The sequence below is a fragment of the Macaca mulatta genome, chromosome 16, assembly GCF_049350105.2.
Source record: "Macaca mulatta isolate MMU2019108-1 chromosome 16, T2T-MMU8v2.0, whole genome shotgun sequence".
Taxonomy (NCBI): Eukaryota; Metazoa; Chordata; class Mammalia; order Primates; family Cercopithecidae; genus Macaca; species Macaca mulatta.
Window position 1 is genome coordinate 84078563 of NC_133421.1, and position 556972 is coordinate 84635534.

A 556972-nucleotide genomic window follows, 5' to 3' on the forward strand; every position below is an offset into this window, starting at 1 on the left:
CCCCACCGCCTCCCCAGTTCAGGGCTCAGCAAACTTTTTCTATAAAGAGTCAAATAGCAAACATTTTCAACTTCGTTCATGACCACATGGTCTCTATCACTATTCAGCTCTGCCAGTACATCATGAAAGCAGACAGACAACAAGGCAAAGAATGGGGATGGCCGTGTTCCAATAAAACTTTATTTATACAAACAGGTGGCAGGCTGGATTTGGTTTGTGGACTGTAGTTTGCTGACCCAGCTGTAATTCGCCAGGCACCTCCTAGGGCAGGTCTGAGCACTCTTTAGGATCAGCTGTCCTCCCGAGTAGCTGGGACTATAGGTGCCCGCCATCATGCCTGGCTAAGTTTTGTATTTTTGGTAGAGATGGGGCTTCAGCATGTTGGTCAGGCTGGTCTCGAACTCCTGACCTCAAGTGATCTGCCCGCCTCAGCCTCCCAAAGTGCTGGGATTACAGGCGTGAGCCACCGCTCCTGGCTCCGTAGTTTCCTTTTGACTACAGCTAAATCTATGTGCCCTTGGGCAAGTTGTTTCTCTGAGCCTCAGTTTCCTCATCTGTAAAATGGAGATAAAAAGAGCAAACTCAGGCAGGGCCTTATGGGTCACGCCTATAATCCCAGCCCTTTCGGAGGTTGAGACAGGCAGATAGCTTGAGCTCAGGAGTTTTAGATCAGCCTGGGCAACATGGTAAAACCCCATCTCTACAAAAAGTACAAAAATTAGCCAGGTTTGGTGGCACGTGCTTGTGGTCCCACCTACTCGGCAGACTGAGGCAGGAGAATTGCTTGAGCCTGGGAAGTTGAGGCTGCAGTGAGCAGGGATCATGTCACTGCACTGTAGCTGGGTGACAAAGAAAGACCCTGTCTCAAAAAATAAATAAATAAATAGATAAAACTAAAAAAATGAGGCAGGAGAATTGCTTGAATCTGGGAGGCGGAGGTTGCAGTGAGCCGAGATCGCGCCACTGCACTCCAGTTTAGGCCACAGAACAAGACTGTATCTCAAAAACAAACAAACAAACAAAGGAAAATATGAAAGCCAATATACAAGAAGAAAAGGACAGGAGTGGGTGAGGAGCCTTGGGAACCTCCACAGACAAAAGGCAGGTAAGAAGCTTTATTGGGATAACTATGGTTTCATGTTTTGCAGAGGAAGAGGGCAGTGCCTCTGAGCCACCATGGACTCAGCTGGGGGCCTGTCTCTGGTACACCTGCTGGTCTTTCCCGGGAAGCTAATGGCCCTTGGTGGAAAGGCTCCTCGGGGGTTTATGGGATGAGCATCCCAGTGGCTGCACAAGGGGTTGAGTAGCATCCCTCACTATTTAATAGTCTACCTGGAATCTCAGAATGTGACCGATTTGGAAATAGGGTCTTTACAGATAGAATTAAGGTAAGGACCAGGTGCAGTGCCTCACACCTATAATCCTAGCACTTTGGGAGGCCTAGGTGGGCAGATAGCTTGAGCCCAGGAGTTTGAGACCAGCCTGAGCAACATGGCAAAATCTTGTCTCTACAAAAAATACAAAAATAAGGCAAGTGTGGTGGTGCACACCTGTAGTCCCAGCTACTCAGGAGGCTGAGGCAGGAGCATCACTTGACACCAGGAGGTGGAGGCTGCAGTGAGCTGTGACTGTGTCACTGCACTCCAGACTGGGCAACAGAGTGAGACCCTGTCTCAAAAAAAAAAAAAAGGAAGAAGAAGGTAAGGACCTAGATAAGATCATACAAGACTAGGATGGGCCCAAAATTCAATGAAAATGTCCCTATAGGAACCAAGAAAGGACATACTGAGACTTACAGGAGAAGGCCCCGTGACAATGGGGCAGAGATTGGAACACTGAGGACTGCTGGGAGTCCCCAAAGCTAGAGGAATGGAACTGGTTCTTCCCCAGAACCTCCAGAAGGAACCCGCCCTACCCACACCTTGATCTTGGACATCTGGCCTGAGAACTGTGAGAGGATAAATATCTCTGAAGTCACCCAGTTTATAGGAATTTCTTTCATCAGTGACAGGAAATGAATACTTTATGTGTGAACTTGGTTTTGTTTAGTTTTGTTTTTCTTTTTGAGACAGGGTCTCGCTCTGTCACCCAGGCTGGAGTGCAGCCTCCTGAGTAGCTGGGATTACAGGTGTGGGCCACCACATCCAGCTAAGTTTTGTACTTTTAGTGAAGACAGTGTTTCGCCATGTTGGAGGCTGGTCTCAAACTCCTGACCTCAGGTGATCCACCCGCCTCGGCCTCGCAAAGTGCTGGGATTACAGGCATGAGCCACCGCGCCCAGCACTTATGTGTGAACTCTGGAGGGTGGTTCCCAATGTCCCTGGTCCCCAGCCACTCTGAGGTCCCCAATGATGATTGTAGAATGAGAAAGTGGGCAGATAAACAAAGAAAGACAGAAATCAGCTGGTGAGGCAGGGGATGGCTTGGAAAGCCAGGGAGCAATGCCAGTTTAAGGGAAGCCACTGCAGGGGGCCAGGAGGAGGGGTGAGGCCAGAAAACACACAGGAGAGGCAAGGCTGGCTGCGCATGGCACCGGCTCCTCTAGGCCTGAGAAATGCAAACAGGCGGAGCTGTGGCCAGAGATAGCCAGTTCAATGAAAAGTTTGTTTGGTTGGCTTTGGCGCCTGTGCCTACACAGCTGCCCACTGGACAATCAGAAGCCACCCCCCATGTAGCCACGCAACTGCCTGGTCAGAGCTGTGGTCAGGATGTGGGAGGGAGGCCAGGCTGGATGGTGGCCAGGGACAGGCCTCTGTATCTTGGCCCTGACCTTGGTGGCCCAGGGCTCTAATTCCCATTGCACCGGGCAACCCAGCAGCACCTGGACAGCTGGGGAGGGGCTAAGGTTGCTCAGCGGCTTTTCTTTTCAGGGGTCTCTGCTGCTCCTCACACTCTCCAGCCAAAGCCAGGACCCCTACATTGTCACAGTGACAAAACTTCTAACCTGGGCAGCTGAGGAGGCTTAGAATTGGGACTGGCCCTCATTCCGGGTGATAGTGGGCATCACTTCCTTTCCTCCCTGTCACTGTCCCATTGATGGGTAGAGTCCCTTTCTCCACCACCCCATTTAATCTGGGGTGTCTTGACCAAAAGAATATGGTGGTATCAGCATGTGACTCTGTGCCAGGTATGCCTGGAGCCCTGGAGAGAACTGGCAATATCTACCTGCTCTTGAAGCCAGGAGCTTACATTTAAGAAGCCTGGGGCTGGGTACAGTGGCTCATACCTGTAATCCTACCATTTTGGGAGGCCAAGGCAGGAGGATCATTTGAGTCCAGGAGTTGGAGACCAGTCTGGGCAACAGTGACGCCTCATCTCTACAAAATATAAAATTAGCTGGCTGGGCGCGGTGGCTCAAGCCTGTAATCCCAGCACTTTGGGAGGCCGAGACGGGTGGATCACGAGGTCAGGAGATCGAGACCATCCTGGCTAACACGGTGAAACCCCGTCTCTACTAAAAATACAAAAAACTAGCTGGGCGAGGTGGCGGGCGCCTGTAGTCCCAGCTACTCGGGAGGCTGAGGCAGGAGAGTGGCGTAAACCCGGGAGGCGGAGCTTGCAGTGAGCCAAGATCCGGCCACTGTACTCCAGCCTGGGTGGCAGAGCGAGACTCCGTCTCAAAAAAAACAAAAAACAAAAAACAAAAAAAACTAGCTGGGCAAGGTGGCGGGCGCCTGTAGTCCCAGCTACTCGGGAGGCTGAGGTAGGAGAATGGCATAAACCCGGGAGGCGGAGCTTGCAGTGAGCTGAGATCCGGCCACTGCACTCCAGCCTGGGCGACAGAGTGAGACTTTGTCTCAAAAAAAAAAAAAAAAAAAAAAAATTAGCTGGGTGTGGTGGTACACACCTGTGTCACAGTTACTCAGGAAGCTCAGATGGGAGGATTGCTTAGGCCTGGGAGGAGGCTGCAGTGAGCTGAAATTATGTTACTGCACTCCAGCCTGGGCAACAAAGCAAGACCCTTCCCCTCCCACAAAAAAAAAAAGGCAGCAGCAGCCAGGCTGTACTGCTGGAGAGGCCACATGGAGAAGCCCTGAGTCACCATCTTGGACATCCAGCCCGGTTGAGCCTTCAGATGACCACAGCCCCCGCGGCTATCTGCTTGCAGCTACACAGAGATCCCTGAGGAAGAATTGGCCAGTTGAGCCCCATCAACCCACACAACCATGAGAGAGAAAAATAAATTGTTGTATTAAGCCACTAAGTTTTGGGGTAGTGTGTTCACACAGCCGTCTCCTTTCCCAACCTCATTCACTGGCTACTTGGGGGCCACAAGGACCCCCAAGCCCCAAAATCCACAGCCCCTCGTGAATGATTTGACCTAGTGGTATCCCTGGTGAGACCAGCCCAGGTGACAGGGTAGAGTTGCTGGGTGGCACCTCTTCTGGGGTTGATAGGAAATCTTTACATTAAAATCTACAAATATTTGTAAAACAGCTGGATGTTTGCAGCACTCTGAGGAGTAAAACAGCACACAATACCTTTTATTTAAAGAGCAGTAACGAGTGTTCCAAGCACTCTAATATAGTTCATCACATTTCACCCATGATAACCATGAAAGGCAGCCGGGCAGGCATCCTCCCTTTTGTGATTGAGCAGGAAACTACATTAAGGCCACACAAGCAGAAATGGCAAAGCCAGGGCTGGAAGCCAGGTTGTCCGGCTACCGGTCCACAGGCCTCCTTTCATTGCATCCCTGTTGTCTTTGAACCATCTGGAGAGCAGTTTTCTTTTTTTTATTTTTCTTTATTATTTATTTATTTTTCTTTCTTTCTTTTTTCTTTTTCTTTTCTTTTTTCTTTTTTTTTTTTTTTTTTGAGATGGAATCTCGCTCTGTCACCCAGGCTGGAGTGCAGTGGCATGATCTCGGCTCACTGCAACCTCTACCTCCAGGGTTCAAGCGATTCTCCTGCTTCAGCCTCCTGAGTAGCTGGGATTACAGGCAGGTGTGCCACCACGCCCGGCTAATTTTTTTTGTAATTTTAGTAGAGACGGGGTTTCACCATGTTGGCCAAGCTGGTCACGAACTCTTGACCTCAGGTAATCCATCTACCTTGGCCTCCCAAAGTGCTGGGATTATAGGCGTGAGCCACCACACCCAGCCTATTTATTTATTTTGAGATAAGGTCTCACTCTGTTGCCCAGGCTGGAGTGCAGTGGCACGATCTCGGCTCACTGCAACCTCTGCCTCCCAGATTCAAGTAATTCTCCTGCCTCAGCCTCCTGAGTAGCTGGGATTACAGGTGTGCACCTCCATGCCCAGCTAATTTTTTGTATTTTTAATAGAGATGAGGTTTCACCGCCAGGCTGGTCTCAAACTTCCTAGCCTCAAGCGATCCGCCCACCTCAGCCTCCCAAAGTTCTGGGTTTACAGGCATGAGCCACCACACCTGACCTTATTTTATATTTTAGAGAACGGGGTCTGGCTATATTGCTCAGCAGGCCTTGAACTCCTGGGCTTAAGCTATCCTCCTGCTTTTGCCTCCCTAACAGCTGGGATCACAAGCGTGAGCTACCACGCCCAGCTGGAGAGCAGTTTTCGACTCGGACAGGCGCCCTTTCCCAGGCTAGAGGAAGGACAGGCAGTACCCATGAGCCCTGGAGTCGGCTTCCTGGATCCAGCTGTGGCTCTGCCCTTAGTTAGGATAACTTGGCAGCTAGTTACTGAAGCTGTAAAGGGAGATGCCATTTCTCCAGCTGTAAACGGAGACTTGCTGTTGGAGAGAGCTCTACTGCTGAGACTTGGTGAAAACCCCGGGGGATGACAGGCTTTGGGGGCTGTCTCAACTGATAGAGCACAGCGGAAGTGACCCTCTGTGACGCTGAAAGCCAGATCAAAGAACGCATGCTGTCTGCCTTGCTCTCCGGGAAGCAGTCGGACTTCCCTAAGGCTGCCCCGCTGAGGAAGCCCTAACTACCCACAGGGAGAGGCCCTGAGGCCACATGAAGGAAGGAGGACACACAGATGCCTGCCAGTCCCCTGTTACCTCAGCCCCATGCTGTCCCAGCAGCGTGCACTGCCTGACTGCACCTGTCTGAAAGACCCAGAGCTAGAACCTGATCTCTACAAAAAACAAACAAAATCAGCTGGGAGTGGTGGTGCACACCTGTAGTCTCAGCTACTCAGGAGGCTGAGACAGGAGGATCATTTAGGCCTGGGAGGAGGCTGCAGGGAGCTACGATCATGCCCAGCCAGGCCCTGCCTGGACTTCTAGCCCAAAGAAAGCATGGGAGGTAATAAGATGGTTGTTGCTGTTTGAAGCCTCTATGTCTGGATGTTATTTGTTCCACAGCAACATCACACAACGGGGACAGGGTGGCTGGGGCAGAGTGGGTTGAAATGTGTCCCACCTGCTCCCCTAAAAGAAAAAAGAGGGAAAGAGAGATGTTCACCTGGAACCTCGGAAAGTGAACTTGGTTGGAATAAGTGTCTTCACAGATGTAATTAAAATGTGGATCTTGAGATCAGATCATTCTAGTTTAGGATAGGGCCTAAATTCAGTGACCAGTGTTCTTATGAGACAGAAAAGGAGAAGACACAGGGAGACATAGAGATGTGGGAGGCACAGAGATGAGTCCTGGGACTACAGGTGCCCACCACCTTGCCCGGCTAATTTTTTGTATTTTTTAGTAGAGACGGGGTTTCATCGTGTCAGCCAGGATGGTCTCGATCTCCTGACCTCGTGATCCGCCCATCTCGGCCTCCCAAAGTGCTGGGATTACAGGTTTGAGCCACCGCGCCCGGCCGAAATTTCTGTTGTTTTAAGCCACTACATTCACAACAATTTGAGTTTTTTGGGGTTTTTTTTTTTGTTTGGTTTTTTTTTTGGACAGGGTCTCGCTCTGTTGCCCAAGCTGGGGTGCAGTGGCATGATCTTGGTTCACTACAATCTCTGCCACCTGGGTTCAAGCAATTCTCCTGCCTCAGCCTCCCAAGTAGCTGGGATTACAAGTGCCCACCACCACACCCGGCTAATTTTTGTATTTCTAGTAGAGACGGGGCTTCATCATGTTGACCAGGCTGGTCTCAAACTCCTGACCTCAGGTGATTCACCTGCCTCAGCCTCCCGAAGTGCTGGGATTACAGGCATGAGCTACCACACCTGGCCAGTTCATGGTAATTTGTTATGGCAACCCAGGGGAGTTAGCACAGGGGGCTAGAGGTTTCCAGGCTGCTGTCATCACAGTGACTGTGTTTTACAACTCCTAAGTCAGATGCAGAACTGCAAAACAGGATGCTCCCCAGAGAAATAAGAGGACAGCAGCTTTGTAATCAGGTCTCCTAGGATAATGGAAGATGCCTACCGGCCACAGCTAGAGTGAGGCCCAGAGGGCCAGAAGGTCCAGGGCAAGAAACACACAGGAGAGGCTCGCCATCAGGATGCAGTGTCTCTCACAGCTCCTTACAGAACAGCTCGAATGAAACAAAAATAAGCAAAAACATGATTGACCCATGGTGGGGCTTCAGTTTCTTCATCCTAGAGTTTAGATCATCTCTCTCCAATACCCACAGTGCATCTTTTGGGCAGAATGTAGGTAGCCAAAAACTCTTCCCCCAAATATCTTGTGTGGATTTGGGATTAAATCCCCACCTGGATGGAGTTGGGTTTTTTGGTTTTGTTTTGTTTTAGAGATGGGGGTTTCCCTTTGCTGACCAGGCTGGAGCACAGTGGCATGATGCTAGCTCACTGAAGCCTTGAATTCCTGAGCTCAAGCTATCCTCCTGCCTAAGCCTTCTGAGTAGCTGGGACTGCAGGTGTGCACCACTGCACCTGGCTAATTCTTAAATTTTTTTGTAGAGATGGGGTCTTGCCATCTTGCCCAGGCCATTCTCAAACTCATGGGCTCAAGTGATCCTCTCACCTGGGCCTCCCAAAGTGTTGGGATTACAGGAGTTAGTGAGCCACCGCACCCGGCACTGTGGAGTTGGTTTAACCAAAATACAATTCGTCACAGAAGTATGGACCTCTGCAGTAGCAACAGGTCTTGGAAAAGGAGCTGCACACTTCAGTGCTGACAGGGGCCGGGCAGGCCGCACACATGAAGGAAGAAGGCTGCATGAGACACACTAGGGAATGATGAGGAGTGTGGCGAACTAGACAGCCCCAGCTGACGGCTGTTATGTAGGAGCATGGCCTTGGAGCTGCCACATGTTCTGGTTTTCCACAGGAAGCTAGAAGTCTAGATTTTTGTGTAAAATCTTATTATTAAATTCTAGCAACCAATTCAAATTTAAAACATTGGGTTGATAAAATCAAATGTATATGTAAGCTGGATTGGGCCCCATGCTGTTGTTTGTGATGTCCACATTTGTGATCATCCAAACCAGCCTGGAGCTTGTAGAGGCCTTGCCTGTCTCTCTTCATAGCCTTTGCAGGGGTTCAGCCTCTAATTCGGGAGGTTCCGAGTCTGCCTTGCAGAGAGGTCTTATATCTGACTTTTCCTCTCCACCCTGAGTGCCACTACAGTCTAGCCTTCCCCTCCACTTTCACCTCGACCACCAACCCCAGATCCTAAGAGGCGTCCGCTTCAAGGGCAAGGTCAAGGCCCCCGTGGCCCCGCCCCACCCTCGTTGCCAGCCTGCGATCTTCCTCTCTCCCTCTTTGGTCCCTTTCTGAAGCCACACTGGGTTCCTCACTGCTTTCTGAACCGAGACCTTGCAGCCTCCATGTCCTTTTCACGCCGTTCCCTCTGCTAAGACTTTCTTTCCCTCCCGCCTAGGAATTCCTACTCAGAGACCAAGCCCAGCTCAAATCTCACTTCTCTGACTCTATTGCCCCATTCCGGGCTCACATGGGTCCCCACCCTCTTGTCTTTGTTTCCATGCACTTTGTGTACAGGAGGTCCCTGACTTAATGATTATTCAACTTAGAATTTTTTTTTTTTTTTTTTTTGAGACAGAGTCTCGCTGGAGTGCAGTGGGGCAACCTCAGCTCACTGCAACCTCTGCCTCCTGGGTTCAAGCGATCCTCCTGCCTCAGCCTCCCCAGTAGCTGGGATTACAGGTGCCCACCACCACACTCGGCTAATTTTTGTATTTTTAGTAGAGATTGAGTTTCACCATGTTGACCACGCTGGTCTCGAACTCCTGAGCTAAAGGGATCTGCCCACCTTGGCTTCCCAAAGTGCTGGGATTACAGGCGTGAGCCACAGCACCCGGCCTCAACTTAGAATTTTTCAGCTTTACAATGACGTGAAAGCAATGTGCATTCAGTAGAAACCGTCCTTTAAGAATCCATACCACAGTTCTGTTTTTCACTCTCAGTACAGTACTCAGTAAATTATGTGAACTATTCGACACTTCATTATAAAATAGGCCTTGTGTTAGATGACTGTGCTCAACTACAGGCTAAAGTTAAGTGTTTGGAGCATGTTTAAGGTACGCTAGGCTAAGCTATGATGATTGCTAGGTTAGGTTTAACAAACGCATTTTTTTAGAGACAGGGTCACCCAGGCTGGAGTGCAGTGGCATAATCATAGCCCACTGTAACCTTGAACTCCTGGGCTCAGGCGATCCCCCGCCTCAGGCTTCAGGGTAGCTGGGACTACAAGTGCACTCCACCACACCCAGCTAATTTATTTTTAAGTCTGTATAGAGATGGAGTGTCTTTTTTTTTTTTTTTTTTTTTTTGAGGCAGAGTGTTGCTCTGTCACCCAGGCTGGAATGCAGTGGCACGATCTGGGCTCACTGCAACCTCTGCCTCCTGGGTTCAAGCAATTCTCCTGCCTCAGCCTCCTGAGTACCTGGGATTACAGGAGCACACCACCACATCTGGCTAATTTTTTCTGTTTTTGATAGAGATGGGATTTCGTCATGTTGACCAGGCTGGTCTCAAACTCCTGACCTCAAGTGATCTATCCACCTCAGCCTCCCAAAGTGCTGGGATTATAGGCATGAGCCATCGCGCCCGGCTAGGTGTCTCTGTCTTGCTCAGGCTGGTCTCAAATTCCTGGCCTCAGGTGATCCTCCTGCCTTGGCCTCCCAAAGTGCTGGGCTATAGGTGTGAGCCACCATAAATACATTTTTGACTTAAAGATATTTTCAACTTACGATGGGTTCATTGGGCTGTAACCTCTTTGTGAGTTGAGGAGCATCTGTTCTTCCCCTGAAACTACAATCCTGTATGTATCTTAATGACTGGTTGACATTTCTGTCTCACTAATTAGATGAGTGTCTAGGGGGCAGAGATGGTGACTCAGTTTCCCTTGTAACTTGTGCCTGGCTTGCTGGGAGTATTCATTTAGTATCTGTAGAAATGGGTCTGACACGTCGGGAAGCTACACTATGAAGGGCCAAAGGGACTTACCTGAGCTTACCTAGCTCACTGGAGGCAGAGCTGGGACTAGCAACCAACCCCCAGTGCAGTCTTTTCCTGGCATGCAAGTGCCTGGTTTGGCGGAGGAGTCAGTGAGCACCAGGAATGAGGGGGCGGGGTGGTGTTCCTTGGAGGGGTGCCAAGACTCTGCCTAGAAACAGAGATTTCAGAGAAATGGTGGCTTCTGAAACATAGAGGAAGGCATGGGGCATAGAGATGTTTGGGATAGTCAGGTGGGAAAGTTCTGGAGCCGAATCGGCCTTAGGAGGATAAAACATCCAAGGAAGAAATCAATGGAGACAAATTCTGTGGGCAGAATCCAGAATCCACTGAAAGCCATGAGGAACCTCCAGCGAGAGGGCATCCGCAGCTTGGAAAAACGGCCTCGGTATGAAGGACTTTCAAAGTGACTTAAGGAGCTGGGTGTGGTGGCTGGTGTGTGCCTGCGGTCCCAGCTACTCAGGAGGCTGAGGCGGGAGGATTACCTGAGCCCAGGAGTTCAAGTCTGCAGTAAGCTATGATCATGCCATTGTACTCCAGCCTGTGTGACAAAGTGACACCCTGTCTCAAAAAAATAAAAATAAAGGCCAGGCGCAGTGGCTCATGCCTGTAAACCCAACACTTTGGGAGGTCGAGGCGGGTGGGTCACTTGAGGGCAGGAGTTTGAGACCAGCCCGGCCAACGTGGTGAAACCGCGTTTCTACTGAAAATACAAAAATTAGCCGGGTGTGCTGGCGGGAGACTGTAATCCCAGCTACTCAGGAGGCTGAGGCATGAGAATCGCTTGAACTCAGCAGGCGGAGGTTGCAGTGAGCCAAGGTCGCACCACTGCACTCCAGCCTTGGTGACAGAGTGAGACGCTATCTCAAAAAAATAAAATAAAATAAAAACAAATAAATAAATACACAAAGTGACTTAAAAGAATTGCCCGCCTATGCTGCTATCTGCTGATTATGTCACTGACAAGGCAGGCCAGTCTAATCATCACTCTTTCCTCAGCTTGCATGATCGTGATTTCTCCCAGCACCGCAGTAATGAAAGTGACACTGACTCATATGTACACAGGGCTTTTCATATCATAAAGCCTGGGTTGTAGGTTAAATTGTGCTCCTCACCGCCAAAGATACCTGAAGTTCTAACCTCCTGAAACTGTGAACGGAGAAGTTCTAACCCCCTGAAACTGTGAATGTTATCCTATTTGGAAATAGGGTCTTTGCAGATAAAATCAAGTGACAATGAGGTCATAGTCGGATTAGGGTGGACCTAATCCAATAGGACTGGTGTTCTTGTAAGAAGGCCAAGTGAGGAGACACAGGGCATAGGGAGGCCGTGTAACAACAGAAGCAAGCAAGCATGGCGGCTCATGCCTGTAATCCCAGGACTTCGGGAGGCTGAGGCAGGAGGATTGCTTTAGCCCAGGAGTTTGAGAGCAGCCTGGGCAACATGGTGAAATCTCATCTCTATGAAAAACATAAAAAGCAGCTGGGTGTGGTGGTGTGTGCCTGTGGTACCAGCCACTCGGAAGGCTAAGGCAGGAGGATCACTTGAGCCAGGAGCCTGAGGCTGCAGTGAGCTGTGATTGTACCACTGCACTCCAGCCTGAGCAACAGGGCAAGACTCTGTTTCAAAAAACAACAGCAAGCTGGGCGCGGTGGCTCACGCCTGTAATCCCAGCACTTTGGGAGGCCAAGGTGGGCGGATCATAAGGTCAGGAGATCGAGACCATCCTGACTAACACAGTGAAACCCCATCTCTACTAAAAATACAAAAAATTAGCCAGGTGTGGTGGCGAGCGCCTGTAGTCCCAGCTACTCGGGAGGCTGAGGCAGGAGAATGGCGTGAACCCAGGAGATGGAGCTGCAGTAAGCCGAGATTGCGCCACTGCACTCCAGCCTGGGCAACACAGTGAGACTCCGTCTCAAAAAAGAAAAACAACAACAACAACAACAACAAAAAGAGACTGGAGTGATGCTACTGCAAGCCAAGAAGTGCCAACCAATTGCCTGCGGCTACCAGAAGCTAGAAGGGACAAGGAAGGATTCTTCCTGAGGGACTTCAGAGGGAACATGACTTTGCTGACACCTTGATTACTGGAGTTAGCCACCATGCCTGGCCAATCGTTGACTTCTGTTTCTCCTTTTCATTTATTTTTTTGAGGCAGAGTCTTGCTCTATCACCCAGGCTGGAGTGCAGTGGTACAAACATGGCTCACTGCAGCCTTGACCTCTTGGGTTCAGGTGACTCTCCCAAATAGCTGGAACCACAGGCACATCATGCCTGGCTAATTTTTGTATTTTTAGCAGAGACGGAGTCTCACCATGTTGCCCAGGCTAGTCTTGAACTCCTGAGCTGCTGACATGCGTTAGCCACTGCACCTGGCCAGTTGACATCTTGACTACAGCTTCATGACACCTTCATCCAGAACCCTCACTTAAGCCACTCCCTCATTCCTGATCCACAGAAACTGCATGTTATCCTACATGTTTATTGCTTCACAGCACTACACTTTGTGGTAGATAGCTAATACATTTGTCCTATCCCATCAGACACAGCATGCATAGTGGTTAAAAGTCAACTACTGGCCGGGCGCAGTGGCTCACGCCTGTAATCCCAGCACTCTGGGAGGCCAAGGTGGGTGGATCACCTGAGGTCAGGAGCTGATCTGAGACCAGCCTGGCTAACCTGGTGAAATCCTGTGTCTACTAAAAATACAAAAAATTAGCCGGGTGTGGTGGCATGCGCCTGTAGTCCCAGCTCCTCGAGAGGTTGAGGCGGGAGAATCACTTGAACCCGGGAGGAGGAGGTTGCAGTGAGCTGAGATCGTGCCATTGCACTACAGCTTCGGCAACAAGAGAGAAACTCCATCTCAAAAAAAACAAATCAACTATTGGCTGGATGCAGTGGCTCATGTCTGTAATCTCAGCACTTTGGGAGGCTGGGAGGCAGGAGGATCGCTGGAGGCCAGGAGTTCAGCCTGGGCAACATGGCAAGACCCTATCTCTATAAAAAAATTAAAAATAAAAAATTTAGCCAGGCATGGCATGCCTGTGGTTCCAGATACCCAGGAGGATCACCTGAGTCCAGGAGGTCGGGACTGTAATGAGCCATGTTTGCGCCACTGAGCTCCAGCCTGGGTGACAGAACAAAACCCTGTCTCAAATATTGGCTGGGCATAGCGGACACCAGTAATCCCAGCACTTCGGGATGCTGAGGCAGGAGGATCACCGGAGGCCAGGAGTTCAAGACCAAGCTGAGCAATACAGTGAAATCTCATTTTTACAAAAGAAAAATCAACTATCACTTACTAGCTATTGACCTTGAGTAAGTTGCTTCAGCCTTCTCTGAGTCTCCTCATGTGAAAGCAGGTAACATAACTGTATCTGCCTTATAAAACTGCTGGAAGGCCAGGTGTGGCAGCTTATGCCTGTAATTCCAGCACTTTGGGAGGCCGAGGTGGGTGGATCACTTGAGGCAAGGAGTTGGAGATCAGCTTGGCCAACATGGCAAAACCCTGTCTCTAATAAAAATACAAAAATTAGCCAGGCCTGGTGGTGCACATCTGTAATCCAGCTACTTGAGAAGCTAAGGCAGGAGAATCGCTTGAACCCAGGAGACGGAGGTTGAGTGAGCCACTGCACTCCAGCCTGGGCAACACAGTGAGACTCTGTCTCAAAACAACAACAACAACAAAAGGACTGCTGGGAGGACCAAAGGAGTTAATATTTAACTTCTGATGGTCCCTGTGGCGTAGTAAATGTTAGTCATTATGATTTGCATGGGTGACTAAGGAGATCAAAAGAGGTGAAAAGACAACTCCAGGGCAACACAGCCCGTGACTCATTGGTCAGGCTGAGTCCTGAACCTGGGTCTCCTGGCTCCCTGTACAGAGCTCATGGTTTAACTGAAACCTGGAAGTAGAATGGCCAGTGAAATCCGATGCTCTGCGCGACTGTAACTTCTGTTATTCCCTCCTGTGTGGCAGGCTGTTTCAGCAGCCGTGCACTGTCTCCCATCTAAGTACTAATCAGGCCCAACTCTGCTTAGCTTCCTAGATGAGATGAGATCAGGCGCGTTCAGGGTAGTATGGCCGTAGACGCAGCCATGCACTGTCAACAGCTGGCTATGCACCTGTGCTGCGGTGGGGAGGGCAGCCAGTTGGGTCAGACTGTGGCTCTGGGCCTGACCCTGGGAAGAAAGAGCCCCTTGGCCCCTGCAGGAGGGGTGTTAGGAAGGTGTGCCAGGGCAGGCAGACAGCAGGCTGCATAGCCTCTGAGAGGGGCTTTTCTGGATCACATTTCATTGTCAGAGCAGGTCCAAGGACAGGGAAGGAGCCAAGCTGCTGCTTGTAGCCCTGGTTAGGAAATGGCCAGGAGAGCAGGACAACTGTTTTGAAAAGCAATACAACATTAGGGCGAAAGGGCTGCTGGGAGTAAATCCCTGTGGCACAGGCTGCTCTAGTTTAAGCCGACCAAAATGACCTAGGACAGGCCGGGCACGGGCGCTCATGCCTGTAATCCCAGCACTTTGGGAGGCCGAGGTGGGCGGATCACCTGAAGTCAGGAGTTCAAGACCAGCCTGGCTAACATGGCAAAACCCTGTCTCTACTAAAAATACAAAACTTAGCTGCCCATGGTGGCGGGCACCTGGAATTTCAGCTACTTGGGAGGCTGAGGCAGGAGAATCACTTGAACCTGGGAGGCAGATGTTGTAGTGAGCTGAGATCCCGCCACTGCACTCCAGCCTGGACAACAGAGTAAGCCTTCATCTCGAAAACAAAAAACAAAAAACCCCAAAATGACTTATGACAAGCGGAGGCCCAGGAGCCACAGTTCCCCTGGAAGTATCTACTCCTTTCTTCTAAGTCTGTGGCACCTGCCCCACATCTGAGAGCAAAAAGCAGTGAATGGCCAGAGTGATGCAAAGAAAAAAGAGCAGAAACAAGAAAAGCTAGTGGCCTGTGCAATTCACCTTTGAACGGGCGATAATCTCTATGAAAATTGGATGCAAAGAACCTCCAGGTGTGCTTGTAGCTTTCTAAAGACTCCTCATGGCTAGGTTTTCCTTAACGCAAAACATCAAGGAAGGTTACTGAGTGTGGTTTTTCTGAAATTGCCATCAGGACCTAAAATGTCCCATACCTAGGAGCTCAGATCATTTAGGCTGATTTACTTTTTCTCCGGAGCCTTACCATTTTCTAGAAAGAGGAAGTTAGGAGTGATGGGGCAAGACCAGACAACAGCAGATGAACATTCCATGATAATTGCCTTTGATGTCCGGGAAGAGACAACGTGCAAAGAGTCAGCTCCCAAAATATCTTGATAAAATCTTGCCTTTGGGGTTGGCTCATTTTCTCTGTGCACGCTGCCCCTCCCTCCCTAGGGCCTTCTCTCTGTGTGCAGCTAACCAAGGCTTCTCACAGCAAGCCTCCCCACTAAGGATTCCATGCTCTCTGACTCTCACTGCTTCTCTCCCCATCAAACCTCCCTTCCCAGGAGTTGGTTTAATAGGATTGCCATCCTACCACACACCATCCAATCACAGCTACAGCTCCTCAGCCCCCAGACTCCACTTTAACCCTCCTGGGAAGCATTTGCTTGTTTTGAAAATTGATTTGGGCCAGGTGCAGTGGCTCACGCCTGTAATCCCAGCACTTTGGGAGACGGAGGCGGGTGGATCACGAGGTCAGGAGATCGAGACCATCCTGGCTAACACGGTGAAACCCCGTTTTTTAGTAGAGCTGGATTTAGCTCTACTAAAAAATACAAAAAACTAGCCAGGCGAGGTGGCGGGCGCCTGTAGTCCCAGCTACTCAGGAGGCTGAGGCAGGAGAATGGCGTGAACCCAGGAGGCAGAGCTTGCAGTGAGCTGAGATCCGGCCACTGCACTCCAGCCTGAGCGACAGAGCGAGACTCCGTCTCAAAAAAAAAAAAAAAAAAAAAAAAAAAATTAGCCGGGCGTGGTGGCGCATGCCTGTAATCCCAGCTACTTGGGAGGCTAAGGCAGGAGAATCACTTGAACCCGGGAGGCAGAGGTTGCAGTGAGCTGAGATCATGCTCTTGCACACCAGCCTGGGCAACAAGAGTGAAACTCCATCTCAAAAAAAAAAGAAAAGAAAATGGATTTGTATTTCATTGGCTCTCAAACTTTATTAGACGTAACAGTCACCCGGAGAACTTGTTAAAATATAAATTATAAATTCTGGCCGGGCGCGGTGGCTCAAGCCTGTAATCCCAGCACTTTGGGAGGCCGAGACGGGCGGATCACAAGGTCAGGAGATTGAGACCATCCTGGCTAACACGGTGAAACCCCGTCTCTACTAAAAATACAAAAAACTAGCCGGGCGAGGTAGCGGGCGCCTGTAGTCCCAGCTACTTGGGAGGCTGAGGCAGGAGGATGGCATAAACCCGGGAGGCAGAGCTTGCAGTGAGCTGAGATCCGGTCACTGCACTCCAACCTGGGTGACAGAGCAAGACTCCATCTCAAAAAAAAAAAAAAAAAATATATATATATATATATATATTCTGATAGACAGGTTTGGGTGAGTGTCAAGAACAGTGCAAGGTTAGAGATAACCAAGTACACACGGGCTTATGTCTTTCCACAATGTCAGGCTTTTACTGATGCCATTTCAATCACAAAAGCCATGGGCTACATGGAGTTCCCAAGGAGGCAATTCTCCTTAGTACTTCCTGTTCAGTTCTCCTTAGTACTTCCTGTTCAGTTCTCCTCAGTACTTCCTGTCCACCTGTACTCAGAGCTGCACATAGGCTCAAGCCACTCCACGGTCTATCAATACTGCAAACCATACGTAATAATATACTTAAGCAATATATACATGTTATACATTAACCATTCCACAACAAACAAAGTAGCACTTAACATCCAGAGAAGAGAGATGGGAGAAAGAGTTAACAAACCAGTCCAGCAGGAGCAAAGAAGACAAAAGCAGTCCTGGTCTGGGCCCTGCTCTTCAGTCTTTCAAGGAAGAGTCTTTGATGTGGTAGAGCCTTTGAAGGCAGAGACTGGGTTCTTACTATGAGGCAGTGCAAGGCTGTGCTAGAACCACTAGAAGGTCTGCTCTTTTTTTTTTTTTTTTTTTTTTGAGATGGAGATTTCGCTCTTGTTGCCCAGGCTGGAGTACAACGGCGCGATCTCGGCTCACTGCAACCTCCACCTCCGGAGTTCAAGCAATTCTCCTGCCTCAGCCTCCCGAGGAGCTGGGATTACAGGCATGCACCACCACACCCAGCTAGTTTTTGTATATTTAGTCAAGACAGGGTTTCTCCATGTTGGTCAGGCTGGTCTTGAACTCCTGACCTCAGGTGATCCACCCACCTCAGCCTCCCAAAGTGCTGGGATTACAGGCGTGAGCCACTGCACCCGGCGGAAGGCCTGCTCTTTTAATGGTTACAGAATCATTTGGTGAGAAGTGATGGTGAGAGTGTGCTTGTTTGTCCGTCCTTATCTGGTTGGATGCAGCCGTTGTTTGTTGATTTATTAAGCAAAACTTTTCTAGGGGTTGGGAGACAGGGTCTCACCCTGTTGCCCAGGCTGGAGAGCAGTGGTGGATCTTGGTTCATTGCAACCTCTGCCTCCTACACTAAAGCAATCCTCCTGCGTCAGCCTGCCGAGTAGCTGGGACTACAGGCACACGCCATCACACCCAGCTAATTTTTATATTTTTGGTAGAGACGGGGTTTCGCCATGTTGCCCAGGCTGGTCTTAAACTCCCAGGCTCAAGCAATCCATTCTCTGAGGCCTCCCAAAGTGCTGGAATTATAGGCATGAGACACGGCACCTGGCCAAGCAAAACATCTTATTCTCGTTGGGAAGGTACTCTATGAAATATAAAATGAAATGTTTGTCTAAGGTGGAGTTACTTATATTAAGGGTGTTTTATACAGTGGGTAATAGGCTTTTTAAAATTCATTCATTTTTTGTTTTTTTGAGACAAGGTCTTGCTCTGTCACCCAGGCTGGAGTGCAGTGGCAGGATCTCGGCTCATTGCAACCTTGACCTCCTGGGCTCAGGCGATCCTCCCCTCTCAGTCTCCCAAGTGACTGGAAACACAGGCATGCACCATTATATCCAGCTTATTTTTGTATTTTTTTTAGAAATGGGGTCTTGCTATGTCACCGAGTCTATTCTCAAACTCCTGAGCTCAAGCAATCCTCCTGCCTTGGCCTCCCAAAGTGCTGGGATTATAGGCATGAGCCACCGCACTGGGCCAGGTTATGGTCTTAATAAAGCTCGCAGGAGATTGTGAAGGAGGGGAACCTGTAACTCCCAGGAACCATGCCCTCACGGGGATGACTTCAGACAGGCATGGGAAGTATTTGGGGAAGGGGGAAAGAGGGCACAAGAAAGGAGGAGATGCCTAATCCTTTAATTACCTTTCAACAGAGGTAGGGCAAAAAACAGGGAAGAATAGAGAAAAAGAAATGTAAGACTCTCGTTTTCTTTTCTTTTCTTTTTTAGATGGAGTCCCACTCACTCACCCAGGCTGGAATGCAGTGGTATGATCTCGGCTCACTGTCACCTCTGCCTCCTGGATTCAAGCGATTCTCCTGCCTCAGCCTCCTGAGTAGCTGGGATTACAGTCACCTGCCACTACGCCCAGCTAATTTTTATATTCTTAGTAGAGACGGGGTTTCACCATGTTGACCAGGCTGGTCTTGAACTCCTGGCCTCAAGCAATCCACCTGCCTTAGCCTCCCAAAGTTCTGGGATTACAAGCGTGAGCCACCACGCCCGGCCAAGGCTCTAATTTTCTTTTCTTTTTTTTTTTTTTTGAGACAGAGTTTCACTCTGTTGCCCAGGCTGCAGTGCAATAGTTCGACCTCAGTGCACTGTGACCTCCACCTCCCAGGTTCAAGCAATTCTCCTGCCTCAGCCTCCTGAGTAGCTGGGAATTACAGGCATGCACCACCATGCCTGGCTAATTTTGTATTTTTAGTAGAGATGGGATTTCTCCATGTTGGTCAGGCTGGTCTCGAACTCCTGACCTCAGGTGATCCGCCCTCCTCGGCCTCCCAAATTGCTAGGATTACAGGCGGGAGCCACCGCACCCGGCCAAGGCTCTAATTTTCTAGGTTTCATTGTGGACCCCTCTGGGCCACCTCACCTTGGCCCTACCCTATGCTGATTCCTCTTTCTCCAAGCAGCAGCTGACCTGAATTATTCTTTATGGGGCATCCACACTGTTTGTAATGTGGCTGTTTCTCCTTTCATTCCTCATAGTTAACATCCACAATTCTTAAACTTGCCTCCCTCATTCCCAAGGCCAGTGTGCATCACCGCATTAGTCTGTTTTCACGCTGCTGATAAAGACATATCCGAGACTGGGCAATTCACAAAAGAAAGAGGTTTAATGGACTTACAGTTCTACATGGCTGGGGAGACCTCACGATCATGGTGGAAGGCAAGGAGAAGCAAGTCACACCTTACATGGATGGCAGCAGGCAAAGAAAGAGAGCTTGTGCAGGGAAACTCTGCCTTATAGAGCCATCAGATCTCATGAGACTTATTCACTATCATGAGAACAGCATGGGAAAAACCTGCCCCTATGATTCAATTACCTCCCTCCAGTTCCCTCCAGCAACACTTGGGAATTCAAGATGAGATTTGGGTGGGGACACGGCCAAACCATATCAATCACTAACCACATTTGGGGGATGGGGATGTGAAACAGGCTTGGAGGCTCGTCAGCTAGATTCAGATTCAATGGTCCAGAAAGGGGCCCAGGAATCTGCTGTCTAAACAAACAGTGTAACTGGTTCTGAAGCTGCGCACTGATGCTGGAGGAAGTCGAGGGGCCAGTTTCATTACCATTTTTGCCAGCTGCTTTCCCCTACCACAGAATTGTAGAGCAGAGGATAATGAGCCCAGAGCTAGCAACACCCAATCACTGAGCTCCGCTACCAGGGGCTCTGGGATCTGTGGTTTCACTTAAGCTCCACAGCAAGTCCCAGAGGCAGGGGTCATTGCCCTGCCTTTTTTTTTTTTTTTTTTTTTTTTTTTTTTTTTTTTAATACGGAGTCTTGCTCTGTCGCCCAGGCTGGAGTGCAATGGCACAATCTTGGCTCACTGCAACCTCCACCTCCCAGGTTCAAGCGATTCTTCTGCCTCAGCCTCCGGAGTAGCTAGGATTACAGGCACCCACCACCACGCCCAGCTAATTTTTTTGTATTTTTAGTAGAGACGGGGTTTCACCATGTTGGTCAGGTTGGTCTTGAACTCCTGACCTCAAGCAATCCACCCACCTCAGCCTCCCAAAGTGCTGGAATTACAGGTGTGAGCCACCGCGCCCAACCCATTGCCCCATTTTATAGATAGGCAAGTTCTGTGCTCTTTGGACTCCTCTGCTGCCCCTCTGGCTCTAAAACTGTGATTCCATGCGGGGAAGTCAAAACCCAGGCTTAAGGCCAGGCACAGTGGCTCACACCTGTAATCCCAGCACTTTGGGAGGCAAAGGTGGTTGGATCACCTGAGGTCAGGAGTTCGAGACCAGCCTGGCCAATATGGTGAAACCCCATCTCTACTAAAAATACAAAAATTAGCTGGGCATGGTGGCAGGCACCTGTAATTCCAGCTACTCGGGAGGCTGAGGCAGGAGAATCGCTTGAGCCTAGGAGGCGGAGGTTGCAGTGAGCTGAAATCACGCCACTGCACTCCAGCCTGGGTGACAGAGCAAAACTCCGTCTCAAAACAAACAAACAAAAACCCAGGCTTAAGCTTTATGTCCATCGCCAGGTGACCTTGGTAGGCTCCTCCCATCCTCCCACCCTGGCCTCCAGCTTCCCCAAGAGGATAACGAAGTCAGTCCCATTGTCTGGATGGGGGCGAGGAGGGCTTCTCAGAGGCCAAGCCTGGGGCACTTTGCTTTGCTGGAAGTTGAGATGGATTACACCTCGAATCATTTGTCCTCCAAACTCAACTTTCTTTTATTGCTTACACTGCAGAATCATCCAGTCACAATTAAAAAAAGAGATCCCACATAGTCTAGTGGTTAAAAAAAAATTTTTTTTTTTTAATAGGAAAAAAGACCCTCAGAGGCAATTGGTCACTGGGTTTAACTGGGAGGGATTGTTTCGTGCCTGTGAATGGGTTAATGTACCAGGGTGGGCATGAGGACAAATTATAAAACTAGAGGAAAATGCCGAAAGGCCATGTGAGTGACAGCAAGAATGAAGCCCTTTGCATCCGAGGGTTGAAGTATAGACCCAGGTCCCACTTTAGCATAACCACAGCTGCTATTAAGACCCTCAAATGCACCATCAGTGGTTCTGAATTTTGCATAATGATTGAACTCTGCCGTATCATCAGAGGGGAGGAGAACAGTGTGGAAACCAAAGGGCTGAAATTTCAGCCTCTGCCAAGCCTTCTGGGGCTCCATCACACTCCCAGAATAGTACGGCTAGGTTCCCGGCAGCCTCGGGCTGAGTCAAGCCCCAAGCACTGCCGGGGACAGCTGGGGCTGGACATCGCCCAGAAGTCAGCTGGCTGGCCCTGCCCTGCCCTGCTGGAAGCGCCATCTCTGGTGAGTGGGAGCATGTCTGGCTCCCCTGCGGCTCTCCCACCATTACCTGGGGCCCCAGCTGAATCCAGTTGAGTCTGGGGTGGCCTCAAATCCCAGGCAAGAGGGTGGCATTAGTGAGTGGGTCTCCTGAAGTCTTTGGTGGCAGTGGCTGGAGAAGGTGTTAAAGGGCTGAATGGTCCTGCAGGCAGGGGAGGCTGCAGTGTGTGCCAGGCAGATGTGACCTTAGGAGGCCAGTGGCCACCAGCAGAACAGGGATGGGAAATGAAGATGGGCGGGCAGGGAGACACAGCCCTGCCTCAGGCCAGGCCATTGCCCCGTGCAGCACGGTCTTGAGGCTGGCTTCTGAAGGTGAAGGGATTGTTGGGAGAAGGGAGGGTGGCCAAGCCCATTTCTGACTTGACAACAGTTATGTGTTTTCCAGTGGCCTCCTCCATTCATTTATTCCCTTGCAAGTATTAACCGAGGCAGGGCCCAAGGGTAACACAAAGATGGGTCAAGCACACATCTTCCCTTCCCAAGAGCTTATACCTTGGTTGGGGACATAAAGCGTGACAGAAATAACCATCAATAAGGTAGAAAATGTCAGGGCTATATAAGAGATAAGAGAAGTGTACTGGGGAGCACACGATAGAGAGGTGCAAGTCCAGTGGGCTAAAGGAAGATAGTTCTAATCCACAGCTAGCCACTGAGCCTCTATGAACCTCAGTCTTTAAATATAGAAGATGGAGACAATAACATCTGCCTTATGGTGGCTTATAAGGTTGTAAGCATCAAATATATATAAAAGGTGCTTGAAATTGTACAGCACTATACAGAGGTAAGCTATTATGGCTATTGTATTATCCAACTAGCCAGCATCTCTCTGAACTTCTCCGCCTGGAATTCTGGGAGCCACAGGAAGCCCAGGATCTGAGTACTGGTTTCTCATCAGCAGCAAAGCAAAGTCTAGACCCTGAGCCCTTCTTTCCCCTTACAGAAGGCTAACAGCCCCTCTCAGCTCTTGGCCAATCAATCCAATCAACCCACAGATATGTGGTGCCATTTTTTGGATGTATAAAGCACTATGCTAGGGATTTCATGGAGAGGCATGAAATCCAGAGTCCATTCCCTACAGACCTATCATGAGCGGTAAGATCTCTGTTTATAAGATACACGGGGCCAGGCGCCGTGGCTCAAGCCTGTAATCCCAGCACTTTGGGAGGCTGAGACGGGCGGATCACGAGGTCAGGAGATCGAGACCATCCTGGCTAACACCGTGAAACCCCGTCTCTACTAAAAAAAATACAAAAAACTAGCCGGGAGAGGTGGCAGGCACCTGTAGTCCCAGCTACTCGGGAGGCTGAGGCAGGAGAATGGCATAAACCTGGGAGGCGGAGCTTGCAGTGAGCTGAGATCCGGCCACTGCACTCCAGCCTGGGCGACAGAGCGAGACTCCGTCCCCCAAAAAAAAAAAAAAAAAAAAAAGATACACGGGGCCGTGCACGGTGGCTCATGCCTGTAATTCCAGCACTTCGGGAGGCCAACGTGGGCAGATCATCAGAGGTGAGGAGTTCGAGACCAGCCTGGCCAACATAATGAAACCCTGTCTCTACTAAAAATACACATAAATAAATAAATAAATAAATAAATAAATATTAGCTGGGTGTGGTGGCGGGCGCCTGTAATCCCAGCAACTCGGGAGGCTGAGGCAGGAGAATCACCTGAACCCAGGAGGCAGAGGTTGCAGTGAGCCAAGATCAAACCACTGTACTCTAGCCTGGGCAACAGAGTAAGACTCCATCTCAAAAAAAAAAAAAAAAAGGCAGAGCCATGTAAGAGTAGCAAATGCACACCAGTGGTGGGATCCCAGGAGAGCAGAGGGAGGAAGAGGACTACAGGGTGGTGGGCACCAGCAAAAGCTTCTGGGAGGAGCCAAGGGTTTTAAAGGGGGATGGAATCAAGGGGCCGAGAGGAGGAGAGAGGCATCCTGGATCGAGAATACAGGACATGTGAGCGAAGTCACAGGAAGGCAAGTGCGGGGGCGAGGCAGACTCACAGCAGGCTTCTCAGGCTGGAGTGACAATTTCCCGTGGGGGAACAGGAAGGAGAGGAGGCTGGAGCCAAGGCTAGGGTACCTACAGGTTGCAGAGGCCTTGAATGCCGGGCAAGGGAGCCTGGACTTTCACATAAAGGCACCAGGAGCCAGTGAAGGTGTTAGGAGTGAAAGGTGTTGGGGTGAAGTCAGTGAAGGTCCTGCCCCGATGGGGGTTTGCAGGTTGACTGGAGGAAGACTGCCACCAGAGGCCGTCAGTCTGGGGGCTGCTGTAGCCACTGCAGCAAGGCAGAAGGAATGCTTCCCCCTGACCTGCTCACGGATTGGGGTGAGATGCTTCCTGAAGGCAGGGGAACAAATTGCAGGGCTGGCTACACGTTTCCATTTTGATTTTGATAGAGGTGGGCAGACTGAGTGGCCTGGATCCCTGGACCCTTGGCCTTGAGGTCTGGCTCTCAGGATTGGCTCAGTCTGAGGGTGGAGGCTGACCAGATCAAAGCAGCTCAGGAACCCCCGTTCTCTCCTTCCACAGGGAGTTGGTTAGTGGCTACTGAGCCCTGGGCAGGGAGGGGGATGAGGGAGGAGCAGATTTTGCAGCCATGGGGGAGGGTTCAGCATCAGGTGACATTCCGGTGGCCTCTGCCCAAGGCCTGCTTCCGGGTACACTTCCAGAGCGATCACCCATGGGCAGCCGGTTGTGGTGAGTGACTGTTTCACTCGCCTGCTCCCTGGCCCTGGTTTTCTGCTTCTTAACGGGCCCCGATGGGACCAAAGTCCTTTCAAAAAACTGGGCAGTTCCCGCTGCTCCACACAGAAAGTCCTATGAGCCTACGAGAAAAAGAGATTTGGCCAGACACGGCAGTCAGGGCAGTAACCAGTTAATATGAGCCTGGGAGCAAGGAGAGGTGAAATGCTAACTGTTTACCAGCAGCCTGCTGTGGGTTGCAGGGCACCCAGCCACCTAGCACAGGATTCCAGGCCCCAACTTGTCAGGAAGCAGGAGCCCCACCCTCAGCCCCGCGAGGGACTATTCCTCCCCCACTGGGGCCTGGCTGTTCGACCTGGGGCCCTCCACTCCCCAGGCAGAGGGAGCAGGCCTTCGACTCTGTGGAGGAGGAAATGGTTCCTGTTGGAGATTCTGCAGGCTGAGACTGCAATCTAGAATTCCTGCTGCCCAGGCAAACTGGGAAGTCCCTCAAAACAACACAACTGACCTTTGGCTCTCTCTGGATAGGCCCCTCCATGCCCCAAGCCGGGGTGCCAGAGCCTCCTACCCTCACCTCTGATGCAGGGCATTGCAGCCCCAGGGGAGGCGACTTCTCCAGTAGGCACTGGGGCTTGCCTGCTTCCCAGAAAGTGGAGTACGGGAGGCAGGGTAGGGGTGGTGCTGTTTGCAAGGCTGCTGGTGTGAGGGGAAGATCAGCCGTGGCCAGCCACAGAATAACGGATATTCTACAAGCATTTACTGAAAACATTTACCCACACCCGTCTGAGTGCCAGATGCCAGGGAAAACAAGATGAGTGAGACGTGTCCCTGGCTCTCTAGAAGGGCACAGTGTAATTGGAGAAAAAACCAATTTAGAAGGCTAATTATGATACACTAGGAGAAATGATAAATAAATGAATGCGTAACAGGCTGTGGGTAAAAAGGGCAACTCACAATGGGTCTTTCGTGGGAAGGTGTGGATTGCTTCGCAAAGGAAGGAACATTGGAGCTAAGCTTTGGGGCAGGGGAGATTTTTAAAAACTTTTTATTCACACAGAAAAAGAAGGGTGAGAGGCATAAAATGTTCGAGGTGGAAGGAACATCACAGGTGAAGCCTCAGAGCATGGCATGGCAAAGCTATTCCAATCACGGTGAAACAGAACAGAAAGAATGCCAGCTTCTGCAAGAGTTGGGGTTAAAAACCATTAGGCCAGGCGCGGTGGCTCATGCCTGTAATCCCAGCACTTTGGGAGGTGAGGGAGGGAGGATTGCTTGAGCCCAGGAGTTCCAGACCAGCCTGGGCAACATAGTGAGACCCCATCTCTACAAAAAATACAAAAATTAGCCATGCGTGACGATGCACTCCTATAGTCCCAGCTACTCGAGAGGCTGAGGCAGGAGGGTTACTTGGGCCTGGGAAGTTGAGGCTGCCCTGAGCCGAGATCGCAATACTGCACTCCAGCCGGGGTGACAGAGTGAGATCCTGTTTCAAAAATAATTAATTAATTAATTAATTAAAATTTAAATTATAAATAAAAACTGGTAGACCTGTCAAGGCTTAGAGGGAATGACAATCACACCAGGAAAGCGGAGGCTGATCGCTGGCTCCCTGTGAGCACCTGGCTTGTGTGAGGAACATTCCAGACACAACTTCATTCTGGGGGTGATATCATCCAGTTTTACAGTTGAGGAAAGCAGGGCTCAGAGAGATAAGACCACTCACCCAAGTCACACAGCCGGCAGGTGGCACAGGTGTTCTCACCCCTGGGCCTTGTCAAGACCTCAGACATCTCTGAAGGAAGCTTTCCAACGAACAAAGGTGGTTTCTCACTCTGCCAGTAGGAACCCAACTCAGGTGGGGGGTGGAGGTAGTTGGGTGGTGGACACAGACATGCTTATCCGCAATCCAGAATCTTTTTCTTCCTTTTTATTTCATATATTAAAAAAAAAAATTAAATAGGCTGAGCACAGTGGCTCATACCTGTAATCCCAGCACTTTGGGAGGCCAAGGCAGAAAGATCGCTTGAGCTCAAGAGTTCGAGACCAGCCTGAGCAACACAGTGAGACCCCATATCATTTTCTTTTTTGTTTGTTTGTTTCAATAGAGATGAAGTCTTTGTTGCCCAGGCTGGTCTCCAACTCCTGGGCTCAAGCGATCCTCCCACCCAGGACTCCCAAAATGCTGGGTTTACAGGCGTGAGTCACTGTGCTGGGCCCCGAGATCTCTTTGAACAGTAGCACTCTTTGAACACTTCTCAGAGTGTAGTTTTTTGGTGAAAACGGAGTTCGCAATGGGTTCTACACCTACGGGGGTATTAAATTAAGGTGAAGGACATTTGGGGGCACAGAGGACCCTGTGGCTGGAGTTTTTCCGAAAGCAAAGCCACCTCCCACGAAACTTTCCTTCTAGCATCACAGGTTCGCTGTGTCCACAGCCCCCACCAGGGTCCGACTCATGGTGGAGGGGTCTCATGTCTTCTCCAACTCTTGCCTCCCCACTCTGAACCAGCACAGGCCCGTGGGATTAGAGCAGAGGCTAACAGGGACCCTGAAGGCTGAAGCCCATGTCATCCGCCCCAAAGGACTTGCTTTGTCCTTTAAAGGCAGATCCTGCCCCAGAAGTGAGATGGATTGAACACAAAAAGAGCAAACAGCTCTCAGGAAACCTCCCTACATTTCCACTGCCATCTACTATGCAGGGCTGGCGGTAGGCGGGCTCCACTTCTGGGGTGCCCAGGCCTCACATGCCCCAGCCTTTTCCCTGCCTGGGTGGGGAGGGAGGGGCCAAGAGTTGCCTTTTTGGAGAATCTAGGTAGGGAAAAGCGAGTCCCCAAGCTTGAAAATAAATTGAAACACACCTGCCAGATGCACAATTCATCTTTGGCTTCTTAAGGTCACAAGCAGTCTCGGAGACTATTTCCTTTCCACCTTCCTCTAGCTCTTATCTGGCTTTTCACATATGCTAATGAGCAGCCCCTCCCAGCACACTGTGTTCAGCACTGGTCGCCTGGTTCATGAGAACTAGTCCCAGCCCAGAGTCATGGATGCCCCTCGCTTAGGTCTGACCCGCCGTTTGCCTTTCTAGCGTGGGCACCCAACTGCTTGGACCCTACAAGCGTTTGCCTCCCTGGCATGGGGGCCTCTGAATCTTAGGGTGGGGGGGTGGAGCTACGGGAGGGAGCCCAAGAGTGAGGAACAAATCAGCAGCAGCACTGCGCCCCTCTTCTTGAAGAGACGTGAAACAATTCAGTCTCCGCCACCGCAGACCAGCCCGTGAAGGCAAGGCCAGGAAGGGATACAGGGTTCTAGAGAACCAGGGCCTCTCCGCCAGCTCCAGCCGCTAAGCAAACATTCCCTCCTGGAGTCAGAGAAGCCGGTGTGCGAGGGGAGGAACCAGCCTGAGGTTTATCGCTCCAGCAACTCCGGGTGATTCATAGAGTTTAGGCTCCCAGTTGTCTTACACCGGGGCAGGCACGCAAACAAGCAGCTCGGGAGATACACACCCTTTTCCCTGCCCCCGCTCCTCCACCTTGCTACCCCCTAGCCCGCGACCAGCTACCTCCCCTCCCCCTCGCGGGCGCTCGGGGTTGAGCAAACACCGGCCGCCCGCCCCGCCTGCCCCGCCACCAGCTGGCTCCGACCGGCGCGCCGCTGGCGATCCCCCAGGCAACTCGGCATCACGAGAACAGGCACCCCGAGACTCGGCGCCCTGCCCTCCCTCCGCGTCCCCAGGGCCCCGGCCAGACCTAACAACCTCTCCCTCCTCCGTGCGCCTCGGCCCCTACGGGCCTCTGGCGCGGGCTAACTAGGCCTCGCGGCCGGTCCCTGGGACGGCGCACCCCACCCGCCGCGAGGCCAGCAGCCCCGGGGGAAGGCGGCCGGAAAATCTCCTCTTGTTTACGGGGCTGGAGAAGTCCCAGCCTGGATTCGCTTCCCAATTTCTGCGGTCCACCTTCAGCAGATTCCTGGGGCCGGAGGGGAAAGGGTGGCAACCCACAGATCCACCCCGGGACAGGGAGTGGGGGTGGGGCTGGTGGGAACCTGACCTCTTGGAAAGGTCCCCCGGCTGCTGGAGGGGACGGACTCGGAGTCAGAGCCGACGTGTCCCGGAGCGCAGAGACCGAGGGGGCCGCGCTAAACACTGTACCTCGGGGAACAAAACCGTGAAGGCTAATTAGGACAAGTCGGAGCAGGGAACCGGGACGCTGGGAGGGGAGCGCGCGCTCCGAATTGGGCAGAACCTGGAACGGTCGCAGGAAATCCGGGCGCGGGATAGTCGGGCCCAGGGCGACCTTTGCCCACGGTGCGGAGTGGCTCTGGACTCGGCCCACGCGTGAGGGGAGCACTTGGTAACGATCCCACGTACGCTTTGTGACCGGTGGGGGGTCCCAGAGAAGGACCGCGCGTGCAAAAGGCGAACCTCGGTGTGTCCACGTGTGCAAGCTGGGGAGGGGAGGGGACGCAGAAGGCGTGACAAAAAGACGGACTCTGTGTCTTGAGTGTGCGCCTCGCTCCGGCCCGCTCCCAGCGAACTGTGCCCTAAGTGTGTCTCACGGGAGGGCCAGGACGAAGGTGACAAAGGCTAGGTGTCCCCCACGGAGACGCGTCAAGGTATCCCCACGCGTGTCCGTACGCGCGCTCTCTGGGAGACGCGGTGGGGGGTGCGCAGGGCTGCACCCCCACACCGCTTGCCCCGGAGAAGGCCGAGCCCAGAAAGTGAGTGCGCGTGAGTGTGCGCGCGCCCGCGTGCGGGGGCGTGGCAGTCAACAGCAACAAACCACACGCCGGCAGGGCCAGAAACTCCCATCTCCCTCCCTAGCCGGAAAGTGCGAGTCGGCCCAGCCTGGAGGTGAGTCGGGGCGGGGAGGCCCGGGCAGGCTTTGTTCCTGTGTAAACGGAGCGCACGTACCTGGAGCGCGACGGGCGCCCGATAAGCGCCCTGAATGGAGGTGATGTAACGGTGATGCAGGCGCCAGCCCACCCTCGCCGACAGCAAGGAGTCCTGCCTGGGGACAGGCCCGCGCGAGAGCGAGCGACCCAGCGCGCCCGGCTCAGCCTCGGTCCCGGGGAGAGGCAGGCCCTGCGTCCCGGCCCGGGTCCCGCCATCCCAGCCAGGACCGGGCCTGGCCCAGCGCTCCGCGCCGAATCCCTCCCACCCCCGCCCGCCGCCCGCCTGGGGCTGGAGTTGGCCCCAAAGGCTGTGCAGGAGCGGGGCCCGCGGCGAGTCCCAGGTAAGGGCTGCTGCCTTCCCGCTCCGCCCTCCCTCTCCGCCGTCCGGAAGAGTCGGGTCGGGCCGGCGGGGAGTGGGCGAGGGCAGAGGCGGGGGCTGGGACATCCTGCGGGCGGGGGACGCCGCACCAACTCCGCTCGGTCGCTGAAAGTTTTCAGACCCGAGCAGGCTGGGGGCTGGGGCTGGGGAATGGGGGATGGGAGAGCCCGGCGCTGCGGCTCAGGCTGGAGGGAGGGGAAAGGACTCCACGATCGGGGTCTCCAATGGGAGCCCCTCCACCGCCTGCCTCTCGGTGGGAGTCCGCGGTCACCCTCTCTTGTGGGTCGGCGTCCTCTCCGCCGCCTGCTACTGTGGATGGGGAGGGCAGGTTTCTGTAGCCCTAAAAATGGGAGAGAGAGACTGGTTCCCTTGCTCCCCATTCCAGCCATCCGGGGAGCGCAGGTGTAGACCCCAGTACCGTCGACCCAAGTAGGGACGAGAGGGCTCAGAATCTCCCTGAGGGAAGTTTGGAAATTCAGACTATCAAAGCGCCTCTCCTTCTGGCAGCCTGGCCCCTAGATCCCGAACCCCCACTCCCGGCTGGCTTTTCTAGCGTCCTTTGCACCTCCATCCTCAGGCCCGCAGTGTTAGACTCAGGAAGACCCAACCACTTACAAACTCCACGACCAAGATCCTAAAGTCCAGGGGAGGAGACTGTGTTGAAGTAGGGTTTTGTGCTCCTGGAGCGCCGGCCCCCCACCCCTGTGCCTTCAACTGTGACTAGGGGAGGGAGTGCCTTGGGGGCCGGGGCGCATTCCAGAGTAACATTCCAGGGCAGACCCTTGACGATTTCCACGTCTCAGAGTGCTCAGGGCATTTTGGCCCAAATGCCTGGTCTTGGTGCGGGGCAGGGATAGGAGGATAGAGGTGGGCTGTCTAGGCTGAGGTTCGAGCAACCCCTACCCTCCCCCCCGCCCACCAACCTACACACTGAGCCCACTCCTTCCAGGCACAGGCTTCTCCTGTGCGCCTTCTTATTGATGGGGTAAACGCCTGAGCGCCCTGGACAGAGGGGTGAGACCTAACCAGGGACTGGGAGAGAGGGATGGGAATGGAGGTAGGAAGGCTGTCAGTGAGGCCATCCTCTTTCCCGATAGGCTGTATAGTGTGTGGGATGGGAGGAAGGTAGGTGCTCTGTGGTATACCTGGGTGAACCTCCCTGGAGAGTGCCCTGGTCACAGCACCCTTGAAGACAGCCATTGGCCATGTGTCAGTGTTGAGCTTGGTTGGCCCTGTGACACGCTGGAGCTCTCTTTGCAGGGTGGTATCCTTTGCCCTGGTGGGTGGAGGGGGTCTCAGGCTTGTGTGTGGATGATGCTGGAGTGAGAAAGAGGGTTTTGCTCTGGAGAAGTGAGAAGGCCTGGCTGTCTCCCCTGTTGCTGGATGAAGCCACTTGTTGCTGGGGGAAACCAGTCAGGGCTGTTGGGCCTCAGCCTCTGAGCCCACCAGGCCTCTGCGCCCCCTGCAGAGAGAAGGCGGGAGGAGGGAGATTCAGCAACTGGACTGGACTGATTCAGAGGAGAGCTGGGGGCCGGGTGGCTGAGCCTGGGGAAAGGCCGATTTCAGAGGCGATTAAAAATATTTGTACAACTGATTCCAGGGAAGTGAAGCAAAAGGCCCTTTTGTCCAGAAAATAATCTGAGGCTGGGGCTGGGCTTCAGCTGTGGGATCGGGGAGACTCAGGGCAGAAGGAGGTTCCCCTCCTACCCCACTCATTGTACCCTCTGAGAATCTTTAAGCAGAAGATGCAACTCCAAAATGGAGGGGGCAGCCCTGGGTACGGATCAATGCACCTGAGACTATCCAGAGGTGACTTCCAAATGCTCAGTGTGTTCAGGCACAGCACCCGCTGTGGCAGTGAATTCTAGAATTCTAGTTCACCAGCTTCAAAGACCTTCCAGCCCTGGAAGGGAGACACGGATATGATTTGAATGTTCAGGGATCAGAAGGCTCAGTCTTAGTGCGGGATCTAGGGACCCACAGGAAGCAGAAGGTTCCTCCAGGGTCCTGAGGAAAAGCCTCTGACCAGAACTGAGTCCATCTTGTCAGTCCCTTAGCCACCATCTTAAAAGTGGCATTGGGCCAGGCACGGTGGCTCACACCTGTAATCCCAGCACTTTGAGAGGCTGAAGTAGGCACATCACCTTAGTTCGGGAGTTCGAGACCAGCCTGGCCAACATAGTGAAACCCTGTCTTTATTAAAAATACAAAAAATTAGCCGGGTGTGGTGGCGGGCGCCTGTAATCCCAGCTACTTGGGAGGCTGAGGACAGGGAATTGCTTGAATTTGGCAGTTGGAGGTTGCAGTGAGCCGAGATCACCGCCATTGCACTCCAGCCTGGGCGACAAGAGTGAAACTTTGTCTTAAAAAAAAAAAAAAAAGGTGGCATTGGCTGAATGTGCACTCCCGGCATCAGAGGGCTGGAGCTGTGCTCTTCTGAGCTTCTCTTAACTCTCTGAGGGTCCTTGTCCTAGGCAGTAGATGAGAGCCACGCCCAGAAGGCCTGGCTTTCTCACCTGAGTCATGCATTTCTGTCTTCCCACCTGCTCTTCCATTTCTGGGGGTACCAGAGAAATAAGGTCTTTCAGGATGGGACCAGGTTGTGTCCTCTGAGGCTATTTAGTTGCTCAGCAACTTCCTAAAAGCAGCAGCCTGGTACCCGGATGCGGTAAGGGGCAGATACAGATTCCTCTCTCATTCCCTGGAAGTTTCTATATTGAGGGGGTTGGCAGGAGAAGCAAGACTTGAAGGGTCAGGTGCAGAAGGAAGTTGCTGGTCACCAACCACAAAGTCGGGGAAATGGGAGGTGGGGGCTTGGGGACAGGGAGCTGTGATGCTTTCCTGACCCTGGCCCAAGTGCCTGTGGGCTTCTGGGAGCTGGCAGGGTACACGCAAGTATTTCTAGGGCAAGATGGATCAAGAAGAATGAGCGATATTGGTCCCTGGCTTGGTTTTCTGTAATGACATGCCTGTTAGATTTGAACTTGTAGTGTGGGCTTTAGCATCCTTTTCCCCCACCTCTGCCCGCCAACAAGTCCTTCGATTGTGTTTTGGAAACGATCTCTCAGAGCTGGCCATTATGGCTTTACCTTTGGCCTTGACCTTTAACTGAGATGAATGTGCGCCCCCCCCCCCACAACAAACCGATTGCCTGTGCATTTTTCCCAGACTCATTTATTAAAAGTACAACCCTGGCTATGCCCCCATCATGTTGAAAACAGCCTTCGGTGGCTGACTGTTACCTTTAGAATAATGCCCCCAGCCCCACCCCTGTAGCATTTCCAATGTGTCAGCCAGCAGCTGCAGCCTCCCTTTGCAAACTCAGCTGATACTTAGCAAACTGAATTCTTTTTTCACTTGCTCTGGACTTGGGCTCAAAAGGGCTTTGATTCACACCGTCTTTTCTGCCTTACACGTCCCTCTCCTTGTTCCCTTCACCTGCTCAGCCGTTCCTCACATTCTTCAGGGCTTAGCTTCTGGGTGTCCCTGTCTCTTGGCGGTGTCTGGGACCTGGTATGTTTTTGATTAGATTCTGAGTAAAACTCTGTGGAACAGTCTTTCTCTGCTCTGCCTGTTTCTCTTCTGTGTTCCTGTAGCCCCTGTCTCTCTCCTACAGGTAAATTCCATTGTGTGGCCCTTAATCATATTCTTCCTTGTGTAATTTTTGTGAGTACCTACCTTATCTCTCCTGATAGATTTTAAATGCCATCAAATCAGGGACTATGTTCATGTTTGTATTTTCCACAGCTCTGGGAACAACAGGGCCTTTCCTTCCCAGGCACACAGTCAATATTTGCTGATTTGGAGTAATTGCCTGCTGTAAACTGGGCCCTGGCCGAGGGAGGTGGGGTGAAAAGCCCTTGTAAGTACAGGTGCCCGGAGGCTAAGTGGCAGTTCTGAGGGTTCTCTTCCCTACGTCCAGCTTCAGGCCCAAGCCCAAGTTCTGGCTGATTGGCTGTGGAGCCCAAGATGAAGTTGAACATTTAGGACCCCACAGAATGTTGTTATCCATAAATTATGTCCCGGGAGTGGCTCCATATTACTCCTTACCTTTTTTTGTTGTTGTTGTCGTTTTGTTTTGTTGAGACAGAGTCTCGCTCTGTTGCCCAGGCTGAGTGCAGTGGTGTAATCTCGGCTCTCTGCAATCTTCTGCCTCCCGGGTTCAAGTGATTCTTCTGCCTCAGCCTCCTAAGTAGCTGGGATTACAGGCACGTGCCACCACGCCCGGATAATTTTTGTATTTTTAGTAGAGACGAGGTTTCAGCATGTTGGTCAGGCTGGTCTGGAACTCCCGACCTCGTGATCTGTCCGCCAAAAGTCCTGGGATTACAGGTGTGAGCCACTGCGCCCGGCCTACTCCTTACCTCTTAGCCCTCTCTTACTCCTCTTTCCAGCACTTGTAAATAAAATGCAGTTGGTGCTTTATTGATTTCCAAAGTCCCCTACAGAAGCTTATTTAAGTCCTGCATTAGAAGTGAAGAGAAACTAGCTGTTACAATGCCAGTTATTTAGGAAAACAACAGTACATTTGCATGAGATGGTTAATTTTAAGAGTTACTCTTAAGCAAGCTTAATTGAAAGATGAGGTAGCTGAGATGGCTAAGACGACCTAAATATTTTCAAGTGGCCTGCAGACTGTTTGAAGGGACTTTGACAATGGATCCTCTTTATTGTGTCCATTTCACTGAATTTTATGAGTTTCATTGCCCCTGATTTAGTAAGTGTTCTTTCACATATCAATTATGGACAGAATTTTTTTTTTTTTTTTTTTGCTTCTGTGCTGAAAAGAGGGACAATTTCTATCAACTGTGGGATTTAGGGCTTTTGTTTGCCTATTAGAAATTGAGTAGCCAGGAATGGTAGAAAACAGTAAGGAGGTAAACCGTGTATAAACAACCTCACAATCCCCCTAAGAAAGGAAGAAGGGTAGCAGCCTTACAGAATACAGTTAGATAATGCCATTCCCCTGCCAGCCACTAGTGGTCACTGTCAGACCAGGAAAGCTTTGTTGCCGTATTCCCAGAGAGTTCCTGATGAAGCGGGGTTACAACTAGTTATTTCAATACGGGGTGACTTAAATGTGGACTACCTGCATTCATAGAATTTTGAAATGTATAACCTGCTTCTTAAAGCATTTAAGATTTCTCTCCTTTTCTTTTTTTTTTTTTTTTAGTTTTCTTTCTTTTTTTGGAAACAGTCTCGCTCTGTTGCCCAGGCTGCAGCACAGTGGTGTAATCACAGCTCACTGCAACCTCCATCCCCTGGGCTCAGATGATCCTCTGACCTCAGCCTCCCAAGTAGCTTGGACTACAGGCGCATGCCACCACACCCTGCTAATTCATATATATATGTTTTGTTTTGTTTTCTTTTGTTTTTATATGGAGTCTCACTCTATTGACCAGGTTGGAGTGCAATGGCACGATCTTGGCTCACTGCAACTTCCACCTCCCAGGCTCAAGTGATTCTCCTGCCTTAGCCTCCTGAATAGCTGGTATTATAGGCGTGCACCTCCACGCCCGGCTAATTTTTGTATTTTTAGTAGAGACAGGGTTTCACCATTTTGGCCATGCTGGTCTCAACCTCCTGACCTCAAATGATCCACCCATCTTGGCCTCCCAAAGTGCTGGGATTACAGGCATGAGCCACTGCGCCCGGCTGCTAATTTTTGTATTTTTTATAGAGATGGGGTTTCACCATGTTGCCCAGACTGGTCTCAAACTCCTGAACTCAAGCAATCTGTTCACTTTGGCCTCCCAAAGTTCTGGGATTATAGGCATGAACCACCGTGCTCAGCAGCATTTAAATTTTCAGTGTTAGGTTCCTGCAAGTACATTTAAAACTTTCGATTGGAAAAAACTCATTGATTTGGTCTTTAATGTCTCCTAACCTGTTAAATCCATTACCTCTACTTCATGTGGGAAAATCCAATCGGTATTGGGAGCAGGGGTTTGGTTTTCTTCTCTGGCACAGATTTGTGGCATTTGGTAGAGCGGCAGTGAATAGATGGAGTGAAAATTACCTTGCTGGTGTTAATAAAAGCTAACTTTCTTGCCTTCTAGCTACGACGTCTTTTTTTTTTTTTTTTTTTTTTTTTTTGAGACAGAGTCTTGCTCTGTCGCCCAGGCTGGAGTGCAGTGGCACAATATCGGCTCACTGCAACCTCCGCCTCCTGGATTCACGCCATTCTCCTGCCTCAGCCTCCGGAGTAGCTGGGACTATAGGCGCTTGCCACTACGCCCAGCTAATTTTTTGTATTCTTTAGTAGAGACGGGATTTCACTGTGTTAGCCAGGATGGTCTCGATCTCCTGATCTTGTAATCCGCACGCCTCGGCCTCCTAAAGTGCTGGGATTACAGGCGTGAGCCACCGCGCCAGGCCACTACGACGTCTTAAAGTCTTCTATTAAAGATTAATTCCTTTGGGTTTTACATTGCCCTTGCCTGGTTCTTGCTTTTAAAATGTTAATGCTCTGAAGGAAAATTTTGGCATTAAGTCATTAACTCCTTAGCTGGGGACTTTGTTTATTTTATCCTCGACTTCCGCTTCTGAGCTAGGCAAAAAATGTAGGATTCTGAAGTGGAGACTTGGCACTAAAAGTGGGAAAATGACTGTCTCTTCATTTTTCCTGGCTGTCGGTTATGCCTGATGCAGGTGCTTGTTAAGTCCTTATTGAATGAATGAATGAATGAATGAATGAATGAGTGAGTGAATGCATGCATAGCTGACTGGCTATGGATTTAGGCCTTACAGGAATGGAGTTTAGGGACATAGCAGCTGACCTCCCGAAGCCTGGAAGTCCCAGGGCAGAGAGGAAGTGCTGGGTGGGTGGTATGCTTAGTCTTGACTTGTTCACAAAGCCCCTTCATCTTCCACCCTAGCCGCCAGAGCTCAGGGAATATCTGAACCCAGGTTATGGTTGGTGGAAGGGAGGGAACTGAAAATTCAATGACAGGTTTTTCCTTTGCCATGGCTAGGAATAGGGCTGACAAATGGGCTTCATCTCATTTGCCTCTCTGGCCAGTTGAAATTCCTCCCAGGAGTTCTGCATTAAGAAGGATTCTGAGGTCCAGAGAGCCTCATGGTCAGCTGGCACTGTCTGCCTGGGTTTGGGGTGGGGAAAGCAGCACCATGTATATTGGAGTCTGACCTTGGAGGACTAATTTTGTCCCTTTTCCTTCTGTCTCTAGGGACCCAACCAGAGCCTGGCCTGGGAGCCAGGATGGCCATCCACAAAGCCTTGGTGATGTGCCTGGGACTGCCTCTCTTCCTGTTCCCAGGGGCCCGGGCCCAGAGCCATGTCCCACCCGGCTGCAGCCAAGGCCTCAACCCCCTCTACTACAATCTGTGTGACCGCTCTGGGGCGTGGGGCATCGTCCTGGAGGCCGTGGCTGGGGCGGGCGTCGTCACCACGTTTGTGCTCACCATCATCCTGGTGGCCAGCCTCCCCTTTGTGCAGGACACCAAGAAACGCAGCCTGCTGGGGACCCAGGTGTTCTTCCTTCTGGGGACCCTGGGCCTCTTCTGCCTCGTGTTTGCCTGCGTGGTAAAGCCCGACTTCTCCACCTGTGCCTCTCGGCGCTTCCTCTTTGGGGTTCTGTTCGCCATCTGCTTCTCCTGTCTGGTGGCTCACGTCTTCGCCCTCAACTTCCTGGCCCGGAAGAACCATGGGCCCCAGGGCTGGGTGATCTTCACTGTGGCTCTGCTGCTGACCCTGGTGGAGGTCATCATCAATACAGAGTGGCTGATAATCACACTGGTTCGGGGCAGTGGCGACGGCGGCCCTCAGGGCAACAGCAGTGCCCACTGGGCCGTGGCCTCCCCCTGCGCCATCGCCAACATGGACTTTGTCATGGCGCTCATCTACGTTATGTTGCTGCTGCTGGGTGCCTTCCTGGGGGCCTGGCCTGCCTTGTGTGGCCACTTCAAGCGCTGGCGTAAGCACGGGGTCTTCGTGCTGCTCACCACGGCCACCTCCATTGCCATATGGGTGGTGTGGATTGTCATGTATACCTACGGCAATGAGCAGCGCAACAGCCCCACCTGGGATGACCCCACGCTGGCCATCGCCCTTGCCGCCAATGCCTGGGCCTTTGTCCTCTTCTACGTCATCCCCGAGGTCTCTCAGGTGACCAAGGCCAGCCCAGAGCAAAGCTACCAGGGGGACATGTACCCCACCCGGGGCGTGGGCTATGAGACCATCCTGAAAGAGCAGAAGGGTCAGAGCATGTTCGTGGAGAACAAGGCCTTTTCCATGGATGAGCCGGCTGCAGGTGGGTCTCTGTGGATGCCCCCAGTGGCCCCTTTCTCCATCCTATGTCTTTTACTGCAGGACAGGGATCCAGTCTCTTGAGCAAAATGGAAATTTTTTGAGGTTTTCTGTAGTTTTCTGCCTAAGTGTCTCTAAATTCCATTTAATTTAAAGATCTTTTTTTTTTCAGCTGGGCATGGCAGATCATGCCTGTAATCCTAGCACTTTGGGAAGCCAAGGCAGGTGGCTCACTTGAGGTCAGGAGTTCGAGACCAGCCTGACCCATATGGTGAAACCCCATCTCTACTAAAAATCCAAAAAAATTAGCTGGGTGTGCTGGTGCATGCCTGTAATCTCAGCTACTCGGGAGGCTGAGGCAGGAGTATCACTTGAACCCAGGAGGTGGAGGTTGCAATGAGCCAAAATCAAGCCACTACACTCCAGCCTGGGTGACAGAGTGAGACTCCATCTCAAAAAAAAAAAAAAAAAGATTTTTTTTCTATATTCATATAATTCATGCATATATTCTCACCTTAAAATTTCAAACATTACAGATAAAATGAAAATTTCCCCAGCTGCCTTCCCAGTCCTACCCATCCCATCCTATTCCATCCCCCGAAGTGAGCGCTATTGACCGATATAATATCTATGTGCCTCCGTTTCTCCATTTGTAAAATGGGGATAATGACAGTGTCTATTTCATAGGGTTCTTGTGAAGATTAAATTCATTAGTGCCGGCTGGGCGCTGTGGCTCATGCCTGTAATCCCAGCACTTTGGGAGGCTGAGGTGAGTGGAGCTTGAGCCCAGGAGTTTGAGACCAGCCTGGACATAGTGAGACCCCGTCTCTACAGATAATTTTAAAAATTAGCCAGGTGTGGTGGTGCACTCCTGTGGTCCCAGCTCCTCAGGAGGCTGAGGCAGGAGGATTGCCTGAGCCCAGGAGGTTGAGGCTTCAGTGAACCGTGATTGCACCACCACATACCAGCCTGGATGATCTTAAAAAAAAAAAAATTACTGAGTGCCTGGCCCATGAAAAGCACTCTTGAAGAATTAGCTATTTGCTGTGTGTGCGTGACTATTATTTTACATATTTTACTAATACCATCTCTCCAGAACTTGTTTTTCTATTATGTATGTATCCATAATCACCTTAGTTTTCTTTAAAAGGAAGTATTTTTCAGATAATTTTTTTTCTCTTTTCATTTTTATTTTTATTTTTTGAGACGGAGTCTTGCTCTGTCACCCAGGCTGGAGTGCGGTGGCGCGATCTTGGCTCACTGCAACCTCCGCCTCCCAGGCTCAAGAGATTCTCCTGCCTTAGCCTCCCAAGCAGCAGGGATTACAGGCGTGTACCACCACACCCGGCTAATTTTTGTAGAGACGGGGTTTCATTATGTTAGCCAGGCTGGTCTCGAACTCCTAACCTCAAGTGATCCATCTGCCTGGGCCTCCCAAAGTGCTGGGATTACAGGTTTGAGCCACTGCACCTGGCTTTTTTCTCTTTTTAATAAAAGTACTTGGGGTGCCGCGCAGTGGTCTCAGCAGCCCACTAGCATTTCCTCAGCACCTTCTCTGTGCCAGCTCCGGTGCTAATCCCCTTACCTATGTGGCCCGTTGTGCGCTTCCCACCTGCTCTTCCTCAATCTGCTGGCTGCAGCCCCTCATCTGAAAATGACCTGGAAATCTGGGGGTACCATCTCAAAGGCGTTACCCTGTCCCCAGACTGTGCTGATCTGGAGGCCTGGGGGCTTCAGACTTTCTTAACTGCCCGGTTAACAAGCACCGGCTCTGGGGTCTCTGCCGGGAGGTCAGAGTCAGGCAGTGGAAGTTCCAGAATTAGAGACATTCCTTTCTCTTCTACAAACTCTGAAATCCTCATAATCCCTGCTTTGGGGAAAGAAATGACCGTTGTCCTGCCGGGCACTTGATCTTTGATCTGCCCACCTGGGCTGAGGTGCTGACCGCAGCCCTAGGTGGTCCCTGTCACACGCACAGTGTGCGTGGGGGCACGGAATCGGCAAAACCCACCGGAGAGGCGGGGCTTATGGACAAGTGCTGGGAGGAGCCTCAGGCCCCGCCCCCACACCGAATGCCTGTCAGGGCCAAATGGTTCTCAACCTTCGGGCTGAGTTTTTATTTCCTATTTTCTTTTTTTTCTAAATGGAAAAATCAATAGAGTGAGCCCAGCCTCAGCACTTAGGAAACCCTATATAGGTTGCGGTCCCTCAGAGCTGCGGGACCGTCAGCCTTGCTGGAGCCAGACATCCGCTGTGCCGTCCTCACAGCAGGGCCTGCTCCGAGGCCCCGGGGTGGGTCAGCAGCCCTCCTCAAACACCCTGGGAGTGCCCAGCAGGGCGGAACACATCGGGAAACCAACACCCCAAAGGCACAGGGAAGTATCCCTGGAGCTAAAAATAGTTCTGGAAATTTGCCAGGGGGCTATAGGATGGGACGTGCGTGAAGGCTCCCTGGCCAGGCTCCGGGTTGGTGTAGTGGGGAAGGGGCACCCAGGTCGGCCTTGGGAGGACATGAAGAGGCTTAGGCCGTGGGGTCTCAGATGTATTTACCCCTACGCCTGGCAGCTGGCCCATGGTGACAGGCAGAGCTGGAGGCTGGCCATCTTGGAAGGTGGCCGAAGGTCCATGTGTCCTCTTGGCCCCTGGCCCTGGAGGGCGGATGGGGATGTGGAGGTTGCTGACAGAGCATTTTCTCAGGTGTTGGGTCAGGGGCTGGGGGGTCTACAGTGCAGGGAAGCCCAGCAGTGTTGCTCACTCCCATGCATCTGTACAAAGGGGTGCTAGGTTTGGGAGGGGGCCCCTGTGTTCACAACCTCATCCCCAACTTGGCCACTCCTGGGTTAGAGACTATGCCAGGGTTGGCCTGCCCCCTGTACCTCTTCCCTGCCCCCAGAGAGCCTTGCTTGGCTTGTGGGAGGTGGGGAAGGGAGCTGAGAGCCCTGGGATCTTCAAACTGTTCCTGCTTTTCCTTGCAGCTAAGAGGCCGGTGTCACCATACAGCGGGTACAACGGGCAGCTGCTGACCAGTGTGTACCAGCCCACCGAGATGGCCCTGATGCACAAAGTCCCAGTAAGTGGGTTCCCCAGGTCCCCATGATGCAGCTGGGCTACAGACACCAGTCTCAGCAGGCCAGCGGGAGAGGGCCATGTGGCCAGAGCTGGGTTGGGTGGAGATGGTAGGGGGAAGGCAAGCTTCTCCATCTGGTGCTTCTACCTGGGGAATCCAGAGCCCCAGTTCTTAACTTCCTTGTCCTGGAGTCAGCGTACCCACCACCTCCAGCTGCACTGCAGTGGGACCCGCCCTGTGTCACTGGGGCATTGCACACAGGCTCTGTCAGGAGCTACAGGGAATGCTGGGTGAGCTCTCCCTGGTGGGAGCTGCCAGCTTTACCCTGGAGAGCTTGTGGAGGGACAAAGGAGGGTCTCAGCCAGGTGTTTGCAAAATGGATCAGGGTCCAAATGTTGCAGGTCTGGATAGGTGTTTACTTCTCAACCACAGCTGTGCCAAGGGGGCCCACGACTCCCCTCCTGCTCCGGCAGGGAGCAAGTCTCGACCTTACACCTCCCCTGGGTTCTGGAAACTAGATGCTTCATTAGCCAGGGGAGGGGATGGGAGCAGGAAGACAGTGGGTTGGATTCTACTCGCTCCTGTATGTGTTCCTCCTCCCGGCTGGCAGAGGCTGTGGGGAGAGGTCAGTGACCCGTCTTGGCAGGACACTGGGAACAGGAAGCAAGGAGGTCAGCCGGGTGGCGTTCTCATCCCCCTCCCCGCCCTCTCTGTGAGAGCCGCAGGGCAGGGGGAGGCGAGTGTGGCTGAAGCCTCCAGTCCCAGTGCCTCCCCTCTCCCTGAGCCTGAACCTGAGCCTGGGCAGAGGAGAGTTTCCGGAGGACCAGGAGTGGAGGCTGCGGGCCGCCAGCTCTGGTGGGGAGTGGGCAGCCACAGGAGCTTTTCCTGAGTAGCTTCCCTCACTGTTGTTGTGCCTCACTCCCCAGCACCTTTGGAGTCCGCTTCCTGGGGGATGATCTGGATGAACAGGGATATTTTATCTGACCGGTTCTCAAAACATGGTACCCGGACCACCAGCATTAGCCTCACCTGGGAGCCTGCTAAAAGTGCAAAGGGGGCCAGGTGCAGTGGTTCACATCTGTAATCCCAGCACTTTGGGAGGCTGAGCAGGTGGATCACCTGAGGTCAGGAGTTTGAGACCAGGCTGGCCAACATGCCGAAACTTCATCTCTACTAAAAACACAAAAATTAGCCACGCATAGTGGCACATGCCTGTGGTCCTAGCTACTGGGGAAGCTGAGGCCAGAGGATCCCTTGAACCCAGGAGGCGGAGGTTGCTGTGAGCCGAGATTATACCACTGCACTTCAGCCTGGACAACACAGTGAGACTCTGTCTCAAAAAATAAATAAATAAGAAATAAAAAAAATAAAAGCGCGGATGGGACGGGGCCAGAGCTGGGATGTTAGCATCCCTTCAGGGCATCGGCACCATGGGGGTACTACTCAGCGCAGATCCGTAAGCCCTGCTTTCAGCACTCCCTCCCCCAGCCCCAGTTGTTGCCAGCTGCGTGGGGCCCGCTGTGTAGGGTCCGGCTATGAGTCGGTGAGGCTTATCAAGCAGTGTAGGTGATTCCAGTGCATACTCATTCGTGGATTGGGGCCACGGATGTAGATGTTCCAGGGGCCACGGGGACAGGGGCCACTGCAGACAGGGCTGAGGACCTCCTGGGCCTGATTGACTTGAAGGCTGGTGTGGGGCCTGGGAGCTACAGAGATTTGATTGGTGGCAGCTCTTTCCCATAGGGCTAAGACAGATGGGGCCGGGAATTCACCTTCCCTCCAGCATGGGAGCCAGAACAGGTACCTCAGGACCCTCTTCACCCCACAGCTGGTGTCTCTCACCCACATGGGAGCAAGACCCAGCGCCAGGCAGAGAATTCAGGTTTCAAGACTCCAAATCAGGGCTGGATGCAGTAGCTCAGGCCTTTAATCCCAGTGCTTTGGGAGAGTGACATGGGAGAACTGCTTGAGGCAAGGGGTTCGAGAGCAGCCCTGGCAACGTAGTGAGACCCCCCTCAATCTCTACAAAAAAAAAAAAAGACTCTAAATCAGACCGGCCAGCCTAGATGCCTAGAGAGATGTGTGGGCACACCCAGAGCCATGTCCTCGGCCAGGGGAGCCGGCAGCTGTGATGCTGGGGGTATGGTAGTGACAGGCGGTAGACTCGGGGTAAGATTCTTGGAGGAAGGGGCCTGGGAGCTGTACCAGACAGGTAATAGCAGCTCTATGTGGCTGACCCTCCACTGGCCCTAGCATTTCCCTAAACAATTAGAAGCGGGAGGGGGCTTGAGAAGAGGACCCCCCTCCGTGAAGCCCCAGCACCATCCAAGGTCACCAGGGGCCTTGTTCCCATGCCCAGAGGCAGGGCAAGATAAGGGGCTCAGGTCTGGCTGTCCCAGGCCGCCCCTGGGGCCCAGCCAGAGGGGGCAGAGGGGCCGAGGGGGGAGTCCGGGGGGATCTGGCAGGCCCAGCCCTGCAGGAAGTGAGTGTTTGTGCATCCGCCCCGGCGGAACCTGGCTCCCGATCCCCGACTGTGAGACCGCCTGTTCTTCCTTCCAGTCCGAAGGAGCTTACGACGTCATCCTCCCACGGGCCACCGCCAACAGCCAGGTGATGGGCAGTGCCAACTCGACCCTGCGGGCTGAAGACATGTACTCGGCCCAGAGCCACCAGGCGGCAACACCGCTGAAAGACGGCAAGAACTCTCAGGTCTTTAGAAACCCCTATGTGTGGGACTGAGTCAGCAGTGGCCAGGAGAGGCGGGCGGATTTGGGGAGGGCCCTGAGGACCTGGCCCCAGGCAAGGGACTCTTCAGGCTCCTCCTCCCACTGGCAGGCTCAGCAACATGTGCCCCAGAGCTAGAAGGGCCTCCCTCTCTGCCAGTGTTCCGGTGGGTGTCCTGGGTGTCCTCGCCCACTCCTCAGTGTTTGTGGAGTCGAGGAGCCAGCCCTGGCCTCCTGCCAGGGTCACCTCCGCGGTCACACTCCAGCCAAATAGTGTTCTCGGGGTGGTGGCCGGGCAGCGCCTATGTTTCTCTGGAGATTCCTGCAACCTCAAGAGACTTCTCAGGCGCTCAGGCCTGGATCTTGCTCCTCTGTGAGGAACAAGGGTGCCTAATAAAAACATTTCTGCTTTATTAACTCTCGCTTTGGGATTGTGGTTTCTGAGCTGGGCTCCTGGTTTCTGAGGAACCTCTCCTCCTCCATGGCCTGTGGGTGACTTCTCTTTCTTCCCTCCAAATCCAGCTCATATTTAAAGCTGCTGCAGATTTTTCCTGTGCAATTAAGTAGCTGATGCCTCTCCCCAGTGAGGGGTTCTTTAGCAGGTCCTCTGTCTGTATTCTGTGCAATCAGAATGAACACCCAGGCTCAGTGTGTGCCTAGGATGCAGTCCTACACCCGGGCTTGTCTGAGGTCAGGCAGCTTTCCTCTGGGAACCCCCCTTCAGTGGCTGCAGGGACAGGACTGGGAAGGTGGGCCTCGAGCAGGTGGCTCTGCGTATAAGGGAAGATGAACTAATTTCAGCTTCTCCTGGGATGAATAACAGTGAAGATCCCATAGCGGACAAAGTGGAGACTCATTCTGCTCCATGCTTTGAGATCACACCGTGTGATACGTGCAAAGGAATGGCCTAGAGAGGGTTAGGAATTGTTTACAAATGGGTTGACAGAAGTGCAAAGGGTTGGGCCAGGTCCCGGTTGGGTTCAATCCTGAGCGGTCATTAAAATGTCCATTTGTGCAGGGCGCGATGGCTCAAGCCTGTAATTCCAGCACTTTGGGAGGCCAAGGTGGGAGGATCGCTTGAGCCCAGGAGTTCCAGACTAGCCTGGGTAACATAGTGAGACCCTGTTTCTACCAAAAAAAAAAAAAAAAGTGTTTTAATTAGCCAGGCATTAGTCCCAGCTACTCACGGGGCTGAGGTGGGAGGATCTCCTAAGCCCAGGAGGTCAAGGTTGTAGTGAGCTGTGATTGCACCATTACACTCCTGTGTGGGCAACAGAGCGAGACTCTGTCTCAAAAAAAGAAAGTCAGTTTGCTCAGTACTTTATACTAAGCAAAAGCCTTTCCTCAGCAGCTCATTTTTTTTTAATTTAATTTAATTTTTTTTTTTTTTTTTTTTTGAGACAGAGTCTTGGTCTGTTGCCCAGGCTGGAGTGCAGTGGCGCAATCTCAGCTCACTGCAACCTCCGCCTCCCAGGTTCAAGTGATTCTCCTGCCTCAGCCTCTTGAGTAGTTGGGATGACAGACATGTGCCACCACTAACTTTTTGTATTTTTAGTAGAGACAGGGTTTCACCATGTTGCCCAGGCTGGTCTTGAATTCCTGGCCTCAAGTGACCTGCCCACCTCAGCCTCCCGAAGTGCTAGGGTTACAGGCACGAGCCACCTCACCCAGCCCATCAGCTCATTTTAATCCCCAAGGCTGCCCTGGAAGGTGGGCAGGACTAGTATGCTCTCCCTTTTCCCGACTCAAAATCGCAGAACTGTACCATTTTGGGGTGAGACAGGGCCTCAGAGTGGTCACACTGCCCCCTTTTACAGGTAAGCGAACTGACCCAGAGAGGTCAGGCCAACCCCAACCAGGTTTTCCTCAGACTCTGACGTCCAGCAGCCTTTCTCCGTGGCCCACCCTGGGTAAGCCAGTCCAGTGGGTGGCACTTCCAGCTGTGAGGATGAGACAGCAGGGTCCGACCTTTGGACGCTGCTCAAGGCCTTGCCGGGGGCTGCCAGGCCTGCCCCGGGGAGCCTGCTCCTCTCAGGCTTGGGAATGTTTCTCCCCAACTAGTCAGAAGCTATTTTCTGATACCGGTTGTAGGGGAAAAACTGTTTTTGTTGAAAGGGAGAGAAAAGTTGCTGGGGGAGGAAAAAAAAAACCAACTTGAAAGGGAGAGAAAGGTTGCTGGAAAAAAAAATAAACTTCTCCCAAACTTCTCCTTCTGTGCTCAGATTGCATCAGCCTCCTGGGGACTGAAACACTATTTTTAGGTAAAAACTAGTGCTTGGGCCCTCCGCGGTAGAGTCCCCTTTGACTCTTGTTCTTTCTGGTCACTTTAGGCTCAGTCCCCGCAAAGTAAAACGAGATGGTAGAAGCCCTCTTCCTTCCCGGGACCGCACGGCATCCTGATCCTCATTCCTCTGTACCCAGGCTGGGCTGGGCCCAGCACCTTTCCTGTCCTTGTCATTGGAGCTGGGAGGGGCCAGAGGCCACCGACCTGAAGCAGTGGACCGAGTGGGCCCTCATGAAGCCCTGAGTGTGTGACTGGAGCGCCTAGGGCCACCTCCCTTTCCTGCCCAGCCCATCTTCCTGGTTCCCAGGTGGCTGCAGCTGCAAGGAGCTGTCCGCAGGCCCCCAGGCTGCCTCCAGCTCCCCTCTTGACACCCCCTGCCCCTCACCAAATCATAGCCCCTGTGTCCCCAGGCTGTGGTTCTTCAGATTGCCATCCTCCCCTCTGTGAACAACGGGCCTCAGTGCGCCGTCTTGACTCTGGACCTTCCTGGCCCTGCCATCTTGGTGTCCGGCACTGGCTTGTCTCGCCCTCTGCCTAGATGGATCTCCTCCATGAGTCTTTGAGGCCAAGCCAGGGCAGCAGTTGGCCCTTGCCCTTCTCACCAGGGCCTCCTGCCACCACCTGGACTGTGGAAGGCCACTGAGATGGGGGCAGAGCTCAGCCCGAGGCTTGGGCACACTGCTTCTCTCCACGGCCTATGGGTCCCGGATCTGAACCCACTTGAGAGCCACTTGAGAGCCCCTGAGCCATCCCCATCTTCCACGAAGCGGGTCCCACCAGCAAGCCAGGGCCAGCCCTGCCTGAGCTCTGCCCCCAGTGCCCCTCACCGTCTGGGACGAGGATGAGCATGCTGGGATGAGGGCTCTTTTTATCCAGCAGTGCCTCATGGACAGCTCACTAAGGAGTTGGGAATGGCCGGCCACCCTGGCATCTGGGGTTCAAGGTGGCTCCTGTGGCAGGAACAGGTGTCCGTGACCCTGATTACCTGGATCTCACAGGTTCTGGGAATGCAGTAGGGGCCTGCTGTGGCTATTCCAACATCTCTGGTCAGGGCCTGGAAGTACCCTTAGGACACGTGGGGTTGGGGTTCAGACTGCATTCTCAGGGACCAGTGGAGAGCCCTGGACCCGATGAACTGGAGTCTAGGCCTCTCTCGTGACTGGGACTTGTGGCACGTGGGAGGCCCGTGAGATCCAGGACTAAAGATGATGCTATTTCCTGATGGGCAGATATGTAAGTGGGTAAGTGGGATCCTCAGGTAAGTGGGATCCAGGACTAACGACTGCTATTTCCTGATGGGCAGATGTGTTGAGTTTCTACCTCATCTTGAGCAGCACCTGGATGTGCTGGCGCCGGTTCATCACTGGAGGAGCCTCTTGTGTTCTGAGCCCTCAGACATGCTCCAGAGGATCCTGACGGTCACCCAGTGAAGAGGGTGCCTTCTCAGGACCTCCATGGTGCTGGCACCGAGGATGGAGATGGGCACAGCTCCAGGCTTGTGGAAATGAGCTCTCTATAGCATTGTCTTCCTGGGGTTTTTCCTGCCCTTATCCAAGGTGGGCCCTAGAGCTCAGTCCCCAGCCCAGCAGCACCTCTGGGTGCCAGGGTGGAGGGTGACGACCAGAGCAGCTCTCTGGGGGGGTGCCCTGTAGTCCGTCCCACAGCCCTCTGGTGCTACTCCCATCCCCAGCAGCCTGTGCCTTTGTCCCTGGCGTACTTTTCCAGAGCTAAATTGGGCGCGCAATCCCTGCAGAGTAGGACTGCAGCCCTGACTGTGGCCCCTGGCCTGTCTTTGTTGCTTGCTGAAGTCCATGAACAGAGTGTTGTTTCCCTCCAGTGGAAGGGAAGCAGGGAGCTCTGTGGACTTCACGCTGCGCTTGGTCTAGCTTAGCAGCCCCAAGATCCTTTAGTGAATCGAGGCACTGTGTTGCTTTCCTATGTGATAATTTCAAAGGAGTCCCTGGCAGTGCCTGTTGCCCAGAGGCTGCAGTTTCCAGCGGACGCGGGTTTGTGTATAGCCTGAGTCCTCTGGGGGCTCAGCGCGTGAGGCTCAGGGTGGGATGGGCTCCTAAAAGATGCAGGCCTGCCTGTATTCAGGAGTACCCACCGGCCCTGCTTACTCCTGCCCAGGCCAAGTGGAGAAGTTGTTAGATGAGTTCTTAAGAGGAGAGAGGTGGCTTCTTTGAGGTGGTCGAGTGGCATCACAAACAAGCATTGAATGGAAGAAAACTAGAAGAGGCAGAGCCTGTCGCAGGTTCACCATCATCCAGCCAACACCGTGGGAAATCTCACATCCACCACTGTCAAACCGAGGACTTTGGACTTCATAACTGCTCGGAATTAAATGACCTTACCCTCCGTGGGTGAGGGCTTACTGCCATTGAATTCCTGTGTGCTCATAAATTCTGGGAGTGACTAGTTTTTTAAAAATTATTATTATTTTATTTTTAGAGATAGGGTCTTGCTACGTTGCCCAGGCTGGTCTCAAATTCCTGACCTCAAATGATTCTCCATTTCAGCCTTCCGTGTAGCCGGGATTCCAGGTGCCTGCTCCCCCACCCCCACCCTGCCTCTGGGATTTTTTTCATGTGTATTTCCCTGCTAGTCCTCTTGCTTTTTATACCAACAAAGGCTGTTTGATTCCAACTGACCTTTTTCTCTATTGGGGAAAACCAGGCCTCCAACAACCACTGAGCTCTCAACCAGTCAAGGCCAGAGAACTCTGACACCTACACAAGATGTGAGTGGGGAGGGGGGCAACCCCAATAGTATCCCTGTTGCTGCCTGGCATGGCTGGAAGAGGCAGCCAGGACACCTATTGGGTGAAATTCTCAGTGCACAGAAAGGCATACCAGAACCAGGGATGGCTGATAAATCCCCTGGGCCATGAAGACCTGCCGAGTGCCATGCCTGACTTTCCAGTTTACTCATGGCCCTGCACTTGTTCGTCAGCCCCTCGCAGCTCATAGAAGAGAGCAAGCAACGGAGGCTAAGTGCCTGTCCCGTGGGGGTGCTGCTCGGAAGGGTCTGTCGGCCCTCCAAGCCATTCTCGCCAAGGCCAGCATTTTCACTAGCCCCAGAGGACGCGCCAAGGTCAGGCACAGGTGCCAGGGACCAGAATGTGTTTCCTGTCTGCTGTCTCCACTCTGGGCCCTCCAGGAAGCTGCAGCCCCTGTTCACAGCAGCTGCATGAATTATTTAGCACCTGCACCAGACCGGGAGTGCTCTGACCTCATCCTCCTTGGGCTCGGGGTGCGGCTCTGACCTCATCCTCCTTGAGAAAAGGTTGCTGATGGGCAGAGGCTGGAGCGGCGCGTCCCTCTGGGGTGCGGGGGATTGAAAGGGAGACATCAGTACCCTCAGAGAAGGAGGTGGGGAGCAGGGACCCATGCCCTTGTAGCAGGAGGCAATTCTGCAGCACGGAGAAAATATGACTTTGGAATCAGAGGCTGTGGGTTCAGATCCTGGCTGTTAGTAGTTCTGTGACCTTCGGCAGCTCCCTTAGTCCTTCCTCAGTCTTCTCATCTGAAAAATGGGGGTACCAGCCTCCTGAGTTTGTGTTTAGCGTTCTGTCCCCTCCAGGTAACCCCCATGAAAGTCACAGCCAAGGCAGAGCATCCAGGCACCATCTGCCCAGTGTTTCCTGCCCAGACAAGCAGGTCTTCCAGCCAGATTTCAGTTTGGCACCTCCTGGTGCCACATCCTCCCTTCCCTCTGCGCTGCCTCATGCCCTGGGTCCCCAGAGTGGGTGGCTTGGCAGGTTGCCGCGATTGGAAGAGGATGCTAAGGAGAGAGACCCTTGGCAGTGCCCGCGCCCTGACTGGCAGGGGAGAAGGGCTAGCAGAGGCGTTAGGAGGGTCACCAGCTGCACAGGAAGTCTAGGAAGCTAGGCTGAAGAGCTGGGACAGAACTGCTTTCTGACAGCAAAGTCCACTGTCTACTGGGTGGACGGGAGGCAGTGGAGATGAGAGGGATCTGGTCCCTGCCCTCCTTTGCCAGGTCAGGCCTTAGGGTTGAAGTGGGAGTGGCCATGTGAGTCCCAGCAAATGCGTTTTGGGATTAAGCAGGCAGGTGCCTTCAGCAAGCTTCCCCGGGCATCCCCTCCTCAAGCGGCACCTTCGTGGCGGGCAGGGCATCTCGGACAGGTCCTGGCTCCAGCTAGCTCTGTGGCCTTGGACAGCTCCCTTGACCCCCACCCCCACCCCCACAAGGGTTTCCTCATCTGTAAAATGCACCCCGATGTCTCCAGCTCTGTCTAAGCCCTGGAGTTCGTGTCCCCAGCAGTGGAGAGGGGACCTAAAGCCACAGATACACCCCTAGAGGTTCGGACTCAAAGTCTGGAGCAGAACCGGGCGGACACAGGGTCACCGCCTGGCTGTGCTTTGGACAGAGAAGCTGGGTCCCGTCGGGGGTGAGTGGGGCCTGTCCCAGCCGGTTGTCCGCCCCATCCCCCCACCTCTCACCCCCGCAGACTCCTCCAAGCCAGGGGCCTGGAAGTGGCTCCTTCTTCTGATTCACCCAAAGGCGACAGTGGCTTGCCTCATCCCCAACTCCACCGACGGCATGAGAGGGCCATGGAGGCCCGGGCCCAGGGAAGGTTTTACGCTCCGTCCTTAACCCAGTGTCATAATCTGACCAGGTTGGGAGAGGGCGCGGGGCCCCGGAACCCCAGCCGCACACAGCCCACTTCTCCGCAAGCACCTGGGTCGGGGGAGGTGGGGGTGGGCCCGAGCAGCAGGCGCGCCCACGTGCCTCTCCCGCGAGGGCCCGGCCACCCCAGCTCGAGCCAACCCAACGCCGCCTCTCGTGCCCCACCTCAAGCCCCGCCCCGGCCCCTGCAACCCGATCTTCGCCGCCGGGCGGCGGCCGGAGCCAGCTGTCCCAGCGCCTGCTGTAGCCTGGGGCCGGGCCGCCGCGCTCCGCCCCTCCCCGCCCTCAGAGCCGGGCCTCGCAGCCGCCGGGGATTGCTGGGGCCGCATTCATCCATGTGTCTCTCAGGCCAGCGCAGAGACGGGGGTGGGGTGGGTTAGGCCAGGGAAGCAGGCCCCTTTTCCCAAGGGAAGAATCCCCTCCCGGAGGCCCGCCGGGTCGTGGAGTTTCCACGGGTGGACGTAGTGGGGCCGAGGGCACGGGGAGCCCTGCCGCTGCCTTATGTCTGGCTCTAGACCGGGGTTCCTCGGCTCCACCAGCGACATTTGGGGCCGGATCGCTGTGTAGTGGAGCTGGCCTGGGCACTGCAGGATATTATCCCTGACACCCTCCACTGGATGCCAGGAGCACAGTCAGCCCCCTAACCGTACAAACACAAACGTCTCTGAACACGGCTAAATGTCCCCTGGGGGCAAACTCTCCGGGTAGAGACCCACTCCCCGAGGGTTTTACGGTGGGCATTTGAGGCAGCCACAGGGCCTGGGGGCCGGGAGCCCGAGGTCCCTGCAGCCAGGACGCTGGTGCTGGCCTCCCCTTCTCCCCGCCGCTGCCAGCTGCTTCAGGCCGGCCTAGGGACTGTGACCCTTGACCTGACAGTATTTCGGCAGCATGTGACCTGCCAGGCTTTCTCACCATAGGGTGCCCCCCACCCTGATGTGGGTGCTGGGACAGGGGATGCTGGGGACAAGCCCGTCACTAGCAGTCAGGCCAGCTGGGGCACCAGAAAGAGATTCAGGCACTGGGTGTCCATGGGCAGCCTGAGTTTCCCCAGGAGAGGCTGGGCTGAGGCTACCATGTGAGCCCAGGGGCTGTCAGGACTGAAGGTCAGAGGGCATCCTGGCCCACAGGGTCCACCCCTTACACACACACACACACACACACACACACACACACACACACACACAGGGTGGGGCGTGGGAAAGACAAAAGGAGTTGGTCCCAGCCGGGGAGGATCCCGCCCTGTCCCTTCACCAGGCCCATTTGGGGGCGGTCATCAGAGCCAGGAGGGCCGTGAGAGGGCTGGGGCAGGGCACTGTTGGCCCCAACCCCCATCTGCATGCCATCCTGCCATGCAAAGCAGAATTTTCAGAAGAATCCAATTCCAGACTTCACAGGGGAGGTTTTAGTAGTCCCCCTCGCCCTGTGTATTCACAATTGGCTGTATTTGCATAGGAAATCTGGAAAGAGACAAAAGGCACCGTAGCAGATGTTAAAGTGGACCATTGGTGGGGTTGGCCAGGGGCGGCGGAGGGGGGAAAGGGGCTGGGTGTGGGGATGGAAATCCACAGCTACCAAGCAGATGAAGGACAAGAAGATTTTTTGTCTTGTTTTGCTTTTTCTGTCTCTCTTTCCTTTCTCTCTTTTCCATGAAAATAAATTACGTAATTAAAAAAAGTTCATCTGAAAGAAAGAAAAAGGGCCAGAGGTAGCAGTGGCCCTCCATCAGCAGCTGCAGTGGCCTGCGACGTCCCTGCCCTAGCCCACACAAAGACCAGAGGGAGCTACTCTCAGCCACACTCCCCTTCCTCATCTCTCCCCCTGAGAAAGATGGGCCAACTTTTACCCTGCCTGGATTTTCAACTCATTCTCTCCTTGGGAGGGTTTTCAAGGAGGCTGGGGTGGGGAGTGTGTGTTCATTGCATGTATGTGGCCTGGAGCGCCCACCCTCCACCCAGCCTTGCTAAATGATTCTTCGAAGGCGGAATTAGATTTACATTCGTGGAGTAGATTGGTGTGCTGTTTCTCCGAGTGTAGCTCATCGTTATAAAACACGCCTTGTCCCATGGGGCAGACAGCAACAGACATGGGAATAGCATTTGGCTTATTAATTCATTCGTTCATCAGGTTTTCATCCATATTTATCAAAGGCTGCTCCGTGCCATCATTCTAATTAACATCGATTCTCACACTGATCTCTCTCCTAGTATCCCAGTCTGTGTGGCACACAATTCTTTCACCTCCTCAAATCTGAGGCTTCTATCTCCCCAGCTCACTGCAGCCGGGTGTGTTGGGTCTCTGAGGGGAACCTCTCACTGTGTGTGACAATTCCTCAGCTACTTGACGGTGTCCATAGATGCTGACCTGCTCTGAGGTCTACAAGGGCAAAGACACCCCCATCCGTGTGTCTGTATTCATGTCCCTGTGTTGGGGATGAGGGTTCACTGATGGGGACTTTGGTCACCTGGGGACAGCTGTGTCCCAGCTCTGAAAGTGAGGCTGGTTGGCCAGGCATGATGGTTCACACCTATAATCCCAACATTTTGGAAGGCCAAGGCAGGGGGATTGTTTGAGGTCGGGAGTTCAAGACCAGCCTGGCCAACATGGTGAAACCCTGTCTCTACTAAAAATACAAAAATAAGCCGGGTGTGGTGGTGCTCACCTGTAATCCCAGCTACTTGGGAGGCTGAGGCAGGAGAATCGCTTGAACCCAGGAGGTGGAGGTTGCAGTGGGCAGAGACTATGTCACTGCATTCCAACCTGGGTGACACATTGAGACTCTGTCTAAAAAAAAAGAAAGAAAAAAGAAAGTAAACCAGGGAGATGGCCTGGGTTGAGGTGGGGGACTCTCTCCTTTGGTCATAGAAAGATTAAGAGGGTGCTCTCCTGGGCACCAGTGAAGTGCCAGGTATTCTCATAACCCCTATGCACTCCAGTTCCTAAACTTGTCTGATTCTAGAAATCATCTGGCAGCGTTTGTTAAATGACAGATTCCCAGTCCCCACTGGAGAGATTCTTGATTCAGCTGGTCCGAGGCAGGCCCCAGAATCTGCATTCTCAGCCAGTACCCCAGGTGTTTGTTACATCAGCCAAACTTGGGCCCCACTACTGTAGGGGAGGCTGAGATGGGTTAATGCTGCCTCCACCACTGCCTGGGGGTGTCGGGAGAAGGAGCTGGGTGATTGAGTGACCGGGAGGCCTTTCAAGCCATCACCTTCTCACTTTTTCAGTGGTGGAGGTGGGACCTTGTGGAGGGACTGTAGTACGGGGTTGGGGTAGGAGAAGGAAGAGTCAAGAGATCTAAGGCTGTGGTTCCCCAGCTTCCCCCACGACTGAGGACCCATTTGAGGACAGGCTGGATGTTTTTCCATATTTTTCAAGGGCTCTGTTCACCCTCCTTCCAGAATTCCTCAAAGGGGAGAGTGAGAAAGTGGGCTGAGAAGGAGGCACGGGGCTGGTGTCCAGGACCCCTGGGCCACTTGTCTCCTGCCATTTCCCTGCGTCTGATAGAAGGGGGCCTTCCTACCTAGGCCCCTGGGATTTCTGCCTCTCACCTTTTAAGGCAATCCTTTGTTTTCCCGTCTTTGTTTACATGTTTTCCACGAAACCATGAGCTCCTGAAAAGGAGATATTGCGGTATTTTTAGCTTCATGTCCCCATCTTTGGACCCAGTGCCTGGCTCAACGGGGACAGCCATTAATGTTTGTTGAACAAATTGACAGTGCCTGGGCACCGAGCGCCACCTGGCGGCATCAGCGGGCATGGTGGTGCTTAGATCTCAGTTGGAGCAGCAGACCTTGGGGGATGCGTCCTGGTCCCCTGGTTTGGGGCGGCCCATCCAAGTGTGACGTCATGTAGGGGTGAGGTAGGGGTCCCTGAACAAGGTCTGGTGGGGAGGTGAGGGGTGGGCCTTTGAAAGATGTGACTCTCTCAGGATAACAAGGGGCAGGTGGGAAAGGGAGCCAGGGACACTCAGGGCACGGAAAAAGAAGAGGGAAAGGAGGCTGTGTGATGGACGGGGTGAGGCCAAGGAGGCTCTTCTGCTCCTTCTGGATAGGGAAGAAGAGGCATAGGCCGCAGCACCATGCATTCCCCGTGAGCATGGAGGGTGGTGGTGATATAATAAAGACTGCAGATAACAATAATCCCGACATTTATGGAGTGTGGACACTGTGGAGTGGTGTGATTTTTTTCCCATTTTGCAGGTGGAGAAGCTGAGGCTCAGAGAGGTTAGTAACTCAGCCAAGGTCACACAGCTTATCAGAGGCAGGGATGGGATTCAAACCAGGCAGTGAAACCCAGAGTTCATGCTCCTCATCACTCTCGGCATCCATCCATCCATCCATCCATCCATCCATCCATCCATCCATTCATGTATTCACTTTCAGAACCAACTTTATGGGCAGGATTCAGCAGGAGGCTGGGACTTGTCATGCTGAGTCCTCCCTGAAGAGACCCCCTCCTTGTCTGTGGAGAGCTTAGGTAGTCCCGGGGTTGGAGAATATCTCCCTGAGGTGGAATGGCCAGCCGACTTCTGCACTTCCTCCACCCCCTCCTATGCACTGTCTGGTGTCTGAAATCTCTTTTCTCCCACTGCAGTGCCCTCCCACCCTCCCTCTTCCTCGGGGTGTGGAATCTCTGCCAGGGCTCCACTCATGGACTCAGGCATGGATGTTTTTCTGATTCTTCTTTAGAGAGAGGGTCTCCATATGTTGCCCGGCCGGTCTAGGACTCCTGGGCTCAAGCCATCATCCTACCTCAGCCTCCTGATTGGCTGGGATTGCAGGTGTGGGCCACCATGCCCTCCCCCGAAGGTCCCCGAAGAATTTTCATGTGCACCTAGGCTTGAGACTTCCGCCAGAATCTGTGTAAGCAAATGTGGTCAGCGGGACCGGGAAGCTGCATTGGAGTTATGTCTCCTTCTGCTTCACCCCACAGAGCTCTCTCCAGGTCGCTGCTATTTTTGCTACACTCTGAGTCCCCACCCCAACACATACACTCTGACCTCCTGTGATGGTTGATACTGAGTGTCAACTTGATTGGATGGAAGGGTGCGAAGTATTGTTCCTGAGTGTGTCTATGAGGGTGTTGCCAAAGGAGATGAACATTTGGGTCAGTGGACTGGGAGAGGCAGACCCACCCTCAATCTGGGTGAGCACCATAAAAGCAGGTATGAAAAGAGCAGACCGGCTGAGTCTTCTAGCCTCCATCTTTCTGCTGTGCTGGATGCTTCCTGCCCTCAAACATTGGACTCCAAGTTCTTCAGCTTTTGGTCTCTTTGACCTACACCAGTGGTTTGCCAGGGGCGTTGGGCCTGTGGCCACAGACTGAAGGCTGCAGCGTCAGCTTCCCTGCTTTTGAGGTTTTGGAACTCGGACTGGCTTCCTGGCTCCTGTGCTTGCAGATGGCCTGTTGTGGGGCCTCACCTTGTGATTGTGTGAGTCCATACTCCTTAATAAACTCCCACTTTATATCTACATCTATGTTAGTCCTGTCCCTCTAGAGAACCCTGACTAATACACCCCCAAAACCGCCCACGATAAAAGTTGACTCTCCTATTCTCTAGAAGCTAGAGATCTCAGCAGTGTTTATTTATTTATTTTTTATTTTTTGAGATGGAGTCTTGCTCCCAGGCTAGAGTGCAGTGGCATGATCTAGGCTCTCTGCAACCTCCGCCTCCTGGTTTCAAGCAATTCTCCTGCCTCAGCCTCCCAAGTACCTGGGATTACAGGCGCTCCCCAACACACCTGGATAATTTTTTTGGAGTTTTTAATAAAGACAGGGTTTCACCATGTTGTCCAGGCTGGTTTCGAACTCCTGACCTCAAGTGATCCACCTGCCTCAGCCTCCAAAGTGCTAGGATTACAGGTGTGAGTCACCACGCCCGGGCCCTCAGCAGTATTTAAAGTCACAACCCTGGGTTCCTGCACCTATGGCCAAAACACATGTTCACAAAGGGGTCATTGCCAGCTGGGAGCCCTGGGGCGGTGTCCCTTGACCCTAGAGCCTTAAGGTAAAGCATGTAACCTTACTCAGGGGAGGGGAGGGAGGCGTGAAACCCAGGTTCCTGCCTTTGCCCTCTCCATCCTAGAGGCAACTCCCCGCCTGCAGCCCAGCCCCTCCCCTCTCCTGGAACAGTCCGTCGGAGGCAGGCAGTGGAGCCACAGTGCTGCAGCCTGCTTATGCTACTGGGGCAGCTGGACAGTCCCAGTTTGGCCTCAGGGCTACAGACCTTCTTGGGCATTGAGAGTCCCCTGGGTCTCCTCGACTGCCAACCAGGAGCCCAAGACACCACAGAGGCCAACCCACGGCACCCGTGGACCCTCCTGGGTAGCCTGGTCTGAAGGCTGGGCACTGTGCCATTTCCTCCTCTGTGACATCTTTTTAAAACATTTTCATTATTTTTTTAGAGACAGGGTTTCTCTCTGTCTCCCAGGCTGGAGCGCAGTGGCACGATCATAGCTGTCTGCAGCTTCCACCTCCTAGGCTTAAGTGATCTCATGCCTCCGTCTCCCAAGGTGTTGGGATTACAGGCTTGAGCCACTGTGCCCAGGCCACCCCTGTGACTTCTGCCTCTCCCTCTCTTTTCATCCACTCCTCCTCTCCCTTGGAGGGCTTCACCCTCTGGAGCCTTCAGATTCTCCTCCAAAGGGGCTGGAGCCTTCCCCTGTTCCTGGTCTACTGGCTGGGGAGTCTGGAAGGATCCGCATACAGACGCCTCTCCACTTCCAGACCTGCAGAGATAAGAACTGATTTGCCTGTCCAAGAAAGCGGGCAGCTCTAGCAGCCACCATCAGACGGCGACAGGGGCTGCTTGTGACTAGCCAGTTCAGACTTCACCAGGGTTCCAAGGAGAGCAGTTTCTTTAGGGGGCTGCAGACTGCACCCCTTCCTGGCTGCTGGGTTCCACTGCCTGATTGGCATCCCCTGGCTCCAGCCACTTTGGGAGTTAGGAGCAGGACTGTGGGACCCGCCTCAAGCACCTCCCCACAACCTGCCTGTTCCAGGGCTAAGTTTCACCATCTGGCCCACCCCAGCTCCACTCTGTCCAGTCTCTGCTCACTCCCCTCCCTGCCACCCTAAGTTTTTAGGGTCACAGTGTGTCCCCTTGGGGCCAACCAGTTATGGGACAGACAACCAGGGATGGTTGGGGGGTGGGGACAGAGCCAAGGTGGAGCCAGTGTTCTTTTTTTTTTTTTTTTTGAGACGGAGTCTCACTCTGTCACCCCAGGCTGGAGTACAGTGGCGCGATCTCGGCTCACTGCAACCTCCGCCTTCCAGGTTCAAGCGATTCTCCTGCCTCAGCCTCCTGAGTAGCCGGGACTACAGGCGTGCTTGGGTTTGGGGCCTGCATGGAGCACTGGCATCGTGGACAGGAAACCTTGTGGGACGCTGAGGCTCCCAGGCCTCTGACTATGATCACCACACATCTGTCTACGGCTTCCTCTTCCTCTTCATCTTGACCACACTACACCCAGGACCAACCAGGAGAGCAGGTTACCAGTCATCGTGACCAGCTGGTGTGGACTATGTATGGCCTGGGGACCGCGGGACGTGCCAGGGCATGAGTTACTGAAGCTGCCTGAGCCTCTGGGGGCTGCAGGAGGGGTGGGGAAGCTTCTCCAGAGATGGGCAGGAGGGCAGGGCGTGGGCTGTCCCCAGGTAGCATCAGGTTCTTGCAGTTGGTCTCACCCAGTCTCCTGGGGAAAGAAAGGAAGCGAGATCTTCCTAGTCCCCAGTCTTTGTCCTTCCCTAATGCCCCTCCCCCTGCAAATCTCATTCAGACCTTGAGTACACAACTCAAAGTACACACAGCAAGAGCACCAAGCGGCAGCAGGTTCCCCCGAGAGGTCAGCCTCCCCCCCTTTCCATCCGGTGCTCAGCAGCTGTCAAGCTGTTCGTCCCAATGGGGGGCCACAGTCACGCCGCCCTGATCCCGCTTCTCAGCTCTGGGTGCCCAGCCTCTGGGCCACCCTTGAGTGGCACCCATGGGGCTGAGGCCCTCCCAGCTTCAAGCTCAGGGGAGGAAGGAACAGAGTGGATGGGGAACAGCCAGGCTGCCCCGGCAGGAGGGTGGCTCTGAGACTGGGCTGCTTTCAAAAGGGAAGTTCTGCTGGGAAGTGCCGTAGCCCATCCACTCCGCAAATCTTTTCTTAGGATCCTGTGGTTCACAAGGCTCAATGCTGCTGCTGCAGGTCTTCCCAGAAAGCTCCCAACCCCACATCGCCACCAGCACCCCTCACTGGCCTCTGGGCATGTGTGTCCACACCAGGAAGAGACTCCAGAGCTTATCAGAAGTTTTGTGGCTGCTGTGGGACCACCCCCCACCCCCACCCCTGGGAAATGGGCCTCAGCCCTGTGGCCTCAGCTCATCCTCCCCCTGAGTCATGTTACCTGACGGCTATCGGGACATAGCCAGAATGTGCAACTTCCTGAATTCTCTCACGTTTTGTGGTTATTTTGCACCATTTTGTTTCTTCCTTTCGGTTTGTGGACAGGGTAGGGTGAGCAGGATGGGCGTGGCACGGTCTAAGGGATCCCCCGATCCCTTTCCTTTGCAGTAAGTCAGGTGTTTCTCTATGTGCCTAAGGAGAATTGCACCTCATCGATTATCTGTGAAGCACACTTCCTGTTGAATCCAATTTTCCTATTACCTTTCACCAAAAGTAGAGATGTATTCCCTCAGAAAAACTGACCTGAGGATGTTAACGAACACCGACATTTCAGTATTTGTATAATCATTATAATATTTATTCCCGGCCGGGCGCGGTGGCTCACGCCTGTAATCCCAGCACTTTGGAAGGCCGAGGCGGGCGGATCACAAGGTCAACAGATCGAGACCATGGTGAAACCCCGTCTCTACTAAAAATAGAAAAAAAAATTAGCCGGGCGCAGTGGCGGGCGCCTGTAGTCCCAGCTACTCGGGAGGCTGAGGCCGGAGAATGGCGTGAACCCGGGAGGCGGAGCTTGCAGTGAGCTGAGATTGCGCCACTGCACTCCAGCCTGGGCGACAGAGCGAGACTCCGTCTCAAAAAAAAAAATAAATAATAATAATAATATTTATTCCCACAGAGAAGCTGTCATTATTGACGTTTTACAGAAGCCACAGGCTTTGCTCAAGGTCATTCAGTGGTAAGTGGACAAGCCACGCCAGAACTTAGCCTTCTGCTTCTCTCTCTGGCCTGGATGTTCAAGACTGCAGCAGCTCCTTTTTGGTCATGGTTAAACCAAAAAATAATTTTTGAGAAACTTTGCAACGATCAGGCCACAAAAACCACCGAATATGACGCATCCCCTGCATTTTTATGTTCAGCTCAACAGTGTCATGATCCAAAGTGTCTTGAATCTTTTTTTTTTTTTTTCGAGATGGAGTCTTGCTCTTGTTACCTAGGCTGGAGGGCAATGGCACGATCTCAGCTCACTGCAACCTTTGCCTGCTGGGTTCAAGCAATTCTTCTGTCTCAGCCTCCCGAGTAGCTGGGATTGCAGGCGCCCACCACATTTTTGTATTTTTAGTAGAGACAGGGTTTCGCCACGTTGGCCAGGCTGGTCTCGAACTCCTGACCTCATGATCCGCCCGCCTCAGCCTCCCAAAGTGCTGGGATTACAGGAGTGAGCCACCGCGGCCGGCCCCAAAGTGTCTTGGATCTTAATGAGCTTTAGTTAATCTATGACTGCATCATCATGGAAATTTCCACAATGTCCCCCAGGCTCTGTCCTTGAATCTTCCAGCAGCAGAGCCCACAGGTCTCCTTGGCTTCCTGACACCTTCCTGGGCAAGGTGCTCCTGGGGCTGGAAGGAAGAGGATAGTGAAAAATTCCAAAAGGAGCAAGAAGGGCATTCTTGGGATCCCATAGCTGGCACAGGGCTCCGTGTGGGTGGACGCTCTGAGCTTAGGGACTGCAAGCTCCCAGGTGATGCATTACACATTAGGAGTGGCATTTCCTGTGCCCACCTGGTCATTCTGTGCAAGCTGGGGCACCTACTCAAGGCACGCGTGTGAGACTGTGTGTGTGAGTTTGCGAGTGTGACTGTGTGTGAATGTGTCAGTGTGTGTGTGAGAGTTTGTGTGTGTGAATGTATATGTGAGTGTATTTCAGTTGTATATGTGTGTAAATGCGTTGTGTGAATGTGAGTGTATGTGTTTCAATGTGTGTGAATGTGCGTTTGTGTGTATCAGTGTGTGTGAATTTGTGTTTGTGTGTGTGAATGTGAGTTTGTGAATGTGTGTGGGTGAGAGGGCCTGTGTGTGTGTGTGTATATATGAGCGTGTGTGTGAGTGTATGTGTGTGTGTGAGTTTGTGAATGTGTTTGTGTGTGTGTGTGAATATGTGTGTGAGTGTGTGTTTATGTATGTGTATGTGAGTTTGTGAATGTGTGTGGGTGTGAGTGTATGTGTGAATGTATGTTTGTGTGAGTGTGTATGTGAGTGTGAGTGTGTGTGTTTAGAGTCTGAACTCCGTGTGGATCAGGAAAGAAAGGGGTCCTTACAGGCTCACTGAGTCCCTGCTCTGTGCCCAGCCCCGAGCTGGCTCCAATGGGGCTATATAGAAAGGAAGGCATGGCTGGAGGACCTCCGTGTCAAGTTGAATACATTTCCAAGACTAGGAACCATTCAGGGACTCTGGGGTCACGATGACAACTCCCCTTCCCTAAGCCTGGAAGCCCAGGCCTGGACCCCCAAGGGACTCAGGGAAGGGACTCAGGAAAGGGGAGTTCCCCCGGGCAGCCTCCTCGTGGGCACCACCGAGGGTGAGAGGAGCCGGCTCAGCGGGCCCCTCCCCCAGGGTTGCCCATCTTGACTACAAGGAAAGGAGGGAGGAGTTATTGGGCCTTCCACTAGAAGGAGACCCGGGGAGGTGAGAGTCGGGGAGCAGTCCTGCGAGCTACGGAGTCACTACAGGGAGAGGTCTCATCACTAGAAATAGCCGAGGAACCTGCAACCTTAACCTGGGTTAAGGAGGACGCGCCGTTCCCAGGGGAGGCTTAGCCGGGGCTCCCCAACTTCCTCCATTTTCTGGCCGGCTCCAGGAATAGAACCAAAAGAAGCTGAACAAGGAAGCAGTGCGGCACCAAGAAAAGCAGAAGTCAGGGCCTTGGAGTCGTGACTGTCCCCTCGGGTCCGGCTGGGACCTGGCGCTGCAAGTGCCGCCTGTGCTGGGGAAGGGACCATGTGGCTGCCTTGGGCTCTGCTGCTTCTCTGGGTCCCAGGTAAGAGGCTCCCTGCCCGGGAAAGTCTGCATCAGGGATGGAGGGTGCGAGGGGCAGGGCCGCAGGGCAGGTGTCACAGGAGACACCCCGAGTCTGGACTCGGTGCAGAACGCAGAACGGGTTGCGCTCTATCCACCATGTAAGATGGACAGATGAAGGGCCACACCCCTGGGAGAGGAAGGAGCCAGAGCCTCTCCCCGCTCTGCACCCAGGTACCTTGGCTGAACCACAGTGGGGTGAGTGATAAGGGGTTGGTGCAGAAAAGGAACCTTTTAGGTTTTCAGTTGAATTCTTACAGGAAGAGGGGCGAGAGGCAGGATGGGTGGAGAGCGGCAGCCACTGACTGCGAGGCGCATGTGGGGAGGATGGGTGAGATGCCCGGCTCACTGGGTGCAGGGTGTGGAGGAGGGGGGTGTGGGGAGGGTAGGGGAGATGCCCAGCTCAACAGGTGCAGGGTGTGGAGGAGGGGGGTGTGGGGAGGGTGGCGGAGATGCCCGGCTCACCAGGTGCAGGGTGTGGAGGAGGGGCGGGGCGGTGGGGGAGGTAGGGTGGGAGTGGGGAGCGGGTCAATAGTCTCTGGAATGTGGAGATTTAACCAGGGCAGTCCAGCGGCTGGAGCCTGAGCAGAGGAAGTCTCGAGGCAGGCCTGGCTACGGTTAGCCCTTGCGTGGGCCTGAGAACCAGGGGTCAGTCCTCTCCAAGAAGGGCATATGGGACAGAGGGGACAGAAAAGGTGGTAGGGAGGGCAAGGAGGGAAAAGGCCGGGCAGAGAAGCGTGGGGTTGAGCCTTCCCTGTCCAAGCGCAGGGCTTCCTCCCGCAGAGTCACCCACTGTGCCTTCAGTCACATCCACTGCTCTTCTCAGACGGGTCCTGTGCAGACTCCTCAGGCCTACTTCTAGGATATTTTACATCTTTTTGGTTGCTTTCCTTACAGATCAGAGGTTTTCTGCAATTATATTTGCTAACTACTTGTCTGTGGGAAGGTTATTACTTTTGGTGTCTTGACTTGGAAACGGGTCATCCTCCCATGACTGGTGCTCCTTCGATTCTCTCGGGTGTTCTTCTGTTTCCATAGGATCGGTGTGCATGGGGAGTTTTCAGTTCCTGTCTGATACCTGTTTCCCTTTCTCCCATTGACTCATTGGCTGGTACAGCCAGAATGAGGCCCAGCGGACGCAGTGGTGGTGGCTGGCCCTGCCCTGTCGCTGACTCGGGGGAAAAGGACCAGAGCTTCTCATTAGTAGGAAGAAGGGATCCACTCACAACTATCCACAAAGCGTTTTCACTTTTATTTATTAAATTTTTTTTCTTTTTTGAGATGGAGTTTTGTTCTTATTGCCCAGGCTGGAGTGCAAGGGCACAATCTCGGCTCACTGCAAACTCCACCTCCCAGGTTCAAGTGATTCTCCTGCCTCAGCCTCCCGAGTAGCTGAGATTACAGGCATGCACCACCATGCCTGGCTAATTTTGTATTTTTAGTAGAGATGGGGTTACTCCATGTTGGTCAGGCTGGTCTCAAACTCCCGACCTCATGTGATCCACCCACCTTGGCCTCCCAAAGTGCTGGGATTGCAGGCATGAGCCACCAAGCCTGGCCAGCATTTTTATGTTTTGAGACAGGGTCTCCCACCATCACCCAAACTGGAGTGCAGTGGTGCAATCACGGTTCACTGTAGCCTCCAACTTCCAGGCTCAAGTGATCCTCCCACCTCAACCTCCCCAGTAGCTGAAACTACAGGTGTGTGCCACCACACCCAGCTGGATTCTTAATTTTTTTTAGGGACAGGGTCTTACCATGTTGCCCAGGCTGGCCTCCACCTCCTGGGATCAAGGGATCCTCCCACCTTGTCCTCCCAAACTGCTGGGATTACAGGCTTGAACAACCACACCTGGCTCCTACAAAACATTTTTTATTTTATTTTTATTTATTTATTTTTTTGGAGACAGAATCTCACTCTATCACCCAGTGCTGGAGTGCAGTGGCTTGATCTCTGCTCACTGCAACCTCCACCTCCCAGGTTCAAACAATTCTCCTGCCTCAGCCTCTTGAGTAGCTGGGATTACAGGCACCTGCCACCACTGCTGGCTAATTTTTTGTGTTTTAGTAGAGACGGGGTTTCACCGTGTTGCCCAAGGTGGTCTGGAACTCCTGAGCTCAGTCAATCTGCCAGCCTTGGCCTCCCAAAGTGGTAGGATTATAGGCGTGAACCACTGCTCCAGGCCCCCACAAAATACCATTTTTATTATCTATAGAAATTATTATTTTTATCCTTTCAGCTATGAAGGAGGTGAATTATATTAGGAGATCTGGTCAGATGTTTGTCTTGATATATTATGCTGACTTCATGAAAAGAATTAGGGAGAGCTCCCTGTTTCTGTGTTCTCTGCAAATGTTTAAATAAAACTGAAAGTATTTGTTCCTTGAAGTTTTGAAAGAACTAACTTGTAAAACTGTCTGAGTTTTGCTTCTTTTCTTTTGATGGAAGGGAAATAATTTCTTAATAACAGTCATAATAACGAGCTGGTCTTAATAACTAGCTGGGTACAGTGGCTCACCCCTGTAATCCCAGAATTTTGGGAGGTTGAGGTGGGAGGATAGCTTGAGCCCAGGAGTCTGAGACTGGCCTGGGCAATATAGCAAGACCCTGTCTCTTAAAAAAAAAAAGTCTATTCTTGGCCTACACTGATAATTTATATTTTCCTAAAATATCATCAGTGTCGTCCAGATTTACAGACTTACTTGTAGAGAATTGCAAATTAAACTGTTATTTTTCTTTTGAATTTTATGTCTGTGTCTTATTTATTTATTTATTTATTGGTCTGGCTACCCACTAGTCCAATTAATTGTTTAAGGCCAGGCACATTGGCTCACGCCTGTTATCCCAACACTTTGGGAGACCAAGGTGGGTGGATCACTTGAGGTCAGGAGTTTGAGACCAGCCTGGCCAACATGGTGAAACCCCGTGTTTACTAAAAACACAAAATTAGCCAGGCATGGTAGCACCCACCCTGTAGTCCCAGCCACTCGGGAGGCTGAGACATGAGAGTCGCTTGAACCCAGGAGGCCAAGGTTGCAGTGAGCCGAGATCATACCACTGCCTCCAGCCTGGGTGACAAGAGTGAAACTCTGTCTCAAAAAAATAAAATAAAATAGTTAATCATTTACCCCTTACAAAAAAATCCATTTATTAATGTATACACTAACTCCACCGTTTTTCTGTTTCTTAATTCACTGATTTCTGTGAATTCACCAATTCGTGAAAGATGACCTGGTTCTTTCTGTGTTGTGTGTGTGTGTGTGTGTATTCCGTGTTGTGTATGTGCGTGTGTGTGTTCCTCTTCTGACCTCTTGAGTTGGACAGTTCAGTCATTTATCTGAGAGTTAATGGGTCAAGACTCTGTGATCTTAAAGGAAAACATTAAGACGACAGAGGAATATCCTGGTAGAGGACCCTGGCCCCAAGGTGGTCCCCAGTCTCCTGTTTATGATTGGAGGGGTTGGGGGTGGTGATTCGGGTTGGAGGAGAGAAAGCACACAAGCACAAGCGTGGGAGCACTGGGGATCCGTGTGGTTGTTCCAGGTAAGTGGGGAAGCAAACGGAGGGTTTTCTGACACTTCGCAATCTCTAAATTATAATGACACCTTCACAGATGGGGCAGAGCTTTGGGGAGATTGAGTGACAGTTTTTTATCCAAGATTTCGGAGGAAAGAAGTTAATCAGGAGAAAGAGAGAGAGAGAGAGCAAGAGAGAGAGAGAAGGGGGGAGAGAGACTAAATCCATAGGGAAGTCAGATACTGGAGGTAGGACGAGAGACAGGACTGGGTGCTGTGGGCAAAGGTGGTGGAGTCACTGAGGTCAGGAGAGAAGCCAAAACGTGGAGAAAGAAAGATGACGATTCGCAGCCCAGGAGAGGCAGGGAATCGGGTCAGGACAGGGAGCAGGAACAGTATCTTGGGTGAAGGTGGGCTGGGAACTGACAGTATTTATTTATTTTTTGAGATAGGGTCTCACTCTGTCGCCCAGGCTGGAGTGCAGTGGTATGATCACAGCTCACTGCAACCGCCACCTCCTGGACTCAAGTGATCCTCCCACCTCAGCCTCCTGAGTAGCTGAGAATACAGGCACATGCCACCATGCCTGGCTAATTTTTTGTATTTTTGGTAGAGATAAGGGTCTCACCACATTGCCCAGGCTGGCCTCAAACGCCTAGGCTCAAGCAATCCTCCCACTTTGGCCTCCCAAAGTGCTAGGATTACAGGCATGAGCCACAGCACCTGGCCTATTTATTTATTGGAGTCAGGGTCTCACTCCGTCACCCAGGCTGACGTGCAGTGATGCGATCATAGCTCACTGCAGCCTCGACCTCCTGGGCTAAAGTGATCCTCCCACCTCAGCCTCCTGACTAGCTGAGACCACACATGTGCACTAGCACACCTGGCTAATTTTTGTATTTTTTTGTAGAGATGGGATCTCACCATGTTGCCCAGGCTCCATTTACTTATTAAGCACTTAATATATGTCAGTTTTAGTATTTGTTTTTCTAGAAAATCACATTCATCTAAGTTTATGAATTTTTTGTAGGGAATTTCTGCAAAATGATACCTTGACTCTTCATTCTTTCTTCATCTATAGTCCTTTTCTCTTGTCATGTCTTATTTAGGCCAGCCCAAAGGTTATCTAGTTTTATTAGCTCAAGTCATGTGAAACCCTGTTGTCTTGGTCAAAAGGTTGAATATCAGCCATTTCATGTGATTCAACCTAATGTTATTTACCAGGCGTTTTACACCTGTGGTCTCATTTAACAACCACAAAGGCCATATGAGTCAGGGACAATTGTCACCACTTTATAGGCGAGGTGTCTGAAGCTCTGAGAGGTTAACTACCTTGCCCCGGAACACACAGCTGATACGTAATAGGGTAGAGATGTAAACGCAGATGGTTCTGAGGTTCTTTCTCTTTGTCCTGGCAATTGCTGCTGAGAGTCTCAGGAAACATCACACTTGTAGCAAGCTTAGAACGGCCTTCCCTGCAGGGGGATCTGTTCATCCAGGCGAGGAGAGCTTTGGATGGGCCTCTGGGAGAGGCACCGAGGAGCTTGTCATCATCCTTGGGCAGCCGTGGGCTGGGTGTGGAGCCAATGGGGTCGAGGAGGAGCTTGCACTGAAGTTTTTAGAGAGGGCCTACCATGTGCGAGGCACCTGTAGACATTGAAGGTATGAGAAGGAGACCCCTACCCACCTGGGGCTTTCATTAGCGTGGTCTCAAAGTCTCATGTGTGTGGAGATTTAAGCATTTGAAACAGTAAGTAAAATTAAAGAGTTTTGGCCAGGCGCAGTAGCTCATGCCTGTAATCCCAGCATTTTGGGAAGCCAAGACGGGCAGATCACCTGAGGTCAGGAGTTCGAGACCAGCCTGGCCAACATGAAGCCCCATCTCTACTAAAAACACAAAAATTATCTGGGTGTGGTGGACGCCTATAATCCTAACTACTCAGCAGGCTGAGGCAGGAGAATCACTTGAACCCAGGAGGCGGAGGTTGCAGTGAGCTGAGATCCCGCCACTTCACTCCAGCCTGGGCAACAGAGCAAAACTCCACCTCAAAAAAAAAGTTCTAACCCGAGGAAAGGAGAGCAAGCCCTCCTCCCGCCATCCCTGGCCAATATGGGGCCACAGAATTACAAGGGCAGTGAGACACTGCACACATAACTGCCCAGCAGGCACATGCCCATCTGCCCTGGGCAGGGGCCATGTGTCCTCTGCTTGGTGGCCGACACTAGCTTCGAGCCATCACCTTACTCTCCCCGCTTTGCATCTGAGAATTATTTGGGAAAATGGTAGACATAATTTTCAAGGAAGCTTATTTATTTCTGAGATTTAAGTCTAGGAGAGCTGGGCAAACTAAGACACAGGATGAACTGAAGTTTTTGTCAGTGAGCCTTCTGCGTTTGTGACTTGAGAGAGGGAGTCTCTGCTCTGTCACTCAGGCTGGAGTGCAGTGGTGCGATCTCAGCTCAACGTAACCTCTGCCTCCGGGATTGAAGAGATTCTCGTGCCTCAGCCTTCCCAGTAGCTGCAATTACAGGTGTGTGCCACCACACCCAGCTAAATTTTGTATTGTTAGTAGAGACGGGTTTCAGCATGTTGGCCAGGCTGGTTTCGAACTCCTGGCCTCAAGTGATCCACCCACCTTTGCCTACCGAAGTGCTGGGATTACAGGCGCGACCCACTGTACCTGGCCAGTATTCTTGTCAAAATGGCTTGACAACCCCATTACTGCCCGGGTTTGCCCCCCTGGTGGGACCAGATCAGTATGAGGGCTGATCTTCCTCTTGCTGGAGCGCCCAGGGCTGGGGTGGCCCTCCCGGGAGGGCAGGTGCTGAGGGGCGAGTTCTCACGGTCCTGGCAGGTTTGGAAGCAGGAGGCCCCCAGTGGGTGAGAGGATTGGGAAGGGTAAGGGAAAGGAGGCAGGGGCTGGAGAAAGAGGCTGCTATGGGCAAAATCTTGGGGGTGGCAGAGCAGAAAAGAGAATGCTCAAGGTATAAATCTGGCTGATGGAGCTGATATGGGTGAAGGAGTCAGGGGCTGAGGGCTGGGGGTGCTGATGTGCAGTCGGGGAATCTTTGGAGGAGGTGACCCCAGGGCGCCCAGCCTGAGCTCTTCCAGTCTCCATGGAAAGCCTCTGCCCCATTTCCACCTGTGCACGGAGGGAGCCTCTCAGTCCCCGCTTCTGGGTGGACAAGGTCTGTCTGCCTGCCACTACCTCCTCCACACCCCCAGGGTCCATGCGGCCCTGACCCCAGGGCACCCTTGACCAGGCTCATCTGAGGAAGAGCCAGGACCCGGGCTTGTGTTTTTCAGGCTGTTTTGCTCTGAGAGGTTTTGCTCTGAGAGGCCCCAGCACCGTGGACGGCCCCGTGGGGGGATCCCTGAGCGTGCAGTGTCGCTATGAGGAGAAACACAAGACTTTCAACAAATACTGGTGCAGACCACCACGGGTTCTCCGATGTGCCAAGATTGTGGAGACTGAAGGGCCAGCAGGAAAAATGAACGGCCGAGTGTCCATCATGGACTGTCCTCAAAACCTCAGCTTCACAGTGACCTTGGAGAACCTCACAGAGGAGGACGCAGGCACATACTGGTGTGGGGTGGATACACCGTGGCACCAAGACCTTTATGATCCCTATGCCCAGGTTGAGGTGTCCGTGTTCCCAGGTGAGCCCCTCCTTCCCTCAGCGCCTGAATAGGCTCAGGTTGGAATTGTTGGGGCAGGAATCAGATCAGAGACGTGAAGCCGACTGTGTGTGTGTGTGTGTGTGTGTGACAGAGAGGTGGAGCCAGGGGAACACAGTCAGGACGTCTCTCCTGGAGCAGCCGACATGTCTGCCCAGGATTGAAGAAGGGGAGGGTCCGGTGACGGGGGGCTGAGAGAGCGTTGCCTGTGAAGGAGCCAGGAGCGCACCTGTGGCTCAGCCCCACGGAAGTGCAGCTGCGTGGGGGAAGGGTGGGGCTGCACAGAGAGGCTGGGGGGCCAGATGGGAAGCTGCTGCCCTCAGGGGGAGCCTTAGCACAAGACAGGTCAGATTTGCAGTGTAGACAGACTCCTCTGCAGCAGGGAGGCCTGCAGGAGACCTGGACCCTCATCAGCAGGATGGAAAATCAGGACCATTGGGAGTGGCACCTGCGTCCTGTTCAGAAATGCCCAGTTGGCCCAGGAGGGTCCTGGAGAGACTGTGGCCCCGGGGTCCTGCATCCTGCCCCCTTCCTGAGTGGATATTTTATGTGAAATCAAACCAAAAAGGCATCCTGAGGGTGGGAGAGCTGGAGGACGGCTCCCTGGGTCTGATAATGTGGTTTTGCCACCAGCATCAACGTCAATGACACCTACAAGCATCACTGCAGCCAAGACTTCAACAATCACAACTGTGTTTCCACCTGTATCATCTACTTCCCTGTTTGCAGTGAGTGCCACCCACAGTACCAGCAACTGGGGGGAAAATGAGGAGGTCGTGAGCTCACAGTAAGCACCCTAGCCCCTGAGACATGGAGGGGGCCCTGTGCGGGGAGGAGCCCAGGGCGGGGACCTCGGCCATGTGGGTCAGCAATAGGTGTGCATCACTCCCTTTGCCCCAGGCCCAGGTTGGAAGCCACAGTCTGTACACCCCAGCTTGGACCTGCCCTTGGCTTTGGACGGGGGCTCAGGTCGGGGAGAAGTCAGGGGGCAGATGGAAGGACACTGATAGTTACTGAGGGCTGGTGACATCCTACGAGGCCCGTGTTAGATGCTTCACATGAGTGCTCTCGTTTGCCCTTCACTGCAGCCCTGTACTGTTGTCATTCCCAATATTAGTCTGTTTTCACACTGTTGATAAAGACATACCTGAGATTGGATAAATTATAAAGAGGAAGAGGTTTAATGGACTCACAGTTCCACATGGCTGAGGAGGCCTCACAATCAAGGCGGAAAGCAAAAGGCATGTCTTACGTGGCAGCAGGCGAGACAGAGAATGAGAACCAAGCAAAAGGGGTCTCCTCTTATAAAACCATCAGATCTCGTGAGACTTATTCACTACCACGAGAAAAGTGTGGGGCAAACCACCCCCATGATTCAATTATCTCCCACTGGGTCCCTCCCACAACACATGGGAATTATATGGGAGCTACAATTCAAGACGAGATTTGGGTGGGGACACAGCCAACCCACATCAATCCCCATTTTACAGATGAGTAAACAGAGACTCAGAGAGGTTAAGCAATTTGTCCAGTCAAGTACCTACAAGAGGCTAAGGCTAAGCTTCCAATTCTGGTTTATGTGACTCCAAAGCCTTGAGTTCTCCTCTCTAAATAGTGGTTCTTAACCTTTTTGGGGGTCACCAACCCCACACAGAATCTGACATCTATGGACACTCTCCTCAGAAAAACATGTGCAGTCACAAACCGTTTCTGGGATTCATGGACTCCCTATTCCAGCACAAAACCCCACAATTCAATCCTGGTGCTAGCCACTCAGAGTTAGTGCAGACCCCACAGGTGAAGAGCTTCCATATCCACAAGACCACCCTGATTTAGATGCCAGTTGAACTTTGGGGATCCCTAGGCCACCACACTTCTGACCAACTGGCTGCAAATTTGGGGGTTCCCAGGACCCCCTCAGGTTCAATAATTTGTTAGACTCAGAACTCTGGAAAGTATTATACTTACAGTTTTATCATAAAGGATAAAGGATAAAGATTAGGACCAGCCAATGTAGAGACACATAAGACAAGGCTTGGGAGGATCCCAAACAGTTTCTGTGCCCTCTCCAGCTAAAATCAGGGAGCATCACCTGCACCCTCCCCCATGCACCTCAATATATTTATCAACCAGGAAGCTCCTCCAAGCTTTGGTGTCCAGAGTTTTTATTGGGGTTTCATTACATAGGTATGATGTGATTGAACTGTCTCCACCTCCAATCCCTCTTTGGGAGGTTGGGCCGGCTCAGGGCTCCAAGTCTCTAATTACGTAGTTGGTCTTTCTGGTGACCAGCCCCATCCTATTGTCTCGTCTCTTCCCAAAGTCCAGGTGTGATTCATGAACAACAAAGACACTCCTAATTCTTGGGAAATTCCAAGGATTTAAAGCCTCCCTCCTAAGAGCTGGGGACGAAGGCCAGCCAGATTCTTTACTAGACCCCTCTACAGACTTCTGCCAACATATAAGACAAGGCAGAGTTCAGGCTTGAACCTGCCTCTTCCAGAAGCTTACCCTTTAGATACACATAGGTGGCAGCGCTGGGTTCTGTGGGGCCTGAAGGTTGTGCAGTTTGCGGGGTGGGTTAGTGGGTGGGAAATCTAAGAAAAATATGACAAAATTATGAATGCAAACGTAGGCATGAAGGAAGGGGCCCAAGCAATGGAGGGGCCTGAAGCTGGGCTGCATCAGCCTCCTGGTCAATCTGCTGCTGCATGGTCAGGTGTGAAAAGGTGGAGCTGCAAGGCAATTTATAAGCAACGTTTACCATTGCAAAGGACTGGGGGAAATGCCCATTCAGAGGGAACGTTTAAATAAATCACAGTCTATACATGTGTTGGAATACCCTGTAGCTATAGGAAAGAGTGAGGGACTTCTTTATACACTGACGTGGAAAGACCTCTAAGATGTGTTGTAAAGTAAAACCAGAATAGTGTTAGAGGAGGCCTCCTTTGTGTGAAAAGAGAAGGGAAATCCCGTACATTCGTATTTGCTTGTATACACATAAAGAAACTCTGGAAGGGTCTTAAGAACAGCATGTGTGTGTATGTGGGGAAATTGGGGAATGTGTAAATGGGGGGTGTGTAGAAAGGAGGCTTTATACTGTCTATCTTTTTTTAATTGACCGTATCTATCTACTTAAAAAGTTAGAGAAGGAGACCAGGTATGTTGGCTCATGCCTGTCATCCCAGCACTTTGGGAAGTTGAGGCAGGAGGGTGGCTTGAGCCCAGGAGTCTGAGACCATACTGGGCAATATAGCAAGACTACGTCTCTACAGAAAATTTAAAAATTAGCCGTGGTGGCCTGTGCCTGTAGACCCAGCTACTCAGGAGGCTGAGGCAGGAGGATCATTTGAGCCCAGGGGTTCAAGGCCACAGTGAGCCATGATCACCACTGCACTCCAGCCTCCTTTGGGTAACAGAACCAGATCCTGTCTCAAAAATAAATAAATAAAAATAAAAAAATAAATTGGAGAAGTCAAGTTCACCCCACCCTCACCACCCTGTGCCTCCTCCAGGCTCCCGCTGCTCCTCTCCCTGTTGGCATTGTTGCTGCTTCTGTTGATGGGGGCCTCCCTGCTAGCCTGGAGGATGTTTTGGAAACGGATCAAAGGTGAGTTGGCTCCCCACACCCCTCTGCCCCACCTGGGGTGGTCAGGCCTTGACCACAGACACTCATTTTCAAAGCTATGTCCTCGTCTCACAGTATTGCTATCAAATGCGACACCCAGACCGCACACCCTGGGTGATCCTACAGGGCAGGTCCCAGAGGAAGCATCCTTGTGCGTGGTGGTTACAGGCTGTGGGAGGTGGCTCCCTAGCAGGAGGCATTCCCATTGCCAGCCCAAGGGTGGTTGGCCCATGAAGCAATGATCCTCTTCTGTTTAAAACCCTGGCATGGTGACCTGGGTGCAGTGATGTGCATCTGTAGTTCCAGCTACTCAGGAGGCTGAAATGGGAGGATTGCTTGAGCCCAGGAATTCAAGACCAGTCTGTGTAACACAACAAGACCCCTGTGTCTATACAATAAAATAAACCCTTGCATGATCTCCCCCACCAAAAAAGTCCAGGTCTCTCCAGGAGTCATGGCCCTCCGCGATCTGGCCCTACCCACCTCCCTCTCCCCATCAGTGCACCCTGGAAACCAACTTCTTGTATCTCCTTTAATAACAGCCTCAACCTCAGCCTCTCCTCTCCTTCTGGGTTTACTCTGGACACGTGGAGGGCCTCCCCTGCCCTCTCTCCCCAGCTCACTCCCAGTGGACTCACAGTGGTCCTCAGACTTTCTTTTCTCTGGGACCTTTTCTTTGACTCCAAAGAGTGACTTGGGACCCCTCCTGGCTATACCTCTGCTGTCACAGCCTTTTGGAAACCAGACTGTCATTGTTGGCGTCCTCTCCTGTCTTCCCACAGGCATGTGCTTCAAGGAGGTACAGAACCCATATTCATCAAATTAATGTGTTACTCAATATCTCCAGCCACAATGGGCACCCCAGGGGGCTCCAGGCAACCTCTAGTCCAGCTGCCCTCCTCTGAGCTCAGATTAAAAGAGAGAACAGAAACTCTTGGCACTCAGTAAGTAGGTGCTCAATAAATACCTGATAGGCGAATTGAATAAGCACAGGAACAGAGGAACAAGTGGAGGCGTGGCCACCAGTCCTCTAGGAGAGCAGATTCCTGGCCGAGGTCAAATGTAAGCCTGAAACTTCCTCCCTGTTTGGAGAGTTCAGGATTCCATGGGCAGAAGATTCTCGGGGGAATCTTTGTCCAAAGCCTTTCAAGGCTACAGTGAGACTGGGGTGGGAAAAGATGGGGTTATCCTGTCCCACTCATAGCTGCAGGATAGGTAGGTGCATACTTGGTGGGGGCACTGCTCACACGCACCCCCAGTGCCTCCCGTGGGACCCAGGCTTTTGGGGGAGAAATCAGCTATAGTAGATCTGTACAGGGTGTATAGGAAGAAAATCACTTCCTCTTTCCCGTCTGCTTCGCTTGTGTCATTTTCTGGCAACCCCAGTCTAAACTTCAGCACTCACGTGGACGCCACTGGGTTGTTTGAGTTCTGAGTCCCTTTCGGTTTCCTTTGTGCCCTTTCACCCAGAAAGGCTCTCACTCCTCCCTTAAGAAGGATATATGTGATTATTGTAGGAAATTTGAAAAATGAGTAAAAGCACAAAGAAGGAAATAAATCCCCCATCATCAATGATAACTAAAAACCCCACCACCTAGAGAAAACCAGGCACTGGCACCTGAGGTATGTCCTTCCAGTCTTTTTTCTATGCCTTTATAAATTCATCTATGATTTCTTGTTTTCTTTTTCTCTTTTTTTTTAATTTTGAGACAGAGTCTCACTCAACAAACTCTTGAGTTCCTACCATGCTTCAGGCCTGAAGGGATAGGTCCCCAGGGCTGAGGTCTCTAGGGAAAGGCCTTTTCCCAGAAGGCTTGTAGGACCTTCCATCCTGGCCCTTGCTCCAGGATTCAACCTCCTTCCTGTCCTCTTATCTCTAGCTGGTGAGCATTCGGAGCTGTCCCAGAACCCCAAGCAGGTAAGGGGGCTTCAGCAGGAGGTGTATCAGGTGTCTGGGTGGAGGGTACAGAGGATGCTGGGGAGTTGGACAGTCCCATCGGCCAATGGAGGATGGATGGTGGATGCATGGACTGGGGAGCTCGCCCAGAGCAGGACGAACGATGCTGGGAGATGTGGTCACTGGGTCTTGTTCTGAGTCCTGGCCAGCCTGTCCCCTCCCAAACGGGGCAAATGGAATGAAGGGAGGCCCTCCCAGCGGAGCTGACCTGGGGAACATTCAACTACTGGATGGAGTGGGGTGGAGGCAGGAAGGGGAAGTGGGGGCTGAGGCACTCAGAGCATAGAGGAGGGGGAGACACGTGCAGAGATGCAGGAACAGAGGCTGCAGAGCTCCGTGGACACCCACCTGGGACCTCCCGCCCACCCAGGCTGCCGAGCAGAGTGAGCTGCACTACGCGAATCTGGAGCTACTGTCGTGGCCTCTGCAGGAAGAGCCAGCACCACCAAGAGAGGTGCAGGTGGAATACAGCACCGTGGTAAGTGCAGGAGCCCGGCTTCTGGGCATGCGGCCCCTGGGCTGTGCCAGGGCACCCCTAGGGGAGTGGGCAGAAGGGGAAGGAAGGGGTGAGCTTGGTGATCTTGTGCCTGTCAGGGATGGGGACACACGGAGATGGAACAAGTGTTGATTTTGCCAGAGTAGAGGTCCTTAGAAGGGCTTGGTGTCATTGCGGCTGGGCAGTTAGGAGGGTGGCCAGCAGCTATGGCTCTGAGAGTCCGTGAAGTCCAGCATGGGTTAAGCACCTGCTGTGTATCATGCACCAAGGTGAGAAACTGAGACTTCTCACTGTTTTGGTCTCATCATCTCTTTGGCATCAACTCTGCTTTCCAGGTTTTTGTCTGTGACCCGCTGTGGGTCAACCCTTGGGCGCAGCCACCTTCAACTGGAATAACAGGATGGGGGCTGCCTCCCTGGGTCATGACTCACCTACTAGTGGGAGAGTTCAAGCAGAAGCTGCGGGTCACTTGGCAGAGAGGATCGGGAGAGATGTAAGCATCAGACAGGGATGCGTAAAGAATCCCCCAGGCCTGGGAGCTGAAGGGGCCCCTCAGACATGCTGTGTGGTGCCATGGAGGGCTGGCACCAGGGTGACAGGGGACACTGTTGCTGGTCTGCCTAGAAAAGTGGCCCAACTCCCTGGGATATCTCCAGCCTGGTACCATTCTCCCCAGGCCGCCGTTTTGCACTGGACAGGGGAAGAGGGGATCCAGTCCTGCAACTTCTGGTTCCTCTGATAGCCACACCCCTCCCCAACCTCCCGCCACCTGTCAGAATGAGGATAAGGATGGTCTGGGGACCCAGGGTCCTGGATGGCTCCTGGCCAACTTTCTTTCTTTCTTTTTTTTTTTTTAAGGCAGAATCTTGCTGTGTCCCCCAGGCTAGAATGCAGTGGCACAGTCTTGGCTCACTGCAGTCTCTGCCTCCCAGGTTCAAGCAATTCTCTTGCCTCAGCCTCAGCCTCCAGAGTAGCTGGGACTACAGGCACATGCCGTTGCACTGGCCGATTTTTGTATTTTTAGTAGAGACAGGGTTTCACCATGTTGGCCAGGCTGGTCGTAGACTCCTGACCTCAAGTGATCCGCCTGCCCTGGGCTGGTCTCAGACTCCTGACCTCAAGTGATCCACCCGCCCTGGCTTCTTAAAGTGCTGGGATTACAGGATTGAGACACCACACTCGGCTAGCTCCTGGCCAAGTTTCTGAGCGCCCCTGCGATGGTCAAGCCTGACTCCTTCCTTGCGTGACATGATCTTGTGTCCACAAAGCTGCATGGCCTGGAACCAGCAACATCTTGTTGTTCTAACTTGTTGTCCCATGATCTAAAGTGGATGGGGCATGGTCTTACTCTTCTCCCAGCCCCCATGGTACAAGTTGGGACTCATGCCCACAGCACAGCAAGTTAATCAGAGCTGCAGGGCCAATGTGGTACCCCTGTACTGGCTTCACCTCTACCTAGAGAACTAGGGGTCCTCTGCAGAAAGGGACCCCAGAAAGGGACCCATGGCTGCTTCATTGTGAGAACTTTTCTGTTCTGTTCTGTTCTTTTCTTTTTTTTTTTTTTTTTTTTTTTGATACAGAGTCTTACTCTGTCACCAGGCTGGAGTGCAGTGGTCCAATCTTGGCTATTGCAACCTCTGCCTCTCCGGTTTAAGTGATTCTCCTGCCTCAGCCTCCCAAGTAGCACGGATTACAGGTGCCCACCACCACGCCCAGCTAATTTTTGTATTTTTAGTAGAGACTGGGTTTCACTATGTTGCCAGGCTGGTCTCAAACTCCTGACTTCAAGTGATCCACCCGCTTGGCCTCCCACAGTGCTGGGATTAGAGGCGTGAGCCACCGCGCCTGGCCGCAAGAATATTTCATTAAGAGAAGCACAGAGGTGTCTCAGGGGAGCCCAGCCAACTCTCAGGGCCTCAGTTTCTTCTCTGTAGAATGGACCAGGCTGGGTCAGCCCCAAGGAGTCCAGGGAGCCTCCTGCCTCTGATGCTGGGGATGTTGTGGTGTGGCTTGCGCAGGTGGGGAGGAGCAGCTGGGTGGACAGGATCATAAAGAGAAAGAGGCCAGGACAGTAGAGCCTCTGCAGTGAGGCCTCCCCAAGGCCCCTCAGGTGTGCTCCCTCCTCTGTCCTATGCTGGGGGTCCTTCCTTCCCCTGCTTCTCCCGAGCCTCCGGTTTCTCGGTTTCTCTCTGCAGGGCGCCCCCAGGGAAGAACTTCACTATGCCTCGGTGGTGTTTGATTCTAACACCAACAGGATAGCTGCTCAGAGGCCCCGGGAGAAGGAACCAGATTCACATTACAGTGTGATAAAGAAGACATAGGCCTTTGTCCTGCCTCACTGTCCGGAGGTCTCATGGGTCCCAGGAAGTCCAGGGATGGCTCCCTTATCCCTGGCCCACGTCCTCCTCAGCCTGCTCTCGACGACAGTGACCAACAGACAGGCAGCTGGGTTTCCCAGGCTGTCCCTCTGTTGCCATCAGCTCGACTGGCTTCCCTGAGGGCCAGCAGGGCTGGGGACTCCGGGGAGCGGCAGGAAGCACTCCCAGTCACCAGCACCTGTCGCCCCTTTCTCCTTTGCCCCTGCTTCATCCCGGCTCTGTGTGTGGAGGACAAAGATGCTTCGCGTGGCTCCAGGAAAAGATGTGGCTCACGTAGGCGGCACCTGCCAATAGCTTTGTCAATCACAGTCCCACAGGAATGTCTGGAATTGCTTGGGAGCTGGGGAGAACTGTCAAGAAGAGCCAAGAGAGTGCCAAAGCGGAGATCTATTCACATGGGGGCCATGGCGGGGGGACCCACTAAAGATCAAGATCAAAGATCCTCCCCACCTCATAGACAAGGAAACTGAGGCCAGAGGGAGGAGAGAATAGCTGATGGCTCCAGGACTGGTGGCAAGTTTCTCTGGACTCCTAGATTTATTTTTAATATGAGATATAAAAACAGTTTCAAATATCTTATTAAGGGAGAAGTAAAAAGTTATTTAAACAATGCCTGCTATGTGTCTGCAATCCTCTGCTAAAGAAAGCTCCCAGTAGGCCGGATGCGGTGGCTCAAGCCTGTAGTCCCAGCACTTTGGGAGGCCAAGACGGGCGGATCACGAGGTCAGGAGATCGAGACCATCCTGGCTAACACGGTGAAACCCCATCTCTACTAAAAAATACAAAAAACTAGCCAGGCGAGGTGGCGAGCGCCTGTAGTCCCAGATACTCGGGAGGCTGAGGCAGGAGAATGGCGTAAACCTGGGAGGCGGAGCTTGCAGTGAGCTGAGATCCGGCCACTGCGCCCCAGCCTGGGTGACAGAGCAAGACTCAGTCTCAAAAAAAAAAAAAAAAAAAGAAAGCTCCCAGCTTTGATACCAGATGAGTGCAGAGAAGCCTTGTGGGTGCAGTGGGTTGGGGACATCCTGAGAGAAGTCCTCACTGAGTGGGAGAAGGTGGGTCACAGCTGCTTCTCACCATGATGTCTGTTTGTTTGCTTGTTTGTTTTTTGAGACGGGGCCTCGCTCTGTCCCCCAGCCTGGAGTGCAGTGGTACGATCACAGCTCACTGCAGCCTGGAACTCTTGGGCTCAAGTGATCCTCCTGTCTCAGCCTCCTGAGTAGCTGGGATTACAAACATGTGCCGCCATGCCTGACTTTTTTATTTTTTGTAAAGATGGGGTCTTGCCATGTTGCCCAGGCTGGTCTTGAACTCTTGGGCTCAAGCGATCCTTTTGCCTTGGCCTCCCTGAGTGCTGGGTTTACAGCATGAGCCACCATGCCGGGCAGTTTCCATGCTGGAAAACACAGCAGTTTTCTTGTTGGGAGATTTGAAATTTGATGCAGAGTTGTCCAGGCTGTCTTGAGTCTGTGGCAGCTGCCAACAGCTTTATGTTTTTATTTTTTCATTTTAATTTTTCTTTTTTAGAGGCAGGGTCTCACTGTGTTGCTCAGCCTTGAACTCCTGGAGTTGTGCAACGTGGACTCCTGGATCTGAAAGGTGAGGCTGCCATGAAGCCTATAATGTGGGTTGAGGCTTAGACATGCACCCGGTACGGAGGGGAACTCAGAAATAGTTGTTGACTTCGCTTGAATTGAGCCCAGTCACCTTCCAGTCCCGACCTGCAGTAACCCTTCTTGGGGTCCTGTTTGCAGAGACAGAGTTCTGCAGGGTGGTTTAAAACACAAAGGCACGGGGCACCAGACTCACTCTAAGACTCAAGGCGTTGTTTGAAGGACCCCTTCTCCTCAGTGGGAGTGAACTTCAATTCTCTGAAATAGTATTTTCTCTTTAATTCTGTCTGAATTTCTATCAATTAGAAGTAAGTCCTCTGTAAAATGCAAATGTCTAGGTTATCAGTTGGTTATCAATGCCAGCTGCTATAACAACCACGACCTCCACAATAAAACTGAGTGGAGTGGCCAGGGGAGGCTGGGACAGGAGGGTATTGCAGCCACAGCCACACATTGGCCCCAGCCCCCTGCCCCGTCAATCTCTAAGGCTTGGTGGAGGAATAAGTTCCCTGGTATAAACCACTTGCCTTTTGGAAGGTGGCAGCCCCTTGGGAGTCCTTCATAGTCCTCCTGCCAGAGAGTCTCAGTTGGTACCACCCCCATTCTCCAAGGAGGCCTCATAGCAGGAGGGAGTGGACTGGCTCGAAGTAGTCTTCCAGAAGTCTTACTGGCCAACTCCCTTCCAGGAAGCTCTGCATACCAAAGGATACTGGGAAGGACCATCTTTGTCAAACCAGAGACAGGGTCTTCCTCTGTTGTCCAGGCTAGAGTGCAATGGCACAATTATGGCTCACTGCAGTTCTCCTGCCTCAGCTTCCTGAGTAGCTGGAACTACAGGCGTGCGCCACCACACCCAGCTAACTTTTTTGTAGAGACGGGATTTCATCATGTGACCCAGGCTGCTCTTGAACTCCTGAGCTCTAGCAGTCCACCTACTTCAGCCTCCCAAAGTGCTGGGATTCTAGGCATGAGCTACCATGCCCTGGCCAAACTCAAAATTTACGGAGAATATACAGTGAAAAGTCAGTCCCTTTATTATTTCTGTCACCAGGAATCCAGAGATAAATAAGGTTAATAGTTTCTTATGTTTCTCCCCTGAGATAGTTAATCATCTTGCACATATATACATGTATATACAGCCTACATGTATATGCTCATCCCCATTCCCATATATGGGGATATCCTCCCCATTCCCACCATTCCTGCACAGTAGTATTTTCATGTCACAACTATCTTGGAGATTATTTTACCTTCTTCTGTAAATGCTGCAGAACATCCCATAACATTCCATTGTTTGTGCTATGACATATGCATGCCATTTTGCACATTTTCATAGAGAGCTGAAGGGTAAAGTTGGAGAAATTCAAAGTCTGTGCACTTGCAATTTTGATAGATATTGCCAAGTGTACGGCATCTTTAAATGGCAATCTTTGGCCGGGCATGGTGGCTCACACCTGTAATCCCAGCACTTTGGGAGGCCGAGGCAGGTGGGTCATTCGAGGTCAAGAGTTCGAGACCAGCCTGGCCAACATGGTGAAACCCCATCTCTACTAAAAACACAAAAATTAGCTGGGTGCAGTGGCATGCACCTGTAATCTCAGGTACTCGGGAGGCTGAAGCAGGAGAATTGCTTGAACCTGTGAGGTGGAGGTAGTGGTGAGCCGAGATCATGCCATTGTACTCCAGCCTGGGCAACAGAGCAAGACTCCGTCTCAAAAAAAAAAAAAAAGAAAAAGAAAAAGAAAAAAAAAGAAAAAAGAAAGAAAAAGAAAAAGAAAAAAAATAGCAATCATTTTATTTATGTATTTATTTTTTGAGACAGATCTTGCTCTGTCACTCAGGCAGAGTACACTGACAGAGTGCAGTGGCTTGGATATGGCTCACTGTAGCCTCCACCTCCTAGACTCAAGCAATTCTCCCACCTCAGCCTCTGGAGCAGCTAGGACTACAGGCTCACGCCACCATGACTGGCTAACTTTGTTTATTTTTTTGTAGAGATGAGGTCTCACTAGGTTGCCTGTTTGGTCTTGAACTCCTGGGCTCAAGTGATCCTCCTGCCTCAGCCTCCCAAAGTGTGGGGATTACAGGTGTGAGCTACCAAGTCCAGCTTGAAATAGCAATCTTTAATTTCCACCTTACCATCCCTCTACACCCAAAACTGACATATTAATTTTTACCAAGTGTATTAGTCTGTTTTCACGCTGCTGATAAAGACATACCCAAGACTGGGCAATTTACAAAAGAAAGATGTTTAATTGGACTCACAGTTCCACATGGCTGGGGAGGCCTCACAATCATGGCAGAAGACAAGAAGGAGCAAGTCACATCTTACATCAATGGTGGCAGGCAAAGAGAGAGCTTCTGCAGAGAAACTTCCATTTTTAAAATCATGAGATCTCATGAGACCCATTCACTATCATAAGAACAGCAAGGGAAAGACCCGCCCCTGTGATTCAATCATCTCCCACCAGGTCCCTCCCACAACACATAGGAATTTTGAGCTATAAGATGAGATATGGGTGGGGACACAGAGCCAAACCATATCATTTCACCCCTGACCTCTCCCAAATCTCATATCTTCACATTTCAAAACCAATCATACCTTCCCAACAGTTGCCCAAAGCCTTAACTCATTTCAGTATTAACTCAAAAGTCCACAGTCCAACATCTCTTCTGAGACTAGGCAAGTCCCTTTCACCTATGAGCCTGTAAAATCAAAAGAAGTTTAGTTACTTCCTAGATACAATGGGGGTATAGGCATTAGGTAAATACAGCCATTCCAAATGGGATAAATTGGCCAAAACAAAGGGGCTACAGGTCCCGTGGAAGTCTAAAATCCAGCAGGGCAGTCAAATCTTAAATTTCCAAAATGATCTCCTTTGACTCCATGTCTCACATCCCGGTCACGTTGATGCAACAGGTGGGTTCCCATGGTCTTGGACGGCTCTGCCCCTGTGGCTTTTCAGGGTACAGCCTCCCTCCCAGCTGCTTTCACGGGCTAGCGTTGAGTGTCTGCAGCTTTTCCAGGTGCACGGTGCAAGCTGTCAGTGGATTTACCATTCTGGGGTCTGGAGGACAGTGGCCCTCTACTCACAGCTCTACTAGGCAGTGCCTCAGTAAGGACTCTGTGTGGGAGCTCTAACCCCATGTTTCCCTTCCACACTGCCCTAGCAGAGGTTCTCCATGAGGGCCCTGCTGCTGCAGCAAGCTTCTGCCTGGACATCCAGGTGTTTCCATACATCCTCTGAAATCTAGGTGGAGGTTCCCAAACCCCAAATCTTGACTTCTGTGTACTTGTACTGTGTACTTTTTTTTTTTTTTTTTTTTTTGAGACAGAGTCTCACTCTGTTGCCCAGGCTGGAGTGCAGTGGCACGATCTTGGCTCACTGCAAGTTCCGCCTCCCAGGTTCACACCATTCTCCTGCCTCAGCCTCACAAGGAAGCTGCCACAAGGAAGCTGCCAAAGTTTGGGGCTGGCACCCTCTGAAGCCATGGCCCGAGCTCTACATTGGCCCCTTTCAGCCATGGCTGGAGTGGCTGGGATGCAGAGCACTAAGTCCCTAGGCTGCACAGAGCAGGGGAACCCTGGGCCTGGCCCACGAAACCACTTTTTCCTCCTGGGTCTCTGAGCCTGTGATGGGAGGGACTGCCGTGAAGACCTCTGACATGCCCTGGAGACATTTTCCCCATTGTCTTGGGGATTAACATTTGGCTCCTTGTTACTTACACAAATATCTGCAGCCAGCTTGAATTTCTCCTCAGAAAATGGGATTTTCTTTTCTATCACATTGTCAGGCTGCAAATTTTCTAAACTTTTATGCTCTGCTTCCCTTATAAAACCAAATGCCTTTAACAGCACCCAAGTCACCTCTTGAATGCTTTGCTGCTTAGAAATTTCTTCCGCCAGATACCCTAAATCATCTCTCTCAAGTTCAAAGCTCCATGAATCTCTAGGGCAGGGACAAAAGGCCGCCAGTCTCTGCTAAAACATAACAACGGTCACCTTTACTACAGTTCCCAACAAGCTCTTCATCTCAGTCTGAGACCACCTCAGCCTGATTTTATTGCCCATATCATTATCAGCATTTTGGTCAAAGCCATTCAACAAGTCTCTAGGAAGTTCCAAACTTACCCACATTTTCCAGTCTCCTTCTGAGCCCTCCAAACTGTTCCAACCCCTGCCTGTGGCCCAATTCCAAAGTCACTTCCACATTTTCGGATATCTACAGCAGCGCCCCACTCTACTGGTACCAATTTACTGTATTGGTTCATTTTCACGATGCTGATAAATACATACCTGAGACCAGGCAATTTACAAAAGAAAGAGTTTTAACAGACTTACAGTTCCACCTGGCTGGGGAGGCCCCACAATCATGGCAGAAGGCAAAGGAGGAGCAAGTCATGTCTTGCGTGGATGGCAGCGGGCAAAGAGAGAGCTTGTGCAGAGAAACTCCCATTTTTAAAACCATCAGATCTCATGAGACCCATTCACCATCGCAGGAACAGCACAGGAAAGACCCACCCCCATGATTCAATCATCTCCCACCAGGTCCCTCCCACAACACGTGGGAATTATGGGAGCTACAAGTTGAGATTTGGGTGGGGACACAGAGCCAAACCATATCACCGAGACTATATGAGACCTTATGGAGAGAACAATAAAATTCCAATAAGGGTTACAGAATATGATCTGAATAAATGGAGAGGTCTTTTAGGCTCTTACTTCAGGTGACTTAATGACACAAAGATGTCGAGTCTTCCCAAATTAATCAGTACATTCAATACACTCCCAATAAAAAGTCCAGCTGAAATTTTTTTGAGGAACATAATAAACTTATTTTAAAATGCATTCAGTGGAATAAAGGTCTACAAATAGTTAATTCAACCTTTCAAAACAGTTAAAAAGAAGGAAATTGTCCTGCTAGATGCTAAGACACACCACAAGGACAAAGACGTAGGAATAAAAACGATGTGGTATCACTGGCACGAGATCAAACAGACAGATCAGTGGCAAACAGAAAGATCAAGGACAGATCATTGCATTCCATTTAGTTCAACCAGTGTATGAGCAAACCATACGGTTCATGCTGTTACAGGTCAGAGAAATATGTTACAGGAAAGGGGTCCCAATCCAGACCCCAAGAGAGGGTTCTTGGATCTTGCACAAGAAAATTCGGGGTGAGTCCACAGTGCAAAGTGAAAGCAAGTTTATTAAGAAAGTAAAGGAATAGGCCGGGCATGGTGGCTCATGCCTGTAATCTCAGCACTTTGGGAGGTCAAGGCGGGTGGATCACGAGGTCAGGAGTTCGAGACCATCCTGGCTAACATGGTGAAACCCCATCTCTAATTAAAAAAAAAAAAAAAAAAGCCGGGTGCGGTGGCAGGCACCTGTAGTCCCAGCTACTTGGGAGGCTGATGCAGGAGAATGGCGTGAATCTGGGAGGCGGAGCTTGCAGTGAGCCGAGATTGTGCCACTGTACTCCAGCCTGGGCGACAGAGGGAGACTCTGTCTCCAAAAAAAAGGAAGTAAAGGAATAAAAGAATGGCTACTCCGGAGACAGAGCAGCCCCGAGGGCTGCTGGTTGCCCATTTTTATGGTTATTTCTTGATGATATGCTAAACAAGGGATGGATTATTCAAGCCTCCCCTGTTTAGACCATATAGGGTAACTGCCTGACATTGCCATGGCATTTGTAAACTGTCATGGCGCTGGTGGGAGTGTAGCAGTGAGGACAACCAGAGGTCACTCTCGTCACCATTTTAGTTTTGGTGGGTCTTGGCCAGCTCCTTTACTACAACATGTTTTATTAGCAAGGTCTTTATGGCCTGTGTTTTGTGCCGACCTCCTATTTCATCCTGTGACTTAGAATGCCTTAACTGTCTGGGAACGCAGCCCAGTAGGTTTTAGCCTCATTTTATCCAGATCCTATTTAAGATGGAGTTGTTCTGGTTCACATGCCACTGATAATACCATATACGAACTGCATTTCATTTAGGTCATATATGGGAACGTAAAGTATAATAATAAAGGTAATCCCACAGGTCATCAGAGAGAGGATAGATTGCTTAGTGGATGAAGCTGGGAAAACCAGCTTCCTCTGTGCAGAAAAACAACCTGAATCTCTACCTAACTGCGTATATAGAGGTAGATTCTAGTGGATTAAAGACTTAGATGTGAAACACAAAATGATCTGTGTCAGCCGGACGTGGTGGCTCACACCTGTAATCCCAGCACTGTGGGAGGCTGAGGTGGGCAGATTTGAGGTCAAGAGTTTGAGACCAGCCTGGCCAACATGGTGAAACCCTATCTCTACTAAAAATACAAAAAAAAAAAAAAAAATTAGCCGGGAGTGGTGATGCGTGCTTGTAATCTGAGCTACTTGGGAGGCTGAGGCAGGAGAATCACTTGAACCCGGGAGGCGGAGGTTGTGGTGAGCCAAGATCATGCCACTGCACTCCAGCCTGGGCAACAGAGCGAGAGTCTGCTTCAGAAAGAAAAAAGAAAAAAAGGAAAAGATCTGTGACTTAGAGGCAGAGGACTAAAAAAAAGACACGTTATGTGCACAATGTCAGTTCACAAAAACGAGCATACGAAATAAATAAGATTTTATGAAGTGGCTCCACTTGGCACGTTGTCATTTTCTAAAAACTTGCTCTGTTTGTGCGTGTGTGTGTGGGGGTGTGTGTACATACATAAAAACACATACACACAAGAAAAAAGACATATGAGAACATGTAAACAGGATTTCATTTTCTTACTTTAAATTCTTAAATGCAGGAAGCCACAGGCCAGGCGCTGTGGGAGGTGGGACTGGGGATTTCAGGACAGTTGGGATCAGTCCCACCTGCACGCAGTTTCTTTGCAATGTGAGCAGAAGCCTTTTCCTTGGTTTCTCGGGAGGCACTTTTGGGATCTCGCTCTGTTGCCCAGGCTGGAGTGCAGTCATGCAATCTCAGCTCATTGCAACCTCTGCCTCCCAGGCTCAGTAGATCCTTCCATCTCAGCCTCCTAAGGAGCTGGGACTATAGATGTGCGCCACCACACCTGGCTAAGTTTTGTATTTTTTGTAGAGACTGGGTTTCACCATGTTGCCCAGGCTGGCTGGTCTCAAAGTCCTGGGCTCAAGCAATCCTCCCGCCTCAGCCTCCCAAAATGTTGGGATTACAGGTGTAAGCCACAACGCCTGACTTTGATTTTCTGCTTTTTATGAATGAAAGGAAACAGAGCTAGTCACAGGTTACCTGACCTTTAGGTTTTTTTTTTTCTTTCTACAAAATGGAAAAATAACTCTCTAATTCTTTCTATGTTTGTGGTGAGGATAAAATCATAGCAAAGTACTACAAGTACATAACACAAGAATGAACATAGTTGTTATAAAATTCAACCCCTGCCCACCGAGAAGGCACAGCCTGTTTCCCTGTTGCCCTTTACTCCTCTGTCCTCCTATCAAAACCGCCATCTCCTGAGCTGGCCTCTGCTCACTGCTCTTACACTAAAGCACTGAAGAGGAAGACGTTGCATAATCTGAGTCCTCACCTGAAGAAAGGAATCAGCCAGCCCCGGATTCTTGCCTACGGGGGGATGTAGGGGTTGGGGGTGTCCTTTCTCCATTAGTGAGCTCCCCAGCACTTCTCTTCCCCACCCCATCACGCACACACACAGCAAAATTTTTTTTAAAACCCTTTACGGTGGGAAAATAGTTTTGAAATGCTAGCTGATGCGTTTCCTTCTTTTTGTTTGTTTGTTTGTTTGTTTGAGACAGAGTCTTGCTCTGTCACCCAGGCTGGAGTACAGTGGTGCAATCTCGGCTTACTGCAGCCTCCACCTCCCAGTTTCAAGCAATTCTTCTGCCTCAGCCTCCTGAGTAGCTGGGACTACAGATGCTCGCTACCATGACCAGCTAATTTGTTGTATGTTTAGTAGAGGCAGGGTTTTGCCATATTGGCCAGGCTGGTCTCAAACTCCTGACCTCAGGTGATCCACCTGCCTTGGCCTCCCAAAGTGCTGGGATTACAAGCATGAGCCACTGCGCCCAGCTTAGCTGATGCATTTCTGTAGTTCCCGTGGTTCCTTCTGATCTACTCCACCCCTCCACTGATTCCAGGAAAGGATGAGACAGCAGAAAGCAGAGGAGACCGGGTAGTTTCAAAACTTTCAAGTCTTTGTTGAAAGAGGTAGGAGTGTGCATAGGCCATAGATTTGAGGAAATGACGAGGAGCCAGAGGAAACTGTCCAGTCTCAGACTAGAAAAGGGATGGGAGTGGCCTGAAGCAGAGATGGGGAGGGGAGAGAGCGCGAGCTGGTGGGACCCAGGGCTGGGCGGACCTAGAGTTGCCAAGAGAACCTGCAGGAGACAGTGCTGCCCAGCACAGCAGCCACAGGCGAGCATGGAGCCCTCGGGACCTGCCGGTCCAAACTGAGATGGGCTTTGAGTCTAAGACTTACTGCAAATGACAGGATGTCAAATATCTCATTGATAACTTAACACAATGAGTACCTGTTGGACTGATGGACCGATGTGTGTGTGTGTGTGTGTGTGTGTGTGTGTGTGTGTGTGTGTGTGTATACATAATGCTTTTTTTTGAGACAGAGTCCCAGGATGGAGTGCAGCAGCATGGTCATGGCTCACTGACCCTTTGAACTCCTAGACTCAAGTGATCCTCCTGCCTCAGCCTCCCGAGTAGCTGGGACCACAGGCATGTGCCACCATGCCTGGCTAATTTTTTTGATTTTTTGTAGCGATGGAATCTCACTTTGTTGCCCACAATGGCCTCAAACTACTGGGCTCAAGCCATCCTCCCCCGTCGGCCTCCCAAAAGGTTAAAGATTACAGGTGTGAGCCACTGCACCCAGCCTGATAATATTTTGGGGGGAAATAAATATTAGAGTAAATTAAAAAAATATTATTTCAAATATCAGTTATCCAAATTGATTATGTGATGTTTAATCAAATTGATTATTGATTATTCAAATATCAGAGGTGACTTTGATCTTGAATTCAGTTAATTGAGCATTAGATTATGGACCCCTGTAAATCCAAGCTCCCTGTTCCCTTCTATTCACTGGCATTCTAGACTCATCCACCACACACATTAACAGACAGATGCCAACATCGTGCTTTACCTATTAAACAGCTATGAGTCTGGTTGGTACAGCCACCACCCTTACAGATGGTTCTAATACGTTATTACTGAACACTTGCTATGGCAACTTGCATAGGCAGCTGAGGTCACTCGGTCACCTTATCATTCTGTAATCAGCCACATGTGCTGTTGGGTTTTACCAGGAAAAGAGTGACTAATTACGCTCCTCTTTTTTAATTTTAATTTTTTTCTTTTTGAGATGGAGTCTCGCTCTGCTGCCCAGGTTGGAGTGCAATGACGCGATCTTGGCTCACTGCAGCTTCTGCCTCCTGGGTTCTAGCGATTCTCCCATCTCAGCCTCCCGAATAGCTGAAATTATAGGCACGTGCCTCCATGCCCAACTAATTTTTGTATTTTTAGTAGAGATGGGGTTTCACCATGTTGGTCTCAAACTCCTGACTCAGGTGATCCACTCGCCTCAGCCTTGCAAAGTGCTGGGATTACAGGCATGAGCCACTGTGCCCAGCCTCCTTGTATAATTTATTTAAAAGGTCACAGTGCTTTATAGAACGGCTTAACAATTACTGAGAAGAGAGAAAGAAAGAAGGAAAGAAAGAAAAACAGAGGAAGAGAGGGAGGTAATTCATATGCAGAGAGAACATTCCACTTGATTCTTTTTGTTTTTTTCAGGGAATGGGTTTGCTGAGGGGTTTATTCACACAACAGAATGCTTTACAGCAGTGACAACAGATTACCTTTTTAATTTAATTTAATTTAATTTAATTTTATTTTATTTTATTCGAGACAGGGTATTGCTCTGTCGCCCAGGCTGGAGTCCAGTGGTATGATCTTGGCTCACTACAACCTTTGCTTCTTGGGTTCAAGTGATTCTTCTGCCTCAGCCTCTCCAGTAACTGGGATTACAGGCACATGCCACCACGCTTGGCTAATTTTTTTGTACTTTTAGTAGAGACAGGGTTTCATCATGTTGGCTAGGCTGGTATCGAACTTCTGGCCTCAAGTGATCCTCTTGCCTCGATCTCCCAAAGTGCTGGGATTACAGGCATGAGTCACCACGTCTGGCCACCTTCTTTATTTTACAGAAGAGCCACGGACCAGAGAGGCTACCCGAAATGGCAAATGCCACTCCATTGGGTAATAAAATCTGAACCTTGAATCCAGGACTTCTGGATCGTAGCATTAAAAACAACAACAACAACAGCAGCAGCAACAAAAACTCTTGTATTTTGAAACAAAATATTTTCAAACTTAAAGAAAAATTGTGGAAAGGTACAAAGAACTCCCATATGTCATTTTCCCAGATTTATCTTTTTTTTTTTTTTAATTTGCCACTTTTTTGTTACTGTGTTTCTATCTAAGCATTTTTCCCCAGAACCATCTGAGAACAGGTTGCTGACACTGTTTCTGTTTGCATGAGCCGGGTACACAAAGGTGCCACTGCAGTGTTTTCTGAAAGTAGCTGGTAAAGCCCTCCCGTAGTTGTGCCTTGTCTTTGTTTTACAGTCCAGGTTTGCCTTCAAAATACAGCACCTTGCTTGGCACAGAATGCCAACATGATAGATATTTGGAGAATTAAATAATGTTAAGTTAATCATCAATATGTGCACATATTGGTCCAAGGAGGTGAAAGACATTTTTTAATTAGCCCAAGCCTTTTAGGGCTGAATTATCCATGGTTTAGAAAATGACCTCACGATTATGTTTCTTTGTTTCTAAAGTTTACTGTTTGGTCAAACATCAGCCCTGGTTTGTTAGACCTGACTCTGCCTGGGAACCAAAACATAGAGATTTGATAGCCACGTAGCTCCACCCTGTGGCCCTGCGGGGAATCACACATCCCTGGATCCCAAGCCTGCTGAATTCGTTGGTGTTTGTCAACGCCAAAGGAATTCTGTACTTTCTGGGTCACAGCAGCTGAGAAGGGGGAGGGCTTGAAACAGGGGAACAGACAGAAAACTCCTTCATGGCTTTTCAGCCTCTCTACATGCCCAGTCCTTGGATGTTTTGTGCTGAAAGAAAACTCAACTCTTTGGCCGGGCACGGTGCCTCACGTCTGTAATTCTAGCACTTTAGGAGGCTGAAGCAGGTGGATCACTTGAGGCCAGGAGTTCAAGAACAGCCTGGCCAACATGGCGAAACCCCATCTCTACTAAAAATAGAAAAATTAGCCGGGTGTGGTGGCAGGCGCCTGTAACCCCAGCTACTTGGGAGGCTGAGGCAGGAGAATCGCTTGAATTTGGGAGGCGGAGGTTGCAGTGAGCAGAGATTGTGCCATTGCACCTCAGCTTGGGCGACAGAGTGAGACTCCATCTCAAAAAAAAAAAAAAAAAAAGAAAGAAAGAAAGAAAAAGAAAAGAAGAAACAAAACAAAAACAAGAAAACTCAACTCCTCTCTAACCTTGAGTTTCTTTATTTCATGTGCAATTGCCCCTTCCCAGTTCCTAGATTTTCCCACCCCAACTGCAGTGTGTCAAAGGCAAGGGCAGCCACCCCACCTGTGGTTGGTGTCTTGGGTTTGGGGTCAGATAGAACAGGCCTTAAATCCCACCTCTGCCCTTGTGACCTACATGGTCTGGGGCTGCCATTCAAGGCCCTCTGGGTCTCAGTTTCCTCATTTGTTCCAGCAATGATCCAGTGCCCCTCCAGTGCGTTCACCCTCACCAGGCTCTGAAGCAAGCTCTCATTTATTTATTTCTGTTTTCAGAGGGAGTCTCACTCTGTCACCCAGGTTGGAGTGCAGTGGTGTAATCTAGGCTCACCACAACCTCCACCTCCTGGGTTCATGTGATTCTCCTGCCTCAGGCTCCCAAGTAGGTGGGATTACAGGCGCCTGCCACCACAACAGGTTAATTTTTGTGTTTTAGTAGAGATAGGGTTTCACCATGTTACCCAGGCTGGTCTCGAACCCCTGACCTCAGGTGATTCGCTCACCTGGGCATCCCAAAGTGCTGGGATTACAGATGTAAGCCACCACGCCTGGCCACTCTTATTTATTTATACAAATGGTGTCTCACTATGTGGTCCCAGTTGGGCTTAACCTCCTGGGCTCAAGAAAGGCTCCTGTCTCAGCCTCCTGACTGGCTGGGACTGCAGTGTGACCCACCATATGCAGCTGAGGCAAGCTTTTAACAAAAGGCCCTGCCACTCTCTCCCTGGGCCCCCTATGCTGTTTCGTCACCTCTGGGACTCTTTCTAAGCACCCCTGACCTGCATCCTCACTGTCCAAAATTTCTTTGCTGTCAATTCTTTCCTTTGCTGCTATTCTCAGGTCCTTTGAATTTGACCTTTGGACTCTTCCCTTTGACCTACATTCTGCAAATCTGGGCCACATGGTGCATTGCAGCCCGTGACCTAATCCTGAAGCCCAGGCTGAGGGCAAGCCCTGGGTTCCCATGTGTCTGGGAAGGAAAGTGGGAAATGGGAACAGCAGGCTCTACCTTCCAGGAGTGTTGAGAGTTACGGGAAAGCACTGAGTAGAGTCCTTGATCCCAAAATGTTCTCTCTGCATATGAATTACCTCCCTCTCTTCCTCCTTTCCTCTTTGTTTCTTGCCTTCTTTCTTTCTCTCTTCTCAGTAATTGTTAAGCCATTCTATAAAGCACAATGACCTTCTTAATAAACTATTAAAGCGTAACTAGCCACTCTTTTCCTAGTAAAACCCAACAGCAGATGTGGCTGATCGCAGATGATGAGTGACCTCAGTTGCCTGTGTGAGCTGTGGGGGCAAATGTTTAGTAGAAACATAATAGAACAATCTGTAAGGGTGGCAGCCGTACCAACCAGACACAGTGGCTCATGCCTGTAATCCCAGCACTTTGGGAGGCCGAGGCGGGTGGGATCACCTGAGGTCATGAGTTCGAGACCAGCCCGGCCAAGATGCGAAACCCTGTCTCTACTGAAGATACAAAAATTAGCTGGGTGTGGTGGTGAGCACTTGTAATCCCAGCTACTTGGGAGGATGAGGCAGGAGAATCGCCTGAACCTGGGAGGTGGGGGTTTTAGTGAGCCGAGATTGCACCACTGAACTCCAGCCTGGGCGACAGAGTGAGACTCTATCTCACCAAAAAAAAAAAAAAAAAAAAAAAAAAAAAGTGAAGCGTGATGCTGGCATCTGTCTGTGAGTTAATGTGTGCAGTGGAAGAATCTGGAATGCCAGGGAACAAAAGGGATGATGAGTTGTGAGGAAGGAGCAGGGAGCTTTGACTGATAGGGGTGGATAATCACCTGACACTCAGTGAACTGAATTCAAGATCAAAGTCACCTGCAGAACATCAATGGGCTAAGCTGCTCTGCCTTCCACAGAAGCAGAACAGAATCGGAAGACTGCCTGTCTGAGCTTTGCATACCTGGGTTAGCAGGAGTGTCACGAATGTCCAAACTTGTTAGATTATCAGTCTCACGGGCCATCAGCTGACACGGGGTCAGGAGAAAGTTCTGCATAAGATTCTCTACAAGTGTCTGACAAAGAGCTCTGGGAAATGGGACTTTTGGGCCATTTTCACTCACCACATGAAGTAGAAGCAGCTTGGTCCCCACTGAGACTGTAGCTGGCCTCTCAGAGCCTCAGGAAAACCTTGCAGTGTGCGGGGAGGAGGGGGAGCTTCACGACGAGAGAGCTGAAACTCCATAATCAACACGGTGACGACTGGAACTTTCTCCTTAGCCTCTGGATTTACCATTTCCCTTAGGAGAACCTAATGTCTGCCTCTTTATTTGGCAGTCTTACATGGAATTTATGTAGAGTGTTGCTTTGAATCTTCTCAACTAATTCCCATTCTGATTTTCTTCAACTTTAAATTTTTTATTTTTTGAGACAGATTTTTACTCTGTTACTCAAGCGTGAGTGCAGTGGTGCAATCATAGCTCCTGCGACCTCAACCTCCCGGGCTCAAGCAATTCTCCCACCTCAGCCTCCCAAGTAGCTGGGACTACAGGCACGTACCACCATGCCCAGCTAATTTTTTTGCTTTTGTTGTGTGTGTGTATGTGGTTTTTGTTTGTTTGTTTGTTTTTTGTACAGACAGGATCTCACTATGTTGCCCAGGCTAGTCTTGATCCCTTGGGTTTAAGCAATCCTCCCACCTCAGCCTCCCAAATTGCTGGGATTACGGGTGTGAGTCACTGCACCTGACCCCATTCTGATTTTTTATTTTATTTTATTTTATTTTATTTTATTTATTTATTTTGAGACGGAGTCTTGCTCTGTCGCCCAGGCTGGAGTGCAGTGGCGTGATCTCGGCTCACTGTACACTCTGCCTCCTGGGTTCACGCCATTCTCCTGCCTCAGCCTCCCGAGTAGCTGGGACTACAGGTGCCCGCCACCACGCCCTGCTAATTTTTTTGTATTTTTAGTAGAGATAGGGTTTCACCGTGTTAGCCAGGATGGTCTCCTCAATCTCCTCACCTCATGATCTGCCCTCTTCGGCCTCCCAAAGTGCTGGGATTACAGGCATGAGCCACTGCACCCGGCCCATTCTGATTTTTTAAAAGCTTATGAGTAAATAACCTATTTAGACATTTTGAACCAGAGTTGGGAGGACCCAACTAATCATGTGGTCACTATCAGGAAGCCAGGACCAGGAATAGTGGTTAGAAGAACTAAGTCATCCATCCATCCATCCATCCATCCAGTAACGAATATGTATGATGTTTTTACTATATGGGGACACAGTCTAGAAGGAGCTCGGATACCAGCTGGGGAGCCTGATAACATTAAGTGTCAAAATGTTACTACAAAATGTCCTGAACTGCAATGATAGAGAAAGTCAAGGAGTGCTGGGAGCAGGCAGGACAGGCACATCCCACTGTGGTGGAGGGCAAGTAGGCACCTGTGTGGCTTCCTGAAAATGGTTCTTGGATGGTGGATGGAGTCTTACAAGATAAGCAAGGCAGGTGCCTCTAAAGGAAAGTGCGTGGCAAGAGGTTTGCATGAGGCAGGGCCTGGGGAGGAAGAGCTGGCCACTCCTTCCTGTTGGAGCAGAAAGGGGAGGCCTGAGTGGTGGGAAATGAGGCGGAGGGAAAGGCCAGCTCACAGAACATCAGCTTCACTGACAGGCTTCAATTTCATTTTGTAAACAATTTAGAAGTCGTTAAAAGTTTTTTTTTTTTAGGCCAGGCGTGGTGGCTCACGCCTATAATCCCAGTACTTTGGGAGGCTGAGGTGGGAGGATCACCTGAGGTCAGGAGTTCAAGGCCAGCCTGGCCAACATGGTGAAACCCCGTCTCTACTAAAAATACAAAAATTAGCCAGGTGTGGTGGTGGGTGACTGTAATCCCAGCTACTTGGGAGGCTGAGGAGCAAGAATCACTTGAACCCGGGAGGTGGAGGTTGCAGTGAGCAGAGATTGTGCCAGTGCACTCCGGCCTGGGTAGCAGAGCAAGACTCTACCTCAAAAAAAAAAAAACAAAAACAAACAAACAAACAAAAAACCACAATTATTTTGAAGCCCAAAAGGACTCAAAAGAGTTGCCCAGGAGAGAAAAGACTAGAAGATGCTCCAGCACCCCTCCTGATTTTATTCTCAGAAGCTCTTGGTCTTTTTCTTGGGATGGCATCTGATGCTTTTGACTGGACCCAACCTGTTCATCTAGCCCTACGTCGCCACCTCCTGCCATCCTGAGAAGTCACCCCTTTCTCGAAGCTCTGTCTTGTCCTTGCGAGGTGTACATACCCCCCTGTCTGGAAAGCCTCTTCCTTCTTCTCCACCAGGGGGTCTCCTGCTTATCCTTCCACGCCCTGGTGACATGTTCTGCCCTCTGAAGTCTCTGTTGGTCACCATGGAATCAGATGGCTGTCACCTCTCGGCAACCACCTCGGGGCATCCTGTGCATTACACGCTTAGGGCACTTGTCCCTTGAAAGAGGATGACTTGTGGTGTGGGCTTTTTGAGTGTGGGAATGATGTTTTGCCCCCAGAGCACAGCTCAGTGTCTAGCACACAGTGGATATCCAGTCTGCCTGTGCTCAGCCATGAGTCGCTGTGTCACTGTCATTTCTTTCCAAATGTTCCCACTTGGGAACAGAACCCACCACCCTTCCACCCTCACCATCCAGTTCCAGGAGGCTGGAAGGGAGTAGGATTGGGGGCAGCCTCGTGAATCTCCCTCCAGCTCCTGCAAAATCCTGATGCCACGTGGTCTATGGCCCAGCATAGTCCAATGGAAATATAATACCAGCCATGTGTGTAATTTTAAATTTTCTAGTAGCCACATGAATTTCCATTGTAGATTTGATTTAACCCAAAGCATTCAAAATAATATCCTTTCAATGATGATGGAGATATTTTAAATTAACTTATTTTTTTGATAATGTCTTCAAAACCTAGTGTGTATTTGACACTTACAGCACATCTTGACACAGGCTAGCCATGTGTTCAGGCACTCAAGAGCCACATGTGGCTTGTGGCCACCACCTCAGTCTGGATGCTTGTGACGAAGCCCTTCTATCTCCAGCCTGGGTCTCCTTTGTTGTTCTCTTTTGTCTACCTTTTCCCCTCACCTCTCCCACTAGGTCTTAATTTCAAGTATTAGGAGAGGTAATGGTGGCAGAAAATGTTTAGAGTCTGGCTGAGTGATGGGGATAGGACTGTGAGCTCTATCTTGATTCCATAATTGGCAGAATACACGTATAAACCACAGAATGTCCCCCTTCTCCCCCTGTATGTCCCACCATTGCTCCCGACTCCGGGCCACAGCTCCCTCCTGCCTCTGGCCAGCTGCCCGTCCTCTCCAAGGCCCTTGTTTTTTCTCTTCATGGTCAGGACAATGCCCTAAAATAAGACTTTCAGGAGAAGCTTATGCATGTCTTTCCTGCTTGGTGAGTAGGGTATGATAAAAGTTGGATTTTTTCCTTCCCATATTCACTCTACAGAATCAATTTAGTGCTCTGCTTATCTTTGGGACATTGACATCATGTGATGGGTGATGTCATGTGATGGGTGATGTCATGTGATGGATGTCATGTGATGGGCAATGTCATGTGATGGATGATGTCATGTGATGGGTGATGTCATGTGATGGACGATGTCATGTGATGGACAATGTCATGTGATGGATGATGTCATGTGATGGGTGATGTCATGTGATGGACGATGTCATGTGATGGGTGATGTCATGTGACAGGTGATGGCATGTGATGGGTGATGTCATGTGATGGGTGATGTCATGTGATGGGTGGTATCATGTGATGGGTGGTCATGTGATGGGTTATGTCATGTGATGAGTGATGTCATATGACAGGTGATCATGTGACAGGTGATGTCATGTGATGGGTGATATCATGTGACAGGTGATCATGTAATGGGTGGTGCCATGTGATGGGTGGTCATGTGATGAGGGATGTCATGTGATGGTGATGTCATGTGTTGGGTGATGTCATGTGATGGGTGATGTCATGTGACAGGTGATCATGTGATAGGTGATGTCATGTGATGGGTGATGTCATGTGATGGGTGATGTCATGTTATGGGTGCTGTCACATGATGGGTGATCATGTGATGGGTGATCAATGTCATGATTCCAGGGGGAACAACTGTTCACCAAATAGGGGAGAAGCTGTCAGTTCTCTGCCATGCTGGTAACACAATCTCTACTGGGGCTTCCTAGTGCTGACTGCTGCAGGTGGCTTATCATAGCACACCAAGGGCCACCACAAGGACACATCACCAAAGGAGACCCCGTAAGACACAAAACATCCCCTTCTTCCTGCATAAACTTGGGAGCCAGATGTTGGGTGACATCGTTCACCATCTCTGGCTGCTCTGACCTTGCTGGAACCCCCTCTTTTCTCTGCCTCCTCTTGCATCATGATAAAAGGCCAATCATTAATGAATGAAAAGCGGTGTCTCTGACACAAAGGCTCAACGAGGCATCTCTGTTAAAGGGTCACACTAGATTCTACACCCACACACTGGGAACCTCCTGACTGAGGACTCTGAGCAGTGCCTTGGAGAATTCTGCAGCTTCCTGCTCTCAGGCTTGTGGCCCCATCTGTCTTTGATTGATGCCCCCGAGGATGTCCTGAGGTTAGAACACTCCCTCCTTGGCTGTGTTCTTGAGGCCACCCAAAGTGTGGAGCTGTGTCTGAGACTCTACTTAGGGCCCGAATACTCAAAGGCACTACCTCCCAGGTAAAATGGTGGACCAGAAACGACCTGCTTCTGAGTAAGTAAGGGAGGAGAGCCAAGGTAAAGTCATTAGCATTTGCGGGCCAGTTGTTCCCTGACAAACATAGATTTAGAACAGAAATTGGCAGCTAAATAAAGTTTAGTACTTGTATTAGTCAGGGTTCTCTAGAGGGACAGAACTAATAGCATATTTTATATATATATATATATATGAAGGGGAGTTTATTAGGAAAATGAACTCACAAAATCACAAGGTAAAGTCCCACAATAGGCCATCTGCAAGCTGAGGAGCCAGGAAGCCAGTCAGAGTACTAAAACCTCAAAAGTAGGGAAGCTGGCAGAGCAACCTTCAGTATGTGGCTGAAGGCCCAAGAACCCCTGGCAAATCACCGATGTAAGTCCATCGATGTAAGAGACCAGAAGCTGAAGAACCTGGAGTCCGATGTTCAAGGGCGGGAAGCATCCAGCACAGGAGAAAGATGGAGGCCAGAAGACTCAGCCAGTCTAGTCTTTCCATGTTCTTCTGCCTGCTTTTGTTCTGGCCCCGCTGGCAGCCGATTGGATGGTGCTCACTCAGATTGAGGGTGGGTCTGCCTTTCCCAGTTCACTGACTAAAACGTTAATCTCCTTTGGCAACACCCTCACAGACACACCCAGTAACAATACTTTACATCCTTCAATCTGATCAAGTTGATACTCAGTATTAACCATCAAAGTTTTTTTTTTTTTTTTGACCAGTGGCACAGTTGCCTAGGTTTGTCCCAAGACAAAAGCATGATGGTGAGGGATGCTGGCTTGCACAGGACTTCAGCTGTGAGGAGCCTGTGCCCTCACAGAGCCTTCTGTTTGCAGAAAGAAAGTTGCCGTGGCCCTGGAGGAGATGGAGCTGAGAAGCTGAGGAGGGGGAGAAAGGGTCAAGTTCCTGATGCTGCACCCCTCAGGGACTCCTCCAACCTGCCTCAGGAGAGGGTGTGAGGGCAGGAGCTTGTCGTGTTCACAAAGACGGAGGCACAGGCGTCCAGAAAGACCCGGAGGGAGGCTCAGAACAGAGCGGGGGTCCAGCAAGACTTCTGCAGCAGGTGTTTTGGTCACCTTCTACCCAACTCCACTGCAGGATGGAGCCATCACCAGGTCTGGCCATCCACCCTTCCACATGTGACCCAGGGGAGGATAGTCCCAGCTGGAAAGTGGTCCCAATCACCTTGTCAGTGATTAAGCTAAGGCTGGTCACCGGAGTCTGAAGCAACCAATGAGACGTCGAGGGGATGTAATGGGGATGGGGGCTCTGGGAAACTTCTGGGAGCAGTGGTCTGGTTTTTGCCTCAGAAGTCCTTGTGTCTGGTGTCAGGGTTGAACTCTCTCTGCTGCCTACTTCTTGAGAGCCAGGAAGATAACCGGCCTTAGAATGAAGACAGCGCTGAGGCCGTGACCAGAGAGCGAGAAGGAACTTGCATCAACCGATCCCAAGGACACCAACAAGGCCAAACAAATAACCAAAAGCCCCAAATGAGTAACTGACAGTGAAACCAGAGAGGAAGCAGTGGCTGCCCTGATCAGTGGCTGACCTTAGAGAGAGGCTAGTATTTAGGGGATGAACTGCAGGGCTTAGGGGAGCAATAGGCTTAGACCACCCAAAATGGGCGCTGTGTCGGAGACTCCACTTAACAATCAGAATACTCAAAGGCACTACCTCCCAGATAAAATCTTGGAATAGAAACTACCTACTTGTGAGTAAGGGAAATGATTTTTTAAAAAATAGTAATAATTGAGAAACTGGAAATTCATATGCAAAAGAATGACGTTGGAACCTTCCCTAATACCACAGACAAAAATTAACTCAAATGGATCAAAGACCTAAATGTAAGACCTAAAACCACAAAACTCTTAGAAGAAAACACAAGGCAAAAGTTTCACAGCACTGGATTTGCCAGTGATTTCATAGACATGATGCTGAGGGCACAGGCAACAACAACAAAACAGACAAATAGAACTTCATGAAAATTTAAATTACGTATTTTTGACTCATATCTCTTTTTTTTTTTTTTTAGAGATGGGGATCTTGCTATGCTGCCCAGGCTGAAATGCAGTGGCTATTTACAGGCATGATCATGGTGCACCGCAGTCTCGAACTCCTGAGTCCAAGTGATCCTCTCACCTCTTCCTCCTGAGTAGCCAGGATTACAGGTGCAAACCACCATGCCTGGCTAAAATTTCAAGATTTGTGCACCAAATGACAATATCAACAGAATAAAAAGGCAACTCACACAATGGGATAAAACATTTGCAAATTACATATCTGATAAATAATTATATCCCAACTATAGAGAGAACTCCTAAAACTCTACAAAAAAAAAAAAAAAAGCCTGAATAAATGGACAAAGGACTTGACATTTCTCCAAAAGAAATCTACAAATGGCCATAAATACATGAAAAGATGCTTAACACCACTCATTATCAGGAAAATGCAAATTAAAGCCACAATGGGATATCACTTCATACTTGTTAGAATAGTCATTGTGTGTGTGTGTACGTGTCTATATATACATATATATGTATAAAAACAACATATATAAAACAACAGAAAACAACAAATGCTAGTGAGAATGTGTATATATATGTGTAAAACAACATGTATAAAACAGAAAACAAAAAATGCTAGGGAGAATGTGTATATATATGTATAAAACAGCATGTATAAAACAACAGAAAACAGCAAATGTTAGTGAGAATGTGTATATATATGTATAAAACAACATGTATAAAACAACATGTATGAAACAACAGAAAACAACAAATGCTGGGGAGAATGTGGAGACACTAGAACCCGTGTACATTATTGATGGGGAGGTAAAATGGTGCAACTGCTGTTATGGAAAATAGTATAGAGGTTACTCAAAAAACTAAAAATAGAACTATCAAATGATTCAGAAGTCCCACTTCTGGGTATTTATCCAGGAGAACTGAAAACAGGATCACAAAGTGATATCTGCATGCCCATGTTCATTGGAAACAGCATTATTCACAATAACCAAGAGATGGAAACAACCTAAATGTCCATCAGTGGATGAATGGATAAAGAAAGTGTGATATGTACATACAATGTAATATGGTTTGGCTCTGTGTCCCCACTCAAATCTCATCTTGTAGCTCCCATAATTCCCACATGTTGTCGGAGGAACCTGGTGGGAGATGATTGAATCATGGGGGCGGGGCTTTTCCATGCTGTTCTGGTGATAGTGAATGGGTCTCACGAGATCTGATGGTTTTATAAACGGGAGTCTCCCTGCAGACGCTCTCTCTTTGCCTGCTGCCATCCATGTAAGATGTGACTTGCTCCTCCTTGCCTTTCACCATGATTGTAAGACCTCTCCAGCCATGTGGAACTGTAAGTGCAATAATCCTCTTTCTTTTGTAAATTGCCATGTCTCAGGTATGTCTTTATCAGCAGCATAAAAACAAGCTAATACACAATGGAATCATATTTTAGCAGGAGATGAGAGAAAAATATTTTATAGTGTGCTTGAAAGTAGGTTGAGAACATGGTTTATTCTTCTATTTCTTTTATTTTTAAAAATTATTACTATTTTTAATTGATACACAATCAGACATATTTATGGGGCACATCGTGATATTTTGATATGTACATATAATGTGTAATGATCAAGTAAGGGTAATTCACATATCACTCACCTCACTTTTCTTTGTGTTGGAAACATTCAAAATCTACTCTTCTAGTTATTTGAAAATATACAATAAATTGTTGACAATTATAGACACCCTCTAGTGCTATCCGCCTATCCAGCTGTACTTTTGTATCTGTTAATAAATCTCTGGTTATCCCCTAACTCCCAACACACTTCCCCACCTTTAATAACCACTGTTCTACTTTCTATGTCTTGTTCTTTTTTTTTTTTTTTTTGAGGCGGAGTCTTCACTCTGTCGCCCAGGCTGGAGTGCAGTGGCACCATCTCGGCTCACTGCAAGCTCCGCCTCCCAGGTTCGCGCCATTCTCCTGCCTCAGCCACCCGAGTAGCTGGGACTACAGGCGCCCGCCACCGCGCCCGGCTAATTTTTTGTATTTTAGTAGAGACGGGGTTTCACCGTGTTAGCCAGGATGGTCTCGATCTCCTGACCTCGTGATCCGCCCGCCTCGGCCTCCCAAAGTGCGGGGATTACAGGCGTGAGCCACCGCGCCCGGCCGTCTTGTTCTACTTTCTATGTCTTGAGATCAACTTGAGAACAGTATTTCTCTTTCGTGCCTGACTTATTTCATTCACATAACGCCGTCCAAGCTCACCCATGTTACCACAAGCTATAGAATTTTTTTTTTGAAACGGAGTCTTGCTCTGTCTCCAGGCTGGAGTGCAGTGGCACAATCTTGGCTCACTGCAACCTCCACCTCCTGGATTCAAGCAATTCTCCTGCCTCAGCCTCCCGAGTAGCTGGGACCACAGGCACACACTACCATGCCCAGCTAATTTTTGTATTTTTAGTAGAGACGGGGTTTCACCATGTTGGCCAGGATAGTCTCGATCTTTTGACCTAGTGATCCGCCTGTCGCGGCCTCCAAAAGTGCTGGGATTACAGGCATGAGCCACCACACCCAGTCAAATTTTGTTCTTTCTTATGTCTAAACAGTATTCCATTATGTATATATGCTACATATTCTTTATCTTACGATGGAATATAATTTTATTCAGCCTTAACAAAGAAGGAAATCCTACCATATTCAACAGCATGGATGGATCTTGAGGACATTATGCTAACTAAAATAAGACAGTCACAGAAGGTTAAAGCCTGCATGGTTCTGCTTACATGAGGTAGCTAAACTAGTCACACTCATAGAAGCAAAAAGTAAAACAGTGGCAGCCAGGGGCTGGTGGAGGAGTGGAGAGGGGAAGTTGCTATTCAATGGGCGTGATACAGTCATGCAAGGTGAAAAAGTTCTAGAACTCTGCTGTAGAGCAATGTGCATATAATTAAGAATAGTGTACTGCACACCTAAGAGTTTGTTAAGAGGGCAGATTTCGTGTTAGGTGTTTTTTGTTTGTTCATTTGTTACCACAATTTTTAAAAAGGGGAAGAAGGAACCCATGCCCCCCGCCCTGGTGAGGGCCCTTCCCACTGCTGTCTCTTTACTGCCCCTGGCCAGCTGCCTTCAGCTCTGAACTTCCTCTGTGGTTGTGCAGTTGTTCAGAAGTAAAAGCCTGTGGGAAGGAGAAGTTGTGCTTTTCTCTTAAAAGAGTAAGAGCCGGCCGGGCGCGGTGGCTCAAGCCTGTAATCCCAGCACTTTGGGAGGCCGAGACGGGCGGATCATGAGGTCAGGAGATCGAGACCATCCTGGCGAACACGGTGAAACCCCGTCTCTACTAAAAAATACAAAAAACTAGCCGGGCGAGGTGGCGGGCGCCTGTAGTCCCAGCTACTTGGGAGGCTGAGGCAGGAGAATGGCGTGTACCCGGGAGGCGGAGCTTGCAGTGAGCTGAGATCCGGCCACTGTACTCCAGCCTGGGCGACAGAGCATGACTCCGTCTCAAAAAAAAAAAAAAAAAGAGTAAGAGCCATACCTGCCCACCTTTTTTTTTTTTTTTTTTTTTTTTTTGACAGAGTTTTGCTGTGTCCTCTGTCGCCCAGACACAAATGGCACAATGGCACAATCTCGGCTCACTGCAACCTCCACTTCCCGGGTTCAAGATATCCTCCTGCCTCAGCCTCCCGAGTAGCTGGGACTACAGGTGTACACCACCACACCCAGCTAATTGTTGTATTTTTAGTAGACACAGCAGTTTCGTCATGTTGGCCAGGCTGGGCTTGAACTCCTGACCTCAGGTGATCCACCTGCCTCAGCCTGCCAAAGGTCTGGCATTACAGGTGGGAGCCACCATGCCCAGCACGTCACTAACTTTTGGTTCCATTAAGGGTGAAAATCAGTTTATGACAAATCCTCATGGTCTGTGGCTATTAAAGGGCATGAGGGCTTTGGCTCCAAGCTCCCAGTTGAAACACATTTGCTGTAAAATGCAATGCCAGCACTACTGGCTCATTTATTGACTTTCCGTCTTTCTCTCTATCCCAGAGAATGGGTGTATTAGGCAGGCTTTGCTTGTCAGCTTGCGTTGGAATCCCAAGGGGTATTTCCTAGAAATGTGTACGTGGGTAGTGGTGTAAGGGCGTGTGTGCTGGGTGGGCAGACAGACAATAGATGCCTACTTTACTCTGGTGGATTCTCCTCGATGGAGCCACAAGAATAACAACCCAGCCACACTAGCTCCAGAGAGATTGAGGGATTCATTGAATATCAACAGGAAGAACCGGTGGGAAAAGAATGACATCACCTTGACAAGCGCCAGTGGCCCCTCGCCCCTTTGAGTCCAGCTGGCGAAGCATCGTGCTTTGGTTTTCCCTCTCGTGGAGCAGTGCGGTCCTCCCTGGGTCTGGCAAGATCTTTGGGAGGCTGGATCCAGGAAAGCATTCCAGGAAGCAGGGCCCTGGGGGTGGTGGACTGTGGGTCTTGGTCCCCCACAGAATGACTCAGGGGGTGTTAGCCCGGCTCGAACTCTCCTTTCTGGCCATTTTGGAATTTTCAGGCCCATCATTGGCCAGAGCCCTAAATTCAGATGAAAGTCAGAGAAAGTTTCTCTTTGGCTGAAGGACAACAAGAGGGGGTTAAAGAGTCACAGTGGGAAGGGGAGGCTCCGGTTGCCATGTTAGGGACCAGAGGGCCCCCTCTCCTTTATCCACTGCTGACAGTCAGAGCTCCCTGTTAGAACCAAGAGCAGGAGGGAGGCGTCCTCATGGGTGCTCAAAGGGCAACATGCTGAACATGTGTGGTGTGTTTGCGTGTGCAGGTTGGGGAGGGAGAGTGTCTCACATGGGGCTGGTTCTCCTCACAAGAAGTGAAGGTCCCTTTGGTGTGAGGTCCCTCACCTATACAGCACAAAGTGACCACATTTAAGGGCCTCATCGCCGTTGGTGAGGCATGTGAGGAGACAGCAGCACTTCCCTAGGACAGTTTTCATGAGTAACATGATTTCAACATTACTGAAAAGGGAGGGTGCCATTTCCTGCGATGGTTTTTGTTATTGCCCTCCCCACCTGGAGGTGGTTCTTGAGGCCCAACAGGCTCTTTTGGGGAGGAGACCTGAGCTGTCACACTGAGGAGGCTCCCAAGCTGCAGCCCCCCAGAGGTGGGGGAGTGGGCAGGGAGCTTGGGGATCGAGGAGGAGGAGGAGGTGGGAGGGGGAGGTTCCTCCTCAACCCTATGGACTCAGAGCCATGTCCTCCCTGGGGAAAGGGTCCATCCAGCCCCTCATGCCCTAGAATCAGGAACTCATCCCAGAATCACTCTCCTTGTGTGTGGGATCAGATAGGTTTCTTATGAACACAAGTTATTAAAACCCAACTTTGCCAGAAAAAAATATTTTTAAAAAATGGATATATCAGGCTCTAAGGCAAAGACAGTGTTGAGTTGGTCTCCGGGATGATAGAAGTCTAGAGCTGGGGGGTCTCCCCCAACTTCTCTCTGTACATTGGTCCCATGCTCTGTGCCAGAGTTATTCCAGCAGTGGGGACACAGTCATCCAGGCTTGAGCTCCATCTCTGCAGCTCCTGACCAAGAGAACAGGTGCTGGCACCCCAGGAGGTGATAGTGGCTTGGGAGAGGCCCCGGCCCTGGTGGGCAGGGAGGTGCCCACCAGCTCCAAGGCCAGGGCAGAGGCCAGGGCCCCTATCTCAGTTGCCGCATCCAGAGGACTCAGAGATGTTCCTTCCACAGCCCAAGTCTCTTCTGAAAACGTGGTCCAAGGCAGGAAGGCTCTGCAGATCCATCTCTCTAAGCGGCCATGTCTTTAGTCAGAAGTTCAGAGAAGTTCATGTAGATAGGCTGGTCCCCTGGCTCCTCGGGGACCCTCTGAAACCCCTTCAACCAGAGGATGGCACCGACCAAGATGAGCAAGATGGGCACCTTCACAAATACCAGGAGCATGTAGTGGTTCCTGGGGAAGGGGACACAGTGCTCAGAGCCCTGGGCACCCCCAGGCCATGTCACTCCCATCCCCTAACCCTGTGAGCCATCAGTCAAAGCCTATGACCCTGGGCTGGGCAACCCCACTCTGAAGATCCCTGTAAACCTCCTCCTTGGTTCAACCTCAAGGGCTCCTCCAACAGTCACCTTAGCTGGTTTTGCACGGGGCCCGTCTTCCTTTCTAACGTTACCTTCTGGGACCCTCTTTGCTCAAAGTACATCTCGGCTCAACAGAAGCACCAGAGGTCACCAAATACAGGTTGTGTTTCCTGCCTCTGTTCCTGCTAATGCCAGCTCCAGGCTGGTAAATCACCCTTCCTGCTCTGTGTTCCTTGATGTCTTGCACCACAGAGGGTGGTATCTTATCTCCCCCTGACACCCATGAGGCCACCAATACAAGGTTGACCGATTGACTGGGCGGATGATGCTCACTGAGAAGAGTTCTGCAGAGTGGTTTTCTGGTGAGAGCTAGAGTGGGGAGATGGTGGATTGCAGTGATGGGGGCAGGAGAGTGATGGAGGGTGGGCTTGGGGCCTCGACTCTGGCTAGAACAGGTGTTGGTGTTTGGTGACAGGCAGGAGTTCTCAGGCTTGGCTTCCCCTTAGGAGGGACCCCAGGTAGGGGCAGGAGAAAGAACCACATGACTCACCTCTTGTGGGTGCTGATGGACACCCTGATATTGCTGTTGACAGATGAGTTTGCTGGTGCGGAAGCTGCTCCCTCTAGACACAGGCAAAGTCAGCCATAGGTTATTAGCACAGGTGGGAGCTCGTGCATGGGTCACAAAGCCACCCAACCCTGCCAGCCCTCACCAGAAGACCCTTTCCCCTGGAGTAGGAGGATTTTTCTCTCCTGCTACAGCCCCTCGTGCTTCTACTGAGTCACCTCAATCTCAACACACAGACATTTTTTCCCATCATTTTCAGGTGTGGCAAGAAAAATTAAAAAATAAATAGGAGTAAGCACTGTAGTCTATTATGGGGGAGAGAGAGGTTTTTTCATACTTTCTTTCCACCTATCTTGTAAGTGGGACTATTGGATGGGGAAATAAATTTCTGGTCTTTTCCTCTGGAGTGATGCCTGAGCAGGGCTTAAGGAGATAAGATGCTGAAAATGGGCTGTCCAGAAATTGGGGTAGTCCAGAAAAAGGGAAAGGGGGCTCCAGAAGGCTCATGAAGAAAAGGGCACACTCCAGTTAAATAGAGAACACTGACTATGAGGAACGGAACATTTTTAGGAGCAACTATACAGGCAATTTGTTGGGGGCAGTCTGGTGGGGGGGCCCCTGAGCCCAGCCCGGCACTGAGTATCCATGACCCAACAGTGATCTTTTATTTCAGTCCTCGGCCCCAGCAAATTCTTCTCAATGGTCCCAGGCTGTCAGGGGCAGTGGTTCACGCCTGTAATCCCAGCACTTTGGAAGACCAAGGGAGGCAGATCGCTTGAGCCCAGGAGTTCGAAAACAGCCTGGGCAACATGGTGAAACCCTGTCTCTACAAAAAAATACAAAATGAACCAGGTGTGGTCATGTGCCCCTATAGTCCCAGCTACTCAGGAAGCTGAAGTGGAAGGATCAATTGAGCCCAAGAGGTCGAGGCTGCAGTGAGTCAAGGTCGCCCCACTGCACTCCAGCCTGGGCTACAGAGAGAAACCCTATCTCAAAAAACAAAACAAAATCAAACAAAAAAGGCCCAGGCTGGGGCCACGCTAGGTAGGCTCCTGTCTAAGCTGCAGGTAACTCTAGTCACAACAGTTCCTATGAAGCCCCTGATCGTCTTACAGGCTGGTACCCCTGTAGGTCCCCCACCCAACACTCCAGAACATCTCTCTCCCTAAAGCGCCACACTGGCCATGGCTTTTTGTCTCTTTGTACCACCTGCATGTCTTGCTCAATCCCCTCTCTGCCCCCATAGATATTCTGGGCTTCCCCTACTTGGCAGCCCTGGGGAAGTCTTGCTTGACCCTTTCTGGACTCCTCTTTACCCAGCTGTAGCCACTGTGTCCATGTGCCTCTTTGGTACCAACCCCAACAGTATACAGGCTTGTTCTAGGGCCGGCATTGTCTATTTCCACATCACCACCAAATGGATCCAAGTGGACACTGAGCTGATGAAGTACTGAGTACGGGTGTGTGGGTGGAAGTGGAGGTTGGGGGCTGCTTCCCAGACTCCAGCAACAGCAGCAGGATGACCCCAGAGTCTGTCAGTGGAGTCCAAGGCATGGAGGAGATGCCAGGGCAACCAGAGAGGTCCCTGACATTGCCCGTGATTGAAGCCATCCTTTCACTTTAAAGCGTCCACTGTCACCCATGCATCTCCCTGGGACTTTCTTACCCTGTGCTCATCTTACACAGCCAGATAAAGTAGCAGAGCAGGTGGCTGGGGACCTAGAAAGGAGGGTACTGTAAGATGCCCAGAGCTACTCTGGGTTGGTGCAGTTACTGGGACTCAACACTAGGACTCCCTGGGCCGCTCTAGGTTCCCTCTCTGCCATGTCATGAGCAGGGCTGGGCCACCAGTCACCAAAACTGAAGTCCCCATTCTCACCCCCATCCCAAGCCCCACCTGGATTCCTTGGAGAGACCTCAGGGACTGAGATGGCAGAGCAATGCTGGCCGCCACTCTCCCTTAGTTTCTCTCACCTCCCTCCCAGTCCGTCTGTCTGTCTGTCTCTCTCTCTCGCTGTCTCTCTTAGGCTCACCGTCATTCCCCTTCAGCCTTGGGGAGGAGCAGGTCAGAGCATTGACTTTCCCAGCCCTGAGCTCCAGGGCCTCGTTGTGTAGATGAGAAAGTTCTTACCTGGGTCAACAGTCAGTTGCACTTGAGTCCCAAGGTCAGGTCCTCGTCTCTGAATCCCACACCAGTAAATGTTTGAGTCATTTTGCCTGAGCCCCTCCATGGTCACAGTGAATGTGCAGTCTGTATGACTGTCCTTGATGGACACAAGGTCCTTCTTCTCTTCTTGCTCCGACCCTCTGGTTTGAATGAGGATCTCGCATGAGACCCAGCGCGCCCCTCGGCACCACCACTTGACGTGGGTCTCCCATCCTCGCTTATAGTGGCACTGCACCTTCACGGACCCCTTCTCTGGACCTCTCACGGACACTGGACCTCGGATGGAGAAACAGCCTGCAAAACAGAATCCCAAGATACAACTCCTGTTGCCTGAGCCAGTTTGGTGTTTAAGAGTCCCGAGTGTGTCTCTAGCACACCCAATTCCTCATCCCCATCTCCCCCTCAGTCCAGCCCCCCACCAGCTTCTACACCTGCTTAGCATGTGACACCATGGTCTCCTACCACCTTCTTTCCTTGTCCTCTCAATGCTGTTCTCATCGGAGCCAAATATTTAACTACCAGCCCTCTGGGAGAAAAAAATCTCTGGTTTAGGAGCTGGGCACGGTGGCTCACACCTGTAATCCCAGCACTTTGGGAAGCCAAGGTGGGCAGATCACCTGAGGTCAGGAGTTCCAGACCAGCATGGCCAACATGGTGAAACCCGGTCTCTACTAAAAATACAAAAATTAGCTGAGCGTGCTGGCAATCACCTATAGTCTCAGCTACGTGGGAGGCTGAAGCACGAGAATCGCTTGAACCCGGGAGGCAGAGGTTGCAGTGAGCTGAGATCATACCACTGCACTCCAGCCTGGACAACAGAGTGAGACTCTTGTCTAGGAAAAAAAGAAAAGAAAAGAAAAAAATCTCTGGTTTTAATATTTGCCAAATTCCGTAGTGTAACTACTCCCACAGTGGCAAATGTCAGGTAATCCATGTGATGTCACTGGACACAGAACTGGGAAAAGGTGTCCCAAGCCAGCTCCTGTGAGCCAGACCCAGCACCCTGTGGGGGTACCCAGGGTTTCCTCTCCAGCCTTCGTCTTGTCTCCCCTGACAAGCCTCCATGGAGGGAGTCTCTCCATTTCCATGGCTTTAATGATTACCTGTTTCCTGATGGTTCTCAAATCCATATTTGCAGCTCAGACTCCCCTTAGTAAGTCCACCATTTACAAACACACGCTGGATGTCTCCACACCAAATTCGTATGTTGCAGAATGGAATGCACTTCCTCTCCCATCCTGAACTACTCTCCTTTGGTATTTTTTTCTAGTGAGGCTTTGGATGTGACAGAGTAACAAAGGCCTGGTGAAAGCTAAGCAGATTAGAGGTGAGCATCATCAAATGGCTGCCTGTGCCTCCACTGATTGACTCCAGTTAGGCTGTGTGCAGATAGGCTCTTTCCTTGGCAATGACACGGGTTTCTTGATCACTCAGAAGTGGATAAAGGGGCAGAGAATCACAAAGGTAGCCTCCCTTGACTGTCTCGTGGCCTCAGAGCTTCAGGCCCAGGCCGGAGGTCTCTGCAGGGTGGAGAGAGCCGGGTCTATTTCCCAGGCAGGTGCCACATCCTCACAGCTTGGGCCTTCTCCCTGAAGCTGTTTTAGTTTTCTTGAACTTTGCATTTGTGGTTGGTAGAATAATGTCCCCCATAGGTGTTGGCATCCTCATACACAGAACCTGTGAATATGTCCCCTGACGTGGCCAGAGGGACTCTGCAGATGTGATGAAGTTAGGGACCTTGAGACAAGAAGAGTATCCTGAATAATCTCCACGGATATTCTAAGTGAAACAGGGTTGAGGGAGAGTCCGATTGGAAGATGCTCTGTTGCTGGCTTTGAAGTGGAGGAAGAGGCCACCGGCAAGAAAAGCAGATGGCTTCTAGAAGCTGGAAAATGCAGGGAAACAGATTCCCCCTAAGAGCCTCTAGAAGAGGGTTCCCAACCCCGGGACCACAGATGGGTAACAGCCCATGGCCTGTTAGGAACTGAGCCTTACAGCAGGAGGTGAGCAGTGGGCAACCAAGTGAAGCTTCATCTGTGTTTACAGCCACTCCCCGTTGTCCAAATTACCACCTGTCCTCCGCCTCCCGTCAGATCAGCGGCGGCATTAGAGTCCTATAGAAGTGCGAACCCTATTGTGAACTGCACATGTGAGGGATCTAGACTGCACACTTTATGAGAATGTAATGCCTGATGATCTGTCACTGCCTCCCATTACTCCCAGATGGGACCGTCTAGTTGCAGGTAAACAAGCTCAGGGCTCCCACAGATGCTACATTATGGTGCAGTGTATAATTATTTCATTATATATTACAATATAATGATAATATAAAGTATACAATAAGTGCAATGTGTTTGAATCATCCCAAACCATCCTCACCCCACTCCTGGTGTGGAAAAATTGTCTTCCATGAAACTAGATCCTGATGCCAAAAAGGTTGGGGACCACTGCTCTAAAGAAACCCAACCCTACCTGCACCTCAATTTTAACCAGTAAGACCATGCCAGGCTCTGGTCTTCAGAAGCATCAATGAGATGATGAAATTGTGCAGTTCTAAGCCATAGAGTTCATGTTAATTTGTTACAGCAGCCACTGGAAATTAACATAGCATTCAATCAGCAGAACCAACTTGATTCTCTTCAAACCAGCAGCTCCACCACCCAGCCTTCCAGAAGAGCTTGGCATCTTCTTTCATGCTGTCCTCTCCTTCAGCCCCAAGAGCTGATTGGTAGCCAGTTTAGTTAGCTCTATCCTAGAGATGCTCCTCAGGTTTTTTTCATCTTTCAGTCTCTGTCATCACAGCCCCCAGGACAGCATGGCAGCAGGGCAACTGTGAGCTTTAAATGCAGAAAGACTTGATGCTGAACTAGTTGGGAAACCCTGGCAGAGTTGCTTAACCTCTGCAAGTCTTGCTTCCTTATTCATAAGACAGTCACGCTACACTCTACTTTGAAGGTGGTAATAGGACTTGGATGTGTGTAGGCTGGGCAAGGTGGCTTACGCCTGTAATTGCAAAGCTGTGGGAGGCTGAGGCAGGAGGATCGCTTGAGCCCAGGAGTTCCAGACTAACCCGGGCAACATGGTGAAACCCTGTGTCTGCAAAAGTAAAAGATTAGCTGGGAGTGATGGTGCATGCCTGTGGTCCCAGCTGCTTGGGGGGCTGAGGTAGGAGAATCGCTTGAGCCTGAGAGTTTAAGGCTGCAGTGAGTTACAATCACCCACCACTGCACTTCAGCTTGGGTGACAGTGAGGCATTGTCTTCAAAAATTATTTACTTTTAAATTTAAAAGAAGACTTGGATATAGTCCAATACCAGACATTTGGGGTTTGCTCCATCAGTGACAGCTCATCAACAGGTCAGGACCTCATCTGTGCCTAGATCATGGCGGTGGCATCTGGAGAGGTCTTCCCAGTCCCAGCAGCATCCTCCCCAACTCTCCCCTCCTGAGGATTATGGCCTTCATACTCTTGTCTTTTGTGTTTCCAATCTCATATCCAAATCGCCACCCCCAAGCTGTCCTGCACACTAACAGCTCCCTCTGCTCTCCTCTCCATACCACTGCCTGAGTTGGGTACTGACACTGTCTCCTCCTCATCGTCAGCTGCACTTGCCCTGAGCATCTAAAAATCTTTTAGAGGCCAGGCACGGTGGCTCATGCCTGTAATCCCAGCACTTTAAGAGGCTAAGGTGGGTGGATCATTTGAGGTCAGGAGTTTGAGACCAACCTGGCCAACATGGCGAAATTCTGTCTCTACTAAAAATACAAAAATTAGCCAGGCATGGTGGCAGGTGCCTTAATCCCAGCTTCTTGGGAGGCTGAGGCAGGAGAATCACTTGAACCCGGAAGGCAGAGGTTGCAGTGAGCCAAGATTGTGCCACTGCACTCCAACCTGGGCAACAGAGTGAAACTCCGTCTCAAAAACAAAAAACAAAAACAATAACAATATACCCAAAAACATAAATTGGATTTGTCAGCAATCACTAACAGCAGAAAAGAGATGCTGCTGCCTTGAACAAAGTGTCATGAATCCTAGCTTCAGTCATTCAAACTGTAAAGGGCTCACAATGTAATTAGGCCCATTTAAAAATATATGTGGGGGTTTCTCTAACCACAGAATACGATGGCTGGAACTATTAATCAGGCTTCTATGTGTTGTCAAGAGTTGGTATGAGGAACGATAGGGATGGAAATGACAGGGCAGCCGTCAGCTTGGAGCAGAGCCCTGTTGAACTGGTCGAAGGGCTGAAGTCCAGCCAGGACTGGAGTTGGGTCTCAGAACTCTCCAGCTGTGCTCTTTCCTGTTGTACCTCTGTGGACTGCTCTATCTGTGCCAGATGGTCAGTCCCGAGGCTCCAGGAGAGAACTGTGTGGCCCACACATACTGTATACCATGTGTAAAATTCTGGATTGTCCCCTAATGCCCTCTAGGTATCCACCAAGGTTTGCCATGGAGAAGATCATCTAGCCCTTCCCACTTTCCACCTGGGTTCTTGAGAAGTTTTTTCTTTGAAAGTCTCAGCTCCTGAGCATGGCGTGGAAGGCCTTCATAATCTTGTCTTTTGTGTTTCCAATCTCATATCCAACTCGCCACCCACAAGATGTCCTGCACACTGATAGCTCCCTCTGCATGTATCCACCATTCTTTCTAAGCCTCCATCTCTCTGCACAGGTCCCCCAACACACACAGCCACATACACACCCAACTCTCTAGAGTGTCTGACCTTCGTTCTACAGGGCACATCAAGTGCACAGCTTCATCTTTCTTTAGTCACCAGAGAGAACTGCTTCATCCTCCGCACACACCTCCAACCAATGCCTTATTGTGTCCTGCAATTGCTCATTGTTTATGTGTATGTCTCACCCACTAAGCCAGCTGGAGTCTTTTTACTTTTCTTTTTTTTTTTTTTTTTTTTTTGAGACAAGGTCTCACTCTGTCACGCAGGCTGGAGTGCAGTGGTGCGATCACAACTCTGCAGAATTGAATACCTGAGCTCAAGGGATCCTCCAGCTTCAGCCTCCCAAGTAGCTGGGACTACAGGCATGTGTCACTACGCTCAGCTAATTTTTGTTCATTTTCTTTAGAGACGAGGTCTCACTATGTTGCCCAAGCTGGTCTTAAATGCCTGGACTCAAGCAATCCTCCCACCTTGGCCTCCCAAAGTGTTAGGATTACAGGTATGAGCCACGGCCTCAAGCTTGGAGTCTTCTTTAATGGCCAGTTCTCCTCCTCTTTTTTCTTGATGTCCTCAGGCCCCGAAGCACACAATGTCAGTCCCCAGTGCACCTTTGTTGAATGACTTCACAAAGCCACCTCTCATTTCCCTGGATGTGGAAGGACAAATGCCCTCTGCCTCCTGCCCTGGCCTTGTCATACCAAGGGCCCAAGGCCCCAGCCCCACTCACCTGAGAGGCTGAGAAGGAGCAGAGCGGGGGACAGCCACATGGCTCTGCCTTCTCGGCTCCTCGTCCACCTGATCTGCAACCAGTGGCAAATGCGGATCCCAGATGCACTCTGGAAGTTCTGCCTGAGCTCAGTCTTGCACCTTCTGTGCATCTAGACCGCCTTTGACTTTCTTAATCATTCACTTCCTTTTATAGAGTGGGTAGTTCCTGCTTTTAATTATTCAATGAAAGAGGCAGGACTGGGCCACAGGGATTGAGCACTGTCACTATGTAAAAAAGAGGAGGGAGAGGACTGTGCAGGGTCAGGAGGGGAGGGGGAAAAGGGGTGGGGTGGGGGGGCATCTGGCCTAGCAGGCCTTGGGTCCAAGGGGTATAACACTCTGGGAGTCAATTTCAGAACTGTTCTACACCACAGTGACGGGTCCCAGCAGCAAGGAACACCCAACTCAGATGTCAGGTGGGCCATGCTGGACACACCTGAAGATTCGTTTGTTCAGGTGTAACAGCCAAGTGCATAAACACGCAGACTGTTGGCTCAGACAGACCTGGCTCTAACCCCACGAGCACCACCTACAAGCTGTGTGACTGTGGATAACGCAATCAACATCTCTGTGCCTCAGTTATTGCATCTATTAATTGAGCTCATAATGTTTGTTGTTGTTATAGGAGTTATTGAGAAATTATTTTAAGTAGATAGAGAGGAAAAGGGGTCCTTGGGAAGATTTTTTTTTTCTTTTAAAGCAGCTCCGTAAATGTTTCTTGTCTAGCAGAAAAGCCCTGGCTCTTACAGCTGGGCAGGCAAGCTTTGATATGCAAATACAGGCCATCAGAAACTGGGTCCACCCAAACAGGGAGACTCCTGCAGTCTTCTTCTTGTCCCCACATGTGCCTGGCAACATGGCCGCCCCTACAAATCCCCATGTGTGTAGAACATCATGGCGCCTGTATTTGCATATTAAAAGGCTACGGTAGCAGGGCTAGTTTTTTCGTGGGCTACTTGAATGACATACCTGGTCAAACCAATCCCCTGGGCCCTATGCAAATCAGGTACCGCCTCCTCCAGCCTCCTCATATAACTGGCTGTTTTGCACCACACTCGAGGTTCCCTGTTTCAGCTTGGAGCCCGCCTCCTTCAGTCTCTGTACAGGGGGAGCCTCTTCCTTCCTTCTTTCTTGTCTATTAAATTCTCCACTCCTTAAAACCACTCCACATGTGTGCATGTTGTTTTATTAAAAACAGCAGGAGACCAAGGAACCTGGTGTTCCTCCAGTCATCAGAGCCATATCATTTTGGTGCATTGGCCGGAAATCCAGCATTCATCGGAGTGGTAAGTATGGGAGTGAGCTTAAAAGCTGTTCTGTCATTCCAAGGCACTCTTAGCCTCTATTTTAAAATAAAATAAAATAAAATAAAATAAGTCAGTGGGCATCCGTCAGCCGGGTACATACACTTAGTGTTGGCTGCCATACTAAAGACTTGAATGTGAGGCTTGCTGGTGAGAACACGGAGAACCCACCAATACCCCTGGGTCATTGGGAATGTTGGCCATGTTTCAAATCAGCTTCTTTTCACAGGAAGACCTCGCCATTGTGCAAGGCTGGGAAAAGTTCTAAGGCAACTAAGAATTTCTGGGCAGAGCACACCCTGGCATGAATCAAACGCCCCTGGACTGGACCCAGCCTCTGGTGGCCCATTCTGGGTGTTGGCAAAGAATCCTCAATCTTGTCACAAAACTCTCCTTCCTTCTCTATCTGCGGTCTCTTTCACTTTCTCTGTGTGAAATGTGTAGCGATTTTTACAGCCTAGGAAAGTAATCCTGTTAGGCAAAAATCAGGAAGATGCGGTTGCAATCTTCTAGGAACAGAGTTCTCCCCTTTCTCCCTACCACGTCTCTGTTGGGCACATAGTATTTCTAAGTCAACAGTGCCACCTGGTAGAAATAGAAATCCTCTACATAAAGCATATTTTTTTTCATGGCAAACCGCAGCTTCTTTTTGCATGATTAGAGATCAGGCTGGGCCGGGCGCAGTGGCTCACGCCTGTAATCCCAGCACTTTGGGAGGCCGAGGCGGGCAGATCATGAGGTCAGGAAATCGAGACCATCCTGGCTAAAACAGTGAAACCCCGTCCGTCTCTACTAAAAATACAAACAATTAGCCGGGCGTGGTGGCGGGGGCCTGTAGTCCCAGCTACTCAGGAGGCTGAGGCAGGAGAATCGCTTGAACCCGGGAGGCGGAGCTTGCAGTGAGCCGAGATCATGCCACTGCACTCCAGCCTGGGCAACAAGAGCGACACTCCGTCACCAAAAAAAAAAAAAAAAAAAAAAAAAAAGAAAGAAAAGAAATCAGGCTCTAGGCCTCTTCTGAAAGTTCTGCCTTTAGCTTTTAGGAGTTAAGATGTCTTCCATAGCCAAATTTTAGTCTCAGAATTGTCCCACTGGCAGAAAAATGGCCATTCGGTTCCTACATTCCTTTAAATCACCTATTCTGTTTCTGATTAAGATGGTACTTAATTAGTAAGGGGGTTTTTAAGTCTAGAAGTTAACCAGAACCATTTTTCTAAGGGTAAATATATTTTTTTTTTTTTTTTGAGACGGAGTCTTGCTGTGTCTCCCAGGCTGGAGTGCAGTGGCGTGATCTCGGCTCACTGCAAGCTCCGCCTCCCGGATTCACGCCATTCTCCCGCCTCAGTCTCCCAAGTAGCTGAGACTACAGGTGCCCACCACCACGCCCGGCTAGTTTTTTTTTTTTTTTTTTTTTTTGTATTTTTAGTAGAGACGGGGTTTCACCATGTTAGCCAGGATAGTCTCGATCTCCTGACCTCGTGATCCACCCGCCTCGGCCTCCCAAAGTGCTGGGATTACAGGCTTGAGCCACCGCGCCCGGCCTCTAAGGGTAAATTCTTTAGCACAGGCCATAATAATAGCAAGATATAAAGTTCAATCGAGCATGCGCCTTCCCTTAAAGAGGCCTTGCCCAATTATGTAGTTTTTCTTTTTTCTTTTTTTTTTTTTTGAGATGGAGTCTTGCTCTTGTCACCCAGGCTGGAGTGCAGTGGTACGATCTCAACTTACTGCAACCTCTACCTCCCGGGTTCAAGTGATTCTCCTGCCTCATCCTCCCAAGTTGCTGGAATTACAGGCGCCCGCTATCATGTGTAGCTAATTTTTGTATTTTTAGTAGAGACAGGGTTTCACCATGTTGGCCAGGCTGGTCTCGAACTCCTGATTTCAGGTGATCCACCCACCTCGGCCTCCCAAAGTGCTAGAATTACAGGTATGAGCCACCTCCTCATACCTGTATGAGTCCTCATAGGACTGCAGCCTAAATTCCAAATACCAAAGACTGAAATTTTCAGCCTTGCTAAGGGAACACCTCAATGTTTGAACCTTTGTTGTGTTTTGTACAGGGCATTCTCTGTACTAGTTTGTTGTGGTTATAAAACAATTAGCAGAATAGCCTACATTTGTAATTATTTTCTATTCCATGCTTCTGCCCATGTTGTTTTCTCTCAAAATCCATTCCTTTAAAAAATCTGTTGCAGATGTGAAAAAAAATAGAATGCTATTAAAAGACATTTTAAAAGCTCATAAATAATTAGAATTACATGCCATGTTCATAGAGAAATTATCATAGAGATAAATTTTATACATTTACATTTAAAGTCTCAACAGAGTTTTTTTTTTTCTTTTTTAGAACATTGGTTAATTCTAAAATTTCTGCAGAAGAGGAAATGACCAATATTTGCAAAGACATTCCTGATATCAAAGAACAATGTATAGTGACATGCCTTACCAGATAACAAGACATTCTATAGTAATTAAAACAATGTTGTCTGGGTTCCAAAATAGGCAGTTAGGCAAATTCAACATAATAGAGTGGTTAGAAAAAGGTCCAAGCATATATAGAAATAAATACATGCCAGGGGTTTCTTTGCAGATTGCTGGGGAAATGTGGATAATGTTTATCCAAATGGAAGACAGAAAAATGGATTATTATCTCAGCCTAGAAACAAAATCATTTAGAAATGGGTCAAGGACTTACCTGTGAAAGGGAATATTTAAAAATTTTTAGAAGAAAATATAGGAGATTTTTTTTTTAATTTGGGAGTATCCATAATTGGTTAAACAAGATGAAAGTATAAACCATTAAGGAAAATGAAGACTTTGTACATTAAATTGAAAATCCTGTTTCTCAAAAGATATCATAAAGCCAATAAACCAGGAAAGGATATGTGGAGCACGGTAACTAACAAAAGACTTGCAAAGAACTTCTACCAATCGGGTTACGAGATCAGGAGATCGAGACCATCCTGGCTAACATGGTGAAACCCCATCTCTACTAAAAATACAAAAAATTAGCCGGGCTGTGGTGGGCGCCTGTAGTCCCAGCTACTTGGGAGGCTGAGGCAGGAGAATGGCATCAACCCAGGAGGCAGAGGTTGCAGTGAGCCAAGATCACGCCACTGCACTCCAGCCTGGGTGACAGAGTGAGACTCTGTCTCAAAAAAAAAAAAAAGAACACAAACAACAGAAAGTAGATGAAGATTAGAAGAGGCTTTTCTCAAAAGACAAAATTAAAATAACCAAAAAACACATGAGAATGAGTTTAATATTAGTAATCAGATAAATTCAAATTAAAACAATGAGATATCATTTCATATCCATTAACTTGAAGAAACTTAGAAAGTCTAAGATTCAAGCAGGAGCACTGCTGATGAGGTGCAAAAGTTGGTGTAGTTACTTTGGAAAATAATTTGCAATTGCCTAGTAGAGCTGATTACACACATGCAGCAAAACCTAGCAATTATTTGCTGAGAACTCTACTCTAGGAGACACTTTTGGACAGATAAAATAGGATATATGTTCACAATAACATTCTAAGTAACGGCAACAAAAAAAGAAGAGAAGGAAGAAAAGGAGGAGGAGGAAGAGAAAAAAGAAGAGGAGGAAGAGCAGGAGGAAGAGGAGGAAGAAAAGGAGGAAAAGAAGAAAAGGAGGAGGAGGAGAAGTAGGCAGGAAGAGGAGGCAGAAAAGAGTAGGAGGAGGAGAAAGAGGAGGGAGAAGAGGAGGAGGAAGAGGAAGGAGAAGAGGACAGAGAAAGGATGGAGAAAGAGAAGGAGGAAAACAAGAAGAGCATAAAAAAGAGAAAGAAAAGAAACAAGCTAAACACTCGTTCAAGCAAGAGGATGTGCGAGTTGTGGTATGTTCGTACAACAGAATGTAGACCAGTACAAAGAAGTGACACATCAATGCATCAACACATCAACATGGATGAATCTCAAAAGTAAAGTGTTGACTGGTCCAGGCACTGTGGCTCACGCCTGTAATCCCAGCACTTTGGGAGGCCGAGGCAGGTGGATCACGAGGTCCAGAGACGGTGAAACCCGTCTCTACTAAAAATACAAAAAATGAGCCAGGTATGGTGGCACACACCTGTAGTCCCAGCTACTCAGGAGGCAGAGGCAGGAGAATCACTTGAACCTGGGAGGCAGAGGTTGCAGTGAGCCGAGATCTAACCACTGCACTCCAACCTGGGTGAAAGAGCGAGACTCTATAAAAAAAAAAAAAAAAAAAAAAAAAAAAAAAAAAAAAAAAGTTGAATGATAAAATCCGATTGCTTAGAAATAAAAATGCCTAATACTATTCACAGAAAGTTCAAAAATAAAGCTAAACAATATACTCTTTGGAAATCCACATGCATATATAAGGCAAATCCCTTAAAACAAGATGATGATGAACATAAAAATCGGAATGTGAGCCGGGTGCTGCGGTGCATGCCTGTAGTCCCAGCTCTCCAGAGGCTGAGACGGGACCATTGCTGGAGCCCAGGAGTTCAAATCCAGCCTGGGTAACATAGTAAGACCCATCTTTATAAAAAATAATAATAAAATAAAATGTAGGATGTGGTTTTCTGAGAGGAGGATAGAAAAGAAATTGCATAAGATCAGAAAGCGGTTTGGGGCTTCATGAGTATGAATGATGTTCTATGACTTAAACTGGATCGGGGGCACACACGGGTTAAAGAGTATTCTTGGTTGAAAGTGCATGTATTCTTTTGTGTGTCTGACACATCACAAGAAAAAAGTTTCCAAATCTTCTGATAGAAACATGGATTTGTTGGTCAGAAGGCCATTCCCATACGTAAGAGGGAGTATGTTGCTTGGCAGGGTATTGATGGGCATCAGAGTTACTGTTTCTCACAATCCAGCTGACTCTGCCTCCCTACCGAGCTCCTCTGAGCCCCGTTCACCCACAGGACAGCCCCCATCATGTTTAGGAGCAGGGGCAGCTCCAGGAGGGTCAGGAGCAGGATGTGGAGGCTGCTGAGCAGGGACTTGTGGGGACACAGTGACAGGCAGTGAGTCACCTCCACAGGGGAGGCCCTGGTGTCCTCCACCTTGCCCCTATCCCCAGTGCCAAAGTACTGTGGCCACAAAAATCAAGAACTAACCTGGACATAGCAGCCAGACACATAAGACCAATGCCCTTTAATTATCACCCTAAGAATTGCCTTGAGACTCAGGGCTGTGGGCTGAGGCAGGGCAGGGCCATGGCAGCAATCTGAGGGGACACTCAGGGACCTGGTAGGACCTGAATCCACAAGAATCTCTACCAAAGCCCTTCGTGTGCAGGAGCACACCCTTCAGAGGTGCAGAAATCAATAACCCGGATATCTGTTGAATGCCTGCTCCTCTCCAGATGGCATTTCCCACAAAGGCAGGAGCCCTGTCTTGTCCTCTTCACAGAGAAACTGGCACCTGCCCTGTGGCTGCAAACATCAGTCTGTAAAATTCGTGGTTGTTGAGCAGTGGCTACTAGTGTCTGTCCTGGGTCCACTGTGATGGTCACGTGCCTCCCCAGGGAGCAGACATGGTGGACAGGCCTTCCCAGGAGGCGGGGACCCAGGTCTGTCCACACTTAGCATGGCTGGTTCTCCTGACATGATGGGCTCAGGGTGTCTTTACCCTGGAAAGGGCAAGGAGGCTAGTCAGGTGCAGGGTTTGCCTCCTGTTTGTCCTGGAGGGCATCACCCCTTCTCCACATTCTTATGCCTTAAGCATATTCCTCGACTCTCCCAACCCTCCTGCAGATTTCTGTTCCTTTCTTCCTATCATGCCCAATAGCACCAGTATGTGCACACAGCCATGAAGCCGAGTGGAGAGTGACAGGGGAATCTGGGTGGAGCTGGCACCATGAAGGGGTGACTGCACCCTTGTCCTGCCCTGTCCTCCCTCCATTTACACTCTCAGGGACACAGCGTGCACTAGGGTCATTGGTGCTGATGCCCCCAGACTCACATCATGGGATTGTCGTCAGCCCAGTGCAATCCCAGGCCCTCCCACCTGCCCAGTGTTCAGGTCTGGCTTTGGCTCAGCTTGGCAGTAGCCAGCCCTGCCATGAGGACCTGACCTGGTCTCCTCTTCTGCTCATTCCATTCTCCCCAGAATCAGCAGCGTGATCCCTGACACACACACGTGGCCCTGGGGAGGCGCTGCTCAACTCCCAATGGCTCCTGCTGTCACAGGATGGCACCCACCTGACCTGGCCTCGGCACACAGGTCCTGGCAGCCCCCAGTGCCCGGCAAGTGGCTCCCACCTCCTGGCTCCAGGTTCACCTCGGTGCTGCCGCCCTCTCCACTCGGGCCTTTGTCCAGACCCTCAACCTCCCACTCTGCCTGGCTCCAGCTGACAGGTTTGCCTGCGTGTTCCTTGACCTTCCTGGGTTATGGTGGCTCCCTTTTTAGGGGTCCTCATGACCCATTTCACACTTCCCTCTTGTGTTCATCACTGCTCTGTTCGTGGGTTTCATCTGGACTGGTAGCTCATGGAGAACCAGGGCAGTATCTTGTCTTGGTCACAGCTGTGACTTGCTATCATCCTAGGGTCTGCCAAAGGCAAGTCAACAAACTGCCTGTTGAATGAATGCATGCATGACTCCTGAGTCTTACTGCCTTCAGAAAACGTAATTGTCTGATGCTGGTGTGCCATATCCGACTCAGGCTGGGGAGGAGACAGAGAATGCTATCTGCAGGCCCTGCAGCCGCTGGATCCAGAGAGGGATCTGCCTCTTGTGTTTTCCAGATCCAGGTCTAAGATGTCCCCTGGCAGGACACGTGCACCTGCTGCTCTCTCTGCCTCAGGGCTCCTCCTCCAGGGATCCTGGCGCTCACCCCCTCCTTTCTCCTGATCCCTGCTTGCTCATCGCCTATTAGAGGGGCTTCATAACGGACCCCTCTGCTCCTGCAAAGCAGTCACCCCACTTCTCTTATTTTACTCCGTGGCTCTTCTCACCTCTGTCTTTTACATTTACCTCTGGAACTTATTCGTGTATTTTTGCGTGTGTTTATCATTTCTATCCCCCACCTGGAATATGGGCTCAATGTAAACGGAGTTCTTTGCCTGGTGTATCATGGTCTGAAACACCAGAAGCTCCCATAAGTACCTGCTGAACGGAAAAAAAGGTAAGAACTCCCGGCGAGGCCCTCCTTGACCAGGAGGACTCATGGGAACCACCTGCCTCACAGGTGTTGGCCAGGTCATCATGGCAACCCTGGAACAGAAATGGTGGGCAAATGATAACATCTTCTTTCATCTGTATAGGCAGACATGGTCTACACTACTGAGCAAAAGACTCAGTTAACTACCACAGCAAGGAGTCGCAGCCCTCAGTCCATTTCCAAATTTGCACCAGTTAAAACCCACAGCCTGGAATGAAGGAGAGGACAGGTCCCCTTGAAGAAGGAGAAAGGGTAGGCCTGGCTATGCTACCAGAGTTCACACGGAGAATCTTCCACCAGCTCTCCCAGAGGGACCTAGAGACACTGGCCAGGATGCATCTACCTGAAGGAGGGAATAGTCAGGCTTTGGGGGAAATCCTGGATCCTTTTCTGCAGGGACTCCCCATTCTGAGAGGCCTAACATGGGGCTTGGTCCACTATTCTCAGCAAAGGCCTGTGGAGATCAGGGAACAATGGATTTCTCACTCAGGTCTGACTTAGTAGGCCTGATACATCCCAAACCTACACATTGTCATTTCTTAAAGTTTGAAGGCATCATGGAATCGACACACTCAGTAAATGGAAGCAGCCACATATTCTGCACTCCTGGACCCAGGGAGTGTGGGCGATTATGGTGGCAAAAGTGCAAGGGAGTCCTGGACCTGCCTCTCCCTGTAAAAACGGTGGAGGAAGCAATGCCAGGCTCCTGGAGAAAAAGGAAGGATGCAGGGAGGGCATACGGGCACTCAAATGTGTTGCTGACAGCTTGAGGCTTAGCTGTCCAGGGCGTGTACGTGAGACGTGGAGTCACAGCTCAGGGTGTCCATGTCCATCAGGTTCAGTGTGACACATGAGGATCGGGCACAGGGAAAAGGCTGAAGGAGGCTCACAGAGGATTCCAGGAGATGTGGGGAGAGCAGCCCGGGAGGGAGCGGTCAGGAGGTCATTCCAGTCCCGCAGCAGGGCTCTGTCGCAGCGCAGGGCCTTGATGGACAGCAGATGCTACTGGTTCTCACCCTCGGGCCAACTCTGCCTGCTTCTAGAGCTTCTCTGAGGTCTGTTCACCCAGAGGATGGCACCCAGCATGCTCAGGAGCAGGGGCAGCTCCAGGAGGACCAGGAGCAGGAAGCGGACGTTGCTGAACAGGGAGCTGTGGGGAGACGGTGATGGGCAGAGTCACCTCCCCAGGGGAGGCCCAGGTGTCCTCCACCATCCCCTGACCCTTGTGTCCCAATCCTGTGACCACAGCCAACCACATAAGCAACCCCACTGGACAGTCCATCCCATCTCAGCATCATGGCCCCTAACGCTCAGCCTCAGATTTGCTCTTGACCTGAGGACTGTGACACAGGAAGGGCAGGACCGTGAGAGGATGTGAGGTCACGCCAGGGATCCAGGGAGGGTCTGCATCCAGGACGCAGCTGTCTACCTCTGTGTTCCTCATGGAGGGTTACCCAGCTGGGGTCCCAGAATTCACAAAGGGTTATTTGTTTGGTGTCAACTCTCCTGTACACAGCGTTTCCAGGAGGGCAGGGACCATTTGTTTCATTCGCAGTGAGTACCTGGTGCCTATCCTGAGTCTCCAATAATCTGCCCTACAACTTCAGTGCTTGCTGAAGGAATGAATGAATGGACAGCTCAGCTCTCAGCTCCTCAGAGGACTGGGCTTATCAAACAGGATGAAACTCTGACCAGGGCTGCAAGGGAGGCAGAGGAGGGGACTGGGACCACCGGACCCCAAAGCATCTGTCCCCTGCCCTAGCCTGGCCAGGTCCCGAGGCTCCTCGCAGGACATTTGCCTCGCTCCTCCCTCTGCCTGGACCCCTCTTCCTCCAGACCCCAGAGTGCCCAGCCCCCAACCCTTCAGGTCTCCATGCTCACGTCCTCAAATCCTCAAACCCTCTTCTGACCATTGTCCGTGAAATAGCAACCCCAACACCTACACACGCTCTCCCCAAACCCAAGAGACAAACATCTCATCCCAGCATTCATCACCCTTTGCTGTATTTGTACATCAGCCTCTGTAGTGACTTGGTCAATGCGTGAATTCACGCAGTAGAACTCAACTTCCACGAGGGCAGGACAGTGGCTGTGTGGTTCCCTGCTGTGACTCAATCCCAAAAGAAGAGCCCGACACTTCAGAGAACCTTCACATTAGGTGTGGGAGGTGTGAACTAAGAAGGGACTGGGCGAAGGGAGACCCAAGTCCCCTAAACATCACACGCAGTGGAGAGGCTGCCCGCGAGGCCCAGTCCTGCGCACAGGCACCTTACCCAGGGTGTGGGCTGGGTTCGGGGCTGTCCTTTCTGGTCACGCTGGGCCAGGTGTGCACTGGTAGCTTCGGGGGAGGACCTGAGGTGCCCATGGAGCTCTGGGAGCTGGAGGCTGTGGGTGAAACACGGGTCAGCCTTGATGACATCACATGGGTCTCCCACTTACTCTCACCTGTTCTCGCTCCGATTTTCACAAACAAGGTCACCAATGATGTGCTGGACAGACGCTCTGCGTCCAACATGCCCCACGGCCACACCCAGGCCTGACCAGGGTCCTGGGCCTCTCGTTGCCCCATCCCTAGGTGCTGCAGAGCCAGGACGCCGTTTCAGATGTGAGAGCTGCCCGGCTCACCAGCGGGAAGGAAGGGTCTGTGGCAAAGGCACGGGGCTCCAGGTTCCTCCCCAGCCAGGAAAGGACAGGGTGACCTGGGGGAATGGGGTGATGTTTATTCTGCGAAGGGTGACCCAGAGTGACTGCGGCGAGGCTGGAAGTGAGGACAGGAAGTCAGCAGGGTCCTCCCTGAACGACGGGACCCAAGTCCACTCAGCCCCAAATGGCAGCCACGCCGCGGCCCCACAAGGCCATTGGACCATCCTCTTAGGGGGAGGGATGCCCAGGAAGAAAGATCTGGAGAGGGGACACCCGGTGGAGCCTGGGCAGTGGCCTGCGGTGAAGACAGCTGGATAAGGGCCTTTTCCTCCCGCCCCCGGTGCCCTCACGTAGCTCTTAGTTCCTCACTCCTAGATGGGAAGGCACAAAGGGTGCAGGAGGGACATGTCCCCCCCAGGAAATGGAGAACAAGAAGATGCTCAGAGGAACCTGGGACATTGTGAGAAGAAAACGATGGAAAAGCAACCACACTGAGGCCACTGGGCTTGTGTCTCGTGAGACAGGAGCGGGGCTTTGAGGGAAGAATGGTCTGCGGCACGGGGAGGGGCCCTCAGGTCCCTGCCAGCCTCAGAGCTCATTTCCATCCGCAGGTCCCTCTGCCTGAGGCGGCAATTTCTGGGGTTTCCCTGGGTTCCCTCCTGTGGTAAAAGGTGTCAGAGAATAAGGGGGACACACAGGTCAGCTGCGGGGCAGGATGCGGTTCCCAGGAGCATGGGAACCCCACCCAGGGCTCTGGGGCCCCTTCCTGTGTCCTCCAGTGGCTGCTGCAGGAGCTCCCAGAACAGGGTTGTGAGGCTGCGGCCTCAGGACCCTCCAGACAGGGCGGCATCCATGCAGTCCCCAGGGCAGGGGCAGCCTTGAGTGAGGGGAGCCAGTGATCAGGGGGTTCCATTCTGCATGGGGAAGAGCAAGTCAGACCCAGGCGGGACAGTGGGCGCCCTTCAGTGTGGACCCGGCCCTTGTCAACACAGGGAGATAGCAAGGACCCCAGAGTCAGGGCTGGCCTCACAGACCTCACCCAGGAAAGTTTCAGGCCTGAGGCTGTGAGGGAGGGCACACAGCGGGGAGGTCTCCAGCCACAGGGCCAGGGGGCTTTTGTGGGTGCCCACCCTCCCAATACACACATGCAAGTGCACACACACACACACACAAACCACACCACACTCCTATGCAGACACCCACACACAAAGACACACTCTCACTCATCCACACACAGCGGCACACAGTGTCCTGAGTCACTGACCCCCAGGCTCACACACTCCTGTTCCACTTCTTTCCTCAGGGACGGAATGACCAGCCCTAGACTCAGGCAGGCCTGGTGCTAAGAAAAGGAGGGGCTCACCTGGGAACACGGACACCTCAACCTGGACTATGACCCTTCTGGGCCAACTGGGCATTTCTGAACAGGACGCAGGTGCCACTCCCAATGGTCCTGATTTTCCATCCTGCTGATGAGGGTCCAGGTCTCCTGCAAGCCTCCCTGCTGCAGAGGAGTCTGTCTACACTGCAAATCTGACTTGTCTTGTGCTAAGGCTCCCCCTGAGGGCAGCAGCTTCCCATCTGGCCCCCCAGCCTCTCTGTGCAGCCCCACCCTTCCCCCACACAGCTGCACTTCCGTGGGGCTGAGCCACAGGTGCGCTCCTGGCTCCTTCACAGGCAACGCTCTCTCAGCCCCCCGTCACCGGACCCTCCCCTTCTTCAAAACTGGGCAGACATGTCAGCTGCTCCAGGAGAGACGCCCTGACTGTGTTCCCCTGGGCCCCACCTCTCTCTCTCTTACACACACACACACATACACACACACACACACACACAGTCGGCTTCACGTCTCTGATCTGATTCCTGCCCCAACAATTCCAACCTGAGCCTGTTTAGACGCTGAGGGAAGGAGGGGCTCACCTGGGAACACGGACACCTCAACCTGGGCATAGGGATCATAAAGGTCTTGGTGCCACGGTGTATCCACCCCACACCAGTATGTGCCTGCGTCCTCCTCTGTGAGGTTCTCCAAGGTCACTGTGAAGCTGAGGTTTTCAGGACTGTCCCTGATGGACACTCGGCCATTCATTTCTCCTGCTGGCCCTTTGGTCTCCACAATCTTGTCACATCGGAGAACCCGTGGTGGTCTGCACCAGTATTTGTTGAGAGTCTTGTGTTCCTCCTCATACCAACACTGCACGCTCAGGGATCCCCCCACGGGGCCGTCCACGGTGCTGGGGCCTCTCAGAGCAAAACCTCTCAGAGCAAAACAGCCTGAAAAACACAAGCCAGAGAGTCCCGTCTCCTTACCAGAGGGGCCTGGTCCGGGGTGCCCAGTGTCAGACCCTCATGGACCCTGGGAGTGTGGAGAAGCCAATGGCAGGCAGGCAGGCTTTGTCCACCCAGGAGCAGGGACTGAGGGTCAGAGGCTCCCTCTGTGCAGAGGTGGGAAGGGCGTAGGAAGTTTCCATGGAGACTGGAAAGGCTAGGCTAGGGAAACACTGGATGTGTGCAGGCCTGTGTGTGCATGTGAGTGTGACTGTGTGTGTGTGGCTGTGTGTGCATGTGAGTGTGACTGTGTGTGTGTGGTTGTGTGTGCATGTGAGTGTGGCTGTGTGTGCATGTGAGTGTGGCTGTGTGAGTGTGACTGCATGTGTGTGTGACTGTGTGTGTGTGTGACTGTATGTGTGAGTGCGACTGCATGTGTGATCGTCCCGGATAAAATTTGTGATTTGATAACTTTGGCAATGACAGTCACAGCGTCACCTCCCACCAGGGCATCCTGTCTCAGGCACAGAGAAACAGGCTTCCCCCGCGCTGTGCCCTGCGGCCTGCTGTCCCCTGGGGAGGCAGCTGCTGACTGCTCTTGGGTGCTCCTCTGCCCTCCTCCCCTCTCCCCGCCCCTGCTCCCCTCTGTGACCGCTACTCCACTGCCTGCACCCCGCCCTGCCCTCTCCCACTCAGGACAGAGCTCCCCGAGTCCAGAGCCGGCCCACTCACCTGGGACAAGCAGGAGGAGCAGAGCTGAAGGCCTCCACGAGGCCCAGGCCCTGGCAGTCATTCCTGTAACACGGATGTCACCTGCCACTGTGCAAGACCCCAGGAGGGGAAAAAATGGAGCCTCCTCCCAGCAGATCTGAGCTTTGCTTCTGCTTTTCTTCTGCTCTCTGCTTCCTTGCCCAGCCCTGTCTCAGGTCTGAGGCTGGAGAGGGTCAGGGTGCAGGAAGCTCAGGGAGAGGGCCGCCTGGGCTGAGGCCGGTGCTGACAGCTCTGGGATGGTGCTGGTGGCTCCTCTCAACCCCGAAGTCTGGCAAAGTTCAGGGTCCCTTGGATGGAAATGCAGCCACTTCCCCACAGCCCACAGCTTCTGGCTTCAGTGTGTTACTCACACAGCAGAAGGCAGAGCCAAGCCGGGCCATTTCCTACCACAGGGGCTGCTCCACCCTCCGTGACATGTCACTTCCTGGTCAGGATGGACAATCTTGTGGTTGGAAGCTAAATCTGCCATCTTCTTTAGTCTTGGAGGTGACCAGAGAGAGGTTGTGTCCCTTAATCTTCAGCTAGGTCCCCGCCGAGAGCTCTGCCCCTAAGACCCCCAGCTCTTCTTCTGGCCTCAGAAGTTAGCACTATGAACCCAGACACCATCTGCATGTCCCTTTTTGGTGCTGAGTCCCCAAGTAGGTTAAAATCCCATAGGCTTGGGGAGTTTTCTTCTTGTGCTCCTGCCCCCAGACCTAGACACAGAGCGGCATCACCCACCCGAGACTCTCCTTTTCCATCTTGTCTTCTTGCCGAAATCCACGCCCCAGTGAGAATCAGGGCAGAGAACTGAGAAGAGAGAGACAGAGAGTTCAGACGCGTGAAGATGCTGAAGTGGGACTTTGTGGTCAATATGAGGCTGCGACTGAGCCAGCACACACCCCAGGGCACACAGAGGGCGGTTTGGTGACTGAGAGGACAGCTTGTCATGAGCAGCGGCTGCTGGTGTCTATCCTGGGTCTACCGTGACGGCCAGGGGCCTCCCCAGGGAGCAGACATGGGGGACAGGCCTTCCCAGGAGGCGGAGACCCAGGTCTGTCCACACTCAGCATGGCTGGTTCTCCTGACATGATGGACTTAGGGTGTCTACCCTGGAAAGGGCAGAAAGGCAGGTCAGGTGCAGAGTTTGCCTCCTGTTTGTCCTGGAGGGCATCACCCCTTCTACACCTTCTCATGCTTTAAGCATATTCCTTGACTCTCCCAACCCTCCTACAGATTTCCGTTCCTTCCTTCCTATCGGAGTCAATAGCACCAGTATGTGCACACAGCCATAAGGCTGAGTGGAGAGTGACAGGGGAGTCTGGGTGTACCTGGCACCATGAAGGGGTCCCTGAACCCTCGACCTGCCCTGTCCTCCCTCCAATTACACTCTCAGGGACACAGTGTGCACTGGGGTCATTGGTGCTGATGCCCCCAGACTCACATCACGGGACTGTCGTCAGCCCAGTGCAATCCCAGGGCTTCCAATTCGCCCAGTGTTCAGATCTGGCCTGGGCCTGGCTTTGAAGTATCCCGGCTCCGCCATGAGCTGACCTGGTCTCCCCTTCTGCTCATGCCCAGCCCTTCCGTTCTCCCCAGAATCAGCAGTGTGATCCCTGACACACACACACACACACACACACACACACACACATGGCCCTGGGGAGGTGCTACTCAATTCCCAATGGCTCCTGCTGTCACAGGATGGCACCCACCTGACCTGACCTCAGCACACAGGTCCTGGCAGCCCCCAGCGCCTGGTAGGTGTCTCCAGCCTCCTGGATCCCGGTTCACCGTGGTGCTGCCGTCCTCCCGACTCGGACCTTTGTCCAGACCCTCAACCTCCCACTCCTCTGCCTGGCTCCAGCTGACAGGTTTGCCTGCGTGTTCCTTGACCTTCCTGGGTTATGGTGGCTCCCCTTTTAGGGGTCCTCATGACCCATTTCACACTTCCCTCTTGTCTTCCTCAGTCTTTCTGTTGGCGGGTCAATGTCTGCTCCCATCTAGACCGGCCACCCCTTGAGAGCAGGGGCAGCCTCTTGTCTCATTCACTGCTGCGCCCGCTATTATTCCAGGGTCTGCCAAATGCAATTTAACAAACTGGCTGTTGAACGGATGAATGGGTGAATGGAGGCATGGTGTCCTGATGTCCCACTGCCTCAGAGGACTTAGTCATCCAAAGTTGGTGCATGATTTCCTGCCTAGGCTGGGGAGGAGACAGGAAATGCTGTCTGGAGGCCCTGGAGCCACCTGACCCAGGGAGGTGTCTGCCCCTGGCAGGACATGTGCACCTGCTCCTCTCTCTGCCTCAGGGAGTCACCCCTAAAAGGGAGTCCTCTTCCAGGGACCCTGGTGCTCACCCCTCCTTTCTCCTGATCCCTGCTTGCTTAGCGCCTATTAGAGGGGCTTCATAACAGACCCCTCAGCTCCTGCAAAGCAGTCACCCCACTTCTCTTATTTTATTCTGTGACTCTTTTCATCTCTGACTCTTATATTTCTTCTGGAACTTATTCATGTATTTGTGCATTTGTTTTTCTTTTCTATCCCCCACCTGGAATATGGGCTCAATGTAAACAGAGCTCCTCGCCTGGTGTTCACAGCTGGACTCCAATGCCAGGTCAGTGTCTGATACACCAGAAGCTCCCATAAGTATCTGCTGAATGGAAAAGTAGGTGAGGACTCCTCGGCGTGGCCCTCCTTGACCAGGAGGACTCATGGGAACCAGCTGCCTCATAGGGGTCTTGGGTGTGGCATCCCTGGAACCTAAACGATGGTCGGCTGATGACGTCTTCCTTTGTCTGTATAAGCAGACATGGTCTACACTAGTGAGCAAAAGATTCAGTTAACTACCACATCAAGGAGTCACGGTCCTCAATCCATTTCCATACTTGAGTCAGTTAAAAGCCACAGCCCTGGAATGAAGGGTAGGTCAGGTCCCCTTGAGGAAGGAGGAAGAAAAGGTCTGGCTACCATGCCACGATTCACCCTGAGAATCTCCTACCAGCCCTCCCAGAGGGACCAGAAGACACTGGCCAGGACGTGTCCACATAAGGAAGGGAATTGTCAGATTTTGGGGGGAATCCTGGATCCTCTTCTGCAGGGACCCCAATCCCGAGAGGCCCAGCATGAGGCTTGGTCCACTATTCTGAGCAAAGGCCTGTGGAGACCAGGGAACAATGGAGTGTTCACCCAGGTCTGACTTAGTGGGCATGATAGGTCCAGAATCCATGTATTGTCATTTCTTAAAGTTCAAAAGCATCATGGAATCGACACACTCAGCAAATGGAAGCTGCCGCATATTCTGCACTCCTGGACCCGGGGAGTGTGGGCCATTATGGTGGCAAAGGTGCAGGGCAGTCCTGGACCTGCCTCTCCCTGCCTCTCCCTGTAAAAACAGTGGCGGAAGCAATGCCAGGCTCCTGGAGAAATGGAAGGGTGCAGGGAGGGCGTCAGGCACTCAGAGTTGTTGCTGACCGCCCGAGGCTTAGCTGTCCAGGGCGTGCACGTGAGACATGGAGCTCAGGGCATCTGTGTCCATCAGGTTCATGTGTGACACATGAGGATCGGGCACAGGGAAAAGGCTGAAGGAGGCTCACAGAGGATTCCGGGAGATGTGGGGAGAGCAGCCCGGGAGGGAGCGGTCAGGAGGTCATTCCAGTCCCGCAGAGGGGCCCTGTTGCAGTGCAGGGCCTTGATGGACAGCAGATGCTATTGGTTCTCACCCTCGGGCCAACTCTGCCTGCTTCTAGAGTTTCTCTGAGGTCTGTTCACCCAGATGATGGCACCCAGCATGCTCAGGAGCAGGGGCAGCTCCAGGAGGACCAGGAGCAGGACATAGGGGCTGCTGAACAGGGAACTGTGGGGACATGGGGAAGGGTAGTGAGTCACCTCTCCGGGGGAGACTCGGGGCCCTCCACCTTCTGCCTGTCTGTGAACCCAGGTCCTGTGGCTGCACAAACTCTTGTAAGGACAAGCTCTATATATGACAACTCCTCTAAAGGAGCCGTTAGTCCCTGACCTTCAGCTGGAGAGTCCCTGGAGTCTCAGGACTGCCTATAAGGAAGCACATGGCTGTGAGAATGGTGCATGGGGACAGGGAGGGATCAGGTGAGAACCACGCCCACAAGATCTCTACATCCTAGGGTTATTCACTGGCGCATGGAATCAGTCATGTAGTTTGATGTCCGTATGGCCATCATTTCCCAGGAAGGTCAGGACTATTCATGTTATTCACAAGTAACTGGCACCTGCCCTCTGGTTGCAAACATCAGCCTGTAAAATTCATGGTTGTTGTCAGCTCAGCTCTCAGCTCCTCAGATAATTGGGCTCATCAAACAGGATGAGACTCTGGCCAGGGCTGCAAGGGAGGCAGAGGAGAGGGCCAGGGTCACCGGACCCCAGAGCTTCTGCCCCCTGCCCTGGCCTGGCCGGATCCCAAGACTCCCTTGCAGGACATTTGCCTCGCTCCTCCCTCCGCCTGGACCCCTCTTCCTCCAGACCCCAGAGTGCCCTGCTCCCAAACCCTGCAGGTCTCCACGCTCATGTCCTCTAATCCACAAACCCTCTTCTGATCATTGTCAATGAAATAGAGACTCCAACACCCACCCACATGCTACCCAAACCCGAGGCACAAATACCTCTTCCCAGCAGTCATCAGACTTTGCTGTATTTGTCTGTCGGCCTCTGTGCTGATCTGTTCACTGTGTGAATCCACCTGGTAGAACCCAACTTTCACCAGAGCAGGACAGTGGCTGGGTGGTTCCCTGCTGTGACCCTATCCCGACAGGAGCGCTGGCACTTAGTAGGACCTTCACATTAGCTGTGGGAGGCGTGAGCAAAGAAGGGACCAGAGGGAGGGAGACACAACTGTTGCATCTCTCCCCAGCCTACAGGAAAGGCTGCCCACGTGGCAGTCCTGGGGGCATGAACCTTACCCAGGACAGCCTGGGATCAGGGCTGTCCTGTCTGGTTGAGCTGGGCCAGGTGCATGCTGGGAGGTAACAGGAGGACCCGAGGAGCCCGTGGAGCTCTGGGACCGGAGGCTTCAGTCAGGGCTGCAAGGACATCACAGGTCAGTCTTGGTGACCTCACTTGAGTCTCCCACTCATCCTCACCTGTTCAGCTCTGATTTCCACAGACACAATCACTCAGGACATGCTGGACAGATGCCCTGAGTCCAACATGTTCCATGGCCACACCCAGGCCAGACCAGGGCCCTGAACCCCTCCTAGCCTTATCCCCACGTACTTCATAGCCAGGTGAGCACTTTCAGGTGCGAGAGTCGACCTGCTCTCTAGGGGAACATGAGAGTCTGTGGAAAGAAGACCTGTCTGCAGACCCCACCCTAGCCAAGGAGGGAGGGGTGACATTTACTCTGTGAAGCATGACCCAGAGTGACTGTGGAGCCCGGGCCCTGGGCATGGCAGTGGCTGGAGTGAGGCTAGGATTAAGGACAGGCAGTCAGTGAGGTCCTCCCTGAATGATGGGACCTGAGTCCACTCAACCCCAAATGTCAGCCAGGCCGATGGACCCCACAAGGCCAGACACTTTCAGGGTGGGGCACACAGAGGAGTCTCGAACAACAGATGCAAATGTGCTTTTGTGCATGTCAGCACACACACACACACGGGTGCACACACACAAACACACCACACATCTGTGCATGCACACGCACACACACCACACCTGTGCATGCACACACACACGCACTGCAAATACACCTCATACCTGTGCACACGCACACACACACCTGTGCATGCACACGCACACACCGTAAACACATACACGCACACACACTATGTCCTAAGTCACTGACCTACAACCTCACACACTTCTTCCCATTTCTCTCTTCAGGGACAGAATAACCAGCCCTAGACTCAGACAGGCCTGGTGCTGAGTGAAGGGGGGCTCACCTGGGAACACCGACACCTCCACCTGGAAGATGAGGTCTTGGAAGACGAGGTCTTGGGAGACGAGATCTTGAAATTCTTAGAGCAACAGTCTATTGACCTGACACCAGTATCCACCGGCATCCTCCTCTGTGAGGCTCTCCAGGGTCACTGTGAAGCTGAGGTTTGCAGGATGGTCCCTGATGGACACTCAGCCATTCCTCACTTCCTCTGACTCTCCGGCCTTTACAGTCTTGTTACATAGTAGAAAAAGTGGTTGTCCACACCAGTGTTTGTTGAAAGTCTTGTATTCCTCCTCATACTGACACTGCACATTCGGGGATCCCCACCTCAGTGTCTGTCATGGTGCTGGGGCCGCCCACAGCAAAACAGCCTGGAAAACACAAGCCCAAGGCCCAGCTTCTCCTCAGATGGGCCTGGGTCAGGGATGCTCTGGGATCAGGGCCTCTCGGACCCTGGGGTTGTAGAGGAGACAGTGGCAGGCAGACAGCCCTTGTCCATCCAGGAATCTGAACTGAGGGGTGAGTAGCTCCCTCCCTGCAGAGGTGGGAATGGGGAGGGGCGTTTCCGTGGAGACAGGAAGGGCATGGACTGGGAAAACACTGTGTGTGTGCATGCATGTGTGTACATGTGCATGCATCTATGATTGTATGTGTGGTGCATCAAGATGGCATTTCGGATTGGATAACTGTGGCAATGACAATCACAGGCATCTCTCACCCAGGGCCTCCTCTGTCGAGGATGCAGCAGGACATGACTCACCTGCGCTGTGCCCTGGAGCCTGGCGCTCAGCTGGCGAGGCAGCCGCTGATAGCTCCTGGGTGCTCTTCGGTCCTCCTGCCCTCTCTCCATGTCCCTACTTCCATGTCCAGAGCGTACCCACCCATCTGAGACATTCAGGAGGAACGGAGCTGCCAGTATCCGAGCAGCCCGATCCCTGGTGGTCATTTCTCAGATGTCACTTGTCGCTGCACCAGGCTCTGGTAGGACAAGGTGGAGTCCCCTCTCCCAGGGCCTGAGCCCCACTTCTGCTTTCTTCCCCTCTCTGCTTCCTCGTCCAGCTCTGTCTCAAGTCTGAGGCTGGAGATGGGAGATTGCAGAAAGCTCAGGAGAGAAGCTCCCTGGGCCGGTGCAGGCACCCCCAGACTCAAAGGGCCGGGGACCAGGGGCCAAGGTGCAACCTGGGTCTGAAGCCCAATGGGCAGTTCCGACCAGAGCAAGGTTCATCCCTAAAGACAAGTGCCCAGGGCAGGGGGTGGAACCAGGCGCGAAAGAGGAGGACACATCTGATTCCGGCCCATGGCTTCCTCTGTACTGAGAAGCAGCGCACACACTGCATGTCGAACTTCTCACTTCTGGGAGAGGAAGAGACACCCAGTGTCCCTACTGAACATGTTCACCTAGGCTGGAACTTGATTTGCTGACAATCTTCAATGCTTCTTATTTGTGAACAGGGGAAGCAGTCTTTGAAGCACTAACTGTAACCAGTGCCAGACCTAAATTAAATTATACAACCTGTAAACCCAAGAGTATCTGAGACAAGTCTCAATTAATTTTGGAAGTTGATTTTGCCAAGGTTAAGGGCACATCCATGACACAGCCTCAGGAGGGCCTCACAACATGTGCCCAAGGTGGTCAGGGCACAGCTTAGCTTTATACATTTTAGGGAGACATAAGACATCAATCAGTATATTAGGTTGGTGCAAAAATAATTGCAGTTTTTTCATTACTTTTAATGCACTCCAGCCTGGGCAACATTACTTTTAATGGCAAAAACCGCAACTACTTTTGCACCAACCTAATATGTAAGATGTACATTGGTTCGGTCTAGAAAGGCAAAACAACTCAAAGTGGGAGGCGGCTTCCAGGTCACAGGTAGATAAGGACAAACAGTTGCATTTTTTTGAGTTTCTGATTAGCCTTTCCAAAGGAAGCAATCAGATATACATTTATCTCAGAGAGTAAAGGGATGACATTGAATTACATCTGTCCTTTGTCCGCAAGGAATTTCCTTGTGAACAAACGGTGAGAGAGGTATTGTCAGGCCTCTGAGCCCAAGCCAAGCCATCGCATCCCCTGTGACTTGCACGTATATGCCCAGATGCCCTGAAGTAACTGAAGAATCACAAAAGAAGTGAAAATGCCCTGCCTGTCTTAACTGATGACATTCCACCACAAAAGGAGTGAAAATGGCCAGTCCTTGCCTTAAGTGATGACATTACCTTGTGAAAGTCCTTTTCCTGGCTCATCCTGGCTCAAAAAGCTCCCCCACTGAGCACCTTGTGACCCCCACTCCTGCCCGCCAGAGAACAACCCCCCTTTGACTGTAATTTTCCTTTACCTACCCAAATCCTATAAAACGGCCCCACCCTTATCTCCCTTCGCTGACTCTCTTTTCAGACTCAGCCCCCCTGCACCCAGGTGATTAAAAAGCTTTATTGCTCACACAAAGCCTGTTTGGTGGTCTCTTCACACGGACACGCATGACAGGTATATAGCTTTTTTTTTTTTTTTTTTTTAATCTTAGTAGCTATCTTTTTAGCAATAGAACGGGAGGCAGGTTTGTTCTAAACAGTTCCCAGCTTGGCTTTTCTCTTTGACTTGGCGGTTTTGGGGTCTGGAGATTTATTTTCCTTTCACAAACTGCAGGGCTGGTTGGCAGAAGTGCTGAACCCACACATTTGTACGTGTCCTTTTTTCCCCCCACTGCAGCAGACAGCGTCTTGCTTTGCTGCCCACGCTGGAGTTCAGTGGCACAGTCATAGCTCCCTGCAACCTCAAACTCCTGGACTCAAGCAATCTTCCCACCTCAGCCTCCCAAACTGTTGAGATTATAGGTATGAGTCACTGCATCCAGCCACAATCTTCTTTTTTATAGCTCAATTAATGATACTTTATTGCTTTTTGTGTACCAAGAAATTGATCTGTGAACTTCCCTCATTGAAAATATACCACAATTTTTGTAACCTTGTTTTTTTCATATCTCTCTCTCTCAAAAATAGAAGTGGCCCAGGCCTCTCTGGACCTTAGGGAGGCCCTGAAAGCCAGAGAGGAATAAAGTAGATGCTTCTGATTCCAGCCCGAGGAAAGACAGTAACTTTGGGCTTTAACTTTTATCTTTGCTTAATTATTTTTTCCTTTGCAAAAAAGAAAGGGACTCAATTTCCTCAGTGGATGGCTCTATGATATTAAATGTGCAGCTTGTTGACTCCTTAGGCGTTGTGCTCTAAGTCTCTCTATGGCAGGCCTTGAAACCCAAACAGTTTATCAACGCCAGGCAATGTCTGCGGGGAAGTCACTCTGCAGGTGAGAGGAGAGCCTCCCTGGCCAGAGTCTTCCTGAGTTTCTGTGTGGATCTTCCTGAATCAGGTCCTCATGTACAGGCTTGAGAGTCAAAGAAAGAAATTCCCACAGGGCACGGTGGCTCACGCCTGTAATCCCAGCATTTTGGGAGGCTGAGGCAGGCAGATCACTTGAGGCCAGAAGTTTGAGACCAGCCTGGCCAACATTGTGAAACTCTATTTCTACTAAAAAAACAAAAACTAGGATTACAAAGTACTGTAAGGCTGAAAAGGGTGGATCACTTGAGGCCAGAAATTCGAGACCAGCCTGGCCAACGCGGCAAAACCCTGTCTCTACCAAAAAATACAAAAATTAGCTGGCATGGTGGCATGGGCCTGTAGTTGAGGCATAAGAATTGCTCGAACCCGGGAGGCAGAGGTTGCAGTGAGCCAAGATCGAGCCACTGCACTCCAGCCTGGGAGACAGAACAAGAGTCTGTCTCAAAAAAAAGAAAGAAAAAAAGAAAAGAATGAAATTCCCACAGGGTCACATACACACATACTCAAACCTAAAGCCAAATGTGCACTCTCAAATCACCATTGCCTTTGCACTGGTTCCCTGATGCAAATTTCAATCTGTCAGTACAGCCAGGGACCAGCACAGGCTGCTTTCAATTGTGAAGTGTTTTCTGAAAAGCAAAAGGCACTGGGGAAGTGAGAGGGGAGGGAGGGAGAGTGAAGGGTGGAAGGACTTCGAAAACAGTGACTCCCTGGAGTTTCTCAGTTTCGGTCACCTTGGCCCCCTCTGCCTAACACACCCTTCTCGTTCTGTTTCCTGGGTCTGAGGATTCTGCTTTTCCCTTTTGCCATCCCTGGGCCACTCTGTCCTCTTCAGTGTCCTGGTCCAGTGAAGAGACTCTAGGGCATCAGTGCCAGAGAAATGCTGACACCATCACTTATACTGTATGCTTTTGGTCAGATTCTTTACTCTCTCAGAGCTGTTGGTGAGGCAGCTGGAAGGAGGAGAGATTAATATATGTAAACTTTTCATTAGGTAGAAAAAATATCAATAAACTATAACCAAAAAAGAAAGTCAAGCAAACTTTCAGAGGTATAATTTCAGGTTTGGGTTTTTAAATTCTCTGATGGAAGTATAACATACAAACAAAATAATGCAAATCATAGATGTACAGTTCAGCAAAATTTGAGGAAATGACTATCCTTGCCTAACAGCCACCCAGATCAGACACCCACGCCCTTGTCGAGTCTCCTTCCGTATGGTATTGGGCGGGCTTCTGTGATCCATAGATATGGGCCATGGGCTATGACTTCTAATGCAGCAGGAGGAGCTGCAGACAAAACCTCTCAGACACCGAGTTGTAGAAGGAAGGGCTTTATTCAGCTGGGAGCATCGGCAAGCTACTGCCTTAAAATCCGGGCTCCCAGAGTGCACAATTTCTGTCCCTTTTAAGGGCTCACAACACTAAAGATTTCACATGAAAGCGTTGTGATTGATTTGAGCAAGCAGTGGGTACATGACAGGGGCTGCATGCACCGGTGGTCAGAGAGAAACAAAACAGGGCTGGGAGTTTCACTACGTTCTTTTATACAATGCCTGGAATCTATGAATAATATCAGTTTCTACGTTATGGGTTGATTTTTAACTACCGGGTTTAGGTCAGACAGGCCAAGGTCTGGTTTTGGGTACCGGGCTGCCTGTCTTGTTTTTTTCTTAAAACAGGTACTGAGTATAAAACAATATAAAGCAATATGAGAGGGTCTTTCTCTCTGTCCTCACTAAGGATAAGCCAAAGGTGCTGTGCCTTGCTCTCTCTTGGATCACTTTCTCTGGGGAAAGCTGGTGGCTGTGTCTAGAAGACACACAAGCAGCTCTTTTGAGCAAGGAGCTGAGGCCTCCCACCACCAGCCACGTGAATGCATGACGTTGGAAGCAGATCCTCCAGCCGCAGTCCAGTCTTCAGATGGCTGCAGCCCCGGCCAACATCTTGACTAGAACTTAATGAAAGACAGATCTTGAGCCAGCACCACCCACCTAAGCAACTCCCAGATTCATGACTCTCAAAACCATGAGATAATGAACATTTGCTGTTTTTGGCCGTGAAGTCATGGGGGAATTTGTTATGCATCAACAGATATCTAATATAGTTGGGCCACATTTGCCCAGGGCCAACCTCTGCAGCCACATCCAATCCTTATTCGTTTACTCACTCAGCAAGTATTTTTTTTTTATGCCAACCATTACGTCACCATACTCTGTAGCTGGACGCTGGGGCATTCATGGTGAACGAAGCTGGCCCAAATGCTGCTGTGATGTAAAGGGAGATGGATAGAAACCACCCAAAGGAAACACATTAACAGCATTTGGCAAACTGTGGAGGAAATAAACAGGGACCCATAATCAAGACAATCGGGGTGATCCCTCGAAGGATGATCACAGAGGCCTTTCAGAGGAGGCAACGTCAGAGGTGAAACCAAAAGGATAAGAAAGAACCAGAGGTAAGAAGATCTGGGGGAAGGGATTCAAGGGGAGGAACAGCAGGTGCTAAGGCTCTGGGGAGGGATGCACACTGTGGCTAGAACATAAAGACCACATGGGGACAGGGCAACAAGATGAAATGGAAGAACCAACCAGTGGCTGGGTCCCCTCAGATCAAGTAGGCCAACCAATGAGAGTGGGTGCTATGATTTGGCTGTGTCCTCCCTCCAATCTCAAATTACAGCTCTCATAGTTCCCACGTGTCGTGGGAGGGACCTGGTGGGAGGTAAATAAGTCATGGGGGCAGGTCTTATGTTGTTCTCATGATAGTGAATAAGTCTCACAAGATCTGATGGTTTTACAAAGGGGAGGTCCCCCGCCCTGCACATGCTCTCTCTTGCTTGCCACCATGTAAGACATGACTTTGCTCCTCCTTTGCTCCTCCTTTGCCTTCCACCATGATTGTGAGGCCTCCCCAGTCACGTAGAACTGTGGTCAATTACACTTCTTTCCTTTATAAATTACGCAGTCTCAGTTATGTCTTTTTTTGGTGGAGTGGGGACGGAGTCTTGCTCTTGTCACCCAGGCTGGTGTGTAGTAGCACGATCTCAGCTCGCTGCAACCCCCAGGTTTAAGTAATTCTCCTGCCTCAGCCTCCTGAGTAGCTGGGATTACAGGCACCTGCCATCACGTCTGGCTGATTTTTGTACTTTTAGTAGAGGCGGTTTCACCACGTTGGCCAGGCTGGTCTCGAACTCCTGATCTCAGGTGATCCGACTGCCTCAGCCTCCCAAAGTACTGGGATTACAGACGTGAGCCACCACGCTCAGCCTCACGTATGTCTTTATTAGCAGCATGAGAACAGACTAATACAGTGGGTTTCATTTGAAGAACATGGAACAAGAGGTGACATGACTATTGCAGAACCGTGTCAAGGTGCTCTCTTGTTGCATTATGTAGAAGAAAGAGAAAAGGTGGCAAGAGGGATTGGGAAGAAAGTGGGAAGTCACCGTAGTATTGAGAGGATAGAGGACTATGGTGGCATCAGGGAAAGCGAGGGAATGGGAATATTGGAGAGATTTATATAAGGATTGACGAGAGATAAAGGAGAGAGCAATAAGAGATTAAAGGACTTGGGTTGCAGCAACTATCATGGAAAGAAAGCGTGGAAAAATAACAGATTTGTGGGACAGAGACAAAGATGTGGGGGAAAGTCAATAGACCAAGTTTGTGCATGGCAAGGTTGGGAAACTGTGGCACATCCAAGAGAGACATGAAGTAGTCCCTGGTCCTACCTTCCTGCCTTTTCCAGGGGAAAGTGATCCTAAGCCCATCATGTTAGGAGATGCTAAGCCAGGGCCAAACGACCCTAGGGAGCTTCCCCACCCTGCACGATAGACCCAGCCACTCCACCCACTTCCTGCCCCTGTACCCCTTTCTCCTTGTTTCTTATCCCCACAGCTGCCTTCCCTCAGACTTTTCCTGGCACTGATTATAGTTAGTGCTTCAAAGACTGCTTCCCTTGTTCACAAATAAGAAGCATTGAAGATTGTCACCAAACCAAGTTCCAGTCTAGGTGAACATGTTCAGTAGGGACACTGGGTGTCTCTTTCTCTCCCAAAACTAAGAAGTTCAACGTGCAGTGTGTGTGCTGCTTCTCAACACAGCAGAAGCCATGGACCAGGATCCAATGTGTCCTCCTTTCTCCTGCCTGGTTCCACCCCCTGACCTGGGCACTTGTCTTTAGGGATGAAACTTGCTCTGCTCAGAACTCCCCACAGGTCTCCACACCCAGGTTGCACCTTGGGCCCTGGTTCCTGGCCCCTTGACTACCGTCCCTGTAGTCAACAACGCTGTATTGTACACTTAAAATTTGTTAAGAGATCACGTCGATCTCATGTTAAGTGTCCTCCCAAAGTGCCGGGATTACAGGTGTAAGCCACCGCACCTGGCCTACATTTTTTTTAACTTTTAAAGAGTATCCAGCGATAGGGTCAGGGTCAGAAGTCCTTTTTGCAGTCAGAAGGGCTGTGTCTCTGGACAGGGTTCCAGTGGGCATGGGGTGTGGCAAGTTCTCCTGTTCATGGACTCTGTCTAAGGAGTCCTCCAAGGCCTGTTCACCCAGAGGATAGCACCGAGTATGCTCAGGAGCAGAGGCACCTTCAGGAGTGGGAGAAGCAGGAAGTAGGCGCAGCTGGGCAGGGACCTGTGAGACGGAGAGAGTGACCAGTAGTAAGCTGCCTCCTCTGGGGAGTCCCAGGCTCTGCCTCACCCCTCCTTCCCTCGACGTCTGGTCCTATGCCCTCAAACCCAATGTCAGCATCAAGCCTGGTGGGTACCAGGGTCAGGCAGCTCCATGCTGAGGGTCACAGGCTCCTGACCTTCATTCAGCTCAGAATTAACCTTGAGTGTTAGGACCCAACAGATGCCGGAAGGTGAGGGATAGAGCAGAAGAGAGATATGGGAACCCAGGCAGGAACTGGCTCCCAGAAACAACTTCCAGAACAGATCCCTCAGCCACTGACGCCTGCAGGATCTCTGCTCTTGCTGGGAACAACCTCAAGGATGAAATATTGCTTTACAACCACCTTCACTCAAATTAAATATGATCACAAGAACAGCTCTTTCGCTTAAACTGCTTAACCATCTCAACCTCAAGGAGTGACCTCTCCGAGCTCAGCCCATGGCCAATCCTCCCATCCCTTGGGTCCCACTACACTGCCCCCATTCCAACTTCTCAAATGCTGCATTTTCTCCCCAAAACGGGCCGTTGTGCCATCTCTCCACCTTCCCAGCCCTCCACCTGTAGGACTTGTCTGACGCCCTCCCTGATCCTCTCTAAGACAAGCCCCTGTAACAAACCCTGTTGGCGCCCTGCCCCATATCCCCTTTGCCCACTTGAGCTCCTGGCAGCTGCAGGCAGTCTTGGCCCCACCAAAGATTTCCCAGTTCAGGCTCCCCTTCTCTGCCTGAGGTTATCTACAGGAGTGCACACATTTTCCTGTGCAGAGCAGGCCAGATGGGCCACAGAATTCATGCCCCCAGGAGTGCCTTCTGCCTGGAATATTCTGTCTCCAGTTCTGAGGAACTTTCTACACAATCTCTCAGAGGGTGCCCAGAGGGACTAAGCTCCAGTGTGTCCAGTTACTACAGTGTTAACCCCTTCATTACAGTGCATTTCATTTCCCTTTCCCTTTCCTGGTCTCATTTTCTGCTCTCTCAATGTACTTCCTGAGATTACCTCTCAATAAACAAATTGCTCCTAAGTCCCTGTCTCAGGACCTGATTTGGAGGAAACCCAAACTAAGACAGTCCCTTTGTTCTTCGTTTCTGTGGAACATCTTGTATTTCCTTGATAGCCCAAATCATGCCCCACCAGCTTCCCACACACCCTGGCACCCTATCTCTTTACATCTGCTTTATTTTCCTCCATAGTTATTATCATTAGTTGACATATTTCCTTGATCTATCATCTATCTATCTGTCTCTATTACATATCTCTCTCTACCAGCGATCATCTCCATCTGTCTATTCAGCCAGCCAGTCAGCCATCTCTATCATCTGTCATATCATATCTCTATCTCTATCATCTGCCTATCTATCTGTCTGCCTGTCTGTCCGTCTGTCTGTCTGTTTATCTATCTGTCCGTCCGTCCGTCTGTCTGTCTGCCTGTCTATCTATCTATCTATTTATCTATCTGGCCACTGTCTGAATCTACCTATTTGCAATTTCCTCAAGAGCACAATCTTGCCCCTTTATTCACTGCTGCATCTCCAGAATCTCCACCAGTTTCTGGCACATAACAAATAAATACCTGTTGAGTGGGTGAATAATCAAGGAAACCTGTGTCTAGGAAGCACCACCCTACGAAAGAAGCTACACACATGGCAAAAGACAATGGGACACGTGCATTTTACCCTTCGCATTGGCTGGGCCTGGTGGGAGATCCAGGTGTCTTCACAGAGTTCTCAGTACTGGAGGCTGAAGATAAAGAACAGAGGCTCAGTGTCCTATGCCTGACTCTTCCCAGCTGAGTACCTGCCGCCTGCATGGTTCTGACTTCATAAAGCATAGGACGCTCAAGGAGGCAGCTGGACAGATGTTCTAGGACCATCATCTCCCCATAGGCAGACCGAAGCCCGGCTAGAGTCACAGAGCATCCCCTCCAACCCCGTCCCAGTGGATGCCTTGCCCCGCTCTGGGGCCAGGTGGGCATTTTATAAACTCAGACCAGAGGATGACCAACTTCTCCCATGTTGGCGTCCCCCATCTCGTTGAAAATCGACGTGCTGAAGGTCAGTTAGGCTTAGGTTCCAAAACCCCCCATCCTTGCCAGTGTATCCACACACCACCACTACCCTCCAGTGCACACTGTCTCTCACACACACATTCTCACACCTGCACACACACTCTCACATGTGCACTCACGCAATGTGCTCTCATTGCATGAGAGCTGCTCTCACACACTCTCACACACTTACTCATACACCTGCTCTCGCACACACTCACACACACCTGCTCTCTCACACACTCACTCACACCTGCTCTCTCACACACTCTCACGCACTCACAAAGATCTGCTCTCACACACATTCACACACACCTGCTGTCACACACACTCTCACTCACACACACACCTGCTCTCACACTCTCACACACACCTGCTCTCACACACTCACACACACCTACTCCTGCACACACTCACACACACTCTCACATACACCTGCTCTCACACACTCTCACACACTCACACACCTGCTCTTGCACACACACACCTGCTCTCACACACACTCACTCACACACACCTGCTCTCGCACACACTCTCGCACACTCACTCACACACCTGCTCTTGCACACACACACCTGGTCTTGCACACACTCTCACACACACACACACCTGTCACACACACACACCTGCTCTCACACACCTGCTCTTGCACACACACACCTGGTCTTGCACACACTCTCACACACACACACACCTGTCACACACACACACCTGCTCTCACACACCTGCTCTTGCACACACACCTGCTCTCACTCACTCACACACACCTGCTCTCACACACTCTCACACACACTCACACACACCTGGTCTTGCACACACGCTCACACACCTGCTCACACACATACCTTCACACCTGCACTCACTCTTACATGTTTGCACACCACTCACATTCACACACTTAAACACACACTCTCTCACTCACTCACACACGTATTTCCCACACACATTCACACAACACACTCTGTCCTGCTCTGATGCACCACACTAGGCCCCCACACGAGGCCCAGTTCTTCTCTCCTGAGCCAAAATTTCCGTGGCTGCTCTGCAGAGATGGCCTCAGACGCCTGAGAAAAGAGGCTCTTACCCGAGGAGACCAGCACTTGAACCTGGAAGAAGGGATCAGGCAGGAAGCCAGACAGGCCATCTTCCTGCAGTATTGTTGCAATCCCACATCGGTATTTTCCTGCATCGTCTGCCGTGAGGTTCTCCAATGTCACGGTGAAGGTGAGGTCCCCAGGATGGTCTGTGATGACCACTCGGTCACTCCTCACCATTCCCTCGGACCCTCTGGTCTCCACCATTTCATGCCAAATTGGCAAGCATGGTTGTCTGCACCAGTATTTGTTAAATGTCTTGTATTTCTCTTCATACTGACACTGAACGCTCAGGGACTCCCCCACGGTGCCCATCACAGTGCTGGGGCCACTCACAGTCAGACAGCCTGGAAAACACAAGTCCGTTTCCCCATCTTCACCTGGAAGAGCCTGGACCAGTGGAACCTTGAGTGTTAGGTCCTTTGCACACCCAGTGTTGCCTGAGGCTGGAGGAGGGAGCAGTCAGGAACCAGGGAGCTATGGGCTATTTGCAGGGGGACACCCAAGGAGATGCCCGGTGTGGGATGCTGAGACTCCAGAGGCCATGCCCAGCCTGGGTGGGCTCAGCCATCTTAGAGAGGGGAGAGGCTTAACCTCGATGGCCTCAGGCAGGTTCTGGGTCCCCCAGAAGTGTCAGTCCTGAGAAGAAACACCTGTCTTCATTGAACACCAAAGATTGAATGAAGCCACTAAGTACACTCCGAATAAATGGATGTTGGAGAGATGGATGGATGGATGGGTGGATGGATGGAGAGATGAATGGATGGATGGATGGACGGATGGACGGACGGATGGATGGATAGATGGATGGATGGATGGATGGATGGATGGATGGATGGATGGATGGACAGACGGATGGATGGATGGATGGATGAAATAGGAAAGGAAATAATATTGAGAACCAGGAAAAACCAGAAGCAGCCCAGTACGGAGGGCAAAGAGGAAACCTGGGGCTTCTGGCTCTGTCTCCTTCCCAAATCATCTGTGGGCCTTATACTTGCAGTCCCTGCCCATATAGATTAGACCTCCTGTTTCCAGGTCTGGATCACAAAGAATATGGGGGCTGCCCGTGGGGATATCAAGGAACCATGTAGAAAGGGGTTGTTCTTGTGATTCAAGGACATTTACGCCTGGATTTTTCCCCCGGGACAGAATCCTGTGGCGACACTAGCCATTGCCTGACATCTGTAGAGCTCAGCTCCACGCTGACACCCGTCAGAGCTTCCTTCCCATCCCCACTTCTCTGCAGCACCCACCCGCCTTGGCATGTCCTGGGCCTCTTCTCCAGATCCTCTGCCCCCTCCAATATTTTGACATTACTCCCCCTCTTCCAGTCCCCTCTTTCATTTGTCCACCCACTCTGCAGGCTCTGGGTCCAAATGATTAGGACCCAGCCCCATAAACTCTCTGCTTCCTGCCTCAGGGGCCTCACCAGTCCTAAACAGCTGCTGTCTCATCTGCTCTTAACAGGGAGGTGGTTAACAAAGGGCAAAACGCTATTGAGAAATGGTTTTGGCAAAATACCAAGCTCCTGAAAAGGAATTGTGGATGTAATCTGTCTGCCTATCATCTATATATCCATCCATCCATCCATCCATCTTTCATCTACCCACCCATCCATCTAGGTAATATATTGCCATCCAGTGATAGCGAGGCTTTGCTATGTTTTATTGTGAATTAAAAGAAAAATCTGGCCGGAGTGGTGACTCACACCTATAATCATAGCACTTTGGGAGGCCGAGGCGGGTGGATCACCTGAGGTCAGGGGTTTGAGACCAGCCTGACCAACACAATGAAACCCTGTCTCTACTGAAAAGACAAACAAATTAGCTGGATGTGGTGGTGGGCGCCTGTAATCCAGCTACTCAGGAGGCTGAGGCAGGAGAATCACTTGAACCCAGGAGGTGGAGGTTGCAGTGAGCCAAGATCGCACCACTGCACTCCAGCCTGGGCGACAGAATGAGATTGTCAAAAAGAAGAAAGAAAGAAGGAAAGAAGGAAAGAAAGAAAGAAGGAAGGAAGGAAGGAAGGAAGGAAGGAAGGAAGGAAGGAAGGAAGGAAGGAAGGAAGGAGGGAGGGAGGGAAGGAAGGAAGGAAAAAAAGCAGAAAAACTGTATCTTTTGCATCTTCATTTTCTTGTCTCACGTTTTCTCACCGTATTTCCCAGAAAGCAGGCTCAGGTGGCCCACTGACCTATTCTGCATTAGAACGCTGTCTGCCTCTCTGAAGCAGTGATTCTCACCTGGGTTGGAGGGCGGCGGGAACATTTGGCAATGACTACAGATATTTTTGGTTGTCCCAACTTAGAGTGGGGAATTGCTGCTGGCATCTGGTGGGTAGAGGCCAGGGATGCTGCTAAACATCCTACAATGCACAGGACAGCCCCCAACACACAGAATAATGCAGCCCCAAATGTCCACAGTGTTGAGGTCCAGGAGCCTTTCCCAGGGAGCTAACTGCCTCCTAGGCACAGGCTTGGGGGCAAGGAAGGGGTGGGCACCCCCTGTCCTCTCCTGCTATTGCTGCTGCTCTCAGCTCAGGCTCTGGGGGCGCTGTTAGCCTGCTCTTTCAGGTCCTTAAATTTCTCTCTTGATGATTTGGGACTGATTCCACAGATCTGGGAGGAAAAACACTGTGGGGCACACACTGAATCCCACCACAGAGTCTCCCTCCCCTTGGATATTCAGTCCAGACCCTGACCCTGAGCCAACATGGGCAGCCCCCTCCACCTCCACCCCGACCCCGCTGCCACCCAGCAAACTCCCCGCCTACCCAGCCCTGCAAAGAAACTCACTTTCTCCCTCCACCATCATTTACGGAAATTCTTGGACCAGGGCTGACCACAAGTTCCCAGCTGTCTCACCCTTCTGGGGGCCCATTATGTAGCAGCCCTGGGGCCAGCCCAGACCTGTGGGGACACCCAGGGTTCCCACACAGGGATGCAGCAGTGCCTCCAGATAAGTAAGTGAAGCTTTACAAGGAGGCGCAGCAGGAACTGACATTGAATTATAGAAGGAACAATGATCTTGGAAATAAAAGTATGTAGGTTTGGACCTTGACTGTGCCTTTTATAAACTGTTTAATCTAAATTATTTGCACCTCTATAAGCGAGCCTCAGTCTCCTGTTTTCATCAGGACTGCAATGAGAATTAAATTAGGTAATGGGAAACAAGACATGTATTACAGTGATTAGACTAGTAAGTACTGGTTTTCTGCCCCCTATTTCCCCTTCTTTTTGATGGATCGTGGAGGCATTCCTGATCTTAATAATGACGGTAATAATGATTAAAGTTGCCAAATCTACTTAGGGCTTACTGTGTGGGAAGCAGTTTACCGTTTAATCCCCACCCTATCCCGATGAGAAGATTTGAGAAGCTTCTATGCACACCCCACTCCCTCTTTCTTGATATCATTTCTTCCTCTTGCCCCTTGCCAGCCTTTTCTCATGCCCGCCTCACCCTGACCCGCCAGAGCAGACCCCCCTGCACCCAGGACCTGCCCTGCTCACCTGGGACACAGAGAAGGAGCAGAGCTGACGGCAGCAGGGCAGCCCCAGCCCTCTGGGTCATCTCACCAGCATGGACGTCCCTCGTGGCAGCAGGGTCTGAGGCTGGAGCCCAGTCGCAGAAGGTCAGCTCGTCTGTCCCCTCGTCTGTCCACTCTTCTGTCCCCTCTTCTGCTGCTCTGGACACTTCTCCTTTCCTTCTCCGGCCTCTTTGTTTCCTTCTCCGGCCTCTTCTGGGTTTGGTTCTCAGAGCTGGTGCCAGGATGGAGGAAGCTGGGGCCACGGGGCGCTATGTGGTTAGGTGAAACAGTTTCGAGAACTTGGACGAAGTTCTTCTTAATACAATATGTTTGCATTTGCTGTTCCCCTTTCTGTTCCCAGTAAAGACAACGCGTCCCTCCCACTACCCACAGCTGACAGGCCTGCCCTTCTCCAAATCACAGCACGGCCCAGGACCAGTGAGACTGGGCCAGCTGCCATCTGGATTTTCTGGGCAGGTCCTCCCCTCTGTGAATGGCCAGTTTTCTGTGGCCAGCATGAGCCGCCCCAGGGTATGGCTCAGCATTCACCGGATGAGACCAGCTATTTGCAGAGCCTAGTGTAAAATGAAACGTAGGGTTCCAAAATTATTAAGAATTTCAAGATGGTGACAACCAAGCATTAAACGTGGGACCCTTCTAAGAGCGGGGCCTGTGAGACTGCACGGGATAGGGGCACACCCACAATGCCCGCTGGTCTATCTCTGATCCTTGGTGGTACAGATAGGCTGGGTGCAACCTCAGAGCCTCTGACCTCTTAACCCCTTGGTCTTGCTCTGACCTCAGCAGACCCCAGAGGTCCTTGTCTTGGTCAAATGCCTGACCGTTTCCACAGACCTGGCACCACGCAGAGCTTGGTGGACCATCTATAAGCCTTGCTTTTGACCTGCGTGGCTCTTTTTGTCGCCCAAGATGACCACATATAACAGTTCCAATATATCAAGAGCTAACTCCGGGAACCTGGCCAGAAGTGTGCCCGATATACACAGAATGGCTGTGGAGGATTTATAAATGCAAGCACAGCCTCAGAATGCCTCATCCGGGGACTTAGATTCCTGGAACTAGGAAACTCTAAAACCCTGGCATTCTGTTATCAAACGTCTCCTCTTACTTTGGTGTTTCAGTAAATGTATTTCCTGCTTGTTCATTTTTTTTCTGCATTCGGAGTCCTCATATTTCTGTGTGTGTGCACGTGTGTGTATATGTGTGTGGTATGTGGGATATGTGTGTAGTGTGTGTGGTGTGTGTAGTGTGTGTAGTATGTGTGCTATGTGTGTATGTAGGTACATGTGATGTATGTGCATGGTGTGTGGGATGGTGTGTGTGTAGTGTGTGTATGTGTGGTGTGTGGTGTGTGTGAGATGTGTATAGTGTGTGTATATGTGTGTGGTGTTTGGGGTCAGGTGTGTAGTGTATGTGTGTGCATGTGTGGGGGGATGGTGTGTGTGTTGTGTGTGGTGTGAGTGGTGTGTGTGTGTGAGTGGTGTGTGTGGTGTGTGTAGTGTGTGTGGTGTGCGTGGTGTGAGTGGTGTGTGTAGTGTGTGTGGTGTGTGTGGTGTGAGTGGTGTGTGTGTGTGAGTGGTGTGTGTGGTGTGTGTAGTGTGTGTGGTGTGCGTGGTGTGAGTGGTGTGTGTAGTGTGTGTGGTGTGTGTGGTGTGTGTGGTGTGAGTAGTGTGTGAGTGGTGTGTGTGGTGTGTGAGGTGTGAGTGGTGTGTGTGAGATGTGTGTAGTGTGTGTATATGTGTGTGGTGTTTGGGGTCGTGTGTGTAGTGTATGGGTGTGCATGTGGGGGGGGTGGTGTGTGTGTAGTGTGTGTGTGATGTGAGTGGTGTGTGTGTGTGTGACTGGTGTGTGTGGGATGTGTGTAGTGTGTATGTGTGTACATGTGGTGTATGTGTGTGATGTGTGGGGTGGGGTGCGTGTAGTGTGTATGTTTGCATGTGTGGTGTGTGTGCACAGGTGGTGTGTGTGTAGTGTGTGTATGTGCATGTGTGTGGTGTGAGATGTGTGTACATGTGGTGCATATGTACGGTATGTGGGGTAGGATGTGTGTAGAGTGCATGGTGTGTGTGAGATGTGTGTAATGTGTATGTGTGTACATGTGGTGTGTATGGTGTGTGGGGTGGTGTGTGTAGTGTATGTATATGTGTGCATGTGTGGGGGTGGGAGTGTGTGTGGTGTGTGTGTGTCCATGAGTGGTGTATGTGTGTGGTGTGTGAGGTGATGTGTGTAGCGTGTGTATATGTGTGCACATGTGGGGGTGTCGTGTCTGTGGTGTGTGTGTGTGTTCATGCATTGTGTGTGTAGTGTGTGTATGTGTGTGCATGTGTGGGTGTGGGGTGTGTGGGGTGTGTGTCCATGCATGGTGTATGTGTGTGGTGTGTGAGGTGGTGTGTGTAGTGTGTGTGTGTGCATGTGTGGGGGTGGGAGTGTGTGTGGTGTGTGTGTGTCCATGAGTGATGTATGTGTGTGGTGTGTGGGGTGGTGTGTGTAGTGTGTGTCTATGTGTGCATGTGTAGGGGTGTGCTGTGTGTGGTGTGGTGTGTGTGTGTCTGTGCATTGTGTATGTATGTGGTGTGTGGGGTGGTGTGTGTAGTTTGTGTATGTGTGTGAATGTGTGGTTGTGGGGGTGTGTGGGGTGTGTGTGTGTACATGTGGTGTGTGTGTGGTGTGTGGGGTGGTGTGTGCATGTGTGGGTGTGTGGGGGTGTGTGGGTGTGTGTGTGTACATGTGGTGTGTGTGTGGTGTGTGGGGTGGTGTGTGCATGTGTGGGTGTGGGGGTGTGTGGGTATGTGTGTGTACATGTGGTGTGTGTGTGTGGTGTGTGGGGTGGTGTGTGCATGTGTGGGTGTGGGGGTGTGTGGGTATGTGTATGTACATGTGGTGTGTGTGTGTGGTGTGTGGGGTGGTGTGTGCATGTGTGGGTGTGAGGGTGTGTGGGGTGTGTGTGTGTACATGTGGTGTGTGTGTGTGGTGTGTGGGGTGGTGTGTGCATGTGCGGGTGTGTGGGGATGTGTGGGTGTGTGTGTGTACATGTGGTGTGTGTGTCGTGTGTGGGGTGGTGTGTGCATGTGTGGGTGTGGGGGTGTGTGGGTATGTGTGTGTACATGTGGTGTGTGTGTGGTGTGTGGGTGTGTGTGTGTACATGTGTGTGTGTGGTGTGTGGGGTGGTGTGTGCATGTGTGGGTGTGGGGGGGTGTGGGTATGTGTGTGTACATGTGGTGTGTGTGTGTGGTGTGTGGGGTGGTGTGTGCATGTGTGGGTGTGAGGGTGTGTGGGGTGTGTGTGTGTACATGTGGTGTGTGTGTGTGGTGTGTGGGGTGGTGTGTGCATGTGTGGGTGTGTGGGTGTGTGTGTGTACATGTATGTGTGTGTGGTGTGTGGGGTGGTGTGTGGGTGTGTGGGTGTGTGGGTGTGTGGGTGTGTGTGTACATGTGGTGTGTGTGTGTGGTGTGTGGGGTGGTGTGTGCATGTGTGGGGGTGTGGGGGTGTGGGTGTGTGTGTACATGTGGGGTGTGTGTGTGGTGTGTGGGGTGGTGTGTGCATGTGTGTGGAGAGGAAGCAGGAGCTGGGAGTGATATAGATGTCTCCTCTTGCAGCAGCCACAGCCGGTGTGTGTTCCATTTTTTTTAGCTAGGACCAGACACTTTGCCAAATGCAAAGGACATGGCAATGCCACAGGGAACCCGCCTTTGAAGCAGCTGTGCTCTGGGCCCTGGAGTCCCCCAGGAGATGACAAATTCCTTGAAGAGATGGCCCACATCTGGGACTCCCAGGCTTTTTCCATGTCAAGGCCAGCATCTGGAGCCACTGTCCCCTCCCTAGGAGGCCCTTGTCCTTCTGTCTCTGAAACCTGTCCTGGAAAATGCTCTCCTCTCCAGGAGGGCAGAGCTAGGGGAGGACTGAGAATAATGAACACTGGCCGTGCGGCACCGAAGGGCGGGGAGCCTGGGGCCCTGCCTGGCACTGCACCACACTGAGACGCCCACCATCGCTGCCCTGGGGGGACAGCTCTTGGGGCTTCCAGAAAATTCAGATCTCATCTGGGAGGGGTGCATTCTTAGGGCAAACTCTGGGCATGTGATGTGTAGGACAGTGTGAGCAGCCCACACACTTATCCCTGTTATCCCTGCCTTTCAAGGCTGTGCTTGTCTTTCTGCTTCCTCGAAGACCGTCATCCTCCCTTCTCATTCTCCCAGGATGAGCTCAGGCCACATCTCTCCTGGAAGGCATCCCTGACTGCTCCAGGCCTTCCAGACCCCTCCCTCTGGGGTCCTTGTTGCCTGCAATGCTTATTTCTGTATTTAATCTCATGTCCCTGTGTTGTCATTGTCCTGTTGCACGGCATCCATTTTCAGGTAAGGCACAAAGGCAGGACCGATCTGGGCACCCAGAGATGCAGATGGAGCTCGGCGCCAGCCTTGTGAGCTGAATTGGAGGGTGAGAGCTCTGATCCTTCCATATTTTCCAGGAAAGGGGATCGGGAATGTATGAAAGCATTGGGCCTCTCTTCTCTCACCTCTATCCATTTGGGGAGTGGTTCTCAGTATCCTGTGCATCATGGTGAGAATGGGCAAATGCCCAAGGGTGGTGGACCCCACTGCCCGCTTTCCTCCCTCCCCACTGGCACTCAAGGAAGACGTCACCAAGAAGGCAGCCTCCCGACCAGCTCTGGGCATGGGATGCCTCTTTGGGATCTTGTTACAAATACAGGGCTCTCTAGGGAGCAGGGTGTGGGGAGGGTCTTCCCAACATGGGGGCTGGGGCACTATAGGGAGCCTGGCTCAGAGAGGGTCTCTACCTGACTCTGATGATGTGGGCCATGTAGCACAGTGAGGAAGGTTCTGGCCATGAGCTGGGAGCCCTGGCTCAGAATTTAGGGTCTGCTATTCACTAGTTATATGACTTCAGGCAAATCAGCAAAAGTCTCTTAGCATCAGTCTCCTCATCTGCGAAACAGGAATAAAAATACTCACCCTGCTGAGTACCAGGAGTTGAGCAGAGGCATTTGAAGGTGGTGGCATCCCTCTGAGAAACCTTCCTCTTTTGATCTTCTACATACCATGCAGTCTGTATATTTAAATCCTGCGCACCCATCCCAACACCCCTGCCAGGTCACTTTTAAATAAGATGCCTGGAGCTGGAAAGACAAACTAAACTGTCGTGATGGGAAGTGGGGAGGTCAGGAGTTGAACCCAGGTCTTCAGTGGGGTCCCACCTCTGACTTTCATGATGCAAGGTAGGGATTGCAACACTCAGGCAGGGGTGAGATGGGTGGAGAGATGGCAAGTGGAAGAGGCCTCCCTCTAAGTCTTATTTCATTCAATATCTATTTGCAGAACAGCAGGAAGTATCTTCAGGGGAAGTTAACAACACAACAAAGGCTGCTTCTGGGTGTCTGCTATGGATTGATGAGCTCCCCCAAAATTCATATGTTGAAGCCCTACCTCATAATGTGGTGATACTTAGGACATGAGCCTATGGAAGGTAATTAGGGTTAGATGAGGTCATGAGGATCAGGCCCTCGTCATGGGATTAGTGCCCTTATCAGAAGAGGAAGAAAGATCTCACTCTCTTTCTTAGTCCATTTAGGCTGTTATTTTAAAATACCACAGACTGGGTGGGTTATGAACAACAGAAATGTATTACTCACAATTCTGGAGGCTGGAAAGTCCAAGATCAAAGTGCTAGCAGATTCAGTGTCTGTTGAGGGCTCACCTTCTGGTTCATAAACAGTATTTTTTTTTGCTGTGTCTTCACACGGTGGAAGGGGCGAGACAGCTCTCTGGGGTCTCTTTTATAAGGGCACTAATCCTAATCATAAGGGCTCCATTCCCACAACTGAATTATCCCCAAGGATCCACCTCCTAATACCATCACACTGGGGATAGGCTTCAACACATGAATCCTGGAGAAATGCAAACACTCAGACCATAGCACTCTCTCTGCCATACGAGGATATAGAAAGATGGCAGCCATCTGCAAGTCCGGAAGAGAGTCCTCACCAGACACCAAATCTACCAACATCTTGATCTTGACTTTTCAACCTCCAGAACTATAATAAATAAAGGTCCCTTGTTTATAAACCACTCGGTTTACGGTATTTTATTACAGCAGCCTGAGCTGACTGAGACAACGTCCTGGTGTCTGTCCCAATGCTTCACTGTTCTGGCTTTTCAGCATGAGTCTCCTGGGCTCCTTCTCCCTGGAGGAGCCCTGTCTGGGGCAAGACCTTTGCAGAAACAGTGAGGCTTCTTGTCACTTTCCTCATTTGGGAATCAGGGATTTGGATGACGATTGGATTCCACCAACTAAGGTGTCTCTGAGGCCATTTGAAAGGCCCAGTTAGACAGAGGTTATCCTCCATGGTTCTTGGCCATTGCTGTTGGCAAACAAGGATTAGAAGAAACAGGAGACTTTCATGAAGCAGAGTTCCAGGGTATGTTTTCTAGCTTCCTGGGTGATAAGAGGCAGTGAGAGCAGTGACAACTTCTTCATCTGACTTCCATTAGGGAGATTCCTTGGATTGCAGCTTCATAAAATTATTCTCTAGTTTCCTGGATGTGGAAGGCAGTTGCTTGGCAGATACCAAGACTTCATGCTCCCTGTGTGACCCTAGGGGCCTCAAAAGTAGGCTGTTCTGGGTGTGAGGGAGGAGGGGGGGACAAGCTTAGGAGCGGCTTCTTCAGCCCTTTCCACAATATTATAAGCACCTAATTCCCTGAGTACCTTCCAGCTCAAAATACCTAGAGTGGGCACTAGACCTGAGTAGATACATACTCTTGGAAAGATCCAATCCCAGCAATAAGGCTGTTATTAACTAAGATAAAGGAAACCCACATTATACAGCTCCTCCTGTCTCTGGGTCAAGGGAGAGCGGGCAGGCAGGAGGGTCATCTTACAACCTCATGCCATGTGTTCTCATTCCATCCAGCAGGTGACTTGTGCCAGACACTGCTATACGAGGAGACACACTAGTGAACAAGACTGACGCCTTGCAGGTTCCTGATGGGTACTAGAAGCTCTGGTTCCAATGTGATCAGGGTGAACACTTCAACACAGTTTTCTTTTTAATAGATGGACCAGGAAATCAAAGGAGCTCTGTGTTACTCCATAAGGGCTGTGATTCTCAATAATAATCAATGGCTGTGGGTCTCAATAATGACCAAAATCCAGCAGCAATGCATTATAGTCAATGGTAGAACACTGCTGCATTTTGGTCATTCCTTGAAACTCATTTGCTTGAAACTCAGTTCTGCTACAAGTGCAGGGATGCATGCAGGAGAAATGTTAACTCAGCAGGCTTAGGTTGTCCAAACTCTGCATCTTCCCAAAAAAGGCTTAGCCCTTGCTTTGCTCCTGGGAGATAAGCTCTAAACCCTTGGAACATCCTGCCTGGTTAGAGTGTCTTTGTTTATCTGGGAGCTTTGACGCCATGCTGGATAGCTCATGTTAACAATGTGATTACGGCAGGGGCTTCTAGCCATGCTAGATGGTTGATGCCGTCAATGTAATTCCTGGGTGGGTGGCGGAACTCTGAGCTATGTAGTTTTCGTTTCATCTCTGGAGACTTAGGCACCGAGGTCAGTTCTACAGTGTTCCATAACTATATGACTGACCCCAATGAACTCTCTGGATACCAAGGCTTGGGTGAGTTAACCCCAGTGAACTCTCTGGATACCAAGGCTTGGGTGAGCATCCCTGGTTGGAGCACTTCGTGTGTGTTGTGACACATTGTTGCTAGGATGCGAGAATTAAACACTGTCTGCAAAATCCCACTGGGAGAGGACAGCTGGCAGCTTGCACCATGCACTTTTTACCTTTGCTGGTTTTAATCCATATCCTTTCAGTGTAATAAACCATAATCATGAGCATAACAGCTTTTCTGAGTTCTGAGTCCTTCTAGTGTAGCCGAGTCCAAAGCTCAGACTGCTTGCCAAGCAACAGCCAGTAAGTCGATAGACAAGCTATTGGAGCAAGGAAGATGGCTTTACAAGCCAGCAAACCAAGGAGATGGTGGACTCATGTCCTAAAGAACAGTCTTAAAAGGCATGAATCTCAAGCTTCTTTTTATATTGGGGAAGGCAGAACAAAGAGGAGGTTGAGCCAGGAAATGACAGGTGACAACAGACATCTGGGCCTCAGCTGAGGAGGTTGCATTACCTTCTTTGTCCTTGGTCAGGTCATGATGCTCCTATAAATCTTTAGCATAACACTGTAACTGCGTGTATGTCTGCCTTATTGCTTCAGGGGTGTTGCAAAGGGACTATTATTATCCTTGTTTTAAAGTTAAACTATAGCGAGGAGCAGTGGCTCATGCCTGTAATCCCAGCACTTTGGGAGGCCAAGGCAGGCAGATCACCTGAGGTCAGGAGTTCAAGACCAGCCTGGCCAACATGGTGAAACCCCGACTCTACTAAAAATACAAAAGTTAGCCAGATGTGGTAGTGGGCACCTGTTTTCCCAGCTAGTCAGGAGACTGAGGCAGGAGAATTGCTTGAACTCAGGAGGCAGAAGTTGCAGTGAGCCGAGATCACGCCACTGCATTCCAGCCTGAGCAACAGAGTAAGACTCTGTCTCAAAAAAAAAAAAAAAAAAAAAAAAGTTAAACTAGACACTAAATTCCTCCCACAGTTAGTTTGGGTTATATGCTAAAAGACATTGCACTTTAGGGGTATGGTCAGGAGCAAAATGGAGTTAGTTATTCTAGACCTCCTTTTCATGGTTATGCTTGTGAATCATTAAACCTGGGAGTGGTCTTGGGTACCCCCAACAAGAGATGGAAAGTTTGACTGAATTTTAGCACAATATGGTAACAGAGGGGAGAGCCAGCTGTTGTGATGATAGGGAAGTAGGATAAGGTACCATCAAGCTAGCTTCCAATGAAAAAGAGTGTTTACCTGGGAGTACTAGGTCCCACAGGTATAGGAAGGAGCATGGCAAATGAGGTGAGAAATTCTACTCAAATAGTGGCCAGGCACAGTGGCTCATGCCTGTAATCATTGCACTTTGGGAAGCCAAGGCGGACCAATCACCTGAGGTCAGGAGTTCGAGACTAGCCTTGCCAACATGATGAAACCCAGTCTCTACTAAAAATACAAAAAATTAGTCAAGCGTGGTGGCGCACATCTGTAATCCCAGCTATTTGGGGGGCTGAGGCAGGAGAATCACTTGAACCCGGGAAGCGGAGGTTGCAATGAGCCGAGATCGCGCCACTACACTCCAGTCTGGGTGACAGTGAGACTCCATCTAAGAAAGAAAGAAAAGAAAAGAAAAGAAAGAAAGAAAGAAAGAAAGAAAGAAAGAAAGAAGGAAGGAAGGAAGGAAGGAAGGAAGGAAGGAAGGAAGGAAGGAAGGAAGGAAGGAAGGAAGGAAAGAAGGAAAGAAAGAAAGAAAGAAAGAAAGAAAGAAAGAAAGAAAGAAAGAAAGAAAGAAAGAAAGAAAGAAAGAAAGAAAGAAAGAAAGAAAGAAAGAAAAGAAAGGAAGGAAGGAAGGATGGAAGGTAGGAAGGAAGGGAAAGAAAGAAAGAAAGAAAGAAAGAAAGAAAGGAGGGAGGGAGGGAGGGAGGGAGGGAGGGAAGGAAGGAAGGAGAGAGAAAGAAAGAAAGAAAGAAAGAAAGAAAGAAAGAAAGAAAGAAAGAAAGAAAGAAAGAAAGAAAGAAAGAAAGAAAGAAAGGAGGGAGGGAGGGAGGGAGGGAAGGAAGGAAGGAGAGAGAAAGAAAGAAAGAAAGAAAGAAAGAAAGAAAGAAAGAAAGAAAGAAAGAAAGAAAGAAAGAAAGAAAGAAAGAAGGAAAGAAAGAAAGAAAGAAAGGAAGGAAGGAAGGAAAAGAAAAGAAAAAAGAAATTCTACTCAAATAGTGATCTTGTTGAGAAGATGACCAAGTTAATTCAGTTATAGAGGTCAACATCATATATCTTTCACTTCATTAGACTTGCCAACATCTTTCCAAGGAAATTGTTTTTGGAATTGTCATGGATATTCGATTTTGCTTTATTTGTTTGCTATCATTTTTGTAATTAGTTTCTGCTACACTAGACCCTTTATCCATCAATACCACAGTGTTTATTCAAATACATTCCCACTACTTGTCTATGAATGTTATTGATTATTGAGTATTGATTAGAGAAAGAAAGAATCTCTTATATGGGTAGCAGGAACAGAAAAGTTAGCTTATAGAAAGAATTAAATCAGTAAATTTAGATACAATTGTGCAAATAAGCTAGTCTTGACAGGAAAGAGAAACCCTGGGAGATTCGACAAAACAAGAAAGGAAAATGGCAGAATGAGAATCGATTTGCATTCTTTCAACCATAAGAATGAGGATGTTGATCTGGTTAACTTCCTCTTGCTAGCAGGTCTTGGGAGAAATTGGAAAGACAAAGATTCAGATCGTGAAGGGCAAGAATAAGACAAGTAAAGCACAGTCACGTTGAGCTGCTGGTTTTGGTGACCTATGGCTCCCCGGCGACTATGATTGGAGTCTGAAGCTGAGAAGTCATGAGGCTAAATGTCCTGATTGTCTTGCGCAGCTGCTTAGGCCTTGCTGCTTGAAAGGAGACACCAGAAACCAGGAACCTGAGACTGGGATAAAGCAGATGCTTTCTCTCCTGGTGCTCTGGGAAGGGAGTTTGAAGTAATCTAGGCGCTTGCTGCTTGTGCCTTCATCCTGGGGGGTAGAATCACCTTGAGTGGAGGGAGAACACGTGTATCTGCCAAACTGTGATTCTCTAAGGGCAAAGATTATGTCTCTGTTTTTGTTTGTTTGTTTTGAGACAGAGTCTCACTCTGTCGCCCAGGCTGGAGGGCAGTGGCGCCATCTCGGCTCACTGCAAGCTCCACCTCCCGGGTTCACGCCATTCTCCTGCCTCAGCCTCCGGAGTAGCTGGGACTACAAGTGCCTGCCACCACCCCTAGCTGATTTTTTTTTTTTTTTTTTTTTTGGTACTTTTAGCAGAGACGGGTTTTCACGTGTTAGCCAGGATGGTCTTGATCTCCTGACCTCGTGATCCGCCCACTTTGGCCTCCCAAAGTGCTGGGATTACAGGTGTGAGCCACTACGCCCGGCCCCCAAAAGGAAACTCTTGATTTGACCTCCTGCAAACTCCCAGCCTGATCCTCTTCTCATCACAGTAAATTACACCCATGGTCCCCTTTTTCTCAGGCCAAACTCCAGTCACCTGGGCAACATCCTTGGCTCATCCTTTTGCTCACGCTCCAGCCATTGTGTTACCCCAAGACCCTCAGATCTGTCCACTTTTCTCCATTGCCCTCCCACCCCCCTCTTTCTCCCTGATTACCACAGGGCCTTCCCTCTTGAACAGGGACAAGAGCTCCCCAGTCTGACTCTTGTCCCTGTTCACTTTGGCTAGACTGCACTTTTAAAAACAGTTACCAGAGGTGGGGCGGGTGGATCACCTGAGGTCAGGAGTTCAAGACTAGCCTGACCAAATATGTTGAAACCCTGTCTCTGCTAAAAATACAAAAATTAACTGGGCATGGTGGCATGTGCCTGTAGTCCCAGCTACTCGGGAAGCTGAAGCAGGAGAATTGCTTGAAGCTGGGATGCGGAGGTTACAGTGAGCCGAGATTGTGCCACTGCACTCCCACCTGGACGACGAAACAAGGCTCCATCTCAAAAACAAACAAACAAAAAAACTCAAATATCAATACAAACACCACCATACCGACAATATTAGTACGGGTAAGTGGATGGTGGGAAAAGAGGAAGATACAGAATTCCTCATATTTTGTGCAGAGAGTCAATAGAAAGATTCAATATGTTGTTGAAAACGAGATGCAAACATGGACGCTCAGAGAGTGTTACGAGTTGGTGGGATGTCCACGCTGCGTGGGGACTGGGGGCAGCGCTGGTCAGAGCCTGGGCAGCAGACAGGACATGGGTCAGCCCAGAGAGGAATGGCAGAGCTCATGAAGGGTGAGGTTGGGGGTGGGGGAGTCTGGAAAATAACCGTGATTTCATCATTTTCTAGCCAAGTGATCCTTTATCTTTGAGCCTGTAGAGCGCCTTCACGGCATTTACCAAGGTCTTTTTCTTTATTTCGGTGATACCCATACTTGAACAGTGCCTAGTACTTAGTGGATGTTCAATACATGTTTTTGTTTATTTTTTATTTTTATTTATACATATTTTTAAGACAGAGTCTCCCTCTGTCACCCAAGCTGGAGTGCAGTGGTGCAATCTCGACTCACTGCAACCTCCACCTCCCAGGCTCAAGAGATTCTCATGTCTCAGCCTCCCAAGTAGCTGGGATTATAGGTGTGCACCACCATACCCAGCTAATTTTTGTACTTTTAGTAGAGATGGGGTTTCACCATGTTGGCCAGGTTGGTCTCGAACTCCTGGCCTCAAGTGATCCACCTACCTCGGCCTCCCAAAGTGCTGGATTACAGGAGTGAGCCACCGCGCCCGGCCTTTTCGAATGAATGACGGTGGGGAGCGAATAAGAGTCTCACTTGGGTACAGAGATTGACCTGACAGAGGGCAGCTGGGTGATCCTGGTTCATGTTCCCAGAAGGGAATTTCTGTTATTTAACCTCTGTCCTAACCACCAGATGGTCCCTCTGGGCAGGGGGCTCAGTAATTAGAGTCCAAGACTGAGCACCACCCCAGGGACCCAGGCAGGCAGTACTGAAGAACCTGCCAACCCCAGCTCACAGTTCTAGCTCTGGCATCTAGTTTGTGGATTATGTCACAGTCCCCAAAATGTATGGGCGATCTCCCCATATACCTCAAATTGAGAGTAGCAGCCAACTGCAATGCTCTTAAAAGAGGTAAGAAAACGTAACAATCGACACAAATAGAAAGTGTTACAGTGACGAAAGGTGGCTGTGATGTCCCAACATCTTCAGTCATGCTCGTCCAGGAAGCTCCCGACTTCCCTTCCCCACAAGTGGCAGGAGAGCAGCGGGCACAGCAGCCTGGAAACCTCTGCTCTCTTCTGTACTCGTCTTTCCTTGAGTTGGCCCATTACCAGAGTTTGGTTCCGTTTTTCTGTTTTCATGGGTTTAGGATTTTGAAACCCATTATTGACTGGAGCCTTGAACCCCACGGAATGCAAAGACAGGTCCGTTAACATTGCAGGTGGCTCACAGACTTGAGATCACGAACATCCACTGTGGCACAGGCGCCTCAGGGGAAAACGCATTCTTCTTGTGTTTTCTTCTGTGTTGGAGGCCTCAGAAGGAAGAAGGGCTCTGTCAGGCCCTAGGGACTGTGCAGAGAAGGGAATAGCCCCAGGTGGCACGGCTGCAGGAGATAAGGGACTAGGGGGCTGTTCCCTGAAGCTGGGGCCAGCACTGCCTCTAGAACCAGTCACTTCTCCAAAGAAATGTTGTTTATCTGCCAGGTGTGGTGGCTCATACCTGTAATCCCAGCACTTTGGGAAGCAGGCAGATCTCTTGAGGTCAGGAGTTCGAGACCAGCCTGGGCAACATGGTGGAAGCCTGTCTCTACAAAAAAAAATTTTTAATTAGCTGGGCGTGGCAGCATGTGCCTGTAACCCCAGCTACTCTGGAGGCTGAGGCAGGAGGATCGCTTGAGCCTGGAGGGGAAAGTTGCAGTAAACAGAGATCACACCATTGCGCTCCAGCCTGGGTGATGGAGCAAGACCCCATCTCTAGAAAGAAAATAAAAAAAGAAATTTTAAAAAAAGAAAGAAAAGAAAAGAAGAGAAGAGAAGAGAGAAAAGAAAAGAAAGGAAAGAAAGGGTTCTTTCTTCTGTGGGAGGGCCCTTCTCCCTGGACAGGATGTCAGTGGGCATCGGGACTCTCATCATCGGGCTGATTCTTCCTCCCTCAAGACCTTCTTTGTGGCCTGTTCACCCAGAGAACGGCTCCCAGCATGCCCAGGAGCAGAGGCAGCTCCAGGAGTAACAGGAACAGGAAGTGGGTGCTGCTGAGTAGGGACCTGTGGGAACATGGTGACAGGAAATGAGCTGCGTCCTGGGTCAGAGGTCTCAGGTCTTCTTAACTCTATGCCCAGATCCTAGCTTCCAATGTCTATGTGAGGGCAAGCCTGGAACCCCAGCCAGGACAGCCCCCTTGGCAGTGTACAGTCATGCTGCTCACCAGCGAGGCCTCCAGTCCTCCCTACACCCCCAGTCAACTCAGCCTGGCATTCAAGGTCCTGTCTGCCAACTCCCATCCAGCCTTTTTGGCTGGTCTCCCATAACTCCTCCTCACCTATCTTAAAGGGGTTTAGCATTCCCTGTCTCTTCTTACCTCGGCTTCTGCTGCATTCTGCACCCAGAGGGCCTCCCCACCCTCATCGCTACCTGTGCAAATGCTACCCACCTTTCAGGTGTCAGATCTGACGTCTTATCCTTGAAGGCCTTGGAGGTTGACCTTGCTCTGACTCTCTGCCTGTGGACCAGCACCTGACCCTGGGGTTCCTTATGTTCCCTGTTACTTTCTATGGGTGTGTAAGGCCCGGAACCTTATTGACCATCAATTCCACCCCCTCACCATCCTCCACCCACTTCCCAGGGTCTTGACCTCCCAACTTGTTTCTTTCACCTCAGCACAACTTGAGGCCACTCTCAGCTCACGGATAAATTTTAAAAATCAGACCAGGAGTGGTGGCTCGCACTTGTAATCCCAGCACTTTGGGAGGCCAAAGCAGGCGGATTGCTTGAACCCAAGAGTTCAGGACCAGCCTGGGCAACCTAGTGAGGCCTCATCTCTGAAAAAAAAAAAAAGAGAAAGAAAAGAAAGAAAGAAGGGAAGGAGGGAAGGAGGGAAGGAGGGAAGGAGGGAAGGAGGGAAGGAAGGAAGGAAGGAAGGAAGGAAGGAAGGAAGGAAGGAAGGAAGGAAGGAAGGAAGGAAGGAAGGAAGGAGAAAGAAGGAAGAAGGAAGAAGAAAGAAGGAAGGAAGGAAAGAAAGGAAGGAAGGAAGGAAGGAAGGAAGGAAGGAAGGAAGGAAGGAAGGAAGGAAGAAAGAAAGAAAGAAAGAAGGAAAGAAAGAGAAAAATCAAAATTATATCCTACCCCAGAATGCTGGATGAGCCCTCAGATGGGACTGAGGGTATTTGGGGGAGATGGAGGAGGGACTACACAGCAGGCCACAGGTCAAAATGCCCCCAAAGGTCCTTCCCAGCTTCTTCAATCTTGGGGCTCTCCCACTACACCTCTGGAGTCCCTTGTCCTCTGTCCCCTGACAGCTAAAATCCCATCAGTTTGCACAAAAGCATGGAGGAGGAAAAAAACAAAAAAGAAACAGTCAAGGAGTCCTAAAGCCAGCTCCGCGGGTGGAGCTCTGCAGACACATTCGCAGAACTCAAGATCGAGTGAACGAAAAAAAAAAAAAAAAACCAGAGTTGAACTGCAGAGGGAACTGGCAGGCCTTGAGTTCCAGGAGGACTGAGCCAGAGACACAGGCCTCTGCGCTGCGCTCTAGCAGGAGCAGGAGGGTCTGTGGTTTGGGCTTCAGCCTTGACCTGGGGGACTTGACCATAGCAGGCCGTGATGGAACCCAATAGCTAGCTCACAGGTGCCAACCTCTGGGGACTCCTCTGGACACCTCCAAGGTTGGTGAGCATCAGACTAATCCTCCAGACCCCTCTTCCAGCTTGGGAGGGCGAGAACACTGAACTTCCAGCTTCCCCCTTTCCCTCTAGCATTTTCCACTCCCCTACTCTGGTGCCTGGGGAGAGGGAGGCTGGAACAATATTTGTTCTTGGGCAGAAACTAGGAGCAGATGACAGAGGTGTCTCTCCTAACCCACTAGAGATCAAACCTCGATATGCCCTCTTGACCCCAGGAGGTGGGTAGGGCATGTTCAGGCCCGTCTCCTGCCACCCTTAGTCGTGTGGTGGCTCATACCTGTGTTGCAGAGTTTGCCTTCATGTTGCCAACACTTACATGGGAAATCTTATTTTCCTCAAAGGTAAACTGTGGTTGGGGCAGCCCACCTGAGGTTTGCAGTGACTTTACTGATACAAAGATGCAACAGTGGGGGCCTATGGGGGTTTCAGCCTGAGTACCCCCAGAAGACAGGGTTATCAGAGTTAACAAATAAAAGCATAGAATGTTTAGTTAAATTTGAAGTTCAGATAAACAACATATGCTTTTTTAGTATAAGTATAGCCCATGAAATAGTTGGGATATACTTATGCTAAAAAATGTTTTGTTGTTTGTCTGAACTTGCAGTTTAACTGGGCCTGCTGTTGTTGTATCTGGCAAACCCTGTTAGAGGAGAGGCCATGGGGCCAGACCTGTGGGAAAGTGGTGGGACCTGGCTCCACCTACCTGGTGAGGGGGCTGCTGGTCTTCTGGGTGGCTGCAGGTGTGAAAGCCAGGCTTGCTGTTGCAGTTGTCCATTCCAGGACTGGAGTTTGTGTGTCTAAACATACAAAGCAGAACACGGTTCACCCCTTCCATGGATGGCCCAGCTCTGGCTGTGGCCCTAAGACTTCTCCACCTAGGAATTAAGGAGCCTCTGCCTTGGGGTCCAAGACTCTCTGGTCAGTATCCAAAATATTACATGAATTATTTTCTAAAGAGAAGTTACTGAAGTATTACCATGTGAGAAATTCTGAGGAGCAGACTAAGGAGGGAATTTGCAATCACCAGTTGCATGGCACAGCTTAGCACACTCGACAGCGCTCTGCTCTCCTAGGGCTAGGCTAGCTCTTTTCTGAGTCTCAGCCACAGCCGAGGTGAACTCCTTACGGCCTGTTCTGTAGTGATTCGGCTGCTGGGCTTGTGGCCCTCTCGCTGAGCCACCTCTGGGGATCCCGGGATTCCTGGCTCTCTGCAGCCAGGCCCAGCGCCCTCCACCTCCGCTCTTCCCTCTCTGGCCCTTTCCTGTCTTGCAGCAGCTTTGAGATCTCACCCTCCCTATCCCCGTTGAAGTCTGGCTATATTAGATGCATCCCAGCCTCCGCTGTGTGCCAGTTCCTGCTGCACCACACCCTACTCACGCTGACAGTGTGTGTAGTGAGTTTTGATATTCAAAGTTTGCTTCTATAGCAGTCTAAAAATAAGAGATCATAGCATCATATTTGTCTTTTTTTAATATCATTTTCCTGTGATTAAATCAAGGTATAACTCACACATAATAAACTGTAAATATTTAAAGAGAACGATATGTTAAACTGATGTATGTGTATACCTGGTAACACCACCACCGTGGTCAGGACTGTGAGCATATTCATAATCCCCAAGACCGCCCTCCTCCTTACTCTGTCCCCAGGTGTTAGGGATTGAACTGTGGTCCCCTAAAAATTATATGTTGATACCCTAGTCTCCAGTACCTCAAAATGTCACTGTATTTGGAGCTAAAACCTTTCAAGAGGCAATTAAAATGAGTCTGTTAGGGTAAGTCCTAATGCCATCTGACTGGTGTCCTTCTCTGAAGAGGAGATGAGAACATGTGGGGAGACACCAGGGCGTGCGAGCACAGAGGGGCAACCTCAGGAAGGGGTAGCAAGAAGGCAGCCACCTGCAAGCCAGGGAGGGAGGCTTCAGGCTCAACTGAACCTGCCAGCATCTTGCTCTTGGACTTCCAGCCTCCAGAACTATGAGAAATACATTTCTGTTGTTTATGCCACCCAGTCTGTGGTATTTTGTTGTGACAGCCTTAGCTAAGGGATGATAGCACTGATCCATTTTCTCTTACTATCAATGAGTTTGCATTTTGCAGAATCTAATATAAATGGAATCCTACAGTGTAAATCAAGTTTTTGAGCTGGTTTCTTTCATTCAGCATAACTATGTTATCTTTGGTATATCAGTAGAATATTCCCTTTTATCGCAAGTTGTATTCTATTGTATGGGTAGTTCACTTTTTTTGTTGTTGTTTGTTTTGTTGTTGTTTTGTTTTGAGACAGAGTCTCTCTCTGTCTCTCAGGCTGCAGTGCAGTGGCATGACCTTGGCTCACTGCAACCTCCACCTCCCAGGTTCAAGCAATTCTCTGCCTCAGCCTCCCAAGTAGCTGGGACTACAGGTGAGTGCCATCACAGCCAGCTAGTTTCATTTTAATTTTTAGTAGAGACAGGGTTTTGTCATGTTGTCCAGGCTGATCTCAAACTCCTGGCCTCAAGCGATCCACCTGCCTCGGCCTCCCAAAGTGCTGGGATTACAGATGTGAGCTGCCATGCCCAGCCCATATGTCACATTTTTAAAAAAAATTCCACTCACTTGAATTGTTTCCAGTTTTTTGCTATTACAAATAAAGCTGCTATGAATGTTCACATACAAGCCTCTGTGTGAACATAAAACTTTATTATCATTTTGACTCAATATGGAAGAACTGAGGGGCTGGATCATCTCTGGCAGGCATACGTTCCATGTCTGAAGAAACTGCAAACTCTTTTCCCAGGTGGTTGTATCATGTGCATTCCCACCTGCAGGGTGTGAGGCTCCAGGTGCTCTAGAGTGTCTCCAACACTTGGTGTCAAGGTCACTAATGTTAACTTTTGTTACAGGCTGAAAGAATAAGTCATGACCAACTCATTATATCACTGGAGGCTATGTGAGCGAACAGAAAACTATTCTTTTGAAAGCAGGATGTTGGAAAACGGCAACTGTGTCTGTTGCCAGACGGGGCGCTGAGGGCAGTCACACCCAAAGTGCAGTGTTCCTTGTGATTATCTATATGAACACCTGAAAACTGTTGTACAAAGAAAGCAATTATGTGAACCTGTGATAAATCAAGCAGCTGACCAACCATTACCTCTCCCTCCCTGCTCTTTCTACCTAATAAATACAAAGGGCTGTAGAAGCTCAGGGCCCTCGTTCACTAGAAGCAAGGAGCTCCCTGACCCCTTCTTCAAAACAGATCTCTTTGTCTTTGTCTTCATTTCTGCATTCATCCCCCTTTGTTCAATCCTGTAGCAACCATCAGCGACAAGTGGTGGCCGGGACAGGAACGTGAGCAAAGAAGTTCTGCTGGAGCAGAGAAAGAGAAACTGACAAGACGAATGAGAAACCCCGGCACAAGTCAGCCAGCAGCCAATATAAGGTCAGTGGCCTAGAGAGGTACTGGGAATGGGAAGTTTTCTGAATCAGGGTAACATGGGGCAGAATTTGTCTATTGAGGTGCAACATTATGTGCATTTGCTTAAAGTTTTACTTAAATAATCTGGTGCTCAGGTTAGTTCTCAAACGTTTACTAAGATGCTGAAGAAGGTCGCTACACATAACCCATGGTTTCCACAGACAGGCAGTCTCAATGTAGAAATCTGGGACAGAGTAGGAGAAGGATTAAAACGGGCTCACCAAAAAGGTCTTAAAGTTGATCTTTCTGTTTTTTCTGCTTGGAGTTTTATCCATACAGTCCTCCTGCCATTATCTCCTTCTTATTCTGCTAGACAGCAGAAGTCATTTTCTGAGTCTAAAAATCTGAAAGAATCTTTTGTCTCACCCACAGTACCAATTAAAAATAATAAACAGCAGGAGGATGAAAATTGGCCTGTGTCGCCCCCTCCAGTAGCAGAAATATCTGTACCACCTCCTTCAGTAGCAGAAATAGAGACCCCAGTACAAAGAATTTTATGCTCTGCTGCTATAGTTGGAGAGCCCTTAGGACCCTGCACTTTTCCTATTTCCATAAGGCCCGATCCAAATAATCCGCAGCAGTTTATTCATGAACACACCCCACTACAGTTTAAGTTGCTGAAGGAATTGAAAGCTAGTGTAGTTAATAATGGAGTACAGCCGGGCGCGGTGGCTCAAGCCTGTAATCCCAGCACTTTGGGAGGCCGAGACGGGCGGATCACGAGGTCAGGAGATCGAGACCATCCTGGCTAACACAGTGAAACCCCGTCTCTACTAAAAATACAAAAAAAAAAAAACTTAGCCGGGCGAGGTGGCAGGCGCCTGTAGTCCCAGCTACTGGGGAGGCTGAGGCAGGAGAATGGCGTGAACCCGGGAGGCGGAGCTTGCAGTGAGCTGAGATCCGGCCACTGCACTCCAGCCTGGGTGACAGAGCGAGACTCCGTCTCAAAATAAATAAATAAATAAATAAATAAATAATGGAGTACAAAGCCCATTTACTTTAGGATTGCTAGAATCTATATTTGACGCTATGCACCTTCCACCCTTTGATGTAAAGCATTTGGCTCGCACTCGTTTGTCTGCTAGTGCATACCTGACATGGAATTTAAATTGGCAAGAACTGTGTGCACACCAGGCTAGACAGAATCGTGCTGATGGACACAGAGACATTACAGAGGATATGCTATTAGATAACGGTCCTTATTAAGATCTGGAACATCAAACGGCACTCCCAGACGCTGCTTACAAGCGGTGTGCCTTGGCTGCTAAACGTGCCTGGGCCACAATTCCTGAGGAAGGGGTCCCACCCAGTACAATCTTTTTTACATATCATGCAAGGGTGGCTTATGCATATTTTCTTGCAAGAGGCAGTGAAGCATCAGATTCCTCATACTGTGGCTGCAGAAATGCTAACCTTAACTCTAGCTTTTGAGAATGCAAATGCAGATTGTAGATGTGCACTGGCACCTGTGAGATGTACAAAAAACTTGGGAAATTTTCTCAAAGCTTGTCGAGATGTGGGAACTGAGCCTTATTGCTCTACAATGTTGGCTCAAGCAACGGCTAATTTAGTAGTGGACAAATCTAAAAAGGGCCAAGGGGCGAATCCTAAAATGGAAAAATGTTATAATTGTGGAAAAATCGGACACTTCAAAAAAGAACACCGTCAGACCTCTGGGCAGAAGGGATCTTTTTTTTTTTTTTTTTTGGAAACGGAGTCTCGCTCTGCCGCCCAGGCTGGAGTGCAGTGGAGTGATCTCGGCTCACCGCAAGCCCCGCCTCCCGGGTTCCCGCCATTCTCCTGCCTCAGCCTCCCGAGCAACTGGGACTACAGGCGCCGCCACCACGCCCGGCTAATTTTTTGTATTTTTAGTAGAGACGGGGCAGAAGGGATCTTATAATACAGTTCCCTGCACCCCCCAACAGAAAAAAACACGAGGATTTTGCTATCACTGCAATAAAGGAAATCATTGGGCTAGTCAATGCCACTCAAAATTTCATCAGAATGGCACCCCTTGTGGGGAAACGAGAAGGAGACCTGGACCCGGGCCCCACAAACAATGGAGGCATTCCCCATCCAGCCCACAGCCCCGTCTCAGGGATGGGATGCCAGAGGCACATTGATTCCCACTCCCCAGGAACACCCTGAAGCGCAGGATTCGATCTCCCAGTCAGAGAACAGGTAACGTTAGTGGGAGGAGACAAACCCACCAACCTTCCCACTGGTATTTGGGGACCTTTGCCAACAGGATATATGGGATTAATTTTGGGTAAAAGCTGTCTTAATTTACAGGGCATTACTATAGTCTCAGGAGTTATGGAGGAGAAATTCAAGTAGCGGTAATGTCACAAGATCTTTGGGGTTTTGAACCTGGAGAATGTATTGCTCAGCTACTGCTTATTTCCTGCAAGTTACACCCTTCTCCATGGAGGTCGGGAGTTCGAGACCAGCCTGTCCAACATGGAGAAACACCATCTCTACTAACAATACAAAATTAGCCAGGCGTGGTAGTGCATGCCTATAATCCCAGGTACTCAGGAGGCTGAGGCAAGAGAATCTCTTGAACCCAGGAGGTGGAAGTTGTGGTGAGCCGAGATCTTGCCATTGCGCTCCAGCCTGCAGCCTGGGCAACAAGAGCGAAACTCCATCTCAAAAAAAAAAAAAAAAGAATTGATATTATCTGGTCCTGAACTCACCAAAGGGCCATCTGAGCCTGACATTTTCTTTGTGAAAAGACTGCAAATGACAAATTCTATTTCATTAATAGATACAGAGCTATTCTAGTTATCTATTTCTTCTTGTGACTGGTAGTTTGCACCTTTCAAGGATGTTTTTCCATTTCATTTAACTTGTTGAATATATTGACATAAAAGTTGTTTATGACACATATTCCTTTATTATTCTTTTAGTAGCTGTAAAATCTGTTGTAATGCTACCTCTCTCATTTCTGATGTTAATAATTGACGTCTTCTCTCTTGTTTTTCCTGATCAGTCAAGCTAGAAGTTTAACAGTGTTTTTGATGTTCTCACAATGTGTGAGATGTATCTCATTTCATTTTTTCCCCATTACTTTTGTTTGCGATTTCATTAATTTTTCACTGTGGTCTTAATATTATCTGTGTTCTGGTCTTTGCTTTGAGTTTACCTTAATCTTTTTTTTTCCCTTGTTTCTTAAGCTAAGGCCATTGACTTGAGGCCCTTCTCCTTTTCTGACACAGGCACTTAGTGCTATAAAGAAGTTCCAAGAAGGCACTGGCAAGGACTGGGGTCTCTGGTTACCAGGGAAAGGGGTCCCTTTGGCCCATGGGCTGAAACTGGAACCATCACCCTGTCATCTGTGGGCAACAGACTCGGACACTGAGCTGTTCAGAGAAAAACAAAATGTGCCTAGAAAGGCTTAATCCCATCCTGGAGGGAGCCCTGGGAGCCATGGGGGCATTGAAGAGATCCCCTCAATCCCAAGCGGTCCTTCAGGGTCCTATGAGACCTGTCTTAGTCTACTTTTTCTTGGTTATAACAGAATATCTGGAATTGAGTAATTTATAAAGAAAAGGAATTTGTTTCTTACAGTTATGAAGGCTAAGATGGCCGAGGTTGAGGAGCCACATCTTGGGAGGGCCTTCTTGATGGTAGGGACTCTGCAGAGTCCCAAGGTGGTTCAAGGCATCTCGTGGTGATGGAACTGAGTGTGCTAGGTCAGGTCTGTCTGCCTTTTCTTATAAAGCCACCAGTTCCATTCCCATGATATCTCATTCATTCTTTAATCCACGAATGGATTAATTCATTCATGGGAACTCTACCCCCATGACCCAGTCACCTTTTAAAGGCCTCGTCTATCAATACTGCCACATTGGGGATTAAGTTTCAACACGAGTTTTTGGGGGGACAAATATTCAAACCATAGCAAGACCTCAGGACTCAGCCACCCTCTGTCATAGGTGACTCTGAGTGACAGTTAATTTACTCAAGTGGGACCTCAGGGACCAGGACAGAGCAGGACCTGAGAGACACACACATATATACACTTCCTCTTACCTGGCTTAATGGTCACTTGAACGTTGACCCCAAGATCAATTCCAGTTTTCTCAATCCCACACCAATAACTGTCAGCATCATCTCTTTTAAGATTCTCCATGGTCACGGTGAATATGCGGTTTTTCTGATTGTCCCTGATGGACACCCGATTCTTCTTCACCTCCTGCTCTGATCCATTTGTTCTAACAAGGATGTTACAGCCATTCCAATCAGCTCCTCGACACCACCACTTCAAGTAAGTTTCCCAGCCTGAGCCGTAAGCACACTGCACAGTCAACGAGCCCCACTCCAAGCCATTCACTGTTGTTGGACCAGTGATTTCAGTGGCAATGGAGTAGCCTGGAAAACACAAATTCATGTGCTGTCACCTCCCACCCCAAGGGCAGGGCCACAGCCTCCTGCATTGGGAGTAGTGGCCAAATCCAACTGCCTCATAACAGTCAAGGAAGGAATACATTTTCCACAAGACAAATCTTTGTCCTTCAAAATTCCACTGGGTCAAAGTCACCAGGAAAATCACTGAAGAGCACAATTGCAGATCCCCAACGAAACACAAATGTTGACACTGAGCAATAGTAGCTTCCTGCAGTTCACCCCTCTCCCTCTCCCTATGGCCAACAAATCATTATATTCCAAGGAACGCTCTTTTGCAACCATCTTTCTGTTATACTGGTCTGATGGGGAGGAAATTGCAGAAGACCCTTTTCCAGGAGAATGATTGCTGCCTTGACGATTGGCTATTCCTGGTGATTCTGATGGTTTCTGGTGGCTCTGCTGTAGTTAATCACCCTGAATGAATCCCTTTGAAATTGACCAAATAGTGATACCAACTGATCTCTATGTGCTATGGGATCCACATCACACAGATCTCCATTTCGCCATACATTGTTATAAATTCCAGTTCCAAAATTCCTAGGAAAAGCTAACTTAGATAAACGCAAGTAAAGGTTAGGTATAAACAGAGCGGCACCCATTCCACACTCTCCTGCATCTTATAAGTTCTTCTCTAAACATAATGGACATGATTCAAGTCAGCTAAAGGGTGAGGGATGGGGCATACCTAATTAGCTCCACTTTTCAAACAATTTGCTCCAGGACAAGACTAGTCTGCATGAACTTGTCAGCCTAATCTTTCACTTGAAAACAATTCAAAACAGTGGAAATACCTTAAGTGAGACCTTTGTCAGAAAATCTTTAAATTCAACTGACCTAAAGGGAGACCCAGCTAAAGAAACGATTGATTTTGATTATTTGTGCACCGGTAATAAAGCGTAGCTGTGATTACTGCAGCATAAACTTGAGATCGAACTAGAAGCACATTGGAGCACTTGAAGAAGCCCTGGGAGCAATTCCCATGGAAGGAGAGAAGTTGTCTCTGAAACTCCAAGAGACACCCAAGGTCATGGTTAAGAGCTCAGGCTGTGCCAGAGGGCTTGGGTTTGAATCCTGGCTCTACCACTTACAAGTTTTGTGAACCTGGGCAAATTAACCTCTCTGTGTGATATGGTTTGGCTATGTCCTCACCCAAATCTCATCTTGAATTGTAGCTTCCATAATTCCCACGTGTTGCTGGGGGGACCCGGTGGGAGATAATTGAATCATGGGGTGGTTTTCCCCACACTGTTCTCATGGTAGTGAATACATCTCACGAGATCTGATGGTTATATAAAGGGAAACCCCTTTTGCTTGGCTCTTATTCTCTCTCTTGCCTGCTGCCATGTAAGACGTGCCTTTCACCTTCCACCATGACTGTGAAGCCTCCCCAGTCAAGTGGAACTGTGAGTCCATTAAACCTCTTTTTCTTTATAATTTACCCAACCTCGGGTATGTCTTTATCAACAGCGTGAAAATGGACTAACACACTGTGCCTTCGTTTCCTATAAGTGGGAATAATAATGGCATCTACCTCTATGTTACTGTATTATGTTTGTTATTATTATTATTACCCCTGGAACAATGAAAACTTTAGACTTCATTGGAATGTCTTGAAAAACCAGGGTTCACCATGGTAGGAGTGGAAGACAGTTTCACCACAAACAGGCAGAGCTGCACAACCCGAGGAATTCCTGGAACAGAAATTGGACTCTATGCCCAAATCTGCTTTCTATGGCATCCGAAGGGAACTAAGAAACTGCACACGACCTCCTAGGGAAAGATGGATTTGGGGGCTTCATTTGTTCACTCTGAAAAAAGTTCTGCATCAGAATGGAAAAACAACAATTAAGGTAAATATTTAAAGAAAAAATACATCTGGAAGTTATATAGGAAATAAGAGCTGGGTGTGGGAGCTCACACCTGTAATTTCAGCACTTTGGGAGGCTGAGGCAGGAGAATCACTTGAGCCCTGGAGCTTGAAAGCAGGCCTGGAAACATAGCGAGACTAAATAAATAAATAAATAAATATTAGCTGGGTGTTGCACTGTATGCCTGTAGTCCTAGCTACTTACTTAGAAGGTTAAGGTAGGAGGATGGCTTGAGCCTGGGAGGTCAAGGCTGCAATGAACCCTGATCCCAGCACTGTACTCCAGACTGGGTGACAGAGCAAACCCTGTCTCAGAAGGAAGGAAAGGAAGCAGAATACATCTGAAAATTTTTTACAGAAAATAAATTTGAAGCCAGGCATGGTGGCTCACACCTATAATCCCCACACTTTGGGAGGCCAAAGTGGGAGGATCACTTGAGCCCAGGAGTTTGAGACCAGCCTGGGCATTAAAGTGAGTCCTCATCTCTACAAAATAATAATAATAATAATAATAATAATCATCATCATCATCATCATCGACTTTAAAAGAAAATAAATTCGAGATTGGAAGGAAAAATTTTCTTACAAAGCTTGATCTGAGTGTAGATAATATAAGAAGTACATAGATTTGTTACATTTTAGCAGAAATGAAAACACTGCATATCAAAATTTGTTGACATGACAGCCAAAGCTGTACTCAAATATAAATCCTTGGAAAAAAATGTTTGATGATTCCTCAAAAACTTAAACATAGAGTTAACATAGGATTCAGCAATTATACCCCTAGATACATACCCAAAAGAACTGAAAACATATCTCCACACAAAACCATGCTATGAAAGCTCATAACATTATTCCTAACAATGTTTAAAAGGTGGAAACAACCCTAAGGTTCATTAACAAATGACTGGAGAAACCAAATGTGGTATATCCACTGTGAAATATTATGCAGCCATGAAAAAGAATGAAGCTCTGATTTGTGCTACAACACTGAGGAACCTTGAAACATCATGCTAAGTGAAAGAAGCCAGACATGGAATGTCACATGTTATATGATTCCATTCATATGGAATGTCCAGAACAGGCAGATTCCTAGAGACAAGAAAGTAGATTAGTGGATGCCAAGGGCTGGGGAAGGGGTTAACTGCTAATGTGTATGGGGTTTCTTTTTGAGGTGAGGAAAATGTTCTGGAATTAGATAGAGGTGATCTTTGTACAACTTTGTGAATGTACCAAAAGCCACCGAGTTATACACTGTGAGTAAATTTTATGGTGTATGAATTATATCTCAATTGGACAAAACTAAATTCTTAGTCTTAACATAATTTAATTAATTTAGAAAGAAAAATAATCACAATATTTCATTTATTAAAGATAACAAGTGCTAATCCCAAGGAAATAAGAAGAAATTACATCTATAAGAAATGAATAATTAGATAATAAAATCAGTTAACATTAACCAACCAGATCTCAAAACTGACTAGTTCAATGTAGGAGAAAAGAGAATGCGGGAAAAGGAGAAGCAACAATAACGTGGAAAATCTTGTGGCACATGTAATCAAAATGAGCACCGTCATTCCTCGATATCCAGAGGGAATTGGTTCCAGGACCCTGTGGCTATGAAAATCTACAGATGCTCAAGTCCTTGATATAAAATGCCATGATATTTACATATAACCTACACACATCCTCCCATACACTTTAAATCTCTCTAGATTATTTATAATTCTAATGCAATGTAATTGCTACGTCACACATAGTTGTTAGACTGTACTGTTCAGGGAATAATGAAAAGAAAAAGTCTGTACATGTTCAGCGCAAGTAGAGGGTTTTCTTTTCCAAATATTTTCCACCTGTAGTTGGTTAAATTGACAGATGAGGAACCCATGGATATATATGTAGGGCTGACTGTATATTACAACACGTATTAAAATTTTAAATTATAAAAGGATGCTTTATAACTACAGAACTTTATGCTAATATATACTTAATAATATTGTTAGCTTTCTTGGTGGAGGGGGGGTGGAAATGATATAATTTATTCAAAAACAAGCAAAAAAAACCCTGAATAGATAATAATCATGGTGGGGGTGGGGGGGAATCCAAACTATTCAAAGAATTTACCCTAGATCAAGGCTCTGTTGTCAGATAGCCTTATAGGAAATTTTGCAAGATTCTAAGGGAAAAAAATCCTTTATGATCTAATTCCAGAGCATTAAAAAATGGAAATCTGGCCAGGCACAGTGGCTCACACATGTAATCCCAGTACTTTGGGAGGCCAAGGTGGGCGGATTACGAGGTCAAGGAGCCAAGACCAGGCAGGCCAACATGGTGAAACCCCGTCTCTACTAAAAATACAAAAAAGTTAGCCGGGCATGGTGGTGCACACCTGTAATCCCAGCTACTTGGGAGGCTGAGGCAGGAGAATTGCTTGAACCTGGGAGGCAGAGGTTGCAGTGAGCCGATATTGTGCCACCGCACTCCAGCCTGTGCAACAGAGCAAGACTCCTTCTCAGATAACGATTACGCACTGTCTAGCTGCCTGTCTTCCTCTTTATACTCTGAGCTCTTTAGAGGAAGTCTCTCAGCGGTAGCTAAGAACCAGTCAAGACCATGTATGTAGGCGTCTAAACCATCCAGATGCTTGAGCCCGCCATGACTGACTGAGTGGGTCTGAGCCAGAACCCGAGTATCCGTGCTCTTTAAAAGTTCTTCAAGAATGGACTCATTCATTAGTTCCTTCCTTCATTCATATCTGTTCATTCATCTGTTTATATAGAAGGGTCAGGGTTGAGAACCCTAAGGTTCATTAAAGTGAGTCCTCATCTCTACAAATAGTAATAGTAATAATAATCAACTTTAAAAGGAAATAAATTTGAGATTGGAAGGAAACATTTTCTTACAAAGCTTGATCTGAGTATAGATCATATGAGAAGCACATAGATTTGTTACATTTTAACAGAAATGAAAACACTGCATATCAAAATTTGTTGACATGACAGCCAAAGCTGTACTCAAATATAAATCTTTGGAAAAAAATGTTTGATGATTCCTCAAAAAGTTAAACATAGAGTTAACATAGGATTCAGTAATTATACCCTTAGATATATACCCAAAAGAACTGAAAACATATCTCCACACAAAACCGCGCTATGAAAGTTCCAACAAGAAGCTATTCTTGTTTTGTTTTGTCTTTGTTTCTGCAGCATCTAACACAGAACCTGTCAGATAACAAAAACTTGACTGCTATTTAATGAATATGGGCAGGGATGGATGAATTGGCGCTGTCATTTTCCCTGACGTGTCTCCTTCCTAAGAACAGAGCATCTCTGTCTCCAGCCCAGCCTCTGTCATTCCAGCACCTTAAAGCTCCAGCCACACTCACCTGCGAGGATGAGAAGCAGCAGAGCCTGGGACAGCCACATGGTACTGTCTCCTCTCCTCTCCTGGGTGATCACAGGTGTCTGGCGCCCTTCAGACACTTGAATCCAAGCTCGGAAGTCAATGCCGCAAACCTACTTGAATCTCCTTCAAGTTTCTTGCTCACTTCCTATTATGTCTGTAGCTACTTCTCTATTTTACATATTAGGAGAAAAGAAGTGTCATTCTTTGCTATGGTACAGTGTGTGTTGCAAGGTGTGTCCAAACTTTTGTGCATGTAGGAAAGAAAATGGGTCCAGGCCTGCTCAGGTTTGCACGGCAGTGCATGTGGGAGCCAAGGAGCAGGAGGAGCCAGGAGGAACCCAGGCATTGAGGAGCTGTGGGATCTACTGCCAGGAGGAGAGGACAGACAAGGCTGGCCATGAGGAGTGCAGGGAGACAAGCAGTTTGGGAAGCCCACAGTGCACAGCACTCACACCCAGCCTTGCTGGAGAAAGCCCATGCCCCAGGCTCCTTCCAGGCAGCCCCACTGTAAGACATCTCATTGCCTCTTCCTGCTCTGGGCTGTCTGACCCACTGCCCCTACCCCCAGGACCGCTTCCTCTGGGGTCGTGAGTCACTCTGAAGCCACTGTGAAGCCAAGGACGGGCTCAGTGGGGAAGGTCAGGAATGGAGAAGTTGCCTTTTCTCATTAGCTTCCTCTTACCCTGATTTCATCCTCTCCATCCCTGCACACTTTCCCCTGGCTGCTGTTGGAAATTACTTGTTCTGCTGACGCCCAGACGGACTTTCCCAGTCTCTCCCCACTTTCTTCAGACGGTCCCTTCCCTCTTTCTCTGTCACCTTCTCCCTCTCCCTTTCCTTCCTGAATTGATTCATTTTGTCTCTCCTGTTTTATATTTTCCATATCTGTGGGCTTTGTTCTACATCTGGGGAGCTTTTTATATTGTTTATTTCATGATTTTACTTTCTCTTCCAATTCTTGGATCAAATATTTATTTTAGAGACTGGATTTTTATTTCAAAAAGTTTTTTTGGTTCTTTGATTGCTAATGTTTTTCAAACTCTCTTCTGTTCCTTGAACTGTATCCCACCACTCTGTGGTCATGTCTTTGTTTTGTTGTTTGGTTTTGTTTGGTGCTTCTTTATGATGAGCCGTCCTCAAATGTCTGCTAATTCTTCGTTATCCAGTCATAGTCAAGAACGAGCTAAAGTGTAGCTAACTGAGACTTCAGAGTATATAGGAGTAAATAATATATAAAATAGCTCTGGTGGCTCACGCCTGTAATCCCAGGACTTTGGGAGGCCAAGGTGGGCAGATCACCTGAGGTCAGGAGTTCGAGACCAGCCTGGCCAACATGGAGAAATCCCATCTCTACTAAAAATACAAAAATTAGCTGGGCAGTGGCACACGCCTGTAATCCCAGCTACTCAGGAGGCTGAGACATGAGAATCACTTGAACCCAGGAGGTGGAGGTTGCAGTGAGCCGAGATTTCACCACTGCTCTCCAGCCTAGGCGAAAAAGTAGTTCCAAAAAAGACACTTGTACACGCATGTTTACAGCAGCACAATTTACAACTGAAAACATAAGGAACCAGCCTAAATGCCCATCAAGCCATGAGTGGATAAAGACAATGTGGTGTACATATACACCATGGAATAGTATTCAGCCATAAAAAGGAACAAAATAATGGCATTCACAGCAACTTGGATGGAGTTGAAGATCATTATTTTAAGTGAAGTAACTCAGAAACGGAAAACCAAATATTGTATGTCCTCACTTATAAGTGGGAGCTGAGCTATGAGGATGCAAAGGCACAAGAATGATACAACGAATTTTGGGGACTTAGGGGAAAGGATGGGGGGAATGAGGGAAAAAAGACTATATGCTGGGTACAGTGTACACTGCTTCAGTGACAGGTGCACCAAAATCTCAGAAATCACTGCTAAAGAACTTATCCTTGTAACCAAAAGCCACCTGCTCCCCAAAAACTATTGAAATAAAATATAAAAAAGAAAAAGAAAATGAATAGTTCTAATTTATCATGCCAAATTATTTGAACCCTTGATTCTTTCTTGACTTACAAGCTACATTTTAAGGTGTGTGGGCAGAGAGGGGCCTTCTAAATTCTAGAATGAAGAAGATTGAAGTTGAGCTCCAGCATTCTCACTGCCGTGGTTTCCCCAGATATTATATTAAACTAAATAACTCCTGCTCTTTTGCTTGGGGGTCACTGCCTGCCTCAGGTATTTGGGGTATATGCAAAGATGCACATTTTTGGCCGGGCACAGTGGCTCGCATCTATAATCCCAGCACTTTGGGAGGCTGAGGTGGGTGGATCACCTGAGGTCAGGAGTTCAAGACCAGCCTGGCCAACATAGTGAAACCCCATCTCTAATAAAAATACAAAAATTAGCCCAGCATGGTGGCGCATGCCTGTAATCCCAGCAACTTGGGAGGCTGAGGCAGGAGAACACAAGAACCCAGGAGGCAGATGTTGCAGTGAGCCGAGATCACACCATTGCACTTCAGCTGGGGTGACAGAGTGAGACTCCATCTCAAAAACAAAACAAAACAGAACAAAAATGTGTTTGTGGAACTGCTCCATGAACAAAGCTCCAATTGGGTCCCCAGTCTCCATTCCCACTTCTGACCCACACTCTGCATCATACCTGCTGGTTCTGAGTTCAAAGCCTCCCGTGAGTTTTATCAGGTGGGTCAATTAGAAGCAGGAGTTGCAAAATGCAATTTATTTTATCTGCCCTTTATTCTGAGGGTACACCCAATATGCCCCAGACCAACATAACCCTAAACTTTTGACACGGCACGTCCCTAAACCAGTGTAGGGTTTATCTCCCAGTCTCTGGAGCACATCCAGTTGCTAGCCTCTTCTTGTTATCAGGTCCAATTCGCATGATGTCATAAACGCGGGGGACTACCTTTATGTTCTGGGCAATGGCTGGACGATTCAGGTTTCTTAGAATACTATGAGAAGAAGAAAATTAACACAGTCCTGGAACAAGACTATCAAAGTATACTGTTGTCCATGCCGAGTGAATGTACCTGCCTCTGTTCCTCCTTCCTGATGGTGGTGGAAAGCGTGCTTTTGCCAGATCAACAGTCACACACAACACACCAGGTTATGTTCATCTATTCTAGTAAACCTGTCACTGTTGGCACAGAAGCTGGAAATTTGGCTATTGCTTTAATATGGTGGTGAGTTTGTTGCTGTTTTGTTTTGGAGACAGGGTCTCACTCTGTTGCCCAAGCTGGAGTGCAGTGACACAATCATAGCTAACCGCAGGCTCCACCTCCTGAGCTTCAGTGATCCTCTTACCTCAGCCTCCTGAGTAGCTGACAGTACAGTCGTGCAACATTGCACTGGCTAATTTTTTTAAAACACTTTTCTGTAAAGAAAGGATCTTGCTCTGTTGCCCAGGCTAGTCTCAATCTCCTGGGCTCAAGTGATCCTCCTGCCTTAGCTTCCCAAAGTGCTGGGATTATAGGTGTGAGCCACCACGCCCAGCCTCTTGGTTTAGTTTTCACTAGCCCATTGACCTTGGTAAATTAAAGGCAGATCTGGTGGGACCACAGCCTTGTTTTCTTTGTCTTGGAGGGTGGCACTGATCTCTGTGTTCCTGGCAGAATGTGACATTGTTTGAGATTTACTATCTTGGCCGCAGCAGAGGGACAGCCTTGAAGGCTTCCACTTGGCCTTCCCCAGTCTGATCACTTTTACTGCACAGACCAGAGAGTCAGTATTCATACGCACCAGTTGCTAAGTGTATCCACTTCTATCATTTCTAAAAATCGGGGCAAGAACCACTGGGCCGCCTCTCTTATCTCTAGGATCTTGATTTTGCCTCCGGTTTTAATCAGGACTTGCTGCCTGGTCCAAGTGCTCAGCTTGTCTCAGACCACCCAGTGACTCCACCTGCCCTCTTCCCTTCTGGAATTCTCTCAGCCCCGTTGCTCCTGTGGAGTTCAGTTATGTAATGGCATCTCCTCCCGTGAGTCTGGCCTACAGAGACAGTCACTGCTGAGCCTCTCCATAATGCAAATGCCCCATCACCAGCATAGTTCTCATTTCCCTGGTAATTGGAGTATCCTCCAGGGCATCCCAAGGATAATACTCATTAAATACTAATTTAATTTAGTATGCTAAAGTGAAACTAGCATATTTTACCTGAAAACACAATCAAATAATTTCATGTGAGTCTTTTTAAAAACAACCTTGCTTTTTTATAGCAATTTTAGGCTCCCAGCAAAATTGAGCAGGAAGTACAGAGATTTCCCACATGCCTCCTACCCTCACACAGGCACAGCCTCCCCCATTATCAACATCCCCAACCAGAGTGGGACATCTGTTACAACTGGCGAATCCATATTGATACCTGTGACCATTTGAAGTCCAAGTTTGCGTTGGGGCTCACTCTTAGTGTTGCATATTCTATGGGTTTGGACAAATGGATGATGAGAGCATCCTATAGAGTAGGTTCACTGCCCTGAAGATCCTCTGTGCTTCCTTGAGCCTTTTGATCCCTTCTTCCACACCCTGCCACGATGTCTTTACATCATTGAGTGTGGGGTTTTGTTGCTTCCAAGCTTCTCAGGGCCATCCCAGCAGTGCACTAGGACCACTCTCCCAGCTTTGCAGGTGGTGAGTCCTCCTACATTGCATGGATGAGTACCTCTATGTTGAAAAACCCTTCCTGGCTCAGCACTATAGTCCACTGCCCTGGGATCCACTCTCACACACACTCTTCTAACTGGTTCATGCCAGTGTATATTAGTTCTCCTGTTCCCTTAGCAGCGTGTTCCTAGGTGGGTCAGGCCGACACTCAACCTTAGTTATGGGTCAGAAACAGAAATGAGGGCAAATTCCTCAAGTTGATCCTTAGGGGGCAGCAATGTCTGGTGAGGCATCTGCTTCATTGGAGACCTCAGCATCCTCTTCAACAGGGGAGCTGTTACCTTCTAACAAGTGCACCTGGCTGCTCTGCAGTGGGAGGCTCACGGGCTCAGGTGAATTGTCAAATGTTCCGTCCTCAGGTTCCTACTTTTTCCTGCAGGGGCCTGACTTGTTAAGGCTAAGGGTTGAGTTTTCACTGAAGTTTCACTTTTAAACTTGGGTCTGGGCCTGTGTATTAGCCCATTCTTATGCTGCTGAAAGAGACATACCCGAGACTGGATAATTTATAAATGAAAGAGGTTTAATGGACTCACAGTTCCACATGGCTGGGGAGGCCTCACAATCATGGTGGAAGCAAATGAGGAGCAAAGTCACGTCTTAAATGGCGGCAGGCAAGAGAGCTTGTGCAGGGGAACTCCCCTTTATAAAACCATCAGATCTCATGAGACTTATTCACTGTCACAAGAACAGTATGGAAACCCTCCCCCCATTATTCAATTACCTCCCACTGGGTCCCTCCTGGTGGGAATTATGGGAGCTACAATTCAAATGAGATTTGGATGAGAACACAGGCAAACCATATCAGCCTGATCTACAGCACATGTTTTTCTCCAGATAAAGGAAACGGGGATCCTTTCAAAAGCTGCTAAGGAGGATACCAGATGCCCACCAAAGGCATGGTCTAAAATGTTCACAGCACACTATGCATCATGGCCCCGAACTTGAAACTAGCTGAATGCCCATAAATAGCACATTTGAAAAAAATCACAAAAACAACAAGAAAAATGTTTCAAATCGTGCACTTTAAATACATGCAGTTTATTTTATCCCAATTATACCTTAATAAAACTGGGAAGGAAGGAAAGAAGGAAGGAGAGAAGGAAAGAAGGAAGGGGAAGGAAGGAAGAAGGAAGGAAGAAGGAAGGAAGGAAGGAAGGAAGGAAGGAAGGAAGGAAGGAAGGAAGGAAGGAAGGAAGGAAGGAAGGAAAGAAAGAAGCAAGGAAGGAAGGAAGGAAGGAAGGAAGGAAGTCTGTGCTCCCTGAAGTCCTGCCGCCTCCCATGAGTTCTTGGCTCTAGGCAGAAGCACCAGGGCTCACTGAGACACTAAGATCCTGAGAGAAGGTGCAGCCTCAAACATAAAGAGAAGGCCAGGATCACGCCTGTAATCCCAGCACTTTGGGAGGCCGAGGCAGGCAGACCACTTGAGTCCAGGAGTTCAAGACCAGCCTGGCCAACATGGCAAAACCCCGTCTCTACTAAACATACAAAAATTAGCCTCGTGTGGTGGCACACACCTGTAGTCCCAGCTACTCGGGAGACTGAGGGAGGAGAATCACTTGAACCCAGGAGGCGGAGATTACAGTGAGCTGAGATCACGCCACTGCACTCCAGACTGGGTGATGGAGCAAGACTCTGTCTCAAAAATAAACAAACAAACAAACATAAACAGAGACTGCTCAGGGGCCTCCTTCAGCACTTCCTCCCCAAGAACTGACTCCCCACGCCCTCCTCTGCTCCCACTGGCAAAGCCTTCTGTTCCTCTGCCTCTAATCCCCCACCCCTGCAAAGCCCTTTGCAGGTGAAGATATGATGGGCTTTGTCTTAGGAAGTCTAAACTGACACGGGGTTGAGTGGGGAATGCAGCAGGGAGTCGGGAAGCCCCAGGGCTGTGAACCAGGCACAGTGACAGACCAATTTTAGAGTGAAGAGGACATGGAATTTAATTCTGAGCACATCTGAGCTGTTAACAAGGTGGCTGTCTCTATGAAACAACCATTAGGCACTGGAAGTGACAGCCAAGCACTGAGGCAGGAAATCAGGTGACAAACTGCTTTTGACAGTCTTGCACATAGAGGTGACTTTAGAGTGCAGGTGAGGACACTCCCTGGAGAGAAGGGCACCAGAGGAGAGCACAGGGACAGGCTCCTGGAGACGCAGGGTGGCAGGGTCAGGAATGGATTAGGCAGTGAGAGCAAGGAAGGGCTTCAGCAAAGAAGAAAGAGGAGAGGAAGAGGGAGCAGGCGACAGAGGAGGGAGGCGACCATCTGAAGGAGGATGGGAGAGTCTGGGAAAGTCACTTTGGGGATCAATAGAGTAAGCAGTTTTGGTGCAGTGAGACTGGCCAACAACCAACCACAGGGAAAATGTGCAGAGATAGGGAGGAAGAAACCAGGGCAAAGTGGGGCTAGAGAAGAAAGGCAACTTCCCCTTCCCCAACTCCCTACTGGGAGCCTCCAATTTGGAGTGACTTGGGACCCCAGAGGAAGCTTTCCGAGGCAGGAGCACTGAGTCAGGCTCCAGAAGAGACAACAGCCCAGTGGTTTGAGATGACCTGCTGTGGGGCTGCCTGGAAAGAGCCTGGGGTTGCCTGGAAAGAGCCTGGGGCACGGGCTGTTTCTCCAGCGAGGCTGGGTGGGAGCGTTGTGCTGTGTTCTTCCCAAAGTGCAAAGCCAGAGCACCTCCATCAATCCCTTCCGTCCACGCTCTGAGACAAAGCCAGGGCGCCTCCATCAATCCCTTCCCTCCACGCTCTGAGGCAAAGCCAGCGCGCCTCCATCAATCCCTTCCGTCCACGCTCTGAGCCTCACTGTACTCTCTTCCCTGTGTTGCTGGAAGATGCTCCTAAATCACAGACAGCTGCAGACGGAGCCCAGGCCAGGCCTGGACTCTTTGCTTCCCCAGTTCATTGAAGACGTATCGTAACACCACACACAATCCCAAAGGACAGCACCACGTTTCTCTTAATTCATGAATTTAGGAAGTAACTAAAGAAAAAAAAAAAAGGAAGCAGTTGAGAAAACAACAACAACAAAAAAATGATTTAGACAAATAGATAGCAGTTTGCCTCTGGGTGACAGAGCGAGACTCCGTCTCAAATAAAAAAAATAAAAATAAAAATAAAAATAATAAAGAAGGAAGGAAGGAAGGAAAAGAGAAAGAAAAAAAGGAAGGAATGTTTTGTTATCTGACAGTTACTAGGTTAGGTGTTGGGGAAATAAAAAATAACATAAATGATATCTGCTTTCTAGGATTCTGATTCTTCTCAACCCTGGCAGATGATAGATAGATAGATAGATAGATAGATAGATAGATAGATAGATAGATAGATAGATAGATAGAAGATAGATAGATAGATAGGCAGGCAGGCAGGCAGACAGACAGACAGACAGATAGGTAGATAGATAGATAATAGATGATAGACAGATGATAGATAGATAATAGATGATAGATAGACAGATGAAAGATAGATAATAGATAATAGATAGATAGATAGATAGATAGATAGATAGATAGATAGATAAAGAGAGAAGCAAACGGAGAGATGATAGATGAGAGACAGATAGATGCACAGACAGGTGGACAGATAGATGAAAGGACAGATAAATAGGTAGATACATACATACATACATGCATATATACACATATACACAAACTTAAATGCATGAATCCCTGAGGAACCTTAAAGGAGCACAGACACTCAGGTTCCAGCTCAGACCCACTCAGTCATGGCGGGGTTCAGACATCTGGTTAGTTTAGAAGCCTCCACAGCTTGTCTTGACTTGTGGCTAAAATGGAGCAGCTCAGAGTTACAGGAGGAAGACAGGCAATGAGACAAGGATGTCATCGCTCTCTGGAGTGTAAGTAAACCCCACACATCAGCCTGCTTGAGCTTCTGCTCTGGACAAGCCAAAGACCAAAACCATTGTTCAATGTTGTAAGCGCAACAACTGAGACAGGTACAAAGTGGTCCGATGGCACCAGGGAGGGGCTGAACCAGCCCTTCGGGGAGGGGAATAAAAGTTTGAGTCCATCAGGCAAGGAAGAGAAAATTTCCTGGGCAAAGGGAGCAACTTGTGCAAAGGTATAGAGACAAAAATAGCATGGTGCTTAGGCAAAGAAAAACAACCATGCACTCCATGTGTGCACGAGTGTGTGAGTGTTGGGTGCGTGTGTGGGTGTGTGTGGGTATGTTTGGTTCCATGAAACTTTATCACATGTACAGACTCACAGGAGAGGGTTTTAGGTGTGTGGGGTGCAGTGCCAGTGGGCAGAGGAGTTGGGGGAAGCCAGGATGTCTACCTGTTCAGCTCTGGGATTTTAAAGTAAATCGGTGGCTGGCCAGGCGTGGTGGCTCACACCTGTAATCCCAGCACTTTGGGAGGCCGAGGCAGACGGATCACCTGAGGTCGGGAGTTCAAGATCAGCCTGACCAACATGGAGAAACCCTGTCTCTACTAAAAATACAAAATTAGCCAGGCGTGGTGGCACTTGCCTGTAATCCCAGCTACTTGGGAGGCTGAGGCAGGAGAATCGCTTGAACCCAGGAGGTGGAGGTTGCAGTGAACCGAGATTGTACCATTGCACTCCAGCCTGGGCAACAAGAACAAAACTCTGTCTCCAAATAAATAAATAAATAAATAAAAATAATAAGCTGGTGGCTGCAATGAGAGCCAGGGATTGGTGGGGAAGTGAGTGTCACCTCAGGGCAAAGGAGGGAAGGTTTCCAAAATGAGAGGGCATTCAGTGGTCACTAGTATGGTGCATGAACAGGCCACTGTGTTGGGCAGTTGGAGCCCTCAGGAGAACTTTGTCAGAGGGGTGACAACAAACGAAATACTGCCGCGGAATTAAGGAACAAATGGATGTGAGAATTTCACAATTTAGGGGCCGAGGATAAAAGCTCTTGGTCAGTCCCCAGGGAGGTGCCGGAAGCCCTTGGCGGTGCCCAGGGAGGGAAGATCTGGACGTTGCGTTCTATCTTCCAGGGCGTTTCTCGATCGATGGTCCTGAAGCTGTGTGGGGCACAGAATGGGACTCACTGACAGTGCAGTGTGATTATGACCAAGGCTGGGAAACCTACAGCAAGTGGTGGTGCCGCGGAAACAAAATCCTCGTTACAATCACAGGATCAGAGCAAACAGCGGGGAGAGACCGAGGGTCCATCAGGGACAATCGGAAACACCGTGTGTTCACCATAATCATGAAGATGCTCCGGAGGTCTGACACTGACACCTACTGGTGTGGGATCGAGAGGACAGGCACTGACCTTGGGGTCCAAGTTGCAATGACTGTTTACCCAGGTAGGAGCGGCTCCCTCCTGTACTGAGCTCTGGTGCTGACCCAGGAGGATTCGGTGATGCTGTCTTGACATCGCCCTGGGACACCTGTGTGCACGTGCCTGTGCGTGCCTGTGTGTGCCTGTGTATGTGTGCCTAAGCTTGCCTGTGTCTATGTGTGTGCTGTGCATAGATGCATGTGTACAAATGGGCCAGTGTGTGTCCGTGTGCACATGTCTGTGTTTGCCTGTGTGCCTGTGCCTGTGTGTGCACGTGCACGTGTGTGTGTTGGGGGGAGGGGTTACACCAAGATTCTGGAGAGACTGGAAGACAGAGCAAGCCTCAGCGTCTTTGTACGTCTCTATCTGCTGTTATCAGAGGGAGCCAAGCAGAACCGTCTCAGCTTGGGCAGGCTCAGTGCAGGCTGAGAAAGAAGGCAGGTTCTCTTCTGCAAGTCACTTGGGGCAACCCGTGCCCCCTCAGAGCAGCCCCAGCCTGATGGGAGGACTTGTCAGGTGTACAGGGAGGGGAATGCAAGAAAATCTCAATCCCAGAGGTCTCAGCCGCAGGACAAGCATGTAGTGACCAAGAGCCCATTGGTGACCCTCTCCTTGGAGCCACCTCTCTCTCTTCCTCTCCCTCCTCTGGTGGCATATGGACAAACGAGGGCATGGGAGACTCTGACTCATTCCTGAAAGAGGGAAAAACAGAGCCCAGCATAGTGCAGAGCCTTCCCACGGGCCTCCTCTGGCTGCCCCGAGTCTTTGAGGAGCCTGAGAACTCAGAACGGGGGGCTCCCAGAAAGAGAGTCAGGCTGTCACCCTCACTCCACAGCCCAGCCCCCAGAGCCATCAGTGTCATCTCCACCACAGGCACCAGGGAAACTGTCAGCTCCCCATGCACACACACAGATGCTATAGCTCAATCATATATCTGTTACCTGTGGGCCCATTTACAAAGCAGGGAAAAGTCATTTTCAGCTTAGTATATGCAGATGTGGTGTGCCTGTGTGCGTGTGCAGTGGGGAAGTGTGCTGGTTTTAGAATGTTTCAGAAATTGACTTAAAAAGAGAACAAAGGCATGAGTGGAAGGAAAGGAAGAGCTGGGGGAGAGTCCCTCCAAGCCTAGTGAAATAAGGAAGCTTTTGGGAGGCAGGAAAACCTCAGCTGGAAACAGATGCTCTGCCCAGCTGCAGGGGGTAGGAGTCCTGAGTTCCCATGCAGGGCCCAGGGAGGGGCAGCCGGCTCTTAGGGTCACTTCGCTACACAGCAGGCAACAAAGAGCCTGCTTGAACCTAGGATGAGACTCAAGAGAAGATCTGTTTGGCTCTGATGTAGAACTTCAAGAAAACAGAGTGTGATTCTCAATGCTCAGCTGTGCAACGCAGGACTCTGGGACTAAGCTGAGTATTTGTCAATTGCCTAAGCTGAGTATTTGTCAATTGCCTACGTACGTAGCCTCTCACCACAAGTCCTTCATGGGTGGTACAGTGGTGTGTGTTTATAAATGAAATAATGTTACATTTTAGATAAGATACCAAAAAGATACAAAACAAAACAACTGTGTCTGACCTGTAGTGCTAAGACTAAATGCTTCACAGTCCTTGGAGGGGTAAGGGGTGACGTGAGCCATGGGGAAGCCTCCTAGGTCACCCTCAAAACTATCCTTCGTGTGTCCAGCAGCAAATCCAAGAAAATCATCTGAACCTACGACAACAGACGTAGCTGCACCTGGGACAGAAGACACAGCTGCACCTGGGACAGAAGACACAGCTGGGTCTGGGACAATGGACACAGCGTTACCTAGAAAAGCAGAAACAGCTGTGCCTGGGAAAAGGAACACAGCTTCACCTGGGACAGCAGACACAGCTTCACCTGGGACAGCAGACACAGCAGAAACTCTGAGAACAACCACTCCAACAGTTCTGGCCTCCTGGCCTTCTCTCACCCAGAGCACCAACAGCACCCAGCCCACGGCTCTTACCAGCCCCTCACCAGGTGAGCAGAGCTGGGCTCCCACAGACCTTTCCCTAGGCTACCCCACGACCACTCCTTCAGGGGCTCTCGCCAGAGACCCTCATGTGGCACTGGTCAGGCGAGAGACAGTGAAGTGTGTAGTGGGCCTTCCCCTCCCCGTCTATACCTGAGCACTGCAGGAGATTCTCCTCAAGGAGCTGCAACAGGCTGAGCTCCAGAGAGCAGGCTCTGGGCTCCATGCTCCGCCAAGTCCCTCAAGCCCCAGGAGGCAAAAGCGAGTTGAAGCTTTGGGTGTTCTGGAAGGGCGGCTCTCTGTGTGGTTTTCCTGTGGCTGCTGTAACTGATCATTACAAACTTGGTGGCTTAAAACAACACAATCTCATGATCATACAGCTGTGGAGACCAGAAGTCTGAAATGGGTCTCATCGGGCTGAAATCAAGGTGTTAAGAGGGCTCATTCCTTCTAGAGGCTCCAGGGGAGGACCTGTTCCCTTGCCTTTTCCAGCTTCTAGAGGCCACCCGCATTCCTTGGCTCATGGCCCCTTCCTGCTGAAAGCCAACAAAGGTCAGTGGAGCCTCCCACAGTGCATCGCTCCACTGACTCTCCTGCCTCCTTCTTTCATTTATAAGGATGCTGGTGATTCCACTGGGCTCAGCCAGATGATCCAGGATAATCCACCCTGGGTCAGCTGACGAGCAGTCTCAAATCCACCCACTGCCTTAACTCCCCCTTGCATGTAATCAAATATATTAACAGGCTCTGGGGTTAGGACATCGTTGGTGGTGTTCACTATTCTGCCTACCACAGTCACAGGCAGGGGTGTGCCCATCGCTGCAACTCCCCAGCCAAGGCTAGGGAAGGGCAGGGTGGGAGAGCAGGAAGCTGGGCCCCTTGCTTTTCTTTCACATTCCCAGCATGGTGGAGGGATATGGACACCAACCCGAAGCCCATCTCCCTTCGAGGGATCAATAGGATGTCTGGTCACAGCGCAAACGCAGCTGCCCCTGTTTAACCCCATCACAGCCCTGGTGCTTCAAGATCCCTCAAAGTCCAGGGTCAAGGCCCATTCTCTCCCTGGATCCTGCCTTCCGTGCTCCACTGGCTCCCTTCCCTTCTCCAGTCCAACTCCCTTCCTTTCAAAGGGTCTCATTCCCTGGAGCCTGCCAGCACGGAGCCTGTGTTCCCTAGGAGTCCGGAAGAGGCGAGGCGCTGGGGATGCTTCCTGACCTGGCTTTCATCCCGCTCCACTGTTTGCAGAGCAGTTGTTCTGCTGAGCGGAGATGGCAGTGCCAGGACTTCTAGCGAGACAGGAGAGGCACAAGGGGAAACTTGGCAGGGAGAGACCAAGGGTGCAGTGGAACTTGCAAGACCACGGGGAGTGGAACTTACAAGAAGAGCACAGTGGTTTAAAGGGTATTTTTAGGATGTGCAATATGGCAGGCCTGCTCTCGCTCAAGAAAACCCTGAGCGAAATTCACATGACTCATCACTGCTTCCCTGCCTGGGCTGGAGGCCAGCTTCAGGGAGAGAACAGGGGTGGCCTGCGGGGAGGGGCCCTGGCACTGGGTGTGGGGGAGTGGATGAGGAATAAGATTGGGAAATCAGACTCTTAAACACTGATGGGGACTCCCCAGAACCCACTGATTTAGCTAGACCAAGTATTAAACATGTGGGCGATATGAGGCAGCAGGTCTCAGATCTGCGGTCATAAAGTGGGTCCCCAAGCAGGAAGAAACGCCTCACGGGAGAACCAAGTAGATAAATAGCCAGGTTGATGGAAGTCGGGGAATATCTTCCTCTGCTTCAAAGGGGTAATAATAACTAGATTTGAGCTTGAAAGATGGGCAGAAGTGACAAAGGGAGACACAAGGCAGAGAGAGGAACAGAAGCAGGAAGACAGGACACAGCAGACCCTCAAGCTTGGCGGGACACAGGTGAGCAGCGGGGACTGTGGGATAGAAGACCAAAGGCAGACCTGGCTGGATGCAGTGGTCCACGCCTGTCATCTTGGCACTTTGGGAGGCCAAGGCAGGAGGATGGCTTGAGCTCAGCAGTTCAAAACCAGCCTGGGGGATATAGCGAGACACCATCTCTGCAAATACATTTAAAGGCAGGGCAGTCACAGCCAAGGGCAGCGAAGGGGCCGGGCCTCAAACTGAGCCTGTGGGGAGGCCCCTGGAGGCTCAGTCTCCGGGTGGCATGACTTTGCCCCTTGCAAGGGGCTTCCCTGTTTGGGGACCAGGCAGCTGAGCAGGGTGGCAGGTGTTGGTTGGGGAAGAGGCGGCTCACTCTTGGCATCTTGACCGCTTTGTCCAGGATCCTGCTCTGCAACATCCACTTCCTGCTCCCGATCTCCCTGAAGGGGCTGCTGCTCCTGGACCTGCTCCGCACTGCGCTGCGAGTGAGTAATGCTAAGGGGCCTCCGGGGGGAAACAATGTCACAGCCTGAGCCGGGGAACCGGGGAACCGCAGCTCCCACACCATCGACACCCTTGGAGGAAACAAGTAGAACCTCTGGCCTCCTATCGGGTAATAAGCAGCAATTACAGTTCCCCAGGAGACAAGGGTCCCTGCAGAGAGGAAGCATCCCTCATCCTGGCCTCAGGAATGCAATCCCACTCCCGGCCGGTGCTACACAGCACAGGGATGCCGAGGGGGCCTCTCTGCCTTCCGCCACCTCTGCCTCAGGAGCAGATAAAAGAAAGGACAACCCCTCTTACACACTGATTCCTTGGAGGCATCTGCCTCTCACCTTCACGGATCCTCCCTCAGGCCTCCTTTCCTTGTGGCTCCAGGATGACCCTGTCAGAGATAATGGACTATCATTCAGTTGCAGAGGCCCCAGGGCCCGTCTGGACTTTTCCATCCCAAGAGGGGCTTGGCTCTAACCCCTTTGTGCCTATGACACTCTCCATCCTCAACCTGGCTCAGAACTGGCACAGCCACCACCACTCACTCCTGATTCAACCCAAGCTTGGCCCCTTCCACCTCTCGAGCTGTACGACAGCAAATGCAGGATGCTCAACCCTCATATTTCAGTCCCCCCAATTCACTCATAATTAAATAACAACACACTTCTTTTTCTAACTTTCAAACGTATATATATTTCCTCTCAATAAAGTTGTTAGGATTATTATTCTCTTCCGCTTACATTCTTCCTGAGCTCTGTCTGCTCATTTTTTCCTCCATATTTTACTTTAAATACTTTTTTAATTACTATATTTCTTTTCTTAGCTCCTTTTTTTGGAGAGATCTTGTTGTCTGTAATTTCTCTAAGGAGGGGAATTTTCCATCTGAATTCTTCCTCTATTGCCTTGAGCACTTCCTCTCCTGAGATGGATTCTTCAACTACCATTTGCTAGTGTTCATTTCTTCTCCTTGACCTCATCAGCTGTAAACTGCTGCTGGTTCGCTTTATAACTTTTCTTTGAATGAGGTTGAAGATTTGCCAAGAGTAGTGTCAGGAGCCATGGAGGGCAGAGCGTGGAGGGCAGACCGTGGAGGGCAAAGCGTGGAGGGCAGAGCATGGAGGGCACAGCATGGAGGGCAAAGCGTGGAGGGCAGAGCAAGGAGGGCAGAACCATGGAGGGCAGAGCATGGAGGGCAGAGCATGGAGGGTAGGGCATGAAGGCAGAGCATGGAGGGCAGAGCATGGAGGGCAGAGAGTGGAGGGCAGAGCGTGGAGGGCAGAGCATGGAGGGCTATTGACACAGTGGAAAGTTTGTTTTCGGGAACACTCACCACTTGCCACATCTTGACTGACTGTGTCCATATGGTTCATGTGTTGAGAAAGGGCAAGACCTCAGGCTCCAGCAGCCTGCGTGCTGCTAAGCATGGGAGAACAGCTTGTGTTGTAGCAATGTGTGAACCCTGGCCACACAGGCTGGTTGCTATTGTCATCTGGAGGCTTCTTCACTCACAAGTCTGGAGCATGGGCTGGGGTGATCCAAGACAGCTCTGCTGGGACTGTTGCCCAGAGGCCCTACATGTGGCCTTTCTGTGACAGCTGGGTTCTAAGAGGGAATATCCACAGACCATCCAGAGGGCAAGCATTTCAAGAGACTGAGGAGGGAGCTGCAGAGTTTCTTCTGACTTAGCCTTGGAAGCCATACAGAGGCCCTCTTGCATGCATTCCCCATAGGGGCAAATATTGGTTCTTGCAGGGTGAAAAAGTATTTTTACTCTTTTTAGATATAAAACGCAGATATAGATGGATGGATGGATGGATAGATGGATGAATGGATGGATGGATGGATGGATAGATAGATGTACAATACGTCTTTGGTATTAACATTTCATGAGGGGAGATATTTAGGGATATTCCTTTTTAGGGATTTTTTTTAAGGGATATTCATTGTTATCGTAGGATAACGATGAAAAAAAATGTTGAGAAACACTGTTCTAGTCCACTGGTTGAAACAGTCACAACTCACTCAGACCCAAGGGGAAGGGACATAAGCCCCAACTCTTAATGGAAGTAGTGTCAAGAAATTTGCAGCCATGTTTTTAAACTGTCTCGTGGAAGAATCATAATTTAGTGCCTTCATGTCACATATAAGAATAGCAGGACCTGAAGGGGTGAAGCCACCTGGTCCCCAGTCACAAGGCCAGAGAGCAGAGTTGGTTCTGCCTCTGAATGGCAGCCTGGAGCTGGCCCACACAGCATCCCTGCAGGCCCATCTGTGCGCTTTAGAAGGTCACTTCCCAAGCCTGCTGGGGGCACCATATGGTCCCAAGCATAAAAATGAGGCTCTGAAACACGTATCCTTTACTCAAAGGTCACAGTCCAGCAGCCATTACTTGCACAGACATGTCTTGCTTGGGTTCAGTGGGTGAATGATTAAACAAATTATTGTACACTCACGCAGTGGAATCCAGCTGAGCAATAGGAAGGAATCAACTATTGATTGTGGTAAGTGCAACAACTTGTATGAATCTCAAGGCTCAGTGAATAAAAAAGTCAATCTCAAAATATTACATACTACATAATTTCATTTGTCCTCAAAAGGACAACACTGTAGACATGGAGAACAGATTAGTGGTTTCCAGGGGACAGGAATGGGATAGGTGTGCAAATACATGGGACAGCATGAGGGAGATCCTTGTGATGATGTATGGTTTCTATATTTTGACTGGGGTGGTAGTTACCTGGATCTATAAAATTGCGTGGAGCTCTACAGAAACACATCCATAAACCAATGTATGTTAAAAATGGTGAAAACTGAATAAAGTCTGCAGTCCAGTTAACAGTATTGTAACAATGCCAGTTTCCTGGTTTGGGTATTGTCCTACAGTTATATAATATGTCACCATTGAAGGACACTGGATGAAGGATTCACAGGTCTCTATGTTATATTTGCAATGTTAAGCCTATAATTTTTTCAAAATAAAAATTTCAAAAATTAAAACCTCCAGGGGCTCCCTGTGGTCTCCAGAACTCAATTCAAACTCCTTGGTCTGCCATGAAGCCCTTTCATAACGAGGCTCCAGCCCCATATCTCACTTCTCCCTCGCGTGCACTCTGCACACATGGTAATGGTAATGTGGCTCCTGAAGGTCCTGGTTTCCAGCATGCTCTACGACTCTCCCCTACCATTGTCTGGGACAATCATCCCCCAGTCTTCTGCCTTATTTTTATAAATCAAGCCCTCAATTTTCCTTCTCCGCCTCACTTCTGTGTCCACGCAGAGCACTGTGCAGACCCCTGACACAAATTCTAACACACTGCATCGCTATTGTTAGTCTACATCTTAATCTTCCCTTCTAAAGGAGTAGGGACTCTGCATAGTTTAAGTCCTTATCTGTAACGCCCAGAACAATGCACCATAGACACACAATAAAAGTTTATTGAATGAATGAGTAAATAAAGGGAAAAAAGAATGGAAGAATAGAGGAAAAAAAGGGAGTAAGGAAGAATGGAAAATTCAAAGCATGGAGAAGCCACTGTTTCTTTCTCCTGCACCTGCTGTCTGCCATCTGTCTACTCTTTCTAAACTCTTCCCTTCTGGCTTCTGCTCACATTGCTCTGTTGATATGCTCTTCTGAGCTTCGTTAGTGACCTTGTGAATGATAAGTTCAATAGCCGCCTCTCAATCGCGGTCCTCCTCCACCTCTCCAGCTCTGCTTTCCTCCTTGAAACATTCATGGCTCTTGACTTCTCATCTTCCACCTGTTTGTTTCTGCTCCAGCTCCTTGTTCAATGTCTCTTCCTCCTACCCTTTGTCTTTAAATGTAGGTGCCCCGAGGGCTCTGTCCTTGGTTCTGACCTCTTCCCTCCATGCTTTCACTTTTTCCTGGCCTCCAATTAATCTTTCTACACACATTCCTCTCCAGCGCTCCACACTCTGCTAACCCAGATCTCTAGCTATCTGCTAGACCTCTCTGCCAGATAATTCCAAACACACAGAAAACTAAGCTCTGCATCAACCAAACCTGCTCTTGACTTTCCTACTTCTGTCAATGATGCCCCATTCCTCTGGTTTTCCAGGCTTGAGACTCCGGACTCCCAGATTCTTCCTTTCAGATTTTGCTACATCTGCTAGGTAAGTCCTCCTAAAACACATCTGCAATCCCATCTTGTTCTGCTCAAATCCATCCCACCGTAGCTAATCAAAGTTTAAGTAAGAGTTGAGTCCTAAGCCTCCTGAACCTGCCACCACCTGAGTTCTTCCAGGTTAGTTCCATCTGGCCTGGCACAGAAAAACTTCACTCCATTGGAATCTTAGACACATCCTCCCATGAGCATCTGTATGTGAACAGTACAGTCCATTTGCTGATAGGTCTTCTATGAGTGACTCTTGTTACAAAGATTATTTCCTGCCTCTCTGCTTTCACTTACGCTGTTTCTCTGTCCTCTCTCTCTCTCTATTGCTCCAACCATGCCCCACTGGAACCCTATACCTCCTTCAACATCACACACGAATATCACCTTCTTTCTCTGACCTGGCCAATTTAACATGATATTCTCCTCACCAACCTCCTGACATCAGGAAGCATCTTCTGTGGCTCTAGAATTCTTCCTATGCTGTAATGACTTGGGAGCTTATCCTTCTCATAAAATGAATCATAAGCTCCTTTCTTGCTCATCATGATATTTCCTGGGTTAATATAATTAATATGGGCCTTGTTCGATTGAATTTCTCTTTCAGCACGAGTCCTGGGCCAGCCCCACCTTTCTCTGAGTCACCATGCATGATGGAGCTGGGAGCCCCCCAGAGATCAAGTTCAGAGCACGGCAGCTCTGCCTGAGCACTCGGCAGTCATAGGGGCGCTCCATGTGCTCTGGACACTGGCATCACTAGCTGAGGATGAGGTCGGGCCTGGGGGCAGAGGGAGAGCACTGGTCCAGATGCAGGTAGCAAGTGGAGATGGTGATGCTTGCTTGTGGCAGATTGTGGGAGTCCTCCCCACAAACTTTAGGGAGATGGAGTAATTGACAAACATTCAAAAAACCAACTGAGCTCGTTTCTGAGCCAGGGGTCCCCAGTAGTGATGATGACACTGTGCACTTCAAGTGTGGACAAGTATCCTTCACCTCTGCGTCCTCCATCCTGTCTTTGAAAAACGATGTCTGCTCCGCCTGTGGAAAAGGTTAATTGCTAACAGGTGGTCTCAGCCAGACTTCTAAAGTGGACAGAGCTGACTCTGTTGACCCTGTGCACAGGACACCCCCAGGTAGGGGAATTCCAGGAGTGATATCAGGGGCACCCACCAGTTCTTTCTCCCATTACTGTTTCAACTTGTCCCAGAACTTTAACCTGGAGCTGCTGATCCATGGCTCACCCAGGCAGAGATGTTCTGAGCCCAGCCATACACTGCCTGGTTACAGGGAGAGAAGGAGCCTTAAAGCCAGGGAGACCCAAGGGGTGACAGAAGAAGAGAGGAGCCCTGAGCATGTAGGACACTGGGTAACTGCATGAGCAAGCTCTGCCGGGACCAAGCTCCCTGGGGGTTGTTCCAGAGAAAGAATGGAGCCCTGTGAGCCCAAAGGCTGGGACTGTGAGGACGTGTCCTCAGGGAGCCTCCTGTCTGCAGGAAGGAGGTAGTTACTGCCCTGGGGGAAACTGGCCTGGGAAGCATTTATGCCAAGGAGAAGAATGAAGGGCCAGACTCCTCCAGAAAATTTTTTCCCTTCCTTCCTCCCTCCTTTACTCTCTCTCTCTCTCTCTCTTTGAGACAGGGTCTCTCTATGTTGCCCAGGCTGGCCTGGAACTCTTGGGTTCAAGCGATCCCCCTGCCTCAGCCTCCTGAGCTGGGATTACAGGCACTCATTATGGTGCCCGGCCAACTTCCAGGGAATTCTTGCCCTTGGGAAGTGGGCATGAGGGCAGGGAGGCAGGGAACTGAGGAGGAGAAAGGAGGACCCCCAAGCTCCACACTGAGGCCTCCAAAGGAGTGTCCTCTAAGAGCCAGGACCCTCCTTTGAGGCACAGGAACAATAAATCCCTCCAGAGTCCACAGGTCTCTTGCATCCAGTCTGAAAGGTTGACTCCCTGCGCAGGGAGGGCATTCCTGGGGACAGGGCTCTGCAGGGCTTCAGGTCAGCCTGGCTCTATCTCCCAGCAGGAGCCCGCTGAGGCCTGTTCACCCAGAAGACGGCACCCAGCATGCTCAGGAGCAGGGGCAGCTTCAGAAGGACCACGAGCAGGAAGTGAGGGCTGCTGAGCCGGAACCTGCGGGGGACACGGTGAAAATGAGTCACTTCCCCGGCAGAACCCCCAGGACCCTTCTCTCTTCACCTCTTCCTGGGCTCTGACTCTGGAGGCCAAATAACCCAGGAGCAGCCAGGGAAAGGACCTACACCAGGGCAGCCCCTTCTGTGGCCCCCATCCCTCCTTGTCCCTCCATCAGGGACTGCCCGGGGGCTCTCATCAAGGAGAGGTGATGGAGTGAAGAGAGAAGAAGGACCCACTTCCAGGCGCACACGCCACAGCACCCTCTCTGTCCCTGTCCACTCGCAGCCTCCACTTTATCAACTGACTTCTTAAAACCAGTCCCATCTCTCACTTTTTTTATTTTCTGAGACAGGGTCTCACTCTGTCACCCAGGCTGGAGTGCAGTGGTGCAATCATGGCTCACTGCAGCCTTGACTTCCTGGGCTCCAATGATTCTCCCACCTCAGCCTCCTGAGTAGCTGGGACTACAGGCGCGCCACCACGCCTGGCTAATTTTGTGTTTTTTAGTAGAGACGGGGTTTCACCATGTTGCCCAGGCTGGTCTCAATCTCCTGGACTCAAGTGATCCACCCTCCTCGGCCTCCCAAAGTGTTAGGATTGCAGGCGTGAGCCACTGCACCTGGCCACCACGCTCACTGTTTCGCTCCACTCCTTGTTCCCTCCCCTCAGGGTCTGGCCGCAATATCACAGCCCTTTCTGGGTATCTTTGGGAGAGGAAGGAGAACAGACTCAAACCACAGCCTGAAGCAGGCCCATCTCCCCACAGACCCAACAGACAGCTCCTGGCGGCAAAATCCCCAGCTGAGCAAAGACCTTTGAAAGGGGCCACAGAACCGGGACCCCAAGTCCAGAGCTGGATGGGGAAGGAGACAGAAAGGGATGGGGAGGGGACGAGGGCTGCACATGCACCTGAACTCAACCTTCGACCTGAGTCCCACTAGTTGCCCTGTAGGGAAAGGTGTTCACAGCACAAGTGACATTTCTCACTCAGCATCCACATGCAGACTCAGAGAGTATGAGAATCAGGACCAGAGATGGAGAGAAACAGCAGCCAGTGATGATCTCAGGTCATGGTGCACCACCACCACCGGCTTCCACCCCAGAGCTGCTCCCTCCATGGCCTCCAGGCCCTAGGCGCTTACCCCGAATTTTTGGTCAACACCTCCCCGGTGCTGAGGTTTCGCCCAGTGTTCACCACCAGGAAGATGGGAGTTGTGGCTGGACGTGTGGTCCTTGTTGCTGTTAGAGATGAAAATGATGCATCGGGCCGTGCCTGGGCTCCCGGCCATGCAAGAAGCACCAGTAAGGAAGTCACACAGAATCACCTACTCACAGAAGAGCCTGGAGAGACCTCTGAAGCCAGATCCAGGGCACCTCCTAGGTGAAACCCCCCAGGGACAAAAGGAGCCCTTACCAGAACCAGCCATGAGAGTTCCCTCCAACAAGTGCCAGGTCTCTCTCCGCATCTCAGAGAAAGACTCTTACCATTCTGCCCACTCTGCCTTCATCCCGCTCTGCCTGGGCTTCTGCAGCCTGATGTGGAGTTCCAGGAGGAGGAGGGGTAGGAGGAGTCTAAAGGAAGATGGCTCAGCCTGTGGCCCAAGAAGCCTTGTAGAGACCATGAGAGGGGGGCCCCGAGCACCCTTCAGGTGGACGCTCTTTTTTTTTTTTTTTTTTGTGACGGAGTTTCACTCTTGTTGCCCAGGCTGGAGTGTAATGGCGCGATCTCAGCTCACTGCAACCTTCGCCTCCCAGGTTCAAGCGATTCTCCTGCCTCAGCCTCCCAAGTAGCTGGGATTACAGGCATATGCCACCACGCTTGGCTAATTTTGTGTTTTTAGTAGAGACGGGGTTTCTCCATGCTGATCAGGCTGGTCTCCAACTCCTGACCTCAGGTGATCTGCCTGCCTTGGCCTCCCAAATTGCTGGGATTACAAGCGTGAGCCACCGTGCCCGGCCCATGTGGAAAGGCCACTGTAGGCCGCCCCTAGAGAGGGGATAGGTTGTCACTCGGCTCCTCCTGGGGACTTCAGGTGACCACCAGACTATTGACATAGTCTACTCCCTCATTGCCACTGGACCCCCAGCTCATGATCTCCCTAAAGCAGTTGTCCTGGAGGCTCAGCCCTTCACCAAGGGCCCGACATAGGCTTGGTGTGATCCGATAAGCAGCCTTCGACCGCTCTGTTGCTGGAGATTCGCTGATGGATGTGACCTGAGCCCCACCCCGTTGGAGGGGCAGAGACACATAAACAGATGGACTCACTTCAGCCGGAAGCAGCCCTGGGAAGGAGCCCCAGCAGGTGCAACAGGAGCACAGGGGAGGAGCTTGATCCACTCCCAGGCCAGCAGGAAGGAGGGAAACATGGGCAGCACCTAGCAGAGGCAAATGCCGGACCATGGGTTGCTTTTGGAAAGTGAGAGACGTGAGCGTGGTGATAGAGTCTGAGTCTGAGGACAGGAGATGGTGTGGATGGCTAAGGGGCAGGGGGCAGGGGAATTTGGTTGAAGAGGGATGGGGAGGCAGAGAACCACAGGACAAGGAGCCAGCCGCAGGAGGATCACCCTTGGACAGGATGGGGAAGCCTGTCCTCAACCTGAAAGGGAAGGGGGAAGAATGAATGTAGATTGCATGGAAGTTTGCAAGTGGGGAAGGAAAGAAACTGATGTCCTGTGTGTTCTCAGGAAGGTAGATGTACAGGAGATAACGCTGGAAACTCTGAACTTCTACTGGCAGCCACAGGCACCCTTTTCTTACTTTGTTTCCCCCAGCAGCGCTAGAGCAGGTGGATTTTAGACAGGGTGGCCAACTTTCCCAGGACTTTTCTAGCCTTAGCACTGAAAATCCCACATTCAGGAAACCCCTTAGTCATGGGCAAACTGGGATGGTTAGTGGCCTTAATTTTAGGATTGATCCAGGGATGAGGGTTTTGTCAGGTAGATAAGGAAATACAATATAGGAATTATGGGTGCTACTAAGAGAAGAAAATGTCAGGTTGGTCATGATCTCACGCCTATAGTCCCAGCACTTTGGGAGGCCGAGGCAGGTGGATGGCTTGAGGCCAGGAGTCTGAGACATGTCTAGGCAACATGGCAAGACCCTGTCTCTACTAAAAATCACAAAATTAGCCAGGCATGGTAGTACACACCTGTAGTCCCAGCTACTCAGGCTGGGAGGATCACTTGAGCCCAGGAGGCAGAGGTTGCAGTGAGCCGAGATCACTCCATGGCATTCCAGCCTGAGCAACAGAGTGAGGCCATGTCTCAAAAAGGAGAGAAAAAAAGAAAATGTGATATATTTCAGGGGCTCAAAGTGGCCTAGGAAGGAAGTGAGGTCAGAACAGGAGTGACGGGGACAATAAATTGGGGGAAATGGAGGGAAGGATCAGAAGACAGAAGGTCACTACAAGGTTGAGAATAGGGACAGTGGCATGAGGATGGGGGAGAGCTTATTGATGAAAAGTTGTCAAAAAATAGAATGTATGAGTGTAAGACTCTGAGCAGCGACCAGGTTGGGTGATGACAAGCTCTGAGATGTTTTCTTGGGGTGCGATTCTGAAGAGAGTGGAAAATAAAGGACACCAAGGTTGAGAATGTTAAGGAACCCAAGGCAAGATTGCCAAGTTATGCATTAAAACCTGCCAAGATAATGGCAGAGGTTGAAGTGGAGGCACTGGCAGGTCCCTGCTGAATGAGGGGGAGCAGCCTGGAAGCTGATGGACAGCCTTGTCGAGCACAGGTAGAAGGTGTGTGTGGCCATCTGGCGCAACATTTAAAGGAAGCAGGTGGAAAGTCACAGGGCAGAAGTTGTGATGGGGACAGGAAGAATTGAGGCATGGCTCCACGGCCCTCTAGCATATGGGGAGTAAGAGAAAGAGCAGCTTCCACTCAAGAAGCTACTAAACAGGAAGCTCTTCCCAAGCAAGACATATTTCAAAACAGCATGGTAGGAGGATGTTCTGTGAGGAGGCTGCAAATGTACAGGAGTGTTTCTTCTTTGGTACAGGCTTCCCAAAGGGCACGGTGGAAACAGCTTTGGCTCAGTATGGAGGGGCTTCCTCCATGCTGGGTAATGGGGTGAGGCCCGGGCCCCATGGGAGTGACGGCACCTGAGCTGTGCACCCCCCAGTCCACCTAAGGCTGAAGGATCAGCCGCCTCTCTCCGTGCCCATGCTATGGGCTCCTCCCAACACCACTGTGACTGAGGACAAGACAAGACTTGGAGGCACACTTCAGTATGCCACCCACCCTTGTTCCCTTGTCCTGTCACACCCTAAAGCCCTGCTGCCGAAGTGAGGGGAGCTCTTACCTGGGGAAACATACACCCTAACCAGGGCCGAGGGATCGCGTGACCATGAATCCAGGATCCACACTGTCTGAATTTTGCACCAGTAAGATCCAGCATCATCTTCATTGAGGTTCTGCATGGTCACAGTGAAGGCGAGAGCCTCCGGATGGTCTCTGATGGACACGCGGCCATTCCTCTCCACCTTCTCTTCTCCCTTGGTCTCCACAATGCTCTCACATGATGTGTCATACTGTCCTCGGCACCAGTATTTGTTATATCCCTTGTACGTGCTCTCATACTGACACCACACTCTCAGAGAGCCCCCCACGGTGCCAGTCACAGAGTCGGGGCCCGTCAGAGACAAACAGCCTGGAAAACACAAGCCCGAGTCCCAGGTCTCCATCCAGATGGCCCTATCAGCAGCCGTCTGTCTGAAGCTTGAGGGGAAGGTTGCCAGGGAGACCTGGGTGTTTCCTGGGATGGGGACCTGGAGGAATACCTGAGCTTAGGACCTAAGCCAAAGAATCCCTGTGAGAGAAGAAACCTGTCCCCTGTGAGATCAGAGACACCAAGTCACAGCGCAGGGGCCCTAGCACTTGGAAACCAAAGCTGGAGGTAGGAGCAGAGAGGAGCTGTCCCGCCTTGTCCCGGGCCCTGCAGCCTCTGCAGCCTCTGCCAGGCATGAGATTTGGTCATACACAAGATCACTTCCCTTCGGAGTGAGACCCATGTATTCTGGGGTCTTCTGCAACTCAGGCTTATTCTTTAAAAGCACAACGTGTGGTTTCCTCCACTCTCAGAGTGTTCTTGTGGGAGGGAAAATAACTCTCCTGCTCTGATCTTAACCACTCTCTGGGAAGAATCGAGATGACCCTGGGAAGAGGGGTTGTGTCCAAAGGAAGCCCTGATAAGCTTCTTTACATGAATTTGGGACACAAGATCAGCCTCCCCGATAATAGTCCCCAGGTCTTGGGTGTCAGAGGTCACCACGCATTCAGAGGAAAGAGGGAAGCTGCTCTCTGTAACCGAGTGAGGTGCTTTGGGTCCTGGGGGGAAAGTGGGGCTTAGAATCTGGGAGGCAAAGTGCGAGAAGTTGATACGGAAGGAAAGAGAAGGGAAAAGAAAGGCTGTAGGGCCGGGCGCGGTGGCTCAAGCCTGTAATCCCAGCACTTTGGGAGGCCGAGGCGGGCGGATCACAAGGTCAGGAGATCGAGACCACAGTGAAACCCCGTCTCTACTAAAAATACAAAAAATTAGCTGGGCGCAGTGGCGGGCGCCCTGTAGTCCCAGCTACTCAGGAGGCTGAGGCAGGAGAATGGCGGGAACCCGGGAGGCGGAGCTTGCAGTGAGCCGAGATCGTGCCACTGCACTCCAGCCTGGGCAACAGCGTGAGACTCCGTCTCAAAAAAAAAAAAAAAAAAAAAAGAAAGGCTGTAGGTAGGCAGAAGTTCAGGCATTATGGGATGTAATGCTCAGCAGAGGCCCCAATATCTTGAGCGAGTGCTGACAAACTTACAAGAGGCTTTGACTGAACTTGAGTGCATGTGCACGTGCACGTGTGTGTGGGTGTGAGAGGGGGAGAGAAAGACAGTCACAAGGCTGAGCTTTGCATCCCCCAAAGTAACCTGAGTTAACAATAAGAGGATGAACACACACAGGGGCCACGGAAGCTTAAGCTGTTGGAATGAGCAGAAAGTGTGAAACGACCCCTGGTATCTGCGAGTCCTACGACCATCTGGGCTCCTGAGCTAATTACATCTAGATCCGAGGTGACTGAGGACGGAGGAGTCCCTGACTTCTGGCTTCATTCATTTCTCTCCCCTCCTCCCACCACCTGCCTTTCCTCCCCACTCTGTCCCCAGCTGGCTCTGTCTGTCATATGCCTTGGCAGATGTGTGAGCCGCCACCATGCACACCTTCCTCACCCCACCAGCCATGCTTGGTCTGAGACAATCTCACTGTCACTATCTCTTCCCACCCTCCTGGTCCCTCCCACACTCAGTAGCACCTGTCACCCCCACCCTGACCCCTTCCCAGTCCCTACCCCAAACCCTGCTCCAAACCTGTGTTCTCCCGCTCTGTGCTCCCTTGACCACAGCAAAGTTGCTCCTGACCCCACATCTTCTGAGAGCTTCCTATTTCTCTGTTGTCCTAATTCTCGTAAGAACCTTCCTTGCCCTGGATGCTGTACACCTTCAGGAATCTTCCCATTCCCAAATCCCTGCTCCCCACCTACGTTCTCCCCCAAGAACATGTTGCCCACAGCTGCACACCCCTCCTGAGATTGCAGAGCCGGTCCTCACCTCCTCCCTTCCACCTGCCCCCAGCCCCCTCCTAGAGGTGGCACATCCCAGCAGCACCTCCTTCCAGGTTCTGGACAGAGCTCAGGACTGCATTTCCCACAGTGGGAGTTTGACAGGGTACAAAGGGCTCATCACAGCCAAGAGTCTGGTGGTGGAACCGAGGCCTGCTTGTGCTGCTTCCGAAAGGGATCATTCCTGGAGAGCTTGGGGTTCTTCTTCTGCCAGGATCAGAGCCAGCCCCTTCAGAGCTGAATGTGTCCTAGAATTCCTGCCACTCCAATCAATAAGATGCCAGCTTCAGATGGGAAGTCAGACTCAAGAGAGCTTTCCAGGTTCCTTCCAGCCCAAAAAGTCTTTAATTCCTCAATTACATAAGAACTGCCCTGGCCTTCTGCCCCTGGCCTCTGGAAAGAGGCTTTCTCCTCTGGAATCTGTCCTCCACATTCCTGATTACAACCTGGACTCTTTCAGCCCTGCTAGGAAGCAAATGTTTCACCTTCCTCTCAGTCACACACACACACACACACACACTGGGGAGAGCACAGCTGAGAGAGGAAACCATGGGACCATTTCGTCCCTTCCAGCGCCCAGAGCCACTTACTTTTAGCTCCTCTGGACTGAACTGTTTCCTTTCCCAGGTCTCTGTTAGGTAAACCTCCAGGTTTAGGGGTCTTTCTGGCTCACAAACTTTACAACTTTTCAAGCCATTCTAAGTCAAGCAAATAGCAGTCCCTTTGCAGAGTCAGAATCTCATCCTGAAAAGCCTAAAAGTGCTATGGGGAACCCCAAACCTAGCAAATCTGGAAGGTCACCCTAGAAAAGAAAGGGCCTTCTGCATTCATGATGGCTATTCTCTCCAGTAGGCAACCTTCTCATTGAAATGAAACAAATGCAAATGAATCTTCTGAAAAGACAAAAGATGATTCTTAAAATGTGGAAGTCACGGCTGGGTGCTGTGGCTCACGCCTGTAATCCCAGCACTTTGGGAGGCTGAGGCGGGCGGATCACAAAGTCAAGAGATCGAGACCATCCTGGCCAACGTGGTGAAATCTCTTCTCTACTAAAAACACAAAAATTGGCCAGGCGCAGTGGCTCCAGCCTGTAATCCCAGCACTTTGGGAGGCCAAGGCGGGCAGATCACCAGAGGTAAGGAGTTTGAAACCAGCCTGGCTAACATGGTAAAATGCTGTCTCTATTAAAAATACAAAAATTAGCCAGGCATACTGGCAGGCGCCTGTAATCCCAGCTACTTGGGAGGCTGAAGGGGAGAATCACTTGAACCTGGGAGGCGGAGGTTGCAGTGAGCCTAGATCATGCCATGCACTCTAGGCTGGGCGACAGAGTGAGGCTCCATTTAAAAAAATAATAATAATGCAAAAATTAGCCAGGCGTGGTGGTGTGCACCTGTAGTCCCAGCTACTCAGGAGTCTGAGGCAGGAGAATCGCTTGAACCTGGGAGGCAGAGGTTTCAGTGAGCCAAGATCGTGCCATTGCACTCCAGCCTGGCAACAAAGCAAGACTCCAGCTCAAAAAAAAAAAAAAAAAAAGTGGAAGTCACTCGTAAAGACTTATATTTCAGAGGCACGACAGGAGTGTGGATAAGGGTACTATCTAAAGCCCAGTAAGCAAAGCCACCTCCAAAATGGAGGTAAAGCAAGGCAACTTGCAGAGGGGAGAGCCTGGATAGGTGAGCTTAAAGAAAAAGATAAAGTCCAAGGCAGGCAGATCACTGGAGGTGAGACCAGCCTGGCCAACATGGTGAAACCTTGTCTCTACCAAAAATACAAAACTGAGCCAGGTGTGGTGCCACATGCCTGTAATCCCAGCTACTCAGGAGACCGAGGCATGAGAATTGCTTGAACCTGATCAGCGGAGGTTGCAGTGAGCCAAGATCACCCCGCTGCACTCCAGCCTGGGTGACAGAGCCAGACTCCTTCTCAAAAAAAAAAAAAAGAAGAAGAAGAAGAAGAGGAAAAAAAGGATGAGATGAGGGGTGTGGCTGATTAAATCACAGACCCTCAGATGTAGATCGTGGCTTCTAGTTGCTTAGCCCAATTTTCTACTTAATATAAAAATATAATGAAAGCAACTTTTCATGCAAAGTATTGGCAAATGACACCAAATTACTGTTGTTTGAAAGAAGAACCAGGATTGGATTGGGAAGGAGTGGGGAGATCTTTGTTGTTGATAACATTCTAGTTCACGGATTGGCCAGTGAGTTCACAGATGTTTAAGTTACATATAATTAAAATAAAAGAGGGTCTTGAATGGACCAGTGATAAGAGAGTGTTCCATGACCCATGATCTAATCCTGGGCACCTGAAGTTAAGGAAAAAGAAGGTTATGCTAATTCCAAGATACTTTCCTCTGTCCTGCTAGAGTGTTACCTGAATGCAAGATTAGCAGGTCTCAAGGAAATCCAGCATGTTCCTGGAAATGATTGATGGAATTATAAAAATGCGTCTGTGCCTTTTTTGAAACATGTGCTTGCTGGTTGCTTGAGGTTAATGGGAGCTAGTAAATATTGGACAGCAATCAGTTCAGAATGGAAATACCAGATGATGTTGCAGAGAAATCAGCTATTTCGTGACTATTACTCGGTTAGCCTTATTCTTGACACCTCTATGGCCAATGGAAAGAGCTCTGTGGAGGACACAGATCTGGACTTCATTTCCAGCTTGTCTATTTAGTTCTTATGTCATCAGATATCCCATCATCAACTTACTTATAAAGTGGAGTCAATGCTATTTGCCCTGCCTAGGTCACAAAATTGCTCAGAGGGTTAAATTCTATCATCTGTTTGGAAGTGTTTGTAGGCTATAAAAATGCATAATAAATAGAATTCTAGTTTTGCTCTTTCTTTATTTTTTACTATTTTGTAGAGACGGGGCCTTGCTATGTTGCCCAGGCTGATCTCAGACTCCTAGGCTCAAGCATTCCTCCTACCTTGACCTCCCAAAGCACTGGGATTACAGGTATGAGCCACCACACTCAACCAACGTTTGCTTATTTTGTATTTGAATTTGCTTCCTTCCTCTTTGTCATTTATCATCCATGCTAGAATTGCCCCTTTCCATCTCTCTTTCCCAGTTAAGATTTTCAGCGGGACCTGTGAAGGTCACTTGTGAGCCTGAGGATGGGGAATGAAATAGGAGTGGAAAGAGAGATGGAAAGGGCAAAGAAAAAGGAAGCAAATTCAAATACAAAATGAGCAAACATTGGTTGAGTGTAGTGTCCCATGCCTGTAATCCCATCACTTTGGGAGGTAAAGGGAGGAGAACTGCTTGAGCCCAGGAGTTTGAGTCAGTGTCATCTACCTGGTCTTCTTCCCTTAAATCTCTGTCATTTTCACTCACCCTTCTAGAAAGAACCTTGTCATTACATTGGGAGGTTTCTATGTTTTATGAGGGAAATCAACCATAAAATTCATTCTGCAAACATGAAGAATGTCCTCTAATTTTTAGCCTAAACTTATTTCCACAGACAAATGTGTTTTCCTGCATTTTGCATTTTGAATGTCTATTAATAAGAGTTTCTCTTCTGAAAGTCCAACCTTTGCAGGACAGTTTCATTTACTTGTTTACACCACACCTTGTTCCAGGAAGGATTTAAGGTAGATGTTGAGGGTGGCATTTTAGACACTTGGTTAATTCTTTTTTTTTTTTCTTTTTTTGAGACAGGGTCTCACGTGTCACCCAGGCTGGAGTGCAGTGGTGCAATCTCAGCTCACTGCAACCTCCGCCTCCCAGGTTCAAGCGACCCTCCTGCCTCAGCCTCCCAAGTAGCTGGGACTACATGCATACATCACCACACCCAGCTAATTTTTGTATTTTTAGTAGAGACAGGGTTTCACCTTGTTGGCCAGGCTGTTCTCGAACTCCTGACCTCAGGTGATCCACCTGCCTTGGCCTCCCAAAGTGCTGGGATTACAAGTGTGAGCCACTGCATCTGGCCCATTAATTCTTTCTCACAAACCATTCCAACCCCTTTACACTAAGCTTTGTCAAAACAGAACTATTGTTAATTCTTGAACTCTCCATGGTCCTTAATATCCTCACACTTGTCCATAAGATACTCCTTTCTCACTCAGCCAACTCATTCATCCTTCAGGATGAACTTCCAGTGAAGCCTCAGTGACATCTCCCACCCTTCAAAGAGCAAAGTGAGGGGTCCCTGTTGCATACTCTCATCACCACATGAATAAGTCTCTACAACAGTAACTTCCACATTGTATTGTAGTTAGTTGATTCCCTCAATTCAGAAATTACTCTTAATTACAGCACCCAGAACAGTCCTGGCACATATCTGGTGCTTAGTAAGTGTTTGTAGGATCCATGGATAAATGATTGAATGTACAGAAGGATGCACAGGTGAATGAATGGATGTATCTTTCCCTTTTCTGTGGACACTTTACCTCTGGCTTAAACCCAGGATAGCTCTTCTACTTACTGTACTGCCCTCTGCAAAACCAAGTCCCCAAAGCCACAGCCCCACTCACCTGAGAAGCAGAGAAGGAGTAGAGCTGGGAGCAGCCACATGGTCCTGTCTCCCTGGCTGCCGTCCTCAGCAAATCTAGGTCCCAGTTGGAATCCAAGTATGTGTAACAGAGCCTGGATCATCCACTTTCTACTTGTCCAAGTCTCCTTTGTGTTCTCTGTCTTCTGTTTCCTTTTTTGCCTTTTAAAGGATGCTTCCTAATTTTAAGCCTTACTTAGCAGAAGGGGAAGGGTGGCAAGAGACGCTTCTGAGAATGGACTAAGCACAAAGAAGAAAATCTGTTGACCTTCCTTTAATGTGAATATAATGGTTGGGTCACCCCCTGAGATTTCATGACTCAGGACTTCATGAAAGTCAATCCCAGTTTACGAAACCTCTCCAGCAGAGGAGACTCTGTTCTCTGCCTCTTTCACTCTTCTTCCAATCTGGGATTACTTTATCGATCTAAGTAGCTTCCCTTCTCTATGGCTGCCTACTTTTGAATCATAAAACACCCTCTGCTTAAGGAGCTGTAGTGAGCACTCCCCATGTATTTCTCAACCGTTATCTCCATGCGGATGACTTCACACCTCTTCCTCTAACCCAATATCCCAATATCCCTCCCGGGCGCCAGATCCTACTTTCTAACTTCCTGTAGGGAAGCTTCACCTGCTTATACACTACTAACCTAGTTCAGTATGTGGGTCATGGTCCACACCACAGATTCTGAAGTCACACAAACTCAAATCTCATCTCCATCATTCATTAATCATCTGACCTTGGGCATGTTGCTATATCACTCTCATCCTCAGTCTCCTCATCTGTAAAATAGAGAACTCAGGACGATTCTTTCTCGTAGGGTTGCCACGGGAAATAAATGAGTTAATGTAAGTAAAGTGTTTGGTACAGTACCTGGAACATAGTAACTGCGCAGTTAACGTTAAACACCTTTAGAATAGTCCTGGACCAGCTTCTCATCTGGTCCCTCCACTAGCTATACATTCTCTCTAATCCAACTTGCACATCAGAAGATACTCTTCTTTAAGACAGGTATCTGAAACTATAATTTCTTTCCTTCTCTTCCCCCAGAGATACCCATCCTTGATACCCACAGCCTCTAATCTTTACTATCTTTTAGAACTCTACTGGATCATCTGATATTTCAAATTTTGTTGTAAGAGCACAACTTCTTATCTTTTATGTACCACTATATCTGATGAAATATTATATAGCCAGGCATGGTGGCACATGCCTGTAATCCCAGCTACTTGGGAGGCTGAGGCAGGAGAATCACTTGAACCCAGGAGGTGGAGATTGCAATGAGCCAAGATTGCGCCATTGCACTCCAGCCTGGCGACAGAGCGAGACTCCATCTCCAAAAAATAATAATAATAAAAGAAAGAAAGAAATATTATATCTAGTATAGAGCCCTGGATGGGACAATAAAACACCAGGATCCTGGTCCCATGTGTGACACAAGCCACACACTTGATGGACCCAGAATGAGCAGAGCTGACAGTAGCTACAACATTGTGTCTTAGTCCATTTTCTTCTACTATAACAGAATACTACAGGCTGAGTAATTTATAAAGAAGGAAAGTTCGCAGGTGCAGTGGCTCATGCCTGTAATCCTCGCACTTTGGGAGGCCGAGACAGGTGGATCACTTGAGGTCAGGAGTTTGAGACCAGCCTGGCCAACATAGCAAAACCCCATCTCTAATAAAAATACAGAAATTAGCCCGGCATGGTGGCATGAGCCTGTAGTCCCAGCCACTCAGGAGGCTGAGGTGGGAGAATTGCTTGAACCCAGGAGACAAAGATTGCAGACGCCACTGCATTCCAACCTGGGCGACAGAGAGAGACTCTCTCTCAAATAACAATAATAAAAAGAACAAATTTGTTCACCTTCCCAGCTTTCTGAAGATGAGAAGTCCAAGAGTATGGTAGTGGCATCTGACAAAGGTCATACCATGGCAGAAGACAAGACAGCAGGCAAGCCTGCTAGACAGAGAGAAAAAGGGGGCTGAACTCATCCTATGAGGAAACCACTCTCACAATAACTAACCCACTCCGGAGATAACAGCATTAATCCACTCATGAGGACTGAGCTCTCAAGACCTAATCACCTCTTAAAGACTTCACATCCCAATACCATTACATTGACAGTTAAGTTTCAACATGAGTTTCCGAGGGAACATTCAAACCACAGCAACCCTCGTGCCATTTATTCAGCAGAGACAACAGTTGGAGGCTTCAGTTCTCTCCACCAAGAGGATCAAACAAATCTTCAGCCTTCTTGGTTCTGCTTTTATAATGTTTTCTTCTGGTTCCTTTAAAAAATATATTATCTCTAGAGTTGTTCATAAAATAAAAGAAATGGGAATAAGCAAAGGCATGTGCTGATGGTTGAAAAAATATAAACTCCCCATGTCTAATATAGGCACATATCACTATAATCCAGTTAGAAAATCCAAACTCCAGACTACCTGGTAAGACAGAGTCGATATAGAAGCTATCATCTGGTGCCAAACTGGAGTCAAATCCAATAAAAGGAAATTCCAGGTATTAGAAATGTAAAGGGAGCTAAAAGCCAGGTCTGTGAGCAGGATCTGATACCAAGAGGCTAATGGGGACCAGTCAAAATGAATTTGGGCCTTCGGAGGAAAGGGGCTGCTGTTTAAATAGCCACTCAGGGGCAGAAGACAATGTCTCAGGTCTATACAAGACAGGGAGGGGGAGCAGAGTCCCCTGCCAAAAGCTAGGATCCATGAAGGGTCATTACGCTCAGGGAACAGGGTGAGGGGAAACCCCATTGATGGGCTCATGGGAACATCAAGGCATCTCAGCTTCCTATAGTTGTAAGGAGTTAGAGCGTTCCATGAGAACAAGCACCTAAGTTGCACTACATAGGGGTGTGAGATCCAAAGTCACAACTTCCCATCCTGTGGGAGTGCTAGACAAAGACGTCAATATAAAACAGGTTGGCAAATGATGAGACTTGTAGGGCCATGGAAGAGATGAACACAAACCAAAACCACACCTTCAGTTCACCTTGTGGTTTTGTACACCCCTTGAGCTAATGATCATTTACACATTGGTAATGGTGGGAAATTTTTTTTTTTTAATTCATGACACATGAAAATTGTCTGAAACTAAAATTTCAGTGTGCACAAATAAGTTTTACTGGAATACAGCTACACATGTTCATTTATGTATTATCTATGGCAGTTTTCAAGCTACAACAGCAGAGTTTGTTACAGGACCAACAAGTTCATATGCCCGCTGCACTGGAACAAACCAATACACCAAGACAGCAGGGTTTGCAGCAAAGAAAGAGTTTAATGGTCACAGGGTAACCAAGCAAGGAGATGGGAGGGACCCTCAAATCCATCTCCCTGAGAAGTTCTGGGCTGGGGCTTTTAAGGGGATGGTAGAGGGCAAGTAACTGGAAAATTAGGATCATTATTGGTCAAGGTAGGATGGATGAAATCATCATGATCTGGAAACAGCCTTCTTTGGTGAATCAGCTTCTCTTGGGTTCCTCTAGACCAGCTGGCATCAGTAGTTTCACTGGTATGCAAGACCTGATAAGAATATCTCAAATGGAAAACTTAATGTCTCACAATGCTTAAGATGTTACCTATAGTGCAATTAAGGGGAACTATAGTCTTACTACAGGGTCTGTGTGATTCTGGGGGAATAGGCAGCAAATATGAGGAAGCAGGTAAGAGAGCAGGCTGACCTCATGATTAATGCCAAATGTGCTGCAAGCTTGATTTATTTTCATTTCTCTCCTTCCCTTCTTCCCTGATTAATTTTATAAAATTTATAGGAACAATTCCAAGTTGACTAGTTGTGACAGAGACCACAGAGCCCACAAAACCTAAAATCTGTAATAGCTGGCCCTGGCAAAAAGAGTTTGCCATCCTCTGGCGTTGACGATGGACCCCTCCCCACTTGCAACTAGCAGTCTTTCCCACTGGTAATTGGAAGCAGAATCCTGAAAGCAGAGCACTCTTGGGCTAGTCTTCTTGAGGGTTATAGAAGCTACTTTAGGTGACATGAGGATTTACCAGGGCAGAGACAACCTAGAGAGTGATCTTAGGCCAGAGGGAGGGTCCAGGTAGAGTCTAGCTTAGCCCTGGTGAAGATACAGATGCTCTCGCCTGGCCCCATCTGCCTCATTTGGCAGCCTGACAAGTTGGCACTCTCCTGCCTTCCACTTGGTGCAGCCCCACAGGTTCCCAGAAGAAGCAGGTAGCTTTCCCCTAAGGACGTCCCCTGGCCCCCTAAGCAGAAGCTCTTACCAGCTCCTCCAGCCACACATGGGATTTCCTACAGGACAATTCCATTCCCTGTCCCAGCTTTAATCCTACCTCCACCCTGACTCCACCGACACCTCAAACTCAACACGATGGACATCTAACCCTTCTCTCTCGCTGACCTCTCCAACAACTACTAGAACAACAACAGCAACGTGCTTTTCTTCCTTAACTCCCCGGACTGCCCCAGCCCAGAGCTTTCACCTCCTGCTCTTCAGGCTGTCACTAAAGCTGCTGCCCCTGGAACTGCACAGAGCTCAGGAAATTCCCTCCTCCATAGAAAAGTGAAGTGAGCAAGTTAAAAGACGATTCTTACCAGCTTTAAGGTTACTTCTGATATAATTAGAATAGTAGAGAATTATAAAAGGGAGAAGTTCATAAAGAGGGCAGCGATGTGCCATATTAATGTATATAGAAAAGATGCTCCTAAATTAATCAATTTATAAAGACTTAGAGTATATTTCTGCCAAGAATGGGAAAAGTATCCTGTTTCTCAAAGACATAAGCTGGAGGAGGCTGCACCCTTCAGGAACCTTTTTAGCAGTTAATTTTTAAACACATACTCATGCAATTCTAATCCTCTAAACAACCCTGTGAGGGAGAACTTCTCTTATCCCCAGTTTCAGGGGGGGGAAACTGAGGCACAGAGAGGCCAATCAACCTGCTGAAGGCCTTATGACCCATTAGTGGTGAGGCGCTATATGATTGCGTTCATATGAAGCTAGGATTGGAGGGCCCAGGTTGCCTGGCTCCAGGATCTGTGCCCTTATCTCCCACTACCCAGCTGCTTGTAGTAAATTAATGCAGAAACAAGGCACAAGAGGTCATGATGGTTGCTCCGAGAGAATTAAACAGAGTCATAGACCAAGAACCACCCAGGATGGTCTGAGAATACTCTGAGAAGGTGATGCTCAGAATGAGACTGCGCTGGCATTCAGAAGAGTGCACCAGATGCAAAAGAAGAGGAGGCAAGGCCAGGCACGGTGACTTCTGCCTGTAATCCCAGCACTTTGGGAGGCTGAGGCAGGCAGATCACCTGAGGTTAGGAGTTCTAGATCAGCCTGGCCAACATGGTGAAACCCCATCTCTACTAAAAATATAAAAATTAGCCTGGTGGTGGCACACGCCTGTGTGCCAATCCCAGCTACTAGGGAGGCTGAAGCAGGAAAAGTGCTTGCACCTGGGAGGCCAAGGTTGCAGTGAGCCAAGATCACACCACTGTACTCCAGCCTGGGCGACAGAGTGAGACTCTGTTGAAGAAGAAGGGAAGAAGAAGGAGGAGGAGAGGAAGAGGAAGAGGATGAGGAAGAAGAAGAGAAGGAGGAGGAGGAGGAGGAGGAGAAGAAGAAGAAGAAGAAGAAGAAGAAGAAGAAGAAGAAGAAGAAGAAGAAGAAGAAGAAGAGGAAGAAGGGGAGGGGGAGGGCAGGGGGAGGGCCAGGGGGAGGGGGAGGAGGGATGGGAGGAGGAGGAGGGGAAGGGTAGTAATAGGAGAGTGAAATTGGGAGCACCTAGTGATGCAGGAGGAAACCAGGAGAGTCTGGGCTGTAGACTGAATGCTTATGTCCCTCCAGGGTCATATGCTGAAACCCTAATCCCCAAGGTGGTGGTATTTGGAGTTGGGGCCTTTGGGATATGATTAGGCCATGAGGGTGGGGCTTACATGAATACAATTAGTGCCCTTATAAGAAGAGACACAAGCCAGGTACAGTGGTGCAAGCCTGTAGTCTCAGCTACTCAGGAGACTGAGCGGGGAGGATCACTAGAGGCCAGGTGTTCGAGGCTGCGGTGTACTATGATAGTACCTGTTAATAATCACCACGCTCCAGCCTGGGCAGCATAGTGAAGCCTGTCTCTTAATTTTTTTTTAATTAAAAAGAAATCATAGAATCATAGAAGAGATACAAGAGAGCTTGCTTTCTCTCTCCCTTTCTCTACCATGTGTAGATAGATAAAGAAAGAAGGCAGTCATCTAAAAGCCAGGAAGACAGCCCTTACCAGGAACTGATTCAGCCAGCATCTTGATCTTGAACTTCCAGCCACCAGAACTGGGAGAAATGAATTTATTTTGCATGAGCCACCCAATTTACCGTATCTTTGTTACAGCAGCCTGAGCTGACTGAGGTAATCTGAAAGCAAAGAAAGGAGAAAGAAGGGAGGACGAAGTGCTCAGCTGAGTCAAAGGCTGCTGAGGTCAAGTAAGATGCAGAAAGAGAAGATGCATTTGGATTTGACTGACGGTAAGGTTGTTGGTTCCTTGTCAAGGGCATGTCTGTAGAGTGGTGAGCAGAGAAGACAGGTGGGCGTGACTGCAGAGTATATGACAGATGAAACAGAGTCAGAAAATGCAGACACTGGCTGGGCGCGGTGGCTCATGCCTGGAATCCCAGCACTTTGGGAGGCCAAGACAGATGAATCATTTGAGGTCAGGAGTTCGAGACCAGCCTGGCCAACATGGTGAAACCCCGTCTCTACTAAAAATACAAAAATTGCCCAGGTGGTAGTGGTGCACACCTGTAATCTCAACTACTCAGGAGACTGAGGAGGAGAATCACTCGAGCCTGGGAGGTGGAGGTTGCAGTGAGCCAAGATCACACCACTTTACTCCAGTCTGGGTGACAGAGTGAAACCCTACATTAAAAAAGAAAGAAGAAAGAAGAAAGGAGAGAAGGAAGGAAGGAAGGAAGGAAGGAAGGAAGGAAGGAAGGAAGGAAGGAAGGAAGGAAGGGAAATAGAGAAAGAAAGAAAAGAAGGAAGGAAGGGAAAGGAAGGAAGGAAAGGAAGGAAGGAAGGAAAGAAAGAAGGAAAGAAAGCAAGAAAGAAAGAAAGAAAGAAAGAAAGAAAGAAAGAAAGAAAGAAAGAAAGAAAGAAAGAAAGGAAGGAAAGAAAGAAAAAGAAAGTACAGATATTTCTTTACAAGAAGCTCTGAGAAGGAAAGTGGAGAGAAAGGAAACAACAGCTGGAGAGGGCTGGAGAAAAAGGGGAGTGTTTTTTAATCAAAATCCTCCAGTATGCTGAGAGGTGAGTGGGCAGATCTTCTGGAAAACCTGTCCTGGTTGACGGGCGGATGTCACCGGGACATCATTGTGGTGCTCACAGAACTTGAAATCCAAGCACAAAGATGGAGTTAATTACAACAAACTAAAATTATTCGGGTGTAAAAAAAAAAAGACAACAAAACTGAAAAAACTGAAACAAAATTATCAAAAACATCAAGAGCTTATACAGATCAAAATGAAAAATACTCAAACTAAGAGAAAAATTGGCAAACACCATCAACCCACAATTCTCAACAGAAGAAATACAGATGACTGACATTCAGAAGAAAAGGCACTTAATCTCACTGAAAATCAAGCACATGGATATACTAAAACAATAAAATTATAAATTTTCCCAGATTAGCCAAGAGGTTTTCTAAGGTAATGCTCAGCAAAGGCAGGCAACAGCCTGGTGGAATCCGTATGCTGTCTGTAGGTGACGTAGTGCTCTAATTCTGCAAAGCAACTTAGCAGCAAGTTAGAAGAACTCTAAAAATGGCCTTTCTCTTCGCCCAGTAATTCCACTTTTCATATTCTATTCTAAGAAAAAAAAATGAAAATGTGAACATATAGTAGTGAAAAATGTAAAAGACCCTAATTATCCAACAAAAGGAAACTATATAACTATTGGGCTAGGCGCAGTGGCTCACACCTATAATCCCTCCACTTTGGGAGGCCAAAGTGGGCGGGTCGCTTGGGACCAGGAGTTCGAGACCAGCCTGGTCAACACGGCAAAACCCCATCTCTACTAAAAATACAAAAATCAGCCTGGCATGGTGGCAGGCACCTGTCCTCTCAGCTACTTGGGAGGCTGAGGCAGGAGGATCGCTGGAATCCAGGAAATGGAGGTTTCAGTGAGCTGAGATCGTGCCACTGCACTCCAGCCTGGAAGACACAGTGAGACTCTACCAAAAGAAAAGGAAAAAACAAAAAACAAACAAACAAAAAAACCCTCTTGAGAAACAATCAAAAATGAGAGAAATACGTGGGATTTGACTAAAACATTAGAGATGAAGAATAACGTGAGTGAAATCTTTGAGAACGTGATGACTCAGGAGAGAATTTTCCCAAGTCCAGGGTAGCTCTTGAAAAAACACAAGCAAGCTTTAAGGAGCAACTGCCAGAGAAACAGAAACTAAGAGAGATGATGCCCTCAGCCATGTCTGACATCCAGGCACTCGTGTGGGGAGATTGCAGAAGTTGGTGGTACGGCTGAAAGAAAATGAGGAAGCTTTGAAACATGATTCAGTGGCTTCCTGCTGTCTCCTCTTAGCTGTGATCAAGTCCAGACTCCAGCATGATTCACACAGCCCTGCAGGACCCAGTCTCCTCCATCCTCCCGGCTCACACTTTTGCTCTAGCCATTCCAAAGCACAGTATTTCTGATTTCCCAAATAGCAGCTGCTCCCTCGAGCCACCACGCCTGCATATATGATGTTTGGTCAAAGCCCTTTCAGCTTCCCACCCACCTTCCCTGGTACCTGAAGCCTCTACATATCCTTCAAGATGCCGGTAAAGCTTCCCCGCGAAGCCGGCTCTGGCAGAGTCGATGCGCTGCCTCTGTGCGGCACAGTACCTGGGTTGCATCATTCTGTCTTAAGCCCGCCCCAACATTCTTTTCCGGGTGAATCTGCCTCCACTGTTGCTTTGTGTAGGGCACCACAGGTTGAGTTAATGAGTCCAAGCAAAGTCCTGTCCCGTATCATTTCTCTATTTAGACCTTTCTATCTCATTTCTCATTTCCACTCCCCTACCCCAAAGGCAACCATTCTAATGCTTAAAAGTGCACATCCGTACGCTTGTGTGATTGTCAGGTGTACATGCTGGCTTTGTAGGAGTGTGTGTAAGTTTACATAACTGACTGGGCACAGTGGCTCACAGAGGCTGAGGTGGGAGGATCCCTTGATGCCGGGAGTTCAAGACCAACCTAGGCAGCATACTGAGACCCGATCTCTACAAAAAAATTTAAAACTTAGACAGGCATGGTGGCACACGCCCATGGTCCCAGCTACTCAGGAGGCTGAGGCAGGAGGATTGCCTAGACCCAGGAGTTTGAGGATGTAGTGTGCTATGATTACACCACTGCGTTTCAGCCTGGGCAAAAAGAATTTATATAACTGGCTTTATGCCGTCGATCTCATTCTGGCTTTAGCTTTTTCACTCAGTACTGGATTATTTTTATTTTTTTAATTATTTTTTTTTTTTTTGAGACAGAATCTCACCCTATCACCCAGGCTGGAGTGCAATGGCGTGATCTCAGTTCACTGCAGCCTCCGCCTCCCAGATTCAAGCAATTCTCCTGTCTCAGCCCCCTGAGTAGCCGGGACTACAAGTGCACACCACTATGCCCAGTCAATTTTTGTATTTTAGTAGAGATGAGGTTTCACCATATTAGTAAGTCTGGTCTCGAACTTCTGACCTCAGGTGTTCAATCTGCCTCGGCCTCCCAAAGTGCTGGGATAACAGGTGTGAGCCACTGTGCCAGGCCTCAGCACTGGGTTTTTAAGCCCCCTCCATGTTGCCATGGGGCCACAGAGTTTGTTGACTAGAACTGGAGCTTGTACACTACAGGAGGTGCCAGGTTTACTTGTCAGCTCCTCCCCCATGTTGCACACCTGGGCTGCCCCCAGCTCCCTGCTTCCCAAACAGCACAGCACTGAGCATGCTCTAGCCCGGCCTCTGTGAGCCTGCATGAGAGTTTTCCTGGGCTCTGCCTGCCTGAGCAGGATTGCTGGGTCCCAAAGTAAACACACACTTAGCCTGACAGATTTCTCTCCAAACAGGCCACGCTTGGCTTGTGAGCGTTCTTTCCTGACCAGGGCCTACAAACAGAACCTGTTTCATAAAATAGAGCAGACTTTTCGCAGACTGCTCCCAAAGTGCAACCTCCCTTTGATCCTGGCATGAGTTTGTTCGGTCAGCTGAAAATGCAGTAAGTCCTCGGGTCTTCCTGAGAGCCCCCGGTCTAGATCCTCGAGTCCAGCTTAAGGCCAAGCCAGGATCCTCTGTTTGACCCTACAGCAAGAGCTGGAGCCATCTTCCCCACATTCCACTGCATGGCCAGCAATGACTTCTTGCTGCAAACACAACACCAATGGTTGTGGAGGGGGACAGGCCCTGAGGACTCCCAGCCACCCCCAATTCAGACCCCAGGCTTCTTCCTACAATAGCTCCTTTGAAGGACCAGCTGTGCTCTTCACTTAAAGTGTTTTGTGGCTGGGCGCGATGGTTCATGCCTGTAATCCCAGCACTTTGGGAGGCCGAGGAGGGTGGATCTCCTGAGGTCAGGAGTTCGAGATCACCCTGGCCAGCATGATGAAACCCCATCTCTACTAAAAATACAAAAATTAGCCGGGTGTGGTGATGCACCTGTAGTCCCGGCTACTCAGGAGGCTGAGGTGTGAGAATCGCTTGAACTCAGGAGGCGGAGGTTGCAGTGAGTCAAGATCGTGCCACTGCACTCCAGCCTGGGCCCAGAGTGAGACTCTGTCTCAAAAAAAAAAAAGAAAAGAAAAGAAGAGATCTTAAACGATCTAGGGTCTGGATAGATAGTGCTGTGACAAGCAACCCTAACATCTCAGTGGCTTAACATGATAAAGGTGTATTTCTCAGTCAGATCAGAGACAAAGGAAAGTCAGGCAGATCTCTAGGTGGCAACTGGAGGACCTGGACTCTTCCATCAGCATCATCACCTTCATGCTGGTTTCTATGGTCACCATGGAGCATGTAAGAAATTGCACAGGTGTCTAAGGCCAGGCCCAGAGTGGGGTACCAGACTTCCACCACATCCAGGAGAACCAGGACACTGAGGCTCTCTGGTGGGATGTCACAGAAACAATGTGAGCTGCTTGTATGCCTGGCCCTTAAAACCATCCCATACACTTAACATTTCCGGGAAGGTGAAGTAGCCAGACTTTTCCCTATCCTTCCCACCAAGTAGAACTAAGCCCTGATCTTGGGTATAAAACAAGCATGAGGGCCAGGCATGGTGACTCACACCTGTAATCCCAGCACTTTGGGAGGCCAAGGCAGGTGGATCACCTGAGGTCAGGAGTTTGAGACCAGCCTGGTCAATATGGCAAAACCCCGTCTCTACTAAAAATACAAAAAATTAGCCAGGTATGCTTGGTGGCAGGCACCTGTAATCCCAGCTCTTCTGCTGAGGCAGAAGAATCACTAGAATCTGGGAGTCGGAGGTTGCAGTGAGCCAAGATCGCACCACTGCACTCCAGCCTGGGTGACAGAGTGACACTCTGTCTCGAAAAATAAAAAATAAAAATAAAACAAGCATGAGAAGGGACTGAAAGGTGGACAGACAGTAGGGTCCACGGAACGATGTAGCAATGAGTTATCTGGGTTTTCTCTTTCTTCATGTATCCCAGATTTGGAGACAGCCCCGATGGAGAGGCCACAATGCAGAAACAATAACAGGCACAGAAAAACAATAACGAAAGCCATACCTCTCTCTCTAGAAAAAAAAATAAATAAATAATAAATTAAAAAACAGGGAAGGAGCAGCCTAGCAAGACAGAAGACTTAGACAATGAGTTCTCCACCCTACAGAACACCCCAGAAAAAAATGATGGCCCCACCACTCAGGCCAGCAAAGGCAGAGTGGGAGCTTAGACGTCCACCTCCACCCAGCTGTAACCAGGCACCCAATCCCCTGCCAGCTGCTGTCAGGGAAGGCTGGGTAGGGAATCTGGACTTCCACCCCCACTCAGCAGTGAGAAGCACAACTCCCTCACGAGGGGGTGGCCTCAGCCAGGCCACATGGGGAGTAATGAGAAAGCAAAGGGACCTTTTATCTGAGGAATGCAAGCCCCTTTAAATGAGTAGACTCAGAGAGGCATTCAGATGTGACAGCAGTTACCTCTCACTCCCTGCTTGAGCGAAATAATTATCTCTTGAAGCCACCTTCGACGCAGGCCCTAGACGAACAGACACCACATAGCCCCGAACACCGTGAACACCGCGCACTGGATGCCACAACTCATACCCGAGCTCAACAATGCACAGTCACCAACAGATGTGATTTCTGTAAACTAGTAAGAATTCCCATCAGACAACTCCATGTCAGCCCCTCCTAGCTCCCTTTTGCCTTTCAAAATTTGCTAGTAGGCTGGGTGTGGTGGCTCACGCCTGTAATCCCAGCACTTTGGGAGGCTGAGGTGGGCAATCATTTGAGGGCAAGAATTCAAGACCAGCCTGGCCAACATGGTGAAACCCCATCTTTACCAAAAATACAATAATTAGCCAGGCGCGGTGGTGCACACCTGTAATCCCAGCTACTCGGGAGGCTGAGGCAGGAGAATCACTTGAACTTGGGAGGCAGAGGTTGCAGTGAGCCGAGTTCACACCACTGGACTCCAGCCTGGGTGAGAGAGCAAGACTCTGTCTCAAAAAAACAAAACAAAACAAAACAAAACAGAACAAAAACCCTGCTTGTAACAAAGGCCAAGCAGACCGCTCCCAAAGGCAACCTGGAAGTGTGTTTCCGACAGCTGTTCTCACTTCAACTCAAGTTAACTCTTTAAAATTGTATTTTGTGCCTCAGTTTCTTTTTTTTTTTTTTTTTTTTTTTTTGAGACGGAGTCTTGCTCTGTGCCCCAGGCTGGAGTGCAGTGGCACGATCTCGGCTCACTGCAAGCTCCGCCCCCACGGGTTCACGCCATTCTCCTGCCTCAGCCTCCCGAGTAGCTGGGACTACAGGCGCCCGCTACCTCGCCCGGCTAATTTTCTTGTATTTTTAGTAGAGACGGGGTTTCACTGTGTTAGCCAGGATGGTCTCGATCTCCTGACCTCGTGATCCGCCCGTCTCGGCCTCCCAAAGTGCTGGGATTACAGGCTTGAGCCACCGCGCCCGGCCTTGTGCCTCAGTTTCTTCTGTAGGTCTTTTGCCCTCTCCTGGCCAGGGGCACATCAGTGGAGGCACAGTAGAAGCTGGAATTCACATCCTCACCCACTGGGGTCCACGAAGTCCTGCTTGCAAGCCCATCTCAATGCTGGGCTATGCCACCCTTCTATGCATTCCCACGGTCCCCTGTACATTTCCACCAGGAGACCGGGTTATTGTAATCACCAACATCCTTGTCTGCGACCCACACTGCACCCAGCAGAACTGTGCCTTGTTCACTCTGCTGTCTCCAGTACCCACTGCTTAGGGGGGCTTTTTGAGCATGTTCTGAAAGGGTAGGGGGAGAACAGCCTGGAAATGGTAAAAAGATCAGGCCGGGCGCAGTGGCTCACACCTGTAATCCCAGCACTTTGGGAGGCCAAGGCAGGTGGATCACTTGAGGTCAGGAGTTTGAGACCAGCCTGGCCAACATGGCAAAACCCCGTCTCTACTAAAAAAAAAAAAAATGAGCCGGGTGTGGTCCCAGCTACTCAAGAGGTTGAGGCAGGAAAATCACTTGAACCTGGGAGGCAGAGGTTGTAGTGAGGTGAGATCGCGCCACTACACTCCAACCTGGGCAACAGAGTGAGACTTCGTCTTAAAAATAAAATAAAATAAAATAATAAAATCTATGTATACGTGGCTGCGTTTCTTACACAACACCTCACATTTATTCAAAGAAATCTGAGACCCACCCCCCGCCCCCATTGCCTTGCTCTCAGGAAACAAGAACAGGAAAACTAAATCGCTGCATGCCATCAACGGGGGAGTGGGCAAGTGACAGCAGATGTGGTGCTTCCAATGAGGCCAAGGGATAGGGACACTTGGAAAATCCCAAGCTGGGACTGACCTGCCAACTACAGCCAAATGGAGTAGTGCCTCCTCCAAACACAGACGGGACTTAGATGGCAGCCACTGGTCTTTCGTTTTGTTTTGTTTTTTGGGGATTTTTTTATATGGAGTCTCGCTCTGTCACCCAGCCTGAAGTACAGTAGTGCGATCTCTGCCTCTGCTTACCGCAACCTCAGACTCCCAGGTTCAAACAATTCTCCTGCCTCAGCCTCCCGAGTAACTGGGATTACAGGCACCCACCACCAGCTAAAAACTTAGCCCAGCTAATTTATTTCATATTTTTAGTAGAGACAGGGTTTCACCATGTTGGCCAGGCTGGTCTTGAACTCCTGACCTCAGGTGATCCACCCGCCTCGGCCTCCCAAAGTGCTGAGATTATAGGCCTGAGCCACCACACCCAAACTGGCAGCCACTGGTCTTAAGCAGGGAAGACCTAGGTCACCTCAAGTGTCCTGTGAGACACCACAGTCTATGCTGACAGAGAGGAAGTACCCGTGCAGGCCCCAGCGTAAAGTCCCTGAATTAGGAATTCCTGCTGACTTGCTTTTGTTGGACAGCCCTTCCTCCACAATTAGATGAGAGAAACTTGCCTCCTTGTGAGATGAGACCAAGTTATCATTAGACCTCCCCATGGGTGGAAATTGCGTTTGAGTCCTATGATTCCCTGCACCAAAAAAAAAAAAAAAAAGATTAATGTAAAAAAAGGAGAAAGGTCAGAATGCTCCTTTCCCCTGCTGGATCAAGGCTCTGAGACAGGCTGAAGGCAGAAATCCTCTGTCATTCCTGTCCCACTCTCAGCCGCCAGGGGAGCGTGACCCGTTCTGGAGTTTCAGACACTGTTATCACAGAAGATTTGCTCTTTCTGGCAGGCAGCAAAAATGATGAGACCTGTGTTGTCCAAACTGAGGGTTGCAACCTGGTTGTGGGTCTTAAGCAGATTTTTTCCTTGCAAATAGTGTGAGAGACCAATGGAATCTCAGATTCCCAAATTCACTATGCCAAAGGGAAAGAGAAGCTTGGGAACTGGGTCACCAATGCTGTTTTCCTTTTGTTCCCAAACAGATGGCTACAAGGGCACAACCCTGGGCCATGGCCTCTTTTTCCGCTCTTCACATGTTTACTTTATCTTAAGTCAGATGCAGATTTACTGAGCTGTGCACAAGATATCATTGACTTTTCCCTCCACTTCCTCTTTCCAGGTGTAAAATGTAGTTTTACCAAAGCTAATCAGAGCCTCACAAGAATGTAAAAATTTGCTTCCCTGCCTCCCCTCCCTCCCTTTTTTCCCCTCCTGCTTTCTCTTTTCCCTTCAAAGACCGAAGTTCCCAGTCGGTTGGGCACTGGCTCACACTTGTAATCCCAGCACCTTGGGAGGCTGAGGCGGGCAGATCACCTGATGTCAGGAGTTCGAGACCAGCCTGGCCAACATGGTGAAACCCCGTCTCTACTAAAAATACAAAAACATTAGCCGGGCATGGTGGTATGTGCCTTAATCCCAGCTACCCCCAAGCTGAGGCAAGAGAATGGCTTGAACCCGGGAGGTGGAGGTTGCAGTGAACCAAGATCGCACCATTGCACTCCAGCCTGGGTGACAGAGCAGGACTCCATCTCAAAACAAAGTTCCTAAAACCTCCTTTGGAAAAAGCATCTGTGATCACAAGAGCATCTGTGATCTGTGTTTTTTCCTGGACAGCCTTGGCTAAACAAACCTCTAATGCATTGAGACCTGCCTCAGTCATGTTTTGGTCTATAACAGGGTGTGTCAGGACCAATCAGAGCACATCTCAGGTCATAATGATAAACACTGAGCCTTTTATTTTTTTTCTGCATGTGCATACAAGTATTGCAATGTAACTAAATTTCTTACTGTGAGTCATGGTCAAAAAATACTAAAAGTATTAGTATTTTTGACCATGGGCTAAGTGAGGTGGCTCACGCCTGTAATCCCAGCACTTTGGGAGGCCAAGGGGTTGGATCACCTGAAGTCAGGAGTTCGAGACCAGCCTAGCTAACGTGGTGAAACCCCATCTCTACTATAAATACAAAATTAGCAGGGCGTGGTGGCAGGTGCCTGTAATCCCAGCTATTCGGGAGGCTGAAGCACAAGAGTCACTAGAACCCGGGAGGTGGAGGTTGCAGTGAGCCGAGAACACGCTACCATACTCCAGCCTGGGTGACAGAGTGAGACATTGACTTAAAAAAAAAAAATTCGGCCGGGCGCGGTGGCTCAAGCCTGTAATCCCAGCACTTTGGGAGGCCGAGACGGGCGGATCACTAGGTCAGGAGATCGAGACCCATCCTGGCGAACACGGTGAAACCCCGTCTCTACTAAAAAATACAAAAAACTAGCCGGGCGAGGCGGCGGGCGCCTGTAGTCCCAGCTACTCGGGAGGCTGAGGCAGGAGAATGGCGTAAACCCGGGGGGCGGAGCTTGCAGTGAGCTGAGATCCGGCCACTGCACTCCAGCCCGGGCGACAGAGCCAGACTCTGTCTCAAAAAAAAAAAAAAAAAAAAAAAAAAAATTCATGACATCAGTTACGTGTGAGCATTTTACTTCAATCGGGAATAAAGAACAAGGAAACTCTCCCACCACCCTCCGTCTCTTGGTGCCCAGAATCTCCATCGAGCACATTCTGGTCCAGAAAAAGGAGGGGGCCCTGCAATAGCCCACCCTATGTCTTGGTCCATTCAGCCTGCTGTAACTAAAATACTACAAACTGGGCAGCTTAAGCAGTCATTTATTTCTCACAGTTATAGACGCTGGACATCGAAGATCAGGGTGTCAGCCAGGTCAGGCTCTGGCGAAGTCCTCTTCTGGGTTGCAGACGACTGCCTTCTCTTTCCATCTTCACATGGCAGAGAGAGAGGTCTGCAAAGCTCTCTGGGGTCTCTTTTATAAGGGCACTCATCCCATTTATGAGGGGTCCAGTTTCAAGACCTAATCACTTCCCAAACCCCCAATACCATCAGCTTCATGGTCAGGATTTCAACAGATGAATCTTTGGTGGGGGAAGAAGGGGGACACAAACTTTCAGTCCATCACCCCTGGAACAGGCAGATAATACCAGCATTTTCTTCATCAGTGTAATGGACTTGGCATTATGCAAGAGCAGTGTCTCTCAGGAACGTGAAACAAGAAGGTTTTGGTGGTTATGACCGAAACCATCTGCTCACATCAGCCCATTTGTGGTTTTTATTTCTTTTTTTAATTCTCAATTTGAGCAGAGAGCAGGCTGAGAAAGGAGTGCTGGCATCAGGAACTGCAGCATTGGAAGCACCTGTGCAGAGGGATGAAAGCCCCAAAGTGAACGACCACTGGGCTTCGAGCCTCAGTGCCACCCACCTCACCACGCCCGTGACTCCTGCATCTTCCTCCGCGACCCACCCTGGGCAGCTGACTCGCTTGCCTTTGTCCCTGCAAATAACTTCCCCATGGGTCTCCTTTTTCATTTGCTTCTCTCCCCTTTATTTCAGGCTACTAAGGGATACAATGCTGACGGTGCTAAGCAAAGCCTAGAACAGGAGAGAGGGCTCTCCAGAAAAGACCTGGAATGTTAGAGATGAGCAATGCCACTGTTAGGAGCCCATAGGTCCGGCCCCAAGCCTCTGGGGCCTCTCCTTCACCTTCATATCCACACCAGACAGGGCTGGTGAGCGAATTCTGGGGGATTCAAGGCGAGAGAGAGGCCCCTGTGTTCTCAGCTTTGGGGAGTTGAGGTCATGGATACCCTTGAGATTGTAACAAAAGCTATAGACCCATGCGGCAGGAAAACACACACACTCTGAGTTTCGCATCTACATTAAAGGAAGCTCCAGAATCCTTCTATGTATTCCTGGTGAAGAACCCCCACCCTGGCTGGGCGCGGTGGCTCACCCCTGTAATCCCAGCACTTCGAGAGGCCGAGGCGGGTGGATCACATGAGGCCAAGAGTTGGAGACCAGCCTAGTCAACATGGTGAAACCCTGTCTCTACCAAAAATACAAAAATTAGCTGAGTGTGGTGGTGGGCACCTGTAATCCCAGCTACTCGGGAGGCTGAGGCAGGAGAATCGCTTGAACCCGGGAGGAGGAGGTTGCAGTGAGCTGAGATTGTGCCATTGCACTCCAGCCTGGGCGACAGGAGCAAAACTCCACCTCAAAAAAAAAGAAAAAAAAAGAAACAGATGAGAGAGATATGACTCTGATACTAGAATAGAGGAGGAGCCTGCAGAACGTGTGCACACACACACCAGCTCTCAGACACAGTATGTGCTCTTTGGGAAGGCGGGTGGGGGTTACAGGACACTCCCACATGACAAAACAGCAATCATCTCATGTCCCGTGAGTGCTTGAAAACGTCTCTCTTTGCACACCAGCACACAGCCACATCTTCCTTGCTGGCGTTCTCTGTGGTCAGTGTGAAAAAGCATGTGCCAGGACTGTCTTGATGGTGCACGGCGCTCCTCTCCTGACCTCAGGTGTTCCACCCACCTCAGCCTCCCAAAGCACTGGGATTACAGGCGTGAGCCACCGCACCTGACCCAGCCCCTGCATTCCTTTCCGCACTTGGCTTCTCTGATGTTCAGAGCAACTCGAATCCATTTGTGCAGCCTGCTGCCACATACGGAGGCCCTGTTAAGTGTGAGACCTACTTTGTGTTTCCAGCTGCAGACCTCATGCTGAGCAAGACTTCGCCTGGCCCTGGAGGGGTTCCCCACTACACCCTAGGTTGCCTCTGTGCCTTCTGGACTACCAGGCCTGGCTTGGTGGCTTTCCTTGGGCCTCTGGTTGTTATCAGCAGAGACCACCCATCTGAGGCTGGAGCCTGAAACTCTAGTCATCCCTCTGATTCCCTCGTCCTCTCCCCAGTGCCCCCCAGCCCCACCCACCTCCCCTTCCGCCGCCACCAGGCCTGCTGCTCGTCATGCTCCCACCAGCGCCACCCCCCGGCTGCCCCCTTCCCCAGACCCAGGATGTCAGGAGGGGCAGAAGTGTCACTGTGTCTGTTTGCTCTCTCTGCCTCATCTGCCAACATTTGGGGAGCTTCTGTCAGCTGGACTGAAACCAGCTTTCATGTTTCTTACTACTCCCTTGCGTCTCTCTTTTCTATACCTCAGTTTTGTTTGTTTTCCCATTGCATCAACGTTTAAATATAGAGCTGTTCAGAAAAAAGCAGAAACTGGAGACAGGAAAATTGCTAATAACAACAGAAACTTTGTGGCTTTAATTCTCATAATAATTAGCGTCACAGGGCACCCAGTTTCTCAAGAGACTACAACTTCCAAAAACAGACAAGTCGCATTTTTATGTATCATTGTGTCTTCAAATATACTGATCCAGCAGATTTATCTGACATCAGAACCGGAAGTTGGATGTTCGGAGGGCAAATCTTACCCAAAAATTGCTGACACAGCCCCTAACATGTTACATTATTATTAATTGGACAGTCATTTACTGGGCGTCTACTAAGTAAAGGCGGCCGTGTATACAGAGGAGAGCTCATGATTCCATCAGGATCCTGGGAGTGGACCAATGGCAGGCTCAGTTGGTATAACAGGATAATCCAATGCAGGGGAAATTTACAAAGAGAAGGAAAGAGTTAAGTGAAATCAACAAGAGATAGAGAAAAACACAGGACTAGCAACAGCAGCGGAGCCACTACACCTCTAAGTCTAAGGCAGGGAGAGGCGTCAAGAATAACCAGAACCCACAGGAACTGTAGGACAGGACCATGCCACAGGGCCTGTGGCCCTCAAAGGAGGAAAACAGACATTCCAGCCCAGCAGGGTGGCACCTGGGCAGGAGAAACGCTCACCTTTCTTTCTTCCTGCCTTCCTTTCTCCTGTTGGTGCTGCCCATTGCCATTCCTTGAAAGGAAAATAAATCCTGGGACCCCAAACTCACTAAGCCAAAGGAAAAAAATCAAGCGGGGAACTGAGTCATGCAAACCTACCTCCCATGTTGGTTCCTAAATGAGATGGTGACAAGGATGACAGGCTACCAACCTCCCTCACATTGTGATCTTTACCCTAAAGCGTTACTGTTAACTTTCACCATGTCAATGTAAACTGAGAGCTTATCTTCGCAGGTGCGAGACACAGGACAGAACTCAAAGTCATCCCTCTGCCCATCTGAGACAAACGCGTATCTGACTGTTTCCTCTGCCCTGTTGTTTACGTGATCTTAGGTAAAAATGCAGATTCACTGAGCCAGACAAAGGCATGAATGGCTATTTTCCCGAATTCCCCTCTCACAAGAAAATTGTGTGTTTCTCAATATCCCGCCCTTTCCCCTTTAAATATTGAAGCCCCCAAAATCATCTTCAGAGAAAGGTATGGACCTGTCTCCCAGGCATGTTTCCTTAACTTTGGCAAATAAACCTTCTAAAATGATTGAGACTTGCCTCAGTCATTTTCCTCCATTGACAACCTGAGCCCAACCAGAAGCCAGAGTGAGGTTATCTATGTTCCCCTCTCCAACAAGAGCAGAAACCCCACTCCAGAGCAGGCGCAGTGTCTGACTCATCTTCATATCCCAGCAGTGAGTACAGTGACCGGCTCAGAGCAGGTGCTCAGTAAATGCGGGCTATGTGAAGAGACGAATGAGCGAATGTCCGTCCACTTGGCAACCAGAGGCAGGGATCAGCATTCAGCTGATAATGACCTTCCAAAAGCTTGTGAGATGGTGTAGCAGCCCCCAGGCATGCCCATGGAACTAGGTCGAGACACTAGTTGTGCTACAGTAATAGGTGGTTCTGACATTCGTCCCTGGACCACCACTTAATACAAAAGTACCAGAGATCCCAGCTCAGACTGTCCAGGGCTGGGGTTCATACATGCCCAGTCATGTCTGATGAATCAGGAAGCAGGCCAACTCCAAGTGTCCATTTACACTGGGGAAAAGGAGCCTGGAAGCCACCAGAGGTCAAAGTTCCTGCTCCCCGGATAGGGCCTGAGCCAGAGGAAAGATGGCTACAGGCAGCAGCTGATAGAGCCTGTTTCACAGTGGGCAGGTCTGTGCAAATCTATCCCAAAGTCTGAGGAAGCTGAAAGGCCAAAGAAAGCCAACATACCCTGTTCCTTAGAAAGAAACATTTAATAGTGAAACTGTCAGAGGTGTTGAAACCAGAGCAACTCCACCTTGGGTGAGGGCTAGCAAAATGAGGCCAGGACTTGCTACGCTGCATTCCTGGAAAGAAAGGTATTCCTAGCCTCCAGATGTTTACGGTTAAGAGAACAGATTGATAACGTTTACTGAAGTGACCCAGACTTGGAGTCAAGTCCTTGAGAACAGAAGCATTCCTAATTGTGCTTAGAGTCTTCGAGCCTCACTCTCTTACCCAGGCTGGAGTGCAGTGGTGCAATCTCGGTTCACTGCAACCTCTGTCTCCCAGGTTCAAGCAATTCTTGTGCCTCAGCCTCCCAAGTAGCTGGAATTACAGGTGCGCCACCACGCCTAGCTAATTTTTGTATTGTTAGTAGAGACGGGGTTTTACCATGTTGGCCAGGCTGGCTGGTCTTAAACTCCCAACCTCAGGTGATCCACCTGCCTCAGTCTTCCAAAGTGCTGTGATAACAGGCGTGAGTCACTGCACCTGGCCTATGCCTCTACTTTCTTAACAAACTTTCTTTCACTTTACTCTATAGACTCACTCTGAAGTCTTTCTTGCACAGGATCCAATAACCCTCTCTTGGGGTCTGGATCGGGACCCCTTTCCAGTAACAAAACTGCCATTGCGAAATCATAACTGGAACAGTGAAAGAGTGCTGACCTAACCAGCTCCACCTTGCTTCTAACCTCCAAGCTGTCCATGTTCATTCCTGGGCATAGGCTGAACTAACTTTGGGAGGAACTTAATTTATAGCTTAGAACAAAGATGATAATAGGCCTTTCCCAAAACAAACCCCCTTCTTGCCTGAGGGCTGGGCTGCCTTCGTAGGACTAACAAATTAGCCAAAAGATTAGAAATTACGGTTTAGGAGATTCCGGTTTACAAGAGATTCATGGTTTACAAGTTTCTGATCCTCCCGGAATTGATCCTGGAGATAACATCACTATTGTAAACCAAAGATCAGTGCTAGAGACATTTTGCAGACCCTGCACTCAGTGAATCAGCTGGCATCACCCAGATCCATAAACTGGTTCATCTGAGCTTGTGGCCCCCACCTACGAACTGACTCAATGCAAGACAGCTTCAACTACCTATGATTTCATCTCTGACCCAACCAGCCAACACTCCCGACTCACTGGCTGTTCCCCACCCACCAAATGATTCTTAAAAACTCTGATCCCTAAATGGGAAACTGATTGAGTAACAATAAAACTCCGGTTTCCCACACAGCCGGCTCTTTGTAAATTACTCTTTCTCTATTGCAATTCTCTTGTCTAGATATATGGGCTCCATCTAGGCAGCGGGCAACGTGAACCTGTTGGATGGTTACAATAGGGACTTACAAACAGAAGCCATGTCTGTGTCTTTGGCGGTGGTGAGACAAGACAGTGAATTCTTGCACCATTACCCTTCAGACTCCAGCTTCAGAGGGAATGGATAGGAATTTGCCCTAAGGGCAGGACTCTTACTCAAGAAACAATAGACAAACTGGAAATCTCAGAGGCATCCCTGAAGTGGAGCTGATCAGAAGCGACCATGCTGGATTAGCAACTAAGGTAGAGTTTCTTCAGCCTAGACAGAGCCATCCTCACCAGCTCTCTCTCTCTCTCTCGTTCTAGAGGCACAAGCAACCCAGCCTCAAGGCCCAGGGACAAAACATAATTCCAGAGGGGAGGAAGGACACAGTGTGGCCCCTCTGGACCTCAGGGACCCGGGCTCGCTTGGAGATCACACCCCCGGCACAGACAGATGTTTGGGCATCCCAGCAGCCACGGCCGTGGGGTTCACTCAGGCAACTTCGAGGACAGTGGGCACTGGCAAGCAGGCCTGAGCGGGAGCAGAACTCAGCCAAGGCTGTGCTCACCATCCGAAGAGGACTGAGTGAGCCTTAACGGGGATGGAAGCCTAGTGCCAAAAATGAAATATGGAGGAGCCTCACTGCTCCTGCCAGGCTAATTTTTGTATTTTTAGCAGAGACAGGGTTTCACCATGTTGGCCAGGCTGGTCTCGACCTCCTGACCTCAGGTGATCCACCTGCCTCTGCCTCCCAAAGTGCTGGGATTAGGCACGAGCCACTCTGCTCAGCCGAAAGGCACAATTATTATCCCAGTTTTGCAGATGAGGAAACTAAGGCTTAGAGAAGACAAGTAACTTATCTGAGACCAAAAAACTAGCAAGTGGCAAAATCAGAGTTCAAGCTCCAATCATTTTGCTCCCAAACACCCTGCTTTTAAGCAGTTTACTCTCTGATTCTATTGGTCGAATGAGGCCCATGAAGATAAAAGAACAGACTGGGGAGGGGGGAGGGGGGAGGGATTGCACTGGGAGTTATACCTGATGTAAATGACGAGTTGATGGGTGCTGACGAGTTGATGGTTGCAGCACACCAACATGGCACAAATATACATATGTAACAAACTTGCACGTTATGCACATGTACCCTAGAACTCAAAGTATAATAATAATAATAATAATAATAATAATAATAATAAAAAGATAAAAGAACAGACTTTCTCCCTCCCCATGCTTTCTTTCTGTGCTCTGAAAGTTCTTTCAACAAGTCCCCTGTGCATTCTCCTCCTTCCTGGAAATTCCAGAACGCATCGGAGATAAGACTCAGAAGACCACAAAGGGGTTCTGCGTATCTCCAGGCAAGTGTGCAAGACCTACCTGCAGATGCCAATTTCCTAGTTGGTGAACCCCATAGACGAGCATATACAAATGCTCACCATCAAACACAAAGACCTTCCGCACATTCGTTCACACACACACACTCAGCTGGTCCACAACAGAACAACAGAAAACAAGCTTCTAATTTAGGAACCACAAAGAACTGTACTGCGGTCACTCATAGGAACGGCCCAAACTTGCACAGTTCCTCCTAAAGCCAGCCTGCAGTTTCGATCCCACAGTTCCTTCTAAAGCCAGCCTGCAGTTTCGATCCCACAGACGTTTCAGTGTGAGCTCATGTATGCTCGAGATGGGGAAGGGGTGGGTCATGGGATGGAAGTTCATGCTCAGATGCAGCCACCAGGGCAGCCCCAGACTTTCTGTGGCCTCTGGTTAGGAAGTTTTGAGTTGAAGAGCTCATTGTTCCCCTAAATCGTCTTCCCCTAAATCTATGGGCAAAATTAAGCAAAGACCAATGGAATTGTACAGAGAGTCCAGAAATAGATTCACATAAATGTGGTCGATTAATTAATGTGTCAGTTAACCAGGACAGTCCTTGTTTGAGCATATTGCCCCAGAGTCATGCTTTTAAGTTCCCTTTTCACTTTTAAGAAAACGTGTGTGTGTTCTACTATACAGTTCACCGACTGGACTATGCAGTAAACTATACAGTCATCCTAGCCCCAGGGGGTTCTTATGCACCCAACAGTTTGGGAACCATGCACCTAGATAACAAGCTTCCAGGTTCACAAGCCAGTTCCTGTCTCTCCTTGCATTCCACCATGTATCAGTGTAAACCTTCTCAACCACGCTAAACCACCTACAGCTTCTAAAAGGGCAACCTCTGTGCCTTTGCCCATGCATTTTCCACTGCCTGGTGCACACTCCTTCCCAAGCCCTTTCTTCTCAAGCTGCAAGATCATCTCAAGTGTCACCTCCTCAATGGAGTTCCCTTGACCCCTTGGGTGAATTAGGGGTGTGGTTGCTGGGCCTTAATAGCACCCAGTACACACTTTCTTAACCTCCATTGTAACACTTGGAGGCATTTTGTACTTGTTGAGTTTTCTATTCTGTCTCCCCAGTAGACTCAAACCTTTGGAGGGCCCTGATTACGTTTTACTCACCTCTATATCTCCAGCACCCAGTGGGGTGCCTCACAGTAGCAAGTACTCCAAGAATGTTTAATACATGACCAAGGCCATGATCTTCCACGGACCAGCTTCCCAATTCAGCCAAGTTATTTACCCATATAGGCCTCCATGGCCTTGTCTGAAAAGTTGGGGGATTCTTACCTCATTACTGTAAGAATCTTGTCCTGTGACCTCCTACTTTTATGTAAAACTAATGACAAAAGGAACCCCCACCCAAGAAATGGAGCCCACAACTCATGATCCCAGGCCATGATTTGTTCACGGTTTATGAAGTTCAGTTGGCTCCTGAAATACGATCAGTAAGTAACTAGCATAAAGCAGATATAACTTGGAGAAAGACGAAGAAAGAAGGAATGGCTGTAATGTTGACTGAACCCCTGCACGAGGACTGTCCTGGGTTTTTTGTTTGTTTGTTTGTTTGTTTGTTTGTAATCTCAGCCCTATGATGTTATCCTCCTTTTACTTAATCTCCTTACACTGGACTTCAGATGCATAGAATTGAATTAGTCATAAACCTCAGCTTGTGACTTTTAGCACCACACATAAATCCTCTTTTGCTTTTTTATTTTTACTTTGTTTGTTTATCTTCTCTTCCCCTAACCCCAATCCCGTTCTTTTCCCCCTTAGAAATACCCACTCTTGCATATTTATTTTACATAAAATTCAAATCAATCAGCATCCCATCCAGGTTCTTGGTTCAACTGAACAGCAAAGTTCTGAGATCCTCCCAAGAAGCTGAAAGTCCTTCCTCTGATTGCTATGGACTTTTTCACCATTTCCAGACCCCACATTTTATCAGTCCTTTCCCCATTCATACAATTTCTGATGGGTTTCCAACCCAATCCATGTTGGGGTGATCCATGTACTCATCGCCCTGTGTAGCCGTAGGCAAGCCCACTCCACGAATTTCCTTGGGAATAGCCTCAGTCCCAGTTATAGAAGAAGAATTGTAAGTTACATGGTTTTGCATGTGTTACAAGGAGTGGCAGGGTCAGGACTCACATGCTGGACCACCAGATTCCAGAACCTTTAGGAGTCCCACCCACAGGCACTATATCTGGGCCTGAAGATGGCATCTGAGGCTGAAGATGGCAGGACGGGCATGTCTAACTACCAGGAAAGACTCAAGAAATAACTGGGAGTAACGAGTGTTCGTGTTTCTCAAGCAGAAAGTGACAGCCTGTTATTGAGGCACACGTAACACACAATGAAATACACAGAAGACTAAATTAGCTCAATCCAGGCAACCCTGGACAGGATCTATTCCTGGCGACTAGTTCTTTTTTTTTTTTCCCAAGTGATGTTCAGAATGAGCATTTAGTCTCCTGAACAGATCTTCCACCTGGTAGGTGAAAATAACTAATTATCATGCCAGGAATATCTCTTATTGCAAACCAACAAGTTGGAAATCTGGTTTATAAATTTGTCTTGGATAATTTGGATGGGGTGACAATGAACTACTCTGGTTGTGAAAGTAAATTTTACGGGCCAGGCAAGGCGGCTCATGCCTATAATCCTAGCACTTTGGGAGGCCGAGGTTCAGGAGTTTGAGATCAGTTTGGGCAACATGGTGAAACCCTATCTCTACTAAAAAATACAAAAAATTAGCCAGGAGTGGCAGCATGCGCCTATAGTCCCACCTATTTGGGAGGCTGAGGCAGGAGAATCGCTTGAACCTAGGAGGCGGAAGTTGTGATGAGCCAAGATCACGCCATTGCACTCCAGCCTAGGCGACAGAGCAAGACTCTGTCTCAAAAAAAAAAAAAGTAAATTTTTCTCCCTTTTCTCTAGTACAGGACCTGAGACTTGGGGAGGTAAATGTTTGCTGAAATGGAAAACACAGTTGAGTTCTCAACCCTCAAAGCCAACTTCCACTCTGAGGTATAGTAACGCCCACTGAACTGAAACCACCCACCAAGCCCAGCCCCAAAGAGGTGACCATTCTTGGCCATGATCTGCTACCACTGAGCACCCTTCTCTGTGCATGCTCCTCAGAGATGCTTCCTCACCACCCGCTAACCTCCACCCTGGTGCCTTGGCTTCCCTCAATTGCCCCCGGCCTCAGACAGTTGGGAAGAGCAGTGAACTGGAAGTCAGGGCCCCTGAACTCTAGTCTCAGCTCTGCTGATCACTTTTTAGATGACCTTGAGCAGGTCAGATAACCACTGAACCTCAGTTTTCTCATCTACAGAAATAGGCCCAAAAAATGTCTACTTTGCCTTACCTCCACAGAGTTGCTGTGCAAGTTAAATGAGTTGATGAATAGAAAATTCCTTACAGGCCAGGAGAGGGGGCTCATGCCTGTAATCCCAGCACTTTGGGAGGCCGAGGCAGGCAGAAACCCCGTCTCTACTAAAAACACAAAAATTAGCCAGGCGTGGTGATGCATACCTATAGTCCCAGCTACTCGGGAGGCTGAGGCAGAAGAATCACTTGAACCTGGGAGGCGGAGGTTGCAGTGAGCCGAGATCGTGCCACTGCACTCCAGCCTGGGCAACAGAGCAAGTCTCCATCTCAAAAAAATAAATAAATAAATAAAAATAAGAAGAAAGAAAGTTCCTTGCAGCCAGGTGCGGTGGCTCACATCTGTAATCCTAACACTTTGGGAGGCCAAGGCGGGTGATCACTTGAGACCAGGAGTTTGAGACCAGCCTAGCCAATATGGTGAAACCCTGTCTCTACTAAAAATACAAAAATTAGCCAGGTGTGGTCGTGCGTGCCTGTAATCCCAGCTACTTGAGAGGCTTGAACCCAGGAGACAGAGGTTGCAGTAAGCCAAGATTGTGCCACTGCACTCCAACCTGGGTGACAGAGCAAGACTCTGTCTCAACAAAAAAGAAGGAAGGAAGGAAGGAAGGAAGGAAGGAAGGAAGGAAGGAAGGAAGGAAGGAAGGAAGGAAGGAAGGAAGGAAGGAAAGAAAGAAAGAGAAAGAAAGAAAGAAAGAAAGAAAGAAAGAAAGAAAGAAAGAAAGAAAGAAAGAAAGAAAGAAAGAAAGAAAGAAAAGTTTCTTGCAAACTATAAGATACTAAATTATCTAAAATTATTTCAAAATACAAGAGGAGTTTTTGATGCTATATGCAGGTAAGAAGGGTTGGAATTAACAATCTCTGGAATAACGCACATGATTTTCTCAACTCCTGTACTAAGCACATATCCAGGCAACTAGAAGAGATAGAAGGAAGGTGGTGAAAAGCAGCTTCATGGTTCTGCCTACTGAGCTCCTTTCTCCCCTCCATATAGCCCAGTCCTCCTAGACTTTGGGCTGACCATGCTGCAGAGAGCAAGGGCTGCATGCTCTGCCTTCTGCTTTGGTGTCTCCCCATCTCTCCTTATGGTGGTCTCCGTTCACACCTGCAATCTTTGTTTATTCTACTGCTTTTTTTTTTCTTTTAAGGAAGAAACAGAGATGATAAGCAGCAACTACTTGACAAGCAAGTGTTGGAACACAATGCTATGGCAATCTCCTTAACATGCTTGAAATAAATGAAAAGATAGAAAATCTCAGCAAAGAAATAGACACAAAGAAGCAGCAAGTGGACATTTTACAAATGAAAAATATGATAACTAAATTTTTAACATTCAGCTGATGGGCTCAACATCAGGAGGGAGAGGACAGAGGAAAGAATCGGTGAACTTGAACACAGAACAATAGAAATTGTCCAATCTGAACAAAAGAGAGAAAATAGACTTTAAAAGATGAACAGAGCCTTAGGGAGCTGTGGGACTGTAATAAAAGAGCAAACATTCATGTCACTGAAGTTCCAGAAGGAGAAAAAAAAGTGGAGTTGAAAAAAGGTATCTGAAAACATAATGGCTAAAATTTTCCCAGTTTCAGCAAGACATAAACCTACAGATCCCAAAGATAACTATCCTCAAAGTCAGTCAGAGCCTGGGTCTAAAAACAATTTTGAGCAGATTCCTGGAAAACTCAATCTCCAGTCCAAGCATCCTTCTAACCTCAGAACTCTTTGCCATTCGTCTCGATATCTGCACTTGGGCCATCTCAAAGATGCGTCCAACTTAACAAGTCCAAAGTAAACTCACAATTATGCCCTCTAGAAAGGAGTCCCATCACCTTACACTGTTTCCTAGTCTTCATTCCTGACCCCTCTGTCGCTTCATTCCCACACTCTGTCCTGCCTGGAGCCCATTCAATGTTGCCTCCTGTTAAAGCTTTCAGATTTGTCCATCTCTCTATCTCCTTCTCTGCCAACCTAGCCCAAGCTACCATCATCTGTCAACAGCCTCCCAGTTGGTCTGCCCATGTTAACTGTTAGTTTTTGGCCACCATGCAGCCAGAATGGTCTTTTTGCAAACAAATCTGATCTTGTCACTCCCCTGTAAGAAACATTCAACAGCCTCCCAGGGCTCTTACAACTCCTCTACTGGACCTCAGTTTGGCCCCTGCTGACCTCCAAAGCCTCAGCCCATAATAAGCTCCCACTTAATCCCCAAGCGGCAACCACAAAGATTTGGTTCCTCAGACAGAACACATTCCCCTGATTATAGTGACTTTTCACACACTGTTTCCTGGGCCTAAAATGCTCCCTCTCTTCCTCTCTTTGCTTGGTTAACTCATACTCTTCCTCCAAATCTCAAATAAATTATCATTCATTCAACTCAACAAATATTTACTGAACACCTACTACATGCCAAATACTGTGCTAGGTGCTGGAATGTAGCAACAAATAAATCAAGCTCCTATCCTCAAAAAGCTTACATTCTCCTAGCGGGAGGGGGAGAGGAGAAAATAAACAAATATAAAATGTACCAAGTGGTCATAAGTGTCCCAAAGACAAAAAGGGTAGAGGGAGTGAGGGGAGGCAAATGCTATTATATTAATATCTTTAAGGAAGGTATCTATGATAAGGTGTTATTTTAACAGAGACCAGAAAGAAGGGAGGGAACCACACTACCAACTGTGGGTAAAAAGTGCAAGGTAGAGAGGGCTGCTGTTCAAAAGTCCTGGGGTGGGAGCAGAGAGGCCAGCACGGCTCAGGGAGAGGGAATGAGGGCAAGAGTGGAATGAAATGAGATCAGAGAGGAAACAGTCATCATTTAAGGGCCCATAGGCCTTAACAGGGAGTTGGATTTTACTCTCAATGATGCAGGGAGCCATTGGAGAATGACATGATCTGGCTTACTTTAAAAGGATCACACTGGCTGCTGTGAGGAAAAAACAATAGACAGAGGTAAGGCAGGAAACTGGGAGACTATGAAGAAGCAATTGCAGCCTTCCAAGTGTGAGACGATGGTGGGCTAGGCCAGGTGGGGGACGTGGATGGGGTGAGACATAGCTGGAGCCCAGATGAGTCAATACCCCTGATGGAAGTTCCCAGAGCACTTCCTTCTTCTACGGTGGTTGTAATGGGACACTTATTGGTGCACATTTGATTAATGTCTGTCTCCCCCTACTGGGCTATAAGCCTCAAGAAGGCAAGAAATGGATTTTCTTTGCTCACCGTTGCATTTCCAACTTCCAGTCCCCATAATATATGCTCTATATAGTTTTCTTGAATGAATGAATCAATAAATGAATGAATGAATGAATGAACAAATATCCAAAAAACAAAAGCACGAACACACACAATCTGTTAAGTCTGCCTGGGAAGCCCAGCCTTCCCTGATCTCTTGAGGCTCTGCAAGAAGCAGTTATGCAACGTCCACTCCGTGCCCAAGCACCTTCCAGGCACAAATATGGTGAAATAGGAAAGTATTGTCACAACAATATTCGCAATAAGATAATGAAGTTGTGGCGATACCTGTTTTCTCTCTTCCAGATCTTGCAAAATTTCTATAGTCAATGTATGTTACATTTAAATCAGGAAACAAAAAAATAAATTAACTAATTAAAGTTATTCTCTTTCTTAAGCTGGGCGGGGGCACATAGGTGTGCATTTTATTATTCTTTATAACTTGTTTATAGATTGTATATACTCTTTGTAGAAAATATTTAGTACTCTAGTTTTTTGGTTGCAGAACCTCTTGTTGAAATAAAATGTAATCTGGAGGCCTGGCACAGTTGCTCACGCCTGTAATCCCAGCACTTTGGGAGGCCAAGGCGTGTGTTTCACTTGAAGCCAGGAGTTCAAAACTAGCCTGGTCAATGTGGCGAAGCCCCATCTCTGCTAAAAATAAAATGTAATCTGGAAGTTGCATTAAGTGATGCGGGGGTGGTCCTGGGGGCTGGCTCCCTGGCTCGCCCCTCCAACACCTGGAGACAACCCTATGCACAACCAGGACCTCAGGTGAGAACAGTGATGTCTGGCGTGGCCTTCTGCAGGTGGGAACACTCAGGTCCCAGGTGAGTGGTGAGCTGGGACCAGAATCCGGTCCTTCTAACATCTTGCCCAGCTTCTCCCCCTTTCATTGCCTCTCTTCACTCACGTTTCCTTCTTGATTTTTCCCTCTTTAAACTCATCAATGCTCAAAGCCTCAGGGATAAAACTAATGCTACATTTCTCTTCCCCGAGGTTCTGTATTCGCTCATTTTCTAGGATTCGTGCTTAAAATTTGAGTTTTTGTTTTGGTAGATGGCGAATGGCAGGAAAGGGGAGGAAGGGGGTGATGGAGAAGTGAGGAGAGAGGGCTTGGTTGCCGGGTGGCTGCAAGGGTGGGTTCTTGGATCAAGCGTGGTGACGTTTTCTGGCTGCTGCTGGGTCAGATGGGAGCCGACTGTTCCCAGAGGCTAAAACCACAAACAGGACAGTCCGTGGAGGCTCCGTGCCCCTTAGGGACCTGGAACCCTGCCGGGTCTAGTTGAGGGCTCTTGGCATGGCTGGCCAGGAAGGGGGAACTTGTTTCTGATTCTCAGCAGGCAGAGTCCTGTGGATGAAGTTATTCTGTTTCTATCGAGACAAGCTCTGGAGCAGCTCAGCTCTGGAGCGGTGAAAGCCTGGTGCACGCACCCCAACCCTCGCTTCCCTCTCTCATCAGCCGTCACTGTTCACTCAGTACTCAGTGGCTGCAATAGCCCAGGAAGCCCAGGCTCAGCCCCCACCCTTCTCAACTCACTTTTCCAGGTGCACCTCCAAGTGATTGGAGGGGAAAAAAGTAGATTTTTCCATCTCTGGGAAATGCAACGTGCCAGGTGCTATCACCCACTGGATGCTGGGTTTCGGGCTTCAGTGAGGCAGTGGGAGCCCTCCTCAACTGCTAACCTCCCCTACCCCCCCTCCCCCTCCTTCCCTGTGGGATCTGTAGGGTCTGCAGCTCTCAGACACACCAGCCTCAGGGTGCAGCTGCTGTGCACTGGGTGACTGCATGCTGCCTCTTCTGTCACTGCGAGTCCTGGCATCTTAGTTCTCAAACATGCAGTTGAGTCAAGAAGAATGATGGCCATTGCTTCATCTCCTGACTTTTAGGATCTGGGCTAAGCCAGGGCACAAAGCAGGCTCAGAAATGAGGCTTTGGCTCCTGGCACCCACAGCTCTGGATTTGCAGGACAGATAAGATACGGATCCTGCCCCGGAACTCTTTCAGCCAGCTTCCCTACAGACAGCAGTTTGAGCTGCTGGGCCAGGCTTTGCTGGGTCCATTTAGCCTGGGGCATCTAAGAGGGAACGGTGGTGTCCTTTATCTCCAGGACTCACACAGAGCCAGTGGACTCTGTAGCTGGACTCTGGGTACCTTGTGGCTGTCCTTGGGAGGCTGCCACTTGGCCAAGGGAAGGAGATGGAGAGATAGCCTGAGATTTGGGGTGTGTAGAAGCTTCTCCCACTGATTGCCCTGAATTTAGGTGAGATTTCAGTGGCATTGGAAATCTAAACTTAGGTTTGGAAAGGAGTTCCAGGCCAAGTGCAGTGGCTCATGCCTGTAATCCTAGCAGTTTGGGAGTCCAAGGCAGGCTAATCACTTGAGATCAGGAGTTCGAGACCAGCCTGGCCAACATGGCGAAACTACCTCTCTACTAAAAATACTAAAAAAAAAAAAAATCAACTGGGCATGGTTGTGGGCACCTGTAATCCCAGCTACTTGGGAGGCTGAGGCAGGAGAACTGCTTGAACCTGGGAGGTGGAGATCGTAGTGAGCTGAGATTGCACCACTATACTCCAGCCTGGGTGACAGAGTGAGACTCCATCTCCGAAAAATAGAAAAGAAAGGAGTTTCAGAGTGTGGTGGCCCTCCTAGGAGGTACCAGAAATGTATGATTGTGCCACATAGTTTATGCATCTGGATAATAATAATACATACTTTATTTGACTTGCATGAGATTTAAGTAAAGTAATAACAGAAAGCATCTAAAGTAGTCTCTGAAACAAAGTAAACTTAGTAATTGTTAGCAATTATTATGTCTCTGGCCATGGCTGGCAGACCCTGGACTGAACCTGGGTGGCAAATGTCACACTGCCCTGCTCTTCTTCTTCCTTTTTTGACGGAGTCTCTCTCTGTCACCCAGGCTGGAGTGCAGTGGTGTGATCTCAGCTCACTGCAACTGCCACCTCCTGGGTTCATGCGATTCTCCTGCCTCAGCCTCCTGAGTAGCTGGGACTACAAGTGTCCTCCACCATGCCCAGCTAATTTTTGTATTTTTAGTAGAGACAGGGTTTCACCATATTGGCCAGGCTGGTCTCAAACTCCTGACCTTGTGATCCACCCAACTCGGCCTCCCAAAGTGCTGGGATTACAGGTATGAGCCACCATGCCTGGCCCCTGCACTTCTTTAATATTGTGCCTAGAAGGTGCTGGGCACGGAGTGGATGTTGCATAACTGCTTCTTGCAGAGCCTCAAGAGAGCAGGGAAGACTGGGCTTCCCAGGCAGACTTAACAGATTGTGTGTGTTCGCGCTTTTGTTTTTTGGGTATTTGTTCATTCATTCATTCATTCATTCAAGAAAACTATTTATCCTGGGTATGTATCTTTTTTCTGAAATTGAGATCCTCTTATGCAAATTGTCCCCTTTTTTCCATCATGGCCATCTTCCTTGAATCAGCTAATTTCTTGGCACCCTTTCACCTCCAAGATTTCAGGTTAAAAACCCCCGGATTTTTTGTGGGGGTGGGATTCAGAGTTGATTTTCCAAAAAGAAGCAGTAGCAGGAATTGATAGATTGGGGAAAATCTGTCCTGTCTGGCTTCTACCTAAAACATACACTAAATTAAGAGGTTGATAAAATGCATCCCGTCGTATCTGGCCCAGGGCGGTATCTCAGGATTAATGTTGATTGATGTTTGTGTCTCATGAGGCTTAAAGCATGAGGCATCTCTGGAGATAAGAAGGAAAATGAAAGCCAGTGCTTTCGGGATTTTAAAAAAAATACCTTAGAAGGCTTCTCTGCAGCTCCAGGCCAAGCACCGGGGCCTATGGTAGATTCTCAGCACACTCTGAGTGCTTGTGTCTCATCACTGTGCCTGTTCAGTCACCATTTATCCAGAGGACAAGGCACGGATCTATGAACCTACCTAGAACACACTTAGGCAAAAGGGAACATACGTTAGAGGAATACAAGGCTATCGCCCATCATTCAAAGAAAATCCATGGGAAAGGCAAGGATCCTGTTAGGTGTCAGGGTCAACTGGAACCAGGCAATCAAACAGCCCCTAGATTCTCTCTTCCTTGTCCTCTCTGGGCTCTATTCTCTCACCCTGGAGACAGCTTTCTCCAAGAGGAGGGAAATATGGCCGCTGACATCTCTCACGTTTTCCATCTTAGGAGTTTTATTCCCAGAGAAAGCCTTACTCCCTTCCTTAGCCTCAGTTAAAAGAAAAAAGAAATCCTGCCTGGGAAGAACTGAGACTGGCCTGACTTTCATCAAGTGCCTGGACCATTCCATTGTGTCCAGGGTCAGTGAAAGTGGCAGCACACCCCCTGCATTGCAGCCATGCCGTTGGGGGATATCTGAGCCTAAGAGCAGTCACTGATCCTAAGCAGGAATTGAAATCACGAAAGTGGCTGCAACCACCCGGTGAGTGTATAGAAGGAAAAGAAGAAAGCAGGGCAGAACGCTGGGTGTAAACATAATTTAAAGAATGAAAAGAAGACAAGGAATCCAGGAAGAAAAGAGGAAATGGCTAAAAATCATACAGGTGGAAAATCCAAAGAGCGCAGAGCCGTGGGAGCCAAGAAGGCTGGAGTTTGGAGGAGGAGGGAGTACCCACCAGCATCGAAGTCCAGGAAAACATGCAAAGGAGAATAGCCCAGGGGTCTGGAAGCAGGAGGGGCAATGGTGGTCTCTGCAAATGCCATTTCCGTGGAGGGTAGAAGTGGAAGCCCGGTGAAGACCAGCAAATGCAACCTGAGGGTAGTTCTTGAAGAAAGTAGTTAGGGAGGGTGGGACAGTGGTAGAAGAGGAAGCAGGAGAGGCAAAGGGGACAGTCCCTTCCACCTTAACCACACAGGTTTATAGATCAGACCTCCCTTGACATTAAACCCTTTACATGCAATCCCCTGTTACTTAATCCAATGTCACATTAAATGTCCATGCTATACACTATAAGAAACTATTTCTAATAATAATAGCTAATACTTACAATGTATCACACAGGCCTGACTCAAGCTCACGTTCTCACCCATTCTTTCTGCTCCTTCCCCACTGGTCCGCTAAAGTAAAGGAGTACACTTTTTTTTTTTTTTTTGAGTCGGAGTCTCGCTCTGTCGCCCAGGCTAGAGTGCAATGGCACGATCTTCAACTCGCTGCAACTTCCGCCTTCCGAGTTCAAGCAATTCTCCTGTCTCACCCCTCCCAAGTAGCTGGAATTACAGGCACCTGCCACCATGCCCAGCTAACTTTTGTATTTTTAGTAGAGATAGGGTTTCACCATATTGGTCAGGCTTGTCTCTTGGCCAGGCTGGTCTCGAACTCCTGACCTTGTGATCTGCCAGCCTCAACCTCCCAAAGGGCTGGGATTACAAGCGTGAGCCACCGCGCCTGGCCAGTAATGGAGTAATTTATCCAGAGGGAGATGATAGAGCAACAGAGGTCAGCTCCTCCCAGACTTACAGCCTTCCCCTAAGAAAAATGAGTGCTCTCTCCTTCTATTTCTACCAATCACCTACCTCCATTCTACCAACACTCTCTCCCAGCTCTCTGAAGGAAATAAAGCCCTATCTCAGTTAAGTTTACAGGTATAACCATTGCTGTTTTGGACCAAACAGCAATTCTAGATAATTGCAACATTCAGGGTGTCTGCTGCCTATGATGGTCCCTCTCTGGAGTCCAAATCTCCCCTTCTCTGCTTCATGCTGTAGCAAACTGCAGGACTGACAATGAGGTTATGAAATGGCTGGGTGTGTAAAGGGCAGACAGTGCTAGACTCTGGGAGACTATTTGAGGCTGGCTGTATTTAGTGTGTCTCACAGCCACTAATTACCAGGCAGATCCTGATGCCATAGCTGATAGAGCAGCACAGGGCAGCTAGGACACCCGCGATGTGGCCTTCTGGAAATGGGACCAAAGGCCCATTCTCATAACTTGTCTTAAAAGTAGGTTCCCCTCTGGTTCAGCCACATCCACTGCTAGTGACCTCACTTCAAACCCGGCTGTGCTGCACTGGCGCTGCTGACACACACCTGACTATCACAAGGCACTGTACTTTGTCACATTCTTCCTGTTGAGTGCAATATTTTTCCCCTGCCTATGGCCTAATTTTTAGGGCAGGAAGATGAAAATAAGATCTTCCATCTGTTCCCACTTCTAAAATATTAGGTGTAAAGAAATAGTCTCTCTGAATTAAAAACTTACCACGTTGAACCACTAACTTGAAGGTTACTTTTTACTTTTTTCTTTCCCCTTTCCCCTCTTCCTTTCTTCTTTGATTCCTCTTTCCTGAAATCCATCCCCATCCTCTCCTCTCTCTTCACATTACCCCTATCCCTCTTCTTCAGTTCCTATCCCTCTACTGCCCATCTTCTCTCCTTTCCGTGGTCCAGACCACAGCAAGGCAAGAGAGGCACCTAGGGCACAAAATCTAAGGAGGCTTCCCTAGGTGCAGGCATGACCCTGAGAGTGACTGTCCGTAGACACCTCCATCACCTCACCCTAGATCAGCCCTGTTCCCTCCTTCCCTATGTCTCTTACTTTACATCATTCAAATAAGGATTTGTCTTCCATCTCTCCCTATTCCTTTGCTCTTTTGGCCACCTGGTAGAACATTTATTCCTTATACATGTAACAACTCTATTATCTAGAATACTCATTCATCTACTGTATTGAAAGCCTACTTATGTAGGGCATACACAAGATAGGAATCTATTTATTTTCCCTCCAACATTCAGGGGTAAGCAGTCCAAGGCTGATATGGCAGTTCCACAGCCTCAGGTTTCTTCCAGCCCATGGCTCTACCATCCAGCACCAGGCTTCCATCTCAGTGTCGGATGGCTGCTCCAGCACCCACCACCACTCCTACATCCCACCCAGAGGAAGGGAAGAGAGGAAGAGGAGGCTGTGCTCCAATATCTCTCTGGGCTTGACTTCTGCTCTCACATCCCATTGGCCAGAATTCAGTTATGTCACCACACTTCCCTGCAAAGGAGGCTGAGAAATGTTTTTAAATTTTGTGCCCAGCCAAAACTTCCATTACTGAACAGGGGAGAGTTGGAGGATAACCAGCAATATTTTCCATGTTTTTATTGTACTGAGAAATTGCATCTTTTCTTACTTGAAATATTAGGGATAGGAAAACAATAGTTATCCCTCTCCTATTCTTTTTCTTAATAGTGCTGCTTGCATTTTAGATGAAGCGCATTTAGATGCACTTCTATAATAAGTGGAATTTGTGGCAGAATAGTGACAATGATGATGACGATGAAGACAAAGACAAAGATGAAGGCAATAGTCAACACCTACATATCACTGTCTAAGTGTGGACACTATTCGAAGCCTTTTTATTAAGCCCTCCATATTAACCCACTTTACCCTTAAAACAACCTGAGATATACATTATTATTATCCCTATTTTACAGATGAGGTAATTGACACAAACAGAAGTTGTAGTGACAGAGTCAGTAAGGGATGAATCTAGATTCAAACCTAAGCAGTCTGGCTCTAGAGGGAAACACTGTAAACAATATAAATAGATGTTGTTCCTGGTGTTGACACTGGAATATGTTGCACAGTTTTAGGAGACCCCATTTCAGACGGCACCATGCTGTGCTCTGCAGATGACACTGGGGTCATTAACACCGTCTTCTACACGAACGTGCAATGTGGCGGTCTAGGTCATGTCCTTCCTTCTCCCCTAATAAGTCTAGGTTCTCTTCTTAATTCTGTCCACTGCTCTTCTCCCGCTCAACTAAAGTTCTTCTTCATCTCTCTTGGGAAACTAAAGCCCTTTCTGAATGGTTTTCCAGGGCACATTGGTTGATGTCATCAGTTCAGGAGTTCCTGAACTTGTCTTCATGTCAGAGTCACTCTTAGAACCTTATAACAATGCAAACCCCCAAGCCTCACCCCAGGATATTCTGAATAAGAAAGTCTGGGCCAGGCACAGTGGCTCACACCTGTAATTCCAGCACTTTGGGAGGCCAAGGCAGGTGGATCACTTGAGGTCAAGAGATCGAGACCATCCTGGACTACACAGTGAAACCCCATCTCTACTAAAAATACAAAAACTTAGTTGGGTGTGGTGGCGGGCACCTATAGTCCCAGCTACTCAGGAGGCTGAGACAGGAGGATGGCGTGAACCTGGGAGGTGGAGGTTGCAGTGAGCCGAGATGGCGCCACTGCACTCCAGCCTGGTGACAGAGCAAGACTCTGTCTCAAAGAAAAAAAGAAAGTCTGTGGAAATCTGTATTTTTGATACCTGATATTTGAAGTCTGTAAAGGGAAATAGTAGTATGTTCCTTATTATGTTAAATAATATTAATATGCTGAATCTGATATTGAATCTCCTCTGCAGTGTCCCACCCTGGTGACACTCAGTCTGTACGGAGTGCATGCTAGTCCCAGGTCTGCAACAGCAGCTCACATTGACTAAGTATCCCAGGCACCAGAACAAGGATGGATGGATGATCTCATCAAAGCCACCCAAAAGCCCTCAGAGCTCAGTGCAATTACCACCGACCAGAGGGAAACAGACTCCAAACGTTAAGTGTGTGCCTCAGGTCATAAGCTAGTAAGTGAAGTGCTCTGGTGCATGTGAGCCTGGTGTGCTGACTTTAAAGTAGACATGCTTACCTGCTGTGCAGGCCTGCTCCTGGGCTGCAGTGGCTCCTCCCAGCTGTGCTTTGACTTCTCCTTGTTTCTTGTACCTTATTCTTTTTTATTTTTCCGACAAAGTCTCACTCTGTCTACCAGGCTGGGGTGCAGTTTTGCAATCTCAGCTCACTTCAACCTCCACCTCCCAAGCTGAAGCGATTCTCCTGCCTCAGCCTCCCCAGTAGCTGGGACTCCAGGTGCGTGCCACCACTCCTGGCTAATTTTTGTATTTTTAGTAGAGACAGGGTTTTACCATGGTGGCCAGGCTAGTCTTGAACTCCTGACCTCAGGTGATCTGCCTGTCTCGGCCTCCCAAAACGTTGAGATTACAGGCATGAGCCACCATGCCCGGACTCCATTTTTAAAATATGAAAACTGCAACTCAAAGGAGTCAAGAAAGTGGTCCAAGTCAAATAACTTAAAAGTAGCTCAGGTAGACCTTGAAACACATTTGTCTAAGCCAAAATCCCAGGTTCTTCTCCATAACTCACATGGTTTTCCTGCAGAGCCCCGCAGCCCCACCACCCAGGCATGTGTGACCTGAGCATAGGCAACACATGCAGCTGACCTTAAGTAAATGCTTCTGGCTGGATGCGGTGGCTCACACCTGTATCCTAGCACTACGGGAGGCAGAGGCAAGCGGACTGCCTGAGCTCAGGAGGTTGAGACCAGCCTGGGCAACGTGAAAAAACCCCGACTATACTAAAAATACAAAAAAATTGGCTGGGGATGGTGGTGCACACCTGTAGTCCTAGCTACTTGGGAGGCTGAGGTGGGAAGACTGCTTGAACCTGGGAGGTGGTGGTGGTTGCAGTGAGCTGAGATCACACCACTGCACTCCAGCCTGGGCAACAGAGCGAGACTCTGTCTCTAAATAAATAAATTAACTAACACTTCTCACATGGGAAAATGGAGAGAAACTCTTGCACACAGACGACAAGAGACATGTACGTGAAAGTTCCCTGCAGTGCTGGTCACAGCAGATAAAAACCCGGCACAGCCCACATGCCCTTCAGTGGAAGAACAGATTAAAGAAATGTGGGCTATTCACTCCGCAGAACATTATGCAGCAGTCAAAACAACAAACATGCCACACAATACAGAAGAATCTAAGCAATGTAATCTTAAATCAAAAAAGCAACCAGCCAGGCACATTGGCTCACACCTGTAATCCCAGCATTTAGGGAGGCAGAGGCAGGAGGATGGCTTAAGCCCAGGAGTTCAAGACCATCCTGGGCAACATAGCAAGATCCCATCTCTACAAAAAGAAAGAAAAGGCCTGGTGCAGTGGCTCACACCCGTAATCCTAACACTTTGGGAGGCCAAGGAAGGTGGATTACCTGAGGTCAGGAGTTCAAGACCAGCCTGGCCAACATGGTGAAACCTCATCTCTACTAAAAATATAAAAATTAGCCAGGCATGGTGGCACATGCCTGCAGTCCCAGCTTCTTAGGAGGCTGAGGCAGAAGCATCGCTTGAACCCGGGTGGCAGAGGTTGCAGTGAGCTAAGATCGCGCCACTGTACTCCAGCCTGGGCAACACAGAGAGACTCCATCTGAAAAAAAAAAAAAAAAAGAAAAAACTAAAATTTTAAAAATGCATCTTTAGGAATGCATATAGATGCAATAAAACTACCTAAAAATGAAAACAAAGGATTGATGGACAGAGGAATCAGAATGATTCCCAATTTGGGGAGTGGGGTGGGAGGAGGATATGGTTAAACGTAAGTTATTGCCAAGGCCCTAGCTTTTGCTTTGAGTTTACAGGGCCTTATTACATTGGAATAAACGAATGAATGAAAGTGGACTGTCCGTGGGTGAATGATGAGTGTGTCAGAATTCCATTATGATGATTAACCCAATTCTGTGCATCCTGAGGTCCAATTTAAAGAAAAGCTAGGTTAACAGATGAAGAAATGATGTGGCATGATGCATTATCAGCTCTTGGAAGGAGGGATTGAATTATCTTCCCAGTTTTGATCCTCAGCTGTGTGCCTTGAAGAAAACAATCACAAATGACAGCACAAAGGAACCCAGAGAGAATACATGAACTTGAACCCACTGATCACTGCAAGCAGGGCAGGTTAGTTAAGAGGGGATTCCATGGCCAAGTGAAGTGTGACTTCAGCAAAGGCTCTCAAAACTATGATGCCTCCCACACAGAGAGTACACATGCATGCATGCACACACACCTGCTGCTGCTATGGAAAAAAAAAAAAAAAAAAAAAAAAACACCTGTAACACCCACAGTCCAGGAGAAAACCTGAAACGCAAATGCTTCCCCAAAGGTGACATGTGCATTTAAAATCACAGTATGATGTCAATGACGTATCTTCTCTCCTAGAAGTATATTTCTCACATGGAAAGAGGGCTATACCACATGAGAGAGAAGAAACAGAGCAGAAAGAGTGGCTGAGAGAAGTCCAGGTAAATTTTGCTGGCTTTTTATAATTTCTACTGGCTCCCTCTGAAGACTGGGCAGTAGAAGTTCCTCCTCCCTGGGGATGTTGAGTTTATCCATTCTCCCATGACACAGTCACCAAGTTCTGAGACCCTGCTGGAGACAAATGTCCACAAGGAGGAGGCAGCGAGCTGCAAAGAGCCTGGCACTCAGTGAAGGAGCCTTCCTGGACGCGCAGCTTCCCCCACAGCCTGTAGCTGCTGTGCTCTGTGCTACAGGAGAGCACTACCACGCTGATGACCAAAGGACCACAGGCTGAAATCCCAGCTACTTGGAAGGCTAAGGTGGGAGGATCGCTTGAGTCTAAGATGTCGAGGCTGCAGTGAGCTGTGATCACTCCACTGCACACCAGCCTGAGCAACAGAGACAGACTCAATCTCAAAAACACAAAAACCAAAACCAAGAAGGACCACAAGCTCCTGGAGTCTAGTCCATGGGGACAGTCTCTCTCTCTCTTTTTCTTTTTCTTTTTTTTTTTTTTTTTTTTTGAGATTGAGTCTTGCTCTGTCACTCAGGCTGGAGTGCAGTGGCTTGATCTCAGCTCACTGCAACCTCCACCTCCCAGGCTCAAGCGATTCTCCTGCCTCAGCCTCCAGAGTAGCTGGAATTACAGGTGCCCACCACTATGCCCGGCTAATTTTTTGTATTTTTAGTAGAGACGGGGTTTCACCATGATGGCCAGGCTGGTCTCGAACTCTTGACCTCAGGTGATCTGCCCACCTCAGCCTCCCAAAGTGCTGGGATTACAGGCATGAGTCACCGCGACCGGCCCCATGGGGGTGGTCTTAATGCCACAGGTTCCAGGTAAGAGTGGCTATTGTATGTCCCAGGAATTACGGTGTTGGGGCAGATATGGCGATGTCACCGAGCACTTTCTGTACACTTCTGGAGAGACAGATCCCCTTGGCGTCTCCTCCTCTTGATCCTGACTGAGTGGCAGGATAGGCTGGAACTTAGTGTCTACGAATGTCTGTGTGCCAAAGAGTTTTTCCAACTATGGAGCTAAAAGCACCAAACAAACCTCCACAGTCCCCTCCCGAGCCACAGCTCTCGGCTGATGATTCTACCAGCAGAAGGCAGCTGCAGGATGGCGGAAAGTGTATCAACATGGGGCCAGACCACTAGGGACTGAATCTTGGCTCTGTCTGCCATCTGCAGGATCTTGGTGATTAACTTACTGTCCCAGAGGCTCGCTTTCATGATCTATAAAATGGGAAGAATTAGAGCCTCCTCCAGGGGAGAATTGGATAAGATTAAGTAGATAATGCTTGCAAAAGAGTCTATGACATCATGTGACACATTGATGTCACAATAAAGGTTCACTTGTTCGTCATGCATCCTTGTATCTCCCAGAAAGCACCCAATGGTGCAAACAACATGGCAGCAGAAAACTGGCATCATGGGCAGGGCCTGGGCAGCCTTACAGAGGCTCTCTCTTATTAGAGGCTGCTTTTCAATGGTCAAAAATGTGGCTCCTTGGGGTGCTGGGACAGGAGAAGGTATCACTGGGGGACTTTTCTAGGGAAGGAAATGTTGGTGCCTAGCGGCCACTTCCTGGGTGAAGCCCTCCCCAAGTCCCACCTTCCTCCTCACCTCCAGGCAGAGCAAGTGGTCATCCTCTCCTCCAGACTTCTGGCACGCTCAGCCCATATTATTCACAATGACAGCTCCTATATTGAGCACTCAGTATATACCAGGCACTTACCGTGCACTCTTTTTTTTTTTTTTTCTTTTTTTAGAGACAGGGTCTCGCTCTGTCACCCAGACTGAAGTGCAGTAGAGCAGTCTCGGTTCACTGAAGCCCCTGACTCCAGGGTTTAAGCGATTATCATGCCACAGCCACCCAAGTAGCTGGGATTACAAACGCACACCACCACGTCCGGCTCATTTTTGTATTTTTGGTAGAGATGAGGTTTATCATGTTGGCCAGGCTGGTCTCGAACTCTGGACCTCAGGTGATCCACCTGCCTCAGCCTCCCAAAGGGCTGGGATTACAGACTTAAGCCATCGGGCCCAGCCGCATTCTTTCATTTAATCCTCATAATGACACTTTGAAAGAGGAAAGTGAACATTAGCAACATGAAATAATAAACAAAGCTGCACACATGGCACGCAGTGGAGTCAGGATGCAACCCGAGTCTGCTGGATCCGAGCTTGAGCTTTCAGCCACTGCACTGCACTGCCTCCCTCATGCACCATCATGACCCTTATCCCATGATATGATCTTTCTGCACCCGTTAGCCACAAGTGGTAGACTGTCAGTTGTTTAGAGTCAGGAACTGTAGCTCTTTTGTCTATTTATCCTGAGTGCCTAGCACAGTACCTGGCTAAGAATGAATGAATGGATCAATGAATGAATGAATGAATGAAGAATAAATGAACAGATCTTCTCCAAAGCCCCAAGGAAGGAGACAGCACCATTGTTCCTCCTAGGTCAATACAACTCAAAACCTCCATCCCCATCCAAGCATGCCAGAGGGGGAGGGGACAGGTGGCTGCATATGGAGGCTGCCTCCCCTGCAGTGCACCCCTCACCCATTCCAACACCCCAGAGCATAATCATGGGAGAAATGTTGCTTTGAGCTGAGATTGCGCCACTACACGGGCAACCGAGCAAGACTCTGTCTCAAAAAAAGAAAAAAGAAAGACTACAATAGTATTGTATTGTATTGTATTGTATTGTATTGTATTGTATTGTATTGTATTCTTTCTAAGATTACAATATAACATATTGTATTTAATATATTGTATTTAGGAAAAAATATTATATACTATACTATAAGAAAAAGAAAGTTATCTAAATACAAAGAAGCCATCCTATGTAATATTATATATTAATATATAATATAGTTTTCTCAAATATAATATAGTTCAGCCTTAGAAATAAATGAAATTCTGACACATGCTACAACATGGATGAACCTTGAGAACATTATGCTAAGTGAAATTAGGTAGTTACAAGAAGAAAAATGCTGTGTGATTCCACTCGTATAAGATACCTATATTTCCTATGATATTCCACTCCTATGAGATACCTAGATTAGCCAAATGCATATAGACACTGAGAGTAGAATAGTGGTTGCCAGAGGCTGGTTGGAAGGGGAATAAGGAGATGTTGTTTAATGGGTATAGAGCGTTAGTTTCACAAAACAAAAAGAATTCTGGAGATGAGTTGTAAAACAATGTAAATGCACTTAACACTACTGAACTGTAGACTTTAAAATGGTTAAAATGGTATATTTTATATTACGTATATTTTACCACAATTTTTTAAAATGTAAATGAGAACAAATATATATATATGTGTGTGTGTGTGTGTGTGTGTGTGTGTGTGTGTGTGTGTGTGTGTTTTGGGGGTTTTTTTTTTTTCTGAGACAGAGTCTCACTCTGTCTCCCAGGCTGGAGTGCAGTGGCGTGATCTCGGCTCACTGCAACCTCCACCTCCCAGGTTCAAGCGATTTTCCTGCCCCAGCCTCCCAAGTAGTTACAATTACAGGCACACTCCACCACACTTGGTTAATTTTTGTATTTTTAGTAGGGACAGGGTTTCACCATGTTGGCCAGGCTGGTCTGGAACTCCTGACCTCAAGTGATCTGCCCACCTCAGCCTCCCAAAGTGCTGGGATTAGGCATGAGCCACCGCACCTGGGAAACAAAAATATAATTCTTGGAAACTGAAAAGAATTTTGCTAAAAAGTAATGCATTGTAAGGATTTTAAAGATGAGAGTAAGGAAATATCCTAGTTCATAGTGCAAAAAAGACAAAGAGATGGAAAATGATAATATCTGACTACTTGGGAACTTCAGAAAATAGTAGTAACAATTAAGGGGAGAAAAAAATTAAAGGAAGAGAATTTCCCAGAGAGGAAAGGAGACACACATCTTCAAATTGAAAGGGTAGACTGAGTACCCAGCACAATAGATGTAAATAGGCGTATGGTTATATAAATTCATGCAGAATATCAGAAAACCATAGATTAAGAAAAGATTTTAGAGGCCAGGAGCAGTGGCTCATGCCTGTAATATGAGAACTTTGGGAGGCTGAGGCGAGGGGATCACCTGAGGTCAGGAGTTAAAGACCATCCTGGCTAACATGGTGAAACCCCATCTCTACTAAAAATACAAAAATTAGCCAGGCATAGTGGCATGCGTCTGTAATCCCAACTACTACTTGGGAGGCTGAGGCAGGAGAATCGCTTGAACCTGGAAGGCGAAGGTTGCAGTGAGCCGAGGTCATACTACTGCGCTCCGGCAAAAAGAGAGAAGCAGGAAAGAAAGAAAAAGAGAGAAAGAGAGAGAGAGGGAGGGAGGGAGGGAGGAAAGAAGGAAGGAAGGAAGGAAGGAAGGAAGGAAGGAAGGAAGGAAGGAAGGAAGGAAGGAAGGAAGGAAATGAAGGAAGAGAGAGAAAGAGAAAGAAAAAAAGAAAGAAAGAAAAGAAAGAAAGAAAGAGGAGAGAGAAAGAAGAGACAGAGGAAAGAGAGAAAGAAAGAAAGAAAGAAAGAAAGAAAGAAAGAAAGAAAGAAAGAAAGAAAGAAAGAAGAGAAGCGAAGCGAAGCAAAGCGAAGCAAAAAGAATAGAAAAGCAAAGCTTCCAAAACAAAAAAATAAATACTAAAATAGACCATCCCCAAAGGCAGAGGAATTAATCTGGCAAAAGACTTTCTGTGAGCAGCACTTCAATCAGCAATGTTAGCTCCTAAGAGTACCCAGGAAGACAATGCAGTGATGTCTTCAAACCCTCGAGAAGGAGCTTTCAACCTGGAATTCCAAATCCAGCCAAAATTGAGTAGGAGCAGAGCAAACACATTTTCAGATATGTAAAGAGTCAGGAAGTTCACCTCCCATGCTCCCTTTCTTAAGCAATTATTTACGTAAATTCTTAAGTCACTTCTTTGAATACTTATTCATGAGGAATAAAGCAAGAAAAGTAAACCAAGTTCATGAGAGAGTAGACCAATAAAGCAGAATAAATGAGCCACAGAAATACTGAATCTGTGTAAGAATAGAACTAAAGGAAAATGTCAGAGCTATAGCTACGCAGCAGGCCCGGAAAACAACCAGTTCTCAGAATAAACAGATAGAACACTGTGTCAGAGAGGTTTGTGAGATGATGTAGATGAGAGCTTAGAAAACGAGCCTTGAGCATCTGTTGAAGGCCCTGAATTCAATGTTTAAAAACAAATTAGAGCCAGGAACAGTGGCTCATGCCTGTAATCTCAGCACTTTGGGAGGCCAAAGGAAGATGATTGTTTGAGCTCAAGAGTTCAAACCAGCCTGGGCAACATGGTGAAACTCCATTTCTACAAAAAAATTAGCTGGGCGTGGTGGCTCATGTCTGTGGTCCCAGGTATTCAGGAGGCTGAGGTCGGAGAATCTCTTGAGCCTGGGAGGTCAAAGGTGCAGTAAGCCATGTTCGCACCATTGTACTCCAGCCTTGATGACAAGGTGAGACCCTGTCTCAAAAAATAAAAACAAAAATAAAAAATTTGAAAAGTAAATTAGAAACTCAGGGGGAAGAAGTAAAACAAAGTCATTATCTAAATACAAAGAAGCCAATCCATATCAGAACATGAAGTCACTGAGATTCAAGAAAATAATGGAATGCATACCAAAGAGTGGAAAGCTGGAAGATATGAGGAACACAATAAAGAAGACATGCATTTTCTTTCTCAACAAGCAAAAAGAGAGGCAATCATAAACTTAAGAGAAAACAGTAAGTATATATAAAAAAAAAGTGCAGATTAAAACGATGCCATGATTTTGAGCAATGGATGTATTATTAAAAAAGAGTGAGTGTAATGTGATACCTTAAATTAGATCCTGGATCAGAATTAGGAAATTGGGTAAAAACTAAGGAAAGGCAAGGGAAAAATAGACTTCCGTAATAGTGTATCAGTATTGGTTCATAGCTGTGACAAAGACACCATAATAATGTAAGATGTTCCTAGCAGGAGAAACTGGGTGTGGGATACACAGGAGCTCTCTGTACTAACTTTGCAACTCTTCTACCAACAAAATAATTCTCAAATTAAAAAAAAAAAATTAAAAAGTCAGGCACGGTGGCTCACGCCTGTAATCCCAGCACCCTGGGAAGCCGAGATGGGCGGATACCTGAGTTCAGGAGTTCAAGACCAGCCTGGCCAACATGGTGAAACCCTGTCTCTACTAAAAATACAAAAATTAGCGAGGTATGGCAGTGGGTGCCTATAATCCCAGCTACTCGGGAGGCTGAGGCAGGAGAATCGTTTGAACCCGGGAGGTGGAGGTGGCAGTGAGCTGAGATCGTGCCACTGCACTCCAGCCTGGGTGACAAGAGTGAGACATTGTGTCAAAAATTAATTAATTAATTAATTAATTAAATTTAATAAAACTTGGTTTTTTAAAAAAGTATATCTGAAAGAGGTTGGGAAATGACAGGGTAAAGAAGTGAAAAGAAGGATAGGAATGCTAATGCTTCATCTTAGACCTTGGCAACTCCAAAAATACAATCTACGGTTCACAAAGCAAGGAATGGAGGTTGGAGTCTGTTGTGTGAAATTGCAGAGTCGACTGGTGGAAGAACAGAAAATGATGGCATAACTATATTGAAAAGAATGTGCAGAGGAAACATAAGGGTACTAGTCAACAATGTTTGTAACTGGTAGACAAAAAAAATGGTGTTATAGGAACAAAAACAGACAAAGCTAAAAAAAAAAAAAAAAAAAAAAAAAAAAGGAGCAGGGGCAGGGGGAAGTTTCCTTGGAGGAGAAGGACTGGGGGTAGGGATAAGAGAGATGTCTAAGACCTTCCACACCATTTAAATTTTTGACAATATGCATTTGTTACTTTGATTAAAATTTTCAAAATGAAACAAACAAAAAAATTTACCTATCCAGTTTACATCATGACAGATATGGAAACAGAATCCATCATAGCGATGATGATTCTCAAAGGGCTGAAACTTTCTGTATTAACATGTAAAGGAGCACTCTTGGCAGGCACAGTAGCACATGCCCGTAATCCCAGCACTTTGGATCACCTGAGGTCAGGAGTTCAAGACTAGCCTGGCCAACATGGTGAAACCCCTGTCTCGACTAAAAGTACAAAAACTAGCTGAGCATAGTGGCACATGCCTAGAGTCCCAGCAACTCAGGAGGCTGAGGCAGGAGAATCACTTGAACCAGGAGGCGGAGGTTGCTGAGTCGAGATTGCACCATTGCACTGCAACCTGGGCAAAAATAATGAAACTCCATCTCAAAAAAAAAAGAAAGAAAGAAAAAGAAAGAAAGGAAAAGAAAAGAAAAGAAAAAGGGAGCACTATTGAGAATCTCACATATCAGGGAGATACTGATAGAGACTAATTTATCAGGGAGGGCAAAAACTACTATTAAAATGGAAATGTGGACTATAAACCACAGACGTAAGAAGGAAACTGTCAACTGAACCATGTAACTCCAAACTGCTGATCCCTGGGCTGCAGTTATGCAGGAATGGAGCATACAAACAAAGAAGGGGAGGCCAGGTGTGGTGGTTCACACCTGTAATCCCAGCATTTTGGGAGGCCGAGGCGGGCGAATCACGAGGTCAGGAGTTTGAGACCGGCCTGGCCAACATGGTGAAACCCCGTCTCTACTAAAAATACAAAAAAGTAGCTGGGCATGGTGGCGAGCACCTGTAATACCAGCTACTCGGGAGGTTGAGGCAGGAGAATCGCTTAAACCCAGGAGGCAGAGGTTGCAGTGAGCCAAGATCATGCCACTGCACTCCAGCCCAGGAGACAGTGTGAGGCTCTGTCTCAAAAAACAAACAAACAAAGAAGAGGAACTGAACACAGGAAAGTCAATATTCACACCCTGATAACTAGGACTGGAAGAGGAAACTTAGAGACACACCTTAGGACTCCATATGCAGAAACATCTCCCAGGCAGAGGGAGCTGAGGCAAGAGGCAGCTACAGGAGAGGGGAGTTAACAGCTGGCAAGAAAGCTGCCCCTCCCTGTTTGGGGGAACATGCATGAGACAGTCCTTATCCATACAAATGACCTCCCTAGCACATGGAGACAGGATTAGAAAATGTCACTTCTAAAGCTTTTAGATCAGAAGCCCTGCAGAATGAGCCACGCATCCTGAGAGATGGTCTGCAAATGTACTTACCAATGACACTTGAATGGCCCCAGATCTCAGAAAGATACCAATCCAAAATGTAATTACTATGAGAATAACTTGAATTTTAAAATTATTGTGTTAATTTAGAATGTCACAAAAAAAAGGTCCAAAGGACATGAAGCAAAAAAAAAAAAAAAAAATGATTAGAGTTTGAAAAAATTTTGGTATTTTTTCCCAGGAAAGATAATACTCTAATCCGAATGAAGGACTTTTAGTTTTAGCTTTGACAGGTGAAGAGCTAGAGGTCATCACCCCCACTCCTTACAATAGGAAAAAGCTGAACAAGCTCAAAATCAATTACTTTTCTTGGACCATCAGAGAACTGAGTTTGCAGGGAAACCTGCTCCTCTGAAATCTGGAGAGACAGGTACATCCAGAAAGTCACAGCTGAGATCTACTTACCTGGAGCAGAAGCTACTGGAACCATGAGCTGGTAGGAACACTTATACGGTAATTTTGAGGAACTGTTGGAGGCTGAATGTGGACTAATTTGAAAGTGAGAAATTCCTGGGGGTCAGTCTTAGGTGGATACCCACATTTTCATGGACTTTATCTCCAGGAACCCCACCAGGTTCTCATGGTGATGACTAGGAAAATCAAAGACAGAGAAAAATCTTGAAAGAACCCTAAGGAGGAAAAAGCAGTCTTCCTGTAGAGGGGCTAGAATGAAAATTATAGTAAACTGCTAGGCGCGGTGGCTCACGCCTGTAATCCCAGCACTTTGAGAAGCCGAGGCGGGTGGATCACCTGAGGTCGGGAGTTCGAGACCAGCCTGACCAACATGGAGAAATCCCATCCCTACTAAAAATACAAAGTTAGCCAGGTGTGGTGGCACATGCCTGTAATCCCAGCTACTCAGGAGGCTGAGGAGGAGAATCACTTGAACCTGGGAGACAAGGTTGCAGTGAGCCGAGATTGCACCATTGCACTCCATCCTGGGAAACAAGAACGAAACTCCGTCTCAAATTAAAAAAAAATTATAGTAAACTTCTCCTCAGAAAGTATGCAAGCATTGGTAGCAAAACAGGATGACTATAGTTAACAATAATTGAGTTTATATTTCAAAATAACTACAGGAGTGAAATTGGAATGTTCCTAACACAAAGAAATCATAAATGTTTAAGGTGATGGATAGCCCAGCTACTCTGATTTGCTCATTCACATTGTACACTTACATAAAAATATAGCATGTACCCCATGAATACGTGCAACTAGTATGTATCCATAAAAATTTTAAATTAGAGAAAAATAATTTAAAAAAGAAAGTATGCAAGCAAAAACACAGTAGTATAAAATATTTAAAGTGTTAGCGGGAAAAACCATCAACCTAGGATTCTATATCCAGGGAAATTATCCTTCAAAAATGAAGAAGCACTGGGCATGGTAGTGTGTGCCTGTAGTGTTAGCCCTTTGGGAAGCTGAGGTAGGAGGATCCTTTGAAGCCAGAAGTTCGAGACGAGCTTAGGCAACATAGCAAGAGCTCATGTCTATGAAAAACTTAAAACATTATCCAGGTATGGTACTATGCACTGGTAGTCCCAGCTACTTGAGAAGCTGAGGCAGAAGGATCACATGAGCTCAGGAATTGGGGGTTGCAGTGTACTATAATCCTACCTGTGAATAGCCACTTCACTCCAGCCTGGACAACATAGCAAGATACCATCTCTTAAAAAAAATGAAGAAGAAATAGATACTATAAGACAAACAACTGAGGAATTTGTCATCAGCTGACTTCCCTTACAAGAAACGTTAAAAAAAATTTTTTCAAGCAGGACAGTAACACATATCAGAAACTTGGATCTATATGAAGCAAAGAAGGGTGTCAGAGAAGGTATAAATGAAGGTCAAATAAAAATCATATTTTTCCTATTCTTAATTGATCTAAAAGATAACTGTTTAAAGTAACAATAGTAGTCAGTATTTAATGATTATAGCATGTCGATAAATGACATAAATGATAGCAATGTCAGAAGGCTGGAAGGGAGGACTCAGGAATACTGTTTTTAAGGCACCTGCACTACACATGAAGCAGAAATAGTGTTATTTGAAGGTAGATTTAGTTTAGTTTTGAGAATATCCTGTAAACTCTAAAGAGAACTGCTTAAATTTTTTTTTTCAGATGAAGTTTCACTCTTGTTGCCCAGGCTGGAGTGCAATGAAGCAATCTTGGCTCACTGCAACCTCTGCCTCCCGGGTTCAAGTGATTCTCCTGCCTCAGCCTCCTGAGTAGCTGGGATTATAGGCACGCACCACCACACCCAGTTAATTTTTTTTTTTTTTTTTTTTTTAGTAGAGACAGGGTTTCACTATGTTGGCCAGGCTGGTCTCAAACTCGTGACCTCAGGTGATCTACCCACCTTGGCCTCCCAAAGTGCTAGGATTACAGGTGCCTAGCCTAAAATTTTTTAAGAAGAATTTTTTACTGATATTCTGAGAGAAGATAGAATTTTTAAAAATCATATAAATTGCTCAGAGTGCAGAAGCAGTAGCATCTGTAAGTGAATAAAAAGCAGTTACAAACATGGTCAATATTAATCCAAATATAGTAACAATCACTTTAAATATGAATGGCTTAATACACTAATTAAAGGACAGAGATTGTCAGAAGGGATAAAAGAAGAAGATCCAATTATATGCTGCCTACCAGAAATATACTTTAAATATAAAGACTCCAAAGTTTAAAAATAAAGGGATGGAAGAAGTTATACAATGCACTGATCAAAAGAAAACTGGAGTAGCGATGTTAATTCCAGACAAAGAAGACTTAGAACAGGGAAAATTGTTAGGAATAAACAGGAACGCTACCTAATGACAAAGGGAATTAGTTCTCCAAGAAATGTACATGCACCTGATAACACAGTGTCAAAATACATGAGGCAAAAACAAATAGAAATAAAAAGAGAAAAAGACAAATCCACTGTAGAGATGGAGAATTCAAAACCCTCTGTCAGTAACTGATAGATCTAGCAGGAATACAATACATAAAGGATATAGTTGATTTGAAGAACACTATCAATCAACTCGATCTGATTGGCATTTATAGAATACTCTACCCCATAATAACAAATACACATTCTTCTCAACCTCACCTAGAATGCTCACCAAGATAAGACCTCAAAACACATCTTAACAAATTTAAAAGAATAAGAACACACAACATATGTAATTCTAAATTAATAGTATTGTTACATAACGGACACATTCTCTAAAGAATATCTACTTTCCTTCACTTTTATTGTTTGCTCATGTGAAAGGAAAAATGAATCTTGGGACCCCAAAACCACTAAGCTAAAGGGAAAAGTCAAGCTGGGAACTGCTTAGGGCAAACCTGCCTCCCATTCTATTCAAAGTCATCCCTCTGCTCACTGAGATAGATACATATCTGATTGCTTCATTTGGAAAGACTAACCAGAAACTCAAAAGAATGCAAACATTTTTCTCTTATCTACCTTTGACCAAAAAGCCCCCTCCCCACTTCGAGTTGCCCTGCCTTTCTGGACCAAACCAGTGTACAGCTTACATATATTGATTGATGTCTCATGTCTCCCTAAAATATATAAAACCAAGCTGCCCCCAAACCACTTTGAGCATGCCATCAGGACCTCCTGAGGCTGTGTCATGGTGTGTGTCCCTAACTTTGGCAAAATAAGCTTCCTAAATTGACTGAGCACTGTCTCAGATATTTAGGGTTCACACACAACAATATGCCTTCTGATGATCTCTTCTGCCTAGCTAATGCCTGCTAATACTCAGCCCAAACTTAAAGATTAAAATCTTTAATACAGTATAATAAAAGCATAAACAAAGTTAATCATTGAAAAGTAATCTACAGCCAGGTGCAGTGGCTCACGCCTGTAATCCCACCAATTTGGGAGGCTGAGGCAGGCAGATTGTTTAAGCCCAGGAGTTCAAGCCTGGGCAATGTGGCAAAACCCTGTCTCTAAAAAGATACAAAAATTAGCAAGGCATGGTGGCACACACCTGTTGTCCCAGCTAGTCAGAGGGTTCAGGCAGGAGGATTGCTTGAGCCTGGGAGGTTGAGACTGCAGTGAGCTTTAATTGAGCCACTGCACTCTAGCCCGGGTGACAGAGTGAAACCATGTCTCAAAAAAAGCAAGAAAAAAAAGAAAAGAAATCTATGGAAAATAATGCAATATTTATGACATAAAGGATTAATGCCCATAATATAAAAATCAATTTTATAAATCAATAAAAGAGCACATTCATTCTTGACTTAACTTACTTTAAAGTAGTGTCTTTAAAACCCAAATCTAGCCATGCCATTTCCCTACTTGAAGTCCTTCAATGGTTTCACATTGATCTTAGAATGAAGTTCAAAAGCCTTAACAAGATCCACATGATCTGGTCCTTATCTATCTCTAGATTGGTCTCCCATTACCCTTCTCCTGTCTTTCTCAGGACTCTAGCCACACTGGTCTTTTCTCAGCTCTTCATACCTTAAAACCTTTGCATATACTGATTGCTTTGCCTGGAACCACCCCACCACCACCACCCTCTTCGACTAATGACCACTTTTCCTTCAGATCTCAGCTTAAACATCATTTCTCATGAAAGTCTTCCATCATCAATTCTGGATTGGTTCAGATCCTCTGCTATTTGCTCTATAAACCTGAACAAACAGAATAATGTTTCTGAACCTTCAGAACTCCAAACAAGACCCTGAGAAGTGAACCTTCCAAGGAATGTGAGGTTCCAGACAAAGCCTCTAGAATCTTCTTATCTATAGTAGTCAGTGTTGTTGAGGAAGCTCAGGAGAAAGTTAAGATGAGCAAGTCTAAGCTATTCATTCTGTACTTTTTTTGAGTATAAACAACTTTGAGAACTTAATAAAATCTATGGGATTCATTTCTTCTTCTGGAGATTTCTCCTCCCCCAGAAAAAGGCACAGAAGCAAAACTTTGTGTAACGTTATCAATGTTGCAAAGTTCCCCTAACATACATTCATCCATTTATTCACCTCACATTAAGAACTCCAACCATCGGATGGTATGTATTTGTCACAGGCTGAAAAAAAAATCAGCCCAGTGAGAATCTCATAAAACAAGCACATTGTTTCCCTAGCTTTGTTCATTTAATCATTGACTATCTACAGTATAGTGATTCCAGCAATAAAGCTTTATAAATGAAATTTGCTTTACAATTTAAAAGAAAATAAAGACTTTTCATATGCATTGTCTCACTCTTCCCCCAAACCCAATAAAGTGGGCATAGATTACTCTACCTATTTTGCAAATGAGAAAACATAAGTAATCCCAGGGAACACGAGTGATCTGGCTCACGCAACTCAGCCAAAAAGGAGTGAAACCCAGGAGTAAAATGTACTCTTTTAACCCTAAGCCTGGCTCTTTCCTTTCATGTTGATACTGACTCCAAGGTCCGGTGGGTGGTACTAGGACTTGTCCTTAGTAATCTGATAATAATCCCAGGGGCCACAGTCTCAGCCTCCAGTTCCCATGGTGGTCAGCCTCACGCTCTCATATTACAGGTGATGATGCAATTTTGCCAATCAATGGTCACAGCAGCAGGACTCCCCTAATGTTTAGGGGAAGTAGCCAGAGCTCTTCATCCCCTTTCCGGAGAGCGTAATAGCTCACATTTATTGAGTTCTTAGTACATGCCGGGCACTGTTCTAGGCTTTTTACATGAATTAACTCATTAAATCCTCAGAACAAAACCATGAGGCAGGTACTATTATAATATTATCTCCATTTTGTGGACACTTAGGAGAGATTAATTTGCCCGAGGTTACACAACTAATAATTTTCAGAGTCAAGATTTGAATCCTGGAGCCTGTGCTCCTAACCAAACCACCATCTGCCTCTCCTGGGCCCATTGTTCTTAACTTCTTGGGGTCAAGTATACTGGAGAGAATGTGATTAAAGCCCTGGACCTTCTCCCTAGGAAAATGCAGGTAAGCAGAATTTAGCATATTTCAGGGACTTTGGGGACACCTAAGACCCATCGTCTGTCGACCTCAGGCTTAGAATCTCTATTTATCTCATACATCCTGGAGAGAATCGTCCAGGGACAAAAACAGAAGCGCCGCCAGCGCCGCAGGACTTCGCCCCTGCAAACGTGTGAGGAGAGCTGCGCTGCGCTAAGCTGCGTGGTGACGGAGATGCCCGTTCTCTCGGAATCAGGAACGGTGAGCTCCCAGGACTGCAATGCCCTGAGAACGCAGCCGGGTCGCTGAGCCTCCGGAGTCCGGTAGCTGAATGAAATACGCAGGGATCACCAGCCGGACCCAAATCTTGCGTCCCTGCCAGCATCCTGGAGTCCTAAGAGGCAGGGATTGGAGCTGACAGGATCTCAGAACTCTGGTCCCAGGCGCACAACGGCGGAGTCGCTGTTCCTGGTGCTGAAACACTCTGTCCTGGAAGAGCGTGGCCGCCTGCCCGCCTGGTACCGCGCCGCGGCCGCTGCGGGGAACTGTCCAGTGCTGAAAACGGATGCGGCCCGGCCCGCAGGGCTCAGACCCGAGCCTGCCGCACCCAGCGGAACTCGGACCGAGCTCCTGGAAGCACTGACGCAGAGCGCAGGGAGAGTCGGAGTGGCGAGCTCCAAGTCGGGCATGGACCTGCAGAGACCCGATTCCTACCAGGGAGGAGCTGGCCCTGACTTCAACGAGCACGTCCTACATAAGGTAAATATCTCCTGTATTTCCCAACCTAACCGTTGGAACAGGCGCCAGCACCAGGAGTTTTCTCCACTCCCCTGACTTTGCTTTGGGACTTAATGAGAAACTAGCTTGTATCTATGAGTCTGGGGAGCCCTTTCTGTCTGATCCTGTTTCCTGCTCAAAATAGAGATGGGTGAGCTCTTGGGGAAGGGCTGCCTCCAGAGGCTCAGATGGTCAGAAGCTTCATTCATTCACTTAAATCATCTGTGTTCCTTTTTCACCCCTCCTTCTCCTTGCCTACTTATGCCCCTGTATGCCCCCTGGCACCTTTGCTCTCCTAACCCTTGTAGGAGACTGCATTTGTCCCTGTTACGTCTGCTAGCAGTGGCCAAACACCTGAATTTCTGGCCAATTTGTCTGAAATTAGAGAAATGGTCTGCAGCAGAGATGAACTGCCGTTTTCAAACCAGACTCCCTCATGGCTCCAGAAAGCTTCCCTCCAGCCATGACTCACTCACAGCCCCTGTAAGCATTTGCTTATTTCAAAGCACTAACACATCCATTGCTTCCTTCATTCAAGTTTCTTATGCAACTCAGTTTTCAGTAAAGCAGGTCTCCCCCTAAGACAGTTGGAGGGGAAAATAGTAGCCTCTCTCAGGATAACAGTTTTAATTCAAAATCCATCACTCTGAAAGAATCAAAGCCTTATATTTGCCATAATAAGTTATGGCTCACCTTCCCTTTCTCTGACTTTCCCATGCCCTCCTACTCCAGCCCTTATAATTTCTGCTTTGATAACACCAGTTCACCTGTTAGTCCCTTGAAAGGCTGTATGTGATCCTGTAGGTGGAGTTTTTTAATCAAAACATCACTTTGAAGAGTCTATGAATGCAAGCTTTGAAATAACCTAACCCAACCTCCTCCTCTATCACACAGCTTTTATTTGAGGAAATTAAAACCCAGAGAGGAAAAATGACTTGTCCAAGAAAGCAAGTTGGTAAATGGCAGAGCTGATACTAAAAGCCAGAAATTACTACTCCACATGTAGTATTCTTTCCTCTATATCCTTACTAAACTTCTCATCAAAGTATTCAGTCCATGGACCAGCAGCATTGGCATTACCTGGGAACTTATTACAATAGAAAGCAGAATCTCAGCCCTGACCCTAGAGTGGCTGAATCTGAATCTGCATTTTAACAAGATCTCTAGGAATAAATATGCACAATAAAGTTTTAGGTGCATGGCTCTGTGCCATGCTGCCTGTTTCTGACACAAATGAAAGAAAATCAGCTACTGAAGGAAGCAGGTCTGTAGATCTGACAGTCCATGTATCTTCTCCCTCCAGGTCTCTAAATTACTAGGATATAGGGAAGGAGAAAAAAATGTATAACCACTACCCCAGTCTAGAAATTTTAAAGTCATCACAGTTTGAAGTAAACTAGAAGTTCTGTGCTATTTGATGTTGTAAAGTTAGCCCAGTAAAAAGTGCATGCGAGGCCGGGCATGGAGGCTCACACCTGTAATCTCAGAACTTTGGGAGGTTGAGGCTCACTTTGGATCACTTGAGGTCAAGGGTTCGAGACCAGCCTGGCCAACATGGTGAAACCCATCTCTCCTAAAAATACAAAAATTAGCTGGGCATGGTGGTATGCACATCTGATCCCAGCTACTCAGGAGGCTAAGGCAGGAGAATTGCTTGAGCCTGGGAGGCAGAGGCTGCAGTGAGCCAAAATCATGCCCCTGCACTCCACTCTAGCCTGGGCAACAAAGCAAGACTTTGTCTCAAAAAAAAAAAAAAAAATGTTTATGCAAGCAGAGGAACATAATTACAAATCAATTACAAAATTGTCCTGGCAACTAGATAAGTGAGTCTCTCCAAGTTTATACCATCCTATAAACGTATAAATATTCATTTTGAAAGCTTTAAGATTGGGAGCTCAGATTATTCAAAATATTGATCAGATGTGGTATTTTCCATTTCAATTGCCCACACATGAGATGTAGGATGTAGTTCATGAAAACTTTTACTTCCTTTGAGTTTATTGATCACCAAATTGAGAGTGGGAACCCATTCCAACGAGTTCCAATATATTTAGAGGCAAGTGTCTATTTACTACTAGTAAAGGCTCAGTGTCATCAGCTTGGCTGTGTGAGCACCCTGAGAGTGGAAGCCAGCCTTAAGCCTTCTGTGGTGCCCAGCAGAGTGACATATGTATGTAAGGAAAGTTTTCCTTCCTATATAGTGCTGACAACCTCCTCCTAATACCACTTTATGATTGTGCATGATGTTTTTTTTTTGTTTTGTTTTTGTTTTGTTTTTTTTTGAGACGGAGTCTTGCTCTGTAGCCCGGGCTGGAGTACAGTGGCCGGATCTCAGCTCACTGCAAGCTCCGCCTCCCGGGTTTATGCCATTCTCCTGCCTCAGCCTCCGGAGTAGCTGGGACTACAGGCGCCCGCCACCTCGCCCGGCTAGTTTTTTGTATTTTTAGTAGAGACGGGGTTTCACGGTGTTAGCCAGGATGGTCTCGATCTCCTGACCTCGTGATCCACCCGTCTCGGCCTCCCAAAGTGCTGGGATTACAGGCTTGAGCCACCGCGCCCGGCTTTTGTGCATGATGTTTTATTGTGATCCACTTAAAACGCTTTTTGTAAAGGGGCAGGGCATCAACTTATTTGTATTATTTTAAAAATTACTATGTAGTAGAGTCCAAGGAGTTCCCACTGATTAATTAGTGTCTATTGTCCATGAGAAGCAGGGCTCCCCTCCAACATTAATTGCTAGGATAAATTTTTTTTTGAAGTGGGGTCTCACTCTGTCTCCCAGGCTGGAATGCAGTGGTGTGATCTCAGCTCACTGCAACCTCTGCCTCCCAGGCTCAAGTGATCCTCCCACCTCAGCCTCCTCAGTAGCTGGAACTGCAGGCATGTACCACCATGCCTGGCTAATTTTTTGGTTGTTATTGTTTTGTAGAGAGAGTTTCATGATGTTGGTCAGGCTGGTCTTGAACTCCTGGCCTCAAGAGATCCACTCACTCAGCCTCCCAAAGTGCTGGCATTATGGGTATGAGCCACCATGCCCAGTATGGAGAAATGATTTTTTAAATAGACTTGTTATTGACACATAACAAACACCACTTTGGGAAGCTGAGTCAGGCAGATCACCTGAGTTCAGGAGTTCAAGACCAGCCTGGCCAACATGGTGAAACTTTGTCTCTACTATAAATACAAAAATCAGCCAGGTGTGGTAACACACTCCTGTAATCTCAGCTACTAGGGAGGCTGAGACAGGAGAATCACTTGAACCCAGGAGGTGGAGACTGCAGTGAGCCAAGATCATGCCACTGCACTCCAGCTTCAGCGACAGAGCAAGACTCCATCTCAAAAAACAAAAACAAAAACAGAAACAAAAAAAAGAAAAGAAAAATGACAAACACCAAGCAATCCTGAATCTTATGTGTCTACCTTGGTGAATCATCACAAAGTGAACATACCTGTGTAACCACTATCAAGAGAAACAAATAGAGCCTTGTCAGCTTCCCAAGAGCCCCCCTCCCACATTCCGTTTGCCACACGCCCTCCCCAGAGATTATCATTATAGAGGAAGAAGTATCATCTTGCACTGTGACAGCGCAGCAGATGTTATGTAGGGTAGTCCTAGAAACTTGCCAGAGAGGAGACATTGTTGTATGATGAAACGAAACTCCAGGCTTGGAATAAGCCAAACCTTGATGTGACTTTGAGCAACATCTGTGAGTCTTACTTTTCTTAGCTATAAAATAGGAATGATAATACCTGCCTTATTATTTTTGAGCAAGGATGTTAGATAATATAATGTAAAGCATATATATAAAATATCTGGAATATAGGAAGCATTCAGTAAAAGTGGTTGTACTAGCTGGGCACGGTGGCTCCCAGCACTTTGGGAGGCCGAGGAGGGAGAATCATGAGGTCAGGAGATCGAGACCATCCTGGCCAACATGGTGAAACCCCGTTTCTACTAAAAATACAAAAATTAGTGGGTGTGGTGGCACACACCTGTAGTCCCAGCTACAGCTACTCGGGAGGCTAAGGCAGGAGAATCGCTTGAACCCGGGAAGCAGAGGTTGCAGTGAACCAAGATCACACCACTGCACTCCAGCCTGGTGACAGAGTGAGACTCTGTCTTAAATTTAAAAAAAAAGAAAAAAGTATTAGGGCATGCATCTTGGGCTCCAAAGCGGCTTCAATGGGTGTCACATTCAGTCTCACCTAAAATGATGAGCTTTGTGAGAAGAGCAGCAGCTTCATACACAGAGAACCTCAGAAACACACACACCACATATTTCACAGGCAGAAGTCTGAAGTCCATGGAAACAAACTCACACAACCCGCCTATACAAAAAGCGTGACTTCTATGCAAACATCCCAGTTCTGACTTCCTAAGTTGAATATCTTTTTTCTCTTGAAGGCAATGTATGGGACATGATGAAATTCATTTATATGAAAAACGTACGCCAAATATCATCACAGGCATTGTGTAGCTCTTGCACTTTAGCTGGTCCCGGTAGTTGGAGGCTAACCCAGGCAAGCCCAGGTAACTCTTAGAAGATTCCCGGAGGGTGGGCTGGAAACTGGGAACTGACTGAAAACATTGAGCTCATCCATCATGTGCCTGGAGTTTTTAAATAGAGTTGTTGCCACAAATCTGAATATTTGATGCGACTAAATAATTTAAAACAAATGAGCAACCTGGTTGCTCTTTTCCTCAGAGAACTCTCAGTTCTCTTTTGCCACCAGCTTCAAGAGCCATCCAGGGCAATGGTACGGGGTAGCGGCCCTACTGTGCCAGGGTCTGACCTTGAGTTCTGGGAAAATGAAAAGATTTTCATTTCATTTTCACAGAGAGGGCAAGCTTTTGCCCCAGATACCAGTGAATTAGGACAAAAGGGCTTCAGTTCAAGCACTTACTTCCTAATTCCCCATCACCAGGGCTCTAAGGAACACCCACATACCAGTCTAACTTCCAGAGGGACAAACAGTTCCTAGGACAAAGTCAGTCTCAGAAAGACCGGGGGCAGGGGGCAGAAAAACGAGAGCTGCTCATCCATTCATCCAGGGCTTGGTTCTCGTTGGGTGAAAAGGGATTACCAGGTCTCTGTCTTCCAAAGTATTTCCATTTCCTCCGACCGCTCTAACACCTCTTCTGGGTGAAAGGAAAGGCAAGCAGGTAATATCTGCCACTCTCCCCCATCTCTTGCACTTGTTCTTCACTTCCTTCTACTACCCATCTCATCATTTCTGTGTCCCTCAAAAGTCCGCATGCCTCATCGATTCATTCAGCAAACATGCATTGGACATTTCCAAAGCGTAAAGAACTAGGCTGGTCATTATCGAGAACATAGATGCATATGATTCCCATCTTCACTAAGCTTACGGCCTAGAAGGCATGCACACAAATGGCTATACTTCTATATAATCCCAGAAGTGTCCTAAGATAGATACGGGTACCTGCAGGAGAATGACCCAGGAAGCAAAGGTCATGTCTGACTCCATTTGAAATGTCCTCTCTTATTTATGGCTTCTGATTAAAGTTAACATCCAGGCTTGGCGTGGTGGCTCACACCTGTAATCCCAGCACTTTGGGATGCTGAGGTGGGTGGATCATGAGGTCAGGAATTCGAGACCAGCTTGGCCAACATGGTGAAACCCTGTCTCTACTAAAAATACAAAAATTAGTCAGGCGTGGTGGTGCACACCTGTAATCCCAGTCACTCAGGAGGCTGAGACAGGAGAATCGCTTGAACCCGGGAAGCAGAGGTTGCAGTAAGCCGAGATCACACCATTGCACTCCAGCCTGGGCGACAGAGCAAGACTCTGTCCGCCCCCACAAAAAATAATTAAAATTAAAAAATGAAAAATAAGTTAACATCCAGGAGATACAGAGTTCCACAAACGAACTAGCTCCCTCCCCATGGGACTGTCATCTATTAATCCTAGGGAAAGGTCTGGATACAACAGCATTGTCCTTCCCTGCCAGAAAATTGTACAAGGGAAAGACAAATAAAACAACGAAAGACCATACTCGCCATTCTGTGCTCCTCTCCCATTCTCTATCCCACAGGTGCCTCTTTTTTTTTTTCCAATGAAATAATGATAATGGTATGCAAATTTGTCCTCGAAGAATCCAAATCCACAGAAAAATCCATGCCCTGTAAGTGAAGACATTTTGTTTTCAAAGTGCACTAGCTCCTGTTCTCGAAAGATTTCTATTGTCAGCTCAGGAACAAACAAGAAAGCCAAGAAAAGCTAGCTGCTCCCTGTATAATATTTCCACTGGCTTGTTTTCCTCTCTTGCTTGCTCTGAAGGCTTACAGATAAACAAATGAAGTGTATATTACATCACTGGCAATCTGGGACAGTCTGGGACTCCTTTGGCTAATAGGTCGGTCCTGCCCAGATCCCAGAGCAGGCAGCTGGTGTGGGGAGTGGTGCCTGCTAGTTCTCTTAGGATAACCTCAGCAGGAAATGATGGTGATTCAGTTCAATGCCTCAAAGTCGTTTTCCAAACTCTTCAGGCTTTCCTCTCCTAAACATCCTTCCCTTTAATTTGTGGTCCCTGGGGCCTTTTGTGAGAAAATGTCTAAGACTCACTCATGTTGCTGCCCTAATGTTTTCTCTCATAAGCTGTTCTGGGGAGGGACTTCCTTCAGTTTCAGGGCAGGAAACTCCGCCTGGCTGGGTAGAAGTAAACAGCCAGAGGTGAGCACCAGGCTGGAGAATTGCTGAACTGGGCATTTGAAGTGGATCTAAACTTATCCCAATAACGCTTCTTGCTTCCTTCCTCCTCTTCTCAGGCAAGAGAAACAGTCTCTAGAGACTGCGAGTGGGAATGGAGATCACAGCTCCTTGTTAACTCACTCAGGCAATGCAGTTCCCAGCTGGGAGTGGCCCTGGACATCCTCCCATCCCTTAACCAGAGGAGGTTTTTCTGGGGCCAAGAGAGACAGCTCCAAGCAAACAGATCTGGAAAATCTTAACCCCTAACTGATGACACCAGCCCTCACCCTGCTCCTAAAGGGAGCAAGGCCTTGAGTGGTACAGTGAAAATAACTTGAGACATGCAGGGTTCAAGAATTCCCCTAGCACATGGTTCCTGACCTTGATGCCAAAGTCAACTCCCTCCCTTCTCATTTGCTTATTAGCACCTTCTCATTTGCTTATTAGCAGACAGTTTCTACCCATCAACATGAGGATGTTCTTTAATCATTTGTGCTTCTGCAAACGCACATGCTTGTAGGTATCTTAAACCAAGCTGTGTTTAAGTTCAAATTTTCTCTTGCTTGCTAGCCTTCTGCCCCTGGCCGCCACCACACACACACACACACACACACACACACACAGGCACACACACACATGCACACATATGCACCCTTCCTCTCATGAGCTGCGGGCAGGGCCAGTGATCATCCGTTTTTGTTCTCTGTCTCCCCTTATCTTTTGTTATGAGCCTTTTAAAGGCAAAGCAGGCTGGGCGCAGTGGCTCAGGCCTGTAATCCCGGCACTTTGGGAGGCCAAGGCAGGCAGATCACCTGAGGTCAGGGGTTCGAGATCAGCCTGGCCAGCATGGGGAAACTCTGTCTCTAGTAAAAATACAAAAATTACCTGGGCATGGTGGCGGGAGCCTGTAACCCCAGCTACTTGGAAGGCTGAGGCAGGAGAATCTCTTGAACCCAGGAGGATGAGGTTGCAGTGAGGTTGCAGTGAGCCGAGGTTGCGTGACTGCACTCCAGCCAGGGCAACAAAGCAAGACTCTGTCTCAAAAAAAAGACAAAGCAAACATTTCTCCTCCTCTTCTTCCTCCCTCTCCTGTTTGATTTTTGCATTCATACCATCTCCCAGCAACTCTGTTTATTAAAAATCGGAACTGTCGTTTATTAGAACAATAGCCGTAGGAGAGAGTCAGGAACTGGTAACACCTTCCCCAAGCTCATGTTAAGAAGCAGTGTAAGCTTTGGAAAAGAATAAAGCCTGGTACCCAGTCCACATGAGGCAGACACTCCCTTTCAGCCCCTGGAATCTCCCTCCTCACCTCCCCCTTGCCTTTACCCAGATCCTTCTTCCTTCTCTGGGTCCCACCTCGGGTTTCATTCAGTCATCAGGTGAGAAATATTAAAAATCATCTCTGCACTATAATCTACAGGGACCCAGTAAGACTAATAATTGTTCCCAATACATTATCCAAATAAGCATATGGTTTATTTGTGCAGCATTTTACCATTTACAAAACACTTTAATATATGCCAAGATATTTTGTACTTAACATATGCTTTTTTCCAGATGTTACTGTTAATTCCATATTAATAGGACGGGGAAACAAAGGCCAGATGGCCAGGCATGGTGGCTCACACCTGCAATCCCAGCACTTTGGGAGGCTGAGACGGGCAGACCACGAGGTCAGTAGTTTGAGACCAGCCTGGCCAACATGTTGAAACCCTGTCTCTACTAAAAATACAAAAACTAGCCAGGTGTGGTGGCACATGCCTGTAATCCCAGCTACTCAGGAGGCTGAGGCAGGAGAATTGCTTGAACCCCGGAGGCGGAGGTTGCAGTGAGCTGAGATTTCGACACTGCACTCCAGCCTGGGCGACACAGCAAGACTCTGTCTCAAAAAAAAAAAAAAAACAAAAGAAAGAAAGAAAAAAAATGACTTGCTCAAGGTCACAGCCAGCATTGTGGAAGCCGGAATCATTACAGCAGATCCTTAGACAGCACTTGCATGCCAAGTAATATTCTAAGCACTTAACATCTCTTAACTCACTTAATCCTACAACAATCCTATTTTAATCTCATTTTACAGATGAGTAAACTGAGGCACAGAGCCATTAAGAAATTTGCCTATAGTCGAATCCAAGCAAGGTAGACAGGCAGAGGGATAGAGTCAGGAGAGGACAAGCGGCTTCACCAAGAGGGTCACAGACGGTCACTACTTTAGGGCATTGACCGCAGTCCATTGTGTGGCCTTCAGCTATGTAGAGCTGGTTTTGCTCACTCACCCAAGAGTGGCTGCATCTCTCCAGTCAGGCTGATGTTAATCAGACTCACAAGACATGTATTGCCCTAGATGCCAAGCCACATTATAATCAGGAGATTGTTTGCTAAGCATGAAATCCAGGGGGGAAAATGGAACTTGGAGGATTCAAATGTTTAATTCTATCAGGCTGACATGATTTGGTAGCTGGCTACACTATAGGGACAGCCTCAATCTACAACCCCACCAGCCCCTTCTACCCTTAGGTCCTCCCCCCGACCCCATCTCTGCCTCCCTCAGCTGTATATATTTAACTGCCTTGGGCTGGGCAGTCATTCTGTTCTCTCCAGGTCTGTATTTCCTGCAATCCTTTAAGAACCCCTTGCCTTTGAGCTTGAGAATTCCCTGGACTTGACCTGGTTATGATGAGGGAAAAGGAAGGGATGTTCCATCTTCAGAAACCTCTGTCAGTCATCGCCAGAAGTTGTCATTTCATACTTCTTCCTGCATCTCACTCAAGGCCTGTGTCAGAGCCTTATGGACTTGGGTTTCAGGGGCAAGAACCATGAAAGAGTAGAAAGGTGATTGGGGTCATTTCCTTATATCCCACCACCACCCATGTCCACGTGCTCCCCTTGAAATCTGATATTTCTGCCCGAGAATCCTGAGGATCAATTCACCAAACATTTACTGGGCACCACATGCCAGTCCCCAGGAACAAAACCCATTCTTCATTCCCCAAGGAGCTGAGTCCAGCAGGCTGGGTGGATCAGAGGGATGGCACAGAGAGAGATAGCTAAGGCCACATCTGACTACAGCCCAATGTGCCACATGGACCTTGGTGCCCATGAAGGTCAAAGACCTCTAGTCTCATATGGTGGGAAGCTGGGCCCTTGGGGACCAGGTCAAATGCTTGCTGCTCTAAAGGCTGCCAACTTCTGGCTCCTGGCTGATTGACTGATCTGAGGGGCTGTAAAGCCCAAAGTCACAGGATGGGGTCTCACCTCTGAAGGTCAGAGGGCTCTGAGCCCCCAACACAGGGATCCCTTCAAGCCCATGTCCAAGAAAGGAAGAGACTCCTGGTGCACTTCTGAGAAGTGCCCAGTGCAAAGATCCCTGTCCAAGCATGGCAGAGTCCAACACATAGAAACAAAGCTGGATCCCTTCCATGAACATCTCCAAAGACAGAAGCTGAAAAGCACTCAACTACACCCAAAACACCAGGATCCTAGCCCTTGGGATGGCAGCGTGGCACACAAAGAGAGGCTTGGGAAAGACAGAGGGAGAAGCCAGGTGAGCTCTGCAGGCATGTCCTCCAGGACCCACACTCTCCTTTCCCTGAAACCAGGTATCCTCCGGACGGCAGACACATGAGAACCAGGAGAGCATAGGCCCTGGCCATCATCTGTCCTGACCACCACCTGTGCTGTCTACCACCTGTCCTGTTCACCACTGGTTCCATCCACCACCTGACGTGCCCCATCCATCACTTGTTCTGTCCACCACCTGTGCTGTCTACTGCCTTCCCTCTTCACCCTCATCCTGTTCACCACTGGCCCTGTCCACCACCTGTCCTGACCACCTTCTGCCCTGCTCACTGATTTTCTTAGAGTAGGAGGCAGCTCATTAGCAGAGAAAGAGAACTGGGCTTTCAGTACCAAAGAACCAAGCTTGAGCCCTGTCCCTGCTGTTAGCTAACTCTGCATCCTAGGTCATTCCATTCCAACAGCACTTTCCAACTTGCAGAAAACTTGCACATAAATCATCCCAGTTGATTTCCCCAGCACTGTGTGTAAAGAGAACAGGCGTTATTCTTGACTGCAAAAGGGGAAATCTTATGATCAGGACTCTTGATTTCCAGTGACAAAACCCAACTCAAATCGGCTTAAGCCGAAAAGAGAATTCACTGATTCCTGTACCAGAGAAACCTGGAAAGTGCAGCTGACATCGAGCTCAGCTGGATCCAGGGACTCTCAGTGACTTCAGCCTCACTCTCTGTCTCTCTCTCTCTCTCTCATTTTTCTCTCTGGCTTGGCTCCATTCACTGGCAGGCTTCTCCTCGTGAGGCCCCATCATTGACAGCAGCCCCAGGATCACATCCTCACAGCTCCCAGTTCCAGCCAAAGTCCTAGATCCAACACTTACAGGAGACTGAAATTGCCACATGCCCACCCCTGAACCAATAATATAGCCAGAGGGTAGAATACGATGGACAGCTTAAGCCCAGGTCACATGTCCACCCCGAAGATGGAGTCAATCCCACCCAATCCTGTGGATCAAGAGTGGAATAAAGTGGGCCAGTCGTGGTGGATCACGCCTATAATCCCAGCACTTTGGGAGGTCAAGGTGGGTTGATCACCTGAGGTCAGGAGTTCGAGACCAGCCTGACCAACATGGGGAAACCCTTTCTCTACTAAAAATACAGAATTAGCCAGGTGTGGTGGCACATGCCTATAATCCCAGCTACTTGGGAAGCTGAGGCAGGAGAACACTTGAAGCCGGGAGGCGGAGGTTGTGGTGAGCCTAGATCGCGCCATTGCACTCCAGCCTGGGCAACAAGAGCGAAACTCCGTCTCGGGAAAAAAAAAAAAAAACCGTGGAAGAAAATAGTTTCCAGGGAAAATGGGATGGTGTCATCTGGAGGCTAGCCATGCAAAAACAACAGATGTCCCATGGTAATCCCGGGCAAGGCTGGGTCCCAGCATTTTTAAATCTTTAATGAGAAGTGACTGAAAAGAAATGAACTGGACTTGTCACAGTCCCACCTGAACTGGGCTCTCGCTGCCTCCCACGTAGTGTCATTTAAGACTGAATAACTGGATTTGGATTATTAATGACTGGACTTGGGAAATAAACTGCTGTCACCCTATGAAGCGATCGGCTTATTGGGGCTGCAGAGCCAGACATCCCTCTATGGGTGGGACTAGAATTTTCTCTGAAGGAAATAGATGATCCAGCAGTGGACCATCCTGGGAAGAGGTTGATTGGAGAAGGGAATGAGGATTCAGGAAGCGGAGCTCAGACAGGAATGAGGGGAAGTTCTTCCACCTCTCTTAAGGACCGTGGTTAGCTGCTATGGAGATGCCTGACTTTTTCCATTGCTGGGTAGAGCGTGTCAGCCCAAGGCTACATGAACACAGATGAGAAGTGAGGCAGAAAAGCATCAAACAAGGCCAGCTTTATGGGTATGCCACCTACAAAGTCACATAAGGCCCTGCACTTAGAAGGACCCTGCATTTGGCTTAACACTTTGCATTCGCCATCTTTAAAGTCTTAATAATATTTGTACAACGATCCCTGTATTTTTATTTTATGTAGCCATTCTTGCTGTCAGATAAAAACCCCTGCTGCAACGTCTGAGCCTGGCTCTGTGCGGTAGTTTTGAGCTATTCCCTGGGGCATCTCTGCCTTCTGATGGCCTCACACCACGCCTGGTTTTGGATGTGCCCCGAGTCACCAGGGAAGAGTCATCTTATGCTTTGGGTCAGATGGCAAAGGAGTAGGCAGCACCACAGTGGCATTCACTGTCGAGGGGTGGCTGCATCCCCAGGACAGCATCTGCGAGGGTCACAAGCAGCAGGAAGTGTGTCCTGGAAGGCAGATCAGACAGTCGCAGGGTGGATGGGCGGGCAAGTCCTCGGGGGTAAGTGGCTGTGATAGAGGCAGGGGAAGAAGCAGACAGGGGTCATGTTTGTGATCTGAGCATTGTGCTGAACAAACAATAAGGTTGTATTGGTGGCTGTTAGTGAATAATGAGAGTCATTATTTTATTTATTTATTTATTTATTTATTTATTTATTTATTTATTGAGACGTGTCTCTGTCACCCTGGAGTGCAGTGGCATGCACTCTGCCTCCTCTGCCTCCTCACTGCAACCTCTTCCTCCCAGGTTCAAGGGATCCTCCCACTTCAGCCTTCCAAGTAGCTAGGATCACAGGTGTGTGCCATGAAGCCCTGCTAAATTTTTTCTTTTTCTTTTTCTTTTTTTTTGTATTTTTAGTAGAGATGGTATTGGCCAGGCTGGTCATGAACTCCTGACCTCAAGTGATCCACCTGCCTCAGCCTCCCAAAGTGCTAGGATTATAGGCGTGAGCCACCACACCCAGCCAAGAGAGTCATTATTATTAATATCTTTAATTGCAAAATTAAAAACGTGAAAAACAAAGAAAAAATTTCCTGAGAATGCCACTGTTTCAAAATACATATCTTAAAAATAAAGATGGGCTGGGCATGGTGGCTCACACCTATAATCCCAGCACTTTCGGAGGCCGAGGTGGGTGGATCACTTGAGGTCAGGAGTTTGAGAACAGCCTGACCAACATGATGAAACCCCATCTCTACTAAAAATACTAAAAAGTTAGTCGGGCATGGTGGTGGGTGCCTGTAACCCCAACTACTCAGGAGGCTGAGGAAGGAGAATCACTTGAACCTGGGAGGCAGAGGTTGCAGTGAGCCAAGATTTTGCCACTGCACTCGGGCCTGGGTGACAGAGCAAGATTCTGTCTCAGAAAAAAAGAAAATGAAATTGCTGTGTAAAAAAATATATATGTGTTTATTTATACATACGTGTGAGACAGATAGATAGATAGATAGATAGATAGATAGATAGATAGATAGACAGACAGATAGATCCATCATAGGAATTTTGTTACACACATTCTTACCTTCATTCTTTTTCATCACTACATAGCATTCCATTGTATAGATAAATGAAAATTCATGGTTTGTTGTGAAATTTTGAAACTTCATAGAAAGGTACGAAGACTAGAAGAACAAAAAGAAAATGACACATGTACCTACCATCTACATTTACTAAATGCTAACATTTTGCCTCAAAAACAATAAAAAACAAAGGAGCCTCCTACAGGTAGCTGGGATCCACTTTGCGAGATAGCCATGGGACAGAAGGTTAATTTGGTTACTTTGTTTTTCTTTTTTTTTTTTTTTTTTTTTTTTTGAGACGGAGTCTCACTCTGTCGCCCAGACTGGAGTGCAGTGGCGTGATCTCGGCTCACTGCAAGCTCCGCCTCCCGGGTTCACGCCATTCTCCTGCCTCAGCCTCCGGAGTAGCTGGGACTACAGGCGTCCGCCACCACGCCCGGCTAATTTCTTTTTGTATTTTTAGTAGAGACGGGGTTTCACCGTGTTAGCCAGGATGGTCTCGATCTCCTGACCTCGTGATCCGCCCGCCTCGGCCTCCCAAAGTGCTGGGATTACAGGCTTGAGCCACCGCGCCCGGCCTTGTTTTTCTTTTGATATGGAGTCTTGCTCTGTTGCCCAGGCTAGAGTGCAGTGGCACGATCTCAGCTCACAGCAACCTCCGCCTCCCGGGTTCAAGCGATTCTCCCACCTCAGCATCCTAAGTAGCTGGGATTACAAGTGTGCACCACCACAACCAGCTAATTTTTTTGTGTTTTTAGTAGAGACTGGGTTTCACCATGTTGACCAGGCTGGTCTCGATCTCCTGACCTCAAGTGATCAGCCTGCCTCGGCCTCCCACAGTTTTGAGATTACAGGTTTGAGCCACTGTGCCCTGCCCTAGTTTGGCTACTTTGAAATCACAGCCTGGTGGGTCTGTGGCACTTTTTTAGTTATACTTCATTTTGTAGAAGAGAAAAGAGATCTGAAGGATATTCAGTGGTTGTTCAAGGGCACTCGGCAGGGAATAAAAGAGAAACCCCAACCCAAGCTTCAACTTCTGCTTATCCCTTCCTAGATTCCCAGGGTCCTTAGGCAAGGGAAGGCTTGGACTGGGAGCTCCCTCAAACCCCTTTATCACTGACCTCCAGAAATGCTAGTGAAGCCCAGGTGACAATCTCAGCCTGGCCCAGGATAAACACCAAAGCAAAATCAATGCCAATGGCAGACATTCATTCACAAAGTGGATTCAAGACCCTGCAGGCAGAGGTGCTCAGATGAAGCAGGCCCAAATGCAGTTAGTCACTGTTAATTGGGTCTTAGGTGTGGAAGAGCCAAATAACAGCATCCCCTGGGGATTTGCCTCCATCAACCCAACTGCAGGGTAAGAAGCCCAGGAAGGCAAGCCAAGCCTTGCGAGCACCAGCACTGCTCCTGGATGGACTCTTCTTCACTCTACCTCCACGTCCTCCACGTACTCTCCCATCTACCCTCATATCTTATTATTTTTTTTTTTTTTTCTTGAGGCAAAGTCTCACTCTGTCACCCAGGCTGGAGTGCAGTAGCACCATTTCGGCTCACCGCAACCTCTGCTTCCAGGTTCAAGCAATTCTCCTACCTCAGCATTTCGGGTAGCTGGGATTACAGGCACATGCCACCAAGCCTGGCTAATTTTTTGTATTTTTAGTAGAGATGGGGTTTCACCATGTTGGCCAGGCTGGTCTTGAACTCCTGAGCTCAGACAACCCACACACCTCAGCCTCCTAAAGTGCTGCGATTACAGATGTGGGACACCACATCCAGCCTATTATTATTATTTTTGAGACAGAGTCTCACTCTGTTGCCCAGGCTGGAGTACAGTGGCACCATCTCAGCTCACTGCAACCTCCACCTCCCAGGTTCAAGTGATTCTCCTGCCTCAGCCTCCCGAGTAGCTGGAACTACAGGCAAGCACCACTACACCTAGCTAATTTTTGTATTTTTTTTTTTTTTAGTAGAGATGAGGTTTTGCCATGTTAGCCAGGCTGGTCTCTAACTCCTGACCTCAAATGACCCACCCACCTAGGCCTCCCAAAGTGCTGGGATTACAGGCATGAGCCACACAACCAGCCTCTTATTGTATTTTAAACTGACATACTGTACCTACATCTCCACTGGTTCTTTCCCTTGCCACCTGCCAGACAGCTGGATGTTACAGTGCAAGGATGCAAGATCTCTGGGGAGCAGTCCTTCTTTGCTTATTATTAATTTTGCACAGGCTGTGAGAGGTTTTGAAATGAGTGCACCGTCTGAATTTCGCAACTCTTTCCACTGAACTGAGGGCAGGCACTGGGAAGTATAGCTGAGATCAGGGTCTGTGACCTGTTGCTTCTCTGTCATGGAAACCCTCCATGTCATTGATAGAGGGCAGCATTCTGCATGTAAACGCCAACAAGTGCCAGTGCTCTGCTCTGCTCATAGCAGATTTCTACTATGCAAGGGTGCAGAATGTCTCTTCTGTATTTCTGACCTTGGGGGACAGTCTTTCCCCTCCCTTAATTCTGAGCCCCTCCTCAGAGGTATCTCCGGGAAAACAAATGAGTTTATTTTATTTGTTTGTTTATTTTATTTATTTATTTATTTATTTATTTATTTTGAGATGGACTCTTGCTCTGTCTCCCAGGTTGGAGTGCAGTAGTGCAATCTTGGCTCACTGCAACCTTCATCCCCCAGGTTCAAGTGATTCTCCTGCCTCAGCCTCCCAAGTAGTTGGGATTACAGGCATGCGCCACCACACCTGGCTAATTTTTGTATTTTTAGTAGAGATGGGGTTTCGCCATGTTGGCCAGGCTGGTCTCGAACTACTGACCTCAGGCGATCCGCCTGCCTCGGCCTCCCGAAGTGCTGGAATTACAGGCGTGAGCCATCACACCCAGCCAACACACCCTTTCTTGATGCAAGAGTTGCAGACCCTCAGGACAGGACCATGTGAGGATGTGGTCACAGTGGACTACTTTGGGGAAGGGGCTTATGCTGGGGCAGGAGGAATCTGATTGCTTCAAGGGGCCCTTTCACAACTAATGAAGAGCTCTACAGCCCTCATGAGTGACAACCTTCATCAGCCTCCAAACAAAGAGGGTCACTAGAGGCCCTCAGGGGAAGACTCACTACACCAGCGGACAGAGACATGGTGGAGAGGATCCATGCCTGGAGAACAGTGTGAACCAGATCCATGGCTGCCAATTCTGAGTCCATACCTAAGTACCAGCCCCTGACCAAGTACCAATTGATGTGTAGGAAATGATACACACACACCAGTAGATGTTACCAACTGTCCTTTCTTAGGAAATACGATCATCTCGAGACTTGGGGTGCTCAAAGATCCTTTCTTTTATGAAGTTATGGTGACAATGGATTGTTGAGTAGAAACTTTAAGCAACCCCTCACTTAACCAACTTATTAGGTCAACCAATACCTTCAATCTCTTACTGGAGCACACTGATTAAGCCTGAGACTGAGTGCGCACAGCTGGCGGGCTCTTCTCTGCTCTGATGGTTGCGGTACCTGGTTAACAAGAATGCGTTTGGGCCCATACTTGCTTATGCTGGTCGTATGTGTTAACTAGAATGATGTACTTGAATCAATTCACCCATAAACAAATGAATTGGCCAGGCATGGTGGCTCATGCCTGTAATCCCAGCACTTTGGGAGGCCAAAGCAGGGGGATTACCTGAGGTCAGGAGTTCGAGACCAGCCTGGCCATCATGGTGAAATCCCATCTCTACTAAAAATACAAAAAAATTAGCCGAACATGGTGGCAGGTGCCTGTAATCCCAGTTACTTGGGAGGCTAAGGCAGGAGAATTGCTTGAACCTGGGAGGCTGAGGTTGCAGTGAGCTAAGATCGCGCCATTGTACTCCAGCCTGGGTGACAGAGTGAGACTATACCTCAAAAAATAAATAAATAAATAAAATAAAAAATAAAAGGAAAAGAAAAAACAAAGGAATTTAAACAGAAAGACTATTGACCAATAAAATAAGAGTTAAAAAAAAAAGAGAACTGTTATCTCTACAAAAACTAAACTGAGTGCTTTGGAAAGACTGTAAAAGCCTGTCACTTTTTAAAATGCTATCAAATTAGGAATGAATGAGAGAACTATAAAATATTGGAAAGAAATGCATAAAAATGAAGAAAGATTTTGCAGTCAGGTGGCTTCCTAAGTTTCTAGAATTTATTGCTTCATTTTAAAGAAACTGGAACTGAAACCCCAGGACCATGAGTGTGTGGTTTGTGCAAGAAAGGCAATGGGCCCCACTTTTCAGCAGACTTGTAAGCAAAGCAAAGGCTTTAGGTCTACATCAAAATACTTGCTAATAACTACACATTTAGATATTTTAAGTCAAAATAAAACATGTAGAGGAAAAATAGGCTGGGCACAGTGGCTCACACCTGTAATCCCGGCACTTTAGGAGGCTGGGGCAGGTGGATCACTTGAGGTCAGTTCAAGGCCAGCCTGGTCAACATGGTGAAATCCTGTCTCTACTAAAAATACAAAATTAGCCAGGTGTGGGCCGAGCATGGTGGCTGACTCACATCTGTAATCCTAGCACTTTGGGAGGCCGAGGCGGGCAGATCACCTGAGGTCAGAAGCCCAAGACCAGCCTGACCAACATAGTGAAACCCCATCTCTACTAAAAATACAAAAATTAGCCAGGCATGGTAGCACATGCCTGTAATTCCAGCTACTTGGGAGGCTGAGGCAAGAGAAACGCTTGAAGCCGGGAGGCAGAGGTTGTGATGAGCCAAGATTGTGCCACTGCACTCTAGCTGGGATAACAGAGCAAGACTGTGTCTGGAAAAAAAAAAGAAAAGAAAACATACAGTATATCTCTTTTATGAGTTCCTGGTTTAACAAACTTTTTCAATGAACTGGTCAATTACCAATTCCAGTGAAGTAAAATTGAATAAGAATTTACCTACTTGGTTCAGACATATTTGACTTTGGCAAAGAAAACTAAAAAGCAAAAAATAAAAAATAAAAATGTGCCTACTTGGTAGAATAAAAGGCTGATCACTGTATCTGTCCTTGCCAATCTAAAAATTTATTGGTACATGAAATCAACCAATTCCAGCAGTCTGCGCTTTCCAAGGCTAAGCAGTTGTGAGCTCTATTTTTTAAGATGTCAAGCAAAGGTAGCCTTTCACTTCACTTCAGTGCAAATTTATCTTACTGATGGATTTTAGAGGTTGCCAACTCAGTGTTTTTTTTTCTCCCTCAATTGACTCTCAAACAGTGCTGTCTTCTGAAAGCCAATGATATGCACATAGTTCTCAAAAGGAGGCTGTCCAAACCTTACAGGCTTATCAAGAGGAATCTTTTTTGAGACAAGGCCTCACTCTGTCCCCGAGGCTGGCGTGCAGCGGTATGATCTCCGCTCACTTGCAGCCTCACCTTCCTATGTTCAAGCGATCCTACCCCTCAGCCTCTGGAGTAGCTGGGACCACAGCCATGCACAACCACGCCCAGCTGATTTTTTTATTTTTGATGGAGATATCCTTTCTGCAGGCCTCCCTATGTTGCTCAGGCTGGTCTCAAACTCCTGGGCTCAATCTATCACCCACCTTGGCCTCCCAAAGTGCTGAGATTAGAAGCGTGAGCCACAATGCCTGGCCTGGAATCTTTAAATATTAATAATTCAAAAACCAGGAAGGGAAGCCCCAGCAACTTTAGACGGCTATAAATAATTAGGCATTCAATCAGGATTGAGTGCTTAGAAATCTTGGAGTTTGTTTTAACAGAATGTGCTTTCCTGGAAATCATACAGCAAGATAGTAAATGCTACCCTCACTCAGACCTGAGGAACCATATTTAAGTTCTCTCTTTTGCAATAAACGTGCTAGCCAGCCACCCAAACTCTGCCTTAGCAAAGTCATGATGGGGCGCAGGAATACGACGGAGACTACACCCAGATACAAATCTGTAGACATTATGAAGCAATTTCCTTTCCTGACTCTTGTGTATATCTGCCTCCCTCCTCTTGCCCCAGCTACTTCTCTAGTGCGCTAAACTCTAGCTCAGGCTTGAGCAAACCGGGCTGGATTAGCAGCTGACTCCTACAGTCATAGCACCGCACAGAGAGAACCCAGACACTTCCTATCAGGACCATAAGGCAGAGATCTGCTCTGTCCAACTCTGGAATTGACTGGACTGGCTCATGACTATCAACCCATTTCTGAGAATATGAAAAGGTCCCTTTCAGACTGCCACCAATTCAGAGGGCTAAAACTTTAGATAAAAACAGTATATCCAGGGCCGGGCGCAGTGGCTCAAGCCTGTAATCCCAGCACTTTGGGAGGCCGAGACGGGTGGATCACGAGGTCAGGAGATCGAGACCATCCTGGCGAACACGGTGAAACCCCATCTCTACTAAAAAATACAAAAAACTAGCCGGGCGAGGTGGCGGGCGCCTGCAGTCCTAGCTACTCGGGAGGCTGAGGCAGGAGAATGGCGTGAACCCGGGAGGCGGAGCTTGCAGTGAGCTGAGATCCGGCCACTGCACTCCAGCCTCGGCAACAGAGCGAGACTCCGTCTCAAAAAAAAAAACAAAAAACAAACAAACAAACAAAAAAAAAACAGTATATCCAGTAATCTATTCTCTCTTGTAGAAACTTCCTTGTTTTTTTGAGACAGGGTCTTGTTCTGTCACCCAAGCTGAAGTACAGTGGCATGATCACAGCTCACTGCCGCCTGGAACTCCTGGGCTCAACTGATCCACCTGCCTCAGCCTCCCAAGTAACTGGGACCACAGGCGCCTGGCTAATTTTTGTTTTGTTTTGTTTTTTTGTAGAGACAGAAATCCTCAAGCAATCCTCCCACCTCAGCCTCTCGAGTAGCTGGGACTACAGGCATGCGCCACCACACCCAGCTAATTAATTAATTATTGTATGTCTCCCTATGTTGCCCAGGCTGCTCTCGAACTCCTGGGCTCAATCAATCACCTGCCTTGGCCTTTCAAAGCACTGGGATTATAGACGTGAGCCACCATGCCCAACCTGTAGACACCTTTTTCCAAAGTTTGACTAAGGCAACTAAAATGGATCAGAATGGATCGGTCTTCCCATGCTGTTTCAAAACTCTTCAGCTCAGCCAGGTCACAACCTTCCTCCCAGCCCATGTCCACCATCCAGATGAAGGTAGAAGCAGCCCAATTCCTCCAACCAAGCCAAATTGAGCTAAATTCTAGTCTTCCCTGTGTGTCTAGCCTAATGTCAGAAGTTTCATGGCAATAATCTTGGCTGGGATCTATGATTGTATATTACCAGAAAAGATGAATTCCTTTCTATCCAACATAAGCATGTACTTATACGTTCTGGGTAGTGCTGGCTGCTTGAAATAAACTCTGAAATAAGTCCACTTCATGCACGATCGTTGAAATGGCACAGTGATGCTTTGGCCCCAAGGTCTTATATTATCACTTTTATTCTTATACCTTGACTTACTCTAATTTGGCTCTGTTTTGAGCTTTTCCATTTTAAGATCTCTCTGTGGGCGCTTCTTGCTCTGTAAATTTAAAACAGTCTATGTCAAAAACAGTCTCACTCTGACCTGACCAGCTTAGACGACTAGCTCAAGAATAGTTAAGCTTGCTTGGGCTCTGTGAAGTCCCCCAGGACAGAAAAGCCCTGGAGATTCCAGGGAATCATTTTTGAGGTCATGGGAGCAGGATCTCTCCACCAAGGTCACCAATGCCAGATATGTGCATAGCTATGAGGTGTCCATAGCTATGAGAAGTCAGGCAAACCCCAGGACACATTGATATGGACTGCTAAACATGCCCACAGCCTCCTACCCGCTGGGTCACCAGCCTGTGGTGCTCAGGCACAGCTCGTCGTCTCTTCCCAAGCCATGATGCCTTTCCCTGACACTTTATCCCCAACCCCTCCCTACAATCCACCTGTCCAACAAAATCAACCGAGGTGAAGCAATAGACATTTGTCCTCCAGCCAGGGAACATCGTAGTCCCTTATGTCTCCCCAGTTCTCAGGAGGGGAAAAAGGAGTCTTTCCACTTCACGCTTCTGGGCAGTCAATCCTGAAATTCCTTAGGCTGTTTGGCCCAGGACTTCCCTCCCAGAATGGTGAACACCGCTGCCTTTGCTCTGAGAGCTTGCCTTCTGCTCCAAATGCACTGCTTATTCATTGAGTCAACCAACAAACATTTGAGAACCCACCATGTGCCAGACAGTAACTAGGCATGGGGGATACAAGAGTGAATGAGACAAAGTCCCCACTTAAGGCAGCACACTGCCTAGTGGAGATGGGGAAAATGATAAACATAGACCCCACTAAGTAAGTCACTTCACCCAAGGAAATAAAGCAGAGCAACGAGACAGAGAGAAATTGGAGGTGGGCTGCAGGGACCACTGCCCCTTAAGTGGCCAAGGAAGGCCTCTTCTAAGAGGTAACATTTAAGCTGAGATGTGATGATAAAAAGGAGCTAACTATTCGCCAATCTGCGGGAAGAGCATTCTGGAAAGGAGGAATAGCAAGTGCCAAGGCCCTAAGAAGGGAGCAAGCCTTATCTTGTTAGAAGGACAGAATAAAAGCCGGTGTGCATGGAGCAGAGCCTGTGAGAGACAGGGTGGATGGAGATGGGGGTGAAGGGGCAGCCAGCAGCCCATGGATCCCCTGAGAACTTGCAGGCTAGGAGAGAAACCACCAGAAGGCTATAAGCAGGGAGTAATCACATCTGTGTTTGGAAAAGATCACTCTGGTTGCTGGGAGGAGAATGGACTCCACTGCAGAGAATGAAAGAGGAAGACCAGGCAGGGAATGGTTGCTTGGGCTAGGCTGGTAACCACAGAAATGATGAGACATAGTGGGGTTCAGGGTACTTTCTGGAAGGAAGACTGTCAGGTTGCTAGAATAAAGATAGTAAGTCCAGCCAGGTGTGGTGGCTCACACCTGTAATCCCAGCACTTTGGGAGGTCGAGATAGGCAGATCACTTGAGGCCAGGAGTTCGAGACCAGCCTGGCCAACATGGTGAAACCTCATCTCTACTAAAAACACGAAGATTAGCCAGGCATAATGGCAGGTGCCTGTAGTTTCAGCTACTTGAGAGACTGAAGCAGGAGAATTGCTTGAACCTAGGAAGTGGAGGTTGCAGTGAGCTGAGATCTCACCACTGCACTCCAGCCTGGGGGACAGAGTGAGACTCCATCTCAAAAAAAAAAAAAGAAGATAGTAAGTCCAGCATCTGTAAATGCTCATGATCCCATGTACACACACACACACACACACACACACACACACACACGTGCACATATACACTATCCTTCTTATACAAACAGTGCAGACTCCAGGCTCTGGTGTCAAATGTGCTCAAATTCCAACTCACCTGCTTACTTGCCATTAAACTTGGTTCAAGTCACTAAACCTCTCCATCCCTAGGGTTCCTCATCTGTAAAAAGGGGACAATAATAGAAGTGCCTCATGGTTGTTGTGAGGATTAAATTAGTTACTACATGGGAAGCATCTAGGGAAGGGCACCTGCCATGTACTGTATGAGTTTCCTGTTGCTGCTGTAACAAATTAGCACCAATTTCGTGGCTTATTAAAAACAACACAAATTTATTCTCCTGCAATTCTGGAGGCCAGAAGCTCAAGATCGGTTTCACTGGGCTCAAGTCAAGGCATGGGCAGGGCTGGTTTCTTTTGGAGGCTCCAGGCGGGGGAATCCGTTCCTTGCCTTTTCTGAAGGCTGCAGCATTCGTAGCCCCTGCTCACATCACACCCACGTCCACTTCCGTCATCACATTGTCTCTTCCTCTTTGACCTTCTGGCCTCCTTCTTATGAGGACCCTTGTGGTGATATTTTGGGCCCACCCGAATCAGCAAGAATAACCTTCCTATCTCAAAGTCTTTAACTTACATACATCTGCACTGTCCCTTTCTGCCACAGAAGGTAGCAGTCACAGGTTCTAAGGATTAGGACACAGATATCTTTGGGGGCCATTATTCAGCCCATGACATGTGGTAGGCAATAAATAAAGGTTCATTGTATTATGATAATGATACTTTACAATAATAATGATAAAATAATGATAATATTTTTATCATTATCATCTTTATCATTCCCATGAAAGCCCCAGAGCATATCCCTAGTCCCCTCCTCAGTTATGTAGGAGAGGAGGGGATGTTTAGAGAACCCCAACTCCTAGAAACCCCCTGAGACTTGGCCCCAAGTCCAGGCCAGAGCTGGGGGCAATGCTGGCTGATCAGGCGAGGCACAAGTCCCCGGGGTTGGTCCTGATGAGGGGAGCAGGGCACAGATGGTCGATGAGGCAGGAGTGTGCTCACAGCCTGGGGTCCAAGAAGGATCCTGGAGTGCAGGCTAAGGCCTCCTAATGATGCTGTATTCCGTGGGATCCTCAGGGCCTCCACTGGGGATGTGGCTACTGAGGGGGCCCATGTTGCAGTAGGTTGGCTCCTGATCCTCAGCAGCCAAGGTCAGAGATGCATAGGAAATGTCCTCCTTCGGGAAGGGAGCCTGCAGCAAAGGTGGGCGCCAGGTCAGAGAGGACAGCAGGAAGTGACAGTCACGGGGCAGAGGAGCCGTTGGAGGAGGCTAGTGGGGGTGGACCTTTCAGGGCTTCTGATCCCTCTCAAGCCCTCCAGCTTCCCCCCGACTCTGCCAAGCACCCTGAGCTTCAACCACAACAGAACAGATTGTCCCCTAATGCTGCACCAGGGCAGCACATTTCCTGTGGAATCCCAAGTCATTCGGCCTGTCTGGGACTCTGCTGCCCAGCGTGGGGACCACGTTTAGCCAGTCCCTGGGTCCCTGGGGCCGACTTGCCTGGGGGAGCTCCTAGGCGAGTCCTGCAGTGACTATGTCTTTGCCCCACACCCACCTCTTCTATGCCCACGTGAGCGGGAGAAAGCCCACCCTCCAATGGGGCACAACAGCAGGCCTGTGCCCCCCTACCCCAGCCTCACAGCAGCCCCCACGGAGGACGCACCATGGCGACATATTCCACTTCCACCTGGTCAGCCTGGGCAGAGAAGGAGAGCTTCGTGGTAGCCTTTTGTGGGGAGGTTCTGGTCAGCTGCTGGGTCAGGTCTGCATAGCAGAGGTCGCCCTCCAGGGGCTGCGGTACCTGGGACAGGGAACACAGGCTGGGGAGTCACAAGATCTCTCTGTGGACACAGGTTCCTTTTCCGTGGTGGGACAAGAGGCTCTCTACTTCCCTGGGTGCCCCTCTCCCAGTTCCTTCTGTGTCCCCACTTCTCAGGCTCCCGTACCCCTCAGCCCTCGTCCCCCTGGCTGCTTCCAGGCCCTCAGCCCCCAGACCCTGCAGGGGGCCATGAGGACGGGATACTTTGGCACAGGACTTATCTGATATTTTGGACCTTCTGGGAGATGGAAAATGAGGAAGGGGAAAGAAGCTGCCTGGTCTCTCTGGTCCAACCTTGGGGAGTATCTTACCTGCTCTGGGGACATCCCAGCCGCTAAAAGACAAACAACAATGAACAATTAGAAAGCCCATTCCCCAGACTCACAAGAACCCCCAGGTCTAGCCAAGAGAAATATGGAAGAAAAGAGGTGAATAAGGTCCAGGCTCAAAGACAGGGACCTGGTTCTAATTCTGACTCCTCAGATGACACACTCTGTGACACTGGTCACGTCACCTCTCTGACCTTTCCCTTCTCCACCTGAAAAAGAAGGACATCCCAGCCCCCTGCTCCCCACATCATAGAACTGTGCACTCAGCTGATCAGGTGGCCCTGCCAGTCATCGGTCCCCAGGGAGTGAGTTTGCTTCTGCAGAATCCCGACTTGGCCTGGAATTCCACCATGTCTCTCTACCCGATTCATCCTTCAGGGGTCAATTCAAAGTCATGCCTGCCTTCCGCAGCTACCCAGGCTGTCTAATCCCCCTCCCGGGCCCCCGAGGAGGCATGTGCTTTATGTCTGTCTCATCATCTTTATCCCACTGAATTCTAGTTAGTCCTCAGGTGGGCTGTAAGCTGCAGGATGGCCGGGCCTGTCCCTTCCTTACAACCTGGGTGCTTGGCTGTGCTGGGCAGGTGGTGTTCCATCAGTAAAAGTTGTCTGCAGAGACAGGCTTGCACCAAGCTGCCCCCCAACCCCCAAGTAGAATGTATGAGCTGGGTCTGCACAGTAGGGACGGATTTTGTTTGGTTTGGTTTGGTTTGGTTTGGTTTGGTTTGGTTTGGTTTGGTGTGGTTTGGTTTTGAGATGGAGTTTCTCTCTTGTCGCCCATGCTGGAGTGCAATGGCACGATCTTGGCTCACTGCAACCTCCACCTTCTGGGTTCAAGTGATTCTCCTGCCTGAGCCTCACGAGTAGCTGGAACTACAGGCGCATGCCACCACATCTGGCCAATTTTTTGTATTTTTAGTAGAGAAGGAGTTTCACCACGTTGGCCAGGCTGGTCTCTAACTCCTGATCTCAAGTGATCCACCCGCCTCGGCCTCCCTAAGTGCTGAGATTATAGGCCTGAGCCACTGCATCCGGCGATTGGATTGGATTGTTTTTCCACTGGGATCGATTTTCAAGTGGTTGCTGGTCACTGTCTTCTTTCTCCCCTCCTGGGCCACCGCCCCCACATCCCTGCTCTAGGGACAACAAAGAAGTGGGGGGTTTTCCCCTGGTTTCAAAAGTCTAGATGCTGAAGAACACAGAAAGCACTTAGACCTTAGGTCATGGGAGAAAAAGTGATGAATAAGAGTCAGGCTCTAATTTTTAAAAAGTGTCACAGAAAACAAACTAACTAACAGAGAGTCAGGCTCCCCTCTTCCCAGGCGAAAGATTTCCCAGGCTGTGGGGAGGGAGAAGTGTTGGAGAGAACCCCATGAGAGCCAGGACCCAGCTGTTCTAGAAGGGAAAGAGGTACAATTGTGTGAGAATGTGGAAGTGAAGCCAGACACAAAAGGGTTTAGCTGAGGCCAGGCCTCATGATCTGTGAGTGCAGGCTCCTGCGCCAAGAGGTTCCTCCCTGAAGGGCAAGTGCACACAGGGCAAGTTCACACTGGGAAAGTCCAGTGGGCAGGGGAGGGACAGGAGGAAAGGCCATTCCAATTTCCTGATCAGACTTGGAGGGCAGTGTGTGTGTGCGCGCGCATGTAATGTGAGGAGTGCACACGCACTGTGGGATCCATGCAGTGTGCGTGCCCGTGATCGGGCATGTGTGTGTGCATGCACTGGTGTGTTTGTGTCTGTTTCTCCCTCCCCATTCCATGTCAGCTCAGTACCTCCTTGACAACCACACAGACCCAACTCTAGCATCTAGTCTAGACACCCCAGACTGGACCACCCACCTAAGACCATCGACACTTCTGCCACCAAGAGCCAATCCAGGAAAGAGAGAGGGAGGTGGATCAGAGAGAAGAGAAGGGGAAGGACAGAGATGCAGGGCAGGCGGCAAATGCCAAAACCTCCTGGGGCTCCCCTACAAGCTCCAGAGTGCCCCCCAGCCGCCTCGCACTGCCAGCTGCCGAGGGCCTTTGGGACAGCACCCTTTCCAGATTGTGCGGGTAATTCGCTTGGACCAGATAGCTCCCAGATGCCAATGCTGGCCATTGGCCACACCCCCAGCCACCCGGCCCAGTCTCAGCCCAGCCTCACCCAGGTCCTCTCACCTTTCTGCTGGCACTTCATTATCCTCCAAGCCAAGAGCGAGGCAGCCACCAAAAGCAGCAGCAATATGGTGAAGATGAGGGGCAGGAGGACGCTGAGCTTCAGGAGGTTGTGCCTAGAAACAATGGCAAGTGTCCCCTGCACCCCAGGCTCACTGTCTGCCACTCAGCCCAATCCCTCCCACCCAGTAGCAGGGGAGGGCCGCACACCTGATGAGCTGCAGGCCTGTAGTTTGCAGCCCAGGAACCCTCACTCCTGGGGACCCTCAAAGATGGGTTTACAATGAGTACACACAGACACAAAGAAGGGAACGGAACAAGAGACACCAGGGCCTACTTGAGGATGGAAGATGAGAGGAAGGAGAGAATCAAAAAACTACAAACTACCTGTTGGATACTATACCTATTACCTGGGTGACAAAATAATCTATACACAAAATCCCAGTGACATGCAGTTTACCTACATAACAAACCTGTACACAAAATCCCAGTGACATGCAGTTTATCTATATAACAAACCTGTACATGTACCCCTAAAGCTAAAACAAAAGTTTAAAAATTTAAGAATTTTAGCAAAAGATAGTTGTTTTTATTTTTTGTTTGTTTTTGAGACAGAGTCTCACTCTGTCACCCAGGCTGAAGTGCAGTGGCACGATCTCAGCTCACTGCAACTTCCACCTCCCAGGTTCAAGAGATTCTCCTGCCTCAGCCTCCCAAGAAGCTGGGATTACAGGTGCCCACCACCATGCCTAGCTAATTTTTGTATTGTTAGTAGAGACAGGATTTCACCATGTAGACCAGGCTGGTCTCGAACTCCTGACCTCAAGTGATCCACCCGCCTCGGCCTCCCAAAGTGCTGGAATTACAGCCGTGAGCCGTGGCGTCCGGCCTTAACAAAAGATAGTTTTTAAAAAGAGAAAGGGGTTCCATGAGTGGTTTTAATGTGTCTAGAAGCCTAACAGAAAGTGTAGGGCAGCAGACTCCTGAAACACCTCCTGCTTCTACACCTGCCCTCTCTACTGGGTTGAATAGCGTCCTCTTCCCCTCCAAATTCACATCCACTCAGACCCGTGAATGTGACCTATTTGTGGATGTAATCAAGTTAAGATGAGGTCATACTTGATTAGCATGGGCCCTGATCCAGCGACTGGTGTCCTTACAAGAGGGAAATTTGGACACATAAACACACAGGAAGAAGACCATGAGATGACAGAGACAGGGATCAGAGTGATGCCACCACAAGCCCGGAGGATCGCAGGCGCCCACCAGCAGCTGGAACAGAGGCATAAGACAGACGCTCCCTTTGAGCCCCAGGGCGGAAATGACCCTGGCGACACCTTAATTTCCAATTCCTGGCCTCCTTAGCTGTGAGAACGTATTTATTTTGCTTTGAGCCACTCGTAACGGCAGCCACAGGACACTGACAGGCCCTACTGTAGTGGATCATCGCCACAGCAGCCGGAGGAGCCTGTGAACCCAATGTCAGCACACGCCCCTCCCTTGCTCAAAATTCTGCAACAGGCCAGGCACGGTGGCTCATACCTGTAATCCCAGCACCTTAGAAGGCTGAAGTAGGCAGATCACTTGAGGTCAGGAGTTCGAGACCAGCCTGACCAACATAGTGAAACTCCGTCTCTACCAAAAAATACAAAAATTATCCGGGTGGGGTGGCATGCGTCTGTAGTCCCAGCTACTTGGGAGGCTGAGGTGGGAGAATTGCTTGAACCCAGGAGGCGGAGGTTGCAGTGAGCTGAGATCATGCCACTGCACTCCAGCCTGGTCGACAGAGCAAGACCGTGTCTCAAAAAACAAATAAACAAATAAATAAATTAAATTAAATTAAATAAATAAATCCAGTAACAGCCCCATTTCAGTCCATGAAAATGGCCAGGGCTGACAATGGCCTCCACTCCTGCCTACGTCTCACCCCTGCCTGCTTCGCTCCAGCCTCACTTCCTGCTGCTCCTCAAATACTCCAGGCACACCCCCACCTTAAGGACCTTATTCCAGTAGCATTTTTCTCCAGGAACATACTCCCTCTAGAGCTCTGCTTGGCTCACTCTCTCACCTCTTCCAGTCTTTGCTCAAGAATCACTCTCTCGACCACGTGCAGTGGCTCACACCTGTATTCCCAGCACTTTGGGAGGCCGAGGCGGGCAGATCACATGAGGCCGGGAGTTCGAGACCAGCCTGGCCAACATGGCAAAACCCCGTCTCTACTAATAATACAAAATATTAGCCGGGCATGGTGGTGCGCATCTATAATCCCAGCTACTCCCAGCTGCTTGGGAGGCTGAGGCAGGAGAATCGCTTGAACCCAGGAGGCAGAGGTTGCAGTGAGCCGAGATCCTGACACTGCACTCCAGCATGGGTGACAAAGTGAGACTCCATCTCAAAACAAACAAACAACGACAAAAGAAAACTGTTGTGGGCTGGGCTGGATTGTACACCACCACCCCCAACCCCAATCCATATGTTGAAGTCCCACCCTCTAGTATCTCAGAATGTGATTGTATTTGAAAACAGGATCCTTAAAGAGGTGATTGAGGTTAAATGAGGTCACTGAGGTGGGCCCTAATCCATTATGACTGGTGTCATTAGAAGAGATCAGGACACAGACACGCGCAGAGGGACGATCATGTGAAGACATCGGAAGAAGACAGCCATCTACAAGCTGAGAGGGCTCAGAAGAAACCAACCTCGTGGACACCTTGATCTCAGACTTTTAGCCTCCAGAATTGTGAGAAAATAAATGTTTGTGATTTAAGCCCCCATTCTGTGGTATTTTGTTAGGGGCAACCCAAGCAAACTAATACAAGGACTGTCTCATTCATCACTGGATGTGCAGAAATTTGAAGAAGAAATTCATCAATCAATTAATTGTGTCAACCCTATGTGGTTACACTAATTAGCTCTAGATTGTAAGTACCTCGAGGGCAGGCATTTTGATTATTTGGTCCATTCTTGTACCATTTTTAATTCCCTTAAACAGTGACAGGCTAGAGTGAGTGCTCAAGAGTTATGTGTTCAATAAATGAGTGAATAAACCATGTCATGCTAATCAAAGGCCCTAATTGGGTACTTACATATGGCTTCAATTCATAAAATAATTTTTTAAAAAATCTTAACTATTACTTATTTGAAGCAGTTTGATAGAAAATAAACTTTCAAATCAGAGAGCATCCTGTATTGATTTGCTTAGGAAAAAGAAAAATAGGGACAAAGCGAGGTGGCTCATGCTTGTAATCTCAGCACTTTGGGAGGCTAAGGTGGGCATATCACTTGAGGACAGGAGTTGGAGACCAGCTTGGCCAACATAGCAAAACCCTATCGCTACTAAAAATTGGCTGGGCATGGTGGCTCACACCTGTAGTCCCAGCTACTCGGGAAGCTGAGGCACAAGAATCACATGAACCCGGGAGGCAGAGGTTGCAGTGAGCTGAGATCATACTACTGCATTCCAGCCTCGGCAACAGAGTGAGAATCAGTCTTAAAAAAAACCAATTAGCTGGGCGAGGTGGCAGGCAACTGTAGTCTCCGAGTTACTCAGGAGACTGAGGCATGAGAATCGCTTGAATATGAGAGGCAGAGGTTGCAGTGAGCCAAGATGGCACCATGCACTCATCTGAGCTACAAAGCAAGACTCTGTCTAAAAAGAAAAAAGAAAAAGAAAACCTTAAAAAGTTTAATTAAAAAAAAAAAAAGAAAAAAAACAGAAGGCAATGGGAGAGGGGGAGTAGAAGGATCTCGGGTGGTCAGAATACCAGGGACCTCACACAGGGATTTTGTGGCAAGGTCCCAGCAATAGGAGACCTTGACACTTGGTGGACCTAAAAACAAAGTCAAGAGGGCCAGGGAAAGTGAAAGGAGGAAATGAAAGGGGACGTTCCACTTCTAGAAAGCCCAGCTGACTGCAAGTGGTTGGCCAGGGCACTAAGAGGCGTGACCCGAGCTATGGTGTAGAGCCCAGAGACTTCCATCCAAGCGCCAGTGCCACTCGTCACTGAGGAAGGGACTGAGGCTCGGTTCCTTCTTCTGTAGAATGGGAACATTTATATCTGCCCCTTCTTCCACATGAGGTGGGTAGGAAAGGTCAAAGAAAACAAAATAAGGCACAGGAAAGCCTTTTGTGAACTGCCAGGTGCTCCAGAGATGTGAGAAACTATCGGCATCACTGTTCTTGCCATAACAGTAATCACAGGAAAATTAAGGGAAACAGGACTTCCCCAAGCCCTGCTTTCCTTGTCCTCCCAGAAGTTGGACCCAAGAGCCATCCCTGCAGCTCCATGACCCCATGGCCCACTCACATGAGCCACACCGTCCTCACTGACTGCCAACTCATCCGTCGCCCACACTAAGCTCTGCGCTCCACAGGGACCGTCCATGTCTGGGTCCCCTGAGCTCAGCACGGTGCAGCCAGGTCGAAGTTATTATAACACAGTAAAAGTGGGGTGAATGAATGAACCTACAAACAGCACTGAGCTGCAGAATGAAGGATGTGTGGAGACTGAAAGGACACCGTGTGGTCTGACAGCAAGTGGGAAGGGCTCCCAGCTTCCTCATCCTCACCAAGGAGCATGCAGGTCCCAGACAAAGCTCAGGCTGGAAACTGGGACTTCGAAGAGTTCTCCATTGGAGGAGTTTGGGCCAAGTAGTCCACAGGGGAACCAGAGTTGGTTTACCTCTTGTCCAAGTGGTGGCCAGTCAGAGTTGGGGAGTTGCTGGTTTCTTCCGGGGTGACTGGTGCTGTGAATGTAGTGGAGATAGACGTGGTGGGGGCAGCAGTTGACGCTGTAGGTGATGCTTGGTGTATAGACCAGATCACAGAAGACCCTGCCCATGAGCCCACCCACAGCCCTGCACGCGGCTCTGAGCCTGGGCGGGGGTCTGGACTGCTACTATGGGAAGGGGCTGCAGCCTGGACTGCTCATGTCTCCCTGGCTTCTAGGAGACTCCAGAGGCTCCTGGGGCTGGGCAGGGTCCAGGGAGGATGCTGAGCAGGCCCTGGGAGGGTTAGAGGGGGTTGGGAAGAGCCTAAGGGCAGCTGGAGATCAGCTGAACTTGAGCAACCCTGCTGCTTAGGACAGCGCCTTGGCCAATCTCCACCCCAGCCCTGTTTATCCATCAACAACAGGAGCAGAGTGGGAACTTGCACAGTGACCCTAGATTTGTGACATCAAAGATCAGGACCAGCCCTGAAAGAAATCATAATATTCAGGAAGAACCTTGACTTTGGGCAAGTTACAAAGCTTCAGTGATGGCGATGCCCCCTTCTGAGGGGTATTGTTAGGACTCATTGAGACAATGCACGTTCAGCACTTTGCAAACTAAAACATGCCCCAGAGGCTCCAGGTGCAGCATGGGGCCCTGAGGACTGTGGTGCTCCCTCCATGCCACAAGGGCCCTCGAGCTGGTGCTGCTCATCTTCTGAGGGACAGCAGAATAAGCCCAACAAATAAACGCATGCAAACCAAGGCACTGGGAACCCTGAGCCGACCCTCCCAGGAGTGTCTGCATTCTAGAAGGAAATAGGAAGAGAACATCATTAAGTCTACATGCACAAATGGCTCATGGTGAGATGTCAGGGACCAGAAATGCAGCTGTTTGACTGTGAAGACCTTTCTGGACTTGGGAAATAGACGCCAGCACCCCAACTATGCTGAGCCTCTTTTTCCCCCAAGTTAAATGTGGAATGGGAGGTGGCAACAGCAGCTGTGAAGCCCCAGCCCAGAACTCCACCAAAAGCAGGACACACCTGGGCACCAGAGGTCTCCAAAAAGCAATGGCAAGGATTGGGGTCACTGGGTACCATGGGAAGGCATCCCTTTGGCCCATGGGCTGAAACTGGGACCATCACCTTGTCCTCAGGCACTGAGCTGGGCAGAGGTGAAAAAATGTGCCTAGAAAGTCTTGATTCCCGGCCGGGCGCGGTGGCTCACGCCTGTAATCCCAGCACTTTGGGAGGCTGAGGCGGGCGGATCACGAGGTCAGGAGATCGAGACCATCCTGGCTAACACGGTGAAACCCCGTCTCTACTGAAAATACAAAAAAAAAATTAGCCGGGCGAGGTGGCGGGCGCCTGTAGTCCCAGCTATTTGGGAGACTGAGGCAGGAGAATGGCGTGAACCCGGGAGGCGGAGCTTGCAGTGAGCAGAGATCAGGCCACTGCACTCCAGCCTGGGGAACAGAGCGAGACTCCGTCTCAAAAAAAAAAAAAAAAGAAAAGAAAGAAAGTCTTAATTCCCATCGTGGAGGGAGCCCTGGGAGCCATGGGGGCATTGAAAAGAGGCCCTGCTCCCCCAATCCCAGGTGGTCAGTTAGGGTTCTATGAGAATCAGGACTCAAATGATAGATCACTCAGTGACAATTAAGTCACTTGAGTAGGACCTCAGAGACCGGGACAGAGCAGGCCCTGAGAGACACACACACAGATATACACTCCCTCTTACCTGGGTCAATGATCACTTGAACTGTGACCCCAAGGTCAGTTCCAGTTCTCTCAATTCCACACCAGTAAGTGTCAGCATCAGTTTGCATGAGATCCTCCATGGTCACAGTGAATGTGTGGTTTTTCTGATTGTCCTTGATGGACACCCGGTCCCTCTTCACCTCCTGCTCCGATCCAGTGGTTTTAACAAGGATCTTGCAGCCATACCAAGTAGCTCCTCGACACCACCACTTCAAGTAGGTCTCCCAGCCTGAGTTGTAAACACACTGCACCATCAACGAGCCCCGCTCCGGGCCATTCACTGTCATTGGACCACTGATGTCAGTGGCAATGGAGTAGCCTGGAAAACACAAATTCATGTGCTGTCACCTCTACCCCAAGGGCAGGGCCACAGCTTTCTGTTTAGGGAATAGTTCCCAAATCCAAAGTTTCACAGGTTAAATAACAGTCAAGGAAGAAATACACCTTCCACAGACAAAACTTTTGTCCTTCAGTTTTCCACTGGGTCAAAGTCACCAGGAAAATCACTGAATAGCACAACAACAGATCCCCCAAAAAATTAAAATATTGGCACTAAGCAATAATAGCTTCCTGCAGTTCACCCCTCTCTCCACCCTACAGCCAAGGTAATCTGTATATTTCAAGGAATATCCTTTTGCAGCCATCTTTGTGTTAGACCAGTCTGGTGGAGAGGAAATACCAGAAAACCCATTTCCACAGGGTCTTACCTTGACTCTTAGCACTGATGACCCTCATGAGGTGGAGCTGAGGCAGCCACATCAGATGGCTGTGGAGAGGCTATCCCGGTGGTCCTAATGATTTCTAGTGGTTTTGGAATAAACCAACCTGGATGAATGCCTTTTAAGTTGACCAAAACAGCAACGGCAACTGGTCTCCATGTGCTATGGGATCCATACAACACAGATCCCACTTTCTTCAATGAATTGCTTTGACCCCTTTGTCAAATTGCAAATTTATGGATTTCCCATTCTGTTCCACTGATCTATTTGCCTACCTTTCTGTCAATCCTACACTCTCCTGATTACTATCACCTTGTAGAAAGGCAAGTATTATAGACAGTAAAGCAGTGTTTGCTTTCTTTCTTTTTTTTTTTTTTTTTTGAGACAGGCTCTCACTGTATCGCCCGGGCTGGAGTGCAGTGGCACAGTCATGGCTCAATTATGGCTCACTGAAGCCTTCACCTCCCAGGCTTAATTGATCCTCCCACTTCAGCCTCCCGAGTAGCTGGGACTACAGACACATGGCTCCACGCCTGGCTAATTTTTGTAGTTTTAGTAGAAACAGGATTTTGCCATGTTGTCCAGGCTGGTCTCGAACTCCTGGGCTCAAGCGATCCACCCACCTTAGCCTCACAAAGTGCTGGGATTACAGGCAGGAGCCACAATACCTGGCCTGCATTTTCTTAAAATATATGTTTTCCTTCAAAATCATGTCCTTTGCAGCAACATGGATGTGGCTGGAGGCCATTATCCTAAGTGAATTAACGCAGAAACAGAAAACCAAATATCACATGTCCTCACTTAGAAGTGGGAGCAAAACATTGGTTACACATGGACATAAAGATGGGAACAACAGACAGAGGAGGGAAGCAGGCAAGAACAAAACAGAGGAGGGAAGGGAGCAAGCACTGGAAAAAAACTACCGATTGGGTACTGTGTTCACTATCTGGGTGACAGGTTTGATTGAGGCTCAAACCTCAGCATCATGCAATATATCCAAACCTGCACAGATACCCCTTGAACCTAAAATTTAAAAATTTTTTAAAGGAAAAAAAAAAAAAATATATATATATATATATATGTTCTTTTTGTTCTTTCTCTCATATCCTCACCTTTGAAAGATTCCAGATACAGGGAAATATTTCTTTACTTAAAAAAAAAAAAAAAGGCCCGGCTGGGTGGCTCACACCTGTAATCCCTGCACTTTGGAAAGCAGGCAGATTACCTGAGATTGGGAGTTCGAGACCAGCCTGACCAACATGGAGAAACGCCGTCTCTACTAAACATACAAAAATTAGCCAAGCGTGGGTGGCGCATGCCTGTAATCCCAGCTACTCGGGAGGCTGAGGCAAGAGAATTGCTTGAACCCAGGAGGTGGAAGTTGTAGTGAGCCAAGATGGCGCCATTGCATTCCAGCCTGGGCAACAAGAGCAAAACTCTGTCTCAAAAAAATAATAAATAAATAAAACTAAACAAAACTAAACTAAACAAAAACCCAGCACTTCAAGCACAACAACAAATGCCGCAGACATAGGGCCTCAGTGTCAGAGAGACCCTGGGAAGGGGTGAGGACCACGGCAGCCTGGACTGGAGAGCAGAGGATCCATGGGAAGGCACAGCCCTCCTTCCACTCCAGCCTGGGTCCTGGGGAAAGAAGTGGGCTCTGTGACAAGAACACACAATGGGGAAAGGACAGTCTCTTCAATAAATGGTTCTGGGAAAACTGGAGATCCACATGCAGAAGAATGAAGCCGGACCTTTATCTCACAACATATACAAAAATCAACTCACAATAGAGAAGACATAAATGTAAGACCTGAAACTTAAAGCTCTCAGAAAAAAACCTAAGGGAAAAGCTCCACAACATTGGTCTGGGCAATGATGTCTTGGAGAGGACGCCAAAAGCACGGGCAACAAAAGCAAAACTAGACAAATGGGATTCACAAAACCAAAGAGCTTCTGCACAGCAAAGGAAACAATCAAGAGAATGAAGCAACAGCCTACAGACCGAGAGAAAATATTTGCAAAACATACATCTGATGAAGAGCCAATATCCAAAATACATAAGGAACTCAAATCAATAACAAGAAAACAAATAATCTAATTAAAAACTGGGCAAGGAATCTGACCAGATATTTCTCAAAAGAAGAGCTATAAATGGGCAACAGATCTATTTTTAAATACTCAGCATCTCTAATCACCAGAAAAATACAAACTAAAACCAAAAGAGGGTCAGGCACAGTACTCACACCTGTAATTCCAGCACTTTGGGAGGCCAAGGTGGGTGGATCATCTGAAGTCAGGAGTTTGAGACCAGCCTAGGCAACATGGTGAAATGCTGTCTCTACTAAAAATACAAAAATTAACCAGGCGTGGTGGCGTGCACCTGTAATCCCAGCTACTCGGGAGGCTGAGGCGGGAGAATCACCTGAGAATCACCTGAACCTGGGAGGCAGAGGTTGCAGTGAGCCAAGATCGTGCCACTGCACTCCAGCCTGGGCAACAGAGCGAGACTCCATCTCAGAAAAAGAAAAAAAAAAGAATTAAAAAGGGTATGTGACTGTATATCCTGCACTTATTAAAAAGTTAATAAACCATGAATAAGATAAAAGGATATAATAATAAAAGGATATTTAAACAATGTTATGCCAATAAATTTACAATTTTAGATGGAATAAACAAATTCCTAGAAAAAAATTATACAGGCCAGGCACTGTGAGAGGCCAAGGCAGGTGGATCAACTGAAGTCAGGAGTTCAAGACCAGCCTGGCCAACATGGTGAAACTCTGTCTCTACTAAAAATACAAAAATTAGCCTGGCGTGGTGGCACACACCTGTAGCCCCAGATACTTGGGAGGCTGAGGCAGGAGAATTGCTTGAACCCAGGAGGTGGAGGTTGCAGTGAGCCAAGATCGCACCACTGCACTCCAGCCTGAGCAACAGAACAAGACTCCATCTCAAAAAAAAGAAAAAAGAGAAAGAAAGAAAAGAAAAAAAAATACCATATGCTAAAATCAGCACAAAAGAAATAGAAAACCTGAATAATTCCACAGCTATTATATTTAAATAAGTCAAATCCCTTGTTTAAAACTTCTGCCAAAATAAAACTCCAGACCTATACAGCTTCAATGGAAATATTTACCAAACACGTAAGGAAGAAATAATGTCAATTTTATAGATAATTTTGCAGAGCATAGAAAAAGAAGACGAAATCCCAAATCCATTTCACGAGACTAACATAATCTTGATGCCAAACCTGACAAGGGCAGAGCAAGAAAGTATCGTAGGCAAATATCACTCATTAACATAAATGCAAAAGCCTGAAACAAAAAATCAGCATACGGAATCTGGTGATACATAAACAGGATGAAACATTATCACCAAGTTGGGTTTATGCCAAACACCCAAAATGGTTTTTAACATTAGAAAATCAATAAGGAGACAGGCGTGGTGGCTCATGCCTGTAATCCCAGCACTTTGGGAAGCCGAGGTGGGCAGATCATAGGTCAGGAGATCCAGACCATCCTGGCTAACACGGTGAAACGCCGTCTCTACTAAAAATACAAAAAAAATTAGCCCGGCCTGGTGGCAGGTGCCTGTAGTCCCAGCTACTCGGGAGGCTGAGGCAGGAGAATGGCGTGAACCCAGGAGGTAGAGCTTGCGGTGAGCTGAGATCGTGCCACTGCACTCCAGCCTGGGCAACAGAGAGAGACTCCATCTCAAAAAAAAAAAGAAAAGAAAAGAAAAAAGAAAATCAATAAGGAGGCTAGGCACGGTGGCTCACGCCTGCAATCCCAGCACTTTGGGAGTCTGAGGAGGGCAGATCACGAGGCCAAGAGATCAAGACCATCCTGGCTAACATGGTGAAACCCCGTCTCTACTAAAAATACGTAAAATTAGCTGGGCGTAGTGTCATGCCCCTGTAGTCCTAGCTACTTGGGAGGCTGAGTGAGGCAAGAGAATCGCTTGAACCCAGGAGGCAGAGGTTGCAGTGAACCAAGATCACACCACTGCACTCCAGCCTGGAGACAGAGCAAGACTCCGTCTCAAATAAAAAAAAAAAAGAAAGAAAGAAAAAAATCAATAAGGGTAATACGCCGTATTAACAGAGTCAAGGAGAAAAATCGTGTGATCATCTTAGTAGATGCAGAGAAGTACCTGATAGGAATTGACACTCATTCATGATTTTTTAAAAACTCTTTTTTTTTTTTGAGACGGAGTCTCGCTCTGCCGCCCAGGCTGGAGTGCAGTGACTGGATCTCAGCTCACTGCAAGCTCCGCCTCCCGGGTTCACGCCATTCTCCTGCCTCAGCCTCCCGAGTAGCTGGGACTACAGGCGCCCGCCACCTCGCCCGGCTAGTTTTTCGTATTTTTCAGTAGAGACGGGGTTTCACCGTGTTAGCCAGGATGGTCTCGATCTCCTGACCTCGCGATCCGCCCGTCTCGGCCTCCCAAAGTGCTGGGATTACAGGCTTGAGCCACCGCGCCCGGCCAAAAAACTCTTAGCAAACTGAGAGAACTACCTTTATCTGATAAAGATTGTCTATCAAAAACCTCAGCAAGCACCACACTTAGTGCGAGACATTCATATGTACTTTATAATAATTTGTTAACATGGGTATTGATGTTTTATGCACTTTTTTGTACATTTGATTTTCTACAATTAAAAAGACTTTTAGGTCACCATAAACCAAGAGCCAAATTATTCTTTTTTTTTTTTTTTTTTTGAGATGGAGTCTTGCTTTGTCACCCATCACCCAGGCTGGAGTGCAGTGGTACGAACATGGGTCACTGCAGCCTCAACCTCCTGGGCTCAAGTGATCCTCTTGCCATAACCTCTTCTGTAGCTGGGACGACGGGACCACAGGCATGCACCACCATACCAGGTTACTTTTTTTTTTTGGAGAGACAAGGTCTCACTTTGTTGTCCAGGCTGGTCTCAAACTCCTGGACTCAACCGTTCCACCTGCCTCAGACTCACAAAGTGCTGGGATTACAGGCTTGAACCATCATGCACCACCAGCCAAATTATTCTTAACAGTGAAATACTATAGGCATTCCTATTGAAATCATAAACAAAACATGAATTCCCAATATATATAATAACATGATTCCAGAAGTTCTTTTTTGTTTGTTTGTTTTTTTGAGATGGAGTCTCGCTCTGTCGCCCAGGCTGGAGTGCAGTAGTGCAATCTCAGCTCACTGCAAGCTCCACCTCCTGGGTTCATGCCATTCTCCTGCCTCAGCCTCCTGAGTAGCTGGGACTACAGGCACCTGCCACCACGCCTGGCTAATTTTTTGTACTTTTGGTAGAGACGGGGTTTCACCATAGCCAGGATGGTTCAATCTCCTGACCTTGTGATCCACCTGCCTCAGCCTCCCAAAGTGCTGGGATTACAGGCGTAAACCACCACGCCCTGCCTGGAAGTTCTTTTTTTTTTTTTTTTTTTTTTTTGAGACGGAATCTTGCTCTGTCGCCCAGGCTGGAGTGCAGTGGCCGGATCTCAGCTCACTGCAAGCTCCGCCTCCCGGGTTCACGCCATTCTCCTGCCTCAGCCTCCCGAGTAGCTGGGACTACAGGCGCCCACCACCTCGCCCGGCTAGTTTTTTGTATTTTTTATTAGAGACGGGGTTTCACCGTGTTAGCCAGGATGGTCTCGATCTCCTGACCTCGTGATCCACCCGTCTCAGCCTCCCAAAGTGCTGGGATTACAGGCTTGAGCCACCGCGCCCGGCAAGGAAGTTCTAATCAATATAGGAAGATAAGGAAAAACATAAAATTTATAATTATCAAAAGGGAAATGAAAAGTTAGAGAAAATTTTTAAATTTTAAATGAAAAAGTATTGTAACTCATAATTGAATTTAATGCAGTGGCTAAATAAACTATAAACATGTAAAAATCAATGGCTTTCCTATAAACCAGTAAGAAATAATTGGAAAATAAAGTAGAAAAGTGCTCATTTACATTAGCAATAAAAGTGTATTAAATTCCTAGGAATAACTTTAACAGAAACAATAAAGACTTGTAGGAAAAAAGCACAATGAGGCCAGGTGCGGTGGCTCATGTCTGTAATCCCGACACTTTGGGAGGCCAAGGTGGGTGGATCACTTGAGGTCAGGAGTTCGAGACCAGCCTGATCAACATGGTAAAACCCCATCTCTACTAAAAATACAAAAAAAAAAAAAAAAAATTAGCCAGGCATGGTGGTACACCTGTAATCCCAGCTACCTGGGAGACTGAGGCAGAAGAATCACTTGAATCCAGGAGGCAGAAGTTGCAGTGAGCCGCGATCACGCCACTGCACTCCAGCCTGGGTGACAGAGCGAGAGTCTGTCTCAAAAAAAAAAAAAAATCTCTTCCTTGCCAGGTATGGTGGCCTATGCCTTTAATCCGAGCAACTCATGAGGCCGAGGCAGGAGGATCACTTGAGCCCAGGAGTTGAGGCTGCAGTGAGCTATGATCATGCCACCGTACTCCAGCATAGGCAACAGACTGAGACCGCAACTCAAAAAAACAAAAACAAAAACAAACCTTCTTTTCTCACAGAAAACGAACTTCCTGATGGGTATTTTTTTTCTTGGGTGTTTTAAAACAACGAATTATTTAGAAGAGGTAAGCAGGGTAAGCGCACTTGCTAATTGTAGGTGGAAGTTCTGCGGGAGAGGCTGGCAAGAGCTGATGCACGAAGGCTCAGAGCGGTATCTGGGCTCCGTGTTGGCGCCCACAGCTCAGTCTGCTGGCTTTTTTGCCCACTTCAGACAGGTCCCAAACCACTCCTGCCCCCAACACGACTCTCACATCTGCTCGCTACCAAATTCTCCCATTTCCAGATGTCAGAAAAAAAGCAGCCACACCTGTCCTGGTCACTGTGCCAATGCATTTCATAACATCTTACCCAAAGTCTGCCTTCTCCACTTACACGCTGAGACTTGGGGTCAAGTGTCGATGAGCCACTCCCTGCTCTGCCTTTACCAGTCTAGCTGTCCTGGACAAGTCACTTTCTTCCCCAAGACCTTTTCTCCAATCTGCCCCACCAGGCTCTTCCGAAGCATGTGGCCAAGCCATGCTGACCTCCCTCTTCCTCAGACATGCCCAGGCCAAGCTCATTCCCACACAAGAGCCCTCGTATCTGCTGTTCCCTGTGCCTGGAAAACTGGTCCCGATCCTGTGTCTGATCCTTCTCCTCCTTCTTTTTCCAAGGTCTCGGCTCGGACAGACATCTGGGACCCTCTTCAGGGGGGTTGTTTCAGCCCACCTGACTTAAAGATCCCCCCACCTGGGTCCCACTGTAACAAATCATCTTGTTCTGTTTTCCTCACAGTACTTATCACTTCTCACTTCTTGAAATTATTTTTTTGTTTTCTTTCTTTCTTTCTTTCTTTTTTTGAGACAGAGTCTCGCTTTGTCACCCAGGCTGGAAGGCAGTGGTGTGATTACAGCTCACTGCAGCCTCCAACTCCTGGGCTCAAGTGATCCTCATGCCCCAGCCTCCGGCCTCCCAAGTAGCTGGGACCACAGGCGCATGCCACCATGCCCGACTAACTTTTGTACTTTTTGTAGAGACAGAGTTTCGCCGTGTTACCCAAGCAGGTCTAGAATCCCTGAGCTCAAGCAATCAGCCTCCCAAAGTGCTGGGATTACAGGTATGAGCCTCCTTGCCTGGCCTCCTTTCATTTTTAATCAAAATTCTACACACCAACTTCAGGTATCTCCCACCCTCTGGCTCTGCCCACATCTCTGTCCCTCCTCTCCTCTACTTCCCTGCCTGGCTTATCTCCTCTCAACCTTTCCCGTCCCTCAGCAACTTCTACTATTTCCTTCTGCCCCAAATGCCTAGAACCACCACTCCCTCTCTGCCCAGCAAACTCCCTCTTCCCTCCTTTCAGAGCCCTCCAGCCTCACCTCTTCCTTGACGCCTGCCCTTGCTCAGAACACCTCCACGCAGGTGACGGACCACCCAGTCCAGGATCAGGCACTTGCCTGCTCTCCTGAGCAGCCTGTGTTCCTCCTCTGCTTTTCCCTGGCCAGCAGGGCCTACGGTCTGTCCATTTCACACCATCAGCCCCTGGGGGTCAGGAATTCTGCCTTACACTGGCTTCATTATGAAGGAAATGCCCTGTATTCCTGCCTTGGCAACAGAAACGCTGGGTGAGTGGGTACGTGGAGGAGACGCACAAGGCTCATGCCATTAAGAACACCTTCTGGCCGGGTCCCTTCTTCCCTCTATCAGCCACCTCCTCCTGCTGGCTAAGCTTCTCACAAGAGGACAGACCCAGGCCCACTCACCTGAGAGCCAGAAAAGGAGGGGGTAGAGCATCAGCAGGGGCATCTTCTCTTCAGATGGGTCCCCCTTCCCCTCGGTGGAGCCTGGCAGCAGGAACAAGCTACAGACTGTGTTCCATCTCCCAGCCTTCTGCTGGCGTTCACTCTCGCCCTTGAACTTCCTCCTTCAGTCACTTCCCATGGGTAAATGAGACTAAAAGAGGAAGGAGGTGGTTGGTCGGGCACGGTGGCTCAGGCCTGTAATCCCAGCACTTTGGGAGGCCAAGGGGGGCGGATCACAAGGTAAGGAATTCAAGATCAGCCTGGTCAACATAGTGAAATCCCAACTCTACTAAAACTACAAAAATTAGCCAGGTGTGGTGGCACACACCTGTAGTCCCAGCTACTCAGGAGGCTGAGGCAGAAGAATCGCTTGAACCTGGGAGATGGAGGTTGCAGTGAGCCAAGACCACGTCACTGCACTCCAGCCTGGGCGACAGAGCAAGACTCTGTCTCAAAAAAAAAAAAAAAAGAGGAAGGAGGTGGAAACTGTGAAATTTCGAGACAGTTAGCAATGCAAGGTGTCATAGCGATCATAAGCTTCTGAGAAATACCTCTCTGTCCACAGCCCCATGGGTTCTCTAAGAAGAGAATTTGGTGGCTCCTCTGTCACGTGGAAACCTGCAGACATAGACCACTGGGTCTGGCCAGCCCTTATCCAATCCTCCAAACCTGGTGGGTTGGCTGGGGGCAGGGGCACGTGGCTCTACCAGAGAGCCACGGCTGATAGATACAATGTCCTAAACCTGGAGCTTCAAGTGTAGCCAGATGCTTGGGAGCCCAGAAGGCCAGAAGTTCAAGAGGATTGAGGGGCACTTGGGGCCAAAGTCAGAAAGCCAGAGGAGAGATTCCAGACCAAAGGTTGGAAGGCAGGTATGAGGAGACTGATTGGGTATCCAACCCTAGACTACAAGGCCAGGTGTGGTGGCTCACATCTGTAATCTCTGCACTTTAGGAGGCTGAGACAGAAAGATCACTTGAGGCTGGGAGTTCAAGACCAGCCTGGCCAACGTGGCAAGGCTTCATCTACACACACACACACACACACACACACACACACACACAAATGGCCAGGTGTGGTGGCTCATGCCTGTAATCCCAACACTTTGAGAGGCCAAGGTAGGCAGATCACTCCAAGTTAGGAGTTAGAGACCAGCCTGGCTAACATGGTGAAACCCCATCTCTACTAAAAAATACAATTAGCTGGGCATGGTGGGACACACCTGTAATCCCAGTGACTCGGGAAGCTGAGGCAGGAGAATCACTAGAACCCAGGAGGCAGAGATTGCAGTGAACCAAGATCACACCACTGCACTCCAGCCTAGGCAACAGAGCAAGACTCTGTCTCAATAATAATAATAATAATAATAATAATAATAATAATTAGTTCTGCATAGTAACATACGCCTGTAGTCCAAGCAGTCTGGGAGGCTAAGGCCTGAGGATCACTTGAGCCCAAGAGGTCGAAGCTGCAGTGAGCTATGATTGAGCCACTGTACTGTACTCCAGCCTGGGCCAGGGATACCTGCATCTGCTGGAATCTCCCAGAAACCTGTCCATTGTACCAGGGGGTCTACCTGAGGAAACCAGTTCATTGCTCAGGACTATTACCCCCTCGCTCTACCCCCCACCTTATAACTATTTGTTGAAGGAAGGAAGGAAGGAAGGAAGGAAGGAAGGAAGGAAGGAAGGAAGGAAGGAAGGAAGGACCAGTTTTGTGCCTCACTCTCCTCCTTCTGACAATCATGCCCATCCCCCATCTCTCCTTTCCCAACAAGATCCCAGCAGGTCACTAGGGTGGGGACTGGGGATATAAAAGGATTAGGAAGGGCCAGGCTCAGTGGCTCACACTTGTAATCCCAGCACTTTAGGAGGCCGAGGCAGGTGGATCACCTGAGGTCAGGAGTTTGAGATCAGCCAACATGGCGAAACTCCGTCTCTACTAAAAATACAAAAATTAGCCGGGCGTGGTGGTGGGTACCTGTAATCCCAGCTACTCAGGAGGCTGAAGCAGGAGAATCACTGAACACAGGAGGTAGAAGCTGCAGTGAGCTGGGATCGTGCCACTGCCCTACAGCCTGGGCAACAAGAGTGAAAGTCCGTCTCAAAATAAAGAAATAAATAAAAATAAATAAAAGGATTAGACCTTTCTCACCTTCTGCACCTGAAGCCACTTTTGCCGTGTGTCACATACACCCTGTGACATCTTGACAAGGGAGTGAGTCTCAAAGAGGGACGCAACCCCCTCACACCCTAATCAGGAATGAGTGGGTGTACAGGAGGGTTATTTGCACAGAAAACCACAGCAGCTGATAAACCATGACTTTTCCAGGACGTGGCCAGAGATGGCCTCTCGCTTTACATATCTGCAGACCATAAAGTAGGTCAAGAATTTGGGGTGAGGGCTCAGCCAGCACTTTGGTCCCTACTGCATGTCAATAGGTCCTCTGCCTGGGGCACCATGCAGACACACAGAGAGCAATCAGCCTTCCGCAGTAGGGAAGCCATTGGCTTCCAGGAAAAAAGACCAGGAATTAAGCAGAATGGGGGAAGCCCTGAAAAGCAAGGGGCAGATGTATCGAGGGTCGTGGGGTAAGCTTTCCTCTCTTGGGCATGGGCAACAAGGAGGGAACAGCACTGTCTGTTAGAACTGCCTGTGGCCAGACCCTCTGATCCTGGCCTCTCCCAGACCTGGCCTCCCCAAGGAGGATTCCCCTTTGAATCAAGAACAGAGAATTCAGGCCAGGCACAGTGGCTTACACCTGTAATCCCAATCCTAACTCTTTGGGAGGCAGGAGGATCACCTGAGGTCAGGAGTTCAGGACCAGCCTGGCCAACATGTCAAAACCCCATCTCTACTAAAAAATACGAAAAATTAGCCAGGCATGGTGGTGGATGCCTGTAATTCCAGCTACCGAGGAGGCTGAGGCAAGAGAATTGCTTGAACCCAAGAGGCGGAGGTTGCAGTGAGCTGAGATCACAGCACTGCACTCCTCCAGCCTGGGTGACTGAGCAAGACTCTGTTTCAAAAAGAAAAAGCAGAGAATTCGCCAAGCGGTTCTGAGTAGCTGCTCCTCTAACCAAGTGCCTATGGGGAATACAGGAGAATCGGCTCTTTCGGAGGCCTTGTGTCCTCAAAAACTCATTTGAGCCCGTAATCCTGGTTTGGTCATTGACCTATACACAAGCCAGTTATCTCCCTGGGCTTCCCTGTCCCCATATGTGAAAGAAGGGATTAGACAGGTCATCTGAGATTCTCCCTGCTCTAAAGCACCTAGGTATGTATGTGTGTGTGTGTGTGCATGTATGTACGTGAATGGTTGTGCATGTACATGCATGTATGTACACGTGTGTTATGGATGCTCATGTTTGTGAGGGGGAGTTGTGTGTATACATGTGTTCATTGCACATGTGTGTGCTACTGGGGTGTGTGTGAACGTGTGTTGTGTGGGCATGTGTATATTTGCACGCTGCAGTCCATGTGTGTACGTGTGTGCGTCTTGATGCCTTCATTGGGTTCTCCCAGTTACAAAGACAGAAATGTGCTGATGCAACTTCTCTTGGTCACTTTGGACTTGAAAACTGTAGACGATCTTTTCGGAACCCACCCTGTCCAGGTGGAAGAGCTCCTGGGTTGCAAGGGTCAGTTCCGCTGGGTCTCTCCTACTCTGCAACAGAAGTTCACAAGACGTTTGTTGCAAGGCCCACTTGAGAATTTGAAAAACCAAATGTCTGAACCAGGCAGAACTAAAAAAGTCCAGAGAACTAAGCCTCTCAGTAGAGGAAGTAACTGGAGGCTCACGCCTGTACTCCCAGCACTTTGGGAGGCTGAGGCTGGTGGATCACCTGAGGTCAGTAGTTCAAGACCAACCTGGCCAACATGGTGAAACCCTGTCTCTACTAAAAATACAAAAATTAGCCAGGCATGGTGGTGGGTACCTGTAATCCCAGTTACTTGGGAGGCTGAGGCAGGAGAATCACTTGAACCCGGGAGGCAGAAATTACAGTGAACTGAGATCACGCCATTGCACTTCAGCGTGGGCAACAAGAGCGAAATTCCATCTCAAAAAAAAAAAGAGAAAGAGAAAGAAAAGCAACAAGAAACAGCATTCAGCCAGACTTCATAGGGACCCAAGCAGAAAGTGGCTCAGACCGCAGGGCCAGAGAGGCATGACTGAGGGGCTCTGCCACTGGAATGATTGTGGCTGGGCTGTGCTCCTCTTCTCAGTTCCACTCAGAGGGGCTTGTAGGGATTGCCAGGAAGCCAATGGAGGCTAACCGTCTGAATCCCCAACTTCATCAGGCTCCTTTCAAGACCTTATACCCATTTTGTACTTCTAATTTAGACATCCTTTTTCTTCATAAGGACCTCCAGGATTGCATAAGCTTCGGGCTATGGTGGGTGAATGCAGGGTGCCTCCTTGCATACACACCGCTTGACCTCAGAGTTCTTTTTTTTTTTCCCTCTTGAAACAGAGTCTCGCTCTGTAGTCCAGTGGAGTGCAGTGGTGTGATCTCAGTTCACTGCAACCTCCCTCTCCTGGGTTCCAGCGATTCTCCTGCCTCAGCCTCCCGGGTTGCTGGGAATACAAGCATGCACCACCACACCCGGCTAATTTTGTATTTTTAGTAGAGATGGGATTTCACCATGTTGGCCAGGCTAGTCTCGAACTCCTGACCTCAGGTGATCCGCCCACCTCGGCCTCCCAAAGTGCTAGGATTACAGGCATGAGCCACGATGCCCAACTGACCTCACAGTTCTTCTTGCTACAGAGACGAGTCTATTACCTAATCCCCTTGAGTCTGGGCCTGACCGATGACCTGGTTTGCTCAATAAAATATAGCAGAAGTGATGATGTGCCAGTCCAAACCCCAGCTGCAGGGTCTCCTGCGTTTCCTCTCTCTCTCATACCTCCACTTCTGCCACCCAGGCTGGCCTGCTGGAGAGAAGCCAGAGACATGGGACACAGTCAAGCTGCCCAGCCCATGGCCAGCGGATCCCAGACGCAAAAGGGGGCCCAGCTGAGACCAGAATGGTCACCCAGACTAAACTGCTGACCCACAATGTTGTGTGCCACCGGGCTTTGGGTAGCATTATTACGGTGATAGAAAATGAAAAGAAAAACTCACAAAACCTAGACCCAACCCAGGGCAGCTGCTTCACCCTCCACTCTGCACAGCGGTGACTGCCAGGTGGCTTCCACTCCCTTCCGTCTGTCCCTCGAAGCTCTTCACGATGGCCTGTCCTGCCTGTCCTGCTCCAGCCCCCATCCTCACAGGTGGCTCCCTCTGATGCTGTCAGATCATAGCAGGCCTTGGACCTAGAGAGCCATTTGCAGCTTGTGATTGAAAATAACAAGTATGGGCCAGGTGCGGTGGCTCACACCTGTGATCTCAGCACTGTGGGAGGCAGATCCCTTGAGATCGGGAGTTCGAGACCAGCCTGGCCAATACGGTAAAACCCCACCTCTACTAAAAATACAAAAATTAGCTGGGCATGGTGGTGCATGCCTGTAATCGCAGCTACGTGGGAGGCTGAGGCAGAAGAATTGCTTGAGCCTGGAAGGCAGAGGTTGCAGTGAGACGAGATCGCGCCACACACTCTAGCCTGTGTGACGCAGAGAGTCTCTGTCTCAAAAATAATAATAATAATGTTTGTCTGACTTACAAAAGCGACATGTGTTCATTTTAGGAAAATAAATTGTGAAATACAGACAAGGTTGTTTTGGGGGGTTTCTTTGGTTGTTGTTGTTTGTTTTGAGACACAGTCTTACTCATGTGTGAGTTTACCAACTGGACTACTACCTTTATTAGGGCATTTTAATACAGGAAAAATATAAAAACAAAGCATGGCAGTGGAGGGTGTTGATAATGGGGAAGGTTATACATGCATGGGGAAAAAGGGTCTGTGGGAAATCCCTGTATCTTCTGCCCAAGGTTAATGTGAACTTAGAAATTCTCTAAAAATTAAATCCTACTTTTTAAAAAAGAGAGACATGGCCAATAACGCCAGCTCTGAAATACCTCCAGTCAGTACTTTCTTTAAAAAGGTAAAATGCAGGCCAAGTGTGGTGGCTCACACCTGTAATCTCAGCACTTTGAGAGGCCAAGGTGGGTAGATTACTTGAGCCCAAGAGTTCGAGACCAGCCTGGGAAACATGGTGAAACCCCATCTCTACAAAAAATACAAAAAATTAACTGGGTACAGTGGCATATGCCTGTAGTCCCAGTTACTTGGGAGGCTGAGGTGGAAGAATTACCCGAGCCCAGAGAGGTCGAGGCTGCAGTGAGCCATCATCGTGAGCCACAGCACTCCAGACTGGGCAACATAGCACAAACTCATCTTAAAATAAAATAAAATAAAATAAAATAATTTGCTCACAATTGCTTTTCTTTTTCTTTTTCTTTTTCTTTTGAGATCGGTTCTCGGCCGGGCGTGGTGGCTCAAGCCTGTAATCCCAGCACTTTAGGAGGCCGAGACGGGCGGATCACGAGGTCAGGAGATCGAGACCATCCTGGCTAACACGGTGAAACCCCGTCTCTACTAAAAAATACAAAAAACTAGCAGGGCGAGGTGGCGGGCGCCTGTAGTCCCAGCTACTCGGGAGGCTGAGGCAGGAGAATGGCGTGAACCCAGGAGGCGGAGCTTGCAGTGAGCTGAGATCCGGCCACTGCACCCCAGCCTGGGTGACAGAGCAAGACTCCGTCTCAAAAAAAAAAAAAAGAGAGATCGGTTCTCACTGTGTCACCAAGGCTAGAGTGCAGTGGTGCAACTACAGTTCACTGCAGCTGTAATTCTGGAAAAACTCCTGGGCTCAAGTGATCCACCTGCCTCAGCCTCCCCAGTAGCTAGGAATACAGGCATGCACCACCACGCCCAGCTTATTGTTTTATTTATTGTAGAGATAGGGTCTTCCTATGTTTTCAGGCTGATCTCGAACTCCTGGGCTCAAGTGATCCTCCTGCCTTGGGCCTCCTCAAGCACTGGGATTACAAGCGTGAGCCACTGGACCTGGCCAAGCAAATTATTTAAATAATTTTTTTTTAAACATAGAAAAAGATTAAATGAAAAGTAAAAGTCTTATCTCCATTTCCCACCTACCAGCCCCTGAACCTCAAAGGCAATCCTGTTGGCCTCTATTGCCTCCCTGAGAAAAGTTAATCATACTCCAGCAGATAAACCTAAGTAACATACACACACTCATCATACTATATACATCACTCTGCCCCTTGCTTTTGCTTAATAATGAACTTTCTCCCAAACAGTGAGACAGGAGAGTTCCCTTGACCCTTTTGCAGGTAGGAACTGGAAGGCACCAGCTCTGGGTCCAGTCGGCCACTTAGGCACCAGCAGGGATGAACTTTACTTGCTGGAACCCACTGGGTTCAGCCCATCATGAGAGGGAGCACACAGGCAAGTGGGTGCTGGGGCTGGGACAAGTACTTTTGGGCTCTGGCCCCACAGCAGCATGGAGGGGTGTGTTACAATTAAGGTTCTTTTAGGCCAGGCACGGTGGCTCACACCTGTAATCCCAGCACTTTGGGAGGCCGAGGTGGGTGGATCACCTGAGGCCAAGAGTTCAAGACCAACCTGGCCAACATGGTGAAACCCCGTCTCTACTAAAAAATACAAAAAAAAAACTAGCCGGGCGAGGTGGTGGGCGCCTGTGGTCCCAGCTACTTGGGAGGCTGAGGCAGGAGAATGGCGTGAACCCGGGAGGCGGAGCTTGCAGTGAGCCGAGATCGCGCCACTGCACTCCAGCCTGAGCGAGACTCCGTCTCAAAAAAAAAAAAAAAAAAAAAAAAAGTTAGCAGGGTGTGGTGGCAGGTGCCTGTAATCCCAGCTACTTGGGAGGCTGAAGCAGGAGAATTGCTTGAACCCAGGAGGCGGAGGTTGCAGTGAGCCAAGATCCCGCCATTACACTCCAGCCTGTGTGACAGAGTGAGCCTCTGTCAAAAAGAAAGAAAGAAAGAAAGAGAGAGAGAGAGAGAGAGAGGGAGGGAGGGAGGGAGGGAGGGAAGGAAGGAAGGAAGGAAGAAAGAAAGGAGAAGAGAAGAGAAGAGAAAGAGAAGAGAAGAGAAGAGAAGAGAAGAGAAGAGAAGAGAAAAGAAAAGAAAAACGCAATTAATGCTCTTTTAGCAGCTGCCATCCACAGACAGCTAAGTTTTAACCAGCTCAGCGGAGAGTCAAAGTGACAGTCTTTTCACACCCTGCCCTCTTGGTACAGAGTTAAGTGTTAACCAGCTCAGTGGAGAGTCAGGGTGACAGCCATTTACACCCTGCTCTCTTGGCACCCGGGTTCTTGTTGGGTGTCCGGGAAGAATCAGGTCACATAGACTTGAAGGATGGTGAATGCAGAGATTTTATTAAGCAGAGGAAGTGGCTCTCAATGGTAGAGGAGCTGGGAAGGGGATGGTGTGGGAAGAAGGTGATCTTTCCCTGAAGCCTGGCCAGAGATAACCGGGCTCCTCTCTGAAGTCGTGCCATCTGAAGTTAAGCCGTGTCTATCCATATGCTCGATGCTCAGTTGCTTCTTCTCTCGACGTTCAGCTGCTTGTCTCTTCTCTCCTTCTCAGCCACACCTCTCTGGTCCTCTGCCAGTGGAGCTTGGGCTTTTTATGGGTACAGGGCTGGGGACATGGTGGGCCAGGGTGGTTTTGGAAAAGGCAACATTCAGGCAGGAAAACAGGAATGCATGTTCTCATTTAGGGCCGTAGGTCCAGGCTTGAAGGTGGAGCCATCGCCAGGACCTCGCCCTCTTTTACCCAGTATCTCCCTGCCGCCTGTCTGTATCAACAGTACATACATATCTTCCTCATCCTTTTACTGTTTTCACAGTACTGCACTGTATGTATATTCTAGAGTTTACTTCACCAGTCTCTACTGCTGAATTATTTGTTTTTGCAAACACTACAATGAGCATCCTTACACACATATCTTGGTTTACTTTTTTTTTTGGATGGAGTCTTGTTCTGTCACCCAGGCTGTACTACAATGGTATGATCTTGGCTCACTGTAACCTCTACCCCCCGGGTTCAAGTGATTCTCCTGCCTCAGCTTCCTGAGTAGCTGGCATCACAGGTATACGTCATCATGCCCTGCTATTTTTGTATTTTCAGTAGAGACAGGATTTCCCTATGTTGGCCAGGCTGGTCTCAAACTCCCAACCTCAAGTGATCTGCCTCAGCCTCCCAAAGTGCTGGGATTACAGGCGTGAGCCACCAAGCCTGGCCTTCTTGGTTTACTTTTGCAAGGAAAGCCATAGAGTTGCTGAGTCAAAGGAGTTTGTACTTGAAACCCTGATAGATATTGTCAATTGCTCTGCAAAATGGTTGCTCAATGTATACTCCCACTAATAGTGTATGTATGAGTGCCTGTTTCCCCAAATCTAAACCAGTACTGACCATTACCAAACTTTTATCAAGCCACTATACATTATATTGTCATTGTATCGGTTAGGGTTCCCCAGAGAAACAGAAACAGCAGGCTATATATATAGAGAGAAAGAGAGATGTGTCCAAGAAATTGGCTTACATGACTGTGGGGGCTGGCAAGTCCAAAATCTGTAGGGCTGGCTCAAAGGCTGCAAATTTTCAGGCAAGAGTTGCTGCTACAAACACGAGGCAGAATTTCTGCTTCCTCAGGGAAACCTCAGTGTTGCTCTTAAAGTCTTTCAATTAATCAGGGGACACTCACCCAAATTACTGAAAACTTAAAGTCAGCTGCTTGGAGATGTTGACCACATCAACAAAGTTCCTTCACAGCCACATCTAGATTCGTGTTTAATTGAATAAGTAGGACTATAGTGCAGCCAAGCTGACACATAAAACTAACCATAGGTACACAAAAAAATACATCAACCTATTCACATCCTTTGTTCACTTTTCTATTGAAGTTGTCTTCTGAGAACTCTCCTTATATGAGGGATATTACCATTTGTCATATGTCTTGAAAATATCTTCCCTGTACCATTTCTCATTCGACTTTGTTTCTGGAATCTTCTGTCAACCAAAACATTTTTATTGAAGCAAATCTATTGATCTTTTCTTTATGGCATCTGAATTTCCTGTCTTGTTAAGAAGGTCACTCAGAGCCACTTTAGGAGCCATGGTAACCACCCCACTTATCAGGTTTTCTAAAAGCTGTCCCTGAATAATAAAGTCACAAAAAAGCAGCAATAGTGTACTTAGACAGCATTAGCCTGGCTCCCATCAAGAGGCCTGGATAAAGTATGATTTAACGTCATGCCCTGGGTTTATCAACAGTCGATACGGTGGCTTTAGAAAAAGCTTTGCATCTTCCGCAAAATTGCAATTGCCCATTTTGTTATTCAGGGCCCCTTGCAGAAGAATCCACTTAACAGATTCCTTATAGCAGTGTACACCAGGAGAAAACACTCAATGGAAAGGACTCAGGCATACAATGTCAGACAAGTACCATACACCCCACCTGGTTTTCCACTTTGCCTTGACTGTCGGGAAACCTAGAACCAAACACAATGCTCAAACGCAGTAACAACCCAACCTCACTCTGGGGTGGAAGATTAGACCCAACCCACCCCACCCCTATACACACACCCCTATTCTTTGTATATTTTTTGAGACACTTTCTTGAACTGCCTTCTCATACTTGTGGGTTTGTTTGAAACCACCTATCCCCATTGGAAGTGAATGAGGCGCAAATACAGATATAAACAAAATGACTCAAGAAGAGAGAACGAAGACACTTGTCTGAATGGTGGCAAACTTGACCCAGAGGTTTCTGTCTGAACCACAATCAATTAACTTTTTTTTTTGAGAGGGAGTCTCGCTCTGTCGCCCAGGCTGGAGTGCAGTGGCATGGCCTCAGCTCACCACAACCTCCGCCTCCCGGATTCAAGTGATTCTCCTGCCTCAGCTTCCCGAGTAACTGGGACTACAGGCACGCGCCACAATGCCTGGCTAATTTTTGTATTTTTAGTAGAGTCGGGGTTTCACTATGTTGGCCCGGCTGGTCTCGAACTCCTGACCTCATGATCCACTTGCCTTTGCCTCCCAAAGTGCTGGGATTATAGGCATCAGCCACTGCACCCAGCCATAACATTTTCATAAATGCTAAGAGAAGCACAAAGAGGGAAGGCATGGTGAAAAATCTGAACCCAAAGTTGATATTCAGCTTCTCCAAGCAGTGAAACTGGGAACCAACCTGGAGAAATTTAAGGAATTTTCGGCAACTGTTGAGTGGCGAGAGAAGCTCTGCTGTATTATCTGTGAAATCAGAAAATCTGAGACAGGTCTCAGTTAATTTAGAAAGTTTATTTTGCCAAGGTTGAGGACATGCCCATGACACAGCCTTAGGAAGTCCTGATGATATGTGCCCAAGGTGGTCAGGGCACAGCTAGGCTTTATACATTTTAGGGAGACATGAGACATCGATCAAAATATGTAAGAAGTGCATTGGTTTGTTCTGGAAAGGTGGGACAACTCAGAAGCAAAGGCAGAAGACTAGAAACACAGAGAGAGCTTCCAGGTCACAGATAGTTGCATTCTTTTGAGTTTTTAATGAGCCTTTCCAAAGGAGGCAATCAGATATGCATCTATCTCAGTGAGCAGATGGGTGACTTTGAATAGATGGGAGGTAGGTTTGCCCTAAGCAGTTTCCAGCTTGAGCTTTCCTTAGTGATTCTGGGGGCCTAAGATATTTTCCTTTCACATATCTGTCTCACGTGTCCATGTGAAGAGACCACCAAACAGGCTTTGTGTGAGCAACAAGGCTGTTTATTTCACCTGAGTGCAGGCGGGCTGAGTCCAAAAAGACAATCAGCAAAGGGCGGTGGGATTATCATTAGTTCTTATAGGTTTTGGGATAGGCGATGGAGTTAGGAGCAATGTTTTGCGGGCAGGGGGTGGATCTCACAAAGTACATTCTCAAGGGTGGGGAGAATCACAAAGAACCTTCTTAAGGGTGGGGGAGATTGCAAGGTACATTGATCAGTTAGGGTGGGGCAGAAATCACAATGGTGGAATGTCATCAGTTAAGGCTATTTTCACTGCTTTTGTGGATCTTCAGTTGCTTCAGGCCATCTGGATGTATACAAGCAGGTCACAAGGGATATGATGGCTTAGCTTGGGCTCAGAGGCCTGACAATATCTAACGTAATGGATTTAGGCAGCTCCATTCCTAACATTCAGGGGCCAGGGCTAGAATACAAATGGAGGCCCACAGACCGTGTGTCTCAGTTTCTTAACATTCTAAAGCAAGCTCAAAAAGCCAACAAATCAAGTGTGTCTAATCTTCCCTCCTGAACAAAATACCTTCTTACCAACCTGGAAGCCAGGTTAGCATGTAGGATTCTCAGAAGTTCCACACTAAAATGTGGCAGCCTAGGGACAACCAACCTCCCGTCCCCAGCCCCCACCCACAAGCTCCTCTCCTTCTCCTCCCACCATTGCACACCCAACCCCAAAGGCTCTCAGAAGAATGCACGAGGCTCCACATCCAAGCTCTGTCCACAGCCCCTGCAAACGCTCACCCCTTGACCATGCCACAGACCTAGGGATGTCACAGTAACAGTGACCTTGGGGCAAAGTGCAGTTAGTCTACAGGTGGAACAGGAGCCTTTGGCCATGTGGACACCTCACTTCATGGGGAGGAGCACAGAGGATGAGCAGGCCTAAGGGAGGGCCTAGGTTTAGGAAGAGATAATTCAACAATGCTTGTAAATAGACCAGCGCTGAGCTCTCCATCATGGCCTACGTAAAAAGCTCTTAGAGTCACTATCAGTAGCTTTTTGTTGTTGTTGTTGTTGAGATGGAGTTTTGCTCTGTCACCCAGGCTGGAGTGTAGTGGCACGATCGTGGCTCACCACAACCTCCATCTCCCAGGTTTCAAGTGATTCTCCTGCCTCAGCCTCCCAAGTAGCTGGGATTACAGATGACCGCGATCATGCCTGACTCACTTTTGTATTTTTAGTAGAGACGGGGTTTCACCATGTTGGCCAGGCTGACCTCAAATTCCCGACCTCAGGTGATCTGCCCATCTTGGCCTCCCAAAGTGCTGGGATTACAGGCTTGAGCGACCATGCCCAGCCATTGTCAATAGATTTCTGAAGCTGATAAAAAGACCTGGCAGGGCATGGTGGCTCACACCTGTAATCCCAGCACTTTGGGAGGCCGAGACTGGTGGATCACAAGGTTAGGAGATCGAGACCATCCTGGCTAACACGGTGAAACCCCGTCTCTACTAAAAATACAAAAATTAGCCAGGTGTGGTGGCGGGCGCCTGTAGTCCCAGCTACTTGGGATGCTGAGGCAGAAGAATAGCTTGAACCCGGGAGGCAGAGGTTGTTTTGAGCCGAGACTGTGCCACTGCATTCCAGCCTGGGCAACAGAGCGCAACTCTTGTCTCAAAACAAAAAACAAAAAACAAAAAAAAACAAAGACCATGACCGATATGAGAGGATCATCCTGCCCCGCCCCGAGCCAAGGTTCAGCTGAATCTGACCTCGGTGAGCTGGAAAAGGTCCCAAGAAGACAGGACTGTTTCCTATGATGAACCTGTATGCACCCCTAGACCTCGGTGAGCCAGAAAAGGTCCTGAGAAGACAGGACTATTTCCTGTGATGAAAATTGATGGAAACTCCTCACCCTGGAAAGGAAAAGGATAAAAGTGAAAATAATTAGAATCTGTCATGTTCTTTAGGACGCGAATGAGGGGAACGTAGATGGACTACCCCTCACATTCTGGAATATTCTTTCTAGGAAACACTTCTTAAAGCCTGAGGAAGTTAGATTCTAGATGTAAATTGTTAAAACCACTGCATATAACAAACAAATGAGTTCTCTAACCCAGGAGGAAATAAAAGCTGGAGAGGTTCAAGAGGTGGGTGGGGGCACAGTCAGGGGACATCCAAAGTCAATGCCATGGACAAACACTGATATGCATTCCCTTCCATGCCATTGCCAGAGTTGAACAGTCACTGGTCCCGACTCAAGGAGGCCCAGCCAATCTCTATGCTTTTATGGTTTTGTTGTTTTAATGTCTTTATGTTTTTACAAGTCCAGCTAAAGTTTGCACCTCCTAGTCCTTTCAAACAGCCTTGATTCTTGTCATTGAAAGGAGGCCACTGTCCACATCCACTCACCAATTCATTCATCCATTCATTGAGGGTACCAGCCTCTGGGTGCATGTAGAGTTCTTCTCTTTTGTTTATGATTTTCTTTCAAACATTTCATCTGAACTTCCAAGCTAATTATCACCCCTACTCCCTCCCAGTTCAGACCTCCCAGAGGAAGGCGGCCTTCTCCCTCTTTTCCCAGAATCTGCTTCTCTTTGAAATGTTGTCTGCTCCTTGTTCTAAGGCCAAGTGTGCAAAGCACATTCCAGCCATCTGATTTTGTTTTATTCTGTAGACTGGTTTTTTGGGGCTCTCCACACAGGAGATCTATGGACATCGTGTTAGTCCTGGTCTTCCAAAGAGGAGATGTGAAAAGGGAATTAAATGTGCAAGGGTTTTACTGGGGGAAATGCCTATGAGAGAAATAGAGTAGGCACCAGCGAGGCCAGGGGAGCCTTCAGACCATGATGCAGGCTGGATCCCCGTGAAGGAAAGAGGGCAGAAAGGTTGTATGGAAGCATCCCAGACCATGTTGCAGTATCTGGAGGGTTGTGCAAGGCCATGAGGGAGTCCTTGAGCTAACTCAACTATTAGAGGGTCCTGTGTCTCCCAGGAACAGGCCTGCCGTGCTCCACCTTTGGCTGGTAATTGCCCGTAGGAAGCATGACCTCAGTGCAAACACGATGACGGCTTTCAAAGCACGGCAGTGGGGACCCTCAGTCATTGATGCGCCTGTGGTTGGAAGTCTGAGAGACACATTCACATGGTCACTTCAGATGCTTATTAACTTGGGTTGGAGGGAGATCTCCTCTGTGCCTTCACACCCCTTTCAGTGACTTCAATAGAAAATTGAGACTTTAGTGTGTTTGTGTGTCTAAGTGTATGTGTGCGTGTCTGTGTGCATGTGTATGTGTTTGTATGTGCGTATCTGTGTTTGTGTTTATGTTTGTGTGTATATTTGTGCGTGTGTGCATATTTGTGTGTATGCTACATGTCTGTGAATGTGTGTGTCTGTGTATTGGTGCCTGTGCATATGTGTCTGTGTGTATGTGTGTAAGTGCATATGTATGTGTATATGTGTTTGTGTTATACATGTCTCTGTGTGTGCATGTCTGTGTATGCATGTCTGTGTGTTTCTGAGTTCATGTGTGCATGTGTGTCTGTGTCTCTGTGCATGTCTGTGTATGTGTTTCTGTGTGCATGTGTGTGTGCACATGTGTCTATGTCTGTGTATATGCATTTCTGTGTGAATGTGTGTTTCTGTGTTACTGTGTGTTTGCATGTGTGCTTGTGTCTGTATATGAATGCACATGTTGGTGTACATGTGTTTCCACATGTGTCTGTGTGCATGTGTGCGTTCTCTGTGTAGGTACATGTGTGTTTGTGTGTACATGTGTGTTTATGTGTATTGCGTGTATGTGTGTTTCTGTGTGTAGATGTGTTTTTGTGTGTCTGTGTATGTGTATCTGTGTGCATGTGTGAGTTCTCTCTATGTGTGTGCATGTATGTTCTGTGTGTATGTGTTGTACAAGTGTGTCTGTGCCTGTGGATGTGGATGTGTGCGTGTATTTCTGTGTGTACACGTGTTTTTCTGCCTGTGTGTGCACACATGTGTGTTTCTCTGTGTGTGCATGTGTTTGTGTGTGCATGTATGTTTCTGTGTCATGTGTGTTCTGTGTGTGTGTGTTGTACATGTGTGCATGTGTATGTGTGTGCTTCTGTATGCATGTGTTTGTGTGTGCTCTGAGTACAAATATGTTTGTGTGTTCTATGTGTACATGTGTTTTCTGTATGTGTGTCTGGTGCATGTGTGTTTCTGTATGTGTGTGCATGTGTGTGCATATGTTTGTGTGTGCATGTGTGTTCTGTGTATGTGTGTACATGTGTTTTTCTGTCTGCATCTGTATGTGGGTCTTGTGTTTCTGTGCTTCTGTGTATGCATGTGCATGTGTGTGCATATGTTTGTGTGCATGTGTGTTCTGTATGTGTGTCCATGTTTTTCTGTATCTGTATGTGTCTTTGCATGTATGTTTCTGTGTCATGTGTGTTCTGTGTGTATGTGTTGTACTTGTATATGTTTGTGCTTCTGTATGCATGTGTTTCTGTGTGCATGCGTGTACTTGTGTGTGCATATATGTGTGTGCATGTGTGTTCTGTGTATGTGTGTACATGTTTTTCTGTGTCTGTATGTGTGTGTCAGTGTCTTGTGCATGTGTGTTTGTGTGTGTATGCATGTTGTGCACATTCGTGCTTAGAAAGAACCCACTCCCACAGCCACAAGGACACATCTGAGGCCAACTCACATCGCAGGCCCTCACCCCTCTCTCTATTGCTCCCTTCTAGACCATCCTGGTGGGCGACAGTGGTGTGGGAAAGACGTCTCTGCTGGTTCAGTTCGATCAGGGCAAGTTCATCCCCGGCTCCTTCTCGGCCACTGTGGGCATTGGATTCACGGTAAGCACTGGCCGACACTGCCAGCTTTGGGCCTGGGCTCAGGACTCCAGCGTGTTTTTGCTGAGCGCCAGCAGGAAACAGGTGGACACTCACACTGGACCATTCAAGGAGGATTAAGGAGAAGACTGTTCCCCAAGGTGTAGGAGGGTGTTGGGTGACCAGGAGGGAGCGTGCACTGCCCCTGGGTAGTCCAGGAACTCCACCCACCTTTAACCTCAAGCGGGAAGGGAAGGCACCCTCACCAGAACCCAGGGACAAAGCGGGCTGCTGGGTGAGCTGCCTGGCAGGAGCTGTGTGGGACCTACAGTGGAGGGACACAGCAGCCCATGGGAGCCCCCGAGGGAGGCAGCCAGGAGAACAATCCCCTGTCCCACCTTGCTCTCCTCCTGCTCCCCATCTCCTTCTGGGGCTCCACACTGGATGAACGCAAGTGGAAACCAGAAAGCAAAAAATATTTTAATATGGGATAGCTCAGGTCAGCCCTCCAAGGCAAGAAGAATCTGGAGGGACAGAGGGACGACAAAGTTTTCAGCACAGTCCAAACTTAGCATTGTCACATGGGTCTCAGGGAGCTGGCAGGCCAAGGTTACAGTTCCGTGTTTACCCCTCAGTAAAATGGTAAAAGGGCAGCTTGGGTTAAGGAATCCCAGCACCCTTTTTTTAGGAATCCCAGCAGCTTTTTCTGCCCACAGCCCCTCTGCGGGACAAGAGATCCCTCCTCTCTACCATACATCCCATCTCCCCGCATTGCCCCGTGCCTGCGGCTGCAGCTGCCCTTGAATTCCTGGGAAGATCTTGGGAGAGGGTTCCACTCCTCTCTTGGACTGTGGCAGGAGGAGCAGGGCCCTCCCTTGGGACCCCAGAATCGTAGCATCTTGAGATGGGGAAGAACAAACATCTCTTCTTGGATAACACGGATGTTTGGGAGCCTCTGGGACCGGAGCACAGGGCCTGCAAGGTCACATTCAAGGTCAGTACGCAGCAGTGCCACGCTGATGGGAACAGACAGAGGAAAACTCAGAAAAATGGGCTTTCCCACTGGGTCACAGCCAGGAAGTCAGGGGTTCAGAACGGACATGGCTTCTGGGTGACCTTCCAGGAGGCAAAGCGGAAGTGAGTGCCTGACTCGGGTGTGTTCTCGGGCCTAGAATCGACCCTGAAACACCAGTGCCCAGGGCTCTCCCCCGCGATGGGACCAGCTGGGCTCTAGTAGTGCTAAATAGGGCAGGGCTGAGACCCAGGAGGCCAAGGCTGCCTGGCAATCCCCGAGGTCTTGGACCAGGCTGCCATGAAGCAAACCAGGATGACCTGGTGCCAGGCGTCACCCACCTCAGCCCAGGCCCAGTCTGCCCTCAGCAGCCAGGGCACACCCTGCCCTCAGGGTCACACCCACATCTCTTCACCCACCCTTCTGCCTGTCTGGTGAGGAAGGAAAGAGAGTGGGGTGGATGTGGCTGTGGACATGCAACGTCTGATTCACATTCCAGACCACAGAGGTGAGATCTCTGAATTTTGCTGCTAGTTTGGCAAGAAAATTGGGGCCAATTTCCTGTGAAGGAAAAAGAAAGTGCGTGGTCAAACTGTGTGCTCAAAGCTGCCTGAGATGGGACAAGCTGGACTTTCGCACTGACCTCAGGCTAGGGTGGGCCTCCTAGAGCCTGGGCTGCCTGCTTGGCACCAGCCAGCACCCAATGTCCTGGTGCATCTCAGGACAAACCTGTTGGTTGCTTACGCTGAGTGAGGGTCTGAGCCCCTGGCCAGAAACTCAGCCTGGGGACACCTGAGCAAAGAACTGGAGGACATCGGGGTCTCCTCCAGATATCAGCGGTCTGGGGGTCCCCGGAGAGCCAGGTTACCAGACACTTGTTCACCCATCTGTCCTTCACACTGAGGTTGGAGATATGACATGGATAAGGGCCCTGCCGCTGGCCTGGCTGTAGCCTGGAACTCCTGTGTGATGGGAAGGGAGGCAGAAGCTCCCACTGGCTCCACTCAGGAGGCTGAGTGCCGCCCAGGTGGCAGGGGAGGGACGGAGCCCCTGGTCTCCCACTTTGGAGGAGCCAGAGGTGAGCAGGGTGACTACCCCCGGCGTGCCTTCACCCATAAACTACCAGGCCCATTGCCTTCTGGAAGTGGGACCTGCCCAGGTCCTGTGTAGATGCCTCTCAGTCAAGACCTTCCCTAAATTCTCCACCACCAGCTTCATCAAACTGGCTGCGGGGGTCCTGCTGATGGGGTTATGGGGTACTGACACCGATGGGGTTCACACAGCGGTCTTTCCAGTCAGCCCCTCCCACCACAGTTCAGGTCCTCCTTGTTACCTCTCTCCTCAGTTTCCCCCAAATTCCCTAGTCTTGCCTAAATACTGATGCAAAATTCCTCTTTCAAAACCCTTACTCAGGCCAGCCGTGGTGGCTCACACCTGTAATCCCAGCACTTTGGGAGGCTGAGGCAGGCGGATCACTGGAGGCCAGGAGTTCAAGACCGGCCTGGCCAACAAGGCAAAACCCCATCTCTACTAAAAATACAAAAAAAATTGCCAGGCGTGGTGGCACACGTCTGTAATCCCAGCTACTTGGGAGGCTGAGGCAAGAGGATCACTTGAACCTGGGAGGCAGAGGTTGCAGTGAGCCAAGATCACACCATTGCACTCCAGTCTGGGCAACAGAGTGAGACTCCATCTCAAAACAACAACAACTACAACAAAACCTCACTCTGCTCATCCCCCACCTGAACATTCATGGTTCACTATTGCCTTCCAAATAAAGTCTGAATCTCTCATCTGCTGGTCAAACTGTTGCACAGTTTAGACCAGTGGTTTTCAAACACTCCTTCAGCGTGCATAAAAGCCTCCAGGGAGAAGTTCATCTGAAAGGCAAATTCCAAGCTCCCTCATAGACATGCTGCTTTAGTAAAACCACGTGGGGGGCCCAGAATCTGGGGGCTCTGACCCAGGGGGGTCAGAGCTTGCGCCATGTTTTGCAAAACATGAGCTGAGGCCTTGTCCCTCTAGTCTCTGCCCGGGTCTCCTTCCCACATCCCGACCCTGTGCTCTTTGGCTGTGCTGTTCTCCAGCTCTGGAGTTTTCTGCCATCCACCTCAGTAGCAGGGAGGCCCTTGCCCCTGCCCCCCAGAGCTCCAGGGCTGCACACAAGAGCCCCCCGTCTCTCAACAAGCACGAGGGCCTGTCTCACTGACACTTGGTACCTCCACTATCAGCAGGGCTGCATGACTATGAGGGTGTGATCTGTGAAAAGGAGGGCAGGGGTATCTATTTGGGGGTATTGTGGGGGTGTGCGTTTCAGATCTGGAGGCAGTAAGAGGTGTTGGCCGTAATTTACAGGCTGATATACACATTAGGTGATGGTGTGAGGCATGGGGTCCATTGGAGACGCAGGTGCTTGCAGAGTGATGTGGCATAGGCGTCGATGGTGTGAAATAAACTGTGCCTGGAGTTGCATTATGGTGACAGGAGTTGCATTATGCACAGGTGAAATAAACTGTGCCTGGAGTTGCATTATGTGTTTGGAGTAAAATGAGGTATGTGTGTTTGGGGGTCATGTAAGATATGTTGTAGGTGTGTGGTATGATAGTACGTGTGTTTGTTTGTAGTATGAGGTAGTTTGAGGCATAATATAAAGTTGTGTGTGGGGCATGTTATGAAGTGTGTGTTTGTGGTATAATATAGGGTGTGAGGCATGTGTATTTATGGTACGATGCGAGGCAGATGTGTGTGGCCTGATGTAGGGTGTGTGTGTATATATTTGTGGTGTGATTTGAGGGTGTGTGTGTGAGTTGTGGTATGAGGTGTGTGTGTAGGGCATGTGTGGTGTGATTTTGTGATTTAAGGTGTGTGTGTGGTATGAGGTGTGTGGTGTGATTTGAGGTGTGGGTGGTGAGGTGTGTGGTGTGATTTGAGGGATGAGGTGTGTGTAGTGTGAGGTGTGTGTGTGCATGTGGTGAGGTATATGTGTCTGTAGTGTGATTTGAGGGTGTGTGTGTGGTGTGTGTGTGTGGTGTGAGGTGTGTGTCTGGTGTGATTTGAGGGGGTGTGTGTGGTGTGAGGTGTATGTGGTGTGATTTGATGTGTGTGTGTATGTGGTGTGAGATGTGTGTGGTGTGATTTGAGGTGTGTGTGGTGAGGTGTGTGGTGTGATTTGGGGGTGTGTGCGGTGTGAGGTGTGTGGTGTAATTTGAGGTATGTTGATGAGGTGTGTGGTGAGATTTGAGGTGTGAAGTGTGTGGTGTGATTTGAGGTGTGTGTGGTTTGAGGTGTGTGGTGTGATCTGAGGTGTGTGTGGTGAGGTGTATGGTGTGATTTGAGGGGTGAGGTGTGTGTGGTCTGAGATGTGTGTGTGTGTGGTGAGGTGTGTGTCTGTGGTGTGTTGTGGGGTGGGTGTACACGTGTGAGTGTCTGTGGTGTGTGTCTGGGGAGAGACACAGGCTACCACAGCACATGCACAGCCTCAGAGTGAACGTTAGGAGGCCCAGATTTCCTCCCCAGAGACCACACGGATCCCTTAGTGAGTGCTTGTTCTGCACAGCCCTTGTTCTGAACATTCTTGACCCCAACCTGCTTCTGACTCACCCAAGGCTGCCCTTGAACACCCTACAGGACATTACAGTGGCCCTGGGGACAGTGTACACACCCTCCAAGCATAACATTACCCATATACCGCAAACCCAGCAGGCCAGACAGGGACCGCCTGGAGGAGAGCCCAGAGCCCCTCTCCCCGTGTTCAAAGACTTCTTCCCTAGGTCAGATTCCTCCATCCAGTCTAGCGCAGCAACGCAGCAAGGAAGTGCTTCAGGTCACTGCTCCTTCTGGATGATTTGAGCTAATGTTCAACCTTCTGTATTCCAAACCCACCACAGGACAAAGAGGGCCTTGGAGCCAACAACACAAACCACAGCTGGAGGCTAGAAATCTGAACTCAGGGTACCAGCAGGGCCACACTCCCTCTGAAGGCCCCAGGGAAGGGTCATTCCTTCTCTTCCATGGCCCTGGTGGCTCCCAGGAGACCTTGGCATTCCTTGGCTTGCAGCCGCACTGTTCCCATCTCACCTCTGTCGTCACCTGGTTGTCTTTTCCCTGTCTCTTTCTTCTTATGACACCAGTCCTACTGAATTAATGGCCTGCCCTATGCCAGTGTAACCTCATCTTAATAGTGATATCTGCAATGACCACATTTCCAAGTAAGGGCACGATCTGAGGTACTGGTGGCTCAGACCTCAACCTTTCTTTGGGAGGACACAATTCAATCCATAACAGCATGGTTTAGATAGAAGGTGAGCATGAGGCATGCCCCTTCCCGTCTCTCATTCTTCCTCCACCATTTCCCTCCTGCAATGAAAACCCGCATCCTGGCTGGGCAAAGTGGCTCACATCTGTAATCCCAACACTTTGGGAGGCTAAGCCAGGCGGATCGCCTGAGGTCAGCAGTTCAAGACCAGAGTGTCCAACGTGGTGAAGCTTCATCTCTACTAAGAATACAAAAATTAGCCAGGCATGATGGCATGCACCTGTAGTCCCAGCTGCTCCAGAGGCTGAGGCAGGAGAATTGCTTGAACCTGGGAGGCAGAGGCTGCAATGAGCTGAGATCCCACCACTGCACTCCAGCCTGGGCGACAAAGTGAGACTTCGTCTCCAGGAGCCCACGGCATTGAGCAGACCTCGGCACTATTTGAAGCAAGAGCCTCTGGCATCCAAATAGCAACCAACACCACACCTCTGTAGTGTGCTGCACAGCCTCCACTCTCCAATCTGTGGCTCCCTGTTTGAGTCCCACCCTATGCCCAGCTGAGGTTATAGCACGCTCACCTCCAGAAGAGGTAACCCAAGCTCTTTACTCTACTGGAGATCACCTCTGTCCCCACTCTGAGCGCTTCTCCCAGCTGACAGAAAATACCTCCAGCTAATATCAAAAAATACAGGACTGGAGGCTGGCGTACAAAGTCAGTCCCCACAGGCCAATGGTGGCCCATAAGCCATGTCTCCCCCTGCCCTAGACCTCCACACCTAAATTAAGAATTGCAGGCCGGGCGCAGTGGCTCTAGCCTGTAATCCCAGCACTTTGGGAGGCCGAGGCGGGCGGATCGCCTGAGGTCAGGAAATTGAGACCAACTTGGCCAGCATGGGGAAACCCCATGTCTATTAAAAATACAAAAAGAAAAAATAGCCGGGCGTAGTGTCGCGCACCTGTAATCCCAATTACTCCGGGAGACTGAGGCAGGAGTATCGCTTGAACCCGGGAAGCAAAGGTTGCAGTGAGGCAAGATCGCACCACTGCACTCCAGACTGGGCGACAGAGTAAGACTTTGTCTCAAAAAAAAAAAAAAAGAAAGAAAAAAGGTGCGGGTACCCGTCTCCAGGTACCCCTCTCCAGCTCTCCCCTCGCTACACACCCCTCAAACAGTCCCTCTGTAAATCACCCGTCCTATTCCTTGGTAACCTGAAGCTGCTTATAGAATGTGGAGATGGGGGTAATTGAAAGGTCGGCCCAGGCCACAGAGTCCCTAAGCTCTGCTACGGGCAATCCCAGCTGCACTCTCCACCTTCTGTCACCAGGAGCTGCCGGGCGCCTGGGATATCCTGGCAGCTCTGCTCAAAATGATCCACGACTTCATGAATTTATTTGGCTCCTCCTCGGGGCCAGGAGTGAGTGTCATGGGTAAATAAGGCCGGCCCCGCCTTCAGGAGCGGTCCACTAGGAGATGTGTGCTGTGCAGCCCTCTTGCGAAAGCTCTACCCTGGCGGGACATTCTGGGCACAGCCCAACAGGCAGGGGGAAACGAGAGGTGATCCATACTAAAGGGTCAAAGTCCCAGCACCAGACAGAGGTCCCAAAACACCGCAGCGCACATGTGCTGCAAGGCGAGTATGGGTTGGTAAACAAAACTATATTCAGATGAGCTCGGGCCGGGTGCCTTAGCAGAAGCGGAACTGTCTCGGCGCCATCCGCGGAGGCGCAGCCCAGGGGTCCTCAGCTCTCCGCCTCGCCACCTGGGGACCGCCCACGGCCCGGGACTCGGGCGCCGCCTGCTGTCGCGCCGCGCAGCGATTACGGGAACTTTTCCGCAGCAGACGGGGTCTCCGCAGCCTGCTCCCCCGGGGGCAACTAAGCGACCACAGGGGACCAGTCCCGGGGCTGGATGTGGCCCACGCCCTAAGCGCACGGAGCCGGGCCGGGGTTGCTCAGGGAGGCTGCCCGCCCGTTGGTGCGGACTCTGCGGCTGTGCGCGCCCTCAGGGAACAGCAAGCTCCGAGCCGGTGTCGTCGAGGGGGCGGCGGGACGGAGGGAGGAGCCTGCGGGGTCCGGGTCGAGGGAGGGGGGAGTGGGCGGGGCCGGGGCGGGTCGGTTCCTGAGCTCTCCTTTGCCTGCGGGCCGGCAGTGCTCACCTCTCGTCCAGGGACATGACGGGCACGCCAGGCGCCGCTGCCACCCGGGATGGCGAGGCCCCCGAGCGCTCCCCGCCCTGCAGTCCGAGCTTCGACCTCACGGGCAAGGTGGGTGGGCCTCTTCCGTGAGACCCCCGCCCTCCTCGGCGCTAGCCCCTTCCTGGCTGCGTCTGGGTTGGACTCAGCCCTTTCCCTCAGGCAGCTGGGTCTCCCAGAGGAGGGAGGGAGAGAGGGTCAGGACACAGCCCCTGGGGCCGTCCCAAGCTCCAGGGGTCTCTGCTGGCTCGGTGTGGGCGGGTCGCAGAAGATCGCAAAGACTGAGTCATCCCCCCGCCGGCCCCAACTCAGTTCTCTTCTGCCACACTGTGGCAAATATAAGTCCCCGGGAGCCCATGCTTCTTGGTGAGGGTTAAGCGCGCAACTCTGGGGACTCAGGCTGGGAAGTGCTGGGAGATGGGGACCGCCCGGAGACTCGGAGAGGACGTCCTCTGCTGGCGGAGAAACTGGTGTTAATGCCATTTTCCGAGCTAAGCTCTCAGTTGAGATCTGACATCCCGGTTTAAGGCCTGAGGTCCCCCAGCTGCTCCCCTCCCAGTGGCAGCTGGGAGGCACTGCCTCCCACTTTCCTCCCTGCAGTCGGAAGCCCCTCCTCCCAGAAGGATGTTGCGAACTGGCCTGCAGGCCACCTGGGAATTTTTCGAACCTGAGAAAGATCTCAGTGGTTGGTCTTTCGCATCCCGCACTTGAGAGAAATCCAAGGCTGCTCTCTGGGGCTTGCTCCCTCTACAGGGGGTGTCCTGTATGGAAACAGGTAGAGGCAGCAGTGGACTGGTCTGTCGCCTTCCATCTGTGTGCTTGGAGTGAGCGGGTACCAGAAACCGAAAGAATTGCTGAGGGAGCCTAGAGCTTCCATTCTTCCTCTGCAGGGTTGGGAATGGAATGAGGGCTGTCCTGCATTCCGCTGCATGGCCTTGAAGGAGACCTGCCTCTTTCTGGGCCTCGGTTTCCTCCCCGACACCAGGGCTCACCCATGCTGGGAGCCTCAGCCTCCACCCCCGTGTTTCGGGGGAGCCACCCTGCAAGTCATCCGCCCAGAGCCGTTGAGATAGGCGTCCTGTGTGGGCTTGCGGCAGGAAATGGGCCCCTGCACCCTCGGAGAGGGGGAGCTGCTGTTGGCCAGGCCCCAGGCTGAGGGGGACTGCCTGACCTTGTTGCCCTGCAAACCAGCTGGGTTGTTTGCCTAGGAGGTGGCCAGGCTAGGCAGCTGTTTGTGTTTGGTGGAATCACCGAGCTGGGTGGGTAGCTGGCATCGTTTGCTCAAGGCAGCTGTGATCTGTAAAGTACACAAAGACTGGCCCTGTCTCCCTCCTTCCTACTCTGGGGCTGGGACCCAGGAGCCAGGGAGGAGTGCAGGCTCCAGAGACCTCCTATCCCCCACCCCTTCATGTGTTCCCTGGCCAAGCAACATTGGCAGGAGAGTTGGTCCCCAGCCTCCCCGGGCCTGTCCCAGGGGACTGAGTCCAGGACCCTCTGAGAAAGCCTGGCAGGAACTCCTTGGACCAGACTAGGGGTAACGGGGCCCACAGGCGGACAGTTCCCACCCCTGGGCCACTCTTCCCTGGGTCTTAGGTGATTCACCACGATGATTGGCCCTAGCCATTAACAGACTCTAGAAAGACCTCAAAGAAAGTATCCCTCCTCCTTCTACCCACTATGGAAACCATGCCACAGAAAGGTTAAGGAATCTTCCTAAAGTCACACAGTAGGCCATTGACAAACCAAGACCCATCCTTCATACCCTTCTGCTCAGCCAACCCTGCCTCTCCACCAGAGTTAACCAATCCCAGTACCCCATACCACAGCAGGAATGCCTTTGGGCTCCACTGTCAAGTTCAGAACCTCAAAATAATTAAAACCTAGTCCCCACTCAACCCATTAGGCCATCTAACCAGCAGTTGGGAAAATTCCAGCATTGGATCTAGACCCCTGTTCTCCAAGACTGGAGAAGACGGGACAAAGCGCTCCTCTCCACCATTCCTGAGTGTCCCTGGGAAAGATGAGCAGAGCAGAGCAGAGCCAGACTGTAAAGGAGAGGGCCACACCCCCTTCATAGGTTCCCTCCTTGGTACTCCTGCTACCCACAGCAACCCCAGGATGCCAATCTGCAGCCACGCCTCCCATGTGGGAGGTTTCTGCTGAAAGAACTTCCGACTACATCTCCCCACTTTAGTATAAATTTCAACCTTCCCTAATTCATGCAACCTTTTTTTTTTTTTTTTTTTTTTTTTGAGACAGAGTCTCGCTCTGTCACCCAGGCTGGAGTGCAGTGACACAATCTCAGCTCCTGGGTTCAAGCTACTCTCCTGTCTCAGCCTCCCGAGTAACTGGGATACAGGTGTGTGCCCCCACTCCCAGCTGGTTTTTTGTATTTTTAGTAGAGATGGGATTTCTCCATGTTGGCCAGGCTGGTCTCAAACTCCCGACCTCAGGTGATCCTCCTACCTTGGGCTCCCGAAGTGCTGGAATTACACACATGAGCCACCACGCCCGGCCTTATGCAACCTTTTAATAAACATAAAATGTCATTAGAAACTTCCGGTTGGGCGGGGTGGCTCATGCCTGTAATCCCAGCACTTTGGGAGGCTGAGGCAGGGGGATCAGCTGAGGTCGGGAGTTCAAGACCAGCCTAACCAACATGGAGAAACCCCGTCTCTACTAAAAATACAAAATTAGCAAGGCGAGTGGCACACACCTCTAATCCCAGCTACTCAGGAGGCTGAGGCAGGAAAATCGTTTGAACCTGGGAGGCAGAGGTTGTGGTGAGCCAAGATCTCGCCATTGCACTCCAGCTTGGGCAACAAGAGCAAAACGAAGGAAGGGAGGAAGGGACGAAGGAAAGAAATTTTGTGATCCCCCCCCAAAAAAACCCCAAACAGTAGTCATTATAGAGTATGCAAATGACCATGCCCCACCCCCAGTAGATTTTGATAGACTCCTTTGGGTGGGATTCCTTGTCCAAGATATTGACACTTCCCTCTCCTGTCAGTGTAGCCCAGCCTATGCGTGTACTCATGAGTGGACAAGGGATGACACGAGTACACAGAGGGACGGAATCCCTGCATGGTGTGGCTATGAGCAAATGTGGCCAGTGTCTAGATTGTGCAAATGTGATGGTTCTCTGGGGCCACAGAGCACACTTGGGGACCTGTTCATGGTGAGGTCATAATTCGGGCCTCTAGGAACTTGAGTGAGGACAGGAGGGTCTAGAGGGAGAGCCTAGGAGGCTGAGCCAAGGAGCACAGAGAGGAGAGGCAGGGTGAAGGCGCTGGCAGGCTTTCTGGAAGCAGGTGCCCCTTGGTGCGGTCAGCATTCATGCCAGCCCCCTCTTCTTCTCTGATCCTCTCCATGTGTCTCTCCTGAAATGCCAGAAGCTACCCCTGACTCCCCATTAACTGCCTCTGCCCCTACCCCCTAGGTGATGCTTCTGGGAGACTCAGGCGTCGGCAAAACATGTTTCCTGATCCGATTCAAAGACGGGGCCTTCCTGTCCGGAGCCTTCATAGCCACCGTCGGCATAGACTTCAGGGTGAGGTGGTTGCAGGAGCCTGCTTCCAGCAGCGAGCCAGGGCTGTGGCTCAGGCACAGGGCGGTTGTCCCCCCTCCCTTGCTCACCCTGGCTCCCAGGGACTCCCGAGGCTCATGCCTGAAGGGCACACAACTCGCTCCGCCAGGACCACAGAGGTGGCTGGGTCAAAGTAGACTGGGCAAGGTTGGCTCCTTGCCCACCTATAGGATGCAAAAAATTAGACTGAGTCTTCGTTTCCACCTCCATTCCTGGGGAACTTCTCCCAAGCAAGGCAGCCGCAGGCATGGCATAAGCTGAATGTCTTGGCCCACAGAGGCCCTGCTCATTGCCCTCCTACCTGGGCCCCTTTGGCAAGACCTCAAAAGTCAATTAGCCTTTCTGGAGTTCCCAGGAAGCATAGCCCTGCACTGGGTTTAAGAGCTGGGCTTGGGCCGGGTGCGGTGGCTCACGCCTGTAATCCAAGCACTTTGGGAGGCCAAGGCGGGCGGATCACAAGGTCAGGAGTTCAAGACCAGCCTGGCCAACATGGTGAAACCCCATCTCTACTAAAAATACAAAAATTAGCCGGGTGTAGTGGCACGCTTCTGTAGTCCCAGCTACTCGGGAGGCTGAGGCAGGAGAATCATTTGAACCCAGGTGGTGGAGGTTGCAGTGAGCTGAGATCGTGCCACTGCACTCCAGCCTGGGTGACAGAGCGAGACTCCATCTCAAAAATAAAAGAAAAGAAGAAAAAAAAAGCTGGGCTTGATCAGGCACAGTGGCTCACACCTGTAATCCAAACACTTCGGGAGGTCGAAGCAGGAGGATCACCTGAGCTCAGGAGTTCGAGACCAGCCTGGTCAACATGGTGAAACCCTGTCTCTACCAAAAATACAAAAAAATTTGCCAGGCGTGATGGCGCATACCTGTAATCCCAGCTACTGGGGAGGCTGAGGCAGGAGAATCTCTTGAACCTGGGAGGCAGAGGTTGCAGTGAGTCGAGATCGTGCCACTGCACTCCAGCCTGGGCAACAAGAGCAGAAACTCTGTCTCAAAAAAAAAAAAAAAAAAAAGAGCTGGGCTGGCCATGTGGGGAGACAGCAGCTCACCAGGGACCCTCCCTCTCACCTTGACGGCTCCATCTCACAAATCCGCGTCAGGGATGCTGGGCGCTGCACACCCAAAGTGTTCAACAGAGGAAAGGTCTCACCCTGGCAGGCGGGGCTCTACAGCTCCAAACAGGCAGAAAGCGAATGCTTCCTTCACCAGATAATTAGTGGGCAGCTAAAGAAAAGATGCTGCTGGCAGGGCGCGGTGGCTCAAGCCTGTAATCCCAGCACTTTGGGAGGCCGAGACGGGCGGATCACGAGGTCAGGAGATGGAGACCATCCTGGCTAACACAGTGAAACCCCGTCTCTACTAAAAAAATACAAAAAACTAGCCGGGCGAGGTGGCGGGCGCCTGTAGTCCCAGCTACTCGGGAGGCTGAGGTAGGAGAATGACGTAAACCCGGGAGGCGGAGCTTGCAGTGAGCTGAGATCCGGCCACTGTACTCCAGCCCCGGCGACAGAGTGAGACTCCGTCTCAAAAAAAAAAAAAAAAAAAGATGCTGCTGCAGATGTAGCCTCAGGTCCCCAGGATGCAGGCAAGCACCCCATCTCCAGGGGCTTGGTCATAATCCCAGGACCAGGCTCCAGGAGATGGAGACTGAAGTGGGGAAAAGGCAGGGCCTCCAGTAGCACCCAGCCCTCCAGCCCTGGGCTGCCTGATCCCTGGAGAGAGCCAGGAAGCTTCTCAGGCTCCTCTTAGCCTGCTGTTGTGAGAAGGGCAGATACAGTCCCCAGAAGAGACGACTCCACAGTGGAGGTGTCTGCAGATGGCATTCCTGCTGCCCTGATGGTATGATGTGGCTGGAGACAGTTCTGGGGCTCGCTGCACCCACTCTAGGCCTGGAGAGGGACGAAGACAGGATGTCTGCAGAGCTGAGGAGCCACGCGACTCCCACCCTCCCATCCTCTGCCTTTTTCTGTTTCAGAACAAGGTGGTGACCGTGGATGGCATGAGAGTGAAGCTGCAGGTGAGACCAGAGGCTGGAGTTGGGGAGGGAGGATGGAGGACCTGCCCTTCCTTCTCACCCTGAACCACAGGAGGCCTGCAGCCCTGCCCTCTGCCTGGGGCAATTTCCTGTGGGGCCCATGAGAGGAAATGGCTTTTGTTTATTTGATGTCTGCAGAAAAAGCAGTTCCCAGGCACCCTCTCATCTGTGAAAGGTAGCTCCAAATGCCTTCAGACAAGCTTAGCCTCCAACCATCTCCTCCCCAGCTGCCTGGGCTTTATCTGCTCTTAGGAGATTGGACATCCCCAACCCCTGGGCTAGGGGAGAGGAGAAGATTCCCTTTTTTTTTTTTTTTTTGAGATGGAGTCTCACTCTGTCGCCCAGGCTGGAGTACAGTGGCGCAATCTTGGCTCACTGCAAACTCTGCCTCCTGGGTTCACGCCGTTCTCCTGCCTCAGCCTCCTGAGTAGCTGGGACTACAGGGAACAGGGGCCCACCACCACGCCTGGCTAATTTTTTGTATTTTTAGTAGAGATGGGTTTTCACCATGTTAGCCAGGATGGTCTCGATCTCCTGATCTCGTGATCCGCCCGCCTCGGCCTCCCACAGTGCTGGGATTACTGGTGTGAGCCGCCACGCTTGGCTGAGGAGATGATTCTGAAGGAGCTTGAGAACTCAGTAACTGCTACTGTCCAGGTCATTATATGCTCAAGAGCTCATGAGAATTTAAAGAAGGAAACAGCCCCACCTTCCCACAGATATCTCATACCACAAAGCAGGCCCTCTCCAACCAGTACATTCCTTGCACCTGCCTCCTTCTGACCATTTCTCCATCCCATCCCCTCCCAGATCTGGGACACCGCTGGGCAGGAACGGTTCCGAAGCGTCACCCATGCTTATTACAGAGACGCCCAGGGTAAGTCCCTCGCACCCTCCAGTCCCTACCCCAGCCCCTTGGTAGCTCCCATGCTGCTGCCTAAGTTCCCTCTGTGATCCTCTCCCCCTCCAGCCTTGCTTCTGCTGTACGACATCACCAGCAAATCTTCTTTTGACAGCATCAGGGTAGGTCCTCCCTTCCCCTGGCCGCTACCCATAAGCAGCCAAGGTAAGGTCTGTGCAGGCTGAGGTTGCTTCCTGTCCTGTGGAAAGGGGGTGGAGCGTGGAATCCTGCTGCCTTCTGAAAAACACCTACTTGTGACTCAGAAGTCATATCTTCTGCCTTGTATTTGGTGGCCACGTGGGCATGAAGGCCAAGCAGACTGTTGTGACCCCGTGCCACCTTCTTAGCTCTCACTGTGATTCATGAGTGTGTTTTGTGACAAAGTGTTCAGAATGGCCCCCACTCCACCCTAGATAATTATCCACAGAGACCAAGGGAAAAACACAACCAGAAAAGTCCACACATACATCCAGGGCAAGTTGCAAGAAAGTGACTCAGTCAGACAGAGTGAGTGGCTGTATCCTCACAACAAAACTATTATGGAGACAAAAATTTGATAAATTCAAGCACCAGTTCTGTGCACGACATTGTATAGGTTTCATGAATTCCCTGACCTCAAGGACAGTTTGCTGACAAGCAAAGTAGGAGAATAAAACATTTATATAGAAAAAATATGGAAAATCCATGGCACTCATACTCCCACCTCCTACCCCATGCTCATGGCAGACATCACTAATCAGTCACAGTACTTTTGATCACTGAAACCCTTATGTGGTCTTAGAATCTTCAACAGGGCACTCCAAGAAATCACTGGTGACAACCAACTGATTTGTGAGATAAGGTCTCCATGCATCTGGATCTTCCATAGAACTGATAGTTGAACAGCATAAAATGGGGAGGGTGGGGCCACTGTGGTTCGAGCCACCAAGGAAGGCCACCCAGGCCTGGATTGGCCAGAACAAAGGTACAGATAAGAGAATGCACAGGGCATTGTATTCAAGGTAGTGAATAGCTGAGGACAGTCAAACCGAGCAGAAGAAGAAAGGGGCAGCGGGAGGAGGAGAATGCCAGTCTCAGCACACCCTTTCCCACAGGCCTGGCTCACTGAGATTCATGAGTATGCCCAGAGGGACGTGGTGATCATGCTGCTAGGCAACAAGGTGAGTGGCTCCGGGGCAGGGTCAGCCCAGCCCTGCACTTCCTCAGCCCTAGCCAGCCCCATAACCACCCAAGAACAGTTATCTAGGCATCCTTCCTGAAAAGGACTCTGCAGGCTCCAGCTCAGGAGTCAGACGTATCTGGAGGCTTCTGCCTATCCCACGTGCCCCTTCCAAGGAAAAATCCAAGCTGTTGCCTGAGAAATCAAGGGCTGCCCAGTGCTCAGCCCCCATTAGAACAGAGTGAACAGGGTCTCAGGTCAGGGGCTAAGACTGCAAAGGGTTAGCCCCAACTGCTGTCCCCTTCCAAGACTGAGTCATCACACCCTTTACCAAAGGTGAGATCCCAGGATTAGGAGCTACACTGGGCAAAAATCCTGGCCCCAGGCCAATCACACCTGCTTGCAGTCCCTTGGGCCACCAGCAGAGGGCAGGCAGTGCCTGCTTCTGGGGCAAAATATGGGCCCGCTGGGGCGGAGGCCTCCTTCCCCAGAGTGACCCTTTTGGGCTTGACAGGCGGATATGAGCAGCGAAAGAGTGATCCGTTCCGAAGACGGAGAGACCCTGGCCAGGGTAAGTGATTTCTGTGGGACAGGGTGAAGGGTGGGGGCAGCCCGAGGCTGGCCCTGAGGACACTCTCTCCCGGACAGGAGTACGGCGTTCCCTTCCTGGAGACCAGCGCCAAGACAGGCATGAATGTGGAGTTAGCCTTTCTGGCCATCGCCAAGTGAGAGCTGGACAGGGAAGGGAAGTGTGCGGGGCGGGGCGGCACCCTCCAGGAATCCAGTAGGGCCCGGCCCCTGGCCCAGCCCCTGGACACACCTGCATTCTGCAGGCTGAGGTCCATTTGCTCTGGGCCACTGGGAGGTGGGAGGGGACTGCTCAGCTCCTCACCCCAGCCCACCCCAGCCCAGCCCATTGCCTCTTCTTCAAGGGAGCTGAAATACCGGGCCGGGCAGCAGGCGAATGAGCCCAGCTTCCAGATCCGAGACTATGTGGAGTCCCAGAAGAAGCGCTCCAGCTGCTGCTCCTTCATGTGAATCCCAAGGGGCAGAGAGGAGGCTCTGGAGGCCCACGGGATGCAGCCGTTCCCCCCAGGCCTGGCTTATTCCAAGCAGCTGAGCCAATGGGGAGAAAGATGGAGGACCCAGTGCACAGCCTCTTCCTACTAGGGAGCTGTACTCCAGCTCCTACTTGAGTTCCTGCGGTCTCCCCGCATCCACGGGGAGGGTAAAACACTTAGCTTTTATTTGAATAGTACATAATTTAATACCAAAAAAAAAGGCACCTGGATGCCCAAAAAACCGAGGCTGGGCCCTAGTAACCCTTTTGCTTTCTAGGACTTGGGGGGCTGGCCTTCCCTCCTAAGCATAACAAAGGTGGTGTTGCTCCAGCTCAGCCCCAGGGGACACAGATGCACTTTGGGGGTGAGGGCAGGTAATGACTCCATCGCACCCTCAGTTCAGCTGGAGAGAGGCTGAGCTGACCCCAGCCTTCACTGTCTTCTGCTCTCCAGGAGCTTATCTTCACCCCATCCCCCAAATAAGTGGGCCCTTGTGCTGTGAGGGAGACCAAAGCCTCAGGGAAGATAAGAGATAAGGAGATGGGAGGTGGAGGACACAGGGCAGAGAGTAGGGTCGGGCTGGCTACCTCTGGCCTTACTAACACCCCCTTGGAGGCATGCCCCTTTTCTCCAGCACACAAGCACACTGGGGCACCTGGAAATATTGGTTCCCGGCTCCTGTTCTCTGGACCTCAGATCCTGGGGGAGACCCTCCCCATGGAATCCCTGGCTTAGCTACCTTCCTGCCTGTGCACCTAAAAACCTCAGGTCAGAACCAGGAAAATAGTTTTGTTTTTTATTTTTTTGAGATGGAGTCTCGCTCTGTTGCCCAGGCTGGGGTGCAGTGGTGCAATCTCCGCTTACTGCAACCTCCATCCCCTGGGGCTCAAGCGATCCTCCCACCTCAGCCCCCCCAAGTAGCTGGGACTACAGGTGTGCACCACCACACCTGGCTAATTTTTGTATTTTTTGTAGACACAGGGTTTCGCCATGTTACCCAGGCTGGTCTTAAACTCCTGAGCTCAAGCGACCTGCCGGCCTCGGCCTCCCAAAGTACTGGGATTACAGGCAGGAGGCACCACGCCCAGCCGAGATGTGTCTTATCCCAATCCTTTGGCAGGCATGCAGCTCCACAGGCAATTTCTTCAAGCAGCTGAAGTGTTTAGCTCTCCCGGGTTAAGAGCCAGATAAGGAGAAATCCCTTTCCTAGGTTTGGAATGTGTTGTGAAAAAGAAATCCCTGGCTCCTGGAGCTGGTGGGAGACAAGATTAAGCAAACCTCCCCCCACGTGTATCCCTTTGACCCCAAGCTCTGCCTCCTCCCTGACCACCCATGCCCTTTCCTTTAACTTCTCAAATAGATACCAGGGCCTAAACTGCTTTACCTCCCCACCTACTCTGTCAGGTTAGGGGGTGGGAGGTCACCCATCTCTGAATTAAACCAATGCAATGTGAGTAAAACAAGGTCATGTGGGTATGTCGGGGGTAGAGAGAGGGGTAGCAAGTTCATGTGGCCTCTTTGGTCACATGTCTCCCAAAGCTCTGACCCCTGCCATTGGAACTGGACAGGAGACATGAGGTCATGACCTGCAGGCACCTTTACTGCAGCTCTGCAGGCCTGGGTGGGGATGGGGGGGAGGAAGAAGTATGCACTGCACATTTCTGAGCCTACAGCATTTGCTTTCAAGGCAGAAATCTTGCTCTGAGCAGTCAGCGGCTCCAGTTTGGGCCCGATGAGGAAGCTCTCCGTGGCCTCTCCCAGGCAGAGCAGGGAGGAGGCTGACATTGCCAGTCTCTTCTGGGGCCCAAGGCAGGTTGCAGGAGCTCCAATCCCGTAGACAGCTCTGGGCCTCTTGCATTTGAGTTTTTCAGAATTAAACTGCAGTATTTTGGAAAGCACATCCTGTCCACTGTTTGAAGTAAGCGTGGCAGGGGGGTCCTGTTGAAGGAATTGTCATTCACTGCCAAAATCATTCCATCCTCCTTCCTCAGTGTCTGTCCTCAGATGGCCAGCTACCCTCCTAAGAGATTGTCTCCCCGCCTCTGTGACCACCCTCTCTTTGGCAAGAGTGAGCTAGAAGGCTTTACGGTCCTAATCATTTTTCTCTGTTGAAAAAAAAAAAACCAAGGCCTTTCCCTGTGGAGCGTACCCAGAGGTTGATTACCTGAGTCTGTCCTGCCTCTCCCCACCCCACCTCCCTAGTCAAACGCTGCGCCAAAGCCCACGCCATTGGCCTAGATGGCCTGTCTTCAGTGGGCTGCCCCTCGGGGTCCCAGGCTCTCCTTCGCTGAGCCCTCATCTTCCCAGCAGGGATCAGAACCTGCACTCCTCTATGCAAGTCCTGGGACAGCACAAAGTGGATTAGGGTTAGGGTTCCCACAAACGGAAAAATGTTATTCAAACAACTCTGTAGGTTCCCAGGAGGCCCTCCGTCTTAATTCTTGAGACCGCTAGGCCCTCACTGCCCCGAGCGCGGGAGTGGTTGCCACGGCAACAGCCTCTCCCTCTCAATTGGAGCTGCACCCAGGCTTTGGCTAAAGGCTGTTAAAACGTTGGCCAGGTGCGGTGGCTCACGCCTGTAATCCCAGGGCGGATCATCTGAAGTCAGAAGTTTGAAACCATCCTGGCCAACATGGCGAAATTCCGTCTCTACTAAAAATACAAAAATTAGCCCGGCGTGGTGGTGCGCGCCTGTAATCCCAGCTACTCGGGAGGCTGAGGCAGGAGAATCGCTTGAACCCAGGAGGCGGAGGTTGCAATGATCCGAGATCGCGCCACCGTACTCTAGCCTGGGCGACAGAGCGAGACTCCGTCTCAAAAACAAAAAAAAAGTTAGAGCCCTTTATCCGAGGGCCAGCTCTCCTCACTCCCCGCCACAGGTAGGGGAAACCAGGCCTGAGCCAGCGGGCCCCACCGCCCAGAACCGGGAACTCGGCGGGCCACGCCCCTGCCACCCCAGCGCCGGCCGCTCGGTAACAAACACTTCCACTTCCTGAGCGCACTGTCTTCGCCCGCTGCGGGGCGCAGTGCCGAGCACAGGCCCCGCCCCGCGCGCTCCCATTGGCCGGCGCCGTTCACCCGGACGGAGCGCCCCGGCCCGCAGCCCCCTATTGGCCCGCGGAGGTCCCCACCCTCAGTGCGGCCCCGCCCCCGGGGTAAGGAGCTGGGGCGGGCTCTGGGACGCTCAGACGCCGCGCGGGGCGGGGATTGGTCCGTGCAGTTCTTTCGGCTCCTCGCGGCCCGCGGCGGCCGGCGGTTCCTGGGACACCTGCTCGCTTCGCCCGTCCGGCGGCTCAGGGCTTCCCCGCTGCGCTCCCGGTTTGCCGGACAGGAAGAAGGGCTGGGCCGTCCCGTCCCATCCCCAACGGAACCCCAAGTCGCGCCGCTGACCCGTCGCAGGGCGAGATGAGCGCGGACGCGGCGGCTGGGGCGCCCCTGCCCCGGCTCTGCTGCCTGGAGAAGGGTCCGAACGGCTACGGCTTCCACCTGCACGGGGAGAAGGGCAAGTTGGGCCAGTACATCCGGCTGGTGGAGCCCGGCTCGCCGGCCGAGAAGGCGGGGCTGCTGGCGGGGGACCGGCTGGTGGAGGTGAACGGCGAAAATGTGGAGAAGGAGACCCACCAGCAGGTGGTGAGCCGCATCCGCGCAGCACTCAACGCCGTGCGCCTGCTGGTGGTCGACCCCGAGACGGACGAGCAGCTGCAGAAGCTTGGCGTCCAGGTCCGAGAGGAGCTGCTGCGCGCCCAGGAAACGCCGGGGCAGGCCGAGCCGGCGGCCGCCGCCGAGGCGCAGGGGGCTGGCAATGAAAATGAGCCTCGCGAGGCCGACAAGAGCCACCCGGAGCAGGTAAGCTCGGCCCCGGCCGCGCAGGCTAGAATGGAGTGGGAGGGGGATCTAGAGAGACCCAGGTGCCCCGGCCGTCCAGCCCCGCGCCGGCCGTCGTTTTTCTGAAACTCGAGCTGCGAGGGGGAGACCGCTTCCGCCCGCCTACCAGGCGCTCTGGCACATCCTAGGCAGGCCTGGGGCTGCGTCCCGCGACCTCCTCTCCTTCCCAGGCTGTGCTGGGAGCCTGAGAGCCTTTGCCGCCTGCACCTCTTGTTCCCTGGCCTTTGGGAGGGCGGCGCAGGGGAACCCAGCCCCCCTTCCCTCGGGTCTGCGGGTGTCTGCTCCCCTTCCTCGGAATCCCCCAATCCTGCCCGTCCCCTGGCGCCCTCTCCTCGTTCACCCCAGTCCGCAGATGGGCCAGGGAGGAAGGGCTCTCCTCCCCAGAGGTGCCAGCTTCCCCCGCCACTCCTACGTCAAAAGCTAGAGAAATAGCATTACTCCTGTGTGGAGCCCCGGCGCAAGGAGGCCCTCCCCGCAGCCCGCCGGTGTGTGTCCTGAACTTCAGTCCTGCAGGACTTCATCCTCCCGGGACTTCTAAGGGAGAGGAAGCCCCACCATCTCAGGGCGGTGTGGGGGTTGCCTGGCGGGGAGGAGGAGCCAAGGCATCTCGGAGTGGTGGTTCTGCCACCTCAGAGGATTTACGATTCTCAGGAATGTGAGGAGTAAGCGCCTAGAGCTGTATCTGGGAGGGGAGGGGGAAGACCTTAGAAGAAGAGAAAGATGGCTAGGGGGAGGGGAGAGAGCTCCTGAGGCTCACGGCCCTGTGTGCGCCAGCGGAGCTCACGGTGAGCCGGTGGTCTTGCCCTGGCCTTGCCACGGTCACTCTGGTGCCCACACAGCCAGCAGGCCGGTTGCTTTTTGCCCATGTTTGGTGTTTGCCCATAGGATCCCAGTTTGGATCAGCTGCAGGAGGGGCAGCTGGCAAAACAGGAGTTGTGCTGAGCCTCCTGTCCCCAGAGAGTGGAGTGGTGTACTGTGTAGGGCAGGGCGTGAGCCTCCCAGGGCCCCTTCAGTTTGCACCAGCTCGCCCTGGTGGCAGTGTCTGATGGGAGTGTCCATGGGGACCAGGAGGATCCTTCTGGACAGAGAAAGGGTACAGTTTGGCATTAAGGGAGAAGGCAAAGCCCTAGAGGATCAACTGGTTTGGTGGAAGTGAGGTCACCAGAAGCCCTGTCCAGCCAGAGGTGGGTGCTGGGAATGCCAGGGCCACCAGGCTCCCACTTCCTGCCCCTGCCAACCTGGCATTGGCAAGGGGAGGGGGAAGGGACCTGAGCACCCGTAGCAAGGGGGTTGACACCAGGGAGTTGGGGCTGATGATCTCCAGTCCCAGGCAGAAATCCAGTGTGAACTTTATGCTGAGTCCATCGATCGATTTGACATTCTTTTTTTTTTTTTTTGGACTTTGGAACCCACACAAATACTCACCCACCCCCACCCCCCACAAGTTACAGTCTCATTCAGCTCCTCCCTTTGCCCTTTTGGTTATGCTGCTGGGTGCCAGAGGGCCTGGGAGGCTAATGTGGAGGCCTGGCATAGCACATGTGCCCAAAGGCAGCAGCTTTGAGCTTCCTGGGTAAGCACAGAATCAGATTCCTGCATGTTTTGGAGGGACACCTACATTTGTGTGTACTTTGTTAGGCCAAGAGATGAGAGAAGAGCCACTAGCAAATCCTGGGGACACCATCACCAGCCAAGTTCGAGGACTTCTGAGCTTTGGTTCTCCCATCTGTGAGATGGAGGCATTGGGCGATGTGATGCCTGCCTTCTCTAGAATTGTAGAAATGACATGAAGTACCTGAGCCTCTTATTAAAGTTTTAAATGCTGAACCGCACTCCTTCATGCCCGGCGTTTGAACCCCAGATCCTTAAACTGACTCCTAGTCAACACCATTGAGTCCCTCTAGCAGAAAATCCCCGCAACCCCGTGTGTTGAGCATACAGATGGCCCGGGCGGTTATTGCAAAAAAATGTTAACAGACATTGTAAGAGTTCTTTTTTCTAAAACACACCCCTTTACTACTAAAGCATCAAATGGAGGTTTGCCAGTTCGCTTTAGTCTGAATTTGTGTGCAAAGTGGGGCTGTTTCCTTATCTTCATTAGCCCTCCACTTACTAAGTGAGGATCTCAGTGGAAAAGTGTGGCACAGAGAGTGGTTAACTGGGTGGCCTCTGGCTGGGAAGACCAGCCGTGTCCAGAACCACTCATGGCAGAGGCTGATGGGTGCCTGTAACACTGGCCGTCCCCGCTGGGATGTCTAGGCCTAAGGAGGTAGAAGTGGCTCTCCAGCTCTGCCCACCGGCTTTGCTTTGTGGATGGCCTTCCCCTCATCCCCCATGGGGACAGAGGGGCAGCAGCACCCGCCCTGCTGCTCCCCTGCTTAAAACCCTCCTCCCCCGATTCACCACCAGTCACAGGATGAGGCCTAAACCCTTGAGTCTGGGTTCAGAGTGCCGGCTGCGCAGAGCTGAGCCAGCTCAGCTGTACTAGCCAGGCTGTGCGGAGCCAAGTTACTTCACCTCTGTAAGCCTCCATTTCCTCTTGTGTAAGTTGTTGGGGGTGATGGCAGCTACCTCGGAATTGCACGAGGCTGTGTGTAAAGCAGGTAGCTCAGTGCCTGGCACTGAGTCCAGGCTCATCCAGCCTTTGCAGTTGGTATTGGAATGAATACATATTTCACAGTGATCATTGCACATCTATCATGGGGCAGCTAGCACTGGGTCAGCCTCTGCCTAGTTGGGCAAGTGCCACTGTGGCCAAGCCTGGCACCCAGTCAGTGCCCGATCAATGGTCACTGTGGGTTAAGAATGATATGTTGTGGCCAGGTGTGGTGGCTCACACCTGTAATCCCAGCACTTTGGGAGGCCAAAGTGGGAGGATAGGATCGCCTGAGCCCAGGAGTTCGAGACCAGCCTGGGCAACATGACAAGATCCTGTCTCTATTAAATTTTTGTTTTTTTTTTTTTTAAAGAGTGATATGCTGTTCCATGGCCCTTCTCCATCTGTCATCCTGTTCTCACCACTACCTCCCTATCCCCAAAACCACACCCAGGGTCCGAATTCGTCTCTAGCCTCTGAGCCTTCATACCCTGACCGTTCTGTCCCTTTCCAGGGAGCCTGTCCTTAATCCAGTAGGCAGAGTTAGCATTTCCTTTCCTTCATTTTTTTTTTTTTTTGAGACAGATTCCACCCAGGCTGGAGTGGTGTCACAACCTCGCCTCACTGCAGCCTCGACCTCCAGGGCTCAAGCGATCCTCCCACCTCATTCTCCCTAGTAGCTGGGACTACAGGCATGCACCACTACGCCCAGCTAATTTTAAAATTCTTTGTAGAGCTGGGGTTTCGCCATATTGCCCAGGCTGGTCTTGAACTTCTGGGCTCAGGCGATCTGCCCGCCTCGGCCTCCACCTCCTCTTTGTCCTCACATCTTTTATCGCTCTGAACACACAATATTTTAATCATCTGTTTGTGACCTTTTTCTCCACTACATGGTAAGCCCAAGGGCATCAACTGTGGCCTATTTGTGTTTCTATCCCCAGCCAGTCCTTGGCACACGGCAGGGAGGCTCTCAAAAACAGTTTTTGAATTAATGAATGAATATATAACAACAGTCAGGGACCTTTGTCCTCATTTAGCTCATCCCGCCCCACCCAGAGATTGGAATTCCAGATAGAACCTACCAACTCCTCTTTCTTGCCTGCTAGCAGCTTCCATTTGAAAACTAGAAAGCCAAAAGTCCAGGCTTTGGGGTCAGCCAGATCAATGTTGAATCCCAGCTCTGCTGTGTGCTGGCTCTGGGATCCTGGGAGTTCATTTTTCCCTGCAACCCTCAGCCTCCACCTCTGTGAAGGGCACTGCCCGCAGGGTTATTGGGAAGATTTGGTGACATGACAGGTGTGTAAATGAAAGTGCCCAGCTTGGGGTGTTTCCGGCCAGCCCTGACCCTGATCCCAGAGGCAGAGAGTGCAGGCACCCCAGGGAGCAAGATGGGTGGTGGGGCACAGTTAGCTGGAGGACCATCAACCTCTTTGCCAGGGTGGGCAGGCCATTTTACACCAACCAAGTTGGAGCTCTGGTAGGGGCAGAACAGAGTTCGAGCTGCTGGGTGTTTGGATTTCAGATGGACAGGGTATGTGATTGTGTGTTTGGATCTTTGCTGGCAAAACAGTGTAGCCCTGGTTCTTACCTTCAGGCTCCTGTTAACTCAGTAATTCTGGAGATGATTCTCTTGGAGATAGAGGGGGGCTTCTTGGCTGGATGCAGTGACTTGTGCCTGTAATCGCAGCACTTCGGGAGGCTGAGGCAGGAGGATTGCTTGAGCCCAGGAGTTTGAGACCAGCCTGGGCAGCACAGTGAGACCTCATCTCTACCAAAAAAAAAAAAGAGGGGCGGGGGTGAATGGGGGCTTCCTTCTCAAGGAACTCCGTATGTCTAGATGAGGTCCTTCTCCCCTTTCCCAGATGTCCCATCTCAGTGGTCCCTGGGAAAGTAGGGTGGGGAATTAAATAAGAAACTCAGGCTGGGCACGGTGGCTCATGCCCGTAATCCCAGCACTTTGGGAGGCTGAGGTGGGCAAATCAGTTGAGGTCAGGAGTTCACGATCAGCCTGACCAACATGGTAAAACCCCATCTCTACTAAAATACAAAATTAGCCAGGCGTGGTGACAGGCTCCTGTAGTCCCAGCTACTTGGGAGACTGAGGCAGGAGAATGGCTTGAACCTGGAAGGTGGAGGTTGCAGTGAGTTGACATCGCGCCACTGCACTCCACCCTGGGTGACAGAGTGGGACTCGTCTCCAAAAATAAGACGAAATTCAGCCGAGGTCTTGTTGATGCTGCAGCGCTCTTTATAAGGAGAAACCAGAGCTCTAGACTCCAATAACAAGTGTTCCTCTGCTTTCGTTGCTCTAAGATAGAGTGGCCCTACCTGGAAGGAAACTTAGGTTTGTAATGTGCCTTTAGGCGCTCTACCTATGACATAAAGATGTTGATATGCATTTCTTTCTTTCTTTCTTTCTTTTTTTTCCCTGAGACAGAGGCTTGTTCTGTCACCCAGGCTGGAGTGCAGTGGTGTGGTCTCAGCTCACTGCAACCTCCGTCTCCCAGGTTCAAGCAATTCTCCTGCCTCAGCCTCCCATGTAGCCGGGATTACAGGCACCTGCCACCACACTGTGCTAATTTTTGTATTTTTAGTAGAGACAGGGTTTCACTACATTGGCCAGGTTGGGTGGCACCTGCCACCACACCCTGCTAATTTTTGTATTTTTAGTAGAGACGGGGTTTCACCACGTTGGCCAGCTGGTTTCAAACTCCTAACCTCAGGTAATCTACCTGCCTTGGCTCCCAAAGTGCTGGGATTATAGGCGTGAGCCACCGCGCCCAGCCGATATGCATTTCATTGTCCCCCAGACAAATTAGCTATTGTTTTCTCCATTTTGTAGGTTGACAGTAAGTGTTCAATACATAGTAGCTACTATTTGTGTTAGCAGTGTACTAAGTACTAACCCTCCCTGTCTCATTTAATCCACATGACCACCAGTGAGGCAGATATTGGCCCCATTCTCTGCCTATGGAGGCTGAGACTTGATCAGTTAAGGTGGCCATGGTGGGTCCCAGGACTCTCAGCTAGCAACTCCTCCCACACAGCGCAGGGGTGTGTCTGGGAACCCAGCCCTCTGACTCCAGTGCCTGCACAGCCATTTGGCCACACGAGTAGTCTGTGCTTGATGCCTGACTCTGCCAGGTGTTTCTGCCCATCATATTCTGAGCCACAGCTGGACTTATGTTCCACACATGGCTGGCATTATATATCTACTGGACAGTGCTCCTCTGGATCCGAGCTGAAATCCTGCCTTCGCCCATCAGCCATGTGTACTTGAGCAATTGACTCCAGCTTTTTGAAGCTGAGTTTCCTTTTCTGTGAAATATTTGCAATAATACTTTCCTTGTAGGACTATAATTGGCTCCTAAGAAAATACACGTAAAGAGCTCGGTGCCTAACATATAGTAGGTGTTCAGTAACCAGCGGCTCCTATTTGTTACTTCAGTGTTGAGCCTCAATTTCACAAGCTCCTTGAAGGTTCTTAATAGCCCCTTGGGACAGCCCCTGGGGGTTAAATCCAGAGACTTCTGGGAGGAGGGTGAGGGATGAGGAGGGAGGCAGAAGGGAAGGCACAGGGCGGCCAGCCCTGGATAGTGTCCAGCCGGGCTGCAGCCCAGGTACCAGCCTGCTCCATCCCAGGCTTGCCCAGCCCTGGGGAGACCTGAGCCAGACTCTGCCCCCTCCCGCCCCCGTGGGAAGAAGAGGTTACTAGCCAGAAGGAGAACCTGGTTCACACCTCTGAGTCCTGGGGGTATCTGTCAGACCAGCAGCCCTCACTTTAGTGTATGACTCCCTCCTGGTTCCCACCCTACCAGACTCCAGGGAAAGCTCTTCCCACTGAGAAACAGGAGGGAGGAGATCAAGGGCTAGGAGCAGTGAGTGACCTTTTTTTGCAAATGGAGGCATCCAACATTCCCCGCCGCCTGCACAGACCTGGAGGGATATGGAGGGTGGAAGGAGGTCCTGTAGGGTAAAATGAGGTGACATCAGGGCCACTCGGCAGGGCCAGTGACAGCCAAGCCCCCTGTACCTCACCTAGGGTAAGGAGAAGACACCTTCTGCCTAGAGGTGTGGACACTGGCTGAGTGTCCGGAGTCCCTGGTCACTTCCCAGTGCCCCCAGGCTGCCTGTCACACAGCTCTCCAGGCAAGGCCAGCTGTCTCCATCCTGGCTTCCTTGAAATGCCAGCACCAGAGACCCAGGCCTGTCTCCAGAATCTGGGGAACAAACTGAGCTGCCTCCCAGAGCAAACATGGCCCTTACCCCCAACATACTCTTGACACACACACCCCAGCCCCCCGAGAACAGCCAGGGCTCCCTCCTGCCCCCTTCCATCCTCTTGTTGGGTCTGATTTTCCTGTATTGGGCATCGTGACACTGGTCTTCTTTGCATAAACAAGAGCCCTGGGCCGGGGGAGGTGCAGTCTTGAGAAGTGGGGTTACCTCTGTTGTTCCCCTGGACCCGCAAGTGGTCTTCCTACTCCTCCAGCCGCTTTCCTCTGGGGTCCTGAGCTGGCTGGCTCGAAGGAAGCGGGCTGGCTATTTCTGTAGGGCCCATCACTATGGCATCAGCCAGGGAGGGGCTGGGCCCAATGGGGCGTTGGCCTCAGGCTCCCACAGCCTTCCCCGAAGGGAGGAAGGAGGAGCAGGGAGCGGCCCTGGGCCTGCTCCCCAGAGACGGTCACTGGGATTAGGGTATCGACTTTCCCCGGCTTTCCAGGTGACTGCTGGTGGCGCCTATTGAATTCCGTGCCCGCCATCCGCTCCCTGGATTGCGTGGGTGGAGGTGATGGGGTGGGTGGAGGTGATGGGGCGGCCACTTGGGGTGGGGTGAAGCTCCCTGGGGGAAAGGACAGATGAAGGGAGGCAGCCTGAGGGTGGAGGAGGTCCTGGGAGAAGGGTGTGGGGTCAGCTCTCCCGGCAGGGTCTTTTCTGGAAAGCCAGCCAGCATTGTGTGAAAGTGAGAGTCTCCAGCCTGTCCAACCCTGGGTCACCCTGGCCCAGCTGCGCTGCCCATCGGCTGCGTGGCCTCATGTTCCCTCCTGTCAATTCTGGCTCTCTGCCAGTCTCCTCTCTGAGCAGATCCTGATTTTGTCTTGAACTTGGGTCTCCCGGGCTGTCGTCGTCACTGGAGATCCACTTTGCCCTCTGGAACTCACTGGGGCTATGTTCCTTTTTAGGTTCCTCCTCCCACCATGCTTTGGGCCCCTCTGTAGCTGGCTCCTCCTAAGCTCCTGGGGGCCACACACCAAGCCCAGCATGCCTGGACGTCACTTCCATTTGCCCCCTTCCCCAGAACCCAACCCTGCCCCAGCTTGAGGGTGAGGGTCCAAGAGCAATGGTGGCTGAGCTCGGCCAAGTACCCCACACCTCCCCATCTTCTCTCAGTGCTGGGCCTGGAGACCACAGGCCAGGCCCCACGGATCCCCAGGGGGGCTGCCCAAGGGACTCCCCCTGCCAGCCCCAGCCTCCACCCAGGCTGGGATGGGCTGGCTTGATGGGCTGACTCAGCAGCTGGCACTGACACCTCCTGGAGACAGCTGGGAGGCTCCTGCTGGGGGAGGGGTGAGGAGGAACAAGGCTGGTCTCCCTTGGAGAGTGGGAACCCCCTTCCCGTGTGAGGGGAGGCAGTCTCTAGGGACTTGGGGAGGAGGCTCTACAGGTGCGTTGGAGCTATTTAAATGCCGGTGGGGCCTACCTGGGGCTTCCTATCTCCTTGTCCAGCCACCCCCTCAGGTCCTAGAGCCACCACAGAGCCACGTCTAGACAGAACAGTGGAGCAGTCCCAGTGCAGAGGAAGGGAACAGAGGGCACCTGAGCCCCTCAGTCTGGGTCCCCCGTTTCCCCTTGAACTGCATGACTTGGTGCTGGCAGAGCGGAGCAAGGCTCAAAGGAGGCCCTGGAGCTTTGGCACCATATGTCACTAGGCGAGGGGCACTGGGGTGAAGATCAGTGAGGGAAGCCCACAGCACAGAGACCAGGGCCAGAGGACGGGCATCCCAAAGGCAGCGAGCACAGCCCTGCCCTGCCAGCCGGGGGAGCGCCCAGAGCCACCTGCCCCCACTCCAGCCATGCCCCTGTCCCATCACCCACGCCAGGCTTCATCCCCCAGCTCAGGCCGTAGCTCCAGCTACGAGAGGCCCTGAGCACCTGGAAGGAAGGCTGTGGTTTCTTCAGCTCCCAGCCCACCTCCAGCAGAGGCTGCAGCCTATGCCCTGGAGAGAGCTGCTGTCTGCCCGCCACTGCCTGCCCGCCACTGCCTGACTCCTGTTGGGACCTCACCTCCCAGTGGATTGCCCCATTCTGGACTTGGATCCTTAAGGAGCACGCTGCAGTGTGGTGGAAGGAGGACAGGTTCCAAGTCAGAGACCAGGGTTGGAGTTCTGGGTGTGTGATGTCAGGCCGTGGGCTCAACATCTCTGAGCCTCAGTTTCCCCGTCTCAAAAACAGCTGACAAGCCCCAGCCAGGTTATGGGAAGGTTTTTGGGAGCGCAGGGACTGTGGAGAGAGGTTGGAGGAGGTCACTAGAGCTGCCCCCTGCCTGTCCTGAGATTTCACCCTCCCCACTTTCTCAGGGTGTCGGCCAGGTCCTGCAGCTCGGTCTGGCTGAAGCAGAAAGCTGCGCCTGTCCTGGTGACGGCAACTGGTCAGACTTGTTTCTACTCACCTAGGGCCTGGGGGAGGGCCTGGCTGGGAGCTTTGTGGAGGGATTAGCTCTAGGGGAGAAGAGCCTCACTTACTCCCGGAACAAGATCCCGTAGGGCTGTGGGAGTGCCGGGGGTGAGCCTGGGGCAGGTGACAGCTGAACAAGCGGGGAGTGGGCCCTGCAGTGAGGCAGGGGATGGGCCAGGGAGAACAAGGCGAGAGGCTTCATTCAGGGTTCCTAAGCCTTTGTGAGCCCCTCACTGTTTTACCACTCACTTAACCGTCTTTGTTGTTGGGGTGAGGGGCCTTCAAGCCTGGATTTGGGCATGAAACACAGGAAGAAAGACCTGCTCGAGCCTTTAAAGGAATGCAAAGTCATCCTCTAGCCACCCCCAGAGACCGAAAGGCTGGGGATTGAGTCTGCTGCAGATGGTGGCAGCCTCCCGGGGCTGGCAAGTTGGGACAGAGGCCCATACACCCTCCTGGGCACGCCTTCCCACTCCTCTCGGCCCTCTCCACTCCCAGCTGGGGATTTGGGTTTCAGAGCAGCCTGGCACACACACCCCCACCCCACCAGAATCTCACTCCCAGCTTCCTATGACTCTTCATTAGTATTCACAACAATGGGAAAGTCTGGGTGTGCACAGGGATTTTTTACAGTTAGAAAGTGTTTAAGGCAATGACCTCACTGGGCCTCAGCCACCCTGGGAGGCAGATGGCAGTCCGAATGATCCATAAATGACCTGCCCCAGGTCACACAGCTCCTAAACAGGGGAGCTGGAACCTGGCTCGGAGCCTTGACTATCCACTGCTCATTGCCTGATGTGCTGAGTGATAACGCAGGGCCAGCAGGTTGGACAGCAGCCAGTGGCTCTGCACCAGGCCTGGAGGAGGGGAGAGGGACAGGGACTCAGGCGTAGTCCTTGGGCACAGGCTTCAGCCACCCACACCCATATTCCCTCCATCATACTGTGTGTCCAGGCCTGCAGCTTCTAAGCTGAGCTGCTTACTTTGGACCAAGCACGTTGGAAACCGTTTTCAGCTGAGTCCGAGCACTCAAAAGAAATCTGCGTGTGCCCTTTTAGTAGGTCACACCCTCCAGGCCACAGCCACACTGGGCTCCCTTTAGCCCAGCCCTGCTTTTCCCAGTCCAGTCCCCTCCCCATTCAGGCTCCTTGGTTTCTGGGGTCTCTGTGCTTCCGTTGCCACCTCTACCCTCAGGCATTGGTGTAGGGGGAGGAGGTCCTGGAACGCCTGAGGATGGCCCCCTGTCTTATCCAGGTCCCTTGCTGTGCCGCACAATAGGTTTTTGGTTATCTGCTCCTTCTGGCTCCCTTTTGGCTGGGCCATTTGGCTTGGTGGGGGTGAGAGAGAGTTCGAGTATATGGAGGAAGGCTTTACTGTAAACACACGGGTCAGCTTTCAGTAAACACCTGCCTCTTCCTCCCCTGATGCAGAGAACAGGGTACAAAGGGGCTGGGGGTCCTCAGCCGTATGCCCCAGGTCCCCAGCCAGGCTGACAGGGGTGCCACACTCTGCCCCCTCTCCAGGAGGGCCAGACTGAGCCACCAATAGGGAGGGATAGGGGCCCGATCAACACCGCATGCGATTCACCTTAGACTGTCAGAAGGGACAGGCATGTGAGAGCTAACCTGGTCCCACCCCTCATTTCCCAGAAGAGGAAACTGAGGCTTGGACAGAGCAGTGTTTTACCCACATCACCTAAGCAGGTTGCTGCGGTGCTGGGTATCCACACAATTTGAGTCCTGGGCCAGAACCCTCTCAAATTGCTGTGTAGGGATCTACGCAAATTTGCGTCCTCCCAAACCTTCCTTGTTTGGGGAGATGGGGCCAGGCAGAGGACAGGGAAGGCAGAACCTAGGGCATTGTGGAATAGCCATGGACCCTCCCCTGTCTCCGCAGCGCAAGCTTCGGCCTCGGCTCTGTACCATGAAGAAGGGCCCCAGTGGCTATGGCTTCAACCTGCACAGCGACAAGTCCAAGCCAGGCCAGTTCATCCGGTCAGTGGACCCAGACTCCCCAGCTGAAGCTTCAGGTCTCCGGGCCCAGGATCGCATTGTGGAGGTGATGCTTCTTGCCCTCTTCCTATCTGACTGCCCCGCTCCCTGCAGATCAGCAGCACCTGGGGCAACCATCATACCTTCCTGGGCTTGATTAGCCCATGGGCATAGCCAGCCTGGAGCGGCTGGATGGATGGGTGGATGGGAGGGAGACAGGGAAGGGTGGTGATGGATAGATGGAAAGATAGATGAACTGACTGACGGATTCCTTTCTTACCTCTACTCTCCCCTGAACTCCTCCTTGCCAAGCAGATATACTGGGCAGCCTGTGATTCACCCATCGATCAGGCAGATGTCTGGGGACATCTCCAGAGCTTCCCTGCTGCCAGGCACACAGAGGCGGGTGGCAGTAACAAAACCCCTCTCCTGAGTTAGCCTTTTATTTTATATATATATATATATATATATATATATATATATTTTTTTTTTTTTTTTTTTTGAGACGGAGTCTCGCTTTGTTGCCCAGGCTGGGCTGGAGTGCAGTGGCACAATCTCAGCTCACTACAACCTCTGCCCCCCGGGTTCAAGCGATTCTCCTGCCTCAACCTCCTGAGTAGCTGGGATTACAGTTGGCCAGGCCGGTCTCAAACTCCTGACCTCAAGTGATCCTCCTGCCTCAGCCTCCCAAAGTGCTGGGATTCCAGGCGGGAGCCACCTCGCCCAGCCCCGAGTTAAGCTTTTAGACTCGCTCATTCGGTGCCCTGGCTCTGGTGTACGCTCCTGGGAGGTGAAACGTGAACCAAATGCTCAGGCAGGTCCCAGAATCACAGTCTTAGAACCTTAGAGCTAGAGATCAGCTCTCCCAAGACTTCTCATTTTACACGTGAGAAAACCAAGGTCCAGAGAGGGAAGTCGGACAGCAAGTCCTTACCCAGGCTGGGCCCCACCCCGGCCTCCCAGCTCGCTCCCATCCCATCTCTCCCAGCTGTGTTTGTTTAGTCTCGTCTGGATATTTTCGTTGGCCCTTCCCATGTATCCTGCCTCCCCAGCTGACTGTCCACGGGAGGACCCCTGGCCTAGTTCAGGACTCTGCAGAAATGGGGGTCAGTATCCCCAAGTTGTGAACTGCAAACTGGCTGAGAACCAAGGTGGCCGCCCCCACCCCCAGCCCTCCTCCACCTACCTGCCCCAGAACCAAGGCCTGTGCCCGTAACGCCTCCCCAACCCCGCCCTGCAGGTGAACGGGGTCTGCATGGAGGGGAAGCAGCATGGGGACGTGGTGTCCGCCATCAGGGCTGGCGGGGACGAGACCAAGCTGCTTGTGGTGGACAGGGAAACTGACGAGTTCTTCAAGAAATGCAAAGTGACCCCATCTCAGGAGCACCTGAATGGTAAGCCGGGTGGGGCCGCTGGCCGTCCTGGGGCTGGAGGCCCCCAAGTCAGGAATGTGAGCCAGGGCTAAGACTTTGCTGGGTCCCAGGCGAGGGGTGGGCAGCTTTCCGGCGTGGGTGCTCCCTCCTTCTCCTTCATGGGAGGCCCAGAGGTGTGGGCTGGGGGAGTGGGGGCCTAGTGTAGGGAGTGGCAGTGGGTTTCCGAGGACGGCTTGTGATGGGGTCAGCTGGCATGAGGTCGCTGAGAGAAATGGACAGATCTTCTGACTCCCGGCCAAAGCTGCAGCCCCAAAGGAGGCCTGAGCCCCCAGTCCTGTCCCCACCAGCAAACTTTCAGGGCAGTGTCGACGTGAGGAAAGGGTTAACTCCGGGGAGGCCTCCAGCCTTTGCTTGGTCAGATCAGAGTCCAGTGGCAGGGCCCAGTGCCTCCCCTCCCTCCGCTCAGGTTGTCTTGGAAACTCAGCCTTGCTGGCTCTAGAGAGTAGTGGGTCCTCCTTCAAGCCCTGGGCCCCTGCCCTCCCCATCCCCCAGCATCACCCTGCCAAGCCTGGCGCCTCCCCCTGCCCAGGCCCGAGCCAAACAGGGCAGGGCTGCTGCATGGGGCAGGGAGGGGTTAAGCAGTGCTCTGCTCCTTGGTCTGGACTTTCTCCCTGGGAAGATGGCTCCCTGGAGCGGGCAGGGGTGCTCACTGGGCCATACTGAGGGTGGAACCTCTTGGGACTTTGCAGTGGGTGGGGCCTCCTGGAGACTCAAGGTTGTATGTGTAAAAGGGGATTCACACAAAGGTCTTGCTGCAGACTCCCATCCCCAGTTGGAAGGGACAACTGGGGAGGCCCTGTCCCCTTCTGGCGCAATCCAAGGCCTGGAGGCTCCTAGAAAAGAGGATGGCCCCTGGAAGTCCCTAGCTGGCTCTGGGCATGGGAGATAGGGTACCACCTTACCCTTATCTCCCAAGTTCATGGAAACCAGGTAACTCAGATAATCCCCTTCTCCACTGATGGGGAGACTAAGGCCCAGATAAGTCCCAGCCTTCCTCCTAGGGATCTGATATGAGGAAGACACAGCTGGAATCTGGATTCCACTCAGCTCCTGGGATAGTCCCCTGCTTCCCCCACCCCTTCGCCCTGCAGGTAATTGGCTCCCTCAGACATTCCTGCCTCTTCTGCCTGTCTCTCGGGCTAGAGGGGCTGCAGCCTCTGGCCAAAGGACCTGAAGAGGGAGAGGCCTGGGGACAGTCTCCTCCCCGGAGTCCCTCCAGGATGGCATCCTCACTCTTTCCATAGAGAGGAATGCCCCCCTGTCCGGCAGCCAGGGTTTCACTCTGACCACTGTGAGCTGATGGGGAGGGGACAGTGAGTGTCCCTGGTGTCCCAGCAAGGCTGTGGGTGTCAGAGGGGAGGAGAAGATGAGAGTCAGGTATCTCTGGCTGTGTCCTGGACTGGGGACAGGGAAAAGATGACCAGGAATTTTAAGCTAAGAGTTCAGAAGAAGCCTGCCTACGCTGACCAGTCCCTGGAGATGGCACAGCCACCCCTGAAGCCATGTGGGACCCCTACCCTGAGTGAGCCCAGTGAAGGTGACCCCAGACCTGTCTTCTCTCCCTCTGACCCCTCCAGGTTTCCCACTGGCTTGGGGAGGGGATACCCAGGACACACCCCTTGAGCCTTCTTGTCCCCCCTCATTTCCTGATTGGCAAATAGGAGTTGGAATTATTTTCTCTTTTTTTTTTCTTTTGTTTGGAGACAGAGTCTTGCTCTGTCACCCAGGCTGGAGTGCGGTGGTGCAATCTCAGCTGACTGCAACGTCTGCCTCCTAGGTTCAAGTCATTCTCCTGCCTCAGTCTCCTGAGTAGCTGGGACTACAGGCACGCGGCACCATGCCCAGCAAATTTTTATATTTTTAGTAGAGATGGGGTTTCACTATATGGCCAGGATGGTCTCGATTTCTTGACCTTGCGATCCACCCACCTCGGCCTCCCAAAGTGCTGGGATTATAGGTGTGAGCCACTTTGCCTGGCCTTTTTTTTTTTTTCTTCTTTCAGACACAGTCTCACTCCGTCGCCCAGGCTGGATTGCGGTGGCACGATCTCGGCTCACTGCAACCTCCGCCTACTGGGTTCAAGCAATTCTCCTGCCTCAACCTCCTGAGTAGCTGGGATTACAGGCGCACGCCACCACACCCGGCTAATTTTTGTATTGTTAGTAGGGATAGGGTTTCACCATGTTGGCCAAGCTGGTCTCGAACTCCTGACTTCAGGTGATCCACCTGCCTCGGCCTCCCAAAGTGCTGGGATGACAGGCATGAGCCACCGAGCCCGGACTATTTTCTCTTTCAGTTGAGGCAGATACTAACTGTAGTCTGGGGTGTGGTTCCAATTTCGGTGTCATCATCATCACCTGGGAAGTGTTTGGAAAATGCTGATTCCTAGGCCTGCCCACTAAACCAGAATCTGTGCTGCCAAGGTCCAGGAATCTATACTTTAACAAGCTTCCCATGTAGGAGTTCCCAGATAGGAATTAGGCAGCCATCCTGTAATTTCATCTCCATCTGGGACGATGCATTTTTTAAACACCTTGTGACCCACCAGTGCCTCATAAGATCATTTTGGTAGATAGAGACCAGCAGGGTTTGTTTGTTTGTTTGTTTGTTTGTTTGTTTGTTTGTTTGTTTTGCCGGAGTCTTGCTATGTTGCCCAGGTTGGAGTGTAGTGGCACGATCTTGGTTCACTGCAACCTCCACCTTCTGGGTTCAAACGATTCTCCTGCTTCAGCCTCCCAAGTAGCTAGGATTACAGGCGTGTGCCACCATGCCCAGCTAATTTTCTTTTTGTCTTTTTTAGTAGAGACAGGGTTTCACCATGTTGGCCAGGCTGGTCTCGAACTCCTGACCTCAAGTGATCCAGCTGCCTCGGCCTCCCAAATTGCTGGTGTGAGCAACTACACCTGGCCCAGAAACTTTTTTGGTTTTTTTAATGACATGAAATTAAAAATATCAAAGAACACTGTAGTAAGGGTATTGCTTTGTGAAACTTTTGTTACACAAAATTTTTGTGTGTGCTGAGTCATCAAAATGCAAACATAGGCCAGACATTTGCTCACACCTGTAATCTCAATACTTCGGGAGGCCGAGGTGAGAGGATTGCTTGAGGCTAGGAGTTTGAGACCAGCCTGCACAACATGGCAAGGCCCCATCTCTATAAAAAAAATTTTTTTAATAAATAACAAGGCAAATGTACTCATGGTGGGTGGACATCAGAAAAGTTTGAGATGTTGACCCAGGGAACAAGATCTAATGATCTGCCCAACCCCAACTCCCGCCTCCTCTCCACGCTCTATTCCATCCCCATTCCGGACTCACCTCTGCTCTCTCCTTCGCCTAGGTCCCCTGCCTGAGCCCTTCACCAATGGTGAGATACAGAAGGTAAGGGCGGGTCCCCTGTTTCTCTGGATTTCAATCCTGGGGGTGCGGGAGACAGGTCAGAAGGTGCTATGGTTGGTGGGATAGCCATCTGGCTAAGGCCAAAACCTCAGGGTCCCCAGTTCCAGCTCCTTCTTTGGCTCCAAGCTATAGAACTGCCAGAACCCTCTTGGCCTCTGCCTGGGGCCAAAGCTGTTGGGAGGGAGAGGGCTGGCTGGGCCCCTCTGCAGCCCGCCATCCTGGGTGACAAGCCCCCGCCTCCAACTCCCCACCATACAGAAGGGGCCATTCTTCCCCCCAAGAACAGAGCTTCAGTGTCTGGCCACGGGCAGCCGGGCCCCTGCTACTTCCAGTCTGGGTTGGAAGAACAAAGCCCCTCCTCCCCCCTTCCCTGGGCAGAAGGGAAAGGGGGTGAGGCTGGGGAAGAGATGGTGGGGCTGGGCGCCAGCTGAAGCCATGGAAGAACCCAGGAAGGGGCTGGGTGCCAAGCTGATGCCCCAGCCAAAGCCTTCACTCTGGGACAGGCCGACTCAGTCAGGCCACAGAGTAGGAACTTTCTGCAGGGTCTGCTCAAAGGTTCCCCTTCCCTAGGAGCTCCTGCCAGGGTACTTGACAAGGGGGAGGGTCCTTGGACCCAGGCCTAAACCTTCTGTCACCTCATCTTTGGATCTAGAACGTTCCATCTACTTTCTTCCTTCAAGGCCCTCCTTTGCTGCTTCAGGGTTAGGGTTTCAGGATTCCTGGGGTCAAATCCAGGCAAACAGTCAGGTGGACCACAGGAGATTCAGGGAGCACCACATGGGTTCCCCATGCCAAGCAAAGAGGCCTCCAGTGTCCCCACATTCCAAGAAGCCCCTCCCTGGTCACTGGCTCAAAAGGCAAGTCAGTATCTAAAAGCCACATTGGAGCAGCCCAGGGGGAGGGAGCGCTAATCCCATGATATCTGTACCCCTCCCATCCCTCCAGCCTGAGCAGAACCAGCCTGCCCTCTGATCCTCGAAGGAATGTAAAAAGGAGCCCCAGCAGGCTCAGGCAGTGGGAACCCGGGGTGGGTGGCCAGGGCATCAGCGCTACCTCTTCTCAGTCTGGGGCCCCTACTTCCCCAGGAGTTCCCTCCTGCCTCAGGACTCCCTCACCCCATCCTGTGACTACCCACACCCCTCTTCTCTCTGCCAGGAGAACAGTCGTGAAGCCTTGGCAGAGGCAGCCTCAGAGAGCCCCAGGCCAACCCTGGTGAGATCCGCCTCCAGTGACACCAGCGAGGAGGTAGGCCAGCCATGCAGGGGGTAGCAACTAGGTTACAGGAAGCCGATTCCCAGGCCCCACTTGTTCCTGGCACACCAGCCTGCCTTTGAGGTCACATGCTGAGCCGCATTCTGTTCTTGTGACCTGGCTTCCCTGGGCACAGCCCCAAGGGAGCCACCTCACTGAGGCTGAGGACCAGGGAGCCTAATGAGGGACTGACTCCCAACTTCCTGCCCCCATTTCTCTTTACAGCTGAATTCCCAAGACAGCCCCCCAAAACAGGACTCCACAGCGCCCTCGTCTACCTCCTCCTCCGACCCCATCCTGGACTTCAACATCTCCCTGGCCATGGCCAAAGAGAGGGCCCACCAGAAGCGCAGCAGCAAACGGGCCCCGCAGATGGACTGGAGCAAGAAAAACGAACTCTTCAGCAACCTCTGAGCGCCCTGCTGCCAGCCACCCGGTGACTGGCAGGGCCGAGCCAGCCTTCCACCCCACCTTTTTCCTTCTCCCCAGTTACTCCCCTGAATCAACGTACAAATCAGCACCCACATGCCCTTTCTTGACAAATGATTTTTCTAGAGAACTATGTTCTTCCCTTACCTTAGGGAAGGTGAATGTGTTCCCGTCATCCTGCAATTAGAAAGGAGACTCTGCCTCCCTCCTCCTCACTGAGTGCCTCATCCTACCAGGTGTCCCTTTGCCACTCTGCCTGGGATATCGCTGGGACCTGCACCATGCCAGGATCGTGGGACCAGGCGAGAGGGCACCTTTCCTTCCTCCCCCGTGTGATAACTGGGTCCAGGGCTGATCATTGACTGCAGAACTGCCACTCTCAGTGGACAGGGCATCCGTTATCCTGAGAGCTGTGGCAGACACATCTTGCTTTCATTTGATTTTTGTTGTTAAGAGTGCAGTATTGCAGAGTCTAGAGGAATTTTTGTTTCCTTGATTAACATGATTTTCCTGGTTGTTGCATCCAGGGCATGGCAGTGGCCTCAGCCTTAAACTTTTGTTCCTACTCCCACCCTCAGAGAACTGGGCAGCACGGGGAGGGTTTGGCTACCCCTGCCCATCCCTGAGCCAGGTACCACCATTGTAAGGAAACACTTCAGAAATTCAGCTGGTTCCTCCAAACCCTCCAGCCTCTGTGTCTTCCTTGGGAGTTTCGTCCTCTGGCCTTGGACCCCTTATAGGTAGAAAGTGAGAAATGGTAAGCCAGGGTGGTCTTTGGCTGGGAGGGTGGCGTACACTGGAGGGAGGGCCATCTAGGGCTCTGTGTGACCCCAAGCCTGAGTAGCTTTAGCTAGAGGGCCTAGCTGCGGAAGTCCTGTGGGAAGGAGGATGCATGTACCCAAGCCGGGTGTTGAGCGTGCCTGTGTCCCAGGCTGTAAGCACTGATGTGGGCTAGGGACCCCTTGACTAATAGGGACATTTACCAGAGGAAGTGGGAGCTCAGACATGCTCAGAGGACTCTGGGAGGTTCCTGTAATTCCAGAAGCGTGGAAAGTGTGTCCCAGGATGGAGCTGGGTTTGGAATGTAAGGACTTGGCTTTACTCTTTCTGCCTACAGCCAGTGGGTGCAGGATTCCCAGGGGCAGGCTGGGCTGGTGCCAGATCCTCTATCTTATCTGGCCATTGTGACCTGATTGGAGGGCAAGTGTCCAGTGCCAGGGGAAAACAAACCGGTCCACTGAGCCCTGGGACATGCTGTGTGGCTAGGTGGGGTGGAAGGGACTTTTCAAGGGCGAAATGCCCTATCCCCAACAAAAGACCCAGGTCCCTGATACCTTTGGCACCTGAAGCCTGATGTGGAGGTCTGGGAAGGTGGCCTGCAAGAGCTAGGCTGCAGGGCGGAGAAGTTCCAGGCAGGTGCTCAGAAGGAAGGTGCCCCCAGGCTAGTCTCCACCCAACCCAAAGGACACTTCTCAGAAGACAGGCTCTTGGCAGAGGGGAGTGAGTAAAGCAGGAAGATCTGGAATCAGGGAGTGGGCCGTGTCCGCAGACCAGTCACTATCTGGCCATCTGTTCCTTGTTAGAGGAACCATCCAAAACCCTTATCACAACAGCACCCTGTTCAGCTGACCTGTCCCCACCCCACCCTTGCTTCTACCCTTTGACCCCTGACAGATTCCCCCTGACAGGGGTTGTGGAGGGGCCCCTCCCTACCTCATCTGCCAGATGGGGAAGCCCTGGGGGACCTTTGACTCTTCATTAACCTGAAGACTGGTGGAAGGAATGGGTGGCCTGGAGGGAACTCCCATTGCTGAGGTACACGTGGAACGAAGGGAGCCACAGCAAACAACACGTTCATTTTATGATGTTCGTTTTATACTGAGGCATGTTTTCAGTTTCAGTTTTTCACATGCAGTCTGGTGTGAGACTCCAGGATCAAGGGGGTTCGGAGGCCTTAGGCAAGTCACCTTACTTATTTAAGACTGTTTCCCCGCCTGGAAAATACCCTGCAAGCCTCCTGTGGTTGTGTTTTGAAAGCATGCCCGGCCTTTCTTGACAGCCACCCCAGATGATGGCAGGGCATGGAAGACTGTTAGGAGTCAGAGTGCCCCCTTCAGGTGGAGGGAGACTGGGCCAGCTCTACTTTGTAAGCCGTGGGTGCCAGGTAGCCCGGCCACCCTGAGCTTGTGCCTCCACTGCCCCCATGTGGCCAGTCAGGTGCAGCTGCTCCTAGAGGTGCAGGGTGAAGAGCAGATGTGAGAGCACCAGAAGGACATAGCTGATGGCCTGACGCTGTCTTCAGGAGGGCACCCCGAGGGGCCTCTGCTTCCTCAGTGTACCCTGAGCTTCATCAACAGAGGGGTGTTCTCCGGCCACAAGGAGCTGTATCCAATACTAATGCCTTTAAACTCAAGACTGGCTCCAGGAGACAGGAGGAGGGACGCTAGGTTGAGGGGCCAGGCCACACTCTCTCTGGACCACCTGCTGTTCCCGGGTCAAGCTCCCAGGGTCACAGCAGCCTGCTTCTGCAGGACAAGAGGACCAAGCTGCCCTTGAGTAGACACGGAGGCTGGGCCTCCTGGTAGCTCTTGATACAGACTAAATGGGAAAACTAGGAAAGCTGGCCATGCTTGGAGCTTCACTCCCAGCCAGGGCAGCACCTCTGGCCTCCAAGGAGAAAGGTCTCTCCACTCCCATCCATGCTCCAGGTACCCCTGCACCTCCAGCTCCCACCTTCATCCCAACATCTCCCATGGATTCCTGCCCTCCATGCCAGTTTCCTAGAGTCTGGGTCTGGCTTTGGCCAGGAGGGGAGAAGAGAACTGGCCCTGGCCCTGGCCCTGGAGTCTGCTCAGCCACACCACCAGCTGGAGGGAGGCCACAGCAAGCCCTGCCACAGTCTGAAGGGCCCCGAAAGGTGATTCCCAGCCTGGGGCTGGGCCAGGAGCACTCTCCCAGTGCAGGGCTCTGGTCTTTGGAGTGCGTGGGCCCAACACCCTGCTCACAAAGGGTGGCTGCCCACAAGGCCCAGCCATCAGCAGGGCTCTGCCGACCCATCTCTGTAAGGCTTCTCTTCCACGTGGCTGGTCTGCTCCAGAAGCCACTGATGCTCGGACTCACTCACTGTCAGTCGGAGGGTCACTTCCTGAAAAACGCTGCTCGCAGCTACCTACGTGAGCCAGAGAGAACAAAGCCTGCTAAGTTACAGTATTAACACCACCAGGCCCACCACCCAGGTCTAGGCCCCACTCCGCCCAAGGACATCCTTACCTGCTCAAAGTGAAGTTTCTGGAACATCCGGATGCTTGGTTCATTTTCTTGCCCAATTTTAGCCTCAAACTTGGTCAGACCCAGTGTGGTCATTCCTCACAGAGATGAGAGAGGGGCAAGTAAGGAGGCGCCTATCCCCACCCCTCCTGTCCCAAGCTGCAGAGGAGGAACCTTCACCTGCCCCCAACCCTCAGACCTGAACAAGGTTCACGTGGGGCCTGGCCACTTCCCGCATTGTCTGCTCACACTTTCTTACCATAAGACAGCATCGCGAGAACGGCCTCAGTGCCAAGGCCCTTACCCCTGCAGCTGGGCTCTAGGAGAAACAACAGGAGTGGCACTGATGCTATGTGCCAGGCTCCAGTGTGGGCACTTGACAGACACCATCTAATTCTCAACAACTCTGAAGTTGCTACTATCATTACCATTCTGCAGACGAGGAAACAAGCACAGAGAAGTGTGAAAGGCCTCACAGCTTGCAACCCAGCAATTTGACTTCAAAGCTGACTCCTTTACCTCATGGAGTCAGTATGCTGCCTCACGGGGATAGTCAGTAGCCACCTGGGGGAAACTGAGGACCAAGAAGGAGCAGAAACAGGAGGGCCTCCCCCTGTAATATGATAAGATGCTCCAGAGAAGACCATTTATTTTCTGAGGGTCCCCAAGCCCACCCCAAGTATGGGACTGACCATCCTTGAATCTACCCCATACCAAGGGTTAAGTTCACGCCTAAGTACAAGGAGTAAAGTGATGTGCCTGGGGGTGTACCACCAGGCTGAGGGGGGCTAGGTGGGCAGGCTGCCCAGCCAGGCCCTGGGCTCACCAACATGGAGCCTCCCAGTGAGCCCTGTGAGTGCCCACCCTATGCGGCCTCTGCAGGCTCAGGGTCAGCATATCTGACAGCCAAGAGTTGGGGGAAGGCAGGGCTAGGTGAAACAAACCTGCAATCATGACCTCGATCTCCCCCAAGGTGGGGTCTTCTAGATCTGTGAGGAAGAGGTTCACATCTCCCACCATGCAACTCTCTTCGGTGGCGCCTGGCTGGGCCTGCCACTTCTCGGCATCCAGCACAATGAAGGTACACTCTGAGGAGGAGGTGACAGGGCTATCACACACACTTCCCAGAGGAGAGAAGAGAGGATGGTATTCCTACCCAAACCAGAGCACTGCAGACCAGCATCTCTGAGTCTGCCAGGAGAAGAGGGGGTCCCAGAGCTTCCTTCAGCTCATTACAAAACTCCAAATCTGCCTCCTAAAGAAAAAGCCTCTCCAACCAGCAACCAAATTCTAAGACAGCAGGGAAGACAGAGGAGCACGGTCACCACACTAGGCTGTGGTGAGGGATGTGAGGGGCAGGGTGGAAATTTACAGCCAGAGCCCCAGATGCTCTACTTTCTCTAAATCCTTCCAAGCCCAACGCAGTGCGTGGGGAAGAGGACAGAAGGGTCAGCCACAGGGACTGGCTTCAGGGGCATGAGAATACAGGAGTTCCAGCACCTTTCAGGCTTTTCACAAAACTTCTGTAGCCGGGACTGGGAAAGGGAGGGAACCTGGAGACTGACTGTGGATCAGCCCTCCCAGTACCAGGGCTAGGGGGAGTGGGGGGCACTCCTCACTGTCTGCATCTTCCCGCCAGCTGCGCTGCATGGCATACTCCTGCTCCAGGGTCAGCGGCTCTGAGGCTGTCAAACGCTGCAGCTCCTCTGATTTCATCCACTCGTGATACCTGCTGGGACAGAGGGGTGACCTTAGACACGGAGGACTCATTCAGAGGCATATATCTGACACCTTATAATGTGAGGGTCCAGAACCCCACAGGGCTAACATAGGGCTCAAAGAAGACCCAAAGGGTTATGACTGCTCCTAAGGCAGGGGCCACAGGCACAAGACCCAGAAGCAAGCTAGTCTTACACGAGAACAGCAGGAGGAGTCAGTTCTATCTGTCCAACTTCCTATCCTGTCTCGGATCAGTGCGGAGGAGCAGTCTGAAACCAAACATTCTTCAAATTCCAGAAGGGGAAGTATATGGCAAGCAGACCTCAACAAAGGCGGCTGGACAGATCCCCACAAAGTTAGGGCACCAGGAACCCTCAAACCGAACACTATAAGTAGAGAATACCCAGCTACAGCACCCCTATCCCAATCTACCAGCCATGTGCCAACTGCCCCCACAGGAATCCCATCAGGACTCAGTCCTGGCCTTTCGAATGGTAGATATCACAACTCATCAGCTCAGAGTTTAAGGACAAGCTAACATTAAGTCTCCAAGAACTGAACATAATCCCTGGCACCAGGGAAACATCACTAATTTATGATAAGGTGAAAAGACAATTTCTTTTTCTTACACATTTTAGTTTACATAAAGCAATTCCTTGCTGAAAGGCCAAAAAGAAAGCTGAGAGAAAGAAAGGGAAGAGGATGGGCAGCTCCTTCCAAGGAAGTCACAGTCCCCAGCTTCTGCTATTTTTTTTTTTTTGAGTTTCACTCTTGTTGCCCAGGGATCACAGGCATGTGCCACCACACCCAGCTAATGTTTTTGTATTTTTAGTAGAGACGGGGTTTCTCCATGTTGGTCAGGCTGGTCTCTTTTTTTTTTTTTTTTCTGAGATGGAGTCTCCATCACCCAGGCTGGAGTGCAGTGGCGCGATCTTGGCTCACTGCAAGCTCCGCCTCCTGGGTTCATGCCATTCTCCTGCCTCAGCCTCCCAAGTATTAGGGACTACAGGTGCCCGCCACCATGCCCAGCTAATTTTTTAATATTTTTAGTAGAGACGTGGTTTCACCGTATTAGCCAGGATGGTCTCAATCTCCTGACCTTGTGATCTGCCCACCTCAGCCTCTCGTGCTGGGATTACAGGCCTGAGCCACTGCGCCCAGCCTTTTTTCTTTTCTTTCTTTTTTTTTTTTTTTTTTTTTTTGAGACAGAGTCTTGCTCTGTTATCCAGGCTGGAGTGCAGTGGTGTGATCTCGGCTCACCGCAACTTCCCCCTCCCCGGTACAAGCGATTCTCCTGCCTCACCCTCCCAAGCAGCTGGGATTACAGGTGCCTGCTACCAAGCCCAGCTAAGTTTTTTGAGTTTTCTTAAAGACAGGGTTTCATCATGTTGGCCAGGCTGATCTCGAACTCCTGACCTCGTGATCCAACTGCCTCAGCCTCCCAAAGTGCTGAGATTACAGGAGTGAGACACCCGGCCTTTTTTTTTTTTTTTTTTTTTGAGACGGAGTCTCGCTCTGTTGCCCAGACTGGAGTGCAGCAGTGTGATCTTGGCTCACTGCAACCTCCGACTCCCTGGTTCAAGCGATTTCTCCTGCCTCAGCCTCCCGAGTAGCTGGGATTACAGGTGCCTGCCACCAAGTCTTGCTAATTTTTTGTATTTTTAATAGAGACGGCGTTTCATCATGTTGACCAGGCTGGTCTCGAACTCCTGGCCTCATAATCCGCCCGCCTCAGCCTCCCAAAGTGCTGGGGTTACAGGTGCCAGCCACTGTGCCGGCTTTTTTTTTTTTGAGACAGGTTCTTGCTCTGTCACTCAGGCTGGAGTACAGTGGTGCAATCACAGCTCACCGCAGTCTTCAGCTCCTAGGCTCAGGCAATCCTCCCACCTCAGCCTCCCTAGTAGCTGGGACTACAGCTGTGCACCACCATGCCTGACTAATTTTTATATTTTTTGTAGAGACGAGGTCTCGCTATGTTACCCAAGCTGGTCTCGAACTCCTGGGCTCAAGCCATCCTCCTGCCACAGCCTCCCAAAGTCCTAGGATTACAGGCGTGAGCCACGGCACCCAGCCTTTTTTTTCCCCCCTCATATGTAGTCATTTCTCACAACCAATGTTTCTTCTTAGGGGAAATAGCCCTGAGACTGGGGCTGTACCTTACATAGCTCTGGATGCTGCTACGCGCCCTATGTCAAGCAGGAAAGATACCTGGGCACATGCTCCGAGGTGTAGGGTACAAGTACCACCTTCTTCCCCAGCAGCATGGTGTTCTGATTCAACCTCATGGTAGCAGCCTGCATGCAGAGAGGGAGAGCAAAGACTTCAGGACCCTGAATTTCCTCCAACTTTGGGTGGGCGCTCCGGCGTTCCTGCTGGGGCTAAGTTGACTTACGTCATTCTTTCCTTCCAGACACTCCAGAGAATAGACTCCAAAAATTCTTGCAAGAAAGAGAACCGGGCTGGTTAAGGATAATTAAACAATCTTTGACTTCCACCCCAGGGGGCCAAGCCTGGGCTCCGTTTCTGCCGGTTCCTTCCGTCCACTCCCCAGAACTTCGATTCCTCAAACCCAAGCACCAAGTACCAAGCCTTATCTCCAGAGCTCCCATTACTTGCCCCAGTCCAGGGATTCCAACCCAGAGTCAGCTTTCAGCCCTGCCTTAAACCTGCTTCCAACCTCACCGTGGCGACCACCCCACGGGGCTCTGCCCACTCCCTCCTCCCCGCCCCCGACCACTTCAGGGTAAGGCGGGCTTAGTCTCAGGCCCTCCCCTTTAAGTGGCGTTCTAGACCACTCTCCTCGACCCTCCAACCACGCGGACCCGGGTACTGCCAAGCTCACACCCACCCACCACCGACGAAGTCGTCCACTGCAGAAGGGGTGATCCACCTCCTCCAACCAGCCACTCTCCCAGGCCCGACCGGCTGCCGCCCCTCCCGCATGCGCGTGACAGCGCGCCCCGCCCACTTCCGCCATGCTGACGGCAGCCGCCTTGCCCCAATCCCGGTCCCGCCCCCGCGAGACGCCCAATCAGCGCGCCCGAAGAAGGTGGGCTGCGGGGCGGGCGCATGCGCGCTGCGGACGCTGGTGCGGGACAGCTGGCGCCGGCAGCAGCCTACCGGCGGGAGGTGGTGGCTTCGGAGCTGGCTGTGCTGCAGGTGTCGGGTCGGGTCGGGTCGGGTCGGGTCGGGTCGGGACGGGCGAGAGAGGACTGGACGGGATGGGATAGGTTGGGGCGGGGCGGGGCTGCATCAGACTCGGGACTCCTCCAGGAGGCAGAGAGAGGGAGAGGCTGGGAGTGGGGCTCTTGAGAAAAGAGGGAGCTTTGAGGGTGGGGAACCCTAAGAGATTAGGTTGGGCCAGGGAGTGGAGGTCCCGTTAAGAAAAGAAGGCCTTAGGGCCTTGAGTGGGGTTGGAGGGGTAATGTAGGAAAGCCCCCAGCTCCCTGCCCTAGGCAGAGGCGGCAGACAGTTCCTTGGGCTCCCCTGTGTGGTAGCGAGCTCCTGGTTCCTGGAATTAAATGGGGATAACCACCCCAGAGCGTGGAAAGGGGGCTCTTGTGGTGAGTGAGACTTAGTGGCTTTAGAGGCCCCTTCAATCACTTGCACTCCGAGCAGCATTGAAAACATCCGTGCTGGGCACAGAGCAGTGCCATGCACAGCAAGGGAAAAGTTAGAAGAAATCGTCCAGATTTCTGTCATCCGGGGTGACCCCTCCCTCGGGGTTGAGTCTTGTGACAGATACTGAGGCCCTAAGTGTCTGTGATAAAAGAACCAGAGGTGGTGGGGGAAGTCTACAAGCCTCCTCCCACCCCTATCTCAGTCCATCCGACAGGTGAACTCCGCTCTTTTGTTTTAAGGAGCTGCAGCAGCCGCCGCCCCTGCACCTAAGGAACCTCGGCTGCCAGCCCTTCCTCACTTTTGGAAATGGCGGGTGAAATTACAGAGACCGGGGAACTCTATTCTTCCTACGTAAGTGTGACTTATAGAACCTTTTGCTCACTGAAGTGTTCCTGGCTTCTAGAAAAGCACACTGCTTCCTGGGGATGGGACTAGTGAGTGCTGCTGCTTGAGCAAACAGTGGTGGAAGCAGGATGGGGGAGTTCTATGGGGCAGCGGCTACATGGCTACTCTGGTGGCTCAGAATGTAAGTCAGATTTATTCTCTTTTTAAGGTGTTTGTCAGAGTGGTCAAACCAAATAAAATCGCCGTGCTGTTTGTAATGTTAATCCTGGGCGAGGTGCGCGCGGTGGCTCACACCTGTAATCCCAGCACTTTTTGAGGCCCAGGTGGGCAGATGTCCTGAGGTCTGGAGTTCAAGACCAGCCTGGCCAACATGGTAAAACCCTGTCTCTACTAAAAATACAAAATTAGCCAGGCATAGTGGCATGTGCCTGTAATCCCAGCTACTCGGGAGGCTGAGGCAGGAGAATCACGTGAACTCGGGAGGCGGAGGTTGCAGTGAGCTGAGATCGAGCCATTGCACTCCAGCCTGGGCAAAAGGAGCGAAACTCCGTCTCAAAAATAAATAAATAATGTTCATCTCCAGGCTACCACTTGCCTGCAGTGCTGCCCTTCAGATGAACAGTGATTGACAGCTGTTGACTCTGGGTTTTGCTCATCTCAGTAGTTGGAAACCACTTTGATCTTTACTGAATTTTAAATTGCACAACTTTTATAGTCTTGGATGGCGTAAGAAGCAGCGAAAGCATACAAAGACTTCTTTTTTTTTTTTTTTTTTTTTTTTTTTTGAGACGGAGTCTCACTCTGTCGCCCAAGCTGGAGTGCAGTGGCGCAATCTCGGCTCACTGCAAGCTCCGCCTCCCGGGTTCACGCCATTCTCCTGCCTCAGCCTCCCGAGTAGCTGGGACTACAGGCGCCCGCCACTGCGCCCGGCTAATTTTTTCTATTTTTAGTAGTGACAGGGTTTCACCATGGTCTCGATCTCCTGACCTTGTGATCCGCCAGCCTCGGCCTCCCAAAGTGCTGGGATTACAGGCGTGAGCCACCGCGCCCGGCCCAGCATACAAAGACTTCTAATTACAGTTTGGTGGACTCTGCAATTAGAACAGCTAGCATGATTGATTTCACTGTCTTAGGTCTGTGTTGCCTCTCGCTGCCCCCAACACATACTCAATTTCTCTTCTCTATGTAACGTATAATTGGTCATAGTTGTTACATCACAGGGCCATCTTGTCTGGATAAGTAGCCAGAGGGTTGGAATAATCAGATGGTTGACTCAGGTTGTTACCAACTATCCCAGGCAAAAGCAGCACTGCCCTAAGTAGCAAGAGTCTTCTTTCTAGAACTTGACCTGCCTTCAACAGCTGCCCTGCCTTGTACATAGCTTCCTAGCCTGGGGATCCCTGGTCTTTTTCTGCTAGCTTCACAGACTAGCATTGTGGTATGATGGACAAGGAAGTGTCTCCACAAGGAAGTGTCTTAGAGATACTTCCTTCACAGCTGGAAGAAAGCCTTCCTGATTCCAGAGTCTTCCTATTGGGCCTGTGCCATTCATGTGTGGCAGTAAAGGAACCTTCTTCACCCTTCACCTCTGTAATTTCTCAGGGGAAGTGTTTTTTTGTTTTGTTTTTTTGTTTTTTGTTTTTTTTTTTTGAGACAGAGTCTCGCTCTGTCGCCCAGGCTGGAGTGCAGTGGCGCGATCTCGGCTCACTGCAAGCTCCGCCTCCCGGGTTCACGCCATTCTCCTGCCTCAGCCTCCCGAGTAGCTGGGACTACAGGCACCGCCACCACGCCCGGCTAGTTTTTTTGTATTTTTAGTAGAGACGGGGTTTCACCGTGTTAGCCAGGATGGTCTCTATCTCCTGACCTCGTGATCCACCCGTTTCGGCCTCCCAAAGTGCTGGGATTACAGGCTTGAGCCACCGCGCCCGGCCTTTTTTTTTTTTTTTAAAGACAGAGTTTCACTCTGGTTGCCCAGGCTAGAGTGCAATGGCGCAATCTCGGCTCACTGCCTCCGCCTCCTGGGTTCAAGCGATTCTCCTGCCCCAGCCTCTCAAGTAGCTGGGACTACAGGCTTGCACCACCACGCCTGGCTAACTTTTTGTATTTAGTAGAGACAGGGTTTCACCATGTTGGTCATGCTGGTCTTGAATTCCTGACCTCAGGTGATCCACCTGCCTTGTCCTCCCAAAGTGCTAGGATTACAGCTGTGTGCCACTGCACCCAGCCTCTCAGGGGAAGTCTTTCATGAACCCTGGAATGGAATGAATAGTGTCCCTCTCATTTGTGGAATTATGTAACAGCTCTCAGCCTCCTGCTGTCAGGGATGAAATCTCCATGCTGTCTATTAATATAAAAGTCACCACAGTTCCTGCTTTTTCTTACAACATCTGTAAACTTAAAGATAAGGAAATGAGTCATCCCTGTAACTAAGTTTTGTAAGGAAAACACTTTGATATGTCCCCATTTCTTGTATGTCCAGTTGTTTAAGGGGTCCTTTCACAGGTCACGTGCCCACAGGAAATCAGGAAGTTAGGCCCGCAAGCTTCAGTGCCCTCTGCCCCTTTTTATTCTCCATCTCCTATGTGTTTTATTTCGTTCAGGGTCTTTGTTGCCCAGAGGGCCAGCTCTGGGCATTGGCCATAAACAAGTGCTTGTGTTCTTTTATCCTGCTGGTGAAGAGAGATGTAGGGAGGAGGTGGGGTGGGGTGGGGATGATGTGGCATCAAACAGGAGGTATAGTGGTCAGTGTTCTGAGGGGAGAAGACGCCTGCTTCCTAAGGGTTCCTTCACTCCCCCATCCTGGAACAATTCTTGGTCCTCTGTAAGACCAGAAGAGTTTGTTGTCACTGAGCTCAGATAAGCTGTGGAACTAACTTGCTGCTGATGCTGCTCTGACTACCCCTGCAAGCCCCAGCTCAAGACAATGTGAACAGAACTCTGCTCTGGCTGCCTTGGGAAACCAAGAAACGGGGCATGTAATTCATACATGTGCTTCAGCCCATGGTCATTTACAAGACAAAGCCTCTCCTTAGTTCTTTATTGCCCATTCATTTTGAGTTCTTTTCCCCTTCAGGAGTTCCAAGGATGTTCGCTTTAGCTTGAATTATTCTGCCTAAAATATTTGTAACAAGTAGATGAGCCACCTAGGTGGCTCAGATGTCCCACTCTCTCAAGGATAGTGCTGAACACAAGAACATGGTTCAGACAGGTACATGTCCCCGTAAGGGATCTCAGGACAGGCATGTCTGTTTCTCCATTTATGAGGACCAGGAGTGACACAGAACTGAAGTGGTTGTCGTGTGATCAAAATACAGGATGCCGTAGGTCACGCCCGACAGAAGGGTCAGCCACTGAGGGTGCCTCTGCCTGCTGGTTCCTGCTCAAGATTGTTGTGGTTGCTTTCGAAGGAGAGAGTGCTTGTTTCACACCCTGAAATCCTAGTCATTGCTTCCGCATCTTTGCTGCCTTCTGTTTCCTTTGACAACTGTCAGAGGGGAAGCTGTTGAAAGATACTGGTGACATCTGCCCCATGCAGGTCATGAGTGAGGCTGCTGGGTGGAGGTGAGGCATGTGGGATGCTGCACTGAGCTCTCTAGAGCATAGGAGAGCAGGCCAGCAGTCCCAAGGAGCGGTGCCTGTGCCTCCTCCAGTGCAGCCACAGAGGAAGAGGTGAGAATTGGAGGTAACTCAGTTTAGGACACATGTATTGGTCTTCATGATCGAGACTGCAGTAGAGCCTGTTCCTCAGCTTTCTGCCACTACTTCCCAGAGTCTGGCCCACAGAACCGTCCCACGACCAACAGAAGAGAAGGTCTCCCTTCTTTTCCTTCCCCACAACCCCTCCTGACCCAGCCAGTGGCTCAGCCCAGATTTGCTTCCTGCCTCTATGTCTGCTCCTTGTGATTGGCCCTCACTGATTACCTTTACAGAAGGTAAAGAGGATTGAATGCTTACCAGGACTGCCGCAGTCCTGAGAAAGCAGAGAAGTCCTACATTACCCTGTAGGATTCCCTGAGCGCCCACTAAACATACAGGGCTTGCTTTGGAACTGAAAAAATTGCAACAAAGCAAGACAACTGCAGTTACCCATTTCTGCTCTCAGCTGTAGTTTCTCTCTTCATTCATTTCTTTGTAAAGTTCTTAAAGGTCCATAAGTTTCTTTTGGGAGCATGCTTATTTCGTTGTACCTCTACAGCAGTGGTTGTCAACTAGTGGTGATTCTGCCCCTCAGAGGACAGTAGGCAGTGTCTAGAGGCATTTTTGATTGTCAGGACATTAATGGTTGGAGAGAGGTTGTTACTGGCACCTAGTGGACAAAGGCCAGGGATGTTACTAAACATCCTACAATGCACAGGACAGGCCCCTATCATGAAAAAAGACCTGGCCCCCAAATTTCCACAGGGCCCAAGCTGAGAAACCCTGATCCACAAGAGACCTTTGACTTTTACATCCCAAGACCTTTAAGCTTCCCTGAATTTACAAATGCCTCTTCTACTGTTTAGTTTCCCCATAAAACTTTTGCCCAAGAACCATTACTTTCTTTGTTTTTCTTAAGACAGGGTCTCACTCTGTCACCCAGTGAGCAATTACAGCTCACTGCAGCCTTGACTTCTGGGCTCAGGCGATTTTCCCATCTCAGTCTTCCAAGTAGCTGGGACTACAGGCGCTTGCCACCATCCCTGGCTAATATTTCTTATTTTTTGTAGAGGCAGAGTCTTGCTACATTTCCTAGGCTGGTCTCAAACTGCTGGACTCAAGCCATCCTCCCAACTCAGGAGTGCTGGGATCACAGGCATGAGCCACCATACCTAGCCTAGAACTATCACTTTCTTATGCCTCTTTGCTTTCTCTTTGCTTCCATTATGGGAAATCTTTCTCCATAAAGAAATAAGGTTTTTATCCCTTTGTAAGTATTACTGCTTACAGAAGTGATAAGCAGAGCACAGAGCTGCAGGGAGGGCAGATGTTAGGTTGTCTGCTGGGGTCTGTTCTGTTAGTGCCCTGCTCCAAATGCTCCAAAACATCCAACCCCCGTCCCATCCCAAAGGGCTCTGCGCAGTCTGACTGCAGCCTCTTCCAGCCCTGCCCCTGCCCAGCTTACTGTGCTTCAGCCACACAGGCCTTCTGAAAGCTCCTCCAGCCTACCTGCCTCTTTCCCACTGTAGGCCTCTGGACTGGGAAGTCTCTCCCTCGTCTGTTGCCTGGGCAGCACCTTCTCATCCTCCATCTCCCTTCCTGGGGTATCCACTGTTTCCAGTGCTTTCCCACTGTGTCTTCTCACAGCGCCCTGATTCTTTGCTTCATAACGCCTCTCTCAAGCTGAAACCGTAGTTGTTTTCTTCCCAGGCTGGAGTGCAGTGGCATGATCTCAGCTCACTACAACCTCTGCCTCCCGGGTTCAAGTGATTCTCATGCCTCAGCCTCCTGAGTAGCTGGGATTACAGGCGTGCACCATCATGCCCGGCTAATTTTTTGTATTTTAGTAGAGATGGAGTTTTGCCATGTTGCCCAGGCTAGTCTCGAACTCCTCAGCTGAGGCAATATGCCCACCTCAAAGTGCTAGGATCACAGGTGTGAGCCACCGCACCTGGCCTGTAGTTGTTTTCTTGTTGTCTGTCTCCTCCTTAGAATGTAGCCCCATGAGTTCAAGGGCCATATCTATCTGGTTTATTATCATCCTCAGTTCCAAGCACAGGGCCCAGTCTGTAGAAGGCTCTTGTTGGTTGTTGAATAAATGAACAGAACTGAACTAGCTAGATGACCCATTCCCACCCTTGTACACACGAGCATGAAAGTGCCAGTGATTGAAACTAACCTCAGCAAAAGTAAACATGAGTTAGTTATAGACATTCACAGTTACTGTGAAAAGCCAGAACTTCCCATTCAGAAGACCAGCAGTGGGCTGTGTGTTCCCTGTCTCGCCCAGCTTCTGCCCTCAAAATTATTCTAGCAGCACCACTCTGAGCCAGGACTCCCAGAGGGGAATCATATCATGATGATGATGTGACCCAAGCAAGGCAGTAGGAAGATGATTCAAACTTGTTTTCATCCTTCTGGGATTTGTCTGTGGGATCAAATTGAGGTTGCGGACTGGGCGCAGTGGCTCACTCCTGTAATCCCAGCACTTTGGGAAGCCGAGGCGGGTGGATCACCTGAGGTCAGGGGTTAGAGACCAGCCCGGCCAACATGGCGAAATGCTGTCTCTACTAAAATTACAAAACTTAGCCAGACATGGTGGTGGGTGCCTGTAATCCCAGCTATTCCAGAGGCTGAGGCAGGAGAATCGCTTGAATCTGGGAGGCGGAGGTTGCAGTGAGCCAAGATCACACCACTGCACTCCAACCTGGGCAGCAGAGCAAGACTCCGTCTCAAAAAATAAAAATTGAGATTGTGATGTCCAAAACTGGATGATGAAGACTCTCAGCCTCACGTCAGAGATAACCCAAGCAGGGTCCAATGCAATCAGCTGGGTGTTCCCATCTCCAGCCTGTGTGCCAGGCACCCTGAGAAATGCAGAAAGAAGTGAGACACAGCCCACAGTCACAGTGAGCTTCATGTTTAGTAACACGGAAAAGAGAAATATGCCAATATCTGAAACCCAAGAGAGGGCAAAAGAAGTGTTATTGCCACAAGGATTCAAAGGCGGGAGGCAGGACAACTTTGGGAGCCTGGGAAGGACTTTGTGGTAGAAGTTGCATTAGAGGCCGGGCGCGGTGGCTCACGCCTGTAATCCCAGCACTTTGGGAAGCCGAGGCGGGCGGATCATGAGGTCAGGAGATCGAGACCATCCTGGCTAACACAGTGAAACCCCGTCTCTACTAAAAATACAAAAAATTAGCCGGGCGTGGTGGCGGGCGCCTGTAGTCCCAGCTACTCGGGAGGCTGAGGCAGGAGAATGGCGTGAACCCGGGAGGCGGAGCTTGCAGTGAGCACTCCAGCCTGGGCGACAGAGCGAGACTCAGTCTCAAAAAAAAAAAAAAAGGCCGGGCACGGTGGCTCAAGCCTGTAATCCCAGCACTCTGGGAGGCCGAGGCGGGCGGATCACGAGGTCAGGAGATCAAGACCATCCTGGCTAACACGGTGAAACTCCGTCTCTACTAAAAAAATACAAAAAACTAGCCGGGCGAGGTGGCGGGCGCCTGTAGTTCCAGCTATTCGGGAGGCTGAGGCAGGAGAATGGCGTAAACCCGGGAGGCGGAGCTTGCAGTGAGCTGAGATCCAGCCACTGCACTCCAGGAGTCTCAAAAAAAAAAAAAAAAAAAAAAAAAAGAAGTTGCATTGGAATGGGCCCTGAAGGCTGGGTAGGAGTTGAGGGGCTGGGGAGATGGCACGAGAGGGCTTTGGTCCTGTGCCAGGTATTCACGTACTGCAGGCAGAGAGCTTTCCTCTCCACAGGGTGGCCTCCCTTATGTCCTGCTCTCAAATGTCCAGTTAGCACCTGCTGGGAAGCCTGTCTTTTCTTTTCTTTTTTTTTTTTGAGACGGAGTCTCGCTCTGTCACCCGGGCTGGAGTGCAGTGGCCGGATCTCAGCTCACTGCAAGCTCCGCCTCCCGGGTTCACGCCATTCTCCTGCCTCAGCCTCCTGAGTAGCTGGGACTACAGGCGCCCGCCACCTCGCCCAGCTAGCTTTTTTTGTATTTTTTAGTAGAGACGGGGTTTCACCGTGTTAGCCAGGATGGTCTCGATCTCCTGACCTTGTGATCCGCCCGTCTCAGCCTCCCAGAGTGCTGGGATTACAGGCTTGAGCCACCGCGCCCGGCTAAGCCTGTCTTTTCTAACCACTGCCCAGCCCCTCCTTCCCCCAGCCAATAGCCCCAAGGCGGGAGTTGGCCATCTCTATTTCTTCATGCTTTTTTTTTTTTTTTTTTTTTTTTTGAGATAGAATCTCGCTCTGTCGTCACCCAGTCTGGAGTGCAGCGGCGCGATCTTGGCTCACTGCAACCTCCACCTCCCAGGTTCAAGCAATTCTCCTGCTTCAGCCTCCTGAGTAGCTGGGATTACAGGCACACACCACGGCCCGGCTAATTTTTGTATTTTCAGTAGAGACAGGGTTTCACCATGTTGGATAGGCTGGTCTCAAACTCCTGACCTTGTGATCCACCCGCCTCAGCCTCCCAAAGTGCTGGGATTACAGGAGTGAGCCACTGCACCCGTCCTCTTCATGCTTTAAAAAAAAACATAATTGACCGAGTCTGGGAGAATGGGCAGCAATTTGTGTGTTTCTGATCACAAATTCAGCATGTGGCTATCTCAGAAAACTTTTAAAATAAAGAAAAGCGCATCTTTCTAAGAACAGGAGGAGAAAATGAGAAACGAGTGAGCATTCCCAGAGATGGGGTGTTTGTCTTTTTTAATGATCAGAAACAGGTGGTAAAGCATACGGTAAGTCGCCCAATTTAGCAGAGTACAGGAAGACCAGTCAGGAGTCTACTGCACCAGTCCAGGCCAGAAAGACTCATTTGAATTGTAAATAAGGATAGGAGCCAGAGTTAGCCACCAAAGAAGTTCCAGAAATAAAGTCACTAGGACTGCGATCTGGGGGGGAAGGAAGGAGGATGGGGCTACTAATGGGGTGTCTAGGTGTAGGTGACTAGCAGGCAGCTGGACTTGAGGTCTGCAGAAAGGTTGATACTAAGAGAAATACACGAGGAAAGGAGGCGTGTGCTTGGTGGAGCCTGCTGATTGCACCAGTAAAGGAAGCAGATGATGCCAAAATAAGGGTGGGCTTCTGGGAGGGAGGATTGGCAGGGGAGGAGGCTGGGGGATTGGAGAGCGTCACAGAAGGGTAGGGGCTTGGGTCAGACAGGAAGTTCACGGTTCAGATCTTGGAAAGAGAATCATTGTAAACTGTGGGTTGGTTTAAAAACCTGAAGTCAGTGACCTGAGAAATCACCCTGAAGTTGGGTGGGCAAGCAGGGAGGGAAGAATGGGGAGTGGCTGCTAATGGAAATGGGTTTTTTTGGGGGGTGATAAAATGGAATTAGCTGGTGGTGCTGGTCACACAACCTTGTGAATGTTACTAAAACCCACTGATGTATGTACTTTAAATGGGTGGATTTTATGGTATGTGAATTATATCTCAAATTTATTAAAGAAAACCTGAAGTTGATACGGGGAGGGGGTGGAGAAAGGGAAGCATGAATATCCATGTCCCAAAGGACAATGGCAAGGACCTTGAGCCCACATGCTCAGTGGTCTTGGAAAAGTGGGTGTTTCTTCGAGGTCAGCATTATGCGCTCACCTTCATGCCAGGTACCCCGCCTGTCGTGCTCTGACCCCAGGAAGCCTACAGCCTGGTTGAGCAGAGTGCTAGCATCTGCGATGCAGCTTTAGGAGGGGACGGCAGTGATGACAGTAGGAATAGAGATGAAACTGAACCCCAGGGCTTGAGTCATCCACGTATTCATGTTTGGTTAACAGGCTCTATGGTTGCAAGGCCTGGCTCCTTAGACCCCGGGTGTAATTCTCCTGTCCTGCCTCCTTCCCTGTCTAAAGTCTGGCCTTCTGGCCTCCACAGCGGTGCCATCACTAGGGTTGTTCCTTGGGAACTGTTAAGGGGAGATGTTGATTAAGTTCTGGGCTTGAATGTCGCCTCTGTCGGTTCCAGGTTGGGCTGGTGTACATGTTTAACCTCATCGTGGGCACGGGTGCACTCACCATGCCCAAGGCCTTCGCCACCGCCGGGTGGCTCGTCAGCCTCGTCCTGCTGGTGTTCCTGGGCTTCATGAGGTGAGAGGCAGTGGGGGCTTTCCCACAGGGGCCAGGAGTGGAGCAGGAGGCAGTCGGCCCAGGAAGCCCGAACATGAGGGCACTGAGGGGTGGGAAGACCTGTCTACCCCGTCTCTAGCTCAGTGAGTCCCTGCCAGGGTAGTCAGAGAGGAGACAGTAGTCACAGAGGCCTCCTGGTGGCTTGTGTTAGTGGAGCGGTTACACAGCCCTGGTCAGATAAAAACCTGGACGTCCACTAGGCTTTGGAATGTTTCATATGATGCTGGCCTATTTCTTCCCTGGCAGATTTACCTCCCCTGCTATTAAATGTATGCTTTATTAACATTACCATCAAGTTTTGCCATCTGAGAAAATACCACCCAGCCACAGAAAAAGAATCTAACAAACATTTAAGGTGATATGGGAAATCAGTTTGGAATTTAGAATTTACTTAAGGTAATTCACAAATTAGGTGATAAACACACGCCTGGGTGCATGATCAAGCATGGCACTCGCCTGTCGTGTACCTCCCCAGGTCTTTAGGGACGCCTACTCCTTGAGCCAGGTGTGTGGGCCTCACCAGCCGGTGCTTCAGGGAGGGTGGGTTCCACCTGTGGCTCTTCTCAGGATTCCCACACACGTGGGGACGGGACGGGTCTGAAGTCGTCAGCAAGTGCCCCAGGCCAGGAAGGGATTTAGGACTAGGCACTTCCATCCTCAACCAGGTAGGAATCCACAAGCTGCAAAAAAGAGATGGGAAGGAGCACCTGGAAATACCTCCCCTGAGAGAAGCGACCCCCGATCTGTGCACCAAGCACCCTTCGGGGTACTGAGGGAGCCTCACCAACAACAATCTCTGCCTGTGCAGACTTGACTTTATTTTGTGGGGAGACAGACAGTGAGCAGTGAGGATGATAAATGGGTAAATTGAAGAGTGAGCTGGAAGGCAGTGAGTGCTGTGGAAAGAGGAAGGCATAGCAGGGCAAGGGGACTAAGATGCCGGGTGAAGCAGGGTTAGGGAGGGCTGCATCTAAGTGAGGATCTGAATGGGGAGGGGGTGGGTGCTGGTGGAAGGATGAGACGGAGCTTAGTAGTTGGAGCAAACTAAGACGTACAAGAAGCTGAATGGGATAGGAAAGCACCCATGGTTTTCAGTTTCTTCATGCATTTCTTTTGGGGAGTTTTTAAGAGTGAATCTTGGCCGGGCGCGGTGGCTCACGCCTGTAATCCCAGCACTTTGGAAGGCCGAGGCGGGCGGATCACAAGGTCAGGAGATCGAGACCATGGTGAAACCCCGTCTCTACTAAAAATAGAAAAAAAAATTAGCCGGGCGCAGTGGCGGGCGCCTGTAGTCCCAGCTACTCGGGAGGCTGAGGCCGGAGAATGGCGTAAACCCGGGAGGCGGAGCTTGCAGTGAGCCGAGATTGCGCCACTGCACTCCAGCCTGGGCGACAGAGCGAGACTCCGTCTCAAAAAAAAAAATAAAATAAAATAAAAAAAATAAATAAAAAAAAAAAAATAAAAAAAAATAAAAATAAAAAAATAAAAAAATAAAAAAAAAAAGAGTGAATCTTGGGGCAGTATTGGTTCATTATCTACTGTGAGCCCTGGCAGCCAAGAGCTCTAGAAGTCTTTGTCCTTACATGACTCTGCTGTCCCCTTTAAAGGACCTTCAGCACAGGCAGCCATCGAATGGGAAGTGTTCATTAGGGGCTCCCAGGCAGGGGGCGCCACACCCCGCTCCTTGCTCAACCCATTTGTGTTTGAACGTGATCAATGAGTTGGCCTTCCGCAACCATGAGAAGTCTCTTTATGCCTTAATTAAGATTGATTTTAATTTCACTTCCAAAAAGAAGGGTAAATCCAAAGCCCTTAAAATGGTCACTTAGGCAAGATAATGAGAAACCTTTCTTGGAGATGCTGAGGCAGTTGGAATGGGGGTTTCAAAGCTGGCTGCTCCCCGAGAGTGGGAGTGAGTGTGGGTTTAACTGATGTGGGGCCAAGCGACTCCTCTGCCTCCTGCCACCTGACCTCGGGGCGAGCAGTCAGCCCCCCATCCCTTGTCAATACTCAGGGAGGGGCAGGGGTGAGTCTGATGGCAGAGCTGTCCTGGCCTCAAGAAAGCAGGAGATGAGTGTTCGTCCCACGCTGTTCCATGGCAGAGATGGATCCATACCTCAGGTTTTATTAGCAGGAAGGCAGCCCACTTCTGTATTCTCCGTTAACAAAAGCATTCATGCATTCCAGCTGTCATCTAGGTCTCAAGTTTCTTTAAGAGGAAAAGAAAAGATGATTTTTCCAATCTAGTCTGACTTCTCGGCAAGCATCTGATGCCACCTCCCAATCTCCCTTTCGAATTGGTCCGTAGAAGTGCAAGCTTATTTTAATATTAGCCAGATTATTTGGAAAGTAAAAAGTACTGCCAAAGAAAAAAGGGATGGATTCCGGAGCCGAGTGCCCATTTCCAATTATCCATGCCTGTGCTCCTTCCATTAGTGTATGTAATTGGGAGGTGACCATTTGCCTGTGTCCTTGCAAGGTGAGGTGAAAGCTGCCTGCTGTCCTTCCAGAAGCTGGGGGGACCCTTTGTGAGGCAGCCTCCCCTCACTGAGAGCATCCTTTGGCATCTGTCCCCCACAGCCCCTCCTGGGTGTGCAGCACAGCTTGTCCCAGCGTTGCTTCTGCCCCCAGCTCCCTCTCTCCTTTGGGTAGTTTCCCTCCCATCACTCAGCTCACGCCCCTCTCTCTCGTGCACCGGAAATACGTTCTCACCTTAGACAGCAACATCAAAGCACGCACACCTTTTTACCAGGTAAAGCCCATCTCTAGGGAACAGCTCTCAGGAAAGAAAATGGTCCGGGCTGGTGGGTCTGGTCTTACAATGGTGTCTCCCTTCTCTCTGTCTCCTCCAACCTCCTGTCTGCCTTTGGTGCTGGGCACTTGGACCCCTCAGCTTCGTGACCACCACCTTTGTGATAGAGGCCATGGCCGCAGCCAACGCGCAGCTCCGCTGGAAGAGGATGGAGAACCTCAAGGTGTGTGTGTCTCTGGGCTATGCCTCTGTTCCACCAGCTACCCAACAGGCGGTCTCAGCAGCCCATTCTTTTCCTCTCAGTGCACGGCGGGCTCTGTCCACAGCACTGCTCCCGGACCCCAGTCCCAGAGCTGAAGCTTAATAGCCACCTAAAGCTTAAAGCACAGATGGAGCCTCTGCCACTTTCCCGTCTCAGCCTCAGGCCCTCCTACCCCCACCCGCACCCAGCTCAGCTGTTTGAAAGCTTTGTACCCAGGAACTGTGCTGTTTCTTCTTCCGGAGTGAGTCTCCACCACCTCTAATGGGGCAGCATAGCTGTGCTGAGAGCTTCCTAATCAGATACAGATACCCTGCAGAAAGAACACGGGGGCCAGTGCGGTGGCTCACACCTGTAATCCCAGCACTTTGGGAGGCCGAGGCAGACGGATCACTTGAAGTCAGGAGTTCAAGATCAGCCTGGCCAACATGGTGAAACCTCATCTCTACTAAAAATACAAAAGTTAGGCCGGGCGCGGTGGCTCAAGCCTGTAATCCCAGCACTTTGGGAGGCCGAGACGGGCGGATCACGAGGTCAGGAGATCGAGACCATCCTGGCTAATATGGTGAAACCCCGTCTCTACTAAAAAAAAATACAAAAAACTAGCCGGGCGAGGTGGTGGGCGCCTGTAGTCCCAGCTACTCGGGAGGCTGAGGCAGGAGAATGGCGTAAACCCGGGAGGCGGAGCTTGCAGTGAGCTGAGATCCGGCCACTGCACTCCAGCCTGGGCGACAAAGCGAGACTCCGTCTCAAAAAAAAAAAAAAAAAAAAAAAAAAAAAAGTTAGCCAGGCGTGATGATGTGTGCCTGTAATCCCAGCTACTCAGGAGGCTGAGGCACAAGAATTGCATGAATTGGGAGATGAAGGTTGCAGTGAGCTGAGATTGTGCCACTGCACTCCATCCTGGGCGACAGAGTGAGACGGTATGGAGTGGCAAGTGTCTCAAAAAGAAAAAAGGCACAGTGGCTCATGCCTATAATCCCAGCACTTTGGGAGGCCGAGGTAGGTGGATCACCCAAGGTCAGGAATTCAAGACCAGCCTGACCAACATGGTGAAACCCCATCTCTACTAAAAATACAAAAATTAGCTGGCCGTGGTGGCAAGTGCTTGTAATCCTAGCTACTCGGGAGTCTAAGGCTGGAGAACCACTTGAACCTGGGAGGCAGAGGTTGCAGTGAGTTGAGATCGTGCCATTGCACTCCAGCCTGGGCGACAAGAGCAAAACTTCATCTCAAAAGAAAAAAAAAATAAAAACAAATGAAGCAGGTTCACCATTGTCCCAGGGCTTTTCTGTAGAGTTCCGTGCTCTTTTTTTTTCTTTTTCTCTTTCTTTTTTTTCTTTTGAGACAGGGTATTCACTCTGTCACCCAGCCTGGAGTGCAGTGTTGCAATCACGGCTCACTGCAGCCTCGATCTCATAGGCTCAGGTGATCCTCCCATCTCAGCCTCCCAGGTAGCTGGGACTACAGGCACATGACACCACACCTGGCTAACATTTTGTATTTTTTTGATGTGCTCTTTTGTTTTCCTTTGTTTTTCTCCCTCCTCCTCATCCATCCTACCGCCTCCCAGGAGGAGGAAGATGACGACTCCTCCACAGCCTCAGACAGCGATGTTCTCATCCGGGACAACTACGAGCGGGCAGAGAAACGGCCCATCCTGTCTGTGCGTAAGTCTTGGGGTCCTCACGGGTCCGCACTTCCCTCTGGGCCACAGGGTTCCCTTTCTTCGTGGAGAGGCCCTGGGGAGTCTCCCCGCAGACTCTGGCATTTCCTGCCCCTGGTTTCTGATGCAGGCCCTGTGGTAGACTCAAAAGATCACAGGGTTTCAGTCCTGGGCACAGGCCTGGCCCCTGCTGGCTTAGCCATTACTCAGATTTGCTGCTTGGTGAGTTCCTTGACCTCTGCACCTCAGTTTCCCCCCACCCCCCTTCCTGTTGCTGAGATGATTAAATGCCTGGTTCCTTGCCTGGTGCACCCTGGAAGCTTGAGTAAATGTCGTTCTGTGGCATCGCTTCCTCCTCCTGCCCTGTGCCCTCATGTTCATATATGCCCCTGCCTTGCTGCCTCCTTCCTGGTCGGCTGGGTTGGGCTCCAATGCCTGCCCTCCCTTTCACCCCAGCAGGAGCATCTCTGAATTCCCTTTAAAAAAAAAAAAAAAGACTGTTAAACCATGTCAAGCAGGAAACATTAGGAAAAGTTTTCTCGAGTTTGGACACTTGGGGATTTCACGGTTTAAATAATTCAGTGAGGTCCACACCACCCTCCGAAGCTCTCCCCGTGAAGAACCACTTCCTCTTTGTTGTTCTTTTGGCTCCACAGAGAAACGTGGATCTCCCAACCCATTTGAAATCACAGACCGGGTGGAAATGGGACAAATGGCCTCCATGTTCTTCAATAAAGGTAGAAGTTCTTTTGGGGGTGGGGTGTGGGGAAATGGGGAGCTGGTGCTTCCCTGCAGACCTGCGCCCTTGTAATGAGGGCTCCACCCTGACAGCCAGACCATGGGGCAGAGCAGGTGGTAGAGCTGCTCCCTCAGCACCTGGAAGCCACCTTGCTGACCTGTTTTCCTCGATTCCTCCCTCTCTGTGGGCATTAAAAACAAAGAGGCAGCTTCTTTAGTGGAAGTCAAGAACCCAAGGAAGCTACTCCAGCGGAGGTCAGGAACCCCAGGCAGCTACTCCAGCGGAGGTCAGGAGCCCCAGGCAGCTACTCCAGCGGAGGTCAGGAGCCCCAGGCAGCTGCTCCAGCGGAGGTCAGGAGCCCCAGGCAGCTGCTCCAGCGGAGGTCAGGAGCCCCAGGCAGCTGCTCCAGTGGAGGTCAGGAACCTGAGGCAGCTACAAAAGAAGCTTTTTCCTTTTCCTGCAAAGGAAGCTGATGGAGGCCACTGATGGTTTTGCACCTCCTGCTTGATTGCCTCTGACCTTGCCCTCTTCTGGCCGATTCTGTCTAGAATAACACCTTCTGACAGCGATGGGATCTGCTACACGCACGCCTGGGTCTGGTTTCCCAGTGGCCGGCAGAGGGCGCCAGGAGCCCACACCCAGGCTTGCCAAGTGAGACCGGAGCCCTAAAGTGTGCTGGTGAATCTGCTCCTTCCTGGGATCTGGCTACAACCATAAGGGAGCCACCCAACTCTGGGGTTGAGTTGTTGGGTGTTCCAGCGACATCTTATGTCTCATGGCAAATCTGGTTCTTTTGGAATATGAGCTATTTAAGAGTTTAGTGGCCGGGCACGGTGGCTTATGCCTATAATCCCAGCACTTTGGGAGGCGGGCGGATCACTTGAGACCAGGAGTTGGAGACCAGTCTGGCCAACATGGTGAAACCCCATCTCAAGTGAAAATATGAAAGTTAGCTGGGCGTGGTGGTGCACACCTGTGGTCCCAGCCATGCCGGAGGCTGAGGCACAAGAATCACTTGAACCCGGGAGGCGGAGGTGGCAGTGAGCCAAGATCACACCACTGCACTCCAGCCTGGGCTGCAGCGTAAGACCTTGTCTCAAAAAAAAAAAAAAAAGAAAAGAAAAGAAAAAAGAGTTTAGTTTTCAATGCCCAGACCTGTTTATTTCCATTTCATTGAGAGTCACATTCTCAGTTCATCCTTCCCCTTGCAACTGTCTTGGAAGATTTTCTGCCCCTTTGTCAAAGCCCCATTTGTCGAGTGGGCTGCCCTACCAGTTCTTTCTAGTCTTAAATGTGACTGCACTTAACTTAGAGCCGGGGGGGACTGTAGGAACTAGAATCTCCTTGACTGCTTTTAGGACATTAAGCATTTAGTTTGTCATTGGCGAAGCAATGTGATTATCAGCCAAAGGCAGCCCTAGGGCCTGGTTCACCCTCCCTGCTGGACCGGCCTCACAGAGGGTTTTCAGAATTCAGCAAAACCAACTGGTCAGGTTCAGCCCACATCTGTGCTTCTCCTTTGTTCCATTTCTATCCCTCCCGTCTCACCAGCCTGAGCAAGCATAAGCGTTTCCTCCTGGCAGCCACGCAAAGTCCCCTTCCAAATGCAAGCTTTAAAATAAAGTGCACATTGGAAGGAAGACGCATGCCTTTTAAACCTCCTTTCTCATTTTCGGGTTCTGCAATCTGCCCTGATTTCTGTAAGAATTCTGGGAACCAGCAGTTTTGCCTTTTTTCCCCCCACCACAGACTAGACTCTTAATTTGCCCAAATCTAATGGAAAATAAAGACGTTTGTCTGAGACCAGCCTCACACTTAGAGGGAGTCTCCTTCTCTACCCCAGAGTTTCTCCAGCTCAGTCCTGTTGATGTTTGGGCTGGGGAATGCCTCGCTGTGGGCCTGTTCTGTGCGTGGTAGGGTGCTGAGCAGCATCCCTGGCCTCTGCCTGCTAGTTGCCAGTAGCACCTCCTACTTATGACAGTCAAAACTGTCCTCAGACATTGTCACATGTTCCCAGTAGGGTCTGGGAGGCAAAATCACCCCAGCTGAAAACCTCCGCTCTGCTCCGTTCCTGAGTCACAGGCTGCCAGATTGTCATCTTCTCCCTTGGTGGGGCTGCCTCCTCTATAGGAGGCTCCCTTAGAGTCCCAGCTCATTTCTTGTCATCAGAAATGCGGGCCTGGCCATTGATGTCTTCTCAGGAAGTTCATTGATCCCTTATTTTGTGTCTAGTAATGAAGTTTATTGACCAGGGAGGGCCAATGGCAGTTTGTAAACAGAGCCAGAGTCCATTGGCAGGTGGAGGAAAGGCTGGGAGTGGGGTGGGGGACAATGTGTCCCCTCAGAGCAGAAAGCAAGCTGGAGTGCAGGCTGTACCTGGAGCCCGGGCCTGAGTGACAGGCTAACCCCAGAGGCCACTAAGCTTGGACATCAGGCTATCTGACATGTCAGGGAAGGACATGCCATATTCAAGAAGTGGGTGCTGAGGCCTCCTGGGTCCCCTTGAGGATCACGTTTTCTTAGTCTTTTCCCCGCCAGACTCCTAGGAACAGAGCTGACCTCACATGGCCCAGGAGTAACATGTCCTAGGCTTTCCCTTGGGGACCCTGCAGGCTTTTCTGAGCCACCAGGATTAAAAAGGAACTGTCACTTCATTTTTCTTTATGTTCTCAGAGAAACCAGCAGCTTGAGACCAGTGACATCAAAAACGTGAGCCTCAGTCTGAGCAAGGGTGGAGACTGGTTGTCTGGGCAGTAACCCTTAGGTCGTAGGGCCCTGCCACTCTTTTCAGAGCCATTGCACCTGGCTTTTCTATCTGGAATCATTTATGGAAGATGGCCCAGGTGGGATTCTTATCCTCACAAGTTAGGAGACGTTCATGGACTTGCCGGGGTCCTGAAACAAGTCTGATGGGATTAGGACTAGAGCCCTGTGTTCCCAGCTTCTCGTTCAGCCTCCTGCAGGAGTGGGAGGGGACAAATGTCGCCTCTGCAGTGGGTGTGTCAGTGTCACGCACTATCACTGCTGTCCCTTGGGAGTGCTTCCCGTAAGAAGGAAATGGGCCTGTCTTGAGCACCATCTCCCCAGCACACCAGACCACCACGTGCTTGGGATCAGTCAGATTCAGAATGAGGCACTTGGCCTTTGGAAATCCAGGGCTTTTTGCCCTTTGGATCCCAGCTTCAGAGAGCTGGGCTATTTTCTGTCAACTTCTCTTTGCTTCAACTCTTTTAGTAGCAATCTCTTGTCTTAGAGCCCGGTGTTGGCTGACACCAGAGGGGGCCACCAGCCCTGATGCACCCCGGGGGTCAGGCTCCTGACTCGGGGCATCTCTCCTCCCTCCTCACTCCCTGGCCATGCCAAGCCTCACACTCATCGTGCACCTATCTGGCTTCAAAATCTCTCTGAGCCTCCCAGCCTTGTTGAGTCCTCTCAGGTGAGAGTCATGAGCCGATCTGTCTCTTGTCAGCATCACAGTGTAGCCAGCCAGAAAAAGAAATAGGACTTTGGGGTCATTTTTCCACTTTTTGTAGAAAGTTAACAGCTCAGAGAACTGAAAGCTATGAAAGAGGTAGAGATTTAGTCAAAAAAAAAAAAAAAAAAAAACAAACATGCAGACATCTCTTTGTAGCTGCCTGACTGATGGCTGTGTTCTTTCAGTGGGGGTCAACTTGTTCTATTTCTGCATCATCGTTTACCTGTATGGGGACCTTGCCATCTATGCTGCTGCCGTGCCCTTCTCCCTCATGCAGGTGACCTGGTGAGTACCCTCCTGATCCCCAGGCTGGCAGTAGCCAAAGGGGCTTCCTCGGCCAGTCAGAGCAGAGCGTCCAGGGGAGAAGCACCATGCCAAGTGAGTTCATTGCATCTAGGGAATGCAGATGCCCAGGCCCTTTTCTGCACAGACCACAGCCAGCCATGCTGTCTGTCCTTAGCTCATGTCACTGTCCCCTTCCCTGCCCCACTAGGTTCCCACCAAGGGCTCCTGAGTCATTGGGAAGTGGTGCTGCAGGAACAAGGAGGGCGCGTCCTCAGAGATGCATCCCGCAAAGTGCTTTGTGAAAAGTCTGATTGTTGATGCTCAGGCAGCTGTGCAGGGAGTGGCTTCTGTCTCCCCCAGCCCAGCCAGGCGGCCTCGCTGAGCCTGGGCTTGCTGTCATTCTTTTTATCAGCAGCGCCGCTGGCAACGACTCCTGCGGTGTGGAAGCAGACACCAAATACAATGACACCGACCGGTGCTGGGGGCCCCTGCGCCGAGTGGACGCCTACCGCATCTACTTGGTGAGTGTCTGTGCCTCTGTGGCCCCTGCCCCAGCCCGGCCTGGGCAGCTGAGGGCATCTGAAGTGCCTTTACTTCCAGGTAGAATCGCTTCCCCAGAGAGGAGGGTCTACCCTTCTCCACACTCTGGCTAAGCACCGGGGCCTTGGCCCCAAGCAGAAATGGATCGCGTCACTAAGAGTCTAGCCCCCAAGGTTCCTGGCAGCAGGCCTCAAAGTCAAGCGTGGTTTGGAGTAGGCACTCAGGTCATAGCCAGATTCAGGACCGTGACTGTTGTAAACTGAGCTCAGGCTCTAGGACCACCCTCAGCAGAGTTCTCCAGGAGTGCCACATCTCATTTTTTCCAGAAACTTTCCATATTTTGACCTTACTCCTGGCCAGCTCAAGAGCGTATGGTTCGATGCTGGGTCTGGCCATAAACATCCTCTCCAGATAGGGAAGGGTCAGCCCACTCTCTTCCTATCTTCCCTCCTCTCATCCTCCCAGCGGACAAGAGAAGACGATGAATCTCCAGGCTCGTTCTTGATTGCTTTGTGCTGTTGGCGGGGGGCAGGGAGCTGAATAATATGCCAGACAGGTCCTGGATAATAAGATACAAAACCAGAGACAGTTATTTATCTCTGCCTACTTTGGGGGCGGGACTCAGAAATGTTTTTCTTCAACTGTTGCAGTATCTGTTAATATTCTCTGCTTCCTCTTGGTCCTCCTCAGCCCTGACATAAATTTAGGTGTGCTAGGTGACACACAGTGTGACACGTGGCCACTTGGCTGATCTGGAGCAGGGAGGCAGGGACCAAGAGACAGCCAAGCTTTTCAGGGAGCTGGCCTCCCGACTTCATTATCCCTATCTGAGGAAAGGTTTCCACAGGCCCTGCAGGCTCTTTGGGGTTGGATTTGTTAACCCCAAGGGTACACTGAATGGTTTTTCTTGCCCTCCTAGTCCCACTCTACAGCCGTGCTGCAGGAGCCCTATGGCCTGGGCTGTGGAGAGGTTGCTTTTCCTCTCTGCATCTCTGGAGCAGTCAGCTGATGGTCGGTGTTTCTTCTGCACATTCATCTGTGGCTGGCAGTTTGTCTTTTTGTAGAGCTGCGTCCCTGATTCCTCCGTTGCAGGTCTGGTGGGAATTTGGTAGCAGGTTAATTGTCTGGCACCCTTCTCTACCTCCCCCAGCCTTGGGGCGGGAAAAGGCACCAGCATGGCAGCCGGAGGGGTGAGCCCAGGCACTAGTAGCACAGCTGAGGCTCGTTAGCCTCTTCGCACTCAACAAACCATGATTGATAAAATTAGCAGAGGTATTAGTAAGTGAAAGGCCCCGTCTGGATCTCTAGCAGGGTGGATGGGCAGAAGGAGGGGATGGAGGATGGGGTTTGAGTGGCTCAGACAGACACGGTGGCCGATGTTCAGGGCAGAGCAGCCACAGCAGAGCCAGTCTGGTGGGTCTTTGCTAGGGAGGCTGCTGGAATCTAAAGACCGTGCCAGGCAAACTCCCCGCCCACCAGCAAAACGGATACTACGCGCTGGGAATATTGGCTGCTGCTATTTGCCTGATAAATTATTTAGAAGCATTATTCTTGCCTTGTTAAATGGTTCCCTCACTTATTCCTATAAACTTTCCACATGATGGAAGCCTCCCTCCCTGGATCTCAGTAACTCTCTGACCGAACAGGAGGAACCCTTCAGGAAAACAGACGGGCATTAATTACTGCCTTCGTCTCCCAGATATTGCACTTATAACTCATAGAGCTAATTGTCATCAGAGCCTGCAAAAGCCACGAAAACAGGAAGCAGAGGCCGCAGAACAGGAGTGGAGACCCTGACTGCCCACGAGAGCCTTTTTTTTTCTGGGCCAGTGACAGTATCCTTCCCCCATAGCCCAGTCCCCTGCTGGGGGCTTCTGTTTGCTCAGAGGCTTTTGGTTTGCATGGGCTCTTCTACCCAGTTTGGAGAAATCAAGGCAGATGGGCCTTGGCATTGTCTCAGAAGTCACTTCACAGTTTTGCATGTGGCTCCCAGGGTGTGAGGTTCTGCAGAACAGTAGCCTGCTGTTCCCCTGACCCCAAACTCTGGTGCTTTCTTTGCTCTGCAGGCCCTTCCCCTCCCTCAGTGAGTTGGAAGGGGCAGAGTGACTGGCGGAAGAGGTTGGCAAAGATGTGGGTGTCCTCCCTCAGTCCTGAGCTCTCCTGCAAGTGATGATGGCATCTTCCCCTCCCAAGTCTGACCTGCAGGGCTTATCCCTGCGTGTCTTTGTAAAGGTCAGGGGAGTTAGATTCCATCAACTGGCCCCTTGGGCCCCAGAGGAGGAAGGCTGTCCTTACCCGCTGCCCCCTGGTCATTCTGTTTCAGAAGATTGTCCATCCCTTCTAGGGACGCCACGCTGCCTTTTACCACCAACTGTTTCTGATTTTGCTGCCAGCCAGACTTCACTCAAAGTGTTCAGCAAGGCAACGAGTAGGTCAGGGGAAGATTGAAAACTCCTCCCTACTCTGCACGCAGATCTTGTTTGTCTCAGGTACATGAAGCCCCTACCCAGCCTGCATTTTTAAAAGGGCCTACTAATAACCTCTTCTTCATTGCTGTTCTACAACAGTGGTTCTGGGGGACAGAGATACAGACTTTTATATTGTGGTCTAACTTTCAGAAAGTCGTCTGGAAGCGATTCTTCTGTGTCTTCCCAGGAATGCTCCTGAGATGTACACGCACAGTGAGAATCCTTGCTGTAGTAACTGTCTCCAGGGCTGGCCTGTGTGTAGCATTGTGATTACTTACAAAAAGGGAGATGCTTCTACCAGCAGCTCCCAGTGACCTCCCAAAGCCCTTGACCTTCACCAGTGGAAAATTCCAACCCCCCTCCTTGCGCCTGACGACCCTTGTCCGTATCCTGTGCTTCCCGTTACAGCTGATAGGAGTCACTTTCTCCCTCTCCTTCCCTGGAGGAGCCACAGAGCAGGGTGTCATGGGGCGCAGGTCCCCTGAATTACTGGCTGCTTCAGTGGGCTCTCTGGGGTGTCCCAGCAGGCCACTGCAGCTGGAGCCAGCGGTGACCTCGGCCCTGTTATTAGAGCCCATGGAGATGATCATCAGGATCCACTGTCAGCTGACCTTGGATTCTCAGGCCCCCACCCACCCAACCCTCCTGCTCTTTTGAAAAATCAAATGGGAATGTGAGAGATGCTCCAGCTCTTTCAAACGGGTAACCTTGCCTCCAGGCTAGGGAACATCTCAGGATTCTTTCTGCAGTTTCTCCGGCTTTGGTAGGCAACACAGTCAGAAGTTGGCATTTCATTCCTTCCTCTACAGCATGAAGGGGCCAGGGGCCCCTGGCAAGGTGATAGGATTGCGTATGAACCAGTTCTGTTTGGGACTCAGACTGTCCCAAGTGTCTGGGACGCAGGCGTGTGTCACTCTCCCCTGGGATCAAGGGCACTGCCCAGCGCCTTTGTTGCACTTCCTCATTCCTGCATCACCTCCCAGCCGATATTCCTGTCCCCTGCCTGGACCCATCCCTCCTATAGAGAGTCGGAGGGAAGCAGTGTCAGAGGGGACAGTGGGGACTCCCAGGTGCTGAAAGCCTCTCACCGTTAGGAAGAACGCTGTAAGCAGCATCCACCGCTCACAGGTGGACAGATGCTGCTGGGTCGCAGGTGGCCCGGCAGGCCCCGGCCGAACAGAGCCGGGAGCGCAGATGGCAGAGTGGAGCTGATGCCTGGCTGGAGACCCGGCCGCAAACTGGCCGTGTTGAGCAGGGGGCCCCTCGTTGGCTGCCCTGGGACAGGACAAGGTCACCCTGGCCTGCTATCCTGCCTTGAACACAGGAGCTGTGAGATCCGCCTCCAGGGCACAGGTGACTCAGGAGAGGGATACAGCCTGCAAGTGCCTGGCCAGTACCTGCCACCCCTTGTGACAGAGAGAGTCTTCCCAAGCTCCCTCCAGACACCCTCCTGAAGAAGTGGAGGGCCAGGGGGATTTCTGTCTGCTAGCCTCTCTTCCTAGAGGGTGAGATCAGCCTCAGATTCAGGCTCACGTTGACACCGGAAGGGTCAAGGGTCCTTCCAGGCCTTCGCTACAGCCCTGTTTTCTCTCGCTCTGCCACGATTCCATCTTGGCTCCCTCTCCCATGGCAACACTGGCCTTTGTCCGTTTGCAACACTTAAAATGGTGTGCAGTCCCCATTTCAAAACCAAATGGCTTCCTCCTAAAATAGTACCACTCAAGGAGAAAATATCCTTTTCGTGAGGGTGGAGAGGGAGTGATGTGCCCGCCTGGCAGTGCCATGCGTGCCATGAGTGCCCCGCCCTCCCACGGTTTACCTTGCATCGGTGTAGCGCATACCAGTGACTTTTGACCCCCAGCCACACAGTAAAGTACACAGTGTCATCCCATTTCACAGAGGGGAAACTGACTCAGACGGGAGCTTCCTGGGATCCCGGAGCTGAAGCAGACAGACAGCAGCTCAGCTCTTTGGCCTCTCAGCTCTGTCCTGCCCTGGTGACACAGGCTTGCTCCACTTGCCCAAGACTCAGTTCCATAGGCTCCGCTTTGGGGGTGGCCCCCACTGCCATGTGCAGGCCGGGGCACAGGGCACCTGTTATCAGCCCTGGGAGCCTGACGTTTTCAGGCAGTTGGGGTGACACAGCTGAGCATGTTCCCTGGTGAGTGAGCACCTTTGCACGTCTGCCCATCATTGTCACCGACTTGATTGATGCCCCGTCTGCCTTGGTGCCCCCACTCCTAGATAGCAAGGCCAGCTTTTCCGGGGCACTCAAGTAGTGTTGGAATTAAGTGCCTCTTCCCAAGGACACTTCCTTCCCCTGCCATGGTCTCTGTTCTTCTAGCGTCAGCCACTGTGCCCTGGGGCTGTGGCATCTGCTAATAAGTGGGTCAATGCTGCCTTCACTTGAATATTTATTCTTACCAGTGCTGGGGCAGGAGGTGGCTTTGAGGCCTTCAGGACCAGTGAGGAAGGAAAATTAGTGAAGCAACAAGGTTTAGGAGCAGCAGGGACTTCACCGGACTTGGAGACTCTGGGGACACTGTGCCGCCTGCCTCCCAGGCACCACTCCTGTTGCTTTCAACATGAGGGTGCCCCCAGAGCACAACTCCAGTAGAACACAGGTGAACACTGCCCCCAGGTTTGTGCAGCGTTGACGGGATTGGAGTGAAGCGCAGTCAGACAGCAAAGGTGACCCGGGTAGGGCCCGGCAAAAACGTAGACAGGATAAGCGAGCTGTCTCTGGGAGGAGTCTAGTGGGTTGGCCCATCTAGAAACGGAATGCAGGACCCTCAGTCCAGAAAGCAGACAGCCTGTCAAGAGTGTCCCTTCCTGGGCGACATCCACCCTCTCGTCTGGTTCATGTGAGTTAGGACTCAGCCTCACACCAAACCAAGACGAGTCAGGAGGAGACTCCAGGATACCTGGAGGGGTAAGGGTGTTGTTTCCAGGGTCAGGGACATCCAGGTGCCTCCTTAATAGGATGGTGACCATGTCGGGGCTCACTGGGGTGACCTGCGAAGTCCATCTTCTTTCCTTTCCTTTTCTTTCTTCTCCCTCCCAACGCACCTCTTGTCAGTTCCTCCTCATTCAGTTCTGGAGACTAGAAAGGTCGGGTTTGTTTTGCCTTTCACTCTTTCCTCCCCTCTCGCCTGTGGAGAGATGCCCGTCACACCTGGTGGCACCGCATGTGCGCTGAGTGCAGTCGTTCTAACCCATGCCCACCACCGCCAGGAGCTGGACTCGGTGAGCCTTCAAGATTTCTTCAGCCAGCTTTGGTGTGGGGTTGTGAGCCCCTAAGATGCGTGTCCCGGGTCCTGTGTGTCCCGTACATGCTGAGCTTTCTGCAGTCATCCCATGAGACTGGGTTTCAAGGAAGAATGCATTTCTTCCCCACACCCCAGAAATGTACATGCCCATACCCGCTACCCAAGCAGAGCTGGGAGTCTAATGCTGGGTGAACTCTTAACTTCAGGCAGTGACCGTGCTCAGACTGAAATGGTGACCTCAGAGGATTAGCTTGTCTCTTTCTTTTTCAAGGAAATCAATAATACAGGGACAGGCCTGTGTTGTTCTTGCTTGCTTGCTTTTTTTCCTGAGGAGCTGTCTATATATCTTAGACCAGGAATGGCTTCTTGTCCTTCCATGTGCTTTCCATCCCCCTACCCCAGCCCTCCCTAAATGAAATTCAGGTTGCCTGTCACTCACTCCCACATTGCAGCTTGTCTCTCTTAACTCCTAGCCAGGGACAGCGTGAGCCCCCACCACCCCACCCATTCCTCCACCACTGCTGCTCCTGTCTGAGCAAGACCCCCGTCCCTCCTTTCTTCCCCGAGTTGCCCCAGCCCATCCCCTCACCTTGCTGAGGACACCTGGGTGACGCCTCCCTGAGTTACTCTGTGGCTGCCTCCTTCACCCTCACCCCAGTGCCCATGCTTTCTCCTCCTGCTCAGTGAGAGGGTTGCTGTTTTTGTTTTTTTTTTTGAGATGGAGTCTTGCTCTGTCGCCCAGGCTGGGGTGCAGTGGCTGGATCTCAGCTCACTGCAAGCTCCGCCTCCCGGGTTTATGCCATTCTCCTGCCTCAGCCTTCCGAGTAGCTAGGACTACAGGCGCCCGCCACCTCGCCCGGCTAACTGTTTTTAATGTCACTCTCAGGGACGTGGGTTCGGTTGACTGGCATTATGCCCACCATCCATCACGCCCCATGACCTGTCCCCATCTTGGCCAATACCTGTGCGCCAGTTGAGAGGACGATGCCTAGTCCCCTGTGCCACTGCCTCCATGGTCTCAGTACAGGTGCCAGACTGGGGGACTCAGGGTCACAAGACAGCAGGCATTGGCTTCTTCCCCTACCACTCCCTTCCCCAGCTCAGAAGCTGCTCGTGGGCCTCCGTCAAGGTCCTGAGGGGTGATGGGATCTTACGTTCTTGCTTCTGAGTTGGCGACTGACATAGCCCCTTCACAGGATGTCAGTGGGGTGTCTCTGGCCCTGGTAGAATGTGCAGGTTGGGTATCCCTTCCCCAAAATATTTGGAACCAGAAGTGTTTCTGATTTCAGATTTTCTTCAGATTTTAGAATGTCTGCATTATACTTACAGTAGAGCATCTCAAATCCAAAATTCCAAAATGTTCCAATGAGCATTTCCTTTGAGGATCGTGTCAGTGCTCAAAAAGTTTCAGATTTTGGAGCATTTCAGATGTTGGATTTTTGGATTTGGGGTGCTTAGCCTAAACCATATTTCTTTCTTTTTTTTTTTTTTTTTTTTTTGAAACAGAGTCTCGCTCTGTCGCCCAGGCTGGAGTGCAGTGGCACAATCTTGGCTCACTGCAAGCTCCGCCTCCCGGGTTCTCGCCATTCTCCTGCCTCAGCCTCCCGAGTAGCTGGGACTACAGGCACCTGCCACCACACCCAGCTTATTTTTTTTGTATTTTTAGTAGAGACGGGGTTTCACCATGTTAGCCAGGATGGTCTAGATCTCCTGACCTCGTGATCCACCCACCTCGGCCTCCCAAAGTGCTAGGATTACAGGTGTGAGCCACCACGCCCAGCCTAAACCATATTTCTTTACCCCATCTCCATTGTCTGTAAAATAATGAGTATAGCCTTGCAAAGACCACCTGCCCACAGCAACCCAGTTTTACTCCCAGGCATGTGGGGAAAACGGCAGTGTAACTTACCTGGTTGCTCATCCCTCACCCCACCCCCATTCACCAGTTTACCCAGGAAGTGAATGGAGATGGGAAATGATCTGTTGCCATGACCTTGACCCCCACACACCCACCATTCTTAACTCCTAGGAACCCCATTATATGAAAATCCAAAGGTATAAAATAAATTGGGAGGGTAGTTACTTGTTACAAAGTGATTCCTTACTTTACAGAAGGATTTGCTTCAGATTTCTCTTAAGTAGTTAGTTTCCCTAGTGTATTTAAAATGTTATTCTGTGAAAATTAAGCATTTATAAAACAATTTTAGGATCCCTTCTCTTGTGTAAAGGGAGGTATCCGTGTATTCATATGCAAAGGTGCAGAACCCCAAAGCCCAGTTCATGTTGCTGGAGAAACAGGCAGACAGGGCTTAGGGTGGATATCATAGGCAGCCCACCTGAAAGAAGTAACCAGTGATGCCCCTTCCCCTCTCCCCATCCACATCCCTGAGCTGGGAGAGCTCCGTGGAGCCTGATAAGTGTATACCCGAGCCCCACACCTGTGCACAGGCCAATTTGGTTGGGAAGCTTCCAAGTAGGGCTCCGTGGGGGAGTATCCATTCCTGCTGGGGACCTTCTGTGCTGAGCTTTTTCAGGACTGTTTCTTTGCAGGTCTCATACTGATCCCAGTCAGACCCTGAGCTCAAGGCTTGAGCCCTCCTTGTTTGTGAGTGGTGCAGTCAGGGATAAAAACCCGGTGTGCCTCGCTTCCCAGGCTACCTGGGCTGATCCTGGCCACTGACCCGTGTGTGCACACGCATTTCCCGTCATTCCCCTGGAGAAACTGAGCCCTGGGCAGACTCCCAAAGCTCAACGGCCCAGTCCGTCCCACACTCTGCACCCCCTCTGCTTCCAGAACTCCCATTTCTGGGCAAACAACTAAAAGTAATTTTATTATATTTGTTAAGGGTACATCCCAGTTGTTGATTTCAGATCTCTCCCTGCCACCTTTTTTTATTTTTTATTTTTTTCTTCATTTCACAAAAAAATGTGCCAAAAAACCTCCATAGTCTGTGGAATCTAGCAACCTCCCAGTATTTTGAGAGTAACGTGGAATGTTCTTAAATATTTTGTGCTAACTAAAATGAAAACTGTATATACCACACTGTTTTTCTTCTGCTCCGTGTCTGTCTACTCCTTTTATCCTGTAGATCAGTCTGTGGCATTTGTGGTGGCCCTGCCAAGTTTTGTGAGGCTGTGCTATTCCCTGAACGATGCTTGCTCTGTTACAGGGGGCATATCATAAGCAGAACCTGATGTCTTTCTAAATAGCACTCCAGGGCCCTAGCAGTAATTGTTTAATTAAATAAAGCACTCACTCTAAAGTAATAGCCATGATCCTCCGTGTGGCCGGTGTCGCAGCCAGCAGTGCTGGCCCTGCACACTGGCTCAAAAGCAGCACCTGTGTGCAGAGAAGAAATAGCTGAGTGTGCGCTCTGCAGTGCACCCTGGCCTTGAGGAGAGGAGCCACAGAACCCCAGAGGGTTTACAGCCAGCAGAGAGGTGCAAGGGACTCAGCTGGGACGGCCCTTACACAGAGCTGAACGGTTAGGGTGCACGTTAATGATGATATCGGATGAATTAGCATAAGCCCAGATGTCTTGTGGATTCGATGACAGTGGACCAAGGAACATTTTCATAAGCCTCAGGCACAAAGGAGGCACTGGGGTTGCGGCAGCAGATACCCCATGTGAGTGTGACTCTAGAACGGTCATGAGCCTCCGCGGGGCATGTGTAGTTTGGCTGTGGCAAGAACTTCCTTCAACCATGGATTGAGATATTTTCTGAACACCTTGATGGGAAGAGAATGCAGGGCCCTGTATCGGGTATTGGGTGCTGGCTGAGGCCGGGAGGCCTCTGCAGTCTGTGATGTCCAAGCAGTTGTGGCACCTTCTCCCACACTTCTGCAGGGAGGCTGTGCTTCACCTGAGAGGCAGGTGAACGGTCTCTGGGAACACTTCCCAGCTGGTCCCCTTCCCCTGGATCGGGAAAGTGTTTCTCAAGATCTGGTTGCCCGACCACTGGCGCAAGAATGCCTTTGGGCTCTTAATAAAAATGGAGATCCTTGGGTCCTGCGCCAGGCCTGATGCAGCATTTTCGAAGGCCATGGGGCCCAGGAATCTGCATTTCCAACCAGTTCTGAGGAGAATTCTGTGTGCTCTTCCCTTTGAGAAATCCTGCTGGTGCAGACCTCTCGAAGTGATAAAAGGTTTCCCAGGGAGAGGCCCACTCTGGTCTTCCTTCAAGAACTGCTTCCCACAGCTGGTGGAGACAGCTGTCAGGGTCTTCCCGTGCCAGCCTCTTGCAGGGAAAGGAGAGGGGCTGGGCCATCCACAGGTCTCTGGCCTGGTGCTGCCACATCCTGGAGTCCACACCTAAGGCGCTGCTAGAGAGAAGAGGGGCTCTGCACGCCCACTGCCTCGGGGCTGCTTTGTCACCTGCGGCTGATGGGTACCTCCCATGTCCCTAGTGGGTGATGCTCTAGGCTTCCCCTGTAGCTTCCTCTGAAGCTGCTGGTTGGGGGCTCTGTACCCCACAGCATGCCAGCTCCCCGGAGAGGACGTCTCACTCTGACCCCCGACTAGGGAGGAAGCTGGGGGCTTGCTGATGTCACTTCTCAAATCCATTTCAACACAGCTTGTTAATCAGCCAGCTTGATGTGCCGTCTCCCCTCCGTCCCGCCTCCAAGGTTACTCAGTTCCTGGTCTATTTCGAGGCCAGACGTCAGCAGAGAAGGGGTGGAGCCAGCTGGGCCTGTGCAGCCCTCTCTGCAGGGCACCCGTGTTCTGGGCACCTGACTTCCTTCCCTCCCTCGCTTCCTCCAGCTCCTGCTGGAGCGTTCCCACTGCCATTGCTCTTCCTGCACCAAGAGCATGGACCGAGGAAGGGAAGATGCCGAGAGCATCTCAAGCGATCACCTGGCACCTCTCCTTGAGTGACGCACAAGCTCCGGGCAGCAGAGGGCGACGGCACTGCCTCCTCCTGTTCCCAGGGCAGGGCGGGGGATTGACAGCAAGCCTCTGGGCACCAAAAGCCATCAGATGCCAGCTGGTTACTGGAGATGCAAGCGGCCTTGGGTTCCAAGGCCTGTGGGCACATGCATCGCCACCATTGAATGTTCTGAGCAGTTCAATTCCTGACAGAATCAGGTGGTTGGAGGTGTGGGTGTTTTTTCCCAAGGGAGCTGAGGGGCTAGATTGATGGCCCGGAGGGTCCCCCATCCTCTGTCACTCACGGCACAGCCCACCTGTTCCTCTCACGCCCTCTTGTTCTTAGGACCTGTGAGGACCAAGTTGACCCCTAGCCTGGCCCCAGCAGTGGTAGCCCAGCCCCCAGCAGTTATGTGGCCAGGCAAGGATTGCCCCAGCCTTCTCACTGGTATAAGATAGTGGTATACTGTGACCCAGGCTAACCCAGGCCCAGCCTCTCCAGGCACAGCCGCCAGGGAGAAGAACGCCGTGTACCCATCCCCTCCCTCCTCCTTGACGTCCAGCATAAATACTAAAAGAGCTGTTTTTGTCGAGAGATCTCAAAAGCTAAAACATGATAGCCGGTAAACCACACCCGTAGCGCCCAGAGAAGTTTTGGTCCTTGCATCTGTTAACTCAGCCAAGGAGAGCCCGGAAGAGACATTATCATGCTCTTCAGAACTGCCAAACCCTCTAGAAGAGCCCTGTCTTTCCTCACAGTTCCCATTTTCCTCCTGCCATGAGGAAGAAAGGCTTCTCTAGAGCCTGCCCTGAAAAGTGGGCATCCCTTGCTCTGTCTCCCATCAGGTTCCCTGGGAGGGCCTAGGATGGCCTTTTCACTCCTCTGTCCCAATAGGATGGGAATGAACTTCCCTGATCTCCGCCTATCCCTGTCTATGCTCCTAGTTCAAAGGATCAAAGTCCCTTTTGAAAACCTCATCATGTTAGGAGGGGTGTCCGGCCCCAGGGCTCCATGACAAGGGACAGCCCGTCACAGCCCCCACCCTGGTGTGCAGACCCAGCCCCTCACAGCAGAACTGCCCCAGGCTCATGAAGGTTTCCTGTGTCAACCCTGATTCTAGGTCAGTCTGATTGCCGTCTCCCTGCTTAAAACCCTGTAGAAGCTCCTCTCCAGAAAGCAAAGTCTAAACTCCCTCACATGGCATGGTCTGCCCCAGTCTCATTCTGGAGCCTTCTCTCTCCCCCAGACACCCCCCACCCCGCCACCAGTGTCATCCCCAGACATCGAGTGCTTTCATGTTCTGGCCTACCACATGCCTGTGCCTTGCTTTGGAGTCAGAGAAGCGTTCCCCTAGTCCACACTGAGCTCAGGGCCCCTCTTCCCCCACCCCTTACCATGGCGTTATTTGGGCTTTTATGATTATTCCATTCCTTGACCTCATTGTGAGCTCCTCTAGGGCACGGGCTGCATTTCGTTCACCTTTCCGTCTAGAGCCAGCGTGGCCCGTCACAGTGCGGTTGCTCCCCGAAGGTTGGAATAAGGGAAACTGCTTACAGGTGGACACCACTGCTGGGCCTGTGGTGGGGCATTGGCACACATCCCTCCCCTGGGCCTTGGCCTGCTGATGGCCAGAGCCCACCACAGCTAGTGGCTGCTGCTCCGGTGAGACAGACTCCACGCACAGCCAGCCCCTCCTTTCCCAGCGGGCGGATCATCCTCTGGTCCTCGCTGCCAGGACAAGCTTCCCCTCCGCAAGGGCCAGGACACCCCATCTTTGGGGGGCAGAAGTAGAAGGGAGCAGCTGGAATCCGTCCACTGCCATGAAGTCACAGACGGCTCGCCACCCATCTCTTTCTCTACCACCACCAATTTGCATCTGAAATTTGGACAGTGACAGATTAGAGTAGGCGCCAGCTCCAGAGACAGGTCTGTTCCTCACGTCCCACAGCCTCGCGCACATGCACCCTCTGCCCCACCCCAGCTCCTCACGTAACATCTGTGAAGCTCTCCTAGGTCAAGGTCAGAACCCATGGTCTTTTCACCTGGATGTGCAGGTGCTGGATTCCGTGGCCTTCCGTCAGGCTTGTGAGGAGCCGGGCTGTCCTCTATAAACCCTGATGGCTCATAATGATTAGGCAAATGACTGTGTGGGTTTTCCACAATATTTATCTTCCCCTCCCCCCCAAACCACAAAGGTTGCAGCTCTGGCATCAAATACTTGGAACTCTGCCCACCATCGGGTACCATCTGGTTTTTCAGCTGAGAAAGAGCCCACACAGGCAGGCAACTTGTCCTCCAGTGAGAGGGTGAGGGAAGCACCAGCCAGGCCAGGCAAGGCCACTGGGCCAGCCCAGTCCTCCTGCCCTGAAGGCGCCAGCCTTGAGGCCAGCCTTGAGGGAGCCACAGAATAGATGGCAGAGGAGACAGCCCTTCCATCAGGGTGTAAGCAAAGGAGGCAGTTGAATGCTCTCAAGAGGGACCAGGCTTTGACTAAAGATAGCCTGGTTCAAATCCCTGCTGCATCCAAGTAGTGTGAGGTTTGGGACAAATGAATCCCTCTCAACCTCAGTTTTCTAAAGTGGAAACAGTCACCAAGGCACAGGTGTCTGCAGGGAGGAGCTCGCCTTGGAAGATGCCATCCTGCCTGGGCACTCTGGTCGTGCCTGGCAGTGCCAGTCCACTTGCTGGTTCGGAGCCTAGTCTTCCCTGCCCCGGGGCAGAGCCTTCTCTAGAATGACAGACATCAGTCTCAAGTGTCTTGGGAAGCTTGGAGAGCTTGGGAAGGTAGAGAAAGGTATCACGTTCAGGGGCTGGGCTCTTGCCACCAGCATCCCCTCAGTGTGAGCCTAATACCAGCTCCCAGCTGGAAGCTTGGAGATAATAGGCAGGGTATTACCAGGTGTGTGGACTCCTCCTGGTTCCAAAGTTGGGTGGAGTCTGCTGCCTGGGGGCCACAGCATGTGTTCTGGGCAGACACAGGCTCATTCCTGCAGCGGCCACAGTTTCCTGGCAAGTCACAGCCAGGCTGCCCACCCAATGCGGCAGGAGCCCCTAGTGGGTCATGGCAGTAGTCTCCCTCCCGGGTGGCGCCTTCCCCCACATGCCTCCCACACACGGGCCCCTATGAGCCACACTCCGCCTGATAGGAAGCTTCCTGATGTTCCTTTTTTACCATCAAGGGGTTAGAGAGAAGATGCTCATTTTGTTGCCTCCCAGAGCTCCAGTAAAGATAGGTTACAAACCTCAGGTCTCTAACTAAGAAATTCGGCATGTCATTTAAGTAGGGGTACGGAGTGTTCAGAGGAGGTGGTTCAGAAAAGGAAGTGATGTGGGTTTTTCTTGGCTCTGTTTCCACTTGCCTTAAAAAGGGGGAAGCAGAGGTTTGAGGAAGGGACCTGGGAAGGTTTTCAGCTGTCAAACATTCAAGAACTGCCTTCCAGATGCCTCTGGTTGTCTCCTTGCTGACAGGGCTGAGCCTCAGAGCAGACTCCCCCAGGCTCCTCAGGAGTCGTGAGCGATGCCCCAGTGGCTCTGGACTGTCCCGAGCTGTCCAGCTCTCCCTGTCTTTCTCGGAGCCAGCACAGGGGAGTCCAAGGAGCTCTCATCCCATGCAGCCTGCGTCACAGCTGCCATGGGATGGCCAGGCTCCCAGAGCGGGTGCTGCTTCAGTTCTGTGCGGGAAGCTCTCACACATCCCCTTCATGCTGCCTCCTTCCCAGCCACAAACAGGCTAACATTGCATCCTGGGAGGTGGTGTTCTGGACCTGCAACAGCTCGGGCAGGCGGTGCACCAGAGCTGCTTGAGAACCCTGGCCCCCCAGGTCCAAGGGGGGAACATTGCATAAAAGAGACCATCCATCCACCTTTCCCCTGGTTTATTTCTCCCTGAAATCATTCTTCCAGGCTCCCCAGCATCAGAGTCAAATAACATTTGCACAAGTATCTGAGCAGAGGTAGCATAGGCGCCCCACTGTTGGCCAGTCTGTACCTGTACCAAGAGGGTGCCCAGAGTTCATTCTTATCTGCGCTAGCCGGACAGAGAGACGGGTCTTTCCTCCCGAGCAGCCCCTGGTTGCTGAGCTCCTGCTGCGTGGATTTGGTTTCTTTTCTCTGCTTTGTAGCTTGGTGGCCGCTTTAGAACACCCTGCTGGGACCTTCATTTTTGGCTCATGATTGACTCTGCCTGGAGGCTCAGTGTCCTCCCACCTTTGGGAAGAGCTATAGATCTTCCATCTCTCCACTCACTCATTCAGAATGAGGCTACCAGCTTGGCGTGAGCAGCCATGGTTTTCTACTGAAGAAGGTGGTGACCCAATGACAAGATGCATAGAGCTGACCTCTAATGCACAAGGGGCACCTACTTCTTCCAAGTCATCTGGGCATCAGCCATCAATTCTATCTTCAGTCATCACCTGAATCTTTCAAACTTGGAGTCTATTCAGCAGGCATATCCCAAGGACCTTCTAGTTGAAGGGTTTGGGAAGATCGGGGGAGCCAGGGACAAGGGACCATGGTAACTTGTTCAAACAGTGCCTTATGGCAGATGTTGGGCTGACACTAATCACTGCTGCAGAGAGGGACGTGCGCTGAGGGAGGCAGCCGGCCTCCGCCTGTCCTCATTACTTACTCTGCATCAGGTACACAGTATCTGAGAACTAGCGGGGGAAAGATTGGCACTGTCTGTCATGCTTGGGTTGGTGTCTAGAACCCAACAGCCTGTCCTGGCACAAATCCCATCCCCTCCCAGGCTCTGGATCAGCCCATTCTTGGGCTGGTCTTCAGGAGGGGCGCTGCTCACCCCCTGCCCTGTTGAGAACATTTTAGGAAGCTCATCCTTATATAGTTCCTTGTGAAAGTGCAGTCATCTGCAGAATTCGGATGACCTCCTCTAGATGGCATGGTGCCTCTCGTCACAGAGTTTTGGCAAATAAGCCGTGACAGTGGTTCGTGGGATTTGGTACACACAGGCTGCCGACATGGTTTCTGACATGGCTTCTGCTCTCTTTCTCTGGCAGACATCTTCTGCACGGTGAATGATCCTTTGTGTTTGGTTGGAAGAACTTGGACTGTCGTAATGAGCATTTGTACTGTAGTTGAACTTGGGCGGAGGTCATGGAAATCAAATGAGAATAGTACTAGGGCCGGGCACCATGGCTTAAGCCTGGAATCCTAGCACTTTGGGAGGCCAAGGAAGGCAGATTGCTTGAGCTCAGGAGTTTGAAACCAGCCTGGGAAACATGGTGAGACCCTGTCTCTACAAAAAATACAAAAATTAGCCAGGCCTGGTGGCACATGCCTGTAGTCTCAGCTATTCAAAAGGCTGAGGTGGGAGGATTGCTTGAGCCTAGGAGGTCAAGGCTACAGTGAGTCATGATCACGCCACTGCACTCCAGCTTGGGCAACAGAGCGAGACCTTGTCTCAAAAAACAAACAAACAAACAAAAAAACGCATTTGGACCATAGTTGAACTTGGGTGGACCTCATGGAAGTCAAATAAGAATAGTAGAATAGTATCGGGGGCCAGGCATGGTGGCTCAGGCCTGTAATCCCAGCATTTTGGGAGGCCGAGGCAGGCAGATCACTTGAGGTCAGGAGTTCATGGCTAGCCTGGCCAACATGGGTGAAATCTTGTCTCTACTAAAAATACAAAAATTAGCAAAGCGTGGTGGCACACGTGGCTGAGGCAGGACAATCGCTTGAGCCTGGGAGGTGGAGGTTGCTGCGAGCCAAGATCACACCACTGCGCTTCAGCCTGGGCGGCAGAGTGAGACTACCTCAAAAAAAGAAAAAGGAAAAGAATAGTATTGGGGCTAGGCATGGTGGCTCACGTCTGTAATCCTAGCATTTTGGGACGTCGAGGCAAGATGATCACTTGAGGCCAGCAGTTGGAGACGAGCCTGGGCAATATAATGAGACCCCCATCTCTGAAAAAAAAAAAAAATTAGCAGGATGTGGTGGCATGCATCTGTAGTCCTAGCTACTCCAGAGGCTTAGGCGGGCAGATCGCTTGAGCCAAGGAGTTCAGGGCTGCAATGAGCTATGATCGCACCACTGCACTCCAGCCTGTGTGACAGTGCCTCAAAAACAAACAAACAAAAAAAAAACAACGAAGAATAGTATTGACAACATTCTTACTTTCTTTGGATGGAGCTCCTTGCTTGGCTTCAGGAGTGCTGCGTTCCCCACCGAGGTGTTTGGACGGGAGTGATGATCTGGTGTGTGCTGACACAGGGGGTCAGGAAGCTGCGCTCATGTCTGTTGAATGTCTTCTGTGCACACGCTTCATGCTTTGAGGGGTTCAGGAACTTGAAGGGTCTCACAGGTAGCAGGGACATCAGGACGCAAATCCCACCCTAGCCACATGACCCTGAAGCCTGTGGTCCTTCCGCTGACCCACACTGCCTCAGAACTCACCTTCCTGTGGGTAAATCCCCAGATACTGTAATTCAAGTTGAGAAAATAAAAACTTCCAAACCAAAACGTTCACAGCCACTTGAGAAATAAAAATAGAATCCTTGAACATTTCTTCACTACACTTCAAGGACGTGTTGAAAGTTCACTTCCCATTTAGGGATGGGTTCATGCTGAGTTACCATTAACCCCAATTAACTCTTAACCCCTTGTACCCACCAAGAGCAGCCCTGGAGTCTGGGGGATCCTTTCTTCTATCGCTTGAAATAACCTCCAGGATTAGGGAGCTCGGCTGTGCGGTTTGTGTGCTCCACCTCCGCCCAGATGAGCCCCCCTGTGCCCTCCTCACTCCAAGCCCGAATGCTCCGTGGTCAGCCCCCACAGGTCCCTGTGCGTTTAGCGTAGCCCTTTTCAACCTTTCAAGGCTTGCTGCTGTGTGAGAAGTGCTGCTGTGTGAGAAGTGCCCTGCTACCTTAACAGAAATCCCCGTCAGCCCCCAGCCCTGGAGTGAGAAGGCTCAGGGTGGACCTGCTGGCCTCCCATGTTGAAACTCTGGGAGCTGACAGCTGGAGTGAAGAGAAAGCTGCCGGTGCCCGAATTCTTGGCTCTAGAAACTCCATCTCACTACACCGTGGAAGCCAAAACCAAAAAAGCCTCATATTTTTAGAGGGAAAGAAATAAGCACACATTTAGAGAACTGCCCACGTAGTAACCAACTAGTCCACTGCCTCAGTAGTGTTCATGGAAGCCAGCGGGTCACAGTGTCACTCCCCTGCCCCGCCCCACTTCGGTTCCAAGCCGCCTTGCTGCTCCAGGATGAGAACAAAAGCATCGCCTGCGTGCTTCCCTGGTCACTGCTGGCTGCTTCGGCCACTGGCATTTGTCTCCATGGGACACTGCCCACTTTTCAAGTCTCACTCAGGAGGCAGGGCTGGGAGGGGCCCTCTCCTGGGAATCAGCAGTCGGCTGACGGCTGCCCTTCCAGGTGCTTTCTCTGTCACTTGGTGCCGAGGGCAACTGCGCATCACTCTCTGTCCCATGGGTTAGTTTTGGTGTGGCGTTGCTCAGAAAGTTCTTAGGACATTTGTCCTTTGTTGCAGCCCTCTTCAGCCCCTCCTTCTCCTGTCTCCCTTTTCTTGTGGGTGTTTTGTTTTGTTTTGTTTTGTTTTGTTGAGACAGGATCTCGCTCGGTCACCCAGGCTGGAATGCAATGGCGCAATCTCAGCTTACCACAACCTCACTACAACCTCTGCCTCCTGTGTTCAAGCCATTCTCCTGCCTCAACCTCCTGAGTAGCTGGGATTACAGGTGCACACCACCACGCCTGCCTCATTTTTGTATTTTTAGTAGAGACGGGGTTTGGCCATGTTGGCCAGGCTGGTCTTGAACTCCTGACCTCAGGTGATCTGCCCGCCTTGGCCTCCCAAAGTGCTGGGATTACAGGTGTGAGCTACCATGCCCGGCCTCCTGTCTCCCCTTTCTACCAGGGAAGCAGCCCCTCTGTCTTCTTTCCCCTTTTTTGAGGGAACTGAGATGGAACTGTGAGTGTTGTTGAATTTCATCAAAGTCTAAGTTCCAGTTGGAATCTGCAGCCCACTCCATCTCCTTCCAGCCAGAGGGAAGATGATGACCAGCAGCACTTGGGGTGTTAGTTTCGTCTTGTAAGCATTTTGGTGGGCGGCAGTGGGTGACTATTAGGGACACTGACTCCACTGTCTCCAGAAAGCAGGGCTGGAAAGGATCACTCCTTTGAAGAACTTGAGCTTCTTCACTTTAGGTGAAAATGTCTTCTAAGACACCACCCCTCTGGGAGCCAAGCAGACCGAGAGTGGTCACAGTTCACCGGGGTCTGATCCCCTTCCTGTGGGGATCTTGGAGATGCTGGTGATCGTGGGAAGCCAGATACCCCAGACCACCTTCCTGTGGAGATATTGGAGATGCTGGTGATGGTGGGGAGCTGGGCACCCCAGGCTCTTCTCGGGTGCACTCTCTCCTTCATGGAGGGATGGATATCATTCTCCTTGAAGCCAGTGGGTAAACTCAGAGCCATGCTGTTTTGGTTTGGTGTGTGTTTCCTAAAATCCTAACATGTCGATTCCTCAGCTGTGTTGGGAAGAGTTATTCCCTGGCTGTGTGCCATTTTCAGGCGGAGCAGATGACTCTTGCCCACGTGCTGCTGGCTTTGCCGGGTCAGGCACTGCCCCCCGCAGGAGGCATGGAAAACGTGTACAAGGCAGGTTGGCAAGACTGGGGCTGCCTCTTCACCCACTCTACCAGGCACTCCCCCTACCAAATGCAGTACATTTTACAAAGTTTTTGTGAGTATCCCATGTTTGAGAGCCTTCCTAGGTGCTGCGACAAACTAGAATGCAGTCCTTGCCCTCAAAGGGCTTACACTCTGCTGGGGACACAAATCAACCCAAGAGAAAGCAGCAGTTCAGAGCCCACCAGAATGAAGTCAGGTGGTATCAACTGTGTGTTGGTAATTCAGTCAAGAGCCCCCAGGGACGATTAAAATAGCTTGCAGAGGAGATTGGCACTTGAACAGGGCTCAGAAGCGGGTAGGAGTGAGGAAGGTCAAAGGGGAAGATTCTTTGCCAGCAGGAGGGTGAAGGCATGAGGTTGAAAATGTGGGAACGGGGTGCCAGAGAGGGGGACCTTCCCTTCTCCCTCTGGCGCTTTCTGGCTGTGCCATTGAACCTCTCCAGCCCCCACAGTTTCCTCATCAGTAAGATGAGGGCATCGTCACCTGCACCAGTGACCTTGCAGGGGGTCATGAGCATGAAATGAAACCGTGTGTGTTAGCACTTGGCAGAGTGTGGAGGGGCTGCAGCTTGGGTAGCAGTGTTATCACAGGGCAGCTTTGATAGCACAGGGCAGGGCCGATCAAAGGACCAGTGGCTGGGAAGATGCGGCCTTGGGATTGGCTCTGACAGATCTGCAGGCAGAGGGTAGGACCCAGAGATGGTACAGCGTGTTAAACAGGGTGTTTAATTTGAGATTGGCACCAAGTTTAAAATTTCATTTTGTTTCTCTGACCAGCTAAATAGGCAGAGAAATTTGGGGATGGGGAGGTAGGTGTCTACCCGCTTTGCTTCTGCGCTCTGATGCTGACACCCTCGCTCACACGCTTCTGTGTGGTGCAGTTAAACAAAGGGCATAACACGTTGCCCAGTCCCGCGCTCCTTTTGTATATGACACAGAAGCAGGCTGAGTCGGAGCCCTTCTTCTGTAAGTGTCGTGTGCTGTAGGGTTAGAACTGGAGAGGAGGGAGGCAGGTGGTGGACACGGCTCAGCCTCAGCAGGTGTGAGTTGAGCGTTCTTGATGTAAAGATCCATTCTCAGAAGTAGCACAGCATTTGTTTCTCCCATTCCGTAGCTGGGCAGCTGACTCTTCAGTCTGTTCCAAACAACTCCAAGAGGAAAGTGGAGGCTCCGGTTAGTGACTGAACCTTTGGTACCCAGATGCCAGGCTGCTCAATCAGGCACAAGTGTCTGTACTTCCGGGTCCTCAGCAAAGCCACGTCCTGTCCAGGGAATCTCCAGGCAGAGCCCACAACAGGTCCCCGTGAGGCTGCAGGGTCCCTTCCCTACATCTTTGAGTCACTGATTCTGTCCAGGGGACAGAAGGCTGGGGTTGAGATTAGGTGCTCTCTTTACTCCCTGCTTTGTGCTTAAATCTCATTTCTGGTGGCATCTGGAGAAACGGCTCCTCCCTGTCAGCCCCATCTTTAATGCGTATTTAGAGCTGGTCTCTGTCCTGTGGGGGGTGCTATTGGGAGCCTTGCCTTGCAAGAGGGCACCTCTGGCCTGGGAGAGAACACGTATCTGTGGTTTGAAGTCCCCCAGTTTGTGGTCATCTGTAATAGCAGCCCCAGGAACCTAATGTAGAAAGCAAGGAAGGAGTCAGAAATTGCTGGAACTCTGGAGCCTGGGCAACTGGAGGTGGGCAGTGCATGTACGGGACACAGGAGGACAGGCAGCCCTGTTGAGCTGTAGACTCCAGAATGTTCTGAAAGAGCTGTGGCTGAGCATTGCCTGCATTGCCCTGGGAATGTGAGCCTCCTTGTCTCCATCAAGACTTCAGCAAGGCTGCTGTGGGGCCTCTGGTGTCATCTAAACTCACTGACCCAAAAAGAAAGAGGATCTGAACGGACCCATTTGTACCCTCCTGGGTCCATCCGGACTTTATTTCCCATGACCAGTTTGAAGATTTTATTAGAAATCAGAGTTTTCTTTTTTCTTTTCTTTTCTTTTTTCTTTTTCTTTTTCTTTTTTTTTTAGAAATGTGCTTGGCTGCAGCGACTCGTGTCTCTGCCTCCTGTAATGAGTTGGGCTACAAGAGTCCTTGAGCAGAGACTGAGTTTGAACTGATCAATGGCATTTGGGGGTTGGAAAATTGCTCGGGAGCCAGCTAATTTATAATGTCATATGGGCTAGACTGGAAGACCCAAGAGAGTAGGCTGTCTCTTTGGCTTTTTATGTCTCCTTTTTCAAAAAGGAAAGAAAACACGAAGTACCACGCTTGGCTGTTGTGCATTCAGAGATGGACACTGCCCCGGCTAGACCATCTGGAGACAGGGGCTATGCCTTCTCCCGCCCCCCTCCCTCCGCAAGACCTCAGCGGCCACACCGTGGCGTGGCAGCGTGTGCCACTGCCTCTGTCCTCATCCTTTGTCACTCCAGATGCCTGCTCCTGCAGTTGCTGAATTCTGGCTCTAAGTAATTTGCAGAGGACACCTGTTCCTTAATTAGCCCCAGCTCGCAGTCTGTGTCTTCATCTGGGTGCTCTCTGATGCGTGAGCTCGCAGGCCCATGGAAGGGCTGCTGTTTGGCAGTCTGTGCATGTTTGCTGTGACTAAGTGGGCCCTGAGCCTTCCCAAGTGTTATGGTTGGTCTGTACTCCTGAGCATTAAAAGAAAAAGAAGCCACATTCCAACCATCATCCATCTATGGACGTTGCAGCCATTGGCCAGATCTTCCATAAGAGTCCTTCACTGCTAGTTCCCATGCTGAGGACAGACCTGATGTCCTCAGGACTGTGTCTGAGAACACTAAGCAGGTGTGAACCTTCATTTCGACTCCTCTAGATTCATATTCCTGGTCACTCAAGTGGCACCTCACATATACCACTTACAATACCTTTCAGAGGTGCGTCTGATTAAATAGAGGGATGCTCTCAGCGGGCTGAGATTCATCCATACAGGGTTTTACAGAATGAGACCTTTTGTGTCCTAGGATCTTGACAAGCATCTGCCGAGGACAAGGACAGACATGGACAGGGCCCCTGGAGGACAGGACCCAGGCAGCCTGCAGGAGCATTCTCTGCCTGCCTTTGGGGGTGGTTCTGCTGCCCCTCTATTTTTATGGTGTAGAACCTTCTAAAAACCAGTCTTTAGGTTTCTGAGATGAGATTTGACCTCCCACGTAAGCCACCCCCAAGATCTCCAGCCCCCACAGCTGGAGGACCGTGATTTCAGTGGGAAGTCAGAGGCGAACTGTCCAAACACCCAGGCACACCAGGAGTCCAGTTTCCGGCAGACCACAGTTACTTGGAAACATTTGTGGCAGGTGGCTCTGTGTTTATGCGTTCTTCTACCTGACATCTCCCTCTTCATCCTTCAAAAGAGAAATTCATCAGTGGAAAGTTTCCCTGAAGTGGTAATTTTCCTAAATGACTTACTGATGGTGCTGCGCACAGACCTGCTCTGCCAGAGTTAACGTTCTGCATGCGTTACCGTGTCCCCAGCTCCTCTCCCTGGGCTGAGGGGACAGCGGAGGCTCTCCATTGCTTTTGCAAGGAGAGCCCTTTCCTCTGCCTTCCCCTGCCCCACCCCGCTCCCCAAGCCTAATAGAAAGACTTCTTTCCCCTCTTCTGAGTGCAAGCAGGGCCAGTTCTGAGGCCCCCAGCAGAAAGCTCTTCTTTCCAAAGTCCTTCGCGCCTGGTGACTGCCAGGTCGCCTTCTCCAGCCCAGCTAATTAGAGCCTTTCCTTAAGCGGCACTTCACTCCTCCGTGTCACTCATCCTCTCAGTGATAATGGACTTGGATAAGGGGTCACAGCTTCTCCCACATCCTGCCTTCCTTATGGCCAGAGGTTGCTGGGGGCGGTGCAGGGCGGGCTCAGTTCCCCTTCTACGGGGTTCCCGCCTGCCAGCCACAGGGGCTGGCCTAGGGCTGAGCAGCTGTGATGGATTCACCCGGATGACAGGCCAGAGCCCGACTCCCTGAGTGGGCCCTCTCCCCACATTCATTCAGGGTTCCGAGCCGCCTGCCGCATCTCTGGTGAGCGTCATTAGCATTAACGTGATAAAATGGCACTGTGTAAATGTTAATAAGGTCTGATGCCTCACACTGCTTCCGAGTGGCAGATTGGAAATGGTACCATCATCTTAACTGCAATGAGCAGCTCTTAATTCCTCTACTCCCTGAGCAACCAATTTGGCATGGAAATCCTAACCTTCCCCACACCCCAGTTTCTGCTCTGTCACGTCTACCCCCATTTTCCTTTGCAAAGAAGGTTCCCATTTCCCACAGACCAGTTTTCTGAGACAGAGTTTGACTTTCATTTTTTAAGTCAACACTTTCCCCTGTTCTCCAAAGAGAAACGAGAGGATCCGTGCCGATCAGCACCCCCTTCTCTGCCTGGGTCCCGTTCTCAGCCCAGGACTTCTTTGCCCTGGTTTTCCTAGATGCACCTCCCTTCTTTGGTCATCCTGGGTACTTCCAAGGGGCCTGCCCTGAAAGCCAGGGGCTCTCGTTCTCCGGGCTTCTCCTCTCGAAGCCAAAAACATGGCCCATGCACATCCCGATCACTCCTCTCCAAGCGCTTCAGAAGAAGTGTCCTCTCCTGCGAGGCTTCGTCAGGGCTCCTGGGGCCCCTCCCCACTGTGTCCTTTCTTCCCAGTAAACCGAGAGCCAGAGACGTGGCTGGTGCTTCTTTTGGATCCTTCTTGCCATTCCGTCTCTAGCCCATGCTCATGGGCAGTTCGAGGGTGGGCACGTTGTGGATCATCAATCTGTGTTTGCTGAAGAGAGCAGGATGTTCCATCCCTGGAACAACACCTGGGCCTTGCCGAGGAGGCACAGCATTGTCAGCACAGTCCATGTGAGCAGCAGCAGGGAAGCATGCCTCTGGAGCTCTTGTTCCACCCCTGGCGCTGGCACTTACCCAAGGTGACCCCAGGGAGCCTCTGCCAGTCCAGGTGTGCCCAGTCAGGCCCGGCCTTAGCTGCGGGCAGAGGCCACATGAGCAGCAGCGTCTTCCCCGTGCAGACGGTCTGCGGGTGCAGCCTGCATCCCCCTTACTCTTGTTTCCATCCCCCAGGCAATCTTCACTCTCCTCCTCGGACCATTCACCTTCTTTGACGTCCAGAAGACCAAGTACCTGCAGATCCTGACCTCTCTGATGAGATGGATCGGTGAGTCTGAGAAACAGCTCGAGTCTCTGCGCTTTCTCCTCTCGTCCCTTCCCTCTCCTTTCGCGAGAGGCCGTGCAGAGCCCCCAGCCGTAGCTGGAAAGTGGTTGTGGTTTCCATTGACTCAGGCCTGTCTGGGCCTCCCACCTTTCCAAAGGACAAGGAGGGGCAGATACTCAGCTTGCCTTTTACTGCTGGGGAAATTTAGCACCAAAAAAAGATGATTTTTTCGAGGTCACATAGTGTGGATGGAGCTGGGGCTAGAGCCAGGATTGTTGATTCTAGGACCAGCTTCTCTCTCATACAACCATGCTGGGTGCCCACTGACCCACAGGCGTGCGGGGGGGCTCCCAAAAGCCTGGGTTGGGCTGTGCCCTGCAGGGTACGGGAGCAGCGCGGCTCTGCATTCTCGTGAGTGTGCTATGCGGCGTAACCATAAAAGCCAGCGGGCTGTGGCAGCAGCCACTCTCTGCCCCTGGGTCTCTGGCCACCAGGGCGTGAAAAGACACCCCCTCCACAGCATCTTCTAACCGACGGACACCCTGCTGAGCATGAGCGCCATTGTCCTCAGCTGCGGTCTGGGGAGTCTGTTCCCCCAGACAGGTTGGTGGTTGGGGGCTGGTCCACTTCTGCCACACCATCCTGCCAGCCACCTCAGGGAAAGGGCTGGCTGCCGATCCACCTGGACGGAGGACAGGAGCAGGTGGGGCCTCTGTGGCCAGCACGGCTTTGGGCGTCCATTGGACCCCTCTTCTGTTCAATCCAAAAGCTAAGAAGGCTGTTGCTGTTCTGATAGAGGGGCCTGGACAGAGTGGGTGTGTCCAGGCTCCAGGAGCTCGCCTGCCTCTCAGCACAGAGGCACTTGGCTCTAGAGGAGCCAAGGTTGGGGCTCCTCCTTCCTGACCACCTTCCCCAGCCCCCTTTCCCGCTGCGCTTGCCCATTCTACCCTCATCCAGACTCTGGGGGTGGACGCTGATCCTGATTCCATGCCAGGACTCAGCAGTGGGTCATGGTCGCCGAGGACACTTTCTGGTCTAAATGACTTCCAGCAGCTTGACATCTGCAATTCCCCTGGTTCCCCAGACTTAGGGGATTACAAGATGTCAGTGTAAGGAACCTCCGTACACAGCAGTCTTGGCATCTTTAGTTGGAAGGGGCCACAGCAGTCAGGTAGCCAGGCCTCGCCCCTCTGGGAGCAGGCTGTACAGCACAGAGCACAGGGTGGCCTTCGGGGCCCAGAGCTCATGACTGCATGAGGCTCACACTCCGCTCTGAGGGGTGTATGTCAGTGCTGGGAAGGTTTTCCTTGTCTTGAGCCACGCTCACCAGCCTGTAGCTTTTTTGCTCTCTTGGTTTGTCCTTGCAAGGAGATGAGAGCAGGATGGAGATGAGTTGTGAGGCCCCCACAGGGGCACATCATCTGGGCCGAGCCCGTCCTTGGCTATCCAGCTGACACGAGGGAGCGGGAGGACACCTGTCCATCCCTGGACAGGGCGGAAGTCTGCATCTGCTCCATTCAGTCTGTCTGGTCACGTACTCACCAGTGAGTGCTGTTCCCAAATTGCACTCACAAGTTCCAAGCCCCAGGTTAAATTAACATGACTACCTGGGGGAAGATGGGAATTGTTACTTAGAACCTGGGGATCCCACCAGCTCCAAGGACGGATTTAGAATGGAGCCTCCCTGGGTGCCAGGAGGGATTGTGTCCAGAAGTTAGAGTCAGCAGGGATCAGAAACACCAGGGCTCAACTGTCCACCCTTCCTTTTTCTCGGCTTATATGAAGTATTTTGAGAGTTCTGGGTAAGGCCGAGTGGGTAAAACCTGGTGGTCTCAGAAGAACGCGTTTTCTCAGTAAAGCAGGATTTGGAGAAAACTGTTCTCCCCCTTGCCTTCCTGGCCTAAGTCTGGTGCTCCAGCTCCTGTGGCTCCCAGCAGCCACATCTGTAGCCCCAAGGTCTGGTCCCTACCCTACGTGGGACTGGCTGCACTTGACCTGCCCCTCAGCACTGGGGACGGGGAAAGGGCCCCTTGGGCGCTGGCATGGAGAAAACTGGGCTGATTTCTGTCTCCTTCCCCTCGTCCAGGAGGACAGGAGCAGGGTGGGGAGAGGTGGAGGAGACACTCCTGCTTTAGCCAGCATGACAGCCCAAGAGGGGATGACACCCAGGATAGTGACAGTTAATGGCTTCCGAAGACCCCTGCACTTGTTTAGGGTGACAGATTCCTCCCCGTGTCTGGGGAGCAATACATTTGTTGAAAGGGAGAAGACTATGAAAAGGAGAAGAGGCGGCTGAGGGCACATAAAGAGCGATTGTCTCAGAGCAGGAGACCAGCTGTACCCCTGCATCAGTCGGAGGAGGAGCTGAGTTCTGTGGCCAGCAGGGCCCCGGGGTCCTGGAAGGCGGCTGGGGACAGCCCGGGCCCCTTGCCATTCTGCTGTTGGAGACGCTACTTCCCCAGAGTCAGGCTCACAGTAGACTTGGCAGTTGCTTTAGAAAATCAACTCCTGTTTCCCCCAGCCCCTTCCCACCCCCAGGTCTCCCACCCAGAGGCTCCTGGGGCCCTGCAGTGCTGTGGAGCAGGTGACAGTGGCCTCGAGAGGCTCTTGGCAGCCTCAGGAGCTCGAGGTGGAGACCAGCTCGTGAAGGTCGACAGCACTTGTTTTTTTGGTGGTGACATTGTTGTCTTGACATTGTTGTCTTAGCAAGTCATCTGCCTCTCTTTTCCCTTTGATCCAAGAGATAATCAAATGTCAGGAGCCTCTCAGGCAAACCTTTTCTCCAGAGTGCTGCTGGGGGCGACCGCAGAGGCAGTGATTTTTCTCCATGAGAGACTCAGACCTCTGGGCTTAACAAGCGAACCTTTCTGTGACACAGCCCTCTTGCCAGAAGAAAAATTGCCCAGTTAGGTAAACTCGGAAGCACAGCTGGGTCTGGGGTTCCATCCCCAGCAGCCAGCACTGGAGCCAGTGGGGCATTTTCTTCCTAGCGTTTCTTCCTAGGCAAGGGGTGTTCCCCTCTCAGCCCCGGGCCGCAGCGGGACTCGGGAGGGGAGGAAGGGGATGGAGGTCTCCCTGGAGCCACCAAACAAAGCAAAACTGGCAGCCCCTCCATGGGGGAGGGACCCCACGAGGGTTTCTCACCTCTGGGCCAAGCTCACCCCAGGCAGTTTTTCGAGAACCACCCTAAAGGCAGTGACCTCAAAGGCCTATTTGTCCTCTCAAGTCTGTGCCAAGTTGTCAGTTCGCCACAAACTCCCTTTTCATTCTGTCTTAAAAGCAGCTGTGTGACCGAGTCCCACACACCCCTCCCTCCTTCCCACACACCCCTCCCTCCTTCCCACACACCCCTCCCTCCTTCCCACACTCCCGCCGCACCCCTTTCCCTCCTCTCTCCCCAGATGAGGCCATGCTTTCCCAGTAACCAAGTGGGGAGCTCGGGTTGGAAATAAGCTGGCTTGGGTTCCAGGAAGACAAAGGGGAAGAATGAGCACCAAAGGGACCGGAAAATCATAAATAAATGTGCTGAGCCGGAAACTTTCTTGGGCTTAATTAGGAATTAGTTCTGCCATCTGTTGAAACGAGGCCGGAGGAGACTGCAGGCCCCGGAGCTGTGCTGAGGAGCCTTCGGGCCAGCTCCTCTGAGGGGCTCTGCTCTGCCCTCCTCCCCCTTAGTAGCCTCGGAAGCCCCCTCATTCTGCCAGAATGGCACTGAAAGGGTTAAATGGCCTTTGTAAATAACCACTTGTCCAGGAAAACTCAAAGCGTGGATGACATGTGATAGTGTCTGTTCATTTCTTGTGCTCCCCAAGTAAGTTCTGGGGAGACGGGATTGGTCAGTGTGGGATGCCTGGGTGGCAGATACTTCTGAATCCACATGAGGAAGGAGGGTCTTGGTGTGCTGTGCCCAGCAGTGAGGCTGTTGTTCTGGCCCTGGCAGACCTGGCTGGCTCACCCCCAGGTGGCCACTGCAGATTCCTGAGCAATCAGGTCTCCGGTGGCTGCTCTGCGCCAGGTGGCGCACCTACTGGAGGTGACGCTGGACCTCCTTGCCTTGTTCCCCCACCGTGTGGGACACTTGGCGTTTACTCCCAATGTGCGCAGATGGATCGAGGCTTCTCCGCCAGGTTCGTTGTCTGTGCAGTGGCAGCGAGGCCTCGATTGGGACGTTGTTGTTAGCACAGCACCTGCGCAGTGTGCAGAGGGGAGCCACAGTGAGCGCGACGTCTTCAGCAGCATCTTGGTCAGCCATCACATCCCAAGAGTGGCCTCAAGATGAGCCTCTCTGAGGGCTGGCCATAAGACCGGGGACATGACCTCAGCTACCTCAAGAGAGCATGGCACTCGGTGTCCACATGGGTTTCACAGTGAGATCTAGAAGCATCCAGGTTGGCTCTGGGCAGCCTCCCCTGTGCCACATCCCAGCTGTGGTGCCTGGAGAGGAGCCCTCTCTGCTCCGCCGCCCCCAGCATCTACTCGCACGCACTTTGAAGAAGCTCTGAGCTGGGAGAATGAAAGGCAGGCCCATCTCACAGAGGGGCAGGGGCTCTAGCCTCTGCCAGCCACAGGTAGACCAGGGATGCTGAGGGGAGACGCAGCACAGAGGATGTTCTTTGTGCTCACAGGCCCAGCGCAGGGACTTCAGAGCCCAAGCCTGAGCACCTAAGCCGATGGCTAGAGGCTGCCCCCGCCTCACCGCATGGAGCTCTCGGGCTGGAAGGGGCCATGGCAGCTTCATTACTTCAGTTCCATTACCAACTTTCCCCGGCAGATGCCTGCAGGCGTCTCCCATGAACAGCTGGCTCGGCACAGGGCGCCCCATTTGGGGTTGTTAAAAACCCGATCCTTTCTAATAAAGGCTGCTCTGGAGCGCCACAGCCCTCCTCGGGCCTGGGCTGCCGAGGACCGCAGGGTTCCCTTCCCTCTGATTGTGTATGCAGAGCAGACGCCACACACTCTCTTTTTGCATCTGTGTTCCCCCCAAAGTGGGTCAGACACCGTCCTCTCCAGGCGTTTGTGGATGAACTTGAGCCTGCCTCATGAAGTTCTCGGCCCCACTCTCTCCACCTCCCTCAGCAACTGCCCCAGATTTGTTTTCCAAGCTGACAGGGAGAGGTGGGACGTGGTGGTGGTGGCAGGTGAGGCCCCTAAGAGGAAGTCATCACCTGGGGACATGAGGCCTTCTGGTGTTTACCTGTCCCCAAACCCATGACTGATCCCTGCAGACTGCCTCCCGCGCTGATCCGTCACCACCGGCAGCCAGGGGTCTTGTGTCTGGGCCATCTGGTGCCCACTGCTGCCAGGTTGGCATTGGAATTCCTCCACAGCCACTCAACTAGTGCCTCTCAGAGGCCCCAGAAGGACCCCCCAAAATGCCCCCTGTGCATCCATCCAGACAGCCTCATGTGCCAGCACCACGCCACCCCGCTGTCAGCAGCCCTGCATGGCCCGGGTCTCTGCGGCAGCCCTGCCCACCTTCCAACTGGGCCACTGTCCAGGGCTCTCCTAGGCTGTTCCGTGTCCAGCCATGACTGGTTACACTCCCAGTGCAGGGAATCTTGAAAAACCTTTTGTATATGTTTCATTTTGGTCTTAATTTTATTCTTGGTTTTCTAGAAGTTCTTTTTGCAAATGCACAGAGGCCCATTTATAGGAGAGGAACCCAGTGTTTGTTTTAAGGTAAAGTAGGCAACTAATGAACACTTACTGGTGAACAGCCAGCCATGTGCCGCCAAATTACTCCCTTCGTTAGCATCAGTCAGAACTGACCTGAGAGTTCACTTGGCCCCAAGCAAAGGTTGTTGCCCTTTCGTCCCTACCTCTCCTCTAAGCAGCCTTTGTTATCAGCTCTGATCCTTGTACGGCCGAGATGGGCAGCTCCAGCTATCAGACAAAGAATCCTGCAATGCCCAGGAGGTTGGTGGCCCAGCTGTCCGCCACTGACAAGGCAAGGAAACTAAGTCCCAGATCACTCGTGGCCATAGGTCGAGTCTGACCCAATGATGGTGACGGGCATGGCCTCTGTGCAGAACTGGGCTTCATGTGGGAGGGTGAGTCTTAACCTTGCAGCAAGTCGGGCCGTCATATACATCTGCAGGGCTGACACGGCCCACGGCAACCCTGGCGCTCCAGAGTTACGTTCAGACCCAGGAGGGGCCACCCATCCTTGCTCGGTACCGCCTCTCCTCTTCTTCCTCACTCTCTCCTTCCTGTCTCTCTTGGCATCTAGCTGGCTGCTGGAGAGGAAAGGGCTGAGCAGCCTGCAGGAAAGGTGGCAGCGCCTGAAATTTTCTGTTTCCAATCTCCAGGAAGGAGATTAGTCAGCCAGCAGCCAGAGGCCCTGCCTTCCCAATGATTGCACACTGAGCTTGCTCTGACAACTTAAGAATGAAAAATTGAGACCCTGCCCTCCCAGGCACCACCTGCCAGGCTCTGAGGGTGTGGGGAAGTGGAAGGATGAAAGGCCAGAGCCCGTGATTTCCGACAGAAGGCTTGATTGCTCCAGAGGCCCAGACATTTGCCCTTCACCATGCTGCCGCCGCCTCCTGCCACCCTGGGGAGAGGGGGACTCTGCTGTCAGTCCTTTGGGCTAAATAATTTAGCCGCAGGATAGAACCTAGTCCTATAAAGCTGGTTGTTTCAGCGCTTCTCTCTTCTCCCAGGGTAAGGAGTGAACAAAGCTAGAATCCTCCAGAAAACACAGGAGCTGGCCCACATGGGAAGACCAGCTGGCTTTAGATTCCCTCCTTTCAGCAGAAACCCAAGTGAGTGGTGGGTGAGTTGCTAGGCAAAGCTGGCATATGCTGAATGCCCTGCAGGTCTGAAATGAAAACCAGACCCAGGGCCGAGATGCTTTTGGTGCCTGGCATATCCGTGTGGGGGCTTCCCATAGTCCCCAAAGGGAGCTCCTCCCAGACAAAGCCCTCATCCGCACCACAGCCCAAGCACAGGTAGATGCCACCCCAGGAAGGATGGGCCAGCTCAGGCTCCAAAGACCCTGTGTCCTTTAGCCCCTCCCGGAGAGGGCACACACCTGGAGGCCCCAGAGGTGGGGTGGTGGGGATTGCTTGGCCTTGAGGGGCCTTAAAGATGCTGGCGGTGGTGGGGGTGGACAGGGGCGTAAGAGGAGGAACTGAGGGTCGCTCTGGTTGGCAGAGCAGGGGTGAGCAGCCTGTTGGGGTCCTCCTTGCCCCCCTCCCCATCCCTGATCCCCAGAGCCCCAAAGGTTAGCTGAGGCCAGTGATGGGGTATTCCTGGGAACTGTTCTGACAGCAGCTTGACCTGGCCAGGAAGGCGGGGTCACTAGTATCATCCAGTCCCCCTCCTCAGAGCACAAGGGGAGCTAGATGAGAACTCAGCACTGACACAGTTTTTCCTGCTTGCCTGGGAACTGGGCTTTCAGCAGGGGCAATGGGTTTCTGCAATGATAGACGGCACGTGCAGCTTCCTGAGTGACTGGTGCGAGCCAGGCTTTACCAACGCAGCACTGCCCTATCTCACTCCAACCCTTCAGCCTTCCTACAATCATCTCTTTTTTTTTTTTTAAGACAGTCTTGCTCTGTCATCCAGGCTGGAGTGCAGTGGCACAGTCTCGGCTCACTGCAACCTCTGCCTCCTAGGCTCAAGTGATTCTCCTTCCTCAGCTTTCCGAGTAGCTGGGATTACAGGCATGGGCCACCACGCCCAGCTAATTTTTGTATTTTTGGTAGAGATGGGTTTTCTCCATGTTGGCCAGGCTGGTCTCAAACTTCTGACCTCAGGTGATCCACCCACCTCGGCCTCCCAAAGTGCTGGAATTACAGGCATCAACCACCATGCCCGGCCTTATCTGTATTTTTAAAGGTGATGGAACAGTTTGCCCCAAAATTACACAGTTGAGTGGCAGATTCAGGAGCTGTGTCCAGTGTAACTTGGCCATTTCCAAGCCAGGACTGTGTCCTGGTGTCGCTCACACCTCTAGGCTGCAGGATCTTTGGGCTCTTCCACCTCCAGCCTGCAAATGTGGGTCTCCTTTTGCCATGGTTGGTCTGGTTATTTAAGGAACAAATACCCAGCCACCTCCCCCTGTTTTAGGGCCAAGAGGCTGGTCTCCAGTGGTTCTCTGCTCAGGCTGGTGTTGCTCACCCACCCCTTCCGACGGCCCAGCTAAAGCCAGAGACCCCTGCAGCCCGGCGCCCTCAGAGGGCTAAGCGTTGGTGAAGGAGGGAGCTGGCGCCAAGTCCTCCCCTAGTCCTGTTCCCCGCCTGGAGTGCCGGTGCCTGAGCTGGTGATGGGCACACAACTGGCCATTCGTTATCATTAGTCCTGGCATGTTGATTCTTTGCTTGGAAAAGAGTGTCACTCCCAGACAGCCACCGTGACGGATGGCCTCCACCTCCCAGTGTCAGAGCCAGAGCCACACATGGGGAGCAGGGAATGGCATGGAGCTTGGGGCGCCCTGGCCTCGGGGACATCTGGAGCCAGGTTCAGAGGTTAGAGAGTTGCGGGGGCAGCTCTCCAGGAAGCAGCCCTGCCAAGGCACAGCTCAGCACTGGCACATGGGAAAGGCCTGGGGGCTATCCCTGGGGGAAGACCCTTCACCCTTGGCCCTCAGGGTCATGGCTCTGAGTATGTGTGCACAACTCAGTACGTGGGCACCCAAAGGGATTAGGGAGGAGGAGTGTGCCGCGTGCAGTCTGCCCCTAGTGGATGCGTGTCCCCATACTCCTCATCCCTTCCAGGCCCTGTAGAAGGGGATGAATGGGCTGGGGGTGGGGGCTTCTAGGCAGGGACCATTGGGCAGGGCCCTCCATGGTTCCTGAGAGCCTCTGTTCCAACTCATGCCCTTATGGAGATGTCCCTCTGATGGTGGCCCAGGACCACAGGCCAGTTCCATAGCACTCCAGACCCAGCCAGTGCCTCCCTCGCCAGGTCAGGCTGCCCTGGGGGTCACAGCCCGAGGGCACTCAGAGCCCATTTGTCCTTGGGCTTTTCCAGAAGGATTGGTGCAGCGTCGCAGCTCCACCCTAGGTCTTCAGTGTCCCCATGCAAGTCAGGGCAGGTGACAGGGTTAGAGTGAGGAGTCCTGGACCGAAGTTGGTGGCAGAAGGGGGAAATCTTTCAAATCCTCAGTATTTCAGGTGCTTCCCAGGTGTGCACAGCCCACAGACCCCCAGCACAGGAAACCCCCACTGAGACGCCCATAGAAATACAATGCCAGCCACCTGGGGAAACTTTTAATTTTTAGCGACATCTTGAAGTTCAATTCATTTTCATAAAATACTTAACGTATCAAAAATATCTTTCAACATGTAATCATGAAAAAAAATGACAAGTGGGATACCTTACATTCCTTTTCCATGCTAATCTCTTTTTTTTTTTTTTCCGAGACAGAGTCTCACTCTGTCACCCAGGCTGGAATGCAGTGGTGCAATCTCAGCTCACTGCAACTTCCGCCTCCTGGGTTCAAGCGATTCTCCTGCCTCAGCCTCCCTAGTAGCTGGGACTACAGGCGCGTGCCACCACGTCCAGCTAATTTTTGTATTTTTAGTAAGGACGGGGTTTTGCCATGTTGGCCAGGCTGATCTCAAACTCCTGGCCTCAAGTAATCCGCCCACCTCAGCACTGGGCCACACACCAAGTCTTTGAAACCCGGTGTATTTTACCTCAGTTTGAGCCAGCCACGTTCCAGTGCTCAGTAGCCTCGGCCTTGTGTGGCCCTGGTGGTCAGCACAGCTCTAAATGCTTCTCGGTGCTTCTCCGTCAGAGCCCGGTGGGTTTGTTGCCACCTTCAGGGAGAGCATGGGCAGCATTCAGGCTGCCCAGAAGTAGCCCTTGCTTAATTCCAGAGCCGGCGATGGGGATGAGGAAAACAGGAAAGCCACCAAGATGGACTCAGTGCCTCAGCATCTCATGCTCATGGGGGACCTTCATGTGTGCCCCCAGAGTGGAGGTGGGGGCTCCTGGGAGGGCTCTTTCTGCTCCCCCCCTCTCCCCACCCAGGCCTGGAGAGCTCTGGCCTCTGTGCCCCCACTCCAGTGGTGCCTAGAAAGGTCACCCAACTCTCTCCAGCCCCACACAGACCCCAGCATTCTGTAAGGAAGGCAGAGTCCTGCCCAGGCCTCACATGGCTCAGAGACCAAGGCAGCGCTGCCTGGGAGGACCTGGAGGGAGCTCATCTCTCTCCACACCTCCAGCTCAGCCAGCCCTTATGTTGACGCTCAAGGGTGTGTGTTCAACGCAGGAAGGAAGGAGCTGACTGCTGACCACTCTGATCTTTCTGTCCCTGCCCACAGAGACCCAAGAGAGGTGAACTGGGGTTGCTGGTAGGACTACCGGAATGTGAGCATCAGGGCCCTGGGCTCCAGACACCTACTCATCCCTGTCTGGCCCCAAGAATAAGTCACCTTCAACTGCTACAAGGGCTTGGCCCAGTCATGGCTTCATCCCGCCAATAAGGCCCCCTTCTTCCCCCAGCCCCCCAGGGTGAGGTTCAGGAGGGCAGGGATATTCCGGAAGGGACGGATTTGGGAGAGATGCGGGTGTTTGTTGACTTTCATCCCCTTATAAACCAGTGCTACCTTTGCCATTTGGCAGGTGTTCAGAGTGGGTGGGCTCACCTGTCCTCCCTGCCAAGGAGAGAGGCCGTGAGGACAGATGTGGAGGCAGTGCCTGCAGGGACTTCTTATCTGGCTCTTGCCAGGCTGAGGCTATCTAGGGAAAGGCTGCTTCTGTTCGCTTCTCTTCTGACTGCTTTAGGAGCCTGAGGACTCAGATGTTGTAAGAACATATCTTGATGTGAAATTGCACCTTGACTGCCACACTTGATGTTGCTGCAAAGCCGATATTAACATGAACCTTGGCTTGTCCAGATGCCCATACAGTGGATGTGCCTCCTAGCAGCTCAGTCCTTATGTAAATTTTACTTCTAGCCTCCTCAGAAAGGGAAGGGAGGCGACTTCTCTGACTGGCCTGTGGCAGCTCAGGACTCGTGCCTGTTTTATCTCAGCTCCAAGACAGTGACTTGTGTGCCTTCGCTCTGTCTTCCTCACTCCCGCCCCAGGTGTCAGTGTGCAAGGGAGGGGAGCGGCTGTGGCCCAGGTGATTCCATGTGGCGAGGCCCGCATGTGGAGCTGAGATCCACTATCAGGACAAGCCTTGTGAGCAGCCAGCAGCCATGGCAGGCGACCTCGCAGGGCCTTAATGAGGCTCTGCCTATGGATGTCCTTGGGGGCCCCCCTCCTCATCTCCACCCCACATTGAGCTGCTCCTCCTAAACCGTGAGGAGTCACAGCAGCCATAGACCTATAGGGTTGGAACGGCCCCGACAGGTCCTCCCTGTCCCGTCTGACACCTGCTTCCCTTTTGGGACCCCCACCACGTGGCCTCCTACCCTCAGGCTTGGCTGCCTGCTGCGACGGGGATCTCATCATGTACCCCACAGCTAGTGTGCCTGATAACCAGCCTGTTCTTTGGTTGTAATTTGTCCCCTGTACTTTCCACCTGGACTCTGGTCCTCCGGACTCTGGGCTCCAGAAGGACAGGGCCCCTGTCTCAGTGTGCTGTCCCAGACAGCCAGCATAGTACCAGGGAACACTCAGTCCCTTGTTGTTGAAGGAATGAACAGTCCAGTTGGGCCCATGGGTGACACAAGACAAATGCGGTGGCTTTTGCATTGGCTTTTACTCATATATTAAGAGAGAAGTCTCCTGCCACCCCTTGTCATTTTGTAGCTGAGCCTTCCGAGGCCCAGCAGCCGCACGTGTGACCTATGTCAGCCTCCTCCTCTGTCCTCCCCTCTGCCTCCTCCCAGCTTCTCACTGCTGCTCTGCACCACTAAGCAGGACTCCTGGTGTAGAATTGTGGGTGGATGTGGACGCGAATGTTCTGGGCACTGCCTGTGATAGGCTCTTGGGGAACTGCAGGCCCTGCTGGGGGCCGACCCCCCACACATCTGACTGTGAAGTCCTGGGTGTCTGGCCCTTAGCGTGCCTGGGGAGCACTTTCTGCTCTGTCCCGCCTCCGCGCCCGTCTGCCCTCCCACGCAGGCTCCACGAGGTGGGCGCAGGCTGTCTCCGCGGCTGTGGCCGAGCCCTGGGCGTCAGTGTGGCTCTCGGAGCCCTGTTCCCCACCGCGCATCCTGGCAGGGTCTCCACCACCTGTCATCCTTGTTTCATCTTGATTTATGATCAGACCTAATGAGTTTTTGGAGCAGCTGTCTCCCAAGGATGCGGCGATCAATCTAGGAGATGGCTATTGAACTCTGCTCCTCCCGCAGCCAGAGGAGGCAGGTTGGGGCCAGACAAAGGGGCGGGTCACAGGGGCCTGGCCAGGTGCACATTGGGGGTTAAGCCTCGTGCCATAGTCCCAGCAAGGTCAGGGCCCTGACCTCCCCTTCCTCCCTTCCTCCCTTCCTCCCTCCTTTCCTTCTTTTCTCCCTTCCCTCCCTTTCCTCCATCTCCCAGGGGAACTAGAGGTTCTAGATGGTGCTAGTTTCTTTTGAATTTGCTGGTTTGGAGACCAGGCTGGAGCAGTTCCCTTCACTCTCCACTCCCAGGGGACAGATCCCAGCCCCCGCCTTCATATCCTCATGGTGGTGGGGAACCAGAGGGCCCTGCCCCCTCCCCAGGTAGCTGGGTTTACCTTCTGCCCCGACTGGGGCCATTTGCACTGGGAAGCTGGTCCTCACCCCTGTTTTGGGGGCATGGCTCTTCTAGAGCCACCTGCCCTTCCCAGATGTGCTCCTCACCATGGCAGCCTCTCCCTTTCCTGGTGTGTGAACACCCTGAGTGCAGGTCGGGATTCATGGGTGAATGACCCACCTCTGCTGAGTGTGCACTCGGTCTGCTCAGCCCCAGAGCTGCTGGCGTCTCCATGCAGCCAAGCTGCCACACAGCTGGGTGAGCTTTTGACAGCAGTGCAGGGTGTGACCAAGGGGAGCTCACGAAGGCCCGCACGGCCCTGCAGCTGCACCTGCCCCATCAGGTGTTTATCCCATTTTCTAACACTCTGGAATCACCTCCCAAGAGCTTCTAGCATCTGCTTCTGACTCCCAGGCGGCAGCAAACATCCAGCCCACGAAGGGAGACTTGGTTTTTGCAAATAGACTTGTTTAAGACAATCAAAAGAACCAAATGGGTGACTAATCTAGGTAATCTAGGTAGTGGCATTAGGAGGTGAACATAATTATGGCTAGAAGATCGTGAAATCATTTTTTTAATTACCCATAGCCATGAATTTGTTCTTTTTGTTTGTTTGTTTGCTTTGTTTTGTTTTGTTTTGTTTTGTTTTTTGATGGTGGAGTCTCACTCTGTCACCCAGGCTGGAGTGCAGTGGCACAATCTTGGCTCACTGCAACCTCTGCCTCCCGGGTTCAAGCAATTCTTCTGCCTCAGCCTTCCGAGTAGCTGGGATTATAGGTGCACACCACCAAACCCATCTAATTTTTAGTAGAGACAGGGTTTCACCGTGTTGGCCAGGCTGGTCTCAAACTCCTGACCTCAGGTGATCCGCCTGCCTCGGCCTCCCAAGGTGCTGGGATTACAGGTGTGAGCCACCGCACCCAGCTGCCGTGGTTTTGTTCTAGCTTAAGGTTCTAGAAGTTGTTCCACATCACTGTTGGTGTCAAAGGCACCTCTTCCCAAGACAGCTGCTCTGGAGGACACCAATTAGAAGGTGTACATTTCGGGGGATGCGTGTGTGTGTACAACCGTCTCATTTCTTTGGAAACCTACTTTGTAAATTGGTTTATTTACCGTGAGGAAATCTCACAGGCAGGGCTGTAAGGAGAGCTGCCCTTCTTTGGAGATGTGAGGCTGGGGAGTTAGAGGAGCAGAGAAGCATGGGCTGTGTTCAGGGCAGGAGGAAGCAGTGGCAGGGATGCTCATGTACAGACAGCTGACCTCTTCCTGCCTTCTTGCCTGCTTGCTCACCAGACCAAGGGCCCAGGGCCGAGTGACAGACAGCTGGAGGAATTCTCCACTTGCCTTTTTCTAAGTTCATGCCAGCCTTGGCCAGGGCCAAGTGCCAGGTCTCAAGGTGGTGCCTCGAGATGGCAGTGGCAGTGCAGGATTTGAATCTTGCCCTACAGCAGCTGCCCCCGTTGCCCTGACCCTCATGCCCCACTTATGGTGGCAAAACAGTCTGCTGCAGCCTCCTGAATAATAAATCACCAGGTGCCCCTGGGCCCAGTCTGGCCTCTGTACCCCCACCCCATCCTGCTCAGCTCTGCTCTGTAGCCCTTTCTGGCTCACAGGGACTCCACCTCCAGCGTGTCTGCTCTCTCCCCGGTACCCGCCCACACATCCTGCCCTGGCACACCTCCTGTGGGGTGCATCTCTCGCATAGCACTGCTGGGCACACCCCCCTCTACCCAGCCTCAGAAATCTCTGGGGCGAGCAGATTACTCGGGGTCCTGGGCTGTCCCACAGCTGTCCTGTGCCATCCATCCGCAGTGGGTAAAGCTGGAGGCAACTCCCTGGGCTGAGACTGGAAGGAGGAAGTAGGCCGCCACTTCCCCTTGACTGACCAGGGTTGGAACGATTTGTGATACCGGGGGAGGAGTCCCCAGGCCCTCAGAGTCAGGAGTGGCGGGGACTGGAGCGGGTGGTGAGAGGCAGAAACAAATCATCTTCTTTGCTGGCAATGTTCTCAGGCTGGTTTCAACGCTCCCTTCCTCCCCTCCTGTCCCCGACAGTGTTAGGCAGTTCTGATTAAAAGTAATAGATGAAGATTCCATCCCACTCCCAAGTGTCATTGTGGGAAGACATTGCCTGATTTCCTGTGGGTCCCATCAGAGCCACCTCTTCCTTCCAGGAGTCAGGGAGTGGGCCTGGACCAAAGGGGACCATGAGGTCCCCAGCTTCCCACTTGGAGAAGAGCCCTGGGGCTCTGTGGAGGCCCCCAGACAGGAGTCACCGAGCTGCGATCTGGCCTCTGTGGCCACTGCCCCTTCACACTTGCCTGTGCTGCTCACCAAGAAATGTCACGTGTCCCCGTGGGCTTCACCTGAGGGGTGAGGGCACAGGCTAGAGGCTGTCAGATATGTTCTGAACAGAGAGAGCAGGGCTTGGTCAGCTTCAGAACAGACACGGACACCGGTGGTCTCCGTGTGTGAGTAGCTAACTGTGGTTCTGGGTAGCCCGGAGAGCAGAAGCCAGAGACAGACAGATCTAAGAGTGCCATCTCCTCAGAGCGCTGGGAACGCAGCCCCTTGTGCCTGGGGTGCACAGGCTGCCTCTGCGGAGCTCAGCCTGGGGGGTGTGCTGTGAGCCTGTCTCCAGTGGCAGCCCAGAAGGAGGGCCACCATAAAAGGCTGCGAAGTGAAGCCAGCCTGGTCTCCATCAGCAATGCAAGCTGTTTGCTCTGGACAGATAGGGTCATGGGCCCCCTTCCACTTCCACAGAGTCCCCTGTCCCCTAGCTGTGCTGCCAGGCCCAGGAAAACAGAGCCACATGCCACCTGCCTCCAGTCTCGGTGTCAGCAGCCCAGGACTTGGCAGTCCGCAGCCTTGGTCCTTGGTGCTGTTTGTGCCCTGGCATGACCACTGGCAACTTCCTGCCTGCCCTCGGCCCCTAGGTACCCACCTGTCTGCCCAGGGCTCCCAGCACTCCTGCCTATTGGCTTCGGCTGTGTCTAGCAGATGCCCTCGGCCCAGGAGGACACCTCCTCCCAAACACTCCATGCCCCTCTGCATCTACCCCCCAGCTCCCCAGCCTCACACTGGGCATCATTCTCAAACCAAGGGAGAGAGTGTGACCCTGTGTCCTGACCCAGCCTGCTCCCTGCCAGGAAGCTGGCAGAGCCCCTGAGAGCCCTGGGGGGCCGATGAGGGAGCCAGGCAGTGCCTGCCCCAGGATTCGCCCTCCTCTAAGAAGACAGAGTTGCTACCTCTGCAAAGCCGGACCACCCTGCCCCTGGCCCCACTGCAACCCAGGCCCCTTGCTCAGCAGGGAGAGGGGAGAACAGGACAGAGAGAGATGCGGGACCTTCCTCTGATGAGCAGCCACTGTTGAGCCACCCAAGAATAGGGCTGCCTGAATGTGCATTTAATGACTCTTTCTCATGGAGCTATAGGCCCTGCAAAGGTGCCCCCCAGACCAGAAACTCAGGGTAGGGCTGTGCCTGTCCGCACTGGCTGACTCCCCTCTCTTGTTTCCCAGCTTTCGCCGTCATGATTGTGCTGGCCCTGGTCCGCATCGGGCATGGACAAGGGGAGGGGCACCCGCCCCTGGCCGACTTCTCGGGGGTCCGGAACCTGTTTGGGGTGTGCGTCTACTCCTTCATGTGCCAGCACTCCCTGCCGTCCCTCATTACCCCAGTCTCCTCCAAGCGCCACCTCACAAGGCTGGTGTTCCTGGACTACGTGCTGATCCTGGCCTTCTACGGCCTCCTCTCTTTCACCGCCATCTTCTGCTTCCGCGGCGACAGCCTCATGGACATGTACACCCTCAACTTCGCACGCTGTGACGTCGTGCGCCTGGCCGCTGTGCGCTTCTTCCTGGGCCTCTTCCCCGTCTTCACCATTAGCACCAACTTCCCCATCATTGCCGTGACCCTGCGCAACAACTGGAAGACGCTCTTCCACCGCGAGGGCGGCACGTACCCGTGGGTGGTGGACCGCGTCGTGTTTCCCACCATCACCCTGGTGCCGCCTGTGCTGGTGGCCTTCTGCACCCACGACCTGGAGTCGCTGGTGGGCATCACAGGGGCCTATGCGGGCACCGGCATCCAGTACGTCATCCCCGCCTTCCTGGTGTACCACTGCCGCAGGGACACCCAGCTGGCCTTTGGCTGTGGGGTCAGCAACAAGCACAGGTCCCCTTTCCGCCACACCTTCTGGGTGGGCTTCGTGCTGCTCTGGGCTTTCTCCTGCTTCATCTTTGTCACGGCCAATATCGTCCTCAGCGAGACCAAGCTCTGATGGCAGGACAGGCAGGTCTAGTGACGGGAGGCAGAGGGGCCCCAGCCCCACCCCTCGCCCGCAGAGCCCAGATTTAGTTGCTCCCAGGTCTTCATGGGGCAGGTGGGACTGCGGCTCTAGGGGAAACTCCCTGTCCAGCTGGGGGTCTTCTCCCCACCCCACCTTCCACCCAGTCCGCACCTGTCCTCACTCCCCCAGGCGGCTCTCCCACCAGGTCCTCCTGCCTGGGTGACACATGGCTGCTCCCAAGTTCTAGGACTCATTACTGGAATCACACCCCTCTCCTACATCTTCCAACATGTTCACCCCCCACCCCACCTCCACAGCGGGCTCCTCCCTGCACGGTGGGGGATGCAGTGCTGGCACTGCCATCATTTGTCCCAGACCCATGCCCCTCCCCTCTCCAGCCCTGTCCTGCGTCCTTGTCTAAGAAACCTTCACTAGCAACTGCTGCCTCTTCAGAGGCGAATCCCAGGCTGGAAGCATCCTAGCCAGGCCTGCCTGTGACAGCAGGGCCCACCCTCCCACCAGGCCTGGGAGGCGCTAGGTGCCACCTCAGAGAGGGCCTGGCTGGCCCCATGACAAGAACAAGAAGTGCTAACTGGTACCAGAGTCCCCAGATAGAGCTGCGAGGGCTCTCGCTGTGGGCGCAAGCTCCAGAGTAGCAGGCTGGATGGAGTGTCCCTTCTATAGGGACACAGCCGCCTGCCAGCTGGGCCTAAAGTCTGGAGCTTGTCCCTGAAAGGGACTGTCTACTGCCCTCGCTGCCCCATTGGCGCCCTCAGGGCCTCTCGCAGTGCGGGTGGTCCTACTAGAGGGCAGCCATCCCCACCTGGCACCTCAGTGGCTTGGCGGTGACATGGCAGTGGGAGGGCTCTGAGGTTCCCACCCTGACAGTGGTCAGGCTGCCCGTGCTCCCATTCCAACGCTAAAGGCAGCTCCCTTAGGGGCTGGGCGTGGGTGCTCAGTGTTCACGCTATGTCCCTTGGGCAATGTGGGGTTGGATGGGGCCCCCACTGCCATTCCCATGGAAGGAGGCCAGGTTCCTAGCCACCTCCCACTCAGCCATGCACGCACTTGCTGGGCTGGCCTCCTAGGAAACACAGGTGACTCGAATGAACTCTGTATTTTCAACGTGCCTTCTACTGCTTCAGGACCTGGGGGTCCCCCTGACCCTCACTGGCTTGCCCCCAGCCCTGGGCCTGGTCCCGCCTGTCCTGGAGCCGCCTCTCTGGGGTGGGTCTCAGGCCCGACCCCTCCCTCTTTTGAGTTCAGTGCCTTGCTCAGCGCCTCCCCTGTATCTCAGCGTCTTCAGACCTCTGACAGAGCGACGATGTAGGGTCTCCTGGGGCCAAAGGGTCTCAGGGTCAGGGGGATGTGGGATTTGCAGGGAACGCGGGGAGTCCACAGGCTGCGCCACCTCTGCCCTGGCAGCTGAAGCCTGGGAGTCCCTGTGCGGTGTAATTGGCCTCAGCCTGCTTTCTCTCTGCCGACGCACCTCGGCGATTCTCACAGCTTGTCCCCACATGTCATTTTCCATCCACGGGAAAAAAAAAAAATGTCCCTTCTCCATCTGCCATTGCAGCTTCCTCCCAGGAGACCCCTCAGGATAGGTAGAGCAGGGGCCTGCAGTGGTCAGGCCAAGAGCAAGGAAGACCTGGCTGCACCCCTGTGGCTGAAAACTCAAAACATCTGGAATTACCCTTCTCCAGTTATGTTCCCTCTTGCTTAAAGACAAAGTTGATTAAATCATCCTGCCACCCCAGACTCCAAACCAAATCTTGGACGCAAATTCATGAGCTTCATAAAGCCCAGGTTAATTTATGTGACAGTCTGGAACCGCCCAGCCATGGAGTCAGTGGCCATGTTCCCCGCCACCTCTGAGCTGGGGCAGCCCCGGCCCTGGAGGGAACTGGCCCACAGTGACCACATCGCTGCTGCCAAGTGGGGACCCTCACCACTGCCGTTGTCTAGCTGCTTTGCTCCTCAGTGTCCTCCTGCTGTAAGTCAGATGAGGTCACCTTCCTCTCCATCGATGCCAGGCTTCTGCCGCTGACGGCCAGTGGGGCTTGGGGCCAGGGGCAGAGAACCCCAACAGCAAGACAGCCCCGGGTGATGCTGGCTCTCCACGTGCATCAGGCACATTTCACTGGAGCCATCATCAACTTGGCAAAGTAGGCAAGTTCAGCTTGTGGTTTCCATATTGCAGATGGGCCCCCGAGGTCAGTGGTGGGGAGAGCAGAAGAGGATGCCAGCCCAGCCTGGCCCAGGAGCAGGTGTCGCTGTGGAGGAAAGCTTAAACTCAGCAGCGTCTACCCAACATCTGCCACCTGCATGGCCCCAGATGCCCCCAGGGCAGACCAGGTCAAGGTGGTAGTAAACTTTCTTTGCCTCCCTCCCCGCAGAAGCACCAGACCCACCTGAGCCCCAGAGCCTCGTGCCAGCAGCTCCTGGCTGTTCCTCACCTGAGGCTAGAGCAGCAGCTGCTGGCTTATAGATGGGGCGGATAGCAGGTGACAGACTGGGAGGTACTGCTGGGTGGTGGAGGTGGGCAGTGGCACCATGATGGGCCCTTAGCCACACAGCCGTCCTCACCCTGGGGCCAGGAGCAGCCTCGGCAACAGGCAGAGGCTGGAGTCAGAGTGGTGGGGAGGACAGGGGCTGCTGCCCCGCTCCTGGAAAGCCACTGCGGAGGGGCAGTGGCTGGCAGTGCCAGGCCTGGGGGAAGTGGAAGCGTCCTGTGTGGGGCCATATTCCCAAGCAAGGGTGACCCATGGTTAAGGGCCACTGGAAAGTTGGAGAGAGCTTGGGATCTCTTCCACCTGGGGCCGATGGTGTTGATTGCAGACTGGAGGGGTAACCTCCGCTGAATGTCATTATATGCCAGGCATGGCATTGGGTACTTTCTGTGTGGACCAGGCAGCTGGGCCTGCCATTTGCAGGCAGCGAGCCTCCATGGTCTGTCCTTCCTCATTTGTAAAGTGGGGTAACAGCAGCTACGTCACTGGCCAGTTGTGGGGATTAAAGTGCTGAGCTTAGTGCCCAGCACAAAATGCTCAATAAAGCTATTCAGTGACACCTGTTTCCCACATCACTCGCCAGACTAACTACTTGTAGCCAGGGACCCCCAACTCATTAGGACTCCTGACACCTACTTGGTTTCATAGCCTCCTAATGAGTTGTCACTGGATTGCGATTCGGAAACAGAAGATTGGTCTGAATTATCTGGAGTCTAGAGGGCTTTGGGGGTAGGGGTTGTCTCTCGTTCCCCAGTCCCCTAGGAAACTTGAGGACAGTCCTTCCCTTTCAAAGAGCAGGACAGGCTAGGCTGGAGGGTCCTGACTGAAGACATCAGCCTGCCCTTTTGCAAGCTCTGCCCTCCTCCCCTCCACACACCTGGCTCCCTGCAAAAAGCTGGCTTGGACCACAAGCCGCTCAGCCAGACACAAGGAAAAACAGCTACAGCAGCAACAGAAGGGACCCCAGTTAGTAAGATTTTCCTGCTCTGAGGCCAGCCACAAGGGCCTCTCTCTGTATCTCACCCAAAGAAAAAAAGTGTTATTTGAGCATGTGGGTCACCAGGCCCTTGTTTATGACGCTTTCACATCTGTGGCCTTACTTACTCTCCTCTCCCCTGCCACGCTTTCTTCCCTTCCTTTGGTGGTGCAGGAAGCCAGGCCAAGCTAGTTCTGAACTCAGGATGCATCCTTCCTGCTACCTGTCCCCCAGGATTCATAGCCTCCTGCCCCCGCCCCCAGATATATTCCTAGAGAAGGAACAAGGCAGCCAGCGCCTGGCCCAGGAGCAAGAGCGGCCCTCAGAGCCAGCAGCAGGCTCAGTTCCACATTGGAGGCTCAGCTCTTAATGATCTTTCCAGTTCTTGGTTATTAATGATCTTGGGCAGAGAGTGGAGCAGCCCTGATCTCACAGCTCCTCCGGGCTGCCTCACCTGCCACAGCCTTCCTCCCAGGGCCGAAGGCAGACCCTGACTCCGGGAGGAGGGGCTCGGTTCCAGGGGCTGGTGGCCAACAGTTAACCCTCGCACCACTAGTGGCTGCGACCAAGGTCAAGCTCCCTTCCAGAGTGCTGGCCTCCAACACTCACCTAGACAAACTCCCGGCCTGCTGTCCTGAACCTGGATCCAGCCCATGAAAACCCATAGGGTAGAGAGCATGAAATTGTAATGGACAGGGCCACCCACTCTTGGGGTACTCTCCTACCAAGAATAGAGGTGTATCCCACCCTACCATTTCAGCTGCCTTCACCCCTAAAACCCCCCAAAAAAGTCCAGTTCTTATGGCCCCAACCCAAGTAATGGGGTCTTCAGAGACTAAAGAGGCCATCCGGCTTCCTGGGAACCAGCAAAGAGCTCTGGGGGAGGGCACTGGCAGAGACAGCCAGCACCGCCCCTCGGGCTTCCTCTCTGTCACGTGGAATTAGCCTCTGGTCTGCCTCCACGAAACTTGTCAGGACAGCCAGGGCTTGGCCTTTACATCCTCAGCCGTTAGAAAAGGGTCTGACAGAATCAATAGTTCCACTGTTTGTGGAACGGATAGAAGCATGAAAGCCTGCTTGCTCCACAGTCATTGTAGGGGGGATAAGTGTAATTGCAGATGTGAAAACATTGAAAATGGTAAGCAAAAGCCATCTTTTCAGATGGGCCAGAGGCAAAGATGTGTGATAGAAAAAGGAAGTGGGGCTAGAAGCCCTAGAGGGAGGACAGGATGAGACCTCAGGCAGATTCTCCCACCACAGGAGTCCTGGCACCAGCGAGGCCAAGCTGTGCCTGACCCTGGCAGCCACCTGCACCAGGAATCCAGAGCCCAGGCAGTTCCAAGCCTCGCGTGTCAGAGACAACGTGGCCAGCCAGGGTTTAGCAAACCTACAAGCTCCCTACCTTTCTCTGCCTCTGCCACCATGGCACTGTCAGGCTCCCCAGGGCGTCCCTGGCAGGGCGGGGCAGCCACCACCCCTGGCACAAGCCTCCCTTTTCAAGGAGACTGAGGGATGAATGCCATCCATCATCACCAGAGCCCCTGTGCTGAGCACACATGTTACATCCGGTGCCAGGATGGGTGGGAGCTGGCCCTGAATACCAAGTGGCTTCTGCTGTCCAGAGCCCCCTCTCAGCCTCACCTCCTTCCCACATCCCTCCCAGACGCTCCCAAGGCTCCGCCTCCCTGAGAGGGAGCTGCCCACCTGCTTTAGGCAAACACCCCACCTGGGATACTCCCATGATGCCCCTGTTGTCTGCGGCCTGTGCTGTGCCCCTTCCAGAATGCAGAATGAAGCAACCAGGACCAGTGTGTTGTAAAAGGTTGGTTTAATGTCCCAGTGCTCTGATGAGAAGAAACTCCAGCCAGGTAGAGCAAGGATCAGGATGACCCTGCCTCAACCACAAGTTCCAGTCTCCATGCCCACAGCAGCCATGACCAGTAACTGGCTAGCCCCAGGGCAGGGAGAGCCTCAGGGGTCTGACCCTCACAGCACACCCTCCTGGCAGAACTCTGCATGATAAGAGGACAGCAGAAGCCCAACCCTCACCACGATTTGAGGCTACTGAGGTCACTGATGACCATGGAAGATATCATCTGTCACTGGGGTCCCATGGCCAGGATTTCATGGTAGAAGCGAGAAAAGCCCAATCCTGCCTGCCGCTTAATCCTGACAGTGCCAGGCAGAGAATCCAGCTGGCTCAAAGCCCGAGTGGCTGATAACTCACACTTCTGACTCCAGACTGGAGATCCGCCTCCAGGTGCAGGGTCCCGGGAAGCCTTGCGTCCCACAGGCTACCCTACTGACCTCGTCCAGTCCCCCACTGTCCCTGTAGCCTGTGCCCAGCCCCAGAGTTCTGCCCCTGTGCCCCAGAGGCCCCCAGGCCCCAGAGAGCCAGGAGCCCTGGCTGGCACAGGGTGGAAGGTGAGGACAGACAGCCCCCCAGCAAAACGGCAGGTGGGCGTGGGCGTGCAGGCAGACATGCTGTCTGTGCTGCCAGGTGGGGGCCCCTGCCTGCTCGCCCTCCTGGCAGGCCTCCCGGTAAGTCGGCAGGCACATCGACTGCGCCTGCGCCAAGCGCCTGCAGGCCGAGTGGCCGTCGGGGCGGGCGCAGGTGAGGCAGGTGCACCCAGCGGGCAGCGAGCTGGGCCGAGCGAAGGCCTCGGCCAGGGAGCTGGGCAGGGAAGCGTGGCGCGGGCGCGAGCCCCGGGCCCAAGCTGCGTGCAGCAGGGCCTCCCGCCGGGCCAGCTGCTCCAGCCCGAGCAGCGGCAGGTCCTCCGGCTCCGGGGGCTCGGGGAAGAGCGGGAGGAAGGGGCGGCCGGATCGGTCGGCTCGAGGAAAGGAGCTGTAGTGACAGCGCGCGGGCGACAGGGGCCGCTCTGGGAGCGCGCGCCGCTCGGAGGCCGAGAGGTGCCTCCCGCAGTGCCCGGCCCGCACCGGCCACCGCGCCTCCCAGGCTGGGCGGCGCGACACTCGGGAGACGTCGGGCAGGGGCGGCCCCGGCGTCGGGGGACGGCCCGGGGGCTGCGGAGCCCTGCGCACAAGCGCCGCGCGACCCCCGCCTGGCGGTCTCCAGCCCCTGGGGCTCGGCTCTGGGGCCGAGCCGGGGGTGGGCAGGCATGGGCTGGGGCCAGACCGCGGGGTCGGGCAGGGGGGCGGTGGGGGCGCACGGCGGCCGCCACCCCAGTTCTCGATGGTGCGAGTGGCGCGGTCCAGGGAGCTGCTCACGCCCGCCGTGGTCACCATGTCGCGGGCCGCCTGCAGCATCTTGAGCACGCTGGCCTGGGCCGAGCTGGCCGTGAGGTCCGGGCTGGGCTGCCGCGGTGGGCTGGCCAGGCTCTGCACCCCGCTGAAGCAGCTGTAGATGCCCTGGGCAGTAGGGAGACGACAGGCCGTGAGCAGCGCCCTCTGCTCAGGGACCCGCCACGATTGTCCCCGCCTGGTCCCAAGGCATCATCAGCCTTCTCTTAAGTCTCAGGAAGCAGCTAACTGGGAAGCAGCTCCCATGTGCCAGGCACTGTGCTTTGCAGATGAATGAGTGGTCTGAGTGCCCAGGGTGACTCATTCTCCTAATCACTCTAGTTAGCACCTGGCACATGAAGGTTCCAACCTGGGCACACCTGTGGGGGGAGGGCTCTGCCCCTCTTCAACCCTGCCACCCTGGTGAGCCATGCCACCTCTCAGGACTTTGGGTTTGTTTTTTGTTTAGACACAGGGTCTCACTCTGCTGCCCAGGCCAGAGTGCAGTGGCGCCATCTCGGCTCACTGCAACCTCTGCCTCCTGGGCTCAAGTGATCCTCCCAACTCAGCCTCCTGAGTAGCTGGGACTGCAGGCGCGCACCACCACGCCCAGCTCATTCTTTTATTTTCTGTAGAGATGGGGTTTTGCCATGTTGCCCAGGCTGGTCTCGAACTTCTGGACTCACGGGATCCACTGGCCTAAGCCTCTCAAAGTGTTGAGATTACAGGCATGAGCCACGAGCCCGGCCAGAACCTTGGTTTTACCTCTGGAAATGGGCCATGGCCAGCCTGGACTTATCTGGGTAGGTGCCCTTAAAGCTTTGGCTTGTGTGGGGAGGGATGGGCACCCACCCTGCTGAAAGCCAGCAGGAAGTCCAGCTGGGATGTGTTGGGCACCGAGTGGCGCAGCTTCCAGTAGACCAGGTGCTCCCAGGCGAAGACCAGCAGGGCCAGCCCCATGGCCACCAGCAGCATGTAGAAGACACCTGCCATGTTGTCGATGTCCAGCTTGCTGCTCATCACCTCGTTCTTCTCATTCTGGCAGATCCCCGAGAGCCACACTGTCTCCAGTTTCTGTGTCTCTCCTGGAGTTGAGCGGGGATACACATCTGGCTCAGGAAACCCCCCTATAAGCAACCCCCTTACAAAGCTCAACACAAGCCTGGAGTAAGAATGGATCTGGGGCCAGGGTGCCACCCACTTCTTCCTCAAGCAGACCACATGGGGATCTAGCCTGGCCGGGGCAGGGTGGTGGGGCGGGGAGTTGGAGGGTCAGTGAGCAAGGAAATAGGAAAGCAGGGTGCAGACTGGAGTGGGCAATGCTGGCCTTTGGGTCCTCCCCCTGTGCACCCCCAGTAAAGGCTTGTTGATTGGGTAAATGTTAACATTCATTCATTCACTCATCTTCATATACTTATTAACCATCTACATGCCACTCATGGAGCTGGGCACACAGAGACAAAAGGCCTAGGCTCCTAAGAGAACGCATTGTGATCGCTCTTATTATTATTATTATTGAGACAGTCATGCTCTCTGTCACCCAGGCTGGAGTGCAGTGGTGTGATCATGGCTCACTGCAGCCTGGATCTCCTAGTTCAAGTGATCCTTCCGCCTCAGCCCCCTGAGTAGCTGGGACTACAGGCGCACCTCCACACCTGGCTAATTTTTGTATCTTTTGTAGAGAGAGGGTATCCCCATGTTGTCCAGGCTGATCTCGATCTCCTAGACTTAAGCAGTCCTCACACCTTGGCCTCCCAAAGTGCTGGGATTACAGGTATGGGCCACCTCACCTGGCCACTCTCATTATTATATGGTTTGAAAAATCAGATTTTTTTTTTTTTTTTGAGACAGGGTCTCACTCTGTCGCCCAGGCTGGAGTACAGTGGCACAATCATGGCTCACTGCAGCCTCAAACTCCTGGACTGAAGGGGTCCTCCTGCCTCAGCCTCCCAAGTAGCTGGGATTATAGGTATGTGCCTAATTTTTTTTAAATTTTATTTATAGAGACAGGATCTTGCTGTGTTGCCCAGGCTGATCTCAAACTCTTGACTTCAAGTGATCCTCCCACCTCAGCCTCCCAAAGTGCTGGGGTTATAGCCATGAGCCACCACACCCAGTCTAGACCATGTCTTATCTAACAAGAATGGAACTCCTCTAAACGCAAAGCTCTCTCTGGGTTTGGGGGCAGGCTGGGCTGGACCACGCACACATGTGGGACTAAGCAGATCCATAATCTCAAGATGGCCATGGAGATACTATACCAAGCAAAGGAGGTGCTCATCTGGGAGAGATCATGGGAGGGGGCTTAGGGAAGAAGAAAGGAGTTCAGCCACTCCACCCATCCCCACCCTCACCGTGAGGCCTGAGCCCCTTCCTGTCTTCCTGCCTTTGAGGGAGTCTCTAGCCCAGTTCCTGCTCCCTCCCTGCACACCTATCCCTTCCTCAAGTCTCTCTCCAGTTGCTCCTATACCTGCCCCCCTCAACTGCCCCAACCTCTCACCCCCCAGAGACCTCTCCCTGCCCACAGGCCTTGGGAACTTGAGTGGTGGTGGAAATGCTGACAACCTTGGGCTCCACAGCCCACCCTGGGCATCCCAGCAGTGGCAGTACCCACCGTCCCCCAGGAACTGCAAGAGTGCCAGGTCTATGGCCCGCTTCCAGTGGGAGTCCTTCTGCATGGCGATGCCGTAGCCAGTGGTGGCAAAGACCTTGCCAGACCCAATGGTGACCAGCTTGCAGCCCTCGTCCTTGCCTGCCATGTAGTTGAGGACAGCAGCATCATAGATGAAGGCATCCAGCTTCCTGGGGACAGGCTGAGCCTCAGAGCTAGGGACCATATGGGAGGGTAGGGGACACCGAAACTGGGGCGTGACAGGGGTCTAAACCACATGAGCTTGCTGGGCACCCCCGGGAGGGACCAATGGGCAGAGGCTTGTCTGGTTGTCTTGGGTCCTGGATGCAGTGAGGACCCCTCCCACCCTCCTCCGCAGAGTGGCCAGGGGACTCTCTGTTCCCAGAAGACACCACCCTTTCTGCCCACCCCCTCCATGCTCCTAAGGCTCAGAGGATGTCCCAGCCACCACCTCAGGCTGAGGCTGAACTTCGGTCGGCACCACAGCTGTGTTCTGAGACACATGGTGGCCTTCCATTTTTGCCTCAAGCTCCACTCTGCCCCAAGACCTCCTCCCTCCACCCCCCAGGAGTCCTGCAGGGCAGCTCAGTCCCACTGTCCCTACATTGAGAGCTAAGGCTGGTCACTGGGGAGACACATGGATGGAGACAGCAGGTGCAGGGCTGGGGACGCACCCCATCTTGAGGCTGCTGAGCGCGTCCTCCACCGAGCGCTGGTTGAACTTGACCATGTGGGTGTGCATGTCACGGTAGTTACTGCGGATGTTCCGCTCTGTGCTGCCGTTGGGCACCGTGCCAAAGCGGAAAGGTGGGTACTGATCTTGAGGCCGCTGAAACTGCAGGTGGAGGGCAGCAGCCAGTCACAACCCTTCCTCCAGCCTTCCAGGCACCAAAGCCCCAAACCCACCCCAGAGCCCAGCCCCACAGTGTGGACTTGCATAGTCAGAGCAGAAGGTCTTAAAGGCTGTCCAGGCCACTCCTGTGTTTTCCAAATGGAGACTCTGAGGCCCAAGACAGGGAGAGACTTACCCAAGGCCTCTCAGTCGGTGACCCTGAGCCATCTCTTGCCCCAGCCCCCACCCCCTCCTCAGCAGGCCCTGAAGCTTCTTCCTGCCCCAGCTTCCAGCTCAAATTCCCCAGACTCTGACTGTCCTGCGTCTGCCCACTCACGGCCTGTCCCCACCCTCAGTGTCCCCCCACGCTGTGGCCCCACAACCTTCTTGTCACTGAGGCCCGACACAGTGTCGATGTATTGCTCCTGGATCATGAAGGCGGCCAGGTTGGCCGTGTAGCTGGCAAGGAAGATGACAGCAAAGAAGGCCCAGACCAGAACCATGATCTTGCTGGTGGTGCCCCGCGGGTTCTCGATCGGCACCGAGTTGTTGAAGACCAGCGCCCACAGCAGCCACACGGACTTGCCAATGGTGAAAGATGGGCCCCCGGACTCTGGGGGCAAGAGGGGGATGCTGGGGCTCCTCCTGCCCACCATGAAAGGGCTCAGGGCTCAGCCTGGCCTTGGGGGGCATCCGTCCCTGGCCATTCCCTCACCAGGTCAAGTGAGCTCGCCCGTGTGTGTGTGTGTGTGTGTGTGTGTGTGTGTGTGTGTGTGTGTGTGATCTGACTGGCCCCCAGCATGTGTCATCCAAAGGCAAGGGACTTCCCAAAGGTATTCTCTGGAGGACCCGTTGCCCCTGAGCCCAACCCTCAGGGTGCCCAGGCCCACCCCTCGTGCCAGGTCCAGGCGAGGCTTACTCTTGCCTCTAGTGAGGTTCTGGTTGTAGCTGACGGGGCTGAAGTACTCGAACATGAAGACGGTGATGGCCACCACGGTGAGGCACATGACAAACATCATCACCCATACCGCAGGGCTATATGGCTCTGGGGACAGAGGGAGGCAGTTCAGAGGCCTCGGCATGTTCCCTGTCCCTGCCCCCAGCCCGGAAGCACTGGGTGGAGACAGGTGGGGTCCACGTGGTCAAAGTAGGGGCCCACCAGCTCTGCGGACCCAGCCAAGGGGGCCCCTGACTCAAAGCAGCAGAGCCCCAGGGAGAGGCCCCCAAAAGAGGTCAGGATCTCCAGCATCCTTAGTCTCCCCCTGCCCCCCACTTCCCTGGGACAGGTACAAGTCACCCACCCCAAGAAACGTTCTTTTGACTTCACAACCCCTGCCTGTCCCCAAGTGGATGATCTGGTGGTTCCGCCTGGAATCAGGGCCCCTGAGGCCAAGTCTTACTCCTCATCCTACCAACATGGAAACCCGTGCCCAGGGAACTGGAGACACCCACCCCAGGCCCCGGACAAGACTGTTTCTATCTCCTAGAGTAAGAAATCACTACTGCTGGCTGGGCTTGGTGGCTCTCACCTGTAATCCCAGCACTTGGGGAGGACGAGGTGGGCAGATCACCTGAGATCAGGAGTTCAAGACCAGCCTGGCCAACATGGTGAAACCCCGTCTCTACTAAAAATACAAAAATTAGCCAGGCATGATGACACACGCCTGTAGTCCCAGCTACTCAGGAGGCTGAGGCAGGAGAATCACTTGAACCCGGGAGGCGTCAGTTGCAGTGAGCTGAGATCGCACCACTGCACTCCAGCCTGGGCAACAGAGCGAGACTCAGTCACAAAAAAAAAGAAAAGAAATCACTAGTGTTGGCCAGGTGCAGTGGCTCACACCTGTAATCCCAGCATTTTGGGAGGCTGAGGCAGGTGGACTGCTTGAGTCCAGGAGTTTGGAGACCAGCCTGGGCAACATAGTGAAAACCTGTCTCTATACAAAATACAAAAATTAGCCAGGTGTGGCGGCATGCACCTGTGGTCCCAGCTACTCAAGAGGCTGAGGTGGGAGGATCACTTGAGCCCAGGAAGTCCAGGCTGTAGTGAGCCGAGATGGCACCACTGCACTCCAGCCTGGGTGACAGAGGAAGACCCTATCTTAAAAAAAAAAAAAAAAAAAAAGGAAAGAAGAAAGGAAGAGAGGGAAGGAGAGAGGGAGGGAGGGAGGAAGGGAAATCACTCCTGCCATGAGCCTTTGCTATGCTATGAAGTGGGTTTTGTTTTCTCTCTTCCGTGGCTGAGGAGCCTGCTCAGAGAGGTTCTGTGACTTGCCCAAGGCCGCACAGTAGGACAGGACAGAGCCGAGGTTTTCACTCCTGTTTGGCCAGCCTCAGCTCTTCCCTGCCCCTTGCCTGTGCTCACAGCTCTCTGCCACCTCATACTGCATGTCCCACGTGACCTCTGACTGGGCACTGTGGGAAGGCAAGGATTATGGCTGTAGCCCCAGCACCCAGCATGGGACCTGGCTGCCCAACCAATGCTGGACTCCTCACCCAGGAAGCAACACACCTCTTCCCACACTACACTCACTCCTCGGCTCCCCACGGGCCTCCCCCACTTGTTCCACGGTCCTGGCCCATGGCCCATCCTGAGGCCAGCCTGCCTGCCAAGCTTTCCTGTCACTCACAGGGGCACCATGACCCATCCCACACCCCCAACCCCACCCTCGCCTGGCAGCCATACCTAGAACCGAACACCGACCTCACTTCTCTTGTCTCCTTTCCACTCACCTCCAGCCAACCTCCAAGACCCAAGGCTGCTGTGCTTGGCCTCTGAGAGCCCACCCAACTCCCCATCTCCACCCAAGCTGTACACACCCTCCTTGTGGGCCCCTCTGGCCCCGAAGCCATCTCTGCCCACCCTGGGCCTCACCCAGGAAGGCCGAGGGGGAGACGGTGCCATTGCTGCGAGCCACCATCACACTGATGCCCGTCTCCACGAAGGGCACAGAGAAGTCTACGATCTCGGAGCGCTCCTCATTGATGGTGAGGGAGCCGATGGCCATGTCTGCCCGCTTGTAGTACACCTGGGGGCCAGACGCCACGGAGGTTTGGAAAAAGGGCTCCCGAGGGGTAGACACACTTCACAGGCACCTCCAGGCACCCCTTCTAACACCCACCGGCTGAATCAGTCGTTCCCTCTGGGGCCCTCAGAGCTCAGCTTTCAGTACTGACCATCCCAGGAGTCATCCCTGGTGACAGCCCATGCCCCCCTCTAGAGGGCATCTGAGAGCTGCATGGGGCCTGGGCAGCAGGCAGACAGGCGGGGCAGGTGAGGAGGGAGTGGGGTGGGGCCTACCTCCCCAATCATGCCGTTCCATACGCCGCGCACCCGCTTGCCATGCTTGCCGTTGGTCACAAGGTACAGGTCGTAGGAGAATTTGACCACCCTGGCCAGCTTCTTGAGGATGTCGATGCAGAATCCCTTACAACAGAGCTTGGTGTAGGGGGCCACGTCCCCGCTGCTGCAGTCATGCCACCATGAGACCACCGGGAGTTAGAGCACATCGTGGCCCAGCCCCTCCCCAGCCGCTCCTCCCAGCCTGGCACGTGGACCCCTGCCCCACACCCAAGCATGAGACATACACAACACCTGACCATCACACAGCAGCACCCAGCTCACACCAGCCTCCCAGGGCACTCCGCAGACCTGAAGGTGTGGTTGCTCTGCCTGCGGCAGGGCACGGTGTTGGGGACGCAGCCTCCTGTGCCAGGGTCGGGGCTCTCCACGATGACAAAGGGCCTCTCTTCCAGCGTGGCCACCGTCAGGTGCCGACTGTCCACCACGGGCTGCAGAGAGGCACTGTAGCGAGGCCACACAGGGTACTTCATGTATAGGACGCCATGCTCCCAGCGCCCCACCTGTGGAGGGTGACAGTCTCAGCCTGGGGCCTCCAGCCCTACAGCCCCCACCCTCTAGGTGGAGCCTGCCAGGGCCAAGAATCCCCCTCTCTCACCTGGGGACGCTGGTGTAGGTCAGAGTAGGGCTGCTCCTGGCAGCCTCCCCCAGCCTCGGGTCCCTGTGTTCTCCAATCCAGCTCCACACTGACCCACAGCGTCTTCCTAAAGCCCAGACCTGACCCTGTCTCACTCACTGTACTGGTCCCCCCTGACTTTGACAGAAAGTCCTTAGCTGAGCACTCAAGGCCCTTCATGCTCAGGTCCAGTGTCCCCCCCATCACTCCTACCTCCTCAGTCTGCACACCCCCAAACACACCCCTGCATCACTTAAAAATGCCCCAAACCCTTCTGCCTCTCTGTCTCTTCCAGGCTAACACCTCTTCCTGGTGGGCTCCTACTCAAACCTCCACAGCCCAGCTCAAATATCCCATCTTCTGTGACCTCTTCCCCAGTTTCTTCCTTTGAAGGCAGAACTAATTCCTGTTCCTCATCTCCAATCCCACAATCTTTTGCACACGTCTACTCAAGCACTGATCTCTCCATATTGTTTACAAGCCTGTCTGGCCAGCATGGTCATGGGTTACTCCTGCAGGGGCAGGACCAGGAGATAGGAGCACTTGAAATGTTCTATAGTGGAGGGAAGCTGGGGTGTTATGGGAGCCCAGAGCAGGGCACCTCACCCACCCCGGGGCACCTGGAGGCTTCCCAATGGAGGAGATGTTTGTTTCAGCTGAGACCTGGAAGATGAGGGGTTGGATAAGGGACAGAGGGACTCTCTAGTCAGCTGTGGGCACAAGAGGAGGCGGGGACAAAATGAGAGGACACTGAGGGCCCCTGGGCTCACCCCCTTCTCACCATCTCCCAGAGGCGGTGCCGGTTGAGGGCGATCACCACCATGGTGGGCTGGACCAGGTACCCACCAGGGCTGAAGGAGAAGTCTCGGCCCTCCCAGGTGACATTCAGTAGGTGCCTGCCAGAGGGGAGAGATGCCTGCAGCCCTGCCAAGGACCAGGCACCCCCTGCCTCTGCCTCACTGCCACCACCGACAGCAGGTGGCCTTGATTGTGTTTATTGTTCAAAGTGCTTCCCTATATTGGCCCCACGATCCTTGCCACACCCTGACACCTGCTGTTTTTTCAGATGAGGACACTAAGGCACAGACAGGTGGGGTAATGTGGCCCCAGGCACGCAGCTAGTGAGAGGTGTAGCTGGCCAGCCCAAGTTCACTGCCACCCAGGTCCCCCGAAGTGCTCCCCACCTCCCTACCCCTATGCCCCGGGCAGGTGCCCACCTGTAGAAGGCCTCCCGGGCAGGGCTGACGGGCCCAGGGTGAGCGCGGCAGTCCCCGGCTGGGGCTGGCAGGGTTCCGTGCTGGCGCCGGTAGCCGTGGGCGCCCAGGGCCAGAATGGCCACGCCGTCGCGGACCTTCTGGCGCAGGCTGAGGCGCCAGCTCTCGGTGACGACGCTGATGAGGCCCACAGGAAAGGTGGCAGGGGGCGCATCGGTGCTGCCCAGCGCCAGGTTGGGCACCAGCCACACGTGGCCGGGCCCCACCAGGCCGGCCTGCGCCGCCTCGGCGAAGAGTACCTCGGCCTCCTCGCTCGAGCAGTAGGCCACGAACACGGGCGCGTCGAGCTGGCGCAGCAGGCGCTGGGTGCGCGCGCGCGGCCCTCCCGGGCCCAGCTCTAGCGTGACCACGTCCAGCAGCCGCCAGCTCAGGTGACTGGCGTCGGCGACAGCGCGCACGCCCTCCAGGAAGAGCGCGTGGCCCGGGTGCAGGCTGGTGATGACCGCGAAGGCGCTCCAGTCGTACTCTTCCAGCACCTTGAACAACACCTGCAGCTGCTGCTCCAGGGACACGCCCAGCTGCAGGAAGGCGGAGCCCGGCTCCTGGGGGCGGGGCGGGGCCTGAGCCGGGGCGGGGCAGGCTGAGCCCCGCCTCGCGCCCCTTCCCCGACCTCGACCCCTCCATCCGCTCCCAGGCGCCCTTGCGCGGGTGGATGCTCCGCATTCCGGGAGTCCCCTGGCCTGCGCCTCCCTCGCGCCCCAACGTGGTTCCCCGCTGCCCATTAGCATGGTCATGCCCGGCCCCCAGCCCACCACGCTGGCCCTCAGACCCGCAGCATCAGCACCACCGGGGAGTTTGTCAGAAATGCAGATTCTCAGGTCGCACCCCACACCGACCGGATCGGAGTCGCTGGGTATGGCGCCTGGCATCTGTATTCTAACAAGCCCTTCAGTGGACCCTTGAGCCCGCTAGACTGAGAAGCGCTGCCCCAGACCAACTGAATCTGAATTCCAGAGGTGCAAAGCCAGGCGTCTGTATTTCCTAAGAGCACGATGAGGGTCGAGAGCCAGTGTCCTGAGATCTTACGCCGGGGACCCAAGAGGACTGGGAAACACCACCTGGTCGGAGCCCTGAGGGTGGGAATGCTCCTCTCCACCCCCTGCCACCACAAAAGCCCAAGGCACTGCCGGCTGGCACCGGGGCCAGCGCAGTCCCCTCCTAACTGGTCTCACTGCTGCCACTGTCCCAGTCTTTTAAAAAAGCAAATAAGGGAAAATTCAGAGGCCAAGCAATGCAGTTTCTTCAAAAAACAAATTGCAAGGAAAAAAGAGGGAGAGACAGAGGAGGGGCCCAGAGGTTGAGAGAAACTTAGGAGCCACACCAACCAACCGGCACGTGTGGACCTGATTTGGCTCTTGATTCGAGCAAACAGGCTGCAAAATAAACATTTATGACAGTTATGAGACAATGGGGAAATTTGAACACTGCCTGGATAGTTGAAGGAATTTTTATTATTTTTTAGACATAATGATGTATGGTGGTTTTACTTTCTTAATCCCTTATCTGCCAGGGATACATACTGAAATATTTATGGATGGAATAAGAGGATGCCTGGGCTTCGCTTCAAATTAACACAGAAGAAGGGAAAGGGGGTGGTGGTGAGGCTGGGGTGGATGACCAGGGCGAACAGGGGATATATAAGCCTTCCTTATACTTTTTAATGTATACTCAAAATTCTTCATATAAAAATTAATGAAACAAAGGCAAATCAGATCAGTCTCTTCCCTCGACTCTCCTGTGCTCTTCCTTGAGTGGCTAGATCACCAGGGGCAGGTCTAGGAAGCTCACAGGGCTAAGGTGGGCACGGACCACGGCCACCGTCACAGCCCGCTTGCCCTGCCCTGGCTGCCCACTTGCTTAGGGAAAAGCCCAAATGTCTTCCCAGGTGGCCAGGCCCCCGCCTCCTTCTCCAGGCTTTTCCCTCTATTCCTCCAAAGCTCTGAGCTCCTTCCCCACCTTGAGAACTTCATCCCACCTGCTCCTCTGCCTGGGCCTCTCTCCCTCCCCACTGACTCGCCCTTAGGCCCTCAGCCTAGACATCATTTCTCCAGAGACCTTCCCTGGCCAACACCCTATGCATGAGCCATGCGTGAGCTGCCTCACAGCATCCTGTTTTTCCTTCAGAATGCTTGTCCCAGTTGTAACTGCGGATGGGTGTGTGTTTGGAACGTTCTCCCCCAGCCCTGCAAGGGCAGGGCCGTTTCTGCCTCCCGCAGGGCTCCAGGGTTCCCTGGAGTGCTCACCCTACAGGTGAACTACAACTGCCCGAAGGGCATGGCACCACCTCCATGCCCGGCCGGCCCTCTGGGTCTTCACCCTGACCTAGGAAGCTGAGGGCAGCAGACAGGAGGAGGGCTGGGGCCTGAGCCCGGCAGCCAGAGGTGGGCCTGCACCCTGCCTACCCCTCATCCAGACACAATGTGAGGGCAGCCCAGAATGTCTCTCGTCTAGAACATGGGCTGTCATTCCCATAGCCATCTCCCCATCACCCACGTCATGCCCTCAGCCCCCACCTCCCTGCCGGTCCCGTCTAATCCCAGCTTCCCAGAACCTAAGCACCGCCCGCCCCAGCCTGGTTCCAGGCCTGAGGCACGAGGGGACATGAGTTTGGACATGCACCTTGGGGGAGAGGACCACAGCGGAGCCTCCGCTGATGCTGAGGATGGGCACATGGGTCTGGGAGGAGATGAAGTCAAGGATCTGGGCCACCGCCTCGGTGCCCACGTTGTCCTCAAAGACAATGCCGTGGACGCGGGCAGCACCCAGGAGGCCGCAGATCTGGGTGAGGAGGCTGCTGGGGTTGGTGTTGTTGACCCCCACTGTGAGTGGCTGGATCTCCAGGGGCAGGTCCAGGAAGCTCTGGGGGGTGAGGCGGGCACGGACCTGGGCCTGGGGCGGCCCCGAGCTGCCAAACACCACGGCCACCGTCATGCCCTGCTCACCCTGCCCCGGCCCCGGCCCCGCCCAGGCACCGAAGAGCGAGGTGAGCAACAGGGCCGGCCCCAGGGCCCCACCCATGTCCACCGGAGGGTCCTGCGGAGAGACCAGGACAAGCACAGGTAGGGAAACAGAGGTTTGGAGAGAGGTAGATGGACAGACAGGAGGGACAGAGGGGCACACATACAGAAGATGAAAGAGAAGAAGGGAAAACCTCCCTCCCCGAAGAGAGGCGGAGAGAGAGGGAGACAGACAGACACAGACAAAGAGAAAGAGACAGAGGTTAGTTGAGCATCCCAAGGTCATCCCGGAAGAGCAAGGGCCAGGGAAGAAGAGGAGCCACAACCGGGACCCAGCCCTCCAGTCTACCGATGAACTGCACACTTGGCTGGAAAGGCAAGGCCTTCCGAAACACAGCCACCGGGCTCTGCCCTAGGAAGTTATACTGAAAATGCTAGTCTGGGGTTCAAGTGCATGGATTTGAGTCAGAGAGATCTGAGTTCATGTCCCAGTTCTGCCACTAACTGGCTGTGTGATCTTAGGGAAGTCACTTAGCCTCTCTGAGCCATGTTTTCTTGCCTGAAATCATCACAGCAGTGTGGGACTTAGATGAGCTAACAGGCTATTTGCTGGGATTAGTGACCTTATCCTGCAGGTGACAGGCCCCCAGCCAGGTGAAGGAAGACAGCTCTTGCATCACCCCCAACCCCCCGCCCCGCTGCCAGTCCTCTCTGTAGTCTAAACGGGATCTTCCATCTGTCTCTCATCAGGGCCTGTGCTACTGGTCCAGCGTGCCCTGCTTGCCATGGGGCCAGCCCCAAGGGCCCTGCTCTGCATGGCTCTGCCTGGCACAGAGCCCCCTCCTCCTCAGCACTGGATGTCACTACAGCCCTTCCTTCTGTGGCCTCAGCTAGCAGCAGCTCTTACGCAGCAGGGTGCAACAGCGCTCACTTGTTCAGAGCTCAGGGGTACCCGAAACCCCAAGCTGGTGAGCTGGGGTTTGGTCTCGTTTCACATGAGCTGGTGGGCTGGCCTCTCAGGCCATCACTGGCGTGCAGGATCTTTTTAACCCGATCCAGGGCCCTGACATGTATCCTTGCTAAATGTCATTATTTTGGATTGGGATCAAGAGCCACAGCAGTGAGGGTAACGCAAAGCCTGAGTGGAGTGGTGCCCACGGATGTCGCTCTCCCTCCCAGCTGGCCATCGGCCACGGCACTGCCACCGCTTCCATCTTCATCACATCCCCAGCAAAACTTCTGAGCAGGGGAGAGCTAAAGGGTGGACAGGATGAGCCTGCCACTCTAGCCCTCCCGCCTCCCCCAGGATCTGCACATTTCTGCTACAGAAATGCTCACGAAAATCAAGAAGTTGCCAGAAACCGCGCCTCGGAAAGGCAGATGCCCTTCAGGGCTGGGGCCCGAGGCAATGGCTGGGCAGGCTCCAGCTTTCTCACAGGGCCTTCCTTTTGCCTGCCACCAAATTTCTCTCTCTTTTTTTAATCCAAAGCCTAATGTCTTACAGACATATGGGCCTTCTTGGGTCTCTAGTCCTCTAAGGAATCCAGAGAGCGGGGAAGTGCAAGAGGCTACCAGGAACATTCAGGAAAGTTCCTCTTCTCCCCAGGGTGGCACTGAAAGGATCCCTCCAGGGGAACCCACTAGACTGACTTTAGTGCAGAAACATAAATTGGCCATGTGTGCTGAACCCCTTCCCTGCGGTCGGCACTGGATGGTCGAATGTCCCTGTGGGTGAGACATGGTCCCTCCGCTCCAGGAACTTAGAGTCAAATCTGCAGAATGAGCATGCTGCTGTTAGCACCTCCAACCTCATCTTTTTCTAAATGTATTTCTCTTTCCACCCTTCCCTCCCTACTTCCCTCAAACTGCCCAGCCTCCCCCTCAAGACCTTCTCTTAGCTAAGGATCTAGAGCTCATTCACAGGAAGGTATAAGGGACTGATAATAGCTGAAAGGGTTCTCATTCCCAAGAGAGAGGTAGTTGAGCCTTAAGCTAAAGTGCCAGGTGGTAGAATTTCAGGCTAACAAGACAGGAGTTTTGGCAAGGAAGGGAATATTGTTCTCATGTTGGTGCCCTTGAAGTCTTCCCATGTGTATGGTTCCCTAGTACAGTGACACAGAAGTGACAGAATTGACAGCCCAGAGACATGTTTGAGTCTGGCATGGGATCGATCAGTGCCACGCCATGCCTCAGCTACCACCACCAATCAGGGATGTCAAATCTCGAGCACAAAGCTCACTGATATGCTTGTCGCTCCCCTTGTAAGGCCTCTGTCTGCCCACCTCTGCCCACACCTCCAGGTCCTAGAGGTTCCTTGCCCTCTGGGAAGCCCCAAACCTCCTACCACCACTGCCTCCCAGTGATAAGCTCTAGATCTGTGCTGCCCAGTATAGGAGCCACCAGTCATACATGACTATTGGGTACCGGAAACATCTCTCACCCAAACGGAGGTTGCTACCAGTATAAAATTTCATCCCACACTGCACACTGAAGACAATAGGGAAAAAGAATGTCAAAATCTCATAAACATTTGTATCTTAATTACATGTTGAAATAATAACATTTGGGGTATGTTTAGTCAAGGAAAATATACTATTAAAATTCATGTCACCTGTTTCTTTCTATTTGTTGTAATGTGGTTACTAGAAAACTTTAAATTGTACTTGTGGCTCCCATTTTATGTATTTATTTATTTTACTTCTCTGGACAGTGTTACCCTGGATGAAGGGCCCAGGCTCCTCAACTGCAAAGGGGCAGAATAAGCAGTCTGCCATGAGCGTCTCCAACCTCCTTCTTCTAAATGTATCTCTCTTTCCACCAATAGCCTGCCCTCCCTACTCCCCTCAAACTTCCGGCCTCCCCAGTCAAGATCTTTTTTTTTTTTTTTTTTGAGACGGAGTCTCGCTCTGTCACCCAGGCTGGAGTGCAGTGGCCGGATCTCAGCTCACTGCAAGCTCCGCCTCCCGGGTTCACGCCATTCTCCTGCCTCAGCCTCCCGAGTAGCTGGGACTACAGGCGCCCGCCACCTCGCCCGGCTAAGTTTTTGTATTTTTAGTAGAGACGGGGTTTCACTGTATTACCCAGGATGGTCTCGATCTCCTGACCTCGTGATCCGCCCGTCTCGGCCTCCCAAAGTGCTGGGATTACAGGCTTGAGCCACCGCGCCCGGCCGACCTTTTCTTAACCAAGGACCTAAAGCTCATTCACGCGCAGGAATAGGGTCTGATAACAGCTGAAATGTTCTCATTCCCACTCTTTCTAATAGGAAGGCATCCTCCTGGGCTGGGGACACCAGAGACTCTCTCCAAAGGGAAGGTGTCCTCCCGGGCTGGGGGGTGGGGGAGTTGAGGCAGGTTGTACCTCTAACCAAGGGGCCTAAAATGGGGGAGGGATCCCAGAATACCTCGAGAGAGAGGGGCCAAAACGAGGTAAGTCCCTGGGCTCCAAATAGCAAGGGGCAGACTCAAGGAGCTTCTGACGTCTGTCTTATTACCCTGTCTAACCCCGCCGCCCTACAGAGGTAGGAGGGACAAACCCCGCTCTGCCCCACCACAATCTCCTCCCTTGCCTCCCCCTCCCCACCTCCCATCTACCCACCCCCACCAGCCCCACTGCACTGCTGAAGCCTCCCTCCAGCCACTGCTCCCTCCTCACACAGGACAGCTACTCCCTGGTGCCCACAAATGAAGTCCAGACAGCTTAGTCCCATAGACAGAGCCCTCTGCACCCTGACCACAACCAACCATCCTCCCATCCCTGGAGCCCACAGCTCTGCCAGTCTGCTGGCCAAACAGCCCCACTCTGCCCTCGTCTCCAGGCCTTGTTCCAGCATCCCCCAGGCTGGAACGTCCTCATCCCAACAGAAGTCTACTCTCCTTCAGGGCCCAGCTGAAATCCCTCTCCCACAGGCACCTGCCTTGATGCTTCAGGCTCCAGGTGCAGGGTCTGCGGCGAGGCTGAGGCAGCTGCCCTTCTTCCCTTTGCCCTGGCTTCCCCTCCTGGGTGGGGAGCTCTGTGCAGTAGTCCCCTCCACCCCTCCATTCTGTCCTGCGGCAGGTGTGTGTGTGTGTGCACTCATGAACACCCTGCCCCACACTGGACTGCGAGCTCCTTGAGGGCAGACACATTGTCTCAGAGACCTCTGCCCACCCACCCACTCAGGGTCTCACCCCTTCCACAAACAGCCCTTAAACTAATGTTTGACAAACACAGAGATCCCCCAAAGAGCCCCAGAGAGGATGGCAGTGGTCAATCCTTCAGGACACAGCAGCATCTGGAAGGGTCTGAGCACCTTCCCAGGCTGGGGGCCTTCTTCCTGGGTCCCCACAGCTCAGCCAGATCCCCTGGCACAGACCTGCACGCACATGCACACTCCCGCACTCACACCGGCTCACATCGGAGATACCGAAGGCTCCTCCTCTCCCAGGCTAGGAAACTTGGTCGCTGGAGTCCTCCCCACCCACCAGCAGAACCCCAGACCCCCTGCCCTTCCGGTGAGCCGCCCTTCCTTTGCCGTCGGGTTTCCCTCCCTCCCTTTTGCCCAGCCAAAACCCGAACTGAGGCGCCAGGGGAGAGGACCGCCGTTCTAGCATGCCCCACTGCTGGGGGCACGGAGTTCTCGCTCCTCCAAGGCTACCGCCCCCAGTCTCTGCTGACCAAGCCCGGACTCCCCCCGGCCCCCGGGACGCCCCGCCCCCTCCCCTCCGCAGGAATCTCTTACACTCGGGCTGTGAAGTTCGGGGTATTTTTAGGCCGGCGATAAATAATTCATAGGGAACGTGGCATCAGGCTCCCCCCGCGGGAGGAGGGGGCGCAAGCAGCGAGAGCCACCGTCACCCGCGGCTCAAGGACACTCGCGATGCAGCGGCGGCGGCGGCGGCTCCGGGCGGGGACCCGCGCCACGCCTCCTGGCGGCGGAGCTGGGCACCACGCACCCGGCGCCCCCCGCCCCGCGCTGTCCCCGCCGGCGTCCGCGGCTCCTGCGCCCCCACCCCCACTCCCCCAAGCTGGGTCATGATCCTGAGCCCCGCAGTGGGGGGACCAAGCCAGTCTGGCAGGCGGCCCTGGTACCAGCCCAGGCCTGCCCCGGGGCCCTGGGCGAACCCAGGTGTCCCGGACCTGCCTACCTGCCTCTTGCACGCTCTTATTCTTCGGGAGTTTAGAAACAGGCTCAAAGTCACTAGCCCCGCCAAGACCTGGACGGGCTCCGAAATACAGCCAGCAGAATGGTACCCTCCCCAAATAAGTTTCTTTCCTCGATTTTCCTGTGGCCTGGGGTCAGGGACTGAACTAAGATGACGCCACCATCCGAGGGCTGGGGGACCGAGCCAGAAGTCCCCTTGGACGACCAGGGCTGGGAAACCGAGTGGACGAATAGGGTGGGCATCGGGGCCTGGCGGGAATTTCTGTCTTGCTCACCCAGCAGCTCCTTGCAGGGTCGCGGGACGCACCTGGAGGTTCAGGTTGCCTGGTGCCTTTGCTCCGTGTGTCCACGCCTTGCCCGCCTAGGCAGGAAACAGGAGGCTCGAGGCTTCCCCTCCCCGCCGTCGGGGATCCTGGGTGAAGCCCCCAGAGACTGGCGCAGGCGGCTGGTGCGCAGCCAGGGCCCAGCGCCAGGTCACGCTCGCCCAGCGCCCTCTCTGCCTACCCTTCCCTTCGCGCGCTGGAAGCCCGGAAGCCGGGCACGGGCCAGCATCTGCAAGATGCCACTACTCTGGAAGCCCACTCCGATTCTCCCAGGTCGCAGGAGGGAGAGACCTAGGCTGGGGCAGAGGAGATGGGGCAGAGCTGGAGGGGAAGAATCGGGACCCACGGCGGAGGAAGGGGTCTGGGCGCCGAGGCAAGTGTGCAGCAGGTGCCCAGCAGACCTAGGGAAACCGGGGCACTGGGCTGGGGAGCCGCACAGCCCCCTTTAGCCTTCTCGATTCCTTTCCAACCCCTCGCTCTGGTCGATCCCAGCCCTGGCCCCAGCTCCCTGACCTGTTCCCCGCCCTCCGCCCCGGTGGCTTCCAGCAGCAACAGTTGGGGTCCGCGGCAGCCCAGACTCCCCCGCTCCCGCCGTGCCGCCGCGCCAAGCGAAGGAGGAGGGGGGCTCGGCGACCCCGGGGACGAACGTCTTAGGCGCTGCACCCGCGTCCTTCTCTCACGTCCGCCGCGCGCCTGTCTCCTCGGCCTCTTCTTCACCTCCTCTCCGGCCGCCCGGGTCCAAACCCAAGGCCGGGTTCTCGAGGGTCCGGGTCCTCCAGCCGCCCCCTCCTCGCGCCCCGAGAGTCCTGCGCGGGCCCGGCTCCCCCCGGGTGTCCCGCCTCTGTCTCCGCCGTCCTTGCTCGCGCGCCGCGGGAACCCAGCCCCAAGTTGGCGGCGAAGTTGGCGCCCCCCGCCCGCCGCCTGCCACTCACCAAGAGGAAGGGGCGCTGCGTCCGCGCCGAGAGCCCACGCCGGCCGCCTCCCTCGCGGTGTCTGTCCCAGAGCCTCGGCCCCGGAGGGCTGGCGCGCTCAGTCTCAGCTCCGCGGGCGCCGGAGCCAGGGCGCGGCGGGGCGGGGGAGCGTGGCGCGGCCTGGCCGGCTGGCCCCGACCCGCCCCCGCGCCCCGCGACCCTCCCGTGGCTCACACGGCGCCCGGCTCCATCCCGGGCTGGTCTGCGCGCCGAGCCTCCTGCTCCCAGGGCTCACAGCCGACTGTGCAGGAGCTTTCACCGCCGCCCGCGAGGGCCCGCCCCGCCGGGGCCCGTCGCCTCCGCCCCGGCTCGGCCCGGCCAGCCGCCCCTCAATGCCCCTCCCGCCGCAGGCCCGGGTCCCTCTCTCCTCTCCGGGACCGCGTCCCCAGACTCGACACTCGGGGCAAGTGCACCTCGGAGGAAACGCCAGCCTGCCTGGAACCTGGGTTTGAGCCCGCAGCTCACAAGTGTGTGACCTTGGGCTAATTTCGAGGACCCCTCAGTTTATAAAGCGAGGCAGCATCTTGGGGGCTGCCATGAAAGGGAGTGACCACTCTCCGGACACTGCAAACCCCTAGGGAGACTGAGGCACTATTTTTAAAGGCCAGTGGGTCTGACTCGAAACAGACGCAGGAAGGTTTTGGGAGCCAAAGAATGGGCCCCGGGCTAGACTCGCCTGGGGCACCCAGAGGTACAGGGGACAAGCTGCTGCTCAGTCCCCCTGCTCCCATTTCTTCTCTTCTGTTTTGATTGTACTGAGGTCTCACCAGGGAGGAGGGGTCCCGGTCCCAGGCAGCCCTAGTGTGGACAGAAGACAGGCAACCCGCAGCCACAGCAGAGCCGAGCGGAGAAAGGAAAGGTGTCTATGCCAGGCCTGGCTGCCGAGCCCCACCAAGCCCCCGAAAGGCCCCGGAGCAGGGAGCCGTCTCTGCAGCGCCGCCTGGTGACGGTAGGGGAGCTACGGCCAGAAGGTGACCCCCGACCCCAATCCTTCCAAAAAAAGTCCCCCATTAACCATGGCTTTTGGTTGCAGCTGTTTTATTTCCAGCATGTTCCCAACCTGGTGACCCTCCACAGTCCAGCAGTAGAGAGGTGGGTAAGGAGTTAGGTCGGCCCGCACCTCCACCTGTCCCTAAGGTTACCTCGGTTGCTGAAAGCTAAACCCTCGGGCGCAAGGGCGACCTTCCCTAGGAGGGAGGAGACGCTGGAATAGCAGCCAAGCCTCCAAGCCACAGCCAGCTGGGATCAGCAGAGGTTGCAAAGTCCCACTCAGACGGATGGAGCCCTTCCCCTCCCAGCATTCATCCCTTCCCTGCCAGGGACAGGGGCTGGGGCTGGGCTCAGTGCCCCAGCAGGCGTAGCATCTCTTGAGGATCCACCAGCTTCTCCCTGGGCTTCCCTGTGCCCTGGCCCCGGGCCACCTCCTCGGCATCTAGCTTCTCCCAGTCTGAGAAAGAGACTGGCCGGACCCCTGAAGCAGAGGGGAGATTCTTAACACCTCCTCCTTCACCCCTCCCAGAACAAGCCCCTCCCAAAGAGTGAGGCCCCAGAGAAGGACCACCCACCCCACCTCCCAGGACCTCAGCATCGGGGCCCAGACCTCGGCTGCTGAGCAGGGCCTGGATGGCAGCGTAGCCAGGCCTGGGGCCCGAGGGGAGCAGCCCAGCCTTCAGGTCCTGCAGCAACATCTGGCCAGTGAGGAAGCTGTCAGTCATGGTTGTGGCTATGACACCTGTAGGTCCTCTCTTCACCCAGCCGCTGCAGTAGAGGCCTGAGAGGGGGTAACAAAAGGGGAAGGAAGGGAGGTGGCTGGATACCACCCTGGCCATCCTGTGCCCACAATCTATACCATGTGCACGCACACAGACACCCCACGCCTCTCAGCAGACTGTCGGCTGAGCCCGCTGTGGCCACTGGTCCACTGCCCTGGATTCTTCTCGCCCTGTTTTTACCAGGCTGACCCCTTATACCTGTTTCTCTATAGATGAGGGGATCCCTAAGCTTAGGAGCTGAGGCTTGCTCCCCTGCAGTTTCAGTAGGCCCTTGGTAAATGTTTACCAAGTGAATTAATCACTAGATAGGTATGTGGGCCCTTAGTAAAGCTGGAAGCTCCCTGAGGACACAGGTTGCCTTATTAATCTCCAATCCCAGCACTAAGCACAGGGCCTAGCCCAGAACAGACCTCAGTAAATGTCTGTTGAATGACTTAATGACCCGACATATGGCCCATATGTCCTAGCTAGACTGGAACTTCTCTCAGGGCCAAGAGGAGGGTGGTACTGGGTCCTGGAGAGGGCCTGCCCTACAGAAGCTTCTCAGTGCGTGTTGCTAGATGAATGAACGTGTGGCCCCAGGAGATACCAGCTTCTCGGCCTCTCACCATAATTCAGCACCCAGCCTCCTCACACCCTCTCACCTGGCACATCCATAACCCGGCCCTCCACATTGGGGATGACCCCAAGCTTGGAGTCAAAGGGCACGCTTGGGTCCACAGGACGGCTCTTATATCCAACGCTGCTGAGCACCAGCCCACAAGGGAGGTCTTCCATGTCTCCCGTGGGCACTGCACGGGTGGCCTCACCGACACCCTGTTGGGGAGAGTGTGGGCAACACCAGGCTGGGGTGGCAGAGGCCTGGGAACGGGGTGTCTTTGGGAAACGTGAGACTCACCTCCAGTCTAGTGACTGCCAGGCGGACACCTGCCGCCCGCCGCCCATCTGGTGAGGGCAGCACCTGCTGGGGGCTTCGGAAAAAGCGGAGGCCCCAGGCACGGGAGGCTGATGCCCAGCGGGCAGCCTCCTCTGGCCCTGGCTTCTCCGTGGCCGTTCGAAGCAGCAGTTCCGTCAGCCGCTTCCTTGGGCGGGGGACCTCTGTTGGCAACGTAGAATGTCTCCAGGCTGTCCCTGGGCCCCAGCCCTCTCCCTGCACACCCTTCCCCAGTCCCTGTCTGACCTAGGCCACCCTCCCCCTAGTATTTGGGGGGCCAGGCCAGGGTCCCTCACCCTTGATCTTGTCCTGGAGGCCCAAGAAATCCGCAGGATCCAAAATGGGCCGCGCTCCCGGTAACTGAATCATCTCCCGAAGCTCCTTGAAGATGGGGGCAGGGAAGGGGGAGGAGGTCAGGCCCGGGACACAGTCCACCTCAGCCCACCCCAGGGTCCAGCCCAGGCAGGAGACACCTCCCCTCTTCCCTGAAGGCACAGGGCCCCCGGGGCCCTGGCTGCTCCCCTTCTTCCATCCCAGGCAGCAGCTACTCCCAGGGGCTCTGCCCCACCCCTGCTCCTTAAGGAGAGGCCCCCTCCACTTGGAACCCTGGCTCCTCCCACTCTGGCCCCAGCACCTTAATGGTGAAGGCCACTTGCAGGGGTCCACGCCGGCCCACTAGCCACACTGTCTTCACTCGACTCTGCCTCAGTACACCCAGGGCTGCCTTCGTGATGTCCGTTCTCTGGCACAAAAGGAGGGCCTTGGAGTCATCAGACACTGACCCAGGAAAGGGCACTCTCCATTTGGTCATGTCCCCACCGTGGGCCAGACGGCTGGCGGCCCAAAATTGCACCACTGCTCCCCCCTGGTGGCCAGATGGAGCATTGCTGCCAACTCTGCAAATGGCTCCAACTAATAGCACACCAGAACCACACGGTCATTCAACAAGTATTCACTGGGCCTCTACCATGTGCTCCCCGACATGCGAAGAGCTTGGAGGAGCAGAGGTGGTCAATGGTGAGCAAAAGAGACAAGGTGCAGGCCCTCACAGAGCTTCAGATCTGCTGGGGAGATAAATACTCATCAAACACTCATCAATGTGTGTAAAATTGCCGTGGCGATAACAGGCTGTGAAACAGAAGCAGACAGGGCTATGGGAGGAGGCAAGATGGGGGAGTGGACCAATTCAGGGACGTTCTGGTGGAAAGGACAACTGAGCCAAGATTTCAAAGGTGAACTTTAGCTGTTAACTGGTGGGAGGTGAGTGGGGATGATCCAAGCAGGGGATGGTGTGAGCAAGGGTCCTGTGGCGTACTGAAGAATAAGAGAAAAACACCACTTAGCTGGAGTGCAGAAAGTGAAGGGAAAATGGTAGAAGAGGAAGCTCATGGCACTGCCCTTCAGAGGGCCTCTGCCTGGGCACCACAGGGAAACAGAGGCACTGAGTCCAGCTTGGAGAGGTGAGGCCTGAACCCTGCAGACAAGGGCACTCTATCCTCAGGGTGACTCCCCCTCCACCCCCCCCAGCCCCGACCTAACACTCACCTCCAGGTGCTCAGGTGGGGTCAGTAGGATGCGGGCCACATCCAGAGCCACGTTCCCCTGCCCCAGAATCACGGCTGTGTCACAGCTCAAGTCTGGCTCCAGCTGGAGGGAAAAGGTCTCGATAGGGTCCCCCAGCCTTGCTCCACTCAGCTCATCTCAGTCTGCAGGTGCCTCACGCCTGGTCCCCACTGTGCCCTGGGGCTTCCCCACACTGGTAAAGTCCACAACTCTGGTCCCTCCTCCCCCACCTGGACCCAGCTCTCCCCCAAGGTCCTCCACAGCTGGCCTCCCACCTCAGTCAGCATGAGGTCACGTCTCGCCATTGAATGGCAGCTCCCTCCCTCTTTCCCCAGGGCTGGCATTAAAAGGCTGAGGGGCGGGGAGGAAGAGGCAGCAGGCATGCTCCCCAAACTCACCTCCCGGTTCTCAGGAAGCCCGTTGTACCAGCCCACGAAGGCCCGGGCGGAGCACACACCTGGCAGCTCCTCACCAGGAATTTCCAGGGCCCGATGGTCCTCTGCCCCGTAGCTCTGATGAAAGATGGCAGGCCCAAGACCCACAGCCCTCAACACCAGCACTGATGGGCCGGGCAGCCCCCCAGGCTCCCAGTGGCCTCCTTCCAGCTTCTCCTCAGCAGCTTGCATCCTGGCCTCACCCCTGCTGCCTTCCACCCCCAGCCACCAGTCCCCTTCTGCAGCCCCTGCCTCCCCGACCTAGGGCCTGGCTGCACTCACCAGCACCACAGCATGGTAGGCCTCCCGCAGCTCCGGCACCGTCACGTCCCTGCCCACCTCCACGTTGCCCCAGAAGGCACAGCGGCCAGAGTGGGCCGTCTGGGTAAATGTGTTGATGACATTCTGCCAGGTCCCCCAGGAATGGGAGGGGTTAGAGGGTGAGGTAGCTCCAGGGTCCACGTCTGCACCACCCTCACCGCTGTGTGTCCCCAGGATGAAAGCTGGGCGGCATCGGCACAGACGGCATGAAGTCCTGTCATCCAGCCAGGGAGCCTCCCTGCCCTCCTCATCTTGACCAAAGCCTCCAAACCCCAGCCTCCAGGCCCACAGAGACCCACCTTCACCTCGGGGTGATCAGGCGCCACGCCAAAGCGCACCAGGCCAAAGGGCACGGGCTGCTTCTCGTAGATGTCCACGTGGGCCTGGGGGTGCTGCTGGGAACAGGGTGGCAGCTGGTGGGGCTGAGAGAGAGGCTGGGACCCCCCAGGTCCTCCCCTTCCCCAGACAGAGCAGGAGAGTTCAGGACTCTGGGCTGAGAACACAAGGTTTCCACCCTCTGCAAGGAAAAAGAGCACTCACTCCTCGCGGCGGCTCGCACCTGTCAGCCCAGCACTTTGGGAGGCTGAGGCGGGTGGATCACCTGAGGTCAGGAGTTCGAGACCAGCCTGACCAACATGGTGAAACCCATCTCTACTAAAAACACAAAAATTAGCAGGGCATGGTAGTGGGCACCTGTAATCCCAGCTACTCAGGAGGCTGAGGCAGGAGAATCACTTGAACCCGGGAGGCAGAGTTTGCAGTGAGCCAAGATCGCGCAACTGTACTCCAGCCTCGGTGACAGAGCAAGACTCTGTATCAAAAAAAAAAAAAAAAAGAAAAGAAAAAAGGAGACGGCCAGCCCTTGGAGATGGGGAGAAATGTGGCCAGCTGAGGAGGCTGTGGCTTTCCCCAGGTGGCATTGTATCAGGGCGGCTTCTTGATCTTCTCAGGTCAAGCGCAACCCACAGCCCTGGCCTCCAACCCTTCGACACTTGGGACCCTCAGGTCCCAGCCAGTCTGAGGACCTGAGGGCCACCCTCCAAATTCACAGGTGCCTTAGCTCTAGTGCCCAGGACCACGCTCTGGGAAAAGGGGAGCAGCAGGACAGGGAGGGGGCAGAGCTGGGGATTCATGGGGAAGAGAGGTGGAAATGGGCCTGCTCCCAGTCTTAGAGAGACAGTCTCAGGCAGTGGTTCTGCGCTGACCGCCTTCCCGGGGCACCTTGAGAGGCCATGTGGAAGGCACAGGGTCGGGGGTCCAGCAGGCAAGTCTGGTCTGGCTCTGCCACCAACCAGCCACATGATCCCAGCAAGTCCCAGGGCCTCCCCAGGTCTCAGTCTCCCCCTCTGCACACTAGGACGGATGACAGCTCCCTCTCACAGCTGCTGGGAAGCATCAGGAGGTCAGGGTGGTGGGACTCTGGGCCACAGGCCGGTTAGCAGTAAAGCAGTTAGGGGTGCTACGGCTGACACGCCCAGCCCCCCATCCTATCATAGGTCCTCACTATGACACCTCCAGCTTCACTGGGACTCAAGACAAATAAGCCCCTGCCCATCAGTCTCCCTACCCACAACTAAGGCTCCCACCCACCTCCTCACCTTTGCCCAAATCCCCTCTTCCCCTCCACTCCCCTGCCTGTACCCAAGTCCACCCTCCCCCACCTCCTGCCTCTCTCCATCCCAGGCCAGCCACAGGGGGCTCCCCAAACCACCTCTCTCAAGGCCCACGATGTTGTACCCACAAAGTGCTCCCAGCTTGGAGTCAAACAGGTAGCCTTGGGTGCCAATCCCAGCTCCAGCACTAGCTGGCTTATGGCCTGGGCAAAGTTTCTTCTCTGTCCAAATGAAGAGCCCTGCGGCGTCCTGCTCAAGGTTAAATGAGTAATCAGGCAGCCCGGGGTGCAACCTACTCTGAGTGTTCAATCAAGAAGGGAGCTATCATTACTATTCTGTTGCTGTATGTCACTGCCTTGCTCAAAAATCTTCGCTGGGGGCCAGTGCCACAGCATAAAGTTCAAACTGCTCGGCCTGGAGGTCAACACCTCACCCAACCGACCTCTCTATCCTTATCTTCCATTCTTTCCTGTGACGGATCCTTCACTCTGGGTCACGTTGTCCTCTCCAGGGCCACCTCCGGAACACTAAGTCTGCCAGATATTCTTACCCCTTATCTCTCGTGGCTGACCTCATCTTCCAGGTTTCCTTCCTCCCTCCCTCCCTCCCTCCCTCCCTCCCGTCCCTCTAGCTGCTCCCCGCTAACAAGGACATTCTCTGAGGTTCTTCCGATGTGGCCCCCCTTCTTCCTCCCTGGGGATTTAACCCACTCCCTCCTGCAACCCCAAATTCCCTTTAACTTGCTGATGACTTTCTACTCTCTCTCTCTCCTGCCGAGACATCTTCCCAAGCTCCAAACCTGAGACCCCTGGATGTCCCACCCCAGACACCTCAAATCCATCCAGATTTAAGCCAAGTCCCCTTGCCCCAAACCGCTCCCCTTCTGCTCCTGTTCCCTCGACCCCATCCACTCAGGGCCCAAGCTGGAACTTGGGGCTCCTCCCTGACCCCCCACCTGATCCCATCAATCCCCTATCCTCCCAGTCCTCTTCCTCACTACCACCCCAGCAGCTCCCCACTGCTCTCTGGCCACCAGCCCTGCCTGGACCTACCCTGCAGGCAGAGGGGCATCCTGAAGGAAATCAGCACCCTGAAAACTCTCCAGTGAAGCCAACCACCTACAGCAGTGGGCACAGGAATCCTTCAGGGTGTTCAACATTGCTGACTCTTGGGCCCAGCCACAGAGTTTGATTAGGTCCGAGCTAGGCCCAGAAATGTGTATTTTCATAAGATGTCCCAGGAGACTCTGATGGGGGAAGAGGAGACAGCTGTGGACACCTCCCAGAGAAACCTGCCTCCAGAGCCTGGTCAGTGGCTTCCAAGCCCTCCAGGATCTGGGTCCTACCTACCTCTCAGCCTCGGCTCTCACCTCCTCATTCCTTACTGCACACACACACCTTCCAGAACTTGCCCTTTCCCCAGAGGGCCATTCTCTTCCTCTTTGTTCACATGGTTTTCTGTGCCTGGGACACTCCTGCCATTGTCCCCCAACCTGACATCTACTGCCCTTCAGACTGCAATTGGGACATCTCTTCCTCCAGACTGGGCATGGACCCCCTCCCCGCACCCCAGTCTCTGTGCTTACAGCCGTCAGAGCCCTAAAATACCTTGTAAATTATCCACCGGTCCCCCCGACATTCGAATGTCAGGTCCTCGAGCACAGGGACGTCTGTCCTGCTCACCCCCATGTTCCCAGTGAAGCCTGTGCCCAGAACATGTCACGTCCAGTAAATGGTTACTGAATGGACGAACATGGATGGCCTCGCATGGAGCTGCCTTCGCTGAGACCCCAGTGCCGTCCCTGCTCCGCAGTGGAAGCTTGGACAACCTCACTCAGCCCTGGCATCCTTACCTGTGAAGCAAGAGGCATGACACCTGCTTTGCAGGTTGTCATGAGGATGCTACGAGATGCTGTGCTCAGTGCCTGACTCAAGCTAAGTGCCACTGTCCCAAACGTGCTGCACGTGGTCCTGTCTTAGGAGCACAGCCAGTAGCTTGGAGCTCCCTGTGGGCAAAGATCAGCCCAAGGATCAGAACAAGGGTTGTAACTGGCCTGAGCCCCTCCCCATCCCATTCCACAAGGAAAGCATGCACGTGTCTGCCAGCTGAGTACAGTCGTGCCAAGAACACTGCCTGGCCGGGCGCGGGGACTCATGCCTGTAATCTCAGCACTTTGGGAGGCCAAGGTCAGGAGTTCAAAACCAGCCTGATCAACATAGTGAAACCCTGTCTCAACTAAAAATACAAAAATTAGCTGGATATGGTGGTGTGCGCCTGTAACCCCGTTACTCAGGAGGCTGAGGCAGGAGAATCGCTTGAACCTGGGAGGTGGAGGTTGAAGTGAGCTGAGATTATGCCACTGAACTCCAGCCTGGGTGACAGAGCCAGACTCCATCTCAAAAAAAAAAAAAAAAAAAAAAAAAAAAAAAAAAAAAGAGCACTGCCTGGAAGGCTTACTCTCCCCGCTTCCAAAATTTCAGGCTCAGCTAACAAAATGTCCCTTATACGAAGCCCTTCAGGGCCTCTCCAGCCCCTGTGTGCTCCCTGATTTCCATCCCAGAGCCCAGGCTGTCCTCCCTCCCACATGGCAGCGTGCCCATGGCCTTGCATTCCAGGATGACTCCCCACATGTGGGAGGCCCTCGCCAAAGCCCTTGGTCTGCTTCAGTGAAGCTCAAATGCACTCTCTCTCTCTTTTTTTTTTTTTTTTTTGAGACAGGGTCTTTCTCTGTCGCCCAGGCTGGAGGTGGCTCAATGCCACCTCCACCTCCTGGGTTCAAGCGATCCTCCAGACTCAGCCTCCTAAGTACCTGGGACTACACACATGTGCCACCACACGTGGCCAAATTTTGTATTTTTAGTAGAGATGGGGGTTTCACCATGTTGGCCAGGCTTGTCTCAAACTCCTGACCTCACGTGATCCACCTGCCTCGGCCTCCCAAAGTGCTGGGATTACAGGCATGAGCCACCTGGGCTTCCGGCCCAGGAAACAGTTTCTGATTGACCCCACCTGCCTCGGCTCACGCTGCCCACACTATTGTAATTAGCTCTTTCAGCTGTGTTGCCTGGGAAGCATGCATGGGTCACTTTTCAGCAGAGTGATCAGCTCATCCTGGTTTCCCAAGAACCTTCAGCTAGCGCTGAAGTCCCTTATCCTAGGCAATCCAGGCCAGTTGGTCACCCTACATTTCGTGTGTGTGTGTGTGTGTGTGTGTATAATTAAGATATTCATCCTTTCTCCTATCTCCACGGACACTCCAAGCCTCTCCAAAGCTAGGCAATTGTCTCGTGTCTCAGTTAACCTGGGTATCCCTTCTCTACTCTGTCCCAAAGTCTGATGTGCAGTCTCAAGTATAACCTGTAGACTTGGCTTGGGGCCCTTCCTGCCAAGGCGGACGCTGAAAGCCTTGAGATCCTGGCCTTCACAGGGAAAGGGAGAGGGGCAGAGGGCAGGCTGAAATAACAGAATGGCATGGAGGACTGGAGCTACGGGTGAGGAGGGCATCGCAAGGCAGGTAAAGTTACAGAAAGCAGAGGAGGTGGGTAGCCTCGAGATGCAGGATGTTTGGGACAGAGTGAAGACAGAGGAGAAAGGAGGGAAGATAAAGGAGAACAAAGTCATTTTGCAGGTCTACATAAACCCCCCGGAGTGCTTGGCCAGGGAGGCAAAGCTGACTACCTGCCACTGACCACTCACCACCAATGTGTGTTTTATACCTCTCTCACACTGAGGACATGAGGGGAGGGGAGCCTCAGGTGTAGGTGAGGAAGCACGTGGGAAGTATCCAGGCCAGATGGCTGGATCCCCATCAGGCATCCAGGAGTGCTCTTAAAACCCAAAGAGGGTGAGCCTTGCCCTTAGGACTGGAGCAGCAGGTGAATGATGGACTATGAGTAAGTGGTTTACCTTTAGCAGGTGTTGGGCTGTGTAGAAGCCAGCAGGGCCACTGCCCACCACACAGATCTGAGGGGTCTTCTCCTGTGTGGATAAATGGTGGCGGAAGCCTGGGGCCAGGCAGAGGAGAGGGAAAAGGTCAAAATTAACTTCTCTCCCCAGTCCCAAACCAACCTGAATATCCAACAGAAGCTGGAACTTCCCAAGCTTCACCCTCACCTGCATCCTCCTTCTCTTGTTCCTCAAGGCTGTGGCATTTGAGGGTCTCTTACTTCAACTGAACCCCCAAAGGCTGTGTGTTCATCCAGAGCCTCACATCTCACCCATGAACCTACTACACCACTGCCAATGGCCTGCCCAATAACACTTCATTCCCTGTCCAATCCGCTGGAATCCCACATCCTTCCAACGGCCTCCACATCATCCCAATCTCGCCCCCGTGGGTCCACAAAACGCTATATTGCCCATATAGACCCGTCTTATTCCTACAGATCCCTGTTTCGACTCAGACTTCGCCTCTCGCCCCACAGACCTCCGTATCACTCCCCATTCACCCCGTCTCACACCTGTGGATCTCAAAGTCTCTACTTTTCACCTTTGTTGACCTCCGTCTCTCACTCTAGGAGCCTCACATCTCACGCACAGATCTCCGCCCACCCCCGTACACTACCGCGATCTCGCTAGCAAGAAGACACTCCTTCAGTCTCATCCCTCTCCAGCCCTGCCCCAGCTCGGCTCCGACCCCTACTCAGCGCTCGCAGGCCTCCCCGCCCTCCCATCCAGCCCCAAAGGCGCCCTGCTCCTACTCGGGGTGCTCCCGGCGGGAGGCGGCCGGGTCCGAGGCCACGCTGACCAGCCCCACCAGCGCCAGCAGCGCGAAGCCATGGCTGGGAACAGCAACCTGCAAGCGGATCCGGTCCTGGCTACTGCCCCGCAGTGCAAGCCCGCCCCTGCCCGGGCCCGCCCACAAGCGAGGCCCTGCCCCTAACCCCGCCCCCCGCGCTCCGGGAAAGCAGAGCGTTGCGGCTCCACCCCTACTCTCAAGAGAATCCCGCCCCCAAAAGAGAGACCCGCCCTTAACTACGCCCCACCGTGGAAGCCCCGCCCCTCAGAGCATCCGGGGTATACGCGATTTAATACATTTCTCCCCAAGCCTCACCTTCCCCCCAAATCCCGGAAGCCTAGAAGACAGCGAATCTCCATCGCTGTTTCAGTCTTTTCCCAAGGAAATAACCAATTAGAAAGGAGCCTATTTTACTTAGCCGCGCCCCTCTCGGGAGGCTCTCGTCGCTCGCTGATGACGCATAGCCCGTGCCATTTGATAGCGAATCCTCCCGCGTGACTTCGTTCCAGCCAATCATTAGTCCGGCTCCAAGCCAGCCTTCCCGCCTTTGGGAAATAACCTGAGTGCGGAAGTCCGGAACAAGGGAGCTCCCGTGCGGAACCCCGCAGCTTCGTTCTTGGACCCCGGGTGTTGTGCCGAGGTAATCCCTCAAATCCCTGTCTTTGTCGGGCCAGGGAGAATATTAAACCCTGGAAAGCTCGTCTCACCTCACCTCCTTTCCCATTACATAGGTGAAGAAAAGGGGGGCGTGGCAGTGTACTAGTACCTATGGTACTAAGTACAGAGCCTCCGACCCCCGTACAGCCGTGTCGGGACCAGGGTTGAGGTACTCCCCTCGGGTTCAGAATTTAAGGGGGCTCCAAAACACTCAGTAATCAAGATAAATATAATACCGCAACGTTTTAAAAGGTCAAAATTAATGCAATAAGTCTATGACCAAAATATTTTTTTAAATCAGAACAGGATCCGTAGTCACAGCTGACCCAATAAACCTAATCCCTCTTCCTTTTCCCCATGGGCCTTCTTGTCAAACATGACTTCCTTGGAGAAGCCTTTTCTCTGACCCGCCCCCTCCCAAGTTCCAAGGAGTTAAAGCTTCTCATTCCACAGCATCCGACCTTTCCGCATCATGACTTACTACACTGTCGTTTTTAACGAGATTTTAAATTCAAGAATAACATACAGAAAAGTGCACAAATCATAAGTGTACAACTTGACAATATATCACAAGGTGTAACCATATAACCATCACCCAGATCAAGAAATAAAGCATGGCCAATATCCCAGTAGTCCTCTGTGCCCTTACTGGTCACTTCCCCTCTCGCCCACTGGTAAGTAAATACTGTTCTGCTTTCTAATAGGTCCTGTGTTTTATGCCTGTCCCACTAGACCAGGAGTAGGCAAACATATAGATTGCAGGCCAAATACTGTCCACCAAATACTGTCCACCAACATGTTTTGAATGACCAACAAGAATGGCTTTTACTGTTTTTGGTTTTTTTGAAGGTTTTGGGGTTTGGTTTTGGTTTTTGAGACAGGGTCCCGCTCTGTCACCCAGGCTGGAGTGCAGTGGTGCCATCTCGGCTCACTGCAACCTCTGCTTCCTGGCTCAAGCAAGCCTCAGGCCTCGGCTTCCGGAGTGGCTGGGACCACAGGTGCCTGCCACCACACCTGGTTCATTTTTGAATTTTTTGTGAAAAATGGGATTTTGCCATGTCGCCCAGGCTGGTCTCGAACTCCTGAGCTCAAAGTGATCCTCCCACCTCGGCCTTGCAAAGTGCCAGGATTACAGGAGTGAGCCACTGCACCCAGCTGGTTTTTACATTTTTAATGGTAAAAAATAAAATCGTGTGACATGTAAAAATTACATGAAATTCAGACTTCGGTTTGAATAAAACTTTTTATTGGAAGACATCCATGCTTCTTTACATATTGTCTATGGCTATATTTGTGCTTTGACGGCACAATTGAGTAGTTGTAACAGAGATCATATGGTTCGCAAAGCCCCAGATACTTACTATCTGGTCCTTCACAGAGTTTGACCACCCCTGCACTAGACTATAAGCTCCACAAAGATGGGGACCCAATCTCGTTAGCTCTTACATCCCCAGGGCTTCACACACTGGCTGGCACATAATGGAAATTCATACAATCGAAAAGTATATGTAGGGCTCCCCATCTAGAGGCAGTATATCTGGTGGTGAAGAGGATGGATTCTAGAGTCAGACAACACTAGGTTTGAATCCCTCTTCCTCCACTTACTAGCTATATAACGTTGAGAAATTTAATCTCTCCAGGACTTTTTTTCACCATCTCTAACATTCGGGGGAAATATGAACAGCGGCACTTTGTTGTAGACATTAAAATCAGGTGATGTAGCTAAAGACAACTTCCATAAATGCTAGATAAACATTAGCTATTATCATCGTCATCCATATGTATTATGACCGTCTCCCATATGTCTCTATAGATTAGACCTTAGGCCTCTGCAGAGACCTGGATATACTTCATTCACTCCTGTCACCTCCCTCACCTCTCAGGCCCCAGAAATTCCCAGCCCACATCCTAAGCGAAACAGAAAATGGAGCCTCAAAGCAATCGAGTGACTTGTTCCCAGGATACCCATGGTACAGCCAGATCTGGCACCAGGGCCTGCAGCTGCTGCCCATACCCCAGTCAAGTCAAGATCAATAACAGTGAGTCATTGGTTATGTATTTGGATGGTTTTCATTATGAGCCAGGACTGTGCAACTGGGGCCTTTTCTGCCACTGCATTTCTCAGATGGAGAATTAGCAGTTTGATTAATTACACCCCTAGACCTCAAGGCCATTTCTAAGCTGCTAATGCATTTCCGAGGAGCAGCAATAACATATAGCAAAGCGGTGGGCTGGGGAGCCGCCAAGCCTGCCTCGTGCCAAGAGGGCTGCCTGGATCCAAAATTCCAGTCTATCAGTCAGCCTTCTAGCAGGAAACAGATGGCACACTCAAAAGGGGTGATTGAGGACAGTTTAATGAAGGAGTTTGTATACAGAGGTATGAGCAGGGTGAAGGGAATGGAGAAGCACCCCAGGCTAGCAACAGCTGGAAGCCACTACTACCACAAGCCTGGAGGGAGCTGTTTCAGACTGTTTAGGAACTAGTGAGAGCCTTTAGCTATGGAAAAGGGCCCCTAAAGGAGCTGCGGTCTTTGGTAAAGGAAGGTGTGGTGGAGATGAGTGGGGAGTGCACCTAAAGGAATCAATGGCCTCTCTGCAGCTGCCTAAGGCCACACCACAGAGGGGCTCTCCAACGGAACAGGGCTCAGGGAATGCCTGTGCCTGTAGCCACACCCCTCTGCCCATCCCACAGGCCCCCATTTGCCGGCAGTTTGTCTCCTTATCAGCAGGGTCAGCATGCCTTTCACCCCATCCAAGGCCTTCACTGAAAAACAAGGCAATTACTTGCTCAGAGAATGACTTGCATGTTCTCAACTGGGTTGACTTGGCAATGTCTGGAGACATTTTTGATTGTCACAACTTGTTCCCAGCATCTAGTAGGTAGAAACCAGTGATGCTGCTAAACATCCTATAATGCACAGGACAGCCCCCAACAACACAGAATTGGCCAGATAAAATGTCAGTAGTGACCGGGCACGGTGGCTAATGCCTGTAATCCTAACACTTTGGGAGGTCGAGGTGGGCGGATTGCCTGAGCTCAGGAGTTCAAGACCAGCTTGGGCAACATGGTGAAACTCCATCTCTACTAAAATAACAAAAAATTAGCCGGGCATGGCGGCAGGCGCCTGTAGTCCCAGCTACTTGGGAGGTTGAGAATCGCTTGAACCTGGGAGGGGGAAGTTGCAGTGAGCTGAGATCGTGCCACTGCACTCCAGCCTGTGCAACAGAGCAAGACTTCGTCTCCATTTAAAAAAAAAAAAAAAGCCGGGCGCGGTGGCTCAAGCCTGTAATTCCAGCACTTTGGGAGGCCGAGACGGGCGGATCACGAGGTCAGGAGATCAAGACCATCCTGGCTAACACGGTGAAACCCCGTCTCTACTAAAAATACAAAAAATTAGCCGGGCGAGGTGGCGGGCGCCTGTAGTCCCAGCTACTCGGAGGCTGAGGCGGGAGAATGGCGTGAACCCGGGAGGCGGAGCTTGCAGTGAGCTGAGATCGCGCCACTGCACTCCAGCCTGGGAGACACAGCGAGACTCCGTCTCAAAAAAAAAATAAAAATAATAAAAAATAAAAAAAAAGTCAATGGTGCCGAGGTGAGAGACCCTGTTTTCAACTAATGGGTCTGGCCTCCTTCTCTGTCTCTCTGTCAGCCTCCACCTGGGCACTTCCTGGCACCCTCCCAGTCCAGCCCCCAGCTGGGGCAGTTCCTGGCCCTCTCAATACTACCCACTGTAGGCTGAATCTCAGTGGTGTTCCCCCAGCACCTTGGCCTCTTCCTCTGCCTGGCATTGGCAGTTCCCTTATATTCCTACCTCATTCCCAGGCTGCAGACCATCCTTCCACAGCCCCGCCCAGCCCTGACTTCAGGCTCTTCTATCTGCACCCCACCCTCCTCCCATTCCTCTCTGAGGCCATCTGTCCTCCAGACCCTGTTCCCAGAACCCCCTCCAACCCCAGCCCCCTCCCACAAATTCTTCTCTCTCCCAGTGGATGATCCCCAGGTTCACCACTTCTAAACATCACAGAACAAAGCAAACTGTTTGAACTAGCCAAGGTCACATTCAAAGCTATTTATTCTTTTTGTTTTGTTTTGTTTTGTTTTGTTTTGTTTTGTTTTTGAGATGCAGTCTCGCTCTGTCGCCCAGGCTGGAGTGCAATGGTGCAATCTTGGCTCACTGCAACCTCCACCTCCCAGGTTCAAGCGATTCTCCTGCCTCAGCCTCCACAGTAGCTGGGACTACAGGTGTCCGCCACCACACCCAGCTAAATTTTTGTATTTGTAGTAGAGACAAAGTTTCACCATATTGGCCAGGCTGGTTTCGAACTCCTGACCTCATGATCCGCCCGCCTCGGCCTCCCAAAGTGCTGGGATTACAGGCGTGAGCCACCTCCCCCAGCCTGCTATTTATACTCTTTCCCGACTCTGTCCCTGAGGAACCTTCTCCCCTCACTTCCCCTGGAGTTCCCTCCCCACAAAACACACTCACTTTTATCTCACTGATACTGCGGCCTGGGGAACTGCTGAGCCAGTACCTTGCATAGGTTCCTTTGGCTGAGGATCGAGGAAGGCCTGCCAAAAGCAAGCTCACCCTGAGGTCCCCAGGGAGAGGGCACCTTGGTGCGCAGAGCCTGAAGGAAACAGTGGCCAAGGCCATGTGGGGCTGTCCCAATGCCAGGGAGGTCCCAGCCGAGGGAACTGACCCTGATCTCTCTGTGCCCCCTGCTGTCTCCCAGGTGGCCCCTGCACAGTATCCCTCCTCACTCACCTTGTCACCTCCCCTTAGTCCTACCAAGGATAGAGCAGGGGGAAGGACCCAGCTCTTTAGTCCTGAGATGAAGTTGCTGAGGTCCCGACTGACCAGAATGCACAGCCACCATTACCACCTCCCCCAGACACCCCTCAAAACCCAGAAAAGCACGCAAGGCAGGTGGACCCCGGACCCCAGGCCTGAGTTCCCCTGCCCCCCTGCCTGCCTGGTGCCTCCACTCTCCAGGTCCGCCACCAGCCACTGAGCCACACCGCCTGGGCCAACAGCAGCAGGAGGGCCAGGGAGGGATGGGGTGGCTGCACTGGCCCGGCCTCATTGCAGCCCCACGAGCTCAGTGATAGGTGGGGCCTGCACCATGAATTCCTCATAGCAATGGAGAAAGAGCCAGAAGCGAGCCAGGTACGAGTCCTCGTTGTACGGTAGCTGCTTCTCATGGAGGAACTGGAACACCACGGGCTTCACCTGGTGGAAAATGGGCAGGAGAGGGGCCTATGAGCCGGGGCTGTGGACAGGCCCATCATCCTATGGTGGGTGGCGGGGGGCATCATGTTCCCACCCGCAGCCCCTATCGGCCTTGTTCCAAGATTCTCCTGAGGAGTAGAAGGGCTTAAGTCAGAGAATTCTTGTCCCCAACCCAGCAGAAGAAAGGAGTGGCTTCTCCCCAACATCCAGGGATCCTGACTGCGTGACAGCCCTCCTTGGCACAGGGGGATAAAAACCAGAGCTCCCTTTTACCAAGCACCTACTGTGTGCCGAACATTTCAGATATATTTCTCCATTTCATCCTCGAAGCCTGTCAACATAAGCCCTTCTGCTTCTGTTTTACAGAAGAGAAAGCTGAGGCCTAGAGGCATTCAGTTCACTTGTCCAGAGTGGCCCTGCTAGTAAGAAACCTGGGTGTCTCTGATCTGAAACCCATACTGCTGTGGATATGCTGGGCTGCCCTTCCTGGGTGACCTCTGACCAGGCCAGTTGGGGGACTTGGAGTTCAGGTGAACCCTGAAGGTTCGTCCCTCCCCTGCCACCTTTTTTTTTTTTTTTTTTTTTTTTAAGACAGCGTCTTACCCCATCACCCAGGCTGGAGTGCAGTGGCGCGATTATGGTTCATTGCAGCCTCAGCCTCCGCAGACTCAGGTGGTCCTCACCTCAGCTTCCAAGCAGCTCAGACCACAAGCATGTGCCCCCACACCTGGCTAATTTTTGAATTTTTTGTAGAGACGGGGTTTCACCATCTTGCCCAGGCTGCTCTCAAACTCCTGGGCTCAAGCCATCTGCCCGCCTCAGCCTCCGAATGTGCCAGGATTACAGGTGTGAGCGACCCCGCTGGGCTGAAGAATCTTCCTTTCCACCCTCTAACAGTCCCTTCATTCCAGCACCCCCAGCCCAGCCCTCGACTACCTTCAGGCACATGTTATCAGAGAGCCTGGGGAAGAGGTGCTGTTCCACGTGGCAGCTGATGATCGAGTGGCCAAACGCCCAGTCCAGCACAGGCACCCGGGCCAGGTTAAGCACCCTCAGGCTCATCATGTGTATCCGGCGGGGCTTGTTGTCCCGGGAGAACATGGGCAGCCAATGTGCTGTGACAGACACATGGGTCACGCCGGGTAGCCTGGACCTCCCCACCCGACTTCAGGTGTCCTGGGATCTCATGCTACCCAGAGGATTCTTGTGTCCCCCACCTCCCATGTGGGGGGACCTGGTAGAGGGGTTCCTGGCCCAGCTGCGATGACGACCCTCTCTGTTTTCCGTACTGAGTCTCATCCATCTCTGGGCCTCCCTCCCCATCTGAACAGTGAGGGGCTTAGCCTGGGCATGTCTCAGGTCCCATGGTTCCCTAATGCTCTCAACTGCCTACCACTCAGTCTCATCACACCGTGCCCTTGCCTCGTCCTGAAGAGACCCTTCCTGCTCTGTTCACCAGTCAAGATCCTACTCATCATTCAAGATCAAGTTTAACAGTGTCGAGTGCTTCCTCTGCCAGGTGCTGTCCTAGGTCAGGAACTCGGAGGTGACCAGGAGCTTCAGTGGGTGCAGGACAGGACACAATTGTGGAATTAAGTGATTAAGTTGTTAACAGCAGTTGTGGTAAGTGCTAGACAAGGAGGTACAGGAAGCTCTACTCTGGGGCCTTCCCTGAGCAGGAAACAGGGAGATGTCCCTGTGGAAATGACGCCGGAGCTGAATGCTGAGCCCTGGCCTCCCATGAGGAACTCCGTGTTCAGTTCCTCCATCTGCCTCAGGGCAGGCACTGGGGCCTTTATCTCCTACCACTTGGCATCTACGCATCTGCCTGCCTTGGGGCAGTCGCTGAGGCCTTTATCTCCTACCGCTTGGCATCTGCGCATGGAGGGAGGCAGCCGACTATGTTGAAGAACAGCTCACTTCTTTTTTATTTTTATTTTTATTTTTGTTAGCCAGAGTCTCGTTGTGTCCCCCAGGCTGGAGTACAGTGACACAATCTCAGCTCACTGCAACCTCCGCCCCCCAGGTTCAAGCGATTCTCCCGCCTCAGCCTCCCAAGTAGCTGGGATTACTGGGGCTTGCCACTATACCCAGCTAATTTTTGTGTTTTTAATAGACAGGATTTTGCGACGTTGGCCAGGCTGGTCTCCAACTCCTGACCTCAGGTGATCCACCCACCTCGGCCTCCCAAAGTGCTGGGATTACAGGAGTGAGCCGCCGCACCCAGCTGAGAAGCTTGCTTCTTACCTGAAACCAAAACTCTTGAATGATCCTTGGAGTTGGGGGTGGTCAGGAAGGGACGACATACCACAACTGCTGTTAATTACTTAATTCCATAATTGTGTCCTATCCTGCACCAACCCGAAGCTCCTGCTCACCTCTGAGCTCCTGACCTAACATAGTACCTGGCAGAGGAAGCACCGACACTACCTGTGCAATTTCACTGTGAATCATGAGTAGGATCTTGACTAGTGAAGACAGCAGGAAGGGTCTCTCCAGGATGAGGCAAGGGCACAGTGTGATGAGAGCGAGAGGGAGGATGCCTCATCCTTCAGGTGGCCCCTCTCTCCTCACCCTAGAGTCCAGCCTTCAGTCAGGGCCCCTGGAGAATGTCCCCCTTAGCTGCCCAGTGCCCAGGTTGGGGTGGCCTCACCTGGAAGATGTTGACGTGGTGGTAGGGGTGGGCCAACAGGACTGGTGAGGAACGTGCAGCCCAGGGCCGAGCTGGGGCTCTTGAAGCCTGACATGTTCAGGAGCAGCCAGTAGTGAGAATAAAGGCCCAGGGAAATCAGGGCCAGCGTCCGCAGGGCCGTCCTGAGCTCCACCTTCCTCAGCCGCTCTGCCGGAAGGGCAAGACGTGGAGGGGACAGGCAAGGCTCAGATCCATCAGGAGCAGCTCTCTGCTGGCTCAAGCATGCTAAGGCGTTGGCGGGGGCACCCTGAAAAGCAGGGTCCCCATTGTGTGGATGAAGAAACAGAGGCCAGGCTTGGTGGCTCAAGCCTATAAACCAAGCACTTTTGGAGGCCAAGGTGAGCAGATCGCTTGAGCCTATGAGTTCGAGACCAGCCTGGGCAACATGGTGAAACCCCACCTCTATCAAAGATACACAAAATTTGCTGGGTGTGGTGGCACACACCTGTAGTCCCAGCTACTCAGGAGGAGCCTGACCTCCAGGCTTGGGTGATCCTCCCACTTCAGCCCCCTGAGTAGTTGAGACTACGGGTGTGTGCCACCTGCAGTGAGCTGAGATTGTGCCACTGCACTCTCTAGCCTGGCCAACAAAGTGAGACTCTGTTAAAAAAAAAAAAAAAAAAAAAAAAAAGAGCGAGAGAGAGAGAAAAGAAAAGAAAAAATGAAAAGAAAAACAAAGAAAGAAACAGAAACATTAAGCAATCTGACCAAGTCAAGCCCTGGGATTTGAATCCAGGTCTAGCTGCCCCATCGCCCCTGCCTCCTTCCACCATATGACATCACTCTCCTGATATCAAAGCTGATAACAGGAAGTATTATTTCTGCAAAGCAATTTTTTTTTTTTTTTGGAGACACAGTCTCACTCTGTCACCCAGGCTGGAGTGCAGTGGCGCGATCTCAGCTCACTGCAAGCTCCGTCTCCTGGGTTCAAGTGATTCTCCTGCCTCAGCCTCCCAAGTAGCTGGGACTACAGGCACCCACCACCACACCCAGCTAATTTCTTGTGTTTTAGTGGAGATGGGGTTTCACCATGTTGCCCAGGGTGGTCTCAAACTCCTAAGCTCAGGCAATCCACCTGCCTCAGCCTCTCAAAGTGCTGGGATTACAGGCGTGAGCCACCATGCCTGGACCCTGCAAAACATTTTTATACCTAGGACCTCATTTTCTTTCATACCGTACTTGAGGAGCAGGTACAGGACCCGAGACTCAGACAGGTTAAATTATCTGCCCGTGGTCCCCAGCTAGTAAGTGGCAGAACCAGACTTAGCTCTGGGTCCGAGGCTCTTTCTACCCTGCCATGCTGTCTCAGCAAGAATCTATCAGGCTTTCCTCTATAAGCAGCCTCCATGAAGCCAGGCAGGGAAAGAGAGCAGGAGAACCAGGTCCATGCAGGGCACTGCCGACTTGGGCTCTGATGGCACTCACCGACAGCCACCAGTGGAGTGGCGATGGGGAGGAGGAAAGGAGCAAGGAATGTGTAGACACAGCGGTTGAGATAAGGCAGCCTCCACGTGCTGGAGTCCCCCAGGCCCACCACGGTGTAGTCATGGTGCATCTTGATGTGCCCATGCGTGGTGTGCTCTGCAGTGAAGATTGTGCACACCTAGAGGAGGGAACCAGAGATGACACTGGGGTCCGTGTCAGGCACAGTTGAGCAATGCAAGACCTTTGAGAGCCTGAAGAACACCCCCACCCCCTCAAACCCTGCATGTCCAGGGCCATCCTGCCTTACAGCCCCAGCTAATCAGCTTTGACCATCAGCTCTCAGGTATCTATGACCACGGAGTGACAGTCAGTCAATACAATCGCGTCTGTTTGGTGAGGCTCTGCAAAGCATTTGGGGGTGGGAGGCTGGACCCCTGGAGTGCCAATCTGCCAGTGACTGCCCAAGCAACGAGTCTCAGAGGCTATCGTCATTGGAGGCACTGCAGGTGATGATCCCGGCATCTGATGTAATGATTTTGTGTGTGTTTCTCTTAGAAACATCTGCTCCTTCATAACACTGAGCACTCTGAGCCCGGAGCAGCAGCCAGGAGGGGCTGCAGGAGTGGTCTGAGAGTGCAGGACACCATCCCCGGAACAGTCCACAACGTGGGAGCGGAGCCCTGATGGGGGCCGAGAGCTTCTCCCTAGAGGTGACTCTTCAGCATGGATCCCCAGTGGGATTCTCCGAAGCCGCTGGGAGCAGCAGCAAGCGCTCTGACTCCTGGAAGAGCCCTCAGTCTGGAATGCAAAAGCCACGCTAAGGTGGTTCTTAAGCAGATACCTGCAAATGTATGCAGATGTAAGCCTCTTCCGATATTTTATCTAGGACAGAAAATGTGGCTAATTTTATTGAAGGTGCTGCCTAACTGTTTCTGGAACGACGTGAAAAGTTTCCCAATACCAGTCGCTGCAAGCCAGGTAAAGACAGCAGCACACCCCGCAGAGGGCTCACTGCACCAGGCTCCACGCCCGGCACTCGCACACTTCCTGAGGACGGTGGCAGATGACTACATGCTGCTGAGTTAGCTGGAAAATGGATGGTCCTGCTGAAAAAGATCATTTATTTTATTTTTTTGTTTTGAGACGGAGTCTCGCTCTGCTGCCCAGGCTTGAGTGCAGTGGTGAACCTCCACCTCATGGGTTCTCGGCTCATGGCAAACTCCGTCTCCCGGGTTCTCCTGCCGCAGCCTCCCGAGTAGCTGGGACTACAGTTGCCCACCACCACGCCTGGCTAATTTTTGTATTTTTAGTAGAGACAGGGTTTCACCATGTTGGCCAGGCTGGTCTCAAACTCCTGGTTCATGGGATCCACCCACCTCAGCCTCCCAAAGTGGTAGGAATACAGGTGTAACCCCAACACTTTAGGTGGCCAAGGCAGGCAGATCACTTGAGGTCAAGTCTGGTACTGTGCTGCTTCCCACAGCCTTTGTCCATACTTTTGTTCTGTCTGAAGCCACCTTCTTGCTCCTTAGTTTGGCCAACTCTGTCCTGATAGCATCTCCCCTGGAAACTTTCCCTGGAGTTTCTCAGTCGTGCATGATTCACATTTGGGACTCAGGCACTTTTTGTGTCAGGGGCTGTCCTGTGCACTGTAGGACATTTAGCAATATCCCTGGTCTCTACACACTTGATGCCAGTAGCATGCGCACACACACACAAACACACACACCACTCTTTTTCTTTTTCTTTTTTTTTTTTTTTTGAGACAGACTTTTACTCTATCGCCCAGGCTGGAGTATATGAAGTATAGTGATGAAATCTTGGCTCACAGAAGCCTTGAATTCCTAGGCTCAAGCAATCCTCCTGCCTTAGCCTCTCCAGCCTCACAAGTAGCTTGGACTACAGGTGCACACCACCACATCCAGCTAATTTTTGTTTTGTTTTGTAGAGACAGGCTCTCTCTGTGTTGCCCAGGCTGGTCTCAAACTCCTGGGCTCAAGTGATCCTCCTGTCTTGGCCTCCCAAGGTGATGGAAGCCACTGAGCCTGGCCCACACCCCCATCTTGATAGCCAAAAATATCTCCAGACACTGTCCGATATCCCTGCCCTGCTCTTCCCACCCTGAGCTCTCAGAGCTTTCACTCCACCCTGGTCGATGCCCTCATCACATTCTGCCTGCCCCAGTCACCTACCAGCTGGCATGGCATTGCACAGTGGCTTAACCTCCCGGATCAGTGTTTCCTCATCTACCAAGTGACAATAGCTTCACCCTCGTAGGGAGGTGTGACTCTGAAATGAGGTAATTTACATAAAGGATGCAGGAAGCAGCCAGTAAGCGTTAGCTAGTGTGATCAGGATTTATTATTATTATTTTGAGATGGAGTCTTGCTCTGTCGCCAGGCTGGAGTACAGGGGCACAATCTCGGCTCACCACAACCTCTGCCTCCAGGGTTCAAACAATTCCCCTGCCTCAGCCTCCTGAGTAGGTGGGACTACAGGCACGCGCCACCACGCCTGGCTAATTTTTTTTTTGTATTTTAGTAGAGATGGGGTTTCACCACGTTGGCCAAGATGGTCTCGATCTCATGACCTCGTGATCCGCTCTCCTCGGCCTCCCAAAGTGCTGGGATTACAGGTATGAGCCACCGCGCCCGGCCAGGAATTTTTGTTGTTTTGATGTCATTTGTATGTGTCTCTTTTGCACTTGACTCTGAGTCCCTGGGCAACTGGAACGGGGTCTTATTCACAGTATGTCCCCAGCATCTATTGGAGCATGGTGTAGGTGGAACTGGGACACCACACACAAACACACACACACACACACACACACAGAATACCAATGTCCATTTCCTTGGTTTTGATATTGAACGACACTTAGATAAATGTGACTATTGGGCCAAACTGGATGAAGGCTACACCAGACCTCTCTGTTCTATTTTTGCAAGGCCTGTGAATCTATAATTTTTTTTTTTTTTTTTGAGACGGAGTCTCGCTCTGTTGCCCAGGCTGGGGTGCAGTGGCCGGATCTCAGCTCACTGCAAGCTCCGCCTCCCGGGTTTACGCCATTCTCCTGCCTCAGCCTCCCGAGTAGCTGGGACTACAGGTGCCCGCCACCTCGCCCAGCTAGTTTTTATGTATTTTTTAGTAGAGACGGGGTTTCACCGTGTTAGCCAGGATGGTCTCGATCTCCTGACCTCGTGATCCGCCCGTCTCGGCCTCCCAAAGTGCTGGGATTACAGGCTTGAGCCACCGTGCCCGGCCAAATCTATAATTATTTTTAAAAAAGCGTTTTACAAAAGTATATTTTTGTACTGCAAATCTGAGTTTTCCCTCCAAATAAATATTAAAGATTAAAAAAATAAGAAGTCGTAGTTGAACTTAGGCAACTGTAAAGGTAAACTGAGGCTGGAGCCAAACCGGGAACAAAGACACAAGGCAAATGGCAGTGAGAATAGCCTTTTATTAGGACTCGCGGGCGAGGTTCCTCGGTCCAAAGGTGTGGGCCAAGGAAGTGGCGCTGAGGGAGGAGGGTAGGGGCTTCTTATAGCCCGAGAGGTAGGGAAGCTGGTTGTGCAAACAGGGCCTGGGGGGTCTTGAAACTACTAGGGCAGGAGTTGAGTAAGGGTCATGAGGAAGGGGTCTTTGGAAACTGTCAACCGAAACTGCTGTTTACGAACTTGTGGAATGCAGGTGAGCTGCAGGTCATGGGGGAGTGTGGTTGCCCAGCCAGAACTCTGACGCATGTAGGTCTGCGGGTGTGTACAAGGGTGAAGGGAGTCTTTAACAAAAGGCCTGCTACGCCGGGTAACGCCGCCATGTTGGGTCTAGATTCCTGCCTAACAGCAACAACCCTCGAGGTTTGCGTGGGAACAGACAGAGAGAAGGTTGGAGAGACAGCTCAGAGGGTAATGACCACACTGAACTTCCATGAGAAGAGAACGTTCCAGGATCACGACTTAGGTGGGGGGAGGGCGGTTCCTGACCCTGTTTCCACCCCCACAAGAGCCCTAAAGGAAGCCGATGGCATTCCCCTATGAGGCGCCCCTCCCCCAGGGCAGAGCTCCGGTCCAGCAGCTGTGGTTCCACCCCTGCAGCCTGAAGCCGACTTCACAAGGAGGATTTGAAGAGGAGACCCTGGAGCTTAGGAACTGGCATGGTCTGTTCCCTCCCACTCAGGGGAGCATCTTGGATTGTGAGTGACATGCAGGAGAGTCCCTAAAGCCGTCTGATTTCAGGAGTTAATCTTTCCCAAGCTTCGGGGCTTAAATTACGGGGACCTGCCCAGCCCACACTGCCCCCCACCTTCCCGTGGCCATCTGAGCACAGCACAGTGCCCCTCATTGGCAGTCCCCAAGAACACGCCCGGCAGTCCCCATGGTGATCCAGGACAGGGCTGGGCAGGCACTCTTGCTGGGGAAGGCCAGGGTTATCAGTGGCAGGAGAGAAGGTCAGCGTGAGGCTACCTGGAGGGATAGAACTTTCCTATGTGGAACACAAATGGGTCTTCGGAGGTTGGATACTTTAGGAGAGAAACAACAGCCTGGAGTGGAAGCCTCCGCCTCCAACCTGTCTGCCCCTCCCCCAGATCCGACGGCCTAGCCTGGAGCTGATAAACCCTGAGACAAGCCCAGCAAAAGCTGGGCGCCCAGGAGAGCCAGTGATACTCAGTTAATGCCTGAGGCTGCAGCATTTGCCAAACAGCAAAAGGAGCCCAGGGCCTGTGGCTGCATTATTCTGCAGTGATGATGTCTCCTGAGCGTCAAGGTTTGGGAAAAGCACAGATACTCCACAAGGAAGGATCCTAACAGAGAAGGCACCAAGACATGGGAGGAGAGTCAGAGATCCAGGAAGGTTCCCGGGGCATCCTCTGAGGTCCCAGGCAGCAAGAACGTGTCCTCTGCGCCCGGCAGAGGCCCAGAGGCCACAGCACCTAACCCCCCAACATATACACAGCCCCATTGAGATTTGCAACCTTGCAGTTAAACAAACAAACATGACAGGCCGGGCGCAGTGGCTCATGCCTGTAATCCCAGCACTTGGGGAGGCTGAGGCAGGTGGCTCACCTGAGGTCAGGAGTTCAAGACCAGCCTGGTCAACATAGTGAAATCCTATCTCTACAAAAATACAAAAAAAAAAAAAAAAAATTAGCCGGACATGATGGCGGGTGCCTATAATCCCAACTACTAGGGAGGCTGAGGTAGGAGAATCACTTGAACCCTGGAGGTGGAGGTTGCAGTGAGCCGAGACCGTGTCATTGCACTCCAGCCTGGGCAACAGAGCGAGACTCAGTCTCAAAAAAAAAAAAAAAAATGACAAATAAAGCAAACAACAACTGCTAACCCTTTCCTTGCAGCTGACCACGTCAACTCCAGAGAAAGAAAGTGAAGATCATACTGGTGGAGCGTGTCAGCACCAGGCTCTCTGTTAAGGTCTGCACTGTTTCGTTTAATTCACTTGCTGGCCTCATGAGGGAGGTCATGTTATTTCTTCTGCTTATCAGGTGAGGAAACTGACACTTAGATGTTGAATTAAGTAACTTGCTCAAGGTCTGGGCAGCCAGTGGGGCTGGGATTCCAACCATGGCTTCAAAGGCTGGTCTTGAACTCCTGACCTCAGGTGATCCTCCCACCTCGGCCTCCCAAAGTGCTGGGAGTACAGGCGTGAGCCCCAGACACTGCCACCCTGTGTGGCAGACAAGACCAGCACCCTCCTCCAGCAGTGCACTTGCCTCACCAATGCCAGCCAGACTGGGGAGACAGGTACGCCCCTTCCCCCACACTGGGAACTGGACCCTCCCCAGAGGGTAGCTGGAGGGCACCTGTGGGATGAAAAAATCAGACGCATCTCACTCTCCCACGTAGGTTAGTCAGAGGCTTGAGTGATAAACTACTCGGGCCCTGTTCCTCAGCCCACTGCAGTCCACCAGACAGGGGTGATGACACGAGGCAGGAGCCAAGCCTTCCCTCCCCAGCTTCGAGGGGGCTGGCAGGCCTGAACCTGGTTCCCTGGACAACTCAGGGTCATCTCAGCAAATATTGATGGAAGAATATTGCCAAGAGCTCAAGTCTGTGCCAGGAACTGAAGAGTCAAAGAGGCACAGATGAAGCCACTGGGTTTACAGGGACAAGACAGCATTCACAAGCAGAATACAGCCCTGAGGCTACCGGGGTATCTCTTGCGTGCTGGGTGTCGGCTAGAGCACTCCAGTAGAGAAGCCCAGGAAGGCTTCTCAGAGGAGGTGTCCTTGGCCTCCTGCGTTCATTTGGCACACATGATAGCTACTGTGTGGGTGTAGCACTTTGGTGGGTATCAGATTCACCTGTAGAACTTCGTAAAAACACAGTGGCCTGAGTCCTCTTCTCCAGCAAGCCTGGGCCTCCAGATCATTCTGCTACACACCGAAGTTTGAGAAGCACTAGATCACCTCTGTGCAATAAACCCTTACAGCCAAGCAGTCCCAAAGTCTCAGTACCTGCTCCTCATTCTCAGCTGCCTCCAGGCTCCTGGTACTCAGTACAGCTTTTTTTTTTTTTTTTTTTTGAAACACAGTCTCACTCTATCTCAGCCTCCCGAGTAACTGGGACTACAGGCGCCCGCCACCACGCCCGGCTAATTTGTTGTATTTTTAGTAGAGACGGGGTTTCATCATGTTAGCCAGGATGGTCTCGATCTCCTGACCTCGTGATCTGCCCACCTCGGCCTCCCAAAGTGCTGGGATTACAGGCGTGAGCCACCACGCCTGGCCAATGTTTTGTTTCTTAAACTGGGTTCTAGTTAACCTTGAGTGTTCAGTTTGTAAAACTTCACCATGCTATACTGTTAGGGTAGATGCATTTTTCTGTCTAGGTGTTATATTTTAATTACAACAATTTTATATTTTCTTTTTTTTTTTTTTTTTGAGACGGAGTCTCGCTCTGTCGCCCAGGCTAGAGTGCAATGGCTGGATCTCAGCTCACTGCAAGCTCCGCCTCCCGGGTTCACGCCATTCTCCTGCCTCAGCCTCCCGAGTAGCTGGGACTACAGGCGCCCGCCACCTCGCCCGGCTAGTTTTTTGTATTTTTCAGTAGAGACGGGGTTTCACCATGTTAGCCAGGATGGTCTTGATCTCCTGACCTCGTGATCCACCCATCTCGGCCTCCCAAAGTGCTGGGATTACAGGCTTGAGCCACCGCGCCTGGCCAACAATTTTATATTTTCAATTGGTAATGATTTTTTTTTTTTTTAATTTTATTTATGTATTTTGAGATGGAGGCTCATTCTGTTGCCCAGGCTGGAGTGCAGTGGTGCAATCTCGGCTCACTGCAACCTCTGTCTCCCGATTCTCCTGCCTCAGCCTCCCCCAGTAGCTGGGATTACAGGCATGTACCACCACGCCCAGCTAATTTTTTTGTGTGTTTTGTGTTTCTATTAGAGACAGGGTTTCACTATGTTGGCCAGGCTGGCTCGAACTCCTGACCTCAAATGATTCGCCCACCTCAGACTCCCAAAGTGGTGGGATTACAGGCGTGAGCTACCTTGCCCAGTTGGTAATTGCCTTTTGTAGAGGTATAAATCAGAAGGTAAAATCACCCCTAAACCCAGCACAGTGGAGCATGGGAAGGCAGCGTGGGGCTGGCCTATGAGTTCCCTTGGCCATGGGATCGGCATGAGTGTGGGTGGGTGGCAGAGCAGCCAACCTACCCCTGCCAGCTGCCCCCAGAGTCTGAGTGACAGCCCCCAACTCCTCTCTATCCCTCTGTCATCTTGTCCTGACCTCTTAGCCATTGGTACCCCCATCCCTGCCTCGGAATCCTGCTCACAAAGTGAGGCTGAATTGTCAAGCCTGGGACGAGGCGCTTTGGACGGCAGGCCTGCACTCACTGGGGCTCCCTGCTTCCGTGTTTCCCAACAGGCCCTGGAGGCCTAGTAAGCAGGCCTAGGCAGGATCCTTAGCCTCTGCCCTCAGTGGCAGAAACAGCCAGGGGCTGCCGACTCTCCCAGCTACCCTCCCCTAGACTTACCTTTACCCCCACCCAAGTCCTCATCTGTCTGCACAAGACTCAGCATATGTGAAGAGCACAGCGGGGTTTTGGAGTCAGGCACGCTTAGTAGCTGTGTGACCTTGCATGAGTTACTCAACCTCTCTGAGCCTTGGTAGCTTCATAGACACTAAAAAACAGACATTTAAAGAAGTGAGATAGGCCAGGCACGGTGGTTCACGCCTGTAATCCCAGCACTTTGGGAGGCTGAGGTGGGCAGATCACAAGGTCAGGAATTCGAGACCAGCCTGGTGAAACCCTGTCTCTACTAAACATATAACAACAACAACAAAATTAGCCAAGCGTGGTGGCGGGCGCCTGTAATCCCAGCTACTCGGGAGGCTGAGGCAGGAGAACTGCTTGAACCTGGGAGGCAGAGGTTGCAGTGAGCTGAGATTGCGCCACTGCACTCCAGTCTGGGCAACAGAGCGAGACTCCATCTCTAAATAAATAAATAAATAAATAAATAAATAAATATATAAATAAGATAAATGTGAATGGGAGTTTACCATTTTCTTCTTGTGCCCCAGTGGATTGATGTGCACGCCCACACTGGAGACCACTCCAAACTTCTGACAATCATAAGATATTTTAGATCTTAGGCTATCAAAGTAAAGTAGTCTGGAGCCTAAGGTCTAAATTGCTCGGCTTGGCATTTGAAGGCCTCCAAGTTCCAGCTCCGTCTCCAAATACCCTCCTGCTTGGGCTGGAGTGACTGCTCACTGATCTCTGACCCACGGATAAGTGCTGCCCTTTCTCCCCTCCAGGTCTTTCTTCCCAGGGTAACTGTCTCTACTCCTATCCCCCAAGCAAGCTCCACCCATCCTCTGGGTTTCTGGCAACATCAGCCGCCACTGCAAAGCTCTTCTGATATTTTCGTGTATTTCATTCATCCTATTTTACTGAGCACCTACTATGTACCAGGCACTCCACCTTTCACCATTCATCCTTCCCCTCCTCTGACCTCATACCCACTACCAGCTAGTGGTATTGGTGGTATTGGTATAGACGTCACACATTACCTCACAATGAGCACTCCTGGACACTGTGATCCAGCCACAGGATTCAAGCTGTTCCCCTGCGTGCACTGTCTGCTTGTATCAGTCAGGATAACCAACATTAGCTGTTATAACAAACAACCCCAACATCTCAGTGGCCAAACACAATACAATACAGATTTATTCTTTTTTTTTTTTTTTTTTTTTTTTGTTTTGAGACGGAGTCTCGCTCTGTCGCCCAGGCTGGAGTGCAGTGGCACGATCTCGGCTCACTGCAAGCTCCGCCCCCCGGGTTCACGCCATTCTCCTGCCTCAGCCTCCCGAGTAGCTGGGACTACAGGCACCCGCCACCTCGCCCGGCTAGTTTTCTTGTATTTTTTAGTAGAGACGGGGTTTCACCGTGTTAGCCAGGATGGTCTCGATCTCCTGACCTCGTGATCCGCCCGTCTCGGCCTCCCAAAGTGCTGGGATTACAGGCTTGAGCCACCGCGCCCGGCCTACAGATATATTCTTGCTCACATCACCATCCAATTTCAGGTTCCTTACATCTGTGATGCCTCCTCCAACACAGGGCTGCCACAGGATTGCCAGGGGATGGGAAAGGAGAGCATGGGAAGGTAGTTTTAGGTCCAGGTCTGGAAATGGCACACATCACTTCCATCCACACTCCACTGGCCAGAATCCAGGTATATAGTCCCAGCCACAGGCCAGCTTGGAACTGTGGACTTTCTGTGTACCCAGGAAGAAGTTGCATAAAGGAGTGTATAGCCAGCCTCTTCCCCATAACCAACTGCACTGTGAGCTTCCAAAAGGCAAGGATCCTTCCCACGCCTTCCTGATGTCTCCCTGAATCTCCTCCATAACTTCCAATCGGCCTGCTTCCCAGTGCATATCACCCACCCATCATGCCCAGCACACTGCCCTGTACCCAGCTGGTGCTCAGTATTTACTAGCTGATGGATAGACTAGTGTGAGTTGAAACAGGCTGACTGAAGGAGAAGAGCATAGGACTTGGTGGAGAGACAGGTCCTTCCTGTTCTTTGGATGACACAGCTTCCCAGACCTCACGCTGGGAAGGTGCTTAGTAGGTGCTCATAGTAGGTGCTGGCACATAGTAGGTGCTCAGTAAGCGTTTGCTGACTATGTGAATAGACAGACACATGGAATGATGAGGAGAACAGGCCCAAGAGAATGAAGGAGGTGGTAAAAGGGTTGAAAAAGTGTTCAATGGTGGAAAAGACTCGGGTCCAAAGTCGAGACAAACATGCCTTCCCAAACCTTACCTGGACGGGGAGGTGGTGCCCTCCTCCCCAGCCCCAACAGACTGGGGGCCTCTGGGCCTACTCAGGCCACAACAGTGGGGCAGGATGTGTCAGATGAGCCAGGGCTTGGCCTTCCTGGGCCCTCTGGAGTTCCCCATCCTGGGGCAGTGATGATCCCTCCTTTCTGTGATTTGGATCTTTATTTGTTGGGGTTCACTGGGGTTAATTATTGTTGTGGTTGGATAGGGTGGTGGGAAGGGCCCCACCCTGGCCCAGGGCCTGGAGGAGAATCCCAAGTGTCAGATGAGTCTGGAGACCTGGAGGGCTGGTACCAGGGCTCAGGGGTGGCACTGGATGGCTTAAGAAGGTGCCTCCTGCCAGCAATTTAACCGTCTCTATGCCCCGAGCCTAGGTGGCTGAGTCTTTAACCCTTCCTCGTGCCTCTTCCATTCATGCCACCCTCCCAATCATCAAAGCCCGAGTGAGGCCCAGCTCCATAAAGCAACTGGCATTATTCACAGGGGTGGGGCTGGGCAAGCTGCAGGAGAAGTGGCCTGGCCTGTGGCTCAGATCCTGGCCAGCTGGGGGTAGGACCGGCACCCTGAGATACCCTGGCTCCAGTAGGGCAGGGCCACATCTGCTGCATCTCAGCATCAGCCACACCTCTTAGGACCCTTGGCCTTCTGCTGCGACCCCAAAGCCTGCATCTGGTGCTCCCAGGCAGCTGCTTTCCTGTGGGGACGAAGCCAGGTTAGTAGTGGCCCAGCGAGGCAGGGCAGGGGAGGGACGGGAGGGATGGAGCGAGCCAGCCTCTAGCTGGCAGGGGCTTACTGAGGCGCCAAGGACTGTCAGCCTCTCCTCACCTTGCAAGAAGGGAAACTGAGGACTGAGCCCCAGGGTTACTCTCCTAGCTGCATAGCAAGTTAGATCCTTGGCAACCCAGGACTGGGGTTGTGAGCAGTGTAGACGCTGTTCCACTTGGTCTCTCCTCTGCGTCAGATCAGCACCACAGTCCCTTGTGTGAGTGGCCTCGGGATGTAGATGAGCCCAAAGGATGTGTGTTGGGCCTGGTGGGACCAGTGCCAGAGCTGGGAGGGGAGTGAAGGCTGTGATTCCTGCACAATGCGAAGGCACCCAAAACAGAGTCTAGAGCAGGACTCTGGATCAGACACACCCAGGTTCTAGTCCTTGCTGTGTGACCTTCGGTAAGTCTTTTAACCTCTCTGAGCCTCGGTTTTCTGAGAGGGTGATTTGGAGTGGATGAGGGTGATGCTACCCACGTCATTGGATCACCGGGGAGAGCAATGACATCATTTCTGTACTGTGGATATCGTGGGCCACGGCAGGGCACGTGCTCGTGGTAGATGTCACTATATCATAGAGTTATCATAAATATAACATGATTGTGATGATTGTGATACTGAGTTGTTTAATTTAAATCTAGCATATATTGCTACTGATAATAACAATGATAGATTGTTTTGGTTTCCAGCAGGAAAGGAGCCGGAACATGCACATGCTCTATTTCCTCTCCTCTTCGCCCATGTCTTCCCTCGAGGGCTGGGGGGCCAGGCGAGTGGTGTTCCTTTTCAGCCCCGCGCTGTAATACTAAACAGGCTGTGCAAGGCTGTGGTGGGCGCAGAAAGGGTGGCTTGGGGGCAAACCAGTCTTTCAGTTCTCTCTGACACCAGCTCAGGGCTGCCCAGGCCTGGCTGATGCCCACTGAGCCCTCCCCATCCCCAGATTCCCATCCACCAGGTCCCTGGGCTGCTCCTCCTCCCACTGGGCATTGAGCCCTGAGCTAAGCGCTTTACATTCATGCTCACAACTGGCCTACAATGCGGGGGAGGCGTTCAATCATCCCCACTCACAGATGGAAACACTGAGGTTTAGAAAGTTGAGCTGGCCTTTCCAGGAAGTAGCAGAGCTATGCACTCAAACTGGACACCCCTGCCGAGGGGGAGAGCCCACCCAGGCCCCTCAGCACCCTAGTGCCCCAAGAGGTAGACTTGCCTCCGCCCCATCCCATCAGTTCTTCTCCCACTACAGCCCACACTATCCCCCAGGGCTGGGACCCCCAACAAGCCAGTCACCCAGAGAGAGGGTGAGGGAATCTCTCTGTAGAAACCCCCAGTTCAGGGTGAGGGTGGGGCGAGGGAAGGTGGGGTGTCCAGGAACTTCAATCTTCCAGTCTAAAGGAACCGGGGCCCTAAAGATAGATACCAGGGAAGAGGAGGAATCTAAAAATAGACTCCAGATGAAAGTGATGGAGCCCTTTGTGGGCGCACACCCGCACACACGTGCACACACACACCCCTCTTCTGGGAAACTTGGAGGCACTGAATCAAAGACAAATGAGCAAAATCACAGACACACACTCAGCTCACAAATAAACACAACCAGCCAGCGTGGCGGCTCACGCTTGTAATCCCTACACTTTGGGAGGCCGAGGCAGGCGGATCACTTGAGGTCAGGAGTTCGAGACCAGCCTGGCCAACATGGTGAAACCCCATCTCTGTTAAAAAAAAAAAAAATACAAAAAGTTAGCTGGGCATGGTGGCGGGGGTGCCTGTAATCCCAGCTACTCAGGAGGCTGAGGCAGGAGAATCACTTGAACCTGGGAGGTGGAGGTTGCAGTGAGCCGAGATGGCGCCATTGCACTCTAGCCTGGGTGACAGAGCCAGACTTTGTCTCAAAATAAAAAATAAACACAACTTTCCAGGAAAGCTCTGACCCACTGCACCCACCCCATGCTCACAGAGATGAACATGTCCCCACCCGTGCTACACACACACACACACACACACAGGCTGCACAGGCACACATGTGCACACACGAGCATAGAGCCGCAGTGGTGTATCCAGAGGAGGGAGGTGCCCAGGGACAGAGGTAGAGGAGAGGCAGCGAGTCCTGCCCGTCTCCCACCGCACCTCCCCATGTCCCACTAGTTGAGCCCGTGTCCCTGGCCTGTTCCTGGCAGCCCCTGTGCCAGGTAGGAGCCTGGAGAGATGGTTTGGTGAATGGGGTGGGAGAAGGCTGGGGCTGCCATGGAAAGAGCCAGAGTTTGAGGTTCAAATCCCACAGCCCCGACATTCTGCACTCCAAGGTTCAGAGAAATGACTTAACCTGCCTGAGCGCAGTTTCCTTATGAGATAGGCAGGTCAATGAGACCGCTCTCATGGGCTTGCCGTACCTGGTATGTAGAAGGTGCTAGATACATGTTTTGAGAAGGCATCTAGCAGCCTGGAGCAATGTAGTTTGGACCAGACTGTACATCCCAGCCTATGCACCTCCTAGCGGGTCATTTGCCATCCCCCACCTGAACCTCAGTTGCCGAATGTATAAAATGGGGCTAGTCAGTGATGCCTCTGCCTCGTCTATCTCAGACCACTGTGGTGAGGCTCGAAAAAATGACCCTGTGAGGAGTGGTTTGGTCCTGTGGGGGAGCCCCATGGGGCAGTGATGTTGGGGGCCAGGGAATCGCTGGCAGCTACCGTTTCCCCCATCCTCTCTCCTCCATGAGAACACCCCTCCGCCACCCGCCAGGGCACCCACCAGCTATCGTTTGGGGTCCAGTGGAGAAACTGCCCCAGGGTGTGCATTTCCAGAGTAGGGAACGGCTCCAGCCAGAGTGGTATTGGAGGCCGGAGCTGGGGGATACATTTTCATATGGGGGTTGGAAGGATTGCTCCCTGGAATTGCCTAGGACCCATCTGCTGAGCAGCTCAGCCAACCACAAATGCAAGGAACACCCCATGGCCAGTCTCAGACCAACAACAACTATGACCATTATTAACTAGTGCGTACTAAATACCAGGGAGTGCGCTGAGTGCTATCTGTGCATCATCATTTCACCCTCCTAATAACCGATGGGGTTCATGCTGTTATTATAATACCTATTTTTACATATCATGAAACAGACTCAGAGAGGCTGGGTAACTTACCCAAGGCCACACAGCTAGAAAAGGGTGGAGCCAGTTTTGCTGCCCAAATCTGGCTGTCCCCTGAGTCCTGCCACCTCCCATACAACCTGGGCCAATCTCAGAGAAGGTCACAGACAGAGCATACACTGGAGGGACGGGGTGCCATGCTGTCGGGCACTGGTCATAACATGGGGACAGAAGGTAGCGGGCACTATCAGGAGACCTAGTGCTGCTTTGCCCATTGGCGAGTCAGTGACCTTTGGCCAGCCCCTTCCCCTCTGGGCCTCAGTCACCTGTCTGTAAAATGAGAGGGTTGGGCCACGTCTCCTGGAGGCCCTCTCTGCCTCTGATTCACTCCACCACCCCACCTCCAGGAAGTTGATCATCTCATGTCTCATGTAGGATGTGTTCATTTCACAGCTGTCTAACCAAGGCTTCTTAACCGATGCGGTCACCAGACCTCTCTCCATGAGCTACCTGGGGTATGAGCAAAATTGCATATGAGTGTGTGTGCACAATTTGCATTTTTCTAGGAAAAGTGTCCATATTTTCACCAGAGTCTAATCCCAAAAGGCTGAGAACCATTAATTATTCTAATCTTATTTTATTTTATTTTTTGTTTTTGAGACTGAGTCTTGCTGTTGCCCAGGCTGGAGTGCAGTGGCGCAGTCTTGGTTCACTGCAGCCTCCGCCTCTCAGGTTCATGCGATTCTCGTTCCTCAGTCTTCCAAGTAGCTGGGATTACAGGTGCCTGCCACCATACCTGGCTAATTTTTGTGTTTTTAGTAGAGATGGAGTGTCACCATGTTGGTCAGGCTAGTCTTGAACCTCCTGACCTCAAGTGATCCACCTGCCTCGGCCTCCCAAAGTGCTGGGATTATAGGCATGAGCCACCACGCCTGGTCTTTTTTTTTTGAGACAGGGTTTCATTCTGTTGCCCAGATTGGAGTACAATGGTGCAATCATAGCTCACTGCAGCCTTGACCTCCCCAGCTCAAGCAATCCTCCCACCTCAGCCTCTTGAGTAGCTGGGACCACAGGCGCACACCACCAACCAGGTTAATTTTTCAATGTTTTGTAGAGATAGGGTCTTGCCATGTTGCCCAGGCTGGTCTGGAACTTCTGGGTTCAAACAATCCACTCACCTCTACCTCCCAAAGTGCTAAAATGTCCCTGTTCTTCTTTTTATTTTTCTTTTCTTTTTTTTTTTTTTTTTTTTTTTTTTTTTGAGACGGAGTCTCACTGTTGCCCAGGCTGGAGTGCAGTGGCGCAATCTCGGCTCGCTGCAAGCTCCGCCTCCCGGGTTCACGCCATTCTCCTGCCTCAGCCTCCCAAGTAGCTGGGACTACAGGCGCCCGCCACCACAGCAGGCTAATTTTTTGTATTTTTAGTAGAGACAGGGTTTCACCATGTTAACCAGGATGGTCTCCATCTCCTGACCTCGTGAATGTCCCTATTCTTGATGTAAACTTTTAGGGAAACGAGTCACAAAAGTTGAGTCCCTACCATATAATGTTCTTCTCTTCGCTTGTGTTGAACATCCCCACAGGCTCCCTGGAGCAGCTCCTGCTCCTGGCACCGCGGGCTTCCGCCCTCGAGCCACACTGACCCACAGAGCCCCTCATCCCGCTGCCTCCAGTTCATCTCTGCCAGGATGCTGAAGTGCCCGTCGGCTCTCTGTCTTGTCATTCCTCACGCCTGTGTCTTCTTCTGGACCATCCCGGCAAGGACCAGTGAGTCTTTCATGAGGTGGGTGCAGTGACCAGGATGGCCAGCAGAGGCCGCACGGAGATGCGCCCCCAGGGCATGGCAGGTGGAATCCTGTTGTGTTGGTGCACTTGGCAGCCTGAGTGTGAGGACAGCATGGCGGCAGCCAGAGACTCGCATTTTGGGTCTGACTCTTCCCCTCTGTGGGCCTCAGTTTTTTCTTTTTCTTTTTTTTTTTTTTTTTTTGAGACGGAGTCTCGCTCTGTCACCCAGGCTGGAGTGCAGTGGCTGGATCTCAGCTCACTGCAAGCTCCGCCTCCCGGGTTCACGCCATTCTCCTGCCTCAGCCTCCCGAGTAGCTGGGACTACAGGCGCCCGCCACCGCGCCCGGCTAAGTTTTTTTTGTATTTTTAGTAGAGACGGGGTTTCACCGTGTTAGCCAGGATGGTCTCGATCTCCTGACCTCGTGATCCACCCGTCTCGGCCTCCCAAAGTGCTGGGATTACAGGCTTGAGCCACCGCGCCCGGCCGGGCCTCAGTTTTTTCATCTGTAAAGTGGAGGGAGGTGGCTTGGAACCCCTGGATGGTTGCTAGGCAACTTTGCTGCATCAACATCCTGGGGACCTTTCTGATTGATGCTGGGGGAAGGGAACTGTCTTGAACTCCCTTTGGCAGAAAAAATTCGCCCAGCAGCCTTAGGCAATGGAGCAAGATTACTCCAGGGCCCTTCCTCAGACGTGACTGAGAAAACAGAGCCCACTAGGCACCAGCTTACAGAGGGGACTCACCCCTGGGAGAAAGCAGGGCTTCAAATCAGGCTGCCCATGAGCTGCCTGTGGTGATGTGGGACATGGAGACCCCTCTGGGCCTCCGGAGGGCCCTCATGGAGACCCCTCTGGAGGCCCAGAGCCCAGGTGACGGGCGGCAGCCTCCTGGAGTACGTTTCTGCCCATCTCTGGAAAAGCCCAGGCAGGCCTTGGTGGGAAGAGAGAACACGCACCCTCCTGCCCTCCACAGCTGCAGACCCTGGCAACAAGCCTGGAGGCTCAGTCATCCTCCTTGCTCGGGGGGACTCTCCTGCCCTAGTTCTCAGCCCTGCCTCTCCACCAGCTCCTCATTCTGGACTGAGCTAGGAGAGCAGGGTAAAGGCCTAGGGATCTCTTCAAAGATGCATAGCATGGGGGCTCGAAGACACTCCAGAGAACAGGGCCCAGGACCCAGTCCTCACAAGCACAGAGAAGACCCCTCCCGCCCCACCCCCACCCCCCACTCTTCATACCCAAAGCATTAAAGGACAAGACACAGGCATGACACTGGTGGAGAACATTCTCTACAAAAGTGGTAATGAGCCTGCAGGAGGGATTCGGGCTACAGTGGTGGGCACACAGAGCCTGCTCCACCCCAGCACTGGCTAGAATCAGGAGGGGCTGCGGCAGTAAATGGACAAGGAATGGGAGAGAAGGGGCAGCACCTGGGGCTCTGGGAAAAACAAGTCGGCACTTGGGGGTGGCCCCAGGCTCAGGCCCAGAGAACAGGGAGAAGCACTGCGGTGGGCTCCAGATAGCAGTGGCAGGCAGCCAAGCCCTCAGTGTCCTGCAATAGGACAGGGACCATCTCCTCCATGCCTCCACTCTGGGCATGTATATGGGAATGGGAACCCCCGGACAGACCAAAAAGAGGCCTTTGAGGGCTCTCTTTCCCCTACCCCAGCCAAGGGGGCCCCGGGAGGAGCTGGGGACTATGGCCATGCTCCCAGCAGGAGCTGCTTCCCAAGCTGAGGTCAGGGATGGGGGGCCATGGCTGAGGAAGGAGGAGAGCACCTCTGCATGGGGTGCGAAGGGGCACACACATGTCAGCGGGCTCCTGAGGGACTCTCCCATATCTGTGACCTCGGTCTGGCTGGAGAGCTCTGGGGGCACATGTCTGAGGACACATGCTCTGACCACCCTCTGAGCTGGCCTTTCCCCTGGTCTCACCATCACAGGGCTGGGACACAGGCGAGCTCTCCCTTAGCCCCGATCCAGCAGCCCAGCCCCTCTTTGGTAAAGAGGGAAACTTACCAAACAACACCCAAGGTGAGCGCGCACACACGCACGCATGCACACACACACGCATAAACACACACACATGTGCACGCATGCACACACATGCATAAACACACACAAACACGCGCACACATGCACACACATGCATAAACACAAACACGTGCGCACACATGCACGCACACACACATGCATGTGCGTGCACACGTACGCAAGAACACACACACAAGCACACACACACCACACACGTACACACACATGCACGCACACACATGCATACACGCACACACACAGCCCTGGTGACCTGGGGATAATCTGCAGTTTAGATTATCCACTTTCTCCAGTGTCCATATCGCAGGACTTACCCAACCCAGGCCCAACACCCAGCCACACCCTGTTCTGCCTGTCCCAGGCCTGGGAGACTGAGGAGGTTGGCAGACACCTTTCTCTGGCCCAGCGCATGCCTGCCAGGCCTGGGGGCTATAACACTGCAGCCTGTTGGTCTAGCACCTTGCATCTAGTGCCCTGGCCCTCTGGGGTCCCTGGCGGGGCCAGGCTGCACAATGAAAAAGCGGGAGGCTGGAGGAAGACAGGCCAGGCTCCATCCCTGGATGAGCTGGGAAGGGCGTCAGTACCCCCAGCCTGGCTCTCCAGCTCCGGGCCTTGGCCACTGGCTGAAGGAGGGGATGCTGGCTGTGCTTGGAATGGGTGCAGACTGAAAGTTGGGGCATTTGGCTGAAGAGTCTGGCTGAGGAACTTCCCCTCTGGGGTGGACTGGAAGAGGGGAGGCAGCCCAAACTCTTCCCTTCACAAAAATGCAGGAAGTGAGCAACTCTCCGGCCTGAGCACAAGAGAACAAGACCATCAGGGGAGGGGCCCGGGACAGGCATGCCCTCCGGCATTCACCTCCCACACTCCCATCCAGTTCCATGCCCCTGCCCTCCCTCTGGGGTAAGCCTCCCCCAAGTATACATGTCCTTTAGGGCTGCTCAGAATGGGTGGCTCAGGGCCTTTGTGACCCCTCAGAACTGGAGGGGACATTCTCTTGCCCCTCTGGTGCCTCCAGGCTACACCCTCTGCTTCAAGGTGTGGACAGCCTTTCAAAGGAGTCGACCCACGTGGTCCTTGCTCCTGGGGAAGGGGGCTGCAGGACTGGCGACTGTGAGGACCTTGAGGCCCCACCACAGGTTGTGGCAACTTGCAATTCATTTTGGTCTGGGGAGAGGAGCCCCCCGTTATCTGTGGAGGAAGAGACAGAAAGAAACAGATTTCACGTGAGGTCCTTTAGAGGCATCATTTTCACCCAGGACAGCCATCTGGACAACTTAGCCTTCCCATCTCTCAGCAGGTTGATGGTCAGGGATGGAGGATGCCAGCCTACGGGTGACCTCCCCATCCCCAAAACTCTAAACCAGCCTGCCTCCCCACACCCTCCCTGCCCCAGCCACTCAGGATAAAGGCCATAGATACCTAAGAGGAAATGAGGACAGCATTTGTTGGGCTTGTGGGATGCTGCAGGGGAGGGGCCAGGGCAGGGGCTGGCCACAGCATGACCATTGTGGCAGCGGCCTTGGCCAACTATGACGGGCTTTGGAACATGAACTCTGCCTCCAGAGCATTTGGGAGCATTTGCCCACGTTCCTGGTTGCAGAGTTCAGGAATAGCAGGTAAAACATCTGCCTAAAGCCGGGCGCGGTGGCTCACGCCTGTAATCCCAGCACTTTGGGAGGCCGAAGTGGACAGATCACCTGAGGTCAGAAGTTCGAGATAAGCCTGGCCAACATGGCAAAACCACATCTCTACTAAAAATACAAAAATTAGCTGGGCATGGTAGTGCACCCCTGTAATCCCAGCTACTCAGGAGGCTGAGGCAGGAGAATTTCGTGAACCCGGGAGGTGGAGGTTGCAGTGAACTGAGATTGTGCCACTGCACTCCAGCCTGGGCAACAAGAGGGAAACTGTCTTAAAAAAAAAAAAAAAAAAAAAAAAAAAAATCTGCCTGAGGTCTTGGGCAACTGAGAGGCCCTGCTGACTGCAAGCCCTGCATCCCATGGGAGCCACCTTGACCCCAGGCTCTAAAGCCATGCAGACCAGGGATCAAGCCCAGCTCCATGTTGAGCAGCAGCAGGACCTTGAGGTGAGCTATTCTAACTGTCTGAGCCTCCACTTGCTCATCCGCTATAAAATGGGAACGATATAATCCACCAATACAGTCCGGGCACACGGGCTTTTAGAGGGATTAAGCAAGAGAACTTGTTCAAGGGCACAACCCAGCACCTGGGAGGTGGGAGGGCTCAAAAACACCCCAACTGTGATTCCCGTGACTGTTGAAACTCGGTGACACTAAGAGGACCATTTCCCCACATGTTGATGTCCCCAAAATCGAGGTGCACTTTACACTAGCTGTGATAAGAATGCCTTGGGTCATCATTAAATTGGCAACTTCTTTTTCTGAGCTGGTGGTAAATAAAATAAGGGGGCCTTTTATCATCGATGGCCCCATTTCGATTTTATGAAATACAGTAGCCCCCACCCCCTACTCCTGAATAGGCAGATCTGTACTCCCTCCCCAGGGGCCTTCCAACTCCTGTTCCTCCATCCCCCTGCCAGGCTGGACACTCACAGCTCTGTGTCCTCCAGGGCCGGTGGGCGCTCCATCGCCTGCCGCCGCCTCCTCACGGCCCCCAAGATCTTCTTTCGGGGCCCCAGGGGGACGCTGATGCTGCGGAGGTCGAGGTCAGAACATAGCATCAGAGCCTCGAGGTCAATCTTCTCCTGCCGCAGGAGGGCGGCAAAGTCCTCCATGTGCAGAGAGGCCAGAAAGGTCTCCAGCGGGCCGGTCTCGGGCTCCAGGTCCTCGTCCAAGCCTAAGTCCAGCTCGTCCCAGGGCAGCTCCTCCCCACAGCTGCGGTCCTGCAGGCTGTTGGCACTGCCCAGGCTGTCATCGTCCAGGCTAGGGGAGCTCTGCAGCCGACCCCGAGGCGCTCCCATCCCGTCCAGCCCCCCATCCTCGCGGCCCAGTCCGTGCAGCCCACTGCTCAAGTAATTTCTGCGGAACACCATGGTGCCCAGGCCGGGGCGGGTAAAGAGGGAGTCGTGGCCTGAGTCGGTGCTGACCTCCGAGTGGGCAGGCTCGGCTGCCAGCGTGGCACGGGAGACGCTGTCCTCGTCCGAGAGGAACATGTCCCGGAGCGGGGCTCGGCCCCACTCCTTGGGATTGGCGTAGGTGCCCTGGCGCACGAACATCACGTCGTTGCCCAGCTGCAGGCCCGAGAGCGAGCGGGCGCTCTTGCGCCCATCCTCGGAGACTTTGAAAGTGCCTTCGCCGCCCTGCTTGCGCCGCTCCAGCTTCTTCTGCATCTTGGTCTTGCCCCTGGCCGTGCCGTGCAGCGTGGCCTGCGAGTACGGCAGGTGGCTGCCCAGCGCCAGGTGCTGCAGCCGGCGGCTCAGGGTGCTGGACGTGAGGCTGGAGAAACTGAGGGTGTCGGAGCGCTCGGCCAGCTCGCGCCGGTAGCGCCGCTCCATGCGTTCGTGGTGCTTGCGCTGCAGCTTGGCGCACTCGCGGATGCGCCGCTCCGCCTCGCGGAAGGCCTTGTCCTTCAGCTTACCCACTAGCTTGGGGTTGAGGCTGCTCTGCTTGGCCGCGATGGAGTCCAGGTAGCGCACGCATTCCATGTGGCCCTTCATGGCAGCCATGTCCAGCGGCGTGTGGTAGTCGTTGTCTAGGCACCAGATGTTGGCCCCGAAGGACACCAGGAAGGACAGGCAGTGCAAGTGGCCATTGGAAGCTGCCAGATGCAGGGGTGTGTTGCCCCAGATGTCACACTTGTCCGGGTCACCCCTGCAGGGAAAGCATCCAGGAGGGACTAGTGACGAGTCCTGGCTGGGGATGGAGGTGGAGGGAGTGGAGGGGGGAAGGGAGCTCCCCCACTGTCACAGCAACCCCCAAAGGGACCGTGGGCCTGAGACCTCTTCGACTCCAGGAGACCTGCAGGCCTGAGCCACCCAACAGGTGAGCCCAGGGGTGAGTCCAGGGGAAAATGGCCCCAGGTGTGCAGGGGGTGGGGTGTCAGAGAAGGCGGGACTGGGGCGGGACCTTCCCCAAGCTAACTGAGGACTGGGAATCTCAGGGGATAAATATTTGATGCCCTGAGAGAAGGGAGTAAATTATTCATGAGGCCCAGCACAGAGCTGGCCAGAGCACTGGGGGGCCAGGGCCGCGTCTGGGTCTCTAGGCAGGCATGGTGGTGAGTGTGGCTGCGTGTGCCGAGTGACCGTAAAAGAGAACAGACCAGAGGGTGATGTGTACCGGGCCCCAGCCCCGGGTTAGCGTGTGTGAGGTGTGGGCTTGTGTGTCAGCAGGCAGGGCCCTGTCTGCAGGGAGCAGGGCCAGCCCTGGCAAGCCCGAGTGTGAGAGGAAGTGTCGGGCCTTGGCCTGGGCCAGGAGGGGAGTGCGGGGGCAGCCAGGACTGGAGGGGAGGAGGAGGGAAATCAGCTGCCTGCGCTCGGAAGCCCTCCCTTCCCCAGGCTGCCCCCTCTTTGTTATCCCTTCAAGGCTGTCTCACTTGAGCCTGTCCAGGACCCCTGACAGCCCCCACAAGCACCCCTCACACCAGACTGTGTCCCTCAGGGCAAGCTCCCAAGACTCCTCCGGAGCTCTCCCTCCCCTGGGGGCCCAGCACAGCACCCCTGCCCTGCACTAATGAGGCCACGAGGCCAACCCCCAGGGCTGGGGGAAGAATCACTCCCTTGTCTCAACAGCTCCTCACACACTCCCTCCTGGGCCTCCCCTCCTGGCCACCAAGTCCTACAGGCCAGTGTGGGAAGGGCCTGCCAGCACCCGACCCACACCCCATCAAACACCAATCCTGGTCTCTGGAGGAGTTGGGGCTTGGCATACCCAAGGGGAGACCTCTTCCCCTTCTCCCTTCCTCCCATGAGCCTCTCTGAAGGGATGGCAGGGGACAGTGTCACTGTGTGCTCTCCTGGGATGAGGAGGGGCCAGTCAGCCTTGGCCTCCCGGGACATGGCTCAGCTGCCCAGGCTTCGAGGCTGCTCCCACCTGATGCTGGGCCCAAGGAGCAGCCCAAGGAGGGGGCAAGAGGGAGGGGTCTCCAGCACCCACTACATGATCAGGCCATAGGCCAGTGCCTGGGCCCCAGCCCTCTCTCCCATGACCTGAGACTTCATATCAACCCTCCTGGGGTGTCCTGTCCACCCCTCATCCTGTCCAGGCCGCCCTGGTGTTCAGACCAACCTGACTCCTCTTTATAAAGCCATTGGGGCTGAGGGAGTTGGTCACAGTCATTTGACTTTAGCCCCAAGGAACCCATGTCAGTGGCTCTAGTCCTGGAGGTGGCTTAACTGCCACCTCCAGGCCCCTTCCCTGGCGCTGACACCTGCACTCTATGCCCACCCCTCGCCCTAGGACAACTCCAAAGGGAGGGGGAGGGGAGAGAGGCCCCTTCAGGGTGACCACATCACAGTCTCCCCATTGCTTAGCTATGCCCGGCTGTGGGGGAGGGACTTGGAGAGTTAATGGGGTGGCTGAATCAGTGACATTTGGCGCTCTGGACAGTGTCCATAAATCCCGGGGCAAGCGCTGTGTGACACCAGCCTGCCAGGGAAGGTGGGTGCTGGCTGGGAAAGCCCTTTGGATCCAAGGCTGTGGAGTGGGCAGTGAAGACCCCACCCTTTCTAGCCCCCACTGCTGGCCCCTCCAGACTTCCCAGCCTTCTCTCCGAGTCTCATTAAGCCCCTCACTCTTACTTTCAGGGGGACCCCAGCCAGGGGATCTCTCCCACCTTCCCCTCACTCTGCAGCAACCCCCCATAATCAGGAACCCCCAAATCCCGGTTTCTCCCCCTCCTAGCCCCAGATCGAGGTCACAAGTGTTACAAGTGTCAGATGCCTCTGCTTGGGTCCCCCTCCACGTGTGTCTCTCCCACAAACGCCAGGGTCTAAGGGTCCACCTGTCTGCAGGGGAAGGAGGCAGCTCAGAGGAGGGGTGGAGGATGGATCCCAGGGAGTCTGGGGTGGTCTCAGGGGTCTCAGGGCGCTGGGTGGGGAGTACTCACCCGCGGCTCACAATGAGGCGCAGCGACTCCAGGTGGCCGTGGTAGGCAGCCCAGAGAGTTGGGGTCATGCCATCCTCATCGGGGGCATTCAGCTCCTTCCGGGTGGCCTCCTTGAGGAGCTCCAGGTAGCCATCCCGGGCTGCCCGGTGGTACTGGTCGTTCATGGCGCCCGAAGTGGACGGAGTGGGCGGGGGACACGGAGAAAGGCCCCCCGCAGGGGAGGGCGGCGGGGTTAGGGCTGAGACATGAGGTTGGGGGAGGGGGCCGGGCAGGGGCCGGGACCGCCAGCCTCCGCTGCCGCAGACGGAGGGTGCGGAGCGCCAGAGCCGCGACTACCGGGACATCTGAGCCGCTCACCCGGCGGCGGAGGGGGGCTGCGGGGGGAGCCGAAATCTCCCTCTGTCCAGGGAGCCGCCCCCGGTCTTCCCCTGGGTCCTAAACACCCTGCATGCACCTCAACGCACGAGGGTAACCCACGCAAGGCCCTGCCCTCCTCTTCAAAAGTGCCCATCCCGGGGCCCCGCCCTGTAACGCCCAGTCCGGGGACAGTCAGGGGTCTGTCCTCACTAGAGCCTGGGGCGCTGTGGCTTCCTATTTCTCCACCTGTCAGTGGAACGAGCCGAGAGCTGGGGAGGGGTGCCGGAGGGCGGGGTGGGTGAGCCGTCCTGAGCCCCAGGACAGTGGACCTAAGAAGGGGCACCAGCACCGACCGCAGTATGGTCAGCGAGTGGGACAGGCCAGGCCGCCGCCGCCCGCACGGAGTCCCTCGACCGCGCTCCAGCAGAGGGCGCTAGAGGACTAGCAGCGGCTCCGTGCGCCGCGTGGAACTTCGCACCCAAGCCCTGGACTTCGCAGCATCCAGCAGAGCGCGGGCCGGCGGGGGCGCGGGCAGGGCGGTGGGATAGAGGAAAAAAGAGCTTGGATCACTGCGAGGACTGCGGGGGAGAGGGGGGCTGGGGTTCCCACCCCGAGCAGGAGCAGAGGAGCACAGGATTCAGGGTGCGTCGCGGCTGGAGGGCGTCAGGGTGCCCGCGGGCTTTTGGGACGTCTCTTGAGCTTAGCTCTCGGGGCTCTGGGCGCCTGGAATGCTGCACGCCAGGGCGCGGTGGGCACCGGGGGCGGGGTGCCCTCTGGGTGCCTCAGTGCGGGGCCGCGCCCGAGCCTGGCCGCACCGGGGTGACGGAGTGGGGTCGCCTCTCAAAGGGTAAATATGAATCTTGCCTTATCTGGCTCCTGCGGGCTCTTCCCTAAATTCACCTTGGAGAAAGATGGATCATGTGAGCGGGACTGAGAGCTTTATGGAGCCGAACTCCCGCAGCTGTAAATCACCCTGTCCGCCTGGGTATAAAGCGCCTGTCCATCCCGGCGTGGGAGAGAGGAGACGTTCACCGTCCCCTGACCCCCAGCTCAGCGCCGGCTCCAGGCCCAGCCAGGTGGGTGCCCCGGGCCAAAGGGCAGTCGGACTTGGGGAGTGGGGACCTTGGAGGGGTCCAACCGGGTGCTGCCGCTTCTCCTTTCTTTCTTCCTGTCCAGCGAGAGGGGCAGGTTCCGTGTTTTCTCTTCCCCTTTCCCAGCGCTTCCTCCAGCACCTGAAGCCCCCACCCTGCGGGTCAGGAACTCCCTAGTCCCCAAATCTAGGGATGAGATGCGGGAAAGAGAGCTGTCGGGGTTGACCTGGAGTTTTATCCGCTCCTCCCCGACAGTAATCCCTCTAGCCTTCTCCAGTCGCCCCCGCCATGTCCGAGGAGCTGGCCCCGGGCCCCAAGGAGAGCCCCCCGGCGCCGCGGGCGGGCCCCAGGGAGGTGTGGAAGAAGGGCGGCCGCCTGCTGTCCGTGCTGCTGGCCGCGAACGTGCTGCTCCTCGCCTGCACGCTCATCAGCGGCGGAGCCTTCAACAAGGTGGCCGTGTACGACACCGACGTGTTCGCGCTGCTCACTACGATGATGCTGCTGGCAATGCTCTGGATCCTCTTCTACCTCCTCCGAACCGTGCGCTGCCCCTGCGCGGTACCCTACCGGGACGCGCACGCTGGCCCCATCTGGCTCCGAGGTGCCAGGGGAGGTGGGGGCGAGGTGGGGTGGGCACAGCAGGGAGCTGCAGGCTAGGGCTCTCACAGGAGTTGCAGAGCCCAGGGTGACATATAAGGGTGAGAGTTTGCCTAGAGAGGACCAGGAGGACCGGAGGGTGAGGTGGGCTGCAGTTAAGGATAAAGAGGAAGGGAAGGGGTCCTGGGGAAGGGATAAATAGAGGGATGGGGTGGGACCTCTTTGTCCCCTGGTCTGAAGATTGGAGAAGGCTGGCTAAGGGAGGGCCTTTGATGGAGAGCAGGAACCAGAAGACAGCAGTCACTGAAAGAGCCCAGCCAGGGCCCTTTGCGGTATCCACACAGCCCCAAAGAGACGGGGGGCTTGGTAGCAGGTCCATCCATCCACCCACTCAGTCATACACTCACCCTTCCATCCACCCATTCACCTTTCAGTCTGTCTATACACCTATCCACCTATCCTCCCACCCTCCCCACTGATCCATCCAACAGTGCGCTCACTCACTTGTCCACCCACCCATCTAGCTTCCCATCCTCAGGGCCTGTCCTCAGCTGGGCAGGCCTTCTCTCCTGCCTCTCTGATCTACCACCACCACCCACTCGCCCTGGTTCTCAGGTGGACTGGTGCTGTTTGGTATCTGCACCCTCATCATGGATATCTTCAAGACCGGCTACTACTCCAGTTTCTTTGAGTGCCAGTCAGCCATAAAGATCCTGCACCCTGTCATCCAGGCTGTGTTTGTCATCATCCAGGTAAGTGTCGCTGTGTGGAAGAAAGGAGCTAACACTTGGCCATTGGAAAGGACCCAACAAGGGGTCGGAGACCTGAGCTCCACCCGCCTCGTATCCTGAGCTATTAAGTAAACTGGGGACAGGGCTGTAGAGAGCATCACAGGAGTCCATCAATGCGGAAACACCTCATAATGAAGTAATATCCCAACGTGAGCTCCCACTTGGAGCTCTGCAATGTTATTTCAACTTAAGCAGTGCCAGTAATTAACACCTAGGAGGTGTGAGCTGTGACAGACAGCCCTGTCTCCTAGAACCTGGCCTGCCCTCCTTGGGTACCTGTAGGGGGCTTCTGTATCAGTCCAGGCTCCTGCCAGCTTGGTCCCTCTGTTCTGTATTTGTTTGGAAAGTAGGGTAGCCTGTAACTGGGATTTCTCAAACATTCGTTTTGTGGTTGTTGTTGCATAAACAATACTTTGAAAGATCTTCTGATTGAGCTGAGACGGGACTGGGCTTAGATGGGATCAGAACAGCCCCCAGCCCTCTATCATGACCAAAATGGCGTCATGGATGATGTCCTCCCCAGAAACATCACCCCTGCTGCCCAGGTTTTCACAGTTCAGCACACGTGTGGTTGTGGCACTTATGTAGCTTTAGTCTTTCATATTTTATGGGTTTGAAGAATACTCAGATAAAATGAAAATATAGATATCCCCACATCACCAAATGCCATAGCAGGGATTCACAGGCAGCCAGACGGTAGCAAGGCCTGGTATGGCGACAGAGGAAGAGGATGAGCAGGGGATGTTGTCAAAAGAAGGTGAGAAGTCCACAGAGGCTCCTTCCACCCTGAGCAAGACCTAACCTGAGGCTGGCCTTGCTCCCAGAAAAAAAAAAAAAAAAAAAAAAAAACTAGGTAGTCAGAAATCTACTTGACCCCCACCTCCATACAAAATAAACCCCACCACGGGCAGGGTTTTACATGTGATGTTTTGCAAACCTTTAAAGAATGGAGAACCACTATTTTATACAAACTGTGTCAGAATAGAAAGAGACAGTGTTCCCCACCTCATTTTTTTTCTTTTTCCTTTTTTTTTTTTTTTTTTTTTTTTTTTTGAGATGGAGTCTCACTCTGTCGCCCAGGCTGGAGTGCAGTGGCACAATCTTGGCTCACTGCAAACTCCGCCTCCCGGGTTCAAGCGATTCTCCTGCCTCAGCCTCCCGAGTAGCTGGGATTACAGGTGCATACCACCACACCCAGATAATTTTTTTGGTTTTTTAGTAGAGATGGGGTTTTACCATGTTGGCCAGGCTGGTCTCAAGCTCCTGACCTCCAATGATCCACCTGCCTCGGCCTCCCAAAGTGCTGGGATTACAGGTGTGAGCCACCGCACCCAGCCCCCGCCTCATTTTGTGAAGCTAAAATGAACCTGATGACTCGGTGTAAGGTTCCTCAGGTGGAGAGAACAAGATGGCATGGGCATGGGTGCACTGGAGTTTTGTCCATCTATGGAGTAAATGACTCTCACCAATGTCTCTCAATACAGACCTACTTCCTCTGGGTCTCCGCTAAAGACTGCGTTCACGTCCACCTGAATCTGACCCGGTGAGAGCTGCAGCTCCATGCCTGTGCCCTGTATGCTGGTGTTCACCTTGCAGGAGAGATTTGGGCTTTCCACCCCGGAGCAGGGCCTCTCTTTATGTCCCCTGGGTGGGGTTGCAGCCAAGGCCTCCTTGCTTTGTCAGGCTGACTTCCACTACTTTGTGGGGCCCTTTCTCCCAGGGGAGGGAGTGGTGGTGGCCCCCGGGGAAATCTCCTAGCCCTGTCTTGGGTGGCATACCAGCCAGGCTGTGTTCCTAGCAAAATCAGCTTCCCTGTTCACACAGGCCTGGCTGCTTTCTCATTTCTCAACACCAGCTTTCAGTATTGCTCCCCAACCTGCCAAAGGGTCACAGGTTTCTTTGTCCCTGCCCCCAACCCCAAACAGGTGTGGTCTCATGTTCACACTCACCACCAACCTGGCCATCTGGATGGCGGCTGTGGTGGATGAATCTGTGCACCAATCCCACTCCTACAGCAGTTCTCACAGCAACACCAGCCATGCCCATCTCGCCTCTGACCGTGAGTTTCCCCTTAATGCTGGCCCTGTGGCTACCAGGCCTTGGGCTGGGTGCTTTGTGAGTTTGTAACGTCAGTCTCCCATGAGGGCATGGAGGCAAAGGAGAGAGCCAAGGACCTCCTCCTGCTGCAGGATCTACCTCTGCAGGATAGGTGTAGGTGACCCCAGAAGGGAAGTATCGGGGCACCCTTTTATCCTTGAAGCTGCAGCCCAGGCCCCCCGTCCAGTCTCCATCCCACCAGGAAGGACCCAGGACCAGGAGCAGTGGTTCATGCTTGTATTCTCAGCACTTTGGGAGGCCAAGGCAGGTGAATTGCTTGAGCTCAGGAGTTCGAGACCAGCCTAGGCAAGATGATGAAACCCCATCTCTACAAAAAATTAGCTGGGTGTGGTGGTGCATGCCTGTGGTCCCAGCTACTGTGGGAGGCTGAGGTGGGAGGATAGCTTGAGCCTGGGAGGTCGAGACTGCAGTGAGCTGTGATTGCGCCACTGCACTCCAACCTCGGTGACAGAGTGAGACCCTGTTTCAAAAAAAAAAAAAAAAAGACAGAGAGAGACCAGACCCAGAATCCAGGAAGAAAGGGCAAGAGTGATCAAGCTGGGAAAGGCAGAAGGGAGGCAGAGCGGTTCTTTGGTGAAGCATGGATCAGATGGGAGAGCCCGGGGAGGAGGAGAAGGTGAAAAATAATCATGGCCCTGTGGCTACCAGGCCTTGGGCTGGGTGCTTTGTGAGTTAATGTTAATGGTGACAATTTACTGAGGTCTGTATGTCAGGCACTGTGCTGAGTGTTTTAAACACCGCATTTAACCATCAAGACTTCCCTGTGGGCCGGGCGTGGTGGCTCAAGCCTGTAATCCCAGCACTTTGGGAGGCCGAGACGGGCGGATCACGAGGTCAGGAGATCGAGACCATCCTGGCTAACACGGTGAAACCCCGTCTCTACTAAAAAATACAAAAAACTAGCCGGGCGTGGTGGCGGACGCCTGTAGTCCCAGCTACTTGGGAGACTGAGGCAGGAGAATGGCGTGAACCCGGGAGGCGGAGCTTGCAGTGAGCTGAGATCCGGCCATTGCACTCCAGCCTGGGCGGCAGAGCGAGACTCCGTCTCAAAAAAAAAAAAAAAAAAAAAAAGACTTCCCTGTGAAATGGGTACTCTCCCCATTCCCATGCATAGGTGCAGAAACTAGGGCAGAGAGAGCTTAAGTAACTCACCCAAGGTCTAGCACTAGCGTTCATATCCATCTTTGTTTTTAACCAATATGCTAAACTAGGGAGGAACGGGATCCAGTCTCCAGTCTTCATTCTCTGGACTTCTCTAGGGTCCCCCAATAGCCAGGACCAGACAAGATAACTAAGACATGCATGCTCCTAGCATGGGAAGGTCCAGCAACAAAAAGCATGGCCCCCACCCTCAGGGAGACCCCAGCCCAGCGAGCCTTACAAAGGACCACCCTGAACAAAGAGGACTCCTGAGGGTGCAAAACCAAACCAGGGAGATGATGGACTTCACGTGGGGGCCTGCAGACTGGAGAGAGAGGCCTGCCGGAGAAGTGCCTGTCCCAGGGTCAGAAGTCAGGCAGTTTGCATCCACTCTGCATTTACAAGTCACGTCACCACGTTGAGCTTCAGTTTCTTCATCTGCAAAACCAGCAGGGCTAGTTCTTAGGATGAAAAGAGACATTTGCCAAAGCCCAGAGTATCCTACAAATACATTCTGGAGTCAAGTCAAGACTCCCTTCCATGTGGTACAAACAAAAGTAATGGGAGGTCATGGTGGAGACTTGGGCACAGCAGCTGGCTTTCTGGGCTGATTCAGATGGTGGGGAGAGCCGTGAGGAAGCTTGAACTTTAGAGGTTCCCAAGAGCCACTTTCTCTCTCAGGGAGCCAGAGCAGGAAGGGATGGAAGGAATGGAGTGAGGTAAAGTGAGCAGCCCTGGGGTTCAGACTGTTTCTTTGTTTTGTTTTGTTTTGTTTTGTTTTGTTTTTGAGACAGAGTCTTGCTTTGTTGCCCAGGCTGGAGTGCAGTGGCGCGATCTCGGCTCACTGCAACCTCTGCCTCCTGGGTTCAAGCAATTCTCCTGCCTCAGCCTACCATATAGCTGGGACTACAGGTGCATGCCACCATGCCTAGGTAATTTTTGTATTTTTGGTAGAGACGGGATTTCACCATGTTGGTGAGGCTGGTCTCAAACCCCTGACCTCAGGTGATCCGCCCACCTTGGCCTCCCAAAGTGTTGGGATTACAGGTGTGAGCCACTGCACCTGGCCTAGACTGTTCTTACTGAGCACTGATGTATCCCAGTCTCTGGCACACAGTAGGTGCTCAAGAAATGTTTGTGAAGTGAAGAAGTGTGCCATGCCCTGTGAAGGCATGAGGGATACCATGGTGAATATAGCAGGCGTGAAAGACAGGGACCCTGCCCTTAACAAAGGTCACAGGCTAGGTTGGGCGTGGTGGCTCACACCTGTAATCCCAGCATTTTGGGAGGCTGAGGCAAGTGGATCACTTGAGGTCAGGAGTTCGAGACCAGCCTGGCCAACATGGCGAAACCCTGTCTCTACTAAAAATACAAAAATTAGCAGGGCGTGGTGGCAGGCGCCTATAATCCCAGCTACTTGGGAGGCTGAGGCAGGAGAATGGCTTGAACCCGGGAGGCGGAGCTTGCAGTGAGCCAAGATCACGTCATTGCACTCCAACCCGAGCAACAAGAGTGAAACTCCATCTCAAAACAAAACAAAAAGGGTCACAGGCTAGGGGTGAGACCTCTCTAGGAAGGTGGGAGGGCAGTCCAGCCCTGTGTCTCTCTCTCCACGACAGAGCGTGCGGGCAACCCAGTCGGAGGAGACTCCTGCCTCTGCAGCACGGCTGTCTGCCAGATCTTCCAGCAGGGGTACTTCTACCTCTATCCCTTCAACATCGAGTACAGCCTCTTCGCCTCCACCATGCTGTACGTCATGTGGAAGAATGTGGGCAGATTCCTGGCCTCCGCCCCTGGCCACAGCCACACCCCATCCCCTCTCAGCCTCTTCCGGGAGACCTTTTTTGCTGGCCCGGTTCTGGGCCTGCTGCTCTTTGTGGTAGGACTGGCTGTCTTCATCATCTATGAGGTTCAAGTGGGCGGGGGCGGGGGCCGCACCCGGCAGGCCCTGGTCATCTACTACAGCTTCAACATTGTCTGCTTGGGACTTACGACCTTGGTCAGCCTGAGTGGCTCCATCATCTACCGTTTTGACCGCCGGGCCATGGACCACCATAAGAACCCCACGCGCACCCTGGACGTGGCCCTGCTGATGGGTGCCGCCCTGGGTCAGTACGCCATCTCCTACTACTCCATCGTGGCCGTGGTGGCGGGCACACCCCAGGACCTGCTGGCAGGGCTCGACCTCACCCATGCGCTGCTCATGATTGCCCAGCACACCTTCCAGAACATATTTATCATCGAGAGCCTTCACCGAGGACCGCCCGGGGCTGAGCCTCACAGTACCCCCACCAAGGAACCTTGCCAAAACCTCACCTTCACCAACCTGGATGCCTTCCACACCTTGCCTGCCTGCCCACCCACCCCCAGGCTGGTTAGCCCCAGCCCCGCAGACCAGCGAGAAGCAGTGGCCATCATCTCAGCCCCCAGAAGCCAATGGAGACGCCGGTGCCTAAGAGACATTTCTCTGTTTCTCCTGCTCTGCAATGTCATCGTGAGTAGCTGGGGCAAGAAAGGGTGGGCTTGGGAGATGAGGCTGAGGAAGGATGCTCTTGCAGGCTTAAGCCCTTAGCCTCCTCTGTCTTGCCCCCAGCCCGCCTGAGAATCTTACAGCTCTCTAGGAAAGGAGCAGGTTCAGAGGAGGCCAGCTGTAGCTTTGGGGCAAATGGCATCTCAGGGCACACAGAGGAAATGAAATCCTAACATTCTGGCATCTAGGCAGCAGGTGGAGCTGGAGGGGTCACAGGGAAGGTTGACACAGGGGCTGGGCAGAGGTGAGAGGGAGCTGAGAGCTGATGTGGAAGGCGGGGTCCTCACCCCCCAGTGGGAGGTGTGACTGCTCCTGGGAACTTGTAACCTGCCTGCTTCTCAGAATAATTGGAGCAGCCTCAGGAAGTAGCGGAGACCAGTGTAAGTGTGAGCGGTCTGTTAGCAGAGTGAAGTGGGAAGGAGGGTGTCTACAACAGCCACCCCCTCCCCAGTGACTCAGCGAAGATTAAGAGCAACAGACTTGGCCGGGCACAGTGGCTCACGCCTGTAATCTCAGCACTTTGGGAGGCTGAGACAGGCAGATGACTTGAGGTCAGGAGTTCGAGACTAGCCTGGCCAACATGGTAAAACCCCATCTCCACTAAAAATACAAAAATTAGCCAGGCATGGTGGTGTGCGTGCCTATAATCTCAGCTACTCGGGAGGCTGAGGCAAGGAAATTGCTTGAACCCAGGAGGCGGAGGTTGCAGTGAGTTGAGATTGCACCACTGCACTCTTGCCTGGGCAACAGAGTGAGACTCTGTCAAAAAAAGAAAAGCAACAGACTTCACCCAATACAGATATGTTCTCTGTATAGAAGTACCCCAGGGCAGAAACACTGGTAATGAAAGTACATCCCAACAGGGAAATGCTCCTGGTGTTTCTAGTACAATCCAAGACAGAAGTGGCCCAGTGGGGGGCTTATTATTACCTCTGATATAGAAACATGTACCTATGTGGGTACATCTCAAAGAGAAAAAAAAAATTTTTTTTTTGAGACGGAGTCTTGCTGTGTCGCCCAGGCTGGTGTGCAGTGGTGTGATCTCAGCTCACTGCAAGCCCCGCATCCTGGGTTCACACCATTCTCCTGTCTCAGTTTCCCAAGTAGCTGGGACTACAGGTGCCCACCACCACACCCAGCTAATTTTTTGTATTTTCAGTGGAGACAGGGGGGTTCACCGTGTTAGCCAGAATGGTCTCGATCTCCTGACCTCGAGATCTGCCCGCCTCAGCCTCCCAAGGTCCTGGGATTACAGGCATGAGCCACCGCACCCGGCCGAGAAAAAAACACTTCTAATGAAGTTTCACTCAATAGAAAAACAATCCTTTCAGCTATAACCTCCAATAGAAAAATATCCCTAATACAGAAAATTACTTAATGTGGGTATATCCCAGTACAGAGCAAGAGCACCACAGTGAATTGTACCCCATGAAATTCTACCTGCATGAGGTACACCAGCGGCCCTAAGAGTCATTCTTAGTGAGGTCCCACTCTGAAGGACCATCCACCAGGTCATGGGCCCCACAGGTGTGGGATGTTGCCATGCAGGAGCCTTCCAACACAATCAATTTCACTTCAAAAAAAACGTGGTCATCAGTTTCTGACCCTACCAGTAGACTCATTAAAGCCCAGACCTCGGCATGTCTTGGACCGGCTTTGGTGCCTGCCCCCTGCCCTCTGGCCCCACCCCCACCTTCCACCCAGGCCTGGCTTATAGGCTAGGGGCCACCTTCTGGGAGGCTATTCTTGGTCCAGGTATCTGAGCCTAAATCACCTCCAGTAGCAGCTTCTCCATCTCCTTCATTTTATAGGATGGAACAGGCTCAGAGGGGACTGTGATGTGCCCAAGGATGAAGTTAATCAGGGGTAGGGGTGGGGCTAGCCTAGAAACCTTTGTTCTTTGCTTCTTACCCACACCTGAACCTTCTGAGCTCATAGCCAGAGAGGAAGCAGGATTCCAACTTCCACCTTCTCCCACTCCTAGGAAGGGAGAAGGGGATAAGGGGAGAGCTGGAGGGCAGAGCTCAGGGAGGGCTGGGGTGGGGTGGCCTTCTGTCTGAACCTCAAACTCCCTGCCCTGAGCCTATCTGATTCTGCCACCCCCACCTGTGTGCACACAACCCCCCAGGACAGAGCTGCTGATTTTGCTGCTCGTACCTCTTCTTCTAGTGAAACCTCTTCTCCCCTCCCTGATCGCACACTGAGGCCCTGCTAACATTTTGGAAGAGGCGATCACAGGTGGACTCCTAGCCTGGGGATGGCAAATTCAGTTGGGCTTACTTCCTGAGCCCCTTAGAGAGTGCCAGGTCCTGTCCAAAATGCTAGAGCTGCCCATTCATGGACACCCAGCCCTCCCTGCCCACCAAGCTAGAAAGATGGGCCCCCATCTAGCCACGGCCCAGCAAAGCCCACAGCATCATCCAGACCAGCTCCTGAAATGCTCCTCTCTCCACACAGCTGTGGATCATGCCTGCCTTCGGGGCCCGCCCTCACTTCAGCAACACAGTGGAGGTGGATTTCTACGGTTACTCCCTCTGGGCAGCCATCGTCAACATCTGCCTCCCTTTCGGCATCTTCTACCGCATGCACGCCGTCTCCAGCCTGCTGGAGGTCTACGTGCTGTCCTGAGGCCTGCAACAGACGTGGGGGGCAGGAAGAGGGGGCTCAGCTCATGTGCCCACTCAGATACCCTCTGGAAATGAATCCCAGCTGGTGCCATATGACAGTCCATTTCCTGCTGGTCCCAGAGTGGAATTTTCACAAAAGTTATTTTTCCAGGTTCAATTTTTAAATCACAATCAGGACAGGCCCATCCACCCCAGTATGACCGTGGGGCATGAGGTGACTGGGGAAGGGACACCTCTCTTGGCAGCATTGCTAGGACCCAATGAGATCTGGAAGTGCTGGCTCTGGCTCCCTCTCTAATCCCATCCTGTGGCCTGGCCAGTGCACTGCCTGGAGCTGGAAACCAATAAACCTGTGATTTGGCCCCGTCCCCACTGTTTGTCTCTGTTGTCCCATCTGAGGTGGTCACAGGAGAGGACCTTGGGAGTCAGAGCGGGAAGGGCCCCTGGAGATTTTCAGATCTCAAGCTTTGCAGTGTAGTGAGCAAACTCCAAGTGACAGACTAGCTACAGAGTGGGTGACTGGAGTTCCGAAACTGTCATCTTCCTCTTCCCTTTATCTCCAAGCGACATACTTTTTTTTTTTTTTTTTTTTTTTTTGAGACAGTATCTCATTTTTTTGCCCAGGCTGGAGTGCAGAAAGCTCACTGCAACCTTAACCTCCTGGATTCAAGAGACCCTCCCACCTCAGCCTCCTGAGTAGCTGGAACTACAGCTACTACTGCCACCACGCCTGGCTAAATTTTCTGTGCGTGTGTGTGTGTGTGTGTGTGTAGATGGGGGTCTCATTGTGTTGCACAGTCTGGTCTTGAACTCCTGGGCTCAAGTGATCCTCCCGCCTCAGCCTCCCAAAGTGCTGGGATTTCAGGCATGAGCCACAGCACCCAACTTAATCATTCTTTTCGTGTGTGTGTGTGTGTGTGTGTGTGTGTGTCCCATGACACAAGAAAGTTTAGGAAGCAGCGACATAGTCGCTGCTGCATTTTACCAAGAAGGAAGCTAAGGCCCAGAGAGGTAAAGTGACTTCCCCAAGGTCACACAGCTACAAAAAGTCCAGAGCCTTTCTGCTAAGAACAATAATTTTGAAACTTTGTTTTCAAGCAGAACATTTTTTTCCCTTCAAATAAAATATTACAGGAACCTAACTTTATAACATAGATACAGGCCGGGTGCGATGCCTCATGCCTGTAATCCCAGCACTTTGGGAGGCCGAGGCAGGCAGATCACTTCAGGTCAGGAGTTCGAGACTAGCCTGGCCAACATGGCAAAACCCTGTTTCTACTAAAAATTACAAAAATTAGCCAGGCATGGTGGCATGTGCCTGTAATCCCAGCTACTCAGAAGTCTGAGGCAGGAGAATCACTTGAACCCAGGAGGCAAAAGTTGCAGTGAGCCAAGATCATGCCACTGCACTCTAGCCTGGGAGTCAGAGCAAGACTCTGTCTCAAAAAAAAAAGAAAAGAAAAAAAAAAGAAAAAAAATATATATACATATAGAGAGAGAGAGAGAGAGGGCAGTTCTAGTTTAAAAGGAGTTGGGAGTCTCAGATCCTCACCACGTGGGCCTCCCCTGACCTCCCCCTGCCCCGGGAGGTCCCCTGGGAGCTTCCCCTACCTAAGCCTTAGGGTTTCTACTCTACAAAGGGTACAGAGATGCTTAGGAGGGAAGACAGAAGAGAGACGGGAAGGAGGCTCCACAGTTAGAAGAGTGAAAGGTGGTGGTGAGCATACAGAGGCAGAGGGAGGGGGAGTGCTGGGCGTGACCCATGGAGCAGATGGCGTTTGGGGGAGATATAGGAACAGCAGCACCGGGAGTTCAGGGGACTTTGAGGAAACTGTGCCTGGACGCTGTCAGCAGAAGGAGGTGAGTAGTTCTCAGAGGCCGCAGGTGCAGCTGAGGAGGCCTCCACCCCTGTCAGAATGGCGCTCTGCTCCAACTCTTCCCCACCAAGTTTAGGTTTGACTTAAGGAAAACACAGGGTCCTGCGAGGGTGCCTCCAGGCCTGGGGCTAGGTAGGGTACAGGAAAAAGCGACTCCAGGCCTGGAGGGAGGGCGTCCATTCCCAGCTTTATCACTAAAGGAAAGCGAGGCCTGAATTCCGCAAGCTCTTTACTGCGGGCCTAAGAACACTGCACCCCTCTCCACCCCACCTAAGGGCGGGCTGCGAGTCGGAGACCCTGCAGGTCCGCGCCTGCACAGCCCTCGGCCCCGCCCGCTCGTCCAGCTGCCTCGCAATTGGCTGCACCCTCTGGGTCCGAGCCCCCGGCAGGGTAATTAACGAGGGATTAATGAGATTTCCAAAGTCAACAGAAAAATCGATGGGCCGCGGAGCCCGAGCGGCGGCTGCGCAGTCCCGCTGGGGTAGGGCGTCGCGGGCATCGGTCTCACTTGGACGGACGATCCGCTCAGCGCCCGCAGTCGGTGGTTAGCCCGCGGCGATGCCTGCCCCGGCCTCAGGTAAGCCGGGAGCGCCGGCAGAACTTTCCCAGCTTGCGCACCCCAGACACTGACACATACTACACCCCCAAAAGCGGGGTTCACGAGCAGGAGATGCAGGGATTGGAACGGGAAAGTGGGGTGACTGTGGAGAGGTCAACTCCCTTTGATCCGAGGCCGGCCCCTCTACCCGCCCCTCAACCCGGGCTCCGCGTCCCTACTCCTTTCCGTGGACCCGGGGGGCACAGAGGGCCGCAGGGCGCGGCTCCTCCTGGCGGGGCCCACACAGCAGAAAGCGGGCGCGGAGGCCTGGGGTGTGGGGTTGGTTGGGGCTGTCTGGACGCCGGGTCTGGGGCACGCACGAAGCGTCTACCCCCGGCCCCGCAGTCCCTAAAATGGCTCGGAAGGAAATCCCGAAGGCGTCTGCACTAGCAGCCTCCTCCGAGCCGGCCCTGCGTTTCTGGGCCGGGCGCCGGGCCCGACGGCTCCGCGGCTTTCATCACCGCTCCAACCGAGACCCACAAACCAGTCCGGTGTTCCCACCCTCCCTTGGACTGGCGTCGCGCCCAGGGGCATGACAGGGAGCGGCAGAGTCCTGCTTGTCAGTTCCAGGCGCCCTTGCCCTAGCTCTCTGCCCGAGACCCCTACGTGCCCACTCCAGCCCCCTGCCCAGCCCAGGACGAAATTTGCTCCTTTGAAGGCTCACTCCAGCGGCCTTTGGAGGGTTGGACCCCAGGGTGGGAGACGGGGAGGCTGTCAGGGCAAAGACCCCAGAGGGAGAGAACCTGGAACCTTGTCCACCAGTGTCCCCTCCAGGCCTCCAGTCTGAATAAAATCCACCCTTGAAATTCACCAGTAATCCCAACCCTTCCCAGCTCTCCAGGACCTCAAAAGAACTGGAAGGAAATGCAGAGATAACCAACACTGAGCTTTCTGGGCGCCAGGCATTACTCTCTACCTGTGCTTCTTGCATGTATTAAATCATGTCATTCTGACAAAGCCCCTATTCGGCATTAATCCCTTTTTTTTTCTTTTTCTTTTTCTTTTTTTTTTTTTTTTTTTTGAGACAGGGTCTAACTCTGTCCCTCAGGCTGGAGTTCAATGTCACGATCACAGCTCACTGCAGCCTCAGCCTCCCAGGCTGAAGCAATCCTCCCACATCAGCTTCCCGAGTAGCTGGGACCACAGGTGCATGCCACTACACCTGGCTAATTGTTTGGTATTTTTTGTAGAGACGGGGTTTTGCCATGTTCCCCAGGCTGGTCTCCAACTCCTGGGCTCAAGGGATCCGCTCACCTCAGCCTCCCAAAGTGCTGGAATTACAGGCGTGAGCCACTGCAGTCAGCCTCATTCAGGAAGTCTTTATTGAGCATCTACTATGCACCAGCTACTATTCCATAGTTGTGTATCCGTTTTGCAGATGACAACACTGAGGCACAGAGTCTAAGTAGCTCTCTGTAGTAGTCTCAGTAGTCTAAGATGACAGAGGTAATAAGTGCTGGAATCTGAGCTCTTGATCATTAATCTACCCCGCTTCAGGGCCGGAGGAGAGGGGGCAGGTTTGGGGGAAGGGGAAGTAAAGCAGTTAGAATTGGGAGATGAGGAGCAGGGAGGCATCCCGGTGAGACCCAGCCTTGCTCAATTTGGGTGGAGGAGCTTAGGAGGGAAAGATAAAGATCATCTGGAGTCTCCTCCCCAGCCAGCCTGGAAAGAGTTTAATGGGAAGGGTCTCTGTCCACAACTCTGGTGCTGAAAATTCCCCAAAAGATGCCAGAGTCAGCTGGCAAACACTGGGTGAATGTCACGTCTGCGCTAGGTTTGGGGGGTCCGAGTTAAGCAGGACCCAGTCTCTGTCCTGGAGGAGTTCCAGGCCTTAATGGGAGCTAGCCACACCCACAGCACACCAAACAGGGCACACCTACTCTCAATAGAGGGGAGTGGCCCCAGCAAAGTAGCACCAGAAGGCTTAGGCAGAGACAAAGCCTTTCCAGGTGGGTGGGGAGGATGGGTGAGTGGCCAGGGGTGGGAGGGGCAGAAAGAAGAGCAGTGTCCAGGAGGGATGGCAGGAGGCAGGAGACCACGGGAGAAACAGAGAACTCTCTACCTGGGCCTGGGTGGATGTCGGAGGCAGGTGCCTTGAATACGGCAGTGGAGGTGGGTGGGGACAGGGAGGAGACAGAACTTGGGCAAGGATGACAGAGTGGACTGGGAAAGAGGAGAAAATAATTTATAGAATCTGGAAAAGGGGCTCAAGTTTTAGTGCTCCATCTGCCCCAGAAGAGAACAGCACAAAGTATAAATATGGAGCAGGTGGAAAATGGGAGAATATGCCCAAGGGAGAATGGGAGCCTGGAGAGGTTGCATTTTCAAGCCAGATATGGTGAGGGTCTTCTGCTGTTGCATAGAGGGCACGTCTGAAGCTCCTGAAGCCCGGGGTCTCAAGGGAGAGATACAGCAAAGCACAGCTAATGGAAGCAGAGGACAATGGGTGGTCAGTGTGGGATGAGGTGGGAGTGCTGACGAGGGAAGGCTGCAGAGAGGAGGCGGGGTCTGTGCGAAGTCCTGAAGCACAAGCTAGAGTTACCCAAGGGGCAAAAGGGGTAGGCATTAAAGGCAAAGGATAGGGTGTGAGCAAAGACTGGGTGCATTCCAGGAAGTGCAGCAAGATGGTGTAGCCCAAGGAGAGGGGAGTGAGGTCTGAAGGCAATGCTAGAGGGGTAAGTTGAAGCCAGACGAGCAAGCAGCAGCAGCTACTCTGCCTTGGGCAGAGAACCTGGAACCTTGTCCAGGCCCATACTAATCATATACCTCTCATTTTGAGAGGCCACGCAGGCTGTGTCAGCAGTTTGGACTTTATACTGAGGGCAATTAGTTGCCTTTGCAGGACTTTCAGTAGGGGAGAGGCACTCTGGGCAAGGAGACCAGTCCAAGAGAGCGAGGATGGGGGCCCAGACTAGGCAGTGGTTGAGGTCAAGAAAAATCCGTGCCAGTCATGGTGGCTCACACCTGTAATCCCAACACTTTGGGAACCTGAGACAGGAGGATCACTTGAGGCGAGGAGTTCAAGACCAGCCTAGGCAACATAACGCGACGGTGTCTCTGCAAAAAAAAAAAAAATTAATTAGCCGAGCTTGGTGGCACACGTCTGTAGTCCCAGCTACTCATGAGGCTGAATCGAGAGGATCACTTGAACCCAGGAGTTCAAGGTTGCAGTGAGCTATGATGGTGCCACTGCACTCCAGCTGGGTTGCAGAGCGAGACCCCAGCTCTAAAAATAAATAAATAAAAATCTAAGAGCAACTTTTGAGCTGGAATGAACAAGCTTGGGGCCTAAGAGAATGCAAGGGATGAGGGGAGAGGCAAAGAGGGTGCCTAGTTCTCCGCTAGGAGGTGTGGAGATGGAGATGTCACTCTGAGATTGTGATATTAGGAAGCAAGAGAATGGGAGTAGCGAGCACCTAGAACCCTGAGCCCAGAGCGCGAGGCAGCGGCAGGACAAAGGAAGAGCCTGGGCAGAACAGGGGGTCTCTAGGGAGCCTTGTGGGTCAGCTCAGCCTCTCCACCAGGAGAGCACCCAGAAGCAGCAGAACCGTCCCCACTCTCAACAGTATCTCAGTCCCACCAGGAAGAAGGAGTGTCCAGTGGAGAGCGTATGCTGGACTCAGAGCTGCAGTCATTGGATGCCCCAAAATCTGGTCTAAGCAAGTGGTGACAAAGTGGTTGGCCTACGTGAATGCTTGGGAGAGGTGAGGAAATGGCAGGAGACATTCAGGAAAAGAAGAGGGTAAAAGATCGTGTTTCCTACATTATGTCAGGCACTCGTGGGACTTCCAGGAGTGCGGGGAGGGGCAGAGAAATGGAAGTCAGTTCCTTCAAAGTTAAGGGCATGGCCGCGGTGCTGATCCAGGCCTGTCCCGTGCTCTCAGCAGACATTGTAAATCAACCCCGGAGCCTTTTCCCTAAACCTTTAATGTACTTTAAAATTATTTCATTTATTTATTTATTTATGTTTAAATGCAGAGTCTTGCTCTGTCAGTCAGCTTGGCGTGCAGTGGCCCAATCATAGCTCACTGCAACCTTGATTTCCTGGGTTCAAGCCATCCTCCTGCCTCAGCCTCCTGAATAGTTAGGACTATAGGCATAAACCATCATACCTGGCTAATATATATATTATACACACACACACACACACACACACACACACATATATATATATGTATTTTTTTTTGTAGAGACGGTATCTTCCTATGTTGGCCAGGCTGGTCTTGAATGCCTGGGTTCAAGCAATCCTCCCACCTAAGCCTCCCAAAGTGCTGAGATTACAGGCATCAGCCACCATGCCCAGCCTAAAATTACTTTTAATTACATAAGTACTGTGCTAATTTAAAAAAAAAAAAAACAAAAAAAAAACAGAACAGTAAAGCCAAAAAGTCTGCTACGCCCAATCCCAGTACCCTCATCCCAGAAGAAACTCCTACTGTGAAATCGATGGGTAGCATCTAGACCAGGAGTCCCCAGTCCCCAGGCTGCAGACCAGTACTGGTCCATGGCCTGTTAGGAACCAGGCCGCACAGCAGGAGGTAAGTGATGGGGAGGGAGCATGACGCCCTGAGCTCCGCCTCCTGTCAGATCAGCAGTGGCAACAGATTCTCACAGGATCACGAACCCCATCATGAACTGCGCATGCGAGGGATCGAAGGGTTGCCCACTCCTTATGAGAATCTAATACCCAATGATCTGAAGTATAACAGTTTCATCCCGAAACCATCCCTCCACCTTCCATCCATGGAAAAATTGTCTTCCACAAAACTGGTCCCTGGTGCCAAAAGAGCTGGGGAGGGGACTGCTGGTCTAGACCTTTTAAAAGTAATTGTATTCTCCTGCCTCAGCCTCCCGAGTAGCTGGGACTACAGGCGCCAGCCACCACACCTGGCTAATTTTTTTGTATTTTTAGTAGAGACGGTGTTTCACCATGTTAGCCAGGATGGTCTCGATCTCCTGATCTCGTGATCTGCCAGGAGGCAGAGCTTGCAGTGAGCTGAGATAGCGCCACTGGACTCCAGCCTGGGCGACAGAGCGAGACTCCGTCTCAGAAAAAAAAAAAAAAAGTAATTGTATAGGTTCTTGTACGTTCCCGTAATACAGTATTGTTTCAGATCACACCATTCTTTCTTACCAAGCCCAGACACAGCCTCAGGATGCTTCTCTGCAAAACATTTTAGGCAATCATTTCCCAACCAATCAGGGTCAGAATAAGAGAGGCCACGAACTTGCCCTCCCTGGTGTCGGAAGTGAAATTCCTCCCAGAAGGCGGAAGGACACCGCTGCCTTTCGATGGCAAAAAATCACAGCCCTGGAAACTGACCAGGCACTAGGCAGACGTTCACTTTAGGATCAGGCACAAGTCAGGAACGGGGGTGGACAGGGAGGGCGTGATCCTCACGCCAGTCAAACTAATTCTCCATGTTTATGTGCAGCACAGGGGGCTTCCATAGGGTCTCCTGGTCTGTTTGAACCTCCTCAGGTCCTGTAAGGTAGGTGGGGCAGCTGCTATTAGTTCCAGTGTCCCAACCAGAGAGGCCGCATAGCTGACCCTGGGTCACACAGCGGTTAGGGGCGAGGTGGACTTGAACCCAGGAGAGCCTGGCAGTTAACCCAGGACCCTTTCTCCATCTCCAGCCCCTGCTGAGGCTACACCCATGCCTTCTTCAGAAGCACAGGAGACTGAAGCAGTCCCACATAAGGAGAACCGAGTGGATATGGGGGCCAAGGAGAGAGCGGCCACCGACCCGCTCCAGCAGAAGTCCTGGCTGGTGCGGCATTTCTCCCTGCTCCTGCGGCGGGACCGACAAGCCCAGAAGGCCGGGCAACTCTTCTCGGGGCTCCTGGCCCTGAACGTGGTGTTCCTGGGCGGGGCCTTCATCTGCAGCATGATCTTCAACAAGGTGGCCGTCACTCTGGGCGACGTGTGGATCCTGCTGGCCACGCTGAAGGTCCTCTCCCTGCTCTGGCTTCTCTACTACGTGGCAAGCACCACCCGCCGACCACATGCCGTGCTGTACCAAGATCCCCACGCGGGGCCCCTCTGGGTGCGGGGTGAGTGTCAGGGTGCTGGGGTGCTGGGCAGGGGTGGGAAGGGAGAGCCAGTTCCGGGCAGGTGCCAACGCCCGCCCGCACGTCCGGCCAGGTTCCCTAGTGCTCTTCGGCACCTGCACCTTCTGCCTCAACATCTTCCGAGTGGGCTACGATGTGAGCCACATCCGCTGCAAGTCACAGCTGGAGCTTGTCTTCCCTGTCATCGAGATGGTCTTCATCGGCGTCCAGGTGACAGGCTTCTCCCGTCCCCACACCACCGGGGACATACACTATCTACCCATGGTGTACACACACCTCCCACTACCTGTGCCTAGAAGCAGCCACATAGGCAAATACCTAATGCCGCAGGGTCTTTGCGCACACACCACGCCCCTCACACAAGTGTCCACGTCCACACATACCCATGGGTTCCTGCATCAACACACACACCGTGGCACCAAATGTAGACACTTAGAAGTCCAGCTGCCTATGTGTATGTAGGCGTATCCCTGAATATACACTCCCTAGATGCACAAACCTCGTCTTGGCCGGGCGCGGTGGCTCAAGCCTGTAATCCCAGCACTTTGGGAGGCCGAGACGGGCGGATCACGAGGTCAGGAGATCGAGACCATCCTGGCGAACACGGTGAAACCCCGTCTCTACCAAAAATATACAAAAAACTAGCCGGGCGAGGTGGCGGGCGCCTATAGTCCCAGCTACACAGGAGGCTGAGGCAGGAGAATGGCGTAAACCCGGGAGGCGGAGCTTGCAGTGAGCTGAGATCCGGCCACTGCGCTCCAGCCCCGGCGACAGAGCGAGACTCCGTCTCAAAAAACAAACAAACAAACAAACAAACAAACAAAAAAACCTCGTCTTAAGAATACAATCTCAGGGTTGGGTGAGGTGGCTCAAGCCTGTAATCCCAGTGTTTTAGGAGGCCGAGATAGGCGGATCATGAGGTCAGGAGATCGAGACCATCCTGGCTAACACGGTGAAACCTCGTCTCTACTAAAAAAAAAAAAAATACAAAAAAGTAGCTGGGCCAGGTGGCAGGTGCCTGTAGTCCCAGCTACTCGGCAGGCTGAGGCAGGAGAATGGCGTAAACCCGGGAGGCAGAGCTTGCAGTGAGCTGAGATTGGGCCACTGCACTCCAGCCTGGGTGACAGAGCGAGACTCTGTCTCAAAAAACAGAACAAAACCAAAAGAATACAATCTCGGTCAGTCGCGTTGGCTCATGCCTGTAATCCCAGCACTTTGGGAGGCCGAGGCAGGTGGATTACCTGAGGTCAGGAGTTTGAGACCAGCCTGGTCAACATGGTAAAACCCTGTCTCTACTAAAAATATAAAAATTAGCCGGGTGCAGCACACGCCTGTAGACCCAGCTACTTGGGAGGCTGAGGCACGAGAATCACTTGAACCCAGGAGGCAGAGAGTTTGCAGTGAGCCAAGATCGTGCCACTGCGCTCCAGCCTGGGTGACAGAGTGAGACTCTGTCTCAAAAAAAATAAGAATACAATCTCCAGCTTCCTCTTAGGTTTCTCTTGTCGCCAGGCATTGTGTTGGCTGTTTTGTTCCCACCGTCTTATTTCCCCAACAAGAAGGCATTTACACAAAGGGTGGGTTTTCTCGTCCCTTTTCACAGTTGAGGCAACTAAGGCTCAGAGATGGTTTGCCACTGACTCAATACCACACAGCAAGAAGCAGTAGAGCCAAGATTCCGACCCAGTCTTTCTCCTTGTGTCTTTCACTGTAAATACACGCATGCGCCCCAGGAACTCGCACTGTGGTCCCACCACCTCCACCAGCCCCTGGGCTCAAGGCCCTGTCTCTTTCAGACCTGGGTGCTCTGGAAACACTGCAAAGACTGTGTTCAGGTCCAGACCAACTTCACTAGGTAAGATTTCTCTCCCTCCCAAACCCTCTGGCCTCTCTGTCCTCCCCACCACTTCCCTGGTCAGGGTGGCCCTGGGGCTATAGGTTAGTCTGGGATGTGTCCTAGGTGGCCCCAGGGCTGCCTCTTGTGTCCTAGTGCCAGCGTGACACTAGGGAGTGAGTGGTTGGGAGTGAGTGGTTGCCCAACAACAGCGGATGGTGAGGGTTTGGCGCCTGGGGAGCCGGCCAGGGTGTGTGAGAAGAGTGTGGCACTTCCCCCAGATGTGGCCTGATGCTGACCCTGGCCACGAACCTGCTGCTGTGGGTTCTGGCCGTTACCAATGACTCCATGCACCGAGAGATTGAAGCTGAGCTTGGCATCCTCATGGAAAAATACACAGGTATGGAAAGGAGACCAGGTCTTCCTTGCCCTGAAACACACACACACACAGACACACACACACACACACACACACGCTACATTCCCTAAAACAGGTGAGGCTCAGTAAGTCTATAGTTGGGAGTAAACTCTAGAGGCCAGATTAGGAATCAACAGAAAACTGAAGTTTGCCAGTGGTCCCCATCCCACCCCATCAGGTGCTGACGCCCTGCACCCCACTCCAGTCGTCAGCAAGCCAGCCATTGATCCCGGCTGAGCTAGCCACTAAGTCCTTCAGGTATGCACCCCACCCATGGTATTTGCATTTTACTTGCAAGCAACTCAACAGCCTCCAGGGTTGAAAGGAATGTCTTCCTAATACAATTTTAGGTGCCTGGCTCTATCAATCAGGTGGGACAGAAGATTTCTGGGCAGAAAAATACTCCCAAGATTGTCCCATATGCCTCACCTCCTATCTTAGAGGCTGCATCCCATACCCAACATGGGAACACTGCTCTGTAGGATTGAGCCACACCTGTATGTACATGCCCCACCCCACCCCGGGCGGCATCACCATCACGCCCTGCAGCCCAGCCCTCCCAGCACATCCACATATTCACATACCCGCTGCATCAGTCACGACACGCCTGTGTACTGTGGGCATTCTGTATACTCTGCTTGCATTTCTCAGAAAAGCAGTGCAAAGAGAGAATTTTTGCCAAGTGACATCATGGATTTTGATATTATAAAATAATTCAAGGCTGGGCGCGGTGGCTCACGCCTATAATCCCAGCACTTTGGGAGGCCGAGGCAGGCGGATCACCTGAGGTCAGGAGTTTGAAACCAGCCTAGCCAACGTGGTGAAACCCTGTCTCTACTAAAAATACAAAAATTAGCCAGGCATGGTGGTGGGTGCCTGTAATCCCCGCTACTTGGGAGAATCTACCCAGCTATTGAGGCATGCAAATCACTTGAACCCGGAAGGCGGAGGTTGCAGTGAGCTGAGATCACGCCATTGCACTCCAGCCTGGGTGACAAGACTGAAACTGTCATAAAATAAAATAATAAAATAAAACAAAATAAAATAATTCAAGCATTACAAATGAGTAGAAGAACAAGACATACCCATCACCTAGGCATAATAATTATTAACATTTGGCCATATTTACTTATTTTTACTTTTTGCTAAAGTACTTAAATTACAGAAATCATAACATTATATCTCAAAATAGTTCAGTATGCATCTTTTTTTTTTTTTTTTTTTTTTGAGACAGGGTCTCACTCTGTCACCCAGGCTGGAGTGCAGTGGTGCAATCATAGCTCACTACAGTTTCAAACTTTTGGGCTCAAGCTATCCTCCCACCTCAGCTTCCTGAGTAGCTGGGACCACAGGCACATGCCAGCATGCCCAGCTCATTTTTAAAATTTTTGCAGAGATGGGGTCCCACAAAAAAATTCTGAGCCCAGACTTGTCTCAAACTACTGGGCTCAAGTGATCCTCCCTCCTCAGCCTCCTGAAGTGCTGGGATTATAGGCATGAGCCACCATGCCGGGCCAAGTGTGCATCTCTTTAAAAACAGATATATTCCCCCACATGACCACAATGCTATTATGGTTGTTAACAAAATCCTTCAACTTCGTTCTATCCTCTGAATCAATCTATATCCCACTTTCTCCAGTTAATCCCAGAAATGTCTTTTGTTTTGTTTGGTTTTTTTTGTTTTGTTTTTTGTTGTTTTGTTTGAGATGGCGTCTCGCTCTGTTGCTCAGGCTGGAATGCAGTGGTGCCATCTCGGCTTACTGCAAGCTCCGCCTCCCGGGTTCACGCCATTCTCCTGCCTCAGCCTCCTGAGTAGCTGGGACTACAAGCGCCCGCCACCACGCCCGGCTCATATTTTGTATTTTTAGTAGAGACGGGATTTCACTGTGTTAGCCAGGATGGTCTCGATCTCCTGACCTCATGATCTGCCCGCCTTGGCCTCCCAAAGCACTGGGATTACAGGCGTGAGCCACCTAGAAATGTCTTTTATAGACATTTTGTTCAAACATGCAATGCATTTGGTTAAATCTAAATTGGTATTTTCCCACTGACCTTGAGACTTGTCAGGTTTCTTCCTCCTGGCAGTGTTTAACTTGCTTCCCTCACCTTTACCTTTCCTTGGAATGGGAAGTATGGACAAAATCTTGATTAGATTCAGGTTAGATATTTTTGGCCCCAGCTTCTTCCAGTTGATGCTGTGTGCTTTGAAGGACAGCGATGCCAAGGTACTAATGACTGATGGCCAGACACTGAGTGCTGCTAAGGCCGATCGCTGGGTTCAGCTGTCACAGCCACGGGTTTTCCCTTGAGCCCAGGAAGTCATCTGTGGAGGTGACCTTTGGCACCAGACACATCACGTGAGGGTTTTGGGGGTTTCGGTTTTTGGTTTATTTGAGACACGGTCTCACTCTGTCACCCAGACTGGAATGCAGTCATGGGAACACGGCTCACTGCAGCCTCAACCTCCCAGGCTCAAGTGATCCTCCCACCTCAGCCTCCCACATAGCTGGTACTACAGGCGTGTGCCACCTGGCTAATTTTTTTGTTTGTTTGTTTTTGTTTTTTTGTTTGTTTTTGAGATGGAGTTTCGCTCTGTCGCCCAGGCTGGAGTGCAATGGCACATTCTTGGCTGACTGCAACCTCTGCTTTCCGGGCTCAAGCCATTCTTCCGCCTCAGCCTCCCAGGTAGCTGGGATTATAGGCATGTGCCACCATGCCCAGTTAATTTTTGTATTTTTAGTAGAGACGGGTTTCACCATGTTGCCCAGGCTGGTCTTGAACTCCTGACCTCAGGTGATCCACCTGCCTCAGCCTCCCAAACTGTTGGGATTACAGGCGTGAGCCAGCACCCCTGGCCATGTTTTTTATTTTTAGTAGAGACGAGGTCTCACCATGTTACCCAAGTCAATCTTGAACTCCTGAGCTCAAGCAGTCTTCCTGCCTTGGTCTCTCAAAGGGCTGGGATTGGAGGCATGAGCCACTGCGCCTGGCTGGCATCATGTTTTTAATGCTTTACATAAGCTTGGCATCTCAAGTCTTCAATTCCTCTGAAAAAGAATGGCCATTCTGTGGGATTTCTGATCTCTTTTCTGATCTCCTCAGTTTTCACATCCATAAAATGAGCGACTGGGTCTCTTTCAGCTCTGGTGTATTCCAGGGAATGGGAGGGATCTGTGTAGCCAGTCTCCTCAGAGCAGGGCCTGCCTGAATGTCTGCCCCTCCCACCCTGCCCCCCCGCACCAGGCAATGAGACCAACACCTGTCTGTGCCTCAATGCCACCACGTGTGAAGCTTTCCGAAGGGGCTTCCTGATGCTGTACCCCTTCAGCACTGAGTACTGCCTCATCTGCTGTGCCGTGCTGTTTGTCATGTGGAAGAATGTGGGCCGCAGTGTGGCATCCCACATGGGTGCCCACCCTGGCACTGTGCCCTTCCACCTGCACGGGGCCATCTTCGGGCTGCTGCTGGGCCTGCTGGTGCTGTTGGCAGGCGTGTGCGTCTTTGTGCTCTTCCAAATCGAGGCCAGTGGCTCTGCCATTGCTTACCAGTATTTCACCCTCTACTATGCCTTCTATGTGGCTGTGCTGCCCGCCATGAGCCTGGCATGCCTGGCAGGCACAGCCATACATGGGCTGGAGGAGCGAGAGCTGGACACGGTCAAGAATCCTACCCGCAGCCTGGATGTGGTGCTGCTGATGGGTGCTGCACTGGGCCAGATGGGCATCGCCTATTTCTCCATTGTGGCCATTGTGGCCAAGCACCCGCATGAGCTGCTCAACCGCCTCATCCTGGCCTACTCGCTGCTGCTCATCTTGCAGCACATCGCTCAGAACCTCTTCATCATCGAGGGCCTGCACCGGCGCCCACTCTGGGAGGCAGTTCCCGAGGGCCTGGCAAGAAAGCAGGAGGCTGAGCCTCCCCGCAGAGGCTCCCTGCTGGAGCTGGGCCAGGGCCTGCAGCGGGCCTCACTGGCCTACATCCACTCCTACAGCCACCTCAACTGGAAGCGGCGGGCCCTCAAGGAGATCTCACTCTTCCTCATCCTCTGCAATATCACAGTAAGTGACTGGGCTAAGGGGTCTGGGGGATAGAGGCGCCAGGCAGACCCAGAAAGCCTCACTCAGGAAGGGATGGATCAAGGACACATCTTTTTCCAACTAGCTTGATGCTGCTTAAGAGTGTCCCCCCAGTTCCCTACAAGGTGCCTGGCATGAATGAATGTGCCAAGCACTTGGCTAAGTGCTCTTCGCAAACAAATATATAAGGCTTCTACCTTCCAGTTACTTCCCATCTAGTTAGGAAGACACCACTGAATTCATCATCCCTGGATTCAGTCAAAGGAAGAAATCAGGAAGTACCTGATTTTCTAAGACACTCCTAGTGGAAGATGTTGATAATGGTTGCCCAGTTTCTGGTGGATATCCCAGGTACACCTTTCTATGCAATATCTCCATACCTCATTGAATCATCACAGTAACTCCATGCAACAGACACTATTGCTGTCCCTTTTCACAGAGGAGGAAACTAAGGCTTAGGTTATTGGACCTGCCCAAGTACCCACAGCCTGTAAGTAGCAGGGCTGGGACAACTCAGAGTTGTTTGACCCCAAGCACTCAATGCACTGAAAACATACCCCAGAAATGAAACCTCTGGTCCAGGCAGAGGATAAATTGGCTCTAAAGTGCATTAGGAGCTCAGCAAAGGAACTGCGGGTCTGTATAGCCAAGGAAGGCTTCATGAAGGTTTGATTTGAGCCTTGAGGAATGGGTAGAATTTGGACAGGAAGGTAGGAGGGGGCAGGGGGTTATAACTAGCAGAAATGATGGGGCACAGTGGTTCACACCTGTAATCCCAGCACTTTGGGAGGCCGAGGCAGGAGGATCCCCTGAGCCCAGGAGTTTAAGACCAACCTGGACAACACAGGGAGACCCTGCCTCTACAAAAAAATTTTAAAATTAGTCTGGACACGGTGGCTCACTGGACACAGTGGCTCACAGTGGCTCACGGTGACTCCCAGCACTTTGGGAGGCTGAGGTGGGTGGGTCACTTGAGGCCAGGAGTTGGAGACCAGCCTAGGCAACATGGTAAAACCTCATCTCTACTAAAAATACAAAAATTAGCCAGGCATGGTGGTGCACACCTGTAATTCCAGCTACTCGGGAGGCTGAGGCACAAGAATCGCTCGAACCCAGGAGGCAGAGGTTGCAGTGAGCCAAGACTGTGCCACTGCACTCCAGCCTGGGTGACAGAGTAAGACTCTGTCTCTTAAAAAATAATAAAAATAAAAAATAAAAATTAGCCAGGCATGATAGTGCATGCCTGCAGTCCCAGCTACTTGGGAGGCTGAGATGGGAGGATCACTTGAGCCCGGGAGGTTGAGGCTGCATTGAGCTGTGATCCTGCCACTGCACTCCAGCCTGAGTGACAGAGTGAGACCTTATCTCAAATAAATAAATAAATAATAAAAATAAAAAGTAGCTAGCCGAGGAGTGAAGCCCGAGCTCAGGGTACAGGGTGGGGGTGCCCAGCTTGACAGAGCAGGTGGCACGCTAGGAATTCCTGCTTCTCCCCACACATGGCGGCAGCCCGGGGTCTCCTGACCCATCTGAAGTTCAGGCTGGCCACAGGCAAGCTCATGGAGATGGCTGGGGATGGCTAAGGCCTTCTGCAGTAGAGTGAGAAAGATCTGGGGAAAGAAGAGCTCATGCTGAAAGCCCAACGGTTAGAGGAAGATTGAGTGGGAGGTGGGGGTGGCACTGAAGGGGCTGCAGGTTTGGGGGCTGCCTCCCCTGAACGGAGTGCCTTAGGGCACAGGAGAGCCCTTCCCTAACTCAGCACATCCTCTCCCCCAGCTGTGGATGATGCCTGCATTTGGCATACACCCGGAGTTTGAGAATGGGCTAGAAAAGGATTTCTACGGCTACCAGATATGGTTCACCATCGTCAACTTCGGCCTGCCTCTGGGGGTCTTCTACCGCATGCACTCTGTGGGAGGCCTGGTGGAGGTCTACCTGGGGGCCTGAGGCTGCCCACCCCCGGCAGAACCTTGAAGTGCCAAGGCAGGGAAGATGGTAGCCCAGATGCCTCATTCTGAGGTACAGAGACCAGCCTGAGGCTCCCAAAGCCTCCTGCTCCCCAGAGCCTCACTGAAGGGGAGGGCACGGCCTATAGTCAGAGGCCAAGGGCAGGGGCCTGGACACTGAGCTTCTGATGCCCATGGCCAGGCCTGGGCACATGCCTGCCCCCTGCCTTTCCACCACAATCAGCGAGCCAACGGTGCACCCCAGGAGGCTGACAGGGGCCCCCTTACGGCTACTCTCTGGGAGGGTCAGACCTACATGACCGAGTCTGGGGAGCTTAGCGAGGGGCGCCCCTCTCCAGCCAGGCCTCAGGGATCTGCCCCCTACTGCAAGAAGAGCACCTGGTCCTAGTGTGGCTCTGGACATACTCAGAGCTCAGAGCTCCGAGCTGGGAGGCCAGCTCCTTTCCCCACACACCTATCTCCTAATGAGCTCATTCATTAGGTGCCAGGCAGGGTTCAACAGCTCTCTCCTGCGGCATAAACCCTATTTGTTTGATCGATTTTTTGCATTCAGGCTTGTGGCATTTGTTCCCAGGAACAGAACTGCTCCTTCAGGCATGGTGGGAAGGAATGGTCCTTTTGGGTAGGGCTGTGGGGCTGGGATAGTCCTGCTCCTGGGACTGTCCTCCTGGGCCAGGAGGGTCACCCAGTTCTTCCTTGGTCTGATCCAGGGGAGGAGGTGGGAGAGACAGGTCGGGGCTCGTGTCTCTCCACCCCCACCCCTCCCCAGCACACCCTCTGTCTAGGACAGAACCCCCAGTGACATTCTGCAGCTGGCTCTCCATGCAGGCTGTGGCCCCTGGCTGATCTCCTGAGCCATCAGGTGGGGCAGGAATGGAAGGGAAAGGGCAGGTGTGGCAAGCCATCCATCTCCCTGAGCCCAGTGCAAACAGCGGGCTCTGCCTGGGGCGAGGCCAGAGAGGGCAGCCCTGGCCCTGCAGATGAGGCTCTGCCCTCCTCCTCATGCCCCCCCCCGCCGCCCCCTGCCACTGAAGTGAATCACTAGCAAGCACAGCCCTGCCCGTGCTGTCTCAGTAGCTGCCTGGGGTGGCCCCATGGCCTCTCCTGTGGGCTCTTTCTCTAGGTGGCAACAGCCCAGGGGCCCCAAACCCTAGGTGACAGGGTCTAATCCTGCTTTCCCACCCAAGAAAATAACAAATGCTGGTTCCCAGTCATGCACTGGGGGCCCTCTGAGGTGCAGAGTCCCCAGCTCCAATGAAGACAAGAGCCACACCTGGCCCCTTGCCTCAACTGCAAAGTCAGAATGTGGAGCAGGAGGTTTTATTGTAAAGAGGCCGATTGTACAGAGCAAAGATTGTTCTGACACAGGGGGTTGGGGGGCGGGACCCAGGGGCCAGAGCTGGGGGAAGGATGAGGGGGTGACATCGCCCCATCCAGGCAGTGGGCAGGGCAGGGAGGACTAAATGGCTCCCCCCGGTTCCCTTCCCTACCTCTCATTACTGAGTAAGAGGGAGCCAGGCTATTTCCACGGACCAGGAGAATACAGCGGGAGACCCTCACCACCCCACACCATGCCCAAGTATACGGGAGGTGCCCCAGCCTAGCTTTTGCAGTCAGCCAGCTCCCAGCCTCCTCGAGGAGCAGCCTGGCCACACCTATTTCCCCTGGAGCCTGGAACAGCTGGCTTCGGGTTAGGAGGCTGGAATAACCCCCTCACCCTGCCCAGGCACCTCAAGGGACAGCCCATGGTTCCTTGGTCAAACCCCTTAGGGCACAGTGACCTGATGGCTTCTGCCTCTGGCACTGGGCAGGACAGGAGTGGGTGGGCACTGAGGGGACAGCACTGAGCCAGGTCTTAAAGGGGGAGTCTGACTATTGGGGGCAGTGGTCTCTGGTGGGGGCTTAGCCCCGGAGATGAGGCTCCTGTGAGTCCAGCCTAGGGGTTGAGGGAGATCAGAGTCGGTCCACATTGTCCTGGCCACAGGGGTCTCTGGGGCCTGACACTCAGGACTAGGCCACTCTGCCTGTCCCAGGCCCTGATCGTGGTAATTTAAAGCTCAGAATGGTGGGTCAGGGAAGCCTCAGGGACCAGGGCCCTGCCTTCCCCTAGACTGAGTCCCTCGTCGGCTTCATCCTCACACCCGCTGTATCTCAAACAGCTTCACATCAGTGTCGTACCAGACAGGGGGGTCCACATTCCTGTGGAGGAAGTGGGGGGTTACCCAGGTGCTGGGGCACCTTGCAGACAAGTCACCAGGAGGAGCTGGGTGGCAGGAATGGCCAAGCCAACCCTTTCCATCGCGATGTCCCACCCTGGGCTGCAGGTGCCACCCTCAACCAGGCAAGGCTGCCTTAGTTGACTGTCTTGACATGAAGTCCACCATGGGTGGTGGGGCCCAGAGCTGAGGTCCCTGCTGAGGCCTGCTGGGCAGGCTCTCAGGCGGACACCACCCCACCCCCTGGGGCCCACCTCAGATAGATGACGCCCCACATGTAGGTGCGGAACCACATGGCAGTGCCCGAGTTGGCCTGGTACTTGCGGATGAGGATGGGGTGGGGCACGGGCAGCAGCCCCACCAGGGTGCCATGCTGCAGGAACCGTAGGATCTCAGACTCATCCGTCAGGCCCCTGCAGGGAGAGGGGTGTCTCCAGCACACTCACGTGGTCTAGAGGAGCACAGGGCTCACTCTGGACTCCCAAGACCCATGCTTCCCATCATACACCCACCTAAGCCTAGGCTGGCCCCGCCCAGAGTCCACACCCCTGGCCCCGCCCACACCCCGGCCCCGCCCACACCCCCTGGCCCTGCTGGCGCCCGACTCACTTGTCGATGCAGATCTTCTCCACCTGCGGAACCAGCACCTGCAGCAGCCTCATGATGGTCTGCAGCGGCAGCTTTGACTTCCAGGAGAGGACCTGGGGAGGGATGGGGTTCCTGGGGCTGAGAAAGCAACCCCTGGAGGCTGCAGGGCAAGCCTGACCCTGACCCAGAACCACAGGCTCCCCAAGGCAGAAAGCACCCCTGCTCCCTGCAGCACGAGCCTGGCACCAAGCAGGACCCCGGAACCGTTCATTGTTATTGATGGCAAGCACCATGGCTCCGCACTAAGCCATGGCTGTGCCACGTGCCTTTCGGGAGACTGTCGCCTTTAGCCCTCACAACAGCGTGGTCAGGCAGGAACGGCAGTTATCCCTGTTCCAGTGCAACTGGCGTGATCTCAGGAGACACAGGGCGTGGGGATGAGATTCAGGGAAGGAAGTCGGAAAGAGTGATTTATTAAGGAAGAGAGCACTGAGGGCGCCTGGGACTTAATCCTGCTGGGGACTCTGGCAACAGTGGAGACAAAGGAAGCAACTGAGCCAGAGAGGCCGAACACGTGGGATGTCACCAGCCGGAAGGACCGAGCCGGAGCCAGGCTGCTACGCCAGGGTCCTTCGATTCGGACTCATTGCCATCCTCACTGAGCTTCCCTGGGCCAGGGAACCCCAACCCAGCTCCCGCCCCTGTACCATCTGCCCAAACCCCAGCCCCTGCTCGCCTGGCATGGGGTCCCTCACCCACTCCGGCGTTGGGCTCCACTGCCCACTGGCTGATGAACTGGATGGTCGCCGCTGCTCCCTCCATGCCTGGCTGGGCTCCTGGCCCCCAGAAAAGAACAGGGGTGAGGGATGGCAGGGTTGGGTGAGGGGTAGAGTGGGGGGCAATGAGCCCTCTCCACTGGCAGCTGGAAATCCCACAAAGGGGAAGGCCCAGCCCAGCAGCCTTTGCCCCAGGCCCCAGGCCCAGCCCAACCTAGTGACAGGTTTAGGGCCAGCGGCTGACAGGGCAGGCTGGGTAAAGGCCAGCTCAGATAAGGCGGAGGAATGAGAAGTCTGAAGGCCAAGGGCTTCACCGGGACCAGTAAACAAGGGAGGGATCTGTGAAAGGCCCCCACCCCCAAGGGAGTCAGCATCGCTGGCCCTAATGTCCTGGGCACTGGGTGTCTGCCCCTCTGCTGCAGGTGACCCCAGAGTGCCCCGGCCCAGCCCCCACTGCAGAGGCCAGGGGAGAAGGGAAGGGCCAGCCACGCCTGGCTCCAGGAGTCCCCATCACCCACCCCCTTGGCCGGGCTGCCGTCCTCTGAGCTCTGCTGGGGCTCAGGCTCCAGGGACCGCAAGGTGCCATCCTCTGACACCTGGGACTTCTCCGTCAGCTTGTCAATGCCTGGGCAGGGCACAGGTGGGAGTGAGGACCCCCCTCCACAGTGCCCCTTCTAGCCCTTCCTCCACCCACTTTACTTTTTATTTGTGTTTGTTTTACTCCTGCTTCCCTCTGGAACCTCCGCTGGCTCTAGAGGCAGTGTCTGATCATTGCAACACCCTCTCCTGTGCTCATCCCTCCAGAGTCTACACTCGTCCTGAGGCTCTGCCCCCAACACCAAGCTACACATGCTAAGCCCACCCAGTACCCTCCCCCCATCCCTGTTGGCCAGCCCCATCCCCTCGGATTCCATACACAAGCCACGCTATTTGCCAGAGATGGGGGTGACACCCTGAGACCGTGTCCCTCCCCCAGCCACACCGGTATCCACGCTCCTCTCCCTTCCACTAGCACTAGACCTGGAGTAGCCACCAGGCTGGTCTTGAGGGTGCCTGGCTCTGCAGGGGCGGCGGGGCGGGAGCCCTCCATGGAGGTGCCCTCCTGGGAGCCGGTGCGAGACAAGGGCTCGGGTGTCCGCCGGCGCCGCTGCAGGGCCTTGTGAATGGTGGGTGGGTCCGTGGGCAGGTTGGCCAGCTGATGGAAGACGCTGCGCTTGCGGATGATGGCGTAGACCAGGTTGGAGTTGCCTATGGGCAGGGAGCATGCCTCACCTCAGGGAGGCCCCCTCCAGCTCCCCACGTCCAATCTGGGTGGGCTTCCTGGAAGGGGGAGTTTGGAGGACAGGAGGGTGTCTGCCCAAGGGGTTGGAGATGGTACAGGGAGCCCAAGAGAGAGTGCTGGGGCAGGGCTGCTGGCACTGGCTATGTGTGCCCACTATGGCTATCCCAGCATGTCAGACCAGAGCACCCCACAACACCCCTGCCCCAGTGCCTTTGAGTCCCCCTCCACAACCCAGCACTAAAGGGCTAACACCTGGCAAGGAGGACAGGCCCCAGCATGGCAGCGTCCACAGCAGGCCAGCTGTTAAGTATTCTGCCTCTCCCCGAGCACAGTGGCCAGGAGGAGTCACGGAGGATAACGTGGCGTGTGCCTGCCGTCCATCCCCCACCACTGACTTCTCCCAGCTCTCAGGCCCCAGTCCCCATCTCTGGTCCTGCCTCATGCCATACTCTTCACTTTCAGTTCCACATCCCACCCCAGGGCCTTTGCATGTGCTGTCTCCTGCCCCACCTTACCCCTATTTCTCCCTCAGAGATCACTGCAAATTTGACCGACTTTGGACATAGCAATAATAAAAATTGATCATTTTTAAGTTGCCAGGCACTGTGCTAAGTGCCTTCTGGGGGTTATTTTGCTCAATCTTCCCAATACCTTCTGAGACCAGGACTCTTAGAACCATTGTTATGAGCAACTTACAGATGAGGGCACTGAGGCTCGGAGAGGTCAGGTGACGTGCCTCAGTCACAGGGCTAACGACTGGCAAGGCTTGAAGTGACAGCAGGCAGCCGGGTGTCTGCGACACTGGGCAGACAGGCTGCTAAGATGCCCATCAGGGTCTTACTACTCTGCACTTCCCTTTTATCACACTTCAGGCCAGGTGTGGCAGCTCACGCCTATTATCCCAGCACTTTGGGAGGCCGAGGCAGGCGGATCATTTGAGGTAGGGAGTTTGAGACCAGCCTGGCTGACATGGTGAAATCCCACAAAGGGGAAAGCCCAGCCCAACAGCTCATGCCTGTAACTCTGGTGCTTTGGGAGGCCAAGGCAGGCAGATTGCTTGTCTCTACTAAAAGTACAAAAAGTTAGCTAGGTATATTGGGGGGCGCCTGTAATCCCAGCTACTTAGGAAGCTGAGGCAGGCGAATTGCATGAACCTGGGAGAAGGAGATTGCAGTGAACCAAGATCACGCCACTGCAGTCCAGCCTGGGTGACAGAGTGAGATGCCATCGGAAAAAAAAAATTCAGATGTCCATTAGAGGGTAATCATCTGTTTGAAGCCTCCCTCCCTGCCTCCAGCCCCAGCTGTGAGCTCCACAGGGCAAGAAGCAAAGCTTTGTTCCCCACTGTATCCCCTGCACCCAGGTACACTATAGATGCCCAATAAATGTACACTGAATGAATGAACTGGGGGCAGAAGGCAAGCAGTCCAGCACCTCCCAGAGGCCACCTCCTGGGCTGTGCCCTCCTTATGTAGGAAGGAGGCCCACTGGCCACCCTGATCACCAGGGCCTCAGGCTGGTGCCTCACCGTCGAACTGGTACTGGATGATGTTGTTGAAGACCTCCAGGAGGAAGAAGACCAGGTGGTGGTTCTGGGCGGCAGAGAAGAGGAACCAGGTGGTGGAGAAGGCCTCCAGCAGGTGCAGCAACTTGTTGGCAGTCACCATGGACAGGCTCTTGAGGTAGGGGGACACTGTAGGGGAGGGGCCAGCTCACTCCTGGGCCCCCCGCCCCACCAAGCCATCCCTGCACATCCTGGGCCCGGGTGGAACAACAGGCTCCTACTCCCAATCCCTCCCTGACCCCTGCAGAGCCAGGAAGTCCAAGGCCCAAGAGGCCGAGTCCACACTGGCCATACTGCGTGCAGAGTCCTGGGAGGCAGTTAGGCCTCACCCTCACCCCTCGACTATGAAGACGGCTTGTCCTGCTTACACAGCCACACGCATCCCACCCATGCCAGTCCCCCCATACCATGAGGGAGGCAGGACACAGACAAGATCATCCCCATTTTACAGATAGGTAAACTGAGGCTCAAAGAAGATTGTAAACTTGGCCCAAGTTCCCCAGTAATGAAATGATCGTGCAAGGATACAAACTCAGGACTTTAAATCTTTCTAGAATGTCAAGCTGTCATGTCACTAGAGATGTATTTTGGGGCCCCACCCTGGGGGCACACCCAGCCAGACATTCCACGCTGATCTATCTGCACGCTTCCTTATCTTGTGTCATTTTCCCTCCCTAGGCTGAGGGCTCCGCAGGGCAGGGACCGGGGCTGTCTTGTTCACAAATGTGTTCTCAGAACTGCCTCAGTTGAGATTTGTGAGATGGAGCCAGAGGGTGAACCAGGAGGGAAAGGGACAGTCCTGGCCCCAGAGATCACAGCCCAGCTAGAGGCCTCTACCACCCCACACTACCCACCCTGCAGTCTAAACCAGGCCACAGACAGGCCAGCCGGCCCTAGCCACGACCATCCTCTCCAAAAGATGTTCACATTGAAGGCATTTTGCCCCAGCCCTTGGCCACCTGCCTTGCTAGGTCCTGAACCCCAGGGAGCCTGACTCCTTGTGCTTCCTCTCCCCAGCAGCTGTGTGCAGTCCTTGCTGGGTGAGGGTGGGGACTGGACACGGATGGCAAAGGCAGAAAGGGTGGGGCTTCCACATCCCCATATTGTGTGACTCCAATTATCCAAACCTGCACTGCCCAACACAGTGGACATCAGCCATGTATGGCCACTTCGTGCTTGAAACACAACTAGTCCTAATGCGTATGCTGCACAAATGAAACACACAAGAGGCCAGACACAGTGGTTCACGCCTATATAATCCCAGCACTTTGGGAGGCTGAGGCAGGAGGATCATTTGAGCTCAAGAGTTCAAGATGAGCCTGGGAAACAGTGAGATCCCATCACTATAATTAGAAATAAAATGAAATATGGCCGGGTGTGGTGGTTCACGCCTGTAACCCCAGAACTTTGGGAGGCCAAGGCAGGCAGATTGCTTGAGGCCAGGACTTCGAGACCAGGCTGGCCAACATGGCAAAACCCTGTCTCTACTAAAAAAAAAAAAAAAAATTTAGCCAGGCGTGGTGGCACATGCTACTTGGGAGGCTGAGGCATGAGAATCACTTGAACCCGGGAGGTTGCAGTGAATGGAGATTGTGCCACTGCACTCCAGCCTGGGCAACGGAGAGTAAGACTCTGTCTCAAACATAAAAAAAATAAAATTAAATAAATAAATAAAGTAAAAGTGTTATTGGACTACCAATGGCTCCAATAAACAGGGCTAAACTCCTTCAGATGTCAAAGAAATGGTTAAAATTTAAAAAAGAAAAAAGGCCAGATGCAGTGGCTCATGCCTGTAATCCCAGCACTTTGGGAGGCTGAGGTGGACGAATCATCTGAGGTCAGGAGTTCGAGACCAGCCTGGACAACATGGCAAAACCCTGACTCTACTAAAGACACAAAACTTAGCCAGGTGTGGTGGCACACGCCTGTAATCCCACCTACTCAGGAGGCTGAGGCATGAGAATAGCTTGAACCCAGGAGGAGGAGGTTGCAGTGAGCTGAGATGACGCCACTGCACTCTAGCCTGGGCAACAAGACTGAGTGTGAGAAGGGAATATTAAATATCTCATTAGTAATTTTTACATAGGCTACATGTTGAGATGATGGTGTTTGGGATACAGTGGAATAAATAAAACATATTATTAAATTGTTGTCACCCTTTTTTTCTAATGTGGCTACTATGAACGGCACACAAGTTTGCTTTCTTTCTGTGGGCTGGAGGGGCTTGAACCCCGGAGCGGGTGGCAGTTTGGTCTGTGGCCTGGCACCACCTGGTGGTGAGTGCAGGGAGTGCGAGCTCCGGGTCCCTACCGTTGACCACGATGGTGAGCAGGCAGTCGAAGAGGGGCTGCAGCCGCTGGTGCCCGCTGGTGATGATTTTGTGGAACACCTGTGCCAGGAGGGACAGGGGCACTGTGGGCTCCCCGCTGCCTCCAGACTCAGCCAAGAGGACGCCGCCCCTGCACCAGCTGGGCCCAGCCACACGAGCCCCCTCACCACAATGAGCAGGTCGGCGTGGGTCCCCGTGAAGACTGGGATGTCCATGGGCACGCGAACCGAGTAAGGCTTGTTCAGCCGCACCCCAAAGTTCCGCTCCCCGCTCAGAAGCAGCAGGATGAAGACACCAATGTGCATCAGGCCCACCCGAGCTGCGGCAGGTGACGTGGGAGGGGTCACTCGGGTGGGAGGGGGAGGGAGGGGCCCAGACAGGGACCATTTTGGGGGCCTCCCTCCCGGGAGGTTAGAGTGCCAGGCCTGAGCTCCTGGGAGGCAGGGCAGATGGCGGGCCCTCCACCTCGCCACCAGGAAAGCCCCCAGCATCCCACCCCACCCTGGTCTTACATTGATCGGCCCGGGCATCGTTGAGGAAGAAGAGGATGGGGACAAGGATGTCTAGGACGTCACTGCTCTTCAGTACGAAGAAGAGGAATTTCTGGGGGTGCGGGGAGGGACCAAGTGGGCTGAGTTCGAGGGAGGGGCAGCTCTGCCCCACCCCCCTCAGTCTGACACTGTCCCCGCCCCTGGGCTATTGGAGCAGCTGCTCGCCATCTTCCTGCAGGGCCCCTCGAGGCTGGCCCACCTTGTTGAAGTCGCAGAGCTTCCAGAAGAGAACTAGCAGCTCCTGGTGGAACTGGATCTTCTTGGTGGAGTTGGGCAGGTAGGTCTGGAGCAGGGGGTTGGACAGCAGCCGGGCTATACCCTTGAGGATGAACTGGAAGTCCTGGGGGTGAGGACAGAGCAGCGGGCCTGTCCAGCATGATCCCCACAGCTCCAACTTCCCAGCCTAGGCCCCCCACAAATGCCTCCTCCTTCCCCCAGCGCCAGATCCCACCTCCAGAGACCGAGGGCCCTGATGCTATCATCCATAGCTGTCCTGGGGCGATGCCTCAGGAAACGGAGTCCCTCATAGGTGTGGACAGCCCTGGCCCCTCCACCAGACTGCAGACTCTCTGTCCTTGGGCTGTGCACCCCTTGAGCAAGGCTGCCGCTCCCAGTGAGCTCCCACACATGCACACCCTCAACCTCGTCCCTGCCCACCTTAGACTCATGGTTGACAGATTTCATCCTTCTACCCCTCCCCAAAATACTCCCCCATCACCCCATCACACTCGAGGGGCATTCCACTGTTGTGTCATTTACTGAGACCTGCCACCAGCTGGGGTGAGAAGGCAGCTAGTGTCCTGTGTTTTAGCTGCAGAAGTTAGAACTCTGGGAGTTCAAGCACCTCACAACCAAGATCACAAGACATGTGAACTGGGACTGCCTGGCCTGAAGCCCTTGTCCACTGTCATTCCCCTCTCTCCCCACCACCTCTGAAATGACATCAGCCACCTCCTCCTAGAAGCCTTCCCAGTTACTTCTACCCAGGTGAGGCCATCAGCCCTTCCTGCACCTTGAAACCCTCACAGCCCTGCCAATATTTCATCTGGGGTGGCCCCAGCCCACAGAGAGCATGGTTCCTTCATGGAGGGGTCAGGATCCCCCATATCCCTGTCTCACTTGCATCCCCCCGCCCCCTGCAAAGCCACTGTGGGGAATGGACTTGCCTCCTCACGATGGATGCGGGACAAGTAGTTCACAAACAGGTTCTCGGGGCCTGGAGGCTGCCAAGAGGAGAAGCCCGTGGTAAGCAGGCGTCCTCCCGGCCACCCGCAGCCCCAGCAGCTGCCCTTCATGCTCCCATGCTTACATCGGCATCATCCATGGCGGTGCCAGTGGTGGTGCCGTCCACAGTGGGGCTGGCACTGCTGGCGCTGTCGTGGTCCAAGGTGACAATGAGCACCTGGGCAGCCTCCTCCACCAGGGGCTCCCGGTAGTCAGAGAAGAGCAGGTGGTTGTAGGGGATCCCGTAGCCCACAGGGTCATAGGCACACACGGTGTTCAGAAGGGAGGTGAAGAGGGGCAGGGCATGTCTGCAGCAGGAGAGGGGACAAGGCTGCAGAGGCTCCACCGGGGCCCAGCCCCCTGGCCACACCCCTCTGGTCACATGGGAGGATCAGCCTCATTCAACAAGCATTTTAGCGCCAGGCCAGGGAGTGGCTTGGAAAGAGTGGGTGGGGGAAGCCCAGAACCATGAGTAGGACACATTCATACCCCTTAGGGTCTAAAGGGGCAGATACCCTCCCTCAGGGCCTCAGAGATGGGATTGGAGGCCCATGGAGAAGGCGGGCTTCCCCTCGGGGAGCAGAGCCCAGGCTCAGCCAACCAGTTCCCAGGCCACAGAATGACTCCACTCAGACTCAAGATATGTCAGGGTTCAAGCTGCTCGTCTTACAGATGAGGAAGCTGAGACCCAGAGAGGTTAAGTGAGGGACAAAGGGTGGCAGTTTGCCTGATAAGGCTGGTGAGAAAAAAAGCTCTGGCCAGCCTCTGACCATGGCTGGTGGAGGGGACTGCCTGGCTGCCTTCTCTTCTGGAGTAGGGTGGAAGGTTGAGCAGAAGACTAGGAAACCTGAATAAGGCGTGTCATGTAGGGACCAGAGTCTGAAAGGCGGAGGTTGACCGCCACCTGCTGGGCACTGACCCTATGCGGCCAACACAGCTCCCCATGGGAGCTACCTGCTCAAATACTCAACCCTGCCATGTGACACGTGTGACAGCCCCCCCGCCCCATGCTCACGTGTCCCCCACAGTCCATAAGTGCCTCATGTGGGCTGGGCCTCCCTGCCCTTCGGGGTATTTGTCACACATACACCCCAACCCGGTCTCTAAACTGCAGGATCCCACACAGCAGCCTCAAGCCACAAGGAGCTGTCGAGCCCTTGGAATGTGGCTGATTGGAACTGAGACCTGCTATAAGTGCAGAATACACACTGGATTCTGAAAACTTAGTATGAAAAGCGGGGGCCGGGCGCGGTGGCTCAAGCCTGTAATCGCAGCACTTTGGGAGGCCGAGACGGGCGAATCACGAGTTCAGGAGATCGAGACCATCCTGGCTAACACGGTGAAACCCCGTCTCTACTAAAATACAAAAAAAATTAGCCGGGCGAGGTGGCGGGCGCCTGTACTCCCAGCTACTCGGGAGGCTGAGGCAGGAGAATGGCGTGAACCCGGGAGGCGGGGCTTGCAGTGAGCTGAGATCCGGCCACTGCACTCCAGCCTGGGCAACAGAGCCAGACTCCGTCTCAAAAAAAAAAAAAAAAAAAGAAAAAAAAAAAGAAAAGGGGGATGTGCCAGCCGGGCGCGGTGGCTCACGCCTGTAATCCCAGCACTTTGGGAGGTCGAGGCAGGTGGATCACGAGGTCAGGAGATTGAGACCATCATGGCTAACACGGTGAAACCCTGTCTCTACTAAAAATACAAAAAAATTAGCCGGGCATGGTGGCGGGCGCCTATAGTCCCAGTTGCTGGGGTGGCTGAGGCAGGAGAATGGCGTGAACCCGGGAGGTGGAGCTTGCAGCGAGCCGAGATCGCACCACTGCACTCCAGCCTGGGAGACAGAGCGAGACTCCATATCAAAAAAAAAAAAAAAAAAAGGGGGGGATGTAAAACAGCTCAATAATGTTATATACTGATTCCATGTTAAATGCTAAAGTTTGGGGTATATCGGGTTATATGAAATATATTATTAATTAATTTTATTTATTTATTTATTTTTTGAAACGGAGTCTCACTTTGTCACCCAGGCTGGAGTGCAGTAGCGCAATCTCGGCTCACTGCAACCTCTGCCTCCCCGGTTCAAGTGATTCTCGTACCTCAGTCTCCTGAGTAGCTGGGATTACAGGCGCCCACCACCAAGCCCAGCTAATTTTTGTATTTTTAGTAGAGACAGGGTTTCACCATGTTGGCCAGGCTGGTCTCAAACTCCTGACCTCAGGTGATCTGCCCACCTTGGACTCCCAAAGTTCTGGGCTTACAGGTGTGAGCCACCGCGCCTGGCCCAATTTTACTTTTTAACGTTTTTTAATTTTAAAATTGCACTCGTGGTTTACATCCTATTTCTACTGGACAGGCGGCTCTTGATGGAGAACCCAGGGAGGGATCACTGAGGGGCCCCCAGATTCTGTCCTGTCCAGGACTCCAAAGAGAGACTGAAGGGGCTGGTGTAAGGTGTTGCTGGTAAATTAAAGTTTATTACCACCAGGGGGCAGCACCTCCCCTCAAACGAGACCCGGGGCTGGCGAGTGGACTCAGTTCTGGGTTGCCTGGAATAAGAGGGAGGAGAGCCGCAGAAAGGCGGGACCTCACCTGTTCTCCGTGGAACAAAAGAACTGAACCCATGGGTTGGTGCTGCCACTTTCCGGAGCTGGGGGCAGGTACATGGCCTCGGAGAAGCATGTCAACAGCAGTTTCAGCAGCTCCATCCTTGGAGGGGGGAAGGGGGGAACCTTAGAATCCCAGTTCCCTCTTGGAGGTGCCGCCCACCCAGCCTAGCGCCCCAGTCCAGGTCCATGGAAGGAAGTGACCCCTGCTGACCCCTGTAAGGCCAAGGTCGGGTCACAGGTGAGGACGGTCTTCTGGGGAGAGCCCATGGGCTCTCTCTGAGCTATGTGGGGGCCAGGCCCGGGGCCCAGCTGCAAAGAGGGCTCTGGGCCTGGGCAAAGCTCACCGGTTCATATCATGGATGTAGTTAGGCTGGGGGGAGTGAGCGAAGCCCACACCAGCCTCCCAGATGTATTCACAGCTGTCCAGGGAGTGGACGTCCTCCGCCGAGTCCTCGGGACAGGGCCAGGAAGAGGCCAGGTTAGGGGTCGAGAGGTGAACAGCAGCCTGGGTCAGAACCCTACCACCTAGAGCCTCGCACAGTCCCATGGGGCAGAGACCCCCCATTCTCTTAAAGACAGGTCCTCAAAATGGCCCGGTTCTCATGCACAAGGGCAGGAATGAATATTCTTAGGCCTCTTGAAAGCTCGTTTTTCTTTCATCTCACACTGGTTCTTTCACTTGCTCAGTCCAGCATGGGACAGGGAGAGAGGGAGGGAGGGGCAGGGGATTGGGTGCCGCAGGTTTGGGGGTGGGCAGAGAACTCAAGGTGAAGTCCATAACGCCACAGGAAGCAAGAGGGCTGGGCCTCCTGTGTCCAAGCCCTGCACCCCACCCACCCTGGGCAGGCAAAGACAATGGGTGTCTGTGCCCAGCCATCCGAATGCAGCAGGCAGGGCCAGCCCCAGCTGGCTTCCCTCCAGCTGTACCAGTCACCACCCAGGCCTACACGTGCCAGGCAGCTCAGCTCTCCTGGACCCCCCTGGCCCCCAGTGCAATCTGCCCAAGGGAACTTCAACTGGCCCGGCCCCAACCCAGGACCGGAGCCTGCTCTGCCTGGGGGTGGGGGACTGGGGGACCCTCACCACAGTGCTCCTCCGGTGGCTCTGGACTGTGAAGTCCGGGCAGAAGAGCAGGTCAGCAATGGCCAGGAGCAGGGACTCGGCCAGGGGCCTGGCATTCTCATCATCCTCTTCTCCCTGCTGGGGACACAGCACCCACAGGCTGCCTCAGTGATAGCTGGCCAGGGAGAGGTGGCCCAGGGCTTACGGGGTGGTAGAGGACAGGGGCTGAGCCCAGGCAGGCACCCATGGGCAGAGGAATGAAAGGACAGGAAGTGGACTCCTGGTTGCCCCAAACCTCCCAAGGCAGAAGTGGGGCAGAGCAGGGAGCCTGGCCGGGAACAGCAAGGGAAACTCCCCTACCAACTGGTGGGGACTGGGCAGCAACCCCCAACATCAAGAGTCTCAGCCCTGCTAGGAATCGCTGTGTTGCATCCCTCGGCACCTCACCCAGAGATAAACCCAGGGCAGGTGGTGTGGGGGAGAGAGGACAGTACAGTCCCTCTCCGGCCCTCAGAGGGCCCAGTTCCTCTGCCCCCACCTCTGCCCGGTGACCCCTGGCTCTCAGCTTCTCTCCACACCCTACTTCTTCCGGACTGTGGACACAGAAACCCCCATGGGAGGGGAACTGAGGGCCCAAGGAGGTGGCGTGAACACCATCCCTCAGCAGCACCCACTGGCCCCACCCCCACACTTCCCAAATCCCAGAAGAGGCTTGGAGGAGCATGGCCGGCCCTGAAGGGCGCTCTCCCTGTGACGCCAACTCTGCCTCCCACCCAGCCCTGGCCAGGCCCACAGACCCCTCCTCGCCCTGCCCCGGGCACTGTGGACCAGAAGAAGCCCCTCCAGTCAGGATCCTCAAAGATGTAGGGCAGCACGCGGGTGAGCAGCCGGCTGCAGTTCAGGACAATCTGCTTCTCCTTCTCCGAGTGGCAGCCACTCTCAGCTCCCTGTACCAGCTTCTCAACGGCCTGTGGGGGCAGGCAGGAGCAGAGGGCAGGCTGGAAGGTGGGGAGAGGACCCTGGCACTTGGGGTCAGGTGGGCATCCAGGCTGCAGAGGAGAGACAGTGGGGCCACAGGCGGAGGAGCCACCTGGAGTCGGGGTCAGCCAGCCTGGCGGGATGGGGACACAGGCCAGAGCAGCTTGAAGCATCAGGACAGCCAGGGCCCAGGTCATCACTGGATGGCTGAGGCCTTGCTAAGTGAGTCTCCCAGCCTCAGTTTCCCTATCTATAAACTGGCGACACTAGCAGTACCCACCCCACAGGGGGAGCTGAATGAACCGATCTATAGAAGGTGCTCACTTAGATGTGGCCCGGAGGATTCCCCCATAAATGGCGGCTGCCATGGTCCCTCCGCCCAGCGAGGAGACCCACAGAGAGAGAAGTGGGAGAGCTGGGTGAAGCCACAGGGCTGCCCGGACCTGGGGGTCGGGAGGTCCTGGATATGCCTGCCTTCTCCTGCTGTGGGTTGGGAGGGTGGAAGAGTGGCAGCGAGGGACTGGGCAGCCCTCACCTTGTAGCACAGGGTGGCCAAGTTGGAGGGTGACTCTTCCCGCACGGCCCGGATCTCTGCTGCTGGCACCAGTGCAAACACATCCTGCACCGAGGTGGCTGTGTCTGCCCAGAACTGGTCCCAAAAGGCATCATCGGTGGCTTCCACAGGCTGTCGGGGGACCAAGGGTCCAGAGTTATACAACAACTGGCCAGACGGCCCACAGTTTGCCCAACCTGTGACCAGGAGAGACCCCGAGAGGGAAGCCAGAGTCCCCCTACCAGCTGGGGTCCCAGAGCCTTCCCACATGGGTGGGGGACATCCTTCAGCCACCACAACCCCTGGATAGCACAGTCAGGCTGCAGACACTGGGCGTGCATGGTCGGGGTCAGCTAGGCACAGTCAGCCAAAGCCCAGCACCACCCCTGAGGGGCTGTGTGACCCTGGTTAAGTCACCATCCTCCCCTGACAAGGCAGGCTGACCTCGCACCTCGGCACAGCCCCAGGCCACACCATTAGGTCAAATGCCTGGGGATCCAGGTCAAGACTGTGCCCTCTCTCCATGGGAAGAAGACCAAAGGCAACTTGTACTCCGTCCCCAGTCACCCAGGCTGCCCGCCACAGGCCTCCAGTCTCTACCCTCTCGCAGCACACCCAAAACAGCTGCCACATCTGGTCAATTCACCTCTGCGGCTCTCGGACCCCAACTCGCTCCTCTCAGTGCCCACCTCCAGTGCTGCAGCTCAGGCTGCCCTCGCCAGGGCTCCCGCCTTCACATCCACCTCCTTCAATCCTGCCTCTACGTTGCTGCCCACCCATGCACCAAGGTGGCATCCTGCATGTACCACTGCCACAGGCACTGCTTCCTCACCCAGAGCCCTTCAAGGGCTCCCCACTGCCTGCTGGGACAAGTCCAAATCTCAGCCCAGCACTCAACCAAGATCTCACAGAAACATGCCTTACCCACATGCACACAGACACACATGCATACACATGTGTATGTTATACACACACACACACCTGCATTTACTACCCCAGGACTCCACCCTGCCATCTCTTCTCTTTACCTTCACCTGAGCTGTTCTCTCTTCTCCTCTTTCCCTTTTCCCCACAACAATATATTCCAAAATCCATTCCCACAGAGGCAATAGGCCTTAAAAACACACATGCCCAGCCGGGCACAGTGGCTCATGTCTGTAATCCCAGCACTTTGGGAGGCCAAGGCAGGTGGACCCCCTGAGGTCAGGAGTTCGAGACCAGCCTGGCCAACATGGTGAAACCCTGTCTCTACTAAAAATACAAAAATTAGCCGGGCGTGGTGGCAGGCACCTATAATCTCTGCTACTCAGGAGGATGAGGCAGGAGAATTGTGGGAACCTGGGAGGCGAAGGTTGCAGTGGACCGAGATCGTGCCACTATACTCCAGCCTGGGAGACACAGCAAAACTTCGTCTCAAAAAAAAAAAAAAAACATATATATGCCCTTCGAGTCATCTAGGCAGTCATCTAGGCAATGAAGGCAACTAATTTGAATCATAAATTTCACTTCTAGAAATCTCTCCAAAAGAAATCATTAGAGATGTGCACGCGGGAGCATGTATATTGTTGATAGCAGTGCAAAGTTGGAATCAACCTAAATAAACAACAATTGGAGAAGGCTTAAAAAATGAAGGCAAAGCCATACAAGTGAATATTATGCAGCCATCAGAATCATGTTTTCCAAGAATATTAACAAATGGAAAATGATTACACTGTTATGTGGGAAAAAAAAAAAAAAAAGACAAGATGGCCAGGCACAGTGGCTCACGCCTGTAATCCCAGCACTTTGGGAGAATGAGGTGGGTGGATCACCTGAGGTCAGGAGTTTGAGATCAGCCTGGCCAACATGGTGAAACCCTGTCTCTACTAAAAATACAAAAAATTAGCCAGGCGTGGTGGCAGGCACCTATAATCCCAGCTACTCAGGAGGCTGAGGCAGGAGAATCACTTGAACTCAGGAGGCAGACGTTGCAGTGAGCCAAGATCATGCCACTGCACTCCACCCTGGGCAAGAAGAGCAAAACCGCATCTCAAAAAAAACACACACACACACAAGATATAAAACCTCCTCTAGGATGGTCACAATTCATTTTAAATTATACATGAATAAAAGACTAGAATAGGCTGGGCGAAGTGGCTCACGCTTGTAATCCCAGCACTTTGGGAGGCTGGGGCAGGTGGATCACGAGGTCAGGAGTTCAAAACCAGCCTGGCCAAGATGGTGAAACTTCTCTACCAAAAATACTAAAATTAGCCGGGCATGGTGGCAGGTGTCTGTAATCCCAGCTACTCAAGAGGCTGTGGCAGAGAACTGCTTGAACCCAGGAGGCGGAGTTTGCAGTGAGCTGAGATCGTGCCACTACATTCCAGCCTGGGTGACAGAGCAAGACTCTGTCTCAAAAAAAAACAAAAAAAGAAGAAAATGAACCAGAATGTTAATAGCAACTCTCCCTTTGCATGGTTTTATATTTTTCTTTATGTTTTTCTGTAAGAACACGTTACTATTTTTCTACTCTTGAATGTTCAGGGACCAGAGTGTCCAAGGCACATGCACCTCCTCAGGCCCATCCTTTTACGGCTCCTTCCAAGTATCACTTCCGGCAAGACCCCTTCCTGCTTTCTCCAACACGGCTTTCTTCCTTCTCTGAAATCCTACAGCCAATAAAACCTGAGGTCGCTGCTACCACCACACGTCTGCACTTCATACACGTTACTCTTATCATCAGAAAACAATATATATCTTGTTTAAAAATAATTCTGGGGCCGGGCATGGTGGCTCATGTCTGTAATCCCAGCACTTTGGGAGGCCAAGGTGGGAGAATTGCTTGAGCCCAGGAGTTCACGATCAGCCTGGGCAACATGGTTATTGTAGGGACCCTGTCTCTACAAAAAATAAAAACAAATTCACCAGGTGGGCCCGCCCAACCTCTAAGGAGGCTGAGGTGGGAGGATCCCATGAGCCCCAAAGGTCAAGACTACAGGGAGCTGTGATGGCACCACTGCCCTCAAGCCTGGGCAATAGAGCAAGACTCTGTTAAAAAAAAAATAATAATGGCCAGGCGCAGTGGTTCACGCCTGTAATCCCAGCACTTAGGGAGGCCAAGGCAGGCGGATCACAAGGTCAGGAGTTTGAGATCACCCTGGCCAATATGGTGAAACCCCGTCTCTATTAAAAATACAAAAATTAGCTGGGTGTGGTGGTACATGCTGTAGTCCCAGCTACTTAGGAGGCTGAGGCAGAAGAATCGCTTGAACTCGGGAGGCGGAGACTGCAATGAGCCAAGATCACACCACTGCACTCCAGCCTGGGCGACAGAGTGAGACTCTATTTCAAAAATAATAATAGTAATAACAATAATAATAATAGGCCAGGTGTGGTGGCTCACACCTGTAATCCCAGCACTTTGGAGACCGAGGTGGGTGGATCACAAGGTCAGGAGTTTGAGACCAGCCTGGCCAATATGGTAAAACCCCTCTCTACTAAAAATACAAAAATTAGCTGGGCATGGTGGCGTATGCCTGTAATCCCAGCTACTGGGGGAGGCTGAGGCAGGAGAATCACTTGAACCCGGGAGGCGGAGTGAGCTGAGATCGCACCGCTGCACTCCAGCCTGGGCGACAGAGTGAGACTCCGTCTCGAAAAAATAAAAAATGTAATAATAATAATGACTGGGCACGGTGGCTTACACCTGTACTCCCAACACTTTGGAAGGCTGAGGCAGATGGATTGCTTGAGCCCAGGAGTTTGAGACCAGCCTGAACAACATGGCAAAATACCATCTCTACAAAAAAAAAAATCAAAAAACATCAGCTGGGCATGGTGGCACACACCTGTCATCTCAGCTACTTGGGAGGCTGAGGTGGGAGGACTGCCTAAGCCCAAGGAGGTTGAAGCTGCAGTGAACCAGGATCGTACCACGGCACTCCAGCCTCAGTGACAGAGTGGCTCACACCTGTAATCCCAGTGCTTTGGGAGGCTGAGGCGAGAGGATCACTTGAGCCCAGAAGTTGGAGACCAGCCTGGGTAACAGACCCTATCTCTACAAAAAAAAAAAAAAAGAAGAAGAAGAAGAAGAAAAAGAAAAAGAAAAAATTAGCCACGTGTAGTGGCACGCACTTGTAGTCCCAGCCCACTTGTAGTCCCACTCAGGAGGCTGAGGCAGGAAGATCGCTTGAGCCCAGGAGTTCAAGGCTGCAGTGAGCTGTGATTATGCCACTGTACTCCAGCGTACATGACTGAGACCCTGTCTCTAAATATTTAATAATAATAATTCTGTTCTCTGAAGCTACTTCTTCTAAGAAGCCTCCCAGAGCCCCAGACTTGCTTGCTCCCACCTGGGAACCTCCGGCCCCACCCCTCCCCCCACCCTGCGTAGTTCCTGCCTCCACAGTCTGGGTGCACGTGCTTTGAAGCCCTGTCAATCCCTGACCTTGCCGGTAAAGCATATGGCAGATGTTCAGCCAATGTCTGTTCCACCGAAGCTGCGCTCAGTCCTGGGGACCCCTTCAGCCTGACCACAGAGCAGGGCTGAGCACCAGTGGACCTCTCCAAACTCAGAGTTGGGGTCGCATGCCTCACCAAGGTCCAGGCATACCCCAGCCCACTCCCCGAGCAGACACCCCCACCCCACCCCAGGGAGCTGCAGGGTAACATGTGGCCATGATTCTCAGTCCCAGAACTGGTAGAGCCAGTTCTTCACTGGGGGAGAGGAACAAAGGCTAAAGGAGGGCCCTGGGGCTGGGGTTTGTTGGCCCTTGGGCCCTCAGCCAGGACAGCCCTCTGGCACTCCCTGGAGTGCAGGGACATGGCACCCCAATGCCATGGTGGGGCAAGGAAGGACATCCCAGGAAACCCACAGAGCCATCTGGGAGCGCCTCCGGGAAGCTGCCATCCCTGACACTTTTCCCACCTCCCAGGCAGCTACTACCCCCTTCAAAGGGCAGCAACTAAGCACAAGCAGGCATGACCTCTGACCTAGTTCATCAGGCAGTATCACTGGGGGACTAAATCCAAAATGAAGAAAGAGACTTAATAGCCCATTCTGGAAGCAGAGGAGAGATTCCAGCCACGACAGATCCCAGCCTTGAACTTTAGGAACAGAACTTTGCCTCCCTCTTTCCTCAGCTTGGGCCTCCTCTCCTGGTCCCACTGTGGCTTGGACATTCAGATTTGGTGATCACCTGCCCAGGCCAAGTTGATGCTACAGGCATTAGTCAGGGTCACGGAGGCCCCTTAGGCTTCTAATGCGAGATACATGGCTCGGGGCCTACCTTAATGACCCCAGTTGGCCTCCACCCAGCCCAAGGAAGCTTCTAATACCTGATCTTCGAAGGAAGTGTTTTTGCTGGAGGTAGGCAGGCCCCTGCTTCTAGGGTCACAGAAACTGAGCTACTCTGGTGGAAAACCAGGTATCCTTCTTCCCTTATTCTTTTTCTTTTGTTTGTTTTTGAGTCAGGGTCTTGCTCCGTTGCCCAGACTGGAGTACAGTGGCGCAATCATAGCTCACTGTAACCTCAAACTCCTGGGCTCAAGCAATCCTCCCACCTCAGCCTCTGAGTTGCTGGTACGATAGGTGCACCCCACCCAGTCCAGCTAATTTATTTTATTTTATTTTTTAGAGATAGGGTCTTGCTGTGTTGCCCAGGCTGGTCTCAAACTCCTGGGCTCAAGCAATCCTCCTGCCTCCACCTCCTAAAGTGCTAGGATTACAGCCATGAGCCACCACGCCTGGCCAAAATCAGATTTTTTTTTTTTTTTGAGACGGAGTCTCGCTCTATTGCCCAGGCTGGAGTGCAGTGGCCGGATCTCGGCTCACTGCAAGCTCCGCCTCCTGGGTTTACGCCATACTCCTGCCTCAGCCTCCCGAGTAGCTGGGACTACAGATGCCTGCCACCTCACCCGGCTAGTTTTTTTGTATTTTTTAGTAGAGACGGGGTTTCACCGTGTTAGCCAGGATGGTCTCGATCTCCTGACCTCGTGATCCGCCCGTCTCAGCCTCCCGAAGTGCTGGGATTACAGGCTTGAGCCACCGCGCCTGGCCAAATTTTTATATTTTTAGTAGAGGTGGGGTTTCTCCATGTTGGTCAGGCTGGTCTCAAACTCCTGACCTCAGGTGATCCGCCCACCTCAGCCTCCCAAAGTGCTGGGATTACAGGCGTGAGCCACCGTGCCTGGCCCAAAATTAGATGTTTTTGTTTTGAGACAGTGTCTTGCTCTGTCACCCAGACTGGAGTACAGTGGCACGATCTCAGCTCACTACAAGCTCCGCCTCCTGGGTTCACGCCATTCTCCTGCCTCAGCCTCCCGAGTAGCTGGGACTACAGGTGCCCGCCACCAAGTCTGGCTAATATTTTGTATTTTTTTTAGTGGAGATGGAGTTTCACCGTGTTAGCCAGGATGGTCTCAATTTCCTGACTTCGTGATCTGCTGCCTCGGCCTTCCAAAGTATTGGGATTACAGGCGTGAGCCAACGAGCCCAGCCCCCCAAAATCAGATATTCTTAACCCAGCTTTTCCAGGCCCCTGCTCAGACCAGACCCCCACTCAGACCTGGGGAGCAGTTGTATCTTTTGACTCTCAAGTGTGCAGGGGGAAGGTACCCTAGTACTCGAGCCTGGTAAGCCTGCCTTGGAGGACTGTGTCACCATGCATTTCCACACACATACATGTATACACGTGTAAATATTCACCCGCCAGGTTCATCCGGCCTACAGCAGAGAATTCCAAACACGCGGGATCTGGGAGAAGGTTCCAAGTCTGGGAATGTCTCCCTCCAGAGCCCCACCTACTATGAGGAAGGACCAGGAAACAGCCAAAGCGGCTGGCTCTCAGGACCAGGGTCAGGCCTGACCCAGGACTGGACGGTGGGGCAGGAAGAAAACAGGATGCAGGGCAGGAAGGCGAGGAAGGTGGAGCAGCAGGGACACAGGCCCAGGCCACGGGAAGAGGTGCTAGGTCGGCCTGTCTGCTGCCCAAGCCACACCCTGTAAGAGCCTGGAACCACATATCATCCTATGGACAACTGGCCTGAATCTCCTTGGAGACTCCAAGTGGTAAGGTCAGTGATGACCGTCTGGGTTCTGGTCCTCACACCCAAGCCACTCAAGCCACCCAAGCCAGGTCACTTACACAGAGTCCAAGGCTTCAGCCGCTGAGGGCCTCTCCCTCCCGGCATCCCAGGCCCCCGCCCGCCTACAGGACCTAGTGCTCTCCGGAAGGCTGGTCTGATCTCCAGCCTAACCAGGTTCTATTCCAAGGCCACTCACTGTCCTCAGCTGGGAAACAGAACAGCACCATCTCAAGTGGCCCATCATAGGGCCGTAGCCAGGGAAAGAAAGAGGGATACAGTATTTTGGGGAAAAGCACAGTATTTTGGGGAAAAGGCCTGAGCAGGTAGGAATCTAGGCCACTCCAGAGCCTTTGGTACCCTGCTGAGCTGGCCCCACTGGCCTGGCAAGGCACCCCAGCTGCCGAGCCCAAAGCGCAATCCTCCAGCAAGGTGCTTCTTCTCCAGGCAGTTAAACATGGGAGCCTCCCTTCCTCCCTGCCTCCCCGCTCCTCTCCCTGCAGCCCTACACTGAGGGGCTAGCCCACTTGCCACCTTCCCTGCCACCCACAGAACGAAAACCCCATCCTAAAAAAGCCAAGCTCCAGAACGACCCAGGAGCTGTGGGGAGTGAAGTGCGGTCTGGTTTCTATCAAGAGTCTTTCAGCCCAGGTTGGACTCTCCAAAGGCCCTGGGCATTTGCTACGCACTTGACCCTTCCAGGGTGGGGAAGCGGGTGAGGGAGCAAGGTCTGGCCCCTGGAGCTGTGATCAGCTGGCCGTGGGAGCTGGCTTCCTCCATCCCACTCTGCCTGCAGCAAGAGAGAGCTCCGGAGAGCAGGAGGTGGGGAACCAGGAAAGAGGAAGGTCCCAGATGGCAGCAGGTCCTGAGTCCCCTGAATATGGGGGACATGGGGAGCCAGGGCTGAGCATCTCTGTGGCCAGAGTGGCCTGGTTCAAAAACCCAGGAGAGAAGAGGTGGGCAGACAAGAAGTCTTGCTGGGGCCAGGTGATGTGTGTTGGGGACAAGGAGGTGGCCATTGGGCCACTTGTGGACTCACCAGAGAGTTAAAAGCACGGACTAGGCTGGAGGGTCCCTAGGCCCCTCACCAGCTGCCTGAGGGCCATCCTGCGGGTTCCCACCCCTGAGCCAGAGAACAGAGCACACAGGCTAACAGCCTTTCCCTCGCAGGGCCTCGCGGGGAGGCCCCTGGAGAGGTCCCCAGCTGGGAGGCTGTGCTCAATAGGCCTGGGGACAGGGCCCCTTGCCACGCTGCCTCGCTGCCCGCCACTCTTTGCGTGTTCCCAGGAAGACCTGGGCCTTCCCTGCCCACGGGCATCTACCAGGGCCCAGCGAGGCCGCTGCCGCGCACACCAGCTGTTTTTCTGACCCGGGGCGGGCGCCAGCCAGGCTTTGTTTGTATTGAGTCAACCGGGACTGTGCGTCCGGGACCCGCGGGCAATGAGGGACAGGGAGGGGAGCGGACGGTGGATGGGTGGGTGGGGGCGGCAGGAGGCTGGAGACGCGAAGCTGGGGACGCCGGGGGGCGGGACAGGAGGCGGACAGCTGTGTCGCCGGCTCGGGGAGTAGGCACACGTCAGCCTAAGGTGGCAGCAGCGGCTTCGGGGAGAGGGGTGTTCCCAGGAGAGGAGACTGAGGGTGGGGGACTAGCGCCAGGGAATGGAGCTTCGAGGTACAGGCCGCAGGGTCCCGTTCCGGCGCTGGCCTTGGCGTCACGCTCGGGGCCCGCCCGTCCCCCATCTCCCGGCGAGCCAAGTTCGCGTACCCCCGGCCCTGCCCAGCCCCCAGCCCGGCAGGTGGATGGGGAGGCCGGGGCCCCCGTGGCGCACCTGCGTCTTGGTGGTGAGCTGGATCACCGCCTTCCGGAAGTTCAGCTTGGAGTCGGACGACCCCATGGCGCTGGAGCCCGCTCCGGCCCGGCCCCCGCCCCGACTCCAGCCCGGCTCCGGCTTCAGCTCCGGCTCCAGGTCCGCGGCCCCCGCGGCTCTCGCAGGAGACTAGCGGCGCGCCCCGCCCACGGCCCGCGTCGGCCCCGCCCCTCGCTGCCCCGCCCCGACAGGCCCCGCCCCCGCGTGGGTCCGCCTCCTGCACCTGCCGTGCCCGCCGCCGAAGACCCGCGGAGTCCGTGGTTCCAACCCAGCGCCGCCGCACGCTGGGTGCCTTCTCAGCTCCCACCCGGAGCCTCGGCGCTCTTCCTTCTGCGTCGGAGCATTGTACCCGCCTCCGCTTCCATCTCCTTCGCTGCCACGCAGTCCCCAGGGCCCAAAACCCCCCTCGCAGCTCGTCACCCGCCAAGGTCCTCACCCTTCATCCCTGCTCCGGCCCCGGGCCCACGTCTCAGCTGGCCCTCTCCACCCCACTTTCCTCCTTCTCAGTCTGTCTTGCCCATTAATGTTTTCTGAGCATCCACTCTCCTGGTTCCCCCTTTTTATGACCTGTCAAACCCACGTGTTCAGACAGTCCCGCAGGCCCTCGGTTATGAGGGAGGGAGGCGCTGACTCAGTTTCCCTCCTCCGAGAAGGCAGCTCCTCGCCTTGATGAGAGCGGGAGTCCCTCGTGGTCCCGACTCCTCTAGCCACCAGATTCCCAGAGAATCCTTTGAGATTCATCCATTTCAACAAATGTGCTGAGGGTCTGGTATTTGTCAACTCTGTGTCAGGGACGGGGTGCAGCGGACATAAATCATACAGCCTGCTCTTTATGAGTGAGCAGCTAGGGAGAGGGACAAGGAAAGAAGTGGCCAGGGCCCAGCCAAGTAAGCCTGTAATAGAGGCAGATTCATCATCAAAACAAGGCCGGATGCTGTGGCTAACGCCTGTAATCCCAGCATTTTGGGAGGCCGAGGAAGGGGGATCACGAGGTCAGGAGTTCGAGACCAGCCTGGCCAACGTGGTGAAACCCCATCTCTACTAAAAATACAAAACTTAGCTGGGCGTAGTGGGGCTCGCCTGTAGTCCCAGCTACTCAGGAGGCTGAAGTAGGAGAATTGCTTAAACCTGGGAGGCAGAGGTTGCAGTGAGCCGAGATCGCACCACTGCACTCCAGCCTGGGCGACAGAGCAAGACTCCATCTCAGGGGAAAAAAAAAAAATCAGAACAAGATGACAATGACGATATCTCTAATAGCTACTTCTGAGGTATTATTGTATCCCCATTTTACACTTGGGGAAAGTGAGGCTTAAAGCAGTTACTTGCCCAAAGTCACACAGGTGGTAAGGAGCTCATCCAAATGAGGCTGCACTTTTTCCACAACATAATTTTGCAAGCTATGTCTGGAAGCTTCTGGAAATCTTGGATGCTTTTTTATTTTTATTTATTTATTTATTATTTTTTGAGATGGAGTTTCGCTCTGTCGCCCACCCAGGCTGGAGTGCAGTGTCACAATCTCAGCTCACTGCAGCCTACACCTCTTGGGTTCAAGCAATTCTCTTGCCTCAGCCTCCTGAGTAGCTGGGACTACAGGTGCCCGCCACCACCTCCAGCTAGTTTTTTTGTAT

At 51.7% G+C, this 556972-nt stretch overlaps 19 protein-coding genes and 14 long non-coding RNA genes across 145 annotated transcripts; 9 read left to right on the top strand and 24 right to left on the bottom strand.

The window, feature by feature from the left end:
* The first annotated feature begins 21789 nt into the window (after positions 1–21789).
* On the top strand, positions 21790–48587 carry GPRC5C (G protein-coupled receptor class C group 5 member C). Of its 19 annotated transcripts, none has more exons than XR_013407169.1 (7): positions 28848–29442; positions 37050–38132; positions 41104–41198; positions 43755–43904; positions 45736–45828; positions 46249–47758; positions 48333–48587. XR_013407169.1 is itself a non-coding variant. In XM_077972652.1 (6 exons), exons 2-5 carry the CDS (start codon positions 37082–37084, stop codon positions 45793–45795), a joined length of 1356 nt encoding a protein of 451 aa, XP_077828778.1. In that variant the 5' UTR covers positions 21793–21855; positions 37050–37081; the 3' UTR covers positions 45796–45828; positions 46249–48587. The 19 variants fall into 19 exon arrangements, 14 of the variants coding, with proteins under 14 accessions (XP_077828782.1, XP_077828778.1, XP_077828780.1 ...); XR_013407166.1 differs by having other exon boundaries at positions 28851–29824; XM_077972652.1 differs by lacking the exon at positions 28848–29442 and adding an exon at positions 21793–21855 and having other exon boundaries at positions 46249–48587.
* Positions 25609–29036, bottom strand: LOC144335917 (uncharacterized). Of its 2 annotated transcripts, XR_013407185.1 has the most exons (4): positions 28835–29036; positions 28640–28734; positions 26317–26516; positions 25609–26076 (listed from the first exon to the last, which is right to left on the bottom strand). It is a non-coding gene; the product is annotated as an uncharacterized LOC144335917 (long non-coding RNA). The 2 variants fall into 2 exon arrangements; XR_013407186.1 differs by lacking the exon at positions 28835–29036 and having other exon boundaries at positions 27452–28728.
* A 258-nt stretch (positions 48588–48845) lies between the features above and the next one.
* On the bottom strand, positions 48846–50910 carry LOC144335918 (uncharacterized). Its single transcript, XR_013407187.1, has 2 exons — positions 50666–50910; positions 48846–49727 (listed from the first exon to the last, which is right to left on the bottom strand). It is a non-coding gene; the product is annotated as an uncharacterized LOC144335918 (long non-coding RNA).
* Positions 50911–61657: 10747 nt separating this feature from the next.
* On the top strand, positions 61658–85984 carry CD300A (CD300a molecule). Of its 10 annotated transcripts, none has more exons than XR_013407210.1 (11): positions 61666–62061; positions 68923–69276; positions 69928–70081; positions 72810–72904; positions 74803–74840; positions 75250–75357; positions 75711–75868; positions 77571–78026; positions 79281–79352; positions 81362–81438; positions 82797–84165. XR_013407210.1 is itself a non-coding variant. In XM_015120268.3 (8 exons), the coding sequence occupies exons 1-8, from the start codon at positions 62022–62024 to the stop codon at positions 77632–77634; spliced, it is 1011 nt and encodes a 336-aa protein (XP_014975754.3). In that variant the 5' UTR covers positions 61658–62021; the 3' UTR covers positions 77635–78363. The 10 variants fall into 10 exon arrangements, 4 of the variants coding, with proteins under 4 accessions (XP_014975754.3, XP_001090848.4, XP_077828817.1 ...); XR_013407209.1 differs by having other exon boundaries at positions 82806–84165; XR_013407208.1 differs by having other exon boundaries at positions 81362–81428.
* Positions 69589–342816, top strand: RAB37 (RAB37, member RAS oncogene family). 7 transcript variants are annotated; one of them, XM_028835489.2, is made up of 11 exons: positions 69589–69592; positions 265314–265414; positions 324628–324738; positions 335613–335723; positions 337738–337779; positions 338608–338674; positions 338768–338820; positions 339793–339858; positions 340372–340428; positions 340506–340582; positions 340790–342816. In XM_028835489.2, the coding sequence occupies exons 2-11, from the start codon at positions 265343–265345 to the stop codon at positions 340893–340895; spliced, it is 762 nt and encodes a 253-aa protein (XP_028691322.1). In that variant the 5' UTR covers positions 69589–69592; positions 265314–265342; the 3' UTR covers positions 340896–342816.
* CD300LB (CD300 molecule like family member b) lies at positions 103610–114051 on the bottom strand. Of its 2 annotated transcripts, XM_077972698.1 has the most exons (5): positions 113858–114051; positions 109163–109285; positions 108417–108746; positions 106268–106340; positions 103610–105589 (listed from the first exon to the last, which is right to left on the bottom strand). In XM_077972698.1, the coding sequence occupies exons 1-5, from the start codon at positions 114006–114008 to the stop codon at positions 105427–105429; spliced, it is 840 nt and encodes a 279-aa protein (XP_077828824.1). In that variant the 5' UTR covers positions 114009–114051; the 3' UTR covers positions 103610–105426. The 2 variants fall into 2 exon arrangements, with proteins under 2 accessions (XP_077828824.1, XP_001090960.3); XM_001090960.4 differs by lacking the exon at positions 109163–109285.
* Positions 122422–128449, bottom strand: CD300C (CD300c molecule). 2 transcript variants are annotated; one of them, XM_015120269.3, is made up of 4 exons: positions 128000–128449; positions 126920–127273; positions 124630–124741; positions 122422–123506 (listed from the first exon to the last, which is right to left on the bottom strand). In XM_015120269.3, exons 1-4 carry the CDS (start codon positions 128058–128060, stop codon positions 123359–123361), a joined length of 675 nt encoding a protein of 224 aa, XP_014975755.3. In that variant the 5' UTR covers positions 128061–128449; the 3' UTR covers positions 122422–123358. The 2 variants fall into 2 exon arrangements, with proteins under 2 accessions (XP_014975755.3, XP_077828830.1); XM_077972704.1 differs by having other exon boundaries at positions 124630–124764; positions 126916–127255; positions 128000–128204.
* Positions 138585–149034, bottom strand: CD300H (CD300H molecule). 4 transcript variants are annotated; one of them, XM_015120270.3, is made up of 4 exons: positions 148596–149034; positions 145078–145434; positions 143623–143686; positions 138585–141910 (listed from the first exon to the last, which is right to left on the bottom strand). In XM_015120270.3, exons 1-4 carry the CDS (start codon positions 148654–148656, stop codon positions 141799–141801), a joined length of 594 nt encoding a protein of 197 aa, XP_014975756.1. In that variant the 5' UTR covers positions 148657–149034; the 3' UTR covers positions 138585–141798. The 4 variants fall into 4 exon arrangements, 3 of the variants coding, with proteins under 3 accessions (XP_014975756.1, XP_077828831.1, XP_077828832.1); XM_077972705.1 differs by having other exon boundaries at positions 143616–143686; positions 148596–149033; XM_077972706.1 differs by lacking the exon at positions 143623–143686 and having other exon boundaries at positions 148596–149033.
* On the bottom strand, positions 160728–177431 carry CD300LD (CD300 molecule like family member d). Of its 4 annotated transcripts, none has more exons than XR_013407215.1 (6): positions 177311–177431; positions 171684–172022; positions 164896–164989; positions 163636–163808; positions 162261–162557; positions 160728–160798 (listed from the first exon to the last, which is right to left on the bottom strand). XR_013407215.1 is itself a non-coding variant. In XM_001091451.5 (4 exons), exons 1-4 carry the CDS (start codon positions 177348–177350, stop codon positions 162446–162448), a joined length of 585 nt encoding a protein of 194 aa, XP_001091451.2. In that variant the 5' UTR covers positions 177351–177431; the 3' UTR covers positions 160728–162445. The 4 variants fall into 4 exon arrangements, 2 of the variants coding, with proteins under 2 accessions (XP_001091451.2, XP_077828825.1); XR_013407216.1 differs by having other exon boundaries at positions 160728–160810; XM_001091451.5 differs by lacking the exon at positions 163636–163808 and having other exon boundaries at positions 160728–162557.
* On the bottom strand, positions 193204–194462 carry LOC144335929 (uncharacterized). The gene is made up of 2 exons (XR_013407222.1): positions 194402–194462; positions 193204–193409 (listed from the first exon to the last, which is right to left on the bottom strand). It is a non-coding gene; the product is annotated as an uncharacterized LOC144335929 (long non-coding RNA).
* On the bottom strand, positions 195082–217964 carry CD300E (CD300e molecule). 3 transcript variants are annotated; one of them, XM_077972703.1, is made up of 6 exons: positions 217834–217914; positions 209018–209274; positions 202238–202585; positions 201078–201089; positions 199071–199167; positions 195082–197925 (listed from the first exon to the last, which is right to left on the bottom strand). In XM_077972703.1, exons 2-6 carry the CDS (start codon positions 209136–209138, stop codon positions 197805–197807), a joined length of 699 nt encoding a protein of 232 aa, XP_077828829.1. In that variant the 5' UTR covers positions 209139–209274; positions 217834–217914; the 3' UTR covers positions 195082–197804. The 3 variants fall into 3 exon arrangements, with proteins under 3 accessions (XP_077828829.1, XP_077828826.1, XP_077828827.1); XM_077972700.1 differs by lacking the exon at positions 201078–201089; XM_077972701.1 differs by lacking the exons at positions 201078–201089; positions 209018–209274 and having other exon boundaries at positions 217834–217964.
* LOC144335926 (uncharacterized) lies at positions 266694–268821 on the bottom strand. The gene is made up of 2 exons (XR_013407219.1): positions 268578–268821; positions 266694–266977 (listed from the first exon to the last, which is right to left on the bottom strand). It is a non-coding gene; the product is annotated as an uncharacterized LOC144335926 (long non-coding RNA).
* LOC144335932 (uncharacterized) lies at positions 273936–284056 on the bottom strand. The gene is made up of 2 exons (XR_013407225.1): positions 283558–284056; positions 273936–276400 (listed from the first exon to the last, which is right to left on the bottom strand). It is a non-coding gene; the product is annotated as an uncharacterized LOC144335932 (long non-coding RNA).
* On the bottom strand, positions 288617–308607 carry CD300LF (CD300 molecule like family member f). Of its 9 annotated transcripts, none has more exons than XM_077972696.1 (8): positions 308153–308607; positions 299126–299464; positions 297359–297422; positions 292887–292932; positions 292680–292792; positions 290504–290526; positions 290037–290174; positions 288617–289564 (listed from the first exon to the last, which is right to left on the bottom strand). In XM_077972696.1, exons 1-7 carry the CDS (start codon positions 308193–308195, stop codon positions 290065–290067), a joined length of 738 nt encoding a protein of 245 aa, XP_077828822.1. In that variant the 5' UTR covers positions 308196–308607; the 3' UTR covers positions 288617–289564; positions 290037–290064. The 9 variants fall into 9 exon arrangements, with proteins under 9 accessions (XP_077828822.1, XP_001092157.2, XP_002800635.1 ...); XM_001092157.5 differs by lacking the exon at positions 292887–292932 and having other exon boundaries at positions 308153–308342; positions 308520–308604; XM_002800589.4 differs by lacking the exon at positions 292887–292932 and having other exon boundaries at positions 297359–297467; positions 308153–308342; positions 308520–308602.
* Positions 294337–302900, top strand: LOC144335928 (uncharacterized). The gene is made up of 2 exons (XR_013407221.1): positions 294337–294421; positions 301252–302900. It is a non-coding gene; the product is annotated as an uncharacterized LOC144335928 (long non-coding RNA).
* On the bottom strand, positions 310237–314558 carry LOC144335934 (uncharacterized). Its single transcript, XR_013407227.1, has 2 exons — positions 312836–314558; positions 310237–310511 (listed from the first exon to the last, which is right to left on the bottom strand). It is a non-coding gene; the product is annotated as an uncharacterized LOC144335934 (long non-coding RNA).
* Positions 342030–345332, bottom strand: LOC144335936 (uncharacterized). The gene is made up of 3 exons (XR_013407229.1): positions 344540–345332; positions 344050–344404; positions 342030–343021 (listed from the first exon to the last, which is right to left on the bottom strand). It is a non-coding gene; the product is annotated as an uncharacterized LOC144335936 (long non-coding RNA).
* Positions 344153–363258, top strand: NHERF1 (NHERF family PDZ scaffold protein 1). Its single transcript, NM_001266178.1, is given in 6 exon segments — positions 344153–344764; positions 355971–356132; positions 357306–357459; positions 360839–360879; positions 362053–362142; positions 362374–363258. Coding segments are annotated over 6 exon segments (1077 nt in total). The 5' UTR covers positions 344153–344323; the 3' UTR covers positions 362563–363258.
* On the bottom strand, positions 356538–360664 carry LOC144335930 (uncharacterized). The gene is made up of 2 exons (XR_013407223.1): positions 359725–360664; positions 356538–356739 (listed from the first exon to the last, which is right to left on the bottom strand). It is a non-coding gene; the product is annotated as an uncharacterized LOC144335930 (long non-coding RNA).
* Positions 363259–364434: 1176 nt separating the features above from the next.
* NAT9 (N-acetyltransferase 9) lies at positions 364435–370512 on the bottom strand. Of its 22 annotated transcripts, none has more exons than XM_028835496.2 (8): positions 370416–370512; positions 369956–370001; positions 369772–369857; positions 367464–367573; positions 366789–366932; positions 366104–366163; positions 365848–365942; positions 364435–365746 (listed from the first exon to the last, which is right to left on the bottom strand). In XM_028835496.2, exons 3-8 carry the CDS (start codon positions 369846–369848, stop codon positions 365612–365614), a joined length of 621 nt encoding a protein of 206 aa, XP_028691329.1. In that variant the 5' UTR covers positions 369849–369857; positions 369956–370001; positions 370416–370512; the 3' UTR covers positions 364435–365611.
* Positions 370513–370643: 131 nt separating this feature from the next.
* TMEM104 (transmembrane protein 104) lies at positions 370644–435425 on the top strand. 5 transcript variants are annotated; one of them, XM_077972684.1, is made up of 10 exons: positions 370644–370722; positions 371387–371535; positions 381137–381258; positions 384191–384272; positions 385882–385978; positions 386631–386711; positions 390374–390473; positions 390886–390994; positions 415357–415450; positions 431587–435425. In XM_077972684.1, exons 2-10 carry the CDS (start codon positions 371491–371493, stop codon positions 432345–432347), a joined length of 1491 nt encoding a protein of 496 aa, XP_077828810.1. In that variant the 5' UTR covers positions 370644–370722; positions 371387–371490; the 3' UTR covers positions 432348–435425. The 5 variants fall into 5 exon arrangements, with proteins under 5 accessions (XP_077828810.1, XP_077828811.1, XP_001089622.2 ...); XM_077972685.1 differs by having other exon boundaries at positions 390889–390994; XM_001089622.5 differs by having other exon boundaries at positions 371424–371535.
* LOC144335933 (uncharacterized) lies at positions 370654–386469 on the bottom strand. The gene is made up of 2 exons (XR_013407226.1): positions 385297–386469; positions 370654–371837 (listed from the first exon to the last, which is right to left on the bottom strand). It is a non-coding gene; the product is annotated as an uncharacterized LOC144335933 (long non-coding RNA).
* On the bottom strand, positions 399553–403764 carry LOC144335927 (uncharacterized). Its single transcript, XR_013407220.1, has 2 exons — positions 403662–403764; positions 399553–403495 (listed from the first exon to the last, which is right to left on the bottom strand). It is a non-coding gene; the product is annotated as an uncharacterized LOC144335927 (long non-coding RNA).
* On the bottom strand, positions 403768–408878 carry LOC144335931 (uncharacterized). The gene is made up of 2 exons (XR_013407224.1): positions 407755–408878; positions 403768–407543 (listed from the first exon to the last, which is right to left on the bottom strand). It is a non-coding gene; the product is annotated as an uncharacterized LOC144335931 (long non-coding RNA).
* LOC144335935 (uncharacterized) lies at positions 424648–433700 on the bottom strand. Its single transcript, XR_013407228.1, has 2 exons — positions 428988–433700; positions 424648–424840 (listed from the first exon to the last, which is right to left on the bottom strand). It is a non-coding gene; the product is annotated as an uncharacterized LOC144335935 (long non-coding RNA).
* A 2228-nt stretch (positions 435426–437653) lies between the features above and the next one.
* On the bottom strand, positions 437654–457433 carry GRIN2C (glutamate ionotropic receptor NMDA type subunit 2C). Of its 14 annotated transcripts, XM_077972665.1 has the most exons (15): positions 457150–457433; positions 456170–456255; positions 450414–450827; positions 447738–448336; positions 447302–447416; positions 446196–446407; positions 445845–446010; positions 445419–445572; positions 443466–443591; positions 442930–443159; positions 442652–442714; positions 442389–442549; positions 441697–441884; positions 439935–440167; positions 437654–439211 (listed from the first exon to the last, which is right to left on the bottom strand). In XM_077972665.1, exons 3-15 carry the CDS (start codon positions 450810–450812, stop codon positions 438066–438068), a joined length of 3792 nt encoding a protein of 1263 aa, XP_077828791.1. In that variant the 5' UTR covers positions 450813–450827; positions 456170–456255; positions 457150–457433; the 3' UTR covers positions 437654–438065. The 14 variants fall into 14 exon arrangements, with proteins under 14 accessions (XP_077828791.1, XP_077828792.1, XP_028692598.2 ...); XM_077972666.1 differs by lacking the exon at positions 442652–442714 and having other exon boundaries at positions 445845–446007; XM_028836765.2 differs by lacking the exon at positions 442652–442714.
* Positions 457434–458209: 776 nt separating this feature from the next.
* Positions 458210–468665, bottom strand: FDXR (ferredoxin reductase). Its single transcript, XM_077972683.1, is given in 14 exon segments — positions 458210–458659; positions 458789–458959; positions 459605–459776; positions 459859–460058; positions 460191–460275; positions 460529–460636; positions 461440–461541; positions 461856–461969; positions 462174–462296; positions 462512–462604; positions 467732–467803; positions 467894–467979; positions 467982–468011; positions 468526–468665. Coding segments are annotated over 14 exon segments (1566 nt in total). The 5' UTR covers positions 468605–468665; the 3' UTR covers positions 458210–458528.
* Positions 468666–469124: 459 nt separating this feature from the next.
* LOC144335925 (uncharacterized) lies at positions 469125–485030 on the top strand. The gene is made up of 7 exons (XR_013407218.1): positions 469125–469203; positions 479124–479546; positions 481110–481203; positions 482622–482760; positions 483922–483997; positions 484185–484327; positions 484430–485030. It is a non-coding gene; the product is annotated as an uncharacterized LOC144335925 (long non-coding RNA).
* FADS6 (fatty acid desaturase 6) lies at positions 474302–479060 on the bottom strand. Its single transcript, XM_077969668.1, is given in 7 exon segments — positions 474302–474451; positions 475388–475557; positions 475560–475566; positions 477105–477144; positions 477146–477290; positions 478569–478746; positions 478947–479060. Coding segments are annotated over 7 exon segments (804 nt in total).
* An 8341-nt stretch (positions 485031–493371) lies between the features above and the next one.
* Positions 493372–503354, bottom strand: USH1G (USH1 protein network component sans). 5 transcript variants are annotated; one of them, XM_077972690.1, is made up of 4 exons: positions 502596–503334; positions 498976–500359; positions 493816–494023; positions 493372–493520 (listed from the first exon to the last, which is right to left on the bottom strand). In XM_077972690.1, exons 1-2 carry the CDS (start codon positions 502757–502759, stop codon positions 499138–499140), a joined length of 1386 nt encoding a protein of 461 aa, XP_077828816.1. In that variant the 5' UTR covers positions 502760–503334; the 3' UTR covers positions 493372–493520; positions 493816–494023; positions 498976–499137. The 5 variants fall into 5 exon arrangements, with proteins under 5 accessions (XP_077828816.1, XP_077828815.1, XP_077828813.1 ...); XM_077972689.1 differs by having other exon boundaries at positions 493808–494023; XM_077972687.1 differs by having other exon boundaries at positions 493372–493504; positions 493799–494023.
* On the top strand, positions 502996–514214 carry OTOP2 (otopetrin 2). Its single transcript, XM_015120316.3, has 7 exons — positions 502996–504028; positions 504299–504644; positions 505256–505392; positions 506916–506974; positions 507357–507490; positions 510309–511183; positions 513677–514214. The coding sequence occupies exons 2-7, from the start codon at positions 504332–504334 to the stop codon at positions 513845–513847; spliced, it is 1689 nt and encodes a 562-aa protein (XP_014975802.3). The 5' UTR covers positions 502996–504028; positions 504299–504331; the 3' UTR covers positions 513848–514214.
* Positions 514215–516146: 1932 nt separating this feature from the next.
* On the top strand, positions 516147–531227 carry OTOP3 (otopetrin 3). 5 transcript variants are annotated; one of them, XM_077972680.1, is made up of 8 exons: positions 516180–516300; positions 519905–520025; positions 521959–522375; positions 522467–522603; positions 524127–524248; positions 524509–524627; positions 527889–528703; positions 530498–531227. In XM_077972680.1, exons 2-8 carry the CDS (start codon positions 520013–520015, stop codon positions 530666–530668), a joined length of 1794 nt encoding a protein of 597 aa, XP_077828806.1. In that variant the 5' UTR covers positions 516180–516300; positions 519905–520012; the 3' UTR covers positions 530669–531227. The 5 variants fall into 5 exon arrangements, with proteins under 5 accessions (XP_077828804.1, XP_077828805.1, XP_014975804.3 ...); XM_077972678.1 differs by lacking the exon at positions 519905–520025 and having other exon boundaries at positions 516147–516267; positions 521992–522375; positions 524190–524248; XM_077972679.1 differs by lacking the exon at positions 519905–520025 and having other exon boundaries at positions 516157–516300.
* A 765-nt stretch (positions 531228–531992) lies between these two features.
* HID1 (HID1 domain containing) lies at positions 531993–555475 on the bottom strand. 15 transcript variants are annotated; one of them, XR_013407199.1, is made up of 20 exons: positions 555306–555475; positions 546394–546543; positions 545678–545848; positions 544902–545015; positions 544163–544269; positions 543802–543918; positions 541304–541526; positions 541161–541217; positions 540194–540334; positions 539956–540046; positions 539611–539762; positions 539425–539503; positions 537079–537243; positions 535289–535516; positions 534787–534893; positions 534248–534328; positions 533819–533896; positions 533514–533605; positions 533159–533317; positions 531993–532887 (listed from the first exon to the last, which is right to left on the bottom strand). XR_013407199.1 is itself a non-coding variant. In XM_015120291.3 (19 exons), the coding sequence occupies exons 1-19, from the start codon at positions 555369–555371 to the stop codon at positions 532824–532826; spliced, it is 2364 nt and encodes a 787-aa protein (XP_014975777.3). In that variant the 5' UTR covers positions 555372–555475; the 3' UTR covers positions 531993–532823. The 15 variants fall into 15 exon arrangements, 5 of the variants coding, with proteins under 5 accessions (XP_014975777.3, XP_014975776.3, XP_077828801.1 ...); XR_013407200.1 differs by having other exon boundaries at positions 533819–533906; XR_013407201.1 differs by having other exon boundaries at positions 533819–534016.
* Positions 555476–556972: the final 1497 nt, after the last annotated feature.

What these genes read in the sequence shown, in the direction of transcription:
- GPRC5C (XM_015120262.3), top strand. Translation starts at nt 29,557, where the DNA reads ATGCAGGCGCCAGCCCACCCTCGCCGACAGCAAGGAGTCCTGCCTGGG. An exon ending in GGGCCCGCGGCGAGTCCCAG is followed by an intron (nt 29,825 to 37,049) that starts GTAAGGGCTGCT and finishes TTCTGTCTCTAG; the next exon opens with GGACCCAACCAGAGCCTGGC. An exon ending in CCCTGATGCACAAAGTCCCA is followed by an intron (nt 41,199 to 43,754) that starts GTAAGTGGGTTC and finishes TCTTCCTTCCAG; the next exon opens with TCCGAAGGAGCTTACGACGT.
- CD300A (XM_015120268.3), top strand. Translation starts at nt 62,022, where the DNA reads ATGTGGCTGCCTTGGGCTCTGCTGCTTCTCTGGGTCCCAG. An exon ending in GAGGAGGTCGTGAGCTCACA is followed by an intron (nt 70,082 to 72,809) that starts GTAAGCACCCTA and finishes TGCCTCCTCCAG; the next exon opens with GCTCCCGCTGCTCCTCTCCC. An exon ending in TGTCCCAGAACCCCAAGCAG is followed by an intron (nt 74,841 to 75,249) that starts GTAAGGGGGCTT and finishes CCGCCCACCCAG; the next exon opens with GCTGCCGAGCAGAGTGAGCT.
- CD300LB (XM_077972698.1), bottom strand. Translation starts at nt 114,008, where the DNA reads ATGCACAGAAGGTGCAAGACTGAGCTCAGGCAGAACTTCCAGAGTGCA. An exon ending in GCAACTGACTGTTGACCCAG is followed by an intron (nt 106,341 to 108,416) that starts GTAAGAACTTTC and finishes GCCTGTGTCTAG; the next exon opens with AGGGAGCAGCTTCCGCACCA. An exon ending in TCCATCAGCACCCACAAGAG is followed by an intron (nt 105,590 to 106,267) that starts GTGAGTCATGTG and finishes CCCCTTCCCCAG; the next exon opens with GAACCACTACATGCTCCTGG.
- CD300C (XM_077972704.1), bottom strand. Translation starts at nt 128,060, where the DNA reads ATGACTGCCAGGGCCTGGGCCTCGTGGAGGCCTTCAGCTCTGCTCCTC. An exon ending in GTGTCCGTGTTCCCAGGTGA is followed by an intron (nt 124,765 to 126,915) that starts GCCCCTCCTTCC and finishes GATGTCATCAAG; the next exon opens with GCTGACCCGTGTTTCACCCA. An exon ending in GAACCCAGCCCACACCCTGG is followed by an intron (nt 123,507 to 124,629) that starts GTAAGGTGCCTG and finishes GTCTCCCCACAG; the next exon opens with CTCCCTGTTCAGCAACGTCC.
- CD300H (XM_015120270.3), bottom strand. Translation starts at nt 148,656, where the DNA reads ATGACCCAGAGGGCTGGGGCTGCCCTGCTGCCGTCAGCTCTGCTCCTT. An exon ending in GCTCCTTCTCTGTGTCCCAG is followed by an intron (nt 145,435 to 148,595) that starts GTGAGCAGGGCA and finishes TGTGTTTTCCAG; the next exon opens with GCTGTCTGACTGTGAGTGGC. An exon ending in TCAAGTGCTGGTCTCCTCGG is followed by an intron (nt 143,687 to 145,077) that starts GTAAGAGCCTCT and finishes CTTTATCTTCAG; the next exon opens with CCTCCAGTACTGAGAACTCT.
- CD300LD (XM_001091451.5), bottom strand. Translation starts at nt 177,350, where the DNA reads ATGTGGCTGTCCCAGGCTCTGCTGCTTCTCATCCTCGCAG. An exon ending in GCTGCTTCTCATCCTCGCAG is followed by an intron (nt 172,023 to 177,310) that starts GTGAGTGTGGCT and finishes TGTGTTTTCCAG; the next exon opens with GCTACTCCATTGCCACTGAA. An exon ending in TCAAGTGACCATTAAGCCAG is followed by an intron (nt 164,990 to 171,683) that starts GTAAGAGGAAGT and finishes TTGTATGTTTAG; the next exon opens with ACACACAAACTCCAGTCCTG.
- CD300E (XM_077972703.1), bottom strand. Translation starts at nt 209,138, where the DNA reads ATGATCCAGGCTCTGTTACACATACTTGGATTCCAACTGGGACCTAGA. An exon ending in ACTCCTTCTCTGCTTCTCAG is followed by an intron (nt 202,586 to 209,017) that starts GTGAGTGGGGCT and finishes TGTGTTTTCCAG; the next exon opens with GCTGTTTGTCTCTGACGGGC. An exon ending in GTGTTGACCAAAAATTCGGG is followed by an intron (nt 197,926 to 199,070) that starts GTAAGCGCCTAG and finishes TGTCCCCCGCAG; the next exon opens with GTTCCGGCTCAGCAGCCCTC.
- RAB37 (XM_028835489.2), top strand. Translation starts at nt 265,343, where the DNA reads ATGGACCTGCAGAGACCCGATTCCTACCAGGGAGGAGCTGGCCCTGAC. An exon ending in ACGAGCACGTCCTACATAAG is followed by an intron (nt 265,415 to 324,627) that starts GTAAATATCTCC and finishes GCTCCCTTCTAG; the next exon opens with ACCATCCTGGTGGGCGACAG. An exon ending in TCATGCTGCTAGGCAACAAG is followed by an intron (nt 339,859 to 340,371) that starts GTGAGTGGCTCC and finishes TGGGCTTGACAG; the next exon opens with GCGGATATGAGCAGCGAAAG.
- CD300LF (XM_002800589.4), bottom strand. Translation starts at nt 308,195, where the DNA reads ATGCCCCTGCTGATGCTCTACCCCCTCCTTTTCTGGCTCTCAG. An exon ending in TCAAGTGATCATTGACCCAG is followed by an intron (nt 297,468 to 299,125) that starts GTAAGAGGGAGT and finishes CATCACCTACAG; the next exon opens with CGTCAACTGCTGCCCCCACC. An exon ending in CTGGGATGTCCCCAGAGCAG is followed by an intron (nt 290,175 to 290,503) that starts GTAAGATACTCC and finishes TCCCTGTCCCAG; the next exon opens with GTACCGCAGCCCCTGGAGGG.
- NAT9 (XM_077968629.1), bottom strand. Translation starts at nt 370,506, where the DNA reads ATGCGGGAGGGGCGGCAGCCGGTCGGGCCTGGGAGAGTGGCTGGTTGG. An exon ending in CTGGCGGGAAGATGCAGACA is followed by an intron (nt 366,933 to 367,463) that starts GTGAGGAGTGCC and finishes CCTCCTCCTCAG; the next exon opens with AGTGTACCTTCATTGTGCTG. An exon ending in GATCGAGGTCATGATTGCAG is followed by an intron (nt 366,164 to 366,788) that starts GTTTGTTTCACC and finishes TGTTTCTCCTAG; the next exon opens with AGCCCAGCTGCAGGGGTAAG.
- TMEM104 (XM_077972684.1), top strand. Translation starts at nt 371,491, where the DNA reads ATGGCGGGTGAAATTACAGAGACCGGGGAACTCTATTCTTCCTAC. An exon ending in GTGTTCCTGGGCTTCATGAG is followed by an intron (nt 381,259 to 384,190) that starts GTGAGAGGCAGT and finishes TGGACCCCTCAG; the next exon opens with CTTCGTGACCACCACCTTTG. An exon ending in AGAGGATGGAGAACCTCAAG is followed by an intron (nt 384,273 to 385,881) that starts GTGTGTGTGTCT and finishes ACCGCCTCCCAG; the next exon opens with GAGGAGGAAGATGACGACTC.
- GRIN2C (XM_077972665.1), bottom strand. Translation starts at nt 450,812, where the DNA reads ATGGGTGGGGCCCTGGGGCCGGCCCTGTTGCTCACCTCGCTCTTCGGT. An exon ending in CTCCCCCTCGGCCTTCCTGG is followed by an intron (nt 443,592 to 445,418) that starts GTGAGGCCCAGG and finishes CTCTGTCCCCAG; the next exon opens with AGCCATATAGCCCTGCGGTA. An exon ending in CTCAGCAGCCTCAAGATGGG is followed by an intron (nt 441,885 to 442,388) that starts GTGCGTCCCCAG and finishes GCCTGTCCCCAG; the next exon opens with GAAGCTGGATGCCTTCATCT.
- USH1G (XM_077972690.1), bottom strand. Translation starts at nt 502,759, where the DNA reads ATGAACGACCAGTACCACCGGGCAGCCCGGGATGGCTACCTGGAGCTC. An exon ending in CGCCTCATTGTGAGCCGCGG is followed by an intron (nt 500,360 to 502,595) that starts GTGAGTACTCCC and finishes CTTTCCCTGCAG; the next exon opens with GGGTGACCCGGACAAGTGTG.
- OTOP2 (XM_015120316.3), top strand. Translation starts at nt 504,332, where the DNA reads ATGTCCGAGGAGCTGGCCCCGGGCCCCAAGGAGAGCCCCCCGGCGCCG. An exon ending in CTGTGTTTGTCATCATCCAG is followed by an intron (nt 505,393 to 506,915) that starts GTAAGTGTCGCT and finishes CTCTCAATACAG; the next exon opens with ACCTACTTCCTCTGGGTCTC. An exon ending in TCCTGCTCTGCAATGTCATC is followed by an intron (nt 511,184 to 513,676) that starts GTGAGTAGCTGG and finishes CTCTCCACACAG; the next exon opens with CTGTGGATCATGCCTGCCTT.
- OTOP3 (XM_077972679.1), top strand. An exon ending in TGGTCTTCATCGGCGTCCAG is followed by an intron (nt 522,604 to 524,126) that starts GTGACAGGCTTC and finishes CATGCGCCCCAG; the next exon opens with GAACTCGCACTGTGGTCCCA. An exon ending in TCATCCTCTGCAATATCACA is followed by an intron (nt 528,704 to 530,497) that starts GTAAGTGACTGG and finishes CCTCTCCCCCAG; the next exon opens with CTGTGGATGATGCCTGCATT.
- HID1 (XM_077972675.1), bottom strand. Translation starts at nt 555,371, where the DNA reads ATGGGGTCGTCCGACTCCAAGCTGAACTTCCGGAAGGCGGTGATCCAG. An exon ending in GGGAGGGACACGGTCTCAGG is followed by an intron (nt 534,943 to 535,220) that starts GTGTCACCCCCA and finishes AGGAAGGGCTAG; the next exon opens with AAGGGGCACTGTGGAGGGGG. An exon ending in GAGAAGATCTGCATCGACAA is followed by an intron (nt 533,318 to 533,513) that starts GTGAGTCGGGCG and finishes CTCTCCCTGCAG; the next exon opens with GGGCCTGACGGATGAGTCTG.